This window comes from Ochotona princeps, chromosome X (genome assembly GCF_030435755.1).
Source record: "Ochotona princeps isolate mOchPri1 chromosome X, mOchPri1.hap1, whole genome shotgun sequence".
NCBI lineage: Eukaryota > Metazoa > Chordata > Mammalia > Lagomorpha > Ochotonidae > Ochotona > Ochotona princeps.
The window spans coordinates 32,819,258-33,357,690 of record NC_080865.1 but is presented as its reverse complement, the minus strand read 5'-3'; the positions used below and the strand labels follow the sequence as shown (position 1 = coordinate 33,357,690).

The 538,433-nt window shown below is 40.1% G+C and overlaps 3 protein-coding genes across 7 annotated transcripts; 2 read left to right on the top strand and 1 right to left on the bottom strand.

Moving 5' to 3' along the window:
• Window positions 1–106,170: 106,170 nt before the first annotated feature.
• On the top strand, window positions 106,171–486,941 carry EDA (ectodysplasin A). Of its 5 annotated transcripts, none has more exons than XM_004595214.2 (8): window positions 106,171–106,852; window positions 397,303–397,408; window positions 474,585–474,608; window positions 478,711–478,890; window positions 480,669–480,703; window positions 481,630–481,681; window positions 484,143–484,258; window positions 486,032–486,941. In XM_004595214.2, exons 1-8 carry the CDS (start codon window positions 106,466–106,468, stop codon window positions 486,281–486,283), a joined length of 1,152 nt encoding a protein of 383 aa, XP_004595271.1. In that variant the 5' UTR covers window positions 106,171–106,465; the 3' UTR covers window positions 486,284–486,941. The 5 variants fall into 5 exon arrangements, with proteins under 5 accessions (XP_004595271.1, XP_004595270.1, XP_004595274.1 ...); XM_004595213.2 differs by having other exon boundaries at window positions 484,143–484,264; XM_004595217.2 differs by having other exon boundaries at window positions 484,134–484,222.
• A 7,304-nt stretch (window positions 486,942–494,245) lies between these two features.
• AWAT2 (acyl-CoA wax alcohol acyltransferase 2) lies at window positions 494,246–505,767 on the bottom strand. Its single transcript, XM_004595219.2, has 7 exons — window positions 505,683–505,767; window positions 497,346–497,456; window positions 496,941–497,011; window positions 496,497–496,701; window positions 496,109–496,283; window positions 494,969–495,168; window positions 494,246–494,400 (listed from the first exon to the last, which is right to left on the bottom strand). The coding sequence occupies exons 1-7, from the start codon at window positions 505,765–505,767 to the stop codon at window positions 494,246–494,248; spliced, it is 1,002 nt and encodes a 333-aa protein (XP_004595276.1).
• A 30,747-nt stretch (window positions 505,768–536,514) lies between these two features.
• Window positions 536,515–537,872, top strand: OTUD6A (OTU deubiquitinase 6A). The gene has a single exon (XM_004595267.2). It carries the CDS (start codon window positions 536,892–536,894, stop codon window positions 537,870–537,872), a length of 981 nt encoding a protein of 326 aa, XP_004595324.2. The 5' UTR covers window positions 536,515–536,891.
• Window positions 537,873–538,433: the final 561 nt, after the last annotated feature.

Sequence of the window (538,433 nt, the reverse complement as noted above, 5' to 3'; positions counted from 1 at the left end):
GCTTGCTCCCCAGGTGAAGGTAAGGTCTGAGGAGGCAAGCCCGTTGCCTGCCATGTTTGCTCTTTTCCCAGTACCTTAGGCACTGAGCTCACTGAGTGAAAGGATGTAGATGTGGTGACGATCTCATTTGGATGGGAGTCAGTGACAGACTATATGGCATGGGTTGTGAAATATGAGCCTGAAGTAGAGAGCCTGAGGTGAAAACACACAAAGCTTTGAAGATCAGGCCCAGGATTTGGGCTTTATAAGGTGATCTATTGGGAGCCATAGAAGATTGTTGAGCTTGAGAGAAATATCCGCTGACTCAGAGGAAGACCTGCCTAGTGTCCTGTGCCCAATGGATTGGAGGGTTAAGAGCCCACCAACCAATAGGAACCCCGTCTATGCACTCGCTTTCCTCCAGGCACCCATCTTAAGCCCTTTTCCACCCAGTTGCCTGACGCTTCTGGGGTCACGGGAGGACCCAGACTGCCTTTCCCCGACACCGACCGCTGGGTGGCGCTGTGGCTCCTCTTACCCGGGCTGGAGGCGCCAGGGAGGCGGAGGCGTAGACGCCCGTCTCGGTGGAGCACTAGGGTCCGTGGGCGCCTCCACAGCCCACTCTTCCTAATCCACTCCTTTCACCCACGTTGCGCGCTTAACTTAGTTCCAGACCGCTTCTGTCCTACCCAGCCCCTTCCTGACTTGCTCACCGTCTCAGGCTGTCCTTGGCTTTTTGATCAGCAGGGCCAAAGGCGGCCCAGAGGCACGGAGCTGGAAGGGGTGCAAGAAGGATTGGCCCCTCCCATTTCAGCCCCTTCAGGCCCAAGGTCTTCTTGGCCCCCAGGGAGGAACCAGAGCTCCGCAGCCCCTAAACATGCCCACTGCGTGCAGCCAGGTCCCAGCTCCGGGGAGCTCAGGGCTGCAGAACACACACAGAGGGACCACAATCACCATTTAGGAAACTAGCCTTGCCTTTCCTCTGGGCTGTAGGAGCAAAACGCCAGTCATCTGGGACTCTTCCTTTGGCTTCTGCCTTATGACACTGTTACCATGCGATATACACCCCCAATCTACTCTCTATGTCTGGTTACACACACACACACACACACACACACACACACACTGGCTCCCTTTGCTTGGAAAAAATCAGAAGCCAGCACTCCTACCTCCTCCCATGGGGGCCAACTTGCTCTAGCTCGCCCTCAGGGTCAGAGTCCTCGTGTCCCCATGGGCTGCCTTCTGGGGTAGAAAAAACCCAAGCAGGAAGTGACTGCAGCGGGAAGCTCTGCGGGTCTCTGAACAGGGCTCCAGAAGCACCAACGGCGCAGCCTCAGTGCCCCAGCACCATGCAGATGCGAAGCACCCGAGGCTCCTCTCCCCAAGAGTACTGGAGCATAGCAACATTTATCTTGTTGCCCCCTCTCTTCTCCTCCCCTCCACGGGGTCTGTCTCCGTGCTCCCTGTTCTGTCTTCTTGGTTCCCTCCCTCCCCATTCTTTTCCTGGCTCTCCTGCTGGCACAGGAGGCTGACTTTCAACAAGTCACACCATCGTGTCACAAAGCACTTGATGACATGCGTGGCCAGGTTTCTCCCAAATGTCAAGTCTTGTTTTCAGCACTTGGCTGGGTTTCTTGCTTTGTTTTTCCCGAAGAGCCTAATGAGCACAGATGCTGAGGACAGTAGGTTCCTCCTCACAGGGGAAGCCTGAGGAATCTTGCACTGAACTCTTGTGGAGCCCAACCCACAAACCTTTAAAGGACTGTGGGAAAACATGCAAGAGGACAGGAAAAGGTTTGGCAAATGAAACACTGGCACTCAAGATCCTGTGGGAACTTTGGACTTCAGGAATTCATGTTCAGGATCAGGTTTGTGTCATTCATGGCCTTGTATGTGTCCTTATGGATGGAAGAACTTGGAAACCACGAAATGATCTTGGGAAGGGCCAGGTAATAGGAAGATGACAGCTCTTCTTTAGCTGCATCTCAGGGTCCCTGGGAACTGACAGCTTCCTGTTTCCCTAACCCTCTTTACTGCTAAGAAAATCTTCTGTTTGTACTCCATATGTACACACAGGGTCCTGCTAACCTTCACAACAGCCCTGGACAGTAGGGACTATTAGTATGGGTCTAACAGCTGAGAAAAAAGAAAAAAAAAAAAAAGCTAAACCCGAAGCTAGGAGGAACCAAAACCAAATGATCCACCCACTCTAAGTAAGCAAGCAAAATGTCCAGCCAAAGGCCAGGACTAGAACCCAAGAATTCCGACTCCAAGGCCAAAGCAAATACCTTTCCACACCTATATGGTCTGCTGAAGACCTAGCTTTAGCTAGGTCAGTTGGTCCCAACATCATACCCTCCCCCTGTTCTTAAAAGCAGTTGCAAAGGGCAGTGTGATTGAAGCTGCATCAAGGGCTGGGCCCCAGTTTCTGAGCCGTGCTAACACCTGACATGGGGCTGAATGATGGCAGGGAAATTCAATTTATTTTGCAGGATCACCAAAGCAGCAGCCACACTCCCCTGCCCCCACCTCCCGATCCTCTGTAAAGCAGACGTCTCCACCAAGAGACTTCCGGAAGCATTTTCTTTGGAGGAGCAGTGTGGATCTATGCAGTGTTTTTGCTGGAGTTGGGTCTCCTCAAACAGAGGTTGGACAGTATTGTCATTAAAAGCTCTGTGTGATTCTAGCAAAGCTACTTAAATCTGTATTTCATTTTGCCCATCTGGAAACTGAAGGTATACAATGGTACTTAGCTTCATAGAGTCACGATAAATATTGGCCTTGGGAGGCTGGCACCATAACTCAACAGGTTAATCCTCTGCCTCCAAGGGCCAATATTTCATATGGGCACCACTTCGTGTTCCGGATGCTCCACTTCCATCCAGCTCTCTGCTTGTGGCCTGGGAAAGCAATAGAGGACGGCCCAAAGCCTTGGGACCCTGCACCAAACATGTGAGACCCAGAAGCTCCTGGCTTCAGATTGGCTCAGCTCCTGCCATTGTGGTCACTTGCAGAGTGAACCAGTGGATGGAAGATCTCTGTCTCTGCTTCTCTCTGTAAATCTTTCCAATATAAATAAATAAATCTTTTGAAAAATTTTTTCCTCTTTCTAGTGCTGGCTCCTGAGTGCCCCCCTGGAAGGCAGTAGATAATGACTCAAGTACTTATATCCCTTCCTCCCATGTGGGAGACCCAAACTGAGCTCAGCTTTGTGTATCCTTGCTGTTCCAAGCATTTGCAGGAGTGAACCAGTGGGGGCGCATCTCTCAGTCTCTCTGCCTTTTTCAAGCACAATGGAAAAAAATGAAGATTGATTACTTTTGAAAAGTCTATGGAAAATTAACTTAACAGATTATTTGAATGCGAAACCATTTTGAAATATTCCCACCATAGTCTCCAGCAACTTTTTGAAGATCTCTTCTACGCATGCATTTCATTTATTTTTTTGTCTCTGATATAAAACAACCATCATGCAAAATGACGTGAAGGGTATGTAAAGGACCTGGTACCTGCCGCTGCTCCAGGGGAAGGGACTAAATAGCTAAGGAGGGAGGAAGACACATCTTTTCCATTATATACTTTCCATTATATATATATATATAATATTTCACATATAAGATTATAATATATTTATAATATATAATATTTTGCAATATGATGATAATATAGAATCATAATATAACATGTGATATTATACTGATGCTATAATATCATATACAACATTTCATACATATATAAATCTTTGGAATTTTACACCACAACAGTTTCATATTCCATGAGTTTTGAAATGCTCTGATACCTAACATTCAGACAGTGCCCAAACATACAGTAAAAACACTGTGGGTGTTACTATTTTTTACTATTATTATTACCAAACTGAGGAGAGTTCACACAAAAACTCAAATTTCTGGTGCCTCTTGAAATAATCACATGATCTCACAGTCTTCCCCCGTCCCTCCCCAGAGCAGGTGCAGAATTTGCCCTCTTTGGATGAGGTGTGCTGTCTCCTGTTCAACCCTCCCCCAACCAACCCCATTTGGGCCCCACCTGGCAATTAAGCCAGGTGTCAGTTGCTATGTATCGCCTTACATACAGCTTCATGGGCTTCTGTTTTCTGCCTCACCTCTTCAATCAGTTTGCAGTCTCTAGCTGCTGCTTCAAGATATGTCAGCAGGTAAGAATTGTTAGTCAATAGGGACATCTCAAGAGACCCCTGCCAGGCCACTCAGGAGTTTTTGTGTACCTCTGCCTTAATGTCCCAGAATGGTGCTTAGTGGCACCAGAAGAAGATCAAGGAAAGCAGCAGAGATGGTGAAGGGAAGCAAAATGAAGCTGACCATTCCAGAACATCGTCTCCTGCAGCCTCCCAGTTGGATTTGAGATCTGGCTCAGGACTGTGTAGTCAGGTATACTCAAACCGCTGCCAAATCTGATACATGAAAGAATGGCTTATTACTGCATTATGGATAATAGAAATGATGATAAGGAACCTAATTGTGGCCAATAGAAGATGGATTAGATACATTTTAAGGCATACACACAATGGAATATTATGCAGTCGTTAAAAATAATGCAAAGAGCAGTTTGTACATACAAGGATGCACAGAGTTAAACAAATTTTGCAGCAAATTTCATTTCATTGCCATGAACTTTTCAGAGATTTCTCTGGTCAATTTTGCTTCACTCACTCCCTGAAAAGTGTTTGGCCACATGGCATCTTGCTGAGCACTACAACTGTGAAAGGCGGATGACAAGAACAGTACACCCAGAGATAAGACCTTGAACTTGTTCTCCAATGCTACTTCTCCCAGTTGTCCAGGGAGGCAGTTGCGAAGTGGGCAAGCCCTGGCATCTGGATTGGGCCCCCTACCAGCCAAGGCTCCCCTTGTTCACCTGCCAGAAGACCCCTAATTCCATTGCACAGACTTCAAAAGCAGACTCTACTCACAGTCCCAGCAAAGGTGTCTCTGTCCTCAGGGCCGAGGGCCACCAAGTCAGGGTGATGCAGCCAGTGCCTGCTCCCTGGGGACCCACCAGGTAGATTCGTGGAAAAGGTCAGTGGGACAAAATCCAGTGACGGAACAAAGGTGATGGCTGTCACCTCGAGTTCTCGGGCTTTACATAAGAGCTTGGAGCATTCTGCAAATGTTGGCTGTGCCAGTACACATCACACGGCAACTGACAGCCATAGCAGTTGACTCCGTTGGCTCCATCAGAATGATCCCCGTAACTCGGAATGATGCACTCCAGCAGCAGGTAGACGATGTAAATCTGAACTCAATGAACATGCTTCTATGAACAAAGCACTGCTGTGTTTCACTTTCCAGAGGGGAGAAGGGTCAGCTTTAATAGGTGCCCTTCCCATGGCGGAAGAGGAAATTCACCCAGGGCTAGGAGCAGTGTGACCTAAAGTCACACAGCCTGTTAGAAGTAGAGCCTGGTCAAAAAGAGGGCCCTCTCCCAAACCATATACCCCTTAAGCATCAAAGACAAAGTCTAGCTTAAGAATTGATCTAGAGGCTGGTGCCATGACGTAGTAAGTTAAGCCTCAACCTGTGATGGCAGCTTCTCATTATGGACACCAGTTTGTGTTCTGGCTGCTCTGCTTCTGAGCCAGTTACCTTTAATGTGCCTGGGAAAGCAGCGGAGAATGGTCTAAGTGCATGGACCTTGCATCCACATGGGAGACCTGGAAGAGGCTCCAAGCTTCTGGCTTTGGCCTGGCCTACTGCGCTGGTTGCTGTGACCATCTGGGGAGTGAAGCAGCAGATAGAATCTCTCTCTCTCTCCCCCCACCCCCGCATTTCCAAAATAAATACATTTTTAATTGAATTGAATTGATTCGGGGGCTTTCTCCTCTGTGTGATGTTTGCAAGGCTGGGACAAATGCTGCAACAAGTCAGGAACTGAATCAGGCTGGCAGACCACCATAGTCTCCATCATGTGAGCTGCTAGTGGGTCCTATGAGGTCTTCGGTCAAGGTTCCTTCCTATCTATCTGTCAGAGGCCCTACCCTGCTGCCCAGTTTGTTTTCCCATGCTTCCTGGAATTTCTTTCAACCAGGGCCTGAGCCAGGAACATCCCAATGTAGTGCTTCTTCATGGGTCGATTTCCAGAGGCTGCAGTGGAACCCTTGGCTGCCTGCTTAGCCTTGCTGGGAGCTCCCATCCCTTCTTCCTCCTCACCCCTCCACCTCCGGCCCAGATGTTCACCCCGGGAATAGTCCCTCACTGGTAGACATCCCTGTGGGTCCTCCCTCTTAGTCACCACTCCCCAACCCCCAAACCACGGCTGCTGCCCGGGACCTCCTGCCTTTTATCTTGCCCCAGAAGCCAACCCCTCCAGTCCCTTAAGTGTTCAGGTTATTCTTTTCTGAACTCACTCCAATTGAGCTACATAAATTGTAGATAATTGGACTGTCTCGCTCCGATTATGAGCCCCTGAGGCAGTGTCTTCTGGGTCTGGTGCAGCCCTGCCCAGAGAGGGAGGGGTGTTGGGTGGGGCTCCGCAGAGCCCTGGGGAAGTAACAGCAGTCAGAGTGCACACACACCTCCTTCCACCCGTCCTGGGCCTGTGGCCTTGACTCTTGCTGCCTGCAGTGTAGTCCTAAAGGACCAGCCATTATGTGAGAAGCCAACCCTTTCTATCAACAACAGTTTGTGATAGATCCGTGTAACACGGCTTTTCAAATACCGTGCCAGAGAACTGCAGAAATTCTTAATAAAAAACGCTGCTCTGTGGGAACCTGCGTGAATCAGCATGAAACAGCTAGGGCTTTATTGGGTAGCACACTTAGAATCCCTGCCGACTTCTGCCTCAGTGAGCCTTCTCAATCCCACAGAATAACATCTTCCTGTAGAAGCACAGGCTGCCACTCAGCTTGGACCTGCCAGGAAGGCCAATTTGACCCCATCTGAGATATCTAGGGAAATGGCGTTAAAAGTGCTCCGAGAGGCAGTGAGAGCAGGACGGGAGGGTTCTAAGGCAGTAGTTTTTAGCTCCAGACCTAGGACACCCTCTCTTCTCATCATTTCATGACTTCCCAAAGTCTTGATACCGGAGTGGGCCGGGATGTACCCCGGAGCAGCTCTTTGCCATTCTCCCTGTCCAGGGAGATGATTCTGTCCGCCACCACTGAGGTCATGTTCCACAGGCTCATCCGCTTCAACTTCCCACAGTGGCAAAAATTCCCATCACTTTTGATCAAATCCCTTGAAGGCAGTGGAGCCCACCCCCATGCACTGGAGGCCTGATACAGAGCTTGGCACAAAGTCAATGTCTGTTGAGCTAAATTAACGAGTTGGTGAATGCAGCGATGATGTCCTGAATACTTTGGACCACTAAACGATCTGTCTCCTTCCTGCCCTTGTAGGTCTAATCTCATAGGATTCCCTTATGGGAAGTGAACAAAGGAAGGTCATATTATTTATTCATCTTGCCTGCAGTTGGGACTATATTCAAATGCTATCAAGCAGGTTTTTAAAGACTTCCAGAATACAAAGCTGAAAGCAAAACAGCTGTGCTACAGTTGCAGCAACACTCCAACCCAGAGTCAGAAGACCTGAGGTTGGCTCTCACACTCATTAGCTAGAATCGAAATTGCAAAGGATAAGATGAGACTGGAAATGGGAAGAGGCTTTCTAAGTGACTCCAGAGAGCTCTTGGACATCCACTGCTTCAGCAAACCTCTCCAGAGCATTTATCTACTCTGTATTGGGTACCACGTCGAGGGCTTTCCATCAGACTGCAAGCTGGATGGAAGCAATCATTTAAGAGCTACATTGCAGACAGGGAGACAAGTGAGGAGGCTGTAGCAAGAGCTGTAGTAAGAGACAAAGACCCAAGTAAAGGTTGCAGCAATAGACACAAGAGGACCCGCTGGAGATCAGTTTAGGAAGTATAATTGAAAGGGCCTGATGTTTCATCGTACTTAAGAGTTGAGATAGAGTTCATTTTTAAAAAGTTTTTGTTTATTCATTTTCAATTTACTAGAAAAGCAAAGAGACAGAAACACAGCATTTTCATCTATTGGTTCAGTCTCCAAATATCTGTGACAGGTAGGGTTAAGCTAGGTTAAAGCCAGGAGCATAGGGGCTGGTGCTGTGGCACAGCAAGTAAAGCCCCTTGTCTGCAACATCAGCATTCCACATGAGCACCTGTTTGTGTCCTAACTCCCTGCTAATGACTTTGGAAAGACAGCAGAGATGGCCCATCTGGTCATCTTCAGGGAGACCCAGATGAACTAGCTGGTTCCTGGCTTTGGCGAGGTCCAACCCTAGCCATTGTAGCCATCTGGGGAGTGAGGGAGTGAACCAGTGAATAGATCTCTCTCTCTCTCTCTCTCTCTCTCTCTCTCTCTCTCTCTCTCTCTCTGTAACTCTTTCAAATAAATAAATCTTAAAACAAAATAATTCAGGATCCCAGAACTTAATTTGACTGTCCCCTGTCGGTGGCAGAGACCCAAGTAGCTGAGCCATCATCCGCTGCCTTGCAGGGTGTATGTCACAGGAAGCTGAACTGCAAGCAAAGCCAAGACCTTCAGCTGACTTTCTGATATGAGATGTTGGCATCTCAAGTGACCGTGGGAGGTCACCTTATATAACTAAGCCTAGGATTCTGATGCAAGATTGAATGGACCATAGTGTCAGCATTAAAGATAAGAAACACAAGACTTTGGCTTCGTGCTTTGATGGAAGAAGATTCTGAAAGACAGCTTGATTTAGGACATGCACACTGCGGAGGTAACAGAGGAAGCTAGAGCCAATAGATAGTGGATCTATATGAGAACACTTTAAAATCTTAATGGATTATGGGTTTACCAGATGATCTGCATGCAAAATTTCAAATCCATGCATAATTTTTTTTCATAATATCTATTTGCATGAACTTCCTGAAGATTCTCATAGATCTAGAGCTCAGTTAAGATGCTTGGACAGCCTGAGAGTTTGGGGCTTCTTCAGCATGAAGCTTTCTAGGGAGAAGGCCTAGAGGTACTGGGGGAAAGATGAGGGCTAAAGCCAGAGCTTTCCACTGCGCCAGCTTTGAAAATGCCCGCAAGAGACTGTGTATATGCCAGCACTAGCACTGGCATTCTGCATTAGCCAAAGAACAGGCTCCAGGCCCAGCCTGGCATTTTTTTTTAAGGTTTATTTATTCTTTTGAAAAGCAGAGTTAGAGAGTTCATTGTCCAAATGGGTGCAACAGCCCAGGACTGGGTCAGACCAAACTGAGGAATCTGGAACTCCATCTAGGTCTCCCCCTTGATACCAAGAACCCAAACACACTTAGGCCTTCTTGCACTGCTTTCCAAAGCACATTATCAGGGAGCTGCATTAGAAGTGTAGCACCTAAGACTTGAACTGACGCTTAAACAGGATTCTGGTGTCCCAGGACAGTGAATTAACCTGACGTGCCACAATGTTGTTTCCCCTTTCTGCTCTGCTTCTCAGCCAATTCCCTGCTATTGTGCCTGGGAAAGCAACAGAAGATGCACCAAGTGCTGCCTGGACCCCTGGACCCACTTGGGAGACCCAAGTCTCCTAAGACTTGGAGTTCTAGGCTCCTAGCTTCAACATGGCCCAGACCTCGTTGTTATAGCCATTTGGGGAGTGAACCAGTAGATGGAAGAACTCTCTCTCGCTCGCTCTCTCTCTTTCCTTCTCTCTCTCATTCTGCCATTCTGTAGCAAGAAAAACTGAGAAGCAGCAGGCAGGGATATAGGTGGTGAACCGTTGTGGAGGAGATCCATGAGAATGAAGGCGGGTTTTTAAAAGGCAAAAGTGGTTAGGACAGATGGCGTGGAGAATTCATCTGCAGTGAGAGGAATGATGGGAGCCTGCTGGGAGGCTGGTAGTGATGAGTTTGAGTAAGTGAGAGGTGAGGGAGTAGAGACAGTGAATTAGACCACTCTTTCAAGAAGCTTAGCCAGATCAAACAAATGAAGACAGTAGCTGAAGGAGACTACAAGCCCTAGAGAGAATTGCTAGGAGGTGGAAGATACTTGACATGTGTGCATGTGTGTGTGTGCGTGTATGTGTATTCTCAGGGGAAGGAACTGGCGGAGGTTGAAGATTCAATAAAACAGCAGACATGATGATAGGATTCAGAACTCAGAGAGAATAAATCTTGCATAGGGAAAGGAACGCTCCTCTCTGAGCCAAAGGAGAGAGGACAGAGATGGAAACAGGCCTGCAGTGGTGGAAGGGGGGAGCTCATGTCCCATGGCCCCCAAATAAAAGAAGGGCAAGGTGTAAAAGAGTTGGAAGAGGGGAGGGCAGAGAGAGAGAGAAATAGAAGTCAAAGAGTCCGCACTATTTAAGAACTAAAATTAGAAACTGTATTTTGTGGTGTCACCCATCTGAACGGTATCCAGTTTTTCCTCAACAAATTTGGCAGAAGAGCAGAGGAGATAGATTTTTCCTGTGGCTTCAGCTTTGGAATTTCTGAGGTAAGTGGGACAGGTAAGCAACTGAATTTGGGGGGGCGGGTACAGTTATTGGTGAGAATGCACAATTATATGATCCGCAGTGGCAGGAGAAAGAGGCAAAGATGCAGGACTGCCAATAAATCAGGAGAAGATAGTGGAGTCAAAACTGCAGCGTTGCAATGAGATGGAAATGGTAACCTGAGTAGAGAAGTGAGTGAGAGACAGAGAGACTCTTGGGATATCAGAATTCCGAGGGAGTGAGACTCTAGGTGCTGTCAAGCTCTAGGTAGGATGATGAAACTCATTCTTGGAAGTGTAGCAGAACTGAAAGTAATGATAGCTGATGACGCTAAGGACCCATGGGACGAGGAGGTAGCAGTAGAAATTTTAGAAAACTTTCATTGCAATCTTGGCACACTAGAATCATTTGTGTGCTTTCAAAGTATTTATGCTCAAGCCACATCCTCAGAGATTCAGAATGTTTGTATAAGTTGGTCCCAAGCATTTGGTCCTTTGAATTTTATTTTGTATTTTAATCAACACTCAATATTTGTACTTATTTGCACATCAGTAGCTTTGGAAACTTTTAGAAGTGATTGTAGGTTGAGAACCACTGGGCTAGAGATAAACATGGCAGCATTCACAAGAATACTGGAGTCGGGCCCGGCGGCGTGGCCTAGCGGCTAAAGTCCTCCCCTTGAAAGCCCCGGGATCCCATATGGGCGCCGGTTCTAATCCCGGCAGCTCCACTTCCCATCCAGCTGCCTGCTTGTGGCCTGGGAAAGCAGTGGAGGATGGCCCAATGCATTGGGACCCTGCACCCGCGTGGGAGACCTGGAGGAAGCTCCTGGTTCCTGGCCTCGGATCGGCGCAGCACCGGCCCATTGCGGCTCACTTGGGGAGTGAAACATCGGATGGAAGATCATCCTCTCTGTCTCTCCTCCTCTCTGTATATCTGACTGTAATAAAATAAATAAATCTTTTAAAAAAAAAGAATACTGGAGTCAGTCAATGTAGCAACAGGAACTGCAATAGGGAAGGAATATGAGATCTCTTCAACCAGTTCATGAAGATAAGCTTAAAATGTAAGTTTATTTTGGTGCAGAAAATTACAGCCCATGTATGTTTCTTTTCAGAACACAAATTTTCCATGAAATTTGTTTTAAAGATTTACTTATTGTTATTGGACAGGCAAATTTCCAGAGAGAAGGAGAGAAAGATCTTCCTTCCGCTGGTTCACTTCCCAAGTGGCCACAATGGCTGGAACTAAGCTGCTCTGAAGCCAGGAGCCAGGAGTTTCTTCCAGATCTCCTACACAGGTGCAGGGAGTCAAGGCTTTGAGCCATCCTCTATTGCTTTCCCAGGTCACAAGCAGGGAGCTGAAATGGAAGTGGAGCAGCTGGGACACAAACTGCTGCCCATATGAGATCTTGGTGCATGCAAGGTAAGGACTTTAGCGACCAGGCTATTGAGCTGGGCCCTTCCATGAATTTTTAAAAATATTTTATTTATTTTTATTGCAAAGTCAGATATACAGAGAGGAGGAGAGACAGAGAGGAAGATTTTCCGTCCAATGATTCATTCCCCAAGCAGCCATAATGGCTGGAGCTGAGCCAATCCGAAAACAGGAACCCACAGCTTCTTCCGGGTTTCCCACGTGGGTGCAGGGTTCCAAGGCTTTGGGCCATCCTCAACTGCTTTCCCAGCCACAAGCATGGAACTGGATGGGAAGCTGGGCCACTGGGATTGGAACCAGAGCCCATATGGGATCATGGCACGTTCAAGGCGAGGGCTTTAGCTCCTAGGCTACCATGCTGGGCCTCCTTCCATGAATTTTTGAAGATGTTTTATATACACTAAGAGAGACAAGAATCCTCCGACAACAAAGAGAATAGGTATAAAAGTGATGGGGTATAAGGGAAGGGAAAGGACGATCATAACAGGATGAGATGGCACCTAGTAGTGGGGACCAGAGGTCTGGAAGCAGCCAAAGGGGTCAAGGTGATGCTGATCCTGCTTTGATGCCAATGGTAGAAGTGGAGGGTGGACCCTGAGGAGAGATTGAGAGTATAGGGCAAGCTTACTGATCTTGGAGTGGACTTTCCATGGAGTGCATTGAAAATCAAGGCTGCCACACTGTTAGTTCTCAAGGATGCCACTCACACCGGGACACAGAGGTTCAGGAGAGTATGGGAGGAATAGGGGCCAAAGGGCCAAAGGCAAATGCTTGTCATCTCAGGAGACCTCTGTGCTTCTCCTCACTCTTTGTACTTCAAGGTTTATTTTTTTCTTCCTAATTTTCATGATGAATTGATTTTAAAAAGATAGCTCTGGAATCCCACTCAACTCAAGTGGTTCTCTTCTAATTGATTCCCCCTGAATTTCTTAATTCACCTTTCCTCTTGCATTTTTCTCAACCTCCTTAGCCACTCATTACTTATCATTGCCTAGTTGCCCAAGCTTGAAAGGGCAATATTGGGACTTGTTTTCATCATAACACCTTATATTCAAGTCAGAGAATCAGGCCACCATGGTGGTATATAAGCTAAGCTGCTACTTACAACTCTGGCATCAATATCTGAGGGCTGATTTGAGTCCCCGTTGCTTGGCTTCTGATCCAGCTCCCTTCTAATGTGTCGGGGGAAGCAGCAGAAGATGGCCCAAGTACTTTGACCTCTGCAATGCATGTGGAAGACCCCAGTGGAGTTTGTGGCTCCTAGCTTCGGCATAGGCCAGCATCAGCCATTTGGGGCCATTTGGGGGAGTGAGCCAGGCCAAGGAAGAGTTCTCTCTCTTTCTCTCTCTCTAGATCCTAACCTCTCATCTCTCATTCTAATTTCAAGTAAATAAGTAAATCTTTGAAAATAAAAGAGAATCAGTCCAAGATCTCCATGGGATTGGCTGGCCTGTAGATCAACAGAGGCTGTTGGGGTCGGGTCTTTGGCTACAAGGCTCCAGTTTGGCATTCTGTTCCCCAACTTTATTCTTTCGGTCAGGACAGGTGTTGTGGAAGTCTCAGAAGTGCACAGGGTCAGGAGGGATCCCCAGGGTAAAAGAAGCTATAGACAGCATCACCATGGGGACCCAAGCATTGCTCATTAGCAGAGCATTAATGATAGAATACTGACTTAGGAAAAAGTTGCAAGACAACTGGCATTTCTTATGTTATTTGTGCCTAACAGAAGCTTCCTTCTAAGTTAATCTAAGCTCTGTTGTCAAAGAGAAGGCTCACCTTGTGTCCATTTCATCATGCATTAACCCTGAAAACTGTTTAATCCAAAGTGAATAGTACCCAGTCCTAACCATGGGAAGAAACAATAAAATTATATTTTGTTTTGGCCTTTGCAGATATACATGCAACCATACCTACCCATAGCTCCCTGTAGAAATTTCCAAACCAGCCAATTCCCATTTGGATAAGACCCTAGAGCTGGCCAGTGTTTATTAAACCTGAGGGAGAAAATATCGGTTGTGAATGAATGCTCATAGCCAATGATAGGCAAAGTTCTAAGATGATCTTCCCCCTACAACAGCCATGCTGTTGTATAATCTCTTCCTTCTTGATGCGGGTGGGTCCAGTAAATATGGTACACTATCATTCTTATGGTTATCCTCCTATTTGGCAGAATGAATGCTTCAGATGCTATTATGTTCTATAATCAGTTGACTTCACAGTAACCAAAATGGGGATTATCTTGGGTGGGCCTGACTTAATCAGGAGAGTTCTTAAAAGAGGCAAGAAATCTTTTTAACAAATAGTGTTTTAGCAGTGGGTATCCCTGGAGACACAGTTGTAAGCTGGCCCTAACACTGTACCTGGAAGAAACAAAGAAAAATAACTTGAAGAGGAACCACATAGGTTTAAACATAAAATATAAAACTATGGAACTTAGAGGAGAAAATTTTGGGAACCTAGGAATTGATGAAACTCTTACAGACTTTCTGTGAGAAATCATGATCCGAAAAAAAAAAAAAAGACAGATTTCTTTTCCTTAAAAGTGAGAATTTTCACTTGGTGAAAGATCCTGGTAAGATGAACAAGCTATAGAACAAGAGAAAACATTTGTTATCATGTACCTGGTAAGGAACACTTACCTAGAATATATAAAGAACTCTGAGAATTCAACAGTAAAAAGTAAATATAGAATGCAATTAGAAAATAAGCAAAAGGCATGAAGAAGCATTTCGCTGAAGAGAGTATACAGATGGCAAGTAAGCACATGAAAAGATGTTCGCGATCATTAGCCATTAGGGAATTGCTAATTAAAACCACCTATCCAAAAGGCTGAAACGAATAGTGACAACACCAAATGTTGGTGAGGATGTGAGAAACCAGATCACTTATTCCTTCTGGTGGCGATGCAAAACAGCACAGCTACTCTGGAGAAAAGTACGGCAGTGTCTTGACATGCAGTATAGCCTGGCAATTACACTTGTGGACACTTATTCTAGAGAAATGAAAATTTATGTTGACAAAAAAATCTGCAGATGATTGTTTGTAGCTGCTTTATTTGTAATAGCCAGAACTGAAAACAACCACAATTTTCCTCACTAGGTGGACAGTTAAACAAACTGTGATGCATCTGTACCATGTAATAATAGTAATAATAATAGTAATAGTAATAATAACAATAATAATAAAAAAGAACTATTGATACACACACAAGTCTGGGTGGATCTCCAGGGCATTATGTGGGTAAAGGGTAGAAAGCCAAACCCAAGAAGTCACAGACTGTTACAGAACATTCTCAAAATGACAAAATAGCAGAGGCGGGGCACAGATAAGTAGTTGCCAGGGGTTACAGATGGTGGGTGGGAAAGGGGGTGTGTGTACTACAAAGAGATAGCACAAGGTCAAGCTTTAAGGCTATGAAACACTTGTGAATTTTGACAGCAGTAGTGGATTGAGAAATCTACACATGTGACAAAATGGCTGACAGGTACACATGCATTGTACCAAAGTCATTTTGCCAGAGTTGATGTCTATTCAGAAACACTGGGTAAAGAATACATGAGCTGTCTATACTATCTTTTTAATTTCCTGTAACTACACACTTATTTCTAAATAAATGAGAGAGAGAGAGGGAAGGACAGAGTGAGAGAGTGAGCACCCCAGCCGGTGCTCTAGTTTTGATCTTACAGAAGCAACCAGTATGGTGTGAATTGCCATGTTGTGGAAGGGGCTATGAGGTACTGACCTCAAGGTGGTCCCCAGGAGTGAAGAATAATCCCTTGATGATTAGCAAGCTAAAACCGAGGGGTTTAAACTAGACATTCACAAGTACCTGAACCCTGCCAGCAACCAGTGAACTTGGAAGTAGATCCCCAGCTTCAGATGACGTTACAGCCCTATATAGACACCTTGACACCCTGAGCAGCCAAGTTGGACATGGAAGCCACGAGATAATGAATTGGTGTTGGTGCTTGAAAGCCAATACACTTAAAGTAATTGACTAGGCAGCAACAGATAATGAACTTGCAACCCCAAGGGTGAGAAGGCATTGAATAATGAGGAGCTTTTCCTCTGGGGGCCATAGTTGGGACCTGTACATTAGGACAAAAGAAAGCAGCAACATCAGAGGGGGAAGCCAGCCTCAGAGCTGAAACAGATGCTCACTGTCTTTTCCCCCAAAAAATGATTTTTCAGTTCAGAGTTTTGAACTGCCTCCAAAGCAGCCAAGCTCTGCTGGCTGCTTGACCCTGCAGTCGACTGTCACATCCCAAATATGCTGTTCACAATCACAAATGAATTGCACATTGATGGCACGATGCACTTGCTCAGCTTCTTGCTGCAGATTTCCAGCTGTAGCTAATTCCCTTTGCAACTTTCTTGGCCTCGCCGGGGGAGGTGGCCTTGCACCCAGGGCCCCGGCTGCTTCAGCAGCCCTATTCGGTTCACAGGCAGCCACATCAAACCAACACAAGCACCAGAGACTAGCCCTTTCTCTACTTCTTCAAGACCCCAGAACCTGGGCCAGCAGGACACCCAGGCTGGCCGTGAATGCCAGAAAGCTTGAAGGCATAGAATAGGACTCTGCACATGGACTGAGATCTTTCTTTCTCTGAAAGAGATAGAAGAGAGATAGCTCACTCTCATCTACTGGTTCACCCCTCTCCCCAGTCCCCATCGCCCAATGTCCACAATGACGAGGGACGGGTCAGGCTGAAGCCAGGAGCCATGAGTTCCATCCAGCTCCCCTACATGGCTAGCATAAATCCAATTGCTTTGGGTTGTCACTGCTGCCTCTCAGGGTCTGTGTTAGTATGGAATTGGAGTCAGGAGTGGAGCCAGGCACCAAAGCCAGGCACTCTGATGTGACATACCAGCATCTTAACCAGCATCCTGACTGCTAGGCCTAATGCCTACCCCGGGGCACTTTCTTTCAATCCTGGCTGTTGCTGCTATTTTATCATGGTTACTCTATTAGTCTGCTTAGGCTGCCATAACAAAAATATGACGTACTGCAAGGCTTAAAGAACAGAAAGGAAATTTCTTATAGTTCTGGAGTCTGGAAAGTTCAAGGTCAAGGTGCCAGATGATTTTGTACACCATGAAGTCTTCTCCTTCCAACCCCTAGACTCGTACATTCTCATTGTCCTTACATGGGGTGGAGGAGAAAGAGAATTCTCTGGTGCTGCTTCCTCTTCCATATCAGATCCAGGCCCCACCCTCGTGATTTCACTTAACTTTTGTTATCCCCTCACAGGCACTACCTCCAAATATAGTCACGTTGAGGATCAGGGATTCAACATATGGATTTCAGGAAGACACAACATTTGGTCCTTAACAGTCATCCTCAGCTGTGCTGCCAGCATTCACAAATTTTGTCCCAGCACATGCAGGCAGGGTGGTGACAGGTGGGAGGACCAGCCACCTGATCATGCCCTCAGAAGCTTGACAGCATCACTACATGCCCTGGAAACTGACAGTCTGGCAGAAAGACCATGGGCATTGGTTCAGGCACATTGTTTCCTCTTGTGTTTGTGAGACTCTGGGTAAGCTAGTTAACCTCCATAAACCTCTATCTCCTCACCTGTCAGATGGAACTCTTAGTACGTATTTCTCAGAGAAGAAGCTGAAATTGAGTGAAACAATGTACATGGAAACACCTGGCAGCACCCTGCAGATCAGAGGTTTGCGATAAAGATGAGTGCCCTTCTCCACTGGTCCTCTCAGTCTCTTCCTCATCACCAGATCCAACACATGCTGTGGTTACTGTGCATGCTGATCTTGGCTCTGGGTGGAAGACAGCAAAACTCTGTATTCCACACTTAGAGGCTGCACCAGGCAGAATTTCTAAGAATGGTTCCAGAATCCTATATCCCAATTATTCCTGGAACCTTTAAATGTGATGATCTCTCGCTCTTTCTCTCAGCTGTATTCTGTTATATGGTCCTATTGACTTGAAAAAAAGGGAGGATCAATGAAATATTATTCAATCTTTCTTTTTCTTTTATTACAAAGTCAGATATACAGAGAGGAGAGACAGAGAGGAAGATCTTCCGTCCAATGATTCACTCCCCAAGTGAGCGCAATGGCCGGTGCTGCGCCGATCCAAAGCCTGGAACCAGGAGCCTCTTCTGGGTCTCCCACGCGGGTGCAGGGTCCCAAAGCTTTGGGCCGTCCTCCACTGCTTTCCCAGGCCACAAGCAGGGAGCTGGATGGGAAGTGGAGCTGCCGGGATTAGAACCGGCGCCCATATGGGATCCCGGGGCTTTCAAGGCGAGGACTTTAGCCACTAGGCCAATGCCACCAGGCCCCAATCTTTCAAAGGAAGGAAAATTTGACCCATATTACAACATAGCTAAACCTTTAAACCATAATACTAGGTGAAATAAATCATTTATCAAAGCAATACTTACATGAGTTACTTAGAGTAGGCAGATTCATAGATGGAAAATAGACTAGTGTATTTGGGGGCTGAAGGGAGGGAGGCATGGGTAGCCATGGTCTAACGGATATAGAGATTCCATTTGGAAGGATAAATTCTGGGCATGGGTGGTGGTGATGGGTGCATAGCAATGTGAATGTACTTACTGCCATTGCACTGTACACTTAAACAATTATTACATGTAATACTTCCCATATTTTGACATAACTGAAAAATGAGGGGTACAAGAATTGTGATGCAGTGGGTTATGCCACCTCTTGGGATGTCTGTGCCACATACTGGACTGCCAGTTTGAGGTCCCGGTGCAGTGCTCCCAATCCAGCTCCCTGTTAATGCCCCCGGTTTACTACTCATGTGGGAGACCTGAATGGGGTTCCAGGTTCCTGATTCTGATCTGGGCCAAATCAGGCTCTTGTGGCCATTTGGGGAATAAAGTGGAGGATGGAAACATTCTATTTCAAATAATTACAACATTTTAAAGAAAGATGACAAATATTCAGATAGATCTAATTCAATCACGTGAACCATCAAAAATAGTTAACTTTCTCTAACTAATGTAGACAAGACAACAGAAGTTGAAGGCAGAAAATCTTGAAGGGCTTGGAAGTCCTATTGCAAGTTCAAAGATGGCAGATTCGTGAGAAGAAATGTAAATGATTCCTCAGAGCAGTGAGCTGCATCTAGCTGAGAGGAAGCAGGTGCTGCCAACAGCCTAACTGAAGGTGAAAGTGGATTCTCACTGAAAGTCTTCATGTGGGTTTTCCAGGACCCTGTAGAGAAAACTCTCTGGGCACACCCAGACTTACAAGTTATAGAACTGTGAACTAGCAAATAGATGTTGCTTCAAATGACCTTTGTGTTCATGGGTTGCACCCACACTTGGATGTGGGTGAATCGTGTGATACGTGAAATATGGCAATAAAGCTATCTTTGAAAAAGACATATATGTGTATTGCAGAGACACTCTTCCAACTACAGTCACCTAACCATTAGAAGAACAAAAACTAACACAGAGGCCTTAGGAATGTAATCATATGAGGAGGCACCATCTCGGGTCTTCGATGAATGCTATTGTCACTTAGATATATCAATGTGCATGTATTTAACACATTGGGCGAGTGCCTCCAATGTGGAAGAGAGGATGCTAGGGTTGAAGCCTGTAGTAACAGAACAGAACTAGCCCTGTGCAACTTGCAGTCGGGCTCAGGGACAGAATCCAGCTCCCTCCATCCAAAACTATATGGGCAGCCTGATCCTGGGAAGAGCATTGCGATCTGTTGGCAGGATGCCCTGGGACCCAATCAATATGTGAGTGCTGCATAACTATTCCCTAGTGATTTTCTGGGAGCCCCAGAGAGGCAGTGACAGAAAAGATACAAGCTGGGAACATCTCTCAGCAGCCCTGAGCTCGGGTTCTGTGAACCTACTCCAAAACTTCTAGCTAATCCCCAGAGCCGCTTGTAGAGACTGGGCAGGGGTCTCATTGTCTTGGGACAGGGTGTCAAACAGCTCCATTGGAAAGATCCGTCTGGGCTTCCGTAAGAACAAGGGAGCAGAGGTGGGAGGCATAGAAAGAATTCCCTGGAGCCACTTTCAAGGTTCCTGGAAAGTGTTTAGAAAAAAGCCCCAAAGAGAGAGAGGCGCATAGTGGCACATGCTTTGGAGGGTGTTGGCACTGTGGCTGGAGACAGTGAGAGTTTGGCAAGAGATGGCAGAGGTACACGCAGGGAAATGGGCAAGAGCTTATGCTTGGGAAACCAAAAGAGTTGGAATGGGATCCTGGGTGGAGAGATGCCAGAGGGAAGCAGCAGCAACAAAGGGAGAAGCCCCAGCCTGACCAAGTTCAGGGACTCAACAGCTGGCTGGGGCCCAGGCTTTAGTGCCCCAATCCCCCTTCCAGGCCCTTCTGGGCAAAGATGGACCCCAAGCTCTGGGCAAAGTGCTGGGTTTGCAGCCAGCAGTGATGGGGTGATGGGGGTGATGGGGGTAGTGGGGATTGAGGACAGAGGCAGCTCAGCTCTCCAGCGCCTTTAAAAGCCCTTCCTGACTCACTGGTAACCTGTTTATATGTTTATCTGGAGGTTGGTTTCTGCTACAGTGAGGGGGAGCTTGGCTCCGTGCCGCTGGGGCCCCCAGCTGTGAGTTCATCTCACAGCTCCCTGCCCCACTTGGCTGACTTTCCTCTGCCCTCTCTTGTCCCCTGGGCCCCTGACTGGTGGACAAGGAAGTCGGAGGGGGCGGGTGGGAAGGAGACTGGGCCTCCAGGATCAGCCAGAAAAGCCAAGGGCTCTGCTTCCTTCCAGGCCCAGACATCTGGGGTGGGGGCAGGGTGGGCCTGGGCAGAAACTCAGACTCCATAGGAACCCTGAGAAAATCAAACTGAAATCCTGCCCGGGGAAATCTGTCGGTATCCAACAAGAGCTTCACTTTCATGCATGTGGAGATTTTTCTTTTTCTTTTGGTGGTTTTTGTGCTTATTCAGACTGCAGCAGCTGCAGAGAGGCCCATGACGGGGGCAAGGAGAACAGAGCAGGGGAGAAGGGCGTCGGGGTAGGGCAGAAGGTAAGGGAGTGCTGCCAAGGAAGGCCAGGGCTGAGAGAGGAGGAAAGGGTGAGGATCAGGCAGTCAGGGCACAAGAGAGCAAATGCCTTGGCAAGGTAGGATTGTGTTGAATGACTAGAGGAAGTGGAGGGCCAGTGCCTGTCAGGGATGGGCACTTGACTGCAGTGGCACATGGTATGTGTGTGGTAAAGGTCAAGGAGGAAGCGCTTGTGTGAATAACCCTTTTATTATTGAGGGATACTGTCTGTTCTCGTAACTCAGAATGTGAAGTATTTTTCTATTCCAAAAACTGGAGAGATCAAATTCTGGAAGGTCATTCCCAAGGATCACCCAAGAAACCTTTGGGAAACAGGTGGAATTCATAACTGAATTGTGTCTGGCCTGATGATTCATTGGGTTGGAGACCTGTCAATCTTCCCTACTCTGCCAATGAATGCACAACCAACTGGAAGTCTCCCTCAGAGTGACACTGGAATTCAGTGACTGCTATAGTGGTGGGGAGGGAGGGGTGTGAGGTTTGAAGCATAAAGAGCTAGGGAGTCTGCTGCTGCCCTTCTGAGCAGAGGAGGGTGACCTGAGTCACAGAGTCAGAAAGGAGCTGGAGGGGGGGTCATCTGATCCAATCTCTTTATTTTCTACTCAAGGAACTGGAGCTCAGGGAAGGGAAGTTATTTGTGCAAGTGAAGTGGGCAACCAAGCAGGCTTCAGAAGAGGGCCATGAAGACACTATTGGAGAGAACAGTCTAGTATTAGCCCATGCAACATCTGCAAGATCCCTGGCCAGCATAATGCCACTTTCCAGGTAAGGGGATCCTGGGGGACATTGTGCCCCAATATTGGTACTGATTCATTTTCAAAGTCCTGCTTACCACAGTATACCATGCAACAAACAAAACTACTATTTCAGGGCTAGAATAAGAGCTATATATCACAGGTGCTTTTCAACTTGCATTGTGGTTATGTCTTGTGAAACCCATGGCAAATTGAATATATCCTAAGTCCAAAAAAACACACTAACGGCATCTAAGCTATGGAACAGCCCAGCTTAGCAACATATAGCAACACTATAAGAATGTCAAAAAAAAAAAAAAAAGAATGTCGATGGCTTCTCCCTCCTGTTTGGGACTGGGTGCTGTGTCTGCCACCACTGCCCCGCATTGTACAAAAGCAGAAACACATGGCATGTTACTAGCCCGAGAAAAGATCAAAATTCAAAGTTCCTTTTGAATGCATGCCACTTACACGCCATTGTAGAGTTAAAAAAAAAAAAAATCCTAAGTGGAGGCCTGGTTAAGTCAGGAGCTATCTGTTCACCTAGCATCTAATCTGCTAGATCTTTCTCTATTGAGCATAAGCAACGGAAAGAAGAGTTCTCCATAGGAGGGGAAGGAGCCGGGTTTGATGTGAAGATGTCAACAGTGGAAGCCAATGACCCCTCCTGGTGACAACACGGTCACTGCCAAGGCTCAGCTTCACTGAGTGGATGCCATGACGGCTGTAACTCGCTCTACATCCCCCAGAGACTGAAGTGGGTTGAACCATCTTGGGACAGATTTTTAAATCCTGGAACAGTAAGTGATAGAGAAGGGACAGGGTGAGATAACGTAGGGCAAGGCTGGCCGCTGTGAGTGAGGCCATTTCCACTGAACGTATTAAAGACGCCTTTGGCAGCAATGACCAGAATGTATATCAAGAAGGGACTCAAGCTATGAGGTAAATTCACTGTCTTGTCAATGAGATAGCCAGGGTAAAGAAGCCCTGGGATTGGTCAGGCATCAAGGACTTAGCTTGTTTCCACGTTAACAAAGAAGAGTGAGATACTAGAGTGAGATACTAGAAAGTTAGCAGTGACTGGCACAGGGGGCGTTATTGTGAGCAGATTGCCACCAGAAGAGGTGTGTGCTGGATAGATTCCAGGAAAATGCAAGGGACCAAACAAAACAAGGTGGGGATAAGTGCACATTTACAGGCTGGGGCCATAGAGGCCTCCAAGCCGAGTTATGAAAGCTCCGTCTGGGCTCTCTAGTGCAAGAAATGCAATTAGGGGCCTAGCTAAGGAAGTGTTTTCCTTTCTGAAGGGACAGAAAAGGAGGATAGTTCTCTCAGGGGGTAGAAAAGGGACTAGTAAGTGGCATAGCCTTTTTTTGAGATTTATTTATTTTTATGGGAAAGGCGGATATACAGAGAAGAGGAGAGACAGAGAGGAAGATCTTCCATCCAATGGTTCACTCCCCAAGTGAGTGCAACAGCTGGAGCTGAGCCAATCCGAAGCCAGGAGCCAGGAGCTCTTCTGGGTCTCCCACGCGGGTGCAGGGTTCCAAGGCTTTGGGCCGTCCTCCACTGCTGTCCCAGGCCACAAGCAGGGAGCTGGATGGGAAGCAGGGCAGCCAGGATTAGAACCGGCGCCCATATGGGATCCTGGTGCTTGCAAGGCAAAGACTTTAACCACTACGCTATCGCGCCGGGCCCAGTGGCATAGCTTTTAAGACAGTTTGGGTCACCCAGGTTCCATCAGGGAGTGCCTGGGTTTGAGCCCTGGGTCTGCTTCCTATTACCATTTTATACTAATATGAATAATGGGAGGCAGTAGGTGAGGGTTCAAGTGGTTGGATCCTTGCCACCCACATGGGAAATCAGGATGGAGCTCCAGGCTTCAGGCTCTTGACTTCAGCCTGGCTCAGCCTTAGCTGTTGTGCACGCTTGGGGCAATGAAACACAAGATGAAAGAATCTCTCCTCTCTCTCTCTCTCTCTCTCTCTCTCTCTCTCTCTCTCTCTCTCTCACACACACACACACACACACACACACACACACACACAACTCTGTCTCTGCCTTTCAGATAAGTAAACAGTTTAAAAGAAAAAAGAAGACCAAGAAAAGCTTCAGGACAAGTGTAGCACGTTCCAGGATCAGGACATAATCTGGCAGTGTTCCCCACCTCCCCTTGTCCTCCTCCTGATGCAAGGCTAAATTAGTGAAGCAGATTCTAGAAAGGGCCAGAGACCCCCACCAGCCCCAATGGTGGCACCAGCCCAAACTTTCCAGGCAGTGAGTCTGACTAGCATGGTCGAGTATCCAACTCAGACAGGACTGAGGCCAAGAAAAGGAAGGGGGACTGAGTGCCCTGTAATCTGTGCCAGCCAAGTCCATCAGTGGAAAGATCTGAGATCCATTAGGGAAAAGAATCTGTCTTCTGTAAACTCACTTATTTCTTGAGCTTTGTATTTTTTTTTTTAAATACTGTGTTCTCCTTGGCTCCTGAGAAAAGTTCTTTTTAAAAACTCCTGTCTTGTTGATTCATGTGAAAGGCATTTGGCCATAGAAGGGTCAAATCAGCTAAGAAGAGTGGGGCTCCCAGAGAAGGGGAGGTGGCTGTGATGGGCCCAGAGAAGAGGGAGGGACTCTCAGAGAAGAAGGAGGTAGCTGTGATGCGCCCAGTTGTAGTCTAGGCTTGAAAAGGTGGAGTTGAGTTTGAGACAGATGTAGCTTCTACATGGTTTAAAGACTCCTTCTGAACGTGTCTACCTTAGAACACGATGCTAATGACTGTGGCCTCTAGCTAGGTCCTTATTTGAGGCTGTGGGCATGGAGGCAAGACAGAAATGATGAGATTGTTTTAAGGAGTCCAATTTTCTCTTTCCTTTTTTTTTAAAGAACTATTTTATTTTTATTGAAAAGTCAGATATACAAACAGGAGAAGAGAAGGAGAGGAAGATCTTCCATTCGATGATTCTCTCCACAAGCAGCTGCAATGATCGGAGCTGCACCAATTCAAAGTCAGGAGCCAGGAGCCTCCTCTGGGTCTCCCACGTGGGTGCAGGGTCCCAAGCTTTGGGCTGTCCTCAACTGTTTTCCCAGGCCACAAGCAGGAAGCTGAATGGGAAGTGGGGCCACCGAAACACAAACCGGCATGTGCAAGGCTAGGACTTTAGCCGCTAGGCTACCACGCTGGGCCCTTTTCTCTTTCTGTTTTCCTTTTTTTCACCTTTACCTCTGCCTTTGACTATAGACATAGATATAGCCATGGATATAGATATAGATTATATAATATCTACATATATAGAGATAAGAGGCAGACAAAAGTATAAGTGATGATTAAATGAAATAATATACAAAGCGTTTGATAATCTTGGCCCAGGGCAGATGATCAAAGAATAAGTAAGGGCCACAAAGCTTACTTACTTTCCTTTTTCCTATTTCCTTGCTTTAGTGTGTTGCATATGCCTGTGTGTGTGTGTGCGGGGGGAGGGTCTTAGTGCTGCAAGCTTTGCTTAGAATTGGATATTCAGACAGGAAATGATGAAATCCCTTCCCCTCAAGAGTTTTGCAGTCTAAAGAAGGTAGTTAAGGAAACATCATTTATAATGGAAGTCTGTAGTGAAGTCTATAGGCTCAGTGGGAACATGAGAAAATTAAGAGCAAAGACAACCTGAGGAGGTCAGGGTAGGCTTCACAGAGAAAGTAGCACGTGATCTGGCCTTTCCAAGATGCATAGGATTTTATTCAGTGGAAGTCTTTGAGGCTGAAGGGACAGCACATGCAAGGCAGCAGTATGAGAGAGCCTACCTAATTCAGTATTGCTGGGGCATTAAGTGTTAGCATATTATGCAAAGGAGGTAAAATTCATCCCAAGTCTGGGGCGTGTTGCTGAAAAAATCTGAGTAGTTAAATGTCTTTTGAGGGCAAATGTTTGGCTCAGCACTTAAAACACTGGTTCAGATGCCTTGTCCCACCAGAGAGTACCTAGCTGTTTCGTGTGCGTGTGTGTTTAAGATAGATTTATTTATTTATTTATTTATTTATTTATTTATTTATTTATATCTGAAAGGTAGATATACAGAGAGAAGGAGATGGGGGGAGAGAGATCTTCCATCCTCTGGTTCACTGCCCAAGTTCCTCATCGCCGGGAGTTGCAGCAATCCGAAGCCAGGAGTCAAGAGCCTCTTTTGGGTCTCTCAAACAGGTGCAGAGTCCCAAGGCTTTGGGCCGTCCTTGACTGCTTTCCCAGGCCACAAGCAAGGAGCAACTGGAGCAGTCAGGATACGAAGCAGCTGTCATATGGGATCCCGGAGGATGAGAGGTGAAGATTTAGCCACTAGGGTACTGTGCCGGGCCCCACACTTGGGTTTGATGCCTGGCTCTGTTGCTGATTTCAGTTTCCTGCTGAAACAGACGTTGAGAGTCGGTGGTGTTGGTTCAAGTGATCAGGTTCCTGCCACCCATGTAAGAGACCTGGATTGGGGTCCTGGCTCCAGGCCCAGGGCCATTGCAGGCATTTGTGGAATGAACCAATGGATTAGAGTGCTTATTCTCTCTCTCTCTCTCTCTCTCTCTCTCTCTCTCTCTCCACTCCCTGTTTTTCACCTGCTTCCATCTCCTCTGAAATTAAAAAATATCAAATTGAATGCTACATTGAAGTAAACAAAGATAGTAGTTTATCATGATAGCAGCAACATTTAGGATAATTTGGTTAGATGAGGGACTACTATTTTTCTAAATTATTTTATTAAAGATGATGTTTACAAAGTTGATCAGGGTGAGAAGAATCTAGAGTTAGGACAAAATGGGTGTGATCATTGTTTCCAAATTTCTATTTCTTCTTCCTCTTTCTAGGTGGGAGGGGAGATAAGGGGAGAAGCCATACCCAGCCTCCCAACCGCCGCATACCCACTTATATGCTGCTGGGTACTGTAACCTGGCTTGGTTTGGGCTGCTACTTACCTTGGTTCTTGCTCATAGCAGGGATGGAGTACGGCTCCTGATATCAACCCATAGTCCTGATGTGGTGCATGCTCCAAGGGTTCTGCCGAGGTGGTTGCAATAGTTCTGAAATGGTTGTCAATCTCGCTGATCCAAGGATGAGGGAACATTTTCGTTGTCCATTGGCTGACATAGGCCACATTAGAATCTCCATTCGCCCAGATATTTGCTATCATCTTTGGGCTGGGGTAGTTGTCTAATTTCTTCTGTTCTCTTTCCTATGCTATGGTACAGGATTTCCTCTGCAGGCCCCAATGGGCTTCCATATCCTCCATGTGTATCTGGGTCTGCCATCTACTGCTCCCTCTTTTCCGCTGAAGAAGACAGTTCTTACAGGGGAGCCCAAGGCAACCCGGGCCCCACCAGAACCCCCACCCCTGGGGCCCACAGACCTGGCACCCACTGTGCAAGTGAGCCCATGAACCAAGGCTAGGCAACCCAGACCCCACTGGACTCCCACCCCCAAGGCTCACCACACCAGCAGGCACAAGGACCCAGGCCCCACAAAACCCCTACCCCTGGGGTTCATGGATTTGACACCCACTGTGCTGGCAGGTACATGGACCTTTCTGTAGCCCCCAGGGCTTATGGACCTTGTAGACACCATGCCGGCAGGCACAAGGACCTGGACCAGACGACCAGGGTCCCACCGGATCCCCCGCCCCCAGGGCTCAGAGACCCAGAACCCACCGCACAGTGGGTCTGAGGACCTGGGCCAGGTGACCCAGGCCCCACCGGACCTCCCACCCCCAGGGTGCATGGACTCAGCACCTACCAGGCTGGCATGGCTCAGCTCACCTCAGCATCCACCAAGCGGGTACTTCAGCCTGGTCATCCAGCCTGTTCCCAGTTCCCAGTTCCAGCTCACACTTTTGGGTGATGAAGCCTAGTCTGGCCCATCCACCTCCTAGTCCTGGACTCAATGTGAACTGACTGGTGTTGCAGCCTGACCTGGCCCCTCTTGCACCCCATTCTGGTTCTCAGATCTGCCAGTGATTGAAATGGCACAGCCTGTGCTGCCCCCTGACCTGACCCACATATATGCTGGTGGGTACTGTAACCCGACCTGGTTTGGCTGCCACTTGCCTTGGTTCTGGCATTCAGCTTCAGGGACTCTTCCTGACAAAGGAGTTACCCAAGCTCCTCTTTCAAGTCTCTTCTGAGTGGTAGATTTGCACACACTCGTGGGTCCTTGGCTCAGGCTGACTTTGTCCACCTCTCGTTCTTGCAGGAACAGTGGCCTTGCCCAACTGTCCCATACCCAATCTGGTTCTTACTCTTGGGTGTTGCAGCCCAGCCAAACCTGGGCCATGCTCAGACACAGCTCTCACATGATTCAGCAGGGTTGAGACCTAGCCATCCCATTGTATACCCACCCTGGCTCTCATGAGTACCAATGGCTGTCAGAGTGTAGCCAAGTCATGTGCTCTGGAGACCCAGTCCACACTCATGCCAAGGGAGACTTCAGCCATGTCCAGCCCAGCCCACTGCCCCCATTTAGGCTTTTGTGCTTACCAGTGGGAACCCCATCCCAGCCGGTGTGCCCTCTTAGCTCCCAAACCAGGCCTGTTCCCAGCCACAGATTTTGTACATGCCAATGGAGATTGTTGTTCCATAGGGGTAAGCCCACATACTACCTCACAGATTATGCCCCCAGACTTAAATCACTCCTGTGCTGGTTAGTGTCTTATCCCAGCCTCACATCACCTGTTCCCTGTTCTGATTCTCAGCCCTGCAAGTACAGTGGCTTTGTCCATGGAGGTCTCCCAGAAGTCATTCCTCACCTGCACTTGAACCCTCAGGTCTCTGCTCATACCTTCCTGTGCTATCCCACACTAGTCCCTATAAGCCCACACCCCCAAGTTCCCAGAGCATGTTGCTGTGCCAGGCAAAGCCCTCAGGCAGCCTGATCCAGCACCTATCAGTCACCACATCAGAGGTGGTCTGAGGCCCCCAGGAGCATGCCCACCGCTAATGCATGCCCACTTCAGAAGTGCCTGGGCTTCCAGCCATTGCTGAGGCATGGGCAAGAACTGCCGTTTATTTTTGTTTTTTAAAAGATTTATTTATTTTTATTGGAAAGTCAGATATACAGAGAGGAGACAGAGAGGAAGATCTTCCATTTGATGATTCACTCCCCAAGTGACCACATGGCTGGAACTGAGCAGATCTCAAGTCAGGAGCCTGGAACTTCTTGCAGGTCTCCCACACAGGTGCAGGGTCCCAAGGCTTTGGGATGTCCTCGACTGCTTTCCCAAGCCACGAGCAGGGAGCTGGAAGGGAAGCAGGCTACCAGGACATGAACTGGCACCCATACGGGATCCTGATGTGTGCAAAGCAAGGACTTTACCCACCAGGCCACCATGCCAGGCCCAGGGACTGCTATTTTTGAACCTTAATTGGAGCAGTGACAGTGGGGCTGAAAAGGAAGAGATAGAATGGAGGTTTACTAAGAAGACAGAGTCTTTAGGATTTATCAATGAATTGGATGCAGGTAATGACAAAAGGAGAGGTACCTAGTATTTAATGTTTGGGGAAATGAATAAATTATTGTAACCCACACTGGGAAAGGCAACACAGCAGGAAGAGGTAATATGGTACTGGGTAGCGAGTTGAGGATGACTTCCATCTTAAAATGTTAGGTCTGAGAGTCTGTGAGTTGTCCTAGTGGAGATGCTCACAGGCAACTCACAGGGAATTGGAATTGGAAATAGGAATTTAGAAAATATCAGTGGTGGTTAACAAAAGATGAGCAGAAACATTTGAAAGGTAGGCAGAGGCACTTCGGAAGTCTGTCTCACGGTTCTTCAAAAGGCTACACCTAGAGTGACCATTTGACTCAATAATTCTGCTCCTAGGTGTATATACTCAGGATCCTTGATAACATGTGCCTACATGAAGACTTGTACATGAGAGTATAGGACAGCACTATTTATCATAGCCAAGCACATAGCCCATCTGTACAGCAATGGATGAGTGAAAAACATAGTGGTATATCCATACAATGGAATATTATTCAACTACAAAAAGGAATGAAGTACTGAGACATACTACAATTTGAATGAATCCTGAAAAATTATGCTAAGTGAATGAAGCCAGACATGAAAAAGTCACTATTGGCTTTCAGTTCTGTGTTGAGATGCCCACCTGGCATCTCAGGTGTACTCTCTCTACTAAACGTCAGCAGCATGCGTATTACTACCCTCTGTCTCACAACTGAAAGTCTTTTCTTGTGAAAAGATAATACTGCTGTCCACAGTTACAGGACCAGGGTTGGAGAGGAAGGCAATACGCAATTAAGAAAATAAGAAATGAAACAGATTCAAGATGAAGATGACTTCGAGATGGCCAGAGGGAAGCCCCCTTCTCTGAGGGAGGAGGTCAACCCAGAAGGCTTGTTGCCTTAGTCTTTCACTAAACTACTTGGGGAGTCAAATCACAGGAATAGATGTGGCACATGTTGATAGCTATATCTCCATATGATGTTAACCAGCCAATGTTCAACAATCAGGACTTAATAGTGTGGCCCGAAGTACAGAAGTCAGTATATGACTGTCTCAAGGATACCTTAAAGTACACAGTTCTGTGGCCTTGGACCATTGCCAACCTGTGGACCCTTGCCTGCAGGCCTTGACCTTGGTCTGGGACTCTTACTTACTCATGGACCATTGCCCACAGTTTGACCTTGGTGTCCAGCACCAAAAGTCTGTGCACTTGAGATTCTAGACACAGTCTTTCCTGCTATTTCTTAGCAAGTCTGTTATTTTTTTTTTCCAAACTGCCTACAGCAGACAGAGACCTCAGATTCTGCTGTTTATAACAACACTATTAGCCCTGAAGTAAGCCAGAAATGCTGATGGTCTCCCTTGCAATTGTCTACAAGACAACTCAAAATATTTTATTCTCAGGGGACAGAGTTGTAGCATAGCAGGTAAAACTATCAGCAGAAACACCAGCATCCCATGTGGGTGCTGGTTCATGTCTTGACTGCTCCACTTTTTAACCAGCTCCTTGCTAATATGCCTGAGAAGCAACAGAGGGTGTTTCAACTGCTTAAGAATCTGCCACGGGCCTGTTGTGATGGTCTAGCGGCTAAAGTGTTCTTGTGTACGCTGGGATCTCATACAGGCGCCGGTTCTATTTCCAGCAGCCCCATTTCCCATCCAGCTCCCTGCTGGTGGCCTGGGAAAGCAGTGGAGGATGGCCCAAAGCCTTGGGACCCTGCACCCGTGTGGGAGACCTGGATGAAGCTCTAGGTTCCTGGTTTCAAATCAGCTCAGCTCCGGCTGTTGCGGCCAGTTGGGGAGTGAATCATTGGACGGAAGATCTTCCTCTCTGTCTCTCCTTGTCTCTGTATGTCTGACTTTCCAATAAACAAAAATAAATCTTAAAAAAAAAAGAGTCTGCCACACACACACAGGAGACCTGGAAGCTGCTCCTGGCTCCTGGCTTCTGTCTGGCCCAGTCACAGTTGTTGTAGTTACATGGGAAGTGAATCAAAGGGTAGAGAATTCTCTCTCTCTCTCCCCCCATAACCTTGTCTTTCAAATAAATAAATAAATAAATAAATAAATAAATAAATAAATAAATAAATAAATAAATACTTTTAAAATGCATTTCAGGGGCCGGTACTGGGGCATTACAGGTTAAAACTCCACTTGCAGCACAGGCATCCCATAATTTGAGTTCTGATTGCTCAATGTTTGATCCATCTCCCTACTAATGGCCTGGACAAGCAGCAGAGGATAAGCCAAGTCTTTGGGAGTCTGCATCCATGTGGGAGACTCAGCTGAAGTTCCTGGCTCCTAGCTCCTGGCATCAGACCAGCCAAACTCCCATCATTGCACCCATTTGGAGAGTGAATCAAAAGATGAAAGACTTGCCCTTATTCTCACTCTTGTACTCTTCTCTCTGTGTACTTCTGTCTTTCAAATAAAAATAAATGAATCTTTTTAAAAATTTTTTTATTCTCAGGATACAGATTAGACACACTGTTTAAGATACCACTGAGGATACTTACACCCCACATCAGAGTACCTGATTTGAACCCTAGCTATTTGGCTTCTGAGCTAGATTCCAGTGATGGCAGACACTTTCCTGCTAATGGTCCTAGTACTTGAGATGGGGGACCCAGGTGCTTTCTAGTTCCTGACTTTGACCTGGACCTGCCCTAGCTGTTGCTGGCATTTGGGGTTTCTCTCTCTCTCTCTCTCTCTCTCTCTCTCTCTCTCCACCCCTCCTTTTAAATAAAATGAAAACAGAAAAAGAAAGCATGTCATTCTCTCACAGCTTAGAAATTGTTAGAATGAAAGTCAAAAGCCCAGGTCTCTGAGGTTGATTCTTCTCCACTTTAATTAAGCAGTTACTCTCCCTAGACCTCAGCCTCTTCATTTGTATAATGGAAACTACATCTATCACATTTAATGTTAACAATAGGTGTTTCAGTTAAGGACTATGTGAAGATTAAATAAGATCATGTCTGGGGGAAAAAAATCTCATATCTCCATTTATAGGAAACATCCAACATAAGCAAATCCAGAAAGGTGAAAAGTAGATTAATGAATGCCTAGGGCTGTTGGATACTGAGGGATTTGAGAGTGATAGCTAATGGGTGTGGAATTTTACTTCGGGAAAACGAAAATATTCTGGATTTAAGTGTGAAGGTGACACAAGTCTTCACATATGCTAAAAACCACTGGGTGGTACACTTTAAAAGGGTGAACTGTATGGTATGTAAAATATATCTCAAAAAATTACTAAGGTGCCAGCATGGTGGTGCAACAGGCTAATCCACTACCTCTGGCATTGGCATTCATATGGTTACTGGTTCGCATCCTAGCTATTCTACTTCTGATCCAGCTTCTTGCTGCATCCCAGGGGGAGACCTGGAAGAAGCTCCTGGCTCTCAGCTTCAAACTAGCCTAACTCTGGTGTAGCTTCAATTTGGGAAGTGAATCAATGGACGGAAGATCTCTCTCTCTCTCTTTTTCTTCCTCTTCATCAGTAATTCTTTCAAGTGAGACTAATAAATACTGAAAAAATTATAACCAAACTTTGGGAGGTGACAGGAGATGGAGCAACACACAGAAAAAGAAAGGTGTGGAATGCTAAGTTCCAGAGACAAAACACTCAGCAGTAAGTACTGGGGCAAACATACAGACACAGGAGCAGGTCAAGAGAAGGTGCCAAAATAAGGATTAAATGACCCAGGCCATGTAAAGTCAGGTATTCTTTGCTTCTTCCTTGTTTTCCATCTTCACTGCCATTACCAGAAGGCACGAGAGTCTAGGTCTTCTTGTATTCAATCTGATGGCTTGCACATTTGCGAAAACTTGAGACTGGATGCACCAAACAGAAGCTTGTGTAAAGAGATGGGGACAAAATGGGAGGGAAGGATATGATCCTTACTAATAAAAAACTTTAGCTAATCAGTCTTTTCTGGGTGATCAATTTTATTCTGGAAGGTATAGATTTCATTAGTTGCTGGTACTACAGAGCTAAACAACAGTGGGGCATTGATGTGACATGGTACAATGGAGCTTGAGTAAATATTCTGCACTTTGGTAAAAGCATCATCAAAGAGCATTGACTATGTTGTTTCTATGCAGGGACCTAGGTAAGGATTTTAGCTAGCTCTGTTTCTCAAACGGAACTTAAAATGTGTCTACAGTACATATGAACATCAGTCTGAGTTATATCAAAGGAAAAGCCATATATTAATTTCTATGCAAGGAGACTTTGAAGAATTCTTGGAAAATGGAATTGAAAATGGTGTTGTGGCCCAGAAGGATTAGCCACTGCTTGCGATGCTGACATCCCATATCATAGCACTGGTTCAAGTTCTGGCTAATCCGCTTCTGGTCCAGATTCCAGGTAATGCACTTGGGAATGCAGCTGAAGATAGTCCAAGTCCTTGGGCACCTGCTACTTCCATGGGAGATCTAGATGAAGTTCTGGGCTCCTGGTTTCAGACCAGCCGAACCTAGCCGTTGTGGCCATTTGGGAGTAAACCAGGAGGTCAAACATCTCTTACTGTCTCTGTTGTCTCTCTCTTTGTGTCTCCCTTCCTCTTAAATGAATAAATCTTTTATAAAAGATAATTTTATTTTGGTGCAAAAGAATTAGAAATCCAAACATGAGGGAGCTTCAGAATGATCATAGAAACCTCAGATCGGGCCCGGCGGCGTGGCCTAGCGGCTAAAGTCCTCGCCTTGAAAGCCCCGGGATCCCATATGGGCGCCGGTTCTAGTCCCGGCAGCTCCACTTCCCATCCAGCTCCCTGCTTGTGGCCTGGGAAAGCAGTCGAGGATGGCCCAAAGCTTTGGGACCCTGCACCCATGTGGGAGACCTGGAAGAGGTTGCTGGTTCCCGGCTTCGGATCGGCGCAGCACCGGCCCGTTGCCCGTTGCGGCTCACTTGGGGAGTGAAACATCGGACGGAAGATCTTCCTCTCTGTCTCTCTTCCTCTCTGTGTGTCCGGCTTTCCAATAATAATAAAATCTTTAAAAAAAAAAAAAAAAAGAAACCTCAGATCATAGAAAAAAAAAAAAAAGACATGGATTTTAAAACCTTCTTGCACCAAAAAAATATATGCATAATTTCATTGTGTCACCAACACTTTGAAATACCCTCCTGTGTCCAACACCTAGTATGATACTTGACAAAATATAGGTGCTCAGTGAGGCTTCGCACCTGATCAGTCACTGAATAGATGAACGAAGCAAAGAACATACATTTTTAAACAGCAGCAGGTGTAAAAGTTGAAATATAGGCAAAACTATATTCCTGCATAGAGGAATAGGGAAGTGAAGGAAGACAACAGAAGTTTCAGCATTAGCCAAGGAAAGCCTAATGGGAGTTGTGTGTTTAGACCAGACAGGAAACATATGAGTGGGACTGACCTTATTCGGATGGAAGGGAATGACATGCTCAGGGAGAAGCAAAGACGTGTGTCCAAGCCACAGGTATTCCAGCTCCAATGTTTGAAAACACAGAGACCGATAAAGGAAATGGCAGGCCCAGTTTGGTCTTAGCACCATATTTTTCGCCCTTGGGGAGACTTCTTAAGAGGAAAGGACAAAGATATTTGTATTAAGGGGGAAAGAGACCTTGTGAGCTGTGTGTGTGTGATTGTTGGGGGTGGGAAAGGTATACATAGTTAGGGAAAATTGGTCACAGGAAGGGAACTTTGAGTGAAGGAGACTGAGAAGCCAGCCAAAGGAAAATGAAGATATTGGAGAAGTCAAAGAGGCTGGGAGCCAGATTGGAGGCAAAGTCCCAGCAAGGGAACAATGAGAAGCAGCCAACCTAGGGGAAAGAAACAGACTTTGTCAGTCCCTTCCCTGAACTCCCTTAAGATATACAATGTAATATCAGAATTACCTGCTTAGGGGCTTGTCATTACCACTAGACTGAGCATAGGGCTCCTGTCTGACTCTTCTGTACATATGCCCCGATGGCTTGACAATGTAGACTGAATGATGGTCAGATGAATGAACAAGAAGATGAACATGAGAGATGATTTAGAAAAACATCTAAAGGAAGAAAAAGAATCTGTGGCTAACGACATTTATTGTAGATTATCTCTACAGTGAGAAATGGGAAATACTTCAGAAAATGATGGTGCATCCACTCATTGGAATATTATGTGGCCATTAAAACGATAATTATGAAGATGCTATAGCGATATAGCAAATGATTATGATATAATACTAAGCAACAAAAGCAGAATGTGAAATTGCCTCTATTCTATGATTACAAGTATGTAAAAATGATCTATGCCTATAGCCAAGCCCTGGAGAGTAGAGCATAAAAAATGAAAACAGATGACTCATTGCAGGACTGTCAATGAATTAGGTTTTCTTTTCTTTGTATTTATGTTGATGCTGTTTATGTCATTACAAAGAACAGAGTAATGTTTGTAAAGTGGAAAGCAAACTGAACCATGACCTTGAAAATTGGACAGAGGATGTGGGCATTATGGCGTAGCGAGTTAATCTGCCACTTTGGAAATGCACATCCCCTGTCAGAGTGCCAGTTCACATCCCTGTTAATCTTCTTTTCTATCCTGTTCTTTGCTAATGCACCTGGAAAAACAGCAGAAGATGGCCCAAGTACTGGAGTTTCTGCCACCCATGTGGTAGACCTGGATGGAGTTCTAGGCTCCTGGCTTTAGCCTGGCTTAGCCCTGGATATTGTGACCATTTGGGGAGTGAACCAGGATGAAAGATCCTCTCTCTCTCTCTCTCTCTCTCTCTCTCTCTCTCTCTCTGTGTGTGTGTGTATTCCAGGAATTCTGATGCAGATATATTTTCAGGGATTATTTTTCAGCCTCCACATACTGTTTGCTCCATTAGGTCCCCTCAGGCCCTGTGTCCCCTGCCACCTTAGAAATGAAGCCACTCAAGTGTCATGGTTTTTGTTCTCTTCTATGTTTATGGTCTGTTTGCTGTTTGTTGTTCCTTTGAATAGCCATTGCAGGACCCTAAACACTCAGTGGTCGGATAATTCTAGCATTCCTCTGAGAGAGTTCTTCTGTTTGACTATGGATCTGGGCTTCACTGGGGCTGACCTGGAAGAGGGTGAGTGGTTTGTTTTTCTGGAGACACTGGCAGTTGCAGTCCCGGAGCTTGTTTCCCCAGCCTGAGTCCCATGTGCTACCTTTTCCAGTCAATAGCCATTGCACTAAGGCTGCTGTGCTGCAAGTCAAAAATTGGAGTGCATGAGGGCTAACACCAGGAAAGATAGAAAAGCAGTATTCTAAGTCAGTGGAATGAATGTGGTTCTGACCAAGATGGGAGCAGTACATGAATGTGCGGAAATGCCAGTGCTGTGGTGAAGCAGATTAAAGCACCGACTGCAACACCAGCATCCCCCATCCCCATTGGCACCACTTCAAGTCCCAGTTGCTCCACTTCCAAGCAGCTTCCTTCTAGTGGACTGAAGATGAGAAAATGGCCAAAGTGCGTGGCCTGGCCCAGTCCCAGCCATTGTGGCCATTTGGGGAGTAAGTCAATGAATAGAAAATCTCTCTCTCCCTCCACCTCTCTTTCTCACTATGCCTTTCAAATAATTAAAATAATTAAAAAAAAAAGAAAGAAAGAAATGCCTGAACTGCCTCTAAAAGAATGGCTGTGTCACTTATCTTAATTCTCCCTGCACAAAGATGTCATGGGGAATAATTGAATGGAGATAGGAATTAATGCATTCAGATTGGAGTCCTGACATTTGCATTAAGTTGTCACATGACTTTTAAACATTATTTTAGCTTCTGCGCCTCAGTTTCCTCTTGTGTTGAGATCTAGGGATGGATTAATAATCGTCACATGAATAAGTTGTTGTGAAGATACAGTGAACAGGCTTTGTAAAATATGAAACACCATAACCTATTCTAGTTGTTATTCTTAGCTCACCACTCTGTGTGTGTGTGTTTTTTCTCCTTACTTACCCACTCTCCAGCTTCCTGCAGGCTATTTCATGCTAATCTTTTGTTTTAGCTAATTCAATCCTGATTCCTTCATTGTTTCCTGACTCATTTCTTGCTCTACACACACCAGGGAACAATTTGTTTCTCACCTATTGTTCTGCTTCCAGTGGATCTCTTGCCAGTTACACATTAACATTTGCAAACAACCACATTTACAGAGAAGCATTACTTCCAAGGGGTTTTTTAATCAAATTTCCAAATTTATGCCCAGTCTAGACAAAGTTTCTTTATAGTGCTCTAACCATTCCTGTGGTCAACAGATATATCAAGATATTTCAAAAAGCTCATGGAAAATGAGATTAAAAGGTAGGCTTAGGGGCCGGCATCGTGGTATAGCAGTACGTGCTGCCACGTGAAAGGCTGCATCCTGTATGGGTCCCAGCTTGGTCCACCTCTGATCCAGCTCCCTGATAATGCCCGGAAAGGCAGCAGGGGGTGGACCAAGTTACTTGAGCTCTCTAACCTTCATGTTAGAGACCTGGATGGCATTCCAGCTCCTGGCTTTGGCCTGGCCATTTGGGAAGTGGACTACTATGCCGGATGGACAATCTCTGTTTCGTCGCCTCTCTCTGTAACTCTTCTTTGAAGGAAATAAATGTTGACCTTTTGAGATAAAAAAGAAATCTACTCATGAAGAAGAAAAATAAGTGTAAGGGTGGCCACTTAGCCCAGCAGTTCAGGTGCCACACCCATAGGGAAGTACTTGGGGATGATACCTGTCTAGCTCCTGATTGCAGCTTTCTGCTATCCCAGACCCTGGGTGGCAGCAGTGATGACTCCAGTAATGGGACTCCTGTCATCCATGTGGGAGACATGGATCGAGTTGCCAGCTCCTATTTTCAGCTGGGCCCAGTGCTGATTACCGTGGGCGTTTAAGGAGTAAATTCCCAAATATGAATACTTTCTCTATCTCTCTGCCTCTTAAATAAATGAATAAGCATGTGCATTTAAAAAAAAACTCACGCATTTTTTCATAATATGTATCTTCCATGATTTGTTTGAAGACCTCTTGTTTACTGAGCACCTCTGACATATTGAGTCCTGTGTTATAAAACATTAGGAATTTAAATGTAAATAAAAGTCCCAGACTTTCTCTAGTCTTAGCTCACCAGCCTAGTGGAGGAGTCAGACAAATGAACAAGTGACTTGGGTTTAGTGTGAATGCAATATTAAAAGAAAACTTTAAGTTTTTAAGGAACAGGTCAGGCGTGGTAGCCTGGTGGCTAAATCCCTGCCTTGCATCCACCATGATCCCATATAGGCTTAGGGGCTGATATTGTGGTATAGCAGTTCATATTCCGGCTGCTTTACTTCCCATCCAGCTCTCTGCTTGTGGCCTGGGAAAGCAGTGGAGGATGGCCCAATGCATTGGGACCCTGCACCCATGTGGGAGACCTGGAAGAAGCTCATGGCTCCTGGCTTCAGATCAACTTAGCTCTGGCTGTTGTGATCACTTGGGGAGTGAACCAGTGGATGGAAGATCTTTCTTTCTTTCTCTCATTTTTTTCTGTATATCTGCCTTTCCAATAAAATAATAATGATAATAAAATAAATTTTAATAAAATTTTGCAGGAGCAAATGAAGGGGCTCCAAATTTATACTTGATGGGTAGTCGGATGCGTCCCAGAAGGAATGATGTCCCAGGTAGGGTGATACATAAGCTGAAGCAAAAGGAAGAAAGGAGTCCAACTTAGGTGAGCTTTCGGGAAAGTTCTCCAAGTAAAGGGCAAGGCACTGATTCAGGAGAAACTGAAAGCAAGTTAATACGGCAGTGACAAGGGCTATGAGGAGGGGGCTGGTGAGTGTTGAGTGACAGAGGATAAGGCAAGTGAGAGAAGCGGCAGCATGATTGTATTGGTGTATATTCTAAGTCAAATGCTGACTTTACTCACAGGGAAGTGAGTAAAGGTACATATCATATCTCAAAAGGTACATATCATATCTGCATTTCAATGTCCTTTTCACCGCTTATGAAAAACATATTGGAAATGAGTAAGTACTAGATTCAGGATGGGAAGTCAGTGCAGGAAGCCAAATGAGACAATAATGCTAGGCTGGATAGGATAGCAGTAAGGGTGGACCAAGGTGGAACAACACAAGCGTTGTGAAAGTGGCAGAGTAGACAGGACTTGGTTGGTGATTAGTCACATGTGGGGGTACAAGGGAAGAAGTCAGAGTCTTTGATTTCTGACTTAGCCACCTGGGTTCATGGCAATGCCATCCACTGGCACGAAGAACACTAAGTAAAAGGTAGAAGAAAATAATTTATGGGATGTTGGATATGTTGATTTTAAGTGTTTGCAAACTATCCAAATAGATACACATGATTACGTAGAACTGAAGATCAGGTGAGACAAGTTTGTGTCACCTGAATGGGTCTGGTCACTGAGACCGTGCGGGTGGACACAATGGCTCAGGTGCAGTATCTTAAGCGAAAATGAGGAACGAGATTGAAAAAAGAGGAACTCCAGTTGTTAAGGGTTGAGCTTAGGAATAAAAGAACAGAATCCGCCTGTGATAAACACACAATCAACACTGATGAGTGAAAGGAATGAAAGGAGACTGAAAAAATTGTACTAGAGGTAATTAAGCCTTTTGGGGTGGGGAAAAGAGATAAAAGCCTTCAGTGCCAAGATTAGGCTTGAGCCTAATCATGGATGACCAGGTGTTTCCCAGGAAGACAAGAGAAGCAAATTCATTTCAAGAAGCAAAAAAGCAGGTTCGAACACTCAGAAATGGAAGAAATCGTGGCTTCTATTAGGTGTTAGGATTTCGGGGTTTGAAGAAGACAAGGCGGTAACCCGTTGGTCGTAGAAAAGATTTTATTTTCCAAGGGACAGGTGAGAGGAGTAAAGATGGTGGGGGTGGAGCCCACCCAGACACAGGGTAGGGGCTCTGAGACCAGGCTTCCTGCCATTTGGGCAGCAGCCAGAGTCCCTTCTTAAGCTGCAGAGGACCACAGGGACCCTGATATGGTGAGTAGGGGCCGAACAAAAAGGCTCCTCAAGGGTGAGGTTTACAGTGCATTGTCTTAGCAGTTTGGAATGTCCCTGGAGAGAGGCTTTGCAAACAGCAAATACTCTACTAGCCTTTAGGTTATCTACCTGCAGCTAGTTTCAGTGGGTCTGGGGATTTTAGCTGTCAGTGGACTAGCATGTTCTAACAAATCCAGTATTTAATACACATATGGAAAGAAGGAAAGAAGGAAATAAATAATTATGTTTTGGTGTTGCATACAGAGCGGCCTGGGAGGACAGAGAAACAGGAATAGGGGATGTGGACAGTCTCTGGGATGACTTTCTGCTGACAAGAGCAGTGTGGTTTGGGGAGTGGTTCTTCCCTCTCTTAGTATGGAATTGAGGTGACCATAAAGTGGCCAGAAGTGGGTGCTTTTCAGCAGAAAGATAGTGTTGACATGGATTTGATCGTGGTATTTAGCAACTGAAAGAGGCATGACCCTAGATAAAAAGAAGAAATTTTGTTATGGTGAGTAGGGCATAGGCCAAGGTAGCCAGGATATCTTCTAGAGCCAGTTGTTTCAGGAGTTGGATGCCCATTGCTTAATCTTTGATGCTTTGTCAGCTTGCAAGCAGCACCATTAGACAAACTGGATTAGTTCACAGAGAAGCAACATTCTTCTCCAGAAATTGAATCTGCTGTTAGCAGGTCTAAGCTCTGTTGATTTTGTGAGGTTATTGGTGCCAAGGAATCAACTTGGCCTTGAACTTTAAAAAGGCCTTGAGATGTTTTAAATTGGCAAAGAGGGGCATTGAGTGGCAGTTCTTCTGTGGCAAATATTGGTGTTGAAAGAAGGCAATGTATGGTAGTTATTGGGAGCCATATTAACACCGGGAGATAAAAGAACCCAACTTTTGATCCAATTAGTGGAGCGACAGACGTTAGTGTTGATCCCACAAAGGAAAATGACCCTTTGTTTACATAGGTGAGTTGTTGGATGGCAAATAAATGTTATAATACAAAACTGTCTCATGTTGTTCCTGGTCATTCTCCCATATGTAGAAATTACCTGCTAATGTCACACTGGTGAGAGGTCACAGGAGGTGTTAGCATTAGTGTGGATTGCTCCTTAAGTTTTAGAATCTCCATTGAGGCAGTTGAGGTGAGACAGAATGTCTATTCCAAGTGCTGTACAGCAAGATAATCCTGCCTGAGGACTGCACAGAGAGGGAGGCAGGGCAGTGGTTAGGAGAAGCAGCTTGAAAATCATCTTCAGGTATAAGAGCTCAGAATAGTTGGAACAGCCTAGCTAACAACAAAGGCTCTCGAGAATACATTCAATAAAATCGCACTGGAGGAAACAGTCCGCAGGGCAGTGAGAACTTCCTGTTTTGTTTCATACAGGGGTGGCAGCTTTAGAGAGTGGTCAGCATGAGATCATGTAACTGTCTGAGATCAGACATGGCAGGGAGATGAAGGAGGGAGCTGTCACAGTTTTGTGAGCAGTCATCTTTTAGAATCTTTCGGGATAGCAGTAAAGCCAAGAAACATAGCCATCTCTTCAGGGCCTTGTCCCAGCTGTTATCTTCCCGATTTGTGGTGAGTTTTACCCTCTAACTTCAACAAGGATCATGGGCCATCCCCCCAGTTGCAATGACAGGCTCAGCAGAGAGCTGCTTTCACATAGGGCTAACAGGCACTGTGCTTCTGATCTGGGAGTGCTTTGACTCTGGGAGGGCAGGCTCACTTTCAGTTTGCTTTGTTTTTCACGGAGTATGCAGGGTTTCTTTGGAAGCCAATCTCTGTCATGGTAGGTATTTGTTTGATGCCCTGGGTTTTTTGAATCCAAAACAGGTGCTATTTGGAGTGAACTAGCCTTGTTGGGTCTCCCTGATGGCAGATTACCACATCAAACAGCTATCAATCCCTTCAGCTGGGGCCAAACATGTCAGTCACTTTGTACCATCTATTTTATTAAGGTAATGATTTTTACACTCAGGATTGAGAATTGAAAAGGCAGAAAAGGCAGACCGAAAAATGCCCATGTACATTTTTTCCCCCTGACTTAGGCTGCTAAAAGAGAATAGGGCAGGGATAACAGCAAGGATGGAAATGAGGTTGAAGAGGATTAGCCAGTTTCCTGTCCCAGTGCTGACCCAGCTGCAGTCAGAAGCTAAGGATGTGGGAGAGAGCGTTCCCATTACCTCTCACCCTCACACAACCAACATCACATGTAGGACAAGCTTTGTCTGGTATACAGCCATGGGGAATGGATTCATTTCTTAACCATGTCCACTTAATAAGTTTGATATCATTTTGTAACCTAACAATGGATTTTACAGAATTTAAATTGTTATTATCTCTACCAGTTGAAAGCCTCCTCTTTTGAGAGTTCCAGGAATCCAGCTGGAAACCTGAAATCAAAGACAGCTTTAGAGCTTTAAAAGGATTGTTAGTGGCTTAAACCATTTGGCCAAAATAAAAGCTAAACCTGAACTTTTTAACTAGAGGTGGACCAGATCTAATCAGAATTAAGGTAAAGTTCACTCTTTTAAGACTCAGCTGTTTAAATAAATTAAAGTCAATAAGGCAACAAAAAAAAATACATAAAACTTTCCTAAGACACAGAACATTCTGTTAGCTGGGTCAATTACAAAAATGGAAAAATATGGATTGAAAAGGAATATTATGTGATAACAGTGCATGAACCTTTCAGTTAGGGCAGTTAAATATATCATTGAACTGATATGATTCTTTATGTAGAAGATCCAAGAGACTCAATACAGAGACTGCTAGAACTTGTACGAGAGTTTGGTAGAGTGGCAGGGTACAAAATTAATGAACAAAAATCAACAGCCTTAGTGTATGCGAATAGCCCCAAGATGGAAAAAGATTTAACCAGCAAGATACCATTCAAAATAACAGAGAAAAGTATGAAATATCTGGGAATAAATCTAACCAAAAATGTAGGAGACCTACTTGAAGAAAACTACAAACTATTTAAAAAAGAAATTGAACAAGACCTCAAAAGATGGAGTAACATCCCATGCTCCTGGATAGGTAAAATCAATATCATAAAAATGTCTATACTGCCAAAAGCAATATATACATTCAACGCAATCCCAATCAAATTGCCCAAAACATTCTTCACAGATCTGGAAACAATGATCCAAAGGTTCATCTGGAAACACAAAAAACCACGGATAGCTAGAACCATCCTGAAGAACAGGAAGTTAGCAGGGGGAATCACAGTTCTGGACCTCTGGACATACTATAGGGCAATGGTTATCAAAACAGCGTGGTACTGGCACAAAGATAGAGAAGAAGATCAATGGAGCAGAATAGAAACACCAGAAGGGAACCCACACAGATACAGCCAAATAATCTTTGACAAAAAGACAAACGACAATCCAGGCAAATGGGAAGGTCTGTTCAATAAATGCTGTTGGGACAACTGGTTGATGCCTGCAGAAACAAAAAGATAGACCCACATCTCTCACCATACACTAAGATCAAATCTAAATGGATAAAAGATCTAAACCTACATCCAGAAACCTTCAAACTTTTGGAAGAAAATGTTGGAAATACTCTTCAAGATCTATGGGTAGGTCCCGACTTCCTAAAAAGGACACCAAAAGCATTAGCAATCAAGACCAAAATAAACAAGTGGGACCTCATCAAACTGAGAAGCTTCTGTACAGCTAGAGAAACAATCAACAAAGTAAAAAGGCAACCCACAGAATGGGAGAAGATCTTTGCGCATGACATAGGTGATAGAGGGCTAATCTCCAGAATATACAAAGAGCTACAAAACAACCAAAATGTCAAAACAAACAAGCCACTCAAGAAATGGGCACAGGAAATGGGCAGACACTTCACAAAGGAACAAACCCAAACGGCAAATAAACATATGAAAAAATGCTCAAGGTCCCTGGCAATAAGGGAAATCCAAATTAAAACATCAATGAGGTACCACCTAATGCCAGTAAGACTGGCCCACATGAATAAAAGCACCAACAACACTTGTTGGCGAGGTTGTGGGGAAAAGGGAACCCTACTCCACTGCTGGTGGAGCTGCAGGCTGGTACAGCCTCTATGGAAATCAGTATGGAGAACATTCAAACAACTCAAAATGAACATACCATATGATCCAGCAACAGCACTCCTAGGAATATATCCAGAACACTTGTTTTATGAGAAACCAACATGCACTCCTATGCTCATAGCAGCACAATCAGTAATTGCAAAAACATGGAAGCAGCCAAAATGCCCATCAGCAGAGGATTGGATAAGAAAGCTATGGTTCATCTACTCCATGGAATACTACTCAGCTATTAAAAAAAAAAACCAAAATGCAGTTCTTTGTGGCCAAATGGGCCAAACTGGAAACCATAATGCTAAGGGAAATGAGCCAAACCCAAAAGGTTAAATACCACATGTTTGCCTTAATTTAAGATGATATGATGTTATGTATAACATGTTATGTTATGTATGTTATATGTTGTGTATAAACTAAAATTGAAATGTCAATGAGGTGGTCACGGAAGGTGGTGAAGAACTTGCATTTACTTTTAACATATTGGTTACTCATTACCATGTCAATTCCATAACAATGTAAATTTTTGCTGATGGTATGTTGGAGCTTTTAATTGATCGGGATGATACTCTGCTGGTTCTGCCTTCAGACCAGACAGGGTATACCTAAGAAGCCGTTGAACTTGACTGGACAATAAGATGCTGGACTCTATGTTTGGTATATGCTTGCAATGAGGGAATCTCAACTGAACTTGAACTGTGGTTATGCAACAAGGTGGAGGAATCCACCATGGTGGGAAGGTTTGGGGAGGGGTGGGGAGAACCCAAGTACCTATGAAACTGTGTCACATAATACAATGTAATTAATGAATTAAAAATAATAAACAAAAAAACAAAAATATATATATCATTGAACAAAGAAGTAGAGAATCAAATAATCCTGCTAATCTGTCTTTTAAGGCAGAAGATCTAATTTTAAAATATTTTCTTCTAGTATTACCCATCGTAATCTTGTGCAGCAGTCAACTTACACAAACCTTCTATTACAGGTTTATTCCTTCAGTTCTTCTGTCAAAATTCTTTTTCTTGCTATCAAAAATTTCTTTAATCTTCCATATTCTGAGGCTTATGGCCACCTCATCAACTCTGTTTCCTTCTTACTGGCTCCTTCAGTTCACATACCGAACAATCCTTAACACTTCTAAATTAAGAGAAAAACATCTTGTAAAAATATATGCAGAATTTTGGGCCCCAGCATGATAGCATAGTGGTTAAAGTCTTCTCCTTGAATGCATGCCTGGGATCCCATATGGGTGCAGGTTCTAATCCTGGCAGCTTCACTTCCCATCCAGCTCCCTGCTTGTGGCCTGGGAAAGCAGTCAAGGATGGCCCAAAGTTTTGGGACCATGCACCCACATGGGAGACCTGGAGGAAGTTCCTGGCTCCTGGCTGCGGATTGGCTCAGCTCCAGCAGTTGCAGCCCCTTGGGGAGTGAGCCATTGGATGGAAGATCTTCCTCTGTGTCTCTCCTCTGCTCTCTATAACTGCCTTTCCAATAAAAACAAATAAATCTGTAAAAAAAAGATTTATCTACAAAAAAGATATGCAGAATTTTAATCCATAGTTACTTTATATCCGGTTTGTAATTTGGAAGGCATTAAAGCGGGTTTTGAACATTAGAGAAAAGAAGTCACTTTCCCAAGGTGTTATGAACTCTGGGAGTCTCAGAAAACATTTTGCCTAGAAAACATTTAAACCTAGTACCAACAGCACTTTGTTGACAGACATAGAAATATTTTTGACAGCCATGCTGTGAATGGAAAAATATTTAAACTGACTGCACAACAGTGCATAGCATCTTGGGAAGTACAGCAAGGTTTCAGAGATCTTAAAAGTTTTTAGGGCAGTGGTGGTGGATCTGAGAGTGCTATGGTTTAACAAGGTATATTTTGACATTGAAGAGCAGAGGAATCTTAAATAGGTGTTCACAGAAACAAATAAGAGAAATGTGAAGTCTTTGGGCCAGAACAGCAAGGGTGGTTGCAGCTTACAACAACCCCTTTTAGTACCAGTTCTCGCCCATGTCTTCAAAATGTTGACCAAGGAAACAGGAAACATGAGACATGTGATATCCTTTACCTAGGATGGCCAACTGGCACAAGGCGCTGGCCCTTGGCTACTGAATAGGTGAAACTCCCCCCCACATCCTTCCCAACATTTGAGATGAAGGAGAGGAGGTCAGATCAGACAAGCCAATTTTAAGCGGTCCCAGGTACAGAGTTCAAAAGAGAATTAAGTCAACCTGGGCCTCTTGTAAGGTATTCCTCTTGCATAACTATGGCAAACAGATCATGGCTGAAAGAGCAGGGCAGGAAGAGATTGAGGATCAAGCTGGCTGGGTTAAACGAGAGTGGGAAAGCTTCTGTCTACAAGAAATATTGGTAAAGAGACGTTGATTGCTGCTAGACAAGGCAGAGAAAAAGACAGAAACAAGCTAGGCAGAATATTCTTTAGGGCAAAATTTCTCAGGGTTTCAGCACTCTCCTTGTGTTTTCTTGGGGATGGCTCAAACAGAGATTTTGTTTTTATGCAAAAAAAAAAAAGAATTTAGATGTGAGACATGGAGTAGCAGTAAGTGAGTTTGCAAGATTTCACGGGGTAGGGCATCATCTATCAGAGCAGATGGGCACCCCTCCAATTGGAGAGAGAGGGAAGGAAGAAAAGAAGGGAGAGAAAAAGAGAGAGTCATTTGAGAGACAAAGTCCAGTCCTGTAGGTTGGATAAGCAAGGTTATCCAGTTTGATGAAAAGGATACATCCAACAGGCCAGGCATGTGTCTCAGTAGGGGACTGAGGATAGCAAAAGCACAACTAAGCATCAAGGCGAAAATGGTACTAGGTGTTGGAGACTAAGCAGCTGGTAATGTTCATTGGGAGGGTGAGTAGGACCTAAGGGTGAGAGAAGGAGAGGGAGGGGGAAGAAGGGATTGAGAATGTGAGGATAATTTGGATGGTGAGGAAGATTTTTTTGAACCTAAGTGCCAAGGAAGCCTGAGGAGGAGGAGATGGAAGGGGATGATCAGTAGATCCAAATAAGGCTTCTACTTGAGCTGGTTCAGGAGTTAGACTTCTGTTTTTCTTCCTAAGGAAGAGAATCTGATAGGTAGCAGGATGAAGGGGAATTCTGCAGAAAAGAGAGAGGTCTGGACATTGAGAAACCTCAGACCATTTTCCATTGTGATTGGAGAAGTTGTCTAACTTTTTGGAGGATTTGGAGATACTGTGGCCAAACAGAATTCCAGAAAAAGAGGTGGAGGAAACACTCAAGAAGTAAATCCTAGGCATTTGGTGAGAGTGAGCATCCCAGGTAGAAGGGGATGAGGGCGAGTCCTAGAGGGTCCTATAAGAAACAGGAGCAAGAGGGATGAACACTCTCAAAGTCTGTGCTCCACCTTAAAAGACAACCAATTTCTCAACCCCCAGAGTCCCCAGTTCACATGCTCAGGTCAGAATGGACAGTAGATCAGAGGAGCGACCTTGACCTAATGTTAGGATTTCCAAAGTGAGTATTACATAGCTTGAGGCCTCTTAATAGGACTCAAAACAAAATTGTGTTCCTTCCATGGCTTGTGACCAGTATGGCATGCCAAAGGTGCAACAGAGAGGTTGGTTTTCCCCCATGGATTCAGCCTCCTCAAATTTGCCTTCTCCTGGGGTTTGGCACCAAAATGTTAGGTTTTAGGATTTCGGGGTTTGAAGAAGTGACCACTTGGTCGTAGAAAAGACTTTATTTTCCAAGGGACAGGTGAGAGGGAGTAAAGATGGTGGGGGTGGAGCCCACCCAGACACAGGGTAGGGGCTCTGAGACCAGGCTTCCTGCCATTTGGGCAGCAGCCAGAGTCCCTTCTTAAGCTGCAGAGGACCACAGGGACCCTGATATGGTGAGTAGGGGCCGAACAAAAAGGCTCCTCAAGGGTGAGGTTTACAGTGCATTGTCTTAGCAGTTTGGAATGTCCCTGGAGAGAGGCTTTGCAAACAGCAAATACTCCACTAGCCTTTAGGTTATCTACCTGCAGCTAGTTTCAGTGGGTCTGGGGATTTTAGGTGTCAGTGGACTAGCAGGTGCCAATGACCTCTACATATGAATTCCTCCAGACTCTATTATGTGCCTTTTTCCATTATGATCTGGTTATGTATCCTTAATTAATTAAACTATTCTTAATAAATCCATGAAGCAAATCTTAGCCATGTTTATCAAAACAAATGCAAAAGTTATAATGCACTCACAATTTTTTTTTTAATTTCCTATGCAGCTTTTCTTCCTCTCCTTCTAGGTCTATATTCATGGCTAGCTTGATAATCCAGAAAGCTTCTATTCAGGTTGGCAGATACCTTTTAAGCTTCATTCTAGCTGAGTAGCAGAGTTTGCTTGGAGCAATATATTGAATAGCCTGGGGCTGCACAAGACTCGAGGGCTAGAGAGTTGATTGATTAGCAATGTCTGCCCTATGTGAGGGAGAAAAGAGTGCCATGTGCTTTTCACGCTGGCCTAGCCTTTATTTTTTGCTACCCCCTTTGCCTCACTATCTGAATCCTTGGTTTCAGAGGGTGGGATTTGCTTAGCTATTCATGAATTGTCATCTCTCCACTCCTAAAGGATATACTCTTCAGGAGAGAATGAATATTTGCTAAAAACGTATCCACCGATTAACTATTGACTAAATTCTGCCAGGAACTGAAAGCTGCTCCTAGGGATTCCACAGAGGAAATATGATTGCTGCCTCACCACAGGCTTCATGACATTGAAGCTCTGGAGGAAAGTCCAAATTTGAAACTCTGTGTTGAAATAATTCATACTCACTGTCCACATTTAACCCTAATGCACTGTCATGAAAGGGTCTGTTTATTGTGATCCAGTTCTATTATTTTCCATTTTCAATTATTATTATTTTATGATACAGTTTCAAATGTTCTGGAATTTTCTTTCTGCCCTCCCTAAACTCCCCCCCCCCACACTGATTTCCTCTATAATATTGAAATAGTATAATTTCTTGTAAACAGTCTGAAGTCTATCATTGTGGGCATGGACAATGGCAGAGTCCAGCATCATATTGTCAAGATATAGTAAACAGCTTCATTGGGAGTCCATCTTTGTCTGGAAGTAGAGATGCACACTACATTGTATCTTCACATGTGAATATGATAGTCTCCATTACACAGTTAATATACATAACCTTAAATGCAAAGCCACAAAATAAAATCAACAACAGGAAGAAAAATATAATATTACAATGCCATATAGTTAAATAACATGCTACTGAATGACTAATATGTCCCTAAAGAAATGAAAAAGAAAATCAAGAACCTTCTTGATGAAAATGATGCCACATTGCTTCTCAGCCTTTTGGCTAAGATCAAGTGTAGAAATGACGGTAGAGTATAACATAGAAATCAGTGAAGAATTTAATATGAGAACATAAAATTGTTTTGAAGAAATGAAAAATAAAAACAAAAACATCAAAATCCACGGAATATAGTTTCCGCTGATCTTTGTTAGTGAGATGTGACGCTGTAGGCAACAAAGAGATGGGTTTTGTTTCTTTAATCCAGTCTACTAATCTATGAGATTTGATTGATGTGTTTAAGCCATTTACATTCAGGGATAATATGAACAAGTGGTAACTTGGCCCTGTCATCTTAGCAATAGGTTGTTCCTTGTTTGGTTTAGTGTTCTGTTGTTATTTTACTGGATGTTCTTCACTTTTGCCTTTGGTTTTTGGTGGGCGCTATTCCTTTTCTCTGTCAAGAGAACATCTTTAAGTATCAGTTGTAGGGCTGGTCTGGAAGAAACATATTCTTCGAGCTTTTCTTTACTGTGGAAGAATTTTATTTCATTTCCAAAGACAAAGGAAAGCTTTGTTGGGTATGTTATCTGGGCTGACAATGTTTTGCTTTTATAATCTGGAATATGTCACTCCATTCTCTTCTTGCCTGTAGTGTTTCTTGTGAGAGGTGAACTGTGAGTCTGATTGCCATTCCTCTATAAGTCAATTAGTTTTATCTCTCATGCACATTTAAGGTTCTTTTCCTTATGTTCGATTAAAGAGAGCTTGATTATCATGTGTTGTGGTGAACATCGTTTTTGGTCAACCATGTTAGGAGTTCTGTGCTCCTCCTGTATTCTGTTTCCCAAATCTTTCTCCAGATTAGGAATTTTTTTTCTTTATTATTTCATTAAAAACATTTTTAAACCCAGCTTTCTGCACCTTCTGGGACTCCCATAACTCTTATATTTGCCATTTTAATAGTTATTGTCTCTTAATTCTTTTTTTTAGATTTATTTTATTTTTATTGTCAAGTCAGATATACAGAGAGGAGGAGAGACAGAGCAGAAGATCTTTCGTCAGATGATTCACTCCCTAAGTGAGCACAACGGCCGATACTGTGCCGATCCGAAGCCAAGAGCCAGGAACTTCTTCCAGGTCTCCCACGTGGGTGCAGGGTCCCAAAACTTTGGGCTGTCCTTGATTGCTTTCCCAGGCCACAAGCAGGGAGCTGGATGGGAAGTGGAGCTTCCGGGATTAGAACTGGTGCCCATATGGGATTCTGGTGCATTCAAGGTGAGGACTTTAGCTGCTAGACCACTGTGCCAAGCCCAATTCCTGAATGCTTTTTTTTTTTTTAGCTCTGTTTCCAGCTTTTTGAATGTTTCCCCATTGTGACAAGAAATATCTTCCAATTCTGAGATTCTTTCTTCTGCTTCATTCATTCTATTATGGAGACTTTCCACGGAATTTTTAATGTGCCCTATTGCGTCCTTCATTTGCAATAATTTGGCTTGGCTTTGTTTCAATGTTGCGATTTCCTATGTGACATATTCCTTAAATTTCTTGAACTCCTGTTTTCGCTTCTCATTGTTAATATGAAACTTTATAATGAGTTTTTTGAATTCTGTATTCCCCATTTCCTCGATGTATTCCTCAGTTAACTCTGAAGTTGGCAAAGGCTTTTGCTGTTTTGCAGGGGCGTCTTCAGTAATATTCATTGTGTCTGTTGCTTTTTTGCTCTTGGTCATTGTACTTCTAGTTATCAGATTCTTTTCCTTGAGGGAAGGTTTCTAAGCTGTGTCACCCACAGGTCTACAGTTTCGTGTTACTTACTGCAGTTGGTACATAACTCTTTGCTTGCAGCCAGTTGTGCCACTCCCTCCAGTGAGTTCCAGGGCTGGGTTCTTATGTTAGATTTTCACCATGGTCTCCATAGCTCCAGCTCCTGGCTCACCACTCTTCACCTCCTGTGATCCGATGCTGAGGTTGCACTGTTGTCTGTACAACCTTTGTCCCACTTCTGGTTGGAGCAGTTCCCAGGATTAGGGAGACAGCAGGTGTCCCATATAGCTAATTTGCTGGTGATGTTGATCTTGCTGTTGGACGTTAGATCTGAGGGCTACCTGGACCTATTTTGACCTGTAGGATGCCAAAGTCGGTATTATTTTCCCTGTGGGACCAGTGTAATGCACTGAGCTTAATGAGTTCCCTCCCAGTTCAGCACATGCACAGCTCACTGCTATCCCTCCAATCTCACCTTTGCCACAATGTACAGAATGGCACCTGGTATGCCACTGGTGGAGTTCTGCTGGCCGTCAGGTCTGAGGGCTACCCAGACCTACTTAGGGTCAAACCTGTAGGATACCATGTCAGTGCCATGCACTGAACTAGAAATTAGTTCGCTTTCAGCTTAGTGCATGCACAGTCATATCCCAAAGCCTTTGTCTTCCTACAGAAAATGGTACCTGATGTGGCTCTGCTGGGTGTCTGGACTGTGAAATCCACCATGTTCCTGCAAATCCTATTTGCAATCTGCTGCTCTTTCTGTTCCTCATCAAATCAATCTGCAGGATGGGGAATTTTTTTTTGCCTGGGTTCACCTGTTGAGCTGCCAGTAAGCCCCCCTTCCCACCTGGCTGTTGATGGAGCTCTGGCTGCCAGTGGAGCTCAGATCGCTGCTTACTGACTGCCACTGGAGTATCCAGTCACTGCAACACCACACTGTTGTCGCCACTGCTTTCCTGTGTCCATCTGTCTCCAGGTACCCCTCTGCTGTTGGTCTGTTCTCTCCTGTTTCCTGGAATGTGCCCTCTCTGCTTCTCTCTGGCTAATTATTCCCCATCAGTTTGAGCATGTCCTTACCCTGTTTTGCCATCTTGATTCTCCTTTTTGTGTTAAGCTTAGTTTCTGCTATTCTTACAGGCCCGATGAGCACAAGAAAAGAGAGAGAGAAAGAAAGAGAGAGAACTGTTTGCATTTACAAAGACTTGTAAACCATAGAAGCCTAGTGTGGTACTTTGTTTTTTTCACCTGACAGCTACTTAAACTTGTGTGTCTCCCCTCTTTCGACACTGCACCCCTCATCTTTGTTCAAAGCCATGAACTAGGTGACGGCTGTGGATTAACACTGGAACTGAGAGTGTAAATCCTTTTAAGGCCTAGGAAATCTGAAGCAGCAGAGTGAGGTTTGGCACAGCTGCTGCTTAGAAACGGAGAGGCAGTCCACCGAGATGGGAGACTGAGACATCCAGAGGCTCTCAAGACCAAGCAACAGGCAGAATGCAAGGCCAGATGGAGAGAAAGGAGGATCAAGTGTAGCTGCCAAATCGCACCAGCTCCTCAGTACATCTTTGTTACCTGGGTGCAAAGAGAGCTATTATGAATTGCCATGTTTTGCATATGAAAGATGTGACAACGTGGGGCGGTGCTCCTAGAACCATTGGTCTCAACAGAGTATCTATTTCAAGTGAGAGGGACTAGGGACTCAGTAAAGAAAGCTTTTCACTGCTTTTATTGGGACTGTGGAATTCAAAATCTGTAGCTTAACAGCCTGATTCCATGCAGTTACTGTTTCCTATAATTATTTTCACTTTTCCCTCGGGAGTAAGTAAAATTCTGTTATAGAAAGTAAACTATGTTAACAACAACAACAACAACAAAGGAAACTGGAGCTTTATTTCTCCAGTGTGGGTCTGAGCAAGAAAGCCCAGAGGGTCAGGCATGATGCATTCATTTATTCTTTCATTCATCAAAATAGTTGAACATTTACTTGTGCTAGGCATTTTGCCTGGTGGTGAAGGTTTGAAGAGGAATTGGACACACTGAAAGTCAAGAGAGGGAGACAGTCATGTAAAGAAACAGGTGCATAAATGATTTTTTAAGGTTTTATTGATTTATTTTGAAAATCTGAGGAGCCAATGTGGTGGCACAGCACGCCAAACCTCTGTATGCTGGTGCTGGCATTCCCTACGGACACTGGTTCATGTCCTGGCTGCTCCATTTCCAATCCATCTCTTTGCTTGCAGCCTTGGAAAAAAGCAGAGGTTTACTCAGTTCTTTGAGCCTGTGCATCCACGTGGGAGATCTCGAAGAAACTTGGTTCCCAGCTTCAGCTCAGCTTAGCTGTAGCCATTTGGTCATTTGGAGAGTGAACCAATGAATGGAAGACCTTCTCTCTCTGTTTCTCTGTCTCTTTCTGGAAAATCTGCCTTTCAACTAACAACAAATAAATCTTTTAAAAAAAGATTAAAAAAAGATAGAAAGTCTGAGTCAGACAGGAGAGACAGAGTCCACTGGTTCACTCCCCAATTGGCCACAGCAGCCAGAGCTGGGCCAGGCCAAAGCTAAAGAGCCAAGAGCTTCTTCCACATATCCTATGTGAGTGGTGAGGGCCAAGACATTCTGACCATCAGCTTCTGCTTTCCCAAGCCAGTAGCAGGGAGCTGGATCAGGAGTGCAGTTCCATATGAACTGATGCTCATATGGGATGCCAGCATCACAGATAGCAGTTTTACTTGATATACCACAATGCTGGCCCTGCATAAATAACTAAAAATTGTGCTGAGATACATACATAATCAGGGTAGAAGATGGTTCATAGGATAAATAAACGCTGCTTGATATAACAGATGAGCTCTCAAATCTAACAAGCTTAACATTAAAGCATATATTTCTTATTCAAATCAAGTTTATAGTGCTTGAGCTTAGGAAGGGAACCACCCACTCCAGAAAGTCGTCTAAAGATGTAAACCTTTGCCATCTTCCCCTAAAAATTACTAGGGATTGTGGCTGACCTTGTAGCCCAGCAAGTTAAGCTGTCACTTGGAACTCTGGCCTATTGGAGTGCCAGTTTGAATCCTGGTTTCTCTGCTTTCCATGCCACTCTGTGCTAATTCATCTGGGTGAGCAGAGGAAGATGGTCCAAGTGTTTGGGCCTTTTCCACTCACATAGGAGGCTTGGGATGGAATTCCTGGTTTTGGCCTGGTCCAGAGCTGACTCTTGCCAGCATGTAGGCAGTGAATCATCAGATGGAAGATATGTGTATCTCTTTCCCTTCCTTCCTCTATGTTGCTCTGCCTTTTGAATGAATGAATGAATGAGTGAATGAGTCAGTAAGCATTTTTAAAAAGATCGCTAGGAATCATTTGGCTGGTGTATGGGGAGGGGGAGACAGGGTGAAAAGATATACTCGTAAATAATTTGTCTCTTAAGTGCCTCAGCATGTGACCACATGGCTCCCTGCAGATGCAAGGGGCCTGAGAGATAAACAGTCTGCAAGGATATGTCAGGTATTAGAGTGAAATAATGCCATTAGAAAAGTGAAAATTTAGAGGATGCTTTGAAGTTTGTTACTACAGCTCGTTCTTCCCCATTGGAGAGTCTCCAGACTTCATCTGATGACAATTACTTAATTCTCTTCTACTCCACATTCTTCTTTCCTACCCATCATGAAAGTCTCAGTTTAAACAAATTCATCAAGGAGTCTTATGCCATTGATTAACCAGAGGACATTCTACTGCTACGTAATCCCACTATGTCTACTGCTTTTCTTACGATGATTTAAATGTCTGTCTTTCTTATTGTACTGTAAGTGCTATAAGGGCAGTGACTGTGGTTGGTTTTACTTATCACTGTGTCTTCAGTGGTTAGTACTGTGTCTGTCTTGTAATAGGGTCTTGGAACAGATTTGTTGAATGCATGAAACAGCATTTTTTTAAATTATTTATTATTTAACTTCATTAATTACATTGTATTATGTGACACAGTTACATAGATACTTGGGTTCTCCCACCCCTCCCCAAACCCTCCCACCATGGTGGATTCCTCCACCTTGTTGCATAACCACAGCTCAAGTTCAGTTGAGATTCCCCCATTGCAAGCGTATACCAAACATAGAGTCCAGCATCTTATTGTCCAGTCAAGTTCAACGGCTTCTTAGGTATACCCTCTCTGGTCTGAAGACAGAGCCAGCAGAGTATCATCCCAGTCAATTGAAAGCTCCAACATCAATACATACTCTTCTATTGCTCTTTCCTTAGTCCATCCATGTGTTGTTCAGTCAGCCAGCATTTAGTTCACAGTAACTGCTGGTCATTGTACAAACTAGAGTTAATGAAGAATAAAAAGGTCATTACGATCACCTTGAGAGAAGGTTGGAGTGTCTCGTTTTTCCTGGCTTGTCAAGGACTTCCCTGATTTTTGATATGAAATTATTGTACCCCAGGAACCGCTCTTCATCCTACAGCATTGGTGTCCAATCTTGGGTAATCAAGGATAATTAGTCTCCAAAGCAGAATCTATTTTGTTTCACTGTCTCAGAGACCTAGAATTATAGCAATATTCCTGACATGAGAAGTGTTTCATGAATGTTTGTTGAATGTAGGTGGATAAACTGGTGGATCGACTCAGTTCACTGTTGTGTAAGTGAGCAAGTAGGCTGGTTTGGGAACTTTCCAGAATCTGGAGGACACCCAGAGACCTCAAAACACTCAGGAATTAAATAGAGCATAGTTGGAAGGAGGGGTGCTGCCTTCCAGAAATATATTGGCCACTACTTGAAAGAGACTGCTTTCAAGTTTTCCATAGATCCGGATGATGGATACCAGGGTGACCTAGCGAGAAAACCCTCATCTCATTTTGCCAGTCCCTGGTATGATTATCTCCTAGCTATATCCTCAAGGGTGATCAAGGTATATATTAATGTTTTCAAGACCTTACTTTGGGGAAAAAGCTTTATGCTTTGAGATTATTTTGAGTGTGAATAAGAGAGAAAATGAAACTTTAGAAATTGGCATTGTGTTTTTCAAATGTTTTAATAGATGAAATATCATTAATAAAATTGTGGGGCCCGGCGGCGTGGCCTAGCGGGTAAAGTCCTCCCCTTGAAAGCCCCGGGATCCCATATGGGCACCGGTTCTAATCCCGGCAGCTCCACTTCCCATCCAGCTCCCTGCTTGTGGCCTGGGAAGGCAGTCGAGGATGGCCCAAAGCTTTGGGACCCTGCACCCGCGTGGGAGACCTGGAAGAGGTTCCTGGTTCCCGGCTTTGGATTGGCGCAGCACCGGCCTGTTGCGGCTCACTTGGGGAGTGAAACATCGGACGGAAGATCTTCCTCTCTGTCTCTCCTCCTCTCTGTATATCCGGCTTTCCAATAATAATAAATCTTTTAAAAAAATTGTGGTTACCTTTCTCCAGCTCAGATTTCTTGTGGAGAGGGTCACACTTTTCAAGTCATTATAGCAGCTGTATATTTTAGAAATCTTTTCTCTGGGCCTGAGTCATAGCATAGCAGGCTAATTCTCCACTTACAGTGCCAGCATCCAAATGTGGGCTCCAGTTCCAGTCCCAGCAATTCCAATTCTGATCCAGCTCCCACTAATGCCCTGGGAAGGCAGTGGAAGAGGACCCCTGAACCCATGTGGGAAATCGGAAGATTCTGGCATCTGGGTTTGGACCAGCCAAGCTGCAGCACTGCGGCCATTTGGGGATTAAAACAGTGGATGGAAGATCTCTCTGTCTCTCTTCTCTCTGTGTAACTCTGCCTTTCAGATGAAAGTAAATCTTTTTTTAAAGAAAATAAATCCATTCTGTTCTGCCTCTGGAATGTCTGTCAGTTCTGGCCTCATCCGTATTCCCCAAAGGTGAGTCATTTTAGGCAAGTCTTTCTGGACTTCTCTAAGTACTTAGGATTAACTGTTCATACCATTTATGGCAAATATACCAGAAGTGAGTAACACAGGCATCGCCCATTACATAGGCACTGCTTGGATGGAGATATGCATTCTCTTACCTACCTTGCCACTTTTTCAGGAGGGTGATTTTTCAGCTAGTAACCTAATTTTTCTGAACATCAGCATCGGCTTCTATGAAAGGATAACATCATCTTATAGGGTTCTTTCAAAGATTACATGTGATAACATAGACATTTCTTAGAACACTGCACACAGCACATAGACTTTTGCTGTTAAGTTACTGCCCTCTTGCCTGACTTGGAGCACCATTTCCTTACTTTCCAATCCCACACACAGGGTTTGTGTAGATATTAGGGAGCCAAATGACTATGGACCTGAATCGTTAAAGAAAGATGTTCATTTTGAGAAGCAGTGTTAAACAAGGTTGATTTCAATGATAGGGTGTAAACTGTGGAGAACAGTAAGAGAGAGACTGGTGCAAAAACATTAGTGAAGTTAAAACATGAGCCTTTTCCAGCTTATCAATTTCTATGGTTACTGCCCCAGTGCCAACTGCATCAGTATCCTACATCATTTATTTGCTTGTTTGTTCAGATTGCACCACTGGCATAATATATATTTAAGAAATTATCATATTATACATATCATAATAGAATTTTATGTGCTTATATTTGTCTCCCTAACCCTGTTATAAATTCCTTGAGTAAGACAAAGTTCTTTCTGTGTCTTTGTATCCAGAACACTTTTTGTTACATAGTGCTCAGTCATTATTTTTTAAGTACTTGAGCATGTTCCTAATATGCATCTTGTCTCTTCATCTCAACTGGAAGCTCTCTTGAAGCAAGAGGCCGTGTTGTTCTGTCAATCCTGCCATACGATCAGGTCCACAGTGGATGCTAATTACATACTATTCCATTGATACACACTCTGAACACAATCACGTTCAGGCGATTGTGAGCTGTCGCTAAATATTATAATGATTATTTCTGTAGAACTCAACATTTATAGGTTTCTTATGTGGTCCAGTAATGTCATGCTAGATCAGATAACATTTTTATTCCAGTGCAACCATGGAATACTGTTTTCTTATGGTAAAAAGGAGAAAAGGAAAAATGCTGCTGCTGTTTTTCTAGAAACTAAAAGCAAGCAATCACCTCAGATTACACCACTGAGAAACAATCAGTGTTAATATCTAGTGAACACAATTTCAAACATTTCTCTATGCACATATTCAGAAAAGCGATGGATGGCTAGATAGAAATGACTTCATGAAAATAGGATCATAGTGTGCAGACCAGTTTTATTAAAAAGTATTCAATTTAATTTTATTTGATGCAACAAAAGGCTGAAATGAAACCACAAGAGTTGCCAATCTTTGAATAAATATTATTTCATCTCAAGAGATATTGACTCCACACTATGGAAGATAAGATTATCACAGTTATAGTTCCTCTCACCTCCTCTCCCCCAACCTCCAGATTTTTATTAGTTATGTCTGTACTCTGCCAATATTGTTAACTATGAGATGCTACCATGCCACCAACATTATTCTAGTTATTTAGGGAGTGTGTATGTAGCATAAATATTTATTTACTTAAATGAATTCGGTTTTTCATGTCTTTTCCCTCATCATGGTCTCTCAATTATAGGATTTTAAAGTTGATTTGTTTCTTGGTTAGTTGGGTTTCCTAGAAGTCTTTTGAATGGTGCATTTCCTAAATATTTCTCTGTTGCTTATCATTTAAAAAAGAGTAGTTGACTGGGTATGATATATTTAAATTTTGCTTAAACTTTCTTTCAACATTTTATAGATAGGCTCTATTGACTTTTTACTATTGGAGAACAGGTTTTAGAAATCTTATAAAATTATATTTGAGGACAAGAGAGAGAGCACACCCGTCCCCCGACTCACTCCCAAGATGACTGCATTGGCCAGGGCTGAGTCAGGCTTAAGACAGGAGCTGGGAACGCAATGCAGGTTTCCCACCTTGGTGGCAGGAATGCAATTACTCGAGTCACCACCTGCCTCCAGGGTACACATCAGCAGGAAGCTGGAATGGGGAGTGGAACCAGCGCTTGATCTCAGACACGCTGACTGATATAGGATGAACATATAGCATCTCAAACAGTGTGCTAACCATTAAGCCAAATGCCCGTCCTCCACCGTCTTTTAATGTTAAATATTGTTATGCAGTCTGAGATAAGGCTGCTTTTCATCTCAGACAAACATTTTACTTTTCTCTGTATATACACAGTGAAGGCTATTTTTTCTTTAATCTTCATGTTAAAAACCTTACTTACCACAGACCTCAACATTAGTAATCCTTTCAAACTGGTTTGAGAGTACATCATACCGTTTTAGTATACAGATTCAGTTCTTCCACTTCATGAAAATTTTCCTATGTTGTGCTATTAAATAGCTATTCTCTATAATTTGTTGACATCTCACAGACCCTAACCAGGCTGGATTGCCTTTGTTATCCAAGACTTTTATCCTGTCTATGACTGAACTCATCTCTTTGTCTTTTAGCTTTGACTCACTGTGATCATCACAATTCTTCCTTTTAAGTCACTAACTCTATTTTCAGGCATGCTTGCTTTGTGCCACGCTGTTTCTATTTAATTTATTGGTCCTGAACATGGTGTTGTTTTGTCTCTTAGAATGTTTCTTTAGATCTGCCATCTCCTCATAATATTGTTTATCTTCTCTTTGAGTTCTTGTTTATTAACTTCATGCTCTATTGAGTTCTAACAGCAAAACCCTTGAAGTGTTCTTGTGTGTCTTGGTTTATGTTTATCGCATGTTTTTCTTTTAAGTGAAAATTTTGGGAATGCTATAGATCCACATACACTTCCAAGAAATAAGACAGGTTGGTCATATGTAACTTTTCCCCAATATCTCCCAAAGGCAGCATCTTGAAAAACTATAGCAAAATCACAACCAAGATATTGCCATTGTTACAATTCACCAATCTTATTATTTCCCTAGTTTTGTGTTTGTGTGTGCATGTGGGTGTGTACTTATTTTCCTGTGTGCAATTTATCATATATAAACATACATTTCTGTAACTACTACCACCTTCACAAGAATCCTTTGCAGTGTCCTTTGTTAATCATAGCCACCTCCTTTCCAAGTAATCATTGCCATCTCCAACCTTGGCAACCATTAAATGAGGGTATTTCAGAAGTACAATGAAAAGGAATTTAAAAATGTTTATTTTGCTACAAAATTTTTGAAATGCATGCCTATGAATGGCTTTCAGAAAGTTCATTGGAAATTAATACCATGACTAAAAACTTCACAAATTTAAAATTTTTCTACCAAAATAAACATTTTATTATATTTTCCATGAACATGTTTCATAGCTCTTTTCGTTTTCACATGGCTGTTTCCCGTGAACCATTTCCATACTTTCTAGCAAACCTGCTTTGTAGACACCCATTCATTGCTTTTCCCTCCTGTTCCTTTTTCCTAACGTGAAGACATGATTTTTAACCTCATAATTTTACTTGACTGGGATGAGTCAGGAATACTTATAGCTTTCTGAACACAGTATATATGGTTTTGCAAGATGTAGTCCATGCTTACCTTGAAGCATCATATTTTCATTTTGTCTTTCCAAGCTCACCCTCTCTCCCTACCAAACAACTTCAAGTAACCAAAACATGCCATTACGTTCCATATCTCCATACTGTCTTATTTTTTTACACAATGTTTGTTTACTTGCTTATTTATTTAATGGAAGGAAGTAGAGGAAGACAGAGAGAGAATCCTGTCCTCCCCCTCTCTTCCAGTTCACCTCCCTTAGATTCTAACAGTGGCTAGGATTGCACTTGGCTAAAGTCAGGAACCAGAACTCAAACCATGTCTTCCACATGGGTGGCAGGAACCTTTGTCATCACCACTACCTTCTAGGTTCAGCATCAACAAGAAGTTGGAGTTAGGAGCAGAGCTGGGGACTGAACCCAAGCACTCAAATATGAGTTGCGGGACTTTTAATCAGCATCCTAACTGCCAGGCAAATGCTTGCACACATATTCTTCCTGGAAAATGCCTTTCATATGTTTCAAGACCAAGTGCAATCATCTATTAGTGATGAAACTTTCCCTGCTCTGCCCTTCTCTGCTTTATCCTATTTTGTGCAAAACTGATTCATTTCATTCTCACCCAGATATTTGATTTATTACTTCCATTGCAGCATTTCTCACACTACTACACAATGTTTTTACCTAAGTATTCTTTTTATTTATTAACTTTCTTGAGGAAACCAATACTTTTCATTCTTTTGAAGTTTATTCTAAATGTCTGGCACATAATTGGAACTCCAAAAATACATGATGAATGAATGAATCTGAATAGGACCAATGCCTGTCAACATGCTAGGATTCAGTAGGTGTTCAACATAGGTCTGTTTAGCTAACAAAGAAATCCTTTTGTCACAGTTGAATGTTCTGCCTCCATGGCTTTTCCTACTTTTTCAAAAAGATTCTTCAGTGGGAGCACCCAGATTATGTACCTAATTTCCAGTGCAAAAGATTACATGTAAAGAATAACATGATCTTAGGAAACATGGCTAGAGAAGAAGTATTAAGTCAAACCAGGAGGAATAGAAAAAAGCCAGTTGGGTGTTTGCTAGTATCCACTAGTCCTGGATGTGCAATGGTAGCTCCATACATACGGTTAAATCTTTCCAGAGTAATGATTCCCAAGCCTGAGTGAACATCAAACTATTAAGAAATTATTCTTAATGGTGTCTACACATCTTGTGAATGTAAGGGAATCATGCCTTTTTTCTAGATTGCATCTCCAAGGCTGTTTGTACAATGGAGGAGCCTTGGAAGCTAGAGTGTCTCCCTCCAGAACAAAGGGCAGGTGTATTTCTGTTGCATATAATAAAGGCAACTCCTCTTTCTAGGATAAAGATCAGGCAGAGTTACTTCTCGTTATAAAAGATTCAGGTTTCCTAAGCTCGGAGTTTTTCTGTAACACAAATCTACTGCATGTACTTCATATTATCCTATGAGAATTTGTACACAGGAAACTGGTACACATGCTGACAGTCTGGCTGTTGCTATTGTTGTTTATATTGTTCACAGCAATGATAATGACTATATAATATAAGTAATAGTAATACCTGTTTCTGACCCAAGGATTGCATATCTTTTATCAATATTCATATAGCTTTGACAGTCCACATAGCTATCTTGCAAATAGAGTCAAATTTCAGACTCTCACAGTTCTTAGCAAAAATCAACTGGAGAACTTGTTTAGAAGATGTGTTCCTTGATTGTTCCTCAGATTATGATCTGAGAGTTTGAAGAGGGAATCCTGAGAATACAAATCTTGAGACATGATTCTACCGCTGGCTATCCTTAGGCTTAATTTCCTTGAGAAACACTCTCATTAGAACTCTGTTAACTTAGACTTTAGGTAGACTAAAAGATTACACCTTTGTGTTTAATTTTATTTGAGAGGCAAAGGGAGGGAACAAGAGGGATGGAGAGGGAGAAAGAAAGAAGATAAAACAGGGAAAGGATCTAGCAGGAAGAGAGGAGGGTGCAGGGTAACTGCTCCTATCTGCTAGTTCATTCCCCAAATGCTCTCAATGTCCAGGACTGGGCTGGGCTGGGCTGAAGCTGGGAGCCAGGGACTGAATCCAGGTCTTCCATGTGAGTGTTAAGAATCCAATTACTTGAGTCATTACTGCTGTCTTCCAGTGTCTGCCTTAACAGGAAGTTACAGTTGGGAGCTAGAGACAAGTGTTGAATCCAAGTTCTCCCATTCGGGATGTAGGCATCTCAACTGGCAGCACTTGACCAAATAACTATTCTGTATCACACCTTCATCTGGAATGAAGAGAAATAATTACCACCTGAGCGTCTTTGGAAATTTTTCTAGTTTAAAATGAACTGGCAACCAAATGTATCTGCTCACTGCAATCAATGTGGAAGAGAAAGTTACATGGTAGAGGGAATAAAATTTGAAATAAATAAAATCATAAAAATAAACTCAATGTGTAAATGAATCTTGAGCTTTCTGTTCTGTTGGGAGAAAAAAAATGAGAAATGGACCTTGTATTAGACTGATTCTTCCATTCTTATTTTTAACAAGTGTTTATTGAATATCTGTTATGTGCTGGGCATGTGTTCCAGTGCCACAAATGCAGCAGTGGGTGCAACAAAGTCCTTGCTTTTGTGAAACTCATGCTCCAGATATGGAACAAAGACACTGAATCCATAAACAAAAGTTTTAGATGTTTTTGTAGTGAAGAAAGCAAAACAGTAATGAGATAAAAAAAAAAAATGAAACGGTGAACCTCCAGAGCCATCTTAGCTAGAGTAGAGAGAAAAATTTGAACTGGGACTTAGTGAAAGGCAACTGTGAAGCTATCAGTCTCTGACTTGCCCAGAAACTTACCCATTTACAGGGACCGAAGTTCCTTTGCCTTCATGGTCAGCCGCATCCAACTACTGCCATACCTGAAAACATGTGAACTTCTTTCCACTAGTGAGTAAAGTTCAGAATTAGCCTTCTACCCTAAGCACATGATGTTATGAGTTTGAGGAAAGCCATAGTCTGAAGAACCAGGCTTCATTCATCTGACACATATTTATGCAGTGCATATCTGTGTCAAGAATTATTCTAAGCATTGGGTCTGGCATTGTGGCATCACAGGTAAAGTAGTCACCTGTGTCACTGGTATTTCATATGAGCATTGGTTCAAGCTCTGGCTGCTCCACTTCCCATACAACTACCTGCTAATATCCTAGGAAGGGTAGCAGAGAATGGCCCAAGTGCTTGTCACCCTTCTGGGAGATCTGAATGAAGTTCCTGTATCCAGGGTTTGGCTTGGCTCAGCTCTAGCAGTTGTGGTCACATAGGGAAGTGAACAATCAGATGGAAAGTATCTCTCTTCCTTTTTCTTTCTGTGAGTCTGTATTTCAAATAAATGAATTAATTCTTTTTTTTAAAAGATTTTATTATTGTTATTGGAAAGCCGGATATACAGAGAAGAGGAGAGACAGAGAGGAAGATCTTCCATCCGATGTTTCACTCCCCAAGTGAGCTGCAACGGGCCGGTACTGCGCCGATCCGATGCTGGGACCAGGAACCTCTTCCAGGTCTCCCACGCGGGTGCAGGGTCCCAAAGCTTTGGGCCGTCCTCAACTGCTTTCCCAGGCCACAAGCAGGGAGCTGGATGGGAAGTGGAGCTGCCGGGATTAGAACCGGCGCCCATATGGGATCTCGGGGCTTTCAAGGTGAGGACTTTACCCACAAGGCCAAGCCGCCGGGCCCATGAATTAATTCTTTTTAAAGAATTGTTGTAGACATTGAAGATACAGAAATGAAAAAGAGAAGCTCCTATTCTCACCGAGTGCCTGGTACCTTCTGTGACAGATTCTGGTTAGAATGTCATCCCTATCCAAACCCCAGCCAGCCTAGAACTGGCCTAATCTCTCTCCCTGGAATAAGAGGGACCTGGACCATTTCATGGTTCTTCACTGTGGGCTTGAATCCTCTTCAGACAGGATCAACTCCCCAGACCTCAAAATGACTTGCAAATATTTACACATACGACTGGAGTTAGTCTAATTCCTTTAAAGTCTATGGCTTGGACTTGCAACCATCTTCCTTCTTTAGGCTATGGATCCCTTTCTTCCACTGCTGACTGCCAGTTTGCTTTGTCTTCTGTCAAGGTCCCAGCATGCCTGTTGCAGTGGTTGTGATACTGACTCCCAGGACTCCTTCTGACTTGCTTGTTCATTGCCCGATGATCAAAGCTAAATAAAAACAAAGATGGAGGCAGCAGTGCTGGAATACGCAGTCCCTTTCCAATGAGGGGTTTCTTCCAATCAGGAAGAGGTTGCTCTGGCAACCAGACTTCTCACTTCTAACTTACACTAGTCCCTCTGTTATCAATTTTCCATTACAATTGCATGAGTTTCTTTTAAGAGACAAGTTTCACAACGGTTTTGTAACTTGCTCTGTGGCACCAATCAGCCTCTTTTTAAAGGGAACAAATTTTGTCATCTTTCTAACAATTATTTGAGTGCTTAATATATGTAAGACATAGGTTATAGCAGCAAAATGGAAATATAGAGATATGCTATATGGGGAAGAGCCTTGCATTTGGAGTCAGAGTACAAGGCATTTTAAAATTCCTTTTAAATTTATACAAAATCATGACTGCGACTGGCATTATGGCACAGCAAGTTAAACTACTGCTTACAATACTTGTATCCCACATCACAGTACAGTTTCAAGTCCAAGAACCTCTGTTTCTGACCTAGCTTCCTGCTGATGTTCCTGGTATTTGTATTCTACCACCTACTTGGCATGGAATTCCAGGCTTTTGGCTTCACCTTGGACTGGACTGGCCCCAGCCATTTCAGCCAGCTGGAGAATGAACTAGAAGATAGAAGATCTCTGTTTCTGCCAATGATATTACTCTGTCTTTCCTCTTTTTAAGATTTTTTTTTTTGGAAAGTCAGATATACAGAGAGGAGGAGAGACAGAGAGAAAGATCTTCCATCCACTGATTCACTTCCCAAGTGGCTGCAATGTTTGGAGCTGAGCCAATCCGAAGCCAGGAGCCTGGAGATTCTTCTGAGTCTCCCACATGCGTACAGGGTCCCAAGGAGCTGGATGGGAAGCAGAGCTGCCGGGATTAGAACCAGCACACATATGGGATCCAAATGCATTCAAGGCGAGGACTTTAGCTGCTAGGCTATCACGCTGGACCCCTACTCTGCCTTTCATTTCAGTAATTCTGTTTTTTAAAAAAAAGAAAAGAAACTCATGACAAAAAGCTTAAAAACAGCTTAAAGACACAAAAAATTAAAAATAAAATACTCAGTTCTCATTTTAGTTTCTCATATATCAATAATTTTTGGTTTGTGTTCTATAAATTACATGATTATTCATATACATAGATATGCATGCATATATGTATATATGCACGCATATGCACATATATGCTTAAATACATACATACATATGTAAGCATATATGTGTTCCCTTTTTCTCCAAAAATGAGAGCCTTATTGTACATATCATTCTGTTAGATAACTTTTTTGTTAAATTTTTATTAAACATTTCCTCTATCAGCATGTTCAGATCACATTCTTTTTATTTATTTATTTATTTATTTATTTATTTATTTATTTAATTCATTGATTACATTGTATTATGTGATACAGTTTCGTTGGAACTGGGAATCACCCCACCCCTCCCCCCGCCCTCCCCCCATGTGGAATATTCCACCTTGCTGCATATCCACTGATCAAGTACAGTTGAGATTCCCTCTTTGCAAGCATAAACTAAACATAGAGTCCAACATCTTATAGTCCAATCTAGTTCCTCAGCTTTCTGGGGAGACCCTGTCTGGTTCGAGGGCAGAACCATCAGATTATCAACCCTATCAATTAAAGGCTCCAACATACCCTCAGCAACAATTAACTTCATTGTGTAACTAATAGTTATAGTATTGAGTAACCAATATGTTAAAAACAATTGCAATTTCTTAACCATCTTCTGTGATCACCTCATTGTCAATTCAGTTTTAGTTTATACACAACATATAACATAATATACATAAAATAACATGTTTTACATAACATCATATCCTCTTAAATTAATGAAAACATGTGGTATCTGACCTTTTGGGATTGGCTCATTTCCCTTAGCATTATGGTTGGAATATTATCCCATGCTCCGGGATAGGTAAAATCAATATCATTAAAATGTCTATACTGCCAAAAGCAATATATACATTCAATGCAATCCCAATCAAATTGCCCAAAACATTCTTCACAGATCTGGAAACAATGATTCAAAGGTTCATCTGGAAACACAAAAAACCACGGATAGCTAGAACCATCCTGAAGAACAGGAAGTTAGCAGGGGGAATCACAGTTCTGGACCTCTGGACATACTATAGGGCAATGGTTATCAAAACTGCCTGGTACTGGCAAAAAAATAAAGAAGATAAATGGAGCAGAATAGAAACACCAGAAGGGAACCCACACAGATACAGCCAAATAATCTTTGACAAAAAGACAAACGACAATCCAGGCAAATGGGAAGGTCTGTTCAATAAATGCTGTTGGGACAACTGGTTGATGCCTGCAGAAACAAAAAGACAGACCCACATCTCTCACCATACACTAAGATCAAATCTAAATGGATAAAAGATCTAAACCTACATCCAGAAACCTTCAAACTTCTGGAAGAAAATGTTGGAAATACTCTGCAAGATCTATGGGTAGGTCCCGACTTCCTAAAAAGGACACCAAAAGCATTAGCAATCAAAACCAGAATAAATAAATGGGACCTCATCAAACTAAGAAGCTTCTGTACAGCGAAGGAAACAATCAACAAAGTAAAAAAGCAACCCACAGAATGGGAGAAGATCTTCGCGCACGACACATTCTTTTTCATGACTGCATAATATTTATTATGTGTATGTACAGTCTCTTGCTGACTGGTGTGTGTCTAATGTATCTGATCTGTTTTTCTTCCGTTGAAGTATGTAGCCTTGCCACATGTATTTCAGTAGACATCATAGTATTTGTGGCAAATAAATTTCTAAATGTAAAACTGTTGGGTCATAAAACTTGAATATATATTACCAAATTTTTCACCAGAAACAGCTCTATAAATCTATCATTCTGGGCCCGGTGGCGTGGCCTAGCGGGTAAAGTCCTCGCCTTGAATGCGCCGGGATCCCATATGGGTGCCGGTTCTAATCCCGGCAGCTCCACTTCCCATCCAGCTCCCTGCTTGTGGCCTGGGAAAGCAGTCGAGAATGGCCCAAAGCTTTGGGACTCTGCACCCATGTGGGAGACCCGAAAGAGGTTCCTGGTTCCCGGCATCGGATCGGCACAGCACTGGCCATTGCGGCTCACTTGGGGAGTGAATCATCGGATGGAAGATCTTCCTTTCTGTCTCTCTTCCTCTCTGTATATCTGACTGTAATAAAATAAATAAATCTTTTTTTTTAATTATTTATTATTTAACTTCAGTAATTACATTGTATTATGTGACACAGTTACATAGATACTTGGGTTCTCCCCACCCCTCCCCAAACCCTCCCACCATGGTGGATTCCTCCACCTTGTTGCATAACCACAGCTCAAGTTCAGTTGAGATTTCCCCATTGCAAGCGTATACCAAACATAGAGTCCAGTATCTTATTGTCCCGTCAAGTTCAACGGCTTCTTAGGTATACCCTCTCTGGTCTGAAGACAGAGCCAGCAGAGTATCATCCCAGTCAATTGAAAGCTCCAACATACCATCAGCAAAAATTTACATCATTATGGAATTAATTGACATAGTAATGAGTAACCAATATGTTAAAAGTAAATGCGAGTTCCCAGCCACCTTCTGTGACCACCTCACCTATACTTCAATTTTAGTTTATACACAACATATAACATTCAAGACATAACATGTTATACATAACATCATATCATCTTAAATCAAGGCAAACATGTGGTATTTAACCTTTTGGGATTGGCTCATTTCCCTTAGCATGATGGTTTCCAGTTTGGCCCATTTGGCCACAAAGAACTGCATTTTGTTTTTTTTAATAGCTGAGTAGTATTCCATGGAGTAGATGAACCATAGCTTTCTTATCTAATCCTCTGTTGTATCATCCTGGCCACAGTATATGAGATTGATTATTATTCTACAAAATCTGATATGGGGCTAGGGGGTGGTTGTGGTAGAGCATGTTAAGACAGGTTAAGACACCAAATGTGATACCAGCATCACATATGGGCATTGGTTTGTATCCTGGATGCTCCATTTCCAATCCAGTTCCTTGCTTATGTTCCGGGGAAAGTGGTGGGAGATGGTTCAAGTGTTTTGGTCCCTGAAATGCACATGGGGGACCCAGATGAAACCCCTGGTTTCAGCTTGGCTCAGCCCTGGCTATTGTAATCGCTTGAGGAGTGAATCATCAGATGAATGGTTTCTTTCTCTCTCTTCAGTCTGTAACTTTGCCTTTCAAATACATAGATAAATATTTTAAAAGAGACAGAAAGAAAATCTTGTTTTTTTAATAAGTTATTTTTTAAATTGGAAAGTCAGATCTACAGACAGAAGGAGAGACAGAGAGAAAAATCCTCCATCCGCTGATTCACTCCCCAAGTGGCCACAACGGCCGGAGCTGAGCCGATCTGAAGCCAGGCGCCAGGAGCTTCTTCCAGGTCTCCCGTGTGGGTGCATGGTCTCAAGACTTTGGGCCATCCTTTACTGATTTCCCAGGCCACAAGCAGGGAGTTGCAAGGGAAGTGGAGCAGCTGGGACAGGAATGAATCAGTTCCCATACAGGATCCCAGTACATTCAAGGCAAGGACTTGCTACTGCACCAGACCCCAAAATTTGTTTTGAATCCTATGAATTTCTGGTAGTGCAAAATTGAGCAAATTATTTAAAGCAACATCGATGCTTTCTTTGAGAATAGAAATGGTGGTATATATTCCTCATAGAACTACAAGGATTCAAACTAAATAAGATAGTCTCAACAGATTGCCATATAGTTACTGTATGAACCAAAAATTCCATTCATAGGATTTATGTCAAGAGAAATATATTTGACCACACAAAAATTTTCACATGGCTATTTATAGCAGTATTTTTTATAATAGCTAAAAAGCAGAATTTCCATTGAAATATGGATATATAAATGAACAAAAATAATAATGAAGTACTGATTCATGTTTTATGCTGTTCAATCTTGAAAATGTTATAGTGTGTGAAGGAACTCAGTCAAAAAAGGCCACATACTTACGAGTCAATTTTTGAAATGGACAGAACAAGCACATCCAGAGACAGACAGTAGATTAACAGTTGTGCAAAGCTGCAGGGAAGAGGTGTGGAGAGAAATGAGGGAATTTTTGCTAATGACTATAGAATTTATTTTTGGGATGATGAGAATGTTCTAGAATTTTATTATGGTAATGAATTCATAAATCTTCAAATATACTGAAAACTTTGCTTTTATATTTTGATGCATAAACTGTGCTATGTGGAATGTATCACAAATAAAGTTTTTATAGAAGAAAATTAAACAAGACTTTTACCTCTAACAAAGGTAGAGTAATAAGTATAAAATTTACCCTCTCACTTTAAACAGCTTCCCTTTAAAATATTCAGACAAAAATTTAAGAAACAAGTGTTTGTGAAACATCAGCTATTAAGCAACAAAACAGGCGATTCCTTAGAAATGGGGAACATATGGGCTAATCCTCTGCCTGTAAGCTACAGCATCTCATATGGGTGCTGGTTCCTGTCCCGGCTGATCCACTCCCTATCCAGCTCCATACGTGTGCCCAGGGTAAGCAGGGAGGATGGCCCAAAGCCTTGGGACCCTGCACCTGTGTGGGAGACCTCCAAGAAGCTCCCAGCTTCTGCCTTTGGATTGGCTCAGCTCCAGCCATTGTAGTCACTGTGGAGTAAACCAGCAGATGGAAGATCTTTCTCTCCATCTCTCCATAAACTTACCTTTTACATAAAAAAGAAATCGAGAGAGAGAGAGAGAGAGAGAGAGAGAGAGAGAGAGAGAGAGAGAGATGGGAAACAAAGCAAATGAGTCCTAGGACTGCACAGGTTACTGCCATGAAATATTTCTTTGGACCACACCACAATATGGGGTAGCTCACAAAGACATCATCACACTACTTGCATTGAGATGATGTATCTGAGAGTCCAGGGATCTGAAAGTGGCTGTAATTCATAGGTCATAGGAGTCCTTAAAAAAGACAGGGTTACACTCACACATGCAAATGATCTGCAAAAGTTCCTCCCTCAAGTATTTAACAGAGTATTAATCAAAAACTTTGGAGCTCTGCACCCATGTGGGAGACCCAGATGAAGCTCCTGGCCCAGCTCCAGCCACTGCAGCTACTAGGCGAGGGAAACAGCAGGTGGAGGATCTTTCTGTCTATCTTTCTCTCTGCAAATCTGATTTTCCAATAAAAATGAATAAATTTTTAAAATGAAAAGAAATAGGTGTGGAGAGAATCAAGATGGCAGAATAGGATAAGGACATGTTTAAACAGATGGAGAAACATTAGCCAGTGTGAAGCAGAGAGGGCACATGCCAGGAAATAGGAAAGGACAAAACGATAGCAGAGGGGCACATGGAGACTGACAGACACAAGAAAGAAGCAGACACATTGGTTTGGTGTTGCAGCGACAATAACCCAATGGCATTCACTGAGTGGAAATCCGAACTGCACTGGCTGTTGGAACTCCACCAGCAACAAGGTGGGAAGGGATGTTCACCAGGAGCTTAAGAGGTGAACCCAGACAAAGAACTGCTCATCCTTCTGGTCTGTTTGATTTGACCAGGAACAGAAACAGAGCAGCAGGTCCCAGATGGGAGGTACGGGAGCAGGATGGATTTCATAGTCTGTCCCCTAGAGCCAGATCAGGCACCCTTTTGTGTAGGGAGGCAAGGATAATGAGACAGGATTATGCATGAACTGAGCTGGAAGTAAACTCATTTCTGCTTCAGGGAACTACAACAACATGGAATCCTACAGGTTTGACCCTAAATAGGTCTGGGTAGCCCTCAGACCTGACGGCCAACAGATTAACAACTCTAGTAATGGCACATCAGGCACCATTCTGTACATTGTGGCAAAGGTGAGATTGGAGGGGCTACAGCGAGCTGTGCATGTGCTGAGTTGAGAGCGAACTCATTAAGCTCAGTGCATTACACTGGTCCCACAGGGAAAATAATACCGACTTTGGCATCCTACAGGTCAAAACAGGTCCATGTGGCCTGCAAAGTTAAAGGCCAACAGGTTCTGGCAAGATCAACATCACCAGCAACTTCGCTATATAGGACACCTGCTGTCTTCCTAATCCTGGGAACTGCTCCAAGCAGAAGTGGGACAAAGGTTTTACAGACAACAGTGCAACCTCAGCATCAGATCACAGGAGGTGAAGAGTGGTGAGCCAGGAGCTGAAGCTATGGAGACCATGGTGGAAATCTAACATAAGAACCCAGACCTGGAACTCGCTGGAGGGAGTGGCACAACTGACTGCAAAGAGCTGTGTACCAACTGCAATAAGTAAAATCAAACTGTAGACCTGTGGGTGACACAGCTTAGAAACCTGCCCTCAAGGAGAAGAATTTGCTAACGAGAAGAAGAGACAGAGTCACAATGAATATTACTGAAGACGCCCCTGCAAAACAGCAAAAGCCTTAGCCAACTTCAGAGTTAACTGAGGAAGACATCGAGAAAATGGGGAACACAGAATCCAAAACACCTGTTATAAAGTTTCTTATCAGCAACAAGAAACATGTAATGTGTTCAAAGAAATTAGGGAATATGTCACACAGGAAATGAAGCAAGGAAATCTGATATATCAGAAATTAAGAATGAACTGGAGCAAATTAGAAGTCCAGTGGCATCTCCAAAATAGAATGAATGAAGCAGAAGAAAGAATCTTAGAATTGGAAGATATTTCCTGTCAACAGGGAGAAAGAAACAAAAAGCTGGAAGCAGAGCTGGGTCAAGCTAAAAAATAAAGTATTCAAGAATTAAGAGACACTAACTATTAAGAGGCCAAATGTAAGTGTTATGGGAGTCCCAGAAGGTGCAGAAAGCTGGGTTTTAAAATGTTTTTAATGAAATAATAAAGAAAAAAAATCCCTAATCTGGAGAAAGATTTGGGAAACAGAATACAGGAGACCACAGAATTCGTAACAGGGTTGACCAAAAATGATGCTCACCACAACACATGATAATCAAGCTCTCTTTAATCGAACATAAGGAAAAGATCCTTAAATGTGCATGAGAAATAAAACTAATTGACTTATAGAGGAATGGCAATCAGACTCACAGTTCACCTCTCACAGGAAACTCTACAGGCCAGAAGAGATTGCAATGACATATTCCAGATTCTAAAAGCAAAAAACTGTTGACCCAGGATAACGTACACAGCAAAGCTCTCCTTTGTCTTTGGAAATGAAATAAAATTCTTCCACAGTAAAGAAAAGTTTAAAGATACACCTCTTCCAAACCTGCCCTACAGATGATACTTAAAAATGTTCTCTTGACAAAGAATAGCGCCTACCAAACCAAAGGCAAAAGTGAAGAACATCCCAGCAAAATAACAGAAGACTAAATCAATGAACAACCCATTGCTAAAATGACAGAACCAGATTACCACCCATACATATTAACCCTGAATGTAAATGGCTTAAACTCATCAATCAAATGTCATAGATTAATAGACTGCATCAAAAAAATCTATTTGTTGCCTACAGGAGACACATCTCACCAACAAAGATCAGCAGAAACTAAATCTCATGGATTTTGATTTTTTTTTTAGTTTCATCTCTTCAAACTCTTTGTCATTAAATATTTCATTGACTCATAAATCATACAGCAGCATCATTTTCTTCAAGAAGGTTCTTGATTTTCTTTTTCATTTCTTCAGCGACACATTAGCGATTCAGTAGCGTGTTATTTAACTTCATGACGTTTTTAATTTTTTTTCTTCTTTGTTGTTGGTTTTGTTTTTTGGCTTTTCATTTAAGGGGATGTATAGTAACTGAGTAATGGAGACTATCACATCCAGACATGAGGATACAATGCAGTATGCATCTCTACTTCCAGACAGAGATGGACTCCCAATGAAACTGTTTTCTATATCGTGACAATAGAATGCTGGACTCTCTGTCATTGTCCATGCCCACAATGATGGACTTATGACTGTTTATTGAGAACTATGCTATAGTAATAATATGGAAGATCTCAGGGGGGAGGAATTTAGGGAAGGAGGAAATTAAATCCCAGTGCCTATGTACCTATATCATAAAATAATAATAATAATAGTAATAATAATAAGAAGAAACAGAGTAATAATCAGCAAGTGTATTTGAGGAAACTACCAGAAGCTGGGGGAAAGCCATCAGAAAGGAATAGAAAGAATGCAACACTCACATGGGGTCAGTAACAGTGACTGTTCTTACCTATCAGAATGGAATAGCTCTTAATTCACAAGGCAATGTATAGGGTATTCAGAAAGCTATTAGCTGGGTAGTGAGAAATAATTAGCTCTGGGTTAAGTATTATTCCAGATTCACATAAGAAGTCATAAAAGCAAGACCTCTAAGGTTCAAAGATTTTCCAAATAACATAACTGTATCCCAGAGCAAGCTTCAAGAAGATTTATAGGAATACAGAAACAGCACACTTCAAGGTGAAATTCACGCCATCTGGTAGACAATCAAACGTTACCAGGCATAAAACAAGCAAGAAAACACCACCCGTAATGAAGAGCTTAATCAATCAATTGAAATCATCCCAGAACTGACAACAGATGCTACAAGTAGTAGAGGACTAATGAAAACATTTATTGTAACCATATTACATATAGTCAAAGACTTACATGAAAATGTGAAAAAGGCTCTAATACTGTTATTGAGATGGAATCCATGATGTGTAGGATGAAAGATACACTGAATGGGATTAATATCTATCAGACATTGCAGAAGAAAAGATTAACAAACATGAGAGCATAGCAATAGAAGCTCTCCAAATTCAAACACATGGAGAAAACAAAGTCTTTAAAAATGAAAAGAGCATCAGTTAGCTGTGGGGCAACTTCAAATGCTGAAATACATATGGAATTATGGTTCTGAACGGGGAGGGAGTAGAAAAATAATTAAAGCAATAGTGTCCTAAAATCTTCAAATCTAATGTAAAATATAAACATAATCCGGAAGCTCAAAGAACCTCAAGAAACAAGAAGACAACCAAGTCAAGGTGTATCATAATCAAGTTGTTCAAAAGCATTCATTGCAACCAAAGAGAAAACACATTATATGTAGAGGAAAATCTTAATAGCAGCCAGAGGGAAAAAGACATTATAAGGAACAAGAAATGAGAGAAAAATTCTCATTGTAAAAATGCAAGAGGACAGTTAAGTAACATCGTTAAAGGACTGCAGGAAGAAAGTACCATTAATCTTTTGCCCAATGGAAATATCTTTCAAACATGAAAATGGAAAGGAGACTTTTAGACATAAAAAAGCTTAAAAAGTCATCATCTATAGATCTCTACTACAAGAAATATAAAAGAAATATCCTTAATGAAGCAAAATGACATCAAATGGAAACATGGAATGAAGCAAAAGGAATGAAAAGCAATGGAGATGGTAATCACATGGGTAAATATATGATTTTCTTACTACATTCTCTGTAAAATATAACTGGATATTTCAATAAAAATAGTAACTGTATTGTGGAACATTTAGTTAGAAATAAAATGTGTGATGACAATACAAATGTCAAGAGGGGAGGAAATGAAAATACACTGTGTTAAGGTTGTTACACTATTTGTGAGGTGGCATAATATGACAAAAAAAGTTATGGGTAATAAGCTGGAAAGTGAGATCGAATCATAGATTGCTCAATCCAATGAAAGCAGGGAGGAGAGAATACAAGCCAGCTGGAGCAAATAGAAAACAAGATGAGAGATTTAAATATCACTCTATCAGTAATGAGCTTACATGTAAATAATCTACCGGGGTGGGGAACATGTGGGCAACAAGAAACCATTTGGCCCATGAAACCATTTGGACTAATCCTGCTAAGGCAACTGTAAGTGGGACTCAAAATTCCACAGCATGCTAATTTTTGAGTTGATAATTTTGAATGGTCTATGAATGACATTTTAATATTCCAATGGGCCTTGGTAGAAAAAAAGGTTCCCTACCCATTGAACAGACCAATGACATGGCAGGAAATATTCAATTAAATAAAACAGATTCACCTCTGAAGACTTTTCTGCTGTGCCAACTTGGTTAGGTAATATTCCCTAGTTATTCAATCACACACTAATCCAGCTGTTATAGTTAAGATATATTGCAGGTTTAACTAAAGTCCCTAGTCAGTTGACTTCAAGCAAGTAATTGTATCCTAAACGGACCTTCCTGAATCCATGGAAAACTAGAGTGAAAAATTCACAAGAAACAGGAGAAATACCATCTGTGGACCACTGTTTTGGTCCATGTGTCCCAAGAGTTCCAGCCTACTTATAATCTTTCCTCTCTGCCTAATGACAATAGTTTCATCCTATGTCCATTAGTTCCAAGCTACTTGCAATTATTACTGTCAATTTGCTTGCCTGCCCTATGGATTTAGGACCTGCTAAACCAGCCCTTATATAATCTCACAATTATATCAGCCAATTTCTTATAAAAATTCATCTCTCTGTCCTTACACACACACACCCTCTACTGTTTTTGCTTCTGACGAAAAACAAGCTCATTCTAGCTATTACTTATTTAGGTAAATCACCTTAAAATTCCCTAGGATTCCCCAACTCATCCCTCATCTGCAAGTGTACCCAGACAGCTCTGTATATTCCTTTTATAATACAACTCTGTCTGCAGCTCCTTTTTCTTGAGGATTTATTTGAAAAGCAGAGTGACAGAGAACGGGGAGAGACAGAGAGGAGATCATCTATGTGCTGAATCACAACAGATGGTCCATAAATTGCCTCAATGGTCAAACTCAAATCAGGAGTACATAACTCCATCCAGGTCTCCTGCTTAGGTGGCAGGGACCCAAGCTCTTAAATCACTTTCTGCTGCCTTCCCAGGCTCACTATCAGGAAGCTGGATCAGAAGTGGAGCAGCTTGGAATTGAAGCGGTGTTCCAATATGGGATGCCGGAGTCTCAAGTGATGGCTTAACTCAGTGTGCCACACACTAGCTCCCACTTCAGAAATTCTGAAATCTTTCTACTATGCTGCACAGAATTCATGGTCAGACATTACCAAATCCCCCTGTATCTACAACTGCTTGTCTCATAGCTTACTTGCAACTTGTGCTTAACTGATGGTAAACGTCTCAAAGGTCTCCAGTCTCCCTACAACCATCCTCAAAGATGTCATTCTGTTTCCTTCACCTCCAATGACACAGAGCTTGGAAATGACAAAGATTGTCTTGCTGATGATCACTTTCAGAACATCCTGTCACCCTCCTCAGTAATAACCCCATCCTTGAATCTCATGTCACCAGATTGTATCACCTACTAGCTGGCCTCATGACAGCAAATCGCTCATCCCAGATTATGCACTCTAATTCTGAAGAGGTTAGCCTTTGGGTAACTGTCACTTTGGCTAACACTATTCCTGTCATAATTCTTCATTAGTTTACTATCCGTATGTCTTCCATTTTTCTCATTTCTTTGATTTTCTTTGTCATCCACACTTGTTGAGTCACAACACACACAGTATTAATCATGTTATATACTTATTTTTGAATAGGTTTTGATAGTGTGTATCTGTTAAGAAACTGGTCCATTACAATTAAAATATTAAATTTGTGCATGTAAAGTTGTTTGTAGCATTTCTTTATTATAATGCCTGAAGCAAAAACAGAGTTACAGTCAATGATCTAAAAAGAGGACAAAATAAAATAATAAAAATTATTAAAAGAAACCCAAAGAAGGCATAAAAAGAAGGAAAGGGAACAAAAATCAGATGGAACAAATAGAAAACAAATAGCAACACGATGGATTTAAATCTAAGCACATCTAAAATTACATTAAATGAAAATGACCTCAGCACTCCAGTGAAAAAGACAGAGATCATCAAATTGTATTAAAAAGAAAAACCCGGCATGCTTTCTGCCTACAAGAAAGCCACTGTAAATATAAAGATACAAACAGGTTAAACACAAAAAGATGAGGAAAATATACCATGGTAACTTTTGTCAAATGTGAACTGGAGTGGCTATTAGCATCAAAGTAGATTTCAGAGCAAAGGGTATTATCAGGAATAGAGAAAGCGATTTCATAAGAATAATACGTTCAATTCATCACGATAAAATAACATTCCTAAACGTTTGTTCATCTAATGAAGGAATTTTAACATACCTGAAGTAAAACCCAATAGAATGACAAGGAAAAAATAGACATTCTGACTTCAGAATGTTGTTTGCCTTAGTATTTGTGTGTTTATTTGAAAGGAAGAGTTATAGCGAGGGAGAGAGAAACAGAAATATACAGATGAAGAGGGACAGAAGTGTGTGTGTGTGTGTGTGTGTGTGTGTGTGTGTGTGTGTGTGACAGAGAGAGAGAGAGAGAGAGAGAGAGAGAGAGAGAGAGAGAGAGAGAGAGAAATCTATCCACCAGCTTACTTCCAAATGCTCACAATAGCTGTGCCTGGGCTGAGGTGAAACCAGGAGCCAAAAATTCTGTCTTGGCTTCCTACATGAGTAACAGGGACTCCAGTACTTGAGCCATTATCTGCTGCTTCCTGGGCACATTAACAATAAATTTGATCTGAAGCAGGGTACTGGGACTTGAACCTGGCAGTCTGATACAGGATGTGGGCATTCCAAGTGGTAGCTTATCACACTACAATGTCCACCCTTGGGTGGAGATCTAAATACCCCTTCTCAGCATTTGAAAGGACAAATAAAAAGTTGGAAAGGATATAGAAGATTTGAACACCACTATTGCTGTAAGCTGAATGTTTTTGCCACCACCCTTGAAATTCATGCACTGACAATCCCCCAGGTGATGATATTAAGAAATGTGATGTTTGGGAGGTGATTATTTCATGAGGACTTTGTGTTGGTTCATTTTCCATTGATTTAACAACATACCTAAGACTGGAGACTTTACAAAGCTGGCGGTTTAATGCATGCATTTTCTGTAGCAATTAAGATGCCAGTTAAGATATCCATGTTTCACGGTGAAGTAATTATGTTCAACTCCTCGTCCCAGGTTGTGATTTCAGCCACCTGCTAATGTGGATCACAGAAGTTAGTGGTGATGGCTTAACCAGTTTGGCTCCTGTAATCCATGTTAGAGACTTGGGCAAGTTCCTGGCTTAGCCCTTGCCATCATTACAGGCATTTTTGGAGTGAGTCAGCAGATAGGAGCTCTTATGCATGCTTTCTTTCTCTCCTCTATCTCCCAAGGAAAACAATGTTCAATTTTTTTTAAAAAAAAAAAGAAGGTTTAGTTCATAGCTTAGGAAGTTGAAAGTTCAAAGTCAGACAGCTCCATCAATTTGGCCTACAATATATGGCATTAGAATGGTGGCAGTCCATGTGAAAAAGATCATGTGGCAAAACAGAAAGCCAGAAACGAACTCAGTGGTCAGGGTATATACTAATCCATTCTCACAGGAACTAATCAGGATCTCACAAAGGTGTCACTGCCAATGACCTAGTTACCTTGCATTAAGTTCTACCTCTTAAAGGTTTCACCATCTCTTAAAACTGCTATTGGGATCTAGGTTTCCCACATATGAACCCGTCAGGAGTAAACCACCTTCCAAGCCATAGCAAGGTTCTGTATCAAGACTGAGATTAATGCCCTTATAAAAGAGCAGAGCAGGAGCTCCTTTACTTTTCTGCCATGGACAGATACATAAAAGAGCCTACCTATGAGGAAAGGACCCTCAGCAGACTTTAAATTTGCTGACCCCTTTATTTTGAACTTCTCAGCCTCTAGAAATGTGAGAAAACAGTTTTGTTGATCAATTATTCCATTTACGGCATTTGGTCATAGGAACACAAATGTATTAAGATATATATTAATCAACTTAGCTAGGTTAACATTTATGTAATACTCCAGCCAATGACACAAGCACACTCACTCTTTTCAAGTGTTCATGGAAGATTCATCTATTGACACCACACACAAGGCAACAGAACAAAGCTAAGAGAGTTAAAACTCTTAGTCATACAAAGTATGCATTTTCAACATAATGGAATTGAAAAAAAATCAGTAAGAAAAAGAAATCCTTGCCTTGTGTGTGCTGGGATCCCATATGGGCACTGGTTCATGCCCCAGTTGCTCCACTTCCCTTGCGGTTCCTTGCTTGTGGTCTGGGAAAGGCATAGAGGATGGCCCAAAGCCTTGGGACCCTGCACCCACATGGGAGGCCAGGAGGACGTTCCTGGCTTCTGGCTTCAGATCAGCTCAGTTCTGGCTGTTGCAACCACTGGAAGAGTGGACCAGCAGACAAAAGATCTCTCCTTCTCTCTGTAAATCTGACTTTCCAATTTAAAATAAATAAATCTTTTACAAAATCCCCAAACATTTGAAAACAAAATAACACCTTTACAAATAGAATAGATTTTCACATTTTTATTTAAATTAAACTACAGCATATCAGAATATGTGGGAAGCTGTTAAAGCAGTAAGAAAGGGAAATTTATGGGGCTAGTGTTGTGGCATAGTGAGTTAGGTTACCATCTCAACACCGGCATCCCCCATATGGGTGTCAGTTCAAGACCCAACTGCTCTGCTTCTGATCCAACTCCTTGCTTATATACCTGGGAAAGCAGTAGAAGATGGTCAAAGTGCTCAGACTCCTGCACCCATATGGGAGACCCAGATGGAATTCTGGAATCCCAGCCTCTGTCTGATCCAACCCTGTTGTGGGTTTATGGGGAGTGAACCGGAGATGAAAGACATCTCTCTCTCTCTCTCTCTCTCTCTCTCTCTCTCTCTGTCTTTCTCTCCATTTCAAATAAATAACTCTCTTTTTAAAAAAAAATAAAATGAGAGTTTATAGTACTAAAACACTTGTATTAGATGAAAGCAAAATCTCTAAAATCAGACTTGAACTTCACCTTAAAGAACCAGAAGTGCAAAGTTTATCCAAAATAAGTAGAAGAAAGGAAATAATGAATAAGCAATAATAAAAATCAAAGTGGAAAACAATGACATAGAAAACAAGGAAATAATAGAGAAAATGAAACAAAAATTTGTGATTTTTTTAAAAAGATCAACAGAATTGATAGGACTTGCGGTAGACATTTAAACTCGGTGGTTAACACATTTGCTGAGACACATCCTGTATCTGCAGCAATTGAGTTTGGTTCCCAGCCCCAGCTCCTGACTCCAGCTTCGCACTCATACAGATCCTGGAATATAGGGTTGGTTTAATATTTGAGAATCAGTCAATGTAATCCATTCTATTAACAAATCAAAACAGAAGACATCATAAAGCACTTGACAAAATTCAATATCTATTTTTGATAGAAACTCAGCAAGGTAGAAATGAACTTCTTAATCGTAATACAGATTATCTTGAAAAGATTACAGTTAATATCACACTGTAAAAGACCAGAAATGAGAAGAAAAGGAATGTTTATTTTATTCTACTATTCAACATTGTATTGAATATCTTAGCCAGTGAATCTAGCAAGATGAATAAATAAGATATTCAGACTAGAAAGAACGAAACTAAACTGATTCCAATCATACACATGAATACCTTATAGGACCTCTGATAGTTTTCGAAAAAATCTCCCTAAAACATTAAGTGTCTTTAGTGAAGTTGCATATGAGATAAATATATAAAAATGAGTTGACTTTCTGTATCCTATCAACAAAAACCACTAATTATTACCTTAAAAAGTACAGGTGTAACAATAGCAAAATACTTGGGGATTATTAGTCCAATAGCATATCCAAAATACTTATGGATATATCTCGCAAAAGATATGAAATATCTGAATAGTGATAACTTAAAAAAAGGAGCTATATATAGATTCCAATGCAGCTCCAATCAAAATCCCTGCATATGAAAATCAGAGGAACAGAATAGCTAAAACAGCCTTGAAGAACAAAGTTAGAAGGCTTTTACTACCTGATTTCAAGGATTTATTTAAAAGCTTCAGTAATGTAGGCAGTGTGATGTTGGTGCAAATATAGATAAAGCAGATCAGTGGAACAGAATTGAAAGCCCAGGCACATGCTTATCTATAGTTGAGTAGCTGACTTTTAACAAAAGTGAAGTAGCTTAATGGACAAAGGATGGTCTTTTCAATAAATGCTGATAGAACAATCAGATGGATATTACTATTTTTAAAAAAGAAAAATTCACACCTTGCACCTATAAAAAATTAACTGAAAGCAGATCCTATATCTAAATGTAATACTTTTAGCTCAAAGAGCATAGAAATAAACATAACATTTTAAAAATAAAACCTCGAAAAACCTAGTTTAAGCATGGGCTAATGCTTTAGCTGTGACATCAAAAATATAATCCATAATAAAAACCTTCACAAAGCGGATTTTATCAAAGCATACAATTTCTGTTCTTCAAAAGGCACAGGGAAGAAAATAAGAAGACAACCCACAGAATATGTGAACTGTGTGTCTGGTAAAGGACATGTACCTAGAATATGTAAAGAACTGCCAAAACAAATCACTGAGAAAACAACCTAGTTTAAAGCAGGCAGAGGTGAAACATGCAGCACTTTAACATTATCTCTAGTCAGTCTACTGAGCAACAAAGTCACAGCAATTCTGACTCCTATCTAGCTGTAAGTAAATACCATTAATGAATCTTTTCCCATCCCGCTTCAGATTTTGGTGACCACAATTATACTTCTATCTTCTTTTTTTTATTGATTACATTGCATTATGTGACACAGTTTTACAGGTACTGGGATTTCCCCCCCCAACCCCTCCCATGGTTGATTCCTCCACCTTGTTGCATTACCACAGTTCAAAATCAATTGAGATTCTTTCATTGCAAGCATCAACCAAGCATAAAGTCCAGCATCTTATTGTCCAGATAAGTTCAACGGTTTCTTGGGGAGACCATCTCTGGTCTGAAGGTAGAGATGGCAGAGTATCATCCCGTTCAATTAAAAGCCCCGACATAACATCAGTAACAATTTATAACGTTATGGAATTAGTTGACATGGTATTGAGTAACCTTCAAACTGTACATGAGTGAGATTGCATATATTTTTCTATTTGTAAAACTAGAAGATAGGTGGTAAGTGCCATAGCACAGCACATTAAGTCATCATTTGTGATGCTGGTATTTCATATCAGAGTGCTGATCTGAGTACTTGGTACTCTACTTCCGATGCAACTCCCTAGTAATACAGCAGAGATTGGTTCAAGTATTGGGTCCCCTGACCAAGATGGAGCTGCTGGCTCCTGGCTTCAGCCTGGTCCACACTTGGCTGTTACCTGCATTTGGGGAGTAAACCAGAAAACGAAAGATCTCCTTTCTCCTTTTTTTGTTATATTATTTTGTATTGATTACATTGCATTATGTGACACTGTCTCATAGGCTCTGGGATTCCCCCAACCCCTCCCCATACCCTCTCCCCATGGTGGATTCCTCCACCTTGTTGCAGTATTACAGTTCAAATTCAGTCAAGATTCTTTCATTGCAAGCATCGAGTTCAGCATCTTATTGTCCAGATAAATTCTGATTTTTCCAAAGATGTAGAATCAATTCAATAAATTCAATTCAATAAGTGCTGCTGGAGGAACTAAATGCTCAAAAGCATGAATATTAACCTCTATCTAAATTTCATGTCTAATATAAAATTACCTCAAGTGAGATCAAATATTTAAATGTAAGCACAAACAATAAAACTTGTTGACAAAAATAGAAAATTTCTGAAATACAAGTCCAGACTTAATTCTTGGGCTTTTGCATCAAAAGTGTGATCTATAACAGCAAAAATGATAAATTAGACTTTACGAAAGATACAAAGATTGAGAAGACAAGATACAGGGGAAAATATTTGTAAACCATATACTTTAAAAAGCTTTTGTATCTAGCATTTCCCCCAAAACCTTTCAAAACTAGACAGTAAAAATCAGCAATCTAGTCAGAAAATGGGCAAAGGACATGAAAAGATTAACAAGATGGCAAACAAGCTCATGAAATATTGTCAACATAATTCAGCCACTTTTGTTGATGGCACAATGAACTAGCACCACATTCCTACCAGAACAGTGACATTTTTTTCAAAAAAGGTGACAACACCAAATGCTAGTTAGCATTCCCATAGCTGATGTGTATATAAGTGGTATAATTACTCTGAAAACCAGTTGGGCAGTTTCTAATAAAAACCCACAAACGACTAGCATATGACCAAGCAATTATGCTCCTGGGTATTTGTCTCATAGAGCTAATTTGTTTGAAATACAGAGTTGAGAGTTCCCATTCAGTGATTCACTCCCCAAATGTGCACAGCAACCAGAACTGGGCCGGGATTAAAGCCAGGAGCTGGGAATGCAATCCAGGTCTCCCATGTGGGTGGCAAGAACCCAATGATTTAATCCAGAACCACTGACTCCCAGTTTGCATAACCAAGAAATCAGAGTCAGAAACTGAAGCTTCAAGTAGAATATGCTAAACTAAACATCTTGTCTTAAGGATTGAAAATTTACGTTGATACAACAACTCATAAAAATTTATGCAAAACTGCGTTTTTTGAGAAAAATTATGCATATATTTAAAAAAGGTTTTTTTGCAATGAAATAAGTATCTTGTAATTTCACTTTCATGAACTGTCTAAATTGCCTTGGATGTAAATGTTCACATAAGCTTTATTCATTACAGTTAAAAAAGAAAACAGAAACAACCGAGATAAACTGAAACAGGGGAATGGCTAAAAAATGCACATATCCATGTGATGGAATACTACTTAGTAATAAAAAACAAAATACTGATACTCATAATAGTTTAGGTAAATCTCCAAGAAACTCTCCTGAATGCGAAATTAACCTCACAAGGTTAGCTGCTATTCCATTAATCTACATAACATTCTTAAAAAGACAGAACTATAGAAATGGAACTGCTTAATGGAAAACTAGTGGATGTCAGGGCATAGAGATGAGGTAGAGGAGGGATGTGTGGAAAGATATTGTGTATGATTTTCAGAAAAAATATGAAAGATCTTTGTGGTGGTATCTTGAATAAGGTGGTTGATAGAATTTATATACATGATAAAATTGTATAAAAGTAAATATACACAAGGGGTCAGCAATGTGCCACAGGAAGTTAGGGTGCTGCTTGGGACACTTGAATCCCATATCAGAGTGGGTCAGGGATTGAATCTTGCCTCCAGTTCTGATCCAGCTTCTTGCTAATATGCACCATGGAAGTCAATAGATGGTGGATAAGTACTTGTAACCCTGTCACTCCTGTGGGGAGATCTGGATAGTTATTAATTCTTGGCTTTTAACTGGCCTCATCCTGGCTCTTGTGAGTATTTGGAGCATAAACTAGTAAATGAAAGATCTGCCCCTTCTGTCTGTCTCTTTCTCTGCTTTTCAAGTAAATAGAAGTAAACAAATACATGCATAAATAAGTAAAACTTTTAAAAAGTGTATATACATAGAGTATGGAAAATCTGAATAAATTCAGTGGATTGTATGAGTGTCAATATCCTGATTGTAATACAGCACTGTAATTTGTAAGACATAATCATTAGGGAAAAGATGGTGAAGAGCAATGGAATCTGTCATTGTTAAAACTGCAAGTGTATTTACAATTAGCTCAAAATAGTTTTTTAAAATATTGACTTATTTGGGCCTGGCGCAGTGGCCTAGTGGCTAAGGTCCTCTCCTTGAATGTGCCGGGATCCCATATGGGTGCCGGTTCTAATCCCGACAGCTCCACTTCCCATCCATCTCACTGCTTGTGGCCTGGGAAAGCAGTCGAGGATGGCCCAATGCATTGGGACACTGCACCCGTGTGGGAGACGTGGAAGAAGTTCCTGGCTCTTGGCTCCTGGCTTCGGATTGGCACAGCACCAGCCTTGGCACTCATTTGGGGAGTGATTCATCGGACGGAAGATCTTCTTTTCTGTCTCTCCTCCTCTCTGTATATCTGACTTTGTAATAAAAATAAATGAATCTTTTAAAAATATATTGACTTATTTGAAAGGTATGGTTATGGAGACAGGGAGAGACACAGAGAGGTCTTCCATCTGTTGGTTCACTTACCAAATGACTGAAATTACTTGGGTTGAGCCAGGCCCAAGCTAGAACCCAGGAACTTCTTCTGGGTGTCCCATGTGGCTTTAGGGGTCCAAACATATTCTGATGCTTTTCTAGATGCAAGGGAGTTGGATAACCATACAGGATGCCAGTATTGCACTCAATGGCTTTACCCACTATACCGCAATGTTAACCCTCAAAAGTTCATTTCTAAAATTCTTAAAACATTGATAAAGAACAAAATGAATTCTGGGTCCAGCATGATGGCTCAATGAGTTAATTATTGCCTTACAAGTTCTAGGATCCTTTTTGGATGCAAGGTCATTTCCTGACTGCTCTGCTTCCCATGCAGCTCCCTACTTATGGCCTGGGAAAGCAGCAGTGGACGGCCCAAAGCCTTGGGACCCTGCACCCACATGGGAGACCTGGAAGAAGCTCCTGGCTTTGGACTGGCTCAGCTCTACCCAATGCGGTAATTTGGAGAGTGAGCCAGCAGATGGAAAAATCTTTGTCTCTGTCTCTCCTTCTCTCCATAAATCTGCCTTTCCAATAAAAATTTAAAAAATCTTTTTTAAAAAAATTAATGAAGTAACTTCTTTAAGACTATTTGGAACTATATAGTTAGTAAAATTCAGAAACATTTCACATATATTTATGTGAGGCAACTATGTGCCAATCATGATTTCAGATTCTGGATTATGTGGTAATGCTCAACATAAAATGTTTCCATCCCTATGGAACTTGCATTCCAGTGTTATGGATTAACGGTGAACAAAAACTGAAACAAACAATTGAAATTTCAGATGTTAGGTGCTCTGGAGGAAATGAGAAAAGCAGCCAAGACAGGCAACCATATGGATGAACCTCCTTCTGATGGAGTGATCTGAAGAGGCTTCTCTATGGTGATTACATTGAGGCTGAGAGCTGAAAGATGGGCAGGAAGATGTTCTCTCCGCTTGGTCTGAGTATTTGTGTGCTCCCCACAACTCACAGGTTTCCACCTAATTCCTAACATGGTGGTATTAGTGGGTGGGCTTTTGAGAGCTGTTTAAGTTGTAAGACAAAAGCACTGAAAAATCAGAGTTGTAACCTTACAAAAGAGGTCATGGAGGGCTGGCTTGTCATTTCCACTTATTTCTGGATACAAGAAGACCATAGCAATGAGGAACAGACATTAACTAGACAACAAATCTGCCAGCACCTTGACCTCAGACTCTCCAGCCTCCAGAATTGTGAGAATTTTCTAATCCTTACAAGCCACCCAGTATAAGACATTTTGTCTTAGCTGTCTTAATGGATTAAGACAAGCCCTATTTTAGAGAGACTCCAAGCCTGATGCAAGAGAGAAGTTTGGTGGGTTTCAGGGTTAGGGACAAAAAGAAGATAGTTAAAGCAGAAGACATCACGAGGGAGAGAATGTGAGCTCAGAAATGCCTTCTGGAACAAAACTGAATGTTGCAGTATAGACCAAGTTTGGATTTATTCTGATTTGGATAAAAATCATCTGAAGAGGTTAAGCAAGGAAGTATCACAAGCTGCTTTGTTTGTAAGCAGAACATACACTTGGGTGTATGAGCAGTACCATTTACAGTAGTTAGCCAGTTAAGAGATTATTGTTTGGTTTGTCCTAGAGTGAAAGGGACTCACCTGTTAGCTTTAAGCAGTGAAGAAATGACCAATGCCATGAACATTCTAAGGTTAATACTTCAGATACAAGATGAGGCATGGGATGTGAGGATAACAAGTAGTGTCAGGTGATAGTTTCTAGCAAGCATCTGAAATCCCAGGATATGAGAAAAGACTCAAGAGATAAACTTGGTAGTCATTGTCATTGAGGGATGAATGGATGCACAGGAATATATGACAATGCCAAGGGAGCAAGAGAGGAAAGAGGGGAAAACAGAGAAAAGAACAAGCATAGATTTTGTCACAGCATTCAATTTATTTATTTGGATTTATGTCAAAGCTTCTTTTAAGGCCCAGCACGGTAGCCTAGCAGCTAAAGTCCTCATCTTGCAAGTGCCAGGATCCCACTGTGCTGGCAGCCCCACCTCCTATCCAGCTCTCTGCCTGTGGCCTGGGAAAACAGTTGAGGATGGTGCAAAACCTTGGGACCCTGCACCCGCGTGGCAGACTTGGAAGAGACTTCTGGCTGCTGGCTTCGGATCGGCTCAGCTCCAGCTGTTGCGGCCTCTTGGGGAGTGAACCAGCAATTGGAAGATCTTCCTCTTTGTCTCTCCTCTCTGTATATTTGACTTTCCAATAAAAAAATAAATTTTTTGAAAGTTACTTTTTTTTTTATTCATTGATTACATTGTATTATGTGATACAGTTTCGTTGGAACTGGGAATCACCCCACCCCTTCCCCGCCCTCCCCCCATGTGGAATATTCCACCTTTTTGCATATCCACTGATCAAGTACAGTTGAGATTCCCTCTTTGCAAGCATAAACCAAACACAGAGTCCAACATCCCATAGTCCAATCTAGTTCCTCAGCTTCCTGTGGAGACCCTGTCTGGTTCGAGGGCAGAACCATCAGACTATCAACCCTATCAATTAAAGGCTCCAACGTATCCTCAGCAAGAATTAACTTCGTTGTGTAAGAAAGTTACTTTTAATTATAAAAATAATATAGCCATAGGATAGAAAATTTGGAAAGTGAACAAAAGGAAATGTCCACAAAAAATCAGACCACCTAAATCAACCATTCTTTTTGAAATATTTCTCCCAGTCAGGTTTTTCATATATATGTTTTAGCCATTGTGCATATGATCTTATATCCTACTTCTTTGCTGTTTCACAATTCCCTACACTTTGGTAGTAGGAGAAGAGGCCTCAGCAAAGCGGACAGAAGTAGCTAACAAAGGAGAAGTGTAGTTTAAGAGAATAACTGGCATCAAACTGTTACCGGTGACCTTGAAGAGGAAATAGAGATATTTGTATAAATGACTAGCTTTTAGTTTGGTAGCTAAAGGAAGGGAAAGGATAAAACCATGAAGTGGTGGCTGGATCCAGGGAGGGTGTTTTGGAATGAGATATATTTGAGTACATGTATAAACAGAGGAAGGAAGCAGAAGAGAGGGAGAGACTGAAAACGTTGTTGACAGGTTATAATTAATGGAGCCCAGTCTACAGAAGAAGGAGGGGTTGGGATTAAGAGCTTGGACTAGAACAAATTTCTTTCTCTGACATATGAAAGGAGCAGAAGAGCCTGGGTAAGAGAGGAAGTTGAGGTAGTTCATGCTACTTGAGGATGACTTCAGAGCCTCGGTGAAGTACAAGATGAAATCAAGGTCATTTCCTGAGAATGTGGGAGACAAAAGTGGATCAGGAACTTTGGGAAGTGAATAATGCTTGGATTGGTTAAGACAGAAGCCAACAACATTGCAGAGAGATCAGTGAGTAAATAAGGCTGAATTAGAATTAGACAAGACTGTATCTGGCACAGTAGCTCAGTGGCTAAAGTCTGGCTCTGGTCTGGTTCTGGTGCTGGTTCTAATCCCAGTGGCCCCACTTCCCATCCAGTTCCCTACTTGTGGCCTGAGAAAGCAGTTGAGGACGGCCCAAAGCTTTGGACCCTGCACCCGTGTGGGAGACCTGGAGGCTTCAGGCTCTGTGCTCCTGGCTTTGGGTCGGTGCAGCTCTGGCTGTTGTGGCCGCTTGGGGAGTAAAACAGCGAAACAGTGGATGGAAGATCTTTCTCTCTGTCTCTCCTCCTCTCTGTATATCTGACTTTCCAATAAAAAATAAATCTTAAAAAAATAATTAGACAAGAATTTAACATCTCATCCAATACCTCATTTATGGGTGAGGGGCTGAGGATAGGAGGTGTGTGTCAATCATACACAAAGTAAGTGCTAGAGCTGGGATGTGGACCCATATCTACCAAAATCTCTGTACCAGAAACACAAGCTTAATGCTATTCTTCTGATCTGTGCAATAGGAAGAACTTTCTCCTATCTCCCCAGCAATAGAACAGGGTAAAGCCAAATAGAGGCTTTATTCCAAATGTCAGCACTCTACAAGCCCTGTAATGTTGGCTGCCCACTTTGAGAGTCATCTAAATGGACAAACTCTTGTATAGAATATTGTGAAATCAAGTACAGGCTTTAAAAAAAAAATGATTGGGAGGCTTTTACCTTAATCAGCCAGACAATACTCGTATGAAAGAAGTTCTTTCCTTTTCATCAGAAGGAAATGGAAGCTTAGTGGAAAACTAGAAACAATCTAAGCTGACCAACATCAAGGGCATGGTATAATAAATGACAATCCATCAACAGCATGAGTACGCAGTAACTGAGATAACTATGAGCCTGTACGGATGAAAACATACTTATGATATAATGGTAAGAGAAAACATAAAACTCAAAATAACATGTAATTGCAAATATATCAACTTCATTTATGTCCATTGAAAAGGGAAACCTTCCAATGACGGGATTACAGATGTTATGATTTTAAAAATGTTCTTTATTGTTGTTATATCATTCACTCAAATTAGCGTGTAAAGAAATAAAAGTAGCTATTATACACTTCAGAAATTTTTTTCTCAGTTGCTGAAAGTATTTTCCGCTCTTAAATACACTTAAATGGAGGCACCAAGGGGACTGCAGTACCTCGGGTTGTTCAACTTGTTCAGTGCAGTCCCTGAGCAGAGGGATTCAGCAGCAGTAAGCCTTCTGGATGTCTCAAGCACATTGTTTGGATCCTTCTCTTTGGTAGCATCCTTTCCCCTCCCTTTCCCTTCTCCAGGATTGAAAGCAGATGACAGGAGCTGGTAGATATGCAATGGCAGCCCACAAAAAGGAGATTTCTAATGTTAGGCTTCTAGGTGTTAGGCCAGCACTGTTTCACTTATTTTTCACTTCAAATTTGTTTTTTGAAAAAAATTTATTTTAAACACAGAGTTACAGAGAGAGGGAAGGAAGAGGCACACATGAGCGCGCACGCGTACACACACACACACACACACACACACACACACACATCTTCCATTTGCTGGGTAACTCCACAAAATGACCTCAATGATTCACGCTGTGTCAGGAGCTTCTTCTAGGTCTCCCACGTGGATGCATGGACCCAAGCACTCAGGCCATCTTCCGGTACATTTCAACTGCATTAGCAGGGAGCTGGGTGGGAAGTAGAGCAGTTGGAACTCAAACTAGGGCCCATATGGGATGCTGGCATTGCAGGCAGCAATTTAATTTGCTATGGCACAGTGCTTATCCCCAAATTTATTTTTAACTTATTTTGGTAACTGTACGCTATCAAAGACAACAAGAAATGGAGGGCTTCTACTGTTGCCACAGTGATGTCAAAGCAGCAATTTTAGTTTTGCTACTCTGCTTCCCATCCAGCTCCCTGCTAATGTGCTTGAGAAGGCAACAGAAAATGCCCCCAGTGCTTGGGTTCTTGCCACCTTTGTTGGAGACCAAGACGCAATTCCTGGCTCCTAGTTTCAGCCTGGTCTAGTCCCAGTCAGTGCAGCCATTTGGGGAATGAACCAGCAGATGGAAGCATTCTCTCTCTCTCTCTCTCTCTTTCTCTCTCTGTGCGTGTGTGTGTACCATCTCTCAGTTGCTCTGCTCTTGAAATAAACAAATTTGTTAGAAAAAGAAAAGTACAGGAAACAGTTTTATCTGTAATCTTACCATGAAGCACAATTGTTTTATGTATCTCTTGTAATCTTTATCTAAAGATAAATTTTATACAGTTCAAAAGAAAATGTCTATGCAATTGTGTATTCTAATTTTTGTCTCAGACTTACTCTGTTTGGACTTTTCTATGTTTACTATGACTTTTATTATCTGTGTAATATTCCATTAAATGTCTGTGTCTTGCAGTGTCTTAAGTAAGTAAACTACTAATTTTGTTACACATTTGGATATCTTTTTTTGAGATGATGCATACTGGTATTATAGAATGTTTTATATACATATTTTATTCTTCTTTTGAGTATCTTAATGACAAGATCCTAAGAGTGGCATAAACATGTGAAGGGCATGGATATTTTTATGATTTCTGATATATATGAGTTTTGCCAAATTTCCCTTAAAAATGTTCCAATTTGGGCCCGGCAGCGTGGCCTAGCAGCTAAAGTCCTCGCCTTGAACGCGCTGGGATCCCATATGGTCACCGGTTCTAATCCCAGCGGCCCTGTTTCCCATCCAGCTCCCTGCTTGTGGCCTGGGAAGGCAGTCGAGGACGGCCCAAAGCTTTGGGACCCTGCACCCACGTGGGAGACCTGGAAGAGGTCCCCGGTTTCGGATCGGCACAGCACCGTCCGTTGTGTCACTTGGGAAGTGAATCATCGGACGGAAGATCTTCCTCTCTGTATATCTAACTTTGTAGTAAAAATAAGTGAATCTTTAAAAAAAAGTTCTAATTTATCATGCTGCAAGAACTGAATCACAGTAGCTCTCCCTTCTTTCCCTTCTCCAATTCAAACCTCTATGTGCTAGATTTTTTTTTACTACATTAATAAGTACAAAATGGCATGTCATTATTGCTTCTTAGTACCAGCGTGATTGATTGTGCCAAACTACAAGGTCTGAGAACCAGCAGAAATCTTAGAGCTGGGATGAGAATTAGTGGTTCTAATTCTCCTAGTCTAACGCTTGTTTTGAAGAAAGTTAAATCAAAACTGTGTTTTGTGTGTGCATGAATTTTCTGTTTCACACTTTATCCAGCCTTCTAATGGTGTGGGCTGTTGCTGGAGAGCTGGGAAAGAATAAAGGGATGACTACAAAAAGGTTCAGATTATTTTAGCCACACAGCTCTTCCATACCACATGAGAGATGCCAGAATTCCAGGTATCACCAAGCTAGTTAATAAGAGAAGTTACTGAGTGCTGCTGAAAAATGAAGAAAGCTATCAATGGAAAGATGCCAATATTGCTGGTAAGGTTTGGATCTCTATTGATTTCCAGACATACATAAAACTCAAAGGTGTACAGGCACTTAGTAGAAAATCAGTTACACAATATGTGAAGTGCTAGACAAATTGGAATTCTTCACAGTGCTTCCTAATGTGTTCCTGAAATTTCCCAGTGAGCCTGCTCATGGGGATTGTATTTACTTGTACTTTGTTGCCAGGCAAGAATTAAGGTGTTGTATTTCAACCAGATGTCCTGAGCCTGGCCCTGCAAGATAGAGTAGCAAACATGTGTTTTCCTTTTCACAGTCCTTCTCAAGGCATCACCATCTGCTTTCAGTCTTAGGGGTGGATCTCTGCACTTGTCAGATTTCCTAGCTCCTGAGGCTTTGGAAAAGCCATCCTAGGTTCCCTTAATCCATCTTGGGCATGGCTAATTCTCTTTTAGGTGTCAAATTACACTTCCAGCAGTTTTCTTAGTCCAGCCCCTAGAGTCTCTCCCTAACCTGGGCCCCAAGGGTTGTGGAGACTGTTGACCTTAAGGCAGTCTGATTGCAACAGATCTCTCTAAACGTCACGGCAAATTATGAAAGACTGAGTGACAGAAGAGATTACTGCATGTTCTGGTGCGTGCACTCTTCTGGGTTATCTGTGCCTTTCATTGGCTTTGAGGTTTTTTTTTTTTTTTAAATTTTAACTATTTTACAAGTTGTAGAAAACTGAAAATAATGCAAATTACTCTTATCCATATATAAGCAAGAGGATTTTGCCTAGTGCAATGCAATGGGTGATTATCCAGTGTATATTGACCAAGTTTTTGTATCAGTTTAAAAATTCATTCCCACACTCCTAGTTGCCTGTAACTCTATGTTCTTTGAATTCTCCTTTGGAATGAGAGTTTGTGGTTTACTGTGTTCCTCATTAGTTAATGAGCCAAACAAAATGTTCAACACATGTTTGTTTTATATTTGCATTGAAAGTCACAATTTCACCTTTAGAAATATCTTTTAACTCTAGCTTGCCTCTCTTCAAGGGCATGTATGTCCACTGTGCTCTCTTTTGCCCGTTTGTCTAAACTGGAAGTATTTAGTTCTATTCACCACATTATTTTGAATTTCAGTGTTTTTATTTTTAAAGAAGAAGAATTCAAAATAAAATTGTATTAGCTACAACTTCAGCTAATGCTTCCTTCAGCCAGCTCTTCTCAAACTTTTGTTCTCTAGTTTCCCCAAAAGACATTTTTGGAAGACAAAATTACTTGGACAGCAAGTTTTTGACCCCATCAGAATCTGCAAAAAGGAGCTCCCTGACTTGTTCAGAGTAGATTTGATCACTCCCTTTGGAGGTTTGCGCTTTTCATGTATCAAAGAGTTGTTTCTGAGTGAATTTTGACCATTCCAAAACTGCAGTTTTATGTAGAAACCACTTGGACCAGAAAGTTTTCATTGCTGCCTCAAATTTTAACATTTTAACAGTGTATTTTGGGGACACTTGGGCAACTTTCTTCAAAAATAAATGTTGCTAATGAAAGAATCAAATTTACTCTTACAGGGTGAGTCACTGCCACTTTTGGTGATCGGATTCATAAGCAGTCAAGGTAGGATCAAGATTTGCACTCATGGGCCCGGCGGCGTGGCCTAGCGGCTAAAGTCCTCACCTTGAACGCCCTGGGATCCCATATGGGCGCCAGTTCTAATCCCAGCAGCTCCACCTCCCATCCAGCTCCCTGCTTGTGGCCTGGGAAAGCAGTCGAGGACGGCCCAAAGCTTTGGGTTCCTGCACCCGTGTGGGAGACCTGGAAGAGGTTCCTGGTTCCCGGCTTCGGATCGGCGCGCACCGGCCCGTTGCGGCTCACTTGGGGAGCGAATCATTGGACGGAAGATCTTCCTCTCTGTCTCGCCTCCTCTGTGTATATCTGACTTTGTAATAAAAATAAATAAATCTTAAAAAAAAAGAAAAGATTTGCACTCAGCTTGTTGAATCCAAGAATGAGACTGGCTAAAATGAAGAAATGTCTAAAGGCAAAATGTAAACCAGGAAAAAGACTATCAGGGGTTGATAGAGAATGGGACTAACAGTCAGTAGGTAGGTCAGTGATTTCTAGACAATTTCCTGTTTTATGCTTTTGGCTCTACAGATGTAAAGCAAAAGGAATTCATGTGTTTTGAAAATGCTTTAAGATTGTCAGGTATAGATTTATAAGCTAGTGCCTGGAGAGGTCACAGAGGGAAGAGCAATTTGTTGTATTTTTGCCCCTTATTCTAATTTAAGGACATGGTTCTTACCTTCCTCTGCTTCAGTTTCTCCTTTTGAAAAAAAAAAATGGCAACACTTGACTAAGTGGTCTACAAAGGGCCCTCCAGTTCTGATCTCTTGAATGAGCAACCGGAGCTGAGCAATAGAAATGAGCGTGACATTGGCAGGGCCATGGGGGAGGGGGCGGGGAGGAGATGCGCAAAATTGGAGATGTGCTAATCTTCAGGTGGTAAAATGGAGTATTCCAGCACTGAGGCCTTTGAACTCCAAAGTCAAAGTTCTAGTGAATGCTAGTGACACTTCGATCATGTAATTTTCCTGAGCTGCCAACTCTATCTCTCTCAGCAGCCATCTCCTTTCCCAAGCAATTTGGTCCATTTCTAGGGACAGCTTCTTTCTCTAGGTTGTGGTCTTGGTCCCTCAAGTCCTGCTTCTTTGTATTCTGTTTGTTGTTGCTAAGTAAAGCTTAGCTTCCAGATTCCTTGAGAAGGAGTCAGTTTATGAAAGCTTACTCTCTAGTGGCCTTTGTTGTAAAGCACATTGCAGTCAAGCAAAGCCTCCATTCCCAGTGTTAATTGGAGATGGAGTCCCACAGGAAGAGCAAAATCCCTAAAATGGTCAAATCTAACTTGTGTGGAAAAAAGTTAAGATGGTGGTCAAGATTGCTGTAAGTCTACAGGCATGCTGAATTTCACCTCCTGGGTATTCATTTGTTAGTTCACACAGTTCATAAAAATTGTGTGAGCTGTGCCTATTGGCAATGATCAAATGCCCTTTGAAAAGTGGATACATACATGAATGAAGCAATCAGTGAACAAATGAAAGAATCAACACAGAGTCCATTGTGAAATTACTACTGAGACTATTCTTCTGTGGTAACACTTTGCAGATCCCCTCTAACACTAGGCACCCCACCATTGCTCCTTGGTTCTACCTCATATAATCTGCTGGGTGTGCATTTTCTCTTGCTGTTATTTTTTAAATGTAGTTTTAGATTTGGGGGGGGTATTTTAGCTGTAATATATTTTCCCAGTGGATTGTAAAATCACACTATGGGGTAATGGGATGGTGGTGCAGGGTTGTATGGCACTGAGTAAATCCATCATCTTCAATGTTGGCATCATTTCAAGAACTGGCTGTTCCACTTCTGATCCAGCTCCCTGCTAATAAGTCTAGGAAAATAGCAGAAGATAACCCAAGTCCCTGGGACCCTGCATTCAGGTGGGAGACCCAAGTAAAGCTACTGGCTTTCACCTGACCCAATCCCAGCCATTCAGGCCATTTGGTAGGAGTGAATAAGCGGATGACAGATCTCTACCCCTATTTGTCTGTACCCCTGACTTTCAAATAAGTACTTTTTTTAAAGTGTGTTCTTTATGTGGGCATACTGAACTAAAGCAACAAGTACAGGTACAATGAAAAAAAAAGTTATATTGGAATAAGGAAGGGGTAACCCCATTAAATATCTAATAAATTCCCACTTGAAATGAGAGAAAACTCTTTATTCCTTGGATTTCTAAGTGTAGAAAATGAATTACTCATTATGGCATGATGGAAAGAAGAAGGGTTTTTAAATCAGGACAGGTCTAGATTTGAATCCTAACAGTACCATTGACTATATCAGACAACATCTTTTATTTCTTTCTTTCATTCCCACATACAGAAAAAAAGACAAGTTCCTTGTGAGGTTGTTTCTGAAGCTCAAATGAGATAAACATGCATAATTTTGCCTAACACAATTCCTGACACACAGTAGGTACTCAAGATAGCTGATATCTTAGTAGTATTTTAAAATTTATGTAATATTTTATATTTCACCAATTTTCTGATAGCTTCTTAGTCATCCTAATTCTATTATCATATATATGCATAAACAAATAAAAATACATGTATATACATGTGTAAGAATACGAGACACTGATACCCTAAATCTCAGGTTCAACTGAGAACCTGTTTTTAGGTATTGAATGTTCACTTTGGACCTATGCTTTCACCATTTCTGTCCTTCCAGAAGCTACAGTTATTTTGTAGACTCCTTTCCTGGGCATTTACTCAGTAAGTGCTAAAGTAGATAAGAAAGTTACTTAGATTTTAACAATAAGCCCTTTACTTAGCACTCCTTAACCCAAGACTGCTGGTTTTGTGAAGGGTATTTTAAGGAAAGTCTTTGAACTGGGCTAAGTTGCATCTTTCTATCAATGTTTGAAGACCCTGAAACATTAAAGATATCAAGAATGTGGCTGTGTTTGACCCAATTCAGAGGTGTAGTCAGAAGAGTGCAAGGCCATTTGCTGTTAATACTGAAAGTGTGAAAAAAGAGCTCTTCATTTTTCGAAAACATCTATTCTAACTATAGAGTGCATTCATCTTTCACTTTTGCCCTCTAGTTCCCACTACTTCGAGCTGTGCTTAGCACAATAGCAGGTACTCTATGAATGGCTGCTGAATGGCTGTGTTACTTAAAACAATCAAAGTCAATAGTACTCCTTCAATATAATCTAGTTTGGAGAAGCTTCGGTGAATTGAGGAAAGCCAATATAACTCTGCATTCTTCCAAACCCTGTCACAGGTTGTTTATCATACAGCCAAAAGCAGATTCTGAGGGTGCCTGACTTTCCTATTCTCAGAATCTTAGAATCTGTTTACCAATTCTCATGATTAAGAAATGCACGTTTTGGGCACATTGCAAGCTTTTTAGCCAGATCAACTAGGCAAACACAATTTTAAGAGATAAATATTACAGTTTTAATAGGAAGAAAAAAAAATCCAAATTAAGAATCAAATATATTGCTTGTATGACATTGGATAAGTCATTCTACCTCTCTGAGCAACACATTTTTTGCCTTTTAAATGAGATCAAATAACCACCGTATCTACCACATGAAATTGTTTGGAGGATGTGAGAATCTGCGAAAACACTGCCACATATTTTCTTAAAGCCCTACTCTGCTAAAACTGAATCTGTGATCTCATTATGGCCCTGCTGTGACATGTAGCATGGCTCTGTGGAATATGTGGTGTGTGTTTCCAGGCTACCTTGGAGGCCTGAGTAGAGGAACTGACACACATCGCAGAGCACGCAAAGATGCAAATGACTTTCTGCCAGCAACAAAGTCTTCTATTTTTGAGCGAAAAATTCCTCTCATGAAGTGAGAGCCTTCCCATATGCTCAGCCACCCATGAGTAGCCAAAGACCTTATTGCAAAAATGCATATTCCATGTTAATGTTTTGCCATCTTGCTCCCTTACAGCAAGTAGAATTTCTCTTTATCACTGCTTCATGGATTTCTACAAACATTTCTATGCCAGTCATGGCTATAGTCATTTCCCATGGCAAGTAGCAGGTCTGCTGTTCTCTCCCTTCTTCTGTGTGAGTTTGGAAATTTTTTTTCTACATACTCCTGGCAGCCTTGCTTATATAAATGTGCTCAATGTTTTATTTTACTTTGTTTTCTACCTAGAGCAGCTGTCTCCTCTCTGTCAAACCCAGACCCCTTCTGACTTCAAAACCCTGCTTAAAATTCATCTCTATAGTCTTTAGTCCATTAACAAGGATTTGGTAAGCATCTGCTTGAGGTAGACCCTGTGGATGCTAAGACAGACAGGGTCCTGTCCTTCAGGGTACATTGGCTATAAGCTAGGGAAATGAGACCTTGACACACAATGGGGAAAGAATTAGCAAATACGAGTGACACTCTCTGAGTGCCAAATGAGTTGTACAGGCAAGGTGCCCTGATGGACAGTGCTGTGTACAGGCAGGGTCAGGAGGGAGAAGCTTGAACTGGGCCTTGAATGTGCCAGTTTCAAGTAGGCAAAAAGGAAAGGGAAAGGAAATTGGAAAGGAAAAAAGCGAAAGCGAGTGATGTCAGCAAAGAGGCAGGAATGTATTTATTGGTTCCTGAAGAGTAAGGAGCATAGTTAGGCAAAGGCAGAGGTTTGTGGAGGTGTTTGGAACTAGATTGGAGGATCATGGGTTTCAAATTAAGGAGTTGGACTATTGTTCTACCTGTAGTTAATGGGAAATTATGAAGGAATACTGTGTAAGAGAATGACCTGATACAACCCAGAATTAAACACATTCACCTAATCATAGTATTAACAGTGCCCTGGGAGTTGAAGTGCCTTGGGTGGCAGCAGCCAGGCAGGTAGAAGAAGAAATGCTGACTTCCAGCTTCTTTAACCCTCTGCCAGTCTAGGAATCATCATCTCTGAAGCAGAATTTTCCATCTGTTAGCAGCTGGGAGGTAAGTCTGAGAACTAGAACATGAATTTTTGAGCCAGTCAGACCTAGATTCAAATTCAGGCTGAGCCACTTAGTATGTGAATTTGAACCAGTCATTTAGTCTCTCTGTGTCCCCTGCTTGGTAAAACATGGTTAAAGCTAAACTCACACAAAGGCTAGTAGAAAAAGCTAGTACCTAGCAGATAAATGTTCAGCTAGTGTTGTTTTCCTTCCTTCTCTGCTCTCCAGTCAGCTAGCTGTGTGACCTTGAGCATCTTTCTCTGGGGGAGTTTCCTCATTCAAAATGAGAGAGCTGTTCCTCCCTGCTTTACAAGCTGGCCTATCTGGAGACACATCTGACTAGTTCTCCTACCTCTTTCCTCCAACCAGGAGAAGAATTCATTCATTCTATCAACAGTGCTGAAAGCTGTGTTTTGGTGTCAAGTACTGTTCTTTGGCCTTTAAATAAAGCAGTGAACAAAACAGACAAAAATATCTGTCCTCATGGCAATGGTTTTCTAATGGTGGCTTCAGGGGAGTTTCACAATAAACAAAAAAATATATAACATGTCAGGCAGCGTTACATGCTGAGAAGAAAAAGTGAGCAAACTAAGGGGAAAAGGAGTGATAGGAAATTGGTCCAGAAAAGGTTATCTGATGAGGTGAAAATTAAGACGCTTAGAGGAAATAAGTGAACATAGCATCTCAGAGAGAAGGACATGCAGGTGAAAAGACCCTTAGAAAAGAACAAGCTTGGAAGGTTGAAGGAATAGCCAAGATCTCAGCATCTCTAGAGCAGAGTGAACAAAAAGGAAAGCAGTATTAAGCGAGGAGGCCAGGGAGAAGGCCAGTAGGCAGATGATGCAGTGCCCTTATAGGCTAAGGTGAGGGCCCCAAGACTGAAGGAAAACCACTGGAGGATTTGGAACAGAGGAATGCTAGGCTCTGGCTTAGCATTTCAACAGGATGTTTCTGACTGCAGGATAAGAAATAGACTGTAGGTGGCAAGGACCAAAGCAAGAGACCAGGTACAAGGCTCTAGAGATCTAACAGCATGGTGATTTGGATTAAGGAGGTAACATGAAGGTGGTGACAAACAAGTAGGTTCTGGATACAGACTATTTAAAATTTCAAAAATTTTACATTTAAAAAAATTTAATTAAAAATTTAAATTTAGAGAGAACAACAGATTGAGAACAAGCAAGCGAAGCAGGAGAGATAATACTCGTTCTCTGGTTTACTTTTCTAAATGTCTGCAACAGCTGGAGCTGGGCCAGGTCCAAGCTTGGAGCTAGAAGCTTTTATTTTAGAGTCCCAAATTGATGGCAGGTATACCAGTATTTGGGCCATCACCTGCTGCCTCCCAGGGTGCACACAAGCAGGAAGCTGGAGTCAAAGCTGGAACTGGAAGCCAGGTACTACAAACAGAATGCAGGCATCCCAAGTAGCATCTTAACTGCTGGATGAAAAGCCACTGCTGGTTATATTTAAATGCAGATCTGACAATGTTTGCTAACAGATTGAGTGCCGGATGATGAAGAAATTTCTTTTCAAGATTACCTCAAAGTTTCTGATTTGAGCACTTGCAAGAGTTGTCATTTGAAAATTGCCATTTGAGGAGTAGAAGAACAAAGATTTGGGGTTCCTTTTGGTTAAGTTGACTTTGGGATCTCTATTTAACATTCAAGTGAAAATGGAGAGGAGGAAGCTGGATGTTATGAGCCAACCAATCAAGGGAGGGACTGAGAACATATAGGTACTGTTTCAAACTTTAAGACTCCCAGAAAGGGGGCCGGCATTTGGTGAGGAAAAGTATGTTGATGCTTTTATACATTTCTACCATGTTCTAGAGTATGGCTTCACATTTATCCTCTTATCCCCTTTGATGGAAGTCTACAAAGTGAAGACTAACATTTACTGTGTATTTATTATGTGTGAGACATTATGGCTTACAGCAACTGAAGGACTCCAGGAGTTGCCACCCCAAAATGTGCTGCTTTAGACCTCAGATTGAGGGCATTGGGGCAATAACAAATGCACGCAAAGGCCTTCTCTGAAATTTCTTTATCTGAGTCAACAGAGATCCTCCAAAATGATCACAATGATAGGAATCCAGCCAGGGATGATTAAACTCATATAACAGGCTAAGAGCGTGGAGGCTGATATCACACTCAGATAAACTTTGTCCCAGTCTATCACCTATTCTTTTGAGGGCCCATTCATTTCCACAAGAATAATCTACTTGTGCATTCCTCCCCTGCTATCTTCCCTACGAAGGTACATAAACTTCTAGATTTCTCTCGGTTTTGGAGTATTCCCTTTTCTTTCATGTGATGCCACCATGTACACATAAATCTGAGGGTCTTTTTCTCCTGTTAATCTGCTACTTCTTGGTTTATTTCACAGACTTCATTGTTGTTTCTCAGAATATAGAAGGAAATTCTTTCTTCTTTTATACGTTCTGTTTGAATACAAACAATACATTGCCATCTCCATTTTTCAGATGAGAAAACTCAGATTCTGTAAGATGAAAAATATCACAGAATTCATTCTTCCTAAGTCACTTACAGCTGGTAAGTGAATAAGTTGAGATTCAACCTAGGATCTCTAAATCTGAGGTCTGTGTTCCTCCCAAATAGTCACATGTATGACTACATCTGTCAGATTAACTTCTCTAATCTATGTGCCAATTATTTATTCTATGCATTAACCAGAGATAAGAAATACTTAAAAACAATCTTATCCAGTTTTTTTAAGAAAAGATTTGCCTATTTATTTGAAAAGCAAACTTACAGAGAGATATGGAGAGAGAGAGAGAGAGAGATTGATTCCATTAGTGATTCACAATGCAAATGGGTGTAACAACTGGGGTTGAGTCAGACTAAAGCAAGGAGCCTGAAACTCTATCTGGATCTCCCATGTGGGTGGCAGGAGCCGAAACACATGGGCCATCTTCCATGGAGCAACAAGGACTAGAACTGGCACACTTTACTTAATTTTTTAGAATTTTCCACTAAGTTGGTGGAGATTCAAAAATTGTCACCTTGTTTTAAATATTTATTATTCAACAATTGTAAACCAGTTTTGTTTTAATATTAATATTAGACCCAAACAACAAGAAGAGAAACTTAATGGAACAGAAAGGCCAGTGAGATATTACAAAGTAATTATATTTGAATAGTTGGTTTTTTACTCTTATAGATTACCTGCAATTTCCACAGTAGCACAAGTAAGAACCTAATGCATAATTGTCATTGGGTTATGTCCTTTGTATTGTTCCATAAAGTGCTATATATCTCTGTGATCAAGCAGTGATTCTTTTTCTGAAAAAGTGTTTCTGAATTCATTTGTTTGAAAGACAGAGCGATAGAGCAGGATACACACATGCACACGTGTGCACTCATGCACAAACAGAGCCTCTATCGGATGGTTCACTCAAATAATTTTAGTATGCCTAAACTGGGAGCCTGACACGCTATCTGGGTTTCCCACATAGATTTTAGGGGGCCCCTGGACCTGGGCCGACTTCTACTGGTTTCTTAGGTGTATTGTCAAGGAGCTGGATTGGAAGTGAAACAACTAGACCAGAACCCACATTCCAGTATGGGATGCAGGTGTGACCACAACACCTTGACACTGGTTCCCAGGTAGTGCTTCTTTAACTGTATTGAAAATCATCCCTTGATTCATTTCCATTTTTACAATTCTAGGTATTGTAGATTACTGTGGCCAACCGCATGCCCTATTGATTTGACAAACAATACTCTTGCCTACAAAGTAACAGGCACGATGCTAAGTATTGGGTATAACAACACAGAAAAAGCACAGTTCTTACCATCAAAAAACTCACAGTGAAGTGATGCAAAAAGCTATGTGAAACATTCAAAATACAACACAGCAGTTGATATCATTGAAATATGCTTGGGATGCATGAAAGCATAAAGACTATCTGCAGTGGATTATGGACTATATCAAAGAGAATGTGTGAGTTGATTCCTGAAGAATTTATCAGGTGTCAGAGGTAGGGACATCTGTCACAAAGAAATCAGCCTGTGTAAAAGGTGTGGAGGTGTGAGAAGTGACAGTGTGGGAGAGTAGCTTCCATGTAGGATGATGGAAAGTAATATTGGAGATGCAGCTTGGTCATGCTAAGGAGCTTATATCTTTGCCTCCTGTAGTACATGGAGTCAGACAGTTAAAGTAACTGACTGGCAAAGATAATATTGGAGACTAGAGGAAAGAGCCAGGAAGGGCACTGTGGAATTTGATTGTCCATGCTTATCCCAAAGGAGGCAATTCTAGTTTAATGTAACCATATAGGATGTGGATCTAGCATTAATAGATCTTTTGCTTTTTATTTAACACAAAAGCAAAAAAACTCGATTTTTAAAATGTGAAATCTCCAGATTTTAAAATGCTAGCAACTGATTTTTTTTTAAATTCAAAGTTTTAGCCAATATTACATCAAACACAACACAGCTGTTGACTGGATGTGGCCTTCAGGCTGTTGTTTTGAAACCTGTGTTGTAGGGGATAGGGTACTCATGGAAGCAGAGAAGCTAACTGAATAAATACTTCAAAACATTTAAAAATATAACCACTTCCATTCCTCACTGGATTGCCCCATCCCAACAATTCTATTGCATATAAAACCATATGTTTTTCCTCCAGGGAACCAAGTGAAGTTTCTGGTCAAATGCAGTTCCTGGGGATTCTGAGGGCCATGGTGCAACCCAGGGTCAGAGTCAAGTTGTTAAAAGCCTGACAGATCATGCTGAGTTGAGTTTGGTATGGCCCTTGAATATTATGAGTGCCACCAGGAGATTGCTGTCATTTTGTTCCCTTTTCATTTTAGAGGAAGAAGGGTCAGCCTCTTTAAACTGTACTTGCAGCCAAGTCAGCACAGCCAGGGATACCACAGATAAAACACAATGAATGGCTGTTAAAATTCCAACTCCTCATTTTACTGTTAAGGAAAATAAGGCTAAGAAAAAGTAGTGGCTTGCTCAGAGTGACCTAGCAAACTATTGGCAGGGTGCGGTCTCATGACTTCTAGTCCAGTATTCTTCCCAGCAATCCTGAACTGTTATAATTAAGGTAAATCAGCCTGGCAGCTTTCCTAGCATCTAGAATTGGACAAGCAGGACTTGAGAACCATTGTTAACTGCTTCCCCTTTCCCCCTCTTATATGCATGATCATGATATTCTTTGCAAACTTTGCCTTTCATGGGCAGAAGTTAAAAAGAGATGTTTTTGAAGTATGGGGACCATCTACACGGTATATGGAAGAAAAACTGTCTGTGAATAAAATATTAAATGCTGGTGGCTTTGATGTTTTTTGGACTGACCTCCTCACCATACACTTTGGATTTTCATTTGTTTCTCTTCTCATCGTCTTCTTCTTTTTTTTTAAACGTCCTTCTGTTTTTCTTGTCTAGCACCATCCTATGTCTAAGGCCTAACCCATGAGGTCATTATGCGCCTCTTTGGTGGCATTCAAAATGTCTACTTCAAGTGAATACAATTTCTAATTATTGTCAAAATCATTAGAATCAGAGTGTATTACTAGCTGAGGAACACATAAGGATACTTCAAAAAAGGCCTATGAAATTTAAAGACAAGTTTAGTTTGATGCCAAAGATTTTTGGAATCCAGGCATACAAGGAGTCTTCAAAAGAATCATGGACAGTATATACCATGAAAAGAGCTATGCACGGATTGAAAATATTGCTTGCACTAAACTGATCTTTTAATTCCATTTTCCATGAACTTTTTGAAGACCCTTCCAATGTATCTACCCCACTGTGGTCCTTTAGCTCCCTAAAATCTGAGTCCAGTCATTCTTGTCAATGGTGGCTCTCAACTTAACTAATTCGTTCCATCCTTCATTTCAGGTTCTATTGTTCTGACATTTGCCACTTTTTTTTTTCTGCTTGAACCCATTTTGATTGGTGCAGCTGTTGAAGATGCAGCAGTTGCAGCTTGCAGCAGTGTACATCTGGAACATTTGGCTGACTTGTTGAACTTCCCCCAGGGAGTACTCCAAGGGAAAACTGGGAGGGGTGGAGAGGGCAGAACAGTTGCCTGCACATAGAGATGCTAAGAGTGTCTGGCCATTCTAGGGACCACCCTTGTAAAAAACCCACCTCTTTTAGGCCCTCGATTTCCCCATTTTCTCATTGAGGGTACATGTTCTCCACTCAAAGCTCTTGCAGCAGCTGAAAGAGGCTATTCTGGCTGTGGGTTATCTCAGACAGTATTAACTGTGCTGTAAGGGATCAATACATATTTGCTGAATTAATTAATTAATAGATCAAGAAATCTCAGAAGGCTGTTTTACTCTTCATGGGAGCTATGTCAGTTCCATTCTACTTGGCATGGGTTATCTTCCCTCTAACTTGGATTGGGTCCTCAGATTCATTGGAGAAATGAGGCTGCCTGATTTCCAGTCCCTCTGGCTTCCAGGTTCCTGGGTCTCCTTTTCTTCTAGCGAGCCATTGGATTGCAAACACAGCAGGCATGGTTTCATTCCAAACCCAGAACTGTTTTAATTAGTTTAACGTCTGTTAAATGCTTTGAAGATTGAAAGCAACAGATAAGTACTGGATGATGTTATTAACAACTGCAGTTAATTGCAAACATTTCTATTAATGCTGGTTTCTGCCCCCTTTTCTTTGCTCTACTTTCTTTCCAAGGTTCCCAAATTCTTAGCCTCCCCCCTCTCCCTCCCCCGTATTGGCGCTCAAGGGTTAAATGGGGGCGGAGTCCAAGGCTGAACGACAGCGACAGTCACCAACTGGAACGGGGCAAACGCGAAGAGCTGGGTGGGGCCGCCAAAGCTGAGGCAAGCCCTCCCGCCCCCATGCTCCGCCCCACGGCTGGAGGCCCGGGCGGAACGGCAGGGGGCGGGGCGCCGAGTCTTGGCGGGCCCTGTGGTTGGGCGTCCCGGCAGCCCCTAGAGGGATGAGGCGGGGTCGGTCGGGCCCTCCTCCCTCATTCCCTCGGCGGGCAGAGCAGCCCCCTCTCCTGCCCCTCCTCCTCCCTTTCCCACCCCTCGGAGTGGAGCTGCACATGCGGCTGCTCCCTGCTCCGTCCCGCCCAGCCACCGTCGTGCAGGAACGGGTCCCTGCAGCCCCCAGCCGATGGCAGGACAGTAGCCGCCTGTCAGGGGTCGTGAAGCGCTGAGGCGGACGCGGCGGTTCCCGGGCCTCAGAGAGTAGGTGTCTCCGGAGGCCATGGGTTACCCCGAGGTAGAGCGCAGGGAACCCCTGCCCGCGGCAGCGCCACGGGAACGGGGGAGCCAGGGCTGCGGCTGTCGCGGGGCCCCTGCCCGGGCAGGCGAAGGGAACAGCTGCCGGCTCTTCCTGGGTTTCTTTGGCCTCTCGCTGGCCCTCCACCTGCTGACGTTGTGCTGCTACCTAGAGTTGCGCTCCGAGTTGCGGCGGGAACGCGGAGCTGAGTCCCGCCTTGGCGGCCCGGGCACCTCTGGCACCCTGAGCAACCCCGGTGGCCTCGACCCCGACGCTCCCATCACCCGCCACCTCGGGCGGCCGTCCCCTCAGCAGCAGCCGTTGGAACCGGGCGAAACCACACTCTCCCCTGACTCCCAGGACGGGCACCAGGTGAGTCACCTAGTAGGGGTGGCGGTTGCGGAGGCCCCCTCCCCTTGTGGGAAGGGCGGGGGCCTCCACCCCGGAGCCCGGGGAGGACTCTGCCACCTCGAGCCAAATGGCAGCAGGGAAGGGGGTAGGCGAGCTGGGGCGAGGTTGCCCACCGCAGGTTGTCCTGGGTTCCTGGCCCAACTCACCTACACTGGCTCAGGTTCTTCTCGCCTTGCAAACTCCAGTCTGCACCCGCCGCCCCAGGCTATGAGCTGCCTCGCGCAAAGTTGGCCAAGCTCCCGCCCGGGCCGCGGCAAGGAGGTGCCCGCGCTGCCCCCCTGGCCGACTAACGGCGAGCAGCTTTGGCCCTGGTGCTCCTGGGGAGGTTCTCTGCCCGCGGTGCTTGTTTTTTCGTGTCCAGAGCTGATGCCAGCACTAGCAGGCTCTCCTTTGGAGTTGGAGCTGTAAACAGCTGTAATAACTGCTCCACGCCCGTTGAAACAACTTTGAACAGTCTTTTCAGCGCGGGGTCCTTGTGCGCTGACCAGAACGTGGGCTTGTTCACACTTACCTGCAATTTGACACTGATTGTCCTGGGCGTTCTGGCGAGGATCAGCGCCCCTGAGGAATTCTAGTAGAAATATGCTGTCTCGCTAGACAACTTCTGAACAGTAATTTAAAAAAATCTATGGAAATAAAACTCACCCTTTGCATGCTGGTTTCCGACTCTTGAGTGAGGTGGTGGGGGGTGGGCGATGTGGTGGGAAGGATAGGTGTGGAGCGTTTTCCCTACTACTTGCTGGAGAACGGGCATCTATCAATGGAATAATGACTTCGGAGTGGTCTCCCGAGAGCAGGTACCCTCCCCAGCCCTGCCTCCGCCTCCAGGCTTTATGGTGTTTGTAGTTTTTACTAGCAAATCATTACTTCTGGTGATTGTTTTCTACTTTTTTCTCTACCTGTTTATTCAAGTAAATGTAGTGCATGTAATGGAAGTATTGCTTTGATTGCCAAAAGTCTGATATGTGAATGTTAGGAGATGCAGCTGAAGATCCATTTGAGGAAAGGACTAGTAGCCACCTCTTGGGGAGGAGGGCAAGTTGTGCAACTAAGTTCCTTGAAGTGAGAGAGACTCAGGCCTTCTATATTTACCACCACTTCCAGAAACACTGCCACTCCTCCAGCACAGTGATTTCTGCTATTTTAACTCCACAACCAAAGTTTCACTTGCTTGATAGAGACATCATATTCTTGATCATTTTGTAAAGTTAGGACTTTTTGGATTTTTTTTTCTTTTTACAATGTGCATTGCAAAGTTGCCCTGAGCCTTAAAATGTCTTGCTAGCACACTCCAATTTATATAACAGCTTATCAAAGAAGAGAATCAGCAGACATGCTTCTCATACTTGAAACTTTAAACACTGTAGCTAAACGATAATTAACTAGGATTCTAGCTCCTTTATTTATCTACTCTTCAATGCCCAGTAGAAATACTTAGCAACTCAACACTGATATTCTGTGAAAACATGGTGGAATTCAACTTCCTTAGTCAAACGGTGACCAAGACTTTTTGCCATTCAGGATGGACAGAGCTATGTTTATAGACTAAGGATTAGCAGGACAGCTGTATTCTAGGGGTTCTGTGATGGCCTGTGACTCTCACAGGTCTATAATGGCATTTAGTTGCCTGCCCTTTGCATAGCATTAAAATAGTTCTGTCTGGATTTAAACACAGCTTCCTGTCTTCTGCGCTTGATTCTCTCTGTTAGGCTTTTTGAACAGTGAAAGCAAGGATACTGGCTCTTCACATTAGTTGATATAGCTGGGACTTTTAGAGTTAGAGAGGTCATATATGCCCCTTTTATTTGGCTCTTTTGGGGGAACAGATAGGCCTTGGGGTAGGAGGAGAAATGACTTGCTCAAAGTCACACTAGCATCAAAAGTTGGATGGAGTTGCTCTCTTAATTCCGAGTTCAGGGTTCATTTATCCATGGGGCCATTTAAGGGGAAACAGGCTGTTGTGCCATAGTAAACATTTTTCAAAGGAGAAAGCATAGGTCTATTTGGTTTTGTTGATCTCCACATAGATTTCGAATAGACTAAGTTTAACCGTGTACTCTTTATTGTTCCTGAAGTTCACTTTCGAAAGTACTTGAAGTATACTCTGAAGGAATTTTAGTCCATATTCAATTTAAGTTACTTTTGAGGATATTAATCTCAGCATGGAACAATTATTTTTTTGCAAAGCAGTTGATTGGCTACTGAAGTTAAATTAGTACTGCTACATCTTGGGTAAAATTTCTAGTGCCCTGGTGCACCCTCTGCTGGTTTTGCAGGGACATTTAATTGCAGTATCTGCTGACAGTCAAAATTCTAAGTTGTGCTGACAGATTCTGATTCATAAATAAGGAAGTAAACAGCCTTGTGGGATTTGGCCACGTAGGTCATATTTTTATATTTTAGTTTTTTCAACACAAACAGCTGCTATTACAGCAACTCTTGGATGGAGAGGAAGAAAGATAAAAATATGTATCCTTCAATGGGTTTCATTCAGACTTCTCACTAATTTAGCTGTGAAGAGTGAAGGCAAGCTGATAGAAATAACTTGCAGCAATGAGCTCCTGTAAGTGGGCAGAACAGTCAGAGGCACTTATTGTGTAAGGTCATGTATCTAGGCAAAACTGAATGTATCCATGTTTATGAGATGATGACTCTTAGTTATGACTCCAGAAAGGAATCTAGAAATCGCTATAGATACATGTGTGTTATCTCTTAACTCAAAAGCTTTTAAATTTTAGACAGGATATAGAAAGAAGATAGGGAAGTTGGGATAAATAGACAGATAGGCAAGATTTTCCAAAGAAAATGTTAGAAAAATCTATCCAGTGGGGACACAGTTGCTGATGATAAAAAGTGAGAGGAGGGACAGGTATATATCTGACCTAGTGTTTAAGACCCTAGTTAAGATGCCCATGTCCCATATCAGCAGCATACCTTGATTCAATATCTGACTCCTGCTCCTTCCTCTAGATCCCTACTAATGCAGACCCCAGAAACAGCAAAGGTGGCTCAAATAATTCAGTTTCTCCTACCACCAATGGGAGACCTAAGTTGTATTCCTGCCTTCCAGTCTGAGTCAGCTCTTGTGGGTATTCAGGAAGTAAATTAGTAGATAGCGTTATGTTTCTCTCTCTTTCACTGTATCTCATATTTTTTAAAGATTTTTTTAAAGTGTGAGAGTCACATCAGATCCTCTGGAATCTTAATTGTCTTTGACTAGAACAGCCCAGTAGTTGTAGATTCATCTGGATACTTGGTAAAGATGATCTCAAGGGCTAGGTACCTTTCATTAGTGTCAGGTTTAGATAATATACAATAGGACTATCAGAATGGAATAATAGAAATAAAAGTCATTGTACCTTTTTTGTGGATTAATGGATCCAATTTGTGATCTTCAAAAGCTAAGAATATGGTGGACATCATTGGGAAGTATGTAAAAAATGACAAAGTAAAACCTTTATCTTTTCCATGTGAAAGATCAAAAATAGACTTGCCTTTAAATCACAAAAGAAATTCTGGTAGCTGCTCCTCAAGAAAAGCCTAACAGCTGATAAAAGTCCCCAGAAACTCAATTTAATTGATCAAAAGGACTGAGGGGCTTCTCAAGGTTTTTTTTTTTTTTTTTTTTTTTTTGCCCGATTTGGAGAAAGTTTGAAGGGGAGATACGATCAAAGTTTACCAGGCCATAGAGGGATGAGTAAGGTCAATATTTTGGTGTAATTTTTTTTTTTTACTTTTTTATCCTCCTTTAAAAAATATTTTGGTGTAATTTAACTATCCAGTTCAATACATACTTGTAGAAAGCCTGCTGTGCTAAACACAATGTGAAATATTAAACATCTTTTCATGCTTGAAAATGTGTATCTCATTCAACTCATTACCCTAAGTGGCAGTCTAAATAATGGAGAGATCAATACTGTTTATTCAGGATTTTGGAGGATCTTTGGGATATGTTCCTAATTACTTCAGAAAGTGTCATAGAAGTCAACATTAATGTTGTGCAAAGACCTTTTAGGTGTGACTAGATAGATCATCATGTATCTAGATTTTAACATTACTTATGTTAAAGAAGATCAATCAAGAAAATAATTAGGATTCATTGAAAGTGATTTAAAGTGACCATAGTGAAAAAAGACCAATTTTTTTTTTTTAAAAAAAGGAAAATAGGATCTAGATAAAATAGTTTTCTGTGGGTTTAAGGTCATACTTTTCAGTGTGATGGCTAAGGCTTTTGATCAACCAGCTTCAATACTCCCATCCTATTTTCTTTCTCACTAACTTTAGTCCTACAACTCACCCCCTATATCATCTTCCATATTCCCTCTTAGAATCAGTCTCTAGCTATAATTTATCTTGTGTTTTTAACAAACCTGGTGTCTTTACATTAGTGTTCTTAGCTCCTCAGAAATCTGTTTTTATGTATGTGTGTCTTTCTCCACAATGCCTGACACAGTGATGGTTATGTTTAGAGTCCTCAAATACTTGTGGAGTTAAATATTATTTGGGAACTTTGGACATATTTGTATAAAACAGACATTTCTCTGTTTCTGTAACAGGCCTGTTTTCCTCAGGTCTTGCTAGGTCTGTGAACTATCAGCTATGCTTAGGTAAGTAAATAGTACCACTGGTAATGTTGCAGTGATTTCTAAAACAATTAGAAAATGAAATAGAGGGGCACACTTTGCTTCTAAGATGGTGGAAAAAGCTTTCTGTAATACATCATTTGATGTTTTGTTTTACTTTTAAATCTCATATCTCCGTCTTAGATCTTTGGGGAAAAATGTGTGAATTTCTCTACAGATATCTTATAGGGAAGATCTTTTTATACAGGAGAACTTCTGAAGCCATTTAATTCCCAAGAACATTACCAAGAGTAAACGCTTGCCTCAGCTGCAGGGCCAGTCTTCAAAAGGGCCAATACATTGGACTCCTCTACAAATATTCAGCATCAAACTCTCTTTTCATTTCTTTCTTTCTTTGTCTTTACTTTTTGTAGGTGTGTAACAAACTTACAGAAAGTGTACAAATCATTAATTTAGAATATGTTTAATTATTATTAAAGGGAACATTCTCATAGAATTGAACATCACTAGTACACCATACCCCCTATTATGCCTCATCCTTATCATTATGTCATGAATACTCTGATTTCTAACATCTCAGATTAGTTTTAGGGTCAGATATATATACCTTAGCATTTAAGACCACTCAGCTATTAAAAAGAATGAAATTCTACCATTTGCAACAAAACAGTGCCAATTAGAGACCATTATGTTTAATGAAGTAAGCCAACCGCAAAAGGACAAATATCATATGTCCTCTCTGATGTAAGGCAGCCTCCATGCAAAATACAAGATAAATATGTATATAGGTAAACATGTATATACATATTTTCTCATAGATGAAGTGTATAATGGAGTGTAGCATACTGGGAAGTGAAGATAGTTTCAGTATGTGTTTGTACTCCCGAATAAAAGATGGACTCCCAATGAAACTATTAAATTTAACTTCATAATAGGATACTAGACTTTCTACCATTGTGTATACCTATAATGACATGATACACACTAAATGACAGGATTTTGGTCTTACGACTGTTGTTGAAGAACTATACTGTTGTAATAGTACAGGGGAAAACAGTGCTGAGGAGAAGGGAAAAGGGGACGAGGAGAGGAAATCCCTGTGCCTATGGGACTGTATCATTAAAAAAAAGACACTTAGGTAGGATACTCATGTCCCATATCAGAGTACCCAGATTCAATACCCTGCTCTTGTTCCTGACTCCAGATGGCTGCTAATGCAGACTTAGGAGGCAGCAGTGACGGCTCAGTTAATTCTGTGTTATCTTTCTTTGTGATATCTTTTGATGGTATTTCAGGTCTTTTCGGTTAGTGTTTTTATGTTTCATTTAAGGATGATTTTCTTACCTTGAGACCATGTAAATATTCTCCCATGTTATATCCTAGAAGCTTTATGTTTTTGCCACTCATATTCAGATCTGCAGTTCACATAGAATTGAGTTTTGTGATTAGTAAGATATAGAGGCCAATATTCATTGTTTTTATATAGATATTCAACAGATTTAATGACATTTATCATAAGCAATATCTTTTCTCACAGTTCTTTGCAGTGTCACTTTTGTCATAAACCCGGTGTCTGAATATGTACAAGATTGTTTTTGAATTTTTTGTTCTGTTGGTTTGTTTGTCATTGCACAATTTATTAGTTTATTTTTCTGTAAATGTAAAATGTAATACCTGAGGCTAGGAACTTACAAAGAAAAGAGGTTTATTTAGCTCACAGTTGTAGACATTCAAGAAAATGGTAAGAACTAACTCATTCTACCAAGAACCAAAATATTCTAGTGACAAGCATTAACTCCCTCTGAGAGCAGCACCCTCAGGGATCAGTTGTCTCGGATTAGGCCCCATGTCTTAGAGATTATACAGCCTCAGCACCACCATACTGAAAAACAAGTTTCCATTAAATACTTAGTGGACAAGCCACATCCAAATCACAGCATGCTGCTACCACAGAATTAATCACCAGACTTTATAGTCAGCTCTTAATATCTGATAAAACAAGTCTTCTCATCTCATTCCCTTTTTAAAGAGTTATTTATTAATTTGAAAATCAGAATTACAGAGCAAGTTAAAGGCAGAGAGAATGAGCAAAAGAGAGAGATCAATGTTTCATTTGCTGGTTCACTCCCCAAATGGCTGCAATGGTCAGAGCTGGACCTGGCTCAACCCAGAAGCTGGGAGCTTCATCTGAGTCTCCCATGTAATAGCAAGGGCCAAAGTCCTTGGGCCATCTTCTCTTGCTTTTCCACGCGCATTAGCAAGAAGCTGGATAAGTAGTGGAACTGGGTCTTGAACTGATGTCCATATGGGATACTGATGCTGCAGGCAACAGTTTTCCCTGATACACCACAGCATTAGCCCCATCTTATTCCATTTCTTTTAAAGTATCTTGGATATTTCTTGGCCCTTTGCATTTCCAAATGTGTTTTTTATAATCAGCATGCCATTTCCACCTACCCACCCACCCATCCCCCCCACACAAATGAAAAGCAAGCCTTCTGAGGTTTTTACTGGGATTCCATTAACTCTAAAAGTCGAAAATTCATATCTTTGCAATGTTTGGTATTCTAACCTATGAGCATGAAAAATCAGTCCATGTAATTAGCCCTTCTTTAATTTTTCTTTTTTTGTTATTTCACCGTATCTGATATATTTTGATGCCATGATATTATCTATAGTGGATACTATGATTTTTTTCAACATCACCCTTTAGAAATGGAAAATATATTCCCTCAGCTGCTGGAAGAACTATTACAAGGCAGAGCTGTTTGATATTGGTAAAATATCCATACTATCCAAAGTAACAATTCAGTATGATCCCTATCAAAATTCCAATGACAATTTTCACAGAAATAGAGAAACAACCCTATAGTCTGTGTAGAACCACAGAACTCAAATAGCTACTGTAACCAAAGCATTGTGATACTGGCATAAAAAATACATCAATGGAACAGAATGGCGCTCCCAGAAATAAATCCACACATTCATGGTCAATTGACTTTTGACAAAGATGCCAAAAACTGTTGGGAAAAGGGAGTCTCTCTAGTAAAGGGTGTTGTTGAAACTGGATATCTGTATGTAGAAGAGTGAATTTCTATTACATCATATACAAAAGCAAACTCAAATATATACCAGAAAAAACTACACGTAACAGCCAGAACTGTAGAATCAGTAGAAGATGAAAAAATGAGCTTATGTCAAGCAAAAAGACTTCTGGGGAACAATCAGTAGAGTTAATCATGTTTAAATATTATGTAATACTTTAAATATTGTCTAAGCTAATTAACGGTTATTTAAATATTTGTTTTTTGATAATTTAGTTTTTAGTTAAATATCTAGTTAATATTTATAGCATTTACAATGTACAATTTATGAAGTATTTAATATTAAAATTTTAAATGAAATATTAATATATTTGATTGCTATTTAAGTAATAAAATATATTTTCAGACTACACATTTGCCTCACCATAAGAAGTTAATACTCAAGATATATAAGAATCTCAAAGAGTTCAATTGCAAGAAAACAAATTTTTTTGAACAGGCAGGTGACCTATAGAAACATAGCTCAGGATACACACAAGTGGCAAATAGGTAGGTATATGAAAAAATACTCAACATCACTGATTATAAAAAAATGAAAATTAAAATTATAATGAGATATCAGTGAGATATCACTTCATCCTGTTAGAATAGCTGTTATCAAAATGATAGTAATATGCTGATGAGTGTGTATACAAAGAGGAACTTTTGGATGCCTTTGAAATGTAAACTATTACAGCCATTATGGAAAACAGTATGGAGATTCCTAAAAAGAATAAAACTAGAACTACCCCATGATTCAGCAGTCCCATTACTAGATGTATATCCAAGAAAATTAAATCAGTATGTCCAAGAGATGCCTGCACTCCTATGTTCATTGTGGCATTATTCATAAGAGCTAAGAAATGGAATTAATCTAAGTGTTCATGTTCACCAGCAGATAAAATAGTACAACAGTACTTTGAATTAATGGAAAAATAGAATTAAAAGATAACCTTATTTTGGTATAAAAAAATTGAAATGCATGCATAGTTTTCATAATATGCTTTTTCCATGGATGATTAGAGACCTTCACATCTGTTGACCCTTTTTTTTCCAGTTTTTGTTTTTCTATAAATATGCCTTCAATTTCACCTTTTTTTGTAGCTCTAGGAAGTACTGATATTTTATTTCTATCCTTATTTTTAACTTGTAATGAAAATGCTTAAATATACAGAAATATTATAAGACATTATTGAGAACATTGGTTTAATATCCAAAATTCTAATTATTTTCTATTTGTAAGTTTTTTAAATTGTCATTTTAATTTTTCTCCCTCCTCTTTTTCCTCTCCCACCTTTTTCTCTGTATTATACAGAAGTGTAGTACATTAGTAACAGTTACAAGTATAGCATTTTGATTTTTAACTATATCATAATATTGTAGGTATAGGCAATTGTAGAAAACCTAGTATCAAATTGTCAAGCTATATTTCACAATTTCATTGGGAACCTTCCTTTTACTTGGGAGTAGAGATGCATACTACAATGGATCTTCACTTCCCATTATGCTAATCCCATTATACAGTTCATCTATAAGAATAATTTTATATAATGAAATATTATATAAAATAATATATACAAGTATATAGTTGTTCACCTGTATTTTTAAAAATTGATTTATTTTATGATACAGTTCCAAAGGTTCTGGGACTTCCCCACTTCCCCTTCCTTCACCGATTTCCCCTAATTTATTACAATAATGCACTCTTTCAGAAAACAGTCAAAAGTCCATCATTCTTCTGTTTAAGTATATTGTAGGTATGGGGAATGACAGAGTCCACCATCCTAATGTCAAGATATATTTGTTTCATTGGGATCCCATCTTTGATTTGGAAGTAGAAATGCAAACTGCAGTGTACCTTCACAAGTCGGTATGACAGTCTCTATTGTACAATTCCTCTAGTTGACTATATATACATGCATGCTCACCTATATTGTTTTAAAAAGGCCTTTATTGATTACAGAAGTCTAGATTAGTACTTTTTTTCTTTCAGAATTTCTTACAAATACCATGAATCTGTGGCTGGGTGCCTTTTGTCCGGTTTTGAAAAATTCTCAGCTACTGTCTTTAAATTTTGTTTCTGTCCTATTCTCTCTCTATTCTTTTTAAATTCAGTTACAGTATTGTCATAGTCTGTATGGGCTGCTTTAAACAAATGCCATAAATTCAATGACTTATAAACAATACAAATTTACTGCTCATGGTTCTGGAGACTGAAAAAAATATAAGATAAAGGCAGTGACAGATTCCATGATGAGAATTTACTGATTCATAGAATGACACCTTGCTGTATCCTCCGTGGTGGAAGGCTAAATGGACCTATTTTATAAGGTCACTAATCTCATTTGTGAGGAGCGTGCCCTAATGATTTAATCACCCTCTAAAATATTCGCCTTATCATTTAGATAAATTAGAGTTTCAACAAATTTGGGGGAATATGCATTTTCTCAGCACTCTCTGTGCCTCTTATTTTTCTCTCTGTGCTTCTTTCTGGACATCTTCTAACTTATCTTCCAGTTCATTAATTTTCTCCAGATTTTTCTCATCTCCAGTTAAAATAGAGTTCTTAAGACCACTTGTCACAATAAGTTTCTTTTAAAGATTTATTTGAAAGGCACAGTGACAGAGAGGGAGAAGGAGGTGGAAAGGGGTAAAGAGAGTACCAGACCTAAACTAGGAACCCAGAACACTTCGATGTTAGGAACCCAAGTACTTGAGCTGTCAACTTCTGAACTGTGGTGAACTATCATAAAACTGGATCACAAGCATAGGTAACTGGGGCTAGAGGCAGACCCTTCAGCACAGGATGCAGGCATCCCAAGTGATGTCTTAATTACCAGCTGACCCATTAGACCTACTTCCCACAACATTTTAATTTTTTTTTTTTTACTTTTAGAATTTTCAGTTGGTTCCTTTAAAAAAAGAATTTAATTCCTTGTCAAATGCATGATTTATTCTTTTTAAGGACATATTAGTCATATTTATGTGAAAATCTTCATTTCATAACTCAGTTTTCTCATTCCTGGAGGGTATGGTTCTACTGTTAATTGTGTGTCTTGATTTTCTCTCACTTTGTCTGTTTCCTCATAAGCCTGATTATGTTTGATTGTGTGCAAACATGATACATGAAAATTACAGCAAAGATGCTCTGAGGACACAGTTGCTTTTATCTTTATCTAAAAAGAATTTATGCTCACTTCTGGCAGTCGGTTCGAGGAGCTAGAAATCCTGCATCCCCTTAATACAGCATAAATTTGAAACTGGCGTTTAGTTCAAGTAAAATTGTCTTCCTATTTAGTATCTCTCTTAAGTTGGAATCCAAAGTCTAGGGAATATTCTAGGGGTCTCTTCCTTGACAGGTCTTTTTAACAATGGATGTATTTATTCATTTGAAAGAGTTACGGAGAGAGAGAGAGACAGAGAGAGAAGGAGAGAGAGAGGGAGAGAGAGACAGAGAGAGGCAAAAAGAGAGATGGATTTTTATCTGCTGTTCACTTCCCAGATAGATACAACCACCAACAGCATCCAGGAGCTAGGAGCTTCTTTCAGGTCTCCCGTGTGGGTAGCAGGGCAAAAGCACTTGGAACATCTTCTGCTGCTTTTCCTAGGCGATTTGCAGGGACTGGATTGAAAGTGGAGCAACCAGAATGTGAACTGTCACACATATGGGCTGCTGAGGTTGCATGCCATTGGTTTACGTGCTACACCACAATGCCAGCCCTCTTGATGGGTCTTGAATTCTAGTTTTTGAGTTTAGCACATTGAGTCTGTCAAAAGCTCTGCTCTCCCTTAGTTTTCTCTTCTGGGACCAGACAATAATCAGAAGAGGCAAATATATAGAAATAGACTCTTACAGTTTTTTTTTTATCTGACAGCTTGATTTCACAATATTGTGTAGTCCTGTTGGATATCAGATGTCTTCAGATATGCATGAGAGTACTTCAAAAGGTTTGTGGAAAATTTGAATTAAAAGACAAATTTATTTCAGCACAGAAGTGTATTGAAATCCATACATAGTTTATTTGTAACATACATTTTCTATGAGTTTTTTATTTGTGTGTGTATGTGTGTGAGAGAGAGAAAGAGAGTCTGACACAGCTCTCCTCTGCTGTTGAGAAGGCTGAGGCTGGGCCAGGCCCTAGCCGAGCTGTGGAACTCAATGGAGGTCTCCAAAGTGGGTGACAGGGAACCAAGTGCATGAGTTACCACCTGCTGCCTCCCAGAGAATGCACTCGGAGGAAGCTGGAAGCTGGGATTGGGAACAGAGCTGAGACCTGAACCTACATACTGGTTTATGAGGTACTGGCATTCCAATTGGCTATTTGACACCTAAGCTAAATACCTGCCCCTTCCATGGGTTTTTGAAGACCCTTCATGTTATAGCTTGCTCAATATTTCTTTGATTTTGAGTGGGAAATTTGGTCTAAATTACTTATGCTTCTGTTGCCCAAATAATTGATTAATCATTTCTTCAGCAATATTAATCATCCCTGTACAAAGCAGTGGAGATACAACTGTTAAACCAGTTAGAGTTGATTCCTTCCAACATGTAGTTTACAAACAAGTGAAGATGAAGGTATAGTACAATTTGATAATGAAATGGTGGGGTTAATTCAAAGATGATCTGGAGCACTAAGAAGGAACACCTGGTTCAAACCTTTGAAATTAAGGAATATTTTCTTGATAACTCATCTTTTAGCTTAAGCCTAAAAAAAATGAAGTAAAAATGTCCAGGATAAGATGGTTTAGGCATAAAGCTGCAGATGAGAGTGAACATGACATAGTCAGGGAATATAAAACCCAGTTTCTTTAAAGATACAATTATCAGAAAATGTGATGCTGGCATAAAAAAGTTATATAACTCAATGGAATGGAATTGACAGTATGTAAATAAACTCATATTATTACTTGATTTTTGACAGAAATATCAGGATAATTCAATGGCAGTACAACACTTTGTGTATCAATGATTCTGGAAAGATAAACTAATTCACCTCAAAAAAAGATGAACTTTACCATGCATTACACATGATACCTCCCAAATTAACTAAAAATGGAGCGCAGGTTTCAGTGTAAGTGTCAAATAAATAATATTTTTAGAAGAAAAGGTAGGAAATCTTCAAGATCTTAGACTTGGCAAAAATTTCTTAGAATATATGAAATACGAAATACATAGTCCGCAAGAGTAGTGCAGCTGTTTGGGGAAATTGTTTTCTTTTTCAAAGAAAACTTTAAAAAATGAAAATAAGCATGATAGGAGAAAATATTCCCAAAATATTTGTCCCCGAAAACTGTATGCAGCATTTCTAAAGTGTTCTTGAAATGATTAATAAGACAAACAAATCAAACCAAAATTGAGTAAAAGATATGAACAAATATTTCACCACAAAAGATTTATAAATGCTAAGTTTAAATAAATACATGAAAAGATACTCAACATGATTATCCATCTTGGAAATGCAAATTAAAACCACAATGAGATACCATTTCACACCCACTAGAATAGCTATAATGAAAAAGACAATAAGAAGTGTAAATGTGTAGAATGCTCATATATTGCTGGTGGGAATATAAAATGATGCAGCTGTTTTGGAAAACAGTGTGTCAGTTCCTTAATAACTTAACATAGAGTTACCATATGACCAAACGATTCCACTCCTAGGCATATACCCAAAAGAATGGAAAACACATGTTCACAGAAAACCTCTAACTGAATGTTCATGGCAGAATTATTCATAATAACCAAAAAATGGAAACAGCCCAAATATCTGGTGAATAGACAAACGAATGCGGTATAATATTATATATAATAGAATTTTTTCAGTCGTAAAAAGGAATAATGTATGCATACAATCTACAATATGGCTAAACCTCCAAAATATTGTGCTAAGTGAAAGAAGCCAGTTAGACACAAAAAACACATTTTATCATTCTACCTGTATGAAGTGTTTAGAATATAGAAATAGAGACAAATATCAGATTGCTTGATGTCTGGGGTCAGTTGTAGGAATGAGGATTAGTTGAATACAAACATGAGGGGAAGTGAGGACTGAGTAGGAGAGATATACAATTATATAATACTGTACTGTGTAAAATAGTAAGAGATAATGCTGATACATAAAATGTAAAAAAAAAATGGAATCCTCAGAGGTGATTTGCTCATGAGAATTCTTCCCTTATGAATGGATGAGCACCATTTCATGGGCTTCTGGTAAGTAACGTTGCCCCCTATTCTCTTTGTCCCATCTTCTCATTTGACCTACCTTTGGCCTTGGGATGATGCAGCACAAAGGCCATTACCAGATGCTGCATCATGTTCTTGGGCGTTCTAGCTTCAGAAATGTGAGAAATAAATTTTCTTTAAAATTGCCTATTCTGGGGGAGGGTTTGGGGAGGGGCGGGGGGAATTCCAGTGCAAAAAAAAAAAAATGTGTGTCACATAATGCAATGAAATTAATAATAATTAAAAAAAAATTGCCTATTCTGTGGTATTTTGTAGCAACAAATCTAACAAAGGAAATAGTGGCTGCTGTACTAGAGTAGGCAATACTCAATTACCTTGTCCCAGTGTTCTCTCTCTCTCTTTCGTCTTCCTCTCGCATCTTTCCTCTATGCTTCTCTGTTAATCTCAACAATTCTTGGAGCCTAGTGCCATTCTTCCACAGTGGTAGAGCAGATATCTATGAAGGTGTTTTTTAACCAGTGATGCATATTAGTCTTACCTGGACAAGTTTTGAGGAACTCACACATCCCTGGCAACACCTGTGGATACACCATCAAAGTCTTTAGAAGTGAAACATGGACATTATAGTTCCAAAAAAAGAAGGAAAGAAAGAAAGAAAGCTTCTCCATTTGAAACTACTATTCTGAAGGAAGGCATTAAACAAAGAATATAAAGAAGGTCTGTTCCCTGTGCCTAACTTCAGCTCCTTTGTTACTAATTATTAGGTCCTTATTGCCTGTGTTACTGGAATTATCTTTGAAGACCATTGGACCATGGAGCTTGGGTGGGTGTGAATCCTTAGTAAATATCTCTGTGGAATGTCATTTGGAAAATCAGTTCATAACTCTGTCTTTTGGAAAAGAGGAGTTTCATTTCAGTTGTCAGTTCCTCTGCCATGTTGTAGTGTTGTGTGCCTGCAATGGCCAAGATAGGAGAGTAATTCCCTGTATTTTGAGGATTCCTGAGGACTCCCCTGCTGCTATCTGTTGAAACCATTTTAAAATAAAAGGTTGCTCAGTAATATTCTCTGTGTACATTCACCTGCCAATGGGCCTGCACTTCAGGGATGAAGAGTAATTTTTATTGGAGTGATGACATATAGCAGGAGTTGAAACCAAAACAATGAAATTGCCACAATGAAATTGATTTTCAAAAGGATATTACCTCCGAAGTTTATTTAGTGGTTTGTGGATTGTTATTCTTATTTCAGCCTGCAACATCAGTGTCCTACAAAGGCAATGAAAGCTTGAACACTAGTAAGCATTTTGAATCATTTCACAAGGCTCTGTTCCTAGAACATTGCATGTTTTTAAAACACTCTGGCCATGTAGTTTAAATGATTAAGTCAGGGAACTTCTGAGAGCTTCTCATGTAAGGAAGAATATTAACACCTGTCACATTGAATCAGATTGAAGAAGAGAGAAAGATTTCTTAAGTTCCTTCAGCTCAATCACCACTTCATTGAGTCTCTATTAGACACAAGACAGTGCTACTGAGTGTTTTGTGTCTCAAGCCTGATTTCAGTAACAGTCAACCAAGGAGTAAAAACCTACTTAGTTCTTAATGACGTTAGACAAATCCTTTTGGCGCAGTTTGTTTCAGCTTGGATCTCCACTTGACATCTCAAATTTGGTAAATAAAACTGAACTCCATTCTTCCAGTCTCCCACCATATATGCCAAATTTTACAAAATTAAGCCCAATTATCATTCCTTCATTCACTCATACATAAGGTCTTGGAGGCTTTTTTTTTTAATTTCATGCTTTTCCTTGCTATACATATTTAATAATCAATTGCTGAATTAATTTATACTTTGTGATGGTGATTTATACAGTACATTATATCTTTTTCTAATATCACTGCTACCATTCTGTCTATATTTGGTTTAGATGGTCTTCAAGGTTCCTCCCAATCAAGAAAATTCATAATTCTTTCTCAGCCCCTATTACTCATCCTGGCAATGGTTATGCAGCTGAGAGTTCCTTTGTCTTTTACTTCATATACAAGTACCTACCTTCTCTAGATTGTTTGTATTCAAGTGCCACTTTGTCAAGTCACCCCCTTCTCAGAAATCTTTGATACCACTCCTGCTGCTTATGAAACTCAGACTTGTTAAACTGGGATTCTAAAGCCCTCTGCAATCAGACTTCAAGTGCTTTGCCACTCTTTGTCACCTCTGTCTGGCTCCTGTTTCATCTAGATAGGTCCACTGACAGACCTTTTGTGTTCTGGCCTTTGTCTACCTGTTCCCCCGGATATAATATCCTTTCATTCAGCCTGCCTCTTCGAGCCTTCCACGTCCTTCACAGCTCGGCTTAAACCTTGCTTCTGCAATGAATTCTTTGTCCATCCATCCATCCATCCATCCATCCATCCATCCATCCATCTCAGCACTTCTTTAAAGTGCTCACTTAGCACAGTTGTAGTGTAGGTTATCTTCTTTCCTCATGTGGATATTGAGGTTTTTGTAATCCGGGACTAGGCCTTACCAGTTTTTTGTAGCACCTGTACCCACAACGCTAATTGTATTCTTTTAGTTAAATATCAAGCAAATCTTAAGATGTTCCTCCTATATTGGACTCTAAAATACAGTATACACATTGATTGTGGAGGTTAGCATATTATGTAAGAATCTGACCATTATTAATAGTCTTTTTTACTGGGGTCTCTTTCCTTTTAGAGTTGTCCTTAAGATCAAGCACTCTTACAGAAAGTATATCGAAGTCTGAAGCCTCTTGCTTCACTTCCTTTCCCTTTTTAAATATTTGAAAACTGTCTGCATAGCAAGTATTCATATGTTACTTTTAAAAAATAAGCTACTCTTATTTATTGTGAAGGAATAAAGGGGTAGGGAAACAGATCTTCCCCCATTTGCTGGCTCACTCCCCAAGTGTATAACAACGTAGGCTGGACCAGGCCAAGCCAGGACGTGGGAACTCTGAGATCTTCCACATGAGTAGCAGGAACCTAATTACCTGAGCCATTACTACTGCCTACTAGCATCTGCATTAGTAGCTAGCTGGAGTCAGGAACCAGAGCTTGGTATTGAACTCAGGCACCCTAATAAAGAACAACAATATCTTAATCTCTAGACCAGAGGCCCAACTCCCATATTCTGCTTTGGCCCTCTTATATACTTTGGGATGGCTAATTTTATGGTGTCAACTTGATTGGATGAAGAGATTATCTAGAAGCCTGGGAAAGCATTACTTTGTGTCTGTGAGAGTATTTCCAAATGAGAGTAGCATATGAGTCTAAGCAGACTGGGTGAGAAACCCTAGCCTTAATGTAAACAGGCATGATCACTTGGCTGGGGGTCTGGAGAATCTAAATACAAATGGCAATTTAGTCTCTGCCTGTGAGACCTCAACTCCTGACTTGGAGGTCAATTTTTGGCCTTTGGACTCTGGAACTGAACACCTGCCACCCTATTGTTGACACTCAGGTTTTCAATCTCAAATGTAGATCTACAGTCTTGGCTTTCCAGGTACTAATACTCTTGTACTTCAACTGAGCCATGCTACTAGTACTCCAAGGTTTCCAGCTTGTAGACAGCCTGTCATGGGAATTTCCAGCAGGCAAAAATCATGTGAGACAAATCCCCTTCATATCTCATCAAATTTACAGAACCTTGATACTTCTTGTATATAGCAGCACACTAAGTTCTTGCCTTTATAGTGCCTTTTGAATGCATTTCTCTCTGCAGACCGCATCTACCTCAGTTTCTTGACCTTTAGTTTCTAAATCATTGGCCGGATCTTGAGAGCCTCTATGCCCGCATTTTTTCAAGTTATAAATCTTCACCCACTTTCTTAATCTTGTTTGTAGTTTTAATGGCATCTCATTTGTAATGTGTAAGTATGGGAATAATCTTGAAGCATGTCAGTGTTCCAAATACAAATGCCCTAGTGAAAAGCTAGAGTTGTGGCTCTTTGTGTGTGTGTGTGTGTGTGTGTGTGTGTGACTGCATGTGTGGCTGTGTTTCTGTGTCCATGTGGGAGAATGGAGGCGGGGAGGAGATCATGGGGTATGTATGCATTTACATTTAAGTATTAAACACTGTATTTTATGCATTATGATATATCTCACAGTGGTGTAGAAAATAAAATTTTGCCTTTTGACATCTTCTCAGTAAACAATTTCAGCATTTTCTCTAACTCTGCAAGAACTCATTAAGCACATGGTGTGTGACCTGAGACTGATAAACTTGGAAAGATTCATTTACCGGCTACAGTTAGTACAGTTAGTGGGCATGTAGATTGAAATGTTTGCCACTAAATTATTAAGTTCAACAAATAGTTGCATTGTTTCTACTAAGTACCAAGAATTTCTGGGAAAAGAATTAAAAACATAGGAGTAAGTAGTACTAACTAGTTTACAAACTACCTTCCCACATTTCCAGTTAGCCCACTTTTTCTCAGTCCTTGCCTTTGCCTATTCATGCAGAAAGTCTGCATTGTCCTGGAGGTTGTGGAAAGAGTACTGGGATGAGTACTCACAGTTCTTTAACCAATTAGCACATTTAAATGTCCTTAATTTATAAAATGGAAAAGGCGGTATTTTCCTTGTCCTCTTCAGTGTTTTTATGTGGATTGAATAAAAATATATGAAAAACACAATGTTGTGTTAGATTTTAGAGGACTCATTAGTAAATATGTCTGCTTAACTGTAAAACTTTCATTCTACTTACTACCTTGCATTTTTCATACCATTGCTCTGTTGATATAAATTCATATTCATTGATGTTGATACTGTATTTTTTCAAGTATGCCTTTATACTATGCTTTTTTGATATTTATAAATGGTTTCTCTTACTCTGGCCATCTGATAAGTTGTAGTTGTAGTGGAAAAGAGAACAAAGCAGGAAATTGGGAAATAGTAGTTCTAGTCCCAGGTCTGAGGTTAGTTATTCTGCCTACTTAACTCGTAAACTTTGGGAATACCATTTAAACTTTCTGGCTCTCAGTTCACTCATCTGAAAAATGTTGGAGATTGAGGTTGCTAAGCTGTAAGTTCTAACAATACCAGTCTATTGCTGAAGGTAAATAGAAGCTACATTTTTTTTTCCAGATGTTTTTTTTCCTATTCTCAAGAATCCCTGGTACAATAATTATAGACAAACCCACATTCAGTGTTGGTTTTCTAAGATTATATATTGTACATGAACTCCCAGTTTATATATTACTTGTTTATATATATGTATATACACATATAAAACTATATATAGCTATATAGAGGGGGGATTGTCTTACTGCATATTACTATCTTCATTGTTATTTATATCATTCTATTAAAATACTCCTTTTAGTAACAGAATTTCCTCATTCCTTAAAAAGTAGTTTTAATTTTATTTGAAAGTAACAGAGAAAGAGAGAGAAACATGCTTCCATCCAATGGTTCACTTCCCAGATGGCCACAACAGCCAGTGCTAGGCCAGGCTGAAAAGTCAGGAGCCAGGAATTACATCCAGATCTCCCATGTAGGTGGCAGAAACTCAAGTGCTAGAGTCAATTCATGCTGCCTCTCCAGGGTGCACATGAGGAGGAAGCTGGACAAGAAGTGCAGTGGCTAGGACTCAAACCGCGCACTCATGTTATGGTGTAAGAATGTCTCAAGAGGTGTCTTAACTGCTGCACTAAACAGCTATTCCAATATCCCTCATTTGTAAGGACAAACTTAGATGTCATACTTTTCTGTGAAACATTCCCTTATCATCTAGCATTCAGCATTCCAACTCCCCCCACACATCTCAACTGAACTAAATCTGCATTTATGACGTACCAGACACATTTTCCTGGCATTTTAGGAGGCAGAAAGATTTATTAAGTTTCTGATAATAGAGACAGGTTGAAACTAAGAATGAAAATTCTGGGGTGGGGGATAAGTGTGAGCAGAAGACTTGGAGACAGCAGAGTGGGAGAGAGTAGGGGCTATGTTTTGGGTAAAGCCTTAGAACCTATAGTCTTTACTTGTTGGCTATATACCTGTCATGATGGTTCTTGTGACAGTATTTTATCTTATAATATAAAATAAAATTATGATTCTGTTGTCATCTGCTGGCTACCCAGCTTCCATTTCCCTTTTCTAATATTATTATAGCTTCATTTTGGACTGGTCTCTTTCCATTACTGGATACAATTTTACAGGCATGGGAAATCCAAAAAAAAAAAAAAGTCAAGTCCTTCTTCTTACTACTCCAGTAAATCTAAAACAACAGTATTTATGTGGTATAATGTCAGATGGCTTGTATTCTCTTTTAGGACGGTCTTGATCTTTCATCTTACCAGTCTAGACCCTTTGATCCATTGCTCTAATCACCCTATTAAAATTAATCTTAAGTCTCCTAATTCCTTGCCTATAGGCCTTCTTGTATTGATCAAACCCTAGCCTGGTATAAGGCTATAATGCTAATATAGCCTGTTATAAGGCTTTAATGCTAATATACTAATAATATGCTAATAATATATTACTGATTTTACACAAAAACTGCTGAGTAGGACTAGAGAGGACAAATTGGAGCCACTTCAAATTTAGTCCTCAGCTTCTGCTTGGGTGCCTTGTAATTTCCATCTCGGTAGACCTATTGTATTTAGCTCAATATTTTGTTCTGAGCAGCAATTCAACATACTTTCTTTTTTTTCCTCAAACATCATGCTTTAAGTCATAGCCACTCTACTTTAGGTCATTAAAGTTGATTCCTACTTTATGGGAAGAAAAATCAAAATCATTAGTGAGATCACCTATAGATCATTCTTGCTCATCAATTGTGACAACACTATGGAACTCCATTTGCATTCATTCTTGTGCTCCTGTCTCCACAAAAGAACATATCTTTTTTTTACGGATCAGTCCTTTCACCTGATTTTGGATCCTTTCCCCTCTCTCCTTTCTTCATGGTCCTTTTTCTTAGTCATTTTCTTCCCATATCTTTAGTCTCTCAAATGTCTTTTCTTAGCAAATAAAGCTACATTCCTATCTCAGTGAAGAGGTAACCTTCTACCAGTCTCTAATCACCAGTGACTTCCATATTTCGAAATTTAGTGAAACTTTCTGTTGTCATCACATTTTAGTTCTCAATTAATATTGATTACTTTCTTATTATTTTTTCAATTGAAAAAATTGATGCTCAGTCCCGGCAAGGTAGCCTAGTGGCTAAAGTCCTCACCTTGAATGCGCCAGGATCCCATATGGGAACCGGTTCTAATCCCAGTGGCCCTACTTGCCATTCAACCCGCTGCTTGTGGCCTGGGAAAGAAGTTGAGGACGACCCAAGGCTTTGGGACCCTGCACCCACGTGGGAGACCCGGAAGAAGCTCCTGGCTCTCAGGTTCAGACTGGCTCAGCTCTGGCCAGCTATCATCGGATGGAACATCTTCCTCTCTGTCTCTCCTCTTTGTATATCTGATTTTCCAATAAAAATAATAAATAAATCTTAAAAATATTTAAAAATCAGATGTTAAACAGAGAAAGCCTTTTGCTAGTGATCAACTTAATTTCAATTATTATTTTCTTTTTTGTAACCAGTTTCTTTTTTTGAAATTTGTTTATTTATTTGAAAGCCAGAAAATGAAAGAGATAGAGAGACAGACAGCCAAATATCTCCCATGCACTGGTTCACTGCCTAAATGCCTACAATTCAGGCCTGGACCATTCTAAAGCTAGAAGCCAAGAATTTTATCTGGGTCTTTCATTTGGATGATAGGAACCCAAGTACCATTTTAACCATCACCTACAGCCTCCCAGGGTCCTCATTAAAAGAAAGCTGAAGAGGTAAAAAGAGAGAGAAAGTTGAAATTGAGAGCAGAACTGGGGCTTGAACCCAGACACTTCCTAATGAGAGGCAGGCATCCCATATGATGTCTTAATCACTGTGGCAAGCTCCCACCCCATTGTTATTATTATTACAATTTTAAAGATATATTTTTTTACTGGAAAATCAGATTTACAGAGAGAAAGAGATATATAGAGAAAGATATTCTGTCCACTAGATCACTTCTCATGTGACCAAAATGGCTGGACCTGAGCAAATTCGAAATCAGGAGCCAAGAGCTTCTTCCGGGTCTCCCATGTGGGTGCAGGATCCCAAGGCTTTGGGCCATCCTCTATAGCTTTCCCAGGCAGTAGGCAGGAAGCTGGATGGGAAGTGGAGCAGCTGGGACATGAACCAGTGCCCATATGGGATCCCGGCACATGCAAGGTTAGGACTGTAGCCAGTAGGCTATTGTGCGGACCCCAGATTTTATTATTATTTTTTCTTGTATAAATTTTATTTTGATAATTTTTACATATTTGATTAGGGTGGGAATGGTCAAAGGCTAGAGGAAAGTGGGTGAGACCATTGTTTCCACATTCTCTTCTTTCCTTCCTGTATCTGTGGAGAGGGGAGAGATAAGAGGAGAAGTCACACCCAGCCTCCTAACCATACCAGGGTCCCCAATGTGGGGCATGCTCTGAGGGTCCTGCTCAAGTGATTTTGATAGTTCAACAGTTCTGTATTGTTGCCGATCTTGCCACTCCAATCACGATGAAGTCTCTCCAGACTCTGCTGGCTGACATTGTTCACCTTAGAGTCTCCTGCCCAGATGTTCACTGCTAGCGCTTGCCTGGGGTAGTTAATTGATTTATTCTGTCCTCCATCCTCTGTTGTGGTACCAGGTGTCCTCTACAGGCTCCAGTGTATCTACTGTCATATCCTCCATGTGCACCTGGATATGCTGTCCACTGCTCCGTCTAAGCCACTGAAGAGGCCCAGCTCTCTGATACATGCACTCCACGCTGAGACCATGGAACCTGCAATTTCCTCCATGGTTGGAGTTCTGAGTCCAGCAGTTCAGTTGGGGGTATCCCCAAAGAAACTTCATCTGAGGTGATTCCCTGACCTGATGCTTGTATGTGCGTGCAAATGCAGGATCTGGCACAGTCCATCGCCCAAATTGGCATTTGCACGTACTGGTAGTTGCAATTGCTGTGTCAGTTGTATCCAGTCCTGTCTTCTATGCAAACTGATGAATATTATAGTACAGTTCAATCTTGCCCACCACACACTTGGTTGTCACGCAAACCAGTGGGAGTTGTAACCTAGTCAGAGTGACCCACAATAACCCCCACCAGGCCTGCGCCCTGCCCTGGTTTCTGTGCTTGCCAGTATGTACAGCAGACTAGTCCTGTCTGTCCCACATACCATTCAGCTCTCATATGTGTCAATGAGCATTGAAGCCTAGTTCAACCCAACCAGGTCCACTGTCCAGCCCACACATGTGCTAGCAAGTGCCACTCTCTGTCTAGCCAAGCCTGTCCCAGTCCTGGTTCTCATGCCCACCAGTTGGAATGGCAACCCAAGAGGGAGGTGCCTACTGTTTCCCTAATGGGTTCACTCTCACTCTTGAATCTTGCACTCTCCAGGTGGTTCTGCAATTTCGCTCAACAGAGTTTGCCCTCTGTGCCAGCCTCTGCCAACTGATGCTGTGGCAAAGCCCAACAAACCCACACCCACACTGGCTTATACATGTACCAGTAGGTACAGTCCGCCTAGTCCGGCTTGTCCCCAGTCCCACTTACATGCAGGCCAACAGGTGTTGTAGTCCTGCCCAGTCTGGTTTGCCCCCATCCCAGCCCTCATGCTCACCAGTGAGAATAGTGGCCCAGCAGGGGAGCTCCCTGCAGCGCCCCCCTACCGGGTTTGCCTACTCTTCCCTGGGTCTCTCACATGTGCTGGTTGCGCACTGCAGCCAGTCTGGCATGGCCCGCCTCACCTCAGCATTTGCCAGTGGGTGCTATAGCCTGGCCCAGCCTGGCCATCCCCTAGTTCCAGCTCAAGCTGGTGGGGACTACAGCTTAGCCACCCCAGCCAGCCACCATTCCCGACCCTAGTGTTAACTGGCTGGTATTGCGGCCCGACCTGGCATGACCCACACACCATTCTGGCTCTTGGATTTGCCAGCGGGTGATACGAACTGGCCCTGCCTGTCTCGCTCCCGACCTGAGCCAAAGGTAAACCTGTAGGTACTGTAACCTGGCCTGACCTGGGCTTCTCCCTTTCTTGGTTCTCATCTTCACTTGCAGGGACTGTGTCCTGATAGAGGAGTTTCTCAAGCTCCTCCATCAGAACCTTTCCCAATGCCAGAACCAGCGCACACCAGTGGGTCTGTAGGCCAGATCTACTTAGTCCACCTACTGTCCTTTCCTGACTGGCCCTCACCCATTCTGGTTCTTACTATTGGGTGCTACGGCCCAGCCAAGTCTAGTCCACACCCAGACACAGCTCACCCATGGCTCAGCAGGGGCAGACACCTAGCCCTACACCCATCCTTGTTCTCATAATCACTAGTTGGTGCTGGAGTCTAGCCCAGTCTGGCACAGCCCAGCCCAGTCCATACTTGTGCTAAGGAAGACTGCAGCCATGCCATTTTATTATTATTATCACTCTACAAATATTTAATAAATGTAAAATTTTAATTGTGTTTTATTTTAAAATAGTGTACTATAAAATCCATCCTTCTAAATTTGTATGATTCACTGGTTTTTAGTATCTTAATAATTGAACAATTATCACTACTGTTAATTCAAGAATATTTTCATTTCCCTACAAAGTCAGCACTCATTGACTGCTTCTCTTCAATTCTCTTTCCCCTACCCATCAACCACAATCTACTCTAAACCATAAATTGCTATCTGTATGGTTTTACCTAAACAGTTCATGTAAGTGAAATAATAAAAAGGCAGCCTTTTGTGTATTCTTTAGGGTGATATTTTCAAAGTTAGTTTCTGTTTAACGTGTATCAGTACTTTGTTTCTTTTAATGGCTTAATAATATTCCACTTTAAGTATATACTGCATTTTGTTCACTCATTCATTCATCTATTTATGGGTACTTGGATTGTTTCCACCTTTATTGTGAATAATAAAGTGATGTGAGTACAAGTGTTTAACTTTTGGCTTAAACATCTGTTTTCCGTTTTTCAGGGTATAGGCCCAATAGTGGAAATGCTGAGTCATGTGGTAATTATGTATTTAATTTTGTGAGGAATTGTAATTGTCTTCCATAGTTGCTAAGCCATTTTACATGCTCATCAGTAGTGTATAGGGATTCTATTTTTTCCTCATCCTTACCAATACTTATTATTATATGTGTTTTTGATTATAGCCACCCTACTGGGTATACAAGTGGTATCTAATTGTTGTTTTGATTTGCATTTCCCTAAAAACTAATTACACTAAGCATCTTTTCATGTGCTTATTATCCATTTATATATCCTCTTTGGAGAAATGTCTATTCATCTTTTGCCCATTCCTAAATTACATTATGTGTCTTTTTATTGTTGAATTATAAGAGTTATTAACATCTTTTGCACAGAAAATCCTATCTTCCCTTATTAGAGAGATGATTTATACATATTTCCTCTAATTTTGATGTTTGAGTCATTTAGGAATATTCTTCAAACTCTCCCCTTTGGTTTCTATGGCAATTGGCCTTCTTGTTTTTCTCTGTTTCTCTAGCTGTTCTTTCTCAGTTCTTCTAGAAGATTCTTTGCTTACTCTGAAGTGTTGGTATTTCCTAGGTCTGTATTCTAGACTGTTCCCTTTGTTATTTAGAACATGATTCCAACGTGACCTATTTTAAAGCCATAGCTTTATCTTTCATGTATGTCGCAGTGAATTTGAGATCACAACCTCTTTCCTATGCTCCATACCCACTGAGCTCCAAAACAATTTAAACTGGCAATGTCTTGGGTGTCCCATGGTAAGCTTATAATCAACTTCTCCTAAACTGAATCCATTTCCTTTCCACCCAAACCTGATCCTTCTCACCTGTTCATTTGTGTGAGTAGCACTGTCATTTATTTAGTTATCCAAGCCAGAATGTGGGAGTAGTCCTTGACTACTCCTCATGCTTTCCGTATCCCGATTTGAATACTGTGTCCTGTCAATTCAACTTCTTTAATCTTTCTTCAGTCTTTCATCTCATTTCAATATCTATTTCGTCAGCTGCCAGCACCTCCTCAGTTTAGTTTAACAATTTTTTTTAAAGTTCATTTTATATGTCATCTACTTCAGAAATCTTTGCTTGGCTATTGTCTGTCAGGTCTGAAATAGATGCTCTTTGGTGTTCCTATAGATTTTTTATGCTTATTCTTGTTATTGCACTTAACTATAATATAGCGTACTCTTTGGATGTTATTTAATGTGTCTACCTTTTGAGTTTATATGAATTAAATCCTTCACTACTAAACTTTTTTACATGGTAATAACTTCAGTGACTAGAATGATTTCTTGCATGCAGTATATGCTTAAGCTTCTTTGAAGGTTTTTTTTTTTTTAACCCTAACTTTTAGGCAAAGAATGACAGTAGTATACTTAAATAAGAGTTCCTAGGGAGAATAATATTCAGGGAGATTTTTTTTTCCTCGCTACTGTAATTGTCCACTTGCTGAGGGTATTCTGTTCTTGGTGGGATCTAGAGTTGTGTGAGGTGAATAAAGGAAGATTAAGTATGCTCTGTCAAGACAGGCCATTTCCCTTTCTCCATCATGCTTCAGTGAGTTGTTGCAAGCTTGTGGCATTGTATTGAGTGGGATGAGTAGTATTGGGAAGAAAGGACAAAGCAGACTATTGAAGTAGCATTTTTTACCATTTCCCTGGGAAATCACACAATAGTTGAACTGAGAAGAATTTCAAAAGACGGCCTTGTCCAGGCCCTCTGCTTTCAAGCAGACAAATTTTAAATATTTATGGCAAATGGTAGCCAAGAAGCCCATAATAATATCATAGAGAAGAATGCTTAGTATGCTTGGGAAGAATTAGTGTAAAGTATGTATGTGAAAGTGCAAAAAACTTGTGCATGCCTAGTAATTCACACAGATGTATTTGCAATATTAAGAAGATGTATTAGGAAATGACTAAATGCAAATCTTTAATTAGAATTTTGTTACCTCATTGCCTCCCATTAACAAATGGAGAATGTTAGTTCTTAGAGAGCTGAACATTTTATCTGGTCTGGAATCAAAAGGAATTAGAGAGCAATGAAGGACTCGCAAGTTGTTCTAAGAATCTGGATCCAGCCAATTTAAGCAGCAGCTCTTATCAGCTGTGATAAGGTAAGAAAGACATTGACTGAAGTGTCACAGATCTGATTTTTTGCTTTTTTATTGTGGTAAAATATGTGTAGTATAACATTTTCCATTTTAACCATTTTAGGTATACAATTAAGTGGCATTAAGTACATTTACAATGTTGTGCAACCATTGTCATTATTCATTTCTAGAATTTTTATCTTTTCAAATCGAAACTTTCTACTTGTTAAGCAATTCACTATCTTCCCTTCCCCTCAACAATTATTGACATTAATCTCTGTCTCCTTGATTTTGACATGAGTAATTTCCGACATGATTTTGTATGAGTTTACTGTATGAGTATACTCGTATAGTATTTGTCCCTTAATGGCTGGATTATTTTTTATAGCTTAATGTTTTCCAGGCTCCCATGAATCTGAACTCAGGCTTTTTAAGTCTATTTCTTTTTTAAAAGATTTATTTTATTTTTATTGGAAAGTCAGATATACAGAGAGGAGGAGAGAGAGACAGGAAGATCTTCCATCCACTGATTCACTCTCCATGCAGTCACAATGGCCAAGCTGTGCTGATCCAAAGCCAGGAGCCAGGAGCGTCTTCTGGCTCTCCCATGCAGGTGCAGGGTCCCAAGGCTTTGGGTCGTCCTCGACTGCTTTCCCAGGCCACAACCAGGGAGCTGGATGGGAAGTGGGGCCACCGAGATTAGAACTGGTGCCCATATGGGATCCCGGCATGTGCAAGGCAAGGACTTTAGCTGCTAGGCTACTGCACCAGGCCCAAGTCTGATCATTTCATTGTATAGATATACCACATTTTGTTAATAAACCTGCTGATGGACATTTGGATAGTGTCTTCTTGCAGTCTATTGTAGGTTACACTGCTATGGTTAGTGGTGCACAAGTTTTTGTTTGAACATCTATTTTCAGTTCATTTCAGTGTACATGTAGAGATGGAATTGCTAAGTTATACAATAAACCTATGTTTAACATTGAAGAATGGCTGTTTTCCACAGTTGCTGAACTGTGCGTTTTCTCTAACATTATATGAGGTTTCTGGTTTCTCCACATTCATGTCAATACTTCTTGTGTGTATGTATGTATTTGAGAGAGAGAGAGTGACAGAGACTGAGCCCTCTCATCTTGGTTTGTTCCCCAAATGCTTACCAGTGGCCCGGGCTGGGCCAGGCTGAAGCTTGGGACCAAGAACTCAATCCAAGTGTTCCACCTAGGTGACATGGACCCCCCATTATTTGAGCAATCACCACTTTCTCTTAGAGTCTACGTTAGCAGGAAACTGGAGTCAGAATCCATAACTGGGCATCAAACCTAGGTACTTTCCAAATGGCTGCAATGGCTGGAGCTAAGATCATCTGAAGCCAGGAGCTAAGACTTTTTCTGAGTCTCCCATGTGAGTGTAGGGGCCAAAGAACTTGAGCCATCTTCCTCTGCTTTCCCAGGTGCATTAACAAGGAGCTGGATCAGAAGTGGAGCAGATGGGGCCCAGTGTGGTAGCCTAAGGGCTGAAGTCCTTGCCTTGCACACATTGGGATCCCATATGGATGCTGGTTCTAATCCGGGCGGCCCCACTTCCCTTTCAGCTCCCTCCTTATGGCCTGGGAAAGCAGTCAAGGACTGCCCAAAGCCTTGGGACCCTGCACCCGTGTGGGAGACCCGGAAGAAATTTCTGGCTCCTGGCTTTGGGCCGGATTAGCACAGCTTCAGCCATTGCGGCCACTTGGGGAGTGAATCAATGGACGGAAGTTCTTTCTCTGTTTTCCTCCTCTCTGTTTATCTGACTTTCCAATAAAAATAAATACATCTTCATAAAACAAATAGGACGTGGAGCAGCTAGGACACACCTATATGGGATGCTGGCACCACAGGTGGAGGATTAGTCTAATATGCCATAGCTCTGGCCTCAAAATTCTTTATATATTCTGGATCTAAATTCCTGTCAAATATATGATTTTTAAAATATTTTCTTTCATTTTTGTGGGCTGCCATTTCAGTCTTTTGTTAATGTTCTTGGATGTATAAAAGTTTTTGATTTTAATGTAGTCCATTTTATCTATGTTTTTGGTTGCTTGTGCATTGCTTTCTTGCAAGAAATAATTGCAAAATTCAGTTTCATGAATGTTGCCTCTTGTTTTCTCTCAGAAATTTTAGAGATTTAAGTCTCACATTTAAGTTTTTACACCATTTTGAGTTAATTTTGGTATGTGGCATAAGTATCCAACTTTATTCTTTTACATGTACATTTTTGGCTTTCTGAGTACTGAAAAAAAGTCTCTATACAATGCTTTTGATGTTAATGTAGGCCTGGTTGCCCACATTCTCTTCCTTTTCCTCCCTTAACTTAGTTTCTTTGCAAATCAAACTCGTAATGAAACTGATCATTAAATTGAGGGAGTGGTTCGGCTGGCCCACAGGGTCCATGGTCACAAGATTTACCAAGTCATTTATCTTCTCTGTAGTCACATCTGGATGTTTGGTCTTGTATTGAGGACTTTTCCAATAACCTTATACCCTGAATAATATAACTATCACCTGACTGAAGCCCACTTTGCCATCATCAAAATTCCCCCCCAAAGAACACACTGCTAGTAACCAGTTGGAGGCTGCCAGCACTGTGGAACAACCAAAGATCTACACAGGAGCTGAACATGCACATGTCAACCTCACTTCAATCTGCAAGATTCCTTAATGCTTAACTCTCAAGGAGTCTAGGAATTAGCCCCCCCATACATATTTCCTTTTACTATTGTTACCCTGATGTCAGTGATTGGCCTGTGGTACATCAGGTGACAGATCCAGGTTTTGGAGTTATGCAGCAATACCATTTGTTGAAAGGACTGTCCTATCTCCCATTGAACGGTCTTGATACCCTTGTCAGAAATCATTTGATCATACTCATGTATGTGGCGATTTATTTCTAGGTTTTCTTTTTTATTTACGCCTTTGCCTTTGAATCTTGAGTTTGTTACATACTGGGTGAATAGTTGTAGTTTACTCAATTTCTCCCAGGATATCTCCTTGCAGTACATAGTTAAATTACATGAGGGCAGAAATTTTGTTTCATTGCTTATACTTATAATCCTAGTATTAGAGCAATGAACAAATATTTGATTACAAATAACGATCATCACCGTTGAATGAATGGTCAATCATCTAAGAAGATTATTGTAAGAATAATCTATATCAGAAGATTATTGTGAGTGAAATTATATATCTAAAGCATTTGGTACCCTGCCTGGCACATAGTATATTACAAATGATAGCCATTGTATAACTCCTGTGACTAAAGAAAGTGGTGAATATTAAACTGAGACTATTTTAATTAGGTCTCTCTTTAGATGCAAGGACAGATAGGTGTGAGTATGAAATTCCCTTGAATTGAGTGACCCTCAGTTACGGGCACCCGAGAACCCAGCACACTCATCTTGCCTCTACTCCTCATCAATTGGTGAGACTGCCTACCTTGTTTGTGGTGCTCTAGAGACAAAGGCTGTATGAATACTGCTGTTGGAATGCTAAAGGAGAAAATGAGTGTCAGGTGAAATGGGAGGAGAGCTTACATGTGGAAGGCAGCTCTTTAGGTGTGAAAGGACCGAAGTTTGTGTCATCATGATTCACCAACACCAATCCTGTGAAAGATATTAGAATTATGTTGTTGAGGACCTACCATGTGTCAAGTAGCAGATTATTAAACTTAGAGGCCTACATATCTAATTCAGTTTTTATGAGTTCCTTGTATAGCAGTTATTATCCCATTTTACAGATGAAGACTCATGCTCTCAGACATTAAATAACACATGATCTATAGTAGAACTGGGATTTAAATTCTGGTTTATCTTGATTCTAGGGTCTGTGATTTGAAAAATAGATTATATTTAGATTTCTCATCTAATTCTAACTCTTTTGAATAGATGTAAGAACATCTTATTTGAGTTTTTGGGCTTGTGTAATGTTTTCTTTTATTGTTTTCTGATATGTAACTTGTAAACCTTTGTGTTATCACAATGTCCTTTTCTGTTGTTTTAACTGGCAAATTGGAGATTTCAAAGCTGCTAACAATTTTACTGAGAAATGTAAAATTTTCTAAATTATAAGCCTATGCATTTTTATAATTCGCAGTAGCAATTACAAAATGGAATAACAATTATGCTAATTGTGGTTTGCTGCATTTAGCAAGATGTGTAGTGGGTGGTTGGGAGAGATATAAGAGTATATGTGTATGTATATAAATACAATGTGTGTATATACAAACACACATGACAGTAATGAAAAACATCTGGGTCAAAAAAAAAAGAAACAACAAAAAATGGACAAGCCTATTGAGGAAGATGGTTTTAAAAGTTCTGTATGAAAATCATGTCATTCTGATGATGTTAGACCAATTTGTTTCACTCTGATTCCAAGCCAGGCCACTTACTAGTTTTTCAAGATAGGAAGGACAGAAAATATAACAGTTCATCAAAAACTCATTGTCATTATCGTAAGTTGGCATGGAGGGATATCAATCTGGGCCAGTGGTGTCACCCCCACAGAAGAAGGACAGGATGTTGCTTGGAGGTGTGCACCTACGTATGTGATGGTAGAGCAAAAATTGTCCCAGGGACACTATGGATGTGTTCTATGTAGATTGTGGGAGGATGAGAGCTCAGAGTTTATAGCTGCTTGGCTTTGAATCCCTGTTCTGACATTAACTTTGTGTGACCTTGAGGAAGTGACTCAAGGAAACTGAGGCTCAGAGTTTATATGAAAAGTGGGGATAATAAAAGCAGGGTGTCTAAATGACATGATAACAATACACAAAGCACCTAGAAAACCTCTTGATCTAAAGAAGATATGAGTGAATGCTGCATTTTTATTGTGGTCATTTTTACTCAAAGTAGTGGTAGTAGTGGTGTAGGTGTGGCACAGATTGAATTTGGATGGAGTGACAATTCCATTTTGGCACAAAGTTTTCACTTTTGATGCTGAAAGGCCTGGGTTTGATTACTGTCTTACTATTTACCAGCTGTGTGACTTAAAAACTTACCTCCTTGTTCATTCATTTGTAAAGTGAATAAAATACTACGACTAATGATTGCATTACAGTATTATCCTGAAGACCAAATTAAAATCACATGTGTGAAAATATTGGCGCACTGAAATGCTACATGTCTTGTATGTATGTGTGTATATATATATATATATATATATATATATACATATATATATTGCTATTTGCCAGTTCTCTTATGAAGAATTCAACAGAGTTGAGAATGACTTAGAAAAACGGCAAAGCACTGATGTTGCCAAGATTGGTATAATATCAAAAACATACAAAGAGCAGACAGCTTTGAATTATTATTATGCCATTTGTTGAACATTTTCATTGTGCTAAGTACTGTGTTATGAACTTATAAATCTTGCTGCATTTGATTCTTTAGAACAGCTCTATTAGCAGGAAGGTGAGGAAAGAACTTCTCCAGGAGCGAGAGCAACATGTGTGAAAGCCCTGGTGCAGGAGGGAGGTGGCACATTTAAGTGGGGTTGCTGATAAAACAGTTAGTAACTAGTTTAATTTAAATTTCATATAAATAGTGAATAATTTTGTAGTTGTAAGTGTATCTCATGTAATATTTGGGGCACAATTATAACTTGTACTACCGTACCCATTCTGTTAAAAAAAAAAAAAAGATCAAATTTAACTGCGTGTTCTGTAATTTTATTCGCTAAGTCTGGCAACCCTGTTTGAAACGAAGGTATTTCTAATTCAGAATGAGTGGATTAGGTAAAGTGGGGGGGGGGCATGTTGTGAAAATAGGTCAGAGAGGTAGGCATACCAGAATGCTGGGGTTCTTGGGGGAGTGCTTTGGTGTTCTTTTTAAAGGTAATGGGAGTATTTGATGCTGTGGCAGGTTAAGCAGTGGTCTGAAGCACCGTGCAGGTACCTGGTTGAGTCCCGACTGGTCCACTTCCTATTCAACTTCCTGATGGCTCTAATCCTTGGGCTTCTGCACCCATGTGGAAGACCCAGAAGAATCTCCTGGTTACTGACTTTGGCCTGCCCTAACCATGTCATTTGAGAAGTGAACCAGCAGATGCAGGATCTTTCTTTCTTTGTGATTCTGCAGTTTAAATAAAATAAATCACACACACACATACACACACACATATGGTAATGGTAAACCAATGAAAAGTGTCGAACGGGGAACTATTCAAAGGTAAGGGAAAAACTTGTTCTTATTTGGGTTTTCAAATATAACTGGCTGAGGTGTAAAGACCTCACAGAAGAGGATGCTAAAGTTCAGAGAGATCAGCTTTCCTGTGATCACAAGCCAGTAAGCAACATAACCAAGAACAGAATGTGTCCTAATTCCAAAGCCTCTTTCTTCTCTTAAGTGAAGTTGGAAGATGGCAATAGAAGATGAAAATATCTTCAGAAAAATACTGTAAGAAATGAGTGGAAGCTAGACATGTACACAGTTATGGAAGTTACCACCAATAAGTGTCATTTCTCCTATTTTTCAATGTTAGTATAATATTTTGAGGAAAATTTAAAACATAGTAAACAACGTGCAGGAGCCATGGAATGTAAGTGCCAGTGAGAGCAAGGCCTGTTTCTTCTTTGCTATAGTGTCTCCTCTGCCTGGACCCTCAACAAGTAATAGCTATCACTTTTTAAAAAAGATTTATCTATTTTTATTGGGATAGGCAGATTTATAGAGAGAAGGATTAGCTATCACATTTATGTATCAAATGTATCCAAACAATATGACAACACAAAGAGATAGCCATACTTTTAAATTCTTACACAAAATAGAATATTAAGTAATGCATATTAGTCTTTGAAATGGTTTCAGTGAATTTTGAGCATATATAAATGTAAAGCATGGTAAATATAATAATCTGGTCTATTTTAAGTTCCAAATATCAGAATCAGTAGGAGAATGGCAACCCTATTATATTAATTTGCATAAACTACACAATTGTAGTTTTGTATTAACTACTACAAATTATCTGGGGACTAGATACTGGAAATCTACTGACTGCTTTGTAGATAGGGCTATTCTTTCTTTGTTTTTATTGTATTATAGCAAGCTTCCTAGTGGAATCATATTACATGCTATGAAATAAGCAGACTACCCAAACTTGTTTCCTTTGTATCCTTTGCGGTATGTGAAATAGTCTTTGGGGGAGGGCATAAGAAAAAAAATAATGCTTATCTCAGAGAAATTCTTAAAACTGAAGACTTGGACTTGCTACTGCATCTTAATAGGAAATGTGGCCTAATGAGTTAAGCCATTTTTAATAACGTAATGTGATATAAGAGATTGGATTACAAGTAAGAAGACTGTGATGCTAAGTACTTACTATGTGCCTTTGAGAAAATTACTGAAACCATATACCCATAACATGAGATAACAACATCTTAAGCTCATACAATACTGGAAAAATAAAAAAAAGAATGATGAATGTTCATGCATTGTTTCCAAAGATATGTTTTAAGTTATTATTTTATGTTAGGTATCGGATACTGGGTATATTATAGCAGTAAACCTGTCCTTGACCCTGATATAATTTACAGTCCAATAGGAGAGACAGCTAGGATATACATAAATGTGTTTACAAAGGGCCATAAAGGCTATTGTAAGACAGCAACAATGAAGAATCTACCCTAATTGAAATGAACAGGGAAGGCAGCCCTGAAAAGGTGGCATGTGACAAGACAAGTGATAAGGGATTTGAGCAAGAGCAATGCCCCATACTATGTAGTAGAAAGATGTATGTGAACTTTTGAAAGAAGGAAAATCTTAGAATGTGGAGGGATAAAAAAAAAAAAAAACAACAGTGTGGTGTGAATGGAAATAAGAGACAGTAAGTTGTGCAAAATTAGACTGTATTAACAGTAATAGTGTGATATGAATTGGAGTAAGAGATAGTGTTATGCAAAATTGGGGTAAGATTGTTATACAGAATGAGATTGTAAAGGCAAGGAGGATCCATGTTTTCCTGGCCACAGACAGTTTAGGTTCTAAGTGCAAAGTTCTAAGACAGGAAATAATTTGATATGTTTAAAATACAAGAGAGTGCAGGTGTAATTACTACCTAGCTTGAGTGAAGAGGTGATTGGTAGAGAAAAGGAATTTGGATTTTAATCTAAGAAAAATGAGGAGCTGGAGAATTTTAAACATAGATGTAATTGGAGTGTATGTAAAATTTTTAAAAGATATCCTGTAGCTGACTTGTAGAGAAAGGAGATTCAAGATTAGAAACTAGGAGATCAGTTGGAGAATCTTTTTTTTTTTTTCCAGGCAATTGATGTGACAGAGAAAATACATGAAGGCATTTGAGTTATATCTTAGATATAAGAGCTGAGATGACAGGCTCTGGGCTTTGGTCACAATGTATATAATCTTCCATCTACTGACATGGGAAAAATTGGGGAACAAAGAACAAGTTGGGGACTGAAGGAAATATGGAAGTTAAGATTTTAGTTATATAGCTAAATTGTTTCTGAGCACAGTAAAATGAGGAGTAAAAGGTATCCATTGACTTTTTGTCTGTGCAATTTTGGAGATACAAATCTTGGTTGATAAGGCAGTTTAAGTCACATGGTGAGGTAGAAACAGTTTGCAATAGGAGATATTAGGGTGTGTTTGGAAATGCCTGAGGATAATTTATAAAGAAACAGGGAGTGATGATGCAGGAGGGAGGAAGGGAGAGAGGGAGAAAGAGAGAGGGAGAGGGAGACGGAGAGACAGACAGACAGACAAGACATGGGATAACTAAAAATGTTAAACTTTTGAAAGTGAGCCAGGGTAGGGAGTAAGAGATGGAAGCCAGATCATAAGTAGAGGGTTTGGGCTTTGAGAGAAAGAGAGCAGTTCATTGAGAGTAATAGAGTAAAGCATAAGGAAAAATATGCACAAATGGAGATCAGCTGATAGACTTGGCAGTGAAAAAGGAAGTGCTCACCTCTGGTGATACCCTTGTCACTGGGGCCAGATTCTTAGAGTAAAGAAGAGAGGTTTAAGAGATACAAAATAGTTGTCTTGGAAAGCAACCTTCATTGAAAAAAGTAGTGAATTTCAAACAGCACTTAGCACTTGATTAAGGACTGTGATAAATGATTTTATATACAACTTTTCTGTAAGATTTTACGATTTCCTCTGGTAACATTCATCAAAGCAGAAAAATTGCTGAATTTGTCCAGAGTTGAGTATTTGCCAGATTACATTCACTGATGGTGAGAAAGAGGCATGAAAGGTGAGGAAGTGATTATAATGGTGGAACATTGAATATGCTGGTAAAGGAGGAAGGTAGTTGAATTATAGTGAGAAAATATCAGGCTTAGTATATTAGAACCTTGATAAGGTTTGTTCATTTACTCATTCAACAAAGAATTTGAAGGACTGATACATGCAGTATTAATACAGAAAATTTCAAGAATTACTAACACTAAATATAAAATGTAAATGTATAAATATAGAAGGTTGATGGGTCAGAGAAGATGAAAATTAAAATGGATGATATTGACTGGAGTTAACAGACAAGTAGGAAAGATGAAGAGACCATTAGGGATGGCAGGAATATGCTTTTTAGTGCAGCCAAAACAATCTTAATTTTTCCCCCTCAATATCATTTCTCCCTTTTTAATAAGTTCCCAGCTAAAATACTCCCAACCAGAAGTAGCTTCACTGTTTGAAAAGTTCACCATTCTTGTCTTTAACCTTTTGCCTCTGGCCTGCATGGAACTGGTCCAAGGAATAATTTTAGAATTAACTGCTTCAACTTTCCAACTGCCCCACTGAGCTACTGCCAGTCCATAAATATCTTATAAGAAAGAAATAAGATACAGAGCTTCATATGTGCAAGAAAATGTTAAAGAATATTGTCTTGCTATAATCATAGGAACAGCTTTCTTTCATTTCATGTGAGTTAAGAAGAAAATTTTGTATACCACTCTCTCCCATATGTGTAAACTTAACAAATGTTCATAAGCTTAGGCTGAATGCTAGAGATAAAATAGAAGCCAGGACGATAAATGTCCATGCCCTCAGGTATCTGGCATTACTATGTACAGACCTTTTGATTGCTCAGGAAGGGTGCCTTTGTCTTCATTTGCAGATGACAGAAAAGAAGCTTAGTTGACTCAAATTGGACTTCATTCAGATTTTCAGATCTCCAGTTTGGTCTTTCTGTACTACAACATTTTCTAATCAATGTGATACTACCTCCCTTATTGATGACTTTTGAGTGAATTTGAGGGATTTTTGACCACACATTTTCCCCATGTGTCATTCTAGTTGTGTTAAAGGGGGAGGGCATGGAGAATATCTTATGAAGGTTCTCTATCATTATTTACATCATTTTATCATTATTTACGCCATTATATATGTATGTGTTATATTGAACTTTTGGTGAAAGGGAAGCGTAAGGGTGAGAGGAAGAGTCTAACACAATGAAATAGTTGTTCCCCCATCCCATAGTTCACGTTTCTATTATTGATCCTGACCTAAGAGCCCATTCTTCCTCTCTAACTTACTCTCACTTAAGAAATCATTTACTCCATTATCCAATGATCTTCTTGTCTATTGTCCATGTAAGCAAATTTTCTCTTGTTTTCCTCTCCTAGTTTTCCTATTCTACCATGTGTCAGATACATGGCTTGTCTGCACATAGAAGGTGGCTCAACACTGCTTGAGCAAATCTGGATCTGTAGCTGGCCTGTCCAGTCCAACTTTACAATATTCTGTGCACATCAATTATTCAATTATGATCTGATTAAAGCCCATCAGCTTCTCATGATTCTTTTTTTTAAATTATTTTTTTAATAATCTTACTGAGTTGATTAGGGTACAAAGGGTCAAGGGCTACAGGGTGAAAGTGGGTTAATGCCATTGTTTCCACACTAATATTATCATTTTTTCCCTGTATCTGGGGTCCGGGGAGAAACCAAGGGAAAAGCCCCAGTTTCTCATGATTCTTAGCCAAGTGCTACCAATGTGTTGTTCAGGGAATCTCTTAGTCTTAGTGTTTTATATTTCTACTACCTCCAAAGTCAGATCCTTTGCTTGTGTATATTAGCAGTTCCCTTGCGGCCTTTACTTCTTTTTATTCGATTGGCCGATTGTTAGTGCTGGTGATTATCCACCTCCTTGGTGCTTATAGAAATGCATGAAGAAAAATATGCATCCACATTCCCTAGTTCCAATTTAAATTCATGATCACAGAATTTAAGTTGCATGCTTTTACTGCCACCCTACACTGTTTTTACATTTGTCATACTTTCTCTTTAAACTCCTAATACTGCCCCATTGTGTTAGAATTTTGCTTGCTTTATTTGCATATTAAGTAATTAAGAGTTTACAAAGTACTTTAGCGTTCCCTTTCTGATTTAATCTCTCCTTCTAATGCCCTGGGGGAAATTACTAGTTTGAGCAATTTTCTTTAGATCAAGTTTACTTTGATTTTTCAGTTGGTCCTAGCATCTAGTTTATCTGTTTGTAGCTCATAACTCCTCACCATTTAAGCTGCACAAATGAACCTGTGGTTGTATTTCTCCCTCTGAAAAAGGAGGCTCCTCACACCTGCCATTTTCACTCACTCACAGGAACATTGTGTAAGCATTTGTCTGTGCTCTGATCCTTTAAAGTCTTTGAATACAAATAGACTAACTTGCCATCCACATTCAGAGCACTGCACAAGATAACTTCCTTTGACAGGAGATTTAGTGATTTCCTTTTTGACCCCAAAGTGTTTGATCTGTAGTTTGATAATTGAAGAAGCACCATTTATGTTATGGCCTAGGCCAGCTTATATTTAAATATCAGTCTTCCCTGCTGTATTACCTACGCATTAAATTAAGGTTTTCAGAGAGTAAAAGTGAGCATTAGTTTAAAGGTGTGAATTTCTTTATTAAAGAGTTCCTTTTAGGTTGAGCAGATTCTTGCTAGGTTTCAGAGGGATGGACATAAAAATTTAGCATATATCAATTTTTGGAAGTGTACCTTTTGTGAAATGTGAGTTATGCTTATATTGGAAAACTCTGATTTTCATCATACTACTGTTCCTGGAAATCATATCATGAAATGGATCATATTTTCCCAGAGAAACAGTATTATAATTGGAGATTGTGTTCCTGATGAAACACTCAATATCAAATAAATCATAAATATAATCAGCAATATCAAATCACTTAATGTAGTTAAAAATTATCCTTTAAGTCCTATACAATGAATATAAATGTAGTAGTATGAAGGTACTTCATAAGCTTGGAAAAAATTGAATTAAAAAGACAAGTTTAGAGGTGGACATTTGGCACAGCAGTTAAAATTATACTTGGAATGTTTGCATCCCCATATTGGAGTGCCTGAGTTCCTGTCCTGGCTGTGTTCTCCGTTCCAGTTTCTTGTCCATGGCAGGCAACAGATGATGGCTCAAGCAGTTGCATTCCTACCACCCATGTGAGCAACCCGGATTTAATTCTTGGCTCCAGCTTCGTGTTGGCCCTGCTCCAGCTGTTGCAGGCATTTGGGGAATGAACCAGCAGATGGGAAATCTCTATCCTTGTCTCTTCCTCTCTCATTGTCTCTGTATCTATGCCTCTCAAATAATTTTAAAAATAGAACTTCATTCTGGTGTAAACATTTTGAAATACATGCATAATTGTTTTGTAGCTACAGTTTTCTATGACCCTTGGAATACCCTTTATGGATGGATTAAAAAAACTTTTTTGCATCAAAATGGACTTAGTTTTAAATCATATTTTCCACAGATTTTTAAAAATGCTCTCATATGTATAACCATTTGTACAACTGATAGCAAAGTATACTCTCTTTTTTGTTTATTTGATAAACAGTGTTACAGAGAGAGGAGGAAGAGAGAGAGAATCCTCTATTTGCTGGTTCTTTCCTCACATGGATACAATGGCTAAAGCTGGGCCAGGCAGAAGCCAGGAGCCAGGAACTCCAACCGTGTCTCTCACTGGTTGGCAGCTGCCCAAGAACTTGAGACATAGTCTGCTGCTTGCCTAGCTGCGATTACAGTCAGCTGGCATTAAACAGAGCAGCCAGGACTTAAACCAGCACCCATATGGGATGCTGGCATAGCAAATAGAGGTCTTACCTGAGATGTGACAACACTGGCCACAGCAATGTATTCTTAAGTGTGCATAAAGCTTTTAAAAAATCAACCAAGTGTTCTAGTAAGTTTTACCCCCAAAAAATAACCTGACATAAGAAATCTATTTTAACAACAAATTTAGTTATTTCCTATTCTATCCTGTACTATAGAAATTTGTGTGATATCAGAGGCAAAACCATGATCTAACTTTGTTTTTTTTTTTAAAGATTTATTTTTATTACAAAGTCAGATATACAGAGAGGAGGAGAGACAGAGAGGAAGATCTTCTGTCCGATGATTCACTCCCCAAGTGAGCACCATGGCCGGTACTGCGCCGATCCGAAGCCGGGAACCAGGAACCTCTTCCAGGTCTCCCACGTGGATGCAGGGTCCCAAAGCTTTGGGCCGTCCTTGACTGCTTTCCCAGGCCACAGGCAGGGAGCTTCTGGGATTAGAACCGGCACCCATATGGGATCCCGGTGCGTCCAAGGTGAGGACTTTAGCCGCTAGGCCACAGCGCCAGGCCCAACTTTGGTTCTTAAACCAGGCAGGGTATCAGAGTCTTCCAAGAAACCTTATAGATGTCAGTTTCTGGGCATGACCCCTTGAAAGTCTGAATAGCAGGCTAGATGGGAACAGAAATAGATGCTTTAAAAAATTTTCCATTTGGGTATGTGTTGTGGTACAGTGTTAAGCTACTACACCCTATATCCTACATCCTATATCCATGTGCCTGGGAATTGGCTTCTGATCCAGTTTCTGGCTAATGTTCATCCTGTGAGACAGCAAATGATGGCTGAAGTACCTGGGTCATTACCACCCACGTGGGAGACATATAGTATAGTTCCTGGCTACTGACCTCATGCAGGCCTAGCTCCGTCTATTATAGATATTTGGTAGTGAATCAGCATATGGAAGATATTATTCTCATACACACTCTGTCTGTCTTATCAATAATAACAAAAAATTAACTTATAAAATTTCCTAGGTGATTTTATGTGGAATGATGGGTATGTATATATCAGTAACTATTTTTCTTTTTTGATGAAGTTGAAAAATTCAGAATCACTCTGCTGAATATAAAATTTGTGGAGGTAGTAAATTTAATAAGCATGTCTAAGGTGTTTCTTCCATTAAAAAGCATTTTGAAAAGTAAAGGCTGTTTTGAAATCTGAAAAACATTTTAATAAGTCAGGACGAATTCCACATTTCTCTATTCATCCATTCCTGTTTGCAACTTTTGAATAGTCTCATATCCTAAAAAGGAATCATTTTTGATACCCATCACAGTTGCTCATAGTTAATTTTGTAACTGTCAGAATTGCTAGGTAAACTAGTCTTGCTTTAAAAGATGTGCATATTTAAAGTATACAGCATGTTGTTATTGGACACATTTTGGTAGTAAAAAAACACTATAAATGAAGCATGTTAACATCTCCATTTTGTCAGATAGTAACCTGAGTTTTTTGGCAAAGGCAACCTAAAGTCTGCCTTTTTGGTATGAATCCCAAATATAGTACCTGTAGTCTTCATATTGTATGTTACATCTCTATAGGTCTCTTTTTGAACCTCTGTCATCCCCTATGTTTTCTTTCCTCTCCCAACCCCTTGCCTCTAGTAGCCTAGAAAAGTTCTATGTCTCTGTATATTTGCTCCTTTTCAAATATTTTACCTATAAGTGAGATCATGCAATACTTGTCATTCTGTGGCTGGCTTATTTCACTTACATAATGTACCCTGGGTTCATCCATGTTGTAAATGGCAAGAGCTTATTTTTAAGACTGAAATAGACAATTCCATTGTCTATGTCTGCCATAGTTTATTGATTCATCTGTTGATGCACACCTCCTTCCATAGTGTGCTGTTGTAAATAATTCTGTAATGCATATGGGAGTGCAGATATCATCACAGGGTGGGTGATTTCATTTCCTTTGGTTAAATGACCAGAAGATAAGCTTCTGGGTAATATGACAGTTTTCTCTTTAGTTTCTTTGAAATCTCCATATTGTTTTCCATGAAGCCATTACCAATCTACAGCCCAACAAATATACAGTAATTTTCTTTTTCTCTGCATCCTCACCAACTTTTGTTATCTTTTAAAAAAGAGATTGGGCCCGGTGGCATGGCCTAAATGGCTAAAATCCTCACCTTGAACGTGCACCGGGATCCCATATGGGCGCCGGTTCTAATCCCGACAGCTCCACTTCCCATCCAGCTCCCTGCTTGTGGCCTGGGAAAGCAGTTGAGGACGGCCCAAAGCTTTGGGACCCTGCACCCGCGTGGGAGACCTGGAAGAGGTTCCTGGTTTCCAGCTTCGGATTGGCGCAGCACCAGCCCATTGCGGCTCACTTGGGGAGTGAATCATCAGACAGAAGATCTTCCTCTCTGTTTCTCCTCCTCTCTGTATATCTGACTTTGTAATTAAAAAAAAAGAGAGAGAGATTTATTTGAGAAAGTGACAGGGGGAGGAGGAGCAATCGAAAGAAAGGGATCTTCCATTTACTGGTTCACTCCCCAAGTAGCTGCAGCGACTGGACATGGGTGGCAGGGGCCCAAGTACTTGGACCATTTTCTCCTGCTTCCGAAGGTTAGGAGCTCGACTGGAAACAGAGCAGCTGGGAACTCAAACCAGCACTCCAATATGGGTTGCTAGTTTCACAAGCAATAGTTTGATCCAATGTGCCAGCCCCTTAACTTATTGATAATAGTCATCCTGCTGGGTATGAAACGGTATCTCATAGTGCTTTCAATTTGCATTTTCTTGATCATTAATGATGTTGAACACATTTTTATATACCTACTTTGGAAAAATTTATTTTCAGGTCTATTGCCTGTTATAAAATCAGTTTGTTTTCTGTTGTTGACTTGCTTCAGTTCTTGATACATTTTAGGTTTTTGTTTGTTTTTTACTTATTTTATTTTTGGTGATATTTATATAGTTAAGAAAGATGCATGCCCATGTGAGCCACTGATTAGGATGGAGAGGGTCAAGGAGTGAGGGTAAGTAGATGAGACAACTGCCTCCAATCTCTTTTTTTCTTCCTGTATATGGGGAAAGTGGGAAAAGAAAGGGAGAAGGCTACGCCCAGCAGCCGAACTTCATCAGTACCCAGAAATGTGGAATGGCCACCCGATGTCATCTCAGGGTCCCTGATGTGAAGCATGTTCCATGAGTACTGCTTACATGGTTTGGATAGTTCTGAAATGCAGTCCACCCCTGCCTACCGCACAATTGACCATCACACATAGCAGCGGAAGCTGCAGCCTAGTCAAAGCAACCCCCAGAAACCCCCACCAGGCCCACTCCCAGCTTCAGTTCCTGCACATGCCTGTATGTGCAGAGACTGTTTCAATCCGTCCTGCAACCCATTCACCTCTCATATACATCAACAGTGTTAGAGCATAGGTTAGCCTGACCAACCCCTCTATCCACCCACACTCATGCTGGCAGGTGCCACTGCTTCTCCAGCCAGGCCTACCGCCAGACCTGGTTCCCATGCTCCAGTGGGAGCTGCTGCCCATCAGAGAGGTGCCCATATTTCCCTACTAGGCCTGCTCCCAGCCCCAGATCTTTCTGTGGTCTAGTCCGACAGGGCTTGCCTTCAGTCCTAGCACCTGGCAGCCGATGTTGCAGCAAAGCCCGACCAGCATACACTTACTCTGGCTCATGCATGTACCAGTGGATATGGTTGCATGGCTTTCCCCCTAACCCAGCTCACATGGAGGTCAGCAGGTGTTGTAGCCCTCGCCAACCTGGTCTTCCCCAAGTCCCACCTCTCAAGCTCACCAACAGGAGCAGTGGCCCAGCAGGGGAGTCTTCGTAGCCTCCCTACCAGGTTCAACCCTCTACTCTGGTCTTATGTGTGCTGGTTGGTGCTGTGGCCCAGTCTGGCATGGTCTACCTCACCTCAGCATTTACCAGTGGGTGCTGCAAGCCTGACATGGCCCAGTCTGCTCCAGTTCCAGATCTTGCTGCCAGGTGCTGCAGCCTGTACTGCCCTCAGTCCCAACCCTAAAGTGAACTGGCTGGTGTTGTGGCCCAACATGGCCTGTCCTGCACCCCATCCTAGATCTCACATCTGCCAGTGGGTGTTATGAATTAGCTTAGTCTGTACTGTCCCCAGACCTGAGCCACACATATTCTGGCATGTACTGTAACCTGGTCTAGGCTGCTCCCAGCCTTTGTTCTTGCACCGGCAGGGACTTTGTCCTGACAGAGGAGTTCTCCAGGCTCCTCTATCAGGTCACCTCCCAGTGGCAGAACTTGTAAACACTGGTGGGTTTTTAGCCTAGTCTGACTTGGCCTACCACCTGTCCTGGCAGGTACAGTGGTCTTGCTGCTACAGCCCAACCATACCTGGTCTACCCCTAGACCCAGCTCTTGCGTGATTAAACAGGTGCTGAAACCTAGCCCAGCCTGTCTTCCGTACACTCTGATTCTTGTGAGCACCAGCAGGTACTGGAGCCTAGTCCAGTTTGGCACAACCCAGACCCAGTTCACATCCATGTGAGGGATGCTGCGTCCATGTCCATCCCAGGTCACTGCCCCCATTCTGGCTCTTGCACTCAACAGTGAGAACCACAGCCTAGACGGAGAGTCCCTTTAGCTCCCAGAACAGGCCTGCTCCTAGCCACAGGACTTGTGTGTGTCAGTGTTTGCTCCAACCCAGCCTGTTATAATCCATCCACCATCTTGACCTTTGCCACCGAGTGCTGCAGCCTGGACTGGCCTGTTCCACTCCACCTCCAACCCCAACTTCTGCTGGTGGGTGTTCTAGCCTAGGCCTTCCCAGCCTTCCTCCATCCCTAGCTTTCATGCAAACCAATAGGTGATAGCCTAGCCAGCACAGCATGGCCTGCACCCTTTCCTGGCTCCTGTGCATGCCAGTGTGCTATGGTTTGGTCTAGCCCTGCTTAGTCCACAGCCCCAGAGTCAACCCACACACCTACCGACAAGTGAATCAGTCCTGCTCAGCCTGACCAACACTGAGCTGACTCACATGCTCACCAATGGGAGTGATGGCCCACCAAAGGTTTTTCCCAAGTACCCCAACCAGCTGGGACACAAACCTGCACCCATATGGGAACCTGACACTTGCAAGGTGAGGAATCAGCCATGGAGCCATTACCTCCATCATACTGGGCCTGATTATATGATTTTTTAAAATATTTCTTTTTAAAGATTTATTTATTTTTTTATTTGAAAGGTGGATATAGACATATGCACACAGATCCTCCTTTCACTGGTTCTCTCCCTAAAGTGCCTTAACTGCTGGAGCTGGGCTGATCTAAAGCCAGGAGCCAAGAGTTTCCTCCGGGCCTGCCACATGTGTGCAGGGGCCTGAGAACTTAGGTCCTCTTCTGATTCCTCTCTAGGCCATTAGCAGGGAGTTGGGTTGGAAATGGAGCAGCCTGATTCAAACCATCATCCATTTGGGATGTTAGCACTTCAGGCAGATGATTAGCGTGCTACACAATGACACCAGCCCCTGTCATTCATTTTGTTAATGTGATATATCTTATTGAATTATCTTCATTTATTAAACTGTACCTGCATGTCATGCCAGGTGGAAATCTCATTTGGTTATGAAGTATAATCTTTATGTGTTTTATTGGATTCAGCTTTCTATTATTTTATTGAGCATTTTAAAATCAGTATTTCTCTGAGAAACTGAACTATGGCTTTCTTGTGAGCTCTCTGTTTGGCTTAGGTATCAGGGCGATAATGGATAAAATGTGTTTGAAAGTATTCCCTCTAGCACTATTTTTTGGAAGAGTGTAAGAAATATTGGTATAAACTGTGTTTTGGATGTTTGATAGAATTCAGTCAGAAGCCAACTGATGCTGGGATTTTCTTTCTTGGGAGATTTTTGTTTTTACTGCTTCTTTTGTCTCCCTATTTTTTATTGGTCTGTTTATGTTTTCTGTTTTATCCTGACTCAATCTTGGTAGGTTATACTTTTCTGGGAATTTGTTCATTTTCTCTAGGTTATCCAATTTGTTGGCATACAATTGTTTATAATAGTATTTTATGATTATTTTAATTTATGAGGTGTTATAATTTTTTCAGTTTAAGTTTTTATTTTATTTATTTGAATATTCTTTCTTTTCTTAGACTAGCTAAGAACTTGTCAAGCTTTACTGATTTTTCTATGGTTTTTCTATTCCTTATATTATGTTCATTATTTCTTTTCTTTGGCTAATTTTTGGTTGGCATAATATTAGGTTTTTTATTTGGGATCTTCTTTTTAATGTAGGAATTTACTGCTATGAACTTTCTTAGAACTGCTTTTGTTGAATCCCTTAAATTTTTTGTATATTGTATTTCCATTGTTGTTTGCCTCTCTCTCTCTCTCTCTCTCTCTCTCTCTCTCTCTCTCTCTATATATATATATATATATATATATATATATATACATATATATTTGAAAGGCAGTGGAAAAGAGAGAGAAGAGAGAACTTCTATCCATTGGTTCACTCCCCAAAATGGCTGCAATGCCCTAGGCCAGGCTGGGCTGGATCACAGTTAGGAGCCAGGAACTCAATCCAGGTCTCCCACATGACAGGAAACCAAGTGGTTGAGCCATCACCTTTGCCTTCCTGGGTCTACATTTGCAGGAGGCTACAGTCAGGAGCTAGTACCAGCAATTGAACCTAGGCATTATGATGTGGGATGTAGGTGTCTAAACAATTCCTCAAAACTATTTTTAAATTTCCTTTTTGATTTGTTGTTGTTTCATTTGCACATAATTGTGAATTTCCAAAGATTCTTCCTGTTATTAGTTTCTAGTTTCATACATTTGTAATATGAAACAAGATGAGGTATGATTTTAATCTTAAATCTGTTTAAACTTGTTTTGTGACCTAACATAGTTTATCTTGAAGAATGTTCCATGTACATTAGAGATAAAAATTTGTATTCTGTTGCTGTTGATGGAAAATTCTGTGTGTGTCTGTTAGATCCATTTGGTGAAAAGGATAATTCAAGTCAAGTATTTATTAGGTTTCCATCTGACTGATTTATCCATTGTGGAAAGTGGGATAATAACTCTCCTACTATTATTGTATTGCTATCTGTTTCTCCCTTCATGTTCATTACTGTTTGTGTTACACATTTAAGTACCCCATTATTGGCTGCATGTAGACATTCTGTGTCCTTTTGATTGACTGCTTTATCATTATCATTTTTTGTCTCATGACAGATTTTGATTTGAAATCTATTTCCTCAGATATAGGAACAGTCACTCTTGCTTTCTTTTGGTTAATATTTTAATTCTGTCATGTTCAACCTATGTGTATCTTTGAAGCTGAAGTTGGCCTCCATGGGCACCATATGAGTGGATCATGTTTTGTTTTGTTTTTAGTATATTTCGCTTCTTTGTCTTTTGATTGGAGAACTTAATCCATTCATATTCAAGATTATTATCAATAGTCTAGGGCTTTATTTCTGCCTATGTGTTATTTTCCTGTCTGGTTGTTTTATAGCTCTTTGTTCTTTGTTTTTCCTCTTTTGTTGATTATTTTTGTAATTATTTTATTTTTTTATGTTATGCATTAATGACTTATTGTAACTTCAGTTTTTATTGTTTTCACATTCAGTCCTCACATTATAAATATATGTGATTTAGATACCTTCATTACAATATGGAGAAGTCTAGATTTAACTATGTATTTACCTCTATAAATGAACTATATATATATTTTTATATATATACACACACATATATAAAATTATGATAGTAATTACTACCTTTTTGTTTATGCTTGAATAGCTCCTTTAAGGTTTTTTGGTTTTTTTTTTTTTTTGTTTGTTTGTTTGTTTGTTTTGGTAAGGCATGTCTAACGGTGATGATTCTTTGAGCTTATTTATCTGGGAAAGAGTATTTCTCCGTTTCTGAAGGATTGCTTTGCTGATTGCAGTGATCTTGGCTGGCGGTTTTTCTCTTCTAGCACTTTGAAAGTATCATCCCTTTCACTCCTGCAAATTTCTGCTGAGAAGTCTACTGATGGTCTAATGAGTATTCCTTTACATGTGATTTGATGGTTTTCTATTGTTATTTTAAAAGTGCATTATTTGTCTTTTACCCACCAGTTTGATTATAATGTGCTTTGCAGAGGAACTCTTTAGATTGTATCTGTTTGGGGACTTCGGAGATTCATGGATATGAATGTCTATATCTCTCCCAAGATCCAGAATGTCTTAGCAGTTATTTTTATTAAATAAGCTTTCTGTCAATATCTCTGTCTCTCCTCTGAAATTCCCGTAATACAAATATTTGTTTGCTTAATGGTTTCTCATATATCCTGTAAGCTGTCTTAACTGTTTTCCCTTCTTCCTTGAGTGTTTCATATCTCAAATTCACAGATTCTAGTGCTTAATAAAGTCTGCTGTTGAAGCTCTTTTTTTTTTTTAAAGTTAATTCGCTGGCTTAATTCTTCAACTTCAAGATTTTTAGTTCAATTGTTTTCTTGATTTAATTGAATTATCTATTTTGTTGCATATCTCTAAGGGCATTGTTTTGAATTCTTTTTCAGGTAATTTATGAATTTCTATTGTTTGGTAGGGGCATCAGTTACTAGAAAATTATTGTATTCTTGGGGTGATGTATTTCCTTGATTTTTAAAAATAAAGTAATTTTTGATGACATTTACATAGTTGACCAGGGTGGGGAGGATCGAGGACTAGGGGAAAGTGGGTGAGACCATTGTTTCCAATTTTTTTTCTCCTTTCTGTTTCTGGGGGAAAGGAGGAAATTAGGGCAGAAGCCACATCCAGTCTCCCAACCTCCCCAGTAACCAGGGATGTGGAATGACCACGAATATCAACCCAGGGTCCCTGATGTGGATCATGTTCTGAAGGTTCTGCTTAAGTGATTTTAATATTTCTGAAATGCTTTCGATCTGGCTAATCTATGCATGAGGAATCCCTTCCAGTGTCCATTGGCTGACATAGTTGATCTTAGAGTCTCCATTCGCCCAGATATTTTCTGTCATTGCTTGGGTGGGTTAGTTGCCCAATTTGTTCTGCCCTCCTTCCTCTGCTATGGTGCCAGATATCCTCTGTCCAGGTGCACATTCTCCATGTGCATCTGGGCATGCTGTCCACTGCTCTGCCTTTCCCACTGAGGAGGCCCAGGTCTGATGCATGCACTCTATGGTAAGACCACCAATCATGGACATGAGCCCTCATGTCCCTGCATGTCCTTCCCAGTGCCATCCCCCAGGTCAACTGCAACCCCATACACCAAGCCCCAATAGGCAAACTGTCTGGTGGTTACTGGGCTTTGCTGGTGTCATTGGATCCCTGGGCTGCCCAGCCCGGGGCCCTGCTGGGCACCCTACCTCTGGGACTCATGGACCTGGCACCCACCACACCTGCTGGCCTAAGGACCCAGACCAGGTAACCCGAGTCCCACTGGCCCCCTGCCCCCATGGTGCATGGTCCTGGCAACAACCTCCCCACCAACATATCTTTGGAGAAAAAAACTAGAATAAACTAGATGACTATGCTGACACACTGGTATGATTAACCAGACCCAGGATGCCCACAGGCTATTAGCTGCTTTTCTCCCAGCAATGTAACACTTGCCTAAGTACAATGCAGTGTAGGCCATTGCTCATACCTGGGCTATATTTTCTTTTTTAAAAGATTGGTTAGATAGATTTCTGTGCCAAGCCTGCCGGGGGAAGCGCAGCACTAGCTTGTGGGGGCCCAAGAATGTGACCTTGCGGTGGGGGCTGGGGCATAGCACTGGTGGGGAATGTGAGGATCTGGAAGCTTGCATCTAGGCAGGTTGAGCAAACCTGGGGATTTCTTCATGTGCTTGGTCCTGGGCGAGGTAAGGAGAGGGGAAGACAGAGCCCCCAGGTTACCATGCTGGCCTACTGTGTTGGGGGACCAGGCCTGGAGAACTCCAGTTGGCCTGGATCTTGGGTGTGTGGATGGGTAAGGCATCAGGTCAGCACATGTGCCAGGAACTTGAGACTCTGGTGGACAGTCAGAGCTCCAGACCAGCAGACTACCCACATTGGGCAGGGCTGGAGAACCTATGCGCTCCTGGGCACATGGATTGTGGATTGGTTAGGGAAAGGGACAGAGGGAGGACTTCTGTGGGAATGTGGAGGGGACACCTTTGCCAGGTAAGGGCTGAGCACCTACTGGCATACATGAGATCTGGTTCTAGGAGTTGGCCTGGTGGGGACACTTGGGAAACTCCCCTGGTGGGCCATAGCTTCTGCTAGTGAGCACCTGGTTCAGGCCTGGGTGTTGGTCAGGTTGGGCAAGGTAGCTCTACCCATCGGAAAGTGTGTGGGTTTGTTTTGGAAGGGGGCAAACTGGGCAGAGCCAAGCAAACCTTAGCACACTGGCTAAGGTTGGAGTGTGGCTCATGCCAGGCTAGGCTATCATACCTAGCATTTTGCATTAGCCCTGGATGGAAGCAGACTAAATAGGGCTAGGTCGCAGCAAGTCAGGCCAGACTGCAGAATCAGATGGCAAAGGCCAAGACAGATGAGGGACTGTGCCAAGTTGGGTCAGAGCAACCACTGGTATGTGCAAGACCTGTGCCTGGGAATAGGCCTTGTCAGGGAGCTAAGGGGATGCCTTGGCTGGATGGTGGTTTCTGCTGGTGAGTACAAGAACTGGATTGGGGGCTGCGACCTTGTCTGGACGTGACTGCAGTATCTCTCGCCATGGATGTGTACTGGATTTGAGGTGTGCAGTTACTAGCCTAGACTCCAGCACCCACTGGTGCTCATGAGAGCCAGGGTGGGTGTAAGATGGGCTGTTCTAGGTTTGTGTTCCTTCTGAGCCATGTGTGAGCTGTGTCTGGGTGTGGACCAGGTTTGGCTGGGCTGTAGCAACCAACAGTAAGAACTGGAATGGGTGAGGGCCAGTCAGGAATGGCCACTGTTTCTGCTAGGACAAGAGGTTAACTAAGTCATCCTGGGACATGGACCTACTAGTGTATATGAGATCTGGCATTGGGAGAGGTTCTGATGGAGGAGCTTGGGGAACTGCTCTGTTGAGATGCAGTCTCTGCAGGTGAGTGCAAGAACCATGGCAAGAAATAGTTTGGTCTTGAGTAACCCAGACCAGACCAGGTTACAGTACCCACCAGCTATATGTGGCTGAGGTCTGGGGGTGATCCAGGCTGGGCCAGTTCCTATCACCCTCTGGCAGATCTTAGAACCAGAATGGAGTGCAGGACAAGCCAGGTGGGGCTGCAACACCAGACCAGTTCACATTAGGGTCAGGACTAGGGGAAGTCCAGGCTTAGCTAGGCTGAAGCCCCCACCAGTGGGAGCTAGAAGTAAGGTGGGCCAGACCAGGCCAAGCTACAGCACTCACTGGCAAATGCCAAGGTGAGGTAGGCCATGCGAGAATGGGCCACAGCAACCACCAGCACATGTAAGACCCAGTGAGGGAGGTGCAATCCCAGTAGGGGAGCTGTGTGGGGCTCTCCTGTGGGCCACTACTCCCACTGGTGAGCATGAGAAGCTGGGATGGGGACAATACCTGTTGGCCTGCATGTGAGCTGAGTTAGGGGGAAAGCCAGACTGGGCTGTCTGTACCCATTGGTGTATAAGCCAGAGTGGGTGCAGATTGATTGGGCTTTGCCGCAGCATCAGCTGGCAAGTGCTGGCACGGGGGGCAAATTCTGTCAAGCTAAACTGCAGAACCACCTGGAGAGTGCAAGATCTGGGAGTGGAAGCAGGCCCAGTAGGGGACCGGACCCTGTATTGGCAAACACACAGAGGAATCAGGTCTGGGATCACCTCAGATGAAGTTTCTTTGGGGATACCCCCAACTGAAGTGCTGACTCAGAACTGCAACCATAGAGGAAATTGCAGGTTCCATGGTCTCACTGTGGAGTGCATGAGTCAGAGCTGGGCTTCCCCAGTGGCTCAGATGAAAGAGTAGACAGCATATCCAGGTGCACATGGAAGATATGGCAGTATATTGGAGTCTGCAGAGGACACCTGATACCACAACTGAGGATGGAGGACAGAACAAATGGATCAATTGCCATAGGCAAGCGCTGGCAGTGAACATCTGGGCAGACGGAGACTCTAAGGTGAACGATGTCAGCCAGTGGAGTCTGGAGAGATTTCATTGTGCTTGGAGCAACAAGATTGACAGCAATTCAGAACTGAACTATCAAAACCACTTGAGCAGGACCCTCGGAGCATGCCACACATTGGGGACCCTAGGATGACATTGGGTGGTTGTCTCCCATCCCAGGGTATGGAGGCAGTTGGGAGGCTGGGTGTGGCTTCTCCTGTTATCTCATCCTTCCTCCAGATGCAGGAAAACAAAAAAAGAATGTGGAATGTGGAAATAATGGTCTCACCCACTTTCCTCTAACCTTTTCCCTTCCCACCCTAATCAACTATGTAAACATCATACAAAATTAAAATTGAAAAAAGATTGGTTAATTTGTTTTATATAGTTGAATTAACATAAATGACACAAGATAAATGACTTCTTAAAAAGAGATAAAGTACTGTGAGATCTTAAAACTGTTTATATTGTGAAATAATTATAATTGCCAGGAATTTAGAAAAGTAGTTAAGAGAGGTTGCTATACCCATCAATTGAGTCTCCTAACAGTAGCATTCTATGTAACTATGATAAATAATTAAACTAATGAAACTGACATTTATGTGACACAACTCTTTAGAATACAGAGTATATTATGCATTTCAGAGGTTTTGTATGTGGCCCCCTCCATTTTAGTATATATGTGACACCAGTCCTTATGAAATTGTATTTCACATATACCATCATATGGGTATTACCATGAATCAACATATGTAAATGTTCTGTTGCCACAGAGAAGCTCCATTGTAGTACTCTTTTTTTGTTTCACCTTTTTGTTTTTGGTTTTCTAAAAATTATTTTAAAATTATTTCCTATGGGAATTGGAGTGCCTTTGGAGTTCGAGAACTCTGAGGTCACCCACCCCCATTTGGATCTACCGCAAGGGATGGAAGAAGCCTAAATCCTGCCTTGCAGGATCCAAGGTCATCGGAACGACAACCAGGAGCACCGAGCGGTCCGCAGAAACAGAACAGTAAACTTTCTTCGGGACTAGGGAGAGGAGCTTTCTCTGGTCCTTGCCCGGTTCCGACTTTGGGTCCCCCAGTGACCATCAGGATTGCTCCAGAAACCCCTCAAAACAAACAAACAAGCAAACAAATAGAGAACAACAAGGAAAGCTTAGAATCAGACAGGAAACGGCCAGCGGGGATGCCCTTACAACTCACTGGGTGGGATACCCCTCCTAAAACTGTTCACCTAAACTGTTGACATATGTCTTGTTAGAGTTATAGAGTTAGACTACCCGAAAAACAGCCAGGTTCAGCAAAATCATGCTTCAATGCTATAAACTGCAAAATACTAAAATTAAAATAGACATGAGACAGCTGAATAGTAATCTATAGCCATTTTAAGGTGTATAGAACCTGGTTGTATATAAACTAATAATTGAAATGTCAATGTAGAAGTCACAGGATGTAGTTCAGAACTTACATTCTTTCTTTTTTCTTTTTCTGTTTTAACATATTGGTTACTCAATACCATGTCAACTAATTCCATAACGTTATAAATTGTTACTGATGTTATGTTGGGGCTTTTAATTGATCGGGATGATACTCTGCCGGCTCTACCTTCAGACCAGAGATGGTCTCCCCAAGAAACCGTTGAACTTATCTGGACAATAAGATGCTGGACTTTATGCTTGGTAGACGCTTGCAATGAAAGAATCTCAATTGAATTTGAACTGTGGTAATGCAGCAAGGTGGAGGAATCAACCATGGGGGGGTTAGGGAGGGTTGGGGGAAATCCCAGTACCTATAAAACTGTGTCACATAATGCAATGTAATCAATAAAAATAAAAATTAAACAAAAAAGAAACTCAACAATAAAAAAATTATTTCCCATGATACGGTTTTGTAAGTATAGATATTCTTCTTTCCCCCTCCCCATTTTCCTCTCTACCATTTCCCCCCATGCTATCACAATAGTATAATCCCTTAGTAACAGTTACATGGTAATCTTTTTGCTATTTAAGTGTATCATGTCATTGTAGCTATAGGCAAAGGTCAAAAATCTAGTATCATAATACAAAGATATATTTAATTCTTTCTTTGGGAGTCCTACTTTTATCAGGAGTAGAGACACAGATATATTTTTCTTGTAACCATGTGTTAAAGTCTGCACATCTGGTGGCATAGTCACCTTTCCAAACTTTAGGTTAAATTTTAATCTACAGTTGGTCCTGAGTGTGCCAGCTGGGCAGGCTGTGGTTCCTCTGGTTCCGAGTGGGCACAGTAGGGGAGTATCCATGCCACTGCTTCAATTGTGATCAGTATCAAAAATGACTGTATCTCACTGGTTTCCACTGCAGGAATTTGTGGTTTTGACAGTGGCTGCATAGGCTATTCAGGCAAGAGGCAAGGATTGTAAGACTCCTCTTTGCTATTTCCTTCTCCAAATTGAAGAGTCTTAGCTGAGGAGTTCTCTGTGAGTGTAAATCTTCACTCACTCCACAGGCAGCTACCTTGGCCTTGGAATTCAGCATGCAGGTGCTTAGAGTAGCTGTGGAACCTGGTTCCTGGGATCGAAATCCTGTGAAACTACGTGTTGACTTTTCAAGACATATGAGAGTGCAATTATCCTACCTAGCTGGGGTCTGATGCTCTGAGGCACTAGCAACTTGGGCTAGTGCTTGGGCTAGTGTTTGGGCTGTGGTTCGAACCCTGAAGGGCATGCTACTAGAGCACTGGTGTTGCTCTGGGAAAAGTGTTCTGGAAGCTTAGATTCCAGGAAATAGGGAACAGCTGCTATTTGAAAGCTGGAAGCAATAAGGCAGTGGGAGTGCAGGCATTGAGGGATGAGGTACCCAATAGTAGTGACTTTGGACTCTGGGATGGTGGGTTGCAGTAGTAGCTAAGGCTCTGAAAAAGCAGGTACAATAGCAGCATGGACCCAGGAATGCTAAGATGCCATAGTGCCTTTGACTCTAGGAGCTTGGAAGCAATACAGCAATAGCCACTGCCCTGAGAGATAGGATGCCATAACAACTCAAATTGTGTGTGTGTGGGGGGGGAGGTGCGGGTAGTCAACGTAGGCAAGAAACTCTGGCTATTTGGCCAGAAGGGTGGAATGGCACAGCTCATCCAAGGTTCTGATCCTTGGGACATTAAGTGCAGCATGTGCTGAGTCTAGAAAACATTACTAAAATGAATTTGCAAAGCCTCCAGATCCTTGGGGTGAAAGTGCTGCATCAACTTTGGCCCTGGGGCTGAAAATACCCCAGGGAGTCAGAGTCTGGAAACCCTTAGAGGTGGGATGAACTCTCACCTGTGGTGCCAAGAAGGAATGGGATTGGACTGCTTTGTTGTGCAGGAGACCTGTGAGGTCCTCAGGGGATGGAGTACTACCGCAATTTGGCTGTATGTGGAGTGTGCACCAGCAACTGGAATGAAAGACATAGAAGAGTTTCATGCTGTCTTGTGGTGCTAAGGGACCAAGTAGCAATAGCAGGAGCTTGACTCAAGATGGCTACCGGGTGGGCGTGTCGCAGTGTCAGCGAAGTCTTTGAGGTGTAAGTGGGCAATGGTTCCTCACTCAAAGCAGGAAGACAGTGACTTCTATTCCAAGATTGTGTGTCACAGTAGGAGCATGGGCCAGAGACAAAGGGCAGAACACTGGTTACCTCTCTGGATGTAGCTCAGCCTGTGAATTCAGGGCAGTTCTTTGAACTGTCTTCAGAGCCAAGAGACATAAGCAGTCTCCATCAGCAAAGACTACAGGGTTCTAAGGTGGTAGTAGGGGTTGCTAGTGTCCTCTTGCTTATATTTACCTTGCAGAAAGGAGGCCCCTCCAGGTTTTGAGCTGATTCCAATCAGGATGATGGTGTGCAGGAGGCATTTTCTTCTCTTTTTAAAGTTGTTTTTTTTTTTTTTAAATTTTTCATGATACTGTTCCACAGGAACAGGAATTCTCCCTTCCATCCCTCCATTCCCACCCAATTACTGTTTTCTGCCATGTTATTGTGATAATATAGTCCTTCAGCAATAGTCACAGTACAATATTCCGCTATTTAGCTGAATTATTGCATTGTGCATATGCATTATGTTAGAAAGTCTAGTGTCCTACCTATTGTCAAGATATATTTAACAGCTTCATTGGGAGTGCTCCTTTTATTCAGGAGTAGAGATGCATACTGCAAGGTATCTTCACTTTTCAGAAGTTTCCTCTGTTAACATTATGGCTATCCTGGATTTCAGTGATCTATAGCATTTCTGCTGCTTCTTTGCTGTTCCCTGGAGCTCTCTTTTTGTTATTTTGGATAGAAAGTAGTTACATTTTGTTGTTTTATGGAGGAAACTGTCTTAGGAGCATCTAGTCAGCTCTCTTGTTAATGTCATTCCCTTTTCTCTCAATCACTTTTCTTTTTCAAAGGATCTGTTACCTATAAAAGGCATTTGTATAAAGTCTACTATCCCTAGTGGATTGAAAATTCAATGAAAGTAAAGACCAGGTCTCACATAGCTGTATTCTTTCCTATGTATCCTAATACTTAAAAGGAACTCAGCGGGCTCAGTGGCGTGGCCTAGTGGCTAAGGTCCTTGCCTTGATCCCATATGGCCGCTGGTTCTAGTCCTGGCAGCTCCACTTCCTCTCTGTCCTCCTCTCAGTATATCTGACTTTGTAATAAAAATAAAATAAATCTTTTTTTAAAAAAAGGAACTCAGCAAATATTTATTTTTTTAATATTTATTTAGTTTTTTTATTTTAAGGGCATATTTTATAGAGACAAAAGGAGAAACACACGCACAGAGAGAGAGGTCTTTCATCCACTAGTTCACTCCCCAAATGGCTGCAATGCCCAGAGCTGAGCTGATCCCAATCTGTTAACCAGTAGTTTCTTCTAGATCTCTTATGTGGGTGCATAGTAGCAAGGATTTGGGCCACCCTCCAGTGCTTTTCCAGGTTATAAGTAGAGAGCTGTACCAGAAGTGGAATGGCAGGAATATGAATCAGTGCTCATGTGTGATGCCGATGCAACAGGGTCAGCCACTGTGCCAGCCCCACATATATTTATTTATTTATTCATTTATTATTAAATAGATAAATATTTATTAAATATTTATTTATTATTTATTTATTGATTGATTAAACAATGTCTTATATTACCTCCTCCAATTTGTAAGACTGACATATGATATCTCTTGGGTTCGGCTTTGTTCACTTTGAGTAAATCCTTTTCTGGACAGTTTGTATTCATGATCCTGGTTATGAACTTTTACTACCATGTAACTTAGAATTGAGGGTGGAACACTGACCACTTTTTTTAAGATGACAAAACTGAATATTTAAAGTTACTATGCCACGTTTTTCTCTTTTTCATGTTGTTTTTTCTCCTTTCTTTCCATTTAACATGTATTTGAGTACCTACTGTATACGAGCCCATGAAACTAATTATCTGTTTCCTCCTTGTAGAAAGAGACAAGGTCATTTTCTGGAGAGAGTAGAGCCAAGGAATAAGTCCCTGAAGGCTTGAGGAAGAGTAGAAAAAGCTTGAAAAATTGGCGGCAGAAAGTGAACAGGAAAAACACAGCAGTATTGATTAACATTGTTCAGGGCTTACCTGCAGGTAGTGACTTTAATATTACATGTTGAAACCAAGCTGCCTGTTGTGTGACTTTTCCCCATGTCTGACCACTGGCTACAGGCACAGAGAACATGGATAGTAGGAATGATCAATGATCAGTGGTTTTATTTGGTAGATGAGTAGCAAAGCATCGTGATCATTATTATCGCCAATAGCAACAACAGTGTAGTGAGGTAAGAGATTTTAGTAGGGGCTAGCACTGTGTGTCTCAATCCCTATGGGCCCTGGTTCAAGTTTCAGCTGCTGCACTTCCAATCTAGCTCTGTGCTAATGTGCCTGGGAAAGCAGTGGAAGACGACCCTGCACCATGTCGGAAAGCTAAATGAAGCTCTGGCCCAGCCCTGGTCGTTTTGGCTCCTGCTCCTGCTCTCACTCCCTCCTCACTCTCTTTCTCTCTGCCCCCATCTCCCTGTCTCTGTAACTTTGCCTTTCAAATAAAAGCATAAATCCATGAAAAAGGAGAGACATTTTGTGGTCTTAGGAAGAGTGCTATAGAAATGATGCATTATGAAAACTAACCTGAGTTAAACAGGGAAGTAAAAAAAAAATCTGTTAAGTAGAGAGAAAGTAGAGAATGAAGATTACAGATTATTAAATCAGCAACCTGAAAGACTGTGGGCTTAGTGTCAAGTTTAAATTAACTGATTTTGGGGACTGGTGTATTGGCTCAACTGACTAATCCTTTACCTCCAAGCACAGGCATCCTATATGGGTGCTGAGTTTTGTCCCAGGTGTTCCTCTTCCCATCCAGCTTCCTGCTTGTGACCTTGGAAGACAGCTGAGGATTGTCCAAGGCCTTGTGATCCTGGATCCACTTGGGAAACCTGGAAGAAGCTCCTGGCTCCTGGCTTTGGATTGGCTCACTTCTGGCCTTTGCAGTCTTTTGCAGTTTTCTGAACAGTGAACCACTGGATGGAGGATCCTTTTCTGTGTCTCTTCTCCTCTCTGTAATACCTTTCCAATGAAAATAAATAAATCTTTTAAAAAAGAGAGAGAGAGAATGAACAGATTTTAGCGATGGAGTGATTAAGAATAATGGGAAATTCCAAGGTATGAAAAGTGGGTGGCTGACATGAAATGGAAATAAGAGGTGTTATGTAACTAAGAGTTCAGCATGTTAGATATGCTGAATCAAGGATCTGGAACTGTGAACACCACAAGCCTTTTGAGGCCCATGAAAACATTTCATCTAGCTACTGCAGGTTGGACTCAAAATTCAATAAATCAATAGCAGGCTAATTTTTAAGTTGCTGTTTATAACATTACACAGTATAATGTTGTAAATATGCAAATGGACCTTGACAGAAAAAATATTCTTCACCTCTATTTTAAATTGTAATAATAAATACACCCAGGCAATTTAGGCAATTTTTACTCTATTCTAAAAAGTCATTTAGAAGCAAAATTATTAGGGTGATAGGAGTACATTCTGTAATATCTGAGGCAATTCATTAAAACCAATAATTTTCAGTAACCATTTCTTCCATGATCAGTAGTTTTACTATGAAATTTATTGTCTGAATCAAACTCTTTCTTAAGCTTATGACAAGATTGTTTACAAGAGGCACATTTAAATGTCAGCTCTAGGACAGCTATTCCAGGCTATTTAAAGTTCCTTCTCCAAAGAATTTGAAGACCTCTTGGTATGTGTATGTTAAATTAGCTGTTGTAGTAAGAAGATTGGTGAGTTTTCAATCTCTGCATATCTGCTATCCCTTTCATCTTTGGACATGCTCAGATTTCCTCTTCTAAAAAAAAAAATTGTTACACCATGCTTCCTCCACAAGCTACCTTCCCAACTCTTTTCTTCCAGTCATTGTTTCTTATTTTGCTCTTTGTTTATTGAAAATAGCCAAGTTTTATTGACAAATATATGTATACAAATAAGCATACATCAAAAAGTTCATGGAAAGTGTGTATTATGAAAAAACCTATACATGAATTTCAAATATTTACACCAAAATAAACATCTTTTAAATTTTCTTTCATGAATTTTTAAAATTTTTTTTTTGTTGAGAGAGAGAGAGAGCTTTTTTTTTTTAAGATTTATTTATTTTATTACAAAGTCTGATATACAGAGAGGAGGAGAAACAGAGAGGAAGATCATCCGTCTGATGATTCACTCCCCAGGTGAGCCGCAACGGCCGGTGCTGTGCCGATCCGATGCCGGGAACCAGGAACCTCTTCCAGGTCTCCCACGCGGGTGCAGGGTCCCAAAGCTTTGGGCCGTCCTCAACTGCCTTCCCAGGCCACAAGCTGGATGGGAAGTGTAGCTTCCGGGATTAGAACCGGCACCCATATGGGGTCCCGGGGCGTTCAAGGCGAGGACTTTAGCCACTAGGCCACGCCGCCGGGCCCTTTTTCATTAATTTTTTGAGTATCCTCATATATACATTTTTTCATGGTTTGAAGCACAAACTGTGAGTCTTGAGGGTACAAGATTCTGTTTTTTCTGCTACTGTATATATAGTAGATGCCTAGGGGGGTCCCATATTTTAAATAAAACTAATTAATAGTATATATTTTAAATTTGTATTTTTATTTTTCTGTTTACTATATCAAGAATTGTCTTCATAATATTTCATAATATTCAAAAATATTCAAAAATATTATGAAAATGGACAATTGTTGATATAGTAAACAGAAAAATTTTATTGTTTTAATATGTCATATATCAGTAAAATATTTTGCTATAGTTGGGCATTTCAAATGTTTAATTTTTACTCTTACAATCCTGTGATATGTGAGGGTTTTTCAGAAGTTTCATAGAAAATGTATATTGTGAAAAAACTAAATTTTAAAAAATTTGCACCAAAAGTAAATTTATCTTTTAAACTCTACTTTCCACAAACTTTTTGAAGCACACTGTATATCCCTCTACATTCATGTGTTTGCTTACTATTACTTTTTGTTGAGCCATTTTTAAAGATAAATTGCAATGACTGAGGTTACTAAGCAAAAGGGCATGATCATTTTTATCCTGGTTAATTTAATGAAAGAATTGCGTGCATTTGATCTTTCTGTTTTGATTCCTTCCTGTATGCCATGGAATTTGTCTTCTGGTCTACCCTTTCAATGAAACACTTCTCTCAATGGTCACCAATGTCTTCCTATTTGCTAAATCGATTTTCCTTGTTCTATGTTTTAAGAACCCTTTGACGTCTTATAATTCTCCTTTGCTTGGATTCATGGCATGACATTATTTTGGTTCTCTTTATACCTCTTTAACTGATATTGTTCCTTGAATCCCCTAAATGTAGCCTTTCCCAAAGTTCTGTCCAATGCTTCCAACACCATTACCCTTGTTTTAATAACCCCAGAACTGTTATTTCTAGTCCGTATCGCTTTTGTTAAGCTCCAGACTTGATCTATTATTAGTGCCCCATATGGTATACTCTTCATGTCTAAAAATGATTTAATTTCCAGTCTCCAATCCGGTTAACTGCAACTATTCTATTTCTGATAATGCTATGCCATTGCTGGAATTTGGACACCATAGAGACATTTTAGTCCTTTTTCCTCCTTAGTACCATTTAGTTTGTCTGTTACCCTGTTATATGTATTCAAATTCATGGTCTCAATGTATTTTTTGCACTGTTTCTCCTGGATTAATTAATTAATTAACTCAAAAACTCTTTATTGAGAACTGCCACGTTCTGAATCTATTTTTGACACAAGTGATGCAGTGAACACAGGTAATAAAAATCCTGATCATCATGGGTCTGATATTCTACTATAGGAAGACACACACGCATATAGTTAAAATATATAAAACATCAGATGTTGAAAATTTATATAGAGAAAAAATATGAAAGTTGAAGAGAGAAGGTAGAGAGAGATGTACATGTGTGCACAGGTTTAAATTGAATAGTACAGGAAACCTGAGAAAATGGCGTTTCAACACATATTTGAAAGAAGTCAGACAGCCAGGCAGGTATGGGAAGGGATTATGAAATATTTTAGGCAAAGGAACTAGAAAGTGTAAAAGCCTTGAGATGGAGGAGAACATGTGTCCCAGAAGTAGCATAATGGCCAGTGTGACTAAAGCAGGGTAAGTAAAAGAAGAGTAGGTGAGGTGAGAGAGATAAAAGGTAATCTAGGGTTTTGTAGGTCATTGTTTAGACTTTGCCTTCATGCTATGAGTTTAATGGGAAGCCAGTCACATATTTTGGGCAAAGGAATGTTGTGATTTGACTTATTTTGTTAGCAGGTTGACTGATTGCTGAGAACTAGGCTGTAGCAGGACAAAGGATAGAAACAAGGAGTAAGGAGACTGTTGAAGTAACCCAGATAACTCAAGTTCAAGATGGCTTGAACCAGGATGGTGGTGGTGAAAGTGGTGAAATGTTGTTGGATTCTAGATTTTGCTATTGATTGGACGTGGGATGTGAGAAGAAGCAGGAGTTAGGGATGGATTTGAGGGTTTGACTTGAACTGGGTAAGTTTTTGCATTTCTATCTTTCTCCCCTCACCTTCCGTGTTGTGTGTGTGTGTGTATGTTTAATATCTTATTTCTCTGAACTCAGACAATATCTATTCTTACTATTGTATTCTACTCCTTAATTACTTTTCACCTGGGCGGTATCAATAGTCCTGATAAATGTAAAGTGGTGAGTCAGACCTCCTGTCTCTACCTCTTTTGAGATGGAGAACATCAATGTTCCAGAAATAGCAGAGAGACCAATGGAACTGAACCAGACTGAAGAAAAGGAAGACCAGTAGATGACATATATTAGTTCATCTTTCATGAAATGAGGCAGTAACCACATTCTCTCTCAAATCTTCAGTGCTTTTCTATTTCACTGAATTCCGTAGGCACACTGCCCTGTCTTGCATTCAAAGTCTTGCATAATATGACCCTAATCTATTTCTTCAACCACGTCCTTTACTATTCCTTTACATGTTCTATATAAAGTGGCTTACTGTTCCTTGCAGTTAGTGTTTAACAGCATTTAATATGTAATAGGTCATGCTTACTTGATACTGCATAGTGGTTAAAAACACAAACTCCCTAGCTATACACCCCAGATTTGAACTGTGGATCCATGTTTCATTGTGACACTTGTCAGTATTTTCTATCTGTGAAATAAGGATAATAGTGATCTGTTTCACAGAGGTGTATTAAATGGTGTTAAATGTCAACTACTCAATCACTGTCCATCATATCTTAAATGGTATAATGTGTTAGCTGTTAGCATTGTTGTTATGGTTATTATGTTTGTTTATTGTGTCTGTCTCTCTTCCACTATAAAACATGTCCATGAGGAGAGGATTTTTTGTCTGTTTTGTTTACTGATGTGTCCTCAATGCCTACAATGATGTCTGGCTTACGTGTAATAAACACTCAGTAAATATTGTTGAATGAATGATTGTGGTTTTCTCAGGCCAATTTGACTAATGCTGCTACATTTTCTGCCTTGTTTTTCTCTTGCAAACCTGACCAATCTACAAGGCTCATCATGAATCCCATTAATTCCATCAAATGCTTTGTGATATTCTGATCCTTTTTTTTTCCAAATTAAATTTAATCTTTCAGTTCTTTGAACTCCCATAATATCTTGTTTGTGCTTTAGAAAGTTTCTTTGCTTTTCATCTTGGTCATTTGTATCTAATCTTGCTTATAGAGATGAAGTTCTTATAGCATGGACTATGTCTTACTCATGTTTATATCCCCTGTGGTGCTACTATAATACCATGAACATGGTACATGCTCAATAAACATTTGCTGATTGAGTTGAATTGAATTTGTTCTCCTGTTTATGTACTTAGTTTTATATGAATTTTCAGATTTTTAATTCATGCTTTCAAAGTATTAAATCTCTGTAATTTATTTCTTTGGCATCCCAATTGTTCAAGCTTAGTTGCAGAAGAAGCAAATTTATCTTACCAAACTTTATTTCAACTGTCTAAGGACTTTGTATTTGGCCATGAAATTGTTCTGTGTATAAGATTATATAGGGGAAAGTTTATAAAACATGGTAATGCAACTGGAATTCAAAAGTCTAGTAACCTCACCTAAGAACCCCAGATATAGAGAAAGTGTAGAAAAAATGTGTATTGCAAAATCGATACATAAGCTCATGCACTTCATAGGGTAAACCCCTCAAATCCTCACTCATAACTTATTTGCTTGTCATTATGCTGAAATCATGATCGTTGGATTTCCTAGCCAGCAGCTGCACAGAAGCAATTTAGACATGCGAAAAAGGCTCATAAAATCGAGTAGACCGAGGAACAGCTGACTTTAAAGAAAGAGAAAAACTAAAAAAAAACAAAACAAAAAAACAGGGCAAGGACTCACAGCACTATGGGACTAATGGCTCTATATTGCTTAAATAGACCTTGAGGGCATCAATGTGTTATAACATAACACAGTAATTGATGTCCATAGAAATGACCCAAATTCATCAAAAAACTGTTAAATTGTTATCACACATCATATTCTACTTACGAAGATAAGCGATGAGTATTAAATGTTTAGATTTCCATCCAAAAGCTTAAAAAATGGTTTTATGCATAAAGCAGTAAATCCTAAATGGGCAATTGATTAAACTCATTGTTGAATTATAATCAAAGATTCTTGTATTAAATGTATATCTTTATGTCAAGGTACTTCTAACTAGAATTGAAACTCAATGGGAAGCAACATGAGACAGTAAATCCATAAAAATGAATTTTTCACTCACGTTTATAATATAGGAAATATGATTACGGAACAGATGTTGACTGATTGAAGTGCTGTATGCTCAATCATGTTAGCGTTTATTTGATAAGGAATGCAGTTTGTTTAGCTTTGCTAATTTATTCAGTGACTGTGGCCTGGAATTTTATTAGATGGCTTTATATGTGCATAATGCTGCCCAGCACAGTGCTGAAAGGATCTTAGCTTGAATAGATTGAATGAGAACTTTGAGCTTTTTAGCTTTAAGACTGAAAATGGGAAGACTGTGTTTTTGAAGATTTCCAATTTAAACACCTTTTATTGTATTTCACGTTTATTTTTATATGGGTGCTGGAACATGGAGATGACTAACAGTCTGGTAATATTCATTACTTATGAAGCTTTATTTCTATAAACTTGCATCTTCCTCAAAGTCTTTTCAGTGACTGTTCAAGGAGAGAAAGAACCAAAAAGTGTCTTAAAATGGGACTGTTTTACGAATAATTGAGAAAACTAAAATTTAATTTAAAAAATACTGTAATGCTAAACAGGTCTTATATTTAAAATAAATTATTCAACAAATATTTTTCCCCTTGGGGCTAATTAGAAATGTACTTTGTCTTCTGGCAAGATTATAGCAAATTATTTCACAGGAATGCTTATTTAGATGCTGCAGTTGAATTCTGTAGTTGATAATATGTGGGCCTTCATGATGTAGAAATTAGTATAAACTATTTGAATGAATGGATTAAGGAACTAGATAATTTAGGAGAATTATTTCAAAATTTGAATGAACTGACATGTACAACTAGCATCTTGGGTCATTTTGTAATATTCAGTGTGCATTATAGTGGAACGAGATTTTTAAAAATTAGTTATTTTATTTCCATAAAAGGTATAGTTACAGAGTATGGTGGGGTACAGGTAGAGATCTTCTATCTACTGGTTCATTCTCCAAACAGTTGTGATGACTGAGGCTGGCCCAGGTTGGAACTAGGAACCAGGAGCTTCTTCTGGGTCTAATACATGGGTGCAGGGACCCAAGGACATGGGACATATTCCTCGCTTTTCTAAGATGTATTAACAAGGAGCTAGATCTGAAACACAGCAGCTGGGACTGAAACTGGAGCTGGAGCTCATATAAGATGCACCATCACTGATAGCAGCTTAACCTGTTAAGTGACAATGCTGGCCTCTGGAAAGGATTTTAAAAATTAAGATGTTAAGCAAAATATTTTGGGAAGAATTTTCTTTATTTAACCAATGATAGGGTACTAGCACCTTTGTACCAATAATTTTGTGTACATTTTACCTTTTTGATAAAGGCAAAAGATCACTTTTAATTGTTGCCAAATAGAAATCAAGAGTTGTTCATTTCTAGGGGCAGTTGTTTGTTGCAATGGCTAAGACTTTGCTTAGGATGCCTATATCTTGTATTGGAGTACCTGGGATCAAGTCCTATCTCTGCTGTCAACTCTGCCCTCCTGCTAATGTGCAGTAGAGGCAGCAGATGATGGCTCAAGTACTTGGGTCCTGGCCACCCATGTGGAAGACCTAAATTGGATTCCTGGATTCAGCTTGGCCCAGAACTGGTTGCTGTGGGCATCTGGGGAGTAAACAACCAATAGATGGAAAGTTATCTCCTCTGTCTCTGACTCTGTGTCTCTATCTGTCTCTCTCTGTGTCTTTGCCTGTCAAATACATTGCAAATAATTATCTCCTCACATTGTGTATGCTATATAGCTAAACTGAAGTCTGTTCAGAAGGAGATGGTATTTTAATTTTTTTTATTTTTTTATTTATTTTTATTCATTAATTACATTGTATTACATGACACAATTTCATAGGTACTGGGATCCCCCCCCCCTTCACCCCAAACCATTCCCCCATGGTGAATTCCTTCACCATGATGCATAACCACAGTTCAGGTTCCGTTGGGATTCCCTAATTACAGGCTCACACCATACAGAGTCCAGCATCCCACTGTCCAGTCAAGTTCAACGGCCTCTTAGGGAGGCCTTCTCAGGTTTGAAGGCAGAGCCAGCAGAGCATCACCTCTATCAATTAGAAGCTCCAACGTATCATCAGCAACAATCCAGGTACGATGAGGCTGGTGCAGAGTCCACTGATTGACATAGTCTATCTTAGAGTTTCCCCTTGTCCAGTTTTCCGCTGCAAGCATATAGCTGAGGTGGTTGATTGATCTACTCCATCTTCCATCTTTTCTTGGTTAATGTTTTGATTCCTCCATTTTGTTCAGGGGAATCCCCAAAGAAACTTTGAGGCATTCCCAGTCCTGGCTCTTATATGTACTACTAGTAAGCACAGTGCCCGCCACAGTCCATCACTCCGATCGGCTGGTGGTTGTAACCCCTGGGTTGGATCTATTCTGAGCCCCGAACTCCATTGGAACCAATGAGTATTGCAGCTCTCCCCGGCTCTGCCCAGGAGATGGTATTTTATATAAATGTAGTATGTTATGCAGCATTACAAGTTCCTCCTCCTTAAATACCGTTTCATGTAGACTCATACATTGTTTGCTTTATTTTAGTATTATTGGTCCCCAAAATAAGCCCCTTGAATTTTCACTTAATAATCCTTCTTCTGAGCTCAGCGCCAACACAAATAGGATTATTCTTGTATTTATTTGAGAATTTCTTTAAGTATTTGTTGGAACTTCTTGAAACAAATAATGTATATGACAGTTGTCACTACACTACTTTTATATATAAGCAAAAATGTAAATAGCTTTAAAATTTTCATTAGTTTAAAATAACAGTAATTTCAGGATAAGCTTTGCATTTTTTCATCATCTTCACCCCTAAATATTTTATTTTTGATGCTGATGTAAATGCAATAATTTCTAAATTTCGTTTTCTCATTGCCCATTGCAAGTATATAAAACAAGCTAACTTTAATATTAACTTTAATTTTTAAAAATTTTAAAAAAGATTTTATTTATTTTTATTAGAAAGTTAGATATACAGAGAAGAAGAGAGACAGAGAGGAAGATCTTCCGCACGCTGATTCACTTTCCAAGTGGCCACAGATGAGCCAATCTGAAGCCAGGAGCCAGGAGCTTCTTCCAGGTCTCCCATGTGGAGGCCTTGGTCCATCCTTGACTGTTTTCCCAGGCCACAAGCAGGGAGCTGGATGGGAAGCAGGGCCGCCAGGACACGGACTGCCCATACGGGATCCTGGAGCATGCTAGGCAAGGACTTCAACCATTAGTCTACCACGCCAGGTCCAATATTAACTTTTTATCCTATAACCTTGCTGAATTTGTTTATTAGATTTACCAAATTATTTGGGGGAGGGCAGTGGGATGGGAAAATTATCCTTTAGGCTTTTCTGTGTAAAAAAAAAAAGATGGAGTATAGAGATCATTTTAATTCTTCCACTTTGGTATGGATAATTTTTATTTCTTTTTACTGTGTAGTTCCATAGCTTAAGATCATCTGTTACAATCTTTTTTTTTTTTTTTAAGATTTTATTATTATTGGAAAGCCGGATATACAGAGAGGAGGAGAGACAGAGAGGAAGATCTTCCATCCGATGTTTCACTCCCCAAGTGAGCTGCAACCGGCCGGTGCTGCGCCGATCCGATGCCGGGAACCTGGAACCTCTTCCGGGTCTCCCACGCGGGTGCAGGGTCCCAAAGCTTTGGGCCATCCTCAACTGCTTTCCCAGGCCACAAGCAGGGAGCTGGATGGGAAGTGGAGCTGCCAGGATTAGAACCGGCGCCCATATGGGATCTCGGGGCTTTCAAGACGAGGACTTTAGCCACGAGGCCATGCCGCCGGGCCCCATCTGTTACAATCTTGATAGATTATACTTAACATCTTCCTCACGCACTCTCCCGACCCATTGCAGAATAACATAGGGTATTAAAAGCGTATCAGGCTTTTCAGTTCTTTGATGTAGATCATAAACAGTCTGTCTCTCATAGATTATTGGTTCATTGGTTACATCGCAGTATCTTATTGGGTGTGATACAAGCTGTTTACCGGTGTAATAATATTACAATTCACAGGTTCTATTTTTAGGATTGACATAATTTCATCTTAAATTAAGGCAAACATGTGGTAACAGGTAACTTACAGACAGCTGACTCAAATCTGCATTAGACATTAGCAAAACTATAAAGACATGCAGTGGAATCCAAGAGCCATCCTGACAACCTCTTAACAGGAGGTCGTATGCACAGAGCAGGCAGGGGGACCCCAGAGTGGAGCAGGTGGACAGGAGGAGGCTTGTATCCTAACCCTGGAGACTCCTGGTACCTCACAAAGGACTATCAGTATGGGCACCAAGGACTATATCCCAACTGCCAAGGAGATCACAGGGAATTGGAGTGCCCTTGTAGATCGAGAACTCTGAGGTCAACCATTCCCTATCGGATCTCCCATATGGGATGTAAGAAGCCCAGATCCTTGCTCACAACATCTAATGACATCAGAACAATAGCCAGGAGCCCTGAGCGGTCCTCTGAAACAGAAGAACATCAACTTCCTTCAGGACTCGGGAGAGGAGCTTTCTTTGGTCCGAACTTAGTTCCAACTTTGGATCCCCACCCTCTCTTGCAATGACCATCAGGGTCGCTCCGGAGACCCCAAAATTAGATCAGATAGGCAGACAGAGACCAAAAAGGAAAACTTATAACAAAGAAAAAGTCAGCTTAGACTGCCATATACCTTGCTAGGTAGAACACAAAGATTAGTTCCTCCTCACTAGATTTCTCTGCACACCCCTCCTAAAACTGTTCTCCTCCTCAGTTGTTAACATATGGCTTGTTAGAGTTATAAGCCTGTTTGGACTATCCTAAAATTCATGACGTTCAGTAAAATCATGCTTGAATAGTATAAGCTGCTAAATACTAAAATTAAAATAGACACGAGACAGATGAATAGAACCCTATAACCATGTTAAGGTTTATAGCAGCCAGTTGTGTATGAACTAAAATTGAGATGTCAGTGAAGTAGTTACAGGATGTGGTTAACAACTTGCATTTTCTAACATATTGGTCACTCAATATCAAGTCAATTAACTTCATGATATTGTAAATTTCCATGTTTCTTCCTTTTGTTAAAGTTGTGTAGTGGCTTTTCATTGAAGGAGATGATATTCTACCAGCTCTACTTTCAGACCAAGGGTGGTCTCCCCATGAATCTGTTGAATTTATCCTGAAAATAAGATGCTGGACTCTGCATGGTCCATGCCCGCAATGAAGGAATCATGACTGGTTATGAACTGTACTACTGTAGCAATATGGAGGAATTCAATATAGGGGAAGGACTTGGGGGAGAGACTGGGGGAATCCCAGAGCCTATGAAACTGTGTCATAAAATGAAATAATAATAATAATAATAATAATAATAATAATAATAATAATAATAAAAGATCATTTGGTGACAGTGTAATCCATAGAAGTTGTAAGAGCAGAAATTGTCATGTTAAAGAGAAAGCATCCAGTCTTTTCTCTTTTAATATGATGTTAGCTTTCATAGATTAACTTTATCCAGCTGAAGAAGTTCCTTTCCATTCCTATTTTATTAAGTATTTTTAACATTCAAAGAGTAATCGGTTTGTTTAAAGACTTGTTTTTAAGGGCAGAGTGACAGAGAGAGGTGAGGAGGAAGAGAGAGAAAGAGAAGGAGAGAGGGAGAAAGAGATCGCCCATCCTGTGGTTCATTTCCTCAAATGTCCACAATGGCCAGAGTAGAACCATGCTGAATCCAGAAGCCAGGTACTCCATCTGGTTTTCCCATGTGGCTTAACAGAGGCTGAAACAATTGAGCTGTTTTCTCCTGCCTTTTCAGGCAGATTTGCAGGGAGCTGGATCAGAGGTATAGCAGCTGCAACGCAAACTGGTATTCTGACATGGGAAGATGGTGTCACAGGTGGCAACTTAACTCACTACAGCACATTGCTGACCCAGAGTATTCAATTTTTTCAGTATTTTTAGTATGTATATTGAGATATTAATGTAATTTCCCTTTAGTTTGTTCATGTGATGCATTGCATTAATTGACTTTATGATGTTAAACTAACCTTATATTTTTTGAGATAAAATTCTACATGGTCTTGGTGAATAAAAATGTTGCTGAGTTCAATTTGCTGATATTTTATTGAGAATTTTTATGACTATAAAAATTCATATTGGACTGTAGTTTTCTTTTTGTGTGGTGTCTGGTTTTGATATCATGGTAATAATTCATAGAATGAGTTGGGAAGTAATGTTTACTAGAATTCACCAGTGAAACATTTGGGCCTAGGCTTTTCTTGTAAATAATTCCTTTTTAAAGATTTATTTATTTTTATTGGAAAGGCAGATTTATAGAGAGAAGCAGAGACAGATAGAAAGATCCCACTGGTCCACTCACCAAATGGCTGTATCAGCTGGAGTTGAGCTGACCAAAGCCAGGAGCCAGGAGCAATTTCAAGGTGGATCCCAACGCCTTGGCCATCCTCCACTGCTTTCCCAGGTCATGAGCAGAGAGCTGGATTGGGAGTATAGGAGCCAGGACACAAACCAGTGTCCATATTGAATCTTAGCGTTTGCAGGTGGAGGATTGGCTTGTTGAGCCACAGCACCAGCTCCATGGATAATTTATTGATTAGTAATTCAATTTTTTTCTCTTTAGATTGCACATATTTTCTATTTTCTTTGGAATTATTTTTGGTACTTTATCTTTTCACAAACTTTTATATTTCATTCATGTAGTTTCAATTATGTGATTGTAACATAACACAATTGTTCTCATTTTTTTTTGTAATTCTTGCTATATCTATATGATCAGTAGTAATGTTCCCTCTGTCATTCCAAATTTTCCTAATTTGAGTCTTTGATTTTTGCTTTCTCAGTGTAGCTAAAGGTGTGTCGGTTTTATTGATCTTTTCAAAGAAAACTCTTTCGAAAAAGGAAATAGCAAATTAAGCATTTGAAATTGGCTAAGTAACTGTCACAAAATCACCTCCCTGGCATAGTGTTATTACACCCATATTTTGTAAATTCTTGCAGCTTCAGTTATTTAATCTGTGAAATGGGATAAAGGATAGACACTTGGTATAGTGGTAAAACCATGGCTTTACATACCTGCAACTTTGTATCGAAGTGTCTGGACTTGACTTCAGACTTTGCTTCAGGTTCTAATTTCCTGCTAATACACACCCAGGGAGGCAGGGATGTTTAGGTCCTGGGTCAGGTAGTTGGGTCTTTGTCACCCATGCGATGGACTGGATTGTGTTTGAAGTCTGGCTAGCTATGCTGTTGCAGGCATCAAGTAGTGAACCAGTAGATAACATTCTCTCTCTCTCTCTCTCTCTCTCTCTCTCTCTGTGTGTGTGTGTGTGTGTGTTTCGAATAAAAATTTTAATGGGGTGAGGAATCTTGCTTTATAGATTTGACTTCAAGATTAAGTGACATGATTTTTAAAATCTCTATTACAACACCTGTGCATGAAGGCAGTATACCTTGCAGTAAGTGCTCATTTTTTTTTTTTTTGGTACACCATCATAGTGCTGACCCTAATTTTAATGAATAGTTATTTAGTTGCCATTCTTCTAAACATCAGATATGACTTCTCTTTTAAAGTCAGAAAATACTTTTTTTTCATTTTGTCTGCCTACCTCACTACCATGATGATATTTGGGTTTTGCTATGATGTAGAAATGCAACCAACCTCTGAAAGCAATCAAGTGAAAGTGTGATAGTTTAATACTAATCTTAGATGAGTGCAGAAATGCCAAAAATGTCCTGCTCTTTATTGTTTTCATCTTTTTCTATGTCAATAGTAATTTCATTGCTCTATTAAATAATCATGGATAAGTTTCTTCCTCCTTAAAGGAAAGCACCATCTCTGAGATAACTAACATTTCTGAGACAATTCTTGCCTTTTAATTTAATTGACTTTCATGAACTTATGATATTTAATAGGATTATAAATGATGAACAAGAAACTCTACAAAGTTATCAGAGTTCCTTTCAAATTGTGGTATACAGTTATCTCAGGTAAAGAAAGGAATCTGATCCATTTCTTACTTTTTATTAAATTCAGATTGGCATTCCTCCTCTGACTTAATCTCATCTGTAGGTATGCACCTTTATTATTTTCTAATAATTTGAGGAAATTAACATTTTTCTTATAAACTTTGAGCTTTTGAAAAGTGAATCCTCTTGGGAAATAGTAATTGAATGGTATTGTCTCGTATATGAAAACAATATTTGGCCCAGATTTGTTTTCATTATTTGAAATGAAGATTTGAATCATTGCATTTCACAAGTGAGTAACCAGCTATTGCAAGATATATCTCCATAAGCATCATCCATGGATTTATCTTATGGATTGCATGTACACTGGAATCATTGAAATGCAAAACATTATGATGATTATATTATTACAGAATTTCTGTAGGGCATTCTGACACAATAGGTCACAAAAACTTCATGGTCATAACAATGACAGTAAAGAAAGCCCTCTCTGCCCTAGGGCCCATGCCAATAGAATTCCCAGAGACAACCTGTTATTTCAGTGGGGTCCCCAGATCCAACCAAACGCTTTTCTGTTTAAACATGGGATACAGACAGTGGAAATTACTGAATGCTTAAGGATTCATTCTCAAGAAGCCTTCTTTAGCAAGCTCAAGTACTTTATTAGCAATGTGATCTTTAAGAACTATTCAGCTTCTCTGGGCTTCCATTTCCATGTGTATAAGACGTGGGTTGTGATAATAAAGCTCTTGTGAAAATTTAATAGCATAATTTGTGTAAAGTACTTAACACAGTGCCCAGCTCCTTGTGAAGAATCTTTGTCAAAGTAATTTCCCTGTATGACACTTCAGGATGTTATAATGGGTCTTTTAACAGTTTTGGGGGCTGTTTTTGAAATTTCTGATTTTGGGCTACTTAATCATAGATCTGTTTTAGAATTTTTTTATTAATTATTTTGCATTATGTGAAAGTTTCATAGGCTCTGGGAATCTCCCCACCCCTCCCCACGCCCTTCCCCCCTGGTGGGTTCCTCCACCTTGTTGCAGCATTACAGTTTAAATTCAATCAAGATCTTTCTTTGCAAACATATACCAAGCATAGAGTCCAGCTACTTATTGTCCAGATAGATTGAACAGTTTCTTGGGGAGACTATTTCTGGTCTGAAGTTAGAGCTGGTAGAATATCATCCCAATCAATTAAGAGTCCTAATATAACATATCAACAGCAATTTACAACATTATGGAATTGACATGGTTTTGAGTAACCAGTATGTTAAAAAAAATGCAAGTTCTTAACCACATCCTATGATTAGCTCATTGACATTTCGATTTTAGTTTATATACAGGACCAGCTGCTATATACCTTAAAATGGCTATAGGGTACTATTCAGCTGTCTCGTATGTATTTCATTTTAGTATTTAGCTGTTTGTTGTGTTGAAGTATAATTTTGCTGATCTTGGCAGATTTTAGGATAATCTAGACTGGCTTGTAACTCTAACAAGACATTTGTCGACAATTAAGGTGCAGAACATTTTTTTGGGGGGTGGGGTTGCAGGAAAATCCTCAACACCATGGTGAGGAGTGACTAATCTTTGTGTCCCACCCAGCGAGGCATGAGCAAATCCACACTAGCTCTTTCCTGTCAATCATACAAACTAAAAAAAACCTAAAATAAATAGACAAACAACAAAAAGTAGAGCTTGGAATCTGTTTTAGCATTTAAAAAAAATATTTGTACCAGCTAAGTTACTACTGGTATCCAATCATGTTTGATTATCCTGTTATTACAACTAGCTCTGTTTTTGCTGGAGTCCCTTATTTGGTTTCTGCCCAGTCCATGCCTGTGCTAACTTAAATATTACTTCAAGCACCAATAATCATGTTGCATCCCAGCTAGCATTTCCACTTTGCTGGGATGGAGTAGGCCATCCATCTCAACCAAGCAATATAGTATCTTACAAGAAAAAGACCTTGTTGATGGGTGCTGTGTTAGAATGGCAGGAAATAGACCTCGATAGAGGAAGACGTTATTGAAGTATAATAGGCAAGAGCTACACATCTGCTGTGGTGATATTCCAAAATCATGCTTATGGACCCAGAGACTCTTAGGTACTTTAAAATTTATCTAGTCCCATACAATAATAATGATAGCATTTATTGAATTCTTATTGTATGATAGCTACAGTGATAAATGCTTGCCTGCACCATTTCATTTAGTCCTCACAATGACTCCTTATTATTCTTGTCTAAATTTTTTCATTTAAGGAAACAACTCGAGTGGTCCACTTACCTAGGTTTATATAGCTGATAACTGACAGATCCAGGTTTCAAAACTAGTGTGATTCCAAGAACTACATTCTGAATACACTGTACTCTCATATAGTGACTTTCTCGCACTACAAGTGTATCTTCTAGAGTTTTCCTGAAAAAAATTTGTTTCGGCTTGAATATCTTGAAGCATGAAAGTTCTTTCTATTATTTGACAAATGTAGTGGTCTATACAGAAGATGGTGAGCTAAAATCTGTGTTAAATCACAATAACAAAATCATTATCTGTTAGAATAGGAACGACTTAGGGATTGTTTAATTCATTCCCTTCATTTTACAAATGAGAAATTTCAATTGAATGGAGGCAGCTGAACAAAATTATATAGGACTTCTAGACATTTTGTCCTCTAAAGCTTAACAGAGTAACTGTTCTATGTCCTTCAGATAAATGCTTTTAATAATTAATGTAGTTTTATGATTCCTCTTCATTTGACTTTTATGCCAAACATCAGCATTTTTTTCATTACTTCCTTATATGAATGATTTTCAGACTTTCATCATTCTGGAAACTGTTCTTGGAACCTATTATTATTATTATTATTTGAAATGTAGTACACCCTGTGGCTGAGGAGGTAAAGGCACTACCTATGACACTGGAATCCCATATATGAGTGCTGGATACTTCATTTCCCATACAGCTCCCTGTTAATATACCTGGAAAAGCAGGGGAAAATGGCTCAAGTCTTTTGACCTCTGCTCCCATGTGGGAGAATCTAAAGAAGCTGCTGGCTCCCAGCTTCAGCCTGTTACAGCCAGCCCATTGTGACCATTTGGGGAGTTTACCAGCAGATGTCTGTCTCTCTATATAACTCTGACAACTGTGCAACTCAAATAAGTTTAAAAAATGAAATGTAGCACACAAAACGAGACTCTGTATTTCAGAGACAATTTGTCCAGCCAAGCCTTTCTTTAATCAAGTGATTAGATTTCTATCAGTACAAGCTAAGATTACTGTATATTTTTCTCTTCAGTGGCTACTTCATGACCTTATGACCAGATCAAAGGAACCATTTTTGAGACAAGAAGCATATCTGAAAAAGTAATTCTAAACACTGGTTCAAAAATTGTTTGTTTTAGCTTTGAACATTCATAGGTTGTTTGTAATCTTAAGGACTGATTTTCTGGGACTGGTGGCTTGCCAAGGGTTAAGCCACTGTCTGTAACACCAGTATCCTGTGTCAGAGTGTAGATAGGAGTCCTGGCTCATCTACTTCTGAGCCTGCTCACTCTTATTGTATACAGGAAGGCAGCACATAATGTTCCAAGTACTTGGGCTCCTGTCACCTGGGGAAGAGAATTCCCAGCTCCTAGGTCTATCTAGCTTCATCTGTTGTGGTCATTTAGGGAATGATCTGGCATATGAAGAATCTTTTTGTCCCTGTATCTCTGTCTCTATCAATCTGTCTTTCAAATAAATAAAATAGATCTTTAAACAAAAAACTTGTTTACTGGAAAAAATGAAATGTCATTTGTCATTTTATATTAGACACTTTATTCTTACACCTATTCTCCTAGATTTGTTTGGATAATTTATAAGCACCAGCATTTTTCACATTTTTCCTGGTCAGATTTTTTAGGTGAACTATCTTATAGACCATTGACTTTGAATGGAATTATGAAGCTTTATCTGAAGCTTAAGTGGTGAAAGATTTTCTTTGCCAACCAAAACGAATGATACTCCCAAGTTAAATGAAAATGTTCTAACCTGTACCAAGAACATGTTGCTTCCTCAGTATTGCTTTCTTTCTCTTCCCTCTAGGAGGAAGGGAGAGGGCATCATGTCAAAAGGCTGCAGCAGTCAGAGCAGCCAACCTCCTGCTGATCTGAATGATACTGTTAAAATTGCAGAATGAAAAGACAACCCATTTTTATTGGAATTTAGATGCGATTGCTTGTCCTTGGATTATTCAGGACATGCTTTTACTCTTGATCTTAGCCAAAAGGCCTAGAAGAGATTTTTTTCAGGACATACATTTAAAGGAGACTTTTTGAAAGATCAGAGGGAAACACTAAGGAGTGAAACTCATTTTTTAAACTAGATTTTACATGATACCAGTTATTTTGTTATATTAAAGTTTTAAGATGTAAATGCTTAGTCATTGTAATATGTGGAAGAAGTATAATTTATGAGAGTTTTGCTTTTAAAAACTCTCATTCACCTATACTGCACTCTATGTACCTTCATTATCTATAAAATGACAATAATAGTACATAGAATGCTCTCTTGCTTCCTAGTCTCCTGATACAAAACATTTTCTGTCTCCCAGGCATCCCTGCCAGTGCTTTTTTTTTTTTTTAAAGATTTATTTTTATTACAAAGTCAGATATACAGAGAGGAGGAGAGACAGAGAGGAAGGTCCTCCATCCGATGATTCACCCCCCAAGTGAGCTGCAGTGGGCCGGTGCCCACCGATCCAGTGCCAGGAACCAGGAACCTCTTCCAGGTCTCCCACGCGGGTGCAGGGTCCCAATGCATTGGGCCATCCTCGACTGCTTTCCCAGGCCACAAGCAGGGAGCTGGATGGGAAGCAGAGCAGCCAGGACTAGAACCGGCGCCCATATGGGATCCCGGGGCGTCCAAGGCGAGGACCCTAGCCGCTAGGCCACGCCGCCGGGCCCCCTGCCAGTGCTTTTAAGTACTTGTAGGATCTCGTGTACTGATTTGTGTAAAGTATGGTTACATTTGTATGTGCCCTACAAGAGTATAATCTTTATGAGGTTAGGGACTGACTTTTCATCTTTTTGTACTATCACTGTTCCTGTTATAGTGCTTATATACTGAATGCACTCAGAAATTCATCATTATATTTTTAGTGATCTTCTTTAAATCATGACTTCATTTTATCTTTTTCTGATAGAATAGTGGATATTTATTTAGGCACAGGAAGCAGCTTGGGCGAGTGTTAAGTAGGAAATGGAAAGAAGGGAACAAAATAAGAGTACTTCATAGAAGGAATGAGTTAGGAAACATAAGAAATGAAAAATTAGGTGGATAATTTAAAATTTTAAGGTGTCTGAGGGAGAGTGATATTCTCAGTGATATTCTTTTTGAAGAGAAGAGAAAATGGATTGATTAGGCACAGTAAAAGAGCAAAATTAGAAGAAGTATGCAGTAAGAAGTCAATAATCAGGAAAGCCGACACGGTGGTGTTTCAGGTTAATTCTCTGTGGTGCCGGCATCCCATAATGACACTCATTTGTGTCCTGGCTATTCCATTTCTGATCCGGCTCCCTGTGTCTTGCGTGAGAAAGCCATAAGTGGATGATGGCTCTAATTCTTAGGCCTCTGCACCCATATGGAGACCCAGAGGAGGTTTCTGGCTTCTGGCTGTGGATTGGCTCAGCTATGGCCATTGTGACCATTTGGGGAGTGAACTAACAGGTGAAAGATTCTCTCTCTCTCTCTCCCTGTAGGTTTTGCTTTCAAATACAAATAAGCAAGTTTTGTTTAAAAGTTAATCAACAATGTAAGAGAACATTTAAACAAAAGAGTTTTTGAAAGTATCTAAACAGTGGTGATAGTTCTTCAGTGTTGTGAGTATAGAAGAGTTTTAGAAACAGTGTAAGGCCCGGTGCTGTTGCCTGCCGGCTAAAGTCATCGATTTGCACACACAGGGTACCCATATGGGGGCCAGTCCTAATCCAGGCCGCCCTACTTCCCATCCAGATCCCTGCTGGTGGCCTGGCAAAGCAGTCAAGGACAGCCCCAAACCCTGGAATCCTGAACCTGCGTGGGAGGCCCAAAAGAGGTTGTGGGCTCCTGGCTTTGGATTGGCTGAGCGCCAACTGATGGAAGATCTTCCTCTCTGTCGCTCCTTCACTCTGTATATCTGCTTGTCAAAAATAATATATATATATATATATATATATATATATATATATATATATATATTTAAAGAACAATGTAATGCTTAAGTCCATCTGCTTTTGAATCAGATGAACAAAGCTGTGACTTTGACTAGCTGTTTGAACTTGACCAAATTACTTAATTTTGTTTGACTTCAGTTTACTCTTCTGGCAAGTGAATTTTACAATATCTATCACAGAAGATTGTTGTAAAGAACAGATGAAGAATTTCTTGTCATTGTAGTGATGTAAGCAGTCAGTATGTTTGTGAGTTTACTTATAGTAAAGAAGTGAAAAGGATCTCAGGTGGGAATGTATGATCACAGGTACTATGTTAGAGAGAGAGAGAACTGGGTAATACAGAAAAGAATCAAGTTTGACTAGGAGAAATTAGATGGGAGTATTTTAATTATTGTTATTATTAATGAGATTGTATGTGTAACACTCAATTCAAGTATTTGGCAGGACAGTATGTCATTTGGCTCACACTTTAATTTACTTAAATCACCCTCTGGAGATCTGATTGATTTGGATGTGTGTGTGGAAGAGCTGTCAGTCAGAATGGTTAAGCGGATAAAGAAGCAGAATATTGATGAGCAACACTGTCACCTTCTCTCCCTCTACCCACCCCACCCTGGTCTTTCAAGTATCTTTGATTGGAAGGAGTTTACCTTTGTCAATATGCTTATCAGAGATTGTGACAAAGTCACCTTCTTCTCCTCTCCCATTTTTGGTATCCACACACAACTTTTTCAGCAGCACTCAAGTGGAACAGTGTATCAGAGTACATGTGTGAAATTTAGTCTTTGATGTCTAGATTAGAAACTTAAATGAAACCACAGGAAAATGATCAGGAGCATAATTGAGCAGGTGGAACAAATTTGTTAATTCTGTTTTGAGAAAACAATAACTTGTTCTTAAGTAATAAATCAGCCTCAAGTTTAATGTTTTGTAATCAAGGTGGGCAAAAGATTGGGAGAATGCATAGATTTCTGCAGAAATCTGAAAATGCAAGCCCTACCTGTAATAGGACTGATTTCAATGAGGGACTGGAGTAACCTAATCATATCAAGAAAAACTGTGACGCTTGTTTATTAGCTCTATTACAATGCAGATATGACTTCAGAGAATCAGTTCATTCATCTTGCGTATGTTGTGCTAGATAGCAATATCTTAGATGATCAGAAAACAATGAATTTGAAGTATGAGATTAAAGTCTAATGTGTATTACTACATGGAGAGACATCATTTCTATTAAGGCAAAACCAGACATGTATAGTTAGTGTAAAATACTTATTTGAAAAGATTTTTTTCTCCTCCTCTTCCTCCTTTTCTTCCTCTTGTTCTTTCCATTTCCCCCCTCCTCCTTACCCTTCTCCTTACTCTTCTTCCCTTTCTTCTTTCTTTTTATTTCTCCTTTTTTCTTTCTTCTTTTCTCTCCCCCAAAACAGAGACTATAATTAGAGAATCTCTGAGTTAGAATGGACATAAAGGCGTCTCACTCAAATTCTCATCTCTTTTATGAATTACCTCTATAAAATCTAATTATTGTCATCCTAGTCTTGAAATGTGTTGGTAGCTGAGAACCCGCTTTTATTGGAGATAGATTGCATCATCTGTAGGCTGATCTAGTTGTTACCAAAGTTTTTATTTAATATTGTGATCATAAATCCGCATCCATCCAACAGCCATTCAAATGGGAAAAGGAAATCAGTATATCCTCCTGAATTGCCTCCAAGCCCCACTTTCAGTCTAAACTCATTCTCCCAACTGCTCCTTTGTTACTTTGTGGTGCTTTCTACACTGTGTATTGTGGTCATAATTTTGTAGCTGTATTTTTACACATTCTGTGATTTGTGAGCTCCTTGAGGGCATAAAACACAGCATCTTTGAATGTGTCTGGTATATCAAAAGTGAGAAAAAAGTGGTATTAAATCTGTTCACTGTCTAGGCTACTCTTGTTTGGATGTGCTCTGGCTTATCCTTCTTTAAGCAAATATTTACTGAATGCCTTTTGTGTGTCAGACGCTGTGCCAATATTAGGAGTATAATAGTGAAAGTAGATGGATATAGTCTCTGACTTCATGGTACTTAAGAGCTAGTGCGAAATACAAGTAAGGAAATGGGCAGTACAAAACAAGGCTATGAAGTTGCAATTAAGGAGGGATCAGGTAGAATCAGAAAAGGCTTTTTTCCCTCTATCCTCTTGTTAAAATGGGGCTGGGGACAGACATTATAGGTGTCATCTGTTTATGTTGATCACAATATTCACCTGGATGTGTGTCTAGTGTAGCTTCAGGTGATATGTGCCTTTTTATATTACTATCTTATAATTTCTTCATTCATTAATACATATTTATTGAGCATTGAGTAGACATCAGGACATGTGCCAGCAACAGAGGATACAATAATTATAGAGGGAATTTTTAAAACATTATTTTTAAGATTTTTTTATTTATAGTTGAAAGGCAAATTTTGCAGAGAAGGAGCAAGAGGGAGAGAGAGATCGTCAATCCACTGGCTCACTCCCCAAATGTTCCCAATAGCTAGGCTGAGCTGATCTGAAACTGGGATGCAGGAGCTTCTTCCTGGCCCCCCATGTCAATGCAGGGGCCCAAGGATTTGTGGTCCAACTGGGCCATCCTCCACTGCATTCCCAATAGGCAGAGAGTTGGATCGAAAGTGCAGCAGGTGGGATTAGAACTGGTGCCCCATATGTGATGCTGGCATTGCAGGCAGCATGTACCACCATGCTGGCCCCTTAAGCTAAATTTACTGTGAAGCTAATGAAGGTTAAAGTTCCAAGGTCTCTCATTTTCAGGTACTCTCCAAGGCTCTATAGCATATTTTTTATTTGTAATTCTGTATATTTCTTTTTTTAAAAAGAGAACCATGAAGTTTGTATGTATTTCAAGTTCAGCAAAGCATGCATCTGCCTCTGGCTGGGAAGAAAACAAAGATCCTTTTGCTTGCTCCCACTTGCTAGGAGCAGGGTAGGAGACAATGGACAACAGATCAAGAAACAATAGAGCTAGAATATTTTCAGTGGAAGTAAATATATAAGATAATTTGCAAATAAAGTGATGCAGAGAGTGGCTATAGTGAGCGGTTAAGCTGCTGTCTTAGTTTCATGGTACGCAAGTTGCATCTGATAAAGCAAGATCTGAAGTGAATGAAAGTGAATGTGGATAACTGGGATAATTAACTGGGTAGACAAAACAGCATGTGCAAAGGTCCTGAGTCTAGAATGTGTTCAGTGTGTTCAAGGAACAGCAAAGGTGCCAATGTTAGCAGAAGCCGCGGTAAGAAATGAAGTCTGTGTTCTGGATGATTCATTGAGCTTTCTGTCAACTCAAGTCTTTTACACATGCTGCTGTTAATTGAGTTGTAATTTTGGACCTTTGTAAAGGGCTTTTCATTTGTTCCTGCCAGATTTTGTTCTATTATATTACAGAAGTGTGGTCTGTTAATTCCTGATTGTGACCATCCAAATATCAGCTACTCCTCTGTGCCTCAGCCATCTGTAGATTCAATCAGCATGCTTTCTATCTGCTATACAGGCTATCAATGGAAATCCTGAAGGGGATGGGGCCTTTTGGCTTGGAAGTGTTGATTGACACTTAATGGGTAAATCAGTATTCATAATGTGGTCTTTAAAATGGTTACCAGTTCTGTCAGCTCGAAAGTAATGTATAAATTTGGACTCTATGAGGCTATTGTGAGGCACCATCAAACACTTTCTTGGAATCAGAATACAAAATATATTGTATCATTCACCTGTAGCTTTTATAGAAAGAAAAAAGGAAAGGAAGGGAACAGGAAGGAAAGAAGGGGAGAACGGAAGGGAAAAGGAAGGAAGGGACTTTTTCCAAAGAACCCGTACTACTAATATTCACTGCTTTTTTCTTTTGAACCTGACTCCCCTATTTTATTTATTTTATAGCAAGTGTTTTGAATTCTGTATCCCCATTTCCCCATTATATCTGAGGTTAGCAAAAACTTTTGCTCCTTTGTAGGGGAGTCTTCAGTAATATTTATTGTGCCTTTGTCTCTCCTGTGCTCTTCGTCATTGTAATTCTGGTTAGCACATTCTTATCCTTGGATCAGGTTTCTGAGCTGTGTCACCCACAGGTCTACAATTCACTCTTACTGAATGTTTTTGTTGCCTAGTTCTTTGTTTGCAGTCACTTGTGCCACTCCCTCCTGCGAGTTCCAGGTCTGGGTCCTTATGGTAGACTTCCACCATGGTCTCCGTAGCCCCAGCTCCTGGCTCACCAGTCTCCACCTCCTGTGATACTGTGATGAGGCTGCACCGTTGTCTGTACAACCTTTCTCCCACTTCCAGTTGGAGTAGGTCCCAGCATTAGGGAGCCACCAGGTGTCCTATATAGCTAGGTTGTTGGTGGTGCTGCTCTTGCAAGAACCTGTTGGCTGTTGTATCTGCAGGCCAAACCGACCTATTTTGACCTGTGCGATGCCAAAGTCGGTACTATTTTCCCTGTGGGACCAGTGCAATGCATTGAACTCAGTGAGTTCGCTCTCAGCTCAGCCCATGCTCAGCTCACTGTTGTCCCTGGAATCTTAAAACCTTTGCCACATTGTGCAGTATGTTGCCTGATGTGCCACTACTAGAGTTCGTGATCTGCTGGCCGACAGATTTGAGATCTACCAGGACCTATGTTAGGTGGAACCTGTAGGTTGCCACATTGCTGCAGTTCACTGAGCCAGAAGTGAATTCACTCCCAGCTCAGTGCATGCACAGTCCTGCCCCATAGCCCTTGCTTCCTTAAACAAAATGGTGCCCAATTTGGATCTAGGGGGTGTAATGGACTGTGAAATCCACCCTGTTCCCACACTACCCGTCTGGGACCTGACACTCTGTCTCTTCTCCTGGTCAAATAAAACAAACCAGCAAGATGGGCAGTTCTTTGTCTCGGTTCACCTCTTAAGCTCCTGGTAAACAGCCCTTCCCACCTTGTTGCTAGTGGAGTTCTGGCTGCTGGTGCAGTTCAGATTTCCACTCAGTGAATGCCACTGGGGTGTTGGTCGCTGCAACACCACACCGTTGTGTCCACTGCTTTCCCATATCTGTCAGTCTCCAAAGATTGCATTTACTGGGTCATATGGTAATTGCTTGGTAAGTGTGATTTTTGTCAAAAAACATGCAAAGCTTTTCTCCAGAATAGCTATACTGTTTGAAACTCCAACCAACAATATAAGGGTGATACTCTTTGTCTCCATTCCTGCCAGTATTAGGTGCTTTTGCTTTGTAATTTTAGCCATTTGGCTAGTTATGTATGATTTTTCATTATGGTTTTAATTTTAATTTCCATAACTGCTAATGATATTAAACATCTTGCTAGTTACTTATCTGCCATCTCTAAATCTTCTTCAGTTAAATGTTTCTTCAAATTATTTTTTAGTATGATTCCTTGTTTAAAAGATTTATTGTTGGTGCCAGTGTGGTAATATAATAAGCTAATCTTCTGCCTGTGACAGTGGAATCCCACATGGCCACCGATTCTAGTCCTGGTGCCTGCACTTTTGATCCAGCTCCCTGCTTATGGCCAGCAAAAGCAGTGGAGGGTGGCTCAAGTCATTGGGACCCTGCACCTCCCATGTGGGAGACCCAGAAGAAGTGAACCAGCAGGTGGAAGATCTCTCTCTCTCTCTCTCTCTCTCTCTCTCTCTCTCTCTCTCTCTCTCTCTCTCTCTTTCTCTCTCTCTCACACACACACACACACACACTCCTCCCCCTGCTACTCTTGCAAGATAAATAAATAAATAATAAATTTATTGCTGAGTTTTGAGCATCCTTTATATATTCTAGATGTATACAAGTTTTTGAATATGTGGTTTTCAAACATTTTCTTCTAGTCTATATGGTTTCCTTTTTATTCTGTTGACATAGACTTTCACAGAGCAAGTTTCCTTAGTTTCATGATTGCCCCATGTGGATATCAGGAACCCAAATGCTTGAGCCATAAATGGCTACCTTCCTAGATTCACTAGCAAGAAGCTGGATCAGAAGTGGAGTAGCCAGGACTTGAGCCAATATTCCAATGATGAGTGATAATAAGTGCTGGTGTCTGGTGTACCTAGAGGCGGCTTGACCAGCTGTCACATTTCCTTCCTTTATAATTTGATTTTCATATTTAAATCTATGTCTATTTTGAATTAGCTTTCCTGCTAGGTGTGAAAATTACTTTTTTTCCCTATGGATACCCAATTACTTTAGCATTATTTGTTGAAAAAGTGATGCTTTCTCCATTTAATTAGATTTGAACCTCTGTCAAAAGTAACTTAACAATATTTATGTGGGACTATTTCTGAGTTCTTTATTCTGTTACATTCTTCCATCAATACAATACTATTTTGATTACAGTGCCTATATAATAGCCATTAGTATTTTTTATTTCTCTTATATTTCTTGTTCCTTTTTACCAAATTTGTTCTGGCTATTCTAGGCCCTGTGTCTTTCCATGCCACTTTTATAAGAAGCCTGTCTATGTCTATAAAAACCTTGCTGGGGGCCTAGCGCGGTGGCCTAGTAGCTAAAGTCCTCACCTTGAACGCTCCAGGACCCATATGGTCGCCGGTTCTAATCCCGGCAGCTCCACTTCCCATCCAGCTCCCTGCTTGTGGCCTGGGAAAGCAGTCAAGGATGGCACAAAGCTTTGGGACCCTGCACCCACAAGGGAGACCTGGAGGAAGTTCCTGGCTCCTGGTTTCAGATTGGCATAGCACTGGCCGTTGTGGTCACTTGGGGAGTGAATCATAGGACAGAAGATCTTCCTCTCTGTCTCTCCTCCTCTCTGTATATCTTACTTTGTAATAAAAATAAATAAATCTTTAAAAAAAACCTTGCTGGGATTTTTATAGGAGTTTTAATAAGTCTGGATAAGTACCAGGAAAACCATCAGTTTACAACATAATCTTCTAATCCGTGAATGTAGCATATCTCTATGTATTTTTTTTCTTTCATGGCATTTTATAACTTTGTAGCATAACTGTCTTATAATGTTTGTGTGTAAACATTTAGTTTTGAGGGGGGCATTTTAAGTTTAGTTTCTGCATATTCATTTTTGGCATACATAAAAATAATTGAATGTTTGTATGCTAATTTTTTTACCCTTTGACCTTGGGTAACTCACTTATATATTTCTAGATGTGTTCCTATGGTTCCCATGAGATTTTCTATGTAGATAACATCTACAAGAGAGGTTGTATTTTTTCCTAATCTATGTGCCTTTTGTTATTTTTTTTCTTGCCTTATCTTACTGACCAAAACACTCTCTTTTCAGGGGAAAATATTCATATTTTCATTTGTCAGTATGTTGTTAGCTGTAGGACTTTTGTAGATGCCTATTAATAATTAGGTTGAGGCAATTGCTATTTTATGCTTCTGAGTTTTATTTTTTGTAAATGAGTGTTGGATTTTTTTGTCAATTCCTTTTCTGTCTCAATTGATAAGATCATATGACTTCTTCAGTTGATTGTGGCAGATTACACTAATTTGATTATTAATATTGATGTTGATTTTCAGGATGGGGGAGAGGAGAGAGAAAGAGAACTGGCTCAAGATAAATCTAGGTGCTGAGAGCTCCAGTCCTCTCCCACATCGATAGCAGGGACCCAATATTTGAGCCTTCACCTGATATCTCCCAGAATGTGCAATAGCAGGAAGCTATAATTTGGAGCAGATCCAAGACAGTAGCCCAGGTACCCTGATATAAACATGGGCATCTCGAGTAGCATATTAACTGATATGCTCAATAGTTACCCCATATTCACTGATTTTTGAATGCTAAATAAGCTCTTTGCATGCCTAAAATAAACCTAATTTAGCCATGATATGTAATTTTTATTTATTGCGTTTGATTTGCTAATATTTTATGAAGATTGTTGTCAATTTTCAGAACAAAATACTGTGTTTTTTGTGTTGTTTTGTCTGGTCTTGATATTAAGATAATACTCATAAAATGAATTGGGAAGTATTATTACCTGTTTTATTTTTTTCTGAGGTGATTTTGCAAAGTTTATATATTTCTTTAGTCTTTGTGACAGAATTAAGCACTCACTGTAGTTGGACCTGAGGTACAGTTGATCTGATGATGCTATTTCAAAAGATTAAAAATTAAAATATGAGAGCTTTACATGATTATAGGAGTATTTAGATTATCTATTTCATCTTGACTGTGGCATGTAATTTGTGTTTCTTGAGGAATTGATCTACTCCATTTCATTATCCAATTTATGAGCATAAGTTACTGTTGGTATTTATTAATTTTTTAATGGCTATAGGATCTAGAGATAGAGTGCTTCACTTCTGATGATCATAATTTGTCATTTTTCCTTAATTTTTCAGTCCTACTATAATTTTGTCAAATTTACTGTGTTTTTCAAAGATCAGGCTTACGTTTTGTTTATTTTAGCTTTTGTTTTTCTATTTTCAAATCGATTGACTTCTCTTCTTGTCTTTATTTCCTTCCTTCTGCTTGGTCCAGGTTTATTTTGCTCTTTTCGCCCACTTGCTTGAGGTAAGAACTTAGGTTGTTTGAGACTTTTTTCTTATTTCTGATGACAGTACCTGAATGCTATAAATTTTCCTGTCAGCACATAGCTGGATCTCAGATATTTTGTTATGTTTTGTCTTCATTTTCATTCAGTTCTGTGTGTTTTCATTCCCTTTGATACTTCCTAGGTGACTCATTAATCATTTAGAATTTTTAAAAATTTCTTATGTTTCAAAATTTCCTGTTGTCTGTTACTGATTTCTCATTTTGTTCCATTGTAATCAAATAACATATTACACATTCTGTATGATTTCAGTTACTTCTAATTTTTTTGTGAATTCATTCATTTAAGAGAAGAGAGAGAGAAACACATGAGCATGCCAAAATGCTCCCATATGCTGGTTTAGTCCCCAAATGCCTACACTGACCCCAAGGTTCTCAAATGTGAGATGCACACATCTTGTACATCTTGAGCTGGCATTTTTAACTGCTTAGGTAAATGTCTTCTTTTAAAATCTTTTAACTTTGTGGAAGTTTGTTTTATGTTTCAAACCATGACCTATCTAACTGACTATTCCATTAACACCTGAAAAATGTGTAGTCTGCCTTTATTAATCAGAGTATTCTACATAAGGCAATTAGAACCTATTCTTCTGAATTTCTATATCCTTGTTAATTTTCTATCCTTTAGTTTTACCAAATTCTGAGGACAGAGTTTTGAAGTCCTAAATTGTAATTATGGATTTGTTTATTTCTACATTCAGTGCCATCAGTTTCATTTCATATGTATTGAGGCTCTGTTGTTTGCTGTGTACACATTTAGATGAAATGATCCTTTATCTTTATGTAATGACCATTTTTGTGGTATTTTCTTTGCTCTAAAATCTGCTTTATCTAATACTGATGCAGCCATTACTTTTTCTCTTTTAAATAGAGTTTGTATGGCATCTTTTTCAGTCGTTTTACTTTTAGCTTTCCTATATTGTTGACTAAGAACTGTGCTTCTTCTCAAGAACATATGCCTGGATTGTTTATTTTTATCTACTCTGCTAATCTCTGTCTTTTGATTGGTATCCATAGGCCATTTGCAATTAAGGTAATTACATATAAACACACATGCACAGACACACATTTGCCAAGATACTTCAAAAATTCATGGAAAGTGGAATTAAGTACTTTGTTGCAATTTTTTTGAAATCCATTTATACAAGGAGTGTTTAAAAAATTGTGAAAATGAATTCGGCATGATGCCTGGAGGCCATCGAATTACTGGTAGCAGATATTGTCTTTAAAAATCTACAAAGAAAAATAAGATCATCTGAAGAAATAAGACACTGGGAGAGGGGCCTGGTACAATAGTTCAGTGGCTAAATCCTCATCTTCTATGTGCCAGGATCCCATATGGGCACCAGTTCGTGTCCTGACTGTATCACTTCCCATTCAGCTTCCTGCTTGTGGCCTGGGAAAGCAGTCAAGGATGGTCCAAGGCCTTGAGACCCTGAACCCATATGGGAGACCTGGAGGAAGCTCCTGGCTTCAGATTATCTCAGCTCTGGCCTTTGTGGCCACTTAGGGAGTGAACCAGTGGATGGAAGATCTTTCCCTCTGCCTTTCCTTCTCTCTGTAAACCTGCCTTTGCAGTAATAAATAAATAAATCTTTTTTAAAATTCATGAAAATATATATTATGAAAAAAAACCCTGCCTTTAAAGGAGTTATTTGAAAGGAAGATTGGAAGGCAAAGAGGAGACAAACAGAAATATTCAGTTAGCTGGCTCACTCCCCAAATGGCTTCAATAGCTGAAGACAGAAGCAGGGAACTCCAGCTGGGTAGATTAGCAGGGAGCTGGATTGGCAACAGAGTAGCACAAGACTAAATCCTGCAGTACAATAATGGTATGCTGTCTTTACAAGCAGTGGTCCTGTAACTCACTTTAAAATGTCAATATGTTGAGTTTCATATGGTGTTACAATTTTGTTTAAAATATCAAATAAGATTTGTGAAACTCATGAGGAAACAGATTAGTGTATCATATTTTTCTGGTTTTTTTTTTTGCTTCTTTTTATGTCCTGATATTCCAAGATTCCTTCTTTTATCATTGCCTTTTATTAAAAAAAAAAGAGATTTGTTTGAAAATCAGAATCAGAGAGGGGAGAGGGGAAAAGAGATAGGGAGAGACTAGGGTTCCTGGTAGGTGGTCAGAGAGATATCTTCCTTTCGTTGGTTCACTTTCCAAATGGTCACAAATGCCAGGGCTGGGCCACACTGTGTTTCTCTGAATACTCCTTCAATCTCACGTCCTTTCACTCTTCTTTCTGGGACGCCTGTGGTATCAGGTATTGGCTCTTTTATTATTGTCTCATAGTTACTTGAGATTCTGTTTATGATTTATGAGTCTATTCTTTCTCTGTTCAGATTGGGTTAATTCTACTGTTATGTCGTCAAATGCATTGACTCTATCATTTATCATCTCTATCGTACTATTGAGTCCTCCAGCAATCTTTGTTTAAAAATTCTGTTGTCATATTTTTTAGTTTTGTAGTGTCATTTGGTTCTTTTTGTCATTTCTATTTCTTTTCTGAAGTTTTTCATTTGTTTCAAGAGATTTATAGTTTATATCGAAGCCTTTTTATCACAGTTGCTGTAAAATCTTGTTAAATACTTCCAACATATGATTCATCATAACATTGGTCTCATTTAATTATCTCTTTCCTTTCAAGTTGTTATTTCCTTGTTTCTTGGCATGATGGGTAATTTAAAAAAATTGTATCATGGAATTTTGTCCATAGTGTTAACAGACTCTAGATACTACTTACCTTTCATTTAACAGATGACATTCTGTGATCTACATTAGTGATTCCAGTGACAATTGGATTTTCATAGACTTTGTGGTGCTACTTTCATTTGTTCAGTTTGTCTGTGTTTCTGGGTGCTCCCACTGGTCCTGTAAGTGGTACCTACAGGTGTAGAAGGAAATATAATCCTCTTCTGAATGAAGAAAGGGCATAATGGCATTCTCCACTAGTGTTCCTTACCATATTCTGCCCAATACATCTAGACAGGGAGAGAGTCTCAGTTGTGTGAGATAAATAGGCTTTCAAGAACTGGGCTGATCCTACCTCAGAGCCTTCCCAGTGTCTTTTTTTTTGGGAATGGGGGAGGGTGGAAGTGGAGTGTTTTAAGACCATGGGAACAAAGAGGCTTTCCAAATCACCTGGTTTTCTGTGGCTGGGTGTCCCTTGTAAGTTCTGTCTTCATTTTGTCTAGGTTGTTTTACAGGAGTCTCAGGCACGGTGCAGAAGGAGAGTACTTCCCATGACTGCTGTTTCTGGCTGGGCTCCCAGTTGAGCCTCTGTGCTTGTGACAGGGAGCATACCTAATATATTCAGAGGACTCTTGTCTGATTAAGGAGGGAAGTGGATATACCTGGGCTGATTTCTGTTATTAAGGGAGAGAGATTCAGAAACAACAAGTCTTGTGTGATATTTCTCTGTGCTGCGGGTAAAAGTAGGGTATTCTGCTGTTCTTTCAGTCCTGTAACAGTTCGTCTTATCATCCTGCAGATTTTCCTTTGGTTGTCTCTTGTGTCATTTCAGGTTTTATGGTTGTATTTAGCTAGGAGCAGTATGGCAAAACAGCATCCTGCTCAGACGAGATGTCTTTTTAATAATAGGCCTTATACTTGCCTGGGATTGAGATTCCATTCACCAGCTAACAGAAATAAATTTCTTCTTTTTGAAAAATCATACAGTGCATTTCCTTCTCTCCAGACTCCTACCCATTTCTCGTTATTCTGATTAGATAGTACTTTAGACATCTTTGTCCAGGGTTTCTAGTATCTTAGAATTTATTCCAGGATAAGTACTTCTTGGTCTCTTCCTGGATCTCTCATCCTTCTAATTCATCCTAAGAGAGAACATATGGAAAAATAATAGAAATTGAATTCTTTTTTTTCATTTTCTTCATCATTGAATGTTACAATTTAGTTCCTTGTTGCAATTTAAAATCTCTTTTGTTATCCTCAAAATATATCTAAGGCTCAGGTCATTGTGGATGTTGTCCTTTTTACTATTTTACAAGTATCTGTCACTCATTTGTTATTGATTATGTCTACTTCATTACATCAGCAGAGAGTGTTACAATTAAATCTCACTTATACCTCTTAATAGATGTGCGATTACTTAACCTCTGAGATTTCGTTTCCTAGTGTTAATAGGACCAACTTCATAGTGTTAGGACTACATGAGATACTACACACAAAGCATGAATCATGATTTTTTTACACAGTATATGAAATTCATAAATACCATTGCTGTTGTTTGATGTTTCCAAAATCTGAGATTATACAAAACTTTTATAGTTGTCTCTTTTCAAACCTGTCGTTTTCTGCTTCTTTGTGATTTTATAAGGAGAAGTTCAGTTTTGAGAGCCTTCCAGTCAGCTTATGTAAATTAAAGTTCTCAGAGAAGGAGATTGCATATCTTTTAAATTGTGAAATCTCACCTAATTTAATTGCAACTGACTTTCTTAATGCAGTGCTGGTGATGGTCCTCTTACTGAGTAGTAAATGCAAATATTTCACAGCTCTGTCTCCATGCAATTGATGTGTAGGTGTTAAATTAGCCTTTCTGGTTAACCATCCATAAATATTTCAAAATACATACCTTGTGTGGGTACCCAGCTTGCTTCTACATGCAACAAAGTTTTTGCTTGTTAGACATTTCACATTATCATATGTCCTACTTGTATTTATTACTGTGTTTTAAAATAAGTTCGCAATTATAATGATTCAGCACACTTCTCTGGTGAAAAATGAAATGTTTCAGACATTAAGCTTAAACACTCTAACAGGAATCATATGTAATTTTGTGTTTTGTTCAGTGCTCAACCCACTGTCATTCAGGTATTTATCACTAATTATTGTGCCTAAAATGATATAGCAATTGTACTAAGGTAAGCAAATTGACATCATTATGAGTATATTCTAACTAACCTGTTTCTTCCAGTATGTTTTTCCTCTAAGTTTGAGTAGGTAATCTTTTTAATCTTGGTAAATTCTTTAGGTTTCATGTTTGATAGCTATAATTCTGGATCCTCCCAAAACTATCCTAATTAGAGGCATGTTGGAATGTGTTTGAAATTTTTCTGCTGTAGTTCAGTTACTTCTGGGAAGTATTATGTAATCTTAAGGATGTGTGTTTTCTTCAGAGATTTAACCTTTACTGTTATTCTCCAACTATATATATATATGTATATATATTCACATATATATCATATATGTATATTCTCCAAATATGTGTGTGTGTATATATATATATACTATATACATACATATATATATACTATATATATACATATATATGTATGTATAGATCTGTGTTGCTGGGTGCTCCCACTAGTCCTGTAGATATTACCTACAGGATAATAATATATATCTTATTTCTCAATTCTATCCCCCTGAAAGAACAGGAATTCAAAACCAGATTATTGCTAGAGTTTTGGAGAGTTTTAGAACTAAGGTGTTGTTAACTCTAACTTTTTAGTGAGTGTTTTAGATTGTTTTTGACAGCCAGCTTTTTAAAAAAATTTTCGATGATGTTAACATAGTTGATCAGAGTGGGAAGGATCAAGGGGTTGGGAAAAGTGGGTCTGATCATTTTTTGCAAATTTTCTATTTCTTTTTCCTGTTTTTTTTTGGGGGGGTGGGGAGTAAGGGAAGAATCCATACCCAGCCTCCAAACCATCCTAGTACCCAGGAATAGGGAATGGCTACTCGATATCAACCCAGGGTTCCAAAGTGGTGCGCACTCTGAGGGTTTTGCTCAGGTGGTTTTGATAGTTCTGACATATTGTCAATCTTGCCTATCCAAGGATGAGGGAACCCTTTCAGTGTTCATTGGCTGACATAGTCGACCTCAGAGTCTTCATTTGCCCAGATATTTGCTGTCATTGTTGGGTTGCGGTAGTTGTCTAATTTGTTCTGTCCTTCCTCTGGGATGGTACAGGTGTCTCCTGCAGAGCTCATTGGGCTGCCATATCCTCCATATAGATCTGGGCCAATGTCTACTACTCCGTTTTTTTCCACTGAGAAAGGCCAGTTCTTGAAGGTGGGCCAAGGCAAGCCGGTTGACCTGGCCCCCCTGGACCCACACCTGCAGGGCTCATGACCCAGCACGCATGGTACAGGCAGGCCCAAGTACCCAGGCCAGGCGACCCAGATCCCACTGAGAGCCAAATGTTTTGTTACAGCCAAATTTGAGATCAGATAGTTTGGACTCTATTACCAAAAAACTAGGTGAATTGATACAAAATCTATTGTTTTTATTCTTGGTATTGTGATGTACAATGAAATGTAGTGGTTAGGTACCTTGTTTATCCTTGAGGTTTCATTGGTGAATTGATTTGTGTGTATGCTTTGCTTAAATGTTTGTAAAGTTGTTTGAGTCCTCAGGGAAAATAAAGGATTGGTTAAGGGTATTTGGATGGGCTTTATGCTTCTCTACAGAAGTGTAACCTGCTAGAAGAAATACAGATAAAAGAGATTGAATCCCTTGGCCTGAATTATTGGCTCCTCTCAAAGCTTTCATAGCCAACTGATATTTTCTTGTCTCTTAATTCCCAATCTGCAACTTTGTTTTGATTTTCTGGCTTCCCTTTGTGGAGGGCCTTCTTCTTTAGACTGCTTTCAGATTTTACCATGTGTGTGGAATGTCCTTTCCTTTGTCTGCCAAACCTTTTTCCTGCTGTCATCTTGATAGAGCTAGAAATCTCACTTCCTCATTAAACTCTGCTGACCTGAGTGTCACAGAAGTCACAGTTCCCCTGAGGCATAGATCATGTAAACACTTCTCTCTGTCAGTTTATGTAGATGTTCATTGTTTCATACTGCTGTCTTGGTAACTTTGTGGTACAGTTTTCTGTGTTGTCTGGCATCATGGATTTTTAAATGCATGAAAGGGAGAAACACCATCAGACATGCTGGGTTTACAATTAAGTGACTATTGAATAAATCACTCTTTGGTGGTAGTGTCATTAGAGGAAACACTAATTACCTTTGTGAAAAAATAGAATTCCTACTGCTTATTGAACTTTCTGATAATAATTAAACGTAGAGACTTAAGGAATGAAACAGAGATACTCAATATTTCACTTCATGGCCATGAAGTATCTATATGTATTTTAGCAATTTGATTTCCCTCTTCTACAAACCAGTCAGAAGACTGAAAGTCTTGATTTCATTGCTAAGTAAACGTTGCATGATAATGCTATCTTTGAGTTTACAAGTCATCAACTGGAAAAATCTTAGCTTTCTGTTAAATTCTTCACAAATATGACTGAACTATGTCTTGTACTTCTACCTCTGAGAGTGGCACTATCCATTCACTACTTGAACAAAAACCTTTTGGACAGACAATGCCATCTAGAACTCTGTATTTTATCCATTTTAAAATGTTCTTAAAGATCTATTTGGAAGAGTGACAAAAAAAGAGGTAGAAAGGGATGGGGGGTGGAGGGAAATAAAAGGAGAGGGAGAACAGAAGGAGTGACAGAGAGAGTACCTATTTGCTGGTTCACTCCTCAAATACCCACAGCAGCCATGGCTGGGCCAGGCTGAAGCCAAGAAACATCAACAGGAATCACAAACAGCTTATTTTTGTGAACTAGGTGTTTGTTGAACTTTCTAATAGATAACAGCACATAGATTTAGAGAATGATGTTCACTCACATAGATGGCAGTAACCCAAGTACTAGGCTATCATTCACTGTCTTCCTAGGTACACTTGCAGAAAATTGAATTGGAAGCAGCATGGCCAGGACTCAAATTGATGTATTCCAACATGGGATGCAGACCTCCCAAGTAGCAACTTAATGTACTGTGCCACAACACCTAACCTCAACTTCCTCCTTTGTGTCTTACTATACCCTATCACTCATCTATCTCCAACAGTGACAAAATTAATGCTAATTTTCTATGCTCACTACCATACCTTTACACACATGTTATCCTTTCGACATGGATTCTCCTCTCTTATTCATCTGGCATATTCTCTTCTGTGAGCACTTTTTGCCCTTGCACCAAAGATAATTCCTTCAATTTCTATTCTCTTATGTGACTTTTCTAGTCCCATCTCTAGTTTTAAGTATATAAACATTGTATTTATCATTTATGTTGTAGTCCCATCCCCATTCACTCCACTATGAGTTTCCTAAAGACAGAGAGCTATGTTTGCTCAGAGTATTGCTGAGTTATTTACATATACCTTATGTTTGGTGCGTGCTGATGGCTGGAATGTCAGAGGGATTAGAAGGTGTGGGTATGGAGACTTAGGATCCTGGTTTTGACAGACTAACTGGTACCACACCCACCATCCCTTGAGAAAAACTATGAAACTTGAATAAAATTACAAAATATATGTTTAAAAGCATAATGGAGTTATCACAACAACAAGGGATTAAAATCTCACAGAGAAAGGAGATATAGGTGGTGTTGGAAAAGAGACTAAGAAGCCAGACTGAAAGTAGTAACTAAAATAATGAAAATATGAACATGATTGTTAGCACTCTTATAGTGCTAATGGGACCACTATTGAAGTTCAAATATACCCTAATAAGAATGATTTGATGGTCCAAAATGCAATAAAAAGAAAGTACAATTAATTGAATATTATAAGTTTGACAATATTTCCCCTGTAGAATGTTTGCCGATTTATGAGTGGTACAAGACAAAGAAGTTGAGGAGTTAAGTAGGAGGAGGCAGCTATAACACTCAGTAGACAGGCAGAACTCTGAGCAATTTCACAATGCTGTAGAGACAGAAATTAGAGTTCAGAGCCTGCCAAAGAGGAGGGACCCTGGTAATTACCCCAAGTTTTCAGTTGAGATCCCCAAAGGGCTAAACTCTGTGAGCAAAGATGAACCAGAAAAATACGATTGCACGCAAAGACTAAAGCACAGCTTTGAATCAGCTCACTCTCAGGCAGGATTAAGGTGATCTGTCCTTTACCACTTGCCAGAAGCAAATGTAAATCTTCTCTGGAGGAAGATAATATCATCCAGAGCTCTTCTAACTTTATTATACAATGTCTGGCATTCTATCAAAAATTACTATGCTTACTAGGTGTATTAGTTTGCTAAGGCTACCATAACAAAGTACTGCTGACTGGGTGGCTTAAACAACAGTTGTCTGTTTGGAAGATGAGAACTCTGAGATGAAGGCACAAGGAGACTTGGAATCTGGTGAAGGCTGATTTACCTGTTCATAGATGGTTGTACTGCTGTGTCCTCACATGGCAGAAGTGAAAAAGGAGATTGCTGGTATTTCTTTCATGAGGGCACTAATTCTGTTAATGAGGACTTTGCCCTATGGTTCAATCACCTCCCCAAACTCCTTATCTCTTAATACCATTGCATCGGAGATTAGGATTGCAACATATATGGATTTTGGGAAGACACATTCTGTCTATACATATATTAAAGAAAGCAAATTATGGAACTGAAAGTTAAAATAACTGGTATTAAACTTGATAGATGAGCTTAGCAACAGATTGTATCTGTAGGCAAAGAGAAGATTCAAGGATTGATTTTGGCATGCCAAAGGTTTAGGTTGAGGTAGAAGGGACAGGGATGGAATAATAGCTTCAATGTAAAAGTTTCCAGGAAGAGGGATAGCAATGAAAATTGTGTAAATTAATTATTGACAGTTGATTGACAGTGATTTGAAGAATGGACTGGAGAGAGGTGAGAGCAAAGACAGATCGGAAGGCAGTACAATAGCCTAAGTGAGAAATGAACTATGGCAGTAGCAATTGGGAGTGTATTCAAGAGACATAACAGACAGAATATATGTCTACCTCTCAGTGTAGAGATCTCCACCCACAAATAAATGGATGGTTTGTATTTATTATTTTCTTCTTAGTAAAATATACATATGGAGTGCCCTTGTTGGGTGGGGTGAGGATTTAATAGGAAGAGCATTCAAGAACATATATTAACCAAGCAAAATGAGTTCACCTGTAGGCAAATTGATGTGCAGGTGCTTGGAATTTAATGAAGTAACTGGATTTGGGTGAATTTCTTTAGATGACTATTTCATGGCCTTTCCCTTTGAATCTTCATCACATTTCTTCCTTTCACTCTCACCTCCATGCTTCTAGATCTCTGAGAAAAGAAAAAAGAAATAAGCAAACACTTCTACTCCAATACCTGTACACTTACCTGCATCCGTGCCCATTTTCTCCATCTTCTTCCATTATTATACATGAACTGTCCATACTTTTCTTCAAAACCAACCTTTTTTCCTGTGTACTACATTCCATCCCCTCTCACCAAAAAGAGGACATTGCCCTACAAATTGTAGCACAGTTCTTTTCTTTTTCTAACACTCCCCAGTCATTGCCTTAGCAGTTCTATCAGCTCAGAAACGTAAACACATTCACACCAATTTTCATTCTCTTCACTGCTACCACTCTGATATAATCCACCACCATCCCTGAACCAGATTATTTCAATAGCCTCCTAACTGGTTTTTTTTCCTTCCACTCATCCCTGTAAACAGCCACCTCTTTAACAACACTTTCCCGCATCCACACATTACTCTTGGTGGCAGTCAAATATGCCAAGTGTGTTTTTGACTTGGGATCTGTGCACTTTCTGATCCATCTGTGTTGTTTCACCCTCTCCTCTCCAAATATATGCACCATATAGTTTGTTGCTTCTTTTGGTTCTCTCCTTAAGTGACAAATATCCTACTCAGACCTACCCTTTGTAGTATAAAAAATTTTCTTGCCCACCATCTGTTTGGTTTTTATATCATCCTTTATTTTTTTAATAAAAGATTGATTTATTTTTATCGGAAAGTCAGATATACAGAGAGGAAAGATCTTCCATCCATTGATTCACTCCTGAAGTGGCTGCAACAGCTGGAGCTGCGCCAATCTGAAGCCAGGAGCCAGGAGCTTCCTCCGGGTCTACCATGTGGATGCAGGGTCCCAAGTCTTTGGGCCATCCTCGACTGCTTTCCTAGAATACAAGCAGGGAGCTGGATGGGAAGTGGGCCCACTGGGATTACAACCGGTGCCCGTATGTGATCCTGGCATGTGCAAGGCAAGAAATTTAGCAGCTAGGCTACTACTGTGCCGGGTCCAATCCTGCTTTATTTTTGTTCATTACCATTTATCACATACCATTGGTTCATACCATCTAACTCATACAAACTATTTGTGGTTTATTTGTCTATTTGTTTATTGTATGTTCTCCCCTTGGAATGAAAGAGCTCTTTGAGCGTCAGTATTTTATTTTGTTATATCCACGGTGCTTAGCCATATTAGGTGCTAAAGAAGTGATTGTAACTGAACAGTTTAATCAGTGGATCCATGCTGAGGGAGATAAGACTTGAATAAGGTTTTAAGGACTGTTACATAGGGGGGATGAGAGCGAGAGAGTGAAATAGCGCACGCATGCGCACAAGAGAGAATGAGAATTAGAAACAGAAATTATGCCATTATCAAGACAAGGATATGTGAATGAGCTCTTGACATTTTTAGGAAATGAGCGTTTGTCCTACCTCTAGGACACAGACGTGAATGGAAGTGGAAGTGTTGTCCTCTGCCAGGTTTGAGTTCTGGGATCCTGGCTTTGACCTGCCCAGAACTGGTTGTTGCAGCTATTTGGTAAGAGAACTAATTAATGAATTTTTTTTCTCTCTCTTTCTTTCTCTCTCTCTTTCCTTATTCCTTTTTTTCTCTTGCTGTTTCTCTGTCTTTCATGCTTTTCAAATATATGCATTTAAATAATTGAAAATTGAAGTACAATTTCAATTTGATGTGGTTCAGTCTCGTGTATAGCACATGATAATGCTCAAAAAGTGTGTTTGATATTGGGAAGAGAAATGACCCAGAGTTGTGAGTGCTTTAGTAAAGAAAATGATTTTTGTGTGATTTTTGATCAGTGGAATACGTGAAAAATATTTATTACACTTCGCCTAGGCTTATTATATAAACTGGTGTGATCAAGTAAGTATTAACTCCAGACATTAATTTTCTGCTGTTGCCCTAGGAAGTCTCATCTATGCTGAACTTCATCTGTCATTAAATTGTTCATGTAAAACTAATGAATTTTATTAAATGCCAGTTATTTGGTAAAATTCTCTAGTGAAACAATATCAAATTAAAATGCTATTTTAATTTGAATCATTTAAGTTTATATGGTTTTTAGAGAAACAGGGAAAGGGGGGGAGAAAGAGTGGGAGAAGAGAGAGACAGAGAGATACAGAAATATTCTGCCCACTAATTCCTTCTCAGATGGCTTCAACAGCCAGTTCTGGGCCAGGCCAAAAATAGGATCTCAGATCTCAATCTGGGTTTTCCACATTAGTGGTAGGACCTTGACTAATTATGTTATCATCTGATGTCTCCCAAGGTGTGCATCAGCAGGAAGCTGGGATTGGGAACAGAACTATGACTCAATTTCAGGCACTCTGATACAGATTGCTGGCATCCTGAGTCTTAAAGTCTGTGCCAAATGCCTGCCCCAGAAATTTTCTTTGTTGGAAGGTTTATAAGTATGCACTCAATGTACTTAACAGAAATAGAATTGTCTGGTTTATTTCTTCTTGAAGGAGTTTTCTTGGCTTATGTGTTTCAAGTAAATATCTAATCAATCCAGGTGTCAAATCTATGTGCATAGAGTCCATAGTATTACACTTTTTTCTTTCTAATATCTACAGGACATGTTGTGTATTTTCCTAACTTTCATTCTTGATGCTAATAATTCATTTGTCTTTTCTTGTTTTCTTTGGCAATTATGATGAAAAGTTTATCAATTACATTGATCTTTTCAAATAACAAGCTTTTCACTTTGTTTACTTCTTTCAATTAAACAGTCTCCCCTTTTGATTACTTAAAGTTTAATTTGCTGTTTTCTAGCTTCATTAATCTGGATGATGGATTATTGAATTAAGACCATATTTTCTACTATAAACATTTGATGCTATAAATTTCCCCTAAGTACTTCTTGCAGCTGTTGAACAGCAGTGGTTATTGTGGCACAATCTGGTCTTGCTCTTGATCTTACAGGGAAAACATTAAATCTTCCACCATTAACTATTACATTGACTATAGATTTTTCATAGTTTTTGTGAGATTGAGGGAATTTCCTCCTATTTTTAGTTTGTTAAATGTAGTGTTTGTCAACAATATATGTTGGATTTTGTCAAGTGCTTTTATTACACTTCTTGAGTTGATCATCTGCTTTCTCTGTTATGTTGAAATGGATTGCATTGATAAAGGTTGAATATTTTATGTAATATTTTTGCAACATATTGTTCCATAATTTTTTTCTTGAAATGTTTCATTTATTTGAGTGGCTGAGAGAGAGAAAGAGAGAGAGAATGAACTCCCATCTGCTGGTTCACTCCCCAAGTGCCCACAATGGTAAACCCAGATTGGAGGGAGAGCTGGAGGAGCCAGGAATCCAATCCAAATCTCCCATGTGGGTAACAGAAATCCAATCACTTAAGCTATTGTCAGTGCCTCCCAGGGCTTGCCTCAATAAGAAGCAAGAGTCAGGAGTGAAACCATTCATCAATCCCAGGCACTCTAGTGTGAAAACCAGGCATTTTAACTAGCATCTTAACTGCTTTTGTAATGCTTTTATTTGAATTTGTAAACTGGATAATACTTTTTTGAGGTTTTTTTTTATTTGGATAAAAACTCATATAACAAATTGTAGGGATGAGCAACACTTGCCATAACTTGGATCACCTACAAACCATGTTGGAGTGCTTGGGTTTGAGTTTTGGCTCTGCTCCTGGTTCCAGCTTCCTGTTAATACATACCCTTGGAAAGAGTACATAATCACTTAAGTAGTTTGGTCCCTGCCACCCATGTGGGAGAGCTGGATTCATGTTGCAAGCATTTGGGGGCGCAAACTAGCAGGTGTGAGGTCTCAGTCTCCCTTGCTCATTATCACACTCCCTCTTTCAAAGTGAAATAATTAGTTCAAAGTTAAGTGTGAAATTCTTCCCTCTTTTGTGTTATCTGGTAAATTTGTTAGAAATGGGTATTATTTCTTCTTTTGAAAGTTTGGTTGAAGTAAATCTAGATTTAGTTTTGTAGAAGTCATCTAGATTTGGAGGTGTTTATGCTGTTGTTGGAAGATTCTTAACAAATAAATGTATATGGTATTCAGATTATTCATTTCTTCTTCAGTTTTGTTAGTATTTGTCTTTCATGGAATTCATTTGTTTCATCTAAGTTGCCAAGCTTATTGGACATTGAGGGTTGTTTAGCTTAGACATCTGCCTCCCATATCAGAATACCTGATTTCAGTTCCTGGTTGGTCTTCTTGACTCCAGCTTTGTGCTAGTGTGGACCCTGGGAAGCAGCGGGGATAGCTCAAGTAACTGAGTTCCCACAATCCATTTGACAGATCTGGATTGTGGGTTTCCAGCTTCTGGCTTCAGCCCAGCTCCAGCCCAAGTCCAACCTTGGCCATTTGAGGGCATTTGGGAAGTGAACCAGCAGATGGAAATGTTCTCTCAGTCTCTGTTTCTGTCTTTCTTCATGAAATAAACCAAAATATTTGTGGTATTCTCTAATTGTTGTTTTAATTCCTCTGGGTTTAAAAGCAATGACTCCCTCTTTTATTTTGAATATTTATAATTTATGTCTTCTGTTTCTTTGATCATTATGGTTTCAAGTGTTATCATTTTTAGTGGTCTTCTAATAGCACGAGCTTTTAGTTTAATTAAAAACAGGACACAAGCGATTTCATTAATTTCTGATTTTATCTGTTTCTTTTTTTCTCCTTGTTTTTGGTTTAATGTGCCCTTTTTTCTCTACTGTTATAAATTAGATTGTTAAATTTGGTCTGTTATTTTTTCTAATGTAAGCATTTGATGGTGTCATTCTCCCTGTCAACACTGCTTTAACTACATCTCAGAAATTTTGCTATGTTGAATTTTCATTTTCCTCCAATTTAAAATACCTTAAAATTTTCTTTGAGGGTTCTTTTTTAATTCATGGATTATTTTGCATGGGTTTTTAATTTTTAAATACTTCAAAAATTTGAGAATATATTTATGTTATTAATTTCTAGTTTAGTTCTATTTTAGTTTAAAACATGTTTATATGATTTCAATTCTTAAAAACTTTGTCACATCTGTTATTAAAACAACCACAGATGATAATAAGATAACAAGGATGTGGATAAATAGGAACCTTTCCGCACTGTTAGTGGGATGGTAAAATGTGCCATGGAAAACAAAATGGAGATTCCTAAAAAAAACTAAAAAGTGATCTACCATGAGGTCTATCAATACAATTCTATGTGCATGAGCCAAAGTATTGAAAGCAGGATCTCAAAGAGATATTGCATACTCGTTCAGAGCAGCACTATTCACAGTAGCTAAAAATACAGCCCAAATGTGCATTGATGGATGCGTAGATGGACAATATGATGTATATACATATAACAGAAGATTATGTAGGCCTAAAATAAAGATGGATGGATCATGAAGATAATATGTTAAGTGAAAGAATCTAGTCACAAAATGTCAGACTATGATTTAATTTATATGAATGATTTCAATTAGTCAGAGTCATTGAAATAATATGTGGAATGACAATTATCAGGGGTTGGGTGGAGAGAGAATTATTATTTGGTGAATGGTGGTTTAGGTTTGCAAGAGAAGAAAATTCTGGAGATTTTATGTACTATTAATATACCTAACACTGCTGATTATGATTACTGATTAAAATGATTATGATGGTAAATTGTATGTGTTTTTAAGTATAATTAAATTAAAAACATATCTGAGGTTGACCAGAACTTGGTCTAATTTGTTGAGCACTTCTTGAGCACTTGAGAAGACTGTATTCATCTCATGCTCAGTAGAGCATTATGTAATTGTCAAATGGGTGATGTTGGTTAATAGTGTGATTCCTTGTCTTCACTAATTTGTCTTTTTGTGTTGTTGAATGTTTGGAGAAGAGGGTTAAAACCTCCAGATATGCTCGTCAATTTCCCTATTTACCATTTTTCAGTCCCATAAGATTTTACTGCATGTATTCTGAAGCTCTGTTGTCAGTTGCATATGTAGTCAAAATTGTTCTGACTTCTTGGTAAATTTGAACCTGCCTCATACCAAATTTATAAAGTTTTCAATCATCTTACCTTGAAATATGAGAATACTTAAGAAAGATCATGGAAAGTGGAATTAATATATAGGCTTATTTTCATACAAAAACTTTTTAAATCCATGCATAGTTTGTTTATGATGCACGTTTTCCATGAACATTTGTATATTCTCTAAATACATTTATCTTTCTTTAGAATTCATTAGAATTTTGGATATAGTTCCATAAGTCTTTGAGGTTTTTTTCCATTTTTTTCTTGTTATTCTTACTGGATAATTTCTATGCATCAGTGACTCTTTTTATGTCATTTTCATTGTAATGTTAAGCCCCTCAAGTGACTTTCTAAAGTCTCAGATTGTATATTTTTCATTTTTCAATTTTGCATTTCATTCTTTTTGTAGTTTCAGTTTTTATATTGAAACTATAGTCTTTCCATTCATTTTGCATGTGTTTACCGTTATGACCTGAAGCACAAACTAATATCTGTTAGTTTTCTGTCACTACACAACAAATCACATGCTCTTAGCAGCTTACAAAAAAAAAAGTTTTTAATCTCCCAGTATTCATAAATTAAGAATCTGGGGGCGGCCTACTTATTCAGGGTCCCTGAAAGCTGTAACCAAGATGTTACCTGTGCGGGCCCAGCACGGTAGCCTAGTGGCTTAAGTCCTCACCTTGTACGCACCGGTGTTCCATATGGGCACTGATTCTAATCCTAGTGCCCCCACTTCCCATCCAGCTCCCTGCGTGTAACCTGGGAAAGCAGTCGAGGATGGCCCAAAGATTTGCTACCCTGCACCCGCACAGGAGACCTGGAAGAGGCTCCTGGCTCCTGGCTTCTGATTAGCTCAGCTCCAGCCGTGCGGCCACTTGGGGAGTGAATCAATGGACAGAAGATCTTTCTCTCTGTCTCTCCTCCTCTCTGTATATCTGACTTTCCAATAAAGTAAAATAAAATAAAATAAAATTTAAAAAGATATTACCTGTGGTTCATTTTCAAATGGAGCTTGGTATCCTCTTTCATGATTTCATGATTATTAGAAAAATTTAACTCCTTGCAGCTGGAGGACTGAGGTCCTCAGCTACTAGAAGCTGCCTGCAATTTCCTGCCACATGACTTCTCCAAAGTAACTTGCTCCTACAAAGTCACTGATTCATCTCTCATTCTCTCTTTTGAGTTTAAATATTGTTTAAAACATTGACAGGTGAAATATGAATTTGTCATATACAGTATAATGTTTTGAACAGTCTTGATAACAGAAAAATCACAGGATTGGTATCCCATTATCTTTGCTGCAAAATGGAATTAACATTCCATCATCTTTGCTATATTGGTAAGAAGCCAGTAAGTTACTGCCTGCACTCAAAAGGAGAGATTACACAAAGCTATTACTACTATAAGGCAAGAAATAATTGATAGATCAATTTAGAATCTGTTTACCAAAAGCTGCTTTCAGGTATTTAATAATTTCAGTATCTGGGTCGTATGGATTGTGGTATCTGCTGATTGGCTCTTCCCTCAAAGCTTTCCTGATTCTAAGCATTTTCCTTGTTCTTCACAGAGTGAGTAATTTTGATTGTTCCTGGGGAGTATGAATGTTAAAATTGTGTAAACTATGGATCACATTATATTTCTCTAGAGAAACCTTTTAGAAGGCAATCAACCAAGGTAGTTTCAGACCACAAGTTCAGTCTTGTCATCTGAGTTGGGGTTATACTTTCAGTTTAGTTTTCTAAGTTGTTAGTTTGCTGCTTTACTTCTGTTCTACACGTATGCCATTTAACTTTTATCTAAGGGTTGGATGGAACTGTGAAACAGTTCATTCCACCATGCTTTTGGATCAGTTTTGTGCATGCACACCTTAGCTCTTAACACAGGACTTGTATGGATTCATAAACAGACTAAGGAATCACATTCTGTAGCACTATCCTCTCCAATTTTTATGAGGTGATGGTGCCTTCTTTCTTATTTCCTCTGGCCAGAAAGACAGGGTGTCCCTTGGACTTTTAATTACTCACTTTGCTGTCAGTGCCATAAAATTTTTATGACTGAAGCTAACTCCTTGTGCAAAGCTGCTAGGGAAAACAGAAAACAATCACAGAAACAAAACAAAGTTATTCCATTCATTCTTTGGCTCACAAGGGGCTCTTTCCTTGCTTACCTAAATTTTTAGCAGTCATTCAGTTCTTCTGCCACCTGGTCTACAATTTTTATCCACCTCACAAAATCTTCAGGAGGAAAAAAAAAAGTATGCTTACATTGATGCAGGCTCCTTCTCTAGCTGTAACTCCATAATGTTTCTGCTTTGGCTAACTTTAGGTGTTTTCCAGTAATTGACTTTCATGTTTTGTCTAGAATTTTTTGTTGTATGAGCAGGAAATGTAGGATACCGTGAATTTACACCATCTTGACTGGAAATGGACCTCATTTTAGTTGTAAACTCTGTATATTTATGTGTAAAGTGGGTTTCTTTGCCAAGTCTACTTTTTAACTTATATAAAATGATTCAGTGTCTTATTTTACACAATCAAATACACATAACACAAAGAAGATAAACTTTATAAGGGATATCAGCATCCTGGGAATTAACTGTTGTATACAGCTTCCATCTTTTTAATTACTATTATTTTTCGTGATATTGTTTTATAGGAATAGGGATTCCCCCCTTCACTTCCTTTCCCACCCTCCCCATTCTCCTCCACCCATTGTTTTCTGCCATATTATTACAATAGTATAGTCCTTCAACAACAGTCACCAGCCCAGCATTCTACTATTTAAGTGTATCATGATAACGCAGGTTGTGGCAGTGGTAGAACATCTAGTGTCATATTGTCAAGGTATATTTAATATTTTCATTGAAAGTCCTTTTATTCAGGAGTAGAGATGTATACTGCAATATGTCTTCACTTCCCAGTATGCTGGTCTCCTTTATATGGTTCATCTATGAGAATATATGTATATACATGTTTATCTGTATATCTATTTGCTTTGTCCTTTGCATAGATGTTACCTTATGTAAGAGAGAACATGCAGTGTTTGTCCTTTTGGGACTGGCTTATTTCACTGAGTGTAATGATTTCCAGTTGGAACTGTTTTGTTGCAAATGGTAGAATTTCATTCTTCTTTATGTCTGAGTAGTATTTCATGGAGTAGTTGTACCACAGTTTCTTTATCCATTCCTCTTTTGATTGTCATCTGGATTGTTTCCATGTTTCCATTATTATGAGCTGTGCTGCTGTGAATATAGGGTTGCTGATCATTTTTTCATATGTAAATTTCACTCCCTTTGGATATGTTATCAGGAGTGGGATAGCTGGGTCATATGGTAGATGAATTTTCAGTTGTCTTAGCATTCTCCATACTGACTGGTATAATGGTTGTACTAGCCTGTACTCCCACCACAATGGACTTTTTCCCCCACATCCACACCAGGTGTTCTAAGTAGACTTCTGAATGTAGGTCAATTTCATTGGAGTTAGGTGGAACCCCAATGTGTGATTTTTTTAAGATTCATTAATTTTTATTTGAAAATCAGATATACAGAGAGAAAAAGACACAGAGAGAAAGATCTTCTGTCCACTGGTTTACTCCCTAAGTGATTGCGATGGTTGAGCCAATACAAAGCCAGGAGCTAGGAGCTTCCTCTGGGTCTCCCATGCAGATGCAGGGTCCCAAGACTTTGGGCAATCCTCTGTTGCTTTTCCAGGACACAGGCAGGGAGCTGGATGGGGAATGCAGCAGCTGAGACACAAACCTGCACCCCTTATGGGATCCTAGCAAATGCAAGTTGGAGACTTTAGCCACTGAGCCACACCAGTGCTCCCCTCCCCCACCCATGTGGTTTTTATTTGTATTTTCCTGATAGCTAGGGAGTCTGAGCATCTTTTCATGTCTACTAGCCATTTGAGTTTGTTCTTTAAAAATGCCTCTTCACTTCCCCCATCCATTTCTTCACAGGGTTTATCATTTTGTTGTTCTTGAGTTTCCGAAGCTCTTTGTAAATCCTGGATAGTAGTCTTTTATCGGTTGTGTAGTGTGCAAAGATTTTCTCCCCTTCCATTGGTTGCCTCTTCACTTTGTTTACAGCTTACATCTTTACTCCTGAGTAGTACTAAGATTGCTATTTTAATTTACACTTTTACATTACAGTATTTTACTTTCTCTATTTTCCTCTACTTGCCATGTCAAGATACATTTGTATATTAGAAAGTTAAGCTACCAGACAGGAAACAGTCAGCGTGGACTCACACATACCTTACTAGGTAGGACACAAAGATTAGTTACTCCTCACTAAGGTATTGAAAATTTCTCTGCACACCTCTCCTAAAACTGTTCTGCACTTCAACTGTTGACATATGCCTTGTTAGAGTTATAACCCAGTTTAGACTATTGTACAATCTGCCAAGTTCAGCAAAATTATGCTTCAACACTATAAACTGCTAAATACTAAAATGAAAATAGACACGAGACAGCTGAATAGCACCCTATAGCCATTTTAAGGTGTATAGAAGCCGGTTGTATATAAACTAAAACTGAAATGTCAATGAAGTAGTCACAGGATGTGGTTCAGAACTTGCATTTTTTTTTTTAACATATTGGTTACTCAATACCATGTCAATTAATTCCATAATGTTGTAAATTGTCGTTGATGTTATGTTGTGGCTTTTAATTGATTGGAATGATATTCTGCCAGCTCTGCCTTCAGACCAGAGATGGTCTCCCCAAGAAACCGTTGAATTTAACTGGACAATAAGATGCTGGACCCTATGCTTGGTATACGCTTGCAATGAAAGAATCTTGACTGAATCTGAATTGTAATACAGCAACAAGGTGGAGGAATCCACCATGGGGGGAGGGTACAGGGAGGGAATGGGAGAATCCCAGAGCCTATGAAACTGTGTCACATAATGCAATGTAACTAATATATATGTATATGTATTACAAAAAAAAGAAAGTTAAGCTACTGTGAAATAAAATGGTTTTCTTGTAGCCAATATGTGGTTGACCTTTTTCTGTTTTTTATCCAATCAAATAATCTCCGACTTTTCATGTGTATGTTAGGCAATTTCACATATTGTAATTACTGTTATGTTTAAACTTAAAACTAAAACTTTGCTATCTTTATTTTGTTCATTTGTCTTCTGTCCATCTCTTTGTTTCTCTTTTCCTACCTTCTTTTGGAGTAATTAATTTATTTTACTTCATGATTTTATTAACTATTCTTCCTTTTTGTATATGGTTGTGCCATGTAGCACTTACCACAATCTACCTTAACATAATGTTGTGTTATTTCATATATTATAGGGTAGTGTGAGAACCATACTGTGATATGCTTTTATTTTGTCTCTTCATCCTTTTGTTAAGTTGTCATACATTGCACTTCCATATATGGTAAACCTACAATGCATTATTTTGTTTTTGCTTTAAATAGTTGCTTATCTTTTAAGTATTAATTAAAATTATAAAATTCTTTTTTATTCATCAATCATGGCAATTTTAATTTTTAAAAAGGATTTGTTATGTATTTATTTGAAAAACAAGTGTCAGAGAGGGAAAGACAGAAGGATTTTCCATCCGCTGGCTTAGTCCCTAAATGACTGATATTGCCAGGGCTGGGCCTCGCCTAAGCTGGGAACCTGGAACATGATTTGTGCCTCCCACATGGTGGCAGGGGCCATCTTTTGCTGCTTTCCCTGCTGCATTAGTAGATAGCTGGATTGGAAGCAGGTCAGCATTTCTGTACATATTATATCTTTAGTGTGGGTGCTTTTAGAATTTTTTTTATCCTAGCTTAAAGAAATTAAATTATTCTGTGGTTTAGTATGATCTCATTTATGTTGTCTGGAGTTTGTGGACTTTCTTGATTTACCAGGCATGTAATTTTCAATAAATTGGTAAATTTTGGCCATTATTTCTCATTTTTTAACCTTTGCTCCTTCTTGAGGCCAATGCTCAGTTTATTTCGTTTATTTTTAGGTGTTTCTCTTTGGATATCATTAGATGACTTCTATACCTTAGCTTCAAGTATTGTTGTTTTTTTCTGCAGTACCTAAGCTGTTATTAACTCCATCCAGTACTCCTTTTTAGGTATAATATCTTAGATTTCTAGACATATCACTTTTAAAAAAGATTTTTTGTTATCTGTTTTTTATTGGAAAGGCAGAGATGCAGAGAAAAGGAGATACAGAGCGAAAGATCTTCCATCTGCTGGTTCACTCCCCAAATGGCCTCAGGATCTAGAGCTGAGCTGATCTGAAGCCAGGAGCCAGGAGCTTCTTCCAGGTCTCCCTTGTGGGTGCAGGGTCCAAGGCTTTCAGCCATCCTGTATTGCTTTCCCAGGCCATAAGCAGGGAGCTGGAAGAGAAGGGGGCAGCTGGGACACGAAACTGCATCCATATGGGCTCCTGGTGGATGCAAGACATGAATTTACCCAGTAGGCTAGGGTGCTGGGCCTTCCACTTTTTTATTTCTATAAAATTAAAAGTGATGTCCCCTATTACCTTCATCATTTCAATAATTTGATTCTCTGTTTGTTGTGCTTTGTCTGGCTAGTTAAATACTTCTCAATTTTATAGATGTTTTCATAAACCTAATCTGGGGTTCTATTGATTTTTTTTTTTACTTTGTTGCTTGTAATTTCATTAATCTCTGTTCTAATCTTCACTGCTTTCTTTCCTCTGCAAGCTTCGGGGTTAATTTGTATTTTTTCCCTAGCATATAAACATACATTGATATGAAATTGTATGTTTTAATGGAGACATGTAGAGCTATAGATTTCCCTCTAAGCATTATTTTGGTTGCATTCCGACATCTTGATAGGCCATGCCTTTGTTTTTATTTTAAAAGGTATTTTTATTTGAAGGCAGATTTACAGAGAGGAGGGGGAGAGAGAGAGAGAGAGAGAGAGAGAGAGAGAGAGAGAGAGAGAGAGAAATCTTGTATTCTCTTGTTAATTCCCCACATGGCTGCAGTGGCTGGAGCTAAGCCAATGTGAAGCTAGGAACGAAGAGCTTCTGGGTTTCTCACATGTATGCAGGGATCCAAGGACTTGAGCCATCCTCCATTGCTTTCCCATGCCATAAGCAGAGAGTTGGATGGGAAATGGAGCAGCCAGGTCTAGAACCAATGCCCATATGAGAAGTGATGCTGCATGCAGAAGATTAGCTTGTTGGACCACCATGTCTTTGTTTTCATTCATCTCAAAATATGCATTAATTTTTATTATGATTTCTTTTTATCCATTGATTACTTCAAAATATGCTATTTAATTCGCACATGTTAAAATTCCACAATTCATGTTATTTATTGATAATTATAGTTCTCTATAGTTTATATATATAAAATCTTTGTGTGATTTATTTCTTCATGAATGATTGAAGCTTGTCTTATGGCCAATGATATGATCCAATGTAGAAAATGTTCCATGTGCACCTGAGAAAAAATGATATAGTCTGCTATTGTTTGATCAAGTATAATATCAATGTCATTGCAGTCCTTTGGTTTATAGTTTTGTTTAAGTCTTATGTGTTGTTAGTCTTCTTGATCATTTTAATTCATTATTAAAAGTAACATAATGAAATCAGCAGCTATTTTTGAAGCATCCATTTCCCTTCAATCCCATTGGATTTTGTTTAATGTATTTTGTTGTCTACTATACATTTTTGGTTTTATAATCTCTGTGTCTTACACATGGATTGACCCTTTTGTTACTGTACAATGTACCTGTTTATTTTTTATTATTCTCTTTCTTTAAATTCCATGCTGCTTGTTAGTGTTGACATTCCAACTTTTATATTGTTACTGTTTACATAACTTAATTTTCTCATTCTTTTATTTTCAAACAATTCATATCTTTTATCTAAATTTCATATCATGTAGACAGTATATAGTTATTGCCATTACAGCATGAAAATATGACTTTTGGATGGATCATTTAATTTTGACATACTTAATGTTGCTATTGATATATTGGATTTACATCTGCAACTTTGACTTGCCATGTGTTTTGTCTTTTTTCTTTTCTCTGTTTGTTCTCAATTTTAAAATGAATATTTTCCAGTATAACATTTCAATTCTTTTATATAATTGTTACTTCACTAGTGATTGCTGTGGGATTTACAGTATACGTATTACTTTTTCAGAATTAGGTTCAAAGTTTTAATAGCTTAATACATGTGTGAATAGATATTTTGCTTTTAGGTAGCTCAATTTCCTTTTTTCCTTTTAGTCTTTTACTGTTGTGTGTATTGCATATATATACATAGATGATATTACAGATTCTGTATATTACATATATATTACAAATGAAGCAATAGACTATAATGTTTGTTAGCATATAGTTTGTGCATTTCTGAGAAGCTGAGAGAATGGAAAACAAATGCATACTTATAGAGTCTATCATATTAACCTTACTTTCTTCATGCCTGGTTCTCTTCAATTTTCTTCCTTTATATTTAGTTATTATCTGGTGTCACTTCTTTATCTCTGTATAGCCTGTTCTCATCTACCTCTCTGGTGACATTATTGCCAGATTAATGTATTTCTATATACTTTATGCCCACAACTTTAATTTATATATATTTTTCATACAATTAAATTAGTCCAAAGAAGAGAGAAAATATATTTCACAATCTTTTATGATTGTATAATTATCTTTAGGAGTGCTCTGCGATTCTCTTCCTACAGGATCAAATTACCATCAAGGATCACTTTCAGCAGGCATGCTACCAACACGTTCTCTTTCCCTGTTTATCTCAAAATGTTTTTATTTCATCTTCTTTGAAGCATCATTTTTCTGGAGTGAAGTTTCTTGGTTGACTGTTTTTGTTTTCCTTTCATTGCTTTGAAAATACCATCTCACTATGTTTTAGCCTCCACTATTTCTCATGGTAAATCAGCTGTGAAACTCATTGGGTCCCCTTGTATGTGATGAGTTTTATCTCTTGCTGCTTTCCAGATTTTTAACTTTGTTTTTTAGCATTTTTGCTGTCATGCATCTGGTCATAGATCTCATTACCTTTATCTTATTCAGAGTTCACTGAGCTTCTTTCATGTATAGGTTGTTGTTTTCACCAAATTTGGAAAGTGTTCAGCCCATTAATTCTTTTAATATTTGTTTCTTCCCATTCCTCCCTCCTGTTGCTCCATTATTTATTATATTGGCATGTGTAGTGAAATCATACATAATTCAGTGACTTTGTTGATTTTTTAGTGGTTGCTCCCCATTTTTTGTTATATATAATCTGTTAGCATTTCTTCAAGCTTATTAATCCTTTCTTCTTTTTGTCATATCTACTGTTGATTTTTTTTTACCTGCTAATGATTTTTTTTTTGGTTTAGTTATTGGTTATTGTGCTTCTCAACTCTGGGAGATGCATGTATTTCTTTATCAAGATTTGGTATTGATGAAGTATTTTTATCATGGCTTCCTTTACTTCTTCAATCATTATTTTGGTTACTTTTTTTTTTTAATGATTTATTTATTTGAAAGAGTTACAAAGGGAGAAAGAGAAATAGAGATCTTCCATACCCGGTTCACTCCCCAAATGGCTGAAATAATTTGGACTGGGCCAGAACAGAGCCAGCAGCCTAGAACTGCCTAGATCTGCCATGTGGGTGGCAGGAGCCCGAGTACTTAGACTTTCATCTGCTGCCATCCCAGGCATGTTAGGAGGGAATTGTATTTGAAGTGTAGCAGCTGGGACTCAAACTGGTGTTTATATGGAGTGCCTGTCTTGCAGGATCATCTTAACCTACTATACTACAACTCTTGTTTCCTTAAATTTTCCAGGTACATTTATAATATCTGTTTTAAAGACTGGCTGCTTGGTCTAATATCAGTTCTCTCAAAAAGAAATATCAGTTTCTCTTGTCTATTTCTTAAAAGCCATGTGTATGTCACACTTCATTGATTCTGTTCATGTATTTTTTGTTAAAAACTGAACATTTTAGATAATATATTGTTACAAGGTAGACACTAACACCAGACTCTTGCCCAGTACAGTCATTGGTTGTTGTCTGTTTATTTAGTGATTATTTCAGTAAAGTCTATTTTTCCATCAGTGTAAAACCTCTGAAGTCTCCTCAAAAGGATTAAGATTGGCATGTAGATGGTCACATTGGAAAGGTGGTGATTTTAGCAGGACTCTCTCTCCTTCTCAGATCTTTTAAGTTGAATGTCTCTATTGGTGCTGCACATGGCCAGCTATTAACCACCCTGAATTATCAAATTCTATTATATTTAGCAATGTTCTGGGGGCATGGATTGCTCCATCTGACCTGATTAAATTCAGTCCCCTTTGCACAGGTGTCTTTTACAAGATTAATTAATTAATTAATTCTTTTTAAATTTTTTTTAAAGATTTATTTTTATTACAAAGTCAGATATACAGAGAGGAGGAGAAACAGAGAGGAAGATCTTCCGTCCGATGATTCACTCCCCAAGTGAGCCGCAACGGGCCGGTGCGCGCCGATCCGAAGCCGGGAACCAGGAACCTCTTCCAGGTCTCCCACACGGGTGCAGTGTCCCAATGCATTTGGGCCATCCTCGACTGCTTTCCCAGGCCACAGGCAGGGAGCTGGATGGGAAGTGGAGCTGCCGGGATTAGAACCGGCGCCCATATGGGATCCCAGGGCGTTCAAGGCAAGGACTTTAGCCATTAGGCCACGCCGCCGGGCCCAATTAATTAATTCTTAAACAAAACATCAAAGAGAGAAGGCGACAGAGAGAAAAAGTTCTTCTGTCCTGTAGTTGACTCTGTAGGGCTGGACCAAGCCAAAACCAGAAACCAAGAGCCAGAATCCATATGAGTCTTCCACATGGGTATCAGTCGTCTAAGATCTTGAGCCATCATCTGCTGCCTTCCCACATGCATTAGCAGGCAGCTGAATTGAAAAGCAGAGCAGCTGAGGCTTAAATTGACATTCTGATATGGGATGCCGGTAATCTAACCTGTTGCACCACAAATTCAGCCTCTTGCACAGGTATTCTGAGACCTGTACTTGAGATTTTTCTGTCCCTAGAACGCCTCCACTTATATGTATTTTTCATAGTTCTCTTCTATTAAGCATCTTGCCTGTGTATGAATTACCATGTTGCTGTCCTGAGGCAATGAACCCTTGCTTTTTAAAATTTTTATTGGAATGGCAGGTTTACAGAGAGAAGGAGAGACAAAGACCAATCATCTGTCTGCAAGCTCACTCCCCAAATGGCCATAACAGCCAGAGCTGAGCTGATCCAAAGACAGGAATTAGGAAATTCCTTCTGGTCTTCCACTTGGATTCAAGGAGCTAAAGACTTAAGTCATCATCACTGGTTTCCTAGGTCATAAGCAGAGAGCTGTATGAGAAGAAACTCATCCGTATGGGATGCTGGCACTGCAGGTGAAGGACTAGCCTGCTATGCCACCAGGCCAGTCCCTGGTCCCTAACTACCCCTTTTTCAGTACCCACCATCAAAATATCCATTGTTTTCCACAGTGCTCTGAGGCTTAAATTTCATTATGGTTTGTTCTAAATAAAATAAGTTCCCTAAGGGAGAATTGAGTCTTCTGTTAACTTTTGTAAAGGCAGAAAGAGAGAGAGAAAAAGAGAGAGAATGGAGAGAGAGAGAATGAATCTTTCATCCTTTGGTTCACTCTCCAAATGGCTATGAGAGCCACATCTGGGCCAGGCCAAAGCAGGGGCCAGGAACTCCATCTGGGTCTCCCACATAGATGGCTGGGGCCCAAGCACTTGGGATGTCTTTCTTTGCTTTCCAGGTGTATAAACATGGGGCTGGATGAGAAGTATAGTAGCCAGGACTTGAATTTGCTCTTTTTGGAATGTTAGTGTTGCAAGCAGTGGCTTAATGTGAAACACCACAGTTCTGGCCCCCCAAATGTTCTGTTCTTATAACCTTCCTGACCTTGTGGTAAAATAGCTGCATGATTCTTCCAGAGACAGAAACAGTGGCCTATTCTTCTTGCATATATATTCCTCCTTTATTAGTTGGATAATAGCTTCTGGACTCTCTGACTCTACGACTATGGAATTTGGCTGAGATGGTATTATTGCCCCCAATAAGAAAGCTGGTCCCAGCATTCTTGGCCAGCCATTCCTGGGGTGGGGCTTCTGCCATATAAGTCGTAGCTGGGTAGAAGGAGGGAGTCCAAGATCTCAGAGCCATGCCTGTTTGGATTAGAACTTTTAAAATACAGGATTAGGGGTGGGTAAGACAGTTTGGCATCCTGCCATACTCCACCATAATCCTAGGCTACAAACTGGAGAGGGAGGTATTTTTGTGTTCCTAGATCCAATTGTCCCGAGTACATTTTCTGTCACATTTGAGCTGGGAAAATGGGGTGGGAGAGTGGGGACCAGTGAATGAATCACACTTGAAATACCGTAGACTGATATTACTCTTACTAAATTCTATTAGTCTTTCTTGAAAAAAATTTTTTCTTCACTTACTCTGTGCCATTAGGACTATTTCCAGAACCCTTTAGTGATTTATACTTTTCTATTATCTTTACCACTTATAGAGGTTTAGCTGAGTTGAGTCTGTCCAGTGCCATGTACCTGGAAGTCATCCCCCCCCCCGCTGTATTTTTCTGATAGTTCTTTATCTCAGCTTTGACTAGTTCTGTGTTATGAATATGCAGATTAGGCAAACAACCAAAGACTCAGAAGGACCGCCTCTGGAGATCAGTGAGTGCCTACTCTCTCTGCGCCTTCCTTGCCTCCTCTGCTGTTTTCTACAGTTTCAAGTCACATTGGTCTATCTTGTTTCAGTGCCACTTCCACTCTATAACATCACTGGGTTCTTCCTGAGTTCTGTCTCCTTGCACTATGACTTACAAAACTGCATTCATGCAGTACACAGGGGCAATAATTGGACTTACCTGGTTTCTTTCCTTTTATTGGGATCACAGTATAGTGCTACCTGTTGCCTAATATCTGGAAGAAGTGTTGTGTTTGTCTTTTGTTTTATTTTCTTTTGTTAATGTTAGGATAAAGTGAGTTAATGTTTTTGCAGTGTTTATCTGAAATACATTTTAAGCATACTACCATCACTACTACCACTACTGTTGCTGCTACTGTTACTTACTATTACCTTCATTTCCTAGATATCCTGGGGGAAATTGCCAAGCCACTGCTTGTAGTTGCAGGTATGGAAGAAGACTGGATCATAATATATAGTATTTTCTGCTAAATTACAGATCTGCAGTAATTGCCTCTTTACACGAATTGATTTTTTTATTACTACACAAACCTAGGGCATGGCATAGACTTTTAGAGCTGGAAGCTATCACCTGCTAGAATTCACTTACTTTGCATTATAAGCAAGTTAGTTTCTTAGAACTGATTCCCTGGGCTGAGATTACCTAATATAGTACATCTTCAGGTCCTGGTGAGTATTCTTGACATCACGTTTTTATACCACTTGGCTCTCCGTCCCTAACGCCATCCTCTACCAATGTCCAAGTGAAAGTTTTGTGATTAACCATGATTGAGTGATTTAAAAAATAAGGTAAAACCAAAGATAGTTGTTAATAGTCCATATGAAGTCTTAAGAGTACTTCAACCAGGTTCACCAGGGTTACGCTTTGACGCTATAAAAGGCTAAATACTACACTGAAGGTAGGCACGAGACAGCTGAATAGTGATCTATAGCCATTTTGGGGTGTATGGAACCCGGTTGTATGTGGACTAGAATCGAAGTGTCAGTGGGGAAGTCACAGGATGTGGTTAAGAACTTGCATTTTTTTAACATATTGGTTGCTCAATACTGTGTCCACTGATTCCATAACGTTGTAAATTGTCGCTGATGTTATGTTGGGGCTTTTGGTTGATCGGGATGATACTCTGCCAGCTCTGCCTTCAGATCAGAGATGGTCTCCCCAAGAAGCCGTTGAACTTATCTGGACAACAAGATGCTGGACTTTATGCTTGGTATATGCTTGCAATGAAAGAATCTCAACTGAACTTGAGCTGTGGCAATGCAGCAACGTGGAGGTTGGGGAGGGGTGGGGGGAATCCCAGTACCTATAAAACTGTGTCACATAATGCAATGTAATAAAAAAAAAAGAGTACTTCAACCTAGGTAGGTGGATGCATTCAATACCCAGGCATTAGCAGAATATTTATGGCCTGCTTCTGTTTTATAAAAAACTGGAAATAGTTAAGGTGGCTAATTTTGGAAATATGTTGCATTTCCATCTGGTCTGAATCAATGAACATAAACTTCATGCTACATGAGATGGAGAAATTTTATAAGACACTTGATTTAGGGATTGTTATATAATGTTGTTAGAATCTGTTTTTGGTATTATAAAAGGAATCTAATTATTTACCTGGATAAAAATTATATATCAGTCATACCTGATAAAACAAGTATGTACTTTTATTCACTTGAACACTCTGCATTGAGCCCTCAAGCTTTTTCTGTGATGTTCTCTGTTAGAGCACTGCATTGTAGGTTTGCTGTTACATTCTTTTTTTATATATATATTGGGGCATATATTTCTTTTTTTATTTTTAATTCATTAATTACATTGTATTATGTGACACAGTTTCATAGGTATTTGGATTCTCCCCACCCCTCCCCAAACCCTCCCACCATGGTGGATTCCTCCACCTTGTTGCATAACCTCAGTTCAAGTGCAGTTGAGATTCCCCCATTGCAAGCATATACCAAACATAGAGTCCAGCATCTTATTGTCCAGTCAAGTTCAACGGCTTCTTAGGTATACCCTCTCTGGTCTGAAGACAGAGCCAGCAGAGTATCATCCCAGTCAATTGAAAGCTCCAACATACCATCAGCAAAAATTTACATCATTATGGAATTAATTGACATAGTAATGAGTAACCAGTATGTTAAAAGTAAATGCAAGTTCTTAACCACCTTCTGTGACCACCTCATTAACATTTCAACTTTAGTTTATACACAACATATAACATACATAACATAACATGTTATACATAATATCATATTATCTTAGATTAAGGCAAACATGTGGTATTTAACCTTTTGGGATTGGCTCATTTCCCTTAGCATGATGGTTTCCAGTTTGGCCCATTTGGCCACAAAGAACTGCATTTTGTTTTTTTTAATAGCTGAGTAGTATTCCACGGAGTAGATGAACCATAGCTTTCTTATCCAATCCTCTGTTGATGGGCATTTTGGCTGCTTCCATGTTTTTGCAATTACTGATTGTGCTGCTATGAACATAGGAGTGCATGTTGGTTTCTCATAAAACAAGTGTTCTGGATATATTCCTAGGAGTGCTATGGCCTAATGGATAAGGCGTCTGATTCCGGATCAGAAGATTCGAGTCCCTTCGTGGTTGCTGTTACATTCTTAAGCATAGAAAAGGAATATATAATAAAAACTGACAATCTCTTATTGGATATACTAAACCCTTCAGACACATTACCTCATTTAATCATCTCAGAAGAGTTTGAAGTAGATATTACATTTCAAATTGGTAGAGAAGGAAACTTAGACACAAAAAGGTGAACTATATAATCCATGATTACATAGCAAGCCAGAGGAAGATTTGGAATTCTGACCTAGGGTTTCTGACTAAAGCTTTGCATTTCCCTACGACTTATCATTGGAATTAGCTCTTTGTTCTTTGGTCATCGCACTGCTACTTAATGAGAAGTTCTGTAGCACAAACTCTTAAAGATAATGTTATAAAGATAAAATAATTCGTTTCTGTAATCAAACATTGCATGTTGTATGCAACTTGGATAAAAGGAGAAGCTACAGAAGTGTATGGGATAGACTCCTGAATGCTATCCACCCATGATTTTTTGTTAAATTTTCATTTTGAATTTTTGAATTTTATGGTACAATTTTGTAGAGACTGGAACTCGCCCCCCCAAATGGCCACCCCCCCCCAACAGATTTTCCTCAACTTGGTACAATAGTATAGTCCTTCATAAGGACTCATGATTCCATCAGTCTCTTATTTAAGTGTGCCCTGACATTGCTGGTACAGACAATGTCAGACAGTACAGCATCCCATTGTCTACACATTTCCAACAGTTTCATTGGGAATCCATCTTTGATTTGGAAGCAGGGATGCATATTGCATTGTATCCCCACATCTGGATATTGTTGTCTCCATTACTCTATCACGATACATTCCCATAAATGAAAAGCCATGAAATAAGGTCAGCAACAGATAATAATTACAACAACAACAAAATTACCTCACCATGAAAAAGCATGCCACTGAGTAAACAACACATGGGTGACAACAAGAAAACACAAAAGTTTCTTGAGTAAAATGATGCCACAGTGTAATCCATGAGCCAGCGATTGTTTTACCAGTCAGTAGATAGTCTTGGAGAAAAGAGGATGTTTTGGCTAAACAAATGAACACTGTGGTTTAAAGTATTAAGAGTTGGGAAGGAGTAGGAGCTGTTGTTGCTGGGTGCCTTTATACTTCTGATCACATCTTCATAATGTTGCTTTATTAGATAGCATCATTTCCCATTTTCAGATAGAGAATTTGTAACTTACTAAGTTGCCTAAAGGCACAAGCTGTTACATTATTGTAGAAATTGGCAATTACAACCCCTACCCTAGGTCTGCCTACTCTAGAGCACATGTCCTTTCCTTTCATGCCTTCTCCCTCTCCTTTTCCCTCTACTTTCTCCTGACCCCTCCCTCTTCTTAAATCTTCTTGTTCCTCTCCGATCCATGTCTATCCTTCCATCTCCCCCTCTCCCTGAAGCAGAGCTTAGGTAGCAGTATTTCTTTTTTTTAAATTTTAAAATGTATTCATTTTTATTGGAAAGGCAGATCTATGGAAAGAAAATGAGAGACAGAGATACCACATTCACTGGTTCACTCCCCAAATAGCCACAAAGGCTGAAGCTGTGCCTGTCTGAAACTAGAAGCCAAGAACTTCTTCTGGGTCTCCCACATGGGTGCAAGGACTGAAGCACCTAAGCTAGCCTCCTCTGATTTTTCCAGGCCACAAGCAGAAAGCAGAATTGAAAGTGGGGCAGCCAGGACTCAAAGCAGTGACCATATAAAATGTTAGCATTACTGGTAGAGTCCCAGCCATTAAGTCACACTGCTGGCCTCCATGCAGTATTCTGCTACTAGTTTTCTTCGACTTCTAGGTTATTTTTCAGTAGAAAGAGAAGTGTATGTTCCCAGTAACTTATTTTTTTTCCATTGGACAGCTATTTGGGATTATTTGGATCATAGTTAATTTATGTAGTATGAGGTCAGGGTAGGTTTGGAGATGTCGAGCAGTTTTCACATACCATTTAATAATCCAGTTTCTGTTTTTTGTCTTGGAATTATATCAGATCATGATATCACTCACTATGTTGAGTACAAGGTTTTTTTTAAATGATTTTGTTTATTTATTTGAAAGGCAGAGTTGGAGAGAGAGAAAGGGGGGGGAGAGAGAGAGAGAGAGAGAGAGAGAGAGAGAGAGAGAGAGAGAGAGATTACATCTACTGGTTTACTCATCAAATAGCTGGAATGATTGAAGATGGGCTAGACTAAACTCAGAAGCCTGAAGCTTCCTCTGTGTCTGTCACATTGCATTCCTGGGACCCAAGCACTTTGGCTGTGCTCTGGTTCCCTTCTCAGGTGCATTAACAGGAAGCTGGATCAGAAGTGGAGCAGCTGGGACTTGAACCAGTACCCTTATGAGATGTCAGCATCACAGGTGGCAGCTTAAGCCGCTATACCACAACTTGATCATGAATTCTGATGAATATTTTTGATAGATAAAATGTGCAGAATTGCTAATTAATATATGCTGTTTATATAGGAGTTTATTTAAAAATGGAGCCCTTTTGGGAAAGTAGAGTTTAAAACTTTTAATGAAAAGAGACTTTTGGTTGATACTGTTTGCGATGAGTGATCCTGCCAGCTAATGATGTTGCATTCTGTCTTTCATTAACTAGCTCTTTATCACAGCTATCATGAAGGACAATGTAAATACATGGTGCTTTGTTGTACTGAGTATAATATGTTGCTGGAAATAGTTTTGACCTCTAAAATATTTTACTTTGGCTCTTGCGTGCTGTGGTGCATTAAAGCAGTTTTTCCTTCACTCATTAAAAATGAAGAGACCCCACAAACAAAATACTAAAAGCTTCACTAATAGAATTGACTTATCTTATCAATGTCCTAAAATACTGAGTGTCCTAGAAACAATCACAGAAGCTAAATTATGAGAATCGAAATCTGGCTTTCCACTCCTTTCCTTCTCCCAGTCTCCTTCCTTAGTTTCTGATTGTTTCCTTGTCATTCTATCTCTTGTTCTCTCATTTTTCTTTCTCTGTCTCTTTGTATCTCATTGTTTGTAGTTATAGTTGCCTCTCCTGTGTATGAACACTAAGCAGTAATCATATTTGCTCCAAGTTGCCATGGAAATGCTGCAAGTAGGCCTTTGAAGGATCTGGTGTGTTCTGTTATTGAAATCACACCCAGATCTGCTAAGCATTGTGATTTAGGGAAAGTTTGCACAAGGAGATTAGTGCTCAGAACTCTGAAGTCCAGGCACCTATCCTAACTCCAATTTCTATTCTCCTACGCATAGAGTTTTCTTCCATTATACTTCTTGTTCATACCTGGATGCGATTTTATGAAGAGAAAAGGTGAATTTCTTTTATCTTCTATTTTTTCTTTGATTTCTTTTCTCTCTCTCTCTCAGACTTCCAACAGTGACTTCCAACATGCTGTTTTTCAGAGCAGAAGGACAGTGTACAAACAGAAATCTCGATGTAAAACCTGGTATGGCCTGAAGTGGACTGTTTTGGAGTGAGAGCAGTTTTAACCCCTGCAAGGGCATTCATGTAACAAAAGATGTAGCATCTGTCTAGTGAAAAGGTTTTTCTTTTTTTTCCCCCATCACCCATGCACCAAAATAAAAATGGATGTTGGAGAAAGGTTCAAGCCAGTTTCTAGGTAGTGGGAAGAGAAGTGGGCCATATTTTTCTGGCCTCTAGGAATGAGACAAAGGAAATGCTTGTTATGTTGCATCCCCAGTGCGAAGAGATTTAATGCCCAATACAACAATAGAGAGGAGCAATTTTAGGATGATCTTAAGTTCATTAAGGGATCGAGCACTATAATCTTTGAGTTAGACTGTTATGCTCATCAAAACTTAGTTATTCACAACTATAAAATGAGGCCAAAAGAATCTCCTTTATAAGGTTGTTTTGATAATGAAATGTGTTGTCATCTACCAAGTATTTAAATCAGCATCCATGTTACTGTTCTAAATTAACTAAGGTAAAATGAAAATGCATATGAGTAAGATGCTAATCAAAAACTGTAAATCTGGTTCAGAATATTGGATCTTTGGGTAGACAGGATTGAGAAAATAGCTGACTGGGAGTTGAGACAGAGGTTTGGAGTAGCCAGAATTGGCTTTGATGTAGTACACGGGTACTTGTTATGAATTCATTAGTCTTTCCTGGCTTAAGGACAAAATCCGGCATGGACCTCTTGAAGCCCGGAGATTGGTAAAGAATCTGTAGATTTCCTCAGAACACTGAATTATGCAAGTAGAATAGGCAACTCCTTGTTGACATAAGAATGTCAGTCGCTAGAAAGCACTGTGTTTCCAGTGCTAAATGTGGCTGACTTTTAGAAATTGCTTCTATCACTGATTTTTTTTTTCTTTTCCTTTTCTTTGAGAAAGCCTGCTCTTTTGTCAAAAGAATTATGTGCAGCAATGGAGGGAAGATCTTTCTCTTTGTCTCTCCTCTCTAATCTGTCAGAAGAATAATAAAGTTTTTTTAAGCAACTTTCATTTATCTTTCTCCTGAAGAGGTGACTTTCAACTCTTTAGTACATATAATGTGTTTTCCCTATTAACTGGAAAAGATCCCTCTCTTCCATTCTGTCTTATGTATTCCAATTCGAAGGATTAATAATTGTATTCTTCATATGTTAGAGGAACTACCAGTGATGCTTTATGAACATCAAATGGCAGAAATCAGCTTCCATGAATGGATCAGGTTAGTAATTATAGGAGGCACATTTATCTTATTCCATCTGTGGAGTACAGCAGGATAGAGGTCCCTTTTAGAGTTATGGAGCTGCATAGGTTTGGAGAGCCCTCATCCATCTTCTTCACTCTAGGTTCAACTCTACCTAAACCTTTCTGAAAAGATGAATAACTTATTTTTAAAGGGCCCCTGTGAATTAAATTTTGTAACCTCTTCAAGTCATTTCTGTGTTTAGAAACTTTCAATGTCAAGACTTTTTTTTTTTTTTTTTGCTTCTTTTTCAGGTAACAAAAACCAAAGTTATTTCTATTCATCCTGATGCTGATTGTAATGGAGCTTTGTTGCAATGACTATAATGCGTTAATCCAAATAAACCTATGGAAGAAAAAACAAATTTCTGGCCTGACATCATCCTAGCTGATTTATAACACAAATGTCTGATTTTGTGTCAATTTTGTAAAGAAAAGATGTGGAACAACTCAAAGAAAGGTGTACAAGGTTTGCTTTTATAACCTTTCCTATTTAGTGTCAGTTGGTGATCACTGGCTGATCCACCTTTCACAATGCTAGGTGTAAGACAAGCACTTTTGTTTTCCTGTCAATAAGTTGGGGATGTTATTTCTACCAATACATTAGTCATGAGATTCTGCCCCAAACAAAGAAATGGGAGAATAGTGTGAGGAATGACCAATCTTATCTGTATTTAACATAAGTTCCTTTTCCTTCTTGTAGTATTTGTTAGCCCTTTAGTGTTTGTTTGTTTATGTATTTATTTATTTATTTATTTATTTGGAAATTTTTTCAGACTATGAGAAAATCCTAGAAGATGCTATTAATAAAAAACTAGTTAAAATCTGTCTGGTAATTTAAAAAGGATGGTACAAATAACTTGGTAATTAAATGAGGAGTTCACTCACTTTGATTGATCACAGTTAACATTTGTTTAGCCATCTTAATTACAATGTTGAGCATTACTGAAATATCTCTTTTGAATAATATTGATTGCATACCCTTGAGTGTTCAACATTGAATCAACGTAAGCCAATGAATTTGGTTTTTAGAGATAAAGCAATGTAAGCAATTGCACATTAAAGACCTAATGCAGTCCATATCTCCTTCTTTATAACTAAAAAAGGTATCCTACATTCATCCCAGCAGATAATTTGTCAGTTGCTTAACAACAACATATTTATAAGCAAGAAAATCTTACACACTTAATTCTGCCCATAGGGATACTGTAATGTATTGTGAACAGAAACCTGAGCTATCATGATGAAGCCATTGTGGATATTGTGTCAAGATGTCATCTTAATAATCCAAATTTTAATCATCCTGATTTCATCTGTCAAATCATATTTTACTTTCTGTTAGCCACACACCTCTGAAAACAGGCAGTGATGATAGAATCTACACCTGTTTTAATTTGCACTGCCAGATATTTATGGGAGAATAACATAGTTTATACAAAAGTTTCCATATGGGCTCAATTCCTTTATGAAATGTGCTTTTTATGTGGCTACAGATAAGAACAACGAATTTTGGTTATGGAGTCATAATTCTCAAGCAATTTGTCTACATTTTATCATGTATTATTAGAGTTTATACTTAAATGTATTTTGGATGAAGGCCCTGCTAAAATAATTTATGTCTGTATTCCTTCTATTCCATTACTACATTCTTTTGAATGTTCTTTTAAAACTACTTGCAAGCATGAAGTAGCAGATTTAAAAGGTATCTCTCTTTATACATGAAGAGCAGGGGTTAAGCATTGTGATTAATCTAGATAATTGAATGTAAGCCAGAAGTTCCAGTGGAGAAAAGAGTAAGACTACTGTCCATGAATTGAAAGAAATGGGCACATTAGATGAATTGTTCTGGTGATATGGAGTAGGTTATACCACACAAAGAAGAATGAATGTCAAGGTATCACCACTTTGTGTCCTTAGAATGAGCCAGTTTGACAATGAATTTATGGATTGTATTAATGTGCTTGTGTCTCTTTTCTTTTGCCCTCATTTGGGTTTGCTCTTCACTGTTGCTTATTCCTGGAAACAGTATTCATATTCAGTAAATGTATTTTGAACAAATGCTTAAGCACAAATTTAAAGCGACAAGTTAACTAGCAAAAGACAAAAGACAAACAAAAAACCAGACAGACAAAATATCTGCTTTTTTCCATATGAATTTCTTTTTTTAAAATATTTTTATTTGAAATGCATATTTTCAGAGAGGATAGACAGAGAGAATGAGATCTTCTATCTGCTGGTGCACTCTCCAAATGGCCTTAATGACCACAGCTGACCTGAGCTGATCTGAAACCAGGATCCAGGAGCCTCTTCCAGATCTCCCACATGGGTGCAAGTTTCTAATGACTTGCACCATCCTCTGGCACTCTTCCAGGTCATAAGCTGGGAGCTAAATCAGAACTTGAACAGCCAAGACACAAACCAGTGCCCATATGGGATGCCAGCACTGCAGGCAGAGGATTAATGTTCTGTGTCACTATCCCTGCCCTCTCCATATGGATTCTTCTGAAACCAATTGCCAAGGATGGGGATTTTGGATCTTATCTGACTCCTGGTTGTACAAAAAGAATGTATACACTGGAATGGCTGTTATGGTACAGCATGTTTAGCTGACCCTTGGACATCCACAACCCATATTGAAGTGCTGGATTGAATCCCACTCTGCTCCATTTCCAGTGCAAATCCCTGCTAATGAGCCTGGGAAGCAGGATGATGGCCCTGGTACTCTGGTCCCTGACACCCACGTGGGTTTCCTGAATGGAGTTCCTGATTTCAGCATGGTCCAACCACAGCTATTATAGGCATTTAGGGGAGTGACCAGCAGTAAGAAGATCTCTTTGTTGCTACCTCTCTGTCATGCTGCATTTTCAAATAAATGCATAAGTGAACTCTTTAAAAATTCATTTTAAATTATGCTGCACAATTTATCCTTTAGGGCATTTTATCTTAAAAGTTACTTAGGGTCATTAAATATTTGCCTTGTTGAAAATATAAATAAATAAATAAAATTGTTTTTTAAAAAAAGAATTTGTATGCTCTCTGAGCTGTTAGTCCTCTAATGCATTTTATCTTAAAAGTTACTTAGAGTCATTAAATATTTGCACTAATTGAAGAATGGGATTTATCATTCAGTAATTCTGTGTATTTTAAGATTCCTTTTCCTTGTTTGTTCATTGCCTTTATTTTTTAAAAACAGCATTGTTCCCCTGATAGAACATTGTAGCTGATGATAGCTGGGACATACTCAATTCTGAATGGACCAGTGTCACTTTTATGTACTGCAGGAGTGAATAAGATCATCCGTAGATTAACCAGATGGAAAATAGCTTTGTGTCTTTACCATTGTAGCCGCCTCTTGAAGGGTATTCAATTTGATAGTGTTATCTATAAGAAATAGAATAAACCAGGGTGAAGCATGTACATTCAGATATGCAGCCGACAGCACTCCTGAAAGCAGAAAGTGTGATTTTTTTTTTGTATCGTTAAAAAAAATCTGGAAGAGGGCCCCAAATAATTCAAGGAAAGAAAAATGATGCCAAAGCGAAGTCACCTGACTCAGTGGATAATTCCAGTGAAACCCAGGAAGAACCGCATTAGTGATAGTCCCTAAGTATACACAGTGCTTTACAATAGGTTGAGTGCACTAAACAAAGAAGAAAATCCTTTCTCTGAGGAGCTCACAATCTAACAATACAAGTTGGTTCCGTACAATATGGAATGAGAATAATAAGTGAGCCACATGGTGGGTGGTCTTCATAGCTGAAATGCTTCAGAAACAAGTGCCTTCTTGGAAAGGTGGAGAGGTTGGAAAAGGGAGTAGCCCAGGCATGCAAAAAAGGAAAGGCTGTTCTTTTGGGGCTGGGGAATATCGATAAGGAAGGGGGGATATGATAGTATTTTTGAAAAGAGGCGCGATGTAAAAATGTGACTGACATTAGCATGGCAGAGCTTTAGAGAACATGGAAAACACCAGCCAACAAAGACTAAGAGAAGAGCAAGCGACATGCCCTTTGTGTTCTAGCAAATGCCAGATTTTTAAAGACCCGGATCTAGAAAACATTGCTTACAACAGCTCCTGGCCAGAGGGAAGAACAGTAAAGTATGGTTGGAACAATTTAATAAAATTCTGTGTTTGAAAGGGCCTTGTAGTGTGTGTGTGTGTGTGTGTGTGTGTGTGTGTGTGCACAAACTTCATATATTACATAAAGTTTGTTACTTAATAGAATTTTATAAAGAAAAAAGGCCAGTATCAGTAAAGCAGTATGGATGCACATCATCATCATATTTTGCCTAGCTTTGATTTCATTAACTTTTTGGTTAGTATTTTAAGAAAAAAAATGTTAGCTGTAAAACTTCCTATTTTAGGCATGTTGTCAGGAACAGATTTGATATTATAAATGCTTCATTTGCTTCCATTTTAGCTCATTACAAAGTCTTACGGTAAATCGTCCCCCAAAGGGCTCTCTAGTTCCTTGCAATTGAACTAATGCTGACTTTCACATCAGCGAAGATTGTCATTCTCGTCCTCATTCCTGTTCCCTCTTCCTACCTAGCCTTTTTCCTGCCTGGGTTCATGTCATCCCATGTTTTCTTCCTACTCCGCTTCATTCTAACAAGGTTTTGAGTTGGCTTACTGAGAGATATATTCAATAACAGCGTTAACAAATTGACAGAGAAATGAGTGTGAAAGGAAAATAAATGTAAGAAGCAGAGGAGACCAGGGTAAGATTAGTTGGCAGACTATGTATGAGGTCTCAGGGCTCTATGGTTGTGCCCTACGCTTTGTCTCTGAGCTTCTTAGATGATAGATTTGATAAGAAAAGAAATAGTTATGAGAAATGAACCAAATTCTCAGAAGAAGCATGTCTTTTCCTGGACCCTGTGAGAAATTCCTCCCATGGATTTATATGAATGCCAATTCAGTGAGTAGATTTTATCCTGAGGGCACTGAGAAAGCAATGAAAGCGTTTGATCCAAGAGAGGACATACACAAAGCTGTATTTAAAGCAGTGTAGGAAAAGGGCGAATGAGAAGGGAGAAACTAGATGCAGGAGAACCAATTAGAGAAGAGACTTGACGGATCTGGATGAGGATGTTACCAGAAGAAACACGAAAGAAGGAATGCTATGAGAAAGGCTAGGACAATGTACAAGGTCACCACTGGGTTCTGAATGGAAAAGGAAGCATCAAGCTTACCTGTAGGGTTCAGGTATAGACTAATGGTACCATAATACCTTGCAAATGAAAGAGGAGGATATGCGTGTTAAAGTAGAAAGCCCAGAAGATAATGAAAAAGCTGAAGTAACCACTGTGGGCTTTTACAGTCACATTTTGGAGCAAGCAGAACAAAGAAAAGTGAAGGGGATACCATTTGTTTAGCACTTTATGTTTTATGAAGTGCTTTTACATAAAATATCTTATTTTTTACTCATTATAATCTTGAAATAGTAGCCATAGTCGTATTTTACAGATAAAATATGTAAGACTTAATGATTAACGGATGCATCTTAAGCCATATAACTAGTAAGTGCCTTGTACTTTTCTCCAGCTGTATCATACTGCCTCAGATTGAAGCTGTTGGTGTAATATTACCACATGACAAAATCAGGACAAGGTTGGAGTTTTGCCATCATACTGACCATCAAATTTTTCTCTCCTTTATACAATTGTTCCACTGAGGATATTTGATATGAATAGGACTGCTGCCCCTACGCTAAATGTCCCCACACTGCTATGCTTTTAAAATTTCATACCTGCTTTTTATAGTTCTTTAATCTCTTCCACTGCTGTCAGCTGTTACTACTTGATGTATCTGGCACTCCTCTATTTCTAATCAGTTGTGCCCCTGGAGACCAGATAAATAAGCTTGTTACTTTTAGACACAATCTTAAGAGTGAGTATGCATTGAGTTATGACAGGAGTCATTGGAACCGTAACCCTAGTGTTATATTTTGGAAAGCACAGAATAGGAATGTTAATGGTTAAGCATTCTTAGAGTTATTTTTGTCGTTTTCCAGAGTCTTGGCTAATTCTGTGCAATTGAAGGCGTTGGATAAGTTACCTAGAAAGGTGAGATGTCAGTTTGTATATTTAGTGTATCATCTGTGACCCTTTTTAAAAATAGATGTGATTGGTGGTGACAAAGACATGTGACCATGCTTTACAAACGGAAGGTTGTGCAATTTTAGTGAACTGTAGTCTAGTTGCCAAAGGTTTGAAGTGACTGCCCAATTTTCATTCCAGAACGATTGGTGACTGGTTCTTTCAGTCCCCAGTCCATTCTGTGGAAGAAGTCATAGATATTGCCTTTTGTCTCCAGTAAAAGTATTCTGGCCCTAAAATCACGGATACTTCCATCCAGCCCTTCCCGGGTTCACTTGTCTTTCCCTTTTCCCCCCTGTGAAGAGGCTTTTCATACAGATTTATTAACTCTCCACAGGGACATTGTTTCTATAGGAAGCACTGCACTCCTCAGTGTGAAATCTGTGTCTCCAGCTGGCTGAATAAAGCATTTTATGACAGTTGGTACAGTATGTGCATAATCTGTGTGTTTGAATTATAGACAGTTTTGCACTGAGAATATGCAATCTATGTTCAAACAGAAATTATCATTTTTTTCTGGGGGGTGCAAATTTACCTTTCAAATTAACTTTTAAGATGATGGATAATTAGTGACTAATCAATACATTCATTAAGCTATCTGAACTAGGTGGAAATGAGAAAAAAAAAAAGAAGAGGAAAGGTGATTTCCCTTCACAGTCTGATGAGTATGAAATTAATACAAGCTAACGTCATTAGAACTCAGCAAGATCAATAGCTAGAACAGTTGGCCTCCCAAATGTCCCTTGGAAAGATTGTTCTTCATAGCAGTGTGACAGGAAAGTGTTTATTCTTTTGCACAGGTGACCTGGAACAAAGAAACTACTTTTACTGTTAGAAATATGCACGTATCACCCTGTGCTCAGAAAAATGAAAATGAGTTTGAATTAGCTGTTGTCTTTGAAAAATACAACTCTGATACTACCACCTCATGACTTTGAATTTAGGTTTGGGAAGAAGTTTCTGGTGTGATGTTATTTGGAATCTGTGATTGATGATAGTATTTACAAAGATGATTGAAAGGACACAACTTCTGATGCCCTGGCATGAAAGTGTTTAAGGCATGAAAAGTATTTTCCAGAAATTGACAGGACATCTGAGCTTTGTTAGGAATGAGGAAAGTTTTTTGGCTTCAGTAGTTGTTCCGTTTTATATGTGACCATATGAATATATCCATTTTAGGTGACTTTTCAGGAGAGAATTTTTCATTCCTTTTTAATTTTGGCTTTTATATGTAAGTGTTTATTATAGGAACATACATTGGTAGGCATTCAGATGTTTCCAATGAGATGTTTATTGGTGAATGAAAAATATTTTTCTGAAGGTAGCAAGTGGTATGCTCTCTAAACATAATTGGATTTATCTGTTATCTGTTTTAAACTATGGGAAAGCAAATGAAGTATCAAGACTGAATAGTAAGCTGTGAATTATGCCTACAGAATATCACAATAGTTCTCTTATGTGACCTCACTTTGGCAGTATAGTGAAAGTAAATTATTAAACATTTAAATAGCCTGACTTGCTGAATATAGATACTCAGTAGCTTGATGGGTTATGTTTAGACCTAGCACAAGAAACACTTCACTCATTATAGTGCATGTGAACTCTGAGGCAAGCCCCTGATATTTGAGAAATATAATGCAGATTTGACCAACAGCATGGTTTCAAGTCCTTTGTCCTGTACATCAGTTAGCTTACATGTCCTGTGGCTGACAAGGCTATGGTGAAGGGGGAGGATCAAGTGTACAATTTAAAATAAACCAATTAAAATTGAAGCTTTAGACTAACTGCATTTTGTCAACTGCATTGAACTTTCCTTTAGAAAACTAGGCTAACACTGACTGGGCAGAGTCTATGAGGAACGTCTGCTAAAATAAATCTTGCTCAGGTATCAGTAGATTTATTAGGGACAGGAGATGAACTAGCCAGAAAGGGAGGGGTGGGAAGAACTTTTTGAGAGGAGAATAATGAAATTAGAAATTTTATATACATCCTCATGCTTCCTCTCTGTCACTACTTTTGTTTAAGCACCAAGCCTTGCTTGCAAAGCTGCTTTCCTTCCTTCTGTCTTCCAAGAGTTACTACCCACTTCCTTTGTGTTCTCAAGCCCTTCTGTCCCATTGTAAATTCTCTCTCAAGGTACTATGTGATGAAGAAAGGCACTGAGGAAAACTGGTGATAATTTTTCATTGATTTGTATTTTTTGAAAAACACTTCCTTCTCTGCTCCCTTCCTTTTCTTTATTGATGCTACCCAAATGAAATCTCAACCAGATAATCTTTCCCACGTTTTTATTAAGGGGCTCTATTGTAAAAGACTGAAACTGAGATAGTTTTGTTTACCAAAGAAACAACATTCTCTGGATGGCATCTCAATCACTCTGACACATTGTCATCTAGGGTGGTACTCAAGGGCATTTATAATTTTCTCAATGGTTATTGTAAATTTCTCAAACTAAAATTAAACTCACTTTGACTGAAAATGAAAATCAAACTGTCACATGCATAGCACTAACAATTAGAAATCAGTGCTTTAGAACAATAATTTTACCAATATTTCATTTCTGGAGAAAATGATGTTCTATCAACTCTCACCCTAAGAACCAGAATTCTCATCTGCCCCAGCTCCCTCCCTCAAAAATTTGTTAGAGGATACAAAAGAAATAAACAACAGTAACACAGATAAGAAAGGAAGCGACTTACTCATGCATTCATTCAATCAAATTATAAAGAAGTCCTACTAAACACCATAATTATTTTATATAATTTCTGTCTACCTTGTTATAGAAAAGATAACATTCCCTAGCTCTAAGGAACCATGCTCTAGTGGTAAGCACTTTAACATTCAATTGGAGCAATATTTAGTTCCATTTCTCTTTGGTAGCCAATGATTGAGTGGTGCTGTGGTATGGATATGTCCCTTAGAATTTTATATGTTGGAAATTTAAATTCTAAACTCATATTTCAATGATATATGGAAGTGGTGCCTTTGAATGGACGAGGCCAATGCGGCCGAGGCATCATGATGGCTGGTGGCTGTATAAGAGGAAGAAACCCGAGCTAGAATTTTTGCTCTGTCAGTGGTATACTGTGTATCTTGTTATGAAGCAGCAAGAAGACCCTTATCAGATACTGAGCAGATGTCATTAACATGCTTTTGGACTTCTAAATCTCCCGACTGTGACCAGAATACACCTGTAAATTACCCATTCTCACGTGTTTTGTTACTGCAATGAAAAATAGACTAAGACAAATATTATGTGGTTTGGATCGATGTCAGTATAGTACCTTTGTTCCCTCTAGGATGTTTCTCTAGCCAGAGGTATCTTATCAATCGTTCACTACCATCATTTGTATTTGTTGGATTATATTTCTAGTTGTTTCCACTGCTTTAAAGTTCATTTTCTTTTTTAAAATGTTATTTAAAAATATAGCTTTAGGGCCCGGCGGCGTGGCCTAGCGGCTAAAGTCCTCGCCTTGAATGCCCCGGGATCCCATATGGGCGCCGGTTCTAATCCCGGCGGCTCCGCTTCCCATCCAGCTCCCTGCTTGTGGCCTGGGAAAGCAGTTGAGGACGGCCCAATGCATTGGGACACTGCACCCACGTGGGAGACCCTGAAGAGGTTCCAGGTTCCCGGCTTCGGATCGGCGCGCATCGGCCCGTTGCGGCTCACTTGGGGAGTGAATCATCGGACAGAAGATCTTCCTCTCTGTCTCTCCTCCTCTGTGTATATCTGGCTGTAATAAAATGAATAAATCTTAAAAAATATATATAGCTTTAAATAAGCTTTCAAAAATCATGGGATGTTTCAACAAAACAGTACAGAAAAGTCCAGTGTACCCTTCACTCAATCCCACCCCACCCCGCAACCTATCTACATTTTGTATAACTAGAATGTAATATCAAAACCAGTAAACTGACATTAGTATTGTGCATGGATATAATTTTATGCTGTTTCATCTGATGTGAATATTTTTATACTAAATCAAGATACAAAACTGTTCTCTCACTCCTTTGGTCTCCCTCTCACTATCTACCCTTAGTCAAATTGGTGCTTCATGTCATTCACCTTCTATAATATCTAGTAATCACCAGTATGTTTTCCATCTCTAAAACTTTCTCCTTTCCAGAATATTGTGTAAGAATTATCAAATATATATAATATATATGTATATGTATAACCTTTGGTGGATTATTTGCTTTTTCATTAAGCATAATAACCTTGAGGCTGATCTAAATTTTTGCCTATATTAATAGCTAATTCTTTTTATTGCTGAATAATACCCTATGATATAGAAATGCCTCACTTTGCGTAATCATTAGTCCACTTTGCTTTATTGTCAGTTTCATTGATTCGTTCTTCTTTTCTGTTATTAAGCCCATTTCTTGAATTTTCAGTTTGTCAATCTTTTATCAGTTAAAGAATTTCCATTTGGAGCTTTCTTTATGTCTTATTTCATTTTTCTGAGACTTTTTTCATTAGTTTAAATTGTACTCATAATTTCTCCTTGAAGAATCTAGTGAAACTAAAATTCCTTACCTAATAATTCTAATCTGTATTATCTCAGCATTAGTGTCTACTTTCTTTATTTTGTAATGTTGAGGTTTTCCTGGTACTTGGTATGATGGTTGATTTTTAATTGAATCCCAAACATTATGGGTTATGACATTGCCATATGGATCATCTAAATCTTAAATTTTATTCACCAAGCTTTTTCTGACATTGCTTCTGAATGAGAAAGGGGGTTTGCTGTCTGATTTGGGTCATGTAGAAGTAAATGTGTAAGCTCCCCACTCAAGCTTCTTGACACTCTGGTCAAGCAGAGTAGGTTATGTTATTGCTAGGCAATTAGAAGAGGATTTCAAGTTCTCTTCTAAACCTCTACTGAAATTATTGACAGGGAGTGAAGGAATGAGACCTTAGTATTTGCAGAGTTGTAATTCCTGGCCCTCCAGATGATTTCCACTGACACCAGACAGGAAAACCTCCTAACTATAAGGTGAGAATGAAGATCCCAGCTCTACAAGGCAGGTGGTCTAGGTTCATTCTTGCAGCTAAGTCAGTACAGAGTCTAGGTTCCCAGTTTGGCCTTTGCTGAAGGTAATGGAACTGTGGGACACAGTTTTATATATTATGCGTAGAGTAGGGAAGTGATCATCTGGAGATTGTCTTGCCAGATTGCCACTTTCCTTCCCATTTGGCTAGAAAGAGCATTCATTTTAGTGGGCTTGATGTTAAGGACTGAAATCCTTAATGTTTATACATATATTTGTCTAGAGGATCTGTATAATGTAGGTAAGTATACCATGAAGTGGAGATACATACATCACTGTATGCATTTCTACTTTTAAATAAAAGGTGGACACCCAATGAAACTATTAAATATATCTTGACAATAAAATGTTGGACTTTATACCATTCTCATACCTACATTGCAAAGATACACTTAAATAACAGGATGATGGATTTGTGAGTGTTGTTGAGGGACTAAAGTATTGTTATAATATAGGGGGAAAATAGTGGAAGGGAAGAGGGTGAGGGAGGGTGAAAGGGAAATCCCTGAGCCTAAAGAACTGTATTATGAAAAACAAAAAATGTACTTTAAAAAATGTGGTACCGTTTTAACTAATACATTACAGCTGTGTTAATAATGCCATGGTTTCCCTTTGTTTTTTTAGTAGATGACGTATGTTGACATTTACGATTGACACATACTACACATTTAGTCTTTATAATTTCAAGTACACACTCAACACCAAAATCTAAATAATTAATATCTATATTCACAAAAATTTCTTTATACCTTTCTGTATGTCCTTCATGCCCTCCCCAATCACTTCCTTCTCTTCCAGGAAAGTACTAAATTCCTTTCTGTCAATACAGATTAGTTTGCATATTTTAGAATTATGTGTAAGTGGACTCATACAAAATAAATTTTATCTGACTTATTCCACTCAGCAAAATTATTTTCATATTTATCCATACTGTTGAATGTATAAACAGCTCGTTCCTCTTATTGTTGAATAGTAGTGTACTGTATAGAAATATGACACTTTATTTTTCCTTTCAACTCTCAGTAAATAGTTGTTTCCATTTTTGACGATTACAAATATTATGAACATTTTGCTTAAGTGTTTCTTTTTGCACATGCATATGATTTCATTTTTCTTAGATATGTGGATTTTTGAATGGCTAGGTTAAATAGGTGTATGTTTATATTTTGTGAAATCACTCCATTCCAAATTTTGTACTACCACTAAAGTTTATGAGAGTTCCAGTTGTTTTATATCTTGCCAAGATTTGATATAGTAAGTCTTTTTCATTATAGCCATTCCAAGTGGATGTGTAGCATTTTGTCTAATACAAAGGAGTCTTAATTTGAATTTCCCTGATAACTAATCATGTCATTCATCTATTCATATGCTTATTTGTCATCCAAATAAATTCTTTGGTGAAGTATTTGGTCAAACATTCATTTTTATTAAGTTCTTTGTCATTGAGTTGTAAGAGTTTCTTGTATAAGGGATCTACATGAAGTACATAAAAATGTGTATTATGAAAAAACTATGCATCAATGGCCATCTTTTTTTGCACCAAAAAGAAATTTATTTTCTAATTCCATTGTCCAAAAACTTTTTGGAATACTTCCGTATAGTCTAGACACAAGTCCTTGTCAGATGTATGCTTTGCAAATGGTTTCCTCATCTGTAGCTTGGCTTCATATTTTCATAATGATGTTTTTTGTAGGGAAGTGTTTTTAATATTTATAAAACTCAATTTAAGATTTTTCTCTTCTATACTTTGTGGATTGTGTGCAACATTTAAGAAAAGTTCTGCAAAGTATATCAAGACTTTATTTTTTTTCCACTAGAAGTTTTATAGTTTTATATTTAGGTTCATGGTTCATATCGATGCAGGATTTTTATACAGCATGTTTTAAGGATGAAGATGTATTTCCATATGTGCATATAGGTATTCATTTGTCTCAGCACCATTTCAGGAATACATTGTTGTTTTATCAATGTGTTGCCTTGGCACTTTTGTTAAAAATCGATTAACATTATAAGCAGTCCAGTTTCTGGTTTCTCTTGAATTGCATTGACCCATTTGTATTTATACTGTCATAATTATTTTAGCTTTCTATTGACTGCTAAAAAAGTAGTGTAAGTCTTCCAGGATTGTTTATTTTTCAAAATTTGATTAATCTATATGTTTTACTCTTCATTATTCATTTTTTGAATCAAACTATTAATCTCCGCAAGCACTTCTTATTTTTGATTTATTTTACAGTTTAGTATGGGAAGCTAAGGTCAATGAGAATGTTCCTGTTTTTCTAAAATATGTATTTAGTGCTTTAAATTTCTCCTAACTGGTGATTATATTCATCATCATTCAGTTCAGAATCTTTTTTTTTCTGATCTTGCTTTTGATTTCCTCTTTGAATCATTGATTAGTTAGAAATGTGTTATTTAATTTCCAAACTCTTAAATACCATTTCACATATCTTGCCTTCTATTTTAATTTCCCTGTGATGAAAGAACATAGTCTTGTGTAACTTTAGTTGTTTTAAATTTATGAAGACTTGTTTCATGGCTCAGAACATGGTGTATCTTGGTGATTAGTTTGTGGACAGTTAAAAAGAACTATTTGATGCTAAGTTGAGTATTCCATAAATACCTGTTAGTTTACTTTTTTGATAGGATTTGCCAAGCCTTCTTTCCACTTACTGATTTTCTGTGTACTTACTCTATCAATTAAGAAAGAGTAATGAAATCTTTGAGTATAGTTGTGCTTTTGTCTATCCTTTCAGTTTATTTTTTCTTTATATTGTGTGAAGTTCTGTCATTTGTTGCAGAAACATTTAAATTTGTTATGTACATTTTATGAAAGTTGACCCCTTTATCTCCATTAAATTACTTTATTTGCCCCCCCTTTTTTTTGCTCTAAAATCCACTTTATGTGTCAATTTAAAGCTTTCTTTTGATTAGTGTTAGTATGGTACATCTTGTATGTTTAGATTTAAAATTTGCTTCTTGTAGACAGTATTCACTTTGGTAGTGCTTTTTAAATCCTATCTGACAGTTTCTACCTTTTCATTGAGCTGTTGTAACCACTTACATTGAATATGATAAGTGATGTTGTCCAGCTTAAGTTTGCCTTCCTATATTTTCTAATTCTTTCATCTTCATTCTATCTTCCATCCTTTTTCTGCCTTATTTTGGATTGCATGATAATTGTTATGATTCTTTTGTAAGGCCTTTGTTGGATTATTTGACTTTACATTTGTCTTAATATTTTAGTGCTTGGTTAGAGTTTACACAATAAGAAAAATAATCTTATATAATTACAATTTCTCGCATTCTTTTTTTTACTTAAAACAGATTTATGTTTCCCTTTGTCATTTCATGTTTTCCTGAAGGTTGTACTGTAGTATTTTTTATTATTTTAGTTTGTTGGTAACAATTTTTTTGGCTTAAGATAATGGTAGATTGGTATGCTTGTACAAACAAAATCTATTTACTCTTTGTCTCTTTTCCCTCAATGGCAAAAGTTGGTAGTACTATAGTACAATATAATAACTAGGATATTGACATTGATGTAGTTAAGATACAGAAAAGTTCCATTACCAATGGAATTCTTCCTGTTGCCTACCTATACCACACCACACCTACCACCTATGCCCCAACACCTTATTCATGATAGCTAATAATCTGTACTCTATTTCTCTAATTTTTTCATTTCTAGATTGGTATGTAAAAGGAGTCATGTGTACATTTAAAATTGGTTCTTTCATTCAGCATAGTACTATGGACATTAGTTGAATTGTACACATCATTGATTTCCTTTTGAATTTATTTATCATTTATTTAACCTTTCATTTGTTGGAGGAGATATGGTCTGTTTCCTAAACTAATATGAAGGTTTGTATGTAGGTTTTTGAATAAATGTAATTTTCAATTCCTTTGGCTCTTTTCTCAAATTGGAATTTGGGGGTTATATTGTAGTTTCATGTTTAATTTTTACTTAAACTCAAAACTTGTTATCCAGAACAACTGTAGCATTTTACATTCTCATTAACAATGTGTGAGTGATCCAGTTTTTCTTTATCCTTGCCAGCATTTGGAATTCTCACAATTTTTTATTTAGATTATCCAGATAGAAATGGTTGAGAGCAGTTTAAAAAGTTCATGATAGGGCAGGTATTTGGCCTGATAGCTAAGGGAAAGATGGAGGGAGGGAAGAAATAAAAAGGAGGCAGGTAGGAAGGTAGGTAGGGAGGGAGAGAGAGAAAGAGAGAGAAATCTTCCATCTACTGGCTCACTTGCCAAATGGCTATAAATGGTTTGGCCAGAGCAAAGCCAGCTGCCTAAAAGTCCATCTAGGGTCTCCCATGTAGGTTACAGGAGCACAAGTACTTGGGCCATTTTCTGCCACTTTTCCTAGGCCATTAGCAGGAAGCTGGATAAGAAATGAAGCATCTGGGACTTGAAACTGTGCACGGATATGGGGTGCTGGTGTTGCAAGAAGTAGATTAACATACTACATCACAACACTGACCCCATGACTAAAAAAAAAATTTGTTCTTTTAGTGCCATGTCTAAGAACTGTTCTTGGTTCTTTATTATGCAGATTATCATTTTTTTTAAAGATTTATTCATTTTATTACAGCCAGATATACACAGAGGAGGAGAGACAGAGAGGAAGATCTTCCGTCCGATGATTTACTCCCCAAGTGAGCCGCAACGGGCCGATGCGCGCCGATCCGATGCCTGGAACCTGGAACCTCTTCCGGGTCTCCCACGTGGGTGCAGTGTCCCAATGCATTGGGCCGTCCTCAACTGCCTTCCCAGGCCACAAGCAGGGAGCTGGATGGGAAGTGGAGCTGCCGGGACTAGAACCGGCGCCCATATGGGATCCCGGGGCTTTCAAGGCGAGGACTTTAGCCGCTAGGCCACGCCGCCGGGCCCCAGATTATCATTTTTTTTCACATAAATCTATAAACCCATGTTGACTTACTTTGGTAGTAGGTGAAGTTACAGATTGTTCTTTTTTCTGTCTGTAGAGGTTTAACCAGTCCATCAAAATTTGTTGGAAAGACTACATGATTCATTTGAATTCCTTTTGTTCTTTGTCAAAAAATCTGTCAAACTGGGTTAGCATTGTGGCATAGAAAATTTAGCCACTGCCTGTGACACCAGCATCCCATATGGGTGCCAGCTCAAGTCCCAGAGACTCCACTTCTGTTCCAGCTCCCTGCTAATGATTTCGAAGAAGCAACAGAAAAATGGCCCAAGTACTTGATCCCCTGCACCCACGTGAGAGACCCAGATAAGTCTTCTGGCTCTAGCCTGATCCAACCCTTATAGCTGCAGGCATTTCGGGAGTGGACCAGCAGAAGGAAAATTTCTGTCTTGTACCTGCCTTTCAAATCTTTCCTCTCCTCTCTTCTCCTCTCCTCTCTTCTCCTCTCCTCTCTTCTCCTCTCCTCTCTTCTCCTCTCCTCTCCTCTCCTCTCCTCTCCTCTCCTCTCCTCTCCTCTCCTCTCCTCTCCTCTCCTCTCCTCTCCTCTCCTCTCTTCTTCTCTCCTTCTTTTTCTTTTCAGAGCCAGTGTTGTGGCATGGTGTGTTAAGCTGTTATCTGTGCTGTCAGCATTCCAAATGAGCACCTGTCCCTGTCTTGGCTGCTCTATTTTCAATCCTGTCCTTGCTGATGCACCTGGGAAAGCAGTAGAAGATGGCCCAAGCACTTGAGTCCCTGTTCCCATTTGGGAGACTTGCCAGAAGTTCTGGACTCCTGGCTGTTGCAGCCGTTTGGGAATGAATCAGCAGATGGAAGATCTCTTTGTCTTTCTTACTCTCTTTCTAACTCTGCTTTTCAATTACATATAAAAAATTTGAAAATGCTAATGCAGCACACAAGTGGCTACATACTGTATGATTTAATTTATAGTGCATTTTTCGAAATGCCTTTTGTATGTCAGTTGATGATCATCTGATGTTCTTGCTTATCCTGTTGATATGGTGCATTACATTAATTGTTTTCAGATGTTTAAGCAGCTCTGCATACCTGGAATAAGATCCAGATAATTATTGTGATTCCATTTTTATAATGTTAAGTTTGTCAATTTTTTATTAATGTGAAATTAACATAAAATAAGTAAAATATTTTAATCAGTTTTAAATATAACATGGAGTGTGTTTTGTGTATTTATAATATTGTGCAGCTATCATCATTTCTGATTTTACTAAATTTTCAACCTCCTCTCCATCTCATAAAAACCTGTATCTATTAAACTGTAGCTACTAAATCCCACTCTTCCTAGCTCTGTGTACCACTAATATACTTTCTAGCTGCACAGATTTTTCAGTAATAGATATATCATAAAAGTGAGATCATATAATAGATGATCCTTTGTGTTTGACTTCTTTCACTTATTAAAATGTTTTCAAGATTTACCCATGTTATAGCATATGTTACAATTTATTCCTAAGGTTAAATAATTTTAGTATTAACATACTATATTTTGCTTATCCGTTTATCTGTTGATAGATATTTGGATTTTTTCACTATTTTGCTGTTGTGAATAACGCTGCTGTAAATATTGGAGTAGAAATGTCTACTTGAGTCCTTACTTTCAGTTGTTTCAGTTTACATGTATACTGAAAAGTGAAATTACTGGATCGTATGATAATTTTTGAATTTTGATAATTTTTGAAGAATCCACTATTCATAGAGGGAACACTATTTTACATCCCCATGAGCAAGGAATATAGGTTCCAATTTCTCCACCACCTCAGCAGCACTTACTTTCCATTCTCTAAAAATAACTATCATAATGAGTAAGAAGTATTATCTTATTGTGGTTTTGATTTGCATCTCCCTAATGATTAGTGATGTGTATTTATTGGCCATTTGTGCATGTCTTTAAAGAAGTTTCTATCAAACGTCTTTATTTTTAAAATTGCAGTTCTTTTTTTATGTATTGAGTTCTAGGAATTCTTTTTGTATTGTAGAATTAAACCTTTATTCGAGATTTACAAATAGATTCCTCCTTTCTCTGGGTTATCTTTTCATTCTCTTGACAATGTCCTTTGATAATGAAAAGTTTTTGGTTTTGTGAATCCTGGATATTTTTGCATTCCAAAAATAGTCTTGCTCTCTTCTGGGATGCAATTTAGTTACCAGGAAGCAACAGTTTAATCCTTCTGAGTATTGCTTTTAAGATTATTTAGACTGTCTGACATTGTCTGTACCAACAATGTCGGAGTACACTTAAATAAGAGACTGATAGAATTATGATTCCTTATGAAGGACTATACTATTGTACCAAAATGGGAAAAATCTGATGTGGGGTGGGAGTCTGGGGGGGGGGCAAATCGCAGCCTATACAAAAATGTACCATACAATTCAAAATTCAAAATAAAAATATTTTAAAAAGGAAAAAGAAAAAAAAAAGATTATTTAGATGGATACAGAGCAAAGGGGCCCTTTCTTCTATTCCTTGTGACTTAAGAATTCTTCTGTTTTGGCTGGCACAAAATATGGTATTAAATGGCCCTATGCGATCCCTTATGTGCTGTTTCCTTTAATTTTTTTTCCTCACTGGTCTTGGATAGTTTCCTCACATGCATTTACTAGTTAGTACTCTGCTAACTACCCAAGTAGCAACCTTTACAAATCTCTAGGGTTTTCCTTCTGTACTGCCCTCTTGTCCCCAATACTTTCCCTGTCGACTTTCAATAATCTTGGTCTTCCCAGACTCTCAAATCTTTTTACTAAATCTAGAGAGTCTACCACCTTCATTCTTTGTTCTTCCTTGCTAAAGTGCAGTCTGGAAACATGCTTACAGCGATAATCTGGGATTCCAATTGGACTTGGGTAATTTGTTTCCGGTCTCTCAAAGCTCATTCTCTTTCTCTTTTTAAAAACATTTGTTTATTTTTATTGGAAAGTCAAATATACAGAGAGAAGGGAAGACAGAAAGATCTTCCGTCCGTTGATTCACTCTCCAAGCAGCCACAACAGCCAGAGCTGTGCTGATCCAAAGCCAAGAGCCTGGAGCCTCTTCTGGGTCTCCCAAGCAAATGCAGGGTCCCAATTCTTTGTGCTGTCCTCAACTGCTCCCCAAGCCACAGGCAGGGAGCTGGATGGGAAGCAGGGCCTACAGGGACATGAACTGGTGCCCATATTGGATGCTGGTGCAGGCAAGGCACTGTAGCCTAGTGGCTGAATTGCTTATTCTCTTTTATCGCTTTGTGTTCAGAATCTTGAAAACATTTTTATTATGTGCTTTGTCATTTTTTAAAATTGTTTTTGCTTTGGTTGTTTTCAGCCTGTAACGCTGTCAAGATCAGAAGTGAATCTATCATACTAGTTAATAAATTTTACATTTCTACTAATAACTTAAAGAAATGCCTGTATCTAAAGAATTTTCTAAACTTGCACAGCTTTGATTTCCTCAGCTATAACATACTTGAAAGAAAAATGCATAATTGCCATAGACAAATAAACTTAATTATTCTTAATTATTCGCTTCGTTCATTTCTAACTCTGCCTAGTCAACTAAGTGGAAACTATTGTTCCTCTGCAAGACACCCCTAAAATTGTTATTCTACTTTGAGCAGAGACATTAAGGTATATGTTATAGAATGATATAATTGTCCTTGCTATCCGCAGCCTACCATGTTTCAGATAAGCTTTGTACATATTCTCTCAGTAAAATATTATGGCTCAATTGTTCATTAACTTACTCTTGAATAGTCACTTGTATGTATATCTGAAACCTCCTTTGAGACTATATTAAATTTACTTCCCACTATGAAAAGTATTCCTTGTTTCTTATTAGACTTTCCTGAACTGGAATTCCTAAAATTTCAGGTAGCACTTTTATTCTTCTAGTTTCTTTCTTCTTTTTTTTTTTAACTTAGGTGTGTTTAGGTTCATCTCTATGGTGTTCCTATTCTAATATGACTTTAATAATATCCATCAGCCACCTCATGTCAAAACTAAACAAATCTTACTCATCATGTTTATTTGTTTTCTGGATTATTATATTTCATATGAATTTTCTTCAAATCCAGATATCATTTTTGGTGATATATATATAATTTTAATTTTTAAATTTCATCCTTTTAATCTAATGCTATCTTATAGCAACCTTCTCTTATGTACCCATAATTAATCCCTTCAATTGCTTCTCTATTTTCTTCTATAACCCTCAGGGCTGTATATATTCCATTTTTATCTTAAGTATTTATATTATGTTGTAACTGAGAAGAACGATGTCTTTTTACCTTTTGTATAAACTTTGAGATTAAGCAACATATAAATTTGAGGTCTTTTGGGAATATTCCCATGTGTCTTTTAAGCATAAACAGTTAGCTCAGAGCAGATCACATTCAGAGTTGTTTGTATCATTGCTCACCAAGCTCACCCTTATCTCTATAACACTTACCTAAATGCTGTAATTTATTTTGTAAGTTAAATTTTTATCATTTGTTATAAAGTTATAAAATCTAAGTAAGATTGCTTTAATAAACACTAAAATTTGAAACAAGGAGGTTACAGATGATAGTTGTGTCTTGTATCTGTCAACATCTCTCATATTCCTGTGTTTTGGTTTTGATGTACAATATGCAGAGAATTTTGGTTTGTGTGGCTAAATAGATGTAAATGTCAATAAATTTTAATAACTCATCTGATTATCATGTATCATTATTTAATTAACTCATACTGGAGCTTAGTATATTAAGAAGTATAGTAAGAAATTTTGTAGAATCATAATCTGTGGCAAGTACTCAGATTCTTTTAAAAACATGAGAAACATCACAAACTCACAGATACATAAACAACGATACCATGTATTGACATCTTCACTTGTTATTTTTGACTTATAATGTGAGAGAGGCATGGTTGAACATAGGTACATAGGCTCAATTTGATGCCAAGAAAGGCTTAGGCACATATGCCTTATTATTGTACTTGATTTGAAATTATATATGAGCAGAAATGCATAGCTCTGAATAAGAGGAAAGCACTGTAACCTTCCTACTCATCAGCCTATCCAGAGTAATTTAATTATGTGCACAGAGCTAGCAGGAGCATACTCGTTCTGAGGTTTGAACAATTACTGGTTAATCTGCTAAAATAAATCAGTGAGTAAGTGATATTCAATATTATGTATTTAGTATGTAACATAGGCTTGGGTGTTTGTGTTCATAGCTCTTGTTATTACAAGTTTGAAAATAGCTAAATTACTTTGAACTGATTTTTCTCTATTCTCATTGAAAAGACAGCAATACACATACATATATGAATACAGAGACAGAGACGCACACAGAGAACAGGGTGTTAATCAAAGATCTTATCTGCTGATTCAAACCTCAAATGTCCACAACTAGCTAGGACTGGTCCACACTGAAACCAGGAACCTGGAACTCAATTCAGGTCTTCTACCTGGATGGCCTGGGGCCTAACTATTTGGGCCAGTGCTGCTGGCTCCAGGGTATACATCTGCAGGAAACTGAAATTTGAGGCAGAGCTGGGACTCGAGCCCAGGCATTCTAAATGGGATCCAGGCATCCTAGTTGTGTCTTAACAGCTATGCTAAACTCCAACTCAGAAATGATTTTCAAGTCAGGCAATGATACACTCTATATTTCTAGGGTTCTCTAAATATTTATCATTTGGCTAATTTATTTCCTCAGGTATATTGATCTCCACAAGAGAATTAAAATAACTGTATGCAGGGATAATTTCCCTTTACGAAACTGTGAGCCAATGGATTATGTCAAGGATTTCTGTTGCTTTTAAGAGAGGGTTCACAAAACTTCCCAGTATGAAATTTAAACTTGCTAGTTTATAGTTCTATAAAGATCTGTAATGAATGTTGGGGAGTGAAGAATAAATATTGTGTTGACAATATTCCAGGCCTTGGATATGATGGCCATCAATCATGGCAAGTTGAACTTTTATCAACGACATTTTGGATTTCTTGGCTGTGTCTCTTTATTGAAAATTTTCAAAAGAACAAGATCAAATTAATTCAATTACCCATAGTTTATCATTTAGGAGTTAGGGGTTGGCAACGGTGGATTTAGTACATCTAGAGTGTGTTTTATAAGTCAACTTGGAACTGAAAAATTAATCTCCTCTAGTAAGTACTCACAGAATTTTTTGTTTAATCTCTTTGGAAGTCTTTTTTCTTCTCTGACTACATCTTTTTTACTGTGATCTTCAAGTGGCCTGAACACATTCTTTTTGTAACTCATGTGTTGTAAACAGAGCCGTGAGAAAAGTGAGACTGTATTATTTTACTTGTGATGGTATATGAGTTTTATGACAAAAGAGAAATTATTAAAATTACAAACTTAAGCATAAATTGTAAAGCTATAAATTAAATATAGGATAAAATAATTTTATAACATTTAAGATAAATTATTACTTCAGAAGAAATTTTGTTATAAATGTATATGTAATGAATATACACTATGTTTTTTTCTTATTTAGTGAATATATTTTTTTTGCTTTTTTTAAAAGATTTTATTTATTTTTATTACAAAGTCAGATATACAGAGAGGAAGAGAGACAGAGAGGAAGATCTTCCGTCCGAGGATTCACTCCCCAAGTGACTGCAAAGGCCGGTGCTGCACCAATCCAAAGCCGGGAACCTGGAACCTCCTCCGGGTCTCCCACATGGGTGCAGTGTCCCAAGGCCTTGGGCCGTCCTCGACTGCTTTCCCAGGCCACAAGCAGGGAGCTGAATGGGAAGAGGAGCTGCTGGGATTAGAACCGGCGCCCATATGGGATCCCGGGGCGTTCAAGGCGAGGACTTTAGCCACTAGGCCACGCTGCTGGGCCCTTTTTTTGCTTTTTTATATAGTGAATAAATTTTACGTGCACCCCCATTTAATAAGCTCATGTAGATAAATTTCTCTTCATGTGATTTATGACTCCTGTCGTAACAGACACTACTGGGTTTTTGTAACAAGGTCTTCATTCCTATCTATGTCAAATCTATACAGTGACTGTGTTTAGCTGAATTCCTGAGATTTATCTTTTAATTCAAAACTGGTAAAATCCTGAATGTATATACTGTTTCCAATGGTATTTTCATTTGATTATAGCAGTGTAACACAAAAGGCAGTGTTAATATGCTGAGATTTTAGAAATTTTGACATGCAGAGGCTTTCTAAATAGAGGCTTCGTTAAACATTTGAATTCAAACTTGTGAGCCAAAGCAAGAAGCTTTATAGCTACAGCTAAATGAAAAGATGTATGATTTTGATAATGATATTGATTAAAGAAAAAAAATAGCTGGGCCAAAGATGAGCCACTCTCTTGAATAGTGATAGTGATCTAATACTCATACCAATCTGAATGCCTGGAAATATTTGTTAAATGCCTCTTCCATAATCTTTTTAAACAGTTCTAGCTTTTCCTTTTCCTTTCTTGGAGCATATGCTAAATGAACTTTCTAAAACTTCTTGGGGCTAAACCATGATTATATATTATGGTTTTTGACAATGGGAAGTTTTATTGGATTTGTATGCTAGGTGTTCACTACAATAATCATTGATTCATACACAGTATAAAAGTATCAATATCTCCTTGTGTTTGAGTTCTAGTTAAAGCAACTTTTGTTTGAGCATGAATCTTGCTATCCCAAGTTTTCTTAGTGGTGAAATTTAACAAATCAGTGGGTGATCCATGAACCTTTAGAGTGGTGGAGTGAAAAATACTTCCTGAAATTTTGTGTGAGGGGCAAGAGAGTCTGGACTTTGTGGGCCATAGATTTCTGTCACTACTACTCAATAATGTGGATGTGGTGCAGAATGGAAATAAGTGAAATTGGTCTGTTCTAGTAAAACTGTATTCACAAAAAATAGGCAGTGGCATTTTTCCAAAAAATATATACAAATGGCCCAAAAATACTTGAAAAGATGTTTAGCATCATTAGTCAGAGCAGAAATATGATTTAGACAACTTTATAGGGACCCAGCATTGTGGCATTACTGCCTGTAATACCAGCATCCTATATGTGTGCCAGTTCATGTCCAAGCGACTCCACTTCTGATCTGTATCCTCACTAATATGCCTGGGAAATCAGCAAAAGATGGTCTGGATGTTTGGGCCTAAGTCACCCTCATGGAAGACCCGGAAGAAGCTCCTGGCTTCTGACTTCTGGCTTCTGCTTTGGCCTGGCCCAACCTCAGCCATTGAGACCATTTAATGAATAAATCAGCAGAAGAAAGATTTCTCTCTGTAACTCTACCTTAAATTAATAAAAAGACTTTATACTCCATTGGCATGTCTATACATTGAGAAAAATAGAAAATAATAGAAGTTGTGAAGGGCTCAGAGAAATTGGAACCTTCAAAGATTTCTGATTGGAGTGTAAATTAGTACAACTACTGTAGAACAGTTTGGCAATTCCTCAAAAAGCTAAACATAGTATTAATGTATAACCATACAGTTTTACCCCTGGGCATATACTGAAAAGAACTGGAAACAGATATTGAAACAAAGAATTGTATACAAATATTCATAGCAATATTGTTTTTAATGGGCAAAAAATGGTAACAACCTCAATGTCTATTAGCAGATGAATAGAGCATCAAATCATGGTATATTGGTACAAAAGAATATTAGTGATAGAAAGGAATTTAGTACTGAAAAATGCTACAATGTGAATGAACCTTGAAACTCTGCCAAGTTCAAGAAGCCAGACACAAAAGGATACATATTATATTCTTCCATCTATATGGAGTACTCAGAATAGGTCAGTCCATAGAAAGAGAAAACAGTATATTCATTTCTGAGGACCAGGAAATGCAGGAATGTGAACTGATTGCTTAATGATATGTAGTCTCCTTTGGGAAGAGTGAAAATGCTTTGAAACTAGACGGACTTGATAATTCCATAACATTGTGAATGCCATAAATACTTTATAAAATTTACAATTTAAAATGGCTAATGCAATGTTATGTTAATCTCACCTTTAAAAAACTATGACTACCCTGATCAGATTTTTTTTAAAGATTTATTTTTTTAAAGATTTATTTATCTATTTTATTACAAAGTCAGATATACAGAGAGGAGAGATAGAGAGGAAGTAGAGCTGCTGGGATTAGAACCAGCGACCATATGGGATCCTGGCACATTCAAGGCGAGGACCTTAGCCACTAGGCCACGCCACCAGGCCCTAAAGATTTATTTTTATTGGAAAGTCAGATATACATAGAGGAGGAGAGACAGAGAGGAAGATCTTCCATCCAATAATTCACTCCCCAAGTGACCGCAAAGGCCAGTGCTGTGCTGATCCGAAGTCAGGAGCCAGGAACCTTCTCCTGGCCTCCTGCGGGTGCAGGGTCCCAAGGCTTTGGACCATCATCGACTGCTTTCCCAGGCCACAAGCAGGGAGCTGGATGGGAAGTGGAGCTGCCGGGATTAGAACCGGCGTCCATATGGGATCCCTGCGGGTTCAAGGCGAGGACTTTAGCCGCTAGGCCATGCCGCTGGGCCCGATCAGTTGTTTTTTATTCCCTATTGCACATAACGTATGAATACCTGTGTCTTATATCTCTGTGAATCCTTTCGGTGTCTAATTTTGGTTATTTGAGAATATGTTATGATGTGGTAAAAGTGGCTTATCGATGGTGCAACTTGACTGTCAAGAACTGAAGAAGCATAACATTTTTTTCTGACACTTTTGGTAATCACTTCCATATTTGTATTTGTAGACAGAAGCTAAGGTTGTTGCTATATCATAATAAAAATATTTGCTAAGCTATTTAAATGAAGTTGTAAATACATTGCTTAAAAATAAATCTGTACCCAATCTTTAGCCCCTACAATATTTACAATGGAAAACAGAGCATTAATAAAACATATACAGGTAAAATTCTGTATGCTATCTATATGCATAGACTATAAATAATATCTTCAAGTGCTCTTATACCTTCTTTCTTTAGTAAAGGCTCCTTGGTCAAATCTAAACCACTACATTTTTTTAGATAACTGTTTTATTAATGCAGGTATATTGAGATATAATTAAATTAAATATAACTATTATATATATATTTATATATATTTATATATATAATATAATTAAATTGTGTCAGTCTACATTTTTAACATAGTCACAAAGTTGTGCAACCACTGCCATAATCAATTTTACTACATTTTCATAACTATAATAGGAAACTCCATACCCATTAGCAATAACTTCCTATTTTCTCTGAATATCCCCAGACTCCAGAACTACTATTCTATTTTCTAGCTCTATAAATTATTCAGTGGTGGAAATTTCATATAAATAGAATCATACAATATGCAGTCCTTTATGATTGACTTCCTTTGCTTAGCATGCTTTTAAGCTTAATTTACATTGTAGCATGGATCAGTACTTAATTTCTTCCTGAAGATGAATAACAGTCCATCATATGAAAATACTACATTTTATTTATGTATTCATTGATTGATAGGCATAAGTTTATGTGTTCTGAATATTACTAATGATGCTTTTGCAAATATTTTATGTACAAGTTTTTGTGTGAACATATGTAATTCGTTTCTCCTGTGATTACACCCAGGAGTAAAATTATTGTATCATATCATGATTGTAGTGTACCTTTTGAGGAACATTCAGATTGTGATTCAACTTCTCTGCATTTTAGATTGCCATATCAAATCATGAAAATTTTGGTTTCTTCATGTCGCCAAAACTTGTTATTCTTCTCTATCTGTAAATAAAGTTTTGTTGGAATACTACCATACACATTTGATTACATATTGTTTATGGCTATTTTGGCAGCCAACTAAAATTCAGTAGTTACAACAGAGAATATATGATTCACAAAAATCCCAAATATTTACTAACTTGGTTTTTATAAGAAAATGTGTCAACTGCTGCTATGAAAATATTCCCTTTTTTGAAAAAGAATTTATTTTCACTTTTTATTTGAAAAGCAGAGAGCTCTTGAATCCACTGGTTCACTCCTAAATGTCTGCAATAGACAGGTCTGAACCAGGCTGAAGCCAGGTAGTGGGAACTCAATCTGCGGCTCCCACATATGTGGCCAGGATCTAAGTGCTTAGGCCATCACCTGCTGCCTTCCAGGATGCACATGAGCAAGGAAGCAGGAATCAAAAGCAGAGCCAGGATTTGAGTCTAGACACTCCTCACTTGGAAACAGGCATCTGAAGTGTCATCTTAATCATTGTACTGGTGTTCATCTTTGGGAGTATTAGAAGGTTATGTTAATCATGTTTTCATTGTCTATGAATTTTCAGGAATTCTTTAATATACACTGTATTCCTTTATATGGCTCTCCATACAGTAGCCTCTATAGAAATCTATAATCCATTACAGCATAGTAATCTATGTGGCCAGTATGGTAGATACACAATTATAACTTAGAAATTCCAAGATTAAGAAAGAGAAAACAATCCACTGCCATAGTATATCACCAAAAGCTTCATGACAAATATTGGAAATCTGGAAAAGCTAAGTATAAATAGTAAAACATTAAAAACCAGTACCATGGAATCTGGGAGCATAAAACATATACATCTTGGAGTGAAGCTTGTAAGTCAAGAATGCAATAGTAGGGAATTTCAAGAGAAAAGACATTCTGGGCATGCTTTTAAGGATAAAGCAGGTGCTAAATAACAGGAAAATCTACAGTGTTCACTTTGTTCCCAGAAGCAGCTACAGCCAAGTCTACTTCTGGGTTGTGTTTTACTAAAGGAGCCAAATACAGACTAGAGTAACTAGAGATATGGAAACCTGGAATACAAACCTTTACTTTTTTGATAAGGAAAAAAAGAACTAACTGTACACAAGGAGTACCGCCAAGATGAGTGGATAGATGGGGATGAGTGGATAGAGGAAAGATCAGAACAGTCAGTTAAACTAATGCAAACCTTTTTTGTCGCTTGATCAGTTTCCGCTGCCATCAATTGTGTGGAAACAAATATCATTAAATGCTCTATGAAGGAGACTTGGACAAGAGAGAGGAAGGTGTTAAGGAGCCTTGCCTAGAAGTTATTTTGGTCTTTCATGGACACACAAATGTGTAACTTAGCAACTGTATTCAATTGCAAGACAACTGTATTCAATTGCAACTGTATTCAAATGCTGCTTTGTGTGACTATATATTGGCACTTGCTTTAAACATGGTCACTTTCATTATGGAGGAGCTTTATTCCTGGGGGATTTGTTAATCAAGGTCTCCCAGTGATTGAATTCGGTAGTATGCATATTGAAAAAAAAATCATAGGCAACGGGGCAGGTCATTGAAGAAATAGTGCCTAGGTTTTGTGTTATGAATTGACCAGTGAAAATACCTTTGAAGTCAATCAAGGAGACCAAATAACTTGACAGAACATCTAAAATATAACTTGCCTAAACTCTCAAACTGTTACTAGAGCAAAACATGCATATGCACACTCAGAATGAACAGAGGCTTGAGTGATTTACATGGGATAATTACTCCTTTCCTCACATTGCAAGATTACTTCTTGTGTAGAATCAATCAAGGCCACATCGACAAGTGATTTTCTATGAATTATTTACCACATTACAGAAATAGTCATATTCTTCAGAATCAGAGACTTGGTTTGGTAAATATGCAGTGTAAGTATTTATGTAGATCAATAAGTAATTACAAAATCAAGAATTAACACAAGGTTGTTGGTTTTGTAGCACAGCAAATTAAGCCACCACTAATGATGTAAGCTTCCTGTATCAGAGAGCTGGTTTTAGTCCTGACACTGCTTCCAATCCAGGTCCCTACTAATATGCTCGAAAGCAGCAGGAGGGGATATGGGAAGTAATTTACCTCAGGTGTATGGAGTTCCAGGGTCCTAGCTCTGGCCTGGTCCCAGCCCAAGCAGTCAGTGGAGAGAAACACACAGACACACACACACTCTCTCTCTCTTTCTTTCCCTCTCTCCCTTCCTCTATTTCTCACCATCACTGTTAAATAAATACATAAATGTAAAAATGAGTATCAGCATATATCAGAAATAACGTTCATTAAAATTAAACACACTATGGCTGGAGGTGAATATACTGTCACTGCAGTTGTGTTCCTCATAGTATTTGAGATGCCTACAGCCCATTTCAGAGTAGCTGGGTTTGTTTCTTGGCTCTACTCCCAATTCTAGTTTCCTGCTAATCAACACCTTTGGATGGAAAAGGCATATACTGGGCTCTGTGAAACCCACATGTGAGAACTGAGTTGGTCCTAGTTTCAGTTGGTCCTGGTTTCCTACTATTTTGAGTGTTTGGGGAAATAGATCCATGGATGAGATCTCTCTTTCTTTTTCTCTTTCTCTTTTCCTCCCTCTCTTCCTCTTGTTCTCTCTCAAATAAATGTTATTTTAATTTAATATTTTAAAGGTTAAGCAAAGTAGTTAAAGATTTTCATTAGAGTAAATTTATCTTCTTTCCTGGTGGTGTTTGAAATTGTGGATGTTTGAGTATCATAAGAGATGTTTGGTGAGCCCAAGTGGGGTACACAATCTTGTCTTCCTTCTTAGCTGAAACAGGGGTAGCAGCAGGATGACCAAGTGAAAAGATATATGAAATCAGAAGAGATACTGGGTGATGATGTCATCTCAGACTCCTTAGGACAAATTTTTCAAAAGAAGGCTCTGGACCAATCTTTATTTCCTCCCTATCTGTTATCTCTATTCTGTTAAAACTATTGTCAAATTTCCAGCTAAATTCTCAGACCCACTGGCTTTTACTCAATCGTGCATTTGATGTGCCTTTTCAAAATTGTTACTTGGTTCTTTTATAGTCACTTTCTTTTAAGACTATCTACTTTTCAGATTGTAACTCTATATTCTTTTGTTATATGCTTAGAAATTAGACAACTAGTCTTACATTCCAAGTGGCTTATGTTCAATCTTTCCTGAATGAAGGGAGAAAAATCGAGGAAGAGGGATACTTTGAAATTTAGAATCAAAATACTGTATTGATGTTGAATCTAATGTGAGCTTAGGTTTCTGATTTTTATGCTGTTTTTTTCCAGGGTTTTTCTAATTAGCACAATCTGAGTCTTTGGGTTTATCAACGTGGCAGCTATAAGCTATTTAAATTATGCAGCCCCTAACAAACCCCAGTAACTCATGTATGTGAGTGTTAACAGAAATAGGATAAGTGCATATATCTAAAGGAAACCTAGAAAGTCAATAGGACTATGACATGAAAATACATTTTAAGTTCTGTTTGATCAAAATGAGTGTTTTGGTGGACACATGTGGCAGGTGGGGTAAGGAGAGAGAGAGAGAGAGAGAGAGACAGAGAGACAGAGAGAGAGAGAGAGAGTGTGTGTGTGTTTTGATTCTACTTTTATCCATGAAGTTGCTTGGTTATATAGTTTATCTAATGCTAGTTTAGTTGATATGACATAAATCAAAAAAAGAATACCTAGTGCATGACCAAGTCAGTGCCTGAAATAGCCCACTGCTGGAAGTCACTCAATATATGTAACGTACCTTGTCTGCTTAGTTCAGTCCCCAAAGTATAGCAAATCAAAGGAAGAATCATCTAGCAACCAATCTGTGTTGTTGTCATTGCTCTCAACTTCGCTTGCTTTTTCACATGAGCCAGTGTCTCACTATCTTCCTGGAGTAAGTAGAACAAAAATTCTGGATAGTTTACTCCTCACTATCATATTTAAACATACCACTGATCTGGATGTTCACTGACAATCCAGGGCCCTTCATACAATTTCTTGAATAAGTTAAAAATATCACCAGCTAGTGATGTACTTGTGACCTGTTCTTAAATTTATTTAACAAGCACTCTAACTTTGTATATTCTTTTCTCACATGCACATCTACTCATTCCCCCCCGACAGTCAATTGAAGTAGTTATGTGAAATATAGTGCTTTGCTGTAAATTTAAATGAAATGTTTCCATTTGAAAGGCATGCCTGTTTATAATTATGACAGGGAATATGTGCTTCTGTTAAACTTTTTAAATTTTTTGTTATGGAAAATTCAACCATACGTACAGATAGGTCAGTATTTAATGAACTTCTCATGTAAGTACATATTACCCAGCTTCTACAGGTGTAAGATCATGATCATTCTTAAACAAAATTTGAATTTACAAATATGGGAAATGGATTATATCTAATAACTTGATATAATTTAGAAGTAATTTGGGAAGACCTCAAGATAAGAGTGTTATAACAAAATAATAACAAAATATTTAAAAATTGTTGCGAGCTCTTTATAAAGTGATTTGCTTCTGTTAATCACTTTTAGTTGCTTGTGCTATCATTGCATTAATACAAGTAAAAGATCATCTGAAGAATACAGATGTAAAGTAACACATCTAAGATATCCAGCTTATAAGTGATAGAGTTGGAATTTGATGCTAGTAATCCTGGGTAAAATATCTGTCTTCTTGATCACCATAAGAGGGAAAAACTGGCGACAATAAATGTCACATCCAATTGGACGTCAATCAAATTAAACTTATTTTATGAGATTATAAAATATGTCAATAGGCAAATGTTAATTTTCTAGAAATTTAAGTCACACAATTTTCAGAACTGTAGAAGCTTCACAGAGTAAAGGCACTGGAAGATTAAAAGAAAATCCTGTTAAGATGGAAATAATTGTCTGATAGGAATTTTATTTTGTAGTCTGCCTTCCATCACACCATGTATACCACCATTTTCTTCAAGTACTGGAAAGCCCAAATCAAAGTGGCTTTAATAGTACAATTTTATTACATCAATTTTAGGATTGGGAAACTTTAAGATGGAGTGATGACACCCAAGACTAAGGTGCTTGTTTTTTCTTTTACAATCTCTTGCATGTAGATTTTGCCTTGAAGCTTATATACTAATAATTAAATTTTTTTCTCAACTTTCAGTCATTATATTCTTTCACAATTGTGTCCACTAGAAGTTTGCTGAAACATTTTCCACATCTTTTGGCGGGGGGGGCAGGAGGTTAAATAGGTAGAATCCACATTGAAGAACAACGTAGCAATATTTATTATAATTAAATATATGTATAATATGTGACCCAGCACTTTTACTACTAGATGAAAACCAAGGCATGTAGATGAACATATTTTTAAAAGCACATTGTTCATAATAACAAAAGGTAAACCTGTATAAGTAGGGAAATGGATAAACAGTTATGGCTTATTTATATAGTGGAGTAACACACGATAGAGAAAAATGAATGGTTAGGGCCTTCATGATTATTATAGATGAATATTTTTTTCATTTCATGAGCTTTATGAATATTATGAATAAAGCTGAACAAGTAAAGCAACTTGTTGAAGAATATATGTATATAATTGAACCATTTATATAAATATATATATTTCATTGTTTAAGATTCTTTTGAGGTGCTGCTGTGGTGGGATAACAGGCTGATTCTCTGCCTACAGCACTGGCATCCCTATGGGAACTGGTTCATGTCCCAGCTGCTCCACTTCCAATCCAGTTCCCTGCTTATGTCCTGGGAAAGCAGTAGATGATGATTCAAGTCCTTGGGCCCCTGCACCCATGAGGGAGACAGACCCAAAAGAAGCTCTTGATTCCTGGCTCCTGGCTTTGGATTGACTCAGCTCTAGCCATTGCATTCATTTGGGGAGTGAACCAGTGGATGCAAAATCTCCCTCTCTCTCTCTCTCTCTCTCTCTCTCTCTGTATGTATGTATGTAACTGCCTTTCAAGTAAGATATATATATATATATATATATATATATATATTTTTAAAGAAGGTTTATTCATTTGAAAGGCACAGGTATAGAGAGAGGAGAGGTAGAGAGACCTTCCATCCCCTAGTTCACTTCCCAGATGGTGAGAATGGCAAAGGCTGGGGCTGCCTAAACTAGGAGCCAGAGGCTTTGTCTGGGTCTCCTACGTGAGCCATTCTTCCTTGCTTCCCAGGCCCCCTAGTAGGAAGCTGGATCAGAAATGTAGCAACCTATGCAGGAACTAACAACCATATGGGATGCCAGTGTCACAGGCCCCAGTTCAACACACTTTACCATAATCCCAGGCCCAGGATTCTGTATATTTCTTAGAAAACTATGCATGTCTGTCTATTTATCTATATCTATATCTATCTATCTATCTATCTATCTATCTATCTATCTATCTATCAATATTCATTATGGTTGCCTATAAATGATAAACACAAAATTCAAGGTAGTATTTTTACCGTTGGGCAAGGAAGAACAAAGTACATGGTAAGAGACTTATGGCAAGAATCTCAGTGCAGTGACAATATTTTTTTTCTTAAGTAATACATGCATAAGTACTCCTTGTATTATCATTTGTATTTTTACAAACACATTATACATTTTAAAAACTTTGGGAAGCATATCGGTTTGGATTTAGAGTCAGGAGAAGATTCTACCTCCCTACTCACCAACTCTGTCCTTGGGGAAATCACTGCTCCAGGGGAGATTGAAGCAGTTTTTATGACTGCAAAAGCTTGGCTTATTAAAAATCATGATCAGGTTAGCATGCACTTGCCAATGACTGTTTGGCAATGTGCATTTTATTTTTCTCAGTTTCACTGAAATTCATTAAAACCACAAGCAAATTGTGTATAAGGACCACAAAACAGCGAAATGAACCGTTATGGTGTCAGGAACCTTGCTTTGGTCAAATACATATCTGATCATATTATGCTAAAATTGTGTTGGGTTCTTTTTCCAATGCCTAGATACCATGATATCTTTTTTTTTAAAAAAATGTTTATTTATTTTACAGTTAGAATGAGAGGGAAATGCACACACATATGCACTCAGGACAAGAGAAAAAGAGAGTACGTGAGGAGATGCAGAAGCTCAGTTGATTCTGCAACATGGATGTCGGGGGCTCTAGTTCTTGAGCCAACATCTACTGCCTTCCCAGGCACACTAGCAAGGTGCTCGATAAGAAGCACAGTAGCTGAGGCTGAAATCAGCACTGCATTATGGATGTATATTACAGGTGACTTAAAGTGTTATGCCGCAGTGCCCACCCCTACCATGTTATCTTGCACATGGGTCCCAAGTCAACAGATAGAAAGTTCCATATGATTCAGAACCAAACATTTACACTTAAAAATCTTAAGCAAGGGAGACCTAAGTGATCAAAAACAATATTTAATAATTGCTGCTTCCTGCCTTGGTGTGTTAAAATGTATGTGGGTGTCTGAAGTAGTTATGTACAGCTGATACAGATACTAACATGTTCTGAGAAGCATCCATACCAACTCTTCTGTGATTATCCTCTGTATTAGAACAAATCTTGTCTTCTTAGCCTTTGAGAAAGGTTGTTCAGGGAATGGTATTTGTTTTGAAACTTAGTGTAGAAAAATCATACATATATTACGTGTGTTACCTAACATCACTGTATTTCTATTGTTCTTAATCACCACTATCTTAATTTATAGCAGAGAAAGGATGTGATTTACTTTTTACTATTTCTTTTGTTGAAAGTAGACAAATTTTCTGTTTTGTTTTTGTTTGTTTTTTTTTTCTGTTTTGTCTTTTGCTTTGTTTTGTTTTGAGATATATAGTCCAAAGGATCATTGATATCTGGTGTCAACAGTTACTCAGTCTACTAAGACTGAGGTAATTGAATACTTGCCTGCAAGTGTATGAATTATTATTACAAGAGGCTGACAACCATCCTTCAAGGATGTCCTCCCCAGGAAAAGCTGGAAAAAACCAGACTATGTTGGATGAACTTGATTACACATAAGGAAGAAATGGTCAATAGTAAGGTCCATTCAGTACGAGGTCAGTTAACCAAAGGAAGAGCTGAATTTTACTCCTGGGAAAACCCTTAGAAAATAGGGTAGACAATGATCTAACATGGTTAGCGGCTAGTGAGAATGATTTTCATGTAACTAAATGACCCCTTAGGGCTCCTTTCAAACCTGAATTCTGTGGAGATAATTAAAGTCTATTGCCAAAATAAATATGTACTTATTAATATACTGTAGAGTTGTTTAGTTTATAATAAATGTCTACTAAATTGACATCGAAATCTACAATGCCCTGCGGAATTATAATATTGTCATAGAATCTTTGTTATTGTTATTATTTTTATGTGAAATATTTAATAGATGAAGAGCTGGGGTTCAGAGGTTAAATGACTTTCCCAAGGTCAGAAAGTGGTATGCTCAGAAGGAGAACCTAGTTCCTTATTTCTTCTACTGCTTCAGAAACTTTTCTTACCACCTTCATGATCTTGGGGCCTCTCTTTTCTGAGGCTTCGTCCTTTGAAAAGAGCATTCTGAAATCTCTAAGTCCCCATGAGATATGTCCTAGATCAATTTACTTAATGTCAAATTCTGTTCCATATCAAATAGAGCTGCAAAAGTGTAGGAGACGCTTTGGCAACCTTGAAATTGAGGGATGCTGTGGTTTTCTCTGCCTGTAGAGTCACAAGTGTATAATGGTTATGTATAGTTCTATATTGTCAGTCTCTTCCAAGACAATCAAAGAAACTATATCTGCTTTTGCTCACTACGGAAATGTACTGCTTGACATAGACAAAGTACTCAAATACTTGTAAACAGATTAATGGAAATGAATGCAACTAGCCTTCTTTATTTTATTATCAGTTAGACATAAATTGTTGTATCATGACACTGGCTGTTTGTAAAGCTTAGATATATCGCTTCCTGTTTCTCAAAAGACTTCTCCAAAATCAGTATTTAGTTTATTTTTTACATTTACCCTTTCTTCTTAGAAAAGTGAGACAAAATAAAACTAAAGTGAAAAATATTTTTGTTGTTTCTCAGGTTGGAGCTTCCGCGTAGGTTTACCTATTATGACACAAACTTACTGCAGCAATTAACAACATATTGTACTATTAAATCAGTACCAACACAAAGTGCTTTAATTAAGGAACCATGTGCCCAAGATGCTGATTGAAACTAAACAGCTGTGGTTTCTGCTTGTTGTCTAACTCAGACAATACCATCAAGACATGATGTATGTGTGAAAGGACCCAAAGCTATTACAAACAACAGATAGTAAATTATTCACAAGTGTAAATTTGACTTAGTGTAGAATAACTGTGATAAAAATCCAGTATACAAATTTTTGAATATTAGGAGGGAACAAAGTGAGGTTTAGGGTATGTTTTCTATTTATTGACTACCTACTATGTTCCAGGAATTATACTGAGGACCTCTATAGCTTTCCCAGTTCTCATGAAGCTTGTATGTGATTCTCATTAACTTTAACATATAGAGAGGTGGCCAGTGTTGTGGCACTGCAAGTCAGTCCATTGCCTGCAATTCTGGCACCACATATAAGCACCAGTTCAAGTCATGGCTGCTCCATTTCCAATCCAACTCCCTGCTGGTGCATCTGGAAAAGTAGCAGAAGATGGCTCAAGTGCTTGGATTCCTGCACCAATGTGAAAGATCTGGATGGAGTTCCAGGATCCTGGCTTCAACTTCACCCAACATCAACTGTTGTAGCTATTTGGGGAGTGAACTAATAAACATAAGATCTCCCACTCGCTTTCTCTCTGTATTTGTCTCTCTCTATGAATAAATAAGTGAAATGTCTGGAGAAGATAAATTATTGCCCATTACCCCATTATATATAGACCAGATCTCAAAGCCAGGTTACCTAAATTGATTTTTCTAGTACACCAGCCTATCATTTGTAACATGGCAAAGGGGCCACTAGGGTAAAAAAGTAAAGAAATCTGGCAGTATAGATCACAATAGTGTATTATACACCATAAAAAGAACTGAAGGAGGGGAGCTAGTAGGCTCCAAACATGCATGTATTGGAATATTTCACTGTGCCCCATAAAGGTGTACAAGTATTACATATTAATAAAAAATAAAAGAAATACTCAACAAGGAAATAAACCTTGAGTCATCAAAAAGTTTTACTTCAACACATACTAAAAACTACAGTAATTAGAACAGCATAATATCATCATACAAATAGACATATAGATCACTAGAATGAAATAGAGGACCCAGAAATTAATCCACAAACGCACAGCCAACTGATTTTTGACAAAGGTTCCAAGAACATACATTGGAGAAAGGATAATATTTTCATTAAATGGTGTAGCAAAACCAGATATATACAAATATAAAAACATTAGATTTCTATTTCATACCATTATAAAAATCAATTCATGATTAATCAAAGACCCAAATGTAAGACCTGATACCTACAAAACTGTATCATGGAAAATAATAAAATGATTTTTAAAAAAGACACCATAAAACTACTAGAAGAATCACTTAAACATATCAGTGTAGGTACTTATATAGATGAAGAAAATCATGATCTCCGGCACATAAAATATTTAAGAGGATTCAATCAATTAAACATGCAGAATATAATATGTAACATGTATCTTTGACAACTTTTCTGAGATACTGCTAAATAAGGAAAGCTATTCTAGATATGAGTAAGAGATACTGTGAGCAAGCTGTTTAGCTCTAATGGAAATTAGAGAAAGAAACAAATGTTATGGAATAATGTGTGGGAAAACATAATTATGATTATTGGAGTGAATTTATCCCTGCGAGTGTATGGAACATGGATTACAAGAGTAGAGCACACTGTGGAAACCTATACCATACCTGAAACCACAAATTATAATTTCAGACTTTGCATTATAGATAGGAGGAAATTGACCTCACTGTGTCAATTTAAAGAATGTGGGCTTTAGGGGCTGGTGCTTCTGCCTTGGTGCCAGCAACCCATATGAATGCCAGTTGCTGTCCTAGCTACTCCAGTATCCATCCAGCTTCCTGCTTGTCGTCCAGGAAAGCTGTGAAGGATGGCTCAAGTCCTTGGGCTCCTGCACCCACATGGGAGACCCAGAAGAAGCTCCTGGCTGCTGGTTTTGGATTGGCTCGGTTCTGGCCATTGCAGCCATTTGGGGAGTGAGCCAATGAATGGAAGACCTCTATATAACTCTACCTTTCAAATAAAAATAAAATAAAAATTTTTTTAAGAAAAAGGGATGTGAACTTTGAATCATAATCCCATGCTTCCAGTATAAAATGGAGCAAAGAAAGTGCCTCCTTTACAAATAGGCATAAGAAGTAATAAGATTACATGTAAAAATGTTTCGTAATAAAATGCTTTGGGAATTATGAAGTCTTCTGGAAATGCAAATTGTTGACTTAACAGAATGCACTGATCCAAATTGTGCAGCCTGTGACAGCAGAAGTATTGACTTTAGAGTTTGTTCTTGGGCCTCTGCATGTATGTGTTAGACCTAAAAGGAGCTCTGAGGTTCTGGTTTCAGCATGATACACAGTCGTGACTAGTGCAGCCATTTTGGGTGTGAACCAGCAAATGGGGACCAATGCCTCATTAACACATACAACCAACAGTTATAGGCTAAGGGTCATCACTCTACTCAATCATATATTTTATGCTAGAATCAAGATACAGCATTCAGTTTGAAACAGTCGTCTATTTCTGGTCCAGTGTATACAATACAGGGATGCTTTAAATAGAGCGACAATCCCATATTCCTACTCTGAAATGTGGAAAATTCTGAATTAGGTTAAATTTGCAACAGAGGTTTGGTAGGAGTTGGCAACAGCTCAGAACAACTCAGTGCAAGCTAACCAGCAGGCACAAGCACAGTTCAAAGTGCACCCTGGCCAGAAGACAACACAATCAGTCAGCAAGCCAAAAGCAAGAGGAGACAGACCTCTGGGTAATGATGATTATCACCTCAATATCCCATTTACAGTGCCAACTATCTTGTGGCTTTCTTTTAAGGAGTGCGATCAGAATTTCTACCAAAAATGTAGTTTGGATGCTATGATGCCACATCTAAAAAGGTTCAGAAACATTATTCACTGTTATACTGACTGACTCCCAAGCTAGTCTGAAATGGCTTGAGGAAAGGGAAGGGTGAATTGTTTTTGTTTTGTTTTTGTGGTTAGGTGATGGGGCCAAGGTGACATCTGCTCTAACTGTGGGGTTCATGGTCTGAACTTGAAGCCAGCACCAAGTGAGGGACCGCCCAGGACTTATCAGTTTGCCCTGATGTGGAACAAACAGGAGAACAGAGTGATTTATGGCTTGAAAGCTATCATAAAAGTTACGATTATCATAAGTTACGGTTTTATTCAAGTTGTTTATTTAAAGTTTGATCATTAATAATAAATTCCACTGCCACCAGAAGAAAACAAAATAGTTAACTAGTTAAACAAAAGGCCAAAAATAAAAAATGAAAATATGTTCAATTTTACAAAAACAACAAAAAACCCCACTAGTCATATTTTTGAAGTATCAACCTTAACAATCTCAGATTTCTTTTCGTTATTTTTCAACCTTTATTTTGCTGTTATAACTGAAGGTTAAGCTTTATTGGTAATATCCATTTCCCATTCCACTATGTAATTCTATTTTCTTTCTTTTTTTTTTAAGATTTATTTATTTTATTACAAAGTCAGATATACAGAGAGGAGGAGAGACAGAGAGGAAGATCTTCCATCCAATGATTCACTCCCCAAGTGAGCTGCAACAGGCTGGTGCGCGCCGATCCGAAGCCGGGAACCTGGAACCTCTTCCGGGTCTCTCACGCGGGTGCAGGGTCCCAAGGCATTGGGCCATCCTCGACTGCTTTCCCAGGCCACAAGCAGGGAGCTGGATGGGAAGTGAAGCTGCCGGGATTAGAACCAGCGCCCATATGGGATCCTGGGGCTTTCAAGGTGAGGACTTTAGCCGCTAGGCCACGCCGCCGGGCCCTGTAATTCTATTTTCAGGAGTCCTATGTGACTTTTAATGTTAAGTTTTGAAAATAATGTAGTTTATTTTTGAATATTCCTTCTTTGGTTAGAATAAGGCAAAATGTGGCTTCACAGAAGCTGAGATCTCCAGTCTGTAACCAGAACTTATATATTTTAAACCACAAATTAATGGAACTACCTTGGGAAAACCGTTTTACTCTGTGCATCAGATTCTTCTTCACAAATTTATTCATCCAACAAATTATTTTGGAGCAGCTTATGTGAGATAGACACTGAATGAAGTGCTGAGGGTAAAACACTAAGAAAGGCATGTTCCCTGCTAATAGAAAGCTCAAATTCTGTTAAGGAGTCATGGGAGGTGACTTCAAAAAGTTTGTGGAAAAATGAATTAAAAGACACATTTATTTTGCTGCATAAACTTTGGAATTCACCATGGGCTTTTTAAATATGTGATTTTCATAAGCTTTTTGAAAATCTCTCAAGTATGTCTACAATTACACTACAGTATGGTAATTGCCATGATAGAAGTGTGCACATGGTTCTGGGAATAATTATATGGATAATACCTTTACTATCTTCCTCACATGGAGAGGAATGAATTGAGAACAACCATGTTGAAGTACTTTAAGATATATAATGCAGAACAAAATCCAAAGAAATACCGTGTATCATTTTGTCTAATTTATTAATTGTGAGCTTAAATACTTAGAGCTTTTGGTGCTCTACTCTTTTTTTTTTTCTGATTTTTAGACTTATTCTGGATTTGCATTTTGTAAATTTCTAAGGTTCATTTTTTTTTTTCGTTTCTAAATAGTGTTCTCTGGATAACTATGTGTTCCCCTTAACACAGTGTCTTAGTGCCGTTGGAGTAAATGACACAACTGTGTGGACTGCTAACGCTATAAAATTATGTTTTCCAGAGTCATCAGTTGCACGCCTCGAGTACCATTTTGCTATCTTTTTGTATGTTCTTAACTATTTCCCCTCTCCTGGGGATGGCAGCTGCCTTTGGGAACCTTTTATAATCTTTCCCATGACTACTGCTCCATGTATTCTCCTTGAGACAAGCCGTGCCAGTTTCGTTATTCTTACCTCCTATGACTCTGTAAGAATGCATCTCTAACTATAGACTCAGAGTGTTTTAGGCTTCTCTACCTTTGCATATTTTGTTTCTCTAAGTGGAATCCAACACCCCACATGAAACTAACTTTACTCAGGGCTCAGCTCACATATACTCAGTCTGAGGTCTTTGGCAACACGAGAGTAGCTAGCTGTGCTTCCTTTGGCATATACCATACACCATATACATATACTATATGCATATGCCATATACCATATGTATATGTATATGGCATATACCATATGGAATATACCATATACCTTTGGCATATACCACTAGGCATAGTATCCTTTGCTGTTGCAGAATATAGCATACTGTATTGTACTTGTTAACTTTCATAACCATCTCATCTAATAAAGTGTGAAACCCTGAAGAGGAGGGACTATCTAATTTATCTCTGAATCTCCAGCGCCTAGTATAACATATAGTATGTAGTACAAATGTAAATATTTGTTGAAGCATGAAAGCGAAGGAAACAAAATAAAAGAAGTATGACTATACAGATTTTTTAAGAACATGAAACCGTTTTCTTTATACCTTTCAAAGTTTTAAGCTAATTTTCAATGACATACCCGTTTCCTTTTTCTCTCAACCTTTAGGAAAATTTTCTTTCCATTTAATAAATAGATGCTGAGAATTTTTTGAAAAGAACTCCAACAAAGACAGCTGTCTGGCAGCTGCACACCATCTGTGCTTTCAGCCATGGGTAAAAACATCTGGCTACTTGAGAATAGAAGCTCTGTACTAAAGGAGTTTCCCAGGCTGATGGTGATTAGTATTCTACAAATATGTCTTGATTGTCCTGCTTTGACATGTAATGTATACAGCTTGTCCCTCTCAATTATAAGGTTTCTTTTTGCTTGTGTACCTCAGTGAAGTAAAAAATGAAGTGTTAGTATGTTGCTACATTTTGGCCATGAAAATTTCTTTCATAGTAAATGATAACATCACAAAAAAACTTAGAATAATTAGTCTAGGGGAGTGTGCACATGTGTACCCACACATTTATGCTGCTAAGCAACAACCACTACTGCATATGAATTTCTCTTCAAACCAAGTAATCAAGCTAAAATCCAAACACCTTTTTCTTTTTTTTCCCTGAGTTGTAACTACCTTTACAAGAGTTTCCATTTTAAAAAGAGATGAAATAAATTAATTGATAAAGGGTCCCATTCCCTGCATCAGAGTACCTGCAGTGCTGCCAAATTGTTCTTTTTTGAGGGGTGGAGTTTTAAAAAGTTTATTGGAGCAGAATTAATAGACATTAAATTTCATTGTACATAGTTGAAGCATAGAATTTGGTATACTTTAACGTATACTTTAGTTCTGGAACACTTATTATGTCATCATCACAATCTACAATTTGTCATCCCTTTGGCAAAGTTACAGACCCACCCCCTGACACACAAACACACAAACACACAAACACACATACAGTCACAGGGAGAGTGAGAGAGGTCTGCCATTCACTGGTTCACTCTCCAAATGGCTAAAACGGCTGGACTGGATCAGGCTTAAACCAGAAAGCCTGGAACTCCTTCTAAGTCTCCCATGTGAAAGAAAGGTAGTCAAGTACTGGGACCATCTTTTCTGCCACCCAAGGTGCATTAGTCAGAAGTTGGAATGTATGTGGAGCATCTGAGCCTGGGTACAAGTGCCCATGCTGGGTGCAGGATCCCATACTGGCACCAGTTCATATCCCGGCAGCCCCGCTTCCCATCCAGCTCCCTGCTTGTGGCCTGAGAAAGCAGTCGAGGACAGCTCAAATCCTTGGGACCCTGCACTCACACGAGAGACCTGGAAAAGGCTTCTGGCTCCTGGCTTCAGATTGGCTCAGCCCCGGCCATTTTGGTCACTTGGGGAGTGAATCAGTGAATGGAAGATCTTCCTCTCTGTCTCTCCTCCTCTCTGTATATCTGATTTTCCAATAAAAATAAGTAAATCTTTAAAAATAAAAATAAATAAACAAATAAAATTAAACAGATTGACAACATCAGAGGTTGGTGAGCATTTAGAATGTGACCCCCCCCCATATTTCTAATGGGGAGGTGAAATAATACAAACATATTGGAAAACAATTGATCAGTTTCCTAAAAACTTGAAGGTATCTATCATATAACCAGGCATCTCCACTCCTAGCTATGTATACAAGGTATGTGAAAGTATAGGTCCAAGAAAATAATTGTGTATTAAAACTCATAAACAACCTCACTGAAAAAAAAAAAAACCAGTCACTGCAAGTAACCTAGATGTCCATTGGTGGTAGAGAGAAACTGCTGGGCCTGGGTTACAGCGAGTTAAGGCACTGCATGTGATGCCAGCTTCCTATATGTCCAGTTGTTTTTAATCTTCCATGATCAGGTTCCTTTAAGTTAGATGTATAAACCAATTGTGAAAAATATCCTTGTCATGTATGAAAACACATATAGTCTGCTTAAAATTCTCTGCCTTCAATAAAGCTATGAGTGACTAAACATAATAATACTTAAAATTTCCAAAATTATGTTCCAGATTTCAAAACAGTCATCTTTTTTAAAAAGTTTGTAAATAGGAAACTAATTTAAAGTATTTCAAATATACAGTTTTAAGAGCACTAACATCTTAACATTCTCACTAACAATTTTAAAGTACTTGAATTTATGAATTTAGTAATTTCTCTAGTTTAAGTGTATCTTCCAAAGAGCATGTGGTGGAAAACTACTCCCCAGTAAAACATTCTTAAAGATTTTATTTGTTTATTTGAAACCTGGGGAGAGAGAGAGAGAGAGAGAGAGAGACATATCAATCTTCATCTACTTGTTTACTCCTCTTAACGGTCCTAATGGTCAGATCTGGGTAAATCCAAACCTGAAAGCAAGGAGTTTCTTTCTGATCTCCCACATGGGTACAGGGACTCAAGCATTGTTCTGTCCTCTGCTGCGTTCCCAGATGTATTAGCAGGGTATGGGTTAGAACTGGAGTAGTTGAGACTAAAACCAGTTTCCATATGGGATGTTGGCACTACAGGCTGTGACTTTACTCATTGTGCATTCCCATCATTGTAACATTCTTAGGATATTAATGAGAGGTGTTGTGGTCATGAAAACCACACTCTCATGAATGGATTGATGACAGTTACGAAGGGCTTAGGACTACAAATTCGATCTCTTGTTATTTTATAAAAGTGCTTTCTACCCTTCTGTCTTCCATCAGGAGATGATGCAGCAAGAAGGCAAAGCATTCACCCAATGCCAGCTATTTGATCTTAGATTTCTCAGCCTCCACAACCATGAGAAATATCTTTCTTTTCTTTATGTATTATCCAGTTTGTGGTTTTCTATTTACAGTAATCCAAAACAGGCTAATACAATAATTAGTTTTTTAAAGTTAGTTTTAATATTAGCAGTTCACATTTCAAAGCCAGGATACTGGATGTTTGTGTCTGATTGTACATAAAGATAAAGAATATAGATGAAAGTATGATAGGCTAGGAAGTGCTTATAAAATTAAGGTAACATGGCAGTGTTCTGTAGAACATTTACACACATTTTTCCCATTTTTGTGATAAAATACACATATTTTAAAATACATCCACAGTGCTGTTCAACCATTAATGCCATTTGACTCCATAAACTTTTTTTTGTTCTGCACAACAAGTTAGTTGAACATACATAGTATATCATAACTCTGATGTTGAAAATAGAGGTCAATTAAGGGTCAGCATTGTGGTACAGCAAGTTAAACTGCTACCTGCAACACTGGCATCTGCTTTGAGTATTATTTTAAGTTTCAGCTACTCCACTTTTAATTCAGCTGCCCTGCTAACACACCTAGTAAAGCAGCAGAAGATGGCACAAATGATTCTACTGCTGCCACCTATGTGGGAGACCTAGAAGGAATTCTGGGCTTCTGGCTTTGGCCTAGGCCAGCACTAGCCATTGCATCCATTTGGGGAGTGAACCCTTGGATGGAAGTCTCTCTCTCTGCCTTTCAAACAAATAAATCTTTTTTTTAAAGATTTATTTATTTTATTACAAAGTCAGATATACAGAGAGGAGGAGAGACAGAGAGGAAGATCTTCCATCCAATGATTTACTCCCCAAGTGAGTGCAACGGCCGGTGCTGCGTCGATCCGATGCCGGGAACCAGGAACCTCTTCCGGGTCTCCTACGTGGGTGCAGGGTCCCAAGGCATTGGACCGTCCTCGACTGCTTTCCCAGGCCACAAGCAGGGAGCTGGATGGGAAGTGGAGCTGCCAGGATTAGAACCGGCGCCCATATGGGATCCTGGGGCGTTCAAGGTGAGGACTTTAGCCACTAGGCCACGCCGCCGGGCCCCAAACAAATAAATCTTAAAAACAAACAAAAAGCCAAAATTGAGGCCCAAACCTACTTTTTATCTTCAAAGCTTTGTAAATGTGTTGAGAGGAAATATGGTCTTATAGTAACTTACTGAGAAGCTGCTGCGTGTTCAAAGGAAGCCTCAATTCTAGGTGATCTGGAATCCCTTAAACATGGTCGAAGGACCTGGTTCTTGGAGAAGAGTATTGAGCGGCCAAAACATACTTTTGTTTGAAAGCTCAAAATTAATCATTGAGGAAGATTATAAAAATCCAGTCAATACAAAAAGAAACTTTCTAGCATATAAGTCACCTGATTGCAAAGTGAAATGCCTTAAATACTGAATGTGTTTAAGCATTGGAGTGATGACTATCTCTGTGGAATATACTGTGTGGGAAATTAGTTTAACAGCATTCTGTGATTCTAGCTAAGATGGGAAAGGTATAAAATGGCAATCAGGTTCCCCATTGTATCATATTTTTCAGTTGCCGATCAATGAAACCATTTCCCTCACCTTTGTAAATTGTTATACCATTTTGTCCAGTGACCAGATAATATGGTCTATATCTCTTTTTGTTTGCTCTGTCTTTTTCCCAGACTCTTCAAATAGTGGTTCTATTCCCAGGACAGTGCCATGTATAAAGTAGGAGCATGGTAAACACTTGCTAAAATGAATAAAGACCCTTTCCCCATCAGGTAGGCTTTGTGTTATGTTAAACCCAATCTGTGGCAGAAATATCCTTGCTCAGAGACATTTTGCACTTTTCTGACACTCAAAATCAGATATTTGGGTGTTCAAGTTGATCACTTTTCCATGTTAATATATGTCACAAGGTGGGCAATTTTTTGTTACTGATTTTGTGGATGATAGTTTTTTAAGGTATCAAGAAAAGAACTGGAGCATTCATGAGGAAAATGTTGTTACAATAACATTTAGTGGCTATAAATTCAAGAATAAATTATGACCATTACAGGTGGTAGTTTGCAAAGATATATGTAAGTGATTACTTAGGCTTCACACAGTGATTTGCTATAAACTTAATTACTTATCTGAGAGAATAAAAAAAATGAAACATCTGAGAGATTTTGGTAACACCTCCTATTGAAAGCATTATAAAAGTCATTTTGGTGACATTTTTTCCTCCAGAGATCTAGTAAAGCTATCCACCAGCTTACTTCGTTGCACCTCGACATTTTTGTCTCCCTCCCAACTTAATGACTTCAAAATAATCTCATCAGTTATTTGTAGGTGCTGTTAGCATCAGATACAGTTCTCTTTTCCTAAGTTCCTTAAAAGCGCATCTTTGTAGCAAAATGTTTTAGTTTGCAGTAACCTTGTGTTGTAGTTGGCCATTACTTTCTTTTCTATATTCAGCAGTGTTGGCTAATGTATTACAGGCGAGCATTTTGATCAGGCTTTTTACTGGCAATAACAAACAACTATTTCCATTAGTCTCAGTTTTCCTGCTCCTTTTTTCTCTTACCTCTTTCTTTTTCAGTCTTTTCATCCTGTTTCCTATCAATGCATTTTTCTGTGTGTCTTAAAAGTATTTTTTGGTGTGGTGTTACATTAATTGCCATCGAAAAATGTTTTTAATCAATAAATGCATGAATTTTTGCAGATTTTACTTGAATTATTGAAAGCTAGAATGATTCCTTGTTTCCTCCCCAAAACAGATTTTGTTCATGTCACTGCTGCCAATATGAGCTTTGGATTCTTACCCTTAAAAAGCCACAAAGCAGTAGTCATCATTTTTTTCTAAATGCCAGAATCCAGGTTGGTTCTGAGGTGATGATATATTTGGCAAGTTAGCTACTGATTATATATGTTATCATTATGACTGGTAAAGCTCCAAGTATAAGCAATCCTCGAAGCTGAGGAGAAAAAAAAGCAATTATGCATAAATCTCAGAATAATTAAGCAACCTTAAAATTATTTGCATAGATGCTATTTCAGACTTCCTTTGGAAGTAACAAGAAAGGGAAAAAAGAAATCCATGAAAAAATAGTACTTGTAAAAGCGTAAGTGGCATAACTATTCAAAATAGGAAGAGTATAATAACTGATACTGTGTTTTTTGGAATCATGAAAATACTTGAATTGGCAACTAGGATATGGTAAATATGCATAAATCTGTAGCAATGATCTAGTAGATAATTGGATACTTGGTGAATTTGTGTTTCCTAAATGCCAGCCTTTGATAGGGTATTCTGGGGTCCTCAATACATGTTTGTAGAGCCAAAACGTTTTTCCAAGTTTGTAAATCTGAACCCTAGTATAATAGCAGATAGGAATAGTTTGGCATGAGATGAGTAGAGGATTCCAAGGCTAAAACATCTCAGGAGATACCACATATTGTACCCACATACTGTATTCCTTCCTTAGATCCTTATAGCCATGTTTTCATATCAGAGGCAATAAGATACCTGTTCATTCTACAAATTGGGGTCAACTACTAATATTTTATGAGAGTTTTTTTTTTCCCCGAAGAATAGTTTGGAAAATTCTGCTTTAGAATGGCTTCCAAAATCTAGATGACGAAACCATTTTCTTAATGCTCTTATTAAAAACCTGCACTATCTTTAGTAAGTTTGATAATATGTCTAGTGTCCCTCAGTGGAGAATTGGGAACATAAAGTCTAGACATGTATAAAGCTGAGTACATGAATGAATCAAGCTCACAATCAGAGTTACACCCTAGCCCAACTTCTAGTGCCTTCCTTCCTTATTTCTAGTCAGTTTATGGTGCAGCCATACAACTGCTTTGCACTGCCACAAAACATATCTTTTGGCCTTTATTTTGGATCACTTTATTTTAATTATTCCATGATTTGATATTTTCATTGTATTAAGGTCTAGCTGAATTAGTCAGTGATCCTTAAGAGGTTTATGAACTCTAATTCTCATAGACGTAGTTTGAAAATTGGAGTTGTAACCATTTTCTATAATTATTGCATAGCTTTTTTAAAAATATGATTCTATTGTCTAAAGCACATATGCGTCAATCTGTTTCTACTCTATAATATGCTACAGAGAGAATTGTCTGTGTGGTAAGTAGCTCAATGGAAAGTCAATACTGACAATTCAGTGCCTGCCCTATTGATTTATGGATAGTCATGAACTTATTGGCTCACAAGGAAATTCAGATCTTCTAAAGCAAAGGAGTTATCCAAGATAATTAGTGATATATGGGGAATTAATTGTCCCCTTTAGCATACCCTGTTGAAATGTACTGTGATAGGATCTGGTGTTGCATGAATTTCAGATGTTTTTTGAATTAAACTCTCATGGGTACATGGGGACTCAGGAACTGATCCCAGTATGATCTTACCATTTCATGTTTAGGCTGACCTTTGCATTTTAGTGCTTGGCAATGATGAAACACTTCAGAGATGATATAAAAAAAAGTAAGTTGGATTACTTTGGGGTTCCTCTTTTTAAAATCGGTGTTTTTTCCTATCACAGTGGTTCAGCAGTATAACAGGATATCTCACTTTTGGCAGCCACATCTCTTCACACTGAACATGAGTCGACTCTATAGTAAAGAACAGGCCCTTCTCTTTCAGCCTTGCAGTCAAACACACGGCTTCTCAATAGAACTGTTTGATCTGTTCTAAAAGAGGATGCTGGCTTAAACCTTGAATGATCAGATACTTTTCCAGTTAGTCACCAGGCTTAGTATTCCTTGAAAGAGCATATGCCTTTGCAGTCAAAACCACCTATTTTTCATGTTTGGCCCTCAAGTGATTATTTCCTCAGACTGACTTTCAGATTTTCAGAATTCTCATTTGTGTTTAGCTTTTGCCCATCCATATCTGTTCATTGTCAAAATGGCATTTTTTTTAGTCTAATTTAAAAGAAGTACAACAATGTAAATGTTTGGAAACACTTCCTGGCCTGATAAACAGACACAGAAAAGATAAGTTTATGAACCAAACTAATCAATATTTAAATATGGCACATTTCATCCTATGTTTGAAGTCACATTATCTCGGTTGTTGAATTGTTGAATTCCCATACAGCTATTGAAAAGGTGCTATGGCAATAGTCAAAAAGTTACTTTTGTTTACAGAGATTAGGTTCAAATTGCTTCAAAGCTGTTCACCAGACCACTTCAGACATGTTTATTTCCCTTGGGTTATATCATCATCTATCCTCCTCTTTCAGAGAAATGCATTCTTCACCTTTTAACCTACACCCATATCAAGATCTTAGCCAAATCTATATCTTGTGCTTAGAAATTCCTATATTAAATCCCTCAGTCTCTTCCACCTCATAAAATCAAGAATTTCTCGAAACCTTAGATGCTCATTTTATCATATGACGTTGGCTGAGAGAAAGATTTTGCATTTCTTGCCTTTTGCAATTTGACAGTTATCAAACCTAAAAGTATTTTTACATTACAATGTATAATTACTCATCTTTATAATTAGAAGAATAATATATCATTTCCCTTTGAGGATATTCTGTTAAGGGGTTGCCAACGTGACTCAACTGGCTAATCCTCCACCTTGAAGTGCTGGCATCGCACTTGGGTTCCTATTTCCCACACAGCTCCCTGCTAATGGCCTGGGAAAGCAGTGGAGGATGGCCCAAAGCCTCGGGACCCTCCAACCATGTGGGAGACCTGAAAGAAATTCCTGACTTCAGATTGGCTCAGCTCTGACTGTTGTGGCATTTGGGGAGTGAACCAGTGGACAGAAGATCTTTCTCTGTCTCTCCTCTCTGTAAATCTGCCTTTCCAATAAAAAACTAAATCTTTAAAAAAACGTGCTGTTAAACACTATGTTCTTATCTGCTCCTGCTATGTATGTTTTCCCATTATCTTTTAGCGAGGAAATCAAACACTCTGTTCATTATTCTACAAATCTATTGAAGAACACACTGTTGAAGACCTGTGTGTCATAGAGGGTGAAGATGTAGAGAGAAGGACTACTCCAGTATTAATAAGAAGTGTTAAATGATGTATTAGTTGAAAATGGCGTTATCAGCTAGGGCTATGGAGCAGCATATCATCAGATCAGTTAAGAGCCCAAAACAGTTTCAGACGTTTAGTTTTGGCCAACTCTCTGTATTAATCTTTCCCAGATCCTACTGCATCATGTTAACAGGTGTTGTGAGAAAGAAGGGGAATGTGATGACAGTACTTAACCCACTGTGTTGACTTATTCATTGCCTTTTCAATAGCTACTCTCAGCAGTTAGAATGATTTCTAATTTCTCTTGCATCAGCCACAAAGTCCTACTTACCTCTGGTGCTGTGCCTCTGTGAACTCAACTGCACTCCAGTCATACTGCCTATTTCCTTCCTTCCTCAAACCCAGCAAACTTCTTCATAAATCAAGCTTCTCATATGCTTTTCTTTCTGCCCGGAAAAAAATAAGCTTATGCATGCTTACAGAGAGATCACTCTTCTTTCATATTTTGGGTCAATTCTACCTTCTCAGAAAGGTCATGAAATCCATTTTTTTCACTGATCAGTTTATTTTGTAGACATTGCTGTGTTTAACTATTTTCTCTTCTATTTTCTGTCAGTCTTCACCCTCTAGAATAACAGCAAGGTCCTTGTTTACCTGCTTACTTTCTGTCTACAGAACATAGAACAATGTTTGGCATATTGGCAGGAGTCTAGGGTGTGTATGTGTGTGTGTGTGTATATATATATATATATATAAAATCAAATTAATCATATGTGTAAAATGTTGAAATATATGTAGGAACTAACCTGAATGTCCAATAGTAGGAATTTGATCAGGTAAACTATTTTACTAAATTCAATGTGTTATTGTCAATTGTTTATTATTATTATTTTATAACTTATTATAATTATTTATTATGGATTATAGGAGTATTATGCAGAAACCAGAATATGTTTGTCAAGAAAAATGAAGAACAAAGATTACAGTTGTCTTGGGCCCTTTGTGCTACTTTAACAAAATATTGTACAACAACAACAAAAAATATTATACACCATGTAATCACTTTGTACAGAACAGAAATTTATGTTCTCATTGTTGTAGAAGTCTAAGTCCCAATGTTTTAGGGAGTCTAAGGTCAGTACACCTTAGTCTAAGTTTAAGGTCAGTAGGTTCAACGTAAGACCACCTGCTAGTTCTATTTGCATGCTAAGAGAGAGTGAGTACATTGTTACAAATACCTTATGAGAGTGCCAATATTTGTGCTCCAGATTTTGTCTTGAGGGATATAGAAAACTTGGAAAGATTTGGGTTAGTTGGTGAAACACTGAAGAAATTTATTTTCTTCCCCAGGCAAAATAATTATAGTTTATAATCTACTTTGGAAGCTGAATAAGCAGCAGGGGATCTAAATCATGGTAAATTATAAAATTATAGAAACAAACTTTTTGAGATGTTTGTTTTAAAAGCAATACAGCTTGTAGCATCTCTACATGAGAGAATTCTTAGTAGCAAGGGGTCTAGATTGTTTATCTTTGTCTTGATTTGGGTAAGTGTTAACCTAAGGGTTAAAAAGCAGGATCAGGAGTGTGATTTTCTGTAGCATTATTCCATTCTTGTCATTCTGGTTCTCTGATTTTGAGAATACAGAAAAAAAATATTTTTACCATCAACTGAATAGGCTGAATTCACTTCTTTTTTTTTATTAATTATTTTGCATTATGTGACAGTTTCATAGGCTCTGGGATTCCCCCCCCACCCCTCCCCATGCCCCTCCCCCACGGTGGACCCCCCCCACCCCGTTGCAGCATTACAGTTCAAATTCAATCAAGATTCTTCCCTTGCAAACAGATGCCAAGCACATAGTCCAGCTGCTCATTGTCCAGATGGAATGTACAGCTTCTTGGGGAGACTATTTAGCTGCGATCAACCCCTAGTGGTTTTAATATTTCTCTAGTTATGAATCACTGCCAGTCTCGCCACTCCCAGTTCGATGAGGTCGTTGCAGAGTTCACTGGTTGACACTGTCCATCATAGACTCTTCATTCACCTGGTTTTCGCTGCCAACATATATCTGAGATGGTTGATTGACCCGTTCTGTCCTCTGTCTTTTCTTGGCTAGGGTTCTGAGTCCAGCTGGTCATTGCCACAATCAGCTTGTAGGTGCAATTCCTGGGCTGGTTTGTTTTCGGACTGGAGTTGCTCTGGAACCAGTGGGTGTTGCAGACTAGGTTGGTTCTGCCTAGCACGTACTCTGCACTTGCGTCAACCATTAGCGGCTGCAGCCTAGTCAGGGTGACCCACAATAACCCCCACTAGGCCCACCCCCTATCCTGTTTTGCCTGTGTGTATAGCAGACTAGTCCAGTCTGTCCCACATCCCATTTAGCTCTTGTATTTGTCCCTGGGTTTTAAAGCTTAGTTCTAACTAACCAGCTCGGCCATCCAGCCCCCACAGATGTTGTTGAGTTCCTCTCTGTCTAGCCACCCCAGCCCCCTTCCAAGTTATCATGTCCTCCCGTGGGAGCAGTGACCCAGGAGGGGGGAACCCATTGTTTCCCTCCTAGGTCGTTCATTGTCCTGGTTTATGTACTTTTCGGGTGGTTCCGCGATTTGACTTAACAGAATTAGTCCCCAGAGCCAGCTTCTGCCAGCTGGTGTAGTGGCTAAGTCCTTACACCCCTCATCCATTCTAATTTATGCTTGCCCCAGTAAGGGATAATTTGCTCAGACTGGCTTTTCCCTGGTCTAGTTCCCATGTAGCACACAGGTGTTGTAGCCCTACTTACTGTGGTCTGTCCCCAAACCAGCCCACGCTCTCCAGTGGGAGTAGCTGTCCGGTGAGGGGACCAGCCCCTAAATTCCCATGCCGGCTCTGGCCCTCCTGGTGCTCACATGTGCTGGTTGGGCGCTGCAGTCAAATCTAGTACCGGTAAGCTCGCCCTGACATTCCACATTGTACGCTGGTTTTGTCGCAACCAAACCCGGCCCAACCCACACTCTGTTCTGGTGTTTGGATTTGCCAGTGGACAACATGCACTGATTCAGCCTGGTCTGCCCCTGTCCCGTGCCAAATGTATGCCTGTGGGAAATTTTTCATGGCCTATTCTGGGCTGTTTCCTATTGTGCTTCTTGCGCTAACCTGGAGGGTCTGTATCTTGCCAGAGGAGTTGCCCAGGCACCTCCCTCTGATCCTCTCCCTTTGCCAAGTTATGCTCATACCAGGGGGGTTTTGAGCCAGCTCTTCTCAGTTCACCTCCTGTCCAAGCAGGAACAGTGGCTTAACCTGGCTGGCTTTCACCCCATTCAGGTTCTTGTTATAGGATGTTTCAGCCCAGCTGTGGCTCGTCTATACCCACGTACAGTTCACAAGTGGCTCAGTGGGGGGTCAAGACCTAGCCTAGCCAGTCTCAAGTTTACCCTGGTTATCCAGGACACCAGACGGTGTTGGGGTCCTGCACAGTCTGGTGCATCCAATCCCAGCCCACACTAGTGCCTTGGGAGACTACAACTATTTCTAGGTTAGGACACAGCCCCCGTTCCCGCACACGTTCCCCTTGGAGGGAGCCTCAACCCAGTCAGGGTATCCCCTTGGCTCCCAGACTGGGCCTGTTACTAGTCGTAGATCATATGCCTGCCAGTGGTTGCTCTGATTCAGCTTGTTGCAGTCCCTCATTTGTCCTAGCCTCAGCCTTAGACATTGTGGCTTTGCATCCTTGATTCAAGCAGAGTAGCAGGTGTAATGGCCCAACTCGGCTTGACCTGTGTTCTATTCACCATCCAACGAGGGCGGTGGGTGTGTTGTCCTAGAGATTCAAGCCTCTGTTCCTGGACACTGCGAGGAATCCTGTCTCCCCTATACCAAAGTTGGGCCTATTGATGGGTGTCCCCAAATAGCTTTCCATGTCATAAAAATCTCTGAGCTCACCACCGGGCGGCCAGCAGGCAGAGCCTGGCACCACTTGGTGCACTGGCCACCCAGAACAGAGGACTTGCCCTCAGCCTCCCTGCTGCAGGTTTGGCGAATGGAACTCACCCGAGTTGCCCGCTCCCAACGAATGGGAGCAGGGCAGAGCTCAGACTTCAGTCCAGCTCTGAGGCGGCCCCCATGGCTGCTAACCTGGGGGCTCCGTTGCCCCCCCTGGGTCTGGGGGGGACTGCGAATGTGCCTGCGGGGTTTGGCGCCATTCTGCAGCCGAGTTTCATGGAATAGAGGCACCCCCGGCAACCCGCCACTTTGCTGAAGTTTCAATCTGCCCTCACCCTAAGAATGAAACTCACCTGAGTTGCCCGCTCCCAACGAACGGGTGAATTCACTTCTTTAAATAACTTGTTTGCTGTACTACCTGTGTCAATCTAGAGATGGTAAAGTGAGGGATATAAAGATACATATGATATGAAAAGTGTCTCTTGTGGGTTAGTAAGTTACATTTGATAAAAAAAAAAAGTGAGTGCAGGAACATAGTTTCTACTAAAGGTAAAGTGAAATCCGTTTCAACAACTGTAGCAGTTGTTCAGCACTCCAAATTTTCTAGTTTTATTCTTTCACAGAGATTAGAATTTTAGCAAGTTGTCTTTTTATCTTGAAAATGCATTTCTTATTTTAAAATTTTTAAGTTTTTATTTGTTTACAACATGATGTTGTAAATGATGTTATGTGTAGATTTGGTTATTATGTGTATTATATGTAGAATTTGCGAAGAAATAGTGAGACATATCAGTATAACTGCCATGTCACATACTTACATTTTTAGGATGGAAACCATTCAAATCTCCTTGTTTAACACAATAATCAAAACAGTTTGGAACTGGAATAAATAACAGGTTGTCTGTCTTGCCTTCCATCTGACTACTTACTTCTAGTGATAATCACTATACTTTTCATTTCATTATACAAGCTGGTTTTCAGTCAATGCAGTATAGCAAATACTATATTTGGAGTTAAAAGATGGAGTGTTTTCCATGCTGATTTTTTGCTGCAAAAGCTGAGCAGGCCAGTCACCTTCTTTATAAAATGGAGATGATACGATTTGCTCTGCTTGCCTCATATGAGACAGGAACTTTCTAAGCTATAAAGTGTCATGTATAGATGAGATGAGTTTACAAAGAACTCATTAAAGTAGAAGAGAGTATAAATGAAATGGGAGAGGGAGTGAGGGAGTAAAACGTAATGAGAAAGACACATAGATTACAGTGAAATCTTAATCTAGATTTTAAAAAGATTCTTAGGCTCAAGAACAGATTTCTAAACCAATTATGATCCAATTGAGATGGTAGATTTGAAAAGAGAATGAGAAAATTCCAAATATTCTCATATCATTTGGAAAATGGACTCTGAAGAAACGTACCGATTGGTAGCACTCTTTTCTGAGTTCAGAAAATTCAAATGAACTTTTAATTAACTGTGTTATAAAGCAGTAGGACATGAGGGAGCTTTCCTAATGCTATTGTTGTATTGATCTTCCAGTAGAAATCAAGTTGTTTGAAGTTCTGGTGCTGTTAAGTTGTCAGCATGGTGATGTTTTCCTGCCTTGGCAGAATCACCCAGTACTGTTATACATTGAGAAGCTTTGAGAAGCATTGGAAAAAATGGATCAGATTGTCAGAAGCTTCCTGGGCCCAGCAGAACAAATGTTGCAAAGCAGGGTCCTATCCTTCCACACTTCTAAGTTGGGTTTCTGCAAACTTTGGCCACCACTCGCATATGTTCTCCCTCTGTAGACATTTGTTCAGAACACCCCACATCTGCTTTTGTCTCTGAAATCCCGCAAGCACAATTTTTTCAATCCCATATAGAAATGGCATGAAATAAGGATGATGAAGCCTGCTGTAATGATGACCAATAACTTCTTTCCCACCGCCACCTGACATAATTGGCATCAGCTACAGCCCAGTTCCACTCATTGTTTCCCAGGAGTGACCTCAGCATAAGTGCATTTCTCCTCTTTAGGTTTAAATTTGATTCTCGTGGAATGTGTAATTAAAGTCTTGATGAGTTTAAAGGAAGGAAATGAGGGAAAGGAAAATAAGTAATTATCGCCAGTTGGTAACCTCATAAACTTAGCTTTTCATGGGACTCATAAAAAGCATGCAGAGTGAATTCAACTATGGTTACTTTCTTAGAAACTCCAAATTTAAGCTTGTTCATATGTTCAGGTAGCTCTAGTTAAAACATAGCTGAATAGAAAAAAGCATTTTAGGTTTACCTCTTTAATTTGAAACAGAGCTGTTGCTCATATAGTAGTTTAATTGTGGATTTCCTTTCAGATTTCATTTTGTTACAGCTGGTTTTAGTAATAGTCTTTCTAAAAGGGGTCTGTCTGATTTGGGGTTACACTTTTCATACATTTGGCTAATCAGTGAAATTGATATGTTCATTTTTGGATTTTTAGTATCCTTATTCTTCTTTTTGACGTACTTTTGCCCCCAGTGGCTAAACAGTTTCAGCCTTACCTGTGAAATATTAATCTGTCAAATACTTGACATTTTTATGAGGAAGGACAATTAGCAATCTTGCATATAACTTTTGAATTATCTTTCTTTTGCCAAAGTTAATAGGTTAGCATTTGGTCTTCATGAAATATATTTGCTCAAGAAGTTATAAAACTCCTTCTTTTGGGGTGTTGGTGGCCAGCTCCTAAAATGGCCTCTATTTATCCCTATATCCTGATATTAACACCCTTGCTGCTCCCTCACCATATGAAATACAGGGCTAATCTGTGTGGCTGATTGGGTATTGTGGGAATGATGGAGTATGGATTACCAGCCTAGTTCAAACACTACAACTTATCTCTTGGACACATCTTGGTCCCCCCTCTTCAGGGGAAGTCAGTTGGCATATCATGAAGGCACCTCCAGCAGCCTATAAGCTCTATAACTGAGGTCTCTTGCCAATATCCAGCCAATAGCTGAGGCTTTCTGCTACAAATGCATGAGTGAACTCAGAAGAAAACCCCCAGCACAGCCCAGTTGTCTTCAGATGCCTACAGCTCTGGCCAACATTTTGATTATAACCTTATGGGAGACCCCTAAGGCCAGAACTCCTTAGTTAAGCACTTCCTGAATTTCTGACCCCAAAAAGTACGAAATAATAAATGCTTGCTGCTGTTCTAGGACACTAAGTTTTGAGGTCGCTAGTTAAGCAGCGTTACACAGCTAGCACAGAAGTAAAGCTTTGTGAGGCTAAAATGTGATCTGGTGTACCAATGGCCAAATTTAAGAAAGAAATTTTCAAATATCTTTTTAAATAATTGGTGAAAGTTGTACTTTTTTTTCATATAATTATGTGTGTTAACGTCACCAGTCACAGAAAAGAAACGAACAAACCAAACTCAGAAGGGATTGCCTGTGTTAGAACACAACAAAACAGAAGTGTGACCTCATCCCAGTCTTGACTTTTTAGTATTGAAAAGGACTATCGCTATCCACATGCTACCCAATAAGCAACTCTCTGGAATATTTGAATGATTCTGACATATAGGCAATTCTCAGCAACATTTATTTAATTGATTATTAAGATTTACCAAAAGCAAATCATGTTTTTTGTTTCACATTTTAGAAAAAAGGAAAGATTTGGAACCTCTACTGATACAAGTTCCAAATTTGTCTTCCTCACACTTACCTAATAATTGTCACTATAAGACTGAAGGAGAAAGGTAGAAAATTTTGAGTATATGAGTGGCAGTATAGAATTGGGTACAGTTGGACCAATTGATTGATAAGAAAATCATTCTGGGGAATGAGGCTTTTGTATGGAGCTTAGAAAAGTGAAGTGAAATCCAGGATTGTGATAAAAGATGTTAGTCTTTATTGATAGGCTCAAAACAAAACTAACTCAAGCATTTTTCTAGTATCGAATGAACAAGCTTCTTAAAGATATCCACCCCTCAGCGGCTTATTCTGTATATATCAGACATTTGGACAGCCCAAGTCATTTCCACACTAGAAGGAAACCCAAAATGAGTTGCTGGTTTCAGGCCTTGGCCCAACCCAACTGTAGCAACTGCAGGCATTTAGAGAGTAAGCTGGTGAGTGGGAGTGCTCTCTCCTCTCTACCTTTCAAATAAATTCAATATGTAAATATAAATTTTTAACAAACAAAAAAGCTGCCAAACTATTTTCCACATCAACTGTACCATTTTACATTTGGACAAGTCTTGTATGGGACTACTACTTGTTCTGCACCCTTGCTAGCACTTGGTATTGTCACTATTTTTTTTTAAATATAACCATTCTAATAAGTATAAAGTGTTGTAACAATTTTGATTTTACAGTTTCCTAATTGATAATGATGGTATACATCTCTTTATATTTGAGTTTCCAATCAAGGATATTTAAAACATTAACTATTGGGGCCAGTTCTGTGGTGCAGCAAGTTAAACCATGGCCTGTAGCACCAGCTTCCCATATGGGTGCCAAGTTTGAATCCCCACTGCTGTGCTTCTTCTGCTCCTTGCTAATGATTAGCCCAAAAGAGCAACAGAGGATGACTCAAGTGCTAGAACCCTGCTACACACAGAGACTCAGAGGAAGTTCCTGGCTCCTGGCTTAAGACCAGAACTTCAATTCACCTCAGGTCAATTGAAATTTGATTGTGAATCAACCTTTGTCTATTAACAAAACTTTGGGGATATCTGCTGTTCAGGGCCAGTTCTTTTGGCATTGATGGCATTGTAAAAAGTAGATTTTTCTTACTAGAAGGTCTTACTAGGTTAATCTTCATTGATTCTATGACATTTACAAGGTCGCATGTAAACTTTCTGGCATGATACTTGGTACTTCATAATTTTTGTTTCAACTACCTTTTTTTTCAAAGCTTTATCTCCTACCATTCCCTCTACTGTTTTGCTTCTAGTACCCTCACTCTGCTACCCCACCCATGGCATCCAATTTTATCCTTCATCTGGAATGTTCAGCAAGCTAATTCAAATCCTGTTTATTCTTTATGCTGCTTCACAAAGCATATCCTGAGGCAAAACTGCAGTGGAATATTCTGGGATTACTGAGTGTCCAGACTCTTGGGCCCTGCTCTGTACTTAATGAACAAGACTTAACAATTATTTCTATGACCCCCTAAACAAAGCTGAATACAAGAATCCTGAAAGTAGTTTAGGGTCTACCTTAGTGGAGCTATCATGTATGATTCCTGGCTCGTGGTGATTTAACCTTTCTCTAAAGGCTGTCAAAACTCTCTTGCCATTTACTTTAATCAGTAGCACTTATATTGGAATTATAAGCGAACAAATGACAGATTTTCTTCATGTCCTATTTAATATATAGTATAGCATAATGCTCAAGCTCACAAAATAGGTGTATAATCTAAATTGTAGCATTATTTACATTTATTTTGCTGGTAGAGTTTTGTGATTCATGCCGATCAGCAATTGTTTTCAATCATTTTTTCAAAGGCATAGTTATTCTGTGAACAATGATGATGTAAAGCTTTCGGAATCTTGCCTTTGATTTGAGCTATTTCCTACTCCCAGTGCTAAATTGATTTAATCCTTTAACTATCTCATTTACTGTTTAAAATATCTTAAATATTTATGATATGAAAGGTGTTAGTATCTCATTACTCCTGTTCACTAACCAACCATGACTGTACCCAAAACATATCATGTTTATCCTGTTTTCTTCTCAGTGTTTGTTCATGCAACCACGTTTCCCATTATTGAAGTTCCACAAATTCTCAGCTCCCTCATGAAACATATTATCACCATTTTTAGGCCATAATGATTTCTCTCTCCTGGGAATTCCAGGCACAAGGGTGCTTCAGAAACTTCATGAAATAATGGAATGAAATACAAGAGTTCAAAGAATTTAAGGAAGCAATAAAGCAAATCAAGGCTGATATATCAGAAATTAAGAACAGAGTAGAGCAAATTAAAAGTACAGTGAGAGTCTCTAAAATAGGATGAAGCAAGCAGAAGAAAGAATCTCAGAGTTGGCAGATATTTCCTGTCATCAGGGGGAAGCAAACAAAAAGCTGGAAGCAGAGCTGGATCAGGCCAAAAAGAGCATTGAAGAATTGAAAGACACTATTAAGAGGCCAAATCTAAGAGTTATGGGAGTCCCAGAAGGTGCAGAAAGAGAAGCTGAGTTTGCAAATGTATTTAATGAAATGATAAAGGAAAATTTCCCTAATCTAATTGCTCTGATAAGTCCCATTGGTTTTTCAGACAATCCTAAAAGACAGATGGCTGCTGCCTTGGTCTGTAGATTTCATGCATATGGATATAGCCATATATTCTGAAGGACAGGATATGTAAACTACCTCTGTGGCTTGTTTAGAAAGTTTATGTGCTTCAGGGGCTACCCGAGAAACTGAAATGTTTTCCCCCTTTACAAGGTCCAAAGGAGTAGGGCTTGGGTACCTGCCATCTTCTCATAGCCATATGTTTCAGAGGCTACTGATTTCCAACCCAGAAACCTAGAAGTCATCCTTAGCAGTTTAATTTTTCTGGCTTATGTAATACAATTAGGAAACAAATCATATGTAGATTTACCCTCATAACATTTCCCTTTAAAAAAAAAGTGCTATTTGTTTTGCTTGGAAGAGCCAGAGAGAAAGAGAAAAACGAAAGGGTGTGGGGCTTCTATCTGTTATTCACTTTCTCAGGGTCCACACAGTAGAGAACTCCAACCAGGTCTTCGATATGGGTTGCAGAGTCCCTATCACTTGGTCGTTTATTTGCTGCCACCCAGAATACATTAGCAGGAAGCTCAATCAGGAATATAGCAGTTTTGAAATTTAAACGAATACTGTGACAGGATATATAGGTACCCTAGAAGCAATTTAACTCTGCACCACAATGCACTCATTCATAACATTTCCCAAGTCCACAGTCTATTCCCATCCCTATTGCTATGATATTTCAAAGTTTCCTCTATTGCCTAAATTAACTGTTTCCCTATGTCTCATCTGTCTACAGTACATATTTCATACTGTCATTGGGAGGTATCATGTTATTTCTCCTTAAAATTTTTCCAGGAAACAATACAATCTAATCTTTTTTCACATTTATTTACTATTCTTTAATCGTTACAATTTTCCATGATACAATTTTGTAAGTATAGGAATCCCCTTCTTTCCCTCCTTTTCTCCCTCTATTTTCCCCTCCCACCATTTTCCTCTGTATTATTACAATAGTGTAGTCCTTCAGCAACAGTTACAAGTTTAACATTCTGCTATTTAGTTGTATCATGACATTGTAACTATAGACAAAGACAGAAAATTCAATAACCTATTGCCAACATATATTTGACTGTTTCACTGGGAGCCCTCCTTTTATTTGTCAGTAGAGATGCATACTCCAACATATCTTCACTTCCCAATAGGCTAATCTTCATTATACAATTCATCTATGAGAATATATGTATAGACTTGGTTGCCTACATATCTGTTTGCTTTGTATTTTGCATGAATGTTCCCTTGTATCAGAGAGATCATATAGTTTTTGTCCTTTTGGGACTGTCTTGTTTCACTGAACGTAATAGTCTCTAATTGGGACTATTTTGCACTTTGTTTCAAATACTAAATTTGATTCTTCTTAATGGCTGTGTAGCATTCCACGGAGTAGATATACTACAATTTCTTTATCCATTCCTCTTTTGATGGACATCTGGGTTGTTTTCACGTTTACATTATTGTGGGCTATACTGCTATAAATTTAGGATTGCATGTCACTTTCTTGTATACAAACTTCACTACATATGGATATATTGCCAGGAGTGAAATAGCCGAGTCATATGGTACAATAATTTTCAGTTGCCCTAGCACTCTCCATACTGACTGCCATAGTAGTTACACTAGCCTATACTTCCACCAGCAATGGAGTAGGATATCTTTTTCCCCACATCCGTACCAGCAGTTATTGTTAGAAGATGTCTGTATGTGGTCTACTCTCATTGGAGTTAAATGGAACCTCAATGTGATTTTTATTTATATTTCTCTGACAGCTAGGGAGCCTGAGCATTTCTTCATATGTCTACCAGCCATTTGAATCTGTTCTTTTGGAAAATGCCTGCTTATTTCTCTCATCCATTTCTTCACAGTATTGTTTATTTGCTCTCATTGAGTTTTTGAAGCTCTTTTTAAATCATGGATATTAGTCACCTATCCATTGTGTAGTGTACAAAGATTTTCTTCCCCTCTGTTGGTTGCTGATTCACTTTGTTGATTGCTTCCTTTGCTGTACAGAAGCTTGTTAGTATAATATAGTCCCATTTGTTTATTTTGGCTTTGACTGCCTGTGCTTTTGGTGAATTTTCTAAGAAGTCTTTCCCTAAGCTTATGTCTTTTAGAGTGCTTCCTATGTTTTCCTCTAATGGTTTGAGGATTTCTGGGTGAAGATTCGATTTATTTTCAGATATATTTTTGAAAATTAGGTGGCTATACATGTGTAGGCTCCCTTCTGGGGTTTCTATTCTGTTCCATTGATCTTCTCTGTTTCTACATCAGTACCAAACTGTTTTGATGACCATTGCCCTGTAGTATGTCTTGAAATGTGGATTTGTGATTCCTCCAGGTTTGTTTTTATTCTTTCAGATAGTTTTGGCTGTTCCTGTTTGTGTGTGTGTGTGTGTGTGTGTGTGTGTGTGTGTTTCCAGATGCATGTTTGTATCATCTTTTTAAGCTCTGAGAAGAATATTGTTGGGATTTTGATTGGGATCACATTAAATTGGAGTATTACTTTTAATAATATAGACATTTTAATGATGTTGATTCTACCGATCCAGGAACATGATAAGTTTTTCCATATTTCAGTGTCCTCTATTTCTTTTTTTAACGTTTTGAAATTTTTATCATAGAGGAATACCACATCTTTGGTTAGGTTTATTCCAAGTTATTTAAGATTCTTCTCCACTCAATAAAATCTGGTGTTTAGAATGTAATTTATAGCCCTGCATTATAGGGCTACTGACTGGCTTTCTTTCTTTTTTTTCTTTTTTTACTTTTTTTTCCTTCTATTTTATTTTTACTTTTAAAAGGTACAATTTCATAGGCTCTGAGATTTCCCCTACCCACTCCTCACTTTCTCTCCCCCAACTTATTTGCCCCATATTATTAAAATAGTACAGTACTTCCTAAGCAGTCCTAAGTCCATCATTCTGCTATTTAAATGTGTCCTGACATTGCTGGTACAAACAATGGCAGAAAGTCCGGCATGCTATTATCAAGATAAATCCAACGTTTTCAATGGGAGTCCATCTTTGATTTGGAAGTAGAGTTGCATACTGCATTGTATCTTCACAACTGGATATGAGTCTCTATTACACAGTTCTATACATTCCCTTAAATGTGAAGCCATGAAACAAAATCCACAACAGGAATAAAGTAAAAGAAAAGATTTATAGCACCATGGAGTTAAGTAACATGCTATTGAATAACCAATGTGTCGATGAAGAAATAGAAAACACCAAAGATTCTTGGTGAAAATGATGCTACTGTGTGACCTATGAGTCAGTGAAGAATTTAATAAGAGAAAAACTATTTTGAAGAAGCAAAAATAAACGTACTATCAAAACCCATGGATTGCAGCAAAAACTGTATTGAAAGTGTTATTGAATTTATAACCTGCATAAAGGTTGCCTTTTATCAGAGGGAACACGCAGTATTTGGCCTTATGGGATTGACTTATTTCACTGAGCATAATCATCTCTAGTTTGGGGGCTTTTGGTTGCAAATAGAATAATTTTATTCTTTTTAATGGTTAAGTAGTATTCCATGGAATAGATATATATTTCTTTACTCCTTTTTGGATGGGCTTCTGGGCTGTTTCAGTGTCTTTGCTGCTGTAGAATGTGCTGCTGTGAATATAGGATTACAGATCCTGTTCTCATATGTGGATTTCATTTCCTTTGGATATATTCCTAGGCATGGGATAGCTGGGTCGTATAGCAGGACTATTTGCAGTTCTCTAAGCACTCTCGTGCTGATTTCCATAGTGGTTGTGCTAGCCTACACTCCCACCAGCACTGAATGAGGTGAATTTCTCCCCACATCCATACCAAAAGGTGTTGTTAGTAGAGTTCTGAATGTAAGCCAAACTCACTGAAGTTAAGAGGTACCTAAATGTGGTTATTATTTGTATCTCCAAGATGGCTAGGGATCCTGAGCATCTTTTCATATGTCTGTTAGCCATTTGTATTTGTTCTTTTGAAAAGTATCAGTTTTGTACTGTGCAAAGATTTTCTCCCATTCCACTGTTAGCTTCTTTGTTTTGTTAATTATTTCCTTTGCTGTACAGAAAGAAGCTTTTTTTTAGTTTGACATACTCCCATTTTCTTTATTTTGCCTTTGACTGCCTGTGCTTTTGGTGTTTTTGCCAATTGCTATATCTTGCAGATTGCTTCCTATGTTTTCTTCTAATAGTTTGATGGTTTCTCAGTGCTGATTTAGGTCCTTGATTCATTTAGAGCTGATTTTTGTATAAGGTGACAGTGTGGGATCTTGCCTGTTACCTTTACAGGCTGCCATCCACTTGCCGCAACAGCATTTTTTAAACAGCCCAGGATTTTTTCCTGGATTGTTTCCAGTTTTCTTGTCAAAGTTTAGTTGGCTATACATGTGTAGGCTGCCTCCTGGGATGTCTATTCTGTTCCATTTATCTTCTTTGTTTCTATATTAGTACCACCCTGCTTTGATTACCACTGCCCGTAGTATGTTTTTAGGTTTGGTATTGTGATTCCCCAGCTTGATTTTTATTCTTTAGGATAGCTTTGGCTATTCGTGATCTCTTGTGTTTCCAGATGAACTTTTGTATCTTCTTTTCCATTTCTGAGAAAAATTCTGTTGGGATTTTGACTCTGATTGTGTTAAATCTGTATATTGTTTTTGGTAATACAGACATTTTAATGATGTTGATCCTGCCAATCCAGGAATATAGTAAATTTCTCCATTTTTTTAATGTCTTCTTCTACTATGTTTTTAATGTTCTGTAATTTTCATTATGGAGGTCTTCTGCATATTTGGTCTTCCAATGCTATATTGAATAGCAGTGGTGAAAGTGGATATCCTCGTCTAGTTCCAGATCTTAGTGGAAAACCTTCCACCCTTTCCCCAGTTAGTATGATGCTGGCATTGGGTTTTTCATATATTGCTTTGTGCTATAGAATGTTCCTTCTATGCTTATCTTGCTTAAGGTTTTCAACGTGAAGTAGTGTTGGATTTTATCAAATGCCTTCTTGGCATCTATTGACATGATCATATGGTTTTCATTTTTCAATTTGTTGATGTGATGTGTCACATTTATTGATTTGTGAATGTTGAACCATCCATGCATGCCTGGGATGAATCCCACTTGGTCCGGGTGAATGATCTGCCTGATGTGTTGTTGGATCCCGTTGGCTAATATTTTGTTGAGGATCTTTGCATCTATGTTCATCAAGGATATTGATCTGTAATTTTCCTTTTCTTCTGTGTCTCTATCTTGCTTTGGAATTAAGGTGATATAGGCTTCATAGAAAGATTTAGGAAGAACAGTTTCCCTTTCTATTGTTTGGAAAAGTTTATAGAGAATTGGGTTAAGTTCCTCCTAAGATTTTGGTTGCATTCTGCATTGCAGCCATCTGGTCCAAGGCTTTTCTTGGTAGGAGGGCTTTAATTATCGATTCGGTTTCAGTCCTTGTTACAGGTTTTTTTAGATTACTAATTACCTAATGATTCAGTTTTGGTGGATTGTATGTGTCCAAAAATCTATTCATTTATTCTAGGTCTTCAGATTTGTTAGCATATGCTTGCTTGTAATAATTCTTAATAATTCTCTGTATATGTGAGTTATCTGTTCTGATATTTCCTTTTTCATCTCTGATACTGTTGATGCATATTTTATCCTCCTTTCTGTTTTTGAAGAGTTGATCTAGTGGGGAATCTATTTTGTTGATTTGTCTCAAATAAGCAGCTCTTTGCTTCATTGATCTTATGTATTGTCCTTTTGGTCTCTATTTGGTTTATTTCCTCCCCTATTTTGGTTATTTCTTTTTTCCTGCTAATCTTGGGATTATGTGGCTGCTGTTTTTCTAGCTCCTTCAAATGTACGGTCATTTACTTGGTATTTTTCTAATTTCTTAGCATATGCACTGATTGAGATGAACTTTCCACTAGCACTGCCTTGATTGTGTCCCATAAGTTTTGATATGTTGTGTTGAAGCCTTCATTTGTTTCAAGCAATTTTTTATTTTCCCTTTGATTTCCTCTCTAATCCATTGCTCTTTTAGTAGCATATTATTTAGTCTCCATGTATTTGCATGTCTTTCTGGGTGTTTTGACTTATTGGTCTCTGGTTTCATTCCTTGATGAGCTGAGAAGATACATGGAATAATTTTGACTTATTAAAATTTGCTGAGGCTTATTTTGTGGCATATAACATGGTCAATTTTGTAGGTTTGATGTACTGATGAAAGTGTATTCTATGTTGTAGAATGAAAGATTCAGTAGATATCCATTGAGTTCATTTGCTCTAGTGTCTGGGTGAACTTTGTTGTTTCCTTGCTGAGTTTCTGTCCCATGTCTCTGTCCATTAATATTAATGGGGTGTTAATGTCCCCAACTATTATTGTATTGGAATCTATTTCTCCCTTTAAATCCATTGATATTTGTTTCACATAGCAATGTGCCCTGGCATTTGGTGCTTACACATTTATAATGGTGATATCTTCTTTCTCAATGGATCGTTTGATCATTATGTGGTGTCCTTCTTCATCCTTTTTAATGTTTTTCACATCAAAGTCTTTCTCTTCTGCTATAAGAATGGTTACACTACTCGTTTTTCCTTATCATTATCTTGGAATATTTTTCCATCCTTTCAGTTTCCACTGATCTTTATTGGTGAGATGTGTCTCCTGTTGGCAACAGACAAATGGGATTTATTTTTTAATCCACTCACTAATCTATGACATTTGATTAATGAGTTTGACCCATTTACAATGATGCTTAATATGAATAGGTGGCAATTTGGTCCTGTCATTTTAACAATGGGTTGTTCTTTGATTTAGTCTTCTGTTGGCCTTTTACTGGGAAGCTGTCCACATTTGCCTTTGGTTTTGGTAGTTGTTTTTCCAGAGAACATCCCTGAGTATCATTTGTAAGGCATGTTTGGAAGAGGTGAATTCTTGAATTTTTTCTTTACCGTGAAAGAATTTTATTTCATTTTCAAAGACAAAGGAAAACTTGGCTGAGTATGTTATTCTGGGCTGACATTTTTTTTTCCTTTTATTATTTGGAATATGTCACTCCATTCTCTTCTGGCCTGTAGGGTTTCCTTTGAGAGGTCAGCTGCGAGTTTGATTGAGGTTCCTCGATAGCTCACTTGATTTTTTTCATGCTCACATTTAAGGATCTTTTCCTTATGTTTGGTTGAAGAGAGACTGATTATCATGTGCCGTGGTAAAGATAACTTTGGATCAACCCTGTTGGGAGTTCTGTGCCACTCCTGTATTCTGTTTCCCAATTCTTTCTCTAGATTATGGAAGTGTTTATTTATTGTTTCATTGACTGTACCTTTAAACCCAGCTTCTTTTTCTGCACCTTCTGGAACTCCCAAAACTCTCATATTGAGCCTTTTAATTGTGTTTTAATTTTTTGGTGTTTTTTAGCTTGTCCCAGCTCTTCTTCCAGGTTTTAGATTGTTTCCCCATTGTGACAGAAACTATCTTCCAATTCTGAGATTGTTTCTTCTGCTTCATTCATTCTATTATGGAGACTTTCTATTGAATAAATTTGCTCCATTATGTCCTTCATTTCCAATAATTTCGCTTGATTTTATTTCAGTGTTGCTGTTTCCTGTGTGAATTCCTGCATGTGCTTCCTGTTGTTGATAGAAAACTCTATTACAAGTGTTCTGAATTCTGTGATCCCCATTTTCTTGATTTCTTCCTCAGTTAACTCTGATGGTATATAGGCTTTTGCTCCTTTACAGGGAAGTCTTCAATAATACTCATGTGCCTCTGTCTCTTCTTTTGTTCTTGATCATTGCAATTGTGGCAAGCAGGTTTTTCTCCTTAGGGCTGGTTTATAAGCTGTGTTTCCCACTACAGGTCAATTTTATTGATTGGATTTGGCATCCATTTCTTCATTTGTAGTTGCTTGTGCCACTCTATCAAGTTTCAGGCCTGAGCTCTTATGCTATGCTTCCACCACAGGCTCCCTCTGTAGCCCCAGCCTCTGGGTCACCACTCTCCACTGCTAGTGATCCCGTGCTGTGGCCACTCTGTTAATACAGCCCTACTCACACTTCCCTTCCAAGCAGTGCCCAGGATTAGGGAAACATTAGCTGTCATAAATAACTGGGATATCAGTGGTGATGATATTGCCGACACCTGCAGGCCATTAGGTCTAGGGGCAACCTGGACCGATTTTGGGTACAACCTATAGAATGCCACATCAAAAGTGTTTTCTCTGGGGGACCAGTGCAATGCACTGAGCTGGAGGTGATTTTACTCCTAGTTTAGTGCTTGTGCAGCTCACTGTTGTCTCTCTAGTCCCACAGCCTTTGGTCCCATGAAAATGGCACCTAATTGTTCCTGTTTTAGTGCACGCACAGCTCACTGCCGTTCCTCTCTTCACTCAACCTATGCCCCACTGCACAAAATGGTGTCCGACATGGCACTTCTGGAGATCTGAGGATGCTGGCTGTTAGGTCTGGGAGCCACACAGATCCATTGTGTGTGGAACCTGCAGTATGTGAAGTTGACACAGCTTTCCGTGTGGGCTCAGTACAGTGCGCACAGTCGGAAACAAGCCTGCTCCTTACCATCCCCCTTAAATTCACGGTTTTTGTCCCAATTTACACAATTGCACCCAATGCAACACTAGTGGAGTCTGGGCTTTGACATCCACCCTGTTCCTGCACCACCCCTTGGGGTCTGCTGCTCTGTCTCTGCTTGCGGTCTGGTCAAACAATTCAGCAAGCCAGACAGTTCTTTGCCTGTATTCACTGCCCGAGCTCCCAGTGAACTCCCTTTCCCACCTGGCTGCTGCTGAAGTTTTGGCTGCTGCTGCTGCCGCTGCCATTGCCACTTGAAATCTGACTGCTGCTGGAGCTTGAATTGGATCACTCTCTGCGGATTGCCGCTGGGTTATTTGGTGCCTGCAATGCTGTTCTGCTGTTGCCGCTGCTTCCCTGGGTCTAGAGGACTCCAGGTACCCCTCTGCCATGGGGCCAGACCTCTGTCTTTTCCTGGAATCTGCTCTTTGTGCTTCACCCTGACTAATGATTCTCCATCAGTTTAAACCTGTCTGAACCCTATACCACCATCTTATGAAAAAAAAAAACCTGACTTCTAAACTCATTTCTAAGAAATATGTTATATTCTATAGCCATGCTGAGTTAAACTTTCTTCCTTGAAACAGTTTATTCTTGGTATAACTAATACTTTCATTCTCTTCATACCTATGCATTTGAAGTTTTTAATATCTTATTTTATATCTTGGTATCCAGCTCCTAGTGAAAGAATAATTGTAAAAATCTATTTAATCACATGTGCTTTAACTTTCACCAAAAAATGTTTGGATGTGTTCACTTTTGTGTGCATCTGTTCCTTTCCAGCTCTCATTCATTTGTTTAAGACCCCAGAGCCTTATGCATGTTGACATCACATCCTGCTTGGAAGAGCAAATCCTTAGTAGATAGAATGATATAAATCTTGTATTTCTACCTAATGAAAAGGATTCACTGACATCTTTCTACTTGCTTAGCTGTTTCTAGAAACTTATTTTTTTCTTTTCCTTTTATACAACTGGGAACAAGAGCAAAGGGTGACTAAAACTAAGTACCTATGTTCCAACACAGTGCTTCTCCATGCTGTCTGCTCCATTGGTATCCCCATCATCTGCAACCCTGTGAGAAATGCAAATTGCAACTCACAATCCATAGCTACTGAGTCAAAGACTAGAGTAAGGAGGAGGAGATTTTAACATGCTGAAGCATTTAAATGTGTGCTACAGTTTGAGAAGCACTGGAATTAAGAGATTCTGGTATGCTTTTGACCTGCCTGTTCCTGTTCTCAAATGTGTCTAGGGTATGTAATGTTCTACAGAGAAGTGTTTTAATGGTGTTTTGTCATTATTCAGCACTTAATATGAATGGAAACTTTACACAGAAAGTAAGGAGTTTGACATTTTAACAGATTACAAATATACAGAAGCTCTTTCAGTCCATGAAATATTAATAAAGAACAACACCACCTTTATAGGCACAAAATTGAATTTGGATCAAAAGCCAGAAATAGTAAGATACCACCAATTAGGAATGAGAACTCAGAATTCGTTGAGCTACTGTGTTGGCAGTTACCCAGATTTCTGGGCTTCTCCTTGGCAAGTTTGAGCTTAATTTAAGTGGACCACTGAAGTTTTGGAGCAGTAGGTAAAACCTGAGAACTGAGTAGGGTGATGTTATTGAATGTCCTCCAGACAAAGCCAAGATTGCCAAAAAGTGACAGGCTTATTGCATGAACTAGTGATAAGATTTAAAATACTTGCTTTTTTTAGTCCATCTTGCCTCTGTTTGAAGTAGGAAGAAATTTTCCACAGTTCCTAAACATAGGCCCACCCTTGAAAAAGACTGAGACTAAATTTCTCACTGTTTTGACTTGAAGAACCTTAAGACAAAATCTTAAAGATGTGCAACATTAGTGGTACATTACCAACACCTGACATATATAATACAAATCATTTTGAGGAACTCATTTCAACACAGGCCTCAAAGAGTTCACACTCATAAACTTCTGAATTCACAATCAAAACTTACAAAATTTATGAAGACATAAGCTGTCACAAGGGACTAAGCGGACTTCAAAATTAACAAAAATTATCAAATAAAATCCAAGAAAACGTGCTTAATGTTGGTGATATGATAAGCATACAGTTTGATAGGAAACGATCAAATCTGACAAAAACATCTTAGAAAGAACCAAATGTCCTATCTGTAAATGAAAAATATTATCAATCATGGTGGAAACTCAATAGATTAAATATATTAGACACAGGTAAAAAGTTTATGAGGAACTGAAATAAATTTTACAGAATATATCACAGAAGACAAAGAGATGGAAAACATGAGGTTATGAAACATCCAGGATATGGTAAGAGGGACTACCATGTATTTAAATGGAGTTCAAAAGGAAAGAAATGCAGGTAGGATAAAATTTGAAGAGACAGTAGCTGACAACTTCCCAGAATAGAAAAACAGTGTCCAATTTATAATGCTTAATATAGTCCAAGTTAAATTAAGAACAATAAGTAATCCAGACTTAGATGTAATGTAGGTAGTTATATTGTGAGAACCCTAAAAAGAAAGCCAGACAGAAAAGACATACATATAATGACAACTAAATTCAAAGTACCTTCAAAAGTCAGCAATCAGCAAATGTTTTCTTAAAAGCGTCAGATATTTACAAATTTACAATGCCATGAAGTTAAATGACATGTTACTAGATATGACAGTCTCCATTACACAGCTGCTATACATCCCCTTAAATGAAGAGCCACAAAGCAAAATCAACATCCGGGAGAAAAAAGAAATTAACAACACCAAGAAGTTAAATAACATGCTATTAAATGACTAACGTGTAGCTGAAGAAATGAAGATCAGGAACCTTCTTGAAGAAAATGATGCCACTGCATGATCTAGGAGTCATTGAATGATTTAATCAGAAGAAAGTATTTTGAAGAGATGAAACCAACAGAAAACAACAAAACCCATTGTAAATTTCTATTTTTCTTTCTATTGTTGATTTCGTATCATGACTTTTCATTTAAGGGAATGTACAGTTCCTGTGAAATGGAGTCTAACATCCAGAAGTGAGGATGCAGTGTAGTATGCATTTCTGCTTCCAGACAAAGATGGACTTACAATGAAACTGTTTACTATATCTTGACAATAAGATTCTGGACTCTCTGCCATTGTCCATGCCTGCAATGATGGACATATGACTGAGTATGAAGAACTATATGTTAGTAATGAAATAGAGGAACTAGGAGGGGGGAGGGAATTAAGGAGGGGATAAGGAAATATGGAACTGTATCATAAAATGATAATAATAATAATAAAATGTAAAAAAAATTTAAAAATAAAGTTTGATGTTAAGGGTAGACAAAAAAAAGTTAAGCTTGACCCCAGCTTAAAATAAATCTTAAAAACAAAAACAAAAAAAAGCGTCAGATATTAATTATTATAGGTGTTACAAACTGCATACAGTATCTGTTGCATATGATCCTTTAGTTTTTTTAGGGGGAGGTGTCCAACAAAGTTTTCTTCTTTCAGATTTGTTTTATTTATTTGAAGAGCAGAGTGACAATGAGAGACAAAGAGATCTTCCATCATTGGTTCACTCTGCAAATGGACACGACGACTGGGCCTGGACCAGGCCAGAAGCAGGAGGCAGGAGCTGCTTCTGGGTTTCCTACAGGGATGCGGGGATCCAGGAACCTGTGCCATAGTCTTATGCCTTCCCAGGAGCATTAGCAAGGAGATGGGTCAGAAGTGGAGCACCCAGGACATTAACCAGGGCTTTTGTGGGATGACAGCCATGCAGGCTCTGGCTTAACCTGCAGCTGGTCCCTCACAATGTTTTCAAATGTACAAATGATTCTTAAGAGAAATACAAAAGCAAACTGCAGGTCATCGTTGGTAACTCTTGATCTGTGAGATAATACCTGTCAAATGAAATTTATATCCACTGAAAACTGAGTGGAATGAAGGAGACGTTTAAATGCAAGTTTATGACTTAGAGATCCTGATTTAAAAACTTCCAGGGCCCACCAGAATGACCCAGTGGCTAAATCCTCTCTTTGCATGTGCTGGAATCCATATGAGTACCAGTTTGTGTCCCAGATGCTCCACTTCCCATCCAGCATGCTGATTATGGCTTGGGAAAGCAGGAGATGATGCTCACGTCCTTGGAACCCTGCACCGACAAGGGAGACCCAAAGGAGGTTCCTGCCCCCTGGCTTTGGATTGGCTCAGCTCCAGCTGTTGTGGACACTTGGGCAGTGAACTAGTGGAGAGATCTTTCTCTCTGTCTCTCCTTCTCTCTGTATATCTGTTTTTCTAATAAAAAATAAATGTTTTTAAAATTTTTCTGAAAAATATGCTTCAGAAAAGAAGCACATTATCCCTGAAGGAAAGCTTGAGGTGTAAGACAGAATAAGAAGCAAAGAATGTTTAAACTTGTGGGTAAGTCTTTTAAACAATAATGGCTAATCTGTGAGTTAAACAAAAAACATATAGAAGAAAAAAATGATTGATGGCAAGATGATATTAATCAGTGGGAGATTATCTGCATTCAGGAGTAGATTATCAAAAATAAATTTAAAATTTACATTAAATATACAAGATGAACATCTTAGTGTAAAGAAGGAAATAATATACATAGTAAGTAGATATAAGAGTTGTAGAGAAAAGGAGTAAAGAAGGGATTTTCCACTCCTTCATTTTATAAAAGGAGTATGAAAAGAATTTGAGAAAGAAATGGGGACAATTGCAAAGCACAGAATTATATGGTATGACTATATTCACAATAAAGGTAAACGAACTAAATTCTCTGGTTAAAAGACAAAACCAAAATTGAAAACAATTAAGAAATATTAAGATATCCATCAAACGGCCCGGCACATTAGTCTAGAAGCTTACTTCCTCCTCACCTTGCATGCGCCAGATCCCATATGGGTGGTGATTCATATCTCAGTTGCTCCACGTCCCTTCCATTTCCCTGCTTGTGGCCTGGGAAAGCAGCAGAGGATGGCCCAATGCCTTGGAACCCTGCACCCTCATGGGAGACCTGGAAGAAGCTTCTGGCTGCTGGCTTCAGATCAGCTCAGCTTATACCATTGCAGCCACTTGGGGTGTGAACCAGTGGTTGGAAGATCTTTCTCTTTCTCCTTTTCTCTGTAAATCTGACTTTCAATAAAAATAAATAAATCTTTAAAAAGGATATCCGTGAAAAGCATGAGGACACAGAAACATTAAAAGCAAAACAACAGAGAACAATTACTAATAAAAAGCTGCGATACTATATTGCAATCAGACAAAATAAACTTAAGGCAAGAAATGTGAGTTTTCTGGTTAAAAATGGTGGATTGAGCACATATTTTTCTGTTATTTAATGTAAATCGAGGGAGAGGTTGTGGCAGAGGCAGCTAAGCTGCTCATTGACTTGCCTGCATCCCACTGTAGAATGCCAGTTCAAGTCCTCTACTCCACTTCGCATCCAGCTCCCTACAAATGCACCGGGAAAGCAGCAGATGATGGTTCAAGTCTTTGACTTCCTGCCACACAGTTGGGAAACCTGAATGGAGTTCTGGCCCCCTGGCTTCAGCTATGCCAAGCCCCATATATAACGGGCATTTGGGAAGTGAACCACTGCTAATGACAGACCCACCCACACCTCTCTCTCTCTCTCTCTCTGTCTCTCTGTGTGTGTGTGTGTGTGTTTGTGTGTGTGTGTGCATGTCTTTTACTCTATCTGACTTTCAAATAAGTAAGTAAATATTTAAAAACTTGAATTTGTGAGCTACTGGAGATAAACATCATAAGAATTCTTAAGAACACCAAGAACCAGAGAGGAAACAAATTCAACTAATTTCTTCAAGACTAGAACAAAAATAGATGGTAGCAATCATTAGCTGTCTATTGCTGTGTAGCAGATTACTTCAAAACTTCATGTCTTACAAAAACAGAGACTTTTTCTGAGAGTCACAAATATGGGAATAGTTTGTGCGGGTAGTTAAGAGGCTGCAGCGCGGAGAGCTGCAATTGTCTGAAGACTTTACTGGAACCGGAAAATCTGCTTTCAAGGTGTCTTGCTCAAATAGCTGTTTCAAGGAGGCCTCAGTCCACCATCACTGAATCTGTCCAGTCTTCCTGATTGCACTTCCAACATAGCATCTGGCTTCCTCTGGAGAAAATGGTTCAAGAAACAAAGCAAAGATATTGTTATAGTACCTTTTATGATTTAGTCTCCAAAATTATACACCATCATTTCTGTTTTATTCTGTTCATTAGAAGCAAGTCATTAAGTCCAGCTCACATTCAAGAGGGAAATTGGATTTCATCTACAGAAGGAAATAGTATTAAAAAATTACAGCCTATTTTAAAACCACCACAGAGTGGCAACTGAATTAGCAAAATAGAGTAATTACACTACAAATGCATGAACAATGGGGTGCTCACTAGAAGGAGCCAATTTGCCCTGCATAACCCCTGAGAGATGTGTGACTTTCAAGCACTAAAATCTACAAGAAGCTGGGCTGATGTGCAGCTGAAAATATAGGGGCTGAAAATAATAGCATTGGTTGGAAATACCATATATGTAGGGTCATCAAATAGGGTTATGGAAAATGAGCACTATAGAAAAAGACTATTCATGAATTTCAAAGTTTTTTTTTTGCACCAAAATCATTTATGGGAACTTTTCGAAGTACCTTTATGGAGAACAGATAAACTTTAGGTCCCTTACCCTTACACACACTTAGACCAGCAGCACCACCAGTAAGAGGTGAGATGTACTCTCTGAAGAAATACAGGTGGAAGTTTCCTTGCTGATAGCAAACTAAAGATATTTTTCTACCCTGAAATTGGCATCCAGTTATGTATCTCCATCAACTCTCTTGCAACTCCTGCACAAAAGGGAAATATAAGATTCTCGGGCTCGGCAGCATGGCCTGGTGGTTAAGGTCCTCGCCTTGATCCCATGTGGCCGCTGGTTCTAATCCCGGCAGCTCCACTTCCTCTCTATCTCTCCTCCTCTCAGTATATCTGACTTTGTAATAAAAATAAAATAAATCTTAAAAAAAAAAAAAAAGATTCTCAAGAAATTCAATGGCCAGAGAAAAGGCTTCCAGATGCTTGCATTTGTGTCCCTCCCTACTCCAACAACCAAATAACTGACTTGCCTCCACTGTCCCTACAGTGTGGACTACCTATCGAGAAGATCTAACTATACACATATAACTTTCAATCACAATTTTAATTGATTTATTCTTTAATATGAAAATATAGCAGTAATAGCTAGATAGTTGGAGAAAAGCTAAAAAAACAAGCCAAATAAAAAGGATAAAAAGACAACTTGAAGGAATAGACAATGAAGAAAACCATATATAGGTTTGAATTTATGTGCAAACACATGTAGGTATATCTCTATATGTACTTGTGCATGCGTATGTATATGCACTTCAAAAAGCTTAGGGAGAATGAAATTAAAATTAAATCTATTTTATATGAACTTTTGAAATTCATGCATTTTCCATAATATTAATTTTGAATAAACTTCTTGAAGACCCTTCCCTCAGCACACATGGATTTAAAAGTTTTTTATAGCATAATGAGCTTATCTTTTAATTTCATTGTCCAAGGGTTTTTTTCAAGGATTTACTGTGTATGTATGTGTATTTTGAGCAAAGTAAGAAAGAGGCAATAATGTGCTAAACATCAAAACAGTATCATACACATGCAAGAACTAACAGCTGCACAGATGTGACATCATGTTAACCTTTTATGTGGTTATCCTAAGGCACTAATTAATTAACTTAGATGTCCTTTCCTTAATTTTCATTATTTTAAAATATATGCATTTATTTTTACACAATAATGTTGGAGGTTGGTGTTGGAGTATAGTTTAATTTATCAGCTTCACCATTCTTTCTTGTGATTTTTCTTAGAAGTAGGTTCTATTGGGACATAGTTTATATATAGAAATTGCTGCCTTTTTAAAAAGATTTATTTATTTTTATTACAAAGTCAGATATACAGAGAGGAGAGACAGAGGAAGATCTTCCGTCCGATGATTCACTCCCCAAGTGAGCGCAACGGCCAGTGCTGTGCCAATCCGAAGCCGGGAACCAGGAACCTCTTCCGGGTCTCCCACTTGGGTGCAGGGTCCCAAAGCTTTGGGCCGTCCTCGACTGCTTTCCCAGGCCACAAGCAGGGAGCTGAATGGGAAGTGGAGCTGCCAGGATTAGAACCGGCACCCATATGGGATCCCGGGGCTTTCAAGGCGAGGACTTTAGCCACTAGGCCATGCCGCCAGGCCGGAAATTGCTGCCTTTTTAAATTATACAATTCTGGGAGTTTGGGCAAGCACATACAGCTATGTAATCAACACTTTGATCATTCTGTAAAGCCATTCCATCACTCCCAGATTATTTCTTGATACTCTTTTGTAGTTAACCCTTCTCCCTATCCACAGCCTTTCTTAACTTGATGTTTTTGTCTTGTATAGCTCATACTAAAAACGCAATGATAGAGTACCTAGCTTTTTATGTCTGACTCCTTTAATTTAGCATAATGCACTTGATATGCACATTTCATCCCTATTTATTGATGAATAATATTTTGTTTTATGAACATGATGCAATATGTTTTTCCCTGCACCAACTGAAAAGCATTTAATTTGTTTACAGTTTATGATGATCATGAATAAAGCTACTATAAACATCCAAGCACAGGTTTGCACAAACTTATCTCTTTGTAAATCTATTTGTAACTGGGTTTTATGGGACAATAGTATGTTTACCTTTCGAAGAAATTGTCAAACTACTTTCTAAAGACTGCTGTCATTTGCATACCCATGAGCAATGTGTGATAATTCCTGTTGCTCTGTACATCTTTGCCAGCACTTTATATTGTAAAGTTTAAAATAAAATAGCTATTCTAATAAGCCCACAATGCAATCCCGCTGATATTTGCTTTTCTTTAATGGCTACCGAAGTTTGGCATCACTTTATTTATTTATTTATTTATTTATTTACATTTTATTTGAAAAGAGACAGAGACAGAGGTACTTCCATCCACCCATAGATTCACTAAATTCTCATAACAGCCAGGGCTGGGCTAGGCCAAACCCAAGAGGTGGAGTCTCAGTTCAGGTCTCCCATGTGGGTGGCACTAACTTAAGTACTTCAACCATCATTTACTGCCTCCCATCATGGGTGTAGAATGAAGTTGCATCAGAAATCAGGAGCCAGGACTCAAACCACTCATTCTGATATGGGATGCAAGTATCCTAAATGACATCTTAACTGTTGTGCCAAATACCCTAACATCTTTTCTTTTTAATAAGGTAAAATGTCATTTTAAAATCTGTTGTCCATTTTCTATTGTTTTGCTTTCTTATTGATCAGTGGAAGTCCTATATGTTTTCTAGGTGGAAGTCTTCTACAAGACATGTGATTTGCAAATATTTTCTCTCAGTTGGTGACTTGTCTTATTGCTTTCTTAACATTGTCTTTCACACAGCAGAAATTGTGCTGAAATCCAATTTATCAGGCTTATTGTCTTGCAGATTGTGTGTTTGGTGACAAACTCAAGGTTATAAAGACTTTTTGTCTTATGTTCTCTAGGAAGTTGAATAGTTTTTGCAATTAGTTTTTTTTTAAGTAGCTAATTTTTTGTATGTAGTAAGCATTATTTAAGGTCCATCTTTTATGTATATAGATAGCGGTTGTTCAATTGCTATTTATTGGAAAGACTCTCATATCTCTATTGAATTGCGTTGGTGCCTTTGTCAAGAAGGACTTGATCATGTATTTGTAAATGTGCTTCTGGATCCTATCGGTGGTCCTTCAATCTGCATCTTCATTTTGCTGCCAACTACAAAGATCTGATACTATACTTTTATAGAAAGTCTTGAACTCATATAGTTTAAGTCCTCTAGCTTGGTTTTTTGGGTTTTTTGTTTTGTTTTGTTTTTCAAAAACTTTGGCCATTCTAATTCTCTGATTTTTCATTATCAAAACTTCCATAGTGGATAGTCTGGAATATGCTTAGTCTTCTATTGTTGAGTTCAGTTCTCAAAGTCTTTCATATACTGGTTAGTATCTGATTCATGCATATTCAAATTAGGGATGCATCCAGGGATCCATAAGCAACTTTAGGGAATTGCTCTGATAATCTTCTACTGTACCACAATCTGTCAGTCCTTTCCTATTCCCTGTGGTTCTTCTTTTTGGTTATCCAGCCATAATAATAAGGATTTAATTGCTTAGTTCTGCCATATACTCCTCCCTGATTTATCTTCTTCTAAGCCCATGTGGCTGTAACACAGAAAAAGAAAAAAAGCAGAAACATTATGGTGATTGATTGACCGTTTTGAAATCACAGTCCTTCCAAGCAAAGGGAAAATTCTCTTTCCTTCAAAATTGTGGATGCCTACAACACTCTTCCTTCATCCCTCAATGCTTTTGCTGCCACTACTGCCATTGCATCTGCACAATGCATATAACTAGGTAATGAGAGTACAGAAAAATATCTAGAGTATTTCATCTAATTTTTCTGACTACTAGGAGTTCCCTTTACTGTAACTCAAAATATAACAAAAAGCATTACTGTCAAGTCAACATCATGAAGTAGTGGGTAAAGCCATCATCTTTGACACCAGCATCCCATCTGGGTTCAGGTTTGAGTCCTGGCTACTCATGATCCAGTTCCATGCTAGTGGTCTAGGAAAAGCAGTAAAAGATGGTGCAAGTGGTCATATCCCTGACACTCACGTAGATCTGAATGTAGCTCTTTGCTATGAGCTTTGGCCTGTCTGGCCATAGGAGTGCGCGCTCGCGCGCTCTCGCTCTCGCGCGCTCTCGCTCTCTCTCTCTCTCTCTCTCTCTCTCTCTCTCTCTCTCTTCCTCTCCCTCTTCCACTCCCTCTCTTTCTTCCTCTCTCCTCCTCCCTCCCTCCCCTCTCTCGCTCTCTTTCTCCCCCCTCTCTTTCTGTAACTCTGACTTTCAAATAAATGACTATTTTTTTGAAAAAGAAGAATTACTGTTACTTAAGAGGAAAAGGAAAAAAGACAACTCAGCATCACAAGTAATCAATGCCTCCCTTGTGGTTTCAGGTCCTGGGATTCTGGTTGGACCGCACTTTTAGCTCCAGCTATTTTTCACTGGTGGGAATTCTTGTTTGTGTGTGTATTGGATGCAAGGGAGGAACTTGGGCGAAGAGATGGTGTAAATCCAAAAAACAAATAAGATAACAGATACATACAAAATGAACCAGTGTGGCCAGGCAGGCCCTAGTGGGTCAGTGACTATTATTACTTGCCCAAAGCTATGATCACATCCAAGAGCCACTGCTCCTCCATAATTGTTTCTTAAGTGTTTTTCCTTTCCATTGTTTACAGTGAATATGTTGTTCCCCCAAAAAACACTCTACTGAGTTTTGTCCCACTCTCAACTCTCTCTGTAATAAAAGTTAGTGAGCTACAAGATTCTTCTGTTGAAGAGCTTAAGAGGTTAGGAGTGTAACCACCAAGATAGGAGAAAGGTGGTAGTCTACCTGAGCTGGAAAATAGTTTCCCCACTTCCACGTATGCCCAGCAGTATGGTATTCTCCTACTCTACATGTTCAGCTTCCATCTGCAGCTGGCCATCTTGTATTGACATTCAAAGCTTTCTTGACAAATGAACTCTCTTCTGCAGAAGAAAAAATACAAATTGTTCTAAAAAAGATGAAAACAAAATGACTTTATAGCACTTTTAGTATAAAAAGAAAAGATAAAGAATCATATGTATGTTATTGTATTTGGTTAATTGGGGAATTGATTTTTGTTGTTGCTGTTGTTTTGAGGAGAATGATACACATAAAAATGTTGAGAGAAAATATTGGTTTATTGGATTTTCTCAATGGAAAGAACTTGATCTGCCACACCCAGAAGAGAGGCCTAACTGTATGTGGTTTTGAGTGACCACCCAAATTGGCGAGCAATCGTACTTGAATTTCCATTCATCCTTTCAGCAACCGAAAAATGTTGCTGCTGTTCTCTTGACTTAATCATCCTGCAGCTCTCCAACACACGAGATGGGCAAACCAAGCCAGACAATAATTAGGAGACAGCTCATCACAGAAAAAGCAAAAGTTTTACAGAAAGAAATACAGAGCATCTATTTCTTCCAGTACCAGAGACTTTCATCTTAGGTAGCTGTATGACTTATTGGTGACTTGGAAAACAAACAAACAAAAAAAAAACTAATGAGGAAGCGCAGGCACCATATTTCCCATAGTGAGCAAAAAGAAAGAAAATGAACTTACCTTTGCTATTACAGAAGAATTCAAAGGGTAGGATCATAGGACCAGGAAAACACAATTCCATGTTAGTGTGGTCATTTTGTGCAGTGGTTTAAGCTACCTCTTGAGTAACATATTTGAGTAACCTGGCCAGTGTCCCAGCTATTTTGGTTCTGATCAGGTTTCTAATATACACCATGAAAAGCAGCAGAGTTTGACCCAAGTATTTGCATCCCTGCCACACCATGGCAGACCCAAATGAAATTCTGGGCTCCTACCTTTGACCCAATTAAAGCTATTATGGGCATTGTGGAATAAACCAATAGATAGAAATTTCTCTGATTACCTTATTACAAAACAAGCTCATGAAGATCTTCTCTCAGCAGGTGCACAGCAGCATGCTTACGGTTCATTGAAATCCATGGGGCTGCAGTGATAGGATGCAATCAATTTGTGTTAAGACATTCCATGGAAAAGTAGACTAAAACAAAAGGTCTAAAATTGTCTTCCACATTAGATGTAGACTCTTTTCAGATATGACAGCCATGCATTTAGAGCACGTTTTCCCTCTGCCTCCCACCATGATATGTTCAGGTGACATACTCCCATGGACATTTCCCAATTTTTACTTCAGCACAACAGCTTAGCCAGGCAGAAACTTCTCATTCCATATGTGTCACAGGAGAAAGGACTACTTACACTAGAAAAACAGCTTTTATTTAGTTTGTTTTGTCAAACTGTAGAGAGGTAACCGTGGAGGACAATGGCTGGTGTCACAGTCTGGTAACGGTGGCAACAGGAAATTTTGCCTCTAGCTTGAGGTGCATGGTGTCTATTGAACAGGAAGGTGTGGGGGTACTTTGTGGTAGTCTGTATACTCTGAAAAGTCTATTGATGCACCTTTACATAGAGAAAAAAAGCTGCATTGATTTGGAGGTGGTTATTAGAATTTAGCTATCCTATTGGGCTTTGTCTAGGGTCTATCACATCACGGGTTTCAAAGCTGCTTAGCTTGAATAAGGATGATAATCTTTATTTCCAATAAGAAATGTTCCTGTATATAAAACATGAAATGCCAGACAGATGCAGTGTCGTAGTGCCTTTCTATAAAGTCTTTAAATATTGAACTTTACTTTCTTGACATTAGCTAGTGGTTTAGGCTCCATCATTGGAGCTTACATAGTTTCTCAATTGACATTTAGGCAATTCTCACTTTGCGTCTTAAACACTTGACTAGAAAATGTCTTGCCTTGCAAGTGAGGGCAAGTGGAAAAAGTAACAAAGCCTCAAATATCTATTACCTTGTTAAGTGCCCTGTCTTCACAAAAAAACAAGGACAGTAAACGGCTCAGATTCAGGATGATCCCACTTACACTTAGGTCTGTGACTTTTTTGTGTCAAAATCTGTTTAAGGCTGCTTCTTGAGGGTTGGTCCTGAGAAATTTGGGAAAGGAGTCCTTCTTTTTTACATTGAATTTATTATTTTATGATACTGTTCCATAGGCTCTGGGATTTCTCTTACCCCCTCTCCAAATCCCTTACCCATCACCTTTAATTTCCCCCATGTCATTCACAACCAGTCGTAAGTCTATCATCCTGCTATTGAAGTATATGCTGACATTGGAGGCATGGAAAATGGTAGAAGTACAGATCCTATTACCAAGATACATTCAGCAGTTTCATTGAGAGCCCATCTTTAATTTGTAAGTAGAGAAACACACTGCGTTGTATCTTCACATTTGTATGTGATGGTCTCTCCTACACAGTTACTATACATCCCCTTAAATGAAAAGCCATAAAACAAAATCAACAACAGAGAGAAAAAAGAAATTTACAATGCCATCAAGTTAAATAATAAGCAACCGAATGATTAGCAAATGATGTTACTGTGTGATTTATGAGTTAGTGAGGAAATTTTTTTAACCATTTATTTACTTTTATTGGAAAGGCAGATATACAGAGAGGAGGAGAGACAGAGAGGAAGATCTTCCATCCGATGATTCATTCACCAAGCGACCGCAACGGCCGATGCTGTGCCGATCCGAAGTCAGGAGCCAGGAACCTCCTCCTGGCCTCCCATGCGAATACAGGGTCCCAAGGATTTGGGCCGTCCTCTACTGCCTTCCCAGGCCAAAGGCAGGGAGCTGGATGGGAAGTGGAGCTGCCGGGATTAGAACCGGCGCCCATATGGGATCCCTGCACGTGCAAGGCGAGGACTTTAACCACTACACTATCGCACTGGGCCCAGTGAGAAAATTAAATAAGAAAAGAAAAAAAGTTTTGAATGAATGAGAATAAAAACAAGAATATCAAATCCCCAGAGAGGTAAGAAAAAATAGTATTGAAAGGGTTATTGATCTTATCTTTTTCCTGAAGCTTGCCTTATATCAGAGAGAACATATGATATTTGTCCTTTTGTGATTTATTTCAAAAAGCATAGTGATCTCTAGTTGGGGGCTTTTGGTTGCAAATGACATAATTTTTATTCTTTTTAATGGCTGAGTAGTATTCCATAGAGTACATATATACCACAGTTTCTTTATCTACTCCTCTTTGGACGGGCATCTGGGTTGTTTTGATGTCTTTGCTACTATAGAATGTGCTGCTGTGACTATAGGATTACAGATCCTTTTCTCATATGCAGATTTCATTTCCTTTAGATAAATTCACAGCAGTGGGATACCTGGTTCATACAGCAGGTTGATTTTCAGTTCTCTTAGCACTTTCCATATTGACTTCTAGAGTGGTTGTACTTACCTACACTCCCACCAACAGTGGAGGAGGGTACCTTTCTCCCCACATCCATACCAGCAGTTGTTGTTAACAGAGTTCTGAATATAGGCCAACCTCACTGGAGTTAGGTGGAACTTCAATGTGGTTTTCATTTGTATTTCTCTGACACCTATGGGGCAGGAAAATCTATACATATATTTACTAGCCATTTGCATCTGTTCTTTTAAAAAATGCCTACTCATTTGGGCCGTTCTCTGCTGCTTTCCCAGGCCACAAGCAGGGAGCTGGATGGGAAGTGGAGATGCCGGGATTAGAACCTTCACCCATATGGGAACCCTGGGCATGCAAGGCGAGGACTTTAACCATTATGCTATTGCGCTGGGCCCTCTGATTGAGTTTTTTTTAAAAAATATTTTATTATATTTTTGGCGATCTCTACATAATTAATTAGGGTGAAAAGGTTCAAGGGCTATAGGGAAGTGGGTAAGACTATTATTTCCATATTGCTTCCTTCATGTTTAAAGGGGAGTATTAAGGGAGAAGGCCCACTCCATTTCCCACCCTCCCCAGGTCCTGGATGAAGGGCATGCTCCAAGGTTCTTGCTCAAGTGGTTTTGATAGTTCACCAGTTATGAATCGCTGCCATTCTTGCCACTCCAAGCACTATGAGGTCTTTGAAGAATCCGCTGGTTGACATAGTCCATCACAGAGTCTCTGTTTGCCCCATATTTCGCTGCCAACATGTAGCTGAGATGGTTGATTGACCCTTTCTGTCTTCTGTATTTTCTTGGTTAGGGTTCTGAGTCCAGCATTTTGATTGGGGAGATCTCCAAAGAAACTTTATCTGAGGTGTTCTCTTCGCCCATAAGGGATCCCAGGCGTGCAAGGCGAGGACTTTAACCACTATGCTATTGCGCTGGGCCCTCTCATTGAGTTTTGAAGCTCTTTGTAGATCCTGGATATTAGTCACCTATCATTTGTGTAGTGTACAAATATTTTCTTCCCTTCTTTTGGTTGCTTATTCACTTTGTTGATTGTCTCCTTTGCTGTACAGAAGCTTGTTAGTTTGATATAGTCCCATTTGTTTATTTTGACATTGACTGCCTGTGCTTTTAGTGACTTTTCTAGGCAGTCTTTCCAAATTCCTATATTTGCAGAGTGCTTCCTATGTTTTCCTCTTATAGTATGGTGATTGCTAAGTGCAGATTTAGGTCCTTGATTCATTTAGAGGTGATTTTTTTTTATAAGATGACAGGTGGGGGTTTTGCTTTTTACCTCTTCATGCTGCTATCCAATTGTCCCAACAGTATTATTTTGTTGTTTTTAATTTTATTTTCATTTTTACTTCTTTTTATTATTGTCATTTTATGATACAGTTACATATATTGTGGGATTTTCCTTATCCCCTCCCCAATTCCCTCCCCTCTTTACTGAGTTTCCCAATATAATTGCTATATTATACTTCTTCATACACAATCATATGTCCATCATTGTGGGCATGGACAATGGCAGAGAATCTAGCATTCTATTGTCAAGCTATGGTAAACAGTTTCATTGGGAGTCCATCTTTGTTTGGAAGTAGAGATGCATATTGCATTGTATCCTCACATCTAGATATGTTAGTCTACATTACACAGTTACTATAATCCCCTTAAATGAAAAACCACAATACAAAATCAACAACAGGAAGAAAAATAAAGATTTATAATGCCATGCAGTTAAATAACATGCTACTAGATATGATAGTTGCCATTACACAGTTACTATACATCCCCTTAAATGAAAAGCCACAAAACATAATCAACAATAGGAAGATAAAAAAAGAAATTAGCAACGCCATGAAGTTAAATAACATGCTACTGAATGATTAATGTGTCCCTGAAGAATGAAAAGAAAGTCAAGAACCTTCTTGAAGAAAATGATGCTACTCTAAGATCTATGAGTCATTGAAGAATTTAATCAGAAGAAAGTGTTTTGAAGAGATGAAACTAACAAAAAAAATCAAAACCCATGAGATGTAGTTTCTGCTGATCCTTGCTGGTGAGATATGTCTCCTGCAGGAAACAAGTAGATGGGTTTTGTTTCTAATCCTGTCTACTGTGACGTTTGATGAGTTTAGGCCTTTTACATTCAGGATTAATACAAATAGGTCATAATTTGTTTCTGTCATTTTAGCCATGGGTTGTTCATTGATTTAGTCTTCTGTCGTTATTTCACTGGGATGTTCTTCACATTTGCCGTTGGTTTCGTGGGCGCTATTCCTTTTCTCTGTTAAAAGAACATCTTTAAGTATAATTTGAAGGGCAGGTTTGGGAGAGGCAAATTCTTTTTAATTTTCTTTACTGTGGCAGAATTTTATTTCATTTTCAAAGACAAAGGAAAGCTTTGCTGGGTATGTTATCCTGGACCGACAATTTTTTGCTTTTATAATCTGGAATATGTCACTCCATTCTCTTCTTGCCTGTAGAGTTTCCTGTGAGAGGTCTCCTGTGAGTTTAATTGGCATTCCTTTATATGTCAGTTGATTTTTTTCACGTATACATTTAAGGATCTTTTCCTTGTATTCGATTGAAGAGAGCTTGGTTATCATGTGTTTTGTGAAGATCACTTTTGGTCAACCCTGTAGGGAGTTTTGTGCCTCTCCTGGATGATGTTTTCCCAATTCTTTCTCTAGATTAGGGAAAGTTTTAGTATTTCATTAAATACATTATTAAACCCAGCTTCTCTTTCTGCATCTTCTGGGACTCCCAAATCTCAGGTCTCTTTTAATAGTGTCTTTCAATTCTTGAATACTTTTTTTTACCTTGACTCAACTCTGCTTCCAGCTTTTTGTTTCTCCTGGTGATAGGAAATATCTTCTAATTTTGAGATTCTTTCTTCTGCCTCCTTCATTCTATTTTGGAGACTCTTCACTGTACTTTTAACTTGCTCCACTGTATTCTCCATTTCTAACATAGCAGCTTTCATTTGACTTATTTCATGTGTGAGATATTCGTTGAATTCCTTGAATGCTTTACATGCTTCTCGTTGATAAGAAGCTTTATAACAAGTGTTTTGAATTCTGCATCCCCATTTTCTCCATGTTTTCCTCAGTTAACTCTCAGGTTGGCAAAGGGTTTTGCTCCTTTGCAGAGGATTCTTTAGTAGTATTCATTGTGCCTCAGTCTCTTCTTTTGCTGTTGGTCATTGTACTTCTGGTAGCAGATTCTTTTCCTTAGGGCAGGTTTTTAAGCTCTGTCACTTGCAGCTTTACAGTTTGATTTTACTTATTGCAGTGGTTTGCAGTCACTTGTGCCACTCCCTCCAGCGAGTTCCAGCTGTGGGTTCTTATGTTAGATTTCCTCCATGTCCTCCATAGCTCCAGCTCCTGGCTCACCAGTCTCAACTTCCTGAGATACCGTGCTGAGGCTACACCCTTGTCTGTACAAACTTTCTCCTACTTCCAGTTGGAGTAGGTCCCAGGATTACGGAGACACCAGGTGTCCTGTAAAGCGAGGTTGTTGTTGGTGCTGATCTTGCCAGAACCTGTTGGTCGTTAGGTTCGAGGGCTACAGGGACCTATTTTGACCTGTACAATGCCATAGTCGGTATTATTTTCCTGTGGGACCAGTGCAATGCACTGAGCTCAATAAGTTTTCTCCCAGCTCAAGCACATGTACAGCTCACTGTTGTCCCTGCAGTCTTAAAGCCTTTGCCACACTGTAAGAAATGCTGCCTGATGAACCACTACTGCAGTTCTTAATCTGCTGATTATCAGATCTGAGGGATACCGGGACCTGTCTTGGGTGGAACCTGTAGGATGCCACATTGTTGCAGTTCGCTGAGCCAGAAATGAGTTCACTCCCAGCTCCGTTCATGCACAGTCCTACCCCATAGCCCTTACCTCCTTAAACAAAATGGCACCCGATACTGCTCTAGGGGACAGAGTGGGCTATGAAATTCACCCTGTTCCCGCACTGCCTTTCTGGGACCTGCTGCTCTGTCTCTGCTCCTGATCAAATCAAGCAGACCAGCAGGACAAGCAGTTCTTTGTCTGGGGTCAACTCTGGTGCTCCCAATAAACATCCCTTCCCACTGGTTGCTAGTGGAGTTCTTACTGCCAGTGGAGTTCAGACAATCACTCACTGAATGCCACTGTGGTATCAGTCACTGAAACACCACACTGTTGTGTCTGCTGCTTTCTTGTGTCTGTCAGTCTCCAGGTACCCCTCTGCTGTCATTCTGTCCTCTTCTATTTCCTGGAATGTGCCTTTTCTGCTTCACACTGGCTAATATATCTCCGTCTGTTTAAACGTGTCCTTACCCTATTCTGCCATCTTGATTCTCTCCCAACAGCATTTGTTACAAAGACCAGACTTTTCCCTGAAATATCTTCATGTCTGTTGTCAAAGTTTAACTGGCTATACATGTGTGGGCTCCCTTCTCTGGTTTCTATTTTGTTCCATTAATCTTCTATTCTGTTTCTGTACCCAGTACCAGACATTTTTGATGACCACTGCTTGTATGTCTTGAGGTATGGAATTGTGATTCTTCCAGCTTGATTTTTAATCTTCTGGATATCTTTCACTGTTTATGGTCCCTTGTGTTTCCAGATGAACTTTTGTATCATCTTTTCTATTTCTGAGAAAATATTGTTGGGATTTTGATCCTGGCAATCCAGGAACATGGTAAACTTCTCCATCTTTTAATGTCTTCTTCTACTGTTTTTAATGTTGTGTAATTTTCATTATGGAGGTCTTCCCCATATTTGATTAGGTTAATTCCAAGGTATTTAAGATTACTCTCTACTATTTTAAAGGGGCCTGTTTGTTGATGTGATGTATCATATTTATTTATTTGTGAATGTTGAACCATCCATGCATGCCTGGGAGGAATCCCACCTGGTCTGGGTGAATGATCTGCCTGATGCATTGTTGAATCCCGTTGGCTGATATTTGGTTGAGGATTTTTGCATCTATGTTCATCAAGGATATTGGTCTATAATTCTCTTTTTCTTCTGTGTCTCTATCTTGCTTTGGAATTAAGGTGATATAGGCTTCACAGAAAGGGTTTGATTCCCTTTTTATTGTCTGAAATAGCTTGTGGAGGATTAACGTAAGTTCTTTGTGAAACATTTGGTTGCATTCTGCAGTGCAGCCATCTGGTCCAAGGCTTTTCTTGGTAGGAGGGACTTAATTAATGATTCAGTTTCAGTCCTTGTTAAAGTTTATTTAGATTACTAGTTGCCTAATGATCCAGTTTTGGTGGATTGTATGTGTCCAAAATTCTATCCATTTCTTCTAGGTCTTCTGATTTGTTGGTGTATACTTGCTTGTAATAGTTACTAATGATTCTGTGTATGTCTGATACATCTACTGCTATGTATTATTTTATCTCTGATTCTACTGATTCGTATCTTTTCCTCCTTTTTGTTTTTGACTAGTTGGCCTAGTGGGGAATCTATTTTGTTGATTTGTTGATCCTATGTATTGTTCTTTTGGTCTCTATTTGGTTTATTTCCTCCCTTATTTTGGTTATTTCTTTTTTCCTGCTAATCTTGGGATTATGTGGCTACTATTTTTTTTAGCTCCTTCAAATGTAAGGTTAGCTCATTTACTTGGTTCTTTTCTAATTTCTTAGCATATGCACTGATTGAGATGAACTTTCCACTAGCACTGCCTTGCTTGTGTCCCATAAGTTTTGATATGTTGTGTTGATGCCTTTATTTGTTTCAAGCAATGTTTTATTTTCTTTTGATTTCTTCTATAATCCGTTGTTCATTTAGTAGCATATTATTCAGTCATCAGTTCATTACAGGCCTTCTGTGATATTTTGAATTATTGGTCTCCTGTTTCACTCCATTATGGTCTGATGCATGTTATAATTTCGAATGTGTTTTTAATTTGCTGAGGTTTGTTTTGTGACCTATCACGTGTTTCATGCTGTAGAACATTCCATGTACTGGTGAACAAAAAGTGTATTCTCTGTCTATACGATGAAAAGTTTTGTAGATGTCAATTAAATCCATTTGCTCTAGTGTCTAAGTGAGCTCTGTTGTTTCCTTGCTGAGTTTCTGTCCCATGTCTCTGTCCATTAATGTTAATAGGGTATTAAGGTCCCCAACTATTATTGCATTGGAATCTATTTTTCTCTTTAAGTCCATTAATATTTGTTTCACATACATAGGTGCCCTAACATTTGCTGTGTATACATATATTATGGTGGTTTCTTCTTGCTGAATGGATCCTTTGATCATTATGTGATGTCCTTCTTCATTTCTTTTAATATATTTCATGTCAAAGTCTATTTTATCTGAAGTAAGAATGGTTACACCTGCTCTTTTTTTCATTTCTATTAACCTAGAACATCTTTTTCCATTCTTTTACTTTCAGTTGTTGGTGTGATGTGTCTTTTGTAGTCAACATATTTTTTAACCAGTCTACTAATCTGTGAAGTTTGATTAATGAGTTCAAGACATTTACTCTCAGGGTTAATATGGATAGGTAATAATTTGGTCCTATCATTTTAGCATTGTGTTGTTCATTTTTTAATTTATTTTTCTGTTGTCATTTTACTTGGATGTTCTTCATGTTTGCCTTTGGTTTTGATAGGTGCTATTGTAAATCTTTGTCAAGAGAATATCTTTAAGCATTATTTGTAGGGCAGGTTAGGAAGAAGTGTATTCTTTTAGCTTTTTTTTAACTCGGAAGAATTTATTTCATTTTCAAAGACAACGGAAAGCTTTGCTGGGTAAGTTATTCGTGGCTGACAATTTCCCCCCTTTAAAATCTGGAATATGTCACTCCATTATCTTCTTGCCTACAGAATTTCCTGAGAAGTCAACTGTAATTCTGATTGGAGTTCCTCTAAATATTAATTGATTTTTTTTCACATGTACATTTAAGGATCCTTTCCTTATGTTCGTCTGAAAAGAGTTTGATAATCATGTGTCGTGGTGAAGATTGCTTTTGGTCAATCCTGTAGGGAGTCCTGTGCCCCTTTTGAATGTTGTTTCCCAATTCTTTCTTCATATTAGGAAATTTTTTCTTTATTATTTCATTGAATGCATCTTTATACTCAACTTCACTTTCTGCACCTTCTAGAACTCCCTTAATTCTTCAATTTGGGCTTTTAATAATGTCTTTCAATTTTTTAAGACTCTTGGTTTCTTTCTTTTTTTTTTTTAAGCTTGACTCAGTTCTTCTTCCAGCTCTTTGATTGTTACTCCATAGTGGCAAGAAATATCTTCCAATTCTGAGATTCTTTCTCCTGCCTTACTCATTCTATAATTGAGGCTTTCCACTGATTTTTAATTTGCTCCATTGTATTCTTAGTTTCTAACATATCAGCTTTTATTTGATTCATTGGTGCTATTTCCTGTACAACATATTCCTTAAATTCTTTGAACTCCTATATGTGCTTCTCATTGTTGGTAACAAGCTTTACAGCAAGTTTTTTTTTTTTTTTAAAGATTTATTCATTTTATTACAGCCAGATATATACAGAGGAGAGACAGAGAGGAAGATCTTCCGTCCGATGATTCACTCCCCAAGTGAGCCGCAACGGGCCGATGCGCGCCGATCCGAAGCCGGGAACCTGGAACCTCTTCCGGGTCTCCCACGCGGGTGCAGGGTCCCAATGCATTGGGCCGTCCTCAACTGCTTTCCCAGGCCACAAGCAGGGAGCTGGATGGGAAGTGGAGCTGCCGGGATTAGAACCGGCGCCCATATGGGATCCCGGGGCTTTCAAGGCGAGGACTTTAGCCGCTAGGCCATGCCGCCGGGCCCAACAAGCTTTACAGCAAGTTTTTAAAGTTCTTCGTCACCCATATTCTTGATGTCTTCCTCAGTTAACTCTGAGATTGACAAAGGCTTTTGCTCCATTGCAGGGTAGGCATCATTAATACTCTTTATGCCCAATGTCTTTTCTTTTGCACTTTGTCATTGTTATTCTGGTTAGCAGATTCCTCTCCTTAGGTCCAGATTCTAACCTGTGTTGCCCACTGGTCTACAGGTCGATTTTATTTATTATGTTTGGTACCTGGCTATTTGTTTGCAATCACTTGTGCCACTCCTTACAGCAAGTTTCAGTTCCGGGCTCTTGTGATAGGCTTCTACCATGGTCTCTCTAGCCCCAGCTCCTGGATCACCATTCTCCACCTTCTGTTATCCTATATTGTGGCACCACTATTCCCTGCACTTTCTCCCACTTCCAGCTCAAAAAATGCCCTGGATTATGGAGACACCAGCTGTTCTTAATCCTTGGGTGCTGGTCTTGCCAGAAGCTGCTGGCCATTAGGTTCAGACCTATTTTGTTTGGAACCTGTAGGTTGCCAAGTCAGTGCTGTTTTCCTCTTGGTACCAGTGCAATGCACTCAGCTGAAATTGAGTTCACTCCTCACTTAGTGCATGTGCAGCTCAATGTTATTCCCTCTGGTCCTGCGACCTTTGTAAACAGTTCACAAAATGGTACCTGATGTGGCACTGATAGGGTTCTGGGTCTGTTGACTGTAATGTCTGTGGGTCACCCGGACCTGTTTTTGGTGGAACCCATAGGTTTCCAAGTAGGTACTGTTTTCCCTGTGGGACAAGTAGGACAAGTGCTGAGCTGGAAGTATGTTCTCTTCCAGTTTAGTGCATATACAGCTCAGTTTTGCAGCCTTTGCTACAGTGCACAAAATGGAGTCCAATGGATATCTGTGTCATGAAATCCACCCTATTCCTTTACAACCAACCAGGGGTCTGTTGCTTGATCTCCGTTCATCATCAAATCAAGCAAATAAGCCGGATGGGCAGTTCTTTGCCTGGCTCAACTCCTGATCTGGTGATCTGCCTCTTACACCTGGTTCCTGACCAAGCTCTGACACTTATCACCAACAGCTCACTGCCTGTGGGGTATCTGGTCACTGCAACACCACTCTGTTGTCTCCACTGGTTCCCCATGTCCACCAGTCTCCAGTTGCCTTTCTGCCGTTGGCCTGTCCTCTCCTATTTCCTGGAATCTGTCCTCCTTGTTTCACCCTGGCTAATTATTCTCCATTACTTTAAACCTGTCTTCAACCCATCCTACTACCTTGCTCTCTGCAGGATTCCTTCTTAATGCACTGTTCTCACTCTTTACCCCCCCAAAAAACCTCCTAATAGATATAAAATTTTTGTAACAAGGATAGAATTCCAAATACCTTTAGCATGTGGGGTGATAGTGATCCTTCCAGAGTCATTGTTACTTCACAATGATCCAGACCTATTGTGGATGCTACTGTCCCCTTCCTTAAAATTAAAAAAAAAAAAAAAAAAATGAGGGCCTGGCGGCCTGGCCTAACGGCGAAAGGCCTTGCCTTGAACGTACTGGAATCCCATATGGGCACCGGTTCTAATCCCGGCAGCTCCACTTCCCATCCAGCTCCCTGCTTGTGGCCTGGGAAAGCAGTCAAGGACGGCCCAAAGCCTTGGGACCCTGCACCCGTGTGGAAGACCTGGAAGAGGTTCCTGGTTCCCAGCTTCGGATTGGCGCAACACCGGCCGTTGCGGCTCACTTGGGGAGTGAATCATCGGACGGAATATCTTCTTCTCTGTCTCTCCTCCTCTCTGTATATCTGATTTTGTAATAAAAAAAATAAATCTTTAAAAAAAATGAACCACAGAAGTAATTTCACCATCAGAACAATATCCACTCTTATATCAAGTATACTTCCTCGTCCCTGTTACAGCAGTTGGTTAGCTGTATGATTCAGCCACATCCTTGATATGGGTCTCATCCCTGACCCCTACACTTCCAAAGCATCCACTCTATAGTTTTTGGAAGCTTTCTCCATTTCATAGACAAAATTGCAAGAGGATCTTTTTTTCTTCGGGATTGACAGTTGTTTATTCTTTAAATTTAATTCAGCAGTTGTTCATTTTTAAAAATTCTGCTTAATGTTATGCCATTAGGAGTTCTGTGAAGCCCAAAAGTCTTTGAGCTGCTACATCTGGATCAGCTTGTGACAAGCAGGCCAGTATTCCTTAAAGACATAAAGTCCCTCCCTCATGACCAAGGCATGACTTGTGGCAGTGTAAGTAGGTAAACATGTAAGAATTTATCAGTTTCTATACAGATTTTGGTGTTTCTTGGTATTCATTAGCCAGTAAATAGCGCACATTAGTGACGAGAATTCTTGTGCTATTTAGCATATGTCTAAGGGTAAACCAAGTCTAAGAAAGTACAAGTCAACTGGCTACTTTGACCTCCAATTCAAGGCCTGTTTTACTTTGTAATGCATGTGTTACAGAAGATTTCAAAGATCCTGAGGTTTCTAGCAGTTTTGATTGCCTGTTTTTATCTAGTGATAGAGACAGGCCCTGCCAACAAAGCAAAAGAAGCATCCATTACCTCTTAAAAAAAAAAGTAACATCTAACTTAATTCAATGTGAATATACACTGATAGCATATATTAAATCTTTTTAAAATTTTTATTTACTTTTAATATTGTTTACATAGTTGAGAGGAATGCTTGCAGATGTGGGTCCCTGAGTAGGGTGAAGAGGGTCAGGTGTGTAGAGTGCTGGATGAGACAAATGTTTCAATTTTATTTCTCTTGTGTCCTCAGCGAGAGAGGAAGAGGACACTCCTTGCTGTTGAATGTTGCTTTGATGATGTTTATGTTGCTTTGATGATGTCTTAAAGACCCAAATGTGGGGAAGAGTGTTGCGAGGGTGTTACTTGAGTGGTTTTGATAGTCCTGAGAAATAAGTTGCTGCATTGCACCAGGACTGAGATAATCTTTTCAAGGTCTGTTGCCTGATGAAGTCCACCTAAGGTGCATCCACAGACCCAGGAACATATTATAAACTTTGGCCAAGAGAATTATCCTACCTGTTCTGCTTTTCATCCTCTGATGAAGCACTCAGTGTTCTCTGCTGGTCTATATTATCTGGCTGTCATATACCCCATGAGCATCTGGGCTGTCCACTGCCCAGGCATCAGTGACTGAGGAGGCCCAGTCCTGATACATACACTCTAAGGTCAGACCACCTATATTTCTGGCATTTGAATCAAGCCATCTAGATGGGGAGTACCCCAAGAAAACTTGCCTGGGGTGATTTCTTGTGTGTACCAGCCAGTACAGGGTCAGGTTCCATCTGTTACCTGCACCAGCCAATGCACACACTGTGGATGCAGCTACCTGGTCAGTTCTGCCACAGGCCTAGTCTTCATGCACACAAGTGTGAAGGGTACTCTGACATAGTAGTGCTGACACCCAATAACCCCCCTCAGGCCCACCCCAACCCCGATTTTTGTATATGTGTCGCATGTGCTGCACCCTACCCATCTGTCCCACACCCCATCTGGCTCTCTTGCTTAGCTCAACTCAGCCTGCCCCCAGCTCCTGCCAAAACATATGCCAACAGGTGCTGCTCCCTGGACCAGCCTTGCCTGCCCCTATTCCTGACTCTTATGCTCACTGGAGAAGGGCCTACAGTTCCCCTTCCAGGCCCACTGGAGACAGACCCCAGATCTTGCATATGCCAGGGGCCAATACAGTCTAGCCTGACATGACTTGTACCCAGTATAGCACTTGCCAGCAGGTCCAGTGGCCTAACCTGGCTGACCTAAACTCATTCTGACTGCATGCCAGAAGGTGTGGCAGCCTAGCCTAGCCTAGCCGGGCCATCCCCCAGTCCCAGCTCTTACGCTTACCAGTGTAAGCAATTGTTCAAGCAAGGAAATTCCCAAAGTTTGCCTACCAGGCCTGCTCCCAGCCCTGGGTTTGCCATGTGGCAGCAGTTTCTGTGGCCCAGTCCTAAATGGACCACTCCCAGTCTTGGCATTTCCCAGTAGGTGCTATATCAATCCTGCCTGCCCCCAGTTTCAGCTTTCATCAGTGGGTGCAGCAGCCTAGCTCAGCCTGACCCACCACCAGCTCCTAGGTGAACTGGCAGTTGTTGGGGTCAACCCAGTCTGGCCTGCACCCTGTCCTGGCTCTTGCTCATGCCCATGTGTGCTGTAAACTGGCCCTCACCAAGACCCATCTTGCAGGTTTGCTGACAGGTACTGCATCCCAACCTGATCTGAAATGCCCTTCACCCAGCCCCAGCTCTCATCCTGACCAGCAGGAGCTGTGGCCTAGCAATGAAGTTCCCCACATTTTCCTACAAATCTCACTCTAAGCCCTGGATCTTGTATGTGTTTGCAGATGTTACAGCATTCAGCCTGACATGGCCTGCCCCCAGTCATGGCACTCACCAGAAGGTACTGCAGGCTAACCCTACTGCCCACACCCATTCTGGCACTCACAAGTGCCAACAGGGGTGCAGAGCCTAGCTCGTTTGGCTGACTCCCAATCTCACCCACATGTCAGACAGGTGCTAAAGCCTTGCCCAAACTGATCCACCCCCAGCTCCGACTCTCACACTCACCAGTGGGAGCTGCAGCCTGTCAGGAGAGTCCCCAGAGTTTCCCTACCAGGTCGATTCCCTTTCCCAGATTTTGCTTTGGTTGTTGGGTGCTTCAGCCCAGCCTGGAATGGCCCACCTACAGTCTCAGCCCTTGCTGTGGGGTGCTGTGATCTGACAGAGCATGGCCTGCCCCTATAACCAGCCCATAAAATGTAGACAACTGCTACAGCAATGCCTTGCTTACCCAACCCTCAGTTCTGAGTCTTGTGCTCACTTGCAATAGTTGTGGCCTGACAGGGTATTCCCCAAGTTGCCATACCAAGCCCCTCCCACTGATGGGTGCTGTAGCCTAGCCCTGCCCAGTCTGCTTCTGTCCCTGGCTCTCATGCCAACTGGTAGGTGTTATAGCCTAGCCCACCCAACATGCACTCCATTATGGTTCCTGCACATGCCAATGAACTAAGGTTGGCCTAGCCCTACCCAGTCCACATGCCTCCGAAACCAACCTACACACTTGCTGATGGGTGGAGCTACCTTGCCTGGCCTGTCCAAAACCCAGGCCTGAATCACAGGCTCACAAGTAGGAGCTACATTCCCACCTGGGGGACTTTCCCAAGTTCCCCCACCGTGCCCACTCCCAGACACAGATTTTACAGGTGTCAGCGGGTGTAAGGCCCTTACCCAGCATAGCCTGCCCCCTCCATCCTGGTCTTTGTATGAACTTATGGATTTTGCAGCCTAGCCCACCCCACACTCTATTGTTGGGTGCACCTGCGGTGGCTGCCAACTCGACCAACCCAGCCTGTTCTCAACTGCAGTAGCCATGAGTGTCAGAGGGTTCCATGGTCATGCCTAGCTCAGTCCATGACCACCTGCAGCTCTTAAGAGCCAGAGGAAATTGCAGTTCCACAGGGTTAGGCCCACATGTCCCCCACAGAATCTGTCCCTAAACCTGGTTCTCTCATGTTCTGGTGAGTGTCAGGGCCCAGCCTAACATGACCTGCCCCCTGTTTTGACACTCACTACTGAGTACTGTCATCTAGCCCTGCCAGGCATTCCCCCAGTCCTAGCTTTTGTGTGCACTGGTGGAAGTGGTTACCAGTGGTCGATGCTAACTAGAGCAGCTTAGGTCTCCCACTTGAGCAAGTGTATCTGTCTAACCCAGAAAGGTCCTCTGGCCTCCTCCCTCCAAACCGCTCAGTCTCTACCCCCTCACTGACCTGTAAGTACAGTGGTCTTGTAGGTGGAAGTCCCCTAGAAGCCATTCCTCACCTACAACTTAGTCCTTCAGCGGTCCTCCCTCCTTCATATCCCCATACCCTCTACCGTGAGCAATCCATAGTCCTTGTACTTGGGAGAACCATAGATTCCCCCAACCCAGTGTTCTGGTGGGGTGGCATGCTGGCCTGGAGCTCTGCCTGCCCACCAGAAACTCAAGGTCATAGATGGGTGCCAAGACCTAGTCCTCTAGCTCATGTGCAGGTCTGGGACTTTATCTCTCCACAAATGCTTTCGCCAAGATGCCAGACCAACCCAAAGGCACACCACGATAGCCTGGGGCCTTTCCCTCCCCACGCCTCACCCTCCCTTGTGACAGAAACTCAGGCATGATCTCAGGCCCACCCCAACAGTCCCCAGCACTAGTCCCAGACTTCATGGAGGAGAGTGAAGCTGCCAGGGGCTTTTCAAGCTGTCTTGTAGATCCTGAATATTAATCCTTTATCAGTTGTATTGTTTGCAAATATTTCCTCTCCTGCTGTTGGTTGTTTCTTCATTTTGTTGAGTGTTTCCTTTGCAGTGCAGAAGTTTCATAGCTGATGTAATTTCACTTGTCTATTTTTGCTATTATTGCTATAAAAATTAAATCTTCATGACTTAATTTTTTTAGATTGTATGTATCCAGAAATCTCCTTCTTATAGATTTTTCAATTTGTTGGTGTATGTAGTAATTCCTTATGATTCTTTTTATTCCTGTGGTATCTGTTATAACATCTCCCTTTTCATCTCTGATTTTATTAACTTCGATTTTCTCCATATTTTTATTAGTTTGATGGTATGTCAATGTTTTTTCCTGTTTTTTTTTTAAATTTCACTGATTTTTGTATTTCTGTTTCAGTTTTGTTTATTTCTTCTCCAATTTTAATTACGTCTTTCCTCCTGCTAATTTGGGGTTTGTTGTTATTCCCTCCTCCCAAGGTCCTTGCGATACATTGCTAGATAATTTATTTGATGCCTTTCTAATTGCTTGATTAGGGAGTAATTGCTATAAAGTTCCTTCTTAAACCTTCTTTTGCTGAATCCCATTAATTTTGATGCATCATTTTGTTATCCTAACTTGTTCCCAGGAAATTTATTTATTTTGCAACCCACTGTTAATTGAAGAGCATATTGATAATTTTCCATGTGTTCACATATTTTCTGGAGTTTCTTAAGTTGTTAATTTCCAGCTTAATTCAATTGTGGTCAGAAAAAATACATTGTATGATTTTAATTTTTTTTTAATTTGTTGAAACTTGCTTTATGGCCTTGCATGCTGTATCCTAGAGAAAGTTCCATGCACTTACGAAAAAATGTGTATTCTGCAACTATGGAATGAAATATTCTGTAGCTATCAGTTAGATCCATTTGATCCATTGGGTAGACTAGCTCTGCTCTTTGCTGATTTTTTGCCTAGTTAATCTGTCTATTGATGAAATTTGGGTATTGAAGTCCCTCATTAATATTATATTGGAATCTATGTCTTCCTTTATATCCATTAACATTTGTTTTAAATTGCCCAACACCCTGCCATTGGGTGTAATGCATTTACTATACTCTCATCTTGCCATTGAATTGATCCCTTAACTATTATTATAATGCCTTTCTTTGTTAACAATTTTGTATTAAAGCCTATTTTGCCTAATATTAGGATAGCTACTTCTTTCCATTTTTGCTTTTCTATAGCCTGGAATATTTCCATCCTTTTATTTTCAGTCTGTGTGTATCTTTGTTGATGAGGTATGTTTCTTGTAGGCAGCAGCTATATGCATCCTGTTTTATAATCCATTCATCCAGTCTGAATTTGGATTGGTCATTTACGAAAGTGGCATTTGACTCTGGCATTCTTGCTTCTGCAATGTCCAGGGCTCTGAAGAAGTTCATAGAGGAATTGGTTGGGATCATATTGAGATTTCTTTGCAGTTGTTTTCTTGTAGTCTTTTTCTTGATGGGTTGATTTTGTGAATAAGAAAACTAGAAGGAGGAAACTGTAGCCTTTCCAGGAGTTTATAAAGTTTTGAACTGTGGTTTAATCACAAATAATCATTCTTGGAAGCCTTTGATAAATTGGCAGTGCTAAACACTTTTACCATCTCCTGTTGCAGATGACTGAATGTAAAAGAATGCATTTCTCCTTTGCCTTCAAAATAGCAACCAGAAAACTCACTCCAATATTGTTTGTAGATCAACTCACAAAAGAGTGAACCTATATTTCAGATATTTCTATTTTAATTACCAAATCTAACATTAAAAAAACTCATTTCTGTGAACATTTGTTTTATTATTTTGCCTTTTTTTTCCCCACAGTCACTTTACCAGTCCCCTCATCATCTTCAAGAGTTCTGAGGTTTCCACCAGTGGTTACTTATGGGGATGCAGTGTAGTCCTCACAGTAGCACATATAGGCGTTCATATGTCTTTACTGTCGTCTCAATTTCTTATTTCAGACCAGTGGAGAAATTTTTTTCAGTGTTCCTCTTCATGAACTCCAGAAAAAGTCCCAAGCCAGTTCTTTTTTTGTTGTTGTTGTTTTTGTTTTTAAATGTGTGTTTATTTACTTTGAAAGTCAAGGGAGAGAGGGAATAGACAGAGACAGAAAGAGAGAGTGTGGCAGAATACAACTAGGAGCTCTGTTCTGATCTCCCACATGGGTGGCACAGACCCTAACACTTGGGCCATCCTGCGCTGCGTTTTCCTGGACTTTAGCAGGGATCTGGTTGAAAGTGGAGTCACTGGGACAGAAACAGTGCTTGCCAAGCCAGTTCTTATCATGAAAGCCTTTTTCAGGTGGCTTGTCAAACTATTAAGAATGTGTCAAGACTGAGAAGTCATTTCTTTTCGGGGGTAACTTATTTACATATGGGTATATTGATTGCATATATATGTTCATGAGTGTGTTCATTTGTGTGTATTTCACTTCCATAAAAAAACTCACAGCCCAGGCTGCTGGGAACCATGTGTTTGTGAGTATTCTTGGAAGTAAACAAGAGACAAAATTACTTCTCAAATCAGTGTTGCAGCAAGCTAGCTCTGAGAATGTGCCCCATCTATTAATCAAAGAGAAAGGAAAATTAGGAAACAGAGATGAAAAACCAAAATTTTGATAACCTATCTAACAGAAAATAAAATTTACTCAGCAACTCCCGTGGAATCCTACTTCAAGCTTTGACTTATTATCATTTCGTCTTTATTTATTTTTATTGCAAAGTCAGATATATATAGAGAGAGAGGAAGAGAGACAGAGAGGAAGATCTTCCATCCAATGATTCACTCCCCATGTGACCACAACGGTCAGTGCTGCGCCGATCTGAAGCCAGGGACCAGGAGTTTGTTCCAGGTCTCCCACACGGGTGCGGGGTCCTGAGGCTTTGGGCTGTCCTCAACTGTTTTCCCAGGCCACAAGCAGGGAGCTGGATGGGAAGTGGAGCTGCCAGGATTAGAACTAGCGCCCATATGGGATCCCAGCGTGTTCAAGGCAAGGACTTTAGCCACTAGGCCACTGCGCTGGACCCTATTTCTTTCATTTGGGGCCACTATAATTTTAGCATATCGTGTTTAATTTATGTGTGGATGCATTATATGTGGTGCATTTTTTTACTTAACAAAGCTGTGCAATATTGTTTCATAAATCCTGGTAATAGTCACAGAGCTCAGCTGTGAAATGAAATTTATACAATTTTTAAACATGAATGGCAATTTCAAGTGTACTTGAAATGTCTACTCCTAGTAACAGATTTGTTCACCACCAGGATAAACTTCTGTATAGGATTAATCTTCTTTGTAGAAAATGAACAATGAATCCCCATATGTTATCTCAGAGTAGTCCGTTTCCTAGGGCACCATGGAAAACACAAATATGATCTTTAAGCATAGCTCTTTCCTAATTTGGGGAAGGTATGAAATAGTAACATACCTTACCTTTAAAGAAAAAAAAAAAAGAACGAAAGGACTAGCCTATTATTCAATCTCTGAATAGATCTGATACATACATTCTTTCTACTTTTCATGACTGCATTTACTGGAAAAGACAGATGGAGCATAGTTGCATTACCTTATTTGAAACAAGCATCCACCTATGTTTGTTTTAGAAAGTTGATGATATTTTATAACATATTAAAATAAGAAAAAATACGCATTGTCCACTTCCATTTCTTTGTGAGTATAAGTTCCTGTCTGAGCATATTCCCTCTGCTTAAAGAAATTCATTTCACATTTACTATACTGCAGATCTTTGCTACTAGATCTCTTAGTTTGTCTTCATCTGAAAAAGTAATTATTTCACTTTGATTTTGAATACTATTTTTAAGGATATGAAATCTAGGTGATATATTTTAGTTTTTTCTTACAACGGTTTAAAGTTACCCCATTGTCTTAAAGCTTACATAGTTTATAATAATAAATCTGCTGAAATTATTATTTTTATTTTTCTCTAGAATTCTTTTTTAATGATTTATTTATTTTTATTTTGAAGGGAAAGCTATAGAGAAGAGAAACAGAGAGATCCAAGTGTCTATTTTGAATGGTATTTTTCCTACCTAACATTTGAAACTTCTTAAATGAGTGGTTTATCAGTTCTTATCAGTTTTACAAAAGTCACAGGTTTTTATCTCTTTAAATAGTTTTGTCTCAGTTCTCCACTTTATTCTGCTAGGATTCCACATATATATGAGTTATTCATTTTCATATTGTCCTCCATCTCTTGGATGCTCTGTTCTAGTTCTTTTTCTTTGTGTTTCAATTCGTATACTTTGCATTACCTTCAAGTTCACTGATGAGAGAGATAAAAACATTCTTCATCTATGCATTTAATTCTTATAGCTTCCACTCCTCTGCTGAAATTTCCCGTCTGTTCTTGCTGTCAACCGTTTCCTTTAAAGGTTGTAATACATTGATTGCAGTTTTTTTAATTCTCTGTGTTGTTTACAGCATCAAACCCCCGTTCTGTTTATTAGTATGTCTCTTAGCAATGTTGTGTTTTCTTCTTTCTCAGTGTGTATGTGTGTTGTATCGCACAACATTTGGTTGATTACAGATATTATGTGTAAATCAATAAAGATTAACATAAACAATCAAGGCCCTAAAGAGTTCAATCATCCATATGTTTACTATCACATTTAGCAATCAGATATATGAATTACTTATATAGGTATTAATAAATTATACATATGTACAAACAGTATTACTTCTACTGAAAGATTGTAATTCTCTGTGATGTTTTGCTTATAATAGAGAATTAGACCTTTTGTATTACTTTTACAAAAATGTAACTTGACCAAAGAATTTACAGTGCTGAAATAAATCTTTGAGATATGATGATAAAAAAGTGTATTAGTAATGAGTTATAATGAAAAGAACCTAAATGTAAAGTTCCTTCGCAGCTAAGATAATTGCATGGCTTCAACTATTCCAGTTAACCTTTGAAAAAGAATACCCAAAGACTGGCTGAGCTGAGACATACATGTATGAAATATTTCTGCTTTCTCCTTTTCATTTAAAAAAGATTGAGATTCAATTCACTTATATAATTCCCCCATTTAGAGCATACAGTTCATTGGTTTTTAGTTTGTTCTCTGAGTTGTGTAACCACATCAACAGTCTAATTCTAAAACATTTTCATCATCCTCACATCTATGTCAATTAGTCATTTCAAGTTCCACCCCTTCCCCTAACCTAGACAACCATTGGTCTACTATTTCTGCAGATATGCCTGTTTGGGAATTTTATATAAATATAATCATTAAATATGATCTTTTGTGGTTGGCATTTCACACTTAACATGTTCAAGATTTATCTCGGTTGCAGCATTATCAGCACCTTATTTTGTTTTGTTGCTCAATGATATCCCATTACATGGATAGATCATTGTTGGTTTATTTGTCATTTGATGGATATTTCGCTAATGTCCATCCTTTAGCTATCGCAAAAAAAATGCACTTTGAGTTGTTTTTACAAAGTTGTTCGAATAACTGTTTCAATTCTCTCACATACCTAGCAATGAAATTTCTGCTTTATACAATTACTCTAACTTTTAGAATAACTGCTAAACTTCTTTACAAAGTGACTGCAATATCTTGCATTCCTACCAGCAATATCTGAGGATTTCCATTTCTTTACACTATCATCAATATTTATTATTGTATCTCATTTCTGTTGTAGCCATCCACATGAGTATGAAGCAGTATCCCTTTATAGTTTTGACTTTTATCTTACTAATAACTATTGATATCAAGTGTCTTTCCATGTGATTGTTTCCCTTTGTATTTTTCTATATAAATAGTTATTCAAATTCTTTGCCCAATTTTTAATTTGTCTTTTTATTGTAGTAAAATAAAAAAAACACAAAATTCATGCCATTTTAAATATTTTAAAGTGTACACTTTTGTGGCATTCAGCATATTTCCATTATTGTGGAACCTCTTACCACTATCCAGCTCAAGAACTTTTTCATCTTTCCAAGCTGAGATTTTGCAACCCTTAAGTATCAATTCCGCAACACTATCAGCACCACCACCCAGCCTCTGCAACTACCATTTTATTTTCTGTCTCTATTAACTTAACTATTCTATTTACCTCATATAAGTGGAGTCTTGAAATATTTGCCTTTTTGTGACTGACTTATTTTATTTAGCATAGCATCCTCAAAACTCAAGGTATAGCATGGATCAGAATTTTGTTTTTTAAGATTTATTTCTTTTCATATTTACTTATTTATTTATTTTAAAAGCAGAGCAACAGAGGGAAGGGGGAATATTCCATCCATCGACTCACTCCCCAAAATGGTTTTAACAGCCAAGTCTGAACCAGGCTTAAATCAGGAGCCCAGAACTACATCCTGGTCCCCACTAAGGTGGCAGGAGCCAATCATTCACCAGCAGCTTAATCTTCTCACAATGTCGGTGCCAGACTCTTACTATTTTTCAAGACTGATAACAGAATAGGAGGTCCCCCAGTCATCTTTCCCCATAACAGCAGTAATTTTGCAGCCATCTATGAACACAATTCTTACGTGGACCCTTTGGCTTTCACACAGCAATTTACAAAGCTACTGTAGATGGAGGGACCAGTACAGTGACTAATCAAGCTCATTCTCGACCTGAAAGTGCCAGCATCCAATGTGTATCCTGGCTGCTCCATTTCCCATCCAGCTCCCTGCTTGTGGCCTGGGAAAGCAGTGGGGCATGGCCCAAAGGCTTGGGACCCTGTACCCACGTGGGAGACCCAGAAGAAGCTCCTGGCTCCTGGCTTCAGATCAGTTCACCTCCAGCCATAGTAGCCAGCTGGGGAGTGATTCAGCAGACAGATCTTTCTTTCAGCATCTCCTTCTTCCTGTAAATCTGACTTTCCAACAAAATAAAATAAATGCTTTTTTTAAAAAAAAATACCTTTGCAATACAAATAGATAAATAAATCTTTTTTTTAAAAATAGCTAATATAGAGCCCAAGACCTAATGATTATTTTAACAAGCCTGACTCAAACCCAGGTGGCCAACTCACTTTTGTTAGGTTCAGAGGTGAATGAAAGTGTGAGAGATCGGCTTTTATTTTAGGCAAAGGATTATATTGATCATGGCAGAGTCTGATGACCTTCTTCCTGATGGGCAGACAGCCCAGGGCCACTTCCACATGGTGGGGTGACTACATGAGGGAAATGGGAACCCAGGGTATACAGCACTAGGCTCTTATACATCTTAGGCTAGGGAATGGGAGAAGGCAGCAATTCTTCCATTTGTACATGCACATGACATGTAGCACCGGGTACTCAGTGTTGACCTGTGCAGAGACAAGATTAGGGTAATTCAGCACTCCAAACCTCCTGGATGGGATTCTCAACTTGACTTTGATAGGGTAGTGGGATCACTTCTGCTCTACCCAGCATAACATTTGTCCAAATTACAAATGTGGAAATGGCCTTATCACTCTGTAGTCTTAGCAAAATCTAATTTGACCTTGGTCCTACTATCTTCAATCCAGCTACCTCATGGATTCCTGCTTGGATTCTGCCACCCAAATAGATAACTTAGCTTGAGTTCTGAGCTCATGATTTTGGCTTCATCCAACCTTGACTATTTTGGACATTTAGAAAGTGAACCCATTGGATAGAATATCAGTCCATCTATCTATCTATCTATCTATCTATCTATCTATCTATCTATCTATCTCTACTAGGTCTTTCTCTATTTCAAATTAAATGAAATAAAATTTTAGAATAAATACAATGAGACAAGAAAAATAAGCTAAGTGGAATTAAAATATAATGCATAAATAAAATGAGTATTATTTTAAAATAATTTGTTTATATTTTAAAAAGTAGAGACAAACACAGAGACCTCTCATCTGCTGATTCACTGTCCAAATTACGGCAACAGCCCAGTCTGGACCACACTGAAACCAGGAAACAAAAATTCGATCCAGCTCTCTCATGTAGCTGATGGAGACCAAACATCTTCATGTGTTACTCACTGCATCCCAGGGTGCAAATGAGCAGGAAGCTGGAATTGGAAGCAGCCGAGCCTTGAACCAAGGACTCTAACATGGGATGCAAATATCCCAAGTGCTGTGTTAATCATGATGCCAAAAGCCCATCCCAACAATTTTAATAAAATAATAGAAATCATAAAACAGAACCAGATATTCTGAAGCTAGTAAAATTCGATAGTACATTTGATCGTGCCGAGAAAAAAAATGACTTAGCACAGTTGAAGAGACAGAAAGTTTAAGGAAAGTTTATTTAAGGAAATTGGGAAGTCTGAAAATTTCCCAGTCAAGAAAAGAATATGGACATCCAATGAAGCCCACAGGACCCCAGGAAAGATGAACCCAAATAATAATTCTCTGAGGATATTGTGATCAAATTGTCCAAAGGCAAAGACAAGGAAAGAAAACTGCAAGAGACTCATGAGAATAAAGGACCGCTCCTTACTTCTCAATAGAAACTTCATAAGTCAGGATAAAGTGGAGGAACACATGGAAAATGCTAAAAGAAGAGGAAGTGCCAAATGTTACCGTAATGTAAGTTGTCCTTTGGAATTGAAAGAGAGACAGAGGCATCTGCAAGCAAAAGCTGAGGGAGTTTATCACCACTAGGTGGGCCTTACAAGAAATGCTAAAAGCAGTTTGTTGTAAAGGACTAATTAACAACGTGAGGATAAAAAATATATAATAAAAAATAAACAAAAACAACATGAGTATGTAAGAAAATAAAAACTTAATATCCGAGATAAATATGTACTCACATTCACAATACTCTAATTTTATAATGGTGATATGTAAATCATTTACCTTTGTATATAAGTTAAAAAATAAAGCTATGTAAAAATCAAAATACAAGAGTGAGTGTTTGACACAGTGGTTAAGATAATGCTTGTGATGTTCACATTCCTTACTGAAGTGCCTGGGTTTGAGTCCTGGCTATGTTGATTATGTTTTCCTGCTAATATGCACCCTGGGAGTCAGCAGATACTTGGGTCCCTACCACCCACATATCTTCAGTCTGGCTGAAGCTGCTTTGGTCATTTGAGGAATGACCTAACAGATGTAAAATTTCTCTTTCTCTACTTTTACCTTTCCTTCTGTCTACCTTTCAAATAAATTTTTAAAACTATACCTATAATAATTTATAAAAAGATATACAATATAAAAGGACATAAACTGTGACATCAAAAACAGAAAATATTGGAGAGGGGAGACTAAAGCATTGCACTTTTTTATGCTGTCAATATTATCAGCTTAATATAATATCTTATAAACATAAGATGTTCAATGTATCTTCATGGTTGTTATAAAGTAAAAGTATCCAAAGGAGAAAGGAGGTTAACACACACCACTGTAGAAAATTATCCCAAAAAAAGAGCAGAAGAAAGGAACAAAGGGTCTGACAAAACAACCAGAAAACAACTAATAAAATGGCACAAGTAAGTCCTGAACTATCGATAATTAATTTGAACATAAATGAAGTGAATTCTCCAATTAAAAGACATGGACTGACAAAATGGATTTTTTTAAAAAGGCGTAATGATATTCTACCTACAAAAAAGTCATTGCCATTTCAAGGACGTACATAGACTGGATATGCATGAATGGTAGAACGATTTTCCAGGTGAAAGAACAGTGGTACCTGTGTTTGTATCAGAAAAAAATAGACTTCACAGCAGCACTGTTCACAGTAGTGAAAATATGGAATCAACCAAGATTTTCATTATAAAATGAGCAAATATAGAAAATGAAGGAAATAAACACAATGGAATATTATTCAGCTGTGAAAAAGAATTAAATCCTGTTATTCGCACCAGAAAGGGTGGAACTGGAGGGTATGATGTTGAATGAAATAAGTCAGATGAGGAAAGACAAATACTATACGTTGTGCCTTATATGTAGCAGCCAAAACTGTTTAAAAACAAACTCAGATTGAGCAGAGAATTTTAATAACTTCATACTTGGAGGGATAGAAGTAAAAATAGTTAGGATCATGTTGCCTGGTGAAATTTTCCTTTCAAAATATTAATCTTGCTTCTCCCCCATTTTATGCCTTAGAAAAGACACTTTCCTCCTCACTCCTAATTATTATCATAAGAGTGACAATAGGGATCCTCATGGTGGCTCAACAGACTAATCCTCCTGTCGCAGTGCCATCATCCCATATGTCTGCTGGTTATAGTCCTAGCTGCTCCAGTTCTAATCCAGCTCCCTGTTTGTGGAATGGGTAATCATTGAAGAATAGTTCCATTCCTTGGGACCCTGCACTCACATGGGAGACCTGGAAGAAACTTCTGGCTCCTGGCTTTGGGTCATCTGAGCTCCAGTTGTTGTGGCAATTTGGAGAGTGAACCAGAGGATGGATGATCTCATTCTTTGTGTTTCTCCTTCTGTCTGTAAATCTGTCTTTCAAATAAAAATAAATTAAAAAAAAAAAAAACCAGAAAGAATAGCAGTGTGGAGGTTAGGCAAGCCCATACTGAAAAGTGAATTTCTCCTCTCTGATGAAACAAAGAGATGATGCCTGAGGTTTTACCTTATGAGAATGGGAAGAGGAGATGGCCAGTCACACCCTTCTGCTGGCCTTTTTGTTCTGAGCAAGCTAGACAGGATTAGAATTCAGGTCTAGGATTGTTAATTGTGATTGTGCTGTTCTAGGTTTCTTCCTATCTCAAATTTCTACTTAAAAGACTCCAAATGCACTATTTTATCAGGTTTTCTTCCCTCGGAGGCCCTCTCCTAGTGCTGTGGCCAGAAGTTTCTATCATTAATCTATCTTTAATAAATCCTGCTTTGCTCACTGAAATTGTCCACATGAAAATTCTTTTGTGTGACACAAGAAGCAAGGTGGTTTTCATCTTTTGTATGAAATTGCCTGCAGCAGCAAAAGGAATAAAAGGATTTTCAATTTAAACAGTAGAATAATCTGAATTTGTCTCATTAATTATGACAAGGATACTAATGTGGGGTGTTAATGGGATATGGGGTAAAGAGCTTATGAGAATTCTGTATTATTACCTCATAGTTTTTGGCTTTGTAAATTTAAAACTATTCTGAAATAAAATGTTAATAATTTTAAATTTGGGGCCTGGCACAATGGCTCAACTGGCTAATCCTCCATCTGCGAGAGCCAGGATCCCATACGGATGCCGAATCATGTCCCAGCTGCTCTGCATCCAATTCAATTCCATATTTGTGGCCTGGGGGGGGCAGTGGAGGTTGGCCCAAGAACTTAAGACCCTGCACCCACATGGTTCAGGAATAACTGAAAGAGGTTCCTGGGTTCAGATCAGCTCAGCTCTGGCCATTGCAGCCATTTGGTGAGTGAACTAGCAGGTGAAAGATCTTTCTCGTTGTCTCTCCTTCTTTCTGTAAATCTTCCTTTCCAATAAAAATAAATATTTTTTCAATTTTAATTTAAAAATTGAAAATGGACTTTAAGTAAAACACTGTAAAAACAAAAAGGTGATGATGTCAGTTCAGCAAGAGAATATCGGAATTGTAAATAAATAGAAGTGTATTGCTAGATAGTGTCCTATTATGTACACAAAACACATTTTGTTTATCATTTATGCTAGAGTTGCTTCCATCTTTTGGCACTATTAAATACTGTTGTTAGAAATATAGGTGTACAAATATCTGTTCAAGTTCCTGGTTTCCGTTCTCTCAGGTATATATCCCAAGGTAGAATTGTTGCATCATGTGGCAGTTTTGCATGTTTCCACAGCAGCTACACCATCTTACATTTCCACCAGCAATACGTAAGAATTCCTGGTTCTCCACATTTTCATCACACTTGTTGTTTTCTGACATTTTCAATGATCTTCTATTTGCTTTATCGCTTCATTATAGATTTGATTTGTACTTCCCTAATGATTAATGAGGCTGAGCATCTTTTCAGAAACTTAATGGCTTTTATTTGGGTGTATCTTCTTTGGAAAAACATCTTCAATCCTTTAGCTAATTTTAATGTTTTTTTGTTTTTGATTATTGATTTTTATAAATTACAATTTTAAACATTAATCCCTTATCAAATATGACTATAAATATTTTCTCCTATTTATGTCAAAATTAATTTCAATGTCTTATGAAGCTTTTTTATTAATTTTTATTTTTCATGTTGCAGTTCTACAGGCTCAGGGATTTCCTCTTCCAGTCTCCCCATCCCTCCCTCTTCCACTGTTTTCCCCATATTATTACAATAATACATTCAATCAGTAACAGTCACTAGCCCATCATTCTGTTTTTTAAGTGTATCATGACATTGTAGGTATAGACAATGGTAGAAAGTCCAGCATCCTGCTGTCAAGGTATATATTTAACAGTTTCATTGAGAGTCCATCATTGATTTGGAAGTGGAGATAACATACTGCAATATCTCGGCATGATAGTCTCTACTACACAGTTCCTCTAGATGACTATACATACATGCATGTTTACCTATATATCTATTGATCTTGCCTAAAGGTTGTCTTATATCAGAGAGAACATATGATATTTATCCTTTTGAGATTAGCTTATTTCACTGAGCATAATGGTCTCTAGTCAGGACCATTTGGTTGCAAATGGTGTGATTTTGTTATTTTTAATGACTGACTAGTATTCCATGGAGTAGGTGTAACACAGTTTCTTCATTCCCCTTTTGAGAGGCATCTGGGTTGTTACCATGTTTTTATTATTGTAGATTGTGCTGCTGTAAATATAGGAGTTCAGGTCATTTTCTCTTAGGCATATTGAATTTCTTTTTGATGTATTCCCAGAAGTGGGATAGCTGAGCCAGACTATAGATCGATTTTTAGTTGTCCTAGCACTCTCCATACCGACTTCCATAGTGGTTGAACCAGCTTACATTCCTACCAACAGTGAAGTAGGGTACCTTGCTCCTGAGATCCATGTGTGGTGTTCTTCATAAGATTTCACCTTTATTAAACAAGTTTCACCTTTATTGGAATCAAATTTATCTTTTGTTTCTCCTTATACTGTTTGTGTTTTATGAAAATCCATTGCCTAACCCAAGATCGTGAAAGTTTATTTCTAGTTTTTTCTAGAAGTTATATAATTTTAGCATTTTCACTTAAGTTTCTATGATCTACTGTGAGTTATTTTTGTATCTGATATGAGGTAGAGGTCCATCTTCATTCAATTACATGTGTATTTTCAGTTGCACCAGAAATATATGTGGAAAAAACTATTCTTTTCTCATTGACCTGTCCTAGTATCCTTTCCCCTTTTCTCAAACTTGGAGTTTGCAAGTGTATGGATTATTAGCAAAGGAGAAAGGGAAAATTGTTTTATGTGGTGGTCCTTAGAAACTCATTTTTAAACTTGTCAAGCCTTCATGCTTTTCAAAAGTATGATATGATAATGTCCTGATTAAGTTATTGCCTGGCTACAAAATATTGAGGAGATACCTATCAAAGTTTTAGTAACTGTTCAGATTTATATCTAATCGTTAGACACGTGTATGATTCTTGGATAAATTCTTGCTTATGTGAGTATGCAGACAGCTAACTGGATCTTTTAATTCCTTTTCTGCTCAACAGGATTTTTTCAGATGTAAATGTCTTTTGCTAGATGTGAATGAATACTACATTTTCTTTCAGCTGCTTTTTTATACCCGATAAGGCTTTTAGCAAATGGAAAGTATCCAGAGAAAGAATGTATTTCCTGAGGTTTATTTTAATAAGAAATGTTTCTGGATGTGTCAAGTTTTTAAATTCCAGAAATAAGTGAACTAACAAAAATGGCATACTCACACTGTGCCATGGCTACTATCATCCTGACAGAGCTTAGGGAACAACAAATCTTCCAGTTCTAATAATATATTTCAATGATAGAATGAAGCAATTTAAGAATAGAAGATTAGAGCCATAAAGAACATTAGAGAACATGTAATATTTAGACCACAAATTCTGTTTGTTTAACTTGCAGTGTTTTAAAAATTAAAATCAGTACCCTCTTATTTTTCTAGATGAAAGAATTTCAAATGAAATGTTGGACTTTAAATATTTATTGAAAACCCAAAGCCCTGGAAACCCTGGGCTTCTCTTCCCAAATAGTAACCACAGACCAGAACTAAGACGTATTCTTCAGGTCATTGCTCACTGTTTTTTCTCTGGCACTAAGGCACATGTTTCATTTCCATTAATGATTACACTTCTGCTATTTCTCACATTGCTGCCCAATTTTAATCATTTGGGTTGCCTGCCTGGGCCTTCACTTATCCCATTTTCTCTCACATGTATTAGTTTCCCAAGGCTATTATTAAAAAATCGCTGCAAATTCAGTACTTCAAGATGATAAAATTTTATCTCACACTCTTAGAAGCCAGAAGTCCCAAAATCAAGTGGTGGGCAAGTTTGGTTCCTTCTGGAGGCTCTGAAGAATAATCTGTTCAATGTCTCCTCTAGCTTCTAGTGGATTCTTAGTGTTTCAGCTTGTAAACCCATCACTTCAATCTCTGCCTTTTGTCTTCACATCAACTTCTTGTCTCTGTTTTAAACCTCTCTGTTGAATTGAAAATTTGCTTCTTTGAATTTATATCTTTGAATTTATAATTCGCACTAAATCTTGATCTAATTTTGAGATCATTAACTTCATTTCATCTATGAAGACCACTTTTCCAAACAATGGCACATTTACAGGTTGCACGGTTAGAACATGGAAAGATTTTTTTGTGTGTGGCCATTATTCACATCCCCATTTTACAAATAACAAAACTGAATCCAAGATAGCTTATCATGAAAATCAGAATACTAGTTTATTTACCACCATCTTATATTTGCCACCATGTTATATTTTTTCACTTCTGATCATTTCCTACTTCAGATTATGGGAGAAAAATAAACAATTTAAAAATTTGCATTGAACCTATTGCTTTGCAATTTTATTTATTATTTTGGCTAATGGAAACCCTTAAAAGATAAAGTCCCTTTGAAAGCTTCTGTTATTCTCTATAGAATCATCATAATTAGGAAAGAAGCCAGTTGCATCTTCATTTATAGTTTTCCTTTTGTTTAAATCCCAGTTTCTCCTGTTACCTTGGGCAGGCCCTACCTTTCAACTGCCTTTCTTTGTCCATTGTAAAACAAAGGAGGCGAGGGCATTGTGTCACTGCTTCAGATGTTCCCACCGCCACACGCTGCCCCCCACCCTGGTTTTTTTTTTTTTATCAGAGTTTCAATTCCAAGTCCTGGTTCCAGTGCTTCCAAACTATCTCCATGCTGATATATCTAGGAAGGCAACGGAAAATAGCTCAAGTGCTTAGGCCCCTACCACCTATGTTAAAAACCTGAATGCAGGTCCTGACTCCTGAATTCAGCTTGACCCAGGCCCATCTATTTCAAGTTTTGGGAAAGCAAATCAAAGATCTCTCTCTTCCTCTCTCTCTTTCCCTCTCCATCACCTCTTTGTCACTGTGCATTTCAAATAAATGTCCTATTTAAAAATACAACACTGGACCTAGCATGATAATCTAGTGGTTAAATCCTTACCTTGCATCCGCCAGGAATCCATCTGGGCGCTGGTTTGTATCCCAACTGCTCTACTTCCCATCCAGCTCCCTGCTTGTGGCCTGGGAAAGCAGTGGAAAATGGCCCAAACCCTTGGGACCCTGCACCCATGGGGGAGACCCGAAAGAAGCTCCTGGCTCCTGGCTTCAGATCGGCTGAGCTCCAGCCATTACAGCCACTTGGGGAGTGAACCAGTGGATGGAAGATCTTTCTCTCAGTATTTCCTTCTCTGTGTATATCTGCCTTTCCAATAAAATAAAATAAAATCTTTTTAAAAATTAAGGATTAATTTTTAAATAAAAACATAGGATATGGAGTAGATGACTTATAAGGTTTGTTGCATTTCTGATTTTATGAATCCTGTGTTTGCAGAATTATTCTAGATATCATAAAGTCAGCCAGCTTAAGATAACACTGTTCAGCTAAGCTGTTGAGAGTGGGAGTTTCCAGAAGAGAAAATGGTATTCCACCACCACCTCTATTTTAGTGAGGGAAATTTAAATTTAGTTTCCAGTGATAAGAGTGAATTTGTATTGAGCCATCTGGATCTGTCCTCCTCCCTTACACACACACACACACACACACACACACCATCATCATCATCATACTACTCCAATCCTTAGCTATTGAAAAACAAGCCAGCAGACAGACCAAGATATTGAACTCTGACTTTAGACACATTAGCAACACCCTTAAACCAAAAGCAATAACATTTTGACTATGAATAGGTACAAGGATAAAATGAAAAACCTGCTTTATGGAAATTTCATTCTGGTAAACAAAATTTTCACCCTGCAGTCTCTCGTTGTGTTCTGAAGTTTGCAAGCCTTTGCTGCTTGACTCTACAGTCCACAGCCTCCCACAGTGACCATTATTGTTTGTTCTGTGGCAACTTCAGGAAACCCATGTTCCTCATTGAGAAGCCAGGAATTTGAACTTCCAGCAAAATAACTCTGAGCACAGTTCATTAGCTAGGTTCCATTTGAAATAAACTGAGTTCTGACTGAAGAGATGTACATGTTACTTTGCCAGAACTACCTTTAGAAAACAACACAAACCTGGTGGCTGAAACAACAGACATTCACTTTTCACAGTCTGAGATCAAGGTTGGTGTTTTCTGAGCCTCCTCTCCTTGGCTTTCAAATGGCCATTTTCTTGCTGACTCTTTACGTGGTCGTCGCTCTGTGAGTAAACATTCATGATGTCCTTCTGTATATCCCAATCTCCTGTTCTAGTAAGAACACCCAAAGATTGAATTCAGAGCTACTCCAAAACAAAACAAAAAACTGACCTCATTGTAACTTCATTACGTCTTCAGAATACAGTTGCATTGTGAGGTTAAGACTTCAATGTATAAGTTTTTTTTCCTTTTTTTCCTTTCTTTGGGGGGGAGGGGGTGCAAAATACAATTCAACCCATAACATTTACCATACTATTTCACTGATTATTAATTGCTGAACTTATAAGTACTTTGCAAACTGTTATATATAACCCTGTCGCCCTCTCCTCACCCCATTTTGCAGAAGGTAGAGACTAAAGCACATGGCCATTTGCCTAAGGCAAGCCACGGAATTATCAGTGAGGGCAGACCTGGAAATCTAGTCTTTCGGCTCAAAGTCCTATGCCCTTGCCAGCATACTCTGCTGCTACCTTAGTTCATTTGATTGATTCACATTTTTAACCTTTCAGTCTCACTCATACACTCTTCTGACAGATGAATATGAAAACATAAAAAATTAACTGCTTTTCAAACCATATTTACTGTTAGTTTCCTACGTCTGCTCTTTGCTACAACTCAACATTTTGAAAGGCAAAAAAAGTGATTTTCTATAATTTACTATCACTTTTCCATTCTAAACACACACTTTTGTTCTTGATTTGAAATAAGAGGATTTTTTTTTCCCCAAAGGTAAGTGAACTTGTCCTTGCCAGGACAGACAATGGATTAAAATCAAAGGAACCTTAGCTTTCTGTTGCCGTCTTAGAATCTGAGGTAGAGCAAAGGTTATTGCACAAACCCGTGTCTCTCCATTTTCTTTTTGCCTGTCCTCTTTCCCAGCACAGGAATTCAAGGCTTCTGGAAGCCTTGATAGACACCTCTCTCCCCTCCTCTGAAACTCAGTAAATGCCAGCATTGAACTGGTGCCATAAAAACTGTCTGATTTTTCTTTCTTTAGACAGAGGTATTTAAGCCCAGACCTTGGCACCTGAAAGGAAAAAAAATCTGATATTTAAATGCACTTTTGCTTGGAAATCTTCACTCTGCTTTTTTTAAAAGAGTGAACTATCTAGAGAGAAATGGGCAGAATTTTGAGTTTGAGTTATAAAGTGAAGGATCTGAACGTTCTAAAGATTTTTTAAAATTGGGTGTACTTTTCCAGTTAGTCCTTGAGAGTTTTACTTTTACTTAAACTACTGACAGAAGCTATTTATTCTCAATAGTCGGTTAGTTACCTCAGTGGACCAGGCAAACACTTGCCTCTGTCTAAATCCCCGGTAGTTTGCTTCTTGACAGGTAGGTGTTTAATGACAGAACGCCTTTTTTTTTTTTTATTTTCAAAAGAGTCCCTTTAGATAACACAGATCACATGCTGCCCATCTCTTACCCTGCTGATCAATAAGGGATTCATCTGGTTAAGTCATCCTCTGTGGAGAAAGGTGAAGGTCAAGAACTCCTCCCACATTGTCTCTGGTACACTGTGTCAGAGCTTGATGCTACTACTGTCCACTTACCCTGTAGAGACAGAAACGCTGGGAGGCACTAAAATATAGATGCCTGTGCCATTGAGGTACAAAGGGCAATTAAAATGTGTTTGTCAAAAATATCATTATGGCATCCTAATCTTAATGATTTTCATTTTCCCAGAAATAAAATAGAGATTAAATTTGATGGCATGATGAAGAATCATTATTTAATGAACAATTTGGATATCATGAGCTAATAAAGCAGTGGTTTCTTTTTCAAACTGTGTTCTAAGGAGGAGGAGTCTGGCTATAGAGCTGTGGTCCTATCCTTACCCGAGTAATTTCAACTGAAACACACACACACACACACACACGTATTGTGCAGGAAAAACACATAACAGAATTCCATTTTTTTAGCCATTTTGTTTCTGTTTAATAGTCATTTGAACATAACTTTGCTTGACTTCTAAAAACTGTCCTAGTACTATGAAAGAGGATTTCTTCCTGATTTATGAGTGTGTTTATAAAAACTTCTAGTATATAAAATAGGGCCCGATGCAGTAGCCTAGTGGCTGAAGTTCTCACCTTGCACGCACCATGATCCCATATGGGCGCCGGTTTGTGTCCCAGCAGCCTGCTTCCCATCCAGCTCCCTGCTTGTGTTCTGGGAAAGCAGTCGAGGACGGCCCAAAGCCTTGGGATCCTGCACTCGCGTAGGAGACCCAGAGGAGCTCCTGGCTTCGGATCTGATTGGCCCTGGCCATTGTGGTCATTTGGAGAGTGAGGCAATGGAAGGAAGATCTTCCTCTGTCTCTCCTCCTATCTGTATATCTGCCTTTCCAATAAAAATAAAATAAATCTTTAAAAAACCCTATGATATGTAAAATAAAATAAATGTTATTATGTGTATAAATAATTTTTATTGAAAAGAGTAAAATTAAAACTGGTGGCTGTACCTGTTGAACAAATTTCCTTCACATAATATAGTCACAATTCACATGTATCATCAGCTTTTTGCTATCCTTGTTTTCAGCACTTCAGTATAGCAAATGTCATTATGTTGTCAGGTGTATCTAGGGCCAGGTTCTGATGGAAAAAGACTTCTCTTGTCTTTCTCCTCTTTGTAGTGACTAAGACTTTTGACAGACATTTGTACCCCTGCAACTCCATGATGCAACTCCGTGATCGATTTTTTTTTTTAAGATTTTATTGATTTTTATTGCAAGGTCAGATATATATATATGTGTGTGTGTGTATATATATATATATATATATATATATATAGAGAGAGAGAGAGAGAGAGAGAGAGAGAGAGAGAAGAAGATAGACAGAGAGGAAGATCTTTCATCCGATGATTCACTCCCCATGTGACCACAACAGCCGGTGCTGCGCCAATCCAAAGCCAGGAATCAGGAATTTTCTTCCAGGTCTCCCACGCGGGTGCAGGGTCCTGAGGCGTTGGGCCGTCCTCAACTGTTTTCCCAGGCCACAAGCAGGGAGCTGGATGATTAGAACTGGTGCCCATATGGGATCCCTGCACATTCTAGGAGAGGACTTTAGCCGCTAGGCCACTGCGCTGGGCCCTGAGAATGATTTTTTTAAGTGTTTTTCTCTGTTATGAAATATAGTCCTAAAGTGGAGCTATTGTGTCATGGGAATAGAACTGTTGAGCTGCCATGGATGGTTCTTTTTGTGTGAGAGCCTACCATCCAGTAAGCATCAGAGAAGTGTATTAAAAGGACATCTTTTAGAGTCACTTCCATTCTTATCCAACAATACTGCTCATCACAGGGACAGAACTAGTTCTGTGAAAGACACACAATAAGGGTACATCTGGTTGGCTGCTTTAACTCTCATGATCCCTGTTCATCATAGCAATCAGCAATTGCATTACCATTGCTCAGGATGCAATTTCCAGCCATTTTTGATTGTTTGGTAATGACTGTTCTTGGCCTAACTGCTGTTTACCAGACCTCAGATGTTATCAGAAATATGCTATTCCTAGTAACATAATCCAAAATTCAAGGAGACAAATGTGGCAAATACAAGGCAATCTATAATTCCTGTCTGAGGATCTAAAATTCCAATAATTACATCACATTGTATAGATAGTGTGTATGTATATATGTTTGTTCACAGTAGCTATTAATATATGTGTGTGTACAGTTAAGAGATATATAATTACTTAACTGCTGTAACCACAATATTCATTAGTTCTATACAATTATGTGCCACTTTACAGTCTCCATAATATGTCTGCTTACATTTTTGTTTAATCCTACACTAGTTTTGTGGGTTAAAAGGGAAGTTCTCTATTGTGTAGATGGATAGTGAAGCTAAGAGAGGTAATACATCTTGTAAGATTTCAGAGCTAAAAAATACTTTGACCTAAATCATTTTTGAAACTCCTTGCCCACTACTTTTGCTTATTATATCCAAGCTATCAGTTACAGAGGCAGTGTGTTAAAATGGAGCCAAACTGTCTGAATTTCATTCACAGATGTTTACTTCCTGGTGGTGTGACCTTTTGCAAATTGTTAAATCTCTCTGTGTCAGAGTTTTCTCACCGGAAAAAATGGGGACAATAATAGTATCTATCTCATACAGTTATTCTAAGGATTGTATGAGTTGCTACATAGAAAGTATTGGAACAGTGCCTTGACTAGTCAGCATTACGTTAGTGTTTACTGCTATTATTGCCTTTATTGTGACAATTCTTGTGTAATCAGTGACAGCATTATTGAATGCATGGTGTTTAAAATCTCAGTCATTGTACACAGGCTGGCTGCTCTAAAATCCAGAATCTCCCAATGACAAGCTGTGTGACCATGGATAAGCAGGTTTGGCTCTCTTTACATCAGTTTCATCATGAATACATAAATTGCTAGTCACACAAGGCTACTATGACTATTAAATGAGTTAATCCTTCATAACATATTGACAGTAATACTTAGAGCAAAGAACCTGCAGTTGCTTTATTCCTAATATTTTGGCTGCAAGCTAAGACCCACGTGGTATCTGTATAGCAGTTGTGTATTATATATGGCATATGTAATTCATCAGTGCTCTATAGTCTAATCACACAAGTCAGTGGTTTAGTTGTCATGGTAGTTCTTTGGTAGGAATGTGCTTTTCATATAAAAGTTATTTTGGTCAATCAATGTGGTGTGGTGAAATGAACATTCACTGGGGAGCCAATTCTGTTACTTGGTGGACTTACAAGTGAAATTCTGGAGCTTCGAGAAATCACTTTAGCAAAAATAAGAAATAACTTTCTAATCACTTTCTTTTCCTCTTGTCTGTGTATGCTGTGACAATATGCTTTCCAGCCTATATTGGGATGGGTGTACACTCTTAAGAGACTGTGATGTCATATTTAGGAACATAAGTTGTTTCAAGTCCGAACATTTTTTTTCAATTGATAGTGAACTGGAAAATGGAATATACTTAGCAATTAGTTTAGAAATACCTTTGCTAGATTAGTTACTCCTCACCATGGTGTTGAGGATTTTCCTGCACAAACCCCCCCAAAAAATGTTCTGCACCTTAAATGTCGACAAATATCTTGTTAGAGTTACAAGCCAGTCTAGATTATCCCAAAATCTGCCAAGAGCAGCAAAATTATACTTCAACACAACAAATGGCTAAATACTAAAATGAAATAGACACGAGACAGCTGAATGGTACCTTATAGCCTTTTCAAGGTATATAGCAGTCGGTTCTGTATATAAACTAAAACTGAAATGTCAATGAGCTAATCATAGATTGTGGTTAGGACTTGCTTTTTTTTTTTTTTTTTTGACATACTGGTTACTCAAAACCATGTCAATTGCATAATATTGCAAATTGCTGTTGATGTTATATTGGGACTCTTAATTGACTGGGATGATATTCTACCAGCTCTAACTTCGGACCAGAAATGGTCTCCCCAAGAAACTGTTCAACCCATCTGGACAATAAGTAGCTGTACTCTATGCTTGGTATATGTTTGCAAGGAAAGAATCTTGATTGAATTTGAACTGTAATACTGCATCAAGGTGGAGGAATCCACCAGGGGGGAGGGGAGAGGGAGGGGTGGGGGGATTCCCAGAGCATATGAAACTGTCACATAATGCAAAATAATTAATAAAAAAAAGAAATACCTTTGCTACACCTAATTCATTAACCATTAAAAAGAACCCCATGGAAAGACTCACAGACACTCTCAGTTTATGGGATGGCTTTATTCCAAAAAAATCAGTTCTGGATTGATTAACATGTGCATATCTTCCTGTAGAAATTGTATAATTGTGGCTAGAAAGTTTTCAGATTACTCTACAACCTGTGATAGCATTGAAATGCTGTACATGCAGTTAATAAACCATATGTAAGAATGCTGCCTTTATACTGGTAATTAAGGCAAAAACATGCTTGAATAAGAAATAGCACCTTGAATACTAAAACCACAACTACAGTGAAGTTAATTACAGGTTGAGAAGATGGATAGAGGCTTTTGGAGAGTCTAAGTGAAAAATACTTCTGGGTACTCTAAGTAGAAGTTGATATCATGGGTTTTATGTCTAATTTCACTTCAGCAAGGATGGCTTTCCTTTATACAAGTTTCTCATTAACAGCGCTATTTTAATGATCAATTAGGATTATGGTCATTTAGAGTTCACAAATAGAACGAAGAGACCAAGCCAGGTAATCTTGATGTAACTGAGCAAAAAAAAAAAAAAAAAAAAAAAAGGGAAGGAAAGACCACTTAAACTGGCAGTATGGGTCCATACCATGGACCCACGTTATTGCTTAAAATGGAGTCAAGCACAGAAAGCGTTGAAAGAAGCCAAGTAGAAAGTTCAGTTTGGACACAGGATGTCGGTGGAAAGAAAGTGATATCACAGCATTGATTTTTATTTTTGTTCACATGTTTTTCTTATACCTAGCTTCATCCTGTGTGTCCTCTGTTAATAGATTTGCTTTTGGCAACCAGAAGTGGTTTCTTATTCTTCCAATAATAATAGCACATAGTAGGTGATGAACATACTCATGTTAAATGAGATCAGATAGGTAGGATAGGATCTTGTAGGTGAAGATTGCTTTTTATCTCACCAGGGCATTAAAAAACTGTAAAATTAGGCTTTCACCTAGCATGTGGTTGTTGAGATTACATAAATGGAAAACAGGATTCATGTATGAGTTGTCTGCTTGGTTGCAAATACATTCTCTTCTGCCTATCTCATGAGTGCTCTCTTCGCCCATTTCATGGGCCACAGCCCCTTTTCCCCTTATTTCTACCTTGGAATAGATTCTGTTCAAACTGATTTTTTAAACACCCAAGATGGAATTTTGGGCTCCCCCAATGACATTGCTCTCTGGAGCTTTTATAGCTTCTCTTAACACATAGCAACATGCTGGTTCCAAAGAGATGGTATAGAGTTTGACTATTCTTTGTGTTCCTAACTTGCTTTCGTTCTGTTTGACCCCTTTCATGATGCATTCCTGCTGGAGACAAAGCCACATGCTGAACCATGGGGAACAGTCTGTAATGAAACAACAAGCTGCTCTCAATTTTAAATATTGCATGTTGGGGCAAAGGCAGAGTTCCTTTTCCTCTAAAGCTATAACATTAAAAAAATTCTGTTTGATATTCAGAGTTATTTGATCTGGCAGTTTAACAACTGTTGATGTTTTAATTGCTTCTTTAAAGGATTTCATCTACATTTCTAGGTTTGTTTTTATTTTACTTGGAAGGAATGTCAATATTAGCCATCAGTTTGCCCAATAAGTTACCATTGCAGTATCTTGGAGTAAAATCCAGTAATTGCTGAAACTGGTAACTTAAGACTGTGCTGAGAATCTTAGCAGATTCCTTTTTCCTGAGGAGACAACTCTTCCCATAGTGGTAGCAAACATTTATGGTTTGAATCAATTGTAAGTGCACGTTGCACCTTCAAGATCAGCTTTCTCTATTTCTTTGGAAGAAGTTTCAGTCATTCCATTCTGGGTGTAAAAGGAATTTCAAGTCACTCTTAAATCAGACAACTGTACAGTTGTAAGAAGTGGTAGGAAGAAAGACTTAGTACGCAATTCTTTTGGGTCTTACTCCATTTATATTTGCCGCTTTATACGTTTACTTCCAGGACAAAAATAGAATACTTTGTTGGCATGCAACTTACATGTATGCAGCTAGCCACTTGAATTCTTTGAACAAAACTACTTATATTCATAGCACTTTAGAGATTAAAGGGTCCTATGAGATCATTTAATCCAGTCCCCGCTAAATGCTATAACTTGTATTTGTTAATAAAAGGAAGATTATTTGGACTCATTTATTTGCTCTTTTCTTATATATTTTTTGAATTATTCTCATGAAGAAATATTTATTAAATAGTCACAGGCTGTACCCAGTCAGAATCGGTTTGCTTCAGAAGGCATGGTTCTTGGAATTTTGGAAACTACATGCTAAATCCAATGATACTGACATAGTGCATATTGACTGTCACATTTTGTCTTCTGGAGTTGCTTTTCCCGTTCTGTTTTACAACACATGCATATGTGTATGCACACACACACGCAGACACACATGCACTTTGAGGAAATGAAAACAAATCTAAACATTTACTTTTCTGCTTTGAAATAGCACTGCCAGAAAAGACTTCCTTTTATGGGACATACTTTATCCTTGTCAAGGATAATCAAAGGTTAGATGCAAGTGTAGTCAGCTGATTGACAAGGAGAGTGCTGCCTAGGATGGTTGGGGAGAAGTGGACTTAAACACAGGGTGCATTATTCTCCTTCCTGTTATCTTTCCCTATTTTTACCTAATCTCCTCAACATTGGAAATAGGAAACTTTATACTTACAGACTTTAGATTTTAGAACCATAGACAAGTACTTGATACTCACACAATAATATCAACAACCTTTTTGGAACATGGAACGAATTGCTTATTCAGCTAATTGATTTCTGGTCTGAAATTTTTCTTAGAGTGCTTGAAAGCCAGTAACCTTCAAATGAGTCTCCTTTTCCTACTGATTGTTTCTTTTATCACGTCACTACCATTAAAAGGTAACCTCTTCTTTGAGCTAATGCTTTAGGATTATAACCCTTGACTGTTTTCTTCTTGGCTTCCTTTCTCAATAGCACACAGTCATTGAAAATGTGATATTTATACTCTGTGAGGGATCTTGAAATAGAAAATATAACATTTCAACATACCGTATGACCCAGCAATAGCACTCCTAGGAATATATCCAGAACACTTGTTTTATGAGAAACCAACATGCACTCCTATGTTCATAGCAGCACAATCAGTAATTGCAAAAACATGGAAACAACCAAAATACCCATCAGCAGAGGATTGGATAAGAATAGGTGAGGGACAAGAGTGTGACGGGCAGAGCCGGGGAGAGATGCGATACTCATTGGTTCCAATAGAGGTCGGGGCTCAGAAGAGAACCAACCCAGGGGTTAAAACCATCAGCTGATCGGAGTGATGGACGGTGGCGGGCACTGTGCTTACTAGTAGTACATGTAGGAGCCTGGACTGGGAATGCCTCAAAGTTTTTTTTAGGGGGATTCCCCTGAACAAAATGGAGGAATCAAAGCATTAATCAAAAAAAGATGGAAAATGGAGTAGATGAATCAACCACCTCAGCTTTATGCTTGCAGCGGAAAACTGGACAAGGGGAAACCCTAAGACGGACTATGTCAATCAGTGGACTCTGCACCAGCCTCATCATACCTGGACTGTTGCTGATGATATGTTGGTGCTTCTAATTGATCGAGGTGACGCTCTGCTGGCTCTGCCTACAAACCTGAGAGGGCCTCCCTAAGAGGCGGTTGAACTTGAACTGGACAAGTGGGATGCTGGACTCTGTATGGTGTAAACTTTTAATTAGGGAATCTCAACGGAACTTGAGCTGTGGTTATGCATCAAGGTGAAGGAATTCATGATGGGGGAAGGGTTTGGGGTGAAGGGGGGGGAATCCCAGTACCTATGAAATTGTGTCATGTAATGCAATGTAATTAATGAATAAATGAATATTTAAAAAAAAAAAAAAAGAAAGCTATGGTTTATCTACTCCATGGAATACTACTCAGCTATTAAAAAAAACAAAATGCAGTTCTTTGTGGCCAAATGGGCCAAACTGGAAACCATAATGCTAAGGGAAATGAACCAATCCCAAAAGGTTAGATACCACATGTTTGCCGTAATTTAATATGATATGATGTTAAGCATATCATGTTATGTTATGGATATTATGTCATTTGTAGTATATAAACTAAAATTGAACTGTGAATGGGGGGTTACAGAAAGTGGTTAAGAAATCGCATTTATTTTTAACATGTTGACTGCTCAATACCATGTCAATTAATTCCATAACGATGTTAATTGTTGCAGATGGTATATTAGTGCTTTTATTTGACCGGGAAGATACTCTGCTGACTCTGCCCTCAGACCAGAGAGGGTCTACCCAATAAGTAGTTGGACTTGTCTGGACTATGGAATGTTGGACTCTATGCTTGGCAAATACTTGCAGGGAGGGAATTTCAACTGAATTTGAACTATGGTTATGCAGCGGGGTGGAGGAACCCACCATGGGGGGAGGGTGGGGGTGAGAATCCCAGATTCTATGTAATTACAACACAATGTAATTAATGAATAAATTTAATAAAAAAAGAAAATCATATGCACATGTCATAGTGCTAGAATCTTTTCTTGCCTGGATCAATTTTCCTGAGTCTGTCTCTGTTGATGATAATACATCCTGGACCTTCCCAGAAGATTTTTGTTTTTGCTTCTTTTGTTTTTGTTTTTACTTGATTTCCCTAGACCATACTCTCAATGAGTGTTGTGACTATCATTTCTATCTTACTTACTATCTTGTTTACGATAAATCTGTATATCTCATATTCCCCTTGTAATACTTGACGCTTAGAAGATATTCATAAATATTGATTGACTGAATTAAACAGTAGATTGTGTTCCTGTTGATGTGTTAATGCTACCATAAGCCTAGAGCCCAGTGACAAAATTCTGCCAGTTTTTTTTTCTATATTTCATTTCCATCTTTTTTTTACTTATTATTATTATCATTATCATTTTATGATACAGTTCCATAGGCCTGGGAATTTCCTTACCCCCTTGCCAGTCCCCTCCCCACTCAGTTAGTTCCCCTATATTATTACTATAGTATAGTTCTTCATACACAGTCATATGTCCATCAGTGCAGGCATGGACAATGGCAGAGTCCAACATCCTATTGTAAAGATATAGAAAACAGTTTCATTGGGAGTTCATCTTTGGTCTGGAAGTAGAACTGCATACTGCATTGTATCTTTACATCTGAATATGATAGTCTCCATTCACAGAGTTACTATACATCCCTTAAATGAAAAGCCACAAAACAAAATCAACAACAGTTAAATAACATGCTACTGAATGACTAATGTGTCCCTGAAGAAATGAAAAAGACCCTTCTTGAAGAAAATGATACTACTGTATGATCTATGAGTCACTGAAGAATTGAATGAGAAAGAGATGAATAGGTGAAACTAAAAAAAATCAAAATGCACGAGATATAATTTCCACTGATCTTTGTTGCTGAGATGTCTCCTGTATGCAACAAGAAAAATGTGTTTTGCTTTTTTGATCCAGTCTACTAATCTATGATATTTAGTTGATGAGTTTAAGCAATTTACATTAAAGGTTAATATGCATGGGTGGTAATGTGATCCTGTAATTTCAGCAATGGGTTGTTCATTGATTTAGTCTTCTGTTATTTTACTGAGATGTTCTTCACATTTGCCTTTGGTTTGGTGGGCGCTATTCCTTTTCTCTGTCAAGAGAACATCTTTAAGTATCATTTGTAGGGCAGGTTTGGACGAGGCATATTCAGTTAACTTTTCTTCACTGTGGAAGAGTTTTATTTCATTTTCAAAGACAAAGAAAAGCTTTGCTGGGTACAATTATCCTGGGCCAATAATTTTTTGCTTTTAGAATCTGTAATATGTCACTCCATTCCTTTATGATCTGTAGAGTTTCCTGTGAGAGGTCTCCTGTGAGTTTAATTGGCATTCATTTATATGTCAATTGATTTTTATGCGTGTATTTAAGGATCTTTTCCTCATGTTCAATTGAAGAGAGCTTGATTTCTGTGTGTTTTGGTGAAGATTGCTTTTGGTCAACCCTTTTTGGGAGTTCTGTGCCCCTGCTGGATGTTGTTTCCCAATTCTTTCTTCATATTAGGAAATTTTCCTTTATTATTTCATTGAACACACCTTTAATCGCAGTTTCTCTTTATGCACCTTCAGCTCTGCTTCCAATCTTTTGTTTGTTTTCCCCTAGTGATAGGAAGTATCTTCCAATTCTGAGATTCTTTCTTCTGCCTCACTGATTCTATTTTGGAGACTCTCCATTGTACTTTTAATTTGCTCCACTCTATTCCTAATTTCCAACATATCAGCTTTCATTTGATTCATTGCTGCTATTTCCTGTGTAGCATAATCCTTAAATTCCTTCAACGTCTACTTTACTTGCTTCTCATTGTTGATAAGAAGCTTTATAACAAGTGTTTTGAATTCTGCATCCCCATTTTCTCCATGTTTTCCTCAGTTAATTCTCAGGTTGGCAAAGGGTTTTGCTCCTTTGCAGAGGAGTCTTTAGCAATATTCATTGTGCCTCTGTCTCTTCTTTTGCTCTTGGTCATTGTACTTCTGGTTAGCAAATTCTTCTTCTTGGGGCAGGTTTATAAGCTGTGTCACCCACAGGTCTGCAGTTTGATTTTACTTATTGCAGTTGGTACACGGCTCTTTGTTTGCAGTCACTTATGCCACTCCCTCTAGCAAGTTCCAAGTCTGAGTTCTTATGTTAGATTTCCACCATGTCTTCCGTAGCCCCAGCTCCGGGCTCACCAGTCTCAGCCTCCTGAGATACTGTGCTGAGGCTGCACCCTTGTCTGTACAACCTTTTTCCCACTTCTGGTTGGAGCAGGTCCCAGCATTAGGGAGACACCAGGTGTCCTGTAAAGCTAGGTTGTTGGTGGTACTGATTTTGCAGGAACCTGTTGGCTGTTAGGTCTGAGGGACACATGAACCTATTTTGACCTGCACAATGCCAAAGTCAGTATTATTTTCTGTGATGGACCACTGCAATGCACCAAGCTCAGTTTGTTCTCTCTCAGCTCTGCACATACTTTGCTCACTGTTGTTCCTGCAGTCTTAAAGCCTTTGCCACACCATACAAAATGGCACCTAATGTACCACTACTAGAATTCTGCTGGCCGACACGTCTAGGGGATACCAGGACCTGTCCTGGATGGAACCTGTAGGATGCCACAATGTTGCAGTTCACTGAGCCAGAGATGAGTTCACTCCCATCTCAGTACAAGCACAGTAATGTCCATAGCCTTTTACTCCTGAAACAAAATGATGCCCAATTCAGTTTTAGGGGGCAGACTAGGTTGTGAAATCCACCCTGTTCCCCCACTGCTCATCTGAAACCTGCTGCTCCTGGTCAAATCAAACAGACCAACAGGAAGGGCAGTTCTTTGCCTGGGTTCACCTCCTGAGCACCCAGTGAACTCCTCTTACCACCTTGTTGCTGGTAGAGTTCAGATCGCCACTTGCTGAATGCTCCTAGGATATTGGTCACTGAAACACCACATGTTGTGTCTGCTGCTTTCTTGTGTCTGTCAGTCTCTAGGTACCCCCCTCTGCTGTTGTTTTGCCCTCTCCTGTTTCCTCTGTGCTTCACACTGGCTAATGTTTCTGCATCTGTTTAAACTTGTTCTTACCCTATTCTGCCATCTTGATTCTTGCCTGCCAGTTTTTTTAAATTGTATTCATTTTGTATTCATTTATTCATTTGAGCAGTGGAGAGACACACAATGAGAGCTCCGATCCGCTGGGAACTCAATCTAGGTCTCTGCCTTGAATGACAGGACTTACATGAGCCACCACTGCTGTCTGCCAGTCTGCATTGGTATGAAGTTAGACTAAGGCCTGGAGGCAGACATCTAACCCACATACTCCAATGAAGGATGTGGGTGTTTTGACTGGTGCCTTAACTGCTAGACAAAATATTTGCCCCCTCTGCTTGGTTTTTGATGTAACAAGATCCTCTGTGGCCATCTGCTTATCTTTGAGCATCATCTAAGCCACAGCAACTCCCTACTACCTTTCTCTATTCACCCACTCTTGAAATTCTTCAAATACCTGTTCTCACACCAGATTTCTCTCCGAACTTCTTCATTTCTGACCCATTCTTTCTTTCATTTGTTGCTCACTGTTTTTGTTTCGGGATTGCCTGGGTTCAAAACACACCATTCAGTGCACCAGCTTTACAGTCCAACTTATGCTTGATCTACAGAGGACAGTTTTATCTCTACTTTCATTTGCATAGTAATGAACAATTCCTTCCTACTCTGTAGAGAAACACTCCAAATCATAAACAGTAGATAAGATCTTTTAACTACAAGGACAAGAAGCAAGACAATTCCATTTTTTTTAAAAAAGCAATTTAAAATATCACGTTGAGGTGATGGTGTGAAAATTCTTTCCTGAAGTTAAATTTGCAAGTGTCTGCATTCTTTTTCTCTCGTCTGGATATCACACTGACACATGCCATTTGAATTCGATTTTGTGAAACATTTGAATTGGGAATGGTGACACAGAATGCTGTGGTTTTGGAATGTCTCTGTATTGTTACCTCCCGAGAGCTAGGATGATGGGATATATTACTGTGGGGTTGTCTCTATTCCCCAATCATCAGTGCAAATTGACAGCAGTCTCATAAAGTCAGGTTTATTGGGTAAAAACATATACACAAAACCCATAGGTTGTTAAGAGTTTAAGTTCTATAGTATTTATGAAAAGAAAAAAAAAGAAAACTTTGATCTTCTGATAATGTTATTTCTTCTCTGTATTTTCACTCATAGCTGGGAACACAGAAGATATTCAAGTAAGTGCATGGCAAAATTAAAATTGTTTCTTTGATGACAATTTCATTTCTCAAAATGTAGACTAATTCAGGCAAGGAATTGTTAGTCTGGTCCTAATTCTAAATGGGAAGGCAGAAATGCTTAGTGATATAATGATGATAGGAACCTTGGGAGAAAGTGAGTTTCATATTAAAGTTTACAAAAATAAAGGAAGTATTGTTGATAATCCCACAACTATTTTAGATTTTACCAAAAGCTTATGTTAATATATGTCATATACATATGGCTGAAATACGAATTCTTGTACTGATATACAATAATTTTAAATTTATTTTTAAAGATTTATTTTTATTGGAAAGACAAATCAGATTGACAGAGAGGAGAAACAGAGAGAAAGATCTTCCTTCCAGTGCTTCGCTCCCCTTTTGGCCATACTGCCCGGAGCTCAGCCGATCTGAAGCCAGGAGCTTCTTCTGGGTCTCCCACATGGGGACAGGATCCCAAGGGCTTAGGCTATCCTCTATTGCTTTACCAAGCAATAAACAGGGAGCTGTATGGGAAGTGGAGCAGCCAGAATAGAAACCAACTCCCGTATGGGATCCTGGCCCTTGCAAGATGAAGATTTTAGCCATTGAGCCGTTGCACCTGGCCCAATATTTTTTTATTTTATTTCTTCTGTTTTTATTGGAATGACATTTACAGAGATGAGATACACGCAGAGAGATCTTCATTCTCTGATTTACTCCCATAAATGGCTGCAACAGTCACAGCTGAGCTGCTCTGAAGCCAGGAGCTTCTTCTGGGTCTCCCACCTGGGTATAGATTCCCAAGGCTTTGGCCATCCTCCATTGCTTTCCCAGGTGTAAGAAGATAACTGGATGGAAATTGGAGCAGCTGGTACACAATCTGGCATCCACACAGGATCCTGGTACTTGCAAACAGAGGATTGACCAATAGAGCCATTGTACCAGCCCCTACATACTATATTTTTAAAATCATATCAAGGCTACTGTTTTGAACTGGTAGATTAAGCCACTGCTGTGACATCAGCATCTCAGAGTGTCGGTTCATATCCTGACTGTTGTTTTTCCAAATTAGTTTCCTGCTAATTCACATCGGGAAACAATGGAAGATGGCCCAAGTGCTTGGGTGCCTAACACTCAAGTGGGAGATCACTGTGGCTTTAGCTTGGACAGTCTTAGGTATGGGCGTTTAATGAACGAACCAGTGAATGAAGATGATCATATTCTCTCTCTCTCTCTCTCTCTCTCTCTCTCTCTCTCTCTCTTCCACACACACACACACACACACACACACACACACACACACACACACATACACACACCTTCACTTACTCTGTCGCACTACCTTTTGAATAAAATCTTTTAAAATGATTATAGGTTGTCAAAATTGAATGTGCCTGCTTTCTAGGTAATGGAGAAAGAGAGTAATCTCAGTCATACTCACCCTTTCTTATGCCCCAACACATACCAGAAGGGGAATGACATATTTTTAGTAATAGAGTTCACTTCTAAAGACACAAGAATACACCATTTGTAAAGGACATGTGTGGTTGAGACCCCTCCCAAAGAGAATTCTCTCTTTCCTAGTCCCCTTGTGTAACAGTATTGACGTGTGTACTGGAAGTTCTTTGATATGTTTGTGTGTGACACATTATAAAAAAAACATAGAACAAAGTGTACATTCTAGGTGTGCAAGATTCTAAGAATGGTGTCAGAAAGATCAGAGCTTTGTCAATGTAACTGCTAAGGGCCAGTAAGTGCATACTTACAGTTGGTGTTTAGAGAAAAAGTGATAGCTTGCAGGCCTATTCACTTCAACTTCACTAACAATGGGAATGCTGTTCAAACAGAAAAGGGTAAATGGAACATGATTAAGAAAGAAATTGAAGCTCAGTGTAGATGAGAAATTAGGAGAGGTTTATCCGTTGCATTTGAAGGCCAAAAGAACTGAGGGCACTGAAAGAAGCTAAAAAGACAAAATGCTCCAAAACTCCAAACTTTTTGTAGCACTGATATGGTACTATAAATGGAAAATTACACACTTGACCTCCTGTTCCAATCAAAACATAGATGCACTGAATACATTGCATAAAAGTATTTTCAGGCTGTATGCATAAAGAGTATATGAAACAAATGAATTTCATATTTAATTTTTTTCTTTTTTTCTTTTTTTTAATTAATTACATTGCATTATGTGACACAATTTCATAGGCTCTGGGATTCCCCCAACCCCTCTCCGTACCCTCCCCCCATGGTGGATTCCCCCACCCTGTTGCAGTATTACATTTCAAATTCAGTCAAGATTCTTTCTTTGCAAACATATACCAAGCATAGAATCCAGCATCTTATTCTCCAGATAAATTTAATGGTTTTTGGGGAGACCATCTCTGGTCTGAAGGCAGAGCTGGTAGAATATCATCCTGATCAATTAAAAGCCACAGCATAACATCAACAACAATTTACAACATTATGGAATTATTTGACATGGTATTGAGTAACCAATATGTTAAAAATGCAAGTTCTTAACCACATCTTGTGACTACTTCATTGACATTTCAATTTTGGTTTATATATAGCCAGCTTCTATACACCTTAAAATGGCTATAGGGTACTATTCAGCTGTCTCGTGTCTATTTTCATTTTAGTATTTAGCAGTTTATAGTGTTGAAGCATAATTTTGCTGAACCTGGCAGATTTTAGGATAGTCTGAACTGGCTTATAATTCTAACAAGGCATATGTCAATAGTTGAGGCACAGAACAGTTTTAGGAGGGGTGTGCAGAGAAAGCTTCAATACCTTAGTCAGGAGTAACTAACCTTTGTGTTCTACCTAGTAAGGTATGTGTGAGTCCACACTGACCGTTTCCTGTCTGGTTCTAAGCTTTCCTTGTTGTTCTCTATCTATTCTAATTTTTTCGGGGGGGGGGGAGGGTCCTCCAATACGACCCTGATGGTCATTGCAAGAGAGGGTGGGGATCCAAAGTTGGAACTAAGAAAGGACCAAAGAAAGCTCCTCTCCCTAGTCCTGAAGGAAGTTTACTATTCTTGTGTTTGTGCAGACTGCTCAGGGCTCCTGGCTGTTGTTCCGATGAACCAACAATCAATGTGAGTCAGACTGCTTATGATCTACATCAAAGAATTTTAAAACCTAATATACTTTGAAGACCCTATGCTACTCAGAAATGGGTTGGGAGAGCAGAGAAATCTTCCATCTCCTTAGAATGTGTGAGGAAGACGTGACGTGTAGCCTATCAGGAACAGAACAGGCAACTTACACACCACAGACTCGAATCAGCATTAGACAATAGTAAAACTACAAAGACATACAAGGGGAATCAAGAGCGATCCTGACAACCTCTTAACAGGAGGTTGTATGCACAGAGCAAGCGGGGGGACCCCAGAGTGGAGCAGGTGGACAGGAGGAGGCTTGTATCCCAACCCTGGAGACTCCCGAATCCTCACCAAGGACTATCAGTATGGGCACCAAGGACTACATCCCAACTGCCAAGGAGACCACGGGGAATTGGAGTGCCTTCGGAGGCCGAGAACTCTGAAGTCACCCACCCCCGTTTGGATCTGCCACATGGGATGTAAGAAGCCCAAATCCTTCCTTGCAGGATCCAAGGTCATCAGAACATATTTAGTTTTATATACTTCTCCCAAGATATCTCAGTGTAGGAGAATATGCAAAATTTTAAAAATTTTGAAACATGACACTCTATTGTTCACCCACATTTTGAAAGAGTACTAGTCAATCCGTACTATCAATTTTTTGACGGCATAAAGGGCAAGTTCCAGAAGACAAGAGATAGACAAAATAAATAGCACAGTGAGGCTACCCTATATTTTGTGATATCCTTACTGAAAAGAAGGCGTAAGAGAAGCCTTCTTAACCTTAAGGAAGATTGACACTTAGTTGAACTCTGTGTTTTCAAGTCAATCAAGGGAGAATTGTCAGGCAATTTACCATAGAGTTGTATACTCTCAGTATCTTGAGCAAAAATTGTGATGTTATACATATTAACTCTTTGGAAAATGCAAATATAGAAACAGTAACTGCTATACAAAGGAAACCTACATATGTTCGTGGAAATTAAGTTAAAAGTTTATCCTGGTGCAAAAATGAAAAACACAAAGTACTTAAATTTATGCAATTTTTTTATAAGTACATTTCCACTCACTTTTGAAAACCTCCCATATGTGTGGGTTTCAGCTTTTGCATCAATTAAGTGTATCTCTTTTTTTAAAATAGATTTAGTTCTGTGTATCAGCTGGTTCACTCCACATATATATCTGGAAAGACCAGGGCTAGGCCAACCAAAGCTAGGAGCATGGAACTCCATCTGGGTCTCCCATACGGATGACAGAGACCTGAGTATTTGGGCCATCTTCTGCTACTTTCCCCGAAAGGTTGTGGAAATGGATCAGAAGTGGAGCCACAGACTCAGAACTGTCACCAACATTTGTTTTGGATGCTGGCATGTAAAGCACTGGCTTCATCCACTGCACCACAACACTGGTCCTCATAGAATTATCTTGTAATCACATTTCCAAACATGTTTTTAATATACTATTATGTGCATGATAAAAATCAGGATTCAGGAAAGCTTGAATATAGCCACCAAGATTGAAGTCACAGTTATCATCTACTATGCACTAGCTAGTCTGGTACCAACCAAGACTGGGTGGAAAAAAAAAAAAGAATCACAGGGAAATATTAAATCTGAGGGAACATTTATTTGGAAGATGGAAATCATGTCTAATAAAGAATGAGCCATTTTAGTGTGACCTGTGAAAGACTTTATTGGAACACAGTAGTGTTCTTTAAATATTTAAAAAAAGCTAAGGGTCCAGCATTATGCTGCAGTCATCCAATGTAAGCACAAGTCACTCTCCTGATTGCTCCATATGTTTTTTTTTAAGATTTTATTTGTTTTTTGCTTGTTTGTTTGTCTGTTTGTTTGTTTTGGAAAGTAAGATTTACAGAGAGAAGGAAAGACTGCGAGAAAGACCTTCCATCCACTGGTTCACTCCTCAAGTGGCTGTAACAGCCAGAGCTGAGCCAACCCAAACCCAGGAACCAGGAGCTCCCTCTTGGTCCCCCATATGGGTGCAGGGTCCCAAGGTTTTGGGCCATCCTCTACTGCTTTCCCAGACCACAAGCAGGGAGCTGGAAGGGAAGTGGTACAGTCATGATACAAATGGGTGTCCATATGAGTCCCAACATATGCAAGGTGAGGACTCTAGCTACTAGGCTACCGTGCCAGACCTGGTTGCTCCACTTACAATCCAGCTCCCTGTTAATGCTTATGGGAAAGCAACTGCAGATGTTACCCATGTATGAAATTTGGATAGAGTTCCAGACTCCAGGCTTTTCAACCTGATCTGGGCCTGCCCATTGTGGCCAATTTGAAAGTGAACCAGCAAATGAAAGATGTGTGTGTGTGTACATGTGAGTGTGCACATGTGTGTGCTCCTTTCTCTCTGTTACTGTGTATTTCAAATAAATAAAAGAAATGTTCTAAATAAACATTTGAAAACCTGGCTTAGGGGTGGGCATTTTGCCTAGTAGTTAAGACACTGTTTGAGATGGCTGTACCCCATGTTGCAGTGTCTGGCACTGCTCTCAATTTCAGGTTTCTGGTAATTCAGACTCTAACAGGAAGCAGTGACGGCTCAAGTAGATGGATACCTACTACTCACAGGGGAAGCCTGCCTTGAGCTGTAGGCTCCTGACTTAGTCCTATCCAGTCCTGGCTGTTTCAAGGCATTTGAGGGGTACAACAACAGAAGAATGCTCTCTCTCTCTCCTCTCTCTCTCGCTTTCTCTCTTTCTTCTTCCCCTTTACCCTTCTTCACCCTTCACCCTTTTAAAAACATAGAAGAAAATATTAATATATATGAGAAGTATAAGCATGGGAGAATGATTAGCACCAAGTGGAAGAAGTATAGGAGGGAAGATTTTAACTTATTTTGTGGCACATTTTCTAGTAATTTTAGCTGTTTCGCATTGCAAGAGCAGGCATTGTGGCACAATAGATTAAGCTGCCACTCTGGATGCTCACATCCCATCTCAGAGTGACTGGTTTGAGTCCTGCCTTCTCCACTTCTGACCCAGCTCCCTGATGATGTGCCAGGAAAGTCATCAGATGATCGACCAAGTGGTTGGTTCGGTTCCTGCAACCCATGTGGGAAACCTGAGTGGAGTTTCTGGCTCCTGGCTTCAGCCTGATCCAGTTCAGTAATTGTGGGCACTTGGGGAATGAACCTGCAGGTAGATTTCTCTCTTTCTCTGCCAGTTTACCTTGCAAATAAATAAGTAAAACTTAAAACAAAATTCATCACAGTGGTCTAATATCTTAGAGAGCTTCCTCCATATAAATACGGAAATTCATGTAGAAATTAGCTGATCATCTTTTGTAGTTTTTTCATTGGAAGGAAATTTAGAGTGGGGACATTGTGGCATAACAGATTAAGCCACTTTCCACAATGCCAGCATCCTGAATGAGTGCTGGTTCAAGTCCCAGTTACTCCATCGCAGATCCACCTCCCTTCTAATGTATCTGAGGAGGCAGAAAGGCTGACCCAGGTACCTGGGCCTCTGAACGGCCCAGGTGAAGCTCCTGTCTCCTGGCTTCAGCCTGGCCCAGCTCTGGCTATTGTGGCCATTTGGGGAGTGAGCCAGCAGATGGAATATTCTTTCTGTCTTCTATCTCTACATATTTCTATGTCATTATTTTCCCCCCTGCACAATAGCTGTGTTTCAGAAAAAAAAAAGATTTACACTGGATGAATTATAAATTCCCTTCCAACCCTGACATCCTGTGATACTGTTTTGCTTGTCAAAAGCTGCATTTATCATAATTTTCAAGAGGAAACTGTTATTTCTAAAAGTCACATCAGAGAGACCTTATTGATAATGCTTTTTTCCCAGATTGGTTTTTTGTTCCTTCCTCTCACAGTTTTCTTTATTTCTTTTCTCCCTGTATACCCATTTAAAGGTATATTAAGTTAGCAGTGCACCCGTAGTGGTAATCAGAGCCATATTTGTTTATACCTTGTATAAAAGACTATGTGTGCCATTAAAAAAGGCTACAAATGCGCTTGTTACTCTTTTATATGTATGTGGAGAAAAGAAATTACAACTACATTTTAAAACAGTAAGTCAGTTTTTGTTTTGTAAATGTGCTTGTAGCTCCACCATCCATCAAGTGAAATAATCTGTCTTTTGTACTTATGAAGTGCTATATTGTAATTCGTGATGTCACCTGAATAGATTAAAGTTATAGACCTTTCTACTATTCTATTATATTATTCTAGATTCTATTATTCCCTATTCAATGGCTATGGATTTATTTCTTATCTCCAAATCTATAAAACTTCTCTTGAAACTGAATTCTTCTTCCAATCTAAATTATTTCCAAGTATAATGATGATAACAAATCCACAAACCATCGTTATCCAATGGTTTGTCAAAGAAATTATTTTCTTTGACACACATATTTAGCATTGTTGCATAATTTTCAAGTGAATAATTCAACAGTCGTTCAGTCCCTACCATGAGATAGGCAGTTTTATATCCACTATCTTTGTTCTGTTATGAAAATGCTTGTGAAGTATATATCATTATTCATAGCTTAGCTTTGATTTTCAGCAGCTTATCTATGATATGATTTGTAAGTACATGTGTATGTGTGTGTGTCTTTCAGTCTTGCTAAGGGTTTGCTGTACTTCTTTTAAAAAAAAAGATTTATTTATTTTTATCGCAAACTCAGATACACAGAGAGGAAGAGAGACAGAGAGGAAGATCTGTTTGTTGACTCACTCCCCAAGTGGTCACAACGGCTGGAGTTGCACTGATCTGAAGCCAGGAACCAGGAACTTCCTCCAGGTCTCCCACGCAGGTGCAGAATCCCAAGGCTTTGGGCCATCCTCAGTTGCTTTCCCAAGCCATGAGCAGGGAGCTAGATGGGAAGTGGGGCTGCCGGGATTAGAACTGGTGCCCAGATGGAATCCCAGCATGTTGAAGGCAAGGACTTCAGCCACTATGCCACCATGCCAGGCCTGCTGTACTTCTTGAATGTTCAAATCTACAGGTTTATATACTTGACCAAAATTTGGGGAAATTTTAAACATTTCCTCAGATATTTTTGGCCCTATTTTCTCTTTCCTCTCCTAATGTTCTACTTTCCTACTTAAATATATGTGGACCTTTTTTTCTGCTCTGTCGGATCCCCAAGTATCTACCTGTTTATTTATTTATTTAATGATAAAATTTCACCCAAGGCTCTACTTGTTTCCTATCCTTTTTTTCCCTGTATTGTCCAGATTAAACAATTTCTATAGATCTGTCATCAGGTTTGGCTGTTTGGTTATTTCCAATGTCCTATTAGGTCTATAAAATGAATTTTTATTTTAAATTCTGGATTTTTCTGTTTTGATTTGATTCTTTCTATACTTGTTATTTCTTTGTTGAGATTCCCAATCTTTTCATTCACGAAAAGATATATTTTGGTTTATATCCTGAAACACAGATACAACAGATACCTTAAAATTTTGTCTGCTGGGACCAACATTGTAGTGTAGCTGATTGAACTGCTGCCTGTGTCACCAGCATCCTACATGGGTGCCAATTTAAGTCCCACATGCCCAACTTCCAACGCAGCTCCCGGGTAATACCACTGGGCAAACAGAAGATGGCCCAAGTGCATGAGAGACTCAAAAGAAACTCTATGCTCTTGGTTTAGCCTAGTCCAGCCTTAGCTTTTGAAGCCATTTGGTTAGTAAACCAGCATATAGAGAATCTCTCTCTTTACCTCTCTCTCTCTCTCCCTTCCTCCCTCCCCCTTTCTTCCTCCTCTCTCTTTGTAACTCTGACTTCAAATAAGTCAATCTTTAAAAACATCTTCTCTGCTGATTTAAATGTATGTATTGTTTCAGAGTTGGTCTCTGGTGATTCTTTTCCCTTGATAATGGATGACAGATTCCAGGTTATGCTGAATATGAAAAAAAACCTATACTAGATTGTAAGCTGTATACTATAAAAAATGTAAAAATAAGTACTTTGGACTATATACTGAACACTATAAAAAAGATTGTTATAAACATTCTGGATTCTTATTATGTTCCTCTGAAAAAATATTGTTTTTAAAGCAAATGTTTAACTTTACTAAACTGAAATTGTAAACCCTTTCCTAAGATTGGAGGCAACACAAAACTTAGTTGAGTGCTTTCATTTCTAACTAGGCTACTTGTTATCTGCCTCTGTTGACATATGTCTTGTTAGAGTTATAACCCAGTTTAGACTTCCTAACAACTGCCAGGTTCAGCAAAATTATGCATTTGTTATCTTTACTCACATAGTATCATTTTGCAGCTTCAAGTTTATCTTCTTATAGGACCAATGTTTTTTTCTGGTGGGTTCCATTGCTTAAGAAACTTGTCCTTTGCCTCTTTCTTCCCCAATGGCCTTTCTGAATGATACCGCAGCAATATCTTCAGGGAATAATCCATGGGACTCTGAGATATCATTTCTGTATTAAAAAATAGAATCTTGGAAACTGTAATGTTACATAAGACAAATTATTTCCTTCTGAAGTACATTACCTTATCCATGCTCACAAGTCATTTTACCTTTTTTTACTCTTTTGTAAATCTCATTATGCATTTCTTTTTTGTGCCTCTGTTATTGTAACATGTTATGTGTCATCTACAATTTTGAGCCCACATTTTTCCAGGCTACTCACAAAAATAGTAAGGAAAGTTGAATAGTATAATGAATTTTTAAAAGTTTTTTCCAAGTCTCCAGGTAGGTGCAGGGTCCCAAGGCTTTGGACCATCCTCTGCTGCTCTCCCAGGCCACAGGCAGAGAGCTGGATGGGAAGTGAAGAAGCAGGGATTAGAACCAGTGCCTGTCTTTCTCTCCGGAGGTGCTTTTCCTTCCCTCTCCCTTCCCTGCTCACCTGGTCCCGTCGCAAATAAACTTTTTTGTCTGCAGCAACAACAAAAAGAACCAGTCCCCTTATAGGATCCCAGTGCATGCAAGTACACGTGTGCAAAAATTATTTGCAGAGTAGTTACTCTGCACTAGTCACTTTGTTAGGAGATGAAACTAATAATGAACCAAAGAGACAGTCTGTTCTAGATTTTTTTCTCTTTAGTTAATGGAGAGATCAGACAAATAGCCAGGCAACACTGGAATGAAAGGTAAGTGTGGACATGGGAGATGCAGAATGCGGTAAGATCTCACAACAGTAGCAGCCAGCCTATCTTTGAGAGTGGAGAGGATGAGGTCACAGAAGATGCTCTAGGTGAAGAAAGAATCTGATCCCAGTTCTTTCGCTAAGTTATGTGTTTCCTTTATCACTGTTATTCTCTTTGCCCCAGTTTGGTCACAAGTAAAATGAATTGATCAAGATAATCTACATCTTCTTTTCCAGTTAGTTTATTGTTCAGTCTCAGGAGTGATGTGTGATAACATAAGTACATACTGTGAATGCCAATACACTAAATTTTGATATTCTTCCTGGAACCCAAGTTGCACATGTACAAAATGGAAATAATAGCTATTTCAGATATTGGTGTGAGAATTATAAATTATATAAGGAAGTCAGGGGCTACAGAGATCACAAAATAAGCATAATCCAATTTCCTTTTGCATATATTTCAATGGCAAGTGATTTAAAATCTTCTTTTTTTTAATGAATAGAACATGGTTGTTACGGCTGCAGGCATATTTAGCCTAGTGGTTCAGATATCAATGTCCCATACTTGACTTCAGTTTCCAGCTAACTTTCCTAATTCCAGCTTCCTGCCAGTTTGAAACCTGGCAATCAGCAGATCATAGCTCAAGTATTTGGGTACTTACCCACCCTTTGTGGAAGACTTGGATTGCATTCCTGGCTCCTAACTTCAGATCCAAGCTAGCTCTGGCCTTTGAATGCATTTGAAGAGTAAACCATCAGTCAGGAACTTCCTGTTTCTCTCTTATTCTCTCCTCATCTTTCTGCGAATAAATAATTTTAAAAGCTTAAAAGCATTTTTTTACAAAATAGGATACAAAGGTTATATGACTCTTTTAAGCTGAAGAAATGTTTTCACTTTAATATCTACATCCAGATGTTAGTAGCATTAGTCTCTTCTGATTTTATGAATTGTTTCGTTGAAAAGATTGAGAAGTGCTGTGTGAAGTAGCTAGGTTCTGGCCTCATGCATTGTAGGACCTCAATAGACAACAGTCATCACTATCAACACAGGTGTTGGGAATGCTCATCATTTGGACTTTTTGATTTAGAGCATTGTCCTTATTTACTATGTGTAAAATTATAATCATGTTCCCACACTTCTGCATTAACTCATTTTTAAGTCAAACTTGAGTATGTGACATTGGAAGAAAACTTCTTGAAAACCGAAATAAATTGCAGCCATTAGTTTCCTACTGTCCACATCTTTATTCCATCAAAGAATACTTACAAATAGATAGAGGCATGATTTATACATAGAGAAATTATGCTGCCTTTCTTGCTGGATTATGTTTCCATTTACATATTAGAGTACATATGGATTAAAGCATTTGAAGTCAAAACTAAGAATATTTCAGAATTACTTTACGCTTATAGCACCCAGTTCTTTGTGTAGAATGCCATGGAAAATAATAGCCATAAATCATCCTCAAACCTTCCTTCATCTACTGTTTAAACACATTTCTTCATCAGAAACTGTGTACCTGAGGGGGAAATTTGACTAATTTTACTTTTTATCTTATCCATCAAGTTATCACATTAATTTCATCTTATGATAATTGCCCCTTTATTTTTAATTCCCTTGCCACGTTAGGCTTTCAATTTTAAATAATAGCATTTTTAATATGATATATTTAAGTTAGTCTTATCTCTTCATATACCTCACGTTTTACTTCAAAATGATCACAAACCCCTATGTAAACATGAAACACATTTTGAAATTCCTTTCTCATACGTATCTTCTGGCAATTTACAAAGTTCTATACAATATAGATGCTTAGTAGCCATCTGTTAACTAACTGTATACCTTTTCATGAGTGTAATTGCATGGAACAAAGCAAAGAAATTCAGTCAGGGAGGAAATGGAAGGAAATTAATGTTTGTAAATAGTCATGGAGACGTGTTATCCCCAAACTGAATTATTTCCCCACATCAACAGTAGACTAATCCATCCTTGTCTGCTAAAAGAAGTTGAATACTTATTGAAAGTGATGGTAACTTGAACCCTCTGCAAAGAACTCGTTATTCTGAAATAATCTGTCTTACTGTGAAGTGACAGTTTTCTAAGAAATGTATTGCCTTTTCCCTACAAAGAGAACCTTCGCTCCTTTAGCAGTCAAGTGAGTTAATTTCCTTTCAGTTTTGTCAAAACCGTTTCTAAACTCTATCTTCACTTCTTCTGTGAAGGAAGGAGACTCTTTTGGAATCTGTACACACAGATTAGCTTGGAAAACTCTCTGGAAGAATTGATCATAAGGTTCTTCTGAAAGCAACTATTTGGATTCAATATAAATACACTTATTTTTGACAGATATCAGAAATATTTGAGATTGGTTAACAGCAGGAAGTAACTGAATTTTATAGTCTAGCAAGAACTCAAAGTACAAAAATGACCATTGATGATAAAAACGCATAGCTCACTGGTAATTAACTAGTGAGAGCTGCAAAATTGGGCAGAGAAGTCATTTTATGTTTATCATATATCCCCTTTCAAAAGACCCTTCAGTGCATTTATGAACACATAGACACTGCACATAACTAGGATCACACCTGGGCTATTCAGGTTCTCCACACTCATTAACTGAAAAGATATAGATTAATTGGAGGGAGTTCAGAGAAGAGTAACAAAAATGATTAAGAGGCCAGAGGAATTGATTTATGAGCAAAGATTAAAAGAATTTTGTCTATACCATTTAGCTAAGTGATGACTAAGGGGGAAGGGGGTGGGGACACAACTGTCTAAAAGGTGTAAACACCAAGGAGAGAGGAGAATAATTTACTGTGCAACATGAGAATATAACTAGGGCTAATAAGCTATAATTACCCAAAGGAATAACAGAATAAATATTTCAGGGAAACTCAGAACCATAAGACTGCCAACTTGTTTCTCAAGGAGGTGCTGGCAGATAGTTATAATCTTAGTCTCATCCATATTTACAAGTATGTGGTGTAAAATAGTCATTTGATGCCATTGAGCTCCCCTCCCCTCCCACCCTCTCCAACGGTTCTGCCTTTTGCATTATTATAATATAGTTCAAGTCTAGCCTAGTAAATGAGTCTACTTAGTTTTGTCTTTATTACTGCTGGTGAGTTGTTCAAGGTTAATTCTTATGGAGACAAACAAGATCCCTTCTTTTTTAGTTTAGTGTGAAGTTAATTGTGAAGCACCTGAAAAGGAGATCAAATTTGAAGGTGAGAAAAAATCTTAAATTCTGCTTACAATTAGGAACAAATCAGAAATCACAGTGTTTGGAATCTCCAATATTATTTGTTTCAATTGTATTTCATGTCTAGCAAAGTTCAATGTTAACATTATTGGAATGGGGAAAAGACAGTAAAAATAAATCTTTGTAGGCTTCATGATTTGTGTAAACTTTGGAATGTGGTTCTTCAGAAAACAAATTAGTCTGGGTGACTGCAGGCTAAGTTATTTGGCTAATTCCTATTGTGCTATCATGACATTCCAGAGCATTGCTGTTTAACCTTGCCAGATAAGATTTTGCATGTCACTGCAGTGAAAGCAGCTTCTTTTGTATGCATACTTTTCTCCTTTGTGTTAGAAATATTTATAGGGTGATCCCATTCTGGAAATTTGTGTTAGGAATTTTTTTTTGTTTTGTGCCTATTTTGCTTTTCTTGATTTTTGCTTTGACAATCTCCACTTTTATGTTGGGTCATATACTACCTTGTCAACTTCTTTTTCAGATAAAAATACATTAAATAACTTTAAAATATTACTTTAAGCAAACTTTTTTTACCTTAGTTTTAGATGTACAAAAAAATTTCAGAGGTGGTATAGAGTTACCATATACCCTATAGCCAGTGTCTGCTATTACATTACTATGCTGTTTGTCACATCAAATAAATACTGATACTATAATGTGGCAGTATTCACTAAAATTCATGTTATTCACATTTATTTAATTTTTGCCTCATGTCCTTCTTCTGTTACAAAGTCCCAAACAGGATGTCATACAATACATTTAACTAGCATATCCCTATTTTCTTTTGACTGTAATGATTTTTCAGATTCGTCTTGATTTTGATAACATTCACCAGTTTTAAGGAGTTCTCGTCAGATATTTTGTAGAATGGCCCTAAAGGGAGATTTGTCTTATGTTTACGGGTTTATGATCTTTTGGAAATAAGACCACAGGGTTAAGATGGTACACTTATAGATACTCAATATGATTTGCACTATCAATGTTAACCTTGGTCACATGGACAGGGTACTATTTCTTATGTTTCTCTCTTGTATGCATGCTATGTTCCCTTTTATTGCATTGCAGTCTTTGCATAGAAATCAACATGAATAGTATACTCGACCTCCGTAAGAGTAAAGTGTTTATAAAAAATTAATTGGAGGGCCCAGCAGCATGGCCTAGCGGCTAAAGTCCTCACCTTGAACGCGCCGGGATCCCATATGGGCGCCGGTTCTAATCCCAGCAGCTCCACTTCCCATCCAGCTCTCTGCTTGTGGCCTGGGAAAGCAGTCGAGGACAGCCCAAAGCTTTGGGACTCTGCACCCGTGTGGGAGACCTGGAAGAGGTTCCAGGTTCCCGGCTTCGGATTGGCGCGCATCGGCCCGTTGAGGCTCACTTGGGGAGTGAAACATCGGATGGAAGATCTTCCTCTCTGTCTCTCTCCTCCTCTCTGTATATCTGACTTTGTAATAAAATAAATAATAAAATCTTTTAAAAAAATTAATTGGAATTCTGCACAATTCCATTTATCTATTCTCACTCATCTGTCCATTTATTTAATAATCTATTGGAATATGGGCACATGTATATTTTGTAGTCACGTCATAATCTAGTGCTATTTTATTTTGCTGTTCAAATTGTGTCAACTTTGTACATTGAGAGGTCTTTCAGTTGGCTCCTATGCCCCTTTGATGCACCCCCCCCCATTCATGTGGGCTTTTATTGAACATGTCTTAAGTTGTAGCATCTTACAGGACTACAGATTCATATGTTTATTTCCTATAATCAATCAATTTTACAAGGATCCCTGGTTCCGTCTATGATTTTAAAAAGTACTAAAAATAAAATCTGGTTGTTAGTATGCTGTTTGCCACAAATCATCAATACTTCTATGTCTTCTTAGCTGACAGAGAAAGAAAATATATGAGTGTATTTTATCAAATGGGTGAGTATATATAAACATATGCATTTCTATATATAGCCATTTGTATCTTAATTATATCTTGTAGTTAGCTAAACGTGAGGTAATACCAACGTCTTCAATTCTAATACATTGCCATATGGATCATTTAGTCGTCTCCCCTGCTTACACATTACCCACTGTTGCTATCCACCATCCATTTACTTGACAATTCAGTTCTAGTACACATGTATAGTGGTTTCAGAATTCTTAATTCAGACCTCTATGTGGACAGTTTTATCAAATAAAATACATGCTTATCTATGTGCCTTTTTTGTCCAAAAGTATTCTTGTGTCAAATTCTGAATTCCATCCTGAAATCCCTGACTTCTTAAATGATTTTTTTTAATTTTGCATAAATTAAGACTTACTGTTTGAGCTATAAGGTTCTGTATGTTTTGAAAAATGCGTGGTATCACATATCCACCATTATGGTAACATGTAATTTCACCACGCAAAAATTCCTCTATGTACTACCTATTCAACATTCTCAAATCTCTGGCAACACTGCTCATCTGTTTACCATCTATACAGACTTGCCTCTCAGAATGCTACATAAATAGAGCAATGCAGTATATCAAATTTCCAACTGGCGTTTTTCTTATAATAGCACATATTTTGATTTGTCTGTCTTGGTGTGACTTGGTAGTTCTTTATTTTCTGATTACTGCACTTTGTTTACCCATTTATGTATTAGGGGACTGTTGGTTGCTTCTACTTCTTTGTGATTATAAATAAAGCTTCAAGTTTTTATGTGGCTATAATTTTCAGATAAGTTGGGTAAATACCCATGAATGTAAATATTAGATCATTGAGAAGTAGTATGTTTAGTGTTGTAAACAACTGTCTGTCTTCCAAAGTGACTTAGCTTTGTTTGCACTTTTCGTCAGTGAATAAAGATCTGTGTTGTTACGCATCCTTGCCAAAAGTTGTCAAGTTTTTGTTTTTCATTTTACTCTTACTAAGGCATGTGTAGTGATATCTCCTTCTCTTCATTGTATTTCACTGAAGACAACCTTGCTCATTTTTTACAAGGTATTAATATTTTAAGCCATAGTTTAGTTTGCCTAATTGCTTCTATATGGCAATTGGAGGAGCATATACTTGTTAGGTTTTTGACTCTACATGGGGAAAAAAAGTGTTTAGAATTCAGACTGCCACCTTTTATAAATGTGTGGATTTTGTGCTCCTGTATTATTTAGCTACAAAAGAGGCAAAAGCAGTATCAGCTAAAGTGAATGCTAAGTCATTAGTGGCAGAAAATCAGTCCTATGTGATAGTTATGCAGAAATTGGAAGCAAGATGCCTTTGTGATAATTGTTTTTCTGAGTGTATCCTGAGCTTTGCTTTATTCTTTCTTATACTACTATGACTAAACCTCACTAAACTCACACCCAAAGCCAATCACACACACACACACACACACACACACCCCATTCTATCCTTTAGAATCCAATCACCAGAGTGACTAGTTCCTTTCCTGTAACAATGTGACCAGCAAATATGTAATTTCCTCCAAAACTGTTGGCTGTATCTGATGTTAACCACCTCTTAACACCACCTTAGATCTTAATTCTCTTGGTGTATTCAGTGCTGTTACATTTCCCTGATTCCTGTAAGCTGTAAACTTCTTTTACACCTGTCAATCTTAATGGAATATTATGCATTGTATATGCCTTTCCTTCAAGCTCACACTAGTTTATAAAAAGATACTTAGCTAAATCAATGTTATTTGAAGTGAGGAACAATACATGAGGCACCTTCGTACCTTTTTGTATTTATTCTCACCATTAATTTATGAAGTAATTGTCATTTCCATTTTATAAATGAGAAAAATGTACAGATTTATTTATTTGAAAGACAAAGTCACAGAAAAAGGGGAAGATCAAGAAATCTTCCACCCACTGTTTCACTTACCCAATGGCCATGAAGACCAGGCCTGGACAACTTTGAAGCCAGAAGCTGGGTCTGCCATGAGTCAGAGCCCAAATACTTGTACCATCTTCTGTTGCTGTCCCAAGAGCATTACCAGGGAAATGGATTAGAAGTGCAGAAGCCAGGACTCAAACCAGCACTCATATGGGATGCTGACATTGCAGACAACAGATTAACGCACTGCACCACAATACCAATCCCAGATAAGAAAATCTAGAAATAAATGACATGCTTTAATACTATATTTATATATACTGTTCCCTCTGCCGAGTATGTTATATGTTGTGTATAAACTAAAATTGAAGTATAGGTGAGGTGGTCACAGAAGGTGGCTGGGAACCCGCATTTACTTTTAACATATTGGTTACTCATTACTATGTCAATTAATTCCATAATGATGTAAATTTTTGCTGATGGTATGTTGGAGCTTTCAATTGACTGGGATGATACTCTGCTGGCTCTGTCATCAGACCAGAGAGGGTATACCTAAGAAACCGTTGAACTTGACGGGACAATAAGATGCTGGACTCTATGTTTGGTATACACTTGCAATGGGGAAATCTCAACTGAACTTGAGCTGTGGTTATGCAACAAGGTGGAGGAATCCACCATGGTGGGAGGGTTTGGGGAGGGGTGGGGAGAACCCAAGTATCTATGTAACTGTGTCACATAATACAATGTAATTACTGAAGTTAAATAATAAATAATTAAAAAAATAATAATAATTAAAAAAAAAAAAAAAAAGAGTCATCATGATAAACTATGCAGAGGACAAGGGCCATATCTAACCTATATATGGGTCCCTACTGCACTTCACTTTTGCTTTTTAACAGTGAACAAATGTTTGAATGATTGTGGAAATGCATATTTTTTTTTCTGTATTGCCATGGGTGGGTGATTTTAGAACTATTTGAGCAAATTTATTTGGATGGAGTGCTAAGTATCTAGGGAAGAGTAGAAGTGAAAATTGGTAATAACTGTGACTGGAACACATATAGACACTGAGACAATCATATTTAGAATGAAAAGTGTTTATCATATTTTTTATTCTTTTTGAAAGCTGAAGAAGAAACTAATGTTTTCATACTAACTACAAAAAGTAAAAATCAATAAAATTTCTATGGCTGGTGCAGACACATGGTAGATAGCTGTAAACAGGGAAATGGGTTGCCATCCAGAAAGAGGACTGCATGAAGTATTTCACATCTATCTTATGGGTTAAAATGTTAAGTAATTGGGGGCCTGGCACTATGGCTCATTGACTAAATCCTCACCTAGCAAATGCCAAGATCCCATATGGGTACTAGTTCATTTCCCAGCTGCTCTACTTCCCATTCAGCTTCTTGCTTGTGGCCTAGGAAAGAAGTAGAGGATGCCAAAAAGCCTTAGAACCCTGCACCCACGTGGGAAACCAGGAAAAAGTTCCTGGGTCCTGGGTTCAGATCGGCTCAGCTCTGGCTGTTGCAGTCGTTTGGGAAGTGAACCAGTGGACACAAGATCTTTGCCTCTGTCTCGCCTTCTTTCCATAATTCCAATCGTCCTTTCCAGCAAAAGTAAATAATCCTTTAAAAAATGAAAACACTGAATTAGAAATGCATGGGCCTAGCGCGGTGGCCTAGCAACTAAAGTCCTCGCCTTGAACGCGCCAGGATCCAATATGAGCATTGGTTCTAATCCCGGCAACCCAGCTTCCCATCCAGCTCCCTGTTTGTAACCTGGAAAAGCAGTCAAGGATGGCCCAAAGCCTTCAGATCCTGCACTTGCGTGGGAGACCTGGAGGAAGCTCCTGGCCTCAGATAGGCACAGCACCGGCCGTTGTGGTCACTTGAGGAGTGAGTCATCAGATGGAAGATCTTCCTTTCTGTCTCTTCTCCTCTCTGTATGTCTGACTTTGTAATAAAAATAAATAAATCTTTAAGAAAAAGTAAGTGCATGAAGAAGTTTTGATAGCCTAATACCCTTTAAAAACAAGAAACTCCTTTGTGATTGAAATCCTTTAGCTGCCTTAAGCTCTACTGTATTGGATGTTACTAGAAATAAATTAGAACTGTATTCATTCTGCAAAAGTTTCCAGTGTGTGTTAAAGGTATTTGATGTAACAGAATTTGGCCTCTATTGGCAAGAAAAATACCAAATATTTCTAATCAATTCTCAGGCAGGATATGGCAGCACTTTCCACACAACTAGGTACCAGCTGATAAGAGATTAAGTCTCTGATAATTATTTCAACAGTTACCGTTAGTACAGCTCGAAAGGAAAATTGACTGGCAAGTGCCCAAGGATTTCAGTACTAACATCACTATTTCTCACAACTTGATTTTCCATGGTCCCAGCTAAATGTTGATTCAAGACCCCAGCAAGATACTATACAGCTGACTTTTGCCAGAGAAATTTGAAAACTTGTTTAAAGCTATTAAAAGCATTCTTGCTGTTTTTTGGCAGTACATGGCAGAACTTGGCTCATAATGGAGGTGGGTTAATCAGAGAGTGAGCAAATGATAATTTAAGTCCTTAGGCAAACATATAAGCTTTGAAGCCAGAGTATTTCTAATTGCATGCCTAGTGACTGATTGACGTGATTCTGAGGTTAGACAGTTGTACTGTTGCTAATTCTTTATCAGTGACCCTCCATTCCTTCACACAGAGCTATGCTTCATGGACTTGAAGTGGTCTCTGAAGACCCAGGATGCAGTTTCTACTTATGATTAAAGGAAACACCTCATTTTGGGTAAATACACATACACACACCGCACATTCCACCTGCACCACCACCAGCACACACACATGCACAGATACACACACAGACACATTCTTATGCCTTCTGTGTCTTCAAAAATTTATGACAATGCTTATTATGGAAAAACTATGCATGGAATTATTTTTGCACAAAAACAAATTTATTTATATTTACATTTTTTCCAATAATTTGTTAAAGTACCCTGTTGCATGGTCAATTGACCTTTGACAGAAGTAAAGAACAATTCAATGGAGAAAGCATGGTCTGATATATTTGGATAGTTCTTATTGTGTTGTTTCTTAAGATTTATTTTATTTGGATAGTTCTTATTGTGTTGTTTCTTAAGATTTATTTTATTTGGATAGTTCTCACTGTGTTGCTTCTTAAGATTTATTTTATTTGCTCAAAAGGTAGAGAGAAGGAGAAACAGAGCTCTCCTACCTACTAGTTCATTCCCCAAATGGCCACAACAGTTGGAATCAGCCTAGGCCAAAGTCAGGAGCCAGGAAATCCAACCAAGTCTCCCATGTGCCAGACTGGGGTCCAAGTATTTGGGTCCTGCTTAATTTGCTGCACCACAACACCAGTCTCAGGATATAGATTTTCTTAAAACCTTTATTAATACCTCACCACTATATACAAAAATTAACTCAAAATATGCCATAAACCTACTTATAAACTGTAAAACTATCGGGTAAACTTTTTTGCATACAGTACTAATGACAAAAGTATGATCCATAAAAGAAAAATTTTACAATTGAATGTCATCCAAATTAAGAACTCTATTCCTCATAAAACACTATAGTAAAGTTAAAACACAAGGCACAGATTAGAAGAAAATACTTCAAATCATATATTTGATAAAAGGCAGTGAACCATTAGAAACTCGATAAGGACCACCTCCATCAGGGAAATGCAAATAAAATCACAACACTTCACACCCAAGTTAGAAAATCATTCTATCCAAAATTGTAAAAAAAAAATGTTCCCAAGGATGTGGAATAAACAAAGGTGCCCAATACATTATCAGTGGGAATGTATACGAGTACAACTGCTGAGGAAGACAGTATGGAAATTCATAAAAAATCTGAAAATTGATCTACCATATGACCCAGCCATCCCACTCCTGTGAATTCACCCAAAGGAAATGAAATCACTTCCATATTTATAGCAGCTGAACTCAATATCTAAGATATGGAATCAAGATGTCCATCAACAGATGACTGGATAAAGAAGATGCAGAATATATATATATACTATGGAATACTACTCAGCCATAAAAAATGAAATCCTAGCTTTAATAACAAAAATAATTGAAGACCATAACACTTAATGAAATGGGCGACACCAAAAAAGACAAACATGTTTTCTTTGATTTGTGGCAGCTAATACATAGAGTACAAAAAAATGTGTGAGTGATTGGCTTCTTGAAATATGCTCATTATTTATAGCCCTTGTCTACATTTGTGCTGAACAATGATCTTTCTGCTTGTTGAACTTGATTAAGCCTGTGATTATAAAATAAATAAAAAATAAAATAAGAAAAGGGATGGAAGGAACGAGGAGATAGGGAAGGAAGCATCATAATGGTCTTTAAATTGTATATATTAAATACATGAAATTTATTCTCTGTATACAATTTTTAAAAATAAAATAAAAAAGGTAAGTTTTGTGGCATAGTAAGTAAAGCTACTGTGTGCTGCATCCCATGTTCCTGCTATTTCAAGTTCCAATTGCTTTACTTCCAATTCAACTCCTATTACTGTGCCTGGAGAAACAGTAGAGAATGGTCCAAATACTTGGACCCATGCATCCAAGCTGGAGATCCAGAAGAAGCTTCTGGCCCCTGGCTTCAGACCAACCCAGCTGCAGCTGTTACAGCCAGTTGGGGTGTGAACCAGCAGAAGGAAGCTCTCTCTCTCTCCAACCCCCACAACTCTGCTTTTCAAATAGATAAATAGATCTTTAAAAAACAAAATAAGAACAAACAATATTCTAAAATGAGCAAAATACTTGAATGGACACTTGAGTAAAGGACATATACATAAAGATGCTCAGTAACATTGGTCACTAGACAAATACATATAAAAGCCATAGTGTGAGATCACTACAAACCTATTGTAGTACCTAAACTGAACAAGGCTGACCATTTGACATTTTGATTAGAATATGAGAAATTGAAAATCTCATATACTGTTGATGTGAATATAAAAATGGTATGTACACTTGAGAAAACAGTTGGGTAATTTCTTTTTTTTTAATTTATTTATTAATTACATTGTATTATGTGACACAGTTTTATAGGTACTGGGATTCCCCCACCCCTCCCCACACCCTCCCCCCGTGGTGGTTTCCTCCACCTTGTTGAATAACCACAGTTCAAGTTCAGTTGGGATTCCCCCATTGCAAGCATATACCAAACATAGAGTCCAGCAGCTTATTGTCCAATCAAGTTCAACGGCTTCTTAGGGAGACCCTCTCTGGTCTGAAGGTAGAGCAGGCAGAGTATCATCCCGATCAATTAAAAGCTCGAACATACCATCAGCAACAATTTATAGCATTATGGAATTAATTGACTTAGTACTGAGTAACCAATATGTTAAAAATAAATGCGACTTCTTAACCACATCCTGTGCTACTTCATTGACATTTCAATTTTTGTTTATATACAATAGGTTCTATACATCTTAAAATAGCTATAGATTATTGTTCAGCTGTCTTGTGTCTATTTTCATTATAATATTTAGCCTTTTATAGCACTGAAGCATAATTTTGCTGAACCTGGCTTTTTTTTTTTTTCGGGTAGTCTAGACTGGCTTATAACTCCAACAAGACATATGTCAACAGTTTAGGTGCAGAACAGTTTTAGGAGGAGTGTGCAGAGAAATCCTCAATACCCTAGTGAGGAGTAACTAATATTTCACGTCTTCCTCACACCTTCTAGGGTGATGGAAGATTTCTCCACTCTTCCACCCCCTTACGGAATAACCTAGGGTATTAAAAGTATATTAGGTTTTACAATTCTTTGATGTAGATCATAAGCAGTCTGACTCACATTTATTGTTGGTTCGTTGGTTGCTTCACAATATCTGATTGCATGTGAGATGGGCTGAAGTTGAGATAATACTACATTTTACAGGTACTATTTTTCATATTGACATCATTTCATCTTAAATTAAGGCAAACATGTGGTATCTAACCTTTTGGGATTGACTCATTTCCCTTAGCATTATGGTTTCCAGTTGGGCCCATTTGTTCACAAAGAACTGTATTTTGTTTTTTTCAATAGCTCAGTAGTGTTGCATGGAGTAGATGAACCATAGCTTTCTTATCCAATCCTCTGTTGATGGGCATTTTGGTTGCTTCCAAGTTTTTGCAATTACTAATTGTGCTGCTATGAACATAGGAGTGCATGTTGGTTTCTCATGAAACAGGTGTTTTGGATATATTCCTAGGAGTGCTATTGCTGGATCATACGGTATGTTGATTTTGAGTTGTTTGAATGTTCTCCATACTGATTTCCATAGAGGCTGTCCCAACCTGCAGCCCCACCAGCAGTGGAGTAGGGTTCCCTTTTCCCCACAACCTTGACAACAAGTGTTGTTGGTGCTTTTATTCATGTGGGCCAGTCTTACTGGCGTCAGGTGGTACCTCATTGATGTTTTAATTTGGATTTCCCTTATTGCCAGGGAACTTGAGCATTTTTTCATATGTTTATTTGCCATTTGGGTTTGTTCCTTTGTGAAGTGTTTGCCCATTTCCCGTGCCCATTTCTTGAGTGGCTTGTTTGTTTTGACATTTTGGTTGTTTTGTAGCTCTTTGTATATTCTGGAGATCAGCCCTCTATCACCTATGTCGTGTGCGAAGATCTTCTCCCATTCTGTGGGTTGCTTTTTTACTTTGTTGATTAGTTCCCTTGCTGTACAGAAGCTTCTTAGTTTGATGAGGTCCCATTTGTTTATTCTGGTCTTGGTTGCTATTGCTTTTTGTGTCCTTTTTAGGAAGTCAGGACCTACTCCTAGATCTTGCAGGGTATTTCCAACATTTTCTTCCAAAAGTTTGAAGGTTTCTGGATGTAGGTTTAATTCTTTTATCCATGTAGATTTGATCTTAGTGTATGGTGAGAGATGTGGGTCTATCTTCTGCTTTCTGCAGGCTATCAACCAGTTGTCCCAATAGCATTTATTGAACAGACCTTCCATTTGCCTGGATTGTCATTTGTCTTTTTCTCAAAGATTATTTGGCTGTATCTGTGTGGGTTCCGTTCTGGTGTTTCTATTCTGCTCCATTGATCTTCCTCTCTATCTTTTTGCCACGGGTAATTTCTTAAAACATGAACAGTTCTACTTCTAGGTAGTTCATAAGAGAAATGAAAACATATGTTCAGAGACTTGTATACCAATATCCCTAACAATTTAGTTTGTAGTAACTAAAAAATGAAAATAGCTAATTATGTCTGTTAACAGGCGACTGAATAAACTCCTTTACCTCCACACAACAAAATTGTACTTATTAATAAAGTGGAATGAACTATTGACATGTTGATAATATGGATGAATCTCAAAAATCTCAAAATAATTATGCTGACTAAAAGAAGCTAAGTGAAAAGAGCACACATATTTATATAAAATTCTAGAGAATGAAGATGCATCTATAATGACAGAAGTTACATCAGTTGACTGGGAATGGTTTCTGGGTGAACAGAAGAGATTACAGAGGGGTATGAGCAAACGTTTGGTGACAATGGAAATCTTTGTCTTTTTTTTTTTTTTTTTGGATTGTGCTGATGGGGAGGATCTTTGTAAAGTTCATATTATGAAAGACTATGCATGAATTTTCAAGTTTTTTGACATATTTTAAGTTCATTTTCCATGAACCCTTTGAAGAGTCATCATATATGTAAATACATGTCAAAACAAGTTCAATGCCTAAATATATTATTGTATGTATGCAAAGCCTTAAAAATAGTCTCTGTGGCTGAAAATGAAGCTGTTTATTACTGCATCCATTTCTTGTACTGCTTCAGTGGCTGTGAGACCAAGGCCTATGTTTTGAGGTAGGTGTTGAAGGAAGGAGGCTGGTAAGATAATAGAGACAAGAACAATGCTTAGATGGATGCTTACCAGCATCTGGTTTCTAGTGAAGTTTCCCACAGACTCATTTGAGTTTGATAGTAGCAAAAAATGTCTGGTTAAGGCTTACTTGCTAGTTGTGAAATCCCATATGTTTATGTCATATAAAGTAACACATGCACATGGTTTTTAGATATATACAGAAAAACTTATATTGTAAGAAATATTTCAATATTCCAACCCTCCTAGTCCTAATACTCTGAGATTATTACCTTTAATTCTATTAACTAGTTTTGTTCTGTGTACCCTGCTATTTTTTCGTTTATCTACTTTAGACAGTATTAACTTTGTAATGTGATAAATGAGACCATACCTCACTTATACTACCTTTCATTGCAATGGAGTTATTGTGATGAATTCCTCTGTTTGTTTGAGGAATATAATTAGACCTCCATTTTCCTGCTCCATAAATTAGTCTGTTTTATCTCAGCTCTGTAAAAAGAGATCATAGGTTCCCTGTGCTTCTCTTGATCTCTCACACCTTCTACCCACCATTCTTGTTTTTTATCCTTTTACTTTTTGCATCACCAAGAAGAATAACATTTATGTTTTTGTTCTAATTATGGATCTCTTGTGTTTTCTTAAATTGCTTATTTCTGAAAGTTGAAAATCAATACACAGTGCTTATGCTATGATTAAATATTTAAAATATTACTTCTTCCAGGTATTGTGCTACACATTCCCTGATTTTTTGTAACTTTTTTGGGTATCTTAATAACATGTATAGTTTTCCTTGCATTAACTCAATATCTAGAATTATTCAGTTATGTTTCCTTATCTTAAATATACATTTAATTAAACATAGACAAAATTGTGATCCCCTCCTCTCTATTTTCTCTTGAGTTTCTTCCCCTTCCTTTTTTCCATTCAGACTGAATGCTCCATATGCCTGCTGTGCAGCTGTCATCTTTGGACTAAAATTTATTAGTGTGTGGATTTAGGTTCACTTTTTCAGGAATACAAGCATCTCTTTCTTTACTGCCTCATTCTGCAGGAAGACACCCTTCAATAACTTTGTAAGGAAGGCATATGAGAGGGGAAATTTGGGTCTTTGCAATCTGAAAATGGTTAATAGTTGATTAGGAACAAAATTATAAACTAATTGCCCCTCAGACTTTTAAAGGCATGTTTCCATTATTCTGTCAGTGTGACTAACTATGTGATCAATGCATTCCAATTCTGGTTCCTTTAATTATTAAAGCTTTTCCTTTCTGAGAACTTTCCTTTGTCACTAGTATTCCAGAGTTTTATCAGGTTTCGAGGAGATGAGAAAAAATGACTACTTTTCCCAAAGGTGAGACCTGCTGATCAATAGGCTTGTGCATGTGCCTAGAATCATTTCGCTGGTGATCTCTCAATTCCAGAATTTAAGGGCCTTTTTTCTAGGCATTATTTCCCACAGTAGCTATTTAAATTCCTCTTAGACAATTTATTCAATCTCTTTAGAAAAGTACTTTTTGTTTACTTTTATTTGGTTTTCATTGTGTCTTAGGAATAATTGCTTAAATACTAAAAATTTGGAAAAAGAAGGGAAATTATTATTCAATACTCAGATTTTTAGTTAATTTTTTATACTTCACTGTCACTCTCAATTTTCCAGCTTCTCTATGGTCCTGAAGAGCAGACCATCATTCTCTTAAGACTGTAAGCACTTTCTCTGCCCATTTATATCAATCAGTATCCAATCAACCTTCTGCCTTTTACAACTGTTCTGATATCCCTTTTCTGGTAATTCTTTTTATTATTAATTTTACCTTTATTTATTTAATGTCATTTTAATAGGATCATGAGAGAAGAACTAAAAGTAGTTAATTGATCAGCTACCTTAATCAGTTGTCCATATACTAATGTGTGTCAACTCTCTGAAAATTACTTGTAACTAGTTGCAATTAAGTATGAAGTGGACAAACTTACATTATCTACCCATTAATAGAAATTCAAGGTTTCTCTGGGGTTAAAGCTCTGTGAAAGAGATGAGTAGATAGCCATGAAATCTAATTCTCCACTGTTACATGAAAAGGTGGCCTTAGCCCCTAAAACTGACAATCAAACAATGGATATGCAAGAAGTTGAATCTAGTAAATATTATTTTCTAGATGTATGGAAATTACAATGAAATATGGGAAGCTCTGTTAAGATACTATAGAAAAGATTCACGAGTAATATTCAATGTAGGCTTTCTTTATTCGCTGTCAAAGTCATAAGCAAAAGTCAGGAATTTTCCACTGAGAAAAATAACATTTCCATAGAAACACTCTGAAGTGTTGGATCCTAATCAATAGCTGTATTGAAAAACATTTTCTCTCAGTTATGCAGCTCCTGAAACAGTACTGGTCTGCCATTATGTCAAATAACCATTATTTTGTATTTACCACAAGGGAGGCACTGAACACAGTTGGTCATAAGAGCACTAAAAGCCAAGTTAACTGAGGATAGCATCTCAACTGCGAATTTGTGTAATCTCATAGTGAATTGTTCTTCTTGGGCTTGAAATTTTCTTGCCAGTCCTTTTATGCCCCCTGGTGATTCTAGTTTTACAGTGTTTAAAGCTCTGTACTTTTGTCCCCAGCCCTTTATGTTTTTTCTCAATCCTCATATTTGTTCATTTATTATGGACTGAATCTCTGATAATTATGTCACTGCTGATTAACTTGCCCATATCCCAATACACTAATATCTTACTTTTCTTGGATACCTACATATTGTGCTGCCTGATTTTTCCTTCCAGCTTATACATCGCTTTTTAAGATTTACTTTCTTTTTTAAGAGATATTTACTTATTTATTTGCAAGACAGAGATCTTCCATCCTGTATTTCACTCCCCAGTGGGCCACAACAGCCAGAGGAAAGCCAGGCTGAGCCAGGAGCCACAAACTCCCTCTAGGTCTTCATGTGGGTGGCAGGAACACAAGTACTTAGGTTGTGATTTGATGACCCCCAAAGTGCATTAATATAAAGCTGAATGGGCAGTGTGAAGTAACCCGGACTCAAATCAGGCACTCCAACAATGGCTGTGTCCCAAGCAGCATCTCAAACAAAGGGTTTTTTTGTGTAATTTTTTATATTGGAAAGTCAGATATAAAGAGAGGATGAGAGACAGAGAGGAAGTTCTTCTGTCCGTTAATTCACTCCCCATGCAGCTGCAATGACAGGAGCTGAACCAATCTGAAGCCAGGAGCCAGGAGCCCCTTCCAGGTCACCCACGAGGGTGCAGGGTCCCCAAGGCCTTGGGCTGTCCTTGACTGCTTTCCCAAGCCATGAGCAGGGAGCTAGATGATAAGCAGGGTTGTTGGGATTAGAACTGGTGCCCATATGGGATCCCAGCACGTGTAAGGCTAGGAGTTTAGCCACTAGGCTATCACACCAGGACCCCAAGCGGCATCTTAACCCACTGCATCATGTCACCCATCCCCTGAGTTTCAATTTCTATACTCATATTCCTGTGAGTCAGTCTTGAATTAATTATCCCAGGGCCTGACATCCAGATTCATATTCTTGTTTATCCACCCAATCCTGTGGATTGATTTGAACCATTGTTTCTGAACTTTCCTTCATCATTTGAACCCTGTTGATAACAGCTGGACTGTATTCTACAGCATATTTCAAAGTCAGCATAAATAAATATGACTCATCTTTCCGTAAAATTCTTCCCACTTGTTAATTTCTGTACAGTTCTTAGAACATTATGCCCTCAAAGAATTGATAATCATGTTTCCTAATTTATTTCTTACCTGTGTGCTATTCTTCTCTCTTATGTTCTATTACAGCTCTTTTCACTAGCTACCGCGCTTACATGCTGCTACCACACTTGATCCTGAATGTTTTGTTCAATTAGGGTACGTTATGTGGCACATTAAGTCTCCATTTGGACAAAATGGATTTCATAGCATGCTATTGATACTGAAATTTTGAACAAGGGAAAATTATTGTTTAAATTAAGTAGATTGCAGAGGCAATCTCTTTTTAATCATAGTGGTACTTTAACTTGCCTTAGTCTAGTTTTGTAAAAATTAAGTGCATCATCATTATAAAATGAAGAGCCATTTAAGACTTCATAATTAAGAGGCTCTATTTGAGCTAGTGTTCCTGAATTCAGAGTTCACCTCATTTATAAGCTGACTCTATTCACAAATGATAGCCTTTAATGATTTCCAGGTACTACAAGTGGAAGTTATGTGTTTTTCCTTATGTGCCAAAGTGCCTTTCACTTTAGAAATTGTATCATTTACAAATTGAATAAGCAAATACTCCCAGAGGAAAGCACTTACATCCACTATATATTGTTACCCTTGCTCCCATTCAAAGATGCTATTACTGGTTTCATCAACACCTAAGGGGAGCAAAGACTGAATCTTGAACCAGAAATCCTTTTTGTATGACATACATAGAAACTGCATTGGTATTTGTGGCTACAGCTGCTATTTGTAGAGTCTGAAACTGTTTCGTATTTCTGTCTTCAACTTGTGGTCAGTTCAGCCCTTTGCTTAAAAAGTTTCTAAATTCCATACTGTTGCATTCCAAGTTGGTCTGTGCTGCTGTTTTTTCCCCAGCAGCCCACAGCTATGTCATGCTATTTGAAGCTATGCTTTAGTGTGTCCTTTAGAGTATTTCTTATGCCATCCCTGCTTGTGGTTTATGCCATAAAGATCACCATACTCAAAATGCTTGAGTATCTTTCTGTCTTTGCATCTTTACAGATGTCAGCAATAAATATTGCTGTAATGTTGATATTACCAGCTGATTTCCAGAATCTCAGTAGTGGTGGTCTTCTCTTGCCATTTTATATTAAGCATGACTCTGACTCTAATGATAAAACAGTTTAGTAAGGTAGATGTGACATCTGTGGTAGTGTGAGTTTCAAAGTTATACAAATGCTGAACACGACGTGTAATATCCACTGATGAAAACCAATTCAGTAAACTTTTATTTTTCCATCTCTGTTCTGGATGTTTTAAATAAAACTTAGCCTAGGAGACACGAAGTTTGAGGAAGGGTCCATTTATCGCCCTTAACCTTAGTAATTGTGTGTTTATAATGACTGATATTTCCCTATAATGTGCATCTTGAACAGATTTCACCCTGATCAGAAAACATGTTTATACCAGCTCTGGATCTACAAATATACCTATCTTTTTTTAAAAGTTTACTATCTAGCTAGGTAAGAAAAATAATATTAAGAATATTAAGATATATGTGGCATTATTTGATCAATGTTAGGAGGTAAGAAAATCAGAGATTGAGCTGGTCTTTAGTACAATTTCCTACTGATACCACATTATGGTAATCTCCCCAGAGCTATTGTTCTTTATTATTTTGCTTTCTGTTTTGCAGTAACTTAAGTGGTTGGATAGTACAGTAACTTTTAAGTCAGATTGCCTAAGAAACGGGACTCATTCCTTGCTTTGAGCTTTATATGTGATGAAAATCTTGGTCGTGTTTAACTTCCATGTTTAGCCTTACTATAATAACTTCAGTCCTCTTCCAACATATCTACAACAGGGGATAGCAATTCCTGGCACTAGCAGTGGAGATGTCCAAGGTGCCAATTTCATTTGGCATTTGGGCTCATTGCTGCTATCTCCACCCTCAGCCTGCTGCTGGCAGCTCCCATGGGATGCTATGATCAATGTTGAATGTTCTTGTTTGCTCACTCCCAGGAGCTAGCACACACTGTTCACAACCAGTACATACTGTGCTTTCCTTATCATCACTCTGCTTTTGAAACTTTACTATCTCCTGTTATGTAGTGTTATCGTTGCAATACAAAGAAACAATACTGTTTGCATTTTGTTTGTTTGCATATGTAAAAGATAGTGTCTCCTTGAGTGCCCCAATAGAATATGTATTCAGGTTTTGTTCAGCAGGGAACACAATACTCTGAATGGCCCTTTATACATATTTTTTTAAAAAAATAATCAGAACATGTTAAGAATCCTTACATTAAGGTGTAAAGAGTGTATTCAGTCCACTTGTAGTCATTTTATTTTTGTAATCTACATGTCCATCAAGCTGGTTTTGGTAACCATACTTCTTTCATTGGTTTGGGATGTTCGTGTCTTTCTATGGTGGAATCACTTAGAGAATTGTTGAATGTTTTAGGGCATAAATGGTTTTATCTTAAGACCTAGTTCCAGCTGAATGCGGATGAATGTTGATAGTGATGACAATGGTGATAGTAGTAGTTGGTGCAAGAAAAGGATAGATTATTTATTCAAGAACATTGAAAGAAAAACCTTTATTTTTGAAGAATAGGTTACTTTTTGATTTTGGAAAGCCTGGTGTACATCTGCCTCTTGTTGAGAGAGATGAAGTATCAATTTCTGCAAACAGATGACAGGAAATGGTGAAACACACTAGCTATGCAAGAGCCTTATCTTACAAGGTAAAAAAGAACTTAGCCATTTCAGTAAACAGATAATGAACTGGTTGAAAAATGAGTAATGCAACAGTTTCTCAAAATGTGATTCAAATACTACCAGTGTCAGAATTCCTTAGGTGGAAAGCCAGATTTTAGGGCCCTACCTCAAGTCTCTTCAACCTAACTTTAACGAAACGAAAGGCCTATGTTTCTTCATTTTAATATTCATGTCTACTATACCAAAGTTTCAAAACCACTCACCAATGGGATGCCTCACTCTTATGCTTTTGATTTAGTTCCTGTAGATCTGCCTCTTCATAACTAATCTCAATGAATTAGTGTAGTAAGGTAAAATTAAATGCTGGCTTTGAGGAATAGGTTGATGATAACCCATGTTATGCTATGGATCACCAGACTGTCTCCTGGTTTTCCCTGTATGATGGTACTAAAAGATAAGACCTGTAAGAGATGATTAACAGAGCCAAGTGTGATGGCTCAGTGGCTATAATCCTCACCTTGCATGTGCCAGGATCCCATATGGGCTCCAGTTCGTATCCCAACTACTCCACTTCCCATCCAGCTCCCTGCTTGTTCACCTGGGAAAGCAGTAGAGGATGGCCCAAAGTCTTGGGACCCTGCAACCATGTGGGAAACCTGGAGGAGGTTCCTAGCTCCTGGCTTCAGCTTGGCTCAGCTCCAGCTGTTGTGGCCATTTGAGGAGTGAATCAGCAGGCAAAAGATCTTTCTGTCTCTCCTTCTGTCTGTAAATCTGCCTTTCCAATAAAAATAAAATGTCTCTTTTAACCCTCAATGGACAACTAAATCACCTTTATCTTGGACTTCCTGGGTTCCAAAACTGTGAAAAACAAATGTTCTTTCTGAATTACCCAGTCTCAGATACTTTGTCATAGTAGCACAAATAGACTGAGGCAAGCCAATCGTTCTTTCAACAGAACAGCTATTTATTAGGGCCTACTGTGTGTCCAGAACTAGGGCTAGACACAAGGTATTTAAAAATGAGTAAGGTGTGGCCCCTTCCCTTAACAGGCTTATGAGTCATTTCCTATGAATCACCTAGTAACAATCAAATACATTATCCATGAAATAGAAAATGAATTAAATTCATCCTATACCATAGTAAAAGAAAAAGCGCCCAATAATTTTGTGGGTTTAAGTACTAGAATAATATATTTGTAGCAGTATCTAGAGAGCCACTAGCAATAATGGATATATCCCTCATGTCTCACTGTTAACAAATTGTTTCCAGCTGAGATCCCTGTAATCTGCAGGTGCTGTTTACCATGTAATTTTACCATAGGAAACAAGGGTGTAATCACTTAATAAAGTGTAAAGAATTAGATTTTTTTTTCCCCTTGAGCAAAATGCCTGGTCGTGGCCAACATTCCTGATGCCTCCTTTCTTGTGCAATAGTAAAGCAATATTCTGAAAGAGAAGGCTGTTTTGTTCATATTCCACAACGTGCCTCTGGAGGCTATGATAATGAATGCAAAAGTCAAGCTAGAATTCCAGACTTTTTGTATGAGCAGCCACTGATTTATGTAGAGGACATTTTTCCCTGCTATCTCTAATTGAGACTCAAATGTGGGCATTGTGAATAGGGAATCTCTTTCATCTTAAGCAGTGTTTTGTGTTATTTTCTTGTGGTTTTATGGAGAAAATAAAACTATGTTCAAAGCATTTTCATATACAAGCAATCCCCCTCTATTGAACATGTAGCTTGCAAATGTCCCACATGCAACAGCAGCCTCTCTTGAGGGACTGTGAACTACTCTTGCTACCCATCGAAGTTGGAGTTATTTCTGCATTATGCAGAAGTTTGTTTCTCCACCAGCCTTGCTGTTCTCACAGGCTCCCATCAGACCCTTTGGAATAATTAATACTTGATTACCTCTCTGTTGCCCCCACCCAGATACAAGAAGAGCTGGTCTCTGCTAGAACTCTCATAGGAGCGGAACTCATTAGGGAGCAGAAAGAAAATGAGGAAATTCTGGAGTAGTAATTGTTGATGATAGGATGATTCTCCCTTTACATTTCAGAATAGCTTTTTCCTGGAACTAACACTGTCATAATCTATCCAGCACAACGTGTTTCTATGACAAATTCACCTCTGCAAGCCACATCCAGGAATCAAGCAAAAAAAAAAAAAGGCCTCTAAACTCCCAAAGAATCTACACCTTACTTATTAGAAAAATCATTCAAATCACACTGCTGCCAGTTCATGTGTGAATCTAATTAGCTTAACCAGATATCAAGTAGGTATAGCAGATTATAAGCAGCAGATTTTAAGAAACTAGAAAATGTATCATTATAAGGTAGATGATATTAAAAAGCAGTTTAAGAACTAAAAAAGAAAAAAGGGTAAGCATTGTGGCAGAGTGAGTTAAACCACTGCCTGTGATGCCAACTTCCCATATAGCACCGGTTTGAGTCCTGGCTGTTCCCCTTCCAGTCCAGCTGCTTGCTAATATGCCTCAGAGGGCATTGTAGGGTCTTGGGTCTCTGCATCCATGTTGGAGATCTGGAGGAATATCCTGGCTCCTGGCTTCATCCTGGGCCAGCCCCAACCATTATGGCCATTTGGAGGATGGATAAAAGGTGTCTCTCTTGCTCTTGCTATCTCTCTCTCTCTCTCGTTCTTTCTCTCTGTCTCTCCCTCCCTCTCTAATTCTGCCTTTCAAATATGTCTTTTTTCTAAAAAAAAAAAAAAAAGAACTTTAAAAACCCACAATAACTCAGTAATTCACATCCACTAGAATAGATAAAATTAAAAATAGTGACAATAGGGCCCAGCGCCATAGTCTATTGGATAAAGTGCTTGCTTTTCACGTGCCAGGATCCTATATCGGTGCCAGTTTGTATACTAGCCACCCACTTCCCATCCAGCTCCCTGCTTATGGCTTGGGAAAGCAGTCGAAGACGGCCCAAAGCCTGGGAACCCTGCACACACGTGGGGGACCCAAAAGAAGCACCTGGCTCGTGGCTTCAGGTCGGCTCAGATCCAGCCGTTGCAGCCGACTTGGGGAGTGAATCAGCAGATGGAAGATCTTCCTCTCTGTCTCTCCTCCTCTCTTTATATCTGCCTTTCCAATAAAAATAAATAAATCTTTGAAAAAATTCATGTACATATCGTTGTATATACATACATTTTCATTTATTCACGGACACACAACTAGGGATGGAATTGCTTTGTTATATGGTATATATTTGTCCTAAGAAAGTGGCAGACTGTTTTTCAGTGTGACTGTAACATTTCTTTGTTCACCAGCAAAATTTGAGAGTCTCAGGGCACATCAATACTTGGTATTTTCACTATTTTTAAAAGGTTTATTTATTTTTATTGAAAAGGCAGATATACAGAGAGGAGGAGAGACAGAGAGGAAGATCTTCCGTCTGATGGTTCACTCCCGAAGTGGCCGCAACGGCTGCAGCTGAGCCATTCCGAAACCGGGAGCCAGGAGCTTTTTCCGGGTCTCCCACACAGGTGCAGGATCCCAAAGCTTTGGGCTGTCCTCTACTGCTTTCCCACGCCACAAGCAGGTAGCTGGATGGGAAACAGGGCTGCCAGGATTAGAACCGGCACCCATATGGGATCCCAGGCGTGCAAGGCGAGGACTTTAACCACTATGCTATCGCGCCGGGCCCTATTGAATTTTTATATCAACTTTGTTCAAAATAGTTCCAATCTGAAAATAACCCAAATAATCATCAACAAGTGAAAGTGTATTTTAAAACTGTGATAGAACCATTTAAGGAGAGCCTTCTTAGCACTAAAATGTGGTGAACTACTTATACGTGCAACAACATGGTTAGATCTCACAGATATCACATTGAATGAAAATCATGATTCTAGTTTAAAATGGGAAGAAATAAGCTTCGGAAATAGAAATCAAGATTGTTTCTTTGGGGTAGGAGGCTCTGGGGAATGACTGGATTGGGCACACAGAAAAATTCTGGAGTGATGGAAATGTTCTATATCTTATTTGGGCACTGGTTGCAAAGATAGTGCATTTGTTAAATCTCTTTGAACTGTATGCTTTAATTTTTTTCTTTGTTTTATTTAACTGTATGCTTTAAAGTGATGCATTTTCTTGTATGTAATTTTCACCTCAAAACATAATCTTTTCCAGAACTTTTGTAAGAGAAATAATCCTTTGGAGCATCTTCTGCTGCAGGATCAATTTTAAATGCTTTAACACCCCTTTGGCTCACTGTTCACCATTCCTCCTCCCCTCCTGCAACTTATTCTAAGCTACATACAGTTCCCAAACTGCTGTTCTCTCTCTTTCCTTTAAACCTTTAAACATAGTGTTCCCTTTTCCTGTAATTCATTTTCCATTTCCTATTTAGCACTAAATCCTTACTGTGTTTTAGGATTCACTCCCTCTAAGAATCCTTGTCTACTCCCAGTCTGGATTAAGTTCTTCCCCTCCTGCTCCCACAGAAACTTAAATTCCTCTAGCAAAGTATGAATCATTCTGTAATGGTTATAACAATAAAATAAAATCCCAGAATCACAGTAGACTGGTATCATTTACTGTCAGTGGTCCTCTACATGTTTACTAAGCCCCAAATGATGATATACATGTTTCATTCAAAACAGCAAAATCACTTTTGGCACTCAAAATTATTGAGAAAACTCTTCTAACCGGAAATGACTTGTAGAATTGCAAATGGTTGAGATTTTACTAAAAAATAGTAATTTCGTTTGGTACTGTTACTAGTACATTGGCTTATATTTATTATCATTAGGTTAACTTTCTGTGTGCTTATAAGGAAACCTGGCCAGATTCATTTTGTTAACACATTTTACATTCTAATCAAGTGGCAGTTGAGCAATACAAAATTGCTCATAGTCAAATATTTTGGATATAAAAATAACATTTTCATATCATTCAACCTAAATTTGTTTTGAAATGTAACCCTATTGACAAGTTGTAGACACTGATCCTGAAACTATTGGATACAATCATTTCATATGAACAATAAATCCAGGGCTTTAAATATCATTTATGTTAAATGTCAGGGCTTTCTTGGTTACAACCTACATGCTTTCTTATTAATAAGAAAATAAACAGACATGAAGATTTGCATTAATTTTTATCAAATCCTAGAATGACATGCAGATGCATTTATGTTTTTTTTAAAATGCTCCAAACTGTCTAACCAGTCCATTTTAACAGTTAATTGTAACAGGAATAGTTAACATTTATTGAATGTATATTGCATTCTGGACATTGTGTAACTCTAGAGTTGATTTATCAGTAAAGCACAATTATCTCTGTTTTCAGATGAGAAAAGTAAAACTTAAGTGACACATCTAATACATGGTAGAGTCAGGATTAGACTCACTCTTAATCCTGCTACTCGTCTACTGTTTTACCTCAAGCACATAACTTCACCACAATGATGCATTTATACTGAAAGATTGTGATTCACTGCTACAACTGTATTTCTAAACTATGATTAGTATTTCTGAAACCTAAACCATTCATATAAGAAACATACTATATTTTTATATAAGATCATTAACGGGCCTAGAACAGTAGCCTAGTGGCTAAATCCTTGCTTTGCATGCACTGGGATCCCATATGTGTGCCGGCTCATGTCCCGGCTGCTCCACTTCCCTTCGAGCTCCCTGTTTGTGGCCTGGGAAAGCAACAGAGGACGGCCCAAATCCTTGGGACCCTGCACTTGCGTGGGAGACCTGGAAGAAGCTCCTGGCTCCTGGCTTTGGATCGGCGCAGCTCTGGCTATTGCAGCCACTTGAGGAGTGAATCAGTGGAAGATCTTTCTCTCTGTGCCTCCTTCTCTCTGCCTTTCCAACAGAAATAAATTAATCTTTGAAAACAAACCTTTAAAATGTAGTAGAGTACCAAATATCAAAATGAGTCCTATAGATCACAGGTACTGTATGATTCACAGAATCGGAGAGAATGATTTTGTTTCGTCATGACTAGCTCCCAGGACAGTGTTGACATATGTGATACCTTGGTTGGATGCATACCATTCCAGGGACAAACCAAAAATATAGCATCAATAAGAATGTTGCACGATCCTGAGTATATAATAAGTACAAGGGTATGGCAAAGTCAAGGTTAATTCTGGGCAAGCATCATTAGCACCTGAAGAAATCTAGAAATTTATTCCTGGGCTCTTTGAATCACAGAAACATATGAAGAAGTGTTGCCTGATAAATTACTCACTAGATATTCTTTGCAAAAGAGGAAGATTCCGAGATTCACCAAAATTTCATGCCTATATAATTGAAATAACAAAGTCAAAAATATAAGTGTACAGTGGAGGAGGAAATGGGCTCAGGCATTAGAGATATTAAAATTTAAGGTGAAGATGGATTGTCTATAGACCGCTAATTTTTTATGCTAGCTATGGCTGGCCTGCTTTAACCTTTGACTCATCTTGTTTTACAGATGGCCTTATTGAATTTCTTCTTCCCTGATGAAAAGTCATACTCTGGAGAGGAAAGTAGGCGTGTTCGCCGTAATAAAAGAAGCAAAAGCAGTGAAGGAGCAGATGGTAAGTCTACTCAAATGATCTTTTATGACTTCTGAGTTTTCTGTTAATAAAATCCCATTCTAAGAACCACCTTCTCAAGTGTGCTTCATCATCTCACATATTGTCCAAAGACTCAAAGTAACAGCCTAATCAACCAATCAGTTCTTTAAACTATTACTGACTGTTTGACTCCAACTCCAGATACATTCAGTCTTCTCTCAACATGTCTGAGACCTATGGGAGCAGTTATGTCTGTAAGGATCTCCTCTTTCCTGTTCACATCTCCCATTTACCAAAGCCACCATGAGGTCCGATTTATTTTTTAATTTTTCTTCTTCTTCTTCTTCTTTTTTTTTTTTTTGCATTTGACTGTTATGCCATGCTGGCACTTAGGTGATGTGTTGATTCCAGTGATAATCAAACCAATATTTGTATCTGTTACCATGCCCAAATATGAACTAGGCCTTCCAGAACTAGTCTGTAAGTTCTTTGAGGACAGGGATTTGTTTCTCTTTGTGTAACCATGCAATCTAGCCTAGTATCTTACACATAGTTGGTGTTTGTCATAGAAATTCATAGTGATAACTGTCCCTTCAGATAAACAGTGATGTACGAATGATAACTATCCCTTTGCAGGTAATAATAGCTTTAAGGTAGCTACCAATGTGTTCTGTGGGGCATAGCAAAATGTTAAGCTAGCTTCCAGGCAGGGTCTTTGAATCTCTCTGATATTTCAACATCACTCTGTCAATTGACACAATGCTACCCCTTTGGCACAGGAGTTTGTAGAATGCATGGCTCTGGGCTGCTGCAAAACCATCTGGATTCAAATACAGCATGTGTCTGGGCTACATCTGCCAATGATATGTGTCTGGAGGGATACAAAGCAATATGACTTTATAAAGGTGAAAATGAAAAATTTTAAGCTGACATTTGTCAATGTAAGGGCCAATGATGGAAACAGTTCCAGAAGATGGGAGCTGTTGAAGGAATGGAGCCAGGACTTTGTCTTTAGGGGCAGAAAGAAGTAGAATTGGATAAAGTATGAAAAGAAGCCAAGAAACAGGACCTTGCAATAGGTAAAAAGGAGCCAGAGCAGTAACTAAGTTACATAAAATTTTCTGATTCAGTGACAGGGTAGCCATCCTGAACCTTCAAATAAAGAATTGAACCAATGGAACCATTCTCTAGAACATATGTTTTGCATGCAATTGATGACCAAGTTCAAGGCTGGGTGGTGTCCAAGAAGTAAAAATGCCCCTTATTTACCTCATACTTGCAGTTTTGTGGCTATGTGGGATGGGAAGCTGCAAGTCACAGTCCCTTTTTTGTCCTAATCATCTCACTGTCTACAACATGTAAGTCTGTTTATCTTTGATTAGTCCCTGGAGATCACTCCAAGCACCACAAAAACTCATAATCTCTGCTTGCCAAGGAGGGGAGGAGGGTGTTCATAAGAAACATATCACTTTGTGTAATAGGCGTAATCTTCCTTCCCTTTCCAAGTGGGAAGTCTAAAAATGGTCTCTGAGGTTTACCACTTCATCTAACCTCCCAAGTTTTCTCTTAAAGACAATTTCCTCCTCTCCCCTAAACTACTTTATCTGGATCTGGCTACCAACATCTCTAATGCTTATGTTCCTTAGAATATCTATTCTGTCTTGATGCAAAACAGGTTTTCTATTTGATAAAGATCAAAACCTTTTTATTAGGACTCTTTGCTTGGTATATGCTTACAATGAAAGAATCTAAACTGAATTTGATCTGTAATACTGCAACAAGGTGGAGGAATCCACCATGGCGGGGAGGGTATGGGGAGGAGTTGGGGGAATCCCAGAGCCTATGAAATTGTGTCACATAATACAATGTAATTAATTTAAAAAAAGAAAAAAAAATGAATAAAAAAGAAAGTGAAAAAAAAACCTTTTTATTAGTTTTTACCATTTTTTATCTGTTTCCCTTCTGATCTAATATTCTGTTCAGTAGCTAGACTCTAGGTACTTTGTACCAATGCCAAGATTCCCATACAGTCCAGAAATTATTATTTGCTCAGTAGATCTTGGAGGAATTGAAGAGCCCCTTAGAGTTACAGATATAAAATGCCTGGGGAGTCCTGGGATTTTATTAGATTTTGAGTTTTTCACCTGGGAAGCTGTTGAACCACTTCTTTAGATGTGGTGAGTCCTCCAGTGAGTTAAAGGGCAATTAGAAGATCCAAACAGCCTTTTCTTTTAAACCATTCTTGTTATGCTTTCGAGTATGCTGTATTTGTTAGTAAGTTAAAAAAACTGACACTCATCAAATACTGAGTAAATACAGCAATTTAGATAATACTGGAATAGAAATACCATAAGAGTTTTTCAGTTTGTTTTGTTTACTTTTTTATCCTCATTGCTGAGAACAGGATCCAGCACATGACAGCCCTTCCTTATTCCCCCCAAGGAGCTTTACTTCCAGTGTAAACAGAAAGACAATAAAGTTGGTGTCAATAAGTGCTGTGAAGAAAAATAGAACAAGAAAGTGATGGCTTATACTGTAAGGTGACTAAGGAATGTTTCTTAGATTGGAAACATTTGTGGAGGGACCTTAATGACATGAGCGTGTAAGCCCTGCAAATGTTGAGCCATGCAAATATGTGGGGAAAGAGGAAACAGAAAACTCAGAGGTTCTGAAGGAGAATAAGGCTTAGCATGTTTGGAAACAAGAGAAAGCAAGATGGAAAGGAAAAGAGACAAAGCCAGAGAGAAAAATCCAGTCTAGAGCCTTGTGGGCCAAAGTAAGGACTCTGGCTTTTATTATGCATGAGAAAGGACAGCACAGGAGGATTTTGAGCAGAGGAGTGATAGGATCTGACTTGTATTTAACAAAATCCCCTTAGCTGGTGTGTTGGAAACAGGTACATAAATGAAGTGACAAAAGTAGGAAGACACATTAGGAAGACAATAATACAACTGAGATGATGTTGGCTTAGACCACAATAGTAGTAGTAGTGTTGAGTAGTAGCAAATAGTTGGATTCTAGAGATATTTTGAAAAAGGTCTAACAAAACTCTCAGCTTAATTAGAAACAGGATATGGGAGATAAGAGAAGAGTTATGAGCAGCCCCAGGGCTTTGTATTTAACAAAGAAATGAGAATAGTGGCCACTTCAAAAGATAGGGAAGAGCAGGGGAAAAGCAATATAAAGGAATATAGGGAAGGAAATCAACATTTCAGGTAAGTTTGTTAAAATAGAGGTGCCTTTTAGATAGTCCAGTGAATATTTATCTAAACTGTACATCACTGCCTCAAGACAGTGAGTTAACTACTTTATATAGAGGACTTCCCATTGAAGAAGTGAGTTACTCTATAAACTGTTTTGAACAGAGTAAGAGCTATTATGGGATAGTTAAATCAGAATGGGGTCAGTTAATGCCCCCCTCCCCGAAAAAGCTATGCAGAAAAGAAAAATCCGTCATATGGACTTTAAATTCATAAGTTACTTGATAACACAGAAATGCAACTATCCAGCTCAAGTGTGAATCATAAATGTCAAAGAAACAGACATGCACCTTGAACAGTTAAGAACTTAGCAGATCAGCCCACAGCACACATTGGCACGAGCAAGAGCCAGGATTGGGCACAGACCAGGCATGGTTGGACCGTGACACCCACCAGTTAACATGAGGACTGGGGTGGGCTAGGCTGGGCGAGGATGCTGCATCTGACTGCGAGAGCTGGGTCTGGGGGCATGCCAGGCTTAGACAGGATGTAGCACCTGCTGCTGAATGCCAAGACTGAGGACAGGCTATCTCAGACTAAGCTGTAGCACCCACTGGCATGTGCAAGACCCAGGACTGGGAGTAAGTCTGGTACCAGATCTTGGGGAACTCCCTTGCTGGTTTGCCGCTTCCACTGGTGAGCATGAGAGCTGGGACTGAGGGCTAGGAATGGAAGCAGGCTGGCTGGGCTAGGCTGCCACACCTGCTAGTGTACACAAAAGCCAGAATGGGTGTATACCAGCCAGGCTAGGTCACAACACCTTCTGGCAAGTGCTGGGATTGGGTGCAAGTTATGTCAGACTGGATTACAGTACCCTCTGGAAAGTGCCAAGATCTAGGGTTGGGAGCAGGCATGGTAGGGAAACTGTAGGCGCACCTCTGCTAGGCTGCAGCTCCCACTGGTGAGCACAAGAGTCACAGCTGGTGGCATATTGGGCTGAGCAAGGAGTCAACACCAGTCGATATACATGTGGGCTGGTTGTGGGAGTGGGTCAGGCAGAGATGAGCTGCAGCGACCACAGAGTGTGCACAAGTGCCAGATGTGATGCTGGACAGACCAGGTTAGGCTACAGCACACATGAAAATCAAGACTGTGTGCAGGCCTGGTGGGGTTATTGGGGTCCCCCTGACTAGGCCTTGACACCATTGGTATGCATGAAGACCAGATCTGTGGCTGCCTGGGCTGGGCTAGGCTGCAGCACCCATCAGTTCACATGAGAGATTAGGCTGAAGGTGGAACTGACCAGGTAGTTGTATCAACCAGAATATGCATTGGCTGGTGCAGGTAACAGACTGAACCTGACTCTACACTAACTAGCACAAACAAGAGTCAGGTTTGAGGTCACGCTAGGCAAGGTTCCGTGGGGTACTCCCGACCTGAATGGCTTGATTCAAACCCTGGTTACAGGAAAAATCACAATATACGTGATATGACCTTAGATTGCATATATCAGGACTGGACCTCCTCCTTTACTGATGCCTGTGCAGTGGACAGCATGCCCAGATGCATATGGAGGACATGACATCCAGCTCATCTGGGTCAGCAGAGGACATAACCTACCTCCTCAGAGGATGGAAAGCAGAACAGGTTGGACAATTCTTCTGGCTGCGCTTTACAATATGTTCCTGGCCTTGTGCACGCACTAAGGTGGACTTGATCAAGCAGACCTTGGAAAGATTTTCATAACCCTGGTGCAAGGAAGCCAACAAAGTCTTAGAATTATCAAAAAATCACTCAAGTAACACCCTTAGAATATTCTTCTCCACATTGATATCTCTAAGGAGTCATTAAATGACAGTTCCCCCATCCCTGGATGCTAATGTAGTTTGGCAGCAAGGAGCTCCCTCCCCTTTCCCTTTGGACACAAAAGAAAAAAATTGAAGCTTTAGTCCCACCCACCTTCCTCTATACCTGACCCTCCCCACCAAATCGGAGACCCACAAAGGACTGCATCTCTCAATTGTGTAAACAATGTTAAAAATAAAATAAAAGTAAAATAAAAATCAACTGTTAGCAAAAGGAGTTGTATCAACAATGAATTTTCTAGTTTATATAGAGTTGAATATTTGACTGTGAAAGTTCTCTACATTCAAAAGACAAGTGTCTTTAATGTTGTTTATAAATTACATTATAGAGGACTTCAGTACAAGCACTTTGAAGATTTGACATTCACCTTTAGTATCCACATCGTGAATTTGAGAGAGATTGCATGAAATTAGATTATCAAGTTCTGTTAAATTGTTTCATGTATTTTGTGTAAATTTCTGTGCATTAATTTATATCCAACAATTACATAAAGCAAATTTGGAGGGAAAAAAAGAATGTGGCAGAGATTTCAGGAAAAAAAATACTTTTGAAAGTTCAGAATTAGAGACAAGTTTAAGAGAAAGCAGGAAAAGCCAGTCTACTTTTTGTACATCCTTTTGATATGCTACTATCCTTGAATCTGATGTCATTTTTAAGCTTTATTTTATTGTTATTATTATTTTCCATGGCACAATTTTGCAGGTATAAGGCTTCCTCCCTCCCATTTTTCCCTTCTACAATTTTTTATACAATTACTAGAATTAATGCAAAGATAATAATATCCTCAGAGGAGCTTACAGTTTACTGAAGGAACAGGTACTTTCATTATGTTTCTTTAATTTGTTGTGATACAGTTCCATAGGCTCAGAGATTTACCTTTCCATCCTCCCCATTCACCCTCCCTCCACTGATTTCCCCTATATTATTACAATGGTATAGTCTTTCAGCAATAGTGACAAGTCTATCATTCTGCTGTTTAAGCATATCCTGACATTTTAGGTATAAACAATGCTAAAAAGTCCAGCATCTTATTGTCAAGATGTATGTAACAGTTTCATTGGGCAGCCATCTTTTATTCAGTAATAAAGATGCATACTGCAAGGTATCTTCACTTCTTGGTCTGCTAGTCTCCAGGAACAGGTACCTTTATAGGCAACATGTAAAAATGAATCACAAATAGAATAGCAAGTCCTGCAGTTTTTTCTAAACCAGCACCAGATCAATAAATAAGCTCAAATATTTGTTAGTTGAATGGCCAAGCAAATAAATGAGATTAGGTTGTAAATTTTCTATTTAGAAAGTATAAATATTAAGCTTAATCATGTCCACAAATCTTTACGGGAGGAATTAGCAATTGGTGAAGCAGTTAAGTCACTGTTTGGGATGCCAACATACCATTTCAAAGTGCCTGGGATCAAGTTCAAGCTACATTGCTTCCAGTCCAGCTTCCTGCTAATGCACATCCTGAGAGGCAGCAGGTAACAGCTCAAGTATTTGAATTTCCAGTACCATGTAGGAGACCCGAGTTGAGTCCTAGGCTCATGCTCTTCACCTGGTCCCGCCCTGGCTTTTGAGGACATTTGGGGAGTGAACCAGCAGGTGGAAGACACCTCTTTCTCTCACCTCCTTTCAAATACAATGAAAATGAAAACATAAAACATTCAGGAAAAAGAAAGGTTATGGTGATCTTATAGGTGCCTGCATAAACTCACCAAGAATAAATTAGGGTGGGACTGGTGCCTGTGCTGTCTATTCCATATGTGGACTAGTTCAAGTCCCCAGTGTTTCCCAATTCAGTTCTCTGCTAATGTGCCTGGGAAAGGAGCAAAAGATGATCAAAGTGATTGGGTCCCGCGGCAGACCTGGATGGAGTTTTAAGCTCCTGCCTTTGGTCTGGCCCAGCCCTAGCAGTTGCAGCCTTTGAGAGAGAGAAACAGCAGGTGTAAGATCCAACTCTCATTCTCTCTCTGTTTCATCTGCTCTATACATAACGCTGCCTTTCAAATGAGTAAATAAATCTTTAAAAAGAATATATCAGGCTACACAACCCTGTTTTCCTCTTTTCATCAGACTAGTAAACTAATGATTAGAAGGGTAGCATAGGCATAGTCTTTCTACCTTAAAAAAAATCAGCAGCTGTATCTACAGCACATCCAGTCTCTCTAAACCATCAATCAAGGACTGTTGCATTCATCTCAATATCTGCATTCTAATTTAGTCAATAAACAAAGCATTGACTAGCTATGTAGAAGTCTCAAATGCAAGTTCATTTTTACTCCAATTTAAACCTTAACACTTCATATAACTTCACTTGTTATAAAATAAAAAAACACAAGAGGATATGTGTTTTTTTTCTTTTCTATTGCTCAAACTCAAATTCACTCCTCCTGTCTTGAGTTGGTCATAATTATTCCAGACAACTTTTTAAAATTTATTTATGATTATTACTATTAATATTATTTTGAAGATTTACTTCTTTTACTTGAAAGTCAAAATTACAGAGAGAAGAGAAAAATCTTCCATCCAAATGGCCAGTACAGCCATACCTGAGCCAATCTGAAGCCAGGAGCCAGGAACTTTTTCCAGGTCTCCCATGTGGGTGTGCAGGGTCCCAAGGACGTGGGCTATTCTTCACTGATTTCCAAGGCCATAAGCAGGGATCTGGATCAGAAGTGGAGCAGCCCGGACTTGAACCAGCACCATATGGGATATGCGTACCACAGGTGGAGGATTAGCTTTCTGTGCCACTGAGCAGGGCCCCATTGTGATTACTATAAAAGGCCCTTAGGTTGTTGCTATTCTACATGGAAAGCACAATCATTTCATTGTAGGTGTGGTGTCTTAACAGTTATAGAGATCTGTGCTGGGATTTCCTCATGATGTGTTTCTGAAGTAGTAACAACCCTAGGATGGCTCATTTGGTCATATCTTTTGGGATACTCCAGAAATCCACAGAACTTCCTCTTTTAGCTATAGAACATATTCAGAGGTCATGAGATCTCAGAATATGATAACATGAATCCACAATTCCCAAGAGATATTTTTCATATTTCACAAATATTAAAAACATTTGTTCTCTTTTCTGTAGGGACATTTTCAGGAGTTGGTCAAAATATCAATATCTATCCACACACCCCTATTTGTGTCTTAGCAAAAGAATAGAAGTGCAGCATGATCTAATAGAAAAAGTGCTAGGCTGAGTTGTAATTTCTCAATGCTGATGTCACTGCCACCTTATCCCCTACTGGGCTTCAGAGAAGTTACACTCCTCTGAGCCTTGGGTTTTTTGTCTGTAAAAAGCAGTTAATTAGCCTGACTTACCTCATAGTAATTATATTGATCAATAATTTATGCAAAAGAACTTCAAAAATTAAGCATTATTGCTGTATTCTCTCTAGAAAATGAATTTATTAGTATGATCTCCCAAGCATTTGAGGTATTAATTACTGGACAAACATTATCATTTCTGCAAAATGCTCTTTCAGCTAAAATGCCTTTTTTGTTCTCAGTGATGTTGCCCACACTAATAGAAAGCCTGTATTCTCAAACTATGGCTCACCTCGTAACAATAAATGATCATGTCTGCATATTTTTCTGTGTTATCCTTTCACTCTGGGTAACTGTATACATGTATTCCATTTTGTCAGTATCTCTTGGAGTTTTTGGTGTGGTCTTCATTATATTTGTATACATCAGAAAAAGCCAGTATTCTTTGCTCCTACTATGAAGGAGTTAGCAGAAATAAACAAAATTGAAATTTATCCTTTGGCGTCCATTTCCTAAAAATCACAACGCAATAGAGCATAGCTACCATTAAATTGATGCAGATAAACATCAAAGGTTAATGGCACAAAAAAAAAAAAACTTTCAGTGTGCACAAATGTTAGTTATAACTAAGAATTTTCCTCAATCTGGTATTGCTCTGTATTTATTGCTTTTCAGTAAGCCATCACTATACTCTAATAAAATGAGAAATGACTAAAATCACATGGAAAGATGAGAGGGTTTCAGGGGGTTGATCACAAGACAAAGTTAAAGCTCTTGGAAAGCTTACCATGTGTATGGACTTGAAGAAGATTGTTGATTTCAGATGCAGAATCCCCAAGGTTGCCTGCTGGTTATGGATGCCAGCACTCTGGAGAGTGGCTTTATATTAAATAAGACATTGAGTAAGCTGAAATATCTTAGCCTGCTCATATTCCAATATTCTTTAAAGCTGTGTTTTCAATGATGGAACTAGCCCTGCAGTAAATGATCTCAACAGGCTATCACCACTGACAATTGGTTAACAAGCATTTTTAGAATGCCAACTACTTTCGAATTCTGGTAAATCATTATATGAGGCTCTGCAATTTGTATTGTTACTAAACTACTGTCTTTAGTTCCCAAGGCCTAAATTGAACTGACTCAAAGACTAGTTAAAATTTAAGCTGTTTGAACATATCAATAGGATTTTTAAGAATGATAAAACTAGTACATACTCATTGTAGCAAATATAAGCAGTATAGAATGCAATACAATTAAATGTAAGCAACCCTCCAAGCACCCTCCTGAAAGTGCTATAAAGGCAAGGCATCCTTAAAGAATATCTTACTTACTTAAAGGAAATGACAGGCCCAAATGTCCTGAGAGTCTCTAAAGATTTTTCTAATGCATCTCATTATCTCAAGTTCCTTTTGGGTATTTCTTTCTCAGCATCAGGGAAACTAGTGAACTCAAAGCCTGTAGACTTGAATTCTAATTCTAGGTATGTTAATAGTAGTTATATTAGCAGTTTGACCTTGGACAAATCTTTTTTCTCTTCTTGTTAGTTATTTAAAAAGATTTGGAGAGTTCTAGTTCATACAATATTACGATATTATCCCGATATTATTACGCTCAGCTAATTCCCACAACCTGGTTCTTTACCGTGAGCTGAAACACCAGACGCAACGAGGTATCTTAGGAGGTTTATTTCAACAGGGCAGGAACGGGTAGAGGTGGTGAAAGTCCGGAGGAGAAAAAGGGAAGGGGAGAGAGAGAGAATAGCGGGGTAAGAGAGGGAGGGATAAGAGCCGGGAAAAAAAAAGCGAGCCGCACCTGGGGGGGCCTTTTTGTCAGCCAGGTATAGGGGGTGGGGATTGGGAGGGATTGAGGGCAGGCCCCCAGGGGATTGGCGCCTGCAGGTGAATGCCTAGGGATGATTGGCAAGTGGGCGGAGTTGGGGAGGGGGCTGGAAGATTGGGAGGTGGGATTCAGGTGGAAAGCCAGGTTACATCCGATTGGTGGATAGCTAGGCCGGCGCGAACTTCATGAGCTGTGAGGAAGAAGGAATGGCGCCGGGTCGAGGGAGGGATATTGGAATAACTCCTTACACTTCTCTGATCATAGTTTCTTTTAAAGGGCTGGAACAGAATCAATTCTCAACCAAAGTAAAGAGATTCAAAATCATAAAACAAATTTATTGAAAATATATGCATATGTATGTGTATGTGTGTGTGTGTGTGAAATTCTCACCGTTCTACATCCCACTGAGGAAATTATAGTGAGGTAGGTACTATTACTGATTTATTAGGAGACAAAAAAAGATGTTGGGGTGGGCATTGCAGTACAGCACGTTAAGCCACTGCTTATGACGCTTGCATTCCATATTAGAGTGCCAGTTCAAGTCATGGATCTACTCCCAGATGGAAATTCTGGCTTCTGGTATTGGCCAGGCCAACTCTGAGTGTTGTTGTGTTTGGGAAGCAAGCCAATAGATGGATGAGCGATATCTCTCTCGCTCTCTTGCTTGCTCCCTTTCTCTCCTCTCTCTGTGCCTTTCAAATAAATAAAGGAATCTTTAAAAAAAAAATGTTGAGGGCCCGACACGGTAGCCTAGCAGCTAAAGTCCTTGCATTACATGCACAGGGATCCCATATGGGTGCCGGTTCATGTTCCAGCCATCTGCTTCCCATCCAGCTTTCTGCATGTGACCTTTGAAAGCAGTCGAAGATGGCCTTGGGACCTTGCACCCACATGGGAGACCCTGAAGAGGCTCCAGGCTCCTGGCTTTTGATTGGCTCAGCTCCAGGCATTGCAGCCGCTTGGGGAATGAATCAACAGAAGGAAGATCTGTCTCTCTGCCTCTCCTTCTCTCTGTATATCTGTCTCCCCCACCCCCCCCAAAATAATTCTTTTTAAAAAAAGATGTTGAATACTCAAATGGATGGTCTAATTGTTTCCTTCCAATTCTGCTATAAATTTCTCCTGACTACTACTTATTTCAATAACATAATGATGATAGCTCGGCTAGATTTAGCCAATCAGATGCTGTTTGAATGATTAAATACTTAAGGTTTCAATTTGGATAGTCAATGAACCTTTTAATTAGCATCCATGAAGAGGCTCACTAAGGATAAGAGCATGCAAATTACTTCAAGAAGTAAAGGCTAAGAAGGTTGATCTTTGGCTGAGTGGTGAACTGTTCCCTTCAGTATGGCTCTTCAATATATTGCAGTTGGACATTGGTGTGTAGGCAGAAGGCACCTGTTGGCTCTGAAGTGTATTGTTTATGTTACTCTACTTTATTCTTATTCTAGAGTGTTCTTCTTGACTTGAAGAGCCTCTTTGGTCTAAAATGCAAGAAACTACTACAGCTTGTTTCGTTTTATTTTTATTCACTCAATAAATGTCTACTAGTCTCAATGATGAGGACGCAAGTTGTCAACAGGACTTTGCCCTCATCAAATCCAGTGGGTGATGTTAATACATACAGTCAGTGATATAATGAGATATGTATAGTGTATTGTGGAGTATACAGGCACCTGATCTAGACATGGAAGGTCAAGGAAGAATGGGATAACATCTGAGTTGCAGCATGACAGATACTAGACTTAGCTAAACAAAGATTTGAGGGAAGAATGTACTAGATACACTTGGAGGTATAAGATTGGGGAATGTATCTGGCCTACAGGTCATGTATAAGGACCATAAAATCAATTGATTTGGCCCTATCAAAGCAACCACAGATGGAACCTGAAATTTAATAAATCTATAGCAGACTAACTTTTAAGTTATAATGTTACTTGTGTAACATTATAACTATCCAAATGGCCCTTGGCATAAAAATAGTTCCTCATCCCTGGAAGAGAGACTTTGGCCCATTTTAGGAATCAAACTAAGTTTGTATGATTAGAGTGTAGAGATCTAAAGGAAAGATGATAATAAATGAGCTGACCAACAAGGATTATATCATGCAGAGCTTTGGAATCCATTTTATGGAGTTTGAAAATGATCCAAAAGTCAGTGGGGAAGCACAATATCATCATCAAGAACAGGTTATACAGTAAATACCTTCAAATGCACCTGTCTTAACCCTACAGTTCGCTTCTATTTTTAGATATATTCACATATGTGAATTATTTGTCAATAAAGATACTCTTTGTTTTCCTAATGTTAATAGTAGGGAATTGGAAATAACTTAAGGGTTGATTGTTTAGGGACTGATTAAATAAATTATGAAAAAACTGTAAACAAGCGAAAATCAAGGACTGGAAAAAGATATACTTTGCAAACGGAAACTAAAACCATGAAGGAGTAGCTATAGTCACATTGCATAAAACCAATTTTAAGTCAAGAAATACAAAAAGATAAAGCAGGACATTATATATTGATAAAATGATCAAGTAATAAAAAAAGATATAGCATTTATAAACATATTGCACCTAACACAACCAGATAAATAAAGCAAGCAGTGTTAGAGCTAAAATGAGAGATATATTCCAATACAGTAATCATGGGGGACTTCAGCACCCCACTGTCAGCAATGGACAGATCATGCAAATAAAAAAATCAACAAAAATACCTCAGAATTGAACCATATTATAGAGCAAACAGATCCAACAGACATTTACAGATGTGTCACCCAACAGCTACAGAATGCACATTCTTGTCATCAATACATAAAACATTTTCAAAGATGATCATGTAATGGGCCAAAGAGCAAGTCTCAGTACTTTTTAACAAAATGTAAGTCATAACATTTATCTTCTCATATCAGGAAGGAATAAAACTAGAAATCAACCAAAAGAACAGAAAATTTACAAATGCATGGGTTTGAACAAAATGTTCCTGAATGACTAGTGGATAATTACAGAAGTTTTAAAAGAAATAAAAAAAAATCTTAGAACAAATGAAAATGAAAACATGGCATTTCAAAACATGTGGAATACAGCAAAAGCAATATTGAGGAAAGTCTATACAAATAAATGGCTGCATTTAAAAAAATGAGAAAAACCTAAAATGCACAATCAAACGATGCCTCTCAAGGATTTAGAATAACAAGAACAAATTAAAACCCAAATTACCAGGAGACAAGAAATATTCAACACTGAAGCTGAAATAAATTAAATTGGAGCTAAAAAATGCAGAAGATCAACAAAATGAAAAGCTGTTTTTTGCAAGATAAGCAAAATATACAATGCAATAACTGTACTAACAAATAAAAACTAATAAAAAGCTCAAATAAATAAAAGGACCTCAAAATTAGAGCAGAGGAAAATGAAATATCTGTTTGCAAATGACATTTTTATTGTACATGGCAAAATCTACACACCCACACACACACACAAGTTAACAGTGACAAATCAAGTCTGTAAAGGCACAGGATACAAAATTAACATACTAAGAACAGGGCCCAACATTGTGGCACAGCAAGTTAAGCTGTAATCTACAATGTCACCTTCCCATTTTTGAATGCCATTTTGAATCCCTGCTGATATGCTTCAGATTCAGCTCTCTGCTAATGAATCTTGGAAAGCAGCAGGAGATTGTCCAAGTACTTGAGCCCCTGCCACTGACATAGAAGATCTAGATGGAGCTCTAGGATCTTGTCTTAAGCCTTTCTCAGCCCTGGCTGTTGTAGCCATTTGGGGAATGGATAAGCAAACAGAAAATCCTTCCCTATCTCCATCTTCTCGCTCTCCCCCACTCCATCTTTCAAATAAATAAATAATTTTAAAGTAGGATTTTTATACACCAATAATTATTTTTGCTGAAAGATCAAGAAAGAAATCTCATTTACAATAGCTACAAAAGTTTAGTATTTAGGAAACATTTTTTTAACTTTTAAAAAAAGATTTATTTTTATTGGAAAGGCAGATTGACAGAGAGAAGAAGAGACAGAGAGACAGATCTGTTTGCTGCTTCACTCTCCAAGTGGCCGCAATGCCTGGAACTGAGCTGAGCTGAAGTCAGGACCCAGGAGCATCTTCCGGGTCTCCCATGGGAGTGCAGGGTCATAAGGATTTGAGTCACCCTCTACCACTTTCCCAGGCCACAGGCAGGGAGCTGATTGGGCAATAGAGCAGCTGGGACATAAACCTTCACCCATATGATATCCTTGCACATGCAACGTAAGGATGTAGTCACTGAGCGATCATGCTGGACCAGGAAGAAATTTAACCAAAGAAGTAAAACATACCCAAAATTAAAATTATAGGAGAATAATAAAATAAATAATCAAGAATGTACCAAAAAAAATGAAAGATATTTCATGTTCATGGATTGGAAGAATTAATAACAGTAAAATGTTTCTGCTATCTAAAGCATTCTACAGATCAGGGAAATCCTTATCAAAATACCAACAGCATTCTTGACAGAATTAGAAAAATCAATGCTAAAATTCTTATGGAACCATAAACAACCCAGAGTAACCAACAGCAAGGGTGGAGAAAAACAAACCTGAGGCATCACAACACCTACTTTCAAAGCGTACTACCAAGCTATAGTAATGAAAACAGCATCATACTGACATAAAAATTAACACATAGATAAATGTTACAGAAAAAAAGAGTCCAAAACTTAATCAATATACATAGATAGTGTCTATTAATTTTTAACAAAGGTGCCAAGAAATCATACGTTGAAGAAGGAATAGTCTTTCCAATAAATGATGCTAGCAAAAATGGCTACATATATGTAGAATGAAATTGTATACCTGTCACCATACATAAAAATCAATTAAGATGGACAAAAGCATAAAGATAAGACATGAACTATGAAACTTTTAGAACAGGGGAACACTTCAAGAGACTGATATAGGCAACTTTTTTACTGACCCCCAAAACTCTGACAATTGATGTATAACTAGACACATGAAATTATATTAAACTCCTAAGTTTCTGTATAGCAAAGGAAATAGTACAGTGAAAAGAGATATTATAAAATGTCAGAAAATATTTGTAAGCCACTTAACTGTCAAAGGATTAGCATTGAGAAAGTATTAAGAACTAAAAAAAACCTTAAAAGCAACTGATCCAGTAAAGACATGAACAAAGAACTTGAATATGAAATTCTCAGAAAAAATACAAATAGTCAAAAATACATGAAAAATGCTCACTATCACTAGTCATCAGGGAAATGCAAATTAAAACCACAATAAGGTATCACCTCACCCCTGTCATAATGACTATTTTCCAAACCACAAAGAGAATGACAAATGCTGTTGAGGACGTGGAGAAGAGGGAACTCTTATAACACTATTTATGGGGATGTAAATTAGTGCGGTCACTGTGGAAAATCATATGAGGATTCTTTAAAAAAAAACTAGAAATGAAATTACAACATGACCCAGCAATCCCATCACCACTCTCTCTCTCTCTCTCTCTCTCTCTCTCTCTCTATATATATATATATATATATATATATATATATATATATATATACCAGCCCAGTCTAAATCAAGCTGAAGCAAAGATCCAGGAACTCTGTCCTGGTCTACCACGTAGGTAACAGGAACCCAGGCACTTCAGCATTCTCTGCTGCCTTCCCAGGCTTATGAGCAGAGGTAATTTTAACTTGGAATAAGAGTAGTCAGAAGTCTGACTGACATTCCACTATGGGATGCAGGTGTTGCAAGCAACAGCTTAGCCTCTTACACCACACACCAGCCCTTCTAGCACTTTTTTGGTGACAAAAAAAAATAAAGACAATCCCAAGTATCTATGGATAAAGAAATTATTGAATAAATTATAATGTAGGCATATTATTGAATAGTAGGCAGTATTAGAGTTCCGTGTATGCATTTGAAGGAATAATCATGTCTACTGATGGAGTAAAAAATCAGGTTCCAGAGTAATGTATATAATATAACCCAATTTTCATAAAAAGAGAAAGATTTTAAGTCTCTAAAAATGGTTCTACATGTATTTATTCAGACATAGGAATAGATGTGGGAACAAGAAGCATCAAGCAGTAGCTATTGATTGCTTCAAATGCAAAGGCATTGAGTAGAAAGGTTCTTTATGTAAGTGGTTCTTTATGTAGTTATGTATTGTTTGACCTGTTACAATAAATCTCATATTACTGTTATTTATAAAAATATAATTTAAAAAGTGGATAAAATGAAAGGAAATGGACTGGTGGGGGTCATGAGGGAGACAAGAAAGGTAGCCTGAAGGCTGTTGCAGTAATACACAAAAGGAATGTTGGTGACTAAATTAAGGTATCTGCAGTGGAGACAGAAGTACACAAATTTAGTTAGTAAGTAGGAAAAAATAGGACCTGGTGATTTGATTGAAAGGAAATAAAGAGGACTCAAGGAAGCCACCCAGGCTTCTGGCAAGGTTGTTTAACTGTTCGCTGAGATAATGATCACAAGGAGGAAAATGTGTGATTTTGGACAGGTTGAGTTTCAGGTACTTGTGAGAAATCCAAGACAACAAAACCTGTAAGCAGAGATATGCATCTGAATCTCAGGAAAGATATCTAGGCTGGATATATAGATATGGAAATCAATAACTATGTTAGTACTGTCTCAATTACAAGTGACAGATAGCCAGCCCAAACTGGCTTAAGATTTTTTTAATGGGGCAAAGTGGGAGGCACCCACAGGGGAAGATTTATTGACTCATTTAACAGCAAAGTGCCTGATGAAACTGGCTTAAAACATGGCTTAACCTTGGGGCTTAAATGATGTCATCAAGACTCTCAACTCTGCTTTCCTTTGTATTGGCCTCATTCTTCAGGCAGATTCTCGCTATGAGGTGGCAAAAATAGCTACTGGCAGCCCTAGGCTTATATCTTAGCAATTTAGCAAGCCCAGTGGAAAGAATGCCTCATCCACCCATGGAATTCAGTAACACAGATGGTGTTGGCAACTTTGGTGAGAGTAGTTTTAGTAGTTAGAGTAGTTAGAGTAGGAGGGTTCAGGATTAAACTGGATGAGGAAGCAGAAAATAGCAAATATAAAAAAGGGAGTTGGAAAACATAGTAATGCCTGAAGATGTATTAAGTGCTACTTCATATAAGGCATAATGTTATATCATAACCAAGGGCACAAAGATGAGGAAATACTATTTCTTGGTTCTGAAAACCCATGGTGTTCATATAACTCAATAAAAAAATTACAAGTACTTATATGGAGCTATGATAAGAATGCCATAGGATTAACATCAAGAAACTATTAAGAACTCAACAACTTGAAAGTAAACCAGTAAAGATATGGGCAAAGAACCTGAATAGACAATTCTCAAAAATATACAAATTAAATAGTCAATAAAAATATGGAAAGTACTCATTATCACTAGCCATCAAGGAAACGCAAATCAAAACCACAATGTTGTGGAGGGGAGTAGGGCTACACCATGGCATGTACGTTAAGTCTCCACCTGCAGTGCTAGCATCTCATATGGTTCCAGTCCCAGCTACTACACTTCCCATCCAGCTCCTTGCTAATGTACATGGAAAAGGAGCAATGGATGGCCCAAATTCTTGGGCCCCTGCACTCACATGAGAGACCTGGAGGAAGCTCCAGGTTCCAGGATCTCCTGGCTTTAAACCAGCTCAGCTCTGGTCATTGGGGCCATTTGGAGAGTAAATCAATGGGTGTAAGATCTCTGTCTCCTCTCTCTGTAAATCTTTAAAGAAAAATGAATAAATTTTTAAAACACGTGCACACACAGAGAGAGAGAGATCACTTCACTCCTGTCAGGATGGCTGTTATCCAAAACACAGAAAGTTACAAATACTACTGAGGACTTGTAGAAGGAAGAACACTTGTATACTTTTGGTGAGAACGTAAATTAGTGCAGCCACTGCGGAAAACCATATGATGATTTATTTTAAAAAACTAAATAAAAACAAAGCAAAACAACAACAAAAATAACTGACAATGGAATTATAATATGATCCTGTAACCCCACTACTGTTTGTGTCTGAATCAGACAGGGCTGAGTCCAGTTGAAGCCAGCAGCCAGGATATCCATTCTGGAGGACTGAGCCACAAAATGGCTAATCAAATACACTAAATACATCTCTAAGGAAAAATGCGTATTAAGCATGTATACATGGATGAATGAGGTGACATTTGAATTGAATTTTGGAGGATGAATGGAACTCTGATGAGCAAAAGCAGAAAGTCCATTTCAAACAAAGAGAATAACAAATAGAGAGGCTAACTAGTCTCACATGTTTATTGCCTTCCTCTAGAGTGGGAGGCTTGGAATAAGGGCTGAGGGAAGCCAAAATGTTGGGTAGAGAAAATGTGACAAGAGTCTAGAACAGCCCATGTAGGCCTTTAAAAGCCCACTCAGATGCTTAATAAATAATATTTTAATCCTAAATTATCTTGGTGTCTTCCCCACCTCATTAAACCTCACCTCTACCAAGCACTTAAGGAAAAAAATATATTATCAAAGCCAACACAGTTCTTCCTGCTACCAAGTACAAGACATAAGCTGGGCATAATGATTCTTAACATTGGTAGCAGTGTTACTTCCCCAGCTTTATAGTTAACAATCCCTAGTGCAATGTAGCAAAATACATTTTACATTTATACCTTTGATGTAATTTGGAGGCAATGATTTATTCTACTTTCTTTCTTGTTCAGGATTCCGAGCTGACTTAGAAGACATAAATCCTGTATCATTAACATGTTCGCAAATGTAGACCGAGCTATTTTTGAAGTGATAAAGTACCAAAGATGTTCTGCTGTAGGCTTGTGAATCCTGGCTGCATCTTACCACTTGATATGGTCCTTTCAATAAACCCAATACTGTAATGTATTAGGTCAGTTGTTCAGGGGTCAGTCATATTGAATTCTATATACTCCAAGCCAGGAGTCTAACCAATCTTTGTCATTTGTCACATGGTATACTGGAAAGAAGGTAGCTTTGTGCATATCTACATTCCCTACAGCAAAAACAAATCATGAGCTTGGCCTGCTGCCAGAAAGTAAGTAGTGTCATCTTTATAGATGAAATTCAGCACATCATTATCATACATTGTGCCAGAAGAGCGGGAAGAAGATTGACTTGGTAATTCGCTATATTTCGATCCTAATCTGTTTAGAAATACGATTTCTTTAAAAGGAAATGGAAAAAGAATGTGTTTCTCATGATAGCTTCACAGTATCTCCTGAGAGGATGTTCAGTTATTGTAAATAAAGCAATTTGATTCTCTCCTTGAATTTCAGATATATTTCATCTCTTTTAAAAAGTAAACTATATTGAAATGATCAGATTTTAAAGTATGAAATGCGTGCTTCCAAAAATGGAGTTTTATATTTCTAGTCACATTTAACTCTCTACCTTGTTCAAAAGGAAACAGAAAAAGTTCTTGCATGAGTTGTAAAGACATTGGTTCACAAGTGATTTCCAAAGCTCTTTGAAAACATATGTTTATACTGTAACCTATTTAAAGGAGGGGGTGTATTTGTGGTACAAATATTTTGTTTCAGAGGTTGTTTTCAAGATTCTGTTCAACATTTTAAGTGTAATCTGTTATCCTCACCCTCTAATATAGTGAACAATATCCAGAAACAATCAGAAACGAGGCCCAGATTTAAACCAATAAATCCAATGCCTGGATGAAATACACTCAAATGAAACAAAATATTCAGTCAATATCAACAAGCAACCTTTCTGACCCTTAGTTTCTATCTGAGACAGTTTTAGGTAGGGAATGAGAGTAGATTTTAAAATCGTGCCAAGCTGATTTCAAATCATCACTGTAACACTGTTAGCTTTGTGGCCTTGGCCAAGTAAGGTAGCCTTTCAGCTTAAGTTTTCTCATGATACAAAGATGGTAATGATACTTCTTTTGACAAGACATTAGAAAGATTACTGATATAGGGAATCATGATGGCAGGATAGGGTAAGGACACGATTAAACAGGCAGAGAAACATTAGCCAATGTGAAGCAGAGAGGGCACATTCCAGGAAATAGAAGAGAACAGAACAACAGCAGAGTGGCACCTGGAGACTCACAGACATGGGAAAGCAGCGAAAACAACAGTGTGGTGTTGCAGTGACTGATACCCCAACTGCATTCAGCAAACGGAGATCTGAACTGCACCAGCAGCGGGAACTACACCAGCAAAAAGATGGCAAGGGACGTTCACTGGGAGCTCAGTAGGTGAACCCTACAAAGATCTGCACGTCCTGCTGGTCTGTTTGATTTGACCAGGAGCAGAGACAGAGTGGCAGGTCCCATATGGGCAGTGTGGGAATAGGGTAGCTTTCACAGCCTAGTCCGCCCCCTAAAACTGAATTGGGCATCATTTTGCATAGGGAGACAAAAAGACTATGGGGACAGGACTGTGCATGCACTGAGTTGGGAGTGAACTCATTTCTGGCTCAGTGAACTGCAACAATGTGGCATCCTACAGGTTCCACTCAAGATAGGTCCAGGTAGCCCCGAGACCTGATGACCAGCAGATCAAGAACTCTAGAAGTGGCACATCAGATGCCATTTCTTACAGTATGGCAAAGAATTTAAGACTGCAGGAACAACAGTGAGCTGTGCATGCACTGAGCTGGGAGCAAACTCACTGAGCTCAGTGCATTGCACTGGTCCCACAGGAAAATAATACCAACATTGGCATCGTACGGTAAAAATAGGCCCAGGCGGCCCTCAGACCTAACAGCCAACAGGTTCCTGCAGGATCAGTACCAACAACAACCTAGTCATATAGGACACCTGGTGTCTCCCTAATGCTGGGAACTGCTCCAACCAGAAGTGGGAGAAAGATTGTACAGACAAGCATGCAGCCTCAGCACGGTATCTCAGGAGGTTGGGACTGGTGAGCCAGGAGCTGGGGCTACAGAAGACATGGTGGAAGTCTAACATAAGAACTCAGACCTGGAACTCGCTGGAAGGAATGGCACAAGTGACTGCAAACAAAGAGCTGTGTACCAACTGCAGTAAGTAAAATCAAACTGTAAAGCTGCAAGTGACAGAGCTTAAAAACCTGCCCTAAGGAAAAGAATCTGCTAACCAGAAGTACAATGACCAAGAGCAAAGGAAGAGACAGAGGCACAATGAATATTGCTAAAGACTCCTCTGCAAAGGAGCAAAACCCTTTGCCAACCTCAGAGTTAACTGAGGAAAACTTGGAGAAAATGGAGATGCAGAATTCAAAACACTTGTTATAAAGCTTCTTATCAACAAGAAGCACATAATACATGAATTTAAGGAATATGTCACAGGAAATGAATCAAATCAAAGCTGATGTATCAGGAATTAAAAATACAGTGGAGTAAATAAAATTAAAGAGGAGAGTCTCCAAAATAAAACAAATGAGTCAGAAAAAAGAATCTCAGAATTGGAAGAATTTTTTGTCACCAGGTGGAAACAAACAAAAAGCTGGAAGCAGAGCCAGGTCAAGTTAAAAAAAAAAAACGTGTTCAAGACTGAAACACTATTAAAAAGCCCAAATATAAGAGTTATAGGAGTCTCAGAAGGTACAGAAAGGAAAGCTGGGTTTGGGAATGTATTTAATGAAATAATAAGAGAAAATTTCCCTAATCTAGAGAAATAATTGGCAAACAACATCCAGGAGAGGCACAGAATTCCTGATAGGGTTGACCAAAAGCAGTCTTCCCCAAAACACATGATCATCAAGCTCTCTTCAATCGAACATAACAAAAATATCCTTAAATCTGCACATGGAAAAAAAAAATCAATTGACATATAAAGGAATGCCAATTAAACTCACAGGAGACCTCTCACAGCAAACTCTATAGGCCAGAAGAGAATGGAGCACTGTATTTCAGATCCTAAAAGCAAAAGATTATTGGCCCAGGATAACATACCCAGCAAAGTTTTTCTTTGTCTTTGAAAATAAAATAAAACATTTCCACAGTAAAGAAAAGTTAAAAGGATATGAGGAAGATCAATGGAGCAGAATAGAAACACCAGAAGGGAACCCACACAGATACAGCCAAATAATCTTTGACAAAAAGACAAACGACAATCCAGGCAAATGGGAAGGTCTGTTCAATAAATGCTGTTGGGACAACTGGTTAATAGCCTGCAGAAACAAAAAAATAGATCCACATCTCTCACCATACACTAAGATCAGATCTAAATGGATAACAGATCTAAACCTACATCCAGAAACCTTCAAACTTTTGGAAGAAAATGTTGGAAACACACTGCAACACTTAGGGGTAGGCCCTCACTTCCTAAAAAAGACTCCAAATGCAGTAGAAATCAAGACCAAAATAAACAATTGGGACCTCATCAAACTAAGAAGCTTCTGTACAGCTAGAGAAACAATCAACAAAGTAAAAAGGCAACCCACAGAATGGGAGAAGATCTTCGCACACGACATAGGTGATAGAGGGCTAATCTCCAGAATATACAAAGAGCTACAAAACAACCAAAATGTCAAAACAAACAAGCCACTCAAGAAATGGGCACGGGAAATGGGCAAACACTTCACAAAGGAACAAACCCAAATGGCAAATAAACATATGAAAAAATGCTCAAGTTCCCTGGCAATAAGGGAAATCCAAATTAAAACATCAATGAGGTACCACCTGACGCCAGTAAGACTGGCCCACATGAATAAAAGCACCAACGACACTTGTTGGCGAGGTTGCGGGGAAAAGGGATCCCTACTCCACTGCTGGTGGGGCTGCAGGTTGGGACAGCCTCTATGGAAATCAGTATGGAGAATATTCAAACAACTCAAATTCAACATACCGTATGATCCAGCAATAGCACTCCTAGGAATATATCCAGAACACATGTTTTATGAGAAACCAACATGCACTCCTATGCTCATAGCAGCACAATCAGTAATTGCAAAAACATGGAAGCAACCAAAATGCCCATCAACAGAGGATTGGATAAGAAAGCTATGGTTCATCTACTCCATGGAATACTACTCAGCTATTAAAAAAAAACAAAATGCAGTTCTTTGTGGCCAAATGGGCCAAACTGGAAACCATAATGCTAAGGGAAATGAGCCAATCCCAAAAGGTTAAATACCACATGTTTGCCTTAATTTAAGATGATATGATCTTATGTATAACATGTTATGTTTTGAATGTTATATGTTGTGTATAAACTAAAATTGAAATGTCATTGAGGTGGTCACAGAAGGTGGCTGGGAACTCGCATTTACTTTTAACATATTGGTTACTCAATACTATATCAATTAATTCCATAATGATGTAAATTTTTGCTGATGGTATGTTGGAGCTTTCAATTGACTGGGATGATACTCTGCTGGCTCTGTCTTCAGGCCAGAGAGGATATACCTAAGAAGCTGTTGAACTTGACTGGACAATAAGATGCTGGACTCTGTGTTTGGTATACGCTTGCAATGGGGGAATCTCAACTGAACTTGAGCTGTGGTTATGCAACAAGGTGGAAGAATCCACCATGGTGGGAGGGTTTGGGGAGGGGGGGGAGAACCCAAGTATCTATGTAACTGTGTCACATAATACAATGTAATTAATGAAGTTAAATAATAAATAATTTAAAAAAAAGGATATGCCTCTCCCAAATCTGTCCTACAAATGATATTTAAAGATGTTCTCTTTAAACATCCACCAAAACCAAAGGCAAATGTAAAGAACATCCCAGCAAAATAACAGAAGACTAAATCAATGAACAACCCATTGCTAAAATGACCGGACCAAATTACCACCCATTCATATTAACCTTGAATGTAAATGGCTTAAACTCATCAATCAAACGTCGTAAATAAGTAGACTGGATCAAAAAAAAAAAACCTTTTTTTTTGTTGCATACAGGAGACATATCTCAGCAACAAAGATCAGTGAAAACTGTATCACATGGATTTTGATATTTTTTGTTAGTTTCATCTCTTCAAAACACTTTCTTTCTCATTAAATTCTCCACTGACTCATAGATCATACAGTAGCATTATTTTGTTAAAGAAGGCTCTTGATTTTTTTTTCATTTCTTCAGTGACACATTAGTCATTCAGTAGCATGTTATTTAACTTTATTGCGCTTTTAATTTCTTTCTTTTTCTTGCTGTTGTTGATTTTGTTTTGTGGCTTTTCATTTAAGGGGATGTACAGTAACTGTGTCATGGAGACTATCATATCCAGATGTGAGGATACAATGTAGTATGCATCTCTACTTCCAGACAAAGATGGACTCCCAATGAAACTGTTTTCTATATCTTAACAATAGGATGCTGGACTCTCTGTCATTGTCCATGCCTACAATGATGGATATATGACTGTTTATGAAGAACTATATTATAGTAATAATATAGGGGAACTCAGTGGAGGATGGGGCCTGGGGAGAAGTAAGGGAAATCCCAGGGCCTATGAAACTGTATCATAAAATGATAATGATCATAATAAAAGAAGAAGAGGAAAGAAAGATAACTGATATAAGGCAACCTTCATGCAAAATACGAGATCATTAGTCCTTCCATTACTGTTTTTGCTATAGCTCAGCGAGCTTGATATTCTTGTTTTTGTTGTAATTCATTCAAAAATGTGTTTTTTTAATTAATTTCCTCACTGACTCATAGGTCACACAATAGCATCGTTTACTTTAGAATTTTCTTGCTTGCTTTGATTTTCTTTTTCATTTCTTCAGCAACACTTTGGTCATTCAGTACCACGTTATTTCACTTCAGATTATTGTAAATTTTCTGTTTTTCTTAGACACTTCATAGTTGAGAAAATAAGCTTTTCTGTTTTTTTCATGGGAATATGATGATCAAAAAAAGTGAAAACACTTGCTATAATATAAAGCTATAAAGCTCTATTCAAGATTAAGGTAGAATGTTTTCTAAGTTTTTTTTTTTAAGTTTTGTGAACTTAAGATCTCTTTCCTTTCCCAATAATTAATAAAGAATTAAAGAGTAAACGTTGGTTATCACAAACTTCCATTACTATTTGTGACTATTTCACTTGATTTTGTTCATCATGCAGAAATATACAGAACACGAGTTTTGAGAACAAAGCATAATTGTTTTTGGCATATCTCCATTATTGAGAAGTCCTTTATTTGATTACCTCATATATGCCACTTACAACCTGGAACCCTAGAAAAAAAAGGTGGGGGAGAAAAATGAAGAGCCTATGATCTTAGAACCAAATTTCAACCCATCCCTGTAGCATGTGACCCTAGTTGTCTGATAGTTGGGATGGAAGAAAGTATCAACTAGATGTGAGAAAACTGGTAACTCTAAGAAAGCACATTTAGTAAGGATTGTAAAACTAGAAATAACTAGAAAGTTGAAGTCACTTGGAGCCATTGATTCAAACTTCCCTCTGCACCTTGGTAAAACAGTGACATCTTACAATAAGGTCCAATATGGTGATTCTTAGTGCTCAATAGACAGCTGTGCCTGGTATGACAACACAAAGAAGGCTCAAAGCATTTTAGAAATATTTCTAAGTTTGCAGTTAGTTGAGTAGCTTTAGTTACCCAGAAAATTCATTTCTATGGAACCTCTTACATGGTGTCAAGCCAGTGAAGTGTGAAATTGTGTATAAATTTGCTAAGAGAGGACTAATAACAACCAAATATACATTAAAATTACCCAGGACACAGTTTAATAACTTCTGATGCTGGATTTATAACAGAATCTTACAAAATTTTTAGAATATTTTCATGAATACCAATTATTAATCAGAATTGTGAATATAGATGTTGGACTGAACCTGGTCTGGATGCAAGACCTAAACTCAGCTTCTATGTGTCACAGATTGCTGTAAAGGTCAAATGAAATTATATCTGTGCAAATGCTATGCAAATCATAAAATGATATACAAATGAGAAATGTTATTTCTCCTAAAAGTTTAATATGGGGGGACATTGCTTGTAAGAATTTATTTCTTTGGAGATTTTGAAGAAATGGGAGTTAAAAGAAAGCCACAGGCTTAGTTGTGCTTAATACATCAGGCAACGCCACCATGGGATAGAGACCATAGCAGCAAAGTGAGAAGTCTCGTTTTTTGTTTTGTTTGTTTTGTTTGTTTGTTTGTTTGGTTGGTTGGTTTTTCAGCAAATCTTGCTAAGTGCAGCCTCTTGCTTTTACTGAAACTACTCTTCCCCCTGCTAGACTGCCTTCTTCCTCACTTCTGGTCTTTAACCATCCTTCCAATATCCAACTAAACTTCTGTACAGAGAGTTCATCTTAATTTACAGAATTCCACGTGCAAGAAAAAGATACTTAAATTTTTGCTTCTTTTTTATGTACTTATCTCATCCCCCTCAGCCACATGGCAAACCCCAAGAAGCTAGGGATTCCTTCTACCTTAGTGTAAACACTAGCGTAATTTCCTGAATATTTGCAGTTGAAAGAAAGCATGCTGCAGATATATCCATCCCCCTGTGATGCAGCAAATCCTATTTGAAAGATCATTAAAAATATTGCAGATGTGTAAAAATCCAAAAGGAGTTGCATATAGTGGCAAATACTTGATTACTTCTTAAAAGATTGGGGGAAGAAGTTGTGGTAAGTGTTTATGAGGGAGCAACCTTTGGGACTATTGCTGTTCTGTTCTTGTACTACAGTAACAATGTTGTCTACAAGAAGCTTCTTCAAAGAACGATAGTGTACAACCTATGCAATGTTCCATTTTTACATTTAAAGATAAAGAAAAATTATTTTGTAATTTGTCACCCCGTATTCATTATTTCCCCTTGTTTCCCTGAATTTGATTACTTCTTTGGCTATTAAGGTGTTGTGTGGCACTCCTGACCTTTTACTGGCATAATGCACAGCTTGGATAACATTCAGACAGAACACCCTCCCAGAGGTTCCCTAGGGTACATTTTTCTGGCATGCTAGGCCCTTTTTTCCATGCTGAAGAAAACCTGTCCAAATGCAAATGAGAAAGACGCTATTATAACATTACATCTGTTCCAGCTTTTATTTAACTAAGTCATTAGTGACCTTTAGCACTCTAATAGTAGAAAAAAAAACAATATTTGCAACATACTTCAATCTACAGCTGCAAATTACTTGGGCCGCAAACTGGACATTGGTTTTATCTTTAGGAACTAGGCTCAAGTTGCAGGTATGCCACTTATTTGCTTTGAGGCTTTTAACAAATGTATTGATCTTTCAGTCTCAGTTCCTATAAAATGGGCAATCATGGTAATACCTGCTTCGCTGGGTTGCTATGGAGACTTGATATAATGTTATTTGAAGAGTAATTTTCAAAATGTAAAGCCCTGAAAAAATGTGAGCTCTATATCCCCATATGCTTCTTTGAAATCCTCTCATTGCCATGCCCTTAACTCAGGGCTTGAATTACCCACTGCTTCCTCTTTTATAAATTCCTCAGTCCCTATTCCTTCAGAATCATTCCTTTACAGTTAATCCAGTTAACAGTACCAAATTCATGCATTTTCCCATTAGAATAGCTATGCTAAGCCCTAATTCCTGAAGGTTGTTTCTACTGTGGTCAAATAATAAACTTTATTGCAATCAGGGATCATAGAAAACAAAACTCCTTACTTATTTTGGGATTTTCAGTCTTTCCTTAGCCTGGAGAATGCTTTCATTTTACAATGAAGTCAGGCTCTTCTTTCACCCTCCCCAGCACCCCCAGTATATATCCCTCCCATAGCCCAGTGCAGAAAGACAGCTTAAAGAATACAGTGGAAAGCAACCAATCACAAACAGGGTAAGGATGTAGGATCTAATGTAGACAGTACTGGAGTTCTCTAGACGGTTTAGTAACTTAACCTGGGATGTGGTGACATTGTCAAAATTCATATGAACACCTTCAGCAGTAGAGCCTGGTGTACTCACTGCTACCCTCTCAAGCTCTAAACTGACATGCTCCATGTGTTAAAAAAAAAAAAAAGAGGGGGGCAAGGGATTGGAAACCTGTAATCCTCACTTGCAATGCTTCTTGGGACTCCACAAGTAGCCTTACACCTACCAGTTACTCCTCCTACTGGTTCTGACCCATAATGGAACTGTCTCTTGACCACTCGCATTACCTTCTCTCTCATCCACTAATTAGCTGTTTCAGTTGGTGAGAATCGTTGAGTTCCTAGTTCTCTCTTCCATTTGCTATGACAGAATTATGCAAGAATATATTGTAGCAAAAGTTAACAATTCAGACAGCCATCAGCAAAGTAATGCATGGATAAACTGTAATATATGTTCATACTATGGAATACTAAACAGCAAACAAAGGAAGTACAGCAACACTTAGTGATATTAATGATTCTTGCTACTGTAATTTTAACCTTATAAAGAGTAAGCCCCTATGTTGAACTTGTCACTAAACCAAGCCATATATGTATTAAATTCAACAAGTCACTTTGAACCTATAATAGACACATCTAATTTAGTACTGAAAAATATAAGCCCCCAGACATTAAATATAAAATAATAACCTGTATCTAGTTAAAAACAACAAAGTTTATTTTTTTAAATGAATTAAGGTTTATTTTATTTTATTTGATGGACAGAGAGACAAAGATCCTCCATCTACTGATTCACTTCCCAAATGTGATGGCTGGAGATAGACCAGGCCAAAGCCAAGAACCAGAAACCCAGTTTAGATTTATCCATGTGAGTGACAAGAACCCATGTTCTTGCTGCCCTGGAGTTTGCACTGGGAGGAAACTAGAATTACAAGAGGAGCCAAGACTTGAACTCCATCACTCAGATATGGGGTATGGGTGTCCCAAGCAACAACCTAACTGCCAAGCTGAATACCTGCCACAACTAAGTTATTTTTTTTATCTTTTTGAGAATTATAATTTTAAAAATGACAGTATTACCATTTATTTTGAGTGAAGTTCTCAAGTACTTATTATGTTGTTTTTCAAAAATAGAGATGGAGATGGAAAACACACAGAACAATGAAAATTGAAATAAGCTGTAAAAGCAAAATGCATACAAGATTCCATGTACTTAGTGGCTAAAAAAGCAATATAAGACACTAAAAAAGCAGTATGACACATAATTAATACATAGTTACATTGGTTATATTTGGAAAGCAAAATATTTTAAGATATTGGATTAAATCAAATAAGTTATAATTAATTTTATCTGCTTTCTACTTTTTAAATATAGCTAATAGAAAATTTTAAATCACATCTGTGGCTCAAACTTGCAGCTTACATTATAGCTTAAGTGGAACTGTGGTTTTGTAAAAATTCTTAATGTGTATAACCTTGATTTTTCTTTCTAAGCTTAACACTTCAGTTTATTTCTGTGCTTCTGAAACCCCCATTGGAAGTTTTAATTAATACAAAAGTAATACATGCCCTGTCTAAAACAAAATTAAGTATTAGAGATATTTATGGTATCACACAGGGAAAGCAACATTGCAATCTCAGTTCCCACACATAGGAACCAGTAACAATTAAATGGATTTTCTAGGTATATGTGTTTGTGAGACATTACAATCTGAGCATCAAAGTTACTCCAGTTTCTCACTTTCTCTGATACCAGAGAAGCAATGAAAAGTCATGGCAAAATATTTCTGCCAAACAGAGAGCTAAAGTAATGATTCACATTGCTGGAGTTACAATAGTCTACTGTTAGCTGGAGTTTGGATTTGTTTTCCTGGCCAAACTTCTTTCCTGCCCCTCCCCACCCCCAAAAGGCCACTTGGCATGTTTACACTAAAATAAAAAATGGACTGAAATCAATTTTTTCCAGAATTGGCTAATATACCTTTAAAAAATCAGAACCCCAGTTGGATATTGTAAAATCAGAAGCAAGAGTCACTGTTTCAGTGTATTGATCTTCCAACAAATGCACGGATCATTTTTCCCAGTGGGTATGAAGCAGCTTCTGGTGGGAGTGTAACGATTTGGAGAAAACAAGATGCACCCATTTCTCTTCAGTCATAGTTTTCTCTCTGTTCTCAGGAAGCAGCTTAATGGCGGTGGCTCTACGGGAGAAGAAAGAATAGAGGTCAAATTTGGATTATGTACTAAATTTTGAAAATGTTCTTTCTAAATTGCCAGGGTTTCTATATAAAAATCACTAATAGAGAGAAATAGCTGAGTTTTTTTTTAAGCCTCAGGCTAAATGCCGTGGAGATTACAGAAGCCATTTTCTTTGTTCACATTATTGATTGACAAGTTCAAAGATTCTAGTTACATTTTGTGGAACAAACACCGAACAGTTTGACATTTTTTCCTTCTTTTTTATTCAATGGAATGAATTCTTCATTCAGTACTGTATTCTTAGGGAGCATACCAATGAGTTTTTAACTCAGTTTCTATATAATCCTAGTCCTTGCACTGGTTGAGACCTGCAAGAGAAAAATAATGCAAACTGCTCTCTTGCTACTTGTCTGACTAGGATCTGTTTGCTCTCCCTTTTTCAAGCACATGGTATTTAGTTGTCAAGGCTTCTCTGAATGTTTTTAAGTCATTGTGTTTTTTTTTAAGATTTATTTATTTTATTACAAAGTCAGATATACAGAGAGGAGAGACAGAGAGGAAGATCTTCCGTCCGATGATTCACTCCCCAAGTGAGCCGCAACGGCCGGTGCTGCACCGATCTGAAGCCAGGAGCCAGGAACCTCCTCCAGGTCTCCCACACGAGTGCAGGGTCCCAAAGCATTGGGCCGTCCTCAACTGCTTTCCCAGGCCACAAGCAGGGAGCTGGATGGGAAGTGGAGCTGCCGGGATTAGAACCGGTGCCCATATAGGATCCCGGGGCGTTGAAGACGAGGACTTTAGCAGCTAGGCCACGCCGCTGGGCCCTTAAGTCATTGTTTAAAGGCACCCTCAAGGACATTACTATTTTTCTTGTATCCTAACCCTCTTTACTGCTCAATTCCAACTTATTTGGCCTTTTCTTTCTTTAATTGTATAAATTTTATTTTTTATAATTTTTACGTGTTTGATTACGGTGCGAAGGGTCAAGGGCTAGAGGAAAGTGGGTGTGATCATTATTTTGACGTTCTCTTTTTTCTTTCTTGTATCTGGGGGAGGGGAGAGATAAAGGGAGAAGTCACACCCAGCCTCCCAATCATAACAAGGTCCATAATGTGAGCGTGCTTCAAGGGTCCTGCTTCAAGGGTCCTGCTTCAAGGGTCCTGCTCAAGCAGTTCTGTATTGCTACCAAACTTGCCACTCCAAGCACGATGAAATCTCTCCAGAATCCACTGGCTGATGTATTTCACCTTAGAGTCTCCGCTTACCCGGATAGTCAATGCCAACTATGCTGGGCTAGTTGTTCGATTTGTTCTGTCCTCCGTTTTCTGTTATGGTACCAGGTGTCCTCTGCAGGCTCCAGTGTACTGCCATATCCTCCATGTGCATCTGAATATGCTGTTCACTGCTCCATCGAAGCCACATAGGAGGCCCAACTCTGACACCTGCATTCTAAGGGAAAACCATGGAACCAGGATTCCTCCATGGTTGGAGTTCTGAGTTCAGCAATTCAGGGGCGGGGGAGGGAGGGCGGATCCCCGTAGAAACTTCATCTGAAGTGATCCCAGATGAAGTGATGACCTGATTCTTGGGTCTGGCACAGTCTGTCACTCAAATCAACTTATGCATATGCTGGTAGTTGCAGTCCAGCCTAATCCTACCCACCGCACACTCTGCCTCGACGTAAACCAGTGGGAGTTATACACTAGTCACAGCAACCCACAATAAACCCCGCCCCCTCCCAGACCTGCCTCCTGCCCTGGTTCCTGTGCTTGCCAGTATGTACAGCAAACTAGTCCTGTCTGTCCCATCATCCCATTCAGCTTTCCTACATGTCAAAGGGCGTTGAAGCCTAGTTCAACCCAACCAGCCCCACTATCCAGCCCCACTATCCAGCCCACACATGTGCCGATGGATGCCACTCTCCGTCTAGCCATGCCTGCCCCAGTCCTGGTTCTCAAGCTCACCAGTCGGAATGTCGACCCAAGAGGGAGGTGCCCACGTTTTCCCCACTTCAGGGTCTTACACTCTCCAGGTGGTTCTACAGTTTAGTTTGACAGAGTTTTGCCCCCGTGCCAGCATCTGTTAACTGATGCTGCAGCAAAGCCCAACCAACTCTCATCCCCTCTGGCTTATTCATGTACCAGTAGATACAGTCTGCTCAGCCTGACTTGTCCCTGATCCAGCTCACATGAGGCCAACAGGTGTTGTAGCCCTGCCCGGCCAAGTCTGCCCCCATTCCAGCTCTCACACTCACCAGTGGGAATAGTGGCCCAGCAGGGGAACTCCCTGTAGCACCCTACCAGGTTCGCCCACTCTTCCCCGGGTCTCACGGTGCTGCGGCTGTGGCCCTGTATGGTATGACCTGCCTCACCTCAGCTTTTGCAGGTGGATGCTGTAGTCTGGCTTGGCCCCGTCCGCCCCCAGTTCCAGCTCACATTGATCCGGGGACTACAGCCTAGCCAGCCCAGCCAGCCCCCATTCCCTGCTCTATTGGTCATATGTTTGATTGTCTAGTCTCCTCTTAGTAGACTGTCACTTCCTTGAGGTAAGAAATTATGTCTAGTTTTAATTCCAAATTTCAAGGTAATACATTATGCATGTTCAGGAATTACTTATTAACAGAATTATTACCATGAACCCATTTGCCCCAAATCCTACCTAGGTTTATTTTATGCTATTCATGCTTCCCCCAAAAAAGAAATAATAAATGTGTATAGCATAGTAAATTGTTCAGAGATTACCAAAATAAATTAATTAATAAATACAGAGCTAGAAACACAGCTATAAGAATTTTAAATATTTGAAGATTATTTGGGCATTATTAATGTTTGTAGCTTGCTTTTGCCAAATAAAACTGTGTCCTGTTTATAGAGTCAGGCTCTTATCAAACAAAATAATAGAGTTGACAGAGCCTTTTGTTAGAAATAGACCTGGGATTCAGGTATAGATCAGCTACTAACTAGCTGTGTGACTTAGGTAGTCCAAACCTGCTTAAGTTCTTGGGCAGGAGGAGGTGGCCTAGAATGCTTCCTGGTAACCACATAAGTATTGACATGTTCAAGACTTCAGAATGTGCATTGTCAATTAAATGCCATATAAATATCAGGTGCTTCATCTATTATTACATTTGCAGTTCCAGCATTCAGAAGAATGTTCATTTCCTGCTAACTGTCATTGTAATTGAGAATGTAACCTCAAGGTACTTTGGCCTCTGTCACTAGAGACAAAACCATCAGACTTTACAGAATATTTTATTTAAGAAAATGCTTTCTTTTTTCACTTTTATCTATTCAAAACTGAAAACAGAACATTTTATTAAACTAGCTAAGCATAGTAATATAAATTTTATATTAATATGATAGTCACACAGCAAAATTCCAAAGCAGCCAAATAACACTTTGCTCTCTAACCATACTTTGTTAACTTTCGATTGTAATTGACAAATAATAATCATGTGTATTTACAAAAGTACAATGTGGTATTTTAATCTATATATCCATATGTATGTCTATATATATATCTCAATGTGTACATCTATCTATATATATTATAGAAAGATTTAGTCAGGCTGATTAACATATCCATCAGCTCATACATTTTTATATGAGGAGAATGACAAAAATACATTCTGGTAACTTTAAAATCTACAATAATTATTAACTATGGCCATGATGCAATATAATAGATCACTAAAACGTCATACCCGTTGGTCAACATCTTCCTTTGCACCTCCACCCACCCAGACTCTAGTAACTACACTCCTTACTTTCTTTTTCTATGAGTTCAACTTATTAAATTCCACATGCAAGTGAGGTCATATAATGTTTGTCTTTCTATTTGCTCATTTCAATTAGCTTGATGTCTTCCAGGATCATCATGATGTCATGAATGAGCGAACTTTATTCTTTTTAAGGCTAGATAGTATTCCGTTGGGTGCTTATATGTTCCTTTGTTCCTATAATTCATCTCTTGATGGACACTTAGATTGCTGCTGTATCTTATCTCTTGTGAATAGTGCTGAAATGAATATAGGAGTGCAGGTAACTATTCTACTTACTGATTTCAGTACCTTTGGATATATTTCTAGACGTGCTATTCCTATATCATATGATAATTCTATTTTTTTGTTTTTTGAGGAACCTCCATAATACTCTCCAAAATGATTGTACTAATTTACATTCCAATCAACAATATACAGTGACTCCCTTTTCTCCACATACTCACCAACTCTTTGTTTTTGAAACTTTTTTATTAATTATATTTATTTTTGATGATAGTTGATTTAGAGTGATAAGGTTCAAGGGCTACAGGAAGGTGGGTGAGATCACAATTTCCACATTCTCTTTTTATTCCTTCCTGTATCTGGAGGAAGGCAGTGGACAAGCAGGGAAGCCACACCCAGCCTCCCAAATGCCTGTGCACCCTAGGATGGAGGGCAGCCACCCAACACCACCCCAGGGTCCCTGATGTGGGGCATACTCTAAGAGTTGTGCTCAAGAGGTTTTGATAGCTCAAAAGTTCTAAATTACTGCCAATCTTGCTACTCCAAGCACGAAGAAATCACTCCAGAACCCACTGGCTGACACAGTACACCCTAAAATCTCCATTTGCCCAGATATTCACTGCCAACTTGGCCGGGTAATTGATCAATTTGTTCTGTCCTCTGTCATGGTACCAGGTGTCCTCCGCAGTCTCCAATGTACTGCCATATCCTCTATGTGCACCTGGATATGCTGTCTACTGCTCTGTCTGAATCACTAAGGAGGCCTAGCTCTGATTCATGCATTCCACGGTCAGACCATGGAACCTGAAATTTCCTCCAAGGTTGGAGTTTTGAGTCCAGTGATTCAGTTGTGGGATCCCCAAAGAAACTTCATCTGAGGTGATCCCAGACCTGATTCTTGTGTGTGTTTGCCAATACAGAGTCCGGCATAATCTGTCACCCAAATCAACTTATGCATATGCTGGTAGTTGCCATTACTGAGTCACTTCTGCCCCCAACCCTGTCTTCTACACAAACCAGTGGGTGTTGGAGCCCAGCCTAATCCTGCCCACTGCACACTCGGCCCTCACACAATGGGAGTTGTAGACTAGTCACAGCAACCCACAATAACCCCTCCCCCTATGCCTGCCTCCTGCCCTGGTTCCTGTGCTTGCCAGTATGTACAGCAAACTAGTCCTGTCTGTCCCATCATCCCATTCAGCTTTCCTACATGTCAAAGGGCATTGTAGCCTAGTTCAACCCAACCAGCCCCACTATCCAGCCCACACATGTGCCGATGGGTGCTACTCCGTCTAGCCATGCCTGCCCCAGTCCTGGTTCTCATGTTCACCAGTCAGAGTGGCAACCCAAGAGGGAAGTGCCCACTGTTCCCCTACTGGGCCCACTCCCAGTTCTGGATCCTGCATTCTCCAAGGTACTCACCAATTCTTGTTATCATTTTTTAATAGTAGTCATTCTAAAAGGTATAAAATACATATATTTTACCTATTATTAATGAAATTATTTTCTTGCTATTGAATCATTTGGATTCCTTGTTTTAACATTAGTCATTTATCAGATATGTATTTTATTAGTCATTTATCAGATATATATATTTGAATTCTCTCCCAACTCAAGGGTTGTGTCTGCACTTATTGTTTTTCTTTGTCTTTTAGTGTGATGCAATGTCATTTATCTAGTTTTGTTTGTATTAGTTGTGATTTTGGATTCCTTATAACTAAATTATTGCCCTGAAAGTAGTAACTTTATTGAAATACTCATATGCCTTATACCTCACCTAATTAACATGTAAAATTCACTGGATTTTAGAACATTATGAATTGCATAAATACCACCATGAATCAATTCTGTAACATTTTCATCACCTCAAGAAGAAACTGTTGAGCTGTCATCCCCCAACTCAACTCCTCCATTATGTCCCTAGGAAACCACCAATCTACTCTTTTTTAAGATTTATTTGAAAAGTAGAGTAATAGGGAGAAAAGAAGAGGCTGAGAAAAAGAGAGAATCTTCCATCCAGCAGTTCACTTTCCCAATGACTGCAGTGGCCTGGTGTAAGCCAAAGCCAGAGGCCTGGAACTCCATCCATGTCTCTCACATAGGTGGAAGAGATCCAAATACTTCGGCTTTTTTCCACTGCTTTCCCAGGCAAGTTAGTAGGGTGTTGGATTGAAAGTCAACAGCCAGAACTCAAACAGGCATTCATATGAGAATGCCAGCATTGCAGGCAGCAGTTTAAGACACTGTACCACAACACCAGCCTCTAATCTATTTTCTATCTCAATAAGCCTACCTATTCTAGACATTCTGCATCAGTTGACTCATATTTTGTTGTGGATTTTCGTGCCTGGATTCTGTCTCTCAATAAGGTTTTCAAGGTTTTCTCAGCTTATAGCAAATATCAATGCATAACTCCATTTTTATAGGGGTGGATCATAACATAAAATTTACCATTTTAATTGTTTAAAGTATAAGTTCTGTGGCATGAATAATTTTTTTTTTTTTAACCATCACCACTATCCATTTCCAGAACTTATTTTATCTTCCCACACAAAAATTATGTGTCCATCAAATAACTTCCCAGGCCTCCATCCCCTGAGCACCTGATAAACCTCTATTCTACTTTCTGTCTATGACTTTTCATGTTCCAGGTATCTAATATACATAGAATCATAAATACTTGTCACTTTTTATTCTGACATACTTCACTTAGCAAAATATCCTCAAGATTCATCCATTTTATAATATGTGCATTCATTTTCATAGCTAAAAATAACATTGTAGGTATGCTATAAGTTACTGTTTGTCAGTTAATGAGCACTTGATTTGTGCCTACTTTGAGCTGTTTGACCATCTACCCGCAAGTTTTCTTTGGGAATATGTTTGCATTCCAGTTTGATGTTTTCGCAAGTGTGGAATTACTGGGTCAAATATTAACCCTGTGTTCAACTCTTTGAAGAACTACCAGTCTGTTTTCAGAACACTGACACCTTTTTACAATCCAACCAATAGTGAGTGAAGATTTCAATTTCTCTATGTCCTTACCACCACTTGTTGCTATTTGCCTTTTTTATTATAGCCATCCTAGTAGTTATGAAGTGGTATCTCATAGTTTACATTGATGTTTCCATTATGATTAATCTGTCAAACATCTCTCCATGTGTTTATTGGCCATTTGTAGTATATAGTCTTTAGAAGCTTAGATATTCACATCCTTTGGCCAATTTTTTTTTTTTGAGTGCTTAAGTAGTAATATTCTTTTTTTTTTAATTATTTATTATTTAACTTCAGTAATTACATTGTATTATGTGACACAGTTACATAGATACTTGGGTTCTCCCCCCCCTCCCCAAACCCTCCCACCATGGTGGATTCTTCCACCTTGTTGCATAACCACAGCTCAAGTTCAGTTGAGATTCCCCCATTGCAAGCGTATACCAAACATAGAGTCCAGCATCTTATTGTCCAGTCAAGTTCAACGGCTTCTTAGGTATACCCTCTCTGGTCTGATGACAGAGCCAGCAGAGTATCATCCCAGTCAATTGAAAGCTCCAACATACCATCAGCAAAAATTTACATCATTATGGAATTAATTGACATAGTAATGAGTAACCAATATGTTAAAAGTAAATGCGGGTTCCCAGCCACCTTCTGTGACCACCTCACCTATACTTCAATTTTAGTTTATACACAACATATAACATTCAAAACATAACATGTTATACATAAGATCATATCATCTTAAATTAAGGCAAACATGTGGTATTTAACCTTTTGGGATTGGCTCATTTCCCTTAGCATTATGGTTTCCAGTTTGGCCCATTTGGCCACAAAGAACTGCATTTTGTTTTTTTTAATAGCTGAGTAGTATTCCATGGAGTAGATGAACCATAGCTTTCTTATCCAATCCTCTGTTGATGGGCATTTTGGTTGTTTCCATGTTTTTGCAATTACTGATTGTGCTGCTATGAACATAGGAGTGCATGTTGGTTTCTCATAGAACAAGTGTTCTGGATATATTCCTAGGAGTGCTATTGCTGGATCATACGGTATGTTGAATTTGAGTTGTTTGAATATTCTCCATACTGATTTCCATAGAGGCTGTCCCAACCTGCAGCCCCACCAGCAGTGGAGTAGGGTTCCCTTTTCCCCGCAACCTCGCCAACAAGTGTTGTTGGTGCTTTTATTCATGTGGGCCAGTCTTACTGGCGTTAGGTGGTACCTCATTGATGTTTTAATTTGGATTTCCCTTATTGCCAGGGAACTTGAGCATTTTTTCATATGTTTATTTGCCATTTGGGTTTGTTCCTTTGTGAAGTGTTTGCCCATTTCCCGTGCCCATTTCTTGAGTGGGTTGCTTGTTTTGACATTTTGGTTGTTTCTTTGGCCAATTTTGAAGTGAGGTATTTATCTTCATACTGTTGAGTTATTTTTATATTCTGAATCCAATATTGTTTTTCAGATGTTTGACCTGTAAACATTTTCTCCCATTATTTTGGTAGTCTTTTCACGTTCACATTGGTATCATTTAAAGCACAAAAGTTTTTGGTTTTTAGGTTTTTTTTTTTTATTGGAAAATCAGATCTATAGAGAGGAGGAGAGACAGAGAGGAAGATCTTCTGTTCAATGATTCACTCCGCAAGTGACTGCAGTGGCTGGAGCTGACCCGATCTGAAGCCAGGAGCCAGGAAATTCTTCCAGGTCTCCCACGAAGGTGCAGGGTCCCAAGGTTTTGGGCTGCCCTCGACTGCTTTCCCAGGCCACAAGCAGGGAGCTGGATGGGAAGCAGGGCTGCTGGGATTAGAACTGGCACCCACATGGGATCCCAGTGCGTGCAAGGCAAGGACTTTAGCCACTAGGCTAACACCCAGGAACCAGCACAAAATTTTTTAATGTTATTGAAGTCCAAATTTACCTATTGTTATTCTTTTGTCACTTATGGTCATGTTTTTTCTTTATTGTTCCTGCTATGACTTTAAAATTTGAGGCTATGATTTTACTCTGTGCAATTTGATCTTCACTCACAACTCAAATGGTTATGTGATTTTACCATGATTTCAGACTCTAAAGGTAATACAGCTTTACTATCTTAGTTCCCCTAAATGTTAAATTTCAAGAAGACATAGATGGTCTAAATTGGAAGACAAGAATTTGCTAGTTCCTCTTCCTAACCCTTCTATAAAGACCATTCTTACCTAATTTGCAGTTGGCATGGATGGAATGAGATTACAATCATCTAAGCACCCTATTCATGATCTCTTCATTGACAGATAGTTTTACCTGTGGACACCTACCTTAATAAGTATTCTGAAACATTTATCTATGATGTTATCTTTTAGGCCCTAGAAATCTCCGTTTTCTGAATACCTTATTTACAAGAGTACCTCGGCAAAACAATTTTTCTGAGTTAATTACATAAAACATCAAATTGCTGGAGCCAGCACTGCAGTGTTGTAGGTAGGCTGGGCCTTCTGCTGTGGGACCAACATCCCATATGGGCTCTGATTGGCTGTTGGAGCCATTTGGAGAATGAACAAATAAATGAAAGAACCCTCTCCGTGTCTCCTTCTCTCTTTAATTCTGCCTTTCAAATAAAAATGAAATAATTCTCTAAAAAATTAGATCAAATTATGCCAGATCAAAACTTCAGATGACTTTTAGGGATTTTAATTTTAATCAGACTTAAAATGATTTCATAATGGGGCTGGCTTTGTGGAGTAATTGGTTAAGCCACTGCTTGCAATGCTAGTTACCCATATAGCCCCCGGTTCAAGCCCCATCTGTTCTTTTTCTAATCCAGCTCCCTGCTAATGTACCTGGGAATGCATTAGGAAATTGGCCCCAAGTCCTTGGGCCACCACTCCAATGTGGGAAACCCGGATGAAGCTCCCGGTTCTTGGCTTTAGCCTAGCCCAGCCCTGACCACTGTGGCCATTTGAGGAGTAAATCAACAGATGGAAGATCTCTCTAGCTGTCTCTCTGTAACTTTACCTTTCTTTTTTTTTTAAGATTTATTCATTTTTATTGGAAAGGTGGATATACATAGAGGAGGAGAGACAGAGAGGAAGATCTTCCATTGGATGATTCACTCCCCAAGTGAGCGCAACGGCTGGTGCTGCACTGATCCAAAGCCAGGAACCTGGAACCTCCTCCAGGTCTTCCACGCGGGTGCAGGAACCCAAGGCTTTGGGCCGTCCTCAACTGCTTTCCCAGGCCACAAGCAGGGAGCTGGATGGGAAGTGGAGCTGCCGGGATTAGAACTGGCGCCCATATGGGATCCCGGCACGTTCAGGACGAGGACTTTAGCCGCTAGGCCACGGCGCCGGGCCCTGTAACTTTACCTTTCAAGTAAATAATATAAACCTTAAAACAATTAAAATGATTTGATGATATCATTTAGCATATGTAATTTGCTTATGTGTGCTAAATAATCCAAGAACTATAATAAAGCCCTCAAGCTATGTTCTAAAAAGTGTATCATTAATTGTATTTTACTGTATTCCATGCATTGTGGTAGGTACCATAATCTTGATAACATCCGCATGTGATATGAAGGTTATTCTTGTTTTACCTGTTGACATAGACAACAACCTGGTAAATAATTTGAACAGAGGTACAGATGATGAGAAAAAATAAGATCAAAAATGAAGTTTCTTTTCTCTTATTTAATTACCTCCCCTCTGGATATTCATTTTGCTTTTTTCATGCTTCCATACCTCATGTTAATCTTAACCTATTTGTGTTGGCCTTCTCTTGCCTGAGTCTTGGACAGGAAGAGCTTTCTTTAGAACTACTTGGTTAGAGGGTTTTGCTAACCTTAAGCACTCCAGTGGGGTTAGGGCATCCACTCACTTTACTGTCTCTTGCTGGTTAAATCTTAAAGTGACATTTTAAAGTGATTCTCAGTAAAGACTTAGTATAAGACATAGACCCACTCTCAAATCACTCTCTTGGTGCTGTCCATATCTTTTTCTTGGAGATTCTTTAGGTCTGTAGGATAGAAGTTTTGGTGTTATTGCCAATAGTAAAGAGTGAGTCAATTTCTTCATCCCTACAATAGAAAATGGTCTTACCCTTGTACTTTTGAATTGAAGGAAATTAAGTGGGAAATATTGTTTGAATTGTAATTCTTTAAGTTTTTTTGTATTTTTCTTGTTTGGACCATCATGATTTTAAAAATATAATAAGTAATTATGAATATTAAAATGACATCACTGTATTGTTATTTTTCTACTCCAAGTGAATGATGACTACTGGACCCATAAGTTGCAACATACAGGGATTTAGCTGATGGCATGAGAGAAACAGGATCTGTTATTAACTTTAGACATAATTATTAGAGGTCAGCCACACATTCTACAAGCTTTTTCAGACTTGTTGAACACAAAATTGGTACCCTTGCTTAATGTCCCAAAAGTCTCATAAAAATCCTGTGAAATCACTATTGTTCATTTTACAAAGGAACATATTATGGCCAGTAAATGCAGATGTAAAGATTGAGCCAAGATCTTTCTGACTCCAAAGTTCTTTCAAGCATACTGCCTACAAATGGCTTAACATGATCAGATGCTTGCTTTCTTCCTCGCAGTATCCAATGTGATAATCATCCTGTGGTAACAATGCAGTAATACCAGGAGTATCTAAAACATATTTGTTTACTGGATTTTAAAGACCAGAAAAGGGGCTTTAAGTAAACATGTCGGCCTCATTCCTGAAACCATGAATTTCAAATTGTATGATTTATACCAAGAATCTCAACAAGTGTAAGTCACTGGTACATAGACTTCAGAGTGTGAATGTGGGAAAACTGTTGGTGCTGTGAGTTTTGAAATTTACATTAACAGCTGTCGCAACCCCCAGAGGAAACTGCCTTTACCAGTCTTACTTTTATTTAAATTTTTTTTTAAAAAGAGTGGATGTCAAAGCTTGTTTTGGGTACCATGCAATTTACAACTATTCCCCAAGAAATACAATGAGCTCCACAAACTCAAAAAGGAGTTTTGTGTAGATTGAGAACTTGGGTCATATCAAGAGTGATTGGTTTAACATTCTACAAATTTCTGATGAAATTGAGAAAAACATCTTGAATGTCCTTCCATAAACCTAGTAAACCTTCATCTGTTCAAGTTCTAGAGATTCATAACAGTCTATTATTTAAATCTTTACACTCAGAAAACCCCTTACAAATCCATTTTTCAAGATGCTGTTGCTTGACAATTTTTCCTTAAAAAATAATGAAAAGATATCTATTTCTACCAAGATGGAGAAGCCATGTTCTTTCTAGATCCTCCCTCATACAATATAAAAAAGAAAGAAAGAAAGAAAGAAATATGGAAAGCGGAAGAAAGAAGGAGAACTGCTTTGGGATTTAAGAAGCAGTATAATGATGGGCTTCCTGAATGTGCTTTTTGACTATGTGTATTCCAGACAGGACACTACAGAAACCTCCACCCCAACTTTTAACTGTCGATAGACACAGACCAAAAAAATTCTGAGAAAAAAACCTCTTCACTGCTCAAAGAATTAGTGAAAGGGTCTTCTGACAATGCGGAACTTCAAACAATCCTTGCTTGAGTCCAGCCTGACACCAGCAGAAAACACCCTGCAGTTTCAATGCAGTCTAGCCAGAAACTAATCTTCAGTTTGAACCCCCAGCCCACCATGCACATGCGACAGCTTGCTCCTATGCTACTGCTAGGGTAGTGTTGACAGAACTAAACAGTCAGCTGAGCCTCACTCCCCCCAATAGGCAGTAACAGATGGAGCCCCTTCTCTCCTGCCAGGGCAGTGTCAACCACAAGCAGTGGAGAGCTAAACTGAAACACCCACCAGGCAGCAAGGACATTCGTGATTTGCTGCAAAATAAGGTTAGTGGCCACTTAGCTTCTCCACCAACCCACCCCATTTCCATGTCAGTGAAAACTAATAGCAAGAGACTGAGTTTCCACTCCTACACAGCATCAAAAAGATGAGCAAAGGGTGTATGTCCAGGTTAGTAAGCACTCTACTCCCCATCAACACCCATGTCACGTCCCACAGGAAACTGAACCTCCATATCTGTCCAGCAGCCATGAGTCTTAAAGCATGAAGCAGTCTCCTCAGTAGCCCTATCCCCTTGCCCTAGTGTCAGCAAAGCTCAGAGGCAAACAGCCAGTCAATATCTCCTTTGTTGTCTAGATCATATCAACAAGGCACAGCAGGAATCTGAACATATAGAGAACTTATACCTTAAACAGGAACTGCTTACTTTAAAAAGATTAAATAATATCTAGAGACTCTTAACATAGTATTCACAAGTTTAAGCTAACAATTAGAAATCATTCTTGCATCAGTAAAACAATCAATAGACACTGATACTGAAAATCAGATTTTTCTCAGACAAGGATTATAAAAGAATAAAAATGATCAAACAAGCAATTGAAAATTCTCTTGAATGTGGAAACAATGGTCTTACCCACTTTCCTGTATCCCCTGACCTTTTGAGTCCTAATCAACTATGTAAAGATCATCAAAATAAAAAAGATAAACAAAAAAATTAAAACGATCAATAAAAATGTTTAACAAGAAAAAAATTCTCTTGAAACAAATAAAACGTGCAAAATATCAGCAAAGAAATAGAAATTATAAAAATAAGCAAATGGTGCAGACATTAGGATACAGCAGGCTAGACTACTGCATTGGATACCACTCCCGCATCCCATATTGGAGTCCCAATGCAAATTCCAGCTGCTGTGCTTTAGATTAAGCTTCCTGCTAATACATTTGGAAAGACAGAAAATGATGGCTGAAATACTTGGGTCGCTGCCACTCACATGGGGGACTCAGTTGGAATTCTAGGCTCCTGGATTCAGCCTGGCCCAGTCTTGGAAGTTACAGTCATTTGGGCAGTGAACCAGCAGACGTAAGGAACATTCTCTCTCTTTCTACTCCCTCCTTTGCTTCCTCTCGCCCTTTCCCTTCCTCAGTTACTCTGCTTTAAAATAACTAAGTCTTTTAAAATAAACAAATAGAAACTGGAGAACTGAGAAATAAAACACCTGAAATTTTAAAATTTAGTGGATAGGCTCAATAGTAGAACAGAGGTAGCAAAAGATGGAATTCGTAGCTAGATCAATAGAATTTACTCAGTCTGAACAACAGAAAGGAAATATATGGAGAAAAAATAAAGATAGCATTGAGTAGCCTGTAAGACAATAACAAAATATGCAATATTTGTATCAGCAGTGTCCAATAAGTGGGGACAATTAAAGAAGTACTGAACAAGGACTTGAAAACATAATGGTTGACTTAAAAAATAAAGAAATTCTTACAGGTGCAATATGGACAACATTAAGGTCATTTCACTGAATGAAATGAGCCAATCAAAAACACATAATACTGTATGATTTAGAACCGGGGTAGTCACCAAGAACTATTAGTATGGGCACCACGGACCACATCCCAACCGCCAAGGAGACCACGGGGAATTGGAGTGCCTTTGGAGGCTAAGAACTCTGAGGTCACCCACTCCCACTTGAATCTCCCACATGGGATGGAAGAAGTCCAGATCCCTGCTCGGGAGAGCCCAATGTCACCGGAACAACAGCCTGGAGCCCTGAGTGGTCTACAGAAACAGAAGAACAATAAACTTCCTCTAAGACCGGGGAGGGGAGCTTTCTTTGGTCCTTACTTAGTTCCAGTGCTGGATCCCCACCCTCTACTGCAATGACCATCAGGGTCACCCTGGATTCCCCCCAAGACAAAACAAAACAAACAAACACCAAAAAAAAAAATTGGAATAGACAGAGAATAACAAGGAGGGCTTGGAACTAGACAGGAAGCGATCAGTGGGGACTCGTGCATACCTTACTAGGTAGGACACGAACATAAACTACTCCTAACTAGGGTATGGAGGATTTCTCTGCACACCCCTCCCAACAGTGTTCTATGCCTCAGCGGGTGTCACATGCCTTGCTAAAAGGATAAGCTAGTTTAGACTATCCTAAGATCTGCCAAGTTCAGTAAAAATTATGCTTCAACATAATAAACTGCTAAGTACTGGAATGGAAAAAGACATGAGACAGCTGAATAGTGTCCTGTAGCCAATTTAAGGAAGATAGAGGCCGGTTGTATACAAACTATAATTGAAATGTTAATGAAGTAGTCACAGGATGTGGTTAAGAACTCACATTGTCTAACATATCAGTCACTCAATACAATGTTAATTAACCCCATAATGTTGGAAACTGTTGTTGAAGATATGTTACGGCTTTTAATTGGTCGGAACGATCTTCTGCCAGCTATGTCTTCAGACCAGAGTTGGTCTCCCCAAGAAACTGTTGAATTGAGCTGGACAATAAGATACTGGACTCTATGCATGGCACATGCTCGCAATGAAAGAAACAAGACTGGATTTGAACTGTAATACTGCAACAAGGTGGAGCAATCCACCATGGGGGGAGGGCACGGGAATGGGATGGGGGAACATCAGAGCCTATGAAATATTGTCATAAAATGAAATGCAATAAAAATATATATAATAAAAAAAAGATTATCAAGATAAAAAAAAAGAACCGGGGTAGTAACACAGTACATTAAGCTGCCACATGAGGGTCAGCATCTCGTATGGGTGCCGGTTCAAGTCCTGCTGCTCCACTTTTGATCCAGCTCCCTTCTAATAACACTTGGGAAAGCAGCAGAAGATGGCCATATTATTTGGGCACCTCCACCCCCTGGGAGACCAAGATGGAGTTCAGGGCTCCTGACTTTGTCCTGGCACAGCCATGACCATTGTACCATGTGGGGAGTGAGCCAACAGACTGTAGATCTCTCTCTCCCTTTCTCTCTCTTTATGTCTGCATGTATGTGTAATTATGTCTTTCAAAGAAATGATAACTAAATCTTTTAAAATAATATATAATTCCACTATTACGAGGTACCTAGAATAGTAGAATTCATAGAGAAAGTATAATGAGGATTGCCAGAGGACAAGACTAGATGGGAAGGAAGCGTTGTTTAATGGTATAAAGTTTCAGTTTTGCAAGATGAAAGTTTAAGAGATTTGATGCACAGTAGCATGATTTTACTTAACATCATAGAATTATATCCTTGAAGATGGTTAGAGTGGTAAATGTTATGTATATTTTTGCCACAATTATATTTACTTAATTTTTTTAAAAAAGAAAACTCCCCAAATTTGTCAAAATACACATACTTGTAGATTTAACGAGCTGAACCTGACCCAAATATAATAAACTTAAATAAATCCATACCAAGACACCTCATAATTAAACTTCTGAAAAGTAAAGATAATGAAAAAATGTTAAAAGCGGCCAGAGGAAAAACATGATGCATTAGTGATAGGGGAACACCAATTCAGCTGTCAGTGTATTTCTTATCTGAAAGCATAGAGGCCAGAAAGAAATGGTACATTTTTCAAGTGATGAAAGAAAACAACTGTCAACTGTAGATTCCATATACAAAGAATCCCTTCAGAAATTAAAGGGAAATAGAGAAACTCTCATGTGGAGAGTACTAATATTACTTGTTGCTGGTAAGCCTATATACAAAGATTGTCTGAAAGTATTTCTATAAAGAGAAATTGTAACACAAGGCTCAGGGCTTCAGAAAGAATAGGAGGCACACCACTATGATGAAAATATATATTTATGATAGACTATCATAGTCCTCATGAATTTTTAAAATCATTTTTGATGGTAGAAACAAAAACTACAACACTATCTAATGAGATATCCAAATGTGTGCAGTCAAGAATCCTATCCTTCCGCTCCCAAGCATAAATACCCCAAAGAATTGAAAGCAATATTCAAATACTTATACACAAATATCTGTAGCATTATTATTTACAATAGGCAGAAAGTGGGAACTACCCAAGTATTATAAACTGATATGTGGAGAAATAAAATTGGTATATCCATCAATGGAATATTATTCTGCAATAAACATGCATAAACCTTGACAGCATTATGATAGGGGAAAGAAACTACTAACATGTTGTATTGATTCCATTGATAATGAAATTCCAGAAGAAGCAAAAACATACAAGCCTAGAGTAGATTTGTGGTTTCTTCTAGGGGTCAGAGTAGAGATTGGTGGGAAATAAGCTAGAGAGACATGGTATGGAGTTTCTTTTACAGAGAATAAAAATGATATAAAAATGGTTACAGTAATATTTATAGAACTCTTAAAAACCCTTGAGTTGTATGCATTAAATGGATGAATTGCATAATACGTGAATTGCATCTCCATCATCCTGTTATCCAAAAAAGCAATTGTGGAGGTAGAGCCAGGATGGCACAGAATAAGAAGCTCGAACCTCCACTTCACCCCCTAGACACACCAACATGAGCAGCTATGCACACACCAAGTCACCTTCACAGGAGCTAGAGAAGCTGGAACAGCGACCAAAGTTGCATATCTTGTTACACCAGAAAAGTTGCATCACACACAAAAAAAAAAAGCAAGAAGGAAACAGTTGTTTGTAACACACACACACACACACACACACACACACACTTAGCTCAAACAGTGCAGCATGGAGAGATGCCTCCTGCTTGGGAGAGGGAGAGAGAGCTAAGGAAAACTTCAGTCAGATTGAGTCACCAACCCCTGCCCCAGGCCCTTAACCATGGAGTAAATATTTGGAGTGTCTGCAGCCAGGCAGCCCCTACCACCCCTCCTATAACTGCCAGCAGAAAGCAAAACTCCAGCTGTGCAGAAAGGCAAGGAAAGGGAGTTTAGGACCCCATCTCAGTGCTCAAAGCCAGGACTTCTGGGCCGAGACCCAGCATCTGATAAAGTCCAAAGAGCCCTACCACCCAGCCAGTGCTCATAGACTAAGCCGATAGATTTGTGCAAAAACAGGCAAATAACTGCTCTGCTGAATTGGAATCATTTAAGCATCTGTCACTGCCAGCCGTGGGTGGGTCGAGAGAATACCTCTGAGAACTCTGTGGGACCCAAGAACAATGGCATCCAGGTGTAACTGGATGAGGACAATCTGGGTAGTGAGACCGATGCCTTTGTCACCCTCCTCCAAACTTTAGCAGACTGCAACAGATCAAGGGACTGTGTGTTAGAAATCAGTGCTGAGCTTCTAAAGCCCAGCTTTGAGCAGATCCTAATGGTCTCCATTGCTAGGCCAGTACCTGTGACAGAGTCTCTAGACTTGTTCCAATATCAGGTAGAGACCTGTGCTCTCTACCAGCCTCCTGCAGCTCTAGGATACAGCACTAATTATTCATAGGACCTGGTACTATAAAGCCCAGATATGAGGCACCTAGGACCTATCTATGTAGCTGAGGAGTTGCCTCTTTGACCACTTTTATAGCCTTGGAAAGACAGCGAAGAATTACAGAATTGTTCTGGAAATTCAGGGTTTGATTGATAAAATTCATCCTTGTACAGATTTTAATGGCCCCTGTCCCCAGACCAGTGCCTGCAGACAGAGCCTCTGGACCTGCGTCAGTGCCCAGTGGAACTCCATAGTTCTGGTTGAGAAGTCAGGCCATACTCCCAGTGATAACAGGTACAGAATCAGGCAATGGAATGGCCTCAACAGCAGACCAGGCCCAAATGAGCAGCAAAACAGACTACTTAGAATTTCTAGAAGGACAGCCCCAGATGAGCCAGATTACTACACTAATCCTTCCATTTTCATACAATGTCATACTCTAAAAGGTATCAAGAACTTCCAGGGAGGGATTGGCACTGTGCTGTAGAGCTGAATTGCAGCTTTTAATGCCAATATCCCATCTTGCAGCACCAGTTCAAATCCCAGGTGTTCCATTTCACATCCAGTTCCTGAAAATGCCCCTGGGAAAGCATACCAGGATGGTCCAAATACTTAGGCTCCTGCCACCCATAGGTGAAACCTAGATGGTGTTGCAGGTTCTAGCTTCAGTCTGGCCCAGCCCCAGCCATTACAGCTACTAGAGAAGTGAACCAGTGGGTGGGAGATCTGTTTCTTACTTTAAGCCACTCTATCTTTCAAATAAATAAATCTTTACACATAAAAAGAAGAACCTGGAGCAGGCACAGTAGCACAGCTAGCTAATCCCCCACCTGTGGTGCCAGCATCCCAAAAGACACAGGTTTGTATCCTGGATGCCCCACTTACTATCCAGCACCCTGCTTATGGACTGGGAAAGCAGCGGAAGATGGCTCCCGAATCCACATGGGAGACCTGGAAGAAGCTCTTGGCTCCTTGCTTTGGATCAGCTCAGCTCTGGCTATACTGGCCATTTGGGGAGTAAACCAGCAGATGGAAGTTCTTTTTTCTGTTTCTCCTTCTCTGTGAAATTTACCTCTCAAATAATTTTTTTAAAATTATACTTAAAAGAAAGAAAAAAAGAACCTCCAGAGAATGATGATGTCACCTAAAGAAAATTAGATGCCAAAAGCAAACCATCTAGGAACTGAAATTTCCATTAGCTCAGATGAAATTTTCAAAATAGCTGTTGTAACGAAACTAGGGAAAATTCAACAAAACAAGGGGAAATAATTCAATATTCTGGCAGATTTGATAGATGGAAGTAATTAAATAAAATAAAGCAGAAAGAAAACCTTCAACTGAAAAATATACTAAGAAAAATTTAAAAAGCAGTCATTAACAGAATAGATCAAACAGAATGATCAGTGAACCCAAAGGCCATTTGAAACTACACTGTTGAAGAGGGAAAAAAAGAATCAAAAAGAATGAAAAAAGTTTAGGGGAAATGTGGGATGGCATGAAAAAAATATTCCGATTGCTGGTGCTCAAGTGGGACTTGAAAATGCCAAAGGTATAGGAAGCAAAGTCAAAGAAATGATAGAAAACCTAAACCTAGAGAAAGATGCAACTATCAATGTATAGAAAGGTCAAAGGTCATCAGACAGATTCAATCCACCCAAGTCTACTCCAAGACATAATATAATCAAGCTAGCCTACATTAAAGATAAAGAGGATTCTCAAAGCTGCAAGAAACAAGCAGATGTTATATAAAGCAGGCTCAGTTCTCCTGAAAACAGACTTCACGAGAAAAACCTAATAGGCCAGGAAGGATTGGGAGTAAGACTGAAGGAAAACAATGCCTGCCAATAATGCCATACCCAGCAAAGCTATACTTTATATATGAGGGAAAAGATAGATATTACCAAAAAAAAAAAGCTGAAAGAATGTATTGCCAACAAACCTGTATTATAAGAAATTTTAACTGAAAGAATGAGATGTTAAAAAGTAACAAGAAAGTATCAGAAAGGTGTTGTGTGGCACATGGATGAAGCCACTGCTTGGGATTCTGACATCAGATGTGAGAGTGATAATTCAGAGTCCGTCTATTCTGCTTCCACTTCTAGCTCCTCACTAATGTATCTGGGAATCAATGGATGGCAACTCAAGTATTTGAGCTCTTGCCACCCACATAGAGGGTCCAGACGGAGTTCTTGGTTCCTACCTGCAGCTTGGCCCAGCCTCAGCTGTCACAACCATTTGGGGAGTGAACCAGCAAATGAAAGTTTCTCTCTATCTCTCTCATTCTTCTCTTAAAATAAATAAACATTAAAATGAATAAAATTCTGCCATTTGTGACCAAATGCTCCCAACTGGAGACCATTATACTCAGTGAAACAAGTCAATCCCAAAAGGACAAATATCATATGTTCTCTCTGATACAAGGCAACTTTCATACAAAATATAAGATCAATAACCCTTTCAATACCATTTTTGCTATATCCCGGGGGGGGGCTTAATATTCTTGTTTTTATTTTCATTTATTCAAAACAGTGGGGTTTTTTTGTTGTTAATTTCCTCACTGATTCATAGCTCACACAATAGCATCGTTTGCTTCAGGATTTTCTTTCTTACTTTGATTTTCATTTTTTCAGCAACACATTGATCATTTCAGCAGCATGTTTATTTATTTCATGTTGTTGTGAATTTTCTATTTTTCTTCTAGTTGTTGATGTTGTTTTATGGCTTTCCATTTAAGGGGGTGTGAGGTAACTGTGTAGTAGAGACCATCACATACAAATGTGAAGATACAATGCAGTGTGCATCTCTACTTACAAATCAAAGATAAACTCCAAAAGAAACTTTTGAGTGTATCTTGAGAATAGGATGCTGGACAATCTGTCATTGCCCATGCCATTGTCCTGCCATTGTCTATGATGTCAGGATACACTTAAATAGCAGACTGATGAACTGGTTGTAAAGGACTATTGTAATGACATGGGGGAAATTCAGGGGGGAGGGGATTTGGAGAGGGGAGAAGAAAATTCCAGAAAATATGGAACTGTATCATGGAATAACAAAATAAATAAATATAAAAATAAATAACTTTTTTAATGTATTGGACCTACTGTTATAGTTCATCAGGTGAAGCTATCATTTGTAATGCTGGCATTCCATATTGGAGGGCTGGTGTCAGACCTGGCAACTCTGCTTCCAATCCAGTTTCCTGGTATTTGTGTTTGAGAAAACAGCAAAAGATGATTCAAGTGCTTGGGCCTCTGTTACCCATGTGGGAGACCAGAACGGTGCTCTGGCTGCTGCTTTTGGCCTGACTTAGACTTGGCTTTTGTGGCTATTTAGGGGTGAAAAAGTCTATTTTTTAAGATTTATTTATTTGAAAATCAGAGTAGCAGAGAAAGAAAACTTCCATTCTTCGCTTCATTCTTCAAATGGCCGCAACATCCAGGAGTGGGCTAGGCTGAAACCAAGAGACTAAAACTCCATCTGGGTCTGTCACATGAGTGACAGGAATACAAGCATTCAGGCCAACATCTACTACTTTCCCAGGTGCATTAGCAAGGAGCTAGACCAGAAGTAGGACTCAAGCCACCACTTATATGCAATGTCACCATTGCAGATAGTAGCTTAACTGGCTGTGCCACAACACCAGCTCCTTGAATTTATGTCAACTGCTATCATATTGTCTTTATGCTTCTTCAATTTACTTTTTCACATAATGTTATTTTTATATCTGTTCAGTTTGATAAACATATATGTATGAAGATACTTTTAAAAATCATGGAAACTGAAATTTAAAAGCAAGTTTATTTTGGAGCAAAAATTTTGGAATCTCAATAAGGTTTCTCGTAATATGAAGTTTGCTGTTATATGAGTATGCCATAAGATATTTATTCTTTCTTATATTACCAGGCAAAAGGTTTCCATTCTTCAAAATTTGCTTCCCAAACTTTTGAAATAATTTCCTCTAATTTAAATGTTTAGTATATATGTGTGTATAATTTATTTTTGCATGTGATTTGATAAATGTTCTACTTTTCCTTTTGAAGCCAGTTTTGCTGGTACCATTAATTGAAGAGCCCTTTCTTTCTCCCAATTTAATCACATTTCAATATCCCCAGTATGCCCTGATTAACTATGAAACTTAAAAGTGATCCCCAAAATTAGGTTAGTGCAAGTATTGAATTTCAAATGAGACACTTAATTTCAACCCCCTACCCCGCCCTCAATAAAACCTTAAGTTTAAATCAACCTTCTGCTCGTAAAGTTGCTTTGAGGATCCAGAGTAAAGATTAATACTGATTAAGAACAATATTAGCCTTATTCAAGCACCTAGGATCTGCAGATACTGCTAGACAACTTGCTGTGAGAGTCATTTAACTTATCTATTGCAAAACCTTTAAGAGAGAGATGATATTTACAGGGTTCTTTTCTTATTTTTCATTATACAGCTTTGTAGGTATATGGCTCCCCCCCCCTTTCCCTCCAATTCTACTCTCCCCCTCTTCCCCTCCCTGTTGTTCTCTGTAGTTGACTTCAACTACAATCAGGACTCCAGTGTTAACTCTTTGCATGTGTCATGACATTGTAGGTACAGGCAATGGTAAAGAATCTAGTATCTTGTTATCAAGGTATACTTAAGAGTTTTATTGGGGGGGTCTTTTTTTATTAAGGATAGGGATGCATGCTAAAGTTCTTGTTTCCCAGTACTCTAGTTTCCATTCTGTCACTTGTTTATAAGAATATAAGTGTATACTTGTTTATCTAATTATCTTTTTGCTTTGTATTTTGCATGAGGGTTGTCTTATATCAGAGAGAATATGTGATGTTTGCCTTTTGGAACTGGCGTATTTCACTGAGCATAATTGCCTCCAGTCGGGACCACTTTGTTGTAAATGATAGAATACATACTAAAGATGTGAAGTCCACATATGAGAAAGCAACCTGCACCTCTATATTCATAGCAACACAATCCACAAAACAAAGACTGGGAAACAATCTAGATGCTTGTTGGAAGAGTATTGGATATAAAGAAACTGTGCTAAATATACTCTCTGGAATACTAGTCAGCCATTAAAAAGAATGAAACTCTATCATTTGCAGCAAAGTAATCCCAACTGGAGACAATTATTTTCATTTTACAGGTAAGAGCACTAAAACTTCAAAAGGTTAAGTTGGCTAGGGCCATGCAGTAGAATGGTCAGAGTTCAAACTCAGCTTTGTCTGGTTCCAAATTGCCTCTTTTTGCCACTGTACTATATTATCTTCCAAGGAAAGTTGGCAGCTCTAAACTGAGGAAGATCTGACCTACCTACAAGAAATAGAGTGTATGCAGCAAGTAGTACAGTGCACTAAATGACCAAGTGTTCACTGAATGACTGCTTTGCATGATTACACTCCTGAATGGTACAGAACATCAACTGAAGATGAATTGCTGAATCCCCTCTCATCCCTTTCCAGTTTATTTATATCTTTGTCCTCTGCCTTCCACTAACTTGAGGTGTATAATTTAGTTGTCAAATAGCCTCCTGCTAATCTTCAGGAAGTGAAGGGGAGAAAAGGTAAAAAAATAAATAAATAAAAAAATAAAAAAAGGAGATGTTAAAGGCAAGCTAAATTGCTTATTCTTGTTAGCTTTTTGGTGCAGGAATGGATTTCCTGTTTTAAAGGCACCAAATGTAATGCTGGTATATCAGTCCTTGCATGATTTTATCATATTGTCACAGCTGGAGATCAACTTCTTATTGAGCTATCATTTTTCCGTTCTTTGAACCCAGGGTTCGTTATTCTGCAAGACACTTACAAAGAACTTGTATTCAGTGGCGGAACCAAGAGATTTATCATCAGATAATCTAAGTTGGAGCCCTGGCTCTTCCTTTGGCTGAGGGACACTAGACAAGTTATCTTTGTTTGCTTGAGCTTCAGTTGTGTTTTCTGCAAAATGGATGTCAACATATAGCTAACCTGAAGAGTCAATAAAAGTAATCATCACTAATTCCATTTGCAAAATGCTTTTCAAAGAGATAGCACTGTTCTTATCCATTTTCTGTTCTCTGTGGTCACCTCTGCTCTTTTTATATCTGTACCACTAGCACCCTCCTAGATAAACCTAAAGCAGCAACCCTAATACCATTATCTTCAAGTTCATAGGAAGAGTAGCACTTGTTTTGTAAACAGATTTCCTAGCTCTATTCTCAGCATTTAGTAGATTTGAGATAAGGCCCAGAAATTTATGTTTTGAAAACTCCTTCTAGATAATTCTTTCAATAGGCAGTTAGAGGACCTACTTTCCACTTAGCACTATATACACAAGGAAGAATTTTCTGGCCCTGAATGAGTCGGGGTCAAAAAAGGTTACAGTTAGAGGTTGCAAACCAGCATTCCCTCATGTTCCAAATTCCTGCCCCTCCTAGGTCAAAGGAGACCTAGCCACATGATCTCTTAACATTCCCCTTCACTTCTGTGATTCCAGCTGCATCCTGAGCCCTTAGAAACAAATCCTAGTAAATCAAGCCAGTAATTATTTCCTTTCAAAATGCTAGTGATTTTAAGGATTTTCTTTCAAAAGTCTTCATCAATAGGAGCAGAAGACTATGAATAACACCAAAATATTTAGCTGTCTATTGAAACTTCTTTACTGTATCAAATAAAATGGGAACAGATGCAACTAGACCAGAGCTTGGTTAGTAGGTAACAGATTTATTGGACTTGCTCATTTTTAAAATTAAGGTTATAAACAACATATGTCAAAAATCCTATAAAACTGCTCTGGAAATCATCTTCCTGGAAAGCCCAAATCCCTGCTAATGTTCTGAATTTGCTCTTCAGAGCTGAAAGATGACATCGTATACATCTGCAGTCCTGTTTGAAACAATGCTTCCTTGAAACAGCACTTGCTCTGTGTGGGTGTGCATTCAGTAGCTATCCCAAAGTTTCAAACACCTGGTCTCTTCCAAGAATGTAATCCATCCAATCCCTTGAGAGAAGACAGTGTCTCTATTTACAAATACAGGTGGTGTTGCTATGAGTTACAGTTTTCTGGAACTTTTCATACATAGCTCATGATTTTACAGCAAAAGGGAGTCATATGAGGGTGAAATCACTAGGTCCTCAGTCTATCCCAAAGGCTTGAGGAGAATCTCAGCTGTCTTTTCTCTTTTTTTTAACTGTCACATATGCAAGTATCCTGTTGAATCTCTCTGGTCCACTGTTCCCTCTAATGAAGTCATGTTCTGTGCTCAGGGCAGCAATATCCTCAGAAGCAGATGTCTCCCATAAAGCATGACCTCATTCCTTGGAATGGGAAGAGCCCGCAGTAGACTGTTGGGATAATGTGGGGGGAAGGGCTTTGTTTAAAAATAATTTTCTTAAATAATGTGTTTGACTTTTTATACATTTCTATAAAAAGACAAATCTAGTTTGCTGCTGCTTTTTGTTAACCTCAATCCTTACTTCCAGAAGGGGCAGCCACTAAACCAGATGGAGCAACCCTCACAGAGCACAGACACTTCCATCCAGTTGTTTGCATAGAAGGATAAAGCTTGGGATTTTTCTGGATGCTGAAACTAAGCTCTGTGTAGACTCCACTGAATCACAGCCTAGATTTTAGCCAACCTTTTTATACTAACTCTAGAGCTTAGAAGAAATAAGCTGAAGCACCCAAGAAAAGTTACTGACCCAGATGCTCCCAGCAAATAGGGCAAGTGGGAACATTACTAGCCACCAAAGGAAAAGACAAAGGAAAAAGAGTGGACCAATTAGAAGGGTTTGAAGTTAATCCAAACTGTCTCTGGAGGATAAACTTTCTGTATTATCATTAGCTCTTTAGAAAATTACATAGAGTGTGGTTTCTCAACACTGGCTTCTCAGATTAGTAAGAAGAACCGAGGTGCAGGATATCCTATCCTTACTGATACCATATAACCAGGCCTTTCTGGCCCACATATTCTACCGTGCTCCTTATTTCTGCTTGTGTCAATAAAGGAAATGAACATTGCACAGGAAAAGAGGAAGTCCCAAGAGCTATTTTTCTAAAGACAGAAAGTACTGACTTTTCCATAAGCAGGATGGCAAGGAAATATTAACAAGGTACTTACCATCTGAGCTCAGTACCTGCAATTTGTAAATTTAATCACTACTTTCCCATAAGAGCTCTGTTTCAGTTACAGCTTTGCATTAAAAATGAAGGCATGCCAATAATTTTATAAATATTAATTGGTGGTGATAAATACTGAAATTATATTTCCTTCCCCAACTCCCACATTAGTCACCCTAGTCAGCAACCAGCTCCTCCAAGGAACTCTTCAAACTACATCTTCACCATAAAAACTTTCCAGATCAGACCTCCCCAATCTTGTTGCTTATCTTCTTGAATCTATTCATCCTCTCCTTTCTTCCACACTCTCTCATCTTTCATCCTTCCTACTTTTGATACATCCAGAAGCAATGACATTGATGCCTGAAATGGAAGTATACAGAAGACAAATAAGAAGAGACTGGACTGTTTTAAATATTACCAAGGCATGCTGAATTGTTTAAGAAAAAGAAAGAAAACTGAGGTTATATATCATTCCCACAAGAATGCTTCTCAAACCAGGAATGCCAGTATTATTTTTAAAGGAAGACTGTCAGACATACTTTTTAACCAAAGAAAAAGATATCCACCGATACCCTAGAAAAGGGAGGAGTTAGGCCCAAATCAAGATATTACGAAATTGAAATTTGTGGTGCAGTGTTTTAAGTCACTACTTGCAACATTCTACATCCCAGTGCCTAGAAATGAACATTGGCTCCCCCACTTTTTAAAAAAGATTTATTCTGTTTACTTGGAGGGAATCTTGACATACAGAAAGAAGGAGAAACAGAAATACAGACATATCGCATCCTCTGGTTCACTCCCAAATGGCCACAAACTGGGGCTGGACTGGGCTGAAGCCAGAAAGTAGAAACTCTATATGGATCTCCGATGTGGGTGCCATGGACACAAGTACTTGGAATGGGCTATCTTCCATGCCTTTCTAAGTACATTAGCAGGATACTGGATGGGAAGCAGAGCAGTTGAGACTCTAACTAGAACTCTGGTGTAGGATGACAGGCAGTGGCTTAATCCCCTGAGCCACACACTGACTCTGCTCCTTCACTTCAGATTCAGTTTCCTGCTAATCCTAGGAGAGAGTAGATGGTGATTCAAGTACTTGCCTTCCTGCTGTTGACATGGGAGAACCAGATGGAGTTGATGGCTACTGGCTTTGGTCTGACACTGCCCCAACTATTGCAGGCACCTGGAGAGTGAACCAGAGAATAGAATATATCTATTTCTCCTCTCTCTCTCTCTCTCTCTCTCTCTCTCTCTCTCTCTCTCTCTCTCCCTCTCTCTCTCTCCCTCTCCCTCTCTCCCACTCCCCCTTTCCCTCTCTACATTTCAAATGAATTTTTGAAAAAAAAATATTATGGAGCAAAACGTTTTCATGTTCTATAATCTGTTAATCAAACATAAGAGAAAAAATACTTTCCATTTTATTTTATGAGATTGACATTCTATTGATAACAAACCCTTCCAAACATATCACCAAAAAAACACTAGATGTCTCACATAAACTACTAACAGATCAACCCCTGCAATATGTTTAAAATGTGATATGTCATGACGAAGTAGAATAGTCTTAGGAGTGCAAAGGTGGTTCAATGATAGGAAATCTCATAATGTTACATTACAACATCAGCTCAACATACGCTCACCCTCATGTCACAAAAGTACTTGATGAAAAAATTAATACCCTTTTCTGATCATTCTTAGTAAATTAGGGGGAAAATACATTCTTTCCGGCGTCAGTGCTATGGCATTGCAGATTAAACTGCAACGCCAGCATCCTATATAGGCAGTGGTTTGAGTTGTGGCTGCCCCACTTCCAGTCGAGCCCCCTGCTAATGTGCCTAGGAAATCAGAAAATGAGTCAAGTCCGTGGGCCCCTGCATCCACACGGTGGGGATTCTCCAGGCCCCTGGCTTCAGCCTGCACATTTAGGGAGTGAACCAGCAGATGGAGGATCTCTCTGTCTGTTTTTCCTTCTCTCTCTTTTCATGGCTCTTTCAAAGAAAAAATCTTGGACCCAGCGCAATAGCGTAGTGTTTGAAGTCCTCACCTTGCATGCCTGGGATCCCATATGGGCGCCGGTTCTAATCCCAGCGGCCCCGCTTCCCATCCAGCTCCCTGCTTGTGGCCTGGGAAAGCAGTTGAGGACGGCCCAAAGCCTTGGGCCCCTGCACCCGCGTGGGAGACCTGGAAGAAGCTACTGGCTCCTGGCTTCGGATTGGCTCAGCTGCAGCCATTGCGGCCACTTGAGGAGTGAATCACTGGATGGAAGGTCTTCCTCTCTGTCTCTCCTCCTCTCTGTGTATCTGACTATTCAATAAATAAATAAATAAATAAATAAATAAATAAATAAATAAATAAATATTTTTTAAAATCTTAAGAAAGAAAGAATAAAAAAGTATTCTTTCATATGATGAAGAACATCTTGGCTTAATAAAGAGAATATTTACTTAATCATTAATGTATTTGGAGGCATCCCTAAGAAAACTGGAAATAAGACAAAGTTGATCATTATAACTGATTTTGTGCAAAATTATTATTGAAGTTCTCACCAATACAATGAGGCTGCAAACTGAAATATGTATAACTATTGGGTAAGTATATAGACTGTCATTACTTACAGATATGAAAATAGCTATAGCTTAAAAACCCAGGAGAGGAGAATTGATTGAAAGATATTACAAATAAAAAATTTCCAGCAGCCTGTTGGCTTCTGGCAGGCCCCAGGCCAGGTCAGTCTCTATGTTCAGAGCCCTGATTCCAGTCACCGTGAACACGCGGTGAGCTGTCGTTGGGTGCCATTTGGTGCCAGGCTCTGCCTGCTGGCCACCCGGCAGCAAGCTCTGGGACTTGGGAGCTATGAATTGCTGCTTAGGCACCTCCATGTTGAGCGCACTGTACTTCTGGATTGTGAATCAATCCTGAAGACTCCCAATGACAGAGTAACTTTTCCTTTGAAGGTAAGCAAGGGTACTGAGACCTGGTAGGTTGGAGGAGAGGGACCAGATGATCTTCATGGGTAAGACTGATATACCAGCCTCCTTTGAGTCCTATGTAGAACTTGTTATCACTGAACAATGCTGACCACCATACACCAGTCCATGCAAAAGCTAAGGCTGGGGGTTTGTCTAGCAGGACCATATCCTAGTACCTGACATAATGATGGATCAGGAGACGGGTCACATTAGGCAGAGTCATGTCATTAACTAGCACACGAAAGAACCATCTCTGGGGGTAGATTCTGTGGGGGATGTGTGGGCCAAACCCTGTGGAAAAACTAGTCCCACTGGTTAGCTCGAGAGTTGGGGTAGTGATGGACTAAGCTAGGTGTGACCAAGGAGCCTGCCATCACTCATCGGAAAAGGAACCAACAACAGTCTGGGCTGGTCAAGGCAGCAGCACCTGAATGTGCATCCTAAATAGGGTGTGGGGTGGGCTGGGCTGCAATGTTCACCAGCTCATACAAGGCCAAATGGAAGGCCAGACTACGCTGGACACTGACCTAACACCCACTGGCATGTATGAGAACTGGGTCTGGGAGTGGGTCAAATGGAGGAACTTGGGAAACTCCCCTGGTGGGTCATAGCTCCTGCTGGTGAACACATGGTCCAGACCCAGAGGTCGGGTAAGCTGGGCTAAGTAGCTCCAATGACTGGCTAATGTGTGGGTTGGTAATGGAAAGGGGTGGACTGGGCAGGACTGAGTAAACCTTAGCTCACAGGCAAAAATAGAAATCAAATTGGAGCACAGGTCATGCCAAGATAGGTTCTTATACCTACTGGTCTGCATGAGCCAGGGACGCTAAGCCACAGCATGTAAGGCAATGGCTGAGACAGGTAAGAGGCTATGCCAAGCTGAGTCAGAGCAACCACTGGCATGCACGCGATCTGTGGCTGGGAACAGTCCTGGTTGGGGAGCTAGAGATGTTGGCTGGTTTGTTGTTCCCACTGATGAGTGTGAAGGCCAGAGCGGGGCTGCTGTCTAGTCTGGTATGGCTGCAGTGTCCCTCAGTACAAGTGTGGACTGGGAACAGGCCCGGTTGGGGAGCTAAGTGGACAGACACCCTAGCTGGGTTGAGGTTCCCACCAAGGGGTGCGTGGGCTGGAATGGGGGCTGCATTCTGGTCTGGATATGACTGCAGTCCCCCTTGGCACAAGTGTGGGCTGGGACTGGATGCACCGAGCCAGGCTAGACTCCAGCACCATCTGGTACTCTGGAGAACCAGAGTAGATGTAGGACGGACTAGGCTAGGTCTCAACCCCTACTGAGCCATGTGTGAGCTCTATGTGGGTATGGACGAGCCGTGGCTGGGCTGAAACATCCAACAGTAAGAACCAGATTGGGTTGAAGGCCAGTCAGGAAAGGCCACTGTTCCTACTAGGACAGGAGGTGAACTGAGTAGGGCTGGCTCATGGACCCACCGATATGTGTGAAATCTGGCATTGGGAGAGATTCTGATGGAAGAGCCTGGGCAACTCCTCTGGCAGGACACAGTCCCTGCAGGTAAGCGCAAGAACCATGATAGGGAACAGCCCAGAACAGGCCATAGAAAGTTTCCCACTGGCATACATTTGGCACGGGTTGGGGGCAGAGCAGGCTGAACCAGTTCACATCACCTGCTGGCAAATCCGAGCACCGGAACAGTGTGGGTCGAGCCAGTTTCAGTCGCGACCAAAACCAGTGCACAATACGGAATGCCAAGGTGAGGTGACCTGTACCAGATGTGGCCGCAGCGCCCAACAGCATACGTGAGAACCAGGGAGGGGGTAAAGCCGGCAGGGGGAATGTGGGCTCCCCAGCTGGACAAGCACTGCCACTGGAGAGCGTGGGTTGGGATGGGGGCAGGCCAGGCCAGGCAGGGCGACAACACCTAAGGGCCTCATGAGAACTAGATCAGGAAAAAGCCAGGTTTGGCTTACTGTTCCAACTGCTGCAAGCAAAAATTACAGCGGATGAGGGTTGATTGGGCTTTGCTGCAGCATCAGCTGGCAGAGGCTGATACTGGAGGCTAAATCTGTCAAGTTAAATTCCAGAAACACCTAGAGAGTGCATAATCCGGGAGTGGGAGTGGCCTCGAAGGGAAATAGTGGACTCCTCCCTCTTGGGTCACTAAACCCACTGGAGAGGACAAAAACCAGGACAGGGGCAGGGGTGGCTAGACAGAAAGGCACGCAACAGCATGTGTGTGGGCTGGATAGTGGAGCTGGTTAGGTTGAACTAGGCTTCAATGCCCATTGACATGTATTAGAGCTGAATGGGGTATGGGACGGACTGTACTAGTCTGCTGCACATACTGGCAAGCACAGGAACCAGGGCGGCGGGGGGGGGGGGCCTTGTGGGGGTTATTGTGGGTTGCTCTGACTAGGCTGCAGCTCCCACTGGTGTGTGCTGGGCAGAATCAGGTTAGATTGCAACACCCATTGGTTCCAGTGGAAGGCAGGGCTGGAAACAGAACTGACCTAGCAATTGCAACCACCAGCTGATTGGGGCAATGGACTGTACCGGGCCCTGTACATGCAAGTACACACAAGAATCTGGTCTGGAATCACAAATCAACTACCCCAGCCATATGTTGGCAGTGGAAAACTGGGCAAATGGAGACTCTAAGGTGGACTATGTCAATCAGTGGATTCTACAGCGACCTCATCATGCTTGGAATGGCGAGATTGGAAGCAATTCATAATTATTGAACTATCAACACCACTTGAGCAAGACCCTCAGAGCATGCCCCACATCAGGGAACAGGAATGGATAGGAGACTGGGTGGGGCTTCTCCCTTTATCTCCCCCTTTACCCCAGATACAAGAAAAAATGTGGAAATAATAGTCTTATCCACTTTCCTTTAACCCTTGAACCTTTGTGCTCTAATTAACTATGTAAAGATTGTCAAAAATAAAGAAAAAAATTTAAAAAAAGAAAGATATTACAAATAGACATCATCCAATTGGTCAGGTGTTATCTGTTTCCTGTAGAACAGATATAATACTAGGACATCTTTGGTCCAAAAAATATTCATATATTGAATATAATTAGAAAAATTAACTAAAGACTAAAATTTCTACAGGCAGTTAAGTCCTTCAAGACCATTTTAGAATTTTTCTGTACTTTGGTAACATCATTCTGAATAGCAATTCATATTAGATAGTAAGGCTTGGCTAGTTCAGCTTTCTATTTGCTTAGATTTAGGATGAATGAAGTTTGTATAGTTATGAAAATTTGCAAAGGATGAGTTTGCAGACTCTCTAGAGTGCCTAGAGGATATCCTATATATTACCTTCAGGTTATTTTATATAATCCTTTTAACAACTTCATAAGATAGTTGTTAAAGCAAGGATGTATTAACTCAGAGCAATGAAGCAAATTTGCTCACAAAGTCATACAGCACATAGTAAGTGGTACAGCTGGGACTTGAATGCAATTCTGTGACTTCAAAGACCATGATTTTTCCATTGGTGGCCTCCAATTATATGTCTAGTCTCCTTGCCAAGGGAAAGGAATTTACTGGAATGAAGTTTTGCTTAGTACAATGTGCAGAGGATGGCCAATGCATAGTTACTGAAACAGATACTGAGTGGAGAATGAGAGTGGCAGTACTGACAATAGAAAAGGCAAGATAGATACTAAATATAATGAAAAATAACCTCAGATAAATCCAGATAAATATATTCTTCTCAGAAAAAAAAAAGCTAAATTGGCTTTTTGCATCCTAGAGCAGCCACTAATGTAGGTGACTGGCACATACACAAACTGAACATCAGAAATCTTGTGTTTTATCCAGGAGAATCCAGTGAGACTCAGGATGAATCTCATCTTTGATTAAAGACACACAAGATGCACATTAACACAACAGCTAGCCATCTTGAACTGCTCTGAGGTCCAGTCAACAGCACTGTTACATAAGTGTGGCTCTCAGGGCTGGCTTTTCCTCCAGGGTTCCTTCGTCAACTCATGGCACCCAGCAACATATGTGTGGCTCTCAGTGTAACAGCAGTTTGTGATTTAGATGACTGGTTGCTGTGGCTGCCCTCCTACCCAGTAAAGGGAGCCAGAGGACCTACCCATCCTTTGCAAACCTGGCAGAATTACTTCTGGGAACAGCACATGATGTCTGCCCTCTGGGCTGCTTCAGCCTATTGATGGAGTTAACCTGCCCACTGAAAAGATAGGGAGGCTCTGATGATTTATATGATGTCTCAAAGGTAGATTCTCTCTGACTCCTCTGCTCTGCTGGACAAGAAGAGTGTTAGGATGATAAATTGCCTTTGTAACCTTTAACGTGTTTAATGAGTTAACACATCTCAACTATGAAAGCAAAATCCAGTTGATTCATGTACATACGGCATAAACAAATTCCTTTCATTTACTTACCAATTCATGCTTTCCAAAACTATTTTTGTTTCTATTATCTCACTGAGCGCCCACATCTGAGGATTGAATACCCCAGATTTTGAGCCAAAGGAAGGGGAATAGTGTGCTACCATTAACAAAACTAAAGGAATTCTCTCTCAGGGAAGGAGCTAACACAATGACTGTCAGTCTTGGCCGTGCATTAGAATCACCTAAAGACTGTTTTTAGCATTCTTATGTCCTAGTACTGTCCCAGAACAACTGCATCAGAATCCCCATGGGTAGGATACAAGCATTAAAGGCTGATAAAGTTCCTCAGATGATTCCAATAATAGCTGGTTTTGAGAACCACTAATTTCAAAGAGGAATTCTCTTTGAGGCATGTGTGTTCCATATTAACAGAATGTGTTCAAGTGGCAGTGTCATGACAGCAGTTGGAGATGTAGGTTGTGATTTCAGGAATATCATTCTTCACAAGCATTAAAATACTGGACCAAAATGTACTCATGAGAGTGTGTAGATAGAGAAAAGCAAGGGCCTGAAAACTAACCTTTAATTTTCATAGTGTTAACCTAGTTTTTTGTAAAGCCCACATGATTTCATAATTTAAAAAATGACTAATCAGAGGCCTTTGTGGAAGGAATTGTGAATGCATCTGAAGGGATCAATGGATGCAATTTATTTAGACTTTCAAAAAAAAAACTAACTGATGTTCAATGACAATAATGGTTGTTATGCTTTAAGCTGTGTCTTCATTCACCCTGGAATTAGAGGGGCCATCCTAGAAAGAAGACTTCAAGTACGGAATAAAAGATGGTGCTAAATGCACATTTCAGTAGATTAGAAAGCATAACAGTAGAGTTTTTATAATAATTGTTTCTGGTTTTATTTAACATTGCAGTGAAATCTCTAGCGTTGTCAATGATGAATTATTTAATCTAAATACCCTGTGAAAGCCCTGCCACTTGCTAGCTGTGTGACCCCGACAAGTTACTTAACCTCTCTTGTGTTGCTTTTTACAACTGTAAAATAATGGAATTGGACGTAAGCATATCAACTAGAAATTATATAGATTAGTCTAGCTTAGCTCATCTCCCCTCTCTGTGTCTATAATGAAAACACCACATAATCAAGTTCTTTAGTTGATTAGAGCAATGTTAGAGAGTGACGATTATAGGGTCAAGGACCAGGGAAAGCAGTTGTTATCCAGAGTTATTCACTATATGGAGTTCATTGTAACCAGATTGGCAAAGCACTGTTTTTGCCAGCCATCTGCTAGAACATAAAAATAGCTTTGTTATACAGGACTGTCCTTTACAATTGGATTTAACCTGTACCTCAGATTTCTTAAACAATATAATTATAAATTGCTTACATCTGATTTCAGATTTTAGGTTCAAAAAAGGTTAAAGTAAGAGATCACCTGATCCATACCTGTATTTGACAGGATGAGCAAAGAAATGTACATGTGAAATGATTTGCCCAGGGTCAAACAGCAGTTAAGTCCTAATGCTCTATCACTGGGCACCTTATCCACATGTCTTAGCTTAACACTTCGTTTCCAGTGCAGTCAGAAACATGACCACTGGAGTCCTCAGGCCAGACCTATTTTGAAGCTGTTTTGCCATCCTTGTCAGTTGGGTGTGTGCCTTGATAACTGCGGTGATGAAAATGAATGTGATGATTATAGCTGCTATTTACCGAGTGCCTGCCTATATGTGCTCGGCACTGGGTTAAGTCCTCTGCATTATCTATCACACTTAATCTTCTTGACATCACTTGGAGGTAGATATTATTATCCAAATTTTTCATAAATGAAGGAACTGATTCAGAGAGGTGAAGTAACTTATCAAAAGGCATTCAGCTATTGAATGTTGGAACTAGAGTGCAAACCCACTTCTGAAGGGATAACAAAACTAATGTTTTCTCACAACTCCAGTATTTCCCAAACAGTGTATCACGGAAATTTAATTTAATGGGAGATAGGCATTCTTTTTTAAGATTTATTTTATTTTTTTGAAAAGCAGAATGAGAGAGAGACAGAGGGGAGGGGAGAGAGAGAATATTCCATCCACTGGTTGACTCCCCAAATGACAACAAAGGCCTTTGCTAGGCCCACCTGAGACCAGGAATGTGGAATTCATTCCAGGTCTCCCATGTGGGTGTTAGGGATCATCTCCTACTTTTTTCCCCAGAAGTAGATCAAAAGTAGAGCAGCCAGAACTTGAATCCCAGTGTTCCAGTACGGGATACCAAGTGTTGCAGGTGCTGACTTAATCCACTGAATCATAACACTGGCCCATAAGAGATAGTTCTTTCTGGTCCCAGGGCAATAGCCTAGCAGCTAAAACCCTCACTTTTCACACACTGGGATCCCATATGGGTGCTGGTTCGTGTCATGGAGGCCCAGCTCCCCATCCAGCTCCCTGCTTGTAGCCTGGGAAAGCAGTAGAGGACGGCCCAAAGTCTTGGGACCTTGCACCCGAGTGGGAGACCGGATGAAGTTCCTGGCTCCTGGCTTCAAGTCAGCTCAGCTCCGGCCATTGCAGCCACTTGGTGAGTAAATCAACAGATGAAAGATCTCTGTCTCACCTCTCTGTATATCTGACTTTCTAATAAAAAAATGGGGGAGATAGTTATTTCTTAGAAAAGGTTATGTGGTCAAAGAAGTTTGGAAAATGCTGCAATTCATATTCTTTTCTTAAAGAATCATAGCTCCTATTAGTGTATTAAAAGATCTGAAAAGTATTCAATGAAGAAATTTGATTTTCCTTAACCTCATGTCTTCCAAAATTTATGACCAAGAAACTCTTTGTTTCCCAGAACATCCATTAATAACACGCAGGACACTAGTATCTCCTAGAATATAATGTGAAAATTCTGCACTAGATCACGTGATTTCCCATTCATCCTTCTGATCTTTTTCATCCTAGCTGTTGTAAGTGACCAAAGACTCAATGCTGTACAATACCTCCTTGGCTAGAACACATGCTTGCTCCTCAGAAACCTGAAGAGAGCTATACCTAATGGAATGTTGACACCTCACTAAGCCTCTGAAGTGTCAGCAGTTGGTGGAACTGTTTTAGTATTGCATTAACCACAGTAATATTTTTTTAAAGATTTATTCATTTTATTATAGCCAGATATACACAGAGGAGGAGAGACAGAGAGGAAGATCTTCCATCCGATGTTTCACTCCCCAAGTGAGCCGCAACGGCCGATGCGCGCCGATCCGAAGCCAGGAACCAGGAACCTCTTCCGGGTCTCCCACGCGGGTGCAGTGTCCCAAAGCCTTGGGCCGTCCTCAACTGCTTTCCCAGGCCACAAGCAGGGAGCTGGATGGGAAGTGGAGCTGCCGGGATTAGAACCGGCACCCATATAGGATCCCGGGGCTTTTAAGGCGAGGACTTTAGCCGCTAGGCCACGCCGCCGGGCCCCCACAGTAATATTTTAAGTCTTTCCCAGACTGTACAAGAGATGAGCCAGAAAATTTTCATAGATGATCTTAACTCAAACCATGATTGTGGAGCTTGAAGGCCTTGGGATGGACCCCTGACACAAGAATTAGAGAGGAAATCCTTAGATGAAAAATGTGAACCTTTTCTCATCTGAAATGCTTGAGATTGGGTTGGGATGGGAGTAGTGGTAATCAACTTGTACATCCCTACCTTTTCTTGCCTTTTTGTCATGCTTACAGCAGATGTTGGAAATGAAATCTGAGTTCTGAACATGGACATTCCATATGGTTCTCATTCAAAATTTTCACTCTTCTTTGAAGCTAATGGCTTCCATCTCCTTCAAATGCATTGAGCTTGCCACGCGTTTTTTTTTTTTTTTTGTGCATAGTCTACGTTTATAGTTCTAATGGTGTGAGATAGAACATGAAATAAACTAGTCTAATGCCAAGATTTAGAGATACAGGCTATGTTTTTTTTTAAAGATTTATTTTATTTTTATTACAAAGTCAGATATACTGAGAGGAGGAGAGATAGAGAGGAAGTGGAGCTGCCGGGATTAGAACCAGCGGGATACAGGCTATGTTAAAGGTTGCTTTTTTCTTTCTATTTCTTAAATAAAAATGTATTGTTCTTTACCTCTCCATCTGTCAGCCATTGCCTTTATTTGCTTGTTCATGCCTTTACTAACTAGTACTATAAAAATGTTGACTGTGTTGTGTTCTCTGATACTGCTTTCTACCTAACAGGAGGGAGCATGATTAAAAAAAAGTTTTGGGGGGTTAGCATCGTAGCATAGCAGATAGAGCTGCTACCTGAGATGCTGGTCAAAGTCCCAGCTGCTGCACTTTCGATCCACCTAACTGTTGTTGCGCCTGGGAAAACATCAGAGGATATTCAAGTATTTGGACTCCTGCCACCCATGTGGGAGACCAGAAAGAAGTTCCTGGCTTCTAGTTTCTGACTTCAGCCAGCCCAGCTCCAGGTGTTACGGCCATTTGGGGAGTGAACTAACAGATGAAAGATTTCTGTGTCTCTTCTTCTATGTGTGTATAACTTTACCTTTCAATAGAAATAAAATTTTTAAAAGGATAATAAAATGAACATTTATTGAGTACTTAAGTCCATCCATTTAAGTTATTTAGCTAGTAAAACAACTCCATAAGTTGACAGTTATGCCTATTTTGATTACTTGTGAAATTTGAGACCATTATTAATATTTTTAACATGTTTATGATTTTTTAGAAGCTATAGTGAGCTTGTAGTCAGAAGAATCTTCATTTACATCCCAGGTTTAATGCTTCTTTCAGTCATTAATTTGTCCTTTCAACTGTTGAGCACCTGCAATGAAAGAAATGCTTTAGGAGCTGGAAATACAGAGATGAATAATGCATGACCCTTGCCCTCAAGGAGTTAACAACTAATAAGTAGAAAACGCCCATAATCAGAAAAATCGCAGTTTGCTGAGTGCAACAGTGTACTATGGAGCACAGAGGAACTGGCGTACGAGATTCATCTTAAAAGATGAGCAGGCATTGAGAAAAAATGGGGTGAGTAAAGGGCAACACAGAAGAAAGGAAAGGAATGAAGAAAGGTATAGAGGCAAGCAATATTGTGAAATAAAGTATAGTGCCCATCAAGCCAAACCTTAGAGATTCTTTAGCTGGATGCAGCTTAGTATTGTTTTTAAAATGCTGGAAGTTTCATAAATTCATTTTTGTAATTGAGGGCTATTTTTTAGAGCAGTTTTGGTTTACAGGAAAATTGAACAGAACTAGAGATTTCCCGTACACTCCCTCTCTTCCCATCCTTGACAACCACTTAGTTTTACAGTCTCTATAGTTTTGCTTCTTCCAGAACGTCATATGGTTGGAATTACACAATACACAGTCTCCTCAGACTGATTTCTTTCATTTAACAATATGCATGTAAGGTTCCTCTGTGTCTTCTTGTGGCTTGGTAGTTCATTTCTTCTTATTGCTGAATAATGTTCCAATGCAGGGCTGTACCGCAGTGTGTTTATCCATTTATGTTACTTGATGTCTTTGTTGTTTTCAATTTTTGCTAGTCATGCTATAAACATTTGCATGTGAGTATTCATGTGGACATAAGTTTTCGTCAAATTATAATAAACACTTTGGAGTGTGATTTCTGGATTGTGTGGTAAGACTGTATTTAGCTTTGTAAAACCACCAAACTGTCTTTCCAAAGTGACTATACCATTTTACATTCCCATTAGCAACAATTTCTGTTGCTTATATCCACTTCAATATTTGGTATTGTCAGTGTTCTAAGATTTCAACCGTTCTAACAGATGCATAGGACTATTTTATTGTTTAAAGTTGCAATTATCTTAGGCCAGTTGTATGGGCTAATCCTTGCTGGCATCCCACATGAGCGCTAGTTCATATACCAGCTGGTCCACTTCCCTGCTTGTGGCCTGGAAAGGTAGCAGAGGATGGTCCAAGTCCTTGGGCCTCTGCACCCATGTGAGAGAAAAGGAAGAGACTCTTGGCTCCTAGCTACAAATGAGCTCAGCTATGGCCATTGTGGCCATTTGGGGGGGTGAACCAGCAGGTAGAAGGTCTTTCTCTCTGTATCTCCTTCTCTCTGTAAATCTGCCTTTCCAACAAAAATAAATAATAAATCTTAAAAAAAAGAAGAGGAAAGAAGAAGAAAAAGAAGCAGAAGCATGTGGGTGGTAACCAATCAGCTCACCCTACCCCTTTAAAAAATATGATAAAATTGCAGTTTTTCTCATGAGAAACAGTGTTGAGCATCTTTTCATATGTTTATTTGGTATCTGCGTATCTTCTTTCTTGAGACATATTTTCAGATATTTTTGCCCATTATTTTCGCTGAGTCTTTTTGCTTTTTGAATTTTTTGTTTTTGTTTTTGTTTTGCTTTCTGAGTGCTGTTTTTTTCTCTTCAGATCTTTACCAATTTATTGACTAAGTTATCTTTCCTTATTGTTGAGTTTTAAGAATTCTTTATATAGCTTTTATCAAAGTCCTTCATCAATTATATGTCTGGGAAATATTTTGTACGGTCTGTGGCTTGCCTTTTGATTTGCTGAACAGTGCCTTTATCTGGATAAAAATTTTGAATTTTAATGAAATCTAGCTTTTCAATTTTCTCCATAGATTGTGCTTTTGGTGTTCTGTCTAAAAGCTCGTTGTGGGGGTGAGCACTGTGGCATAGCAAATTAAGCCACTGCTTAGAACAACTATAACCCATATCAATGTATTTGTTTTGGTCCCAGCTACTCCACCTCCAATCCAGCTTCCTGCTAATGCATGTTGAAAAGCAACAGAGGATGATTCAAGTGGTTAGGCCCTATGTGAGCAACCCAGATGGAGTTCCCAGCTCCTTGTTTCAGCATGGCCCAACTCTGCCTGTTGCGAACATTTGAAGAGTGAACCAGCAAGATCTCTGTCTTTCTGTAGTTTTGCCTTTCAAGTCTCAGAAAATAAACACTTAAAAACTCATTGCCAAAACTGAGGTCAACTGAAGTTCTCCCATGTTAACTTCTAAGAGTTTTATAATTTTATTTTTTTTATTTGAGTCTATGATTCATGTTAATTATCTTGAAAAGTATAGTAAGATCTGTCTAGATTTGTTTGTTTTTGCATATGACTATCCAATCATTTCAGCACCATCTGCTGGAAAAAAAAAACTCCCCTTTCTCTATTGAATTGCTTTTGTTACTATGCCAAAGATCTGTTAACTCTATTTGTGTAGATTTATTTCAAGGCACTCTATTCTGCTCCATTAACCTGTGTCTTTTATTTTGCCAAAACCACACTGTCTTGATTACTATAGCTAAATAACAAGTTTTGAATCAAGCAGTTTAAGTTATGCAACTTTCTCCTGATTCTAAATACTATGTTGCCTATTCTGTCTTTTTGTTGTTGTTGTTGTTGGGGTTCAGGAGGTTAGTGTATAAATTTTAGAATCAGTTTATTGATATCCACAAAGCAATCCCTGGAATTTTGACTGGAATTGCATTGAATCTATAGACCAAGTTGGGAAGAAGTGACATCTTAATCTCAGTCTTGCTATCCATGAACATGGACTATTCTTTCAATTATTTAAATCTTTATTTTCTTTCATCAGTGTTTTATAGTGATGTGCTTTTTATTTTAATTGTTCATAGCTAATATATAGGAAATCAATTGACTATTATGTTTAGGTTTATACTATAATTGTTACTGAGTTCCAGAGATGATGTCAATTCTTTGAGATTTTCTGCATATACAATTGTATTAGTCAGTTTTGCATTTCTATAATAATATTCCTGAGGCAAGTTAACTTTATAACTTTCTTAGCTTACAGTTTTGGAGTCTGCAAATACAAATAACACAATACAGGCTCTTACAGGAGCCAGCTTTGGTTGCATCACCTCATGGCATATGACAATGATGACAGTGACAGAAACTCATATCTGTCTGTGTCTGTACATCTGATCCCCCTGTTCTTTTCTTAGGAAGTCACTGGGATTCAATCATGTCAGCTACACCACAATGACCTTGTCTAAACCTAATCATTGTCTAAAAACAGTACTTGCACAAAATTTCCACCTTCCTAACACCATTAATATATAGCCTTAGGCATTAAACTAAAGCGTGAGCTTGAGGGCACAAACAATATTCAGATCATAGCAATAACCATCTCGTCTGTAAAAGAGACATTTTATCTCTTCATTTTGGATATTTATTTCTCATTTTGCCTTAATGCATTAGCTAGGCCTTCTGGTAAGGTATTGAATAGGAAGAGTGAGAGAATGTTTTCCAACTCTTGAGGAAAACATTTAATTTCTCATCACTAAGTATGATGTTAGTCTAGTTGTAGGGTTTTTTTTTTTTTTTTTACAGATATTCTTTGTCAAATTGGGAAAGTGTCCATTAATTCTTAATTTGATGAGTTTTTTAAGAAAAAAAAAGATTTATTTGAAACTGAGTTACAGTGAAAGAGAGAAGACAGAAAAAGAGAGATCTTCCACCAGCTGGTTCTCACCACAACAGCTGGGACTGGGCCAGGCCAAAGCCAGAAAACTGTAGCTTCATCTGAGTGCAGAGACCCAAAGATATGGGCCGTCTTCCACTGCTCTGCCAGTCTATTAGCAGGGAAATGGAGTGGAAGTGGAGCAATTGAGACATGAACTGACATCTACATGAGATGCTGACATTACAACAGCACCCCTGTTGAGAGCTTTTATCACAAAGGCATATTGATTTTTGAGGAACACTATTGCTTTATTAGAAAAAAAGTTTATTATTTTCGTCTGCTTGAAATGGTGGGGTGGGGATGGGAGTGATCTTCCATCTGCTGGTTCACAACAGCCAGGGCCGGGCCAGTCTGAAGCCAGGAGCCGGGAGCTTCTTCCAGGTCTCCCACATCAGTGACAGGGATTCAATCATTTAAGCCATCATCTGCTGCCTCTCAATACTTTCACAGGGAGCTCCTGGATCATAAGCAGAGTAGCTGGGACTGGAACCAGTATGCTGATATGGAATGTGGGTATCCCAAGCAACAGTTTAACCTACTGTGCCATAATGTCTGCCTCTCAAAGGCTTTTTCTTTGTAACTATTAATATGATCATATAAATTTTCTTCTTTGGTTTATTGATATGTAGAGCTAAATCTACTGTTTTCCAGATGTTGAGCCAGCTTTGCAAAAATGCTGGGAAAAAAAATCCTACTTTGTTACATGCATTATGGAATTTGACTTGCTGGTGCATTTAGAGCATTCACATTTAAAGTGCTTATTGATACAGTTGCATTAATATCTACCATATTTCTCATTATTTTCTATTGATCTTTTTACTTGTTTCTTTTAAAGAATTAGTTTATTTATTTGAAAGTCAGAGTTACAGAGGGAGAGATTCCATCTACTGGTTCACTCCCCAATTACCCAAAATGGCCAGGGCTGTGCCAGACTGAAGCCAGGAGCTTCATCTGAGTCTCGCACATGCAGGCAGAAGCCCAAGAACTTGGGCTATTTTCCATTACTTTCCCAGGCAAGCTATCAGGGAGCTGAATTGGAAATGGCATAGCTGGGACCAAACGAGCATCCATATGGGATGTTATTGTTGCAGGTGGAGGCACGTTAATATATTATAGTCACAATGCCAGCCCATTTCTTTTCTGTTTCTTCTTTTTTTTTTTTTCTTCCATTCTATTTTTTTTTGCCTTCTTTAATTCTAATTGGACATTTTATTTTAATCTGTTTTCTCTATTCTCTTGATATATCAATTACACTTTACAAATCTTACAAATGTGACAAATATGCACTTTACACATAGTCAAAATTCATACTCAAATAAGACTACCATCTCACAGGTTGTGTAGGTAAATTACAATGAAGTGTTGCCAGTTCTTTCCTCCTATTCCTTATAAAATTGCTATCATTGATTTCACATATGTGTAAGCTATAATCATTATTATAATCATTATTGCTCTTATTGTTTAGAACAAATTATTATCTCTTAGATCAGTCAAGAATAAATAAAACATTTTCCTTCATTTATTGGTTCTCTAACATGCTTCCTTTATGTGGAATCACATTTCTGACTTACATAATTTTCCTTCTCTTTGAAGAACTTCTGTTAGCATTTCTTGGATGGCAGGACTATTGACAATGCAAATCATATAGTGTTTGCTAAGGTAGCAGATACAGAATCAGAAGATATGTAACTTGCCTTATGCTCATTCTGTGGTTGAGTCAGGACTAGAATCTGACTAGACCTAGTGCTGGCCACAGGGCCCTGATTCTATTACAAGACCTCTTTTTTAATGTCACAGGCAAGCTGCCTACTTGTGTTTGTTGAGACCTGTCCAGTTTCAATTTTACTTCTATCGAAGCAGTCCCTATTACTGCATAGCTACTCTGTTACATTTGCAATTTTTTTCCACAAAAAGCATAATTACAAACAGGGAGAATGGGAGTGATAGAAATGTGGCTTGTTACCATAGAAACAGATATGTTACAGAGGTGATGCTCTGAGTAGGTATGAATAAAGGTCTAAGATATATAGAGAAAATAAATCAGTGTGTCATAAAGGTTATAGAACTCAATGGGGGTTACTGCTTTTGTGAGGATACTCACATCTAGTATAGCATAGCTCCAGCTCTCTGACATTTTCTCTCTTAAAACTGGAAAATCAGTGACCTAAAGCAAAAGCAATGGACATTACAGATATTGAGCCAGGGCTTAAAGGCCTATGTTGAACATCATAAGACTAGTTTACTGGCCTTGGTGAGCTCTGTTAGAATAAAGACAAAACTCCTGTACTTCTGAGTTGCTATACTCATTAGCACTTGTGGGAAATGCAATGCAGTCTATATGACAATCTTGTGTATATTTTGTATCCTCATTTTTTTCTCCCAAAGAGTACGCCAAACATCAACTGAACAGCTCACTTAAGAGCCTTTCTCTGACCTAAGATGAAACAGAAGAAATGACTCTTAGAATCTACTTCTCAGGGTGAAGAGGAATAAAAATTAAGTTAACCTTCATCAAATAATGAATTTAAAAATAAAAATGAAACCCCCAAAATCTAGGTAAAATATAAAGTCACCTGTATCACATTACATTAGACTAGCCCTAAATTAAGCATGACAGTGAAAGCAGTCGGCTTGTAAGACAGGATTTAACTACAGAGAAGGAAAACATTTCACACCTTTAGACCAACAATACCATCTGTAGTGTGCATCTTAAAAAGGTCTTTGGACAAGTATATAAAATGTGTATATGTAAAAGCATAATTAGAGCATTTTCACAAAAAAATAGTGCAAGTTGCAAACAGCCTAAACATTCATCAGGGATGATTAAATAACCACTATTGCATCCATATTAAAAATGACAATGTGGAAATGCAGTTGTTGTTTGAAAAGGCTGTCAAGCAACATCTCTAATTTGAGCCCCTTTTGTGAAAATATTTATTTATATGCCTAGTAAAATTTCTACATATACATAAATATGTAATTGTGAATATTAGTGGATACTATGATTTACTCCTGTGTATATGCATGCACGCATTTATATATGTGAAATGAGTGGGTGTATGTGGCATAAAAATTGTTAGAATCTTCCAAAATTTAAAAATAAAATATTTTTTTTTCTCTCCCTCTTTTTACTTGTGGCTTTAATTCAAATTTTCTCTAGGAAATTTATTTTTTTCTCAACTATAATCCTTGGTGGGGGGCAGGGTAGGGGGAACTGACTTTAGTATTTTCCTATGCCAAGAACTAAATTCTTTGAGTAGAGAGTTACATTTCACTATTTGCTACCTTTCATAGGAATGTTCAGTAAAGACCAGTTCACTGGTGATGGTCTTGGTTTCCCCAAAGTCTGCTTGGAAGCCTGATATAAAACCATCACTCCTTAACTAGCTGAAAAAATAAAAATAAAAAAATGGCCAGAGTTTGCACTGTTTAGCTATGAGAGCATGGCAGCTGTAACAGCTGTCATCCTAATACTCTCCCAGTCTGAGGTGGATGATTAGTAGCTGGCTGAAGGGGCTGGACACTTCCTGTGTAAATCCTTCCACACAGTGCTCTTGTTCAAGCTGGAGACCCTTAGACTGGGTTGTTGCCACAGTTAGGAGTATCTACCTAGCTCTGCCTCCATGCCAGAACCTCATGTGCCTTCTCAAGAAGTCCCAATGTTGTTAAATAAATAGAGGATGGGTAGCAAAGAAAGATCATAAAGGACTTGGCAGAGAAAAAAGGAGTGAAAAAGGAAGGAAAAAAGAATGGAGATTTATGACCTCAAGTGCAACATGTTGTTCAACACAGCCTAAACCATCCCTTGTACATAATAATACCTACTATGGCACATGAAGTGATGTTGTCACGGGAGTCTACACAGACATTTGTTTCTCAAGGGACCTGTGCCAGCTTCAATAGCTATGCTGGCAGCCCCACAGTGTAGTGACTTGATTAAACTCATATAGAGCCTGCCCTTCTGAGTATATATCATTCCAGGCTTTTTGCAAGAATGAAATGAGGTAATAGATGAAAATATGTTCTATGAACTATGAAATAATATACAATTGTTCAATATTCTTTTAGTAACAATTCTGAAAGCATTCACAGTGATTTAATGTTGTTCAGCAGTGTCTTCAGGGGACTATGGAAGAGATTTTAAACACCTTTATATAAAGAAAGTCAAATTCATTTGCAGTCTGCAGATATTTGAGAAGGAAGAAAATGACTGACCGGGAGAGACCTAAATCGTGTGTATCTGGGGAGTCACTGTCTCCTAACTGGGTTAGAAACACTTTGAATTTTCTGAATGCACTCCATTCATTATTAGAATTGTTTTTCCGTAGAAGCCATTCCAAGAAAATGCATGTGATTTCGCTGTCAATGAAATTATTGACACTCCTTGTGAAGTGTCCATTAACATGGTGAATTATAATGGGAGTTGATGGAAAACCCACATGAGTGTATTGTGATCACACCATCTTTGTAACTAACAAATAATAAGGAAGTGATTAAAGAGTAAACTGCTACCATGCTGCTCCTCCCATGAAAAAACAACCTTTGTTTTCCTTTCAGCTTCAACGTGTTGGAACTTCATGTCAGCTCCTCAGCTGAATGCGTGACTCTGCAACCTCAGGACTTGCAGGATTAAGAGAATGCCGTCCTAAGGTTGTTGAGTTGTGCGTTTCTGGACATTTCATCTCTATGGAGAAATACTCATTCCTTCACTCTGAAAACATACCCGGGGAATTGATAATTGCGAACTATCTTGCCAAAAGCTTGACTCCTAACTGTGGGACTCACTCAAATTTGCAGTGCTTGGGGCTTTCCCCTGCTGACATCTTAGAGATAAACATTTTCTGTTAATTTCCAGTGACTTAATTTTCTATTTTCTTTTCCAAATAGGTCCAGTTAAAAACAAGAAAAAGGGTAAGTTAAGCTCCTGATTTTATAAAATTGTTCTCACAGGGACTTGGGTCACATCTTTTTTTTTTTTTAATTAGAAGAAAAAAATCAAGGAAGTAGTATATTTGTACCATATGCTTCAAAAGTGGTTGCCCATTATTTATCCAATCATATGGGACCTGCTTCAATGTTTAGGTTTCTGAAGAACAAGAAATCCTTCTTCAGCGATGAGCCACAAATGATAGCATTGCATCTCTAGCAACACATAAAAGTTGTTTTTGTTTCTCATTCTTGCTCCCTCTGCTATACAATTCCATTTACACCTGTCCCTTCATTATTACTCCTTCTACTGCCCTTAGGGTTTTTTTTTCTCCTTTTTTCCGTCCTTTGTCAAATCAATAATTAGGTGTAAGTGAAGACCCGAGGCAGCCTGTTCTACATATTGAAAGATGTCAGTACCTTATTTCTTAGTCTAAAAGCAATTGCTATTTAACTTCCCAGATAGCCAAGGAAGGTATTCCTGCTTCAGAAAGTCAAAGTCATTTTCTCTGTGATAGACAAACTAGACTGCAGTGTTACCTTGATCTTTTCTGTCTGTTCAACTAGCATTGGGCAGCTTCATTATGTCATTGCTAGGTCAGTAAGTCCCCAATGTACTTGTAGTGGGGACTGACTCAAGATTTTTATGAGTGCCTGATTACTGGGAGAAGAGAATTCAAAGACAGAACAGGCTCCAAGTACAAGGCAAGAAATATGATCCAATCCTTAAAAATAAAGGAATCAACTTTCAGCTGCTTCTCAGAGAAAGCACTTTAAGTGCCTATTTGCTTCTGGGTTCTGAGTTGGAAAGATAGAGTAAAACTGATGAATTTTTTCATTGAAATGTTTTAAGTAAAATGACACTGTGAAGATGTATGGAGTTTTATAATATGAATCACCAATGCATCATAACTCCCAAAAAACTGACATCAGCCAAAGCCTGCCACTTCTCTAGCCGGGGTACTCTGATCCATGAGATATTGTGGTCCAGATGAGAAACGTGTGTCCCTGATGTAAAGTAGTGGAGGAATGGCCTGGTCCCCTGAGGGCTTGAGTTGAGCCAAGTCAGGAAAGAGCCAGGGAATCTGAACCAGACAGGAAAAATTTCTCTGTGGGGACTGGATATTCATCACTAAGCTATTCTGCCTTTTAAAAAGGTAAATTTGGTTCTTGAGCATGTAATTCTTAATTCTCCTCACATACCCTTAAGACAGAAATTATAACTCAGATCATTGTGTGGCACTACTTACCATCTTATATATGGGATATTATTGGAAAGAGTGTAATACATAGGCCTTAAACATTTACTCTGGCCAAAAGTGGTTTAGAAGCCAGATTTCCTAGGATACACTGAACGAGCACATGGCTGATGAGGTCAATTGAGTTGTTCACTTAATTTTCACCTTTTAATGAAATTTTCCTCATCCAACCACTCTCCTCATATCCACCACCACCACTAGGTTTGGGGCTGTGCTCTCAATATTTGGGGTTTAGTCAAAAGGTTAGGGAAATGTCCCCTAGAAGGAATTATGTATTCTTCCATCTAAGAAAGAACAGGATAAGTCTCTAAGCACAAACATCTCTGGGTTTTTGTATTGTGAACTGCTCTGTTAGAAGTAAGGAACTTTCCCCTTAGTCCAAGGGTCAGATTGAACATGCAGGTTTTGGGGCCTGGCTGTCTGTGACTGTGTGTGTCAGAGAGGCACACTCGCCCAAACCTAAGTGAAGAGAATCAGAGACAATGAACTGCAGAACTGGAACACCAGAAGACGTTTCTCTTGAATGCCTTCTAACACTAACATTTTCAAGAGTGAGCATTCTGTTTACACTGAAACCATTATTCTTTTAGGCTGGAGAAGTTTCTGGCTGTAATGCTTGTAAAATTACATTAAGCAATTACAGAAGACGCACAGTCTTGAAGCTGAAGTTTGTGTTACCCACAGAATACCCTCTAGCTGGAAAAATCACTGTGAGTCCTGGAAGTACTGGGCTACAGGACAGCCTAATAGGCACCATCCTTTGTGTGCACACCATGATGAAAATAAGGAGGGTGCAGCAAACCTCACCAGACCAGGCTAGGGAGGTTTCCTGACTGCCAAGAATAGGCCAGTCCTCCCCACAGAACCTCAGTCTTGGGAGGAAACAGAAATCATCAAGGCCAAGCTCCTCCTTTCACAAATGGCAAATCGAAGGCTCAAGGGGAGGAAGGGATTTGCCCGAAGTGTGTCTGTGGCAGAGCTGAGGCTTACCGCCTTATCTCCTGAGTCCAGATTCATGTTCTTTCCACTACACTAGCTGGAGCTGAAACTTGGGCGCTGAATAAACCTGATTTGGAAGCTTCCAAAATGCAAAGGAAGATGGTTTTCCTGCTCAGCATCTTGAAATTGGCTAGATCTGGAAACTGGGGAGATGTAATCTTTAGCTGCAAAGGGTAGGGAAAACTAACGCTCAAGCCTCTGGGTCTTTCACACTGCAGGGGCTCTTCCTGGGAGAGATGCACTCTCACCCTTCCTTGCTTTCCTGCCCAGGAAAGCAGCCTCACAATGACCCTAGCCTTTTCATTTTCAGCACAGATGTGGTTAGACATGGACAGCCATCACTTTGAGTGGACTTGCGATGAGCATTTGGTTACTGAGACATGAAGGTGCTATTCTAAAAGTAGAGCCTGATAGAATGGCATTCTGCTTCAAAGTCTGAAGTGAGACTAGAGAGGATTGTGCTCCAAACTAAGAAACTACCTCAGGTGAGGGCATTGTGGTGAGGTCTGGAAAAAGGCTTCTCTTCCTGGGACTTCCACAAAATTGGGAGGTGATGAGGAAGGGATGAAGAAAACACCTTCCTACCTATGACCACCTGCAGTCCTTGAACGGGGATGTGCAGAGAAGAAGTTAACAGGAAGAGGTGGAGTTTCGTTCTAGATCACTATTGGGGATGTACTTAACACAACTGCATCCTGTTTGGGGAAAGTGTCTAGGGACTGGGATATCAAATAGGAAGGCTGGGATTGTTCTGGAAGAACAAAGAAGAGGAAAGTGGGAGAAGATCGCAGACATGGTTAATGCATTTGCAAATAGGGCCTCTGGGAGAATTCTACCACTTAACCACCAGTGCTTGCAAACTGAACTATCTAACCCATCAAAATGGAGGATGATAGTTGAGTTGATGTCTCCAAGCATATGCAGGTATTGTGTAGCGATGGTTCTGAGAATGGAGAGTTGAAACTGCCACAGTAGGGATTTCAGTTAAATATACTGAAGAACTTCCTAACAGTGAGCAGTGAGGGGTGATAAACATTGCAACATGTTACCCAGGAAGCTTGCAGAATTTCCTTTCCCAGCGATTGTTAAAAATAGGGCTTGCAGAGGTCAGCTGAGAAAACAAAACCTGCCACCTCCTCCTCAGGGTTCTATCTTCTCTGCATCCCCTTTCCTGTTTCTCAAGTTCCCTCTCCCTTTTTCCACTGTCTCCTGCCTCCCTCCCTTCCCATCCCTCCTCCACTTCCCAGACCCCTCCCAAATCCTCACTCCCCACTACTACTGCCCCTCTCCGACCTTTGTTTCATGTGTATCTTAATTCCTATTAGAATCTTCCAGGAGATGACATGGTTCCTGAGGTTGGTCTGTCCAGCTTCCTCTTGTTAGCTACAGCAAGTCCACTGAACTGGACAGTAAACATGAAAGCGCCAAACTCTTCAACAATAGTCCAGTTCTAAAAATCATCACAGAGTGACCCTTAGGTCAGATTGTTTGGGAGTGCTCAGCCTTTGCACTCAGCGGAAATATCACCTCCTTTTTGAAGTCTTCCTGGCCTCTTCAGCATTTGGGCTCTACCAGTAGTGGAGCACTCCCATGGTCCTGTGACTGTATGGTCCCTCACTCGGCTGAGCTCTTTGAAAGCCATTTGTTTCTATACCCTCAGCCCCAGCTCTGTAAGTGCATATTCACAAAAGGATTTGAGGACAAGGGAAAAGAGGGGAGGCAATAAAGGATCTAGCTACTCAGCAGGAATCCCCAGAAGTGGGACTGTGCCATCAGAAATCTCTTATTGACACATAACCACAAGCGTAACATTGATTCCTATTTTTCAGGAAAGAAGGCAGGGCCCCCTGGGCCCAATGGCCCTCCAGGACCACCAGGACCACCAGGACCCCAGGGGCCCCCAGGGATCCCAGGGATTCCAGGGATTCCAGGAACAACTGTCATGGGACCACCCGGTCCTCCAGGTCCCCCTGGGCCCCAAGGACCTCCTGGCCTCCAGGGACCTTCTGGTGAGTTTCCTCTTGTCTCTCCATTACCTAGGCACCTCACAAGCACATTAGAAGAGCAGGAGTGGGTGACCCTGAGAGCACTTACAAACAGGCATAATGAGGCTGGCATTCAATAACCAATGCAAATCTCCTAGCTCAATGTGGAGCTAGGAATTGGACAAGCCAATAGGTCTTGGCCTGTTCTTTTTATTTGTACCAGGCTTCCAAGAGCAACCCACGTGTTATTGTCCTATCTTAGTCCTTCTATCACAAGCCTTCTATGATGCTAGGCCTCCCTCTAGTGATCCAGTGACAGCTGCCCTGATGGTTCCTGTGGGAGATAGATTTGGTCTGTTCCGGTTCCCAGCATCTAAGTCACACATACTGATGTTTTCATGGAAACAGGCAGTGGGGAGGAATGTTGAGAACTGAGCAAATGACAAACCCTAAGATAGTCTCATCCCATGAACTCTCAAGTGACTTTCCTCGTGAGGTAGACAGTATTGCCTGACAGTCACAGAGCTGGAAACTCAGGAATCATTTAGATTGTGGTTGATATAAACCCAGGCACCAAGGCTCTCCTATCTAAGAACCTAGTGCTGCTTACATTACTTCTTTTAACCCATCCAACACCACCCATTCAAATACAACGTTATCGCTGTATGTCTTTCTCCTTGGGCCCAGAAGAGCATCCAAAAGGTATAGGTACAGATCCAAATATGCCTAGATACAGATCCAAACATCAGTCAGTCTGTGTGGAATTATATCAGTTGTTATTTTCTTTCTCTGCCTCCCCTTTATTTGCTTTGAAACTCAGAGAGGGAGAAACAGAAAGAGAGAAAGAGAGAGAGAGAGTGAGAGAATATTTCCTTTGCAAGTTTACTCCCCAAACAACCACAACTGCTGGTTGGGGCCAGACTGGAGCCAGAAGTCAGGAGCCAGGAATCAGGAACTTCTTCCAGGTCTCCCACTGGGTAACAGGGGCCAAAGTACTTGGGGGCATCATTGGCCCCCTTCCCAGGCCATCAGCAGGGAGCTGGATCAGAAGTGGAGCTCCCAGGACATGAACCGGCCCTGGGATGTTGGCATCGTGGGTGGTGGTTTTACCTCATTGCACCGCAGCACGAGCCCCAGAAATGCACTATACAGCTGGACCCTTTAGGTCCCAGAATTCTGCAGTAGGATTCAAATTCTTTCACTGATAATTCAAACAGTACCAAGCACTGTTACCATGGCCACAAGAGACAGAGTTTCCGGATTTTTTAAATCCAATCTTCTGCAACTATTAATTGAACACTTTCTGTGTACAAAGCGATCTGCGGATAAGTGGTCTCCATTCTCATAGACCGTATGTCCTCAAGGAGAGAGACAAAGAAACAACATATGCATGAATGGCAGTGGACTCTATGAAGAGTGGGAACAAAGGGCTAGTGAAACAGGTGCCAGTGCCATTTTCTCAGGGACAAACAGTGATAGGAATGCCCTCCTATTACCCTCCATAGGGGCTCAGTGAGGCTTGCCTTAGGCCAGGATTGGCAAGAGGCCACTTTCCTTGCCAGACACTGTGTCCACTGAAGGTGAAGGTCAGGAATAGGAAAGAGAAGGTGTGTCCTAACCTTCCCCGCCCTCCCTCCAGCTGCCACCCCACCCCCACCCTACAATGTCCTGAGACTCTCCCTCCCACTCTCCCTCCCCCTCCCGAGAGGCTCCAGAACTAGGCTCCCTCCGGACAATTGCTGAAACAAGGGGAGAGGGGACTAGGAAGAGCTGCCCTCTGATTGGCCTGTCCTATTTTGCAGGTGCTGCTGATAAAGCTGGAACTCGAGAAAACCAGGTTGGCTGGGGGTAGGAATGACTGTGTTTGGGAGGAGGGAAGCCCACAGCCTAGAGGCACTTTTAAATGAGGTCCCCAGTAAGTTTCCCAAGGCTTTATTTTTTGAGGACACCCTGGAGGTTCTGAGGTTTTTTCCTTCATAGCCCTCCTCCCTCCCCTCTCTCTCTGAATAGACAAACCTCACCCCGGGCTTGCCTGTAGCTAAGGAGTCCCAGTCTTGCCGGGACCACTTGTCCTCATTCCACAGGACACAGAAGTTCACCACCACAGCTGCCAGGCACAGTAGTCAGCTGAAATGAGCTGCCCGCCAGGCCCATTCACCTATGCCTGGGACTCCCTGGCCACCCGAGACATCCTGTCGGCACTCAGCCGCCCTGCCATCCGGAGCTGGGAGGTTTCAGAGAATGTCCTTGAAAACTGGCCAAGCAGCTCCAGGCCAAGCGCAGACTGGGCTCCTGCCCGAGTGACCTGAAGGGCTCCTCCAGAGTCTTGGAGCTTCCTAATCTGTCCCTATTGGCATGTTCTCCTGCCTTCGTTGCCTGTCTCATCGCAGCTGCCCTCACTACAGCTGTTTGGCCGCAATGATCAATCCTCACAGCTGCACAGTGCTCACTGGCTGGTAGGGCAATCTCATGCTCATCACCTCATTTGATCTTCAGACAGAGATCTTCATAATCCCTAATTGACGGTTGGGAACTGAAGCTCAGAGGCATTAGATTCGCCTGAGGTCACCGAGCTGGGAAGTGGCAAAGCTAGACCAATACTGTCTTGGAGTAGAAACGGAGTGACAGACATCCCAAAATAGGGGAGAGGTGTAAGAAATGGGATAGAAAAGGAGTCTAGAAACTAAGGATAGGGATTTGGGAACCTGTGGTTGAGCCAGCAGCCAGCACTCCCAGTGACCATCTCTCTCCTTATCCTCCCAGCCAGCTGTGGTGCATCTACAGGGCCAAGGGTCGGCCATCCAAGTCAAGAATGGTAAGAATCAAAGTGGTCTCTTCCTAACCCAAGCATCCCCCAGCCACCGCCAGCATGCAGATGCTCAGCTAGCTTAGTTCTTCCCAGGCCCCCTATGGTATTCTTGGCACAAAGGAGCAGTCTCTGCTCCATGGTGCCCTCTACTGGCTGTTCGGAGTAATTGCTTCCACCCTCTACAGTTGGCGTTTAGCCTCACTGATGGGGGATCTGAGACATCACCAACCCCAGAGATCTTGGGGGATGGAGGTTATGTCAAGAGTTGCCATGGCGACATATATATAGTTGAATAAACAAAATGCAAATTAGATAAGGTAAAAACTACAGAAACTTGCATTCTTCTTGTTGAATGGATCTACTTACACAGTCAGTGGGTGGTGTGTTTTTCTCAGGGAAGGTGGAGGGTGGAACATGTTAGAAGCTCCAAGGAGTATGAGATGCTAGTGTCCAGGAAAAAGGGAGAATGTGTTGACTGAGATGGAGCAACACTGACTTAATGTAATCCCTGAATTTCAAAGCTGAGGAAACTGAGTCCTTATGAGATTAGATGACAGCATGGTCAATCATGTGCCTTCTGGGTATATGGCATGGCAGAACTGCCCACATGCTTCCCTCTTTGTTGATTTCATTTGCCAGTTACAGCCACCCTATGAGGTAGGTAAGATACAGAGCTGGAAACTGAAGCTCAGAGGAGGTCATGAACTGGCCCATAAATCATAGTTCAGTTCACAAGGTGGGCTTCAAAACTATCTTTCTGACTCCTTTCTCTGCATTGTACTACTTCAGTAATGTGTGTGCACACCTCACTGAAGGGTTACATTTATTTTCTTCCCCAAAGGGAAATGAACATTCATTACAGAACAGGGCTTTAAAATAATGTCCAGTCCCCAGGGTGCTCAGAGCCTAAAATGCATGAGCCTCAGGAGCCTTAGGAAGTAGCAAGCTAGCCAAGATGCCAGATGCTCACAAAGCTCAGAGGGAAGGGAGGGAGGGGCCGTGACGGTGGCAGTGGTGGATGGAGGCTAAGAAACCTGTTAGGTTGGTTCAGCCTCCAAGAGCCCAGTCTCCTGACCAGTCACACCTAGCCACTCTCCTAATTGGCACCTGCAGCCCTGATTGAACAGCCTAAACAGTGCAAATCAGAACAGAACAACACCAAAACCCAAGAAGCAGTCCTGCTGGGGACCAGGTGCCATAGGCTCCAGGGCCCTGGGTGGGCCTTCATCACCATCTGTCCAGAGAGGCCTGGAGTGGGCAGGAAATAAATTTGTTTGGGCATCCTTTGGGGCAGGTGGCCTTAGGGTTTATTCGGAGGCAATAACTACAAATTTTAGTGCCAGTACTCCACATCCAGCCCCTCGGGGCCAATTGCCAGTGGCAGTGTGTGCTGACCTTTAGTGCTAGCAGAAGCAGCAGTGAAGGCAGGGGGTGAGTGGGGAAGGCCTGCAGAGCCGTTCTTTGAACAGCCAGAGTCTGAGCATCTCTTCCTGACACCCATCCCATCAACTTACCACCTCAGGGAACAATGGCTGCCATCTCTAGAAGCCCCCTCACACCTCAGAGCGCCAGGCCTCCTGTAACTGGCCAAGGATGAAGAGCTCAAATGTAATTTCTCAACTGAAGTTGGGATGACTTGAAAGGAAAAAGCCCTGTGGGATTGGCCTCATCCCTCTCAAAGTGAAAAGGAGCATCTCTCTTTCCGCAGAACAAAAAGCAAAGTCTTTCTCCACCATCACACTGTCAAATCAAAGCATAATGACTGCAGTCCCACCCCCTCATCCCAGTGTGTGACTGGGGTGCGGCAAGGAGTCAGGTGCTTTGCCAAAGGTGCTTCCGCTCCCAGACACCCTCCAGTGGCTTCAAGGTGTGTCCTGGGGAAGTCTGGCAGTCTCCCCTCCCTGTTCTCATAATGTGCCTTCTCACCTGTTGGGTGAACAGCTCTGGCTGCCACACAGTCTGAATTACCCCTGACCCCTAAGACTCTCCAATCACACAGCTTGGAGGCTTTCCAGGGATGACCAAGTGGAGGAACCATAAAAAGGAATCTCAAGGAGAAGAAGAAATCCCGTGAAAATTTGAGACAGAAGAGGGATTAGGGAAAGTAAACCTTCATAGGAAGACTTAGCCTGCCACTCAGTGTCCGGATTTTGCCTGTGCAGACATATAATAACAAAGATAATAGAGAGGTAGTACTCTCTTCTTATACACCCTCCCCTCCTCCCAGTATAGTGACAAGTTCCACCTAGAAGTGTTGGTTGAAGACCCTTGCAGATGGAAGGGTCCAGAAAGAAGGGATGAAGACAGATCCACATCAGGAGCCCTGAGACAGGCCTGTTCTAGCTTGGCCACTTGGGCTGGGCAGAGTGGACTGGGGGAGTACTGCTTAGCATTTCTTATTTCTGTTGTCCAGATTATTCTGACATGTACTGAGTGACTGCCCTTCTCTCATACTGAGATCTTTCAGGTGGAGTGCTCAATGACTGGTCTCGCATCACCATGAACCCCAAGGTGTTTAAGCTACATCCCCGCAGCGGGGAGCTGGAGGTACTGGTGGACGGCACCTACTTCATCTATAGTCAGGTAGAAGTGAGTACGGTCTTAGGCCTAACTCTTCTTATATCCAGAATGCAGATCCGGTGCAGGCCACATAGGGGCACTGTGGAGCCAGCCAAGACCAACCAATGGCTAACTTCCTACTTCCCGGAGTGGAGGGCTTGAGGTCACGGGGAGGGAATTGAAAGGGTGGAGGGAGGGAAAGGATGGTTGATTTGGTGTTTTCATTTTGTTTTGTTTTTTGGGGTTTTTTTTCCCTAGACAAATATCATTGAAAAACTGAAAATGGTCCTCTGGGCACAGGGTCATAGGCCCTTGTTTCCCCTCTTAGCTGTTTACAGTCATACTTGAACTTGTTTTCAGCATATTTCTTGAAAGTCAGTTTCAGGGCTGCTGAAAACCCCTTCCCCAACTCTGCTAGCTTGGGCATCAGAATGAATAGTACTCTTGTGAAATTTCTCTTCACCTCAAAAAGATTTCTGACTGTCTTTCCTTTCTCTTTCTCCCATTTATTTCTCTGTCTTTGTTTTTCTAGCCTTCCTGCTTCCTTCCTGCTGTCCTTCTCCCAGCCCTCTCTCCCTCCAGTTTTGCTCTTTCCCAGCCCTGGGCCCACTCCCCAGGCTGCCAGTGTCTGGCCACTTCCATGCTCCGTCCCCATTGTCTGCCTCCCCTGGGCTGGCTCCTCAGAACTAGAAGTAGATGAGTCTTGAGGTTGGGCCTTCTGTGGGGTAGGCAGCAAGCAGGTGCGTGGACAAAAAGACCACGGAACCAACAGATGTGTCTCACAGGACAGGGACAGAGACAGATAAGTTGACTGATATTTACTGGGGACACATCCTGGCACAGCCCAGGTCTTACTCAAGCGATTAAATGGTCCCTGAATACATTGATCTCACCTGAAGAGACCACAAAGGGAGTGACCTTTTGTTAAGTGAGGACTGAAGGTCCCCACCCTTATGGGACACAGGCTATAACTCCGATGTCCTATAAGCTAAGACCCATTTGGTGATGGTGAGCAATCAGCGACTGGGGTGGGCTGTGTAGATAAGAGTAGGCAAGGATGGAAAACAAAAGGACTTCTCTGGGACTAGGAAAACCCTCAAAATGCCAAATCATAACGAGCTTAAGCTACTGCCTCCTTCTGGTCTCAAAGGGGGAAGTAAGTTAGGGACCTGGGTTCCCCCCTTTCAGATTCTCTGTCTCATTTGTAGCGGATAGCTCTCCACCTCTCTGGATCTGTTTCTTCAGCCATCAAGCAAGAGGGCCGAGGGGCCCAGAGAAGTTCAGTGCCCTCCCTTGGAGGGGCAGGGTTCTGCAGGCTGAGTGAGCCTCAGTTACAGAGCTGAGGAGACGGCCAGCTATAGCTGTGGCCTTTCTGGGGAATCAATGATTCATATGTTGATCCCCAAATGGTGCTTGGGCCTTGACATGGGAAATTAGTATCTGTAGCACTGATGTATGCAGAGCGCTGTGCTTCATGCCAGAGCTGGGGCAGGCAGGAGGTGGGAAGGTGATGGGGTGCAGATGGCATGGTTCTTCTCCACCCCCCAGGGTCCATGACAGGTGTGCTGTTGTAAGACAGGTCTACTCAGCCACCTGAGTCCCATGGAGCATGGGTAGGATGACCCATAAGCCATCACCCTGCCATTCCTGTTGGCCAACTAACACACCTTCAGGTGGCACTGCCCCCCTGCCACAAGGCATCCTGGCAGATCATTGGAGAAGGTTCTGTCCACAAGGGAGGGCCCCCCCACCCTCTTTCCTCTCTTCCCCAATCCCTTCTCGTTGCCTCTCACCCAGGTATACTACATCAACTTCACTGACTTTGCCAGCTATGAGGTGGTGGTGGATGAGAAGCCCTTCCTGCAGTGTACCCGTAGCATCGAGACAGGCAAGACCAACTACAACACTTGCTATACGGCAGGCGTCTGCCTCCTCAAAGCCCGGCAGAAGATCGCCGTGAAGATGGTGCACGCTGACATCTCTATCAATATGAGCAAGCACACCACCTTTTTTGGGGCCATCAGGCTGGGCGAAGCCCCTGCCTCGTAGATTTCCCCCATCTTGCCCCTGCCCGTGCCCCTGCCCCAGGTGGAGGAGCCGGGACTCCCAGAACCTCTTAAGTGCTGCTGTGGCATTGCAGTCTCAGAGAGAAGGGCCCCAGTGCTATTTATTCCCCAGTGACTCCAGGATGACAAGGCTGCTTGACTTGCCAGCGTGACCTTGAGCTAACAAGACGCTGGATGGAGACACAGGGTTTCCAGAAAAGACAACTTTCTCCTTTGGCTCCTCGTTGAATGGTTCATGGCCCGACTCTTCTGCCCTAAGATCCCTGTTGTCAGAGCTGTCATTGGTTGCACTAAGAATCATGGGCAGCAGGCCAGAGAAAGCAAATGCATACTCCAGACTCTGCCCGGGGTGACCTCAGACCCCAGGGAGCTGATGCTCTTCCTCTGGCAGGGGATGGAGGTGAGGTGGCACAGGAAGCCAGTGTTGTAGCCTAAGGAGCGGGCCTGGGAGGGAAGAGGCAGGTGTTTACTACAGAGATGGAGGAAGAAACCTGCCAAGGGGCCATCCCTCCATGCTGGGAGCTTTCCTGCTGCTCCCTGTTGTGGCCTGCAAGAGAGCTGAAGAACCCTTCGCCGTCAGGCTGAGGGCCCCACTATGACAGCCTGATGGGCTCTGGAGATGGGAAGTCTCGCTACCTTGGGACCATACACCTGCCTGCCTTGAGCACCTGACTCTGCACCTCCAGATTGGGGGCCATGCATCTCTCACTTTGTTTACAGCTGGGCTGCACACTCAGAAAACCCCCTGGGCTCCCATCCCCAGCCTGACTGGAACTCCTGTCTTCTTTCTCCACAGAGCCTACCTCTGTCTGAGACAGGTGCCTAATGTAGGACCTGTGCTCATGTGAGTCTGGAATATTCTTTAGCTTCCCTGGGCATACAGAGAATTCACTTTCCACAGAATTAAGCTATACAAATTTTCACCTGATCCTAATGGAATCATGTCTGGTGGCGGGGGAAGGATTGGGCCAGGTGACTCCTGGCAGCACCTTCAAGTTCTAACATCTGTGACTCAGAATGGATGCTTGTCAAGACTGCCTTCTTAAGTTCCCCAGCCCCAGGCTGAGCATCAAACAAGGCAGAGCCCAGAAAAGGCAAGCAGTTTGTTGTTGAAGTTTGCTGCAGTCCAGATGGTTATTGAACCAGGTGTTATCTGCCAGAACATCAGCGGATGCTCTGCTGCCCCAGTCTTCCTTCATTCTGGCTCAGGAAAAGCTGGGCTTTGCACTCACATTCAAGTCCAAAGGCACTGGTCCCAGACTGCCCACTGGATCATATGGTGGGATCATGCATGAGCTTTACTTCTAATGGCCAGGGCCCCACCTGCCCTCTAAGTGTGCAGCCTTAGAAGCTTGGAGGGCCAGCCTGGTACACTTCACTCATGTTGTCCTTCATACACATCTCCTTTCAAAATGCATTTCTTTGTGAAATATGTGTCATTTTAACATGATAGGAAATCAGCTCCTCCAGGCAGCTGACATCCACCAAGAATGGCAAATAACTTAGTTCTCAGTTTTGCCTTGTGTTTCAAAGCAACCATATTCTTTGGCCCTTCAAGGTTCAAGGGAAAGGGTTAGGTGGGTGAGGGGGGGCAAGGCAAAGGAGTGGTTCCTGCTGTATGGGTGCTAATGCAAATCTTGCAGCCCGAAGTGAGGCAAACTTTCCATATGGGTGTGACCCCACCACACACACTCCTAGTAAGTACCTGAGACAGTCTACAGTTGTAATAGGAACCAAAGAGAACCCCTGCCTAAAGTCTGAAAAGTATCTTCCCTTTTGTGATCTCCTTTGAAGAAGGCAGGGCAGTGAGCATTGTAGATGACATTATTTCAGTGAGGCTCCAAGAGGAGGAGTGCTTTGGCCAATGTCTCACCCAGTTCAAGTCACAACCCTAGAACTGCAGCTGGGTCTGACTCCAAAACTATTCCCTTACAACACCGTGTTGTATGCAATTGGAGATCTACCAAACATCCTTAAAAGTGGTCAAATGCAAGTGAAATGTCTTGGAGAGGGTCCCAAAGAGGAGCCCAGAGACGCTCACTTTCATTCCTTAATGAGTATACCAGTAATCTTGGCTGCCACGGGCTCTTATGTACTGAAGAATCTTCTTAGAGGCACCATGTCCAAGCAGCAGGCATCTGACACCCACAGAACTGATAGCCCTCATGTTCTTCCATGCAACTGATGAGCCAAGCAGCCATCCTGTGTGAGCCCCAACCGTGGGCATGGTCCCCATTTTGTTTCCCTGCAGACAGCTCAGAGGAGCCAGCCACCTCCAGAGCTGCTAAATATTAAATAAGCTAAACGCTTATCCCTGCCTAGCACACCGCAGACAGCTTTACGCTGATGGGGCCCCTGGGGGTCAGAGAAACGTCCTGAGAGGACTGGGTGTAAGGCCCAAAAGCTGTGAAGAAAGAGGAGTGAAAGGCTTCCTAACCAGGACCCTGTGGGCTCATCTGTAATCCATCCTATCCTGCAGACACACAGGGGATTAGAGGAGAAAGCAAATTCCCACCAGATCCTTTGTGAACTCACAAGCCTGGAGGAAGAAGGGTGGTAAGAGAAGTTGGGGGAACACTCTTGCTGCCAAGGCATTGCCACAGTGGTGGAGCAATCTACTGAGAAGAAGGACGTGGGAATAGATGTAACTGTCTGGTGTTAGGCTTATGAGAGTTTACCAGAGGACCACACTGATGTGGAGCACAAGCCACGGCCATCTGTGGGCAAACAGATGACAGGTTTGTGGGAGAATTGCACAGCAGGGGCCTCTGCCAGCTTGCCTAGGCTCCAGTAGCCAAGTGGACACAATCGGCAGCTGTCAGAGGCTCCTGGGCTGCCCGGAGTATGCACCCTGTGTCTTCTTTTTCCCCTTCATCCATCCTGAGCCAAATGTCATGCTGAACAGGAAAAGGGCTGGGAACCCTGGGGGTAAACAAAGACTTTGATCCGTGTGTGGTTTACATAACTTCTGGGGAGTGCCAACAGATTCAGAGACATTTAGAGCTCAAGAGCCTTTAGAGAACCTAGACCAATCTAAATTCCAGCGTGTGATACTCATGTGGAAACTGAGGCCCATGGAGGGCAGGTGATCTGCCCAAGGCTCTGATCAATCCCTGACCTTCAGACTCAGCAGAGTGAAGGGGACAATAGTCCCCTATCCCTTGGCCCCCTTTAGGAGCCTGGCCAGGCAGGAAGAGCGTAACTGCAACCTTCAGCAGGACTCTTTCTCCCCAACTCTTGATTCCGGATTCCAAACTGGCCCAGTCCCAGGAAGTCCTTAGGCCGCCCTCATGTTGCTCAGGCCCCATGCTGCCTTGGGGGCTCCCCTAGACTACATGAGCTTGGAGAAGACACCTGATGTGTTGTTGCTGTTCTTGTTCTTTTAGTCCATTTCAGGGTTCTCTCCAGGAGGGGACGGAGTGTGTCATTTCTCTATTCCGAAAGCTTTCCTGCTGGGATGGGGAGGGGTGGGGGCCTTGCTGTGAGAATGGCCTAGAGCAGGGCCAATGCTGCTTTGAGAGGTCAGCATCCAGTGTGAGATACTGTGTACATAAACTATATATAATGTATATAAACTGGGATGTAAGTTTATGTAAATTAATGGTTTATTCTTTGCAAATAAAATTGCTTTTACCCCTCTTGTTCTTGAAATTGGCCTAAGGACTTCTTGCACCTTAGGTGCTTCTTGGCAAATGAGGTAGGAGGACACTCGTATCAGAGGGACCCACAGAGGAAAGGTAGAGTGGATCTCTTCACGTCCTCTTCCTAGAGTTCACCATGAACTCTCCCATGCACAGGTCTTCTCCTGGAAGCCTAAGCCCAGGAGGCTAGATCATGACCTACCAAGAGGTACACTGGGGACACAGTGTAAGGTCACCCTCAGCTTGGGGAGACTGTGGTATCTAACAGGTGTTTCAGGCCTTGGCCGCAAACAGCTCAGATCACTCCTGCCTCCAGATTCTCAAAAAGGCCATCACCCCCTTTCTGCAGATGGAGATGCCAATGCTCAAAGAACCTCATTCCCCTTCTTTCCCCACCTTATGGTTGATGTCATGAATTGCTCATTTTCTGACAGTCCTGTCTCTTCTCAAGAAAAAAATACTATACATGTGTGGATGTCTATGATGTCTACATTTGAAGTGCAGGTTGCAAAATATCAAAAAATTGTTAACATTTTAAAACTAAAAAACAAAAAATAAACTAACAAAGAAGATTTAAGAGAGAGGGAGAGAACTTCAGTAGCTTTCATCCAAGGTCACCCAACTGCTAAGTGTGTCTGTCTGATGACATTCCCAGGCCAGATATTATTTATCCTACCTAGCTGGCTCCTCCACTTCTCCCCATGCTGTCTAGTGTAGGAAAACCGCCATGGAGGCCACACTTCAGGAAGACACTCTCAGGGCAGCTCAAGAGGGTTCTGGGAACTTCATCCAGCAGCCTTCACCCCCTGTGTATAGGGTCATAATGTGACACATAAGCAGCAATGCACATACTGGCCCTTGATTAGTCTGTGGTGACCATGTGTACATGGGTAGGTATTGGAGCCAGGCTGGTCCTCACTGGTCCTCTGGCTGCCTTGGTGGTTTTTTGTTTGTTTGTTTGTTCATTTCTTTGTTGAAATCAGCCACAAGATGCCTGGAATCTGCTTGCACAACTCTTAAAGGAGTTCAGGGAAAATGTGATCTCTAGTGGAAGAACTAACAGCCAGCCTGAAAGTAGAAGCGTGGCTTTGCCCCACTGTTCAAAAACTCTCACATGGAGAGGTACACAGGGCAGAGGCAGCAGAACGTGCTATATAAATACACAAGATGGACCCGGCACAGTTACCTAGTGGCTAAATCTTCGCCTTGTATGAGCCAGGATCCCAGCTCCTCCACTTCCCATCCAGCTCCCTGCTTGTGACCTGGGAAGGCAGTCAAGGACGGCTCAAAGCCTTGGGACCCTGCACACATGTGAGACACCAGGAGGAAGCTCCTGGCTTCAGATCAGCTCAGCTCCAGCCATTGAGGCTACTTGGGGAGTGAACCAGTGGATGGAAGATCTTCCTGTGTCTCTCCTTCTCTCTGTAAATCTGCCTTTCCAATAAAATAAATATTTAAAAAATATACACAAAATGTTCTCGCTAACAAACTGTATCAAATGATCAAATGACATTGACCCAAGAGATATGGAACAAGGGAGCTCTGGGTCAAAGTATGGCACTACAACAGCCATTACGCCAAGAGTCATAGAGGCTTACTATAGAAGAGTCAGCTGTGTGTGCTACAAGCCAGGCACCTCACTCCCCTCCTGAAAAAGCTGGCTGACTATCCAACAAAGGGCAGAGCTGAGGACCAGGCAAGTAGAAATAAATTGCTGGACGAAAGACAGGAGAAAGTGAGCCTGAGGCTAACCTATCTTATTACAGCTTTACAAGATGGCAATGGGAACACAGACTTCAGGGTGACAATCACTTGAACTTTCAACACAGAATCCTATAGTGCAAACTGTCGCTTAAATACAGTGCCATGAGAATTAAGGCATTGCTTGCTCCATGGGTGAACTGAGTGAAGCAGGAGAATTTTCTGCAGCTCCCCAGCTGACATCTTTTTCAAAATATTTTATCTTATTTTTAATATTTACATAGTTGAAAGGAATGCACACCCATGTGGACTTCTAATTAGGGTGCGGAGGGTCAAGATATGCAGGAAGGTGGGTGAGACAAATGTTTCAGTTCTTTTCTTCTGTGTCCACAGGGAAAGGGAAGGAAGCCACTCCTTACTGTCAGACTAGATCAGTACCCAGCAATGGGGGACAGTCATTTAATGACACCTTAGAAACATCAGTGTGGAAAAGAGTGTTCTGAGAGTCTTACTTGAATGGTTTTGAAAATTCTGAGATGTTATTGGCTTCATTGCACCAGGACTGAGAAAATCTTTCCAAGGTCTCTTGCCTGATCAAGTCCACCTTAGCACGTCCACAGACCCAGGAACATATTGCAAAGCTCAGCCAGAATTGTCCAACCTGTTCTGCTTTCCATCCTCTGAGGAGGAAGGTTATGTCCTCTGCTGACCCAGATGAACTGGCTGTCATGTCCTCCATATGCATCTGGGCATGCTGTCCACTGCACAGGCATCAGCAACTGAGGAGGCCCAGTCCTGATATATGCACTTTGTCAGACCACATATCCTCTGATTTTCCCTGTGGCCAGGGTTTGAGTCAAGCCATTTAGTTAAGGAATTACCCAAGAAATCTCACCTGGGTTGATCTCAGACTTGACTCTTGGATGCACCAGCCAGTGTAGGGTCAGGCTCAGGCTATTGCCTGCACCAGCAATGCACGTACCTGTGAGTGCAGCTGCCTGGTCAGTTCCACCTCCAGCCCCATCTCTCACATGAACTGATGGGTGCTGCAGCCTAGCCCAGCCAACCCAGCTGTTAAGTTTCAATCATATCCCTTGTCATTGGATTATTCCAGCAGCCCTTGAGGGGAGCAGTGAAAATTAAACAGTTCCATTTGCCAGATGAGGAAGCTGAACCTCAGATGTGACTGATGGCCCCTGAATTCAGTTCCAGGGCTTGGAGATGGAGTGCCAACTCACAGCCCCACTGCTTGTGCAGGTACCCAGTGGTGCAGGGAGTCTCCATATCAGCTAATGGGTTGTGTGTGAGCTGGAGAAGGAGCGAAACCTACAGGGATCCTAGAGCCGTCAAGACAGTCCAACTAGGGCACACACAGTCTGGGCAAATAGACTTTTGGTTCTTTCCATCATTTTGCTCCACAATACTCCTGTGGGAACCTTTGGGTCATTTCTCCTCCCAGTGTCTTCCCTGTGGCCCTGAGGAACAGGCAGAGAAGTACTTAGGAGGAGAAAGAGATGGAGTGAGAAGAAGGACACAGAAAATAGCCAACTCACTCATTGCATCATCAGGAATGCCTAAATCAGGCGTGGGAATACCACAGGTGACTTTTGTTGTCCTGTATTTTTTCTTTTTCTTAAAAAAAAAAAAAACAAAAAAAAACAATTGCACACCTTCCAGCCAGGCTGAGAAGTTGCTGGAGAAGTCTGTTAAATTTTTTTTTTTAAGATTTATTTTTTTTTCAACTGAACTTGAACTATAGTTATGCAACAGGGTGGTGGAACCCACCATGGGGGAAGGGTGTGGGGAAGTGGGGGGAGAATCCCAGATTCTATGTAATTACAACACAATGTAATTAATGAATTAATTTAATAAAAAAACTAATCAATAAATCTTTATTGAAAAAGGAAAGAAAGATTTTTTTAAACATTTATTTTTACTGCATTTCCTTTTTTTTTTTAACTAATTACATTGCATTATGTGATACATTTTTTATGCACTGGGATTCCCCCCACCCCTCCCCAAACCCTCCCCCCACGGTGGATTGTTCCACCTTGTTGCATTTCCATAGTTCAAATTCAGTTGATATTCGTTCATTGGAGGTATTTACCAAGCATAAAGTCCAGCATCTTATTGTCCTGGTAAGTTCAATGGTTTCTTGGTGAGACCATCTCTGGTCTGAAGGTAGAGCCGGCAGAGTATCATTCCAATCAATTAAAAGTCCCAACATAATATTTCCAACCATTTACAACATTATGGCATTAATTGACATGGTATTGATTAACCAATATGTTAATAGGAAAAGGCAGGTTCTCAACCACAACCTGTGACTTCTTCATAGACATTTCAATTTTTGTTTACATTCAACCGTATTCTATACACCTTAAAATGGCTTAGATTGCTATTCAGCTGTCTCATGCCTATTTTATTTTATTTTAGTTATTTATTTTTTAAAGATTTATTTTTATTACAAAGTCAGATATACAGAGAGAGGAGGAGAGACAGAGAGGAAGATCTTCCGTGGGAGACCTGGAAGAGGTTCCTGGTTCCTGGCATCGGATCGGCGCGCATCGGCCCGTTGCGGCTCACTTGGGGAGTGAAGTCTGTTAAATTATCACCAGCTCCTGAGTCTCTGAAATACCAAATTTGGTCTTATGCTGGTCAAATAGTTTGCGGAGAGCGTTGACATAGAGTGCGTGGTATTGAGCCACAGTCTCCTGGCTTGGATACTCAATCTTGGGCACTGGTAGAGGTTCCCCGACTGCCAAGGGAGAGGAAGAAGAAAAAGGGAAAAACATCAGAATAACTCCCTCAAGGGCTGGTACTCTGGTGTAGAAAATAAAGCTGGCACCTGTAATACTGGGATGCCATATGAGCACCAGGTTGAATCCTGGTCGCTCCACTTCCAATCTAACTTTCTGATTAGGTGACTGGGAAGGCAGCAGAGGATAATCCAGGTGCTTGAGCCTCTATACCCATGTGGGAGATCCAGAAGCTCCTGGCTATGGCTTGGCCAAACCCAGAAGTTGCGGCCATTTGTAGAGTGAACCAGTGGACAAAAGACCTCCCTCTGTGTGTGTGTGTGTGTGTGTGTGTGTGTGTGGTTCTCTCTCTTTCTCTCTCTCTCAACTCTGCCTTTAAAATAAATAAGATAAAATAGAATAAAAATAGCACACTCATTGCATTGGCTTCCACCCCAAGCCCAGGTTCTCACCACATGCTCTGCCAACCCACCACTCATCCTAGTTGGTTTCCTTGCCTCTGAGATCCTATCTCAGAGCTTGATCCAGATTCCTAAACCAAATCTGCCAGCAGAAGAGCCCACTCACCAATTGTTGTTACAGGCCGGGTATAGGGCAGAAGGCCCAGGGAGCTCTTGGTGAAGCCACGTCCATAGAAAGCACAAGGGTAGATATGGACCATGCGCTGGAACCACTGCTGGAAGCGGTTGACGAAGCCTCCCGGTGTGAAAATATGCTGATCATAGAGGTCATTCTCTCCAAAGGAATAAGCAGGTACTAGGGCCACTCTGTAGAGGAAAAGCATTGCCTTTGATGCCCAGAGAGGCAGGGGTCCTGCTGAAGGCCAGAAATGCTACCACTGCTTCCTGGATCTGCCTGCAGGCTCCCTGGTCATCAGTCCAACTCCATGCCCAAGTCCAGGTTGCTTGTGGGAGCAAAGCAGCAGGATGCTGGAGTAAGTCCAGTCCCTGGGGGCCTTCAGGTCTGAGCTACTGGAAGATAAGACCCAGGGGTCATTTCACTCAGCTTCCTTCCCTTCAGCCTGCGTGCTACGCTTAGCTCTCTGAGCTTGGGAGGCCCAAGTGAGAGGCTAGCTTGAAGCTAGATAGGGTCAGAGTGGGCCCTCTATCCTTTCTTCACCAGCAGAAATGCCTCTAGCACTTAGTCATAGCTCTACTCCAACCCAGGGATGGATTCTGCCTTCCTCCTCTTTCTTTTATCTTCCAATTGACATCGACATTACATAGGGCTGGTGCTGTGGCACAGATGATCAAGCTGCCGTATAATGATTCCAGCAGCCCATATGGGTGCAACTGTCAGAGTTCAACTGCCCCACTTCTGATCCAGCTCCCTACAAATGTGCCTTTGAAAGAAGCTTAAGATGCCCTAACTGCTTGGGCCACTGCACCTACATGGGAGACCAAGAAGAAGCTCCTGGCTTTGGCCTGACTCAGCCTTGACTGTTGTAGCCATTTGAGGAGTGAACCAGTTAATAGAAGACCCCTCTCTCTCTCTCTCGCTCGCTCCCCTCCCCCCATTTGTCACTCTGACTTTCAAATTAAAAAGCCAATCTTTTTTTGGGGGGGGGGGTAATTGCATCTATTATGATGACTGTCGTTAATGACAGCCCATCCCTTCTCTTTAGGTACAACTTCCCTGAAGCCCCTTCCACCTTGCCCGCTAGGCCTTTGTGTCCCCTCCCTTGAAGTGGAACCGAGTTCTTCTTACCCGTGCCGCAGGGCCGTGCGCACAAAGCCGTGCCGCTTCTTCAAGACCAGGGTGGAAGAGCCCGGAAGGCTGTATCTACACTCAGCCAGGCCACCCACCACCACAATGAGCATGTTGCCTGTGCCCTTGCGGGTAAGCAGGAAGTCCATGGAGGATTGGCTCACTGAGCAGGCCCCTGTGGGGCAGAGAGAGCCAAGAGTCACTGGCCACTTCCCAACCTTCTCTCCAATTTTCCTTTCACCCTCCCTCTTCAAAGAACAGGCAGCTCCCTCTGTCTGGCCTGGGAGCCCAGAGCAGCTGTGGAGGACCAGAGAGGATCACACACTTGGTCATGCTGCCACCTATTCCTGTCCCCATTTCTTCAGACATGGTGCCCTTGCCAACTCACCTGTGGACATTACATATTCCCTGAGAAAGGGGACCCAGAAAAAGGCTCCCAGTGTGAGTACATATGGGGTGATGCCAGGAAAGACCTTGGAGAAGCCCGAAGTGTCTGTGCCAAAGTGTCCAAAGCACGAATGGGACATGACCCCGTGAGGGTGACACACAAGAATGTAGTTGTGGCTGGGGGAGAGATCATGAGTCTTCAAAAGCTGTAGAGGAAAGCACAGTCAGGAGGGCTCTAGCCAGGGCACGAGGCTCTTCTGCTGACCAGAGACCTGGAAAGGGCTGGCCATGCAGCTTGAGCCATGGACAACTCCAGTGTGCAAGGCTCATTGCCATAGCCTGCCAAAAGATGGTGCCTTGTCCTCTACCTCTCCTGCTGCCCACCCCTCACTCTCACCCCTTGACCCAGCTTTTGGGACCTGTGGTGACATCTGGGGCTGTTCACCTTGAGAGGGAAGTAGTCGCAGTAGTGTTTCCACAAGCACCATTGCCTCACCCAAGTAAATCGGCGGCCACCTGAAAGCAAAGGCAACACAGCCAAGTTCTATTCGCCTCCACTGCCCCCTACCCAGCCTCCTCTGTTCTTGGGCCTCTTAAGTGACAACCAAGCCAGGCTTGGGTAAAGATGAGGGAGGTGGAAGGACTCAAGACAGACTAGCTCTGCTTCCCCAGTTGCTCCTCTCCCTAAGCCACTCCAGTTCCACTTTGGAGGGGGGCTTCCCAGTGCCTGAAGAGAACCCCTTCCCTCAGGCTTTTTTTAATCCAGGGAATGAGCGGCTGAAAAGGCAGCAGAGCCTTCCTTGGGAGGACCAGGAAAGTGGCGAGCCCTGTGCCAGCAGGGGCCCCTTACCTCTCTCAGGTGTCTTCCAGTCAAAAGCCAGCCAGCTGAGAAGGAGCACAGTGATGGGCCAGTATGGCGTAAACAACACCAGGTAGAGGTTGACAGCGATCACCGTAGTTGCTGGAGGAAGCCCTACCTGCAGTTACTAAATTGGGAACTAGCTCTCATACCCCCACACTCACCCTGCCTCCCGAATTCTGTCTACCCAAAGGGATCGTGCACACTCTCAGCTAGCTCACTTCTCCATCGCAGCACTTGCCGCAGGTGCCCATGGTTATGGCCTCATGTGCTTATTGGCCCTTGGCTCAAGCAGGGAGATACTTCCCTCCCCAGCTCGCTTTGCACTGCAAGCCCTCGTCTCCCAGGACATGTAGCCTAGCGCTGGGCTCTGTCTGTCTGCAATGTGTCAGTGGCACAGAGCCAGGGACAGGCCACCTGTCAGGTGTGCTGGAACAATTTGCCTGCAAGTCCCATTTTCCTCTCCATGTCTTCTCTGCAAGAACATGAACAGGGCAAATGCCAAGGCAAGTGAAGACCCAGTTTCAGTCAGGTGGCAAGCATGCAAGATAGCAAACCAGAAACAAAGGCAACTGCAAGCGGGGTCAGAATAAGAGAATCGGCCTCCCCTGTAGTTTCAATAAGACAGGGTTGCTGTTGGTTGGAGTGTCAGGAAAGGGTTACTGCAAATGAGTCACATAGGGTGCCACATTGACTGTAAATTATTGCTGGGCTCAGTTTTTAAAGCAGCCATGATTAAGACTGTGTGGGAAAGTGGGTCTAAACAAAGGTTGAGGAAGACAGAAAACATTTGGAATTGAGCACAGCAGATGAAACACAAGTTTCTGTCTTAACCTTTTGCTGGAGCCCCAAGGAAAGTATTGGCAAAGTGGTTTTTTTTTTTTAAGATAGTCTGTCTCTCTCTCTCTCTCTCTCTCTCTCTCTCTCTCTCTCTCTCTCTTTCTCTCTCTCCTGCATCTATTCCTCTCTGTAACCCTGCCTTTCAAACAAATGATGTTTTAAACATTGGCACAGCTTTTTGTTTTTGTTTTATTATAATTATTATTAAAGGCAGAGTTACAGAGGGAAGGAGCAACAGAAAGAAAAATCTATCTGCTAGTTCACTCCCCAGATGCCTGCAGCTGAGCCACTCTGAAGCCAGGAGCTTCTTCTGGGTCTCCCACATAGGTGCAAGGTCCCAAGGAGTTGGGTCACTCTCCATTGCTTTCCCAGGCCATAAACAGAGAGCTAGATGTGAAGTGGAGCTGCCAGGACACTAACCAGCGTCCATATGATATCTTGATTCTTGCAAGGCAGAGGATTAGCCAATCAAGTCATCGCACTGGCCTAAAAATCACGTTTGAAACACACACACACACACACACACGGCCAGTTTTGTGGCATAGACTTTGACCTTTGGCACAAGTTTGACTCCTGGTTGCTCCACTTATGTTCCATTTCCCTGCTAATGCAGAAGGTGATCCAGGTACTTGGGCCTCTGACATGTAGGCTATACAGGTGGAGTTCCAGGCTCCTGGCTTCAACCTGGCCCAGATTTAGACAGTGTGTGTGTGTGTGTGTGTGTGTGTGTGTGTGTGTGTGTGCGTGTGTGTGAGAGAGAGAAAGAAAGAGAGAGAGAGAGAGAGAGAATGACAGCAAGAGACACCCCCATGGTGAGAGATACAGTAGATGACATATCTGCAAGGTATTCGATGCTGGAAAGAAGATGAAGGCGGATGAGGAGACTGAATCAGCAAAGAGAGATGGGACTGAGTTACCGGCAGTGGTGATGCCTACAAGAAACAAGCCTGTTTGCATGGGAGAATCTAGAGATTTGTAAGTGCCACAAAAGGCAGGGATGCAGCTTAGGGTTCAAAATCCATGAAACTGCTTGGGAATTTGCCAGGAAACCAGGTAGACCTCCTCTCCACTACGCAACTGGACATTGGGAAGATTATGCTCTGATGAAACTTGAAGCAGAATCTAGGCTCAAATTCAAAGTCCCCAATCTGTGATAGTTCTACATGAGTCCTTTTGGGTTTAAAATAGTGCAAAGGCCATATATAGTCCATGGAAACCCACTTCAGATTCTGAATTGGGATCTTCCCAGGCGAAATCTGTCACATAATCCACTCCCATGATGCTGGGCAGAGATGGCCTCCACTGCTCCCAAACAGCCCTAGAGATCACTAGAGAGAAGCAATCAACACTCGATGCTTCATTGTGTTGCTAAGCTCTGATGCCTCATAGCCTAAGTGTACTACATGCATTTTCAACTGAAGATAGTTTCAACCTACAATAGACTTACTGGATTGTAACCTCATCAGGGGTGCAGCAGTGTCTGTACTGACACAAGACACAGCTAAGACATTTCATGTGCAGCCAAATTATGAATCATGCATAAAGGTAACGACAAAAAAGCAGACTATCTCAATAAGATTATTAGAATAATAATATTTGATAAAGTGATCCAAGGAAGGAGGTGTGGAATCCAGGAAGAAAGGACTCCAACAAAGGAGGGAAAGGAGCAGCACCAAGACTGGGAGGAACTAAGCAGGACACCTAGGCTACAAGATATAAGGAGACATCACTCCCATAGCTATGTGCAAGCCATGGCCCAAAACTTGTACACTCCTGACAGTGAGCCCCTTCTGGAAGTTGGCTTGCTTCTTTAAGTGTCCTGGAGGAGGCCAGATTTTAACATGCAGATTATAAAAGCAAGATGCTGGGCCCCAGCAGCAATAGCTTCTAAGAATGAAAAAGGATATGGGGATTTACAAATTCCTGGTGTGTTTGCATATACTGAGAGAGTAATGTGTCTGTGGAACATTTGCAGATGAATTCATGATAGCTAATGGATATCTAATAGGTAACCAAAGAAATTCAAAATGAAGCAATTATTAACTCCCGGGAACACAAGAAGCTGCATGATGAAGGAAATAAAATTTTGGCACACTAAACAGCTCAATTGTGAATAATGTTTCCTAGTCAAGTAATATTTAACCAAACCTGTGTAACAATTTGGATAAAATGGGAGAAGAGGAAATTGGAGCAATAGTGTATAGAGTCACATCTGCCATATACGGAAGTCAATATACAAGATTTGAAATTGTTACATCAGAAAATGGTAATATTTAGACATTGTAAACAGTAAAACTCAAAAATGCAGAAGCAAATACCAGAAGAAGGAGCTCAAAGAGTTACAAATGTCTCTGGGAAGGGGGGAGCACACGTCCGCAGTTACAGGCTTCAGGAAGACATCGTATAAAGCTCTTGCCTTTGCCAACAAATTGAGAGACACCTGGATCTTGCCCAGAAGCCACCACCACATTTCCCTTAGGCTGTGCTCCAATCCAGGCGGTGTCAGGGTTATCTTATGAGCGTGGCCTAGGGCAGAGTGCCCTGTGTGGGATGAATCCCAAATCTGCTACTTACCATGTGTGACGCAAGTCATCATCACTGATACTCAGCTCACTGACCTTCAATTCCTCTTCTACAAAAGGTACAGTAAGATGCTGGTATTTCTTCTATCCTCCTCACAGAGTTACATGTATACCTAAAGCTAAGTTCAAATCCAGAGTCCTCTGGTAGCATGGGCATTGTGGTATAGTGAGTTAAGCTGCCTCTTGGGAGGCCCATATCCCATAGCAAAGTGCAGGGTTCAAGTCCCAGCTATTCCACTTGCAATCAAGATTCCTGCTAATCAGTGTGGGAGTCAGCAGATGATGGTTCAAATGCTTGGATCCCTGCCATCCATGTGGGAGACCTGGGAGATACCTGCCATCCATGTGGTTTTGGAATGCTGGTTTCATACTTGGCTCAGGCCTTCACACGGGTATTTGGGGAATGAAACAACAGATGAAGAATCTCTCTCTGACCATAAACACACACACACACACAGCCCTTCAGATAAACAAATTTTTAAGAGTCCTCTGGAACAATTATATCCCTATGTAGTCCTCTGCTTTCAACCACTTTTTACCCTTTCTCTACTCAATCTACCCCCCCTTGGCACCTCATGCTTGCACCTAACCCTTTAGTCTTGCCTCAGTCTCTCACACGCATCTTCTGACCATCAACTGCCATTCGTTCTGTCTCAATTTCTTGAACCTCACCCTCTTTTTCCTTCTCCTCTCTAATGCCACCATTATTGGCCTAGCCCAATTCACCACCATCTCTCACTTGAACTCATTCATCAGCCTGCTACCCAGCATGGTCACTTCCTCTCCTGTCTTCCTATAAACCTAGTTACTACACAGAGCTACTGTGATCACACAAAAACACAAATCTGGTGGCTCTGCCAGTGCCACGCCCCGACACGGCCCTCAGGAAAAGCGTGAACTCCCTCCCTGTGGTACCATCTGTCCGGCCTGCTCTTTCACTCCTCTCTCATTCATTACCACTCATCCTTTTACTTGGTCAATGTGCATCAAGCACTAGGTGTGGGCCTCTCATCTCCATCCCACTTAACTGCCAGCAGCCCCTGGAAGGTGTCGACCTCTCCTCCTCAGCCTTGCCCTCTCTTGGCCCTGAACACTTCCATGCTTTCCTGATTTTGCATTTGTTCATAAAAAAGCTCTATTTCAAGAGAAGGAAGATGGGCAAAGATCATGAGTGGAGAGTTAGCAGAACCAGAAAAATAATAATTGCTTGTACACATGTGAAAACAATTCGACCTCACTCATAATGAAGGAAGTAGAAATAAAGCTGTGACTCATTGCTGCTCGCCGACCATCGTGGCTCGGAGCTTCCCTTCCTGCTTCCCTCCCTGCTGGGATAATCCCCTGATACCACATGTCGCAATCTCATAATATGCCAAATGTTAGTGTCAACAGTGAGCAGATGCCCATCAACCTGTGTTGGATTTAGCGTGAGCAAGAAACAAACATTTGCTGCATTAATTACTGAGATTTCAGAGTTAATTGGATTCCACATCATTCTTAGATTACCATTCTTGACAAACCCTAAGTGCACCCATTTTATGAATAGAAGAAACAAGACTCGGCAAAGATGAATAAATTATCCAATGTTTAACAGACAGTGAGGACAAGACCTCAAATTTGAACACAGTTATTCTGGCTCCAGAGACAGTATTTTTAACAGCTACCTTATTCTATCTCTTGGCTGTCTGTATGTGTTTTGTGTGTGGCAGGGGTATATTGATGGATCATGTGCATGTGGTAAGGGTATGTTCACTGATACGTGTGTGATAGGCATGTGTGCATGAATGCATGTGTGGTTGTGATAGGGGTATATGCATGAATCCATGTGTGTGTGTTATAAGGATGCATGCATGGACGCATGTGTATTTGTGTTAAGGGGTGTGTCCATGAATGTATGTGTGTATTTTGGTATTGGTGTGTGCATGGTTGCATCTGTGTGTGGTAGCGGTACATGCATGAATGTGTGTGTGGTAGGGGTATGTGCATGGAAGCCTGTATGTGTGTGGTAGGGCTATGTACATGGATGCATGTGTGTGTGTGTAGCAGGGAGTTGTGCATGGATGCGTCTGTGTGTGTGTGTGTGGCAGAGGTATATGCATGGACGCATGTGGAGATAGAGACATGTACATACATTTTTCTCCCCCAGTGCAGGGGCAGTTCCTACGGCTAGGCAACCCTCTTCTCGCAAGGGAACACAGCAATAGTGCTGGGCAGGTAGAGGTTGGTAACAAGCCAAGTGTGCGGGGATAGGACAGGAAGGAACTCAAGAAGGACAAGTTGAAAATCCCGAATCTGAAAATCTGCAATCTGAAATGCTCCGGAATCATAAAGCTCCTGAATACCAACGTGATCCTACAAGCAGGGAATTCCATGCGTGACCTCACGTGCCACAAGCATACTGAATCAGTGCATGCCTTGTTTTTCAGGTTGTGTGTGAGACGTGTATACAAAAAGTAAAGGAATCTTGTGTTCAGACTTGGGTGCTGTCCTCAAGCCGTCTCCTTAAGTATTTGCAAATGCTCTGAAATATGAAAAAACCTGTGACATTGGGAGCACTTCTGATGCCATGGTTTTAGATAATGGCTACTCAACCTGTAGAATGGAACCCAGCGTTCTTGAGCCTCGGGGTCAGAGGAGGACCCGTGGGCAGGGACTGATCACAAGTGCCACATGGCTGCTGACTCAAGTTTCTGAGAACCCTGAAGCCCAGGCTGAAGACAAAAGCCAAAAATGAAAGATGCCCCAGCTCAGACAGAACTTGTCTTCCTCACTCCTCTTTCTAACACACTCCTTTGTTTTGTTTTGTTTTAAAGACATCATTTATTTGAAATGCACAGTGACAGAGAGGGCCACACACACACACACACACACACACACACACACACATCCTCCATCTCCTCAAATGCCCATAAGAGCCAGGACACTGAGCCAGGCTCAAGCCAGGGGTTCAACTCAAGCACTTGTACCATCCACAGCTATTGTCCTAGGGTCATTAGCAGGGAGCTGGATCAGAAGCGGAGCAGCTGGGACTTGTCCCAGTGCTCGTAGTGGATTGCCTGTGTTGCAAGCAGTGGCTTAGCTTGTTGCACCCCAACGCAGGACCGTCTTCCTGGCAGATAGATTTCCCGTTGAAAGACCAGAAGCTGCAGAAAGAGGAAGGAAGACAGCTGCCCTTTCCTAAGGAAAGTGCCCCAGGGCCTGGGCTCACAGCAGGTAGTGCTCAGGCTGAGCCTACATCCTCATCTTTAGTCAGAAGCTGGCCTTTACCATCTTTCATCCAGGAAACTTTTCATCTGTAGAAGCCCCAGCTTTCTCTACTTTCCCCCTACAGCCTAGTATACACTTCAGGGTCGGGTCTGGTATACACTTTAGGGGCAAGCTCCACTCCTATCTCCCAGCCAGCAGTGAATGAGCAGATGCAGAGATCATGCGTGGACTGGACTCCGGCCCTCATGTGCTGCATTCCTACGCTAGTCATTCGATTCACTAACCCTGCATTTGTAGGCAGACCATACACCACATGGGCCTTACCTCAGCTGCCTCGTCTGTGAAGCAGAGATTGCTAGCCACAGAGGCAACACCACAAGAGGAAAAGGGTGATAACCGTTAAGGAACTTAGGGGAAGTATTACCTATCCATCTGCATATAGTTAGTTATTCATGTGAATTATCATGCATAAGGGATTGACTTCTTTATGCTATTATGAAACTAAGATAATAGATGTGGAAAATGGATAAATGGCTCAATCTTCCCTCTGCAAGCCCCATGATCCCAGATAGGAACCCGTTTGTATCCTGGCTGCCCCACACCCCATTCAGCTTCCTGCTTGTGGCCTGTAGAAGATGGTCCAAAGCCTTGGGACCCTGTACCTGCATGGGAGACCCAGAGAACACTTCTGGCTCCTGGCTTCAGATCTGCTTAGCTCTGGCCATTGCAGCCACTTGGGGAGTGAACCAGAATATGGAAGATTTTTCTGTTTCTCCTTCTCTGTAAATCTGACTTCCCAATAAAAAATTGTTTGAAAAGAAAAAATAAAGATGCCTGGTGCAAAGTAAGAACTTAATATTTGTGAATCCCCTTCTCTGGTCTCTTGCAGCTCTGGCCCTCATTGTTACACTAGCCCTCCTCTTTTCAGTACTGAGCAAGTCTTGCTGCCCACCCAAGGAGCCCCCACCATGCTCTGGCCTCCAGCCTAGTAGTGGTGATTTGAGCTAAGCCACGTCCACCCTCCAAATTGGCTGACATGTCCCCCTGAGGCCCCAATCTCCAGGCCCATCTGACAAGGCCACTGCATTCACATTCTTAACTGCAGAGGACACTCACGTGGCCATTGGACAGGTGAGCCTTTTTTCCAGCCCCTCACTTCCACCGCCAGCAGTAGCTGTTTGTTTCTACTTCTAGAGTGTAGTGGCCAGCATGCCAGTCACTTGCACAGAGCGTTTATGTTGTCGGCATTGGGAAAAACAAATAAATGGTGCTACTGCTCTGGTGCAATGGCGGAATCCCACAGCCTCCCTCGGTTTTCCTGCCAGTGTCTCTCACTGAGGCATTGTTTGAGTTCCCACAGTGGCCACTCAGGCCCTTCCTCAGTGGAAGTGCTCCTTATCATCCTAGAACAAGCCACTGCACCATCAGAAGGCATGCCAAACACACCTGCAGTCATGCTGTGTGCATCTGCATAAACACACACACATACACACACACACATACTCATAAGATCACTTAATGATCCCCCAGACATCATGCCTGGGTGGGATGGGCCACAGGCCAGGGGGACCAATGTCCCGGTTTACTTAGGGCAACCTCCACCTTCCACCCTCCACGTAAGCATGAGTGCTACCCTATACTCCTACAGTGGCATGCAAGCCAGGATGGCTGATCACGTTTCCAAAGGCTGAATACTCACCAATAAGCAAGGCACTGAGAGCCCACTGGAAAAGCGCGAATACCTCCATGGCAGTCTTCAGGTCCTTTTTGGAGGGCAGGAGCATTATGTGCAAGGTCCCAGTAGCCCCCGGTAAACGCCGCTCAGCAGTCCCGTCCTGACTGTCGTGGGGACTGTGATGTGGCCTTTCTTCACGTTAACCCCTCTCTAGCCTCTGCCTAGTCTCCACCCCTTGCCATCATCCCCATATCTCACAGGATTACAGGTACTCAGGCCCCCGCCTCTGCTCAGCTAGGTCCTGCCAGCCGCCTGCCTGCACTTTTACCCACTGGACCCGGGCTGAGATTGTGACAGGCCCTGGCAACACTGAATGGAAAAACATGGATGAAGGCTTCATGTGGGAAGTGAGTGGGGGAGAGTGGGATTGATGAGATGCCTCTAGGACTGGCTCAGGATGTGTGGGGAGGTGTGGGACACAGGAAAGAACCAGAGGGCTCAGAAGGGCCATGAGGCACCTGCATTTCTGCTTCGGAGGGCCACCTGGCTCAGTGAGGATGGAAGAGAGGTGCTCACTGTCCCCGGAGAGCAAATTAACTGAGGCCCCTGAACAGTCTGGGAGATCTCACTAGCTCTGAAGCAAAACTGCATGTGTGTCTGTGAGCACACAGTGGGTGCTGAACAAATTCTTACTGAATTAACAAAAAGGCCAGTACAGATTCTGCTATTCAGGGTACATGAAATTCTAGAACAAACATAATTGTGTAACAGAAGCAAATCAGAGCACTGTTGGCCTCTGTTGGGGATTGGCTGGGAAGGGACGAAGGCTCCATAGGATTTAGAATTACACGGTTCAAAAATTCCTTTGTTCAAGGGGCTAGCGTCGTGGCATGGCAAATAAAGCCACTGCCTGTGATACTGGCATCCCATATGGGCACCAGTTCATGTCCCAGCTGCTCCACTTCTCATCCAGCTCCTTGCCTATGTCCTGCCATAAGCCATGAGAGATGTCCCAATTTTTGGTCCCTAGCCACCCACATGGGACACCCAGATGAAAATCCTGCCTCCTGGTTTGAATCTTAGTCAGCCCTAGCTGTTGCAGGCATCTTGGGACAAACCAATGGATGGCAAACCTCTCTGTCCCTTCTCCCCCTCTTCCTTCTTTCCTCTCTCCCTCTTCCTCTTTCTATAACTCTTCTAAATAAATAAATAAACCTTTAAAAATGTTTTAAATGCCTTTGTCCAAAATTAGTATACACTTAAGATCTGAGCATTTCAATGAAGACAAATTTTACCTCAAAAGAAAACAGCTGCTGATTTCTCATGAATACTGAAGTGTGTAGGGGTAAAGAGTACTGATAGCTGAGGTTTATCTTGAAATGCAAATAAAATGTTCGTGGGGATGGGTTGACAGACACCTATGTGATAAACAGAATGAAATATTATCTGTGCAATCTTGATGGTGTGGGTTCACTGTACGGTGCCTTCAATTGTTCTGTAAGTTTGGATTTTTTTTTATAACAGAAAATTTTCACAAAACATTTCCTCATGATCATAATACAAAAACATTGTAGGGCTGCCGTTGTAGAACCACATATTAAGCCACTTCCTGAAATGCCAGCATGTCATCAGAGCACCAGTTCCAGTTCTAGCTGTTCCACTTCTGACTCAGCTCCTTGCTGATGTGCTTAGGAAAGCAACAGAAAATGGTACAAGTGCTTTGGCCGTTGCTGCCACTTGGGAGACCCACATGTAGTTCCTGACTGCTGGTTTTGACCTGTGCTAAGCTTAGCTAATAGCCTTTGCAGCCACTTGAGCGGTGAACCAGCAGGTGGATGATTCTTCTCTCTGTCTCTCCCTCTCTATGGCTCTTTCAAATAAGTCAAATAGCTATTTAAGAAAATAATGTTTGAAATGTGATTTCTTTGTGTGTGTCCATGTATACATGCAGCTTTTCCATGTGAGTGTATCTGTACAAAGGTGAGGACCTAGTTGCCAACAAATTTATACATCCAGGTCAGGAGGTGGCATGTCTGAATTTGTGCTTGTGAGCAACAGGATGTGGCAATGTGAAAAGATCTAGCCCGGCCAACTGTATGCTGTCATGAAAGACATGGATGAGTGAAAAACCAGAAGAGTTTCATAAGGCAGCATGTCATTCTTGAGGGCAAGGTGTGTGCCAGGCACTGTGCTGGACCACTGGGTCATGTCAGGGCCCCACAGAAACCACAACCACAACACGCCCGTGCTTGTGTACCACTCACATTCTGCTGAGGCAAGACACAATGACAGAACTTAACTCATTGTTATACTATGCTGGAAGGTGATACATACTAAGGGGTTTAAAAGTTTGAGCAGCACAAGGAGGACCCAGAGTGCTGAGCATTGGTGGGCAGGGATCAGGTGGATGTATAGGCTTGACCCAGTGATTACAATGCCTGCCCCAATTTAGTTGTTTAAGGGGGCAAGGAAGGAAAAAGAGACCTTTGAGGAGCTAGAGCAAATGACCTCCCTGTGTCCTGTGAAAGTCGATGGCACTTTAGCTCCCATGGGAGGAGCCACCATGTTCTCTAGTGAAGAAAGTGGTGAGTAGCGGGTGGGGTGGATTCTAGAGAACGTGGTGGCTCCTCCTAAGCAGCAGCCTCCCTTGGACAGGCTCCTTTCCGAAGCCCAGAAGCCTCTGAGGGGTGTCCCATTGGTGAGTGGCCACCACCAACCCTAACCTGAACAGAGTCCCTTTTGGGTATTCGGCCATGTCCCCACCATTCTGCAGGAAACACATGGAGGTATTGGGTGAAGTTCACATGCCTGATTATATTGGCGGTACTGTTGAAGGGGCTGGTGGGAATGAGACTGAGAAAGAGCAGCAAGGCTGGCTGAATAAAGAGGCTGACCCACAGAGCGAGTGAGGAGTCTGACCTTCACTGTGTGTACCCAGAGGAGGTGAGTTCAGCTGCTAAGCAGTGATGGGAATTTGGGCTAACTGCCCACATACAGGCAGCTTTCAGGCAGAGGGTGGTTGTTGCAGACCTTACGGTCCAGCTACCCCAGGGACTGAAACACAGGTTCACCCTTTTCTCCCAACACCATCTTATAGGACAAACTCTACCTCCCTGCAGGGAGCACGTGGCTCATGGTCCAAGTCATTATGGTGGCTCACAGGGACCTTCCCAGGCACAGAAAGGCCTACTGTCTCCCCGTTAGAAGGACTTTGTTTCTAGTAGAGGTAGTCCAACCCTTATGACAATCCTGGCTCCTATTGATGTAGGATCCGGACAGGCAAGTGGAAATGGCCCAAGGCCCACCTATAGCCCTGCTGTGGAACTAGCACTGACTTGTTTTGTCTCTCAATAGAAGTATTGGGCACAGGAGAAGGCTGGGCCATGATCCACGCCTCCTCATTTGGAAGGTCAAGCAAAGCTGGAAGCCCCACCCCTTGCTGTCCATTAAAATTCTACCTTCCAGGGAGTCCAGGTAAGTCCGCTCAGAGGTACGAATGTTTAAATCTCCCAGCCATGTGATGTGGCTAGGAGAACTCATGCAGGGATAGACTTCTGGAGATCCTAGCTCACTGTCCACCGCTGCCAACATTGGACCAATCCTGAGTTTATCCAAACCCAAGGTCCGAGAATGTCCAACATCCACAGTGATCATGCTGCGGGCAGATCTTGAGGACAGCTCTGGGCATTCTCAGGATCATGGCTCTGCCCACCGCTGCCATGTTGGTGAGTGGAGCCCAGGTAAGCCTGCTCAAAGGTATGAGTGTTTGAATCTCCCAGCCACAGGGATGTGGCTGGGAAAACTCATGCCAGGCCAGGCGTTTTCTAGGGATCTTAACTCCCCATCCACCACTGCCAAGTGGTAGGTGAATCCTGGGATTGTGGGCGGCCAGAGCGAAAATGGAGCCAGGCTTCATCCATTGGCTGCCCGCCAATGAACTCTGGAGTCTTGAGGGTTTAGAATTACTCCCTTGGGATATCCATGGAAAAGGCCACAGTACATGTAGGTGAGGAATGAATCCTGAGGGACACCCAATGACAGAGCCACTGTACTTGCAGGTAAGTGAGGGGACTGAGACCTGGTGGTTTCAAAGGGAAAGATTGGAAGATCTGTATGGGTCAGACACATGCACCAGCCCACATGGGTATTCGGAGTTGGGCTTGTTAGCATGGAACATTCCTGATTGCCACACACCAGTCCACACAAAAGCTAAGCATGGGGGCCTGTCTAGCAGGACTAGTTCCCAGTACCTGACTAAACGTTGGAACAGGGGATGGGTCACATTTGCCAGGGCCATGACACTAAGCAGCACATGAGAGAATCAGGTCCAGGGGTAGATTCTGAGGAGGATATGTTTGCCAAACCCTGTGGAAATGCAAGTTTTGCTGGTTAGCTCAAGAGTTGGGGTGGTGATGGGCTGAGCTAGATGTGACCATGGAACCTGCCAACACTCACAGGTACAGGGACCAAGAATAGTCTGAGCAGGTCTAGGCTGCCCAGACTGGACATCCTGCATGTGCATCTTAAAACAGGATGTGTGATGGGCTGGGCTACAACATTCACCAAGTCATACTAGGCCAAGATGGAGGAGCAGACTATACCGAACAAGGGCTTAACACCCACTGGCATGCATGAGATCTTGGTCTGGGAGTAGGCTGAGTGGAGAACCTGGAAAATCCCCTCCAGGGCCATAGTTCCCACTGCTGAGCACGTGTTCCAGACCTAGGGATCAGGGAAGCTGAACAAGGTAGCCCCATCCTTTGGCAAGTATTTGGGTTGGCTTTGGAAGGGGGTGGACCAGGCAGGGCTGAGCAAACCTTAGCTCACTGGCAAGTGCAGAAACCAGGCTGGAACACAGGTTATGCTGGGATAGGGTATCACACCTACTGGTTTTCATGAGACAAGGATGGGAACAGACTGAGCAGGGTCAGGTTTCAGCACCCTCCAATGAATGCTCACTCATGTTCACATGAGAGAATCAGTGGATATTGGCCTTGGGTGCCAGTTGGGCTGGGCTAGGCTGTAGCCCCAACCAGCATGAACTGGAATAGGGGCTGTATCTGGCCCAGACATGGTACAGCACCCACCAGCAAATGTCAAGGAGAGGCAGACCATGCCAGACTGGGCCACAGCACCCAACTAGCATATGTTTGTCTCTATAGGGCAGGTGACAAAGCTAGTAAGAGGAATGTGGAGGGCTCCCCTGCAGGACCACCAGTCAAATTGGAGCGTGTGAGTTGGGATGGGGACAGACCAGACCGGGCAGGGGTACAACACCTGTTGGCCTCATAATGGGCTGGATCAGGGGAGATCAGACTGGGTAGACTGTTTCTACTGGTGCATGCATAAGTCAGAGTGAGGATGTGTTGGTTGTGCTTTGCCACAACATCAGCTGGCAGATCCTGCACAGGGAGCAAGCTCTGTCAAGTTAAACTGCAGAATCAACTGGAGAGTGCAAGATCTAGGAGTGGACCCAGTAGGCAAACAGTGGACACCTCCTTCTTGGGTTGCCACTCTAACTGGTGAGCATAAGAACCAGGACTGGGGCAGGCATGACTAGATAGTCACACTTGCCAGCACATGTGGGGGCTGGATAGTGGGTTGGATTGAACTAGGCTTCAGTGCCTATTGACATGTATGAGAGATGAATGGGATGTAGGACAGACTAGACCAGTCTGCTGTACCCACACTGGCAAGCATAGGGACCAGGGCAGGGGGAGGGCCTGATGGGGTTTATAGTGGATCACTCCAAGTAGGCTGCAGTTCCCACTAGTATCAATGAAGGCCGAGTATGTGGGGTGCAGGATTGGGCTGGGCTGCAACATCCATTAGTTTTTGTAAAAGACAGGGCTGGAGACAGAACTGAGCCAGCAGTTGCCACCACCAGCATGTACATAAGCTGATTGGGACGACGGACTGTACTGGACCCTGCATTGGTGAGCACACACAAGAATCAGGTCTAGGATAACCCCAGGTGAAGTTTCTTTGGGGACCTCCCCAACTGAATTGCTGGACTCAGAACCCCAACCATGGAGAGAATTGCAGGTTCCATGGTCTAACCGTGGAGTGCATGTGTCAGAGCTGGGCCTCCTAAGTGGCTTAGATGGAGCAGTGGATAGCATATCCAGGTGCACATGGAGGATATGGCAGTACATTGGAATCTACGGAGGACACCTGTTACCATAACAGAGGATGGAGGACAGAACAAATTGATCAACTACCCCAGCCAAGTGTCGGCAGTGAGTCTCCTGGGTAAACAGAGACTCTAAGGTGGACTATGTCAGCCAGTGGATTCTGGAGACATTTCATCATATTTGGAGTGATGAGATTGGCCGTAATTCAGAACTGTTGAACTACCAAATCCGAATCCTCATGATCAGGACCCTCGGAGCATGCCCCACGTCAGAGACCCTGGGGTGGTTTTGGGTGACTGCCCTCCATCCTGGGGTGCACAGGCATTTGGGAGCTTGTGTGTAGCTTCTCTCCTTGTCTCTCCTCTTCCCCTAGATACAGGAAGGAAAAAAAGAGAACATGGAAATTGTGATATCATCCACCTTTCTGTAGCCCTTGACCCCAATCATCCTAATCAACTATGTAAAAATCATCAAAAAAAATTAACGAAAATTCCACCTTCTTGTAATGCACAGAGGCTATCACACAAGTTGAAGGCTGATGAGTGGTCTATTTTCTGTCTGTCTCTTCATTGTTAAGTTTTGTGTTTGTTGTCTTTCAGTTCAACAATTTCAGCATGTGAGTGGAATGTTTTCAATACCCCCTTGCCTTCCTTTACACAGAGAGACCTTCACTCTTACAAGTACTGCTTCAGTTTCCCTTGCCTCCGTAGTTCGTAGGCCATTCTTTGACCCACTCAGCCGGATTTGTTTGTGTAGGATGGCCCACACTTGTACATAAATGTGCTTGTCCCCTCATTGCCAGATAAACTGCTTTGGTTTGCACACCATACCAATTTTCACTTAGTATTTCTACCCTACACAAGCACCTAGTTTAAAATTTAATAAGAGGAGATATGGGGAGGGGGAAGGGAAATCCTGGAGTCTATGGAATCATACCATAAAATTAAAAATATAATAAAAGAAAGAAAGAATAAAAAAGAAAGGACACAACAAAAAATAAATAAAATAAAATTTAGTGAGAGGCCCACATTGTGGCGTACCAGGTAAAGCATAGACTTTGAAGCCAGCATCCCATTTTGGATACCAGTTTGAGTTTCAGCTGCTCCACTTCCAATCCAGGTTCCTGCTAATGGGATAGAAAAACAGCAGAGGATGGCCCAAGTCTTTGAGCCCTTGCCACCCACACAGAAGACCTGAATGAAGTGCTTCAGTCTAGCCATTGCAGCCATCTAGGCAATAAACTGGCACATTAAAAGATTCTCTCTTCTCCTCACTGTAACTCTTTCAAAATGAATAAATATCTTTTTCAAAAGCAAAAATTTGATAAATTCATTGCCCATATTAGAATGTTGAGCCAAACATGTGTACCCACAAACAGCAATGGGTGAATAAACCTTGGTGGCAGTTCTTTTTTTTTTTTTTTTTTTTTTCCCACATTTGGGAACACTGCTTGGTCAGTTTAAAAAGTCCTTCTCCCCGTACCTTTTGAAATGCAGATGTTTATTTTTGCCTTAGTAATTGCTGGGACCAGACACAGGTTCAGGCTAGGAAACATTGCTTAAAAAATATTCTTCTCTAGACATGGGCTGGAAATACTGTGCTCAAGTGTGCGCCTTTTGGAGGCAATGTAGTTCTAGAGCTAGTACACGGTCTAGAAGAGGTATATCCTTAGCACTGAGCTATCACTGCTGGACAACGTGTGTCTGACCCGGATTTATCCTCCATATTGTCTCCTACTCCCTATGTTGCTCTCCACCCCTCCCCTTTGCTTACTGGAAGGATTAGAAGGGCAAAGAACCATTTCCTGTCATCTTATTTTTGCAGCTGCAGAAAGGATGAAACTTGCTTTTCTATCAGAAATAGAGAAGAGGAGTCCTCTCTTTCCAGGAATAATGTGCCAGTGCTAGCTATGTTTGAAAGCAGCCATCCTACTTACAGTTTTAGTTAGAGTTTGACAGAGTAGTTAGACAGCCATTGTAAACTAGCAACCATGAAGGAAACAGGTTTCAAATGCATCTGCCCTTTAGTCCCTGACATGAACGTGGTTTCTGCTAATCTAAATGGACCTAAAGGTTCATACATAGTTAAGGCCTCCTTCACCATTAAGAATCAGCTTCAAGAACTATGCACAGTAGAACTTCTCAGCTCCAGTATCTACAGATGTTAAGATGCTGGCACCACCCCAGAACATTTATTCCAAATATGGCATTTATTGTAACCCTAGATATTAAACACCCTAAGCTTGACAGTACAAACCCCTGGGAATTCCTGGGTTGCTTGGAATTTCAGGGTCTAAAATAAATCACTGATCTTAGCTTTGTGTTGATTTCTATTACTTGAGATCTTAGCTTCAATGCATCAGGTCCAATGTGCCATGGAGCTTAGTGTCTAGTGGTGGTGGTGACAGTCCTCAAGTTCATTTGGGGTGCTAGTAAAATACCCTAATCACATGTGCAATTGTGTCCTGTGATACACTAGCATGTTAGCAATGACAACAGTGCCCATTAGTGGCCAGTTACCCTAAGTGTGGTGGGAAGGCAAATATAAGAGGCAACTGGGTGAAGATAATACCCTCAATCTAAATCAAATGGCAGGGGAGCTCCCACCAACAGGATTGGAACAGGGAACCCCACCTTGAGGTATAAAAGGAGATCTTGCAACACCAGATATCATCCAATTCAAGGGATTTATGTCACGTGTTTAAGCATAATAAGGCACTTGGAGAGCCATGTCTGCTCTTGACAATGTCTATGTACAGAGACCTGTACATAGTTTTGCATTTATTCTGATGGACTCTCTCCTAAAGGTATAATATCAGAAACTGGCCATGGGACCTCCTGTGGGCCTGATGGTAATATCTCAAGTGTTTAGTAATAGTATAGATAGGGCTGAAGAGAAAAGGAAAAGCAGCAGACTCAGGATCACAATTGATTTATACATTACCTAGTAACCTCACGATAAGCTCACAAGGCATTCTTAAAAGCCTGGGGCCACTGCCTGTAGTACCACATCCCATGTAAGTGCCAGTTCCAGTCCTGGCTGCTCCACATGTGATCCCCTGCCAATGTGCCTGGTAAAACAATGCTTAGACCCCTGCAACCACATGGGAGATCCAGAAGAAGCTTCTGGCTTCAGACTGGCTCTGCTCTGGCTATTGCAGCCATTTGGAAAGTGAACCAGCAGATGGAAGATCTTTGTATGTCTCTCTCCTTTCTCTGTAACTTTTCCTTTTTACATAAATAAAAAAAATCTTTAAAAAGCAAGCAAGAAAGAAAAGTTCACAGAAGATTATCTCAGATATGGTAAGCTAAGGCACTGGTGCAAGGAGTGTCCCTCCATTAAGGACCCTCTGTGTGCCTCATGTCCCCAGTGAACACAAAGTGATCACACTTGAAGAGGAAATGTCCCCTTTTGTGAAGGGGGCAAGGGATCCCCACTTCACTCATGATTTTGTCTGATGACTTATGGAGTCTAAGGCTTTCAGAAGTTCAAATGACCTAAACATCTCACACCAAGAGGCTTCAATGATTATTGATGTCATAGATAAGAGTCTGAATTTGTTAAATCAGTAACAGGAGTCACTCTATGCTAACTTCCCATACAGAGTCATATTATTAGAAGTGTGCATTGTAAATCTTGTTTTAGGAAATTTACTTCACCTTTAGTTTGTTAAATAACACATGGATGCAGGGTCCCAAGCCTTTGGGCCGTCCTCGACTGCTTTCCCAGGCCACAAGCAGGGAGCTGGATGGGAAGTGGAGCTGCTGGGATTAGAACTGGTGCCCATATGGAATCCTGTCACGTTTGAGGTGAGGACTTCAGCCATTAGACCACTGTACCGGGCCTAAAAGATGTTCTTATGTCGCAGTGATTCTTGGTGATATCTGATTGTCCAACTCCTTTACTTGAAAGATTTTCTATCTTCGTGCAAGTGAATTGTACTTAAGTTTAACTTGGAGCATTCCAATTAAATAATGGAGTAATTCTACAATATGTAGATTATATTCTCATTTGCAGCCCCTAAGGACTCAGATGAAAACACACTCCAAATACTAAGCTCTGTAGAAAAATGGGGACACAAAGGTTTCCCAAAGTTCAGTTTCTAGATCAGAGGTAAATTACTTAGGATATTTTCTGACCCCAGAAAAGTGTGATTTTTCACTGAAGAACAAACAGGCTATGTTATATACAGGGCCACCACAAAGGAAACAGATAAGGACATTCCTGGAAATGGCAGGATTTTATAGACTATTACTTCTAGGATTTTTGTTGATAGCCAAACCCTTAGAAGAGGCCTTAAAAGGTCATAAAGGAGACCTGTTTTACTGGACATTAGAGCAGGAAGAAGCCTTCCAGAGGATTAATGAGCTATTTAACAGAAGTTCCAGCACTAGGAATCCAAGCCACTAATTCTGCAGCAGAAAAGCAGGTAGTAGCTCTAGAGGTACTAACTCAGAAACTGAGTCCACTTCCACTACTACTGGCCTGTAGAAACAGCTAGATTCAGCGTTTTCAGGTCAGCCTGCATGCTTAATAGCAGTTGCTGCCATGGTATTTTTGATAGAGCAACCCACCAAATTGACTTTGGGACAGCCAGGTGAAATTCAAACTGCATATCAGGTGCTAGGAGCATTAGAGATTAAAGGACACCAATGGTTAACAAAGACAGCTGAAAAAATATCAGGCTCTTTTGTTAGACTCACCTGGGTCTATCTCTCAGGGTGAATGCATTGGCTGTGTCGGCCTGCTCCTGTGAAATGATTTAAATCTCAAATATCTCTACAAAAGGCAAAAAAATAAATTTTGCCTTTGTCATATCAAGGCTGTTGCATTTCATGGCAAATATGTTTTACCTACATCTTCAAACTCCAATTGGCAGGAAATGTTCTTAATAAGTTCTTTGATCATAATGCTAAAAGATCGTGCTATTCCTCATGAAGCCAATGAAAAAATTTGTTGGTTATTTTGGGCAACCTAGCCTGCAGTCCAAGTCAGCTTTTACAGTAAATACTCAGGTCTTTGGATGGTCTAAGGCAGTCATGGACAATCAACTAACCATAAAACACACACTGGCAGTACAAGGAGGAACATGTCCAATGATTAACAAAACCTCTCATTTTTACTCTGATATTCGTATGTTCACTAAAAGAGTCATTGTAAAGCTTTATACCAAGGCTAACTGGTTCTGTGATTTGAGTTAAGCTTGAAGGAGCATCAGCACCCACTATCTGGGAAACAATAAAATGTGCATTAACTTTCTTATAGGAGATTCTGTAATTTATCTTTTCCAATTATACCCATTTTGATTGATAACCTTGTCTGTTTCAGAATTCAACACCTTCTCAAAGCAATCATGGCCTTGCAGGGGCCACTGTTATTGGCATTGACAGATGAATATTCTCCAGCTCACTAGATGGAGCTATTTTAGATGAGATTGGAAAAGGTAACCTCAATCCAGGCTATGCAGGACCATGCCCGTGATCAGCAGGAAGTATATACAAAAGATGGCATTTCATCCTTTAGCGCAACATTAAGATTAAGATCAGAAGGTCAGAATCCCACTGCTGCTACCAAATAAATAAATAAGGGTCAGAAATCTCTGAGTGGGGACTGGCATGGGATATAAACAGGAAAGTGGAAATGTCATTGGAAGGAGCAGGAGCTTTCTTCTTTGCCTTGTGTGTCATCTTGGAGGAAAGCAAAGTAAGAAAACTTTCTGAAACTGCACTCTATTAGGGAACAAAACTCCATCACCACGGAATATAGACAGAGGGCAAGCGCCAGAAAAGACTCTGGCAGACAGAAGAAATCCATATCCCAGGTATCTGGGGTGGAGGTGAAAGAGGGAGGAACTCCAAGTAATGGCTAGGATTCTGCCATTCCCTAGGTGAAGAGCAAGTACGGGGACCATAAAAGAGAAGCACTTCTTGCAATGTGAGTTTAGCAAATTATGAATTTAATTGGACCCACCATTTGTAATGACGAAGAAAGCTAGTTGTTCACTTTTAAGGTGTTTTCTGCCTACTCTAGGCTACCAGAGATTTGCTACAGGGGTTATTGCTGTGGAACAGCAAGGGAGAGGCCAAGTAGAGCATTTTGGACTCCACAGTCCTCACTTCAAATAGCTCTTTTAACCTGTTTACAATTCCACGAAAGATTTGACAAGAGGATTAGAGTTATGAGCAGGACAGAGGAACAGGAACATTCTGTAAGAGCCCAGCAGGGAAAAGATTTTCACTTCCTTGCAAAGGAGAAGTACAGCCCAGCTAGGGAAAAGGCTGTGGGCCAAGTGCATGGGGCTCCAGAACACTTCCAGGAGCCAATGCCAAGGCAGAAAGTAAAGACGGTAGCCACCCTGAAAATAGAACAACAGCCACCTGCTAGAGGGGAAGAAAAACCAGAGGCTTGATGATCACTCGGTCAACTGACCCACCCCTGAGAGGTTCTTGTCTATATCAAGACCTGCAGAACTGTGGTATTCTCATCTTTTGGGGCTTTGTGTCCTCTATCCTGGCTCCTCACTTCCCACCCTGTCTGAGAGCTCTCTAGGAAGGTGACAATTGCAGAAAGAAAGAAAGAAAGAAAGAAAGAAAGAAAGAAAGAAAGAAAGAAAGAAAGAAAGAAAGAAAGAAAGAAAGAAAGAAAGAAAGAAAGAAAGAAAAAGAAAACATCCAGATGCACATGAGAAATAAGGCAGTCGGCTCATCTATGCCAACAAAAGACTTTGAGAACCTCATCAAAAGACGGAAAGGACAGGTTAAACAACACTCCAGGCCAGGTGTCAGCATTTAGGTCTGTGGGCACACTGAGGAAGACATGGACATCCGACAGGCCTTAGAAAGAATTTCTCACCTCTGGTGCAACAAAGCCAGCAACTTCTCAGAACAATCAAGGCCATTCAACTACTACCCTTTGAACATTCTTTCCTACATCTGGGCCTCAAGCAATGGTCTCTGTTCTGAGTGTTAATGTAGTGTGACAGCAAGGAGTGGTACAACTTCTCTTTCCTTTCCCCTCTACCCACTTGGACAGAGGAGAGAAAACTGAATCATATATCTCATCCACTCTCCTCCCAACATCCCAACTCTCTCTATCCTGATCAAAGTCCCACATGTGTTTGCAACCCCCGCACCTTTGTAACATATTAAAATAAAAGATCAAATCAAATAAAAAATAAAGATAGCACTTCTCTCATGTTGCTTTTTTCACTTCATCCAGGCAGGATGACTAGATAAAACACAGGATGCCAGTTCAGTCTGAATTTCAGATAAACAATTAACTATGTCTTAATGTGTATCCCATGCAATATCTGGTACATACTTAAACTTAAAATATCAGTTATTCATTACAAGCATAAAAAGAAAGTTTATTTTCATCTTATTTGAAAGGGAGAAAGATTTTCCATCTGCTGATTCCTTAAATAGACATAATTGCCAAGGTTGGAGTAGGGCAAAGCCAAGAGCCATGAAGTTCATCCTGGTCTTCCAAATGGGTAGCAGGGTCCTACGTACTAGATCCATCATCTGCTGTCTCCTGGGATGCTCACCAGAAGAAAATGGGATCATAAGCAGAGGAGCCAGGGCTCAAACAAGGCCCTTTAATATGAGATACAAGCATATTAATCACCGTGCCAAATGCCTATCCCAGCTCCGCATCTTTATTTGCTGAATGAGACAAGGCTATCACCCAGGGTCACATGGTTGACACATGGTTGCAGAGCAACCAGACATATCCAGACAACAGACCCCACTCAGAGGCATAGGAGGTCTGTATGTCACTGCCAAATTGTCAGCCACTCCAGAAGTCAGGTTAGTCCCAGTCCCATGCACTAAATGCCCTATTCAAGCTCTTCTAACACTGCTGGGAAATATTTCCTGCATGCCTGTCAGCCACTCCTATTTCACCCATATCTTCTGAAGGGAAAGAGGCCTGCTAGTAAGAGTTTCTAGTTATTCTAGAGAGGGTGCCAGTGTTGCAGGAGATCTGATGTCAGTGTTATTGGAATACTGTCAGGAGGAGTCTGTGGCTCCAGTCACTCAGGTCTGAGTCTCATCCACCAAAAAACGTGACCAATTCTTCTTTTCACAGGATGCTTCAGGAACAGCATAGCTCCCACAATACAGCTCTCAGTACCACAGCCTTTGATCTCCTGTTGTGTTACACCTTCTCCTCTACTGGGTTCATTGAGCATCGCTGTCTCCTGTTTCTGCTGAGTTGTTTGTCTCGCAACCACAATGAATGAGGCACAGAGAAAAGGAGGAAATGAAAGAAGGGAAAGGCATTTATTGAAGAAGTCAGAGAAAGCTCCGCCAGTAACTAAAAAGGCTTTCCTGGAGGCACTGGCTTGAAGGGGCTTCCCTGGGGGCTGCCTTCCTTAGAGGGTTGCTTGCCCTAAACTTCTGCTAAGACTGCCTGGCTCAGATTTGTGTATTTTCTTAAACATGTATTTAACCTGAAAGTCAAATCTACAGAGAGAGGAAAAGAGACCGAGAGAGATCATCCATCCGCTGGCTCATTCTGAATGTGATCATGATGGCCTGGGCCATGCGAATTGGAAGCTGGAAACCAGGAGCTTCTTCCTGGTCTCCCACATGAGTACAAGGGCCCAAGGTCTTGGATCATACTCCGTTGTTTTTTCTTTTTTCAGGCATTTAGCAGGGAGCTGGATTGGAAGTGGAGCAGCCAGGATTACAGCTTATGCCCATGTAGAATGCTGGTGCCACAGGCATAGGATCATCCTGTTATGTCACCATCTGCCCACAAGATTTGCATGTATTTCTAAAGGACAATTCATCTGATTGGTCAAGGATATGATGCTGAAGTAGTCTATATGAACCAATATCAGATCAGCTTGTTTTGCCGGGAAATTTGCAGAGGGCAAAATGGACACTGACATGAAAGCAGCCTATTTTTTTTAACGATTTATTTCTTTTTATTGCAAAGTCAGATATATAGAGAGGAGGAGAGACAGAGGGGAAGATTTTTCTTCCTATTATTCACTCCTCAAGTGACTGCAATGGCCAGAGCTGTGCCGGTCTGAAGCCAGGAGCCAGGAGCTCTTTTGGGTCTCCCATGTGAGTACAGGGTCCCAAGGCTTTGGGCCGTCTTCGACTGCTTTCCCAGGCCACAGGCAGGGAGCTGGATGGGAAGCCGGGCTGCCAGGATTAGAACTAGCGCCTGTATGGGATCCCAGCGTGTGCAAGGCGAGGACTTCAGCCACTAGGCCACCGTGCCGGGCCCTTAGAGCAGCCTATTTCTTACAGAAGTTCGCAGTCAGTTCCACTGGGCAAACTCAAAAACAGCTGGAGGTTACATCGTATGTCTCTCCCATCTCACCTCCCTCAGGACCCCCAGAGAGTTATATATCATGTGTATTCTTTCTTGGGGGGTTCTCCTGGAGTCTCTATCACTAGTTTCTCCTCAATTTGGCAAACTAAGAAAGACCAGGGAACAGAGACCTGACTAAGAAACCAAAACAAGAGTTTAGTGATGAAAGGAAAGAGGTCAGCCTGACTCAGCCCAAAGGTGCCAGGGTAGGCTACTAATGACTCAGACAACTAGAAACAGCCACTCTTGCCCTGCTGGGCCATGTGTATGTTTTGTTTCCAAAGAGCTCTCAGACTTTGTACCTTCTCATGGCCACTTCTCCCAAAAGACTCACTCTTTTCTCCATTTCATGCCTCTGTTGACAACAATGAGTCTCCAACTCGCCCATGTATGCTTGTGTGATTCATTAGCAGATGTGGAAGAGAGAGAAGAACCTGTTCTGGGCCCACAGACCAGCAGTGAGGGAAAAAAATAAAGAGTTAAAACTTAAGACTGTCAAGTCAGCGTCACTATATAACACGTCCCGTGGGTAGGAGGGAGCTGTGTGGGCATCTCAAGTCACATCCTCTACACACTGTTATACTCTCATCGCACCTAAGACTAGAAGAGCCCATCCATACTCAGAATTTTTAATTCGTTTTCTTTTTTTAAAAAGATGTATTTATTTTTATTGCAAGGTCAGATATACAGAGAGGAGGAGAGACTGAGAGGAAAATCTTCAGTCCGATGATTCACTCCCCAAGTGAACGCAACAGCCGGTGCTGCGCTGACCCGAAGCCAGGAGCCAGGAACTTTCCTCCAGCTTTCCCATGCGAGTGCAGGGTCCCAAGGATTTGGGCTGTCCTTGACTGCTTTCCCAGGCCACAAGCAGGGAGCTGGATGGGAAGTGGGGCTGTCAGGATTAGAACCGGTGCCCATATGGGATCCCGGCGCATTCAAGGAGAGGACTTCAACTGCTAGGCCACCGTCAGGGGGCTCACAAGGGCATGCATGGACACTTATTTTTATGATCTCTCAGTGAAAGCCCATGGACTGGACAAAGATAACACTGGGAACACGAATTTACAAAAAAGAAGCATTTGATACAGTGGTTAAGACACTGCCTGGGACACTTAGATCCCATGTCAGAGTGTCTGGGTTTGATTTCCAGCTCTACTCCCAAATTCAGCTTCTTGCTGAATCTACCCTGGGTAATAATGAATGGTGGTGGTTCATGGTTCTTAGCTATGGCCTAGCCATAGCTGTTATGGACTTTTGATGGGTGAACTCACACGTGTAAGAACTTCTGTTTCTCTGTCTTTCAAATGAAAAAATGTTCTACTTCTACATTAGGGGTTTTTGTTTGTTCATTTTGCCTTGTTTTATTTTGGTAAAGACCACTCATTAAGTTGAACCAATTTTCTTTTATTCCTACTCGTCTAAGTGCTGCTGTCATGAATGTTATGAAGCTAAATCCAATGTTCTTTCCATGTCTATTTTAAAAACCATATAAATTTTGATCTGATAAATCAAAAAAAAATACAAAAGTTTCTATATTGGAGATTATAAAATGATGCAGTGGATAAAAAGTTGCTAGGATAAACCTGCCTGCTGAACACTGTAGGTTATATAATAATAATAATAATAATAATAATAATAATAATAATAATGAAAATCCCTGGCCAGTGTTGTGGTGTTGTGGGCAAAGTTGCCAGTTACAATGCCAGCTTCCTAAAGGGATGCTGGTTCATGTCCTGTCTGCCCTACATTTCATCCAGCTCCCTGCTAATGGCTTTGGAAAATCAGCAGAAGGTATTGAGCAGAGCAGAAGTGACTCCTGAAGGAGCTGAGTGCATCAGAGGGCAAGGAAGCTTATCGCAAGCCAGGAACACCTGGTAACCTTGGCTCACCAAGCAGCAGACCAAGTCCCAGTGCTATCTATCTTTCCTCCCTCTGACCAAAAATAAATAAATAAATAAATAAATAATAACAGAAGAAAACATTCCTAGCCTCAGTGCCATCTTCTTGCTTTCTGCTGGTTGTGAATAACGGATCAAAACACACCAAGTCTCTGCACAGAACGTCAACACCCACCAAGATGACATGTCAGAAGCATGCACCAACTGAGGAGCTGCTACCCTCCCCCCTCCCCTATGCCTAAGATGTATGGAAGTGCAGTGCTGGATGCCCTGGGCAACCATTTCCCTCACGTGGTTACCCTGTCATGTGGAAGTGGTCCCAGCGTGTCTCCCACCAGGAAGCAGTCCATCAGCGTTTCTCTCTCTCCTAATTAACCCTTACCTAAACTAAAACTCTTTATCTTGCTCTCAGTTGCCTTCATATCGCTTCCATCCTGTATCAGCAGGGTGCTCTTCTCTTTCCTTCTGAGACACAGCCTTGCTGGTAGGCAAGTAAATCTTCCATGCATTTCCCAGTGTGTTGTGTGATTTTGTGGCTCAAAAAAACTAACAGAAGGTGGCCCAGGTGCTTGAATCCCAGTTACCCATACGGGGACCTGGAAGGAAGTCCTATCTCCTGGCTTGGGTCTGGCCCTGCCCCGGCCATTGCAGCCATCTGAGAAGTGAACCAGAAAGTGGAAGAGCTCTATCTCCCGTTTTCTATGTAATTATCTTTCAAATGAATAAATAAAAAGAAAAGTCAGGACTGTGAACCTCTTAAATGAAGATTAGCCTCAATTCTTCATTTAAATCTGTAGTTACTTGTCTTTCATTTAGCTTTTCCTGTGCGGCTCTATGGTTTTGTTTGAGTCTTTTTTTTTTTTACATTTTTAAATTATTATTATATTTTTGACAATCTTTACATAATTAATTACAGTAAAAAGGTTCAAGGGCTATAGGGAAGAAGGTAAGACTATTATTTCCATATTGCTTCCTTCATGTGTCTGAGGTAAAGGGGGTTACTGAGGGAGAAGACCCCCCCAGTTTCCCACCCACTCCAAGTCCCGGATGAGGGGCATGCTCTGAGATACTTGCTCAAGTGGTTTTGATAGTTCACCAATTATGAATCGCTGCCAGTTTCACCACTCCCAGCTCGATGAGGTCATTGAAGAATTCACTGATTGACATAGTCCATCACAGAGTCTCCATTTTCCCAGTATTTCACTGCCAACATATAGTTGAGGTGGTTGATTGACTTGTTCTATCTTCTGTCTTTTCTTGGCTAGGGTTCTGAGTCTAGCAGTTCGATTGGGGAGATCCCCAAAGAAACTTTGAGGTATTCCCAGACCAGATTCTTGCATGTTCTAGCCGGAACAGGGCCCGGCACAGTCCATCACCACAATCAGCTGGTGGTTGCAATTGCTGGGTTGGTTCTGTTTTCAGTCCCGACTTTCACTGGAATCAATGGGTGTTGCAGTCCAGCCTGGTTCTGCCCAGCACACACTCGGCCCTTACATAAACCAGTGGGGGCTGCAGCCTAGTCAGAGGGACCCACAATAACCCCCAACAGGCCTGCCCCCTACCCTGGTTTGCCAGTATGTATAGCAGACTAGTCCAGTCTGTCCCACACCCCATTTGGCTCTTGTACTTGTCAATGGGTATTAAAGCTTAGTTCCATCTAACCAGCTCAACTATCCAGCCCTCACGGATGTTGTTGAGTGCCTCTCTGTCTAGTCACCCCAGCCCCCGTCCTAGTTTTTATGCCCTCCTGTGGGAGTGGTAACCCAAGAGGGAGGAGCCCACTATTTCCCTCCCAGGCCTCTCCTACTCCAGAATTATGCACTCTCCAGGTGGTTCTGTGGTTTGACATGACAGAATTAGACCCCAGTGCCAGCTTCTGCCAGCTGATGCTGAGGCTAAGCCCCAACAACCCTCACCCACTCTAATTTATGCTTGCACCAGCAGGAATAATCTGCCCAGCCTGGCTTTTCCCTGATCCAGTCCACATGAGGCGCACAGGTGTGGTAACCCTGCTTAGTCTGGTCTATCCCCATCCCAGCCCATGCTCTCCAGTGGGAGTAGCTGTCTAGCGAGGGGACCAGCCCCTTAATCCCTCTGCCGGCTCTGCCCCTCCCTTCCTGGTTCTCACGCATGCTAGTTGGGTGCTACAGTCACATCTGATACAGGCAACCTCACCCTGGCATTCCATATTGTGTACTGGTTTTTGTTGCGACCAAAGCTGCCTTGACCCACACTCTGTTCTGGTGATCGGAATTGCCAGTGGATGACGTGAACTGATTCAGCCTGGTCTGCCCCCGACCCATGCCAAATGTATGCCAGTGGGAAATTTTCCATGGCCTATTCTGGGCTGTTCCCTATCATGGTTCTTGCGCTAACCTGCAGGGACTGTGCCGTGCCAGAGGAGTTGCCCAGGCTCCTCCATCAGAACCCCTCCCAATGCCAGATTTTGCGCATAGCAGGGGGTCCATGAGCCAACCCTACTCAGTTCACCTCCTGTCCTAGCAGGAACAGTGGCTTTTCTTGGCTGGCTTTCTTTCTTTTTTTTTTAATTATTTTATTTTTTTTATTCATTGATTACATTGTATTATGTGATACAGTTTCATAGGTACTGGGATTCTCCCCACTCCTCCCCGCACCCTCCCCCCATGGTGGATTACTCCACCTTGTTACATAACCACAGTTCAAGTTCAGTTGAGATTCCCTCTTTGAAAGCATAAACTAAACATAGAGTCCAACATCTTATAGTCCAGTCAAGTTCCTCAGCTTCTTGGGGAGACCCTGTCTGGTCCGAGGACAGAACCAGCAGAGTATCATCCCGATCAATTAAAAGCTCCAACATACCCTCCGCAATAATTAACTTCGTTGTGAAATTAATTGATATAGTATTGAGTAACCAACATGTTGAAAACAAATGCGAGTTCTTAACCACATTCTGTGGTCACCTCATTAACATTTCAATTTTAGTTTATACACAACGTATAACATAACATACATAAAATAACATGTTTTACATAACATCATATCATCTTAAATTAAGGGAAACATGTGGTATCTAACCTTTTGGGATTGGCTCATTTCCCTTAGCATTTTGGTTTCCAGTTGGGCCCATTTGGCCACAAAAAAACTGCATTTTGTTTTTTTTAATAGCTGAGTAGTATTCCATGGAGTAGATGAACCATAGCTTTCTTATCCATTCCTCTGCTGATGGGCATTTTGGTTGCTTCCATGTTTTTGCAATTACTGATTGTGCTGCTATGAACATAGGGGTACATGTTGGTTTCTCATAAAACAGGTGTTTTGGGTATATTCCTAGGAGTGCTATTGCTGGGTCATACGGTATGTCGAATTTGAGTTGTTTGAATGTTCATACTGATTTCCATAGAGGCTGTCCCAACCTGCAGCCCCACCAGCAGTGGAGTAGGGTTCCCTTTTCCCCGCAACCTCTCCAACAACTGTTGTTGGTGTTTTTTCATGTGGGCCACTCTTACTGGCGTTAGGTAGTACCGCATCGATGTCTTAATTCGGATTTCCCTTATTGCCAGGAAACTTGAGCATTTTTTTCATATGTTTATTTGCCATTTGGGATTGTTCTTTTGTGAAATGTCTGCCCATTTCCCGTGTCCATTTCTTGAGTAGCTTGTTGTTTTGGTATTTTGGTTGTTTTGTAACTCTGTATATTCTAGAGATTAGCCCTCTATCACCTATGTAGTATGCAAAGATCTTCTCCCATTCTGAGGGTTGCTTTTTTACTTTGTTGATTATTTCCTTCGCTGTACAGAAGGTCTGTTCAATAAATGCTGTTGGGACAACTGGTTAATAGCCTGCAGAAACAAGAAGATAGACCCACATCTCTCACCATACACTAAGATCAAATCTAAATGGATAAAAGATCTAAACCTACATCCAGAAACCTTCAAACTTCTGGAAGAAAATGTTGGAAATACTCTGCAAGATCTATGGGTAGGTCCCGACTTCCTAAAAAGGACACCAAAAGCAATAGCAATCAAGACCAGAATAAACAATTGGGACCTCATCAATCTTGGCTGGCTTTCAACCCATTCTGGTTCTTGTTGTTGGATGTTTCAGGCCAGCCATGGCTCGTCCAAACCCACATACAGCTCACACATGGCTCAAGGTTGAGACCTAACCTAGTCAGTCCCACATCTACCCTGGTTCTCCAGGACACCAGATGGTGTTGGGGTCTGGCCTGGCCTGGTACATCCAGTCCCAGTACACACTAGTGCCACGGGAGACTACAACTGTTTCCTAGTTAGAACACAGCCCCCATTACAGCCCACGCACCCCTTGGTGGGAACCTCAACCCAGTTAGGGTGTCCCCTTAGCTCCCCAGCTGGGCCTGTTCCCGGCCATAGATCACGCGTCTGCCAGTGGTTGCTCTGACTCAGCTTGGCTCAGTCCCTCACTTGTCCTGGCCTCTGCCTTAGACACTGTGGCTTAGCGTCCTTGACTCACGTAGACCAGTAGGTGCAAGAGCCTAGCTCGGCATGACCTGTGCTCCATGCTGGTTTCTAGTTTTGCTTGTAGGCTAAGGTTTGCTTAGTCCTGCCCAGTACATCCCGTTCCATTACCAATTCACACATTAGCCAACTGTTGCAGCTACTTTGCCCAGCTTGTCCGACCCCCAGGTCTGGACCACATGTTCACCAGCGGGAACTATGACTCGCCAGGAGAGTTTCCCAAGTTCCTCCACTTGATGCACTCCCAGACTCAGTTCTCATACATGCCAATGGGTTTTGGGCCAGTTCCCGGCACAGTCTGGCCCTCCATTTGGCTGTACATGACCTGGTGAATGTTGCAGCCCGGCCCACCCCACACCCTATTCAGGATGCACATTCGGGTGCTGCTGCCTTGACAAGTCCAGACTGTTGCGGGTTCCTTTACCTGTGATTGATGGCAGGCTTCTTTGTCACACCTGGCTTAGTCCAAAACCACTCAAACTCTTGGGCTTACCAGTGGGGCTAGAATTTCCACAGGGTGTGGCCCACACATCCCGCACAGAATCTACCCCCAGATATGGTTCTCAAGTGCTAGTTAATGTTATGGCTTTGCCTAATGTGACCAGTCTCCTGATCCATCATCATGTCAGGTAAAAGGATATCCTGCTGGACAAGCCCCAAGCCTTAGCTTTTGCATGAACTGGTGTTCACCGCTCAGCATTGTTAAGTGATTACAAGTTCTTCAAAGGAAGAGTTACTGCCATTGGGAATCTTTAGGATTGACTCAGATCCCAGAAGCACAGTGAGATCAACCTGGAGCTAGCTAAGCAGTGATTCAGACAACCAAAACCCCAGAGCTCCCCGGCGGGGCGGCCAGCAAGCAGATCCTGGCACCAAATGGCGCACTGGCCACCCGGGGACAGCTCACCACGTGCACATGGTGGCTGGAGTTGGGATCCGAGCAGGACGCCCCACCCTGGAGCTCACCAGCGGCCTCCCCACTGCTGGAAGTTTAAATTCCCAGCTGTTTGAGTCTTTTTAAGGTTTGTTTATTGATTGATTTATTTGAAAGGCAGAACATCAGAGAGAAGGAAAAACGGTTATCTGTCATCTATTGGTGACACCATTGTGAAGTAGTAGTTTAGGCTGCCTCAACATCAGGTGGGGATGTGCGACCTGAAGTAACCCTTCAGCCCCTTAAGCCAGCACCTAGCAGCCTCTGGAGCTGCTGGCCTGGAGTGGAGGTTTGGGGTCGGGGGGTGGTGAAGGGAAAACAGCCAGACAAGCAGCAAAACCTCATCATAATAAGATTTATCATAGCAAGAAGGAGCAGAAGGTACAAGGGAACAAAAAGTTTCATGAAAAGAAAAGCATGAGCAGACTATTCATTTACAATGTATTGTTCTAGGGGCGGGGGGTTGCAATGTTCTTCGCAGGGCACCTGTGAAAGTTGTTGAAAAGACAGTGTTTCTTGCCAGGTGTATGATCAACACTTTGTGCACCACAGTCTGATGATACTTCCTGACAAATCCAAAGTTTTAATACATACACATAGAAAAAAAAATCCTTAGTGTTATGTAAGAAGAGTTTTAGCAAGAAGGGTGTTGTGAAAATGGTCTTAACGGCTGTTTCCTCTCAGAGGTGGCAGGGATAGGGAAGTATCTTCCCTCTCTCTGGATTCAAGGCCTGAGATTTTGGGTCAGTAGCTAGTACTAGATGTCCCTCAGGAAGAGGATGTTGTCGACTGGGCTTGAGTGAGGTTTTTGGACCACTGAGGGAACAAATTCCTGTAGTAACTGAAGGAGGTATGGCCCTAGAGATACAAGAAGAAAAGTTGTTATGTGGGGAATCAGAAAGATCACAAGGCAAGACAGCCAAGAGAACTTTGCAAACCAGATGTTCCAAGGATCAGACATCCATTATTGAATTTTGGACGCACTGTTAGCTTTTGACAGGTGTCATGAACTAAACCACATTGGTTGACACTAAGCATTTGGGCCAGCTTCTGCTGCTTCTTTGGGCACACCAGTAGGGAGCTGGATGGCAGCTGGGTGGCAGCTTAACATACAGCCTCGCAAACCAGGTTGGAGCAAAGAAACAAACCCTTGTAGCTTGGAGACTAAAGTTAAGGGAGAGAGAATGAGAAAAAGAACAGCTACTCAGTGACCCACATAAAAGCTTCTGGTAAGACTGGTTCCCTGTTACCCAATCTGCTAGGCCCCCTTTCCTCCCATGTGCAAGGCTAAAACAGGGCAATGCAATCACCGCTCAGCCAGTTCTGGGCAAACAACGACTCTCCAGACATGCAGGCACCGTGAGTCCAGGACAGGAGGTGATGATTTCTTTACCTCCTTGCTCTTGAGGTACAGATGACACTGGGTGTGGCTGTGTCTAATTGGGATGAATTGTATAATGGCTTATGTTTGACAATTTCTCAACAGCCCTGGAGCTCACTGGAAACCTTCCTCTGAGGTAGATTAGAAACCCAGTCTAGATAGACACTTAGGGACCATTAAATTCTCAACTAATAAGGATGCTGATTACCATGGAAACTGACATCTCTGGTGGCCTCAACAGGGGAGAAGGAATGGAGATGGTGAAGTAGAAAAGGACAAATGTGACGCCACGAAACTGGGAACTAAAGCTGGAAAACAGGGTCTGGTGTATTGAAAAGGGAAGAAGCTGCCACTTATTACTGGCCTCCTTGGTGCCAGGCGCTGAGACAGCACAGCCCCGTGCAAGAGTGCTATTAATTCTCTTGCCCCTCCCATCTCACCACCTGCCAAAGCATAACCTTGCACAGACAAGACAGCCTGCCATTAATTAACAAGATAGCCTAACACCATTTCCAGGGCTTCCTGTTGGCAAAGGAAACCTTGAACTTCCTGCCATGTAAATTCTTATCAAAATTTCAGTTGTTAAGAAACGGCTGCAGAGCAGGCACCTCATCCATTCCAGAAAACATACAATGCTCAAAGGGAAGGCCTGTGTTCTGGGGTGGGATCATAGCCTGTAGGTGGGTGAGTATGTGTTTGGGAGTAGGCTTCAGTGCAGAGCTGGAAAAGGCACATTCGATATTTTAATAACCACGCTTTCCTAAGCAGACTACAGACGGTAAAGCTCAAGATTTGCAAAACTGGTTTTTCTGCACTTCAAGCCACAGAAACAAACCCACGCAACGGTGTTTGACATTCCAAAGGACCTGAAGAAGCTGCAAAAGCAGTGTTGATTGCAGCAGACTTAATGCAACCATTGCTATCACACTGTCAAAAAGTCCAAAAGACATCTCATTCAGGATCAGCATAATGATGTCCTAAAATTCTCATGGCTTTGATTCACTTTAAATTCCAGAATTGAATTTCTTTGAAATGTGCAAATGACAACAAGGGAGGGTGAGAAGCATTTCTGTTTATGTAAAATAAGAGAGGAAAAGAGAGAATAGATATATTTTGCCCTGTTCCTCTTGCTATTGCAACTAAAAATCTTGCATATTATACACAAAACAAATGTAAGGAGACTGTGACAAGTGAGAAGAAAGCAGAGTACATAGGGTCCTGAGGACAGGAGGGCTGATATGAATGTTCCCTTTGCTTTATGTATCCCAGAACTGAAAGCGAAGAAGCAAGCAACCAAAACAACACTAACGGGCACAGAGCAAACGAGCTCCAACAAAAGCCTGTTCTCTGTGACCAAAGGAGTAGGAAAGGATTTACCTAGCAAAACAAAACATTGTTAGACAATAACTACTCTACCCCAGCCAAAACCAAGCTAGAAAAAAAAATAATAATAAAGTAAAAATAACCTGTGGTCCTATGGCCCACAGCAAATTCTGAGCAGGGAGCTAAATTTCTGCTCTCATGAGATTATAAGGATGTGCCCCAACACCCCCAGTTCCCTGCTGGATTGATGCCATAGAAAATCAAGCAGGGAACAGAGACTTTCATCCCTACCCCTAACAGACATGAGATCTACTGGTACTCACTGTGTCCATGGAGAAGACAGTGTGGGAGGCCTGAAAGTCCACCCCAACCTGGAAGCAGTGAGGTACACCTCTCCTGTCTGAACCAATGTTACAGACTGTGTAGTGGAAAAGTCAAGACTCTCAGCATTGCTCAAGGGTAGAGCAGCCCACCCTTCGCCCTAAGTACCAGAGGAAGCAGTAGCTAAGCATGTCTTCCCCTCCCCAACAGTGAAAACCTGATGCCGAAGAGAAACTTTTGACACAGCCTTGCAGTAATAACCATGAGCAATCCCTCCCAGATTTTAGGTCAGTGGAAGACAGGTGGTGGTGATGAAATAACCCCTACCTTTCCTGGCTGTTGGGATTGTCAGAAGACACCAACTAAAACAGCATGGCAGCACAACAGTTTCCGCTTCCACTTGCAATGCTAAATACCAAATCAAAGCACTGGTTTGAGTCTAGTCTGCCCCACTTCTGATCCAGTTCCCTACTAATGCACCAAGGAAGGCAATAGCGAATGGTTCAAGTATTTGGGTCCCTGCAGCTTCACGGTAGACCCCTATGGAGTTTCAGGTGCAGCCATTTGAGGAGTGAATCAGTGAATGGAAGAAGGGAAGATTTCTCTCTCTCTCTCTCTCTCTGGCGGGGGGGGGGGTGTTGGGTGGGTCCCAACTGTAGGCACTGTCCCAGCTGTAGACAGTTGTCTAGGTTGTCTTGTACCTAGTCAAGTGTTACACTGCTGGAAGAAAAGCAGCCAGTAGCTGCCTGACATTATTGGCCTAGTTCATTCTAACTCTATGTTAACTACACAAGTGTGGCAGCATAGTTTGCTATTCTTTAATGCTAAATCTACAAGGGAGGAGAAGCAAGTAGACCACCACCACACACTTACCAGAATCCTTAGACCTGAGCAGAGGCCACTAAAGGCTGTTAATGTGGGCAGAGATGCAGCAATGGGCCTTTCTATGCCATGCCACTTCACCCACTGATGTGAACTAGAACCAGGGCTGGGGAAAAGCCAAACAATGTGGCCTAGAGGACCAACAATGAGAATCTCCCTTGAACAGGTTGCTGTATCCACTGGTGTGCATCTACAGTCAGAGCTGGTGATGGCCCAGGCAGGGGGCCTAAAAAGCCGCTGTATCAGGGCTCTCTGGACCAGGTCACAGCAACCACTGTGCAGGTAGGCCCACCAGTGGCTTTAGGTGTCAGTAAGCAGTGCATCTTTCATCTTACAATGGCCTCTCAAGGACCAGGATCCATGAGTTTTTGGTCTGGCATTGGTGCACATGCTGCATGATTAGACCAACTATGTTGTTAACTCTTGTGTATAAAAGCCAATAATATCTCAGTGTAATGGGAAGATGGGAAGATGTGGGGGAGGGCATAGCCACTGGTACTGAGTTGATCTCAAGCTCATGAGAGGGATCCATTAGATGAGCTAGAAAGAAAGTCCTGAACCTGAAACAGGCAAGCTCCACACCCCTAATTAGCAGGAAGTAACTACAGAAGAAGTGATGAGTCTGCATCCTTTAATAACTCTGAGAGAGAGAATCAGGTATTTCTGCAGGAGGGAATGAAATGAGACAGGTGTGTAGCTGTTTAGGGTCATGAGCTGGAAGTCACATTTCCCTGCTCTTTGTAAATCCCACCCACCTATTTATCAATCAAGTTACCCCCCGCCCCAGGACATACTTCCCCTCACCTGGGATTTAGGGCAGTATCCTGAAACCACCCTCCTTCTCAAGATCACATCAGGACTGGCAATGGGAAGGGGTGAGTCCTCTCTTCACTCAGACACAGAATGTAAGGCAGAAACATTTCCCCCTCTCCTGCCTTTCCCCTCCTGACCCAATTCACCCTCAAACATACCCCATGTATATCTGTGGTCTCATCACCTTTTAAATGAATTTAAAATTAGAAAAATACACAAACACTTGGAAGCTAAAAATACACTTTCAAACAATCCAAGAGGCAAGGAGCTTCAGAAAAAAAACATGCAAAACACATCAAACTGAATGAAAATGAACATAAGCCTGTATTAGTTCATCTTCTGTAGCTGTAAGAAAATATCTATGGTTGGGTACTTTATGAAGACCTGCAGCTTGTTTAGCACACAGTTTTAGAGAATAAAAATCCAATATCTAAAATCTCTATCTATTCAGCATCACATGGCAAAACCAAAAACCATAGAGGGATTCAGGAGGGCAGGTTTGCTCTTTGTTATAAACAATACATTCATTCTGCAAGATCAGCATTAATGCTTTCTTTGAGTACCACCTTCCTAGGGCAGTTACCTCCATGACCTGATTCAGCTCTACTAGGCACCATCTCTTAAAGTTTTTACCACCTCTAAATACCACCACATTGGCCAGTACTTGAGCCCTTGGAGAATAAACCAATCCAAACCATAGCAATAGCATAGTCAAACTTCTGAGATGCATTTAAAATAGTACTGACATGGAAATTTGTAACACCAAAAGTGTACAGGATAAAGCAGAAAAGGCTAGTATCAATGATCTAAGCTCCCACCCCATGAGCCTCAAGAAGGGCAAACTAAATCCACAGGAAGAAGAAGGAAGGAAATCATAAAGAGCAGAACTCGGCGAAATTGAAATCAGGAAAGCAATAAGGAAAGTCAATGAAACAACAGGCTCCTTAGAAAAGATCAATAAAATAGAAAATTCACTAGCAAGACTGACAAAGAACTAAGAACTAAAGAGAGAAGACACAAATTACCATTACCATCAATAAAGTGGGGAGTGTTAGTAAAGAGCCTCCAAATATTGGACAATCATAATGGAATACCAGAAACAGCTCCAAACACGCAAATTTTATTGCTTGGAAGAAATGAACCAATTCCTCAGAAAACACAGGCTATAAAAATTTGCTCAGTATGAAATATATCATTTTGTTAGCTCTGTTTTAAAGAATGATTTGATTTAGTAATTTTTAAACCTCAAAATAAAACAAAACAAGATCAGAAAAAGTAATCTCTTTATCACGATGGTTTCACTGGAAAATCCTACCAAACATTTAAAGAAAACGTAATACTGTGTTAGTACAATCTCCCCCTGACCACCCCCAAAAGGAGAGGAAGGAATATTTTCAAAGTTCTCTTACGAAATTAATATTATTCTGATACCAAAAGTAAGCAAAGTGGTACCTCCAAAATATACATATTCCTCATGAATATTAATTTTAAATCCCTAACAAAATGTTAGCCAACAAAAATCAGCAATATATACCAAGAATTACAAACCATGACCAAATAAAGCAATTCCAGGAATGTGAGACTAATTCATCACTCAACAATCAATCAACATTAACTGTTACCTTAATAGACTCAAGCAAAAAAATCACTTGAACCTACTAATACATGAAGAAAAGTAACAAAATCTGCATCAAAAATTCTCAGAAAAATAAGAATAGATTAAACCTACAGCTAATATAGTTACGCTAAAAAACAAACAAGATTTTTGGGAAAGACTCCTCAAAATCAAGAACAAAACAAAATGTCTGCCCTCAGCACTCTTATTGGAAGTTTTAACCAACCCAGTAAAGCGAGAAATAGAAATAAAATGCATATTGACTAGAAAAAATGAAATAAAACTGCATATTCATAAGTGACATGATTGTCTATGTATAAATTCCAAGGAATCTATCCCTTTTTTATATTATTTTTTTATTCATTAATTACATTGTATTATGTGACACAGTTTCATAGATACTGGGATTCTCCCCTCCTTTCCCCAAAGGAATCTATCCCGTTTAAAACAAACAAAAAAAATGCTAAGAATAATATTTGAGTTAAGCAAGGTCATAGAGCAAACATAAACACCAAAGTCCTCTATATTTGTATACATTCCTTATGAATATATGGATGTCAAAATTTACAATTTTCTAGGGCCTGCATGATGACTCAACCCACTAATCCTGCAAGAACCTGCATCCCATATGGCTGTTGGTTGTGTCCCATCTGCTCCATTTCCGATCCAACTCCCTGCTTATGACCTGGGAAATCAGCAGAGGATGGCTCATTGCTTGGGAACCCTGGCTTTGGAGGAAATTCCTGGATCCTGGTTCTGGCCTGCTGCTTCCCCAATAAAAATGAATAAATCTTAAAAAATAAATTTACTTTGTATGATCATTCAAATAAACAAAAGTGTTTAAATATCAATCTAACAAAATACACAAGGGGTATAGGATTACTATGCTGACAACTATAAAATATTAGAGAAATCAGTGAAGACCAAATAAATGAAGATACAAACCCAGCACTGTGGAAAGCAGTGTGGGTTAATATCAGAAAATATTTGAAGGAGTGTGGAGCTTTTTTTTTTTTTTTTGCTTACTAAAGATGTGGTTTTACTTATTTGTGTGTTTGTGTGTGTGTGTGTGTGTGTGTGTGTGTTTGCTTTTGAAAGACAATGTCATCGAGAATGAGCGAGAAAGCAGGATTTTCTCTTTGGCCAGGTCATTCCCTAGACAGCTCAATGGCTGGGCTGGGCCAGGTGGAAGCCAGAAGTCAGAACGCCATCCAGATCTCCTGGGAGTGGCAATGACCCAAATACTTGGGCCATGTTCCACTGCCTTCCTAGAGAATTATCTGGAAGCTGAATCAGAAGTGGAGCGGCCCAACTGAAATCAGCACTCCAACCGGAGATGCCAGGTTCAGAGGGCAGCCGCTTAACGTACTATACCACAAAGCAACTGCTGGCAGGCTTTTTTTCTTTTCTCTAAACATAATTCTTACAGAGTCCACATAATCAGAACAAAATAAGTTCTTAAGAATTCTTAGAGATTCACATTAGTAAAATAATTAAGACTAACAAATAATAAGCAGTTTGGTGAACACTGGTTGTGGTGCTTCATGGGCATCCCCGGGGAACCGAACGTGGGGAGTACAGAGTCTTTTGGTGGGCCCATTCTCTTGGCACAAACCAAGAGGCCGGCTTGTTTTTAGTGCAGGTACTTCATTTGTGTCATTCAGTTGATGGCATAGTACATATATGTGTCACAATGATCAAACGTGGCACTTCCTTCACGTTCCAGGATTTGAAAATGAAGTAGGCGGGGACAGCCAATAAAAACGGGTAGAAACCCATCTGGGGTTCAAGTCACAGAAGAGTGGAAGGATACTGCGATATTAGAATTCCATAAACAGAAGACCCAATTCTAGGGAAGGTAGGGAAACAAAATGCAGGGGCTGTACAGAGAGTACCCCAACAGCCAATCCTAGCCCCAGGCGTGGCCGGATGTGGTCATAGAGAACCAGCGACCAATAGCAGAGAGGGACGTGAAAGGGGTGACGGCAGCCAGCAACGGGGGCAAACAGTCGACCTCGGGTGGGGACAGGGTAAAGACGTGTCCTCAGTTGGGTGTCGCAGCCCCTGCCAGAGCCACGGCCCATCCCGCTAACTGCCGCGGAACACCATAGGAACTGCCGGTGAAATATGGAGGCCTCAAAGAGTGAACGGCAGCGGATCATTCGTCGCCATCGCCACGAGAAGAAAGAGCTTCAAGCTCACATTCAGGCCATGAAAAACGACATTCCTAGAAGCGATAAAAAGCGAAGAAAGCAGATGCTGCTAGAAGTGGCCCGCTTAGAGGCGGAGATAGAACGAAAACACCAGCAGGAGATACAGGGATTCGACCAGAGCCCTGCCGGCCCCGCCGATGTCGATACGATCACGGAAGACCTGGCCAAGATGGATCTGGAGAACCAGCCACCTTTCGTGTCCAGAGCTCAGCGAAGGCGTGAACGAAAGGCGGCCATCGAGCGAGAGCGACGGGAGAGGATCCGCGTACAGGAAAGGGAACGTACGGCCAGCTATGGTCGTGAAGAGGAAGCGAAGCTGGCCACCATCCTGCTCGCCAAGAATCTGGAGATGAAGTACATCCCAGCCGACGGCCACTGCATGTACCGCGCTGTGCAGCACCAGCTGCCAGTATTTGTGACTGTGGCCAGCCTGCGCCGCAGCACTGCAGAATATATGCAACATCATGTTGACGAGTTCCTGCCGTTTTTTAGCAATCCCGACGGCCACACCTGTACCCGCAAAGACTTCCTCAAATACTGCGAGGATATCGACAGATGTGCATCCTGGGGAACCCAAATCGAACTGCGAGCCCTGTCGCACATCCTGCAGACACCCATCGAGGTGATCCAGGCCGATTCGCCCATCATCACTATCGGAGAGGAGTACAACAAGAAGCCTCTCATCCTCGTCTACCTCCGCTACGCCTGCGACATAGGAGAACATTACAATTCCGTAAGATCTATTGAGGTCAAAGGCACAGAAGCCGAGGGCGCCAAAGCCAAAGGAGCTGAAGCCGAGGGCGCCGGAGTCGAAAGCACTGACGCCTTGGGTGACGAAGCTGCAGGCGCTGCAGCCGCGGATGACGCAGCGGCCATGATGCCTCGCTACTTCTAGACTCTTCTAGAAGCCGCTCTTCCAGAAGGAACCTGAGCCTCTGCCATATAGCCTCAATTGGCTCAATGGTTTCTCTGTTCTCCAAATTTGTTCCCACCCCTACCCCCAAATTCCCGCCCCCACCTCCTTCTTTGACATTGGCGAAAGCCAGAAGCCATTGTTTCGTGCTCCCTGAGTGCCATGACTTTTGCTGTCCATTGACGTTCCCCCTTTATGTCAAATTACCCCAAATAAAATTGGCATTTGTGTGATCTAAGTGCTTTGTAAATGACTCTTGATTTTGTTTTTGTTTTTGTTTTTTGCTTTTAAATCTCGAGCTCCACTTTGGTTTGCTTTTGAGTTGTTTCCTTTCTGCTGCACCTTCCGAGCTGCTCAGGAGAGGTAGCAAGTTCCAAGGAAGAGCTTTGCTCTGGTTTGGTCTTGTTAGCAGAATTTGTGTGGTTTTGCATTCACTGTTCTTTAGATGTTTGCTAGCTTCTTAAGTCAATGCATTTGATAAATGTAGAAGGCAACTCAAGTGTTACATGTAGAAAGCAAATTGAGACCAACTGATAGGCAAGG

Coding starts and splice junctions, on each gene's coding strand:
- OTUD6A (XM_004595267.2), top strand. CDS start 536,892: ATGGAGGCCTCAAAGAGTGAACGGCAGCGGATCATTCGTCGCCATCGC.
- EDA (XM_004595211.2), top strand. CDS start 106,466: ATGGGTTACCCCGAGGTAGAGCGCAGGGAACCCCTGCCCGCGGCAGCG. Junction 106,853..397,302: donor ACTCCCAGGACGGGCACCAG/GTGAGTCACCTA, acceptor CTTGTTTTACAG/ATGGCCTTATTGAATTTCTT. Junction 480,704..481,629: donor CTGGAACTCGAGAAAACCAG/GTTGGCTGGGGG, acceptor TTATCCTCCCAG/CCAGCTGTGGTGCATCTACA.
- AWAT2 (XM_004595219.2), bottom strand. CDS start 505,767: ATGCTCCTGCCCTCCAAAAAGGACCTGAAGACTGCCATGGAGGTATTC. Junction 497,457..505,682: donor TCTCAGTGCCTTGCTTATTG/GTGAGTATTCAG, acceptor GGCTTCCTCCAG/CAACTACGGTGATCGCTGTC. Junction 494,401..494,968: donor CCGGCCTGTAACAACAATTG/GTGAGTGGGCTC, acceptor CTCCCTTGGCAG/TCGGGGAACCTCTACCAGTG.